At 36.5% G+C, this 576,716-nt stretch overlaps 1 protein-coding gene across 3 annotated transcripts; it reads right to left on the reverse strand.

The window, feature by feature from the left end:
- Nucleotides 1-6,367: 6,367 nt before the first annotated feature.
- SGCZ (sarcoglycan zeta) lies at nt 6,368-441,358 on the reverse strand. Of its 3 annotated transcripts, XM_050896531.1 has the most exons (8): nt 245,887-245,991; nt 237,458-237,652; nt 135,576-135,677; nt 81,856-81,943; nt 56,955-57,077; nt 30,862-30,934; nt 17,707-17,830; nt 6,368-6,679 (listed from the first exon to the last, which is right to left on the reverse strand). In XM_050896531.1, exons 1-8 carry the CDS (start codon nt 245,989-245,991, stop codon nt 6,467-6,469), a joined length of 1,023 nt encoding a protein of 340 aa, XP_050752488.1. In that variant the 3' UTR covers nt 6,368-6,466. The 3 variants fall into 3 exon arrangements, 1 of the variants encoding a protein (XP_050752488.1); XR_007766444.1 differs by lacking the exons at nt 6,368-6,679; nt 17,707-17,830; nt 30,862-30,934; ... (3 more) ...; nt 237,458-237,652; nt 245,887-245,991 and adding exons at nt 439,064-439,126; nt 439,938-440,070; nt 440,619-440,721; nt 441,304-441,358; XR_007766445.1 differs by lacking the exons at nt 6,368-6,679; nt 17,707-17,830; nt 30,862-30,934; ... (3 more) ...; nt 237,458-237,652; nt 245,887-245,991 and adding exons at nt 439,064-439,126; nt 440,619-440,721; nt 441,304-441,358.
- Nucleotides 441,359-576,716: the final 135,358 nt, after the last annotated feature.

Below are 576,716 nucleotides of genomic sequence, written 5' to 3' on the forward strand. Positions count from 1 at the left end.
AGTCCTATTCTTCGTTGTGCTCTAAATGATGCTGGAAGCTGAACTTCTCCCTCACAGGTCTCACAAACAAGGAGGTATACTTGTGATTAAAAGGCACCTTTACTTCTCAGATCAAGTCGTGCATTAAATGAACTTGATTAAGCCAAAGGCCAAGTTTTTTAACATAAATTACTCTCAGTGCTTAAACACGTCAGAATTTGAGACACTGGAAGAGCTGGACACTCCTTAAAAAGGTCAACTGCCCTTAAAGATTTAAGTTTTCCCAAAACTGAGGGAAACTTTCTAATTTCAATTTATTTATTTTTTCTTAGGTAAGTAGGCTAGGCTTAATTGTGGTTAATTGACTCTAATCAGACCAGACATACAAGATATGCTTTTACCTTGGCTCTTCTGAAACTTTTCCTGGTCCTGGCCTGTATAAGAAATGTATTGGTTAAAGATCAAATAATACTTTCAAATTCAAACAACATAATCTGAAGGTCAGTTCAAAGTTTCAGAAGAGACCCTATTTTACACAGAGAGCTTGTATTAAATTCTAGTCTCAGTATGGACTGTGTTGAATCAACACAATGTTTATGGTGGATTTTTTTTCACTATACCTTCTATTTATCTTTTACTGTCATCAGGTTTTCCCAGATTGGACTAGTCCAAGCCTGAATAAAATGGCTAAGAGTAATTTTTCTTGCTGTATCAGCTAACATGTTTTAGTCACTTGAGACTTAGCAGGACCTACATTACTGATAGTTCTATACAATTGTTGCTCTTGTACAGAAGTTATCAGTTTTTTAGGCATTATGCAGCTAGCTACTGTCTGGCTACTGTGGATATTGCTGAAATCGTAGCACGGCGTCAGGAAGCTCAGTGCAAACAAACCACCCAAATGCTCACCCTGCTTTTTGCCAGAGCTCTGTGCAAGGCTATGCTGTTAGCAGAACTGACACTACCCAATTTAAACATAGAGAGGATTTGTTTGCATTGATGACATCACCGCAAGAAGACCTTTTACATGACTGTGTAATTGTCAAGTGGCTTGTAAACTGGTGCAGTTTAAACATAAACATACAGTTTATGCTTATTCTGGCAAGGTACAAACAAACTTGAGTAGTGTAATACGCTTTTACAGTAGATGAGATGCAGCACTGTAATTTTAACTTTACTAATGCTGATGTAGAAATAAACCCTATACTTCTTTAAAATTGGATTTTCTTAACATAAGTACTGCATTTAAATGCAGTGTTGTTTTCAAAATCGTTTTTGAAACCAAACTCTAGTATACTGTGTGTGAGGACAAAAAATTGAAAAACAAATTAAAGCTATTACCATACGGCTAACGTGGACAGAAGTAAGGAAATGCATACTAGCAAAAAAATCTATCAAATAAAAATATATAGAAAAACTAAAAAATTCTCATCAGTTATCCTACATCTTCCTCTCACCCTTAGAAAATTTTCCACTTGACTATTCTTGAAATGAGTTCTGATATGTTTTTTATTTTATGTATCATCACATTTATTTATAGTTATATAGTAGCACCAGATGAAAATGCTAAGACCAAATGTAAGAAGTACAGGAGAGATTTCAAACTGACTGTGTTAATTACATACTGTAAAAGTTCTAGCTTTCCAAGAAAAAGCAATTTCCAACTTCCAAAACCTTGCTATTATTTTCATAAAACAGAAAATCCAAGGAAAATAAAATAATAAATCTTAAAGTTTCAGTGTACTGCTTTTGAATAATGTTATCTACAATTATAAGACAGTCCATTAAATAGAAAAAAGATTTGTTTTACATAAAGCAAGAGTACAAAAGCACAGCTTTTGTAATTTTGGTAATATTGCAGTTTTACAAACATATTGCATAGTATGTGTAAGAAAATAGTTCCCATCTTTTTTATATATTTATATACACAAGAAAATCATTAACATGAAGGTTACAAAACAAAAATGGTTAGCAGACCTTTACTGAGTACTGATTGAAACAATATGACACTCAAACTTCGATCCAACTTACATATGCATTACAGTGAATCAGCTGATAACAATTCCATAGTCTAATGTTTGTTTTTTATTTTTTTTATTTAGACAATTATTTAGAATCTAAAATAACCATTAAAAAAGATACATGGTGTTAGCAATTGAATATCTTAAACATCCTTCATTAAATCCTTCTAGACATTTATGACTGTATCTTCAACCCAGACTTAATAGCCCTCTACATCTAAAATGGTTTAAAGTGAATTCTGTTGTCCAGTCAAGCCACTGTTTTGCAAGCAAAACAGTATAAATTCAGTTGAAACAAGCAATATCTTGGCACGTTTTGGAATGCATACTCTTTTGTTTTCTTAGGAACACCAAAAGATCCTCGGATGCATGAACAGTAATGTAATTGCACCACACTGACAAAAAATTTAAACCCTGGAAAAAAGTGAACAATCTACAGCTCAAAATGCTGCGCAAATCTAAACTATGTTACAATTTCATGTTGTAATTACAACTTGTCATCTCTTCATTCCAACAGAATTAGTAGAAGCAGCAGTGTCATAGTGTTAGATATAGTAGAAGTGTCAGTCTTTGGTCTTATCACTTAACCAATGAATGAACTGCAATACAAAACCATACAGCTAACAGTGCTCAGGTTGGCTGATGCTTTTATTTTTCTTTTTTTAAACAAGAAAGAGACAGTATCCTATAATATCATGACACAGATATTTTTACAGAAGATATATCTATTGTATATATTAAATACATGTAGCTAATAAGGTCTTTTCATATATTTCATTGTTGTCATAAGGATAGCCCTGAAGAAGTCAATCAGCTGCAATACCATCTTAGCGGTTCCCATACCAACATTCTAGTACAAAAAGAAGCTTTATTTGATACATGTATTCATATACTATAAAAAACCTCAGAGGAATATTTTAGCCACTGGTGGTTTTTTTTTTTTTTTTTTTTTAATTGCTCTAATATTAATGCTTAAAAATATCCTAAGGCCTTCAATCTCTCCCTACAATTGTCACAACAGAGTGATTTCTTATTGGGAAACTCTTGCCTTAACCAGAATAAGAGGTGACATCTCTTTTCTAAAATACACAATCAAAATATTCAGTCAGATAAGCACTCCACTTAGAGAAACATCAGCTGTGGCTTAATCATAACCTGAATGTTAGGTATTATAAGTGGCCAACAAAGACTGAAATAACTTGGAGACAGGCTGGGAATCTATGAGGAAGGTGACAAAAAGAATCTGAAAATTTCCTATGGCTTTGCACACAATGACCTCAGCATTATAAAACCAGCACTGAAATAGCACAGCTATGGCTCCATGTTTCAATATGATATTTGCGCTGAGATCTTCTAGTTTCCTTCCATCCAAAATGACTTTGTGGGATTATGCCATTTTTCTGATATTTTTGGGACGTACTATAAGCTGAAGAGCTCTACTACTGAGGTTTTCACTATTGCCAACTCCAAACATTCAAAACCACTGGGTCTGTTTCTCCTTCCACTCAGGAATGATGACGCTGCTTACAGATTATTGGTGTTTTCATTTTTCAGTTCTCTAAATGCGTTGAAATCACTTTCCAATACTCTCTGAAATCACGTGGGCTAGAAATATTCTTTAAAATAAAAACTGAGATTTCCCCCTTCTTACACTTCTCAATGGATTTAAAGCAAAACATCAATATTATGAACTTAGCAGAATATTAAGACATTCTGAGAACTCGTTATGCTACCTCATAGGTTGCTGAAGCTCTCAAATACTCTCTACTTCAGACTGAAGGGACTCCAAGCAAGAAAATCCTGACAGTGCAGAGCTATGTGGACTTACTGGCTTGGTTTTGTTGAGTCCAATGTGCCATCCATACCTCTGCCCTGAGTTTTCTTCATACAAAGTGGTAAATTATTCCAGCCTTGCTGTTAAAATGAATCTGGTAACAAAAGGTTTTTTTTTTCTACCTGCCCATTCCCACCCAAATTTGTGTAAAATTTAGACAGGTTGGGTCTTTCCACCCTGTGGGCAGAAACCTTTTTTGTACATACTACAGGTAAGTAATCACATAAGGTGAAGAGCAAATAAGAAATTCTCAATGGAAAATTCATGACAAAGTATCTGCAAGCCATCCTGTGGGTTTATTTGAGGAGAAAAAAAAAATCTTAGTCTACCTGTGTGCAATTTGTAAGAAGCCACAATTTAATTCACCAAATAAATTAGTCACTATAATCTGTTTGTTCATCTTTTAAGCAACCAGTGTATGTAGGTGTGCACAGATAATGAATACATATAGATGTGTCCTCATACAGATCTATATACTTTTCCTCCTGAAATACTATTTATCCACACAACTTTCACACTACTGTTCTATTACTTGTGTGCATAAGAAAAAGACATCTATTTCCCTACAATTTTAAGGGTGTATCGTATGGCTGCACTTTCTAATGTTTTATTATCACCTTCTTTGTTATTTGCATCTCTTTCTGTCCATCTTTCTTACTAAAAATCCTCAGGCTTCTAATACATTTTCTTGCAATATTTTCTAATATATTTTCTTCCCAAGTGAAAGAATAAAATTCTCAAAAACGTAACAAATCAGCTGTTAACAGCCTTCTTTTGAAGAGATAAAATAATAAATTTAAAATCTTCATTTAACTGGTAGAAACAGCAAATATAGAATTCTTGCTATGGGGTGAAATTCACACCTCTGAAGAGGGCCAATGGAAAGGCAAGCACCAGTCAAGCCGTGGACACGTCTTGTGCTGGTCTTCTGCATAGGAGTGAATTTCACCTGAAGTGCAAACAAAATCAACCTTATTAGGGGGTAATAAAATACAAAGGTAATCACAGTATTAGTTTGCTCATTTTCATTTTTTTTCTCTAAGAAAAAATATATTGTGTAGAATTACCCACCTTGCACTGTCTGCCCTGACTTTAGAGTTACCTTGCAAAAGCTGTCATTGCATTGGTGATCTTGCATTCAGAAGCCTCTAAAGCTACATGCTAGGTGACGTCATTTAAAGGATAGAATTAAAAAGCACACTTACCTCATGTAATCAAGCCATCTTCCACAATAGGAAACATTTTTATACTGTTTTACATTCCTGGGTTCTGCAAGTTTCAAGATACTCTTGTTAATCAATGTTGTGATAAATTTACTAGCAGCATACCAAAGCATTTTTATAAGATTTCAATTACCAACCAAGCCAAACAAATATAAACATTGATACAAGAAAGAAATCCCATATCAAACTTGTCAAAAAAGGAAGTCAGTAGTGAGATCTGAGTGCAAATGGGGCTGCATAATTTAAACACAGACCTGATAAAGTCAAGGTAATATCAATGTACTTTTTAATATTGAATGTCATTTAATATGTGTTTTTATATATATTACTATTACTTTGAAAACCTTAGCAGCAGATGGTAAACAAAAGAGAATAATAAATGTGAATGTCATACCAGTTGTTAGTGCATTGCTTCTCAGCATTACACATTACATTAGTACTAACATTTGTACTGTGTTCAAATGGCAGCAGTTAGACATAGCTAGAAAATGGACAAGATGTACCTTTGAAGATTTTCTCTTGTTTTTGCATTTGCCAATTATAAATACCTTGTGAAGAGCAATACACTGATTAACAAACATATCATCAGTATTTCCCTCTTTACCCTGTTCTTCTTTTCCAGAAACTGTATGTTCTACTTAAAGCAATCGCTTCACATGCAGGAGCCACGAAAATACTATATAAGGCCATTCAGATCTAACAAACGAGCAGATGTCTTTTTAACTTTGAAAGGTAATATCACTGAGGACTTTCAAAATTCACCTAGTGTACAAAACCCTAGACTTAGTAGACAAAGAGTAACAACACAATTTTAAAGAAACCAAACTCAGGGAGGGATTCTGTCTCTTTTTGTGTTAAAAACCATTTACTGAATTTAATTGTTTAGTAAAGCGAGCATCGCACAATGCTTCAAAATTTTAAAATTCAGGGATAAAAGTTTACATCCAAAAAGATGAATGGAAAATTGTGCTTTCAGACAGTAAAGTTATTTATCATACAGGGGGAACCAATTCATCTCACCATCAGATTCTGGGCAAATTTGTTTATATACTGTATATATATATATGTGCAGTTCATATCCAGGTCCTGCAAAAATCTAAAACTATGTGCTTCACTTCATGTAGCAAAGGCACCTGTGTTATTCTCCCTTTTGGACAAAAGGTGATATTATGTTCCAGGTTTCCTGATGAAGAATACATTGATTTCTGAATATCTCACTCCCATCTCTATGTTGAGTGGCAACACAAACCACAAGAGAAGGCAGCGCTGTATTCCTGCTTACACTGGAAGAAGTTGCTCTGCAGGCCGTTTGAAGCGTCGAACTTGTCACAAGGGAAACCGAGCAGAACTGTGAAGCAGAGGGATAGTAACAAAAGGCTATTCTGGTGTGAGGATAAATTGGAGTCATTCTAGCTCCATAAGCAGATGTTGCTACTGGATTGACATGTGGAGCCCGCTCCTGCTGGGGACAGGTAAAGTTTACCATTGGGGCAGACGCAGAGCTCATAGATAGTCTGGCGAGGAGCTGAAGAGCTGGGTGAGGAAGAGGAGGAGGAGGCGGCGGCAGAAAAGGAACCCACTGGTAGATTTCCCAGGCGGATTGTATCTGCATTTAAAAATATCTACAAGAGGGGGGAAAAAAAGGAGTAAGTAAATTTCTTTCAGCGTTGTGACATATTTTGAAGAAGTGTTTTGAGGCAGTCATGAGTTTTTTAGAAATATAAAAAATAATTAGAAATATTTTATTAGAAGTATTAGATTATTAGAAATATTAGAAATATATATTAGAAATAATTATTTTTAGAAATAAAAAAGCTGTCAACATTTCTCATTTTTCAATTCTGTGTAGCTGTATACCCATTAATACTCATTACTACAGTATATGCAAATACTTCACCCAACATGCTTATTCAGATACAAACTGTGTCTTACAAAAACATTTTGACAATATTCTTGAATAGGTTGAATTTTCACTTGTACATTTTATGATTAAAATTTACTCATTCATGGCAGTAGCATATCCTTGCTCTGGAATAATTTGTATTTTAATAAGTGTGAAGTGATATTAAAGCACATTCCCCAGTGTGTTCCTGTAAGCAGCTGGAAGTATGTGCTGAACTGTGCTAAATTTTAGGGGCTTAACAATAGCTACATCCAGAGAATAATTAAATAAGGGTACAGTCATACGCACAAAGTAAAGAGCTTATTTGACCTAAATTAAGAGGAGAAAAGATTTCAGGTTAAAGTCTAATTAAGAAGGTCATCAAGCTATTCCCATTTGTTTCTGAGCATTGAATATGACTAAAAAATATTGGTTTTTTTAGATCTCCTTCCATTGGAAGTAACATGAGTCAGTATGAAGCTGTGGATACCAGTAATGTTCATGAATCTGTATCGAGTTCTGCAATATTTACACTTATGTTACATTTTCAGGGTGTTGAATAAACAATGTCATGAAATTAGATAACTAAAGCAGGAAAAACCTGTGTCTTCCACTGGCACAAACAGACGAGTCTCCAGCTGCTTAGAATTTATTTTTTATTTATGGAAGGAGTAAATGAGAGCCAAAGTAAGATCAGTCATTACCTCAGGTGCAGACTAGGAACTTCTAGAAGACGGGTAACAAATCAAAATGGCTTTAGGCCCTGCAGATAACAGTACGAAGCTTAGGAAAAGGTGAGTTCCTTAAACACTTGCTAGTCTGTTTTATAAGGTATTGAAAATCAACAAAGCCAACTTGACACCATTATATCACAATGTTGGCAGTACATGTAAAGAACCTGGGGAAATATGCATGTATTGCTTTTTTCTACAGCAGACAAGTATTATTTTATGATAAAATCAGAGGTATATGGCAGAAAAGCAGTGCAGAAGCACTACTAAGCTCCTGCTGGAGAGAAGTGAAGGAGAACAGGCTGGGAAAAAATTAAGAAGGCTGGATAAAATCCCATACAAGGACTGATGCACAGTCATGTTACCATTCACAGCAGAAGCATTGTAAATGACTGGGATCACTGAAGGAAATACAGGCTGAAAGTAGCCCCAAACAATATAACTCCCCATCATTGCGAGTTCTCCAGCTCCCAGAGTAAGATACTGTCATCGGTGGGAATTTACACTAAAAGGGACAGAAAAGGAGAATCTCAGAGGCATAGGTGACAACTGCATGGCATGATGCATGTTTTCATTCACGTCCTGACTGATAGAGCAATTGATTCGAAAACTAAAATGCAGCAAATGATTATCTTTGTTCTGTAATTTATATGACAAAGGAGTGATGTATTTACAAACACATACACGCATTGTTGCTTTAAAAGTCCAGTATCATAGACCTGAAATAATCAGGAGTCAAAACCTCCGCAGAAATAATTTAGATGGAAGAAATGTGGACGGTGGTGGGAACAATTTAATAATGTTCTGCTAGAATTACAACTGAAAAAAAAGATTACAAATGTAAAAATATTCAGCTCAGCTAGGAGTAAATGTGAAAGTAACTATAGCAAGCATAATAAGAAAACAAAATAACAGATGGGAGAAAAAAAGAATTTGATAGCAAACTAGAAGCTAGGAACTGGTAAAAAGTAGGAAGGAAACAAAGGACATAATCATCAGTCAGTGGAGTGACGGGTAATAAAAAGTACTCTTTCACTTCTCATATCAAGAATAAAAGAAATGTTAACAAGTCCACTATTAATGTAGCAATGGTGGAGTTATCAATAGTATTGCATAAAAATCCGGTAGCATTCAACAGTGTAAGCTCTATGTAAGTACAAGCGTATCTTTTATACTGAATAGTGCTCAGCATAGTTCTGTACTTGGAGAAAGATCAAGTATTGGTGTCAGAACATGACTGTGATAAAATACTTTCAATTTCAATGGTAACTCAACAGGATATTAAACAGGAGCCAGTAATGTCATATACTTTTAATCAGCAGCTCTTGATAACTTTTAACAAATAGATCTCAAAAAAAATCTGAGTAGCCTTTTGGACTTTTAATACTGATTTTCAGTAAGCCCTGATATACTTGGAATATAAAAGAAGATAAGAAAAAGACTACGTCTATGCTTTTGTTTAAAAAAATGGAAGCAGAAGATATTAGAATATTATATAGGTGATAATAAAAAGCACTTCAGTGTAGAAGACGTATGTGTAAGAAAATCCAAACACAATACAAGATTAGTTATTTGTACTTTTGACAGAGCATGTGACTGGCCATTTTAATAGTTTAGCTGCAGTGGTGATGGGGAAGGATCATGAGAAATTTGTAAATCAAAATTAAATGGGTTCTAAAAGACACATCTTGATTCAAACAAGAATTAACTCAGAAAAAATCAGAGGGCATATGTGTCAGAGATCAGGCTAGATTAAAATCCCTTGAACTTTGGGTTTTTTTTCCTAGGAGCCCAGTATTTTCATGTGTTTGTTTACATCAGGACAGCTACGCTTCTGCAGCCCCTCACTGCAGATGTTCTGTAGTGTACTGCTCTAAGACTTTAATCCAGTGGACATTATTCCACTGTGCATTACAATACAACGTAGCTCAACTATTTTGCTCATTAAATTAAATGATCTTTTTAAGCATAGCTGTGCATGCTGTTCCACTGGTGCTTACAAATTTCACACTGTGATGTAGATCAGTCCAGGTTTTTCTGGTGTCATAATCTTGAGCTGTAGCTATCAGGTCCTGTCCCAGCGTGCATCCCAGAACATCTGGTGAACAACATGGATACCGGGGTACGGTGTCTGAGAAAAACTGAAGTGGCTTCTTGTGAGGGTGTATCTGCTGCAGTGAGTCTAACAAGCTCTATGTCTTTGCAGAAAGCTGGGGAGGCTGTCCAATTCAAACAGACTTCTACAGCTAATCCCTGGGGAAGCCCGAGATGAACCGGGTTAATAAAGATGGCTTAAAGCCACCATTAAAATCTACTCTGTACATATGCTGTCAAGGTTATAAATAAAAGACTAAATTAACAGATGCAACATTGCTATCTATTAGTTAAGCAGGGGTCCAAATATATCATCATAGTAGCCCAATAAGTTAGGAATTTCAGAGGAACATAGTCCATGTTTGAGGATATACCCTCTCCCCTCCTATCATCTGCTAAAACTGAAGTTCAAAAAGGACAAAAAGTCCTCCAACATCAGTAGAACTTAAACTAATTACCATTTTATGCCTGATGTTATGAGGTGTTTAAAAAGAAGGGAAGAAGTGGCAAGACAAAAAACTGAACAGTATTATATTCCCAGGGAACACTACTGCTAGATGACAGTAGTTAATGGAAATGCCTGCATACATGGTCTTTCTCTAATCTTTTGTGCTGTGAAAGGTACAAGATAAGCCATTTAATACTTCATATGCATCAAGGCCGTGCAAGCCAGTCATGCTCTTTCTGAGAGTCTCACACCTCAGCAGATAAATAGGCAAGGATAAAACCAAAACTTTTTATTCATTCTTGAAACATTGTAGGAGACTGACTGAGAGATTACAAAATGGAAAAGGCAGCAGCTACTCATAGAAATGCTATTTCACAGAGACCAGAGCACTGAGCAGCATCATTCCCTCTAAATACTTAATGTTTAGAAATCCTAGATCACTACTTTGTCTTGTGTATCTTAGGGCCCAGCAAAATGTATTAGCCCTACCATATTTAAAAGTAGACCTGATTTCTGACTAATTAAAGTAGCAAACTGAATCAGCCTGTACAGCATGTGATAGGAATGGAAAAATTGTACTCTTTTTACATACATTTTTTGCTAACAGAGATCTGCAAGTCATCTGCTCTTCAGACTGTGTTGTTAATCTGAACAGTGAGAGGGAAAGGGAGAGGAGGGCAAGCCAGAAAATATAGATTATCTACAAACCAAAGAACTAAATTGAAGGAGAGAGCTTTCAGTGGGCAAGATATAGGCATGATGTAAAAAATCAAGTATTCCTACAAGCCATTTCATACAGATATATGAACCTGCCATGTGTAAAAGTTCTCCACTGGGTCCTTAACCAAGTCCTCTCAAGAGAGGAGATGATAGGCTAAGCTGATAAAGCCAAATGAAAGAGTTAGGATTTATAAACATTGAAGAATTTTCTGTGTTCATGTACAGTTTGATTAGACAGGTAATTCTACAGAGCTGCAAAGGCATATTTCAGGGCTAATGTAGATAAGAAATGGCAGGAAACTGGAGGAAATGTGGAAGAAAAGAAGGAAAGCTGAAAGGTCGGTGTTCATCAACCATTATGAGGAGACAGTGTAATGACATCTCACTAAATAAACCTTCTGGATTCCCTTAGGCTCTTCAGAATTAATCTGAATTATAACAATGCAAGATCTTGCCTAGTCTGCTTGCTCTTCTGGATGTGCTATCAGAAGCATACATACAAAGAGGATTACATAGATTGGATCACTAGACTCAACTACAATTTTCATATGCCAGTATGTTTTAACATTGAAGGTGAAGATGAACTATAGGATAAATTGCAGTAATTTAGTTCATGTGGGCCATTTGTTCTAACACTTATCTGTGTTTTTGACATTTATTTTAAAACCATTCACCTAAAGTAGCTTTCATTAAATCTGAAAGATAGTTCTAAGAAAAAAAAAATCATAATGGAAAATTAAAATATTAACTTGATAGCATACATACTGTAAAACCTAAACATATGCTGGCACAATATCTGGAACCATGTCTGTCATAATGATTAATAGTATTGAGGAATAGTTAAACAGTGAAATTAATGTGATGACTGGGATGAAACTGAATATACTAAATATTCAGAGAAGACCAAAAGATCTAGTACAATCTGTGTATTGAAAATGTATTCTCTACAGGAGTAGGATCAATTGACCACAAGACAAATGAGACCTTTAGGCCAAAGCGTGGTCTGGTGTAGTGAATGTTCTCTTTCTAAAGGTTATACCTGACACACCTGGACAGAGCCACCCTGGCAAGTTTCTTCTTTTGTTAACATTGCTCCCATTCCCACCTCCATTTTAGGCCTGGAACTACTGACAACAGAAAGTGATCTGAAAACTAACATATATATTTGTTAAATATAACATTGTACATTAGTGAAGCGTACAGTTCCTGCTTGAATGGAAGAAATTGTTTTGACTCCTCGATACTGAAGTGGTGTTTATGAGAGTCATGTTTCATTTTAAGTACACATTTTTGTAAATTCACATTAAATAAAGACAAGCATGTATTGTAACTTCTGAGTTATAACCCCAGTGCAATTTATATAGGCGGCTACTGGAGCAAAAACTTTCTGGTGTGTTTATTCTTTCTATTAAGGAAATAATTTTCAGGGATGATCAAATGGGGTTGCTGTGAATGTTGACCAGTAGAAGTTTACAAGCTCCAGTGCTGATGGAATGCAAATGGTAGACTGGTACACAACAATTCCCAGAATCAAATTCTACATTATATTAGAAGTCTTTGCAAATTCATTCAATCAGGGGACAGATGTGACTTCTTTGTGACTTATGTACCTAGCCCAGAAAGAGAAATGTATTTGGAATATTTGTGCTTAGTCTACCGAGTACAAAAACTTATTAATTAATTACCATTCAAATTAAAACTAGATTAAAAAGAGATATTAATGGAAAAATATTTTATTTCTATAATAAATTATTCATTGTCACTTCTTTTTATCTTTCTAATAAAATGGCTTATGGTGTTGGTCTTCAAAATTTGCCCATGAACAAACAGTTCAAAGATGGGTGATGTCAGTTAAAACACTATGCTTTTGTAGTTTGGGAACACTGTATTTTGGTTCTAGACTTCTACATAAAGTATTTTTTACTATAAATTAACTTACATATTAATAACTGTTTTAAGTTGAAAATGAAAGGTTTTGTTTAAAAATAACACGGCATTTTAATAATTTTAAATATCTGTCAAAACATCTTAATAGAATTCTTGAAACCAATAATTAAAAAAATACAGAAAAATTTCCTTTCATTTCCACTAATCTCTTTCCTCCCAGACAACAGTGACAAGTCAAATGGTTAATACCACGAAAAAGGGCTGTGAAAACAAAATGCAGCACACATTTGTTAGACAATTTTTGGTGAATAAACAGTGGATCCTTGAGCTCTAGAGCCTGCCATTGCTTATTTTTTATTGAACTCACTTCATCCATATCAAACATTTAAATTTTTTTTTGCAAACATTTAATCTCAGACAAACATAACTTGGCTGAATTGAACTAATCTAGGAAATGTTGTTGTCTTTGATCAGCCATTCCTTCATAGTCATGGCAAGCAGCTTGCAGAACAAGGTAATTCCATTTCAGTGCATTTAGATAATTTAAAAAAATCTCTTTTTTTTTTTCTGTTTCAGAACATCCACAAAAACCCCACCAAAACCAAAGTTTTTAAATGGTACTGTTGGTTGGGCTTACAAGTGAAGATTACTCCAGTTTTATTAAGCATTAAACTCTGTGTTAGATACATCTCCTGGACTTAGAGAGAGAACCAGATAGGATTATAGATCAAATATTAGTACTATATGCATTTGTTAGTCTCCACAAAATAATCTTGGGTGTATGTTTCACAAACTGTGTTGTGTTAAAATGGTAAGTATAAACTTGGCCTCTTGTCTGCTACACTGATTTTGAGTAAACTTTGTCTGTTAAAGAGTATTGCTCATTTCTAATGTGACAGCTATAAGCCTCACCAAGGGATCAGCCTCATTATGCCAGAAACAACCAAATATAGTCTACAAACGATGCTATGAAGGAGTGTAATTTGACAAGGAAATACAAGGGCATAAAGGAGTAAATGGGAAAAAGGTCACAGACAGGGTGACTAACATGAATATGTTTGTAAAAATGAGAAGCCTCTGTGCGTCTTTCTCCTTTTATTTACTTGGTCTTTGATAGTCAATGGGATGCAATGGAAGTGCAGAGCCTAGCTTATATAGAAGCTGCTTGAAAAAATACATAGCAGCCGCACAAGACTCATAAAAGCTGAGGCTAGTTAGCAGCCTTCTCCTTCAAAGGGTGAAGTATTGTCAAACCCATTAAAATTAGTTGTTAGACCAATGAGTGGACAACATCAAATAATCCTTTAAGCTTGTTATCATTATATGAATGATAACATGTTTCATGTTCAATTCTAATGTATTTTTATGCCTAGCAAAACGTAGTAACTACAGAATTCAAAATTGATCTGTACTTCTGCATTGTGTTTATATGTGAAAGAAGCAGCAGTCAACCAGCAGTCATTGTGCTGAATTTCCAGACAAGAAATGTTCTTTTTCTTCTTATGTGAACCAGTAGATTCAGCTAGAGCCTGGAGCTTCACATTTCATTTTCCTTGTAAATGATTGCTGCTTTAAACCATTGGTTATGGTTTATTTATAGAATAATACATAGTTCACAATTAAATGCCAAGCTATAATTGAATCAAAGGATTCTGCTGATGCCTTGACTCACAAGGGTGCAGCTCAAGAGCTTTATAAAGGGCAGCAGAATCTGAGGCTAAATTACAGCCCCCAGTATTCAGTCTGGGATCATGCATTATAATGCATAATCGGGCTAAAAGGATTACTATAATACTGCAGTAAATAAAAAGAAAATATATCAAACAGCAGAATTCAGAATGCTTGCAGAGGCTTTCAGTTTATGATGTGGGAGGCTAGATATTATACTGCATGAGAAATAAAGCTAGAGGAAAAGTATTTCAGAAAGACATTTATGTTCTTAAAAAAATATTCTGAAGTTATTCTTAAATAAAAAGAAAATATATGTTTCATAGATTATACCACAGTAAATTCATAATGTTCTGCTACGTGGCTATAACTGGTTGATTCCAGATGCCATATAGCTATTTTCTGGCATAATAGGGCAATAATTATGCTAAAGAAGGAAAATATTAATTCACATATCTTTGATGATTTTTTGAATAAGCTTACAAACATTAAAAAGTTAAATTTAGTTAACCAGTGTGAGAATAATACAAAAAACTTGTATTTTTTCTAGTACAAAAAATGTCTTATCACAAAAATTCTTCACAGATCCAATTCACAAAGACAAAGTTCTTTTCTTTGTGAAAGAAATCTGACTGATAAATCATACATTTTTATGCTAAAATGAAGATTATTTTGACATGATACTTTGTTTTGGTTTAGAATGTGTTTTCTTAAAAATGAGTAATGATAAACCCTTTACACTTTTTTCCATACTGTCTGCTAATCTGTGGTGTATCTATCTGCTGGGCTAGAAGCAAGGTCACTAGTCAATATTTTGTTATGTAGACATTTTATCCATAAGATGTTTACCCTGATTCCTCACACCAGGCTGTAATTAGTCCAGCAATTCCCTAATGTGGCCATGGTAACTTTGCACAACCGGTGATGCTCTGGAAGCTCATCATATGCCTTCCAAGGTGTTTCTGCATTTTCCTCTGACCCTCTCCAGTGTAAGAGATAAAATAGCAGACTATAAAGGCATTGGTCAGACCTCAGGATGGAATTTGTCAGTGGATTTAGGGTACAGTTCTTTACAGATCTTACTGGAATTGCAAGTATTCAAGAGATAATTAGACACTTTGAACTTTGTCGGATGTGTTTACAGAACAGCTCCTTGGGAAAGAGTGAGGAAAGGTTGGTAGCTTGTTTTCTGCTAGCTATCAATCTAACATCTATGTGGGAAATCACAGATGTGCAAATTCTTACTTACCATGTAGAGGAATATAATGATTTTTAATATGAAGGTCAGCAAAGTCTGCTTTACACTGGCACTTTTTTCCTACAAAGCATTTAATACTGAATTGAATTCCAATTCTGAATAACACATAATACAGTCATTATAACTTTTCTTGGGTTCCCATTCTCAAAGTCCAACTGAGGTCATAGGACATTATTTCCAAAACTACCTTTTCAATAAGTTGTAGTAAATACTTAAGAAAAATTAGAAGTCATGCAATAAACTCACGGTGTTGATATAGACAAAAATGCCTGATGAATCCACAGATTAAATGTTTGTACAAAGCACCACAGAGATGCATGATACTAAACCAAGACATTATAGATACAACCATTCCTTCAGGGATCATGAGGGACTGAGGAAAGGTAACAGTCTTTCTGTTGGTTTTTTTTTTTTTCCTTTTTCATTTTCATTTGAGTATTACTTTTTCCCTCTGGCAATATCATGAAGGGAAAGAATAAATAAATACATTCTAGGTGAAAAATTTATGTTAATAAATGTAGGAAACATACTAGATTGGGCCAGGTAGGGATTTAGGGAGAGGAAGCAAGAAAGGTCACAGGAAGCTGTAGCCCCTGCCATAAAAATACCCACAGAAAGACAAGGGTGAGGGAGAACATTATTTACTATTAAAAGAGGATTAGATTGTCCTTACTGCTAGCTCGGCAACTTTAGGAAACAGTAATAAAGACTTCACATTTAGAGAGGTGGTAAGTAAAGATGAGAGATTGTGGGAAGAGCTGGCTTTTGGAGAAACTCAGAAATAAGATGGGGCATATGGTATATAAATATTTGAGGCTCTGAATTAGGAAAACATCGTGCTTTAATTACGCAGGACAGATACTTGCATCAATAGAAAAATGTTATCAAAGCAGGCCTTTGATGCAGTATATTGGCCAAAAATGGTCCTGTCTGCATTGTAATGCAAAGAGTGTGTATTGCAGGGGATTATCGGTCACAGATGTGAATGTTGGTTTTGTTTGTTGTTGCTAATTTGGATAGTTTGCAAAGTATCTGGGAACATTTGGTAGAAAATACAAAATACAAACACAAAAGGCAAAAAATTTCTAAAGAGCTCCATTCCCAATTGGATATTTACATTAAACAACCGGTTTTCCAAAAATGCTGTAACCTGGCAAGTCCCACTGAGAACAATTTGAAAATCTATCCATTTCTCCAAAGTGCCTAATAGAAATCTGAGAGCCTTTGATACTCTTACACAAGTTTTTTTTTAATGTTATATCATTTTAAGGATTGAAGATGAAAGGACTATCATACCAGTAATCTTTCATGCATTTCTGCAATACATGGATTGCCAACCAAACCAGTGACCCAATTTAAAATTGTTTTCATGAGTTCACACAGGTTTACACATGAAGAATCTATACCAAAATCTTTTTATGTTGAGCTGATCACTGAAACAAGACACTGATGAAACAGTACAGTGAACATATCATTGAAGTACTCTGTCTCTCTTACAGAGCTAGTAACAGTTCAAGGAAATAAACCACATGTAGAGCAAATTTGTTAAACCTCTTCATCATGATTTAATGAAGTATTAATCCAAATTAATCCAAACTCCTATCTCTTAGTTTGTCAGATTCATCCAAAGTAATTGTTTACTAGTATTGCTTATCTGTCTCTGTCCCACGGATACTCTGAAGGACTGGGTAGCTTTTTCCTTGACTCCTAGATTAAAAATAATTCTTATCTATATTCATTTAACTAACATTTTTTTCAGTGTGAATGAAATTAGTGATTCAAATATTTGCAAAAAGCAAATAAGTATTAATAATTGAGCAAGCTAAGCCAAAATTACTTTAATGTAAGCAAACGCAGAACACTTCTTGTGCTGTTTATCTTGCTGCTGAATAAACTATCCTCACATTGTTTGCATTACGCTGGGCAGAGCTGTAGAACATTTCTCTAGCAGCTGAACTTACCTCCCCTTCTGTGGACTGTAAGTGCAGTTCTTTCCTACAGGTAGCCTTTAAGTCTCCTGCAGCTGCATTGACTTGCACTCCCCTGGGTGCTTCCATCACCAAAGATCTAGTAGGAGATTCAAGTCTGAAAGACAAAAACAGTCACTGAGAAAAAATGCACTGAATCAAACCACCAAAACCCACCCAGCCACAAAATCCACAATGCATGTAGATATAAATGTATTTTGAAAGGTAAAGAAGTAAAAATGAGTTATATGTGTGATTCTGTCACTACTCTTTATGGCCTGGAGAAAGAAAAAAAGTGTATTTTGAGTGTTAGGTCACATCTATCTAAAAATATGAGGTACTAGATGTATAAAGGAAGGAATAATTTGACAAAGAATTTGCTACAGAAAAGCCAAATGAAAGATCTGTCAAGCAATGGAACAAGAGAATTTCAGTGTATTTCAACTATTCAATTTCTTAAGTGTACAGAATAGTGATAGATTATCATTTTGAAACAAAAATGCCACATTTGCATGCAAAGTAAGTCACTGAGATGGTGTCTGTGAAATATTTCTGTTTGTTACATGTCACTGACACTCAACAGGGAAAGGAAAAAAAAAAAGGAAAGCAATTATTTGGCAACACAAAATGAAACTATTAAAAGCAGGTGTCGTCCAGATAGAGGAAAACACTATTTGTAGCTACCTACATAAAAAAAGCATACATGGGATACATATAGACAGGAGCAGTAGAAAAATCTATATTTCTGTTAGTGCTAAGCTATTTTCTTTCATTTTTTTGACACGCTGTAGGGAGAAGTTAACAGAAGGTTCTGCAGTTCTTTGTACCAGGAAGAATCTAAATATAATAAATTATTTAATCATGTACATCAGGTTTTTCAGGTGGTGGTTTGTGAACTTCTGATGGCTATAAGATAGCAGAAAAAGAGCTTCCAAAATCTTTTATAAACCATATAAACTGTAAAGTCTAGAAATTAGGTTTTCGAAAGGACTCTGTTGCCTTAATGAGGTTTTACTTTGAATTTAAAAGGAAACTGAATTGTATAAACATTAAATGATTGGATACTTCCATACCGTATTTTTCAGCAGCATATTTTTACGATTTATAACCTACTTTCCAGGAATATTAACATTTCTCAGTGGTTTCAGCTGCCATTTCATAATCATGAAGACAAAAGTGCTCTTAACTACATTTATTGCATGGCATTGACGGGTATTAACAAAGTCACAAATATTTCTGGTTTCATAACATCAAAACCACTCTCAGACCTGACTGAAATTTTCCAGCAGGTGGACAATAAAAATCTATTTAGGAATATCTTTCAAGAAACTATGATTTTGTTTGAAGAATAAACTTTTTTTTTTTCCAAAACACATGACAGTGTATAGCTCAGAGTTGTTTTGTCTAGTTTCATCACTGTTTTTCATGAACTACATTAACACAAATGACTTCCAGTTTGTCTAAAATGAACACATTTGGGCAATTAATTTCTGAACTTGAGAAGAAGGTGTTAATATCAGGCTTCTACACACTGTGGAGAAGAAATCTCAGACCACAGAATTTTTTTAGCAGTTTCCTGAAATCGAATACTGTAGTAGAAATGTCAATGAATGGCTGATGATCAGCAGAGTGATTTTTAAAACACCACCATTAGTAAAACTGAATGCCTAAATCTGTTTTACAGTTACTAATTTACTTTTCTTATTATTATTCTTTGAATGATCTACATCTGAAAAGTGACTTAGCTGTGCAATCTGCAGCACGCTACTGGAAATGCAGAAGTCTATACACATAGAGAGATTATTTCCTCAATGTTTTGAGATAAATTATGTTTGATATGCAGCTGCTTTATAATATTTTTTGTCATATTTTTGAAAGCTTTAATCTCTACTATAAACTTATTGTAACACTTCACATTTTAATACTTATCCCTCCAAGGAAAAGTGCATTATTACAATAGCATATCAAGAATTTGCTTTCCTTTCAGATTTACTGATGGCCTCTCACAGTGGCATTTACATCTGTGAGTGAATCCTATTCATATAATTTAATTTTTCTTTCCCAAACAAGAAACAGCTATGATGGAGAAGGTTACTACTGCTATTATTAGACAGAAACTACAACACTGTAGGAAAGACAAAGAGGCTTTTAAAAAGAGGTTTTTAAATAATAAAATCTGTCAATTCACTATATGTGATGCAGACAGATGATCTATCCAGAGCAGAGAAGGGCTTTTTTATTTTTAATTATCAATGGTTAATTTGTGAAAAAAGATAAGTTTCAGAGGATCAAAGCTATATGAATTTGAGTTGAATTCATTAAAGAATTATTGCTAAAAAAGGAAACTTTTCAAATATCTTGAATATGTTCCTTTGAAGGTATTAAAATATTTCTCATCAGAAATGCAGAAACATTTACTTTTTATTTGGTATTTTCCATTTATAAGCTGACCTAGGTTGTATTAGAGAAAAATAATTTTTAAAATGAACCAAAAGGTTTCATTTTGGGTTTTAGGAAATATTTTAGATTTACCTCTTGCATATCCCTCATACTCACATGGGATATAATTTATCTATGTTAATCTTGCTCTGTTGGCTAGCAGAAGGTATTTCTTAAAATAGAAGGAAATAGAAGATTCCCCTGTGCAGATGTGAATAATTTATTTGCTTCGTGCCTATTTAACCAGTGGATCCAACCCATGCTACTTAGTAAAATGACTGTTATGAACCTCTACCAATTTGTATTCAAAACAGGGGATTAAAAAATATGCTGTCAACTAGAGATCACACATGTAAAGCAGGTACTCATTTCCCCTTTACTGGCTTCTTTACAGCTGTGGGTCAAGAAAAACTTCAATACTTACAAGTATTTAACTTTTATATATTATGGTCTTGCCAACATACATTGTTGTGGCTTTTTTCAGTTAGCATAGGAATCTTGCTATTAAAAAAAAGGTTTTGCAAATATAAAACCAATGGAAAATCTACACTTTGACTTGGTAACCTTTTTGTAGATTTCTATAGATTAAAATAATTGACATCTATCTTGCTGCCTGTAGGTAAAGAGTTGTGGCAGACTGGGGCTGCAGAGAGGTAAGATACACAAAGAGGAGAAGGGAAGGCAAACGGATGTGCCAAGCCTCTCTATATCCCTCTTCCTACTTCCTTGTGAAAAAGCACTCCCAAGCCTGAAACCCCACTTCCTCTTCCACAAGTAAAACTATTTTGTTCCAAATTAGAATTAAGGATTTTTTAAAAAATCATTTCAAAAATGTTGTTTCCCAGAAACCTCAAACAATTTTAAATATATATTCTTTCCGTTTACATTATTATGAAAAGAACAGCTGGTTGCCCTGATGCTTAAGAAAACTGATTTCAAGAGTCCTCCAGTGAGACCAAAATTCCTTAAAGGAGTCCACTGAACACTGATGGTGCTAGATAAAATTAGGGTTTCCATTCAGTCCATTTCCTGGAAGTCAGGCTGCAAACTCCAGTAGTATCCATAAAGGGTAACCAGGGACTTTTATGATCATGGGGACAAAAAACCTGGAAGCCTTTTTTTAAGATATTGTAACTATTCAAACACAGGATTCTTGATTAGCTGCATTTCACGTCACAGTGGGAATGCTATGAAAATAAAATTGCTATTCACTCATTTCAATCTCATTACTTACACTATTTACAAGATTATACATGTACTTTTTAACATATGTAGTCACTAAAAATCTCTTTTTGATACATTTACATGTGTCAAAATGTGCACCTCTGCAAGATGCATATGAATCATTGCCAGAATAGTTATTTTTCCTTAACCTTGTTGTATTCCAATGTTTTTAACCAAATGCTTATATTTTCAGGATGAAATAATTTTTTTTTATTGAAATGCAAGGGTAAATGTACAGGTCTCATGAATCCTTAATATTGTTCACTGATCATCAGCTATCCTTTATCAAGAAGCAAAATTCTCATATGTTCATGTGAAGCTCTCTTTGATTTATGTGGGAACCTAACCTTTAAGGGCACAATTTGGCGCTCTCTTTTGTGACTTCGCAACACAAGTAAGAGAAAGTTAAATAAATCTTTTATGGAATAGGTAATGGCCTAAAACAGTAAATATTAACATGACTTTTTTTTCCAGCATCCAATTTTGCAACTCATGGGCAACAAACTTAATAAAGAGGAAACTTTCTCGACTTAAATCAGAACAGTACAACGACATTCAATACAGCATTTCATATTATGTCCATGCTCTGCATGTCACTGACTTTGGCGTGTGTCAGCATGCCCTTATTATAACTCCTGAAATTCTCATTAACCCAGAAATCACCTCACCGGGCTCAAATCTGAGTTCTAATTGCCCTGTACATGCCACTGGTTTCAGTTCAGTGGGTCTGCATTAACATAGCAACACCTGAAGCAACTGAGTATTTTAATGTTTTTTGTCATAGATGATAAATCAGAAAAAAAATTTCCCCACATAGGGAAATAAAGGATCTTTTCTGAGAATATAAAAAATACTAGCTACTGAGGAGGAAAAGTAAGGACTAAAATGTCATTGAAGAGTTCTTCAGTGATGTTATTAAAAGACTAGAAAAAGTCAAAAAGCATCAAGGAAAGGTGAGGAGTGCTGGAGAGAGCAAATGTTTAAAGCAAGAGCTTGACAAAATAGGCAGGTGACGTGAGGAAGATTAGAGAGCACTTAATGCATGGTTGTTTCCTAGAGTGGGTGACGGCATAGCCAGAACAGCTAAAGACAGGAAAACTATCAAAATCAGAAATAATATTAAGAACATAACAAACCAAAACCCTAACTGGAATCTCAGGTAGTAAAAAATTATGCGTTCTAGAATGTAAAGTCCACTAAAACTCAAACCTTTGAAAATCAAGAAAATTAGTAGAAATGTAAGATTTAGAATGTGAGCTTTCATTTCTTAGAGAAATACCACAACATGCTTGAAAGTCTAAACTTTCAGGCTGTGAGACAAAGATCTTCATATGAGACAATCCAAAATAGTTCCTTAAGGAAAGGTATGGGAAAAGGATTCCTCATAGTCCTGACATCTTAGAGCTACACTTATTCCACCCAAAACATTCCCCTTCCCATAATCTTCCTTTTGTTCTGACCTGAAACCCCTTCCACTCATGCCCTGTCACTCCACTAAACATCCTTTTATGAAGTTTGTTTTCTTTCCAGAAATAGCTCCATTACCTGAGCTGTCTTTCAGAATATATTTTCTTAAAATAGAAATCTATCTTGCCAGAAAGAGATTGAAGCAACATGCCCACAGATAATGCTCAAGTGGCTGTCAAGAGTAAGATCTGAACATAAAGTGCCTGGGGGAGGCTGAAGAACCAAACTGGGCTCTTTGAACCACTGGAAACACATGAGAACTGGTTGACATAAAATCTTCTCAGTTTTGAAAACCGTTAGCTTCTTGTGATTAGGAAGTGACAGTCCAGACCACCTGTAATCTTCTAATGATATTTTCAATATTGTTTCCCTAAAGGGCCTTAAGCTGATATAAATGGATATATTTTAGCTGAGATAAACTGCGACATGGTTTTGATCTATATCTTGAGGAAACTGCATCTCATGTGGAAAATTATTCTGCTGAAATTCCTTTGACAGGTCTGCTTCTACCTCTGCAGATTAAGCATAGCAGAGAGCTTGGAATATACTCTCCAGTGGCTCGTACTTGGACTGTATCTAAACAGTCTGAGAAGAAAACAGTCCAGCCCCCCCAAAAAAATACCAGAAAAGGTTTGGTGAGTTTACTTTCAGTCACTTTTTTAGGGCAAGCACCATTTTGGAAAGAACTAGAGATCTTTTACCTTCTGCAATACAAAATAGAGTGGTAGACTATGAAGAAGCCAAATAGCTTTTTTCTTTCTTTTTGGCAGTGAATTCTATCTTAAAATACAATGGAGGATAGAATGAAAATTGCAGGATAAGACATGTAAAATCATTCATTCTTCTCTATTGCTTAGGCTACTTCTGGAGTTCTCTATACAATTATAGATATAAGCAATAGGAGCTGTTTGGTGGACTGCAGAACTAATAGTTTTATAAACTCCTGTACTCCCTGTAACTATCCACCATACAACCCCCCATCCTCTGAACCTCCTTTTTCTTATAGCCAGCCTATATAAGCTCCAGATCCTTTGTCTGGCTCCAACATGGTACTAGGACAAGAACCCAAACCATACCATCTGCACCCACAACCACAACACTGCTAGAAACTCCATGTCCTCCACGTACTATAACCATGACCTGACCATGAAGCAAGATATGTCAGAAGTTGAGGGTAATCTGAAGCCATGTATATACAAATGGATAAACTGACAGCAGTAAATACTAATAATACTAGCTGATTTTCTGTTAGCATCTTTAGTTAGGCGCTGGTTTGCAGAAAACACATAGAAACTTAAGGATATTTTGCCTTTCTATCAAATATGGATGAAACTGCCTAGCTGCTTCACAAATTATCAAGGAGATGAAGGGAGAGAATAAATAGACAGATAGCAAAATTAAGAAGCCTTGGTTTTTTGGGAAAGTGGCTAAAGAGTGGCATAGAAAATGGAGATACTACTGGGAAGGGGAAAAAGAACAACTAGAGTGAAAAAATCTCTAAGGAGAAATTTAATATAAGGAAAGAATAAGGAAATTAAACATTGCTCAAATGAAAAAAAAATAAATAGCACTTTTTATTATTGCAGTAGTAAGCCTATTCACTTAAAATCATAAGAAAGACAGGAAATGAAAATATTATGGATGTTACAGCAGCATTACTTGGCCTTAATGATGTAGAGTACAAGTTTTATGGACTATAAGTAGTTTATCAAATCCCATTTCATCAGAAAAACTACAGCAAAAGGAGTATGCAGGTATGGTGGAACAAGACTGTATTTGGTTTAAAGTCCAAAGCATTTCAGAAATGAGTTCTGGCATCACTAACATCAGCCCCTAGGCATTGAGAACTGTTGTTCAATTTCCATTAAAAAAAGAAGTCAAACACTTCTACCTGGAATATCTGTGAAAATGAAATACTTGAACAAAGCATGTGCTTTCGTATCTAGTCCTAGGCTGGAACTACATCGAACTAGAATTTCTTGAACATGCAGCAGCAGCTTGGGTCTGAAAGCTGTGTAACAGCCCTGGGGTGACCTGAGATGCAACAAGCCTTGCTGGTGCCGAGAGCACGCAGCAGGGCGCTACTGAAACCCTGAGCATCTCCCCCTGGGACTCTGAGCATCTCTGCTGGTCACAGCTACTGTTAGACCTGAGCAGGCTTCACGTAAAGATCCTCAGCTGCCTTCTCACTAGTCTGCAGAGTGTAAAATTGCCTTGTCTTTCATTAACTCAGCACTGTGCAAATGCTTTCTATTGCTCCAAGCTTTATACGGGTTTTGAGATAGGATTCATAGGGTATTTTGTTTACACTCGTAACCCTGTTAGCCTGAGACAGCTATGCTTGGAGCCCATCTGTGTGTTCCTGAAACAATGACATGGCATAATCATAAAGCAAACATAATCCAGTCACTGATAATAAAGAATTTTAGTTGTCCCTGTTGTTCCTTTTGAAAGGCTATTCCAGAACCTCTTGCATCTGAGGCGCAGAATACTAATTTCTATCTAATATTTCATCCAATATTTACCATAATACTGTTGAGTTTCACAATATTCTTATTCTAGTGCTCAAAATCTTCTGATTGCCAGTGCTTCCAAACCTGTGTACCTCCTTCTAGCACAAAGAGAGTTATTAAAACTGGAAATAAGATCAGTCCTGAAGAAACTCTCCTTACTATGTCCCTCCGGGCTGAAGGAGGTATTTGAATAATATATGCTTATTATATACCACTTAAAATTTCTTTAAATACACTCTTCTCTGTCTTGCCTTTTTATTTCTCATTAGATATAGCACTATATCAAATACTTTACTTAAACTCCAGATGGGAGATCTACCTATTTTCTGTTTTCTAGATCAGGTATCTTATCAAGGGAAAAATATTTCTTTGGATTGGCACAATCTACCCACCTTCTATTTCATCCCAATTTTTACTTATCTTCAAGTCCTTAATAATTCTTTTCTTTAATGAATCTTTCAAAATAATATTGTAAAGAGTTGCATACTAGTGAGTATAGACTAAAGGGTCTAACATACTAGATGACTCTTTTAACCCATTTTTTCCATCCATTTCACTAGAATTGCTACCTTTACCAAACCATCAGTCCCACAGTGCCTGTTTTCCAGTTTGAAAGCTTTATTATAAATTTTGGCTATTTGACCTTATTTTCACACTTAGTTCAGTCACAGACCAGGGACAGAGATTATCCAGCACCCTAAATTATTGTCATGAAACTCAATGAATTTTACTATCTACTGTGATAGCCATACTTTTTTCCTTCGTATCTCAGTTCCTACTAGAGCCTTTTCCCTTCTCCAATGTCAAATATAATCATCGTCACTGAACACTAAAGCAAATTATTCTTTCTATTTAAGAGCCATACCTAGTTAACTTTTGTTCCTACTGTGTCCTATCTGCATAGTAATTATAACCTTTTATTACTGGCTTTCTTCTCTATTTATTTTAATGTCCTTTTTTTTTTTTTTAATATATATATAAGCGTAGATATATGTAAAAAAAGAAGCTTGACTTTTGGCAATTTTTCAAATTTTTACTACACCCATCTCTATTTTTTTATGAACATGTATGTTAAAAAAATATATATATTTTCAACAGCTAGGGATAAGACTAAGCAAACAAGTTTCTGTCAATACACATGCCCAAACACTGAAATAACTGTTTAAACACCAAATGTAAATTCTGAAAACATAAATAGTAAGTATTTCCACTTTATTAAAAAAGAATACTGAGAAAGTGACTAGAACCTGACATCATTAAAACAGCATAGGAAGGAAGCTGGGGTTTTTTACTCTACTGCATCTTCTCCTTTTGATGAGGTTTGGTTTATTATTTGATTTCTGGGTAAAATAGATGAATACAGTACCAGTGCTTTTGTTACTCTCAGCCTGCTCAGATAGCTAACAAGTTAATGTCAAAATTCCTTTCTGATGCCTTCTCTGGCTCCAGGCTTTTATAGAATAGCTATTTTGCCCTATTAGTAAACCACCTCTTAAATGCCACAAAAGATGGCTCTTACAAAGCATCAGGCAACTCTGAGTGAAACAGACTTCTTGCACAAGATCTGTGTATTTTTAATTCTTATCGGAGGTAAAGTAGGATCCTACTAGCTTGGATGGTTCCTTGCTGTTTCATCAATTTTCATCTCATTATACCCAGCATTAGCTTGCAGGATTAGCTGATAGTCAATGGTATGCGAGGCTTGACATAGAAGAGAAAAAAACCTATTAAATTTGATCTTGCAGTTATCCCCAGAGAACAACAACAAATTAATTTACCCCCTTATTAAGGAGGTTATTGAGGGCAAAGCTATCTGCATTTAACCACTGTCTGCCTCTTTTGTGCATGAATATTACCTATTAGTGTACCATGTTTTAATGCACTATTAGCCTAAGACCAATATTTGGGGACCTATTACATTGGCAGTTCAGTTTTCCTAACTGTGTTCCTGTGAGAAGAAGTAGTGAGAGAAATATGAAGATTAAATTATTAAGATATAATTCATTTTACTGATTCTGAGGCATGATTCTTTTATGCTGCTTATCCCAGCTAATAAAAGTCAGATTTAATTAGTTTTTGGGATTTGATACAAAAGGACTTACCAGCTTTCACAACGGATTGTAGAAAAACATTTTCTGAAAGCAAAACCTCGCTAGCTGTTTGAAAATGTGAGACAGGAGAAAGATGTGACCAAAGTGGTTGGGCACATAGGAAGGAATTACTTTAAATCTCAACTGAATTTTGTTTTTACACAACGCTTTTTCAAGAGCAAATATTACAGATATTTCTCTGTCTGAAGACCTCAAAATCTGACTGTAGAACAAAGAGTGGCTGAGGCAAAGTTTAGATATGTGAAGCTAATAAGAATCTGACTTTTTCTTTTTGGCTCCCTGTCCAGAATAGATTGAGCTAAAATCCCAGGACGTTTGGGGCAAACACTATGAGCCTTGTGGGTATCAAAATCTTAGTCCAAATTTTATAGTTCAGTTTCATTCGCAGTAACCTAGGTGGTCAGAATTCCACTTTTTAAATTCAGTAGTGAATTGTTTTACATATCCAAGGTTATGAATAGTTTTCCAGCATCTTTTCTTGGGGGGGGGGGGGGGGGAAGTATTACTTAAATATACTCATATCTTGATGTCTGAGCTTTATTACTTGACCACAAATACGTATTCCAATATGAAAAATATGAGATCATTTATATTTTAATTAACAATTGAATGTAAATTCTTTTATCTTTCAGCCCTGTATACAAGTATTCTTATAGCCTAATATATTTGCATTTATGCACTGCAACTTGCTGTCAAACTGCAACCACCTGTGCCCACTGAAAAAATGAACTTTAATGTCAACTCAGCAAACTCTCTACTCTCCCATGTTACCATTAATTTCAAAATTCCCAAGGCGCAAAGCTGCAGCATTTGGAGAAATACTCTACATCGTTTTAGGACCACCAGTATGGTCTACTGGACGCTTTGGTGAAGTTTATACTAAAACATTAAAAAGTGCTAGGACCCAGGCCAGACCACTGGAACTCAATCATCTATGCAGCTAAATAGTTGCTGGCATATTTGAGAGTCATTTGAGAGTCAGTTACGACTCTCCCAAACAATTTGCAGGCAATATTTGGAGGGTAGTATGAGTCAAAGACCATTCCCACTCGGCATTTAGGATGCAGCTATTCTGTTTTAGAGGATAAAATGATTTTACAATATCAATGTAGTAGTATCAGTTGGGCCTAAGGCCAGAAAATGGGTTCTGGTATTGTTTTGTTTCTGTGACAGAGGTAGCTTCTGAGGCCATGGGGAAATGTCATATTAGGGTTGGTAACCTATTTGTCTGGGCGTATTTGGCAAACAATCACCTAAATGATAAATCACTGCTTTGTGACAAGATTTTTTTAAATTAGCAAAAAAAAGCCAATTTATTTTTTGGGAAAATGAACGCAGGACTTGAACTTAAAAAAACCCAACAACAGGTTTGGGTTTTTTTGTTTTAAATCATTTGAAATAAGATTAAAAGGCATATGGTAACTGGAATTTTCAAAGGGATATATATGATCTGAGTGTCTAACTGTATTTTGCTGTCAGAAAATATCACACAAACCCACAATTACTTATAGTTCTTTCAAGCTACAAGGTCAAAAATGGTCTGCAGGTTACCTTCTAGAAAGGTTCATGCCAAAAGCCAAGAAATCTCTGTCCTAATAGTAGTTGTCTTCATTTTTAAAAGATTAAAAGATTTGAGAGCTTTAAAAAAAGAATAACACTGAATCCTAACTAATATATGGGAGTACATGTGTACAAAAACTTGCAGAACACAATATAGACTGAATATATTAAGAATAAAATCACTTACGCATAAGCTAATGCTGCTTGACCAAACAGCAAGAGTTTCCATTTCATCAATTTTTTAAATAAAAAGTTTGGGTTAAGTTCATTATTAATGACAGGGCAGAAAGTTGAATGGAAAATTATCACTAATTTAAGTCCGCCTTGGAAAAATGAGCTGAAGGAATGGTGGAGTTGGAAAACAAGCAACAATGGGCATCATGGCAATGAATAAAGCCAAAAGACAGGAGAGGTGAATGCCCGGTATGTAAGTTTCACAAGCAACATGAGGTGATTTTAACCCTAGTGAAATCAATCCTGAAGACACAGTGTTATCTGTTTTACCATACATTTGCACTTTGTTATTATTATTTAATCATTAGAAAGAAGTAGACAAAGCAGCGTCTCCACATTCTTTTGAGTGGGACAAGTTCCACCTTCTTACTCAAATTTTTGGGCTCCTGAAGAAAGAAAAGCTTGTTATGTTTCCACTTTGATTTCTGTTGAACTCCCTTTGATTAGAGACCATACCACCTTGGTGGTCATCACTAATAAACACCTTTACAATTACTCTCAGCAAAGGACCGACAGGAGTCTTGGCAGGGGATAGGGATTTTTAGGATAAAAATTTAATGAGTAGGATTCTCTGGAACACCCCAAACCATTACATTACCTTAAAATGTTTAGCGTAAATAATCAAGCACAATAATTTACTTCTTACACCCCACGTACAGTGGTCAAACTTGTCCACATGGGCAGCTTCCTGTACATGATTTCTGCAACAACATTACCGGTTGATGATCCTAAATGCCTTTGCAAATATAGGGAAGGGCATTTAACAATGCTTTTCTGTAGCAATTAATTGTAAACACTGCTTGGCAGGTAAAGGGATAGATATATAACGTTTAGGAATCATAGTAGAACTGAATCAAAGTCTATGCTGTTTCTCAGCAGTTCTGCTGAGAGAAACACAAGGAAGGACCCTTGATTTTCTGCGATTGTCATATGTTCTCATTAGTCATCCATATAAATTACAGATTAGTATTAGTGGTGCACATACATGCATTTCAAGAAAAACTTTCACTATAAACCTTTCTAAATTTTCTCTTTCTCGGTCTATAGATGCTTTAGTGAGTTTTAGACTTGATCTTTTACTGTTTACTTATTTCTCCACTTTTGTTACTATGTACAGAAAACTGGATTTTTTACATTTACAAATGTAACCTCACTTGGTAATGAACTTTTGAAGTGTGTGTGTGTGGTATTAAAAAAACCCAATAACCCAGAAACATCACTTGAAGAAAAAATCTGGGACTGTTTACTTTAACTTGACTTATATATTCTGTAACAGCTCATAAAAAAATCAGAAGTTGGGTCTGATGCTATTAAACAGTACTGTACTCATTTGACTGTAAAAATGCCTGACTATTCCAATCTCTGGGGAAAATATACTTCTCAAGGATTCTGCTACAGGAGGCAAGTAATTTATAAAAAGTAATGTATTTTACTTTTTGTGTGATAGAAGTTTGTGGGTTTTTTTTGACTAGTTAGAACAAATTGGAGTCTACCAGTGTTTTAGATATGTATGAGTCATTAAGTAGGCAGTATATATTACTATACAGATATTTGCTTTTAGTCAAGACTTATTTTAAAACAACTTTTTGAACAACACCTACTTGAGGTCTTGGGAAGGTTCTGCTCTGATATGGGGTGTCTCCACAGAGTGCCCAAACACTGCCCCTTCTGTGCCTAAAATACATAAATAGAATACAGTACAATTACTTTGGAAAATAAAAACACATTGAAATGTATGACCACAAATTGACATTTTTAGGACAAAATATCTGACTGAATGCTTTATTAATGATTAGCAATGTTTCTTCATATTTATGTTTGCATTTCTGTGTCAAAAACTGGATCAACATCATGTGAAACTTTACAATTCTGCTTATCAGTAGATGAATTTCTCATAGAAATCTGAAAACATTTATACATCCAAACTTTTCAGCACTGACTTGCCTGAATGCTCATCTCAACACCTTGGAGATGGATAGTTTTACAGATAAGGAAAAGAATATCATAGGTTTGTTTGACAAAAACACATTTTAGAAATGTCGACTATTTTTTGCATGATGCTCATTTTGATCACTTAAATTGAGATGCCAAACTTTCAAAAGTTTTGAAATAACAGTCTACCACCTGAAGTTGCTAGCCTGAATCTCAATATCTGACAGCTTCAGAGTTTCCTTCCATCAGACTTTTCTCATGGAAAACTTTTGTTCTCGGAGAAATTAAAGAGACTTATCTGGAATTGGTTCAGTTTTAGCATTGGTAGTGGGTGCTCATGTATCTCTTACTGAGCACTCAAAATCGAGGCAAAGAAAATGGCTAACTATTTCCTAAAATTGAATTGATTCTCTATTGAATTTTAATTTCTATAACTAGGTCCAAGTTGCATATGATAATTCCATATTTTGAATTACATGACCAAGATTTTCAATTGAAAAACTTTTCAAAAGACTTGATTACAGCAAGTTCATTGTTAAAATAATAGAAAACTCAAGAAACTGACACACAGTGAACAGCACTATAAAATCAGTATTTGTCTTAACTCTCGGACACAAGGATTGAACACATATGAGTCATTTATACCACTCAATTTAAATTTAAGAGATAGCAATAGCCTACCTATGTTCTTAGGCATTCAAAAGTTTGTCCTCTTTTTTTTTCCCTGAACCCTATCGTCATGTTTATTTTTGTTTACTGATTTGTCCAATGCCATTATTTTTGTCTTCCACTTATATAAACTTTAGCTTTTTTTTTTTTTTTTTAACAATATCCATGTGCCTGTAAGCTTTTACTTTCCTTCTCTGAAGATGGTGTACTGGGCCCTGTGTAATGAAAATAGCCTAAAACCATTGTGTGAAAGTCTTTCCAACAGAGAACCACTAGTAAAGATGAAAGAACTGAATAAAAACACGTGTAAAACAGGTAATGCATTTACCTTCTATCATTAGAAATAAGGTCAAGGAAACTGTCTGGGATAATTATAGTTGATTAGTAAATATTCTGGGATTAATTACCATATTTCAACAACAGAAGTTTTCTTGTGTTATGAGCCTTGAATTCTGAGTAAACTTAAATATATACCAACAGTATCTCACAGTAGCTGTGTAAGAAGTGCTCAACAGAACAGAGGCACCACTCTAATTGTTACAATATTTTAAATACAATAAAGTATTTTCAAGTGTTTAAATATTTTATTTAAATATTTCACAAGTATTTTCAGAAATTTTGGCTGTTAATGGAGATAGATATTTAGATATTTTTTGCAATTAACCAATAACATTTAGTAAACTGATCTTACCAGGATTTGAAAGCAGAATGAGGCTATAGGATGTTGAACTGATAATAGGATTTTACAGTGTTAAGGAGAAAATGTCCTGAGCAAGAAGCCAAAAAAACCTAATTAAACATTAAACTAAATTACTGTCAGAAAATCATAATTGTTAGTCATCTTCTAAACTACACTTTCATTAAAAAAAAACCAAAACAGAAAAAAACGCCCTTCATTGTAAAATACTCTACTGGTATGGAGTATCCAAGAGAGGAAGAGGGGATTTCTGAGAGTAATGAAGTAATTGTCCTAGGTTTTTATCTCCAGAAATGTACAAGCTTTACAAATATCTTGGCAAAGCATACCGAAAACAATTTCATTACAACTGCTGCTTTGAAGATCTCACAAGAAAACAACCAAATCCACTTTCTATAACCAAATTTTGCTGAGTGTTATGGAGAGCCACAGGAGGGAAAAAACAGCATATCTTTTTACCTAAAAGTATTCATGGAGGTGCTGTGCAGAATCTGCTTTTTAAACCTGACATTGCCTTGCAATTCTACTACCTTTAAGAGACAGAAATAGCATGTCTGTATAGCCAGGCTTTCTGTCACGCAAAATAAATCTCACCCCCATCTATAACGGCATGCAAGAAATTCTACGGTAGCTGAATATCAGAAATCAAAGAGTGTGCTTCCAGATCCTGTTCACCTTTTTCATCAGTAAAATTAAATACTTTCAAGGGCTTTTTGTGTTTTTGAAGGTGGCAATGGGATGTGAAGATGTAAATAACTGAACAGGACGCAGAATTGCCAGTCTTTACTTATGAGAAGACCACAGCTGTAATGTTTGAAAGAGCATTAATGCAAAGATGTATAAAACATCACTGTAGTACGGGTCAGACACTAAATCAATCAGAAGTGCCAAAGATAATATTAGGCAAAGACTGATAACAAAAGATAAATGACAGCTGGTTCTAAGCCAGCATTCATATTTCCTCACTTTCAGCAGCATTTGTTTAAAAGATGAGAAGGCGTTTCTCCCCTAACATAATAGAAATTTGGAAAGAAAGACCAAGTTTGTCCAAGCAGACTGAAAATCCAGGCAGGTAGAATTAAGGATAAACTGATATAATTAAATAAAACATAATTAAAACTCAAAACAAACCAAACGTGCTCCTTCTGCTATTTGAAGATACAATCCCACATGTTTTTTTTCTTCTCATATGGCCTCAAAAGTAAAAGTATAACAGTTCTTGAGGTAAATGCTTCATCCTCAAAGAATATGCTATCAACAAGTTCAAAAATATCTCCATTTCCTTTTATTTTATACTGGAAGAAAAGCAGGCACTTACAATTATCTTGTTTTTAGTAAGAAAGGTAAAAAAGACCAGCCAGCCAGAATTTACTGACATGTTTCCAGCAGTTAAACATCAGGATCAAGAAAAATGGAAAGGGATTTTCCAGTAAATAAAAGACATGGATCAGCATTACTTAAAAATACAGAAGAGAAGAAAAACTATAGGAAGGTATTCTTTAGTTTTTAATTTACTATGTGTAAATCTGTAGTGCTTTGATGGGAAGCTAGATCATGTAGTTCAGTACTGCTTAGGAAATGGTGCTACAAACATACCTTTCTATGAATAATAAATATAACAATATAAATCAGGATTCAAAGTGAATAGCATGATTTTTTAAATAAAAGAAATATGCTGTAGGTATTTAATAATTTACAATGTTAAAACACTTATTTTTTACAGAAATAAGACAAGGATCTATTCACTGTATTCCCTGACTTACAGATTCATAACCAAGACTTACTTTGAAATGAGTGAAATTCTAGAGAGAGATGAACGAACACAAAAAAAAGAATAAAAAGGAAAGACTTGAACCTTCAAGCCCTTTCAAGTACAGCTCAAAAGGAAGTAGTTAAGGAACTGAATTCAAAGGAACATAAGTTAGAATAGATAGCTATAAAAAGTGAACCTTTCAGAGGAAATAAAATAGCAAGGGCACGGAGTATGTGCAAAGGATGTAAAATCAAAACTGTAAGTGCAACTGAATAAAATTACTCCCACTTCCAGCTTCCAGTGGAAGAGAATGAGTTAAGTAAAGACCTTGCTAAGAAAGAAGCATCCGTGAAGGCAAACTACTGGTCAAAGAATACCAGTTGCTATAGAGGTTTCTGAGAGAAATCCCACTAAATAGCACAAGTCAGGCAAAAAGGCCAAAAGTGCAATTCTGTATTTATAGAGAAACCTCTTTATGCACAGCAGATTTATAAACATCATACCTTTAAAACATACTTTTTTGACACAGAGCAAATCAAAGTGACCCTTTTGCTACAAGCAAAACTAGTCACACGTTCCTGCTGAAACTGAATATTCAGAATTCAGAGACACCAGTGTAAACTACTCATTTTTGCTCAATTTACTTGTTCCTGAAATTCAGCCTTTGGGAAATGACAAATTTCATAAAAACAATGGAAGAACAATGTTGGTATTTGGTGTCATATTGTATTTGTTTATGTATGTGCATGCTGAAGAAATTTTGTCATTTATTTAACCAGCAAATAATCCTTTTGTAATTTATGAGTTAGCTCACACAACAACACTGGTACCTTTCAGTGACTTAATAACTGACTAGCATGAAAAGACCGGCACCTGAGCATGTTGATTAGTAGAGCTAATTTTTTTGTGAAAAGAATGCCGGCTGAAGAGTTGATGAGCCAAGAATCAAAAACTAATAAATTATTTTGCTGTGAAAAATGAGCCATATATTAGCATTATCCCACTCCTTCACATCATTCTTGTAAGCAAATCACCTCAAATATACTGATAATGGAATTGTGTAGCATTTTGATGTGTACAAATTATATGGCATCGCAGCGTCACAGGCACAGCTGAATCTTACTGCCTTGGTCTTTCTTTAGGTTTTTCAGAAATGTCAAGTAACAATATGATGAAGTACTAAGATTATGCAAGTATTAGACTGTAATGCCAATTTGTCCTCTGAGTTAGAGAGTTTAAAGAAGAGTTTGCAAAATATTTATCATTTTTGAAGCTTGCAATTTTACTCATTGCAAACTCATTATTAAGTTAAAGCATCCACAGGTTTCACAGAGAAATATGAGCAATTAATCAAGATTGCTTTACCATTGAAGAGACCTTGAAAACACAGACTTTATGTTCTAAAGGTTTAATTGCAATAAAAAACCCATTTCTTAATTCTTTTATCATGTGTACATAGCTAAAATTTAAAAGTGCCTTTGTGAGATTAGCTAGCTGTTGTTCAACACTAAGACCTTGGAAGAGCTGATCATTGCCAGACTTAAAAACCAGAAATATTCAACTAGGCAGATCAATGATTATAAAACAACCACAGAAAATGCTTGTTGCTTCTTTTTTAAAAGCCCAGTTATTATAATTTGTCTTGCGCTGATTAGAAACCCAAAGGAGTCAGAACGCAGCTTCTGGACCACATGTTGATTGTGCACCTCTTCAAGACTTTCAATTTTAATAAATGGCTTGACATTTAATTTAGCTAGGTACTTGTATTAAAAAAGCACAATGCAACTGGATTTTTGCTATGGAGGTGTACCTGACTGAAATGAAAGTAAGTAGGTTATTTTATGAAAACATGATTGGCATGATTGCTGAGATTTCAATCTTGAGGAGTCCCTCAGCAGCAAAACTGACTAATGTTAAATAGTGAATGTTTCAGGTATGATACCGACATAGCCATATTGGAGGTATATTATAGGTAGGAAGCTGTAGTATGGCCTGACTAGATGCAGCTGTTCACTTGTAAACTAGAGCATGAGTATTGAAGTCTTCAGAGGTAAGCCATTATTCAAAAGTAAATTCCAAAATGAATGATTTAGATTCATTACTCAAGGCCCTTGAACATGACTAATGTTTGATGCATATTTTCTGTATGGCAACCTTACTAAAGTAAGACTTCTACTAAGCCTCTCATTTAGATAAGAAGAATGAGTTCCCCAATAAATTAAAATTCAGCATCTTCAATACGATAAATTTTGATCAAAGCAAATCACAACTCCAGGAAATACTTGCAAAATTGCAGAAGTCAGTATTTATCTTCTTAAATATCATCTTAACTTCTATTGAGTACAAACATTTGAAACATTGCTTCCTAATGGTGGGCAGCTAAGACACCTCTTGTCTTGCAGTGCAAATGAAACTGGATTATGCCTATGTGTTCAGCTGCTCATCCACATACTTGTTTGAAGGTTCACATCCAAAATATATGTTTGGCCACCACCTGGTTTACTCTGTTGAAAAAGTGAATCTATTTGAATAAAATTTGGACTGAGCGTAGTAGAACATAATTCATTTGATAATTGGAAATGGCTACTCTAAATGCTACTTCTGGGATGAAAAAAGTCAATATATTTAAATGAAACTGCTAAGAAGTCACATTAAAATTGAAAATTTCTTCAAAACATGAATGAATTTGAAAAATATATAAGAAGTTTATGAAGACAAAGTTTTAAAAAATAATAATTTTTTTAACATCTTTTACTTTTTTCCCCTATGATGTATGACAGATGGAGATACATGTGGCAATAAAAATGATCAACTACAACCATTTTCTGCTTGAATTGATACTGTCTCCTTGAAAACTTACAACAGCTAGATATATGAATAGATCTAAAGCTTACATTTAGATTTCACAGTAAATAATTCCTAAAAAACAAACAATCATCGTCTTTTCCTAGATATATATATATGATAGTCTGAATTTGCATGTTTCTTAAAATTGTGTAAATGATTCTGGGTTCACAATAGTGGAACACAGAGCAAAAATTGTCCTTGTCTACATTCAAAAAATTGGATTTTAATGGGATTATTTTTGTATTTAATAGATCAAAAAGACTGTATTTTCACTTTGTTGTAGAAGATAACCCTAGGATTTGGAACACTCAGGCTTATGCTCTAATGAATAGTTAATCAGTTACAAAACAGAATTGCTGTTTCCTTGATGAAAAATGAATGAATCAATGAATTCTATCAAACTATAGTCAATATCAAACAACAGTCAAATAGTTGCAGGGGACTCACCTGGGAAGTAAAAGAATGGGACATGGACTTGGGTATCGTGAGTACAAAATGAAGGCTTTAACTTAAAGGCTAATTAAATTACCTTATAATTTTATCTTGATTTTTACTAAAAGCAAAGTGCCATATATTTGTACAGAATACTATGGAAGAACGTTAGAATCTGAAGGGGGAAAAATGTGAGAATGAGAAAATTTTTTCTCACCTAGTTTGAAGAACAATCAGCGATAATTTCCCATTTTATAAGCTTTCTGAAAATTCTATAACGTACTGCTGCCTACCTACAAAACCTAGCCAGGAATGTCTATGCAATTTGCTTCAAAAAGCTCTAAAACAAAAGAATTAATGATTAGCTTTTGACAAAAGGGCATTTGCCCTTCAGTTAAGACATTCCATAAATAGTTTGATTTTGAAAAGTCAAAAGCTCAGAGGAATTTATCAGGAGTTTCTCCATTAAGTCTAGACATCTCATTAGTTGCCTAAATTAGGAGTACAGATTATTTATATTTTATCTATAGCCAAAAAAAGAGAAATTGGCATCTCTGGAGATTAGTTAACTACTGATACCGGACTGAGACTAGAGCAACAAAGCACACAACCTAAGCACCTTGAAGTTTTTGCCTTCAATATCTGGTCAGCAGTTGACACATCTGAATTTTATCTAAATTGGGAAAGCTTGTTTGGAAATCTCACTTTGACTATATCAGAAGTCATCTAAGTTACCCTTAGCATTAAAACTGATTCATAGGATGCCTTGTATAGGTTTTAGCGGCCAGTTCTTTATGCCATATGTAAATGTGCATTTATTTCTGTTCTCTACTTTGCCATTAATGCAGCATACTGAAAAATTGTTACAATTATGTGATAATTACTGCTGCATTCTTACAATTTAGTAAATTGTTTTATTTATGTAAAAGGAAGCCACAAAGCAGCAGGACTATTATCCAGATTTTTGAAATAGCTCTACTATAGCATTTTTACTGTATAGGAACTAGCATGCCATAGATAAATTATGAACAAATATTTAGATAAATGCATTTGTGCACCCTGTAAAGGGCACTAATACACATATAAAAAGTCCATCATATGCAAGTATATAGTACGTATAGTCACTGTAAAAACACCTTAAAATACTTTTGAATTCATGAAAAAATGAAAACGTGAGAAGAATCCTCACATGTATTTCTACAATGTTGAAATGGAGATATGTTGATATAATGCATTTAGGTGCCTATTAGACCAAAATGAAACAAAAATGTTAGTATCTCCAATTATTGAAAGTCATAATTTTTTTTGCAGATATGAGAAATAAAATGAAGCTATAATATCAGTTCCTCACAAGGTTGTTAAAAAGTTTCTATTTGATATTACCACTACTTATCTTGATTATCACCTATTATGACTGTCTTTCTATTCCTGATCTTTATTAATGTTCTGGTTTTCTCTCTAGAAGTAAATTACACAGATGAATACAGCACATTCAAACCTGGCATTACCGTAATGCAAAAGGGCAAATGACTTAACTTAGGTAAGTCTTTACGGCAGTTTTAAATGGAAATTCTACAGCTGTGAGAGAAAGGGTGAATGTGAAACAATAATTTTGTCACTTACTATTCTCACCTTCAAGTCAGCATAGCAGTGAAGCAAGCCCTTTAATTTAGCAACAAAATGGAAGCAAGTGTATTTCAAATCAGTTAACTGCAATGACTGTAAACCACCAATCGTCATGCTAGCAAATGCATGCCTATGTGTGATCTGTATTAATCACAGGAAAGACAGCATATTTTCTGCAGGAAAGGACAAAATACTAAAGCATACTGCAATATGCTAAAGTTGGCCAAAATACGCATCTTTTGCCAAAGACTCAGATGTTTTTGCAGGCAAGAACCACAAGAGAGTTGCCACATACCTTGCAGAGGCTATGGGAAGAGGGTTTATGGCAGTAATTTACTGCTAGATCTACCACTCCATTTTCAAGATGGGACTGAGCTGGTCACAGAGTAATTTATCTGTGCCAGTCTCAATACTCCCTTCTATGTCACCAAGGAGCACTATCAGGACTCACATTACAACCACAACTCAGATTACCTGGCAAACCTTGTAACAGCCCAGCTCTGCTGTGAGTCTTGTGGCATAACCCCAGTCCAGTCTTCACTCTTTTGCTGTTTGTGAGTCAGGAGAGACTCAAAAATCACACTCTCATCACTGCTGCAATACACCTATCAAACTCACTGTAAGACTTTTAAGGTTTAAGCACCTTTCATTGCCTTGCTACATACCAAGGCATGTCTGGCTAAAATTAGCAAAGCAGGCTTTACTTCTGCATGAAAATTCGGTGTGGTCAGCTGCCAGAGAAATCTGTTGTTCACATCTTCTTAGACATGAAACTACATTATGTTCAGGTGCTTTCAGAACAGAATAGTGAATACTGGGCACCAGGATTGTCATATCTAGGGAACAAAACGTCATACAATTTGACAGTCATCATGAAATCAATTCTTTTGCTTTACCATTTTTAAGTTAAAATTACAGAAAAAATATATTTCCTATGTCCAGCTATCAACAAAAGACCTTACCAGGTTCAGAGATAGGTTAAGAGACAAAAAAGAAAACCTTTCTTATTTTGCATTTTCTTCAGATCAACTCTAAGAGGTATTTCTCTATATTATCTAGTTAACAAACTGTCATGATGCTTACCAATCCTGCCTTTCAGCTTTTGCTGAAGAGAAACTTACTTGGAAAGACCTCTATTCTTATATTCTTAAACCTTCCAAAGGAATTTATTTCTTTTAGATTCCATCTTCCTTGTCCTTTAGTCTCCCTCTGGCCTCCAGATATCTTATCACTGTAAGAAATATGTTCTGTTTTTTCAGCAGGATACTCCCTCTGCTCCTTTCCTTGTTTTATATTAAAGGTTCCTTTTAATATCTATACTAATTTTTCACATTAATGCTTTGCCAAAATGAAATTGTTTTGAGTTACTGTTAGTTTTGCTGTCATGAAGCAAAAAAAAGTATTTTCATTAAAGCTTCAAATTCAGAAACTCTAATTGGTCTTTTTCTCTCATCCTAAATCTAAATATAAACCAGGGAGGCAAGGACAAGAATGACAGTGAGAAGAAAAAAAATTGCAACTATAAAAAGCCTGAAAACAGTCCTGACAGCTAAAACGTGAAACAAACTTGTTGATAAATACTCTTTCTGCACAGTATGCTTTATCTATTGCGTTTTCTCTGCTCTACACTGAGAGCGTAAAAACAGATTAAAAAAGTAGTCCATCATTTGGTAATGTTGCTAAGATAAAAATAGCAAAAGTAATACAACTGGTTTGCTTGATATGAAAATAAATATTTTTTAAAAAGGTATTTCCATTTGATGTTTAATGAGAAAAGACTTTCAGATGTGACTACCATTCCCACCTCATGCTTTCGACCATAAATCGTGAAAGGAATTTTTCAAGTGAACCTAGCATTTGGCTACTGCCAGTATTTTGCTTTGTTGATCTTGGATACACCTTTTGTCTTAGCATGATATCCAGGTACTTTGAAAGCTTTACATGATGCTGTATCTAGACCTTTGACCACCATAACGTACTTGCTTTGCAGAAAGCGATGCAGAAAAACAACATGAAAAAGCACTATTCCTAGTTACATTGTAAGTGGTGTAACCTATAGTACCCGCTGTCACTTCTATCACGCTTTATGTACCAGATTGGTTTAGAACGATGACGACTTAAGGGCAAAGTTTCCACTTGAGCTAAATGACATTTTGGCATTTGTAAAGGAAGAAGGCTGCCTGGAAGAACTGAAAGCATGCTCACAAATACATTTCAAATGTTTTATAAACCTGCTATCGAATAGCTTCAATGAAAACCAAGATATTTGCTAAAGAATAGTTACCATAAAACTGAATTCTAATGCTTTCTAAGTAGGAACAGCTAGATAAATGTATCCCACTATACCCATTACTAATATTAGCATTGACAGGATCAGTACAAGTGTTCTTCATATAGCAAAACAGTAAAACCTATGGTATGCATATTCACTTCAGTCTATCTATGAATGTAACATATACCATCAGGAAACATTGACATGTAGGTTTTAGTGTGGGCTACCAACTACGCTATGAGGATTTCTGAAAGGAGAGGTCTCTAGTTGCTTTACCTTGCTAAGCTCATTCATCCTTTCCCTTCTTGTAGTGAAGTGTGTTTATTCATGCAGCTTTCTCATTTTCCCCTCACTGTACAGAATCTTACTTAAAAGTGAAGTTGAAAATACATACCAAAAGTAACTAACTTCTAAAATAGAAGTATGGGAAAGTTTCTCTGTGCAAAGAGAAACTGTACACAGAAGGAAATAAAGGACAAGAGAACGGTCCCTTTTTATGGCCAAACCCAAATTCTTTTCATTTTCTCTCCAGTAAAATGAAAGGGTAGCTGTAGAGTGTTATTTTAGAATGTCAACGTGGTTAACCATGGATGCTTTAGTTTGCCAAGATGTGATCAAAACCAGCCACATTTGTTGTGTGCTCTTCCATTCATACAGTTCTAATGCCATTTTGTGAATTAATCCTGTGAAATGACAGTGTTTTGTAGTGTTGCTCTTTGTTTCAAAACACTGCAGTTTGGCACTAACTTTGCTCAGTATCATACCTAGGAATGCCCACCTCATCAAAGCATACAGTTTGGACCAGTATACTTGATTGTGACAGCATTTATTCAAACAGGAACCAAAAAGTCTGCATTCCTAGATTGGCACTGATCTCCTAGGTTTGGAATGGAATATCCCAAAACTCTGTACCTCTCAGTTCAAGTAAAATGAAAGTAGTTAATAAGACCTGACAAGAGATCACTCAAAGAAAAAATATATAAAATTAATTGCACAGTGTTATGCACAATTGTATAGTTTGAAATAATAAGGTAAAAAAAGAACAAAGATTTAACACTTTTGGAAAGAATAATAAAAATTAGAAATGACAGTCAATGAAACTAATGAGAATGACTTTTAGAAATGTATCAAGCATGAAGTATATGCTAGTGAAAGTAGATTAATTGAAAAGCAGAGAAGGAAAGTGAAAAGATAAATTTTCCCCAAGGAATTTAAATATGAAATAGGAAGAGGTCCTTGCTAAATTATTTATAAATTGATAAATGGGGATGTTAATTAGTGCAGAAGGAAAATCAAGCGACTCAATAAAATCTCAGCCATTGTCCAAGATCCTAAGAACTATTTATTACTCCAGTCTTGCAAAGTTCCTCATTGTATGCTTTAGCTTCAGTGGTATAACTCACGGGACCAAAATTCAAGCACACATTTAAATGCTTTGTAGGATTACTGCCAGAATGCTTAGCTATTGACCTTGCAAATTCAAACCCAAAGGATGGGCAATGTAGGTCTGAAAAATGTAAAAGTGCTGAAACCAATGAGGCAACTAAAATGACAAACCATGGGTGAGAAAAATGTATATTTTAACAATCTATATAATTCATAGCTGTTTTTAAAAAACTTTGGTGAACTTAAGCATCAATTCAGTTTATTCATTCAGGGCTCATTCTTGCTCTTGTACAATTAAAAGGCAAACCTTATACTGATTTCAAGCTCCAGGCTACTAGTTCCACATGATGGGGGGCTGGCAAGGATAGAGAAGAAGCATCATCTGTTTTGTATTTGCTTTCAGCAAAATTTCTATAGAATGAATTTACTGACAAGTATGTTTACTATCATAGTGTTTTGAAAATGAATATGGCAAGATAAATCTTGGTATTTTAATTACAAGTTTTGCACAGGCAACTAAATTCCAAGGATTAAGCTTATCTAATAATGAAACAAACATACTTCTGATGTATGTCAAAAAAGCTTGGATTTCAAACCCTAACAAGTCACAAAAAAAGTAATCATGATCAAATCACCGTCACAAATTATTTACTGAAATTCAAACAATTAAATACAAGAGATGCAATTTGTTGACAGATATTTCACAACTGGAAAGTCACCCATTTCTACAGTGGAACTGCTTAACACAATACATTTTAAAAAACATATTAGTTCTGTTCTTAGAAACTTGTCTGAGCCTGGTGATATTCACACATTTGGAGAGGCTAGGTTGTCAGGGGCCCTTAGATCAGTCCTATGACTATAAAATTACTGTCCCTGTCATGTTCAGTTTATCTGGACCTAAATAACCAGGTGACACTCGAATTTAGGAATTAAAGTCTAAGAAAGAGGTAAGAGGAAGAAAGAAATTAATTCCTTAAAGAAAGAGACTAGCTGAGGTCTGAAGAAATTGAGAGGGATTTGCCAAGAAGGATGCTTGCTCTGATCTGGGAAGCCCATTTGAAAATCTTCAGGGATTGCTTACAACAGAGGACAAAGTAGGAGAAGGTGGTCTATGGAGGATATGTTTCTAAGCCAGGAATATCTGACCAGGTATAAACACAGTATCACATAGCTGCTGAGAGTCAAGGCAAATTCAGTCAGACTAGGGTCTACACCAATGCAATTAGTTTCAAGACCATTCGTGCTAGATTGTGTCTAGTTAGATTTCAAGTAAAGGGAAAACTTGTTTGTATCCACATACAATATACTATTTAGACTTACCTTGTGATTCTTGTCTGATGATCAGATCTCAGAAAAAGGAGGCTTCCCCCTGGAGAAGTGCCTGCTGGGAAAAACTGGTTTGGCTGGTAGATGGAAGAATTTTGAATAGGAGTGGTAGTACATAATGAAGTTCTATTCTATCTGAAAGACTTGTGTTCATCTTAATGACAGGTCTCCCAAGAAACAAAAGTATTCATGGGGTAAAGAAATAAAGCTGTTGACCAGTCACTGTCAACAGCCATGTGGAAGGGATGAGAACTCTGAAGGACTTCCCTGGAACAAGCCAGAGCAAAGGTGTTAAGCATATTGAAGAAGTGCAGACAGTAGAGCTGGCAAATGGCTTGCCTGTCTCTCAAAGCACATGCTAAAAGGCAGCAGAGAAAGCCAAAAAAGTAGGTGCTAGTTCTATGGCTGTACAAACACTACTTGCTGGACCTTGGTTGGGGATGCATGCCCTTCCTTCTATAGCAGAGGGATATTCTACCTCTCTCATAATGCCCCATTGTGCTATGACTTGCTCAGGATTTACGGAAAGACTTCAGTGTTCCTCTGATTAATGAAAAGGAAAATCCTAAGAAAGGAATAAAATTATTTGCTATTGTTTTTCTTTTACTTTGTAAAAGAGAAAAAAGGAAGTTTACACTTAGCTTGAACAGAAACACACGCAAAAGTCAAATGAGAGTTTTGTAATTTATAGGTTTCATGAGTGGTTAGTTAGAGATACAAATGCAGAGCTAGGTGCAAATGCATATACTGATCTCTTTTTTTGGGTCATGCTACCCACCTGTTTTTTCGTACTTAACACTGTATTATAGCTAAAAAAACCCTTAAAGAATATAAATAAAACTACAATGAAGAGGACTGTATCTAACCCATGTTAGTAAGAATTATTCTAATGTAAATTTCTGCCAGAATTCTGACTCTTCTATCAGTGTTGCATGTAGAACAACAACAGTATATTGTTATACTGGCACCTTCTAGACGTTACTGAAACCTGATTGACCTTGTTAAATTGTCTGCAATCCCCATCTAGTCTTGATACATGTTTTACGTTAAAACCTTGTATAATCTACTAATTTCACATTTTCTGTAAGGTCTTAGTAAATGATTCGCCCTCTCTACTCCGCTCTCATGAGACCCCAACCTGGAGTACTGTGTTCAGCTCTGGGGCCCCCAATGTAAGAAAGACATGGACCTGCTCGAGCGGGTCAGAGGAGGGCCACAAAGATGATCAGGGGGGCTGGAGCACCTGCCCTATGAAGACAGACTGAGAGAGTTGAGGTTGTTTTGCCTGGATCCGGGGAGACCTTATAGCAGCGTTCCAGTACTTAAAGGGGGCCTACAGGAAAGATGGGGAGGGACTCTTTATCAGGGAGTGTAGTGATAGGACAAGGGGTAATGGCTTTAAACTGAAAGAGGGTAGATTTAGATTAGATTTAAGGAAGAAATTTTTTACTTGGAGGGTGGTGAGACACTGGAACAGATTGCCCAGAGAAGTTGTGGATGCCCCCTCCCTGGAAGTGTTCAAGGCCAGGCTGGATGGGGCTTTGAGCAACCTGGTCTAGTGGAAGGTGTCCCTGCCCATGGCAGGGGTGTTGGAACTAGATGATCTTTAAGGTCCCTTCCAACCCAAACCATTCTATGATTCTATGATAATATGCATATTACATTTATCAACATTAAATTATTCTCCCACAAAAATATTCTTGTTTTTTATGGAAAGAAACTTTTTATAATTTCTGGTATAAATTCAAGAGTGAGGTAGGGTTCCTTTAGTGACTGATTGTTCTGATAAATAAAAGCTCAAAAAAGCCCAAAATATTAGTTAGTCATAAAGTATTAAAATGCAATAATAAATAACATGAAGCATTTAAAGTTATTTAAAATAATAAACAATTCTATGTGAATAATACAACTACATGTAACATTTAAAATAAAATTAATACAGAGAAGGCTTCTTTTAAACAAGCAGAAACTTATGAGAATTGTGCCTGCCTATAACAGTGACAGCTTCAAAGAGTAGGACATTACTCCTAAGGTTAGAAAGAACAAGTTTTATTGAATTTACATTAGTTGGCTTGTGACTAGAGATAAAAAGAAAATATCTGATCTCCTCTAAGGCTCATTCCTTGCTGTGATCATTAAGTTCAAAACCAAATCAGGATCAACCAGCTCATCTTCAACAGATGTTGATATAATTTGTTCTGTAGAAGAAAATGAAGGAAATTTTACATTCTCTACAGTTAAACTATTCCAGTGTTTCACTATTTTTTCCATGAAAAAGGCTTGTTTTTCTTTTTTCTTTTTTTTTTAAACTGACAGAGAGCATCCCTTGTTTTTCAACAGGTTGTTTCTCAAGGCCTCAAGACGGATCTCTTATTCACTTTGATATTTTTTTCTTCAAGCTAAACAGCACCATCTTTTTGTCTTTTTCCTCAGAGATCATGCTTCTGGACAACTAATCAGTCTCATGGCTCTGGATTCTATCCAGTTGTTTACTGAACAGTGGTACACCAAACTGGACTAAGCACTTTGGAGAGGACCTTGCCAGTGTTGAATAGAGCAGAAGATCTGCAGACTCTACTCCTGTTTACACATTCTAGCTTCATATTTGACTTTCTTGCATCACAGTATGCTCTTCAGCTTGTGATCCAAAATCCTTCTTAACTCTTTTTCTGAGGACTCCTGTGAGTCTTACTTAAGAATTCTCTGAGGTTTTAAAATTGACCTCTGGAAGTCAATTTGATTTTGTTTTGCTGTTATCTTTCCCTGTAACTTACAAACAAGGGATGTTCTCATTACCTGGTGGTTGCCCTCTCTCAGATTTCCTTCCACCTTCACATTCTCAGTTCCTCCCCACTGATCAGCAACACTCCTTATGTTACTTTGTCAACACTGTGTCATCCTTATAATCTATAAATCTTTTGTACAGTCTGTATTTTGATCTTTTCTTTTTTCCTAACAGATGTCTGTCTCTGTAGTTAAAAGAACAAGAGGCCCCCAAACATTCCAAAATGCTGTCACCAGGCCCTGTGCATTAGATGATTCTTTTTGTTTATAAAAAAAGCTTCATCTGTATAATCTTTTTGGTTTGGTGGTCAACATTACCACACAGGTTCTTTGCCCTTTCATCAGTACCCATGAAGTATAAATCCATTTGCATTTTGAATCTCAGAGCAGCTATACATTCTTCAGAAGCATGCATTTCTGCCTGGATATTGAGGTTTTTTTGCTTCATTCTCTTTTTATGAGATGATTCTTACCACATACAATTTCACTTCTTTTATAGAATATATGTTGATTTTTGCCACTCTTCCTTCTGGAATTTACATTACCCATTCTGAATTCTTAGACATTTCTATCTACACTTCTTAATTTTCATACAGACATACACAATTCTGTATTTTCTGAACCTTGAGCAAAGCCACATTGTTATATACTTCTAATTCAAATACAAAGGCATATATACATTGATGATATTTTTCTAGAGCCAAAATGATGGCTTATTATGTTTGTGTCTTGGTGTGCTGAATTTAATGCTGTCAGACACTGTGAAATGTAAGCTTGTCATTAGCCACAATGAGGATAGGAATTTAAATTCATGATGTAGGCTGAAGGCTGCAGGCCATATTTTCGTGGGTGACATCATTTTTTTTCTGGAGTTGTTTCCTGTGGGCAAAATTGTTCCTAGCTTATAGGAGTCTGCTATGAATAAGCTTTGAGATGTATTGCAGAGCAGAAATTATTTGAATCAATGTTTTTCACAGCTTTGACTGCATACCTGCTTTATAAATAGATCTACGGGTAACAGTGAAGTCCAAGATGTTACTGGTAGAAATCTGCTAAATTTTCCTCTCAGTAAAGCTTTGTTTCAAACTGTGACTGCCATGGACTCAAACAGTACCTCCCTGTGAGGATTTCTGTATTTATTCTTTCTGTTACTTTCTACCTAAATTTAGAGTCAAGATCTTCCTGTTCATTCACATAAGTTTTGAAAGTATGATGTATGTCATGACATTCTTGTATGATGTCACCATGCAGTTTACAGCTACTAAATGCATTACCTTGTACTGAAAGTTGGGCAAAAAATTTGCCCTAAGATTGGATAAAAATAAAAGAGCCACTTTGTAGTGGTTTCAGATAGGATTCAGAGAAAACAAAGTGCAGTTCTGACATGTATTGCATGGCTCACAGTAAGAGGTACATCTGTATATTGTTTGGGAAAAGTCAGATGCCTGCAATATTTCCTAAAAATGTAATAGTATTCCTCCTATTCTGAAGTCTTTACAAATTGAAATCCAAATGATCTCATCTTCTAGCATCTAATGAGAATACTGTTCCAGGACAAAGCAAGATATTTTTGGCCTCTAGTATCATCATTATAGGACAAGTATCTGGAGCCAAATAGGCTTTTCATTGAACCTAAATCCTATAGTGCTTTGCAGCCTGACCCTTATCTTCAACAATAGAATTTTGTTTGCAGGCAGAAATAAATCGAAAGCAAGTACTTTAAGGCAAAAAAAGAAAACGGGAATGCTGGAGCTCCTTTATGATTCACCTTTCCCTCCTGTGAATAGCTATATCTTAAAAATAGAGATGGCTCTGCTGCCATAATTTAAATGTGCATTTTCAAAACTAGCAAAGCCTGAGGGCAGTGAGTGTCAGGCTTAGCTCAGGTTTTAAGACTTAGAATTTTACTACAAAATCTGAACCCAATTCATATCCAGTTCCTGAATCAAAACCTTCTGAATGTTTAGTGTGTGTTTTCCAAACAAGCTGGCTTGGTTTGATTTAAGAGTTATCTCAGCTTACTAATAACGGGGCAATTTTCCACTGGGCTTTGGCCCTTACTTATGCCATGTGGATTTGACTGGTATCATGCAATTCAGACCCTTCAAAACTAGAACTCTCTGGATTCTGCACAGTCCTTCAACAGGGAATGTGGAATATGATTGGGAATACGATGCACATATTGGCAGTTTTTCCTAAAAATATTCTTTCTTACATTGGTCACAAATATCCAATAGCTTAACCTTGGTGTCAAAGGTTTAACCTGAAAACCAGATTCAATCCGGAAGCTAGAAGCAGTCTCTGGATCAATACTGCCTTGTACCAGAACAGAGTAAATAGTCTCTTCACTAACTTTGGGAAGCTGCTGGCTGTGTTCTGCAAAGGAACAGCTCAGACAAGTACAGAAACAGCTCAAAAACATAAGCCCTATTTAATAGAATTAAATAGATTACAGCCCAGAAGGAGAGGAAAGGATTGAAATCTGTCTTCTCTTATAACTGATGTTATCATGAAAAAAGGAAAAAAAAAAGTTGAATATGGAAGGAAAGGCATTCAGAAAGCAAGGATTATACAAAGGTTGACTCTCTAGGTAGAGGATGATTTTCCTCTACCTAAACATCAAGAGAGTGTCATTTTGCTGGTTTTTTTCCCTTCCTTTTCCTTTCCCCTGCCTGACTGTATGCTGGCTCCTTCTATGTCTCTGTCTATAGAACAGCCTTGTTGAGTATTTTTCAGTGGAATGGCTGTAAGAAATTGAACGTATTTTCCTGGGCTGGCAGAACTGTTTGCACATTTGTCTGCTTTTTCAGAAAAACTTTTATCAAGGCTTCTTTCTCTTTACATACATTCCTGAGACCAATCATTCTGTTCCTTGGCATGTTTTTGTTCAAGTGCCAAAAATGAAAATCTTTCTTTTGCAAACAAAGTGTTATTATCCCCAGGTCAATGTAGTCCTCCAACAATCTACATAGTCACCTGCAGGCTGATGTAAGTACACACTGCTTGTAATCTGAGCTGGCTGGATGCATTCCACCCCTAACTAGAAGATATAAAGCTATTTGTGCAATGTCCTGGATAAGAAATTTATTTATTTAGTCTCACCACTTTTAGCCTGCCTATAAAACTTCCAGTTCCTAGATAGCTTGGAGCTCACATATTTATGCTTGTAAGCAGCTCGATAGTTGTACCTCAAGAGTAATGCTCTGACAGGTTGCTCTGTTGCCAAGTGGTTAGACTCCTGCAATAATATTATCTTTCAATCAGAGCTCTCATACAGACAAGTCTGGACATTAAGTGCTTCCTTGAGATCTAAATAAGCTTATCAGAAACCTTATTCATCCAGTACATTTTGGGGTACATATTAATGTAGTCATTACTGACGAAACACAGAAATTATATATATGTAATGCATTTTTGTTACTGACAGATGATGACAAAAGAATTCTGGTTCATTCAGTGTTCAGGGTGCTGAGAGTCTGGCATATCTACTTAAAGGTTTAACTTTTTGCTACAACATCAAATACAGTAGTTTTACTGTGGTCACATAATCTGCCTGCATAAGCCAGTTTAAAGTGATTAAGTGCTTCCCTTCATTTTGTGCCACTTCACTCTCCAAACTCCATCTGTCCTGAACGACAATTCACCAACTGAACGTGGCGAATCCAAGATCTTCTTTTCCATTCATACTGAAATTCCTATTCAGTCCCTGAAGGCACTAGATATACGTCTACTGTAATAACAACATACATCAAATAATCATTTATTTTTCTACATTTCAGTACTAGTTATAAATATTTTATTTCTACTTTTCCAACCTAATTTGCAATTCACATATATTTCCTCATATTTCTGTCATATTTCCTTTTTATAGCCATAAGCCATATTTCTACTTTATCATTTCCTTTTAACTACTCTGGAAGACCTTTCTATATTTCAATTACCTGCAGACTCCCAGTCCTACAACATAATCTTAAAATCAAAACTGAGGTACTGATGCACTCCTTTGCATGTTAATTCTGGATATTATTAGAATATTATTAGAGTGTAAGTATGTAGGTATCTTCTGAAGTTTCCTTGATACTTCAAGGCTCTCATCTTTCATCTAGTGAAGTAAATGGCTTTGATCAATGCCATACTGAACCCACTATAAGCATATACTTTGGTGTAATGAAAAAGATACTTGCAGCCCTTCACAGATTTTTCCCTGACACTGTTCTGGTGTCAAAATAGATTTGACCTACACATGTCCTGCTATTAATCTGAGAAAGTTTCCATTAAAACTGAAGTATGCTATCTTCTGTCTTTCTTCGACTTCCATCTTTCTACATCTTTGCTATTTGACAAGGAAGAAGGCTCATATGAGGTCACAATGGTCTGCAAAGTTTTTATGCCTCTTCTTTTTATTTTTCCTACTACTGCTAGCAACCATGGGCCAGCCTTATTACAATTGCAATTCCCATGATGAGATCTACTATTATGTTTGAAATATGGAAACAAAGTGATCTTCAGCTAATTATATCAGCTCACACAATACAGACATGGAGCTCCATATATCGGAAAAGTTTTGTTTCAGTAAATTATGTTAGCAGTTGAACTCTATAGAACTATTAATAAAATCTTAGTAAAATATTAACTGACAAGTTCTTAATTAGCTTCTTATTTATTTTTAGAGGAAAAATATTACTGTTAACATATTAATTATCATTATAACAAAATTCAGTTTTGTCCAGAAAGGACTTCAGGTCCTCTGTTAAAAGATTATACCACTCAGACATGCAGCAATAAGGGATGAAACAAAATAAGCCAGCAGTTAAGAAAGTAATAGGAAAAGAAATAAATTAGTTCTCCACAAAGGTGAGCAATATTTTCCAAACAATCTAGACCGGGTTATTTAGAAAAAGAGATACAGCTTATTTGCTGCATCTAGAAAACACAATAGGATTTGACTGCAAAACAGCAATGGCTACTGATGGAAGACCTATGTGGTTTAATTTACAAATCCATTTTTGCCTTGTCTTTTTTTAAACATGACTAATAAAAAAGCCACATGTGCAAGTACAACGCATTTAGAAGAAGGTACCTAAACCTGTAACAAATCAAGTTACGCTGTTGTTTTTATGGGTCCTGGAAGAAGGGTCAGAGATAAAATCATGGTTAAATAAAGAACACTATAGCCAAGTCTGAATGAAGTATATAGATCAGAAGAACATGCAGGAGACAATACAAGAATTAAATTGCAGTCTCTTCTCCTTCAGAAATCATAGAGAGAGAAATACTCTTTTCAGAAAAGCAAAATGTTTGTATAATTTGGATAAAACATTGTAAGTTTAATGGAAAAAAAAAAGTTTCTGATAATGTGCTTTTAGCCTTAACTGAGCAAACCACCTCAAAAGTCAGAGGACAAAAAACCTCTTAGTTATGTTGTCCAAAAAAGTGTTTTGCTTAGAATGTAACTAGATGACCTCCATTTTGCTTAGTACTTCATATACAGCTGCTAACTACAAGTTTGGTTTAAGAAAAAAAGAGGAAGACCAACTGTACTAACAGAGACATACAGTGAAAGTTTTTATAGAAAGAATTATAACCTTCTTTCATAGTAGTGTCTCAGAAAAATGAATAGTAAGCTAGACCTGCTTAATCTGTTTTCTCAAAAGTACTCTGGCAGGATAAAGCTGAGTTGCGATATATGTTTGTACTGTCACCGACGACCGTGACAAATACAGTGTTTTCAAGTTCTGCTACAACAATATCTTAAAGAGATTGTATTGCAATTAAAAGAAATATGAAATAAAAGCATAGGGCTGAAAACTTTGTACTAAGATTTAAATAACAGAAGTAAAAGTCAAACAGATACTCTTGCTCTGTAACTGCAGAGGGAGTGAAGTGCTATAGATGCTGTCCATTCATTGGGACAAGGTGAATATAAGGGATGGAGAAAGGTTTAAGCATGTGCAGAAAGGAACATGTGAGCCCACCAGAAACTCAGCTCCTTATTCCTGCTTGTTTCCCAGATCTTTGGCAATATGTTTACTTCATCATGCTTTTCTCTTCCCTCCCTACAAAGCTCTATGATACGTGTTAAACTTGGCAGTAGGAGGCATTCCTGTGCAAAGGGGCAATAGTCAGCTGCAATTCTAACAGCTCTAACAAAGCAAAGGTTGGATCTTTTTTCTTCTTTCCTTCAAAGATAAAGTAGAAAAGAGCTAACACAGTTAAAAGAAAAAGCAAAAGTAACGATGGAAGGAACAATAAGAAGTCTAAATTAAATCAGCCAACTGCCTAATTTTAAGTGAGAGACTCTTAATAGGGATATATATAGCTGCAATATCTCTAAAACAAAAAGTACTACTTCTGACTCCATAATTTTCTTATCTGGGAAATGTATTGATATCTGGATTACTAGCCTTTTTCTACTATATCTTTCCCCTTGAAATAGGCTGCCTATATAAAAAATTACAAATAAAAATGCTACAAAAATAATCAATGAGAAGCTGTAAACTTAATCTTTCAGGTGTTTATTAATCAAGAATTTCTTATACTGCTTTATGATAGATTGCTTTTTAAAGCTGTGCATTACAAAAGCATTCTTCTGAATTGAGAAATATTCATATAAAATTAATCCCACATTGCCATAGTTGTTTATAAACGCCCATGAAATGGGCATGCTTTAGAAAATTAATTACCAAAATGCATCATTTATTGGACCCATTCACAGTGAAGTGTTTCCAAAGAGACACTATTCACAGCTAAGCAAGAAAATAAAATCAGGTTTTCATTGTAGTACCACACTTAAATAACTACATGTGAGAGTTTCATCTCCAAATAAGCACAGCTTATTTTTGCTTTTTGATAATCATTTTTTGTTTTCTCTGTTCTTCCTATAACTCTTTTCCTATATTCACCCAAGGCACCATGATTATCAAAACACAGGCTTGAGAAAAATACACTAAAAAAAAATTTCTGGTTGATGTTTGACATTATGATGCCTTGCCAGGTTTTATCAGTCATATCATGTCATACGGAGTAATGCAGTCTGACTGATGCACCTCACAGGGACTCATCACCTTTCATGTGTTTGCTGAAGAATTTAAGATATCACACGATCTTTGGACAGAATTCAAAGAGCTACTATATGAAAGAAAGATTTTGTTATTTTATTTTTCCATGAAGCTAGAAATCTTTTTTTTTTTTTTACCCTTTGGGAATTTTTTTTTTTTTTAAATACTTTTCTTGAGATTGCATGGATCCTACATCTTTTAGTCTCCATTGGGAAACCTATGTTAAATAATTTCAGCTTTAGACTGAAGTCAAGAGTAAAGTATAGATGTCCCATTATAGCTTTATTATTTGGCTGCAGATTAGTACTTACGCTGCAAGTCTAAGTCTTTCAGAAATGCTCATTCATTTTGAAATCTAATACTCTTCCCTTCATTCTGTGGGATAATATTTTTCTTCTCTAACAAGATGACAGAAGGGTTAACCTAAAGTGGGCCCTAGGGATTTAAAGCATAAAATTTTGAAACTAGCCTTTTATAGACTCATTATAAGATAGTTTACTAATGAAATCTGATTTCAAGACAAGATGATTATCCAGAGATTAGAAAGAATGATCCTAACTTCATTAAATTACTTTTGAATGAACACAAAAGCCAATAATTTTCAAGTGATTTTTAAAAGTAAATTACTCTTTCAAATAACTATTACAAAACACCTTAACATGTTTTTCTAAAGAAACTGCCTGAAGTGCTGGACATTAGGCTATTTAATGGAACATAATTTGTGTGTAACTTCATGACCTAAATGACAACACTTAGAACCTGATAAATCCTCTAATATGCATATTTTCTTTGTGATATTTAAACACTGCCTAAATTTTTCTTTTGTGTGTGTGTGTGAGTAATTAAAGTCAATGTTTTTATTATGTTAACCCTAAAATAATTTTTCTAGTTCAAAGAAAGAATTTCTTTGAAAATTCAATCCTAACTCTTGTTTATTTTTCATTTTAGCCACAGAAGGAAAATCAATTACTTGTACAAACAACTCTAGTAATGAGATTCTCTGGTAGAACTCAACAGGTATACAGTAATCCCTGAAACTCAGATGAATATATCAAAGCAGCATTAACTTAGGTTTTCCTAGCATTCACTTTTTTTTTTTTTTTTTTTTTTTGATTTGGGCAGGGGTGCTTAATATAAATACACATACAGTCAGGTGTATTTCTAGAATTAAGGAGAAAATCCTATTCTTTTCACAAGGAAAAATCTTATATCCCATGCTAAGCATCATTGAATACATTTTCATTAGTTGTTCTGCTTTCCATACCACTGATGTCAACGGGTGCTGTGGGAACTCAAGCCACTTTGAAGTTAAAGACAGTTGAGCAGTGCTTTGCTTTTGAAGTCTGATAAAAAAAATCACCATGACATCTACAACTTATGATTACATTTCTTAATGGCAGGAAATCTAATCCTCAGTGCCATTTGTAAGATGTTTTAACTTATGATAAATGCTTTGAAATCTCCTGTGTCAATTGTATGTTTAAGATTAACTTTCTCAGTATTTAATATTCTGATCAGGTTTGAACCTCGGCAGGATTCAGTATGATTCTCTTTTTTCTTCTTGTGTTATTCCAGTTATTGTCTTAGGTTTTGCTACGGTAAAATTCTTGTACAACTACTATGTATGAAGAATTGCTGCTGACTCAACAAAACACTGATGTCTCCCTCTCCTAACCCCAAATTTGGTAAACCAATACAATTTAGTGTATTATATCGGATATTGCAACATCACTGAACTGCCTGCTTGTAAAAGCCTTTTCTTTTGGTTTAGCAGTATTAAAACAAATTGCTTGGCTTGAGAAGATAGACAGAGGTCAGATAGGAATGAAAGGAGAAGAAAAGTTATCCCACGTATACTGGCAAGCAACAATCTTGAGGCTTATGAAGACAGTTCAGCCATAGCTTGACTCTGGACTTCCTGGATCTATTTTAATGCTATATCTGGCATTACATGGAAGCAGAACTACCTAATTTTTTTTTTTTTTTTAAAAGGCTTAAAGTTGCTAATAATGCATTTCTTAGTTTTACAGACCAGAAGAGAATATCTTATCATAATCATCATAAACCAGAACTATCTTATACTTTCTACACAACTGAATTTTCAAACTAGTAGGTTGATTTCAAACTCTGTAAAGTAGGTATACCCAGATATAGACTGACCTAAAGCTAAACACCCCTGACTGATGAAATAATTCAAGTTTTGTATCTTATTCTAGATTATGAGTGGATAGCTCAAATCCAGCCTAAGTTCAGACAAGATTTTATTAAGCAGTCAAAGTTAAAGTATTTATCTAAACCAAACTTAGGTAACGGATTTTTTTTTATAAGCTAACATATTTCTAATATCAAATGAGTTACTGATATATAGATATATATGTAATGATGAGAGTAAAATAGCAATGAGAATTATTTTTCTTACTTTATTGAACAAAGGTTCAAGTCAAAACAACGTTTCTACTTACTACACTTCAGCTGAGCCTCCTAAAGTAAAGCAGAGTACATACCCTTAATTCACATGGAAGTTAGACTTGATACCTTGTATACAGAAAAAACAAAGGTCATAGTATATAACAATAGTTTTTATCATTGTGAAGGGGCATTACCTAAACAAATGGTATAGGTATCGCAAAACAATGCTTAATGGTAACATACAAAAGCCAAATCACTGTGGTAAGGGTGATTTGTACCATTGTTGGTCCTGCAGAGTTTAAATTCAAATCTGCCTTTAGAGGAATTGATTTTTAGATTATGCAATATCTTTTGGTTTGTCAAGCAATCACTGATGATGAGAAGACTTCTTCCTCTCCAGTGGATGAAAATTTTGTAGAAGACTGATAGATTAATTATTACTAAGGGTATTAAAAAAAAAAAGAGTTTACATCTGTTTGGAAACCTTATTATTACCGTACCTGTTACTTTCAGTCTGTCGGCTCCAATGACAATCTCATCTTCATCTGCAGAAAACAACACTTTTCCACCTTCACTTGCCCTCACTTCAAATCTTTTACACTGGGCCTCCACAGCATCAGCTCCTGAAATCAAGGAAGTGAATGTTTCATCTAAGATATTTTGTAAGAATAAAAGTAATCATCAGCCTACATGGAATATCCAAAACATGTCAAATACACGAGGATTTTATAAAATACTTGGCTTTCTGTAAGCTTGGTAGGTAATTTATATTATAAAATATTGTTAAATTAATTTACAGAATAACTACTGCATATCAGGATAGAATTTAAAGTAACTATGAAAAACATCTATTTCAGTGTCATGTGTGGAAGTCAACACAAGAATTTAGAGTGTACTTAAACTCTGAGATCTTGAAATGCCAATTCAGACAGAGCTTTCTGGGGTTTGCTCAGCTTAAATTGCAGTTTCTTTCCAATGGAAAGAAGATAACATAGGAGCCTATTCCATAAAGACCAACAAATCAACATAGTAGAAAAGGGTATTTTTTGTTCAGTTCTACTGCAAACTTGAACAGCAAAATAATAAAACAAATAAACCCAACAAAACAAACAAAAAAAGATGAACTGAGAATATCACAATTTAGCTCATATTCTATGAAACAAAACTCCCAAATGTCTCAAAGCTCCAAAACTGTAAAATAATTCTGAAATCAAACAGACCTATGGAATTCCATCTAACTGCAATAAAAAATTTTTGCAGAAACCAAAACTCTGTTAAATTTACTATTTACAATTTCAATTTACAGGTCTTATGCTTATTCTTCAGTGTTTTGTCTGCTAAATTGTTTCTGAAAATTTTTATTTTACTTTATTTTATTAATAAGTGAAAGTAAAACTTTAGTTCAGAAAATGCTGTTGAAAAGCAATGGACTGCATATAGCACAACCAGCTGTAAGGCAAATTACACGTTTTCAGGGAATAATTACCTGACACTTTTCTCATTGATACCTAACTCGATTTCTAATGTATACCTGGAATGACCCATCAATCCATATGGGTAAAAATTATGGGGAAGGTATTATGGACAAAGAAATCCATGTATGTCATTTCAGTTTATCAATCTGGCCTACAGGTTTGTAAAAAACACCTGCTTCCATAATGTGGAAGTTTTCAGTTTAATATGCAAATGCACATTATCAAAATATATAATAAGAAATATAAAAGCTGTGATAACTAATTTTGGATGAGGAATTGCCATAGCAGCCCTTAATTTGCAGAATCAGCTATAAAATCAAAAAAACTCCTCTTCCTTTCAGACGAACTTACATTTGTACTGGTTATTTTTAATTCATGAATGTAAAAAGACACTGAAAAGGAATTATAAAAATGCTTGTGATGCCCCTTTTTCTTGAAGTTAGACATGTTTATTCTGTTGTAAAAGTGTAAAATGGTATTTTCTCCCTCTCACTGTACAACCGAACTTTATTTTAAACATGATAATCAGGTTATTGGCTTTGTTTTGAAAAAATACTAAATTTTTTGTAAAGACAGACAGGGACAGATCCCATGTAGCCATGGAATAAATGCTACATCTCACAAACATTCCAGGATGCTCACTAATAAAAGGTATAACGAAGTCTAATTGTCCACCAGGATAAATGTAATCACAATATATATTCACACATAGCTGTCTTACTGAATTCATCTATTACTCTTAAATACTTTCCAGAGGTCAGTGGTGGTGTCCCTGACAGCGTTACCCCCAGGCACATCTGAATTATTTGTTTAAAATATTAGCATTTAGCTAGTGATGCATGCTAGCAATACAGTTGGGAAAAATACTTCATTCTTTTGCACTGTCACAGGTAAAGATATCTTTTTAAAAACCTGTTAAATATGTATTTACATTTATTTGTTATACAAATGCTTATTTTATGAAACCCAGTGAGATCTAGGCATTATAAGGCCTCTGGTGAGTTCAACAGACTGTTGTGTATCCGTTCAGTGGCAGAAACACAAAAGGAAATTAGAAGGTCCATTTATCAATTTTCTCAATTTTACTTCTTAGTGTGCAAATATGTTAAGCTTATATGTTGTTTCGCAAAACAATTCCATTGCAAAATAAATCATACTGTTGTTGACTATATTCAGTTACGCTATGAAATTGGGACAACCACATAACTCAGATTACTGTAAGAACTGTAATAAAACAGATGATATTAGTATTTAATTCATTTGGAAGAGGGAGAAAATATAATAAATTATAGAGTGGTTTAAACTACTTGCAGAAATTATAGATGACCTTTTACAGATGACTGTTGAAGATTATAGTATCCACTGATAATTTACACACAGCCATGATTCAATGCTCAAAATGATATATGATAGTCATGAGCAAACACTGTTCACAATAGTAAAACCAAGGTGTAATCCTCTTTAGATAGCACTGCACAAAAATGTTTATTCTAGAATGCTTCTCATGGTTCAGAATGGGAAGACCTGTAGAGGCTAAAAAGATCAATGCTTTCTTGCTAAATATAAGTGCTTCCAGAAATTTGGAAATAAACAGAGAAACCATTTACATTTTACATAAGCCTTTTACGATGTCTAGCTTTTATTCATTGATACATATTTTCTTACTGTTTCTGTTGAAATTTTTTTTAGAATTGAAAAAAATTCTGATGCTATCAAAACATTCCATTTTGATACACTTTTGGAATAGTGTTTACTTTTGGTTTGGAAATGTTTGTTCTTCAATTTGAAATATTTAAAATGCACACAATTAAAATATATTAATTTAATGCAAAATCTATGAAAGCTATATTAAAATTGACCTATAATATGTTCCTTTGAGCATTGGAAGCAATCGTTTTTTTAGTCACAAGTTTGATTTCAAAATCTCAAAGCCCTTCTGGAATTGTATATTCATTTTTCTGCACAAGTCTAGTTTTCAATCATTTTGTAAATTTCATTCTATTCCAAGATAGGTCTTAGAATGGAATGTATTACACTTCACGAGAACTGCATTTTTGAATCATTATTGGAAAGCATAGGTAAGAATTCTGTTGTAGAAGTAAATTTCAGTTAACAAGAAATATGAATTGTATTTTAAAACAATAAGCTCAGGTTTCAGGTTGGTTAACAACTACCATAATGTTCTATGTGAAACTCTTGCATACCAGAATATATTATCAAATATAGCACTTGATAGACTATCACAATAATCAAGAAGATCACACACTTTAAAGTCTTTAAAGACCACTATATATGAAGCGCGATGTTCTTATTTCCCCCATTTTGCAGAAGGAAAAGACGTTACCCAAGACATAAGTGTACCACCAGTCCCTAAAATGCAGACAGTTCCTACAGGTAAGTGCATTCATGGTGCTCAGTATCTGGTCCCCCTGCACGTGCCGGACTGGTGTGGCATTACCTGGACTGGTGTGCCTGCTGGGCACCCTGCCTGAGTGCTTGCATTTCCTTTGGAGGGAAACTGCAGCAAGGAGGAGGAGGGAGAGCCCTTGAGCCTCCCTTCAACAGTCAGAGAGCATACTTCAGTCAAGTTTTGGGGAAACAATCTGAGGACAAAAAGCTGAAAATCCCTCCTAAAACATCTAGATAAAGGTCAGTCAGGATATTTGAGCTATAACAGGTAATAAACCCAGGTAGACTGAGCATATTCTGCTTTACGTGAAGCATTGTCTGGAGAGCTGTTTGTAAAAATACCATGTTCATTTATAGAGACAAGTAATGAGAACATAACAAGGGGGACAAACTTTTTAGTAGGGCCTGTTGTGATAGGACAAGGGGTAATGGTTTTAAACTAAAAAAGCGTAGATTGTAGACTAGATATAAGGAAGAAATTTTTTACCATGAGCATGGTGAAACACTGGAACAGGTTGCCCAGAGAGGCGGTAGATGCCCCACCCCTGGAAACATTCAAGGTAAGGTTGGACAGGGCTCTGAGCAACCTGATCTAGTGGAAGATGTCCGTGCTCATGGCGGGGGGGGTTGGACTAGGTGACCTTTAAAGATCCCTTCCAACCCAAACTATTCCATGATTCTATGAAAAACAAAACACTCCACTCAACTGATCAGAAAAAAAATAGTACAATACAACCAGTGTTTATTGTCATGGCCCAGGAGACTTGTTTTTTAACAGTGATGGGTTGCAAAGCAAGGAGTCCACCACAGTGTGCTGCCTGCCTGACAACAGCAGCAGCATCCTGCGGGGACAGGAAAGCAAAGCCAAAAAAGGATAGAAGGTTGGACCTGTCCTTGTCCTGCAACCATAGTTACGGGTCAGGAAACCAAAGGATAATCACAAATAACTTAATAGTAACTAGTTTCATCTTTATTTAAGAGTTGATGATTACTTAGCTACCTAAAAGTAAGTGGCATTATAAGTACTGTGATGTTGTTAATTTAAACACATGAAAGTTGTTACTTCTGTAAAGAAAAGGGATTAACAGAAAACGTGAGAGAAATCAAAGAGAGAAAAGACCTGCTACATTCTTACTCATTATGTATCACTGCAAGTGACAGCCCATGTTTCAAAAACTGCCTTTTAAAACTTGCAATGTATTTAGGATAATATAGCTTTTCATGAAGAACGACTTACAGAACAATGATCTGGAGCTTCCACAAAGGAATGCTTATATTTTAGATGCTCAGCATTTCTGCTTCTTCAGCATCACATTGTATAAAATTAACACCTAGAATTCAGCTAGTCTAAAATATCATTACAGGATATAACTCTGCTTTTTTATGCTAAAAGAAATGGGCTTTTACTTTATGTTGCACTCAGTACTTAACAGTGCATCACTTAGTATTATGCACTTATTGCTGAAACAGTGGTTAGTGTATTCAAGCCACTTGAGAGATTACTAACAGAACATAATACATTAAGTTTTTCTCTTTGATGTAGAACCAGATGTGAATGTTACAAAAATGGTTTTGAAAAGTTAAACTGCCTACAGAGTAATCAATGTTATCAAAATGGAATTCTGTTTCATTACATTTCATTTCCCAGTTGAAATAAGAGTAAGCAGTTGCATGTGCAATATACTAGTATATTATCTTCTTAGTGTAATGCAAATTGCTGTGTTCCAAAAACACTCTAGAAATGTACACGTCTCATAAAATGTCTGAATCTTCATATTAGTGTATTATCTTCTTAGTGTAATGCAAATTGCTGTGTTCCAAAAACACTCTAGAAACATACACGTCTCATAAAATGTCTGAATCTTCAACAGTACTAACAAACATGTTGAGAGAATCACCTCTTAGCATATTGTGCATGAACAAAGAAGATATTTTGAAATTTTTAGCTCAAACTTGTAGAGCAATCACACTATCCACTATGCTTATTTTCAGCAAATCATATCTGCTTGAATAATGCATACTTCAGTCCAGAGAAACATGCAAGAAAATCTATCTTCCAAATTCTGTATGGAAAGGTAATTTCCACCAAACACATGGCTATCTGAAAAGCTTTCTAGCTGTGCTACTTTATACTACACTACTGTCCCGGTTTCGGCTGGGATAGAGTTAATTTTCTTCTTAGTAGCTGGTACAGTGCTGGGTTTGGGATTTAGTGTGAGAATAATGTTGATAACACTCTGATGTTTTAGTTGTTGCTAAAGAGCGCTTATCCTAAGTCAAGGATTTTTCAGTTTCCCATGCTATGCCAGCAAGCAGGTGTGCAAGAAGCTGGGAGGGAGCATAGCCGGGGCAGCTGACCAAACTAGCCAGAGGGATATTCCATACCATGGAATGTCATGCCCAGTATATAAACTGGGGGCAGCTGGCCAGCAGGTGCAGATCGCTGCTCAGGCATCGGTCAGCAGGTGGTGAGCAACTGCATTGTGCATCACGGGGTTTTTTCTTTTTTTTTTTCTTTTTTTCCCTCTTCTTTTTTTTTTTGTTATATTTCTTTTCATTACAATTATTATTATTATTATATCTCATTATTATTATTATTGTTAGTATTATATTTTACTTTAGTTATTAAACCGTTCTTATCTCAACCCATGAGTTTTACCTTATTTTCCTGATTCTCCTCTCCATTCCACTGGGAGCAGGGCGGGGAATGAGGGAGCAGCTGCGTGGTGCTTAGCTGCTGGCTGGGGTTAAACCATGACAACTACTAACCTACTTCATACTAGAGATGCAGTCAGCTTCTTAATAGCTTTAATCAAGATCAAGGGATGTCCATGGTAAAATCCCTTGTCATCTTGTGTCTAGGAAAATTATTCACTTGTAAATTCAGTTGTATAATACTGAATTAAATTATTAAGTTTCTGTGAAATTCCATTCATTTAAAGTATGCAGATAAAAAAAAGTACATTTCATATTCATCCATACATCGTATATAATGATGGTTTATAACACACGCTTGTTGCACAGCAGGTGCATAGTCAAAACTATCATTAAACCAGCTATGTTAAAAATGGTATAAAGCATAAAATTATTCATTTTAGCTATAGTGAAGATGTGTTAAAGGAAAATGTTGGGCAGTGCATACAATATGGATACAGAAAATTATAGTACTGTAACCGAGATTAACACTAATAGAGATTAAATTTCAAGACAAGTACTGTGTCTATTTTGAATTTGTACAGTGTCTAGCTTGACTTACTTATTAACTAATACCATAATAACAACCATGAAGAATGCATGCTTTTAACGTTCTGCTTTTTAAAGTCAATGATGCCTTGTACTAGTTTATTATTATTCAGGAAAACAAATTACAACCACTACTTGGAATTATAATAAATACTACCAAGAACTCACCAGTCTTCCAAGGTTTAGATATGATTATAAAGATACAATTTTAAAGATGGAAGGGTAAACACTCCATTTACCAAATACGATTTAATGCTGATCGGGTAAAAATCTTGATTTGTATAATACCGTAATCACATGACAGAAGTGTAAACTGTTGATGGTTGTTATTAAGAGATGAGATAAAATTTTCTGTATGTGATAAGTGCGCATAGGTAGTTTGAGTGGGGGTTTTTTTGGCATTACTACAAAGCTTATTGCTGTGGAAATTGCTGCTCATCCTGGGTAGCATATAGTGGGTTTTTTCACTGTTTGGAGAGCATGTACAGACATTACAGCTTGCTGGCCCGTCCGGATTTCCCCTACCAGCAGATTGAACCTCTTCTCAACTAATTCTGTGGTTACGCATATTTTGCTTTATAATGCACTGTATCATGTTTTTCGCTGTGGGAAAGGATATTCAGGTTTGAGGTCTTTTTTTTTTCCTATTTTCCACAAAGTTCATCTCCCTTCCAGTTTTCCATAAAATGATATAATAGAGGTAATAATGCTTGTACAATACTTGTGAACATAAAAAGTGATGTAGAAAGTCTTTACTGTGGAGACAAGATAGACAAACTAAAAGTCATAATTTCCCTAATTGCAACAGTTTCCACTCAAACATTACTTTAGACTTAGTTTTTAGATTTTTAAGAATATCTAACACTGCTCATTACTCATTTAGCACACAAAATATGTTTGGGACTTTAACCCTATGTATTAAGAAGATCATATGTTCTTTCTTTCATGGCAGTAAAGTGCTCCACTCCCTCTCCTACCAACAACAACGAAAGTAACACAAACGTTAAAAACAGGGTGAAGCTAACATTTGCTTTGCTTTGTCTTCTGGTCTATTTCCAGCCATCTACAATGCATTTCCATTCATTCTCAACTTACTGAAACGTAAGTTGAGACTGAGATGCATGAGGAATAGTAACTATCAACAATACTAAATACACAAGAAGTTACGTTTTTTCTCTTCTGTTGATAAAGACATCTTGTGTGCTTATATATCAGATGTAAATGAACACTAGCAGTTGTGTCTGGTTTCTAAATCACCTTCCATGTTCACCTGGCAGACAACAAATTCAGACATAGAAATAGATAAGAAATCAACCAGTTTAAATTAAATATGGGGCCTAGAATTCAAAGGGAATTACCATGAATTTATGATCTTTGTAAATGCAAATCATAAGGAAATTCAATGTACTGTCTTCTGATTCTTCAATGAAAAATGGGTTATTTAAACACTTATTAAATGCAGGATATTTTTGGATGACAAAGAAAGTTACTTTTATGAGAATGTGTTGATGCTTCTGAGATCGGAGATAAAAGAGATAAAGCATTTTTAATAAAGATTCAACCCCCAGCTGGGTCTAAAATCAATATTTGTGAAATATACTCCTAGATAAAATGTTGTTAATATTCATAGGAATGTTAGATATTATATTATTTTGGCCACCAGAGGTCTCAGAAATTTTTCAGTGAATGCAAATGCAATAATGCAAATGAAGGACTCATACCAGCTGAACAGAAGCATTGAGGAATTTGAATAAAGAGAGCTTTCAGCTGAGAGCAAGACATCTACTCAAGCAAATATTCACAGCAATCAGAACATAGTCTGTGTTCTGTTTGCTGAGGAAAGGAAGGGACCATCTTCGTTATATCATAAAAGGGTGAACGTAGCAGTTAAAAAACCCCCTAGCTGGGTCTGTCAGTAGTTGATGGCTATGCGATGGAGATGTCAGAAAGCAACTACTTTTAGGAGAGGTTGACCTTTGAGGTTTCCTGGTCTGAATGATTACCTACTCAGACAAGGGAAACTGGAGCAAGTGCTAGAACAGAAGAAGCAGTGCACATATTTGTTACCTTTTTTAGCATCAGACTACAGTGAATAATACCAACTGCCAACATAAATTATTAGCATAGGGATAAGCCACACATTTATATAAGAGAAATACATACGAACAAAGAAAATTAAGTAGAGTCATCTGAATCAGACAACAGGTATATTCCTTCTTCATGATCTACAGACCCACTGGTATCCATGAAAGATTAGTCCTATTACAGGTTTAGGACTCGGTCAAATGGAAGTTCATAGGAAAATTCTGCCCTCCCAGGCAGATTTTACTTCTAGGAACTTCATGAAAAGACACACCTAAAATATTGCTTGTCATCTTTGCAATGGATAGAATACATTCTTCCCTCAGTCTGCCTTCATGGTGCATCTTGATGGTGGATCTTGATGGTGGAACCCCTGGTATGAATATATATATATGAAAGTTGTATAAAAGTTGCAGCAGACAGCACTCTCCATGCTACTCCAGTATGAGGCCACAACTGCACAAGAGCAAGTCTGTGCTTTTCCTCTACTATCCCTATCACATGGTATTTTCTGTTGGAGACTTTCAGAAATTACATGGCTAAACAGACCTTTAGTCTGATCTGATACAGCTGTCCATAGGTTTCTTCAGCTATGAGCAATACACATGGATGAATGGAAGTAAAATGTGCTTCTTGAAGGTTGCTTGAGCTTTAAGTTAACACAGTTATTTTGCTTCTGTAATGGCTAAAAGCATGTGCGTTGTCTGCTCCTGTGGCTCAGCTGACAGATTGTAACTTTAGCTATAATATCTTGATTACTTATATGGGTCCTTAGATAAGAAAGGTAAGCAAGCCAAAAGAAGATATGCCAGGCACCCAATTGTGTGTGTAAGACTTCGGACTGTATGTTTTGCTCTATTTATAATCTCATTAAGTTTAGTTTATTCAAAACATGAGCTAGATAGTTGAATTGAGGCTTGTGGCAAGTATAATGAGTTTCCCATCTGACTGATTTTTCTCATAATACTATCAATGTATTATAAATAATATATAAAATAAATATATTTTAAATAAATAACAATACATAGAAATGGCTAAATTTAAAATTGAATTATTAAATGAAATGTATTTAAATGCAAAGTAAATAACAAAGAGATTAAATTATAAATAAATACTTTTTTTTTTTTTTACCAGCCTTATTGCATTATCTTTCCTGGGGATGTTTTCCTCTATTGTCCAGGAATCTTTCTTTGTGACATCAGTAAATAGCCACACTGCGTTAAAGTCTTCTTATAGCTGCCTTTATCAACTTAGCTTTCACCGACAAGCTCAAATGTCCAGCTCACGCAAATGAATTAATTATAACTCTAATGTATTTTGGAGTACTCCAAAGTGTGAATGGGAATAGAAAGTTTATCAATTTTTCTTCCTCATGATGAATACAACCTGAACAGTACTAATCCTAAGAGAATTTTCCAAGTTTTCAGCATTATCCTCAACCTTGGAATTTTTAGCTTTCTGTGATGCAATTGGTTTTTACAACTGAAATAATTTACAAAGCTGATCATATACCTTTCAGAAGCTGAGGCTTACTGGAGTAGTCTGTGCATTACATTTCCATACAAAATCAATGGGAAAGTTTCCATTGTCTTTGTTAGCCGAGTTAGGCTATAAGGTTACTGTTACTTTGTTTGGCCACTACATGTTTTATTAAAATCCAAAATTGCCTACTAAGTAACTGAAGTATATTATTTACAGCGTATTCCACTGAAAAGAAATGAGAGTTAAAAAAAGAACAATACATAGTATGAGATACCTGACCTCATGCTGTGCTTAATGAACAGCACATTCAAATCAAATAGCAAGAGCATGCACAAGACAGTAAGGGGAGTATGAAATTTCTTCATTACACAGATGAACCTCAAAGACAAAACAGGAATGTTACATTTCTCCTTGGGAAATACAACATCTTGCAGATCATAAGGTCATTCATTCCTCTCTAAAACTGTTTCTATTTATCATTATATGTTTCCTTTAGGTTAGACTTTTAGTCTGACTTTTCTATTGAATGTTCTAAAAATTTCCCAGAAATTCTACTGAAAATCACTTATCTGTAAATCTCTACAACCTTGCTTTTTTCTTTTCTTCAAAACAGATCTGATGTTTGACCTGTTTGCATCCTTTGAGACCTTATCTCTCACCTATGTACTCTAAAATAATTGCTAATAGTGCAAGTACCTTTCTGCTGCCTGCTTTATCATTCTGAGGTGAACTGAACTGGAACTGAAATTGAATGAAGTGAAATACGTTCATGTCACCTAATGATTCCTTATCTTTTCTCTTCCTGATTTTACCCTGTGACCTTTTTTACTAACTGTTATGTATCTTGCTTTGTGACTATTCAAAAAGAAAAGCATTTCAGTTTTGTCTTTCTTGCTGGTAATATTCTCTGTAGGCATTAAACACAGTCATTCTGAAATTTGTTCCTACTCTGTAGGTATTTTGAAGATTTTTGGTGGTTTATTAATATAAATTAAAAGCTAACTTAAATATTTTTACTTATATTCTCTATATACACTTATTATTCAGAGGTTAGTTTTCAGTCTTCCTTTTCCCCCCCGCCCCGATTTTATTAAAAAGATACAAGTTATTTTTCCAGATGCTTTTGGCAGTTTTCCATGGACTTCAAATATAACCTATTGTGACTAGAAAATATTGTATAACATTATTCACAATGTACTGAATTAGACTGTTAAAAGGTTTCTGAATGCAAATTAAACTTTTTGAGATAAATAATTGAATTCCTCACATTTTGAGAGGAGGAGACTGAAACAAAGGATACAAGCTACCAGAGTACTTAGAAGCTTTCTTGGAAAAGGAATGTAAAAAAAAAAAAGTTTTACATTTTTATAAAATGAATTCAACACTGATAGCTATAACATACGGAGGACTAGAAAATCTATTTTTTTCCAAAGTGACTGTTTCTCAGATTATCTGCTTTAGCTAGAGAGTACAAATATGCTGAAGTTATCTGTGCAAAGGTGTTAGCATTTAATATAATCATGCTTTACCTGAGAAAGATTTAATGAAAGTATGTACAAAATAGCAGAAGATACATAGGATTAATCTATAAAAAGGTTACCACTGGGTACTACTGGGTAGTAAAACAAGAGTAAAAAGTTATAGCCTGATGACCAGAAAATGATAATTTTAAACCCTTCTGCTACTAAGTAGATCAGTGAACTGCATTTGTAGATTTCCAAACAACTAGCATCCATTACGATGATAGCACAAGATGATGATGGCTTAGCCCAGCTCTCAGGATTTTTGTATTATCCATTTAGGAAATTACTTGTCTTCTTGCCCTTGACAGTGGGACAAGGGCCAGGAAAGCTGCAGAAGCAGGATAAAAGCAGATTTGGGCTCTTAGCTTCTGGAAGTGTCTCTTCTTACTAAGGTTCTCAATGGAGTTCATTGTTGACTTGCAACATAGAAGATGCAATTCAGTTCACAGATGAAGACATCTACCTCAGTTTCCTACCCCGCTGACACTTAAATTCTACATCTTTATCTGTGATTTGAATCACTCCCAGATTGTCTACCTTTCAAATATACCACTTAGAAAGGCTATATTCCCTATACCCTTGGGAATAGGATCTTATGGTAACGGAACAAGTTTAGTATCATGGGGAAATCTGAAGTATCTTCAAAGGAATGTATGATTTTGTATCTGGAAAGAAATCTAACCTAGATGCAGATGGATGTATAAATTCAGAGGCAAGACCTGCAGCATAGGTGGAATTTTTATCTGGACTTGCTGAAAGCTTTTGCTTTGGCAATATGGCAAGCCAGCTAGAATCACTCCACCACAGAGAAAAATAGATGTGGTAAATTAGCATCTGGCTTCATGTATAAGTTCCATGGAGAAGAGAAGTTAAAACCAAACAAAAAAACCCCCACAAAACAAGCAAACGAAGACCCAAAAAAGACCAAACTAGAGAGAGAAGATTAGTAAATTTCCCTTTCCTTCTTAAAAGACAGATGAGTGTCAGAATCATCCCATCATCCTCTTCTGTAACAGAAAACCACTTTCTCCATTCCAGAAGCAAAACAGGTAGGAAGCTTTTAGTGTCTGACAACTTTAAGGTGGTAAAGAGTCCAGGTGCCTTGGTAATACATGTGAGAGAAGGGCAACAAAACAGCTTCTCCAAACAAAACATCTGTCCAAAACATCACAAAAGGAACCTCATGAAGTTTTGGGACTCTAATGTTGGAATAACTTATTTTAAAGGCAATGTAGTCCTTAATTTTGATTTTGAAAAAATGCTCACCCTGTATTATTTTGGTCTATAACTGACGTTAGTGATTCAGTGAGTGATAACTATTCCCAGTGACTAAGTAATTTCAGATTTGTGGAATGCTTTTCTTCACAGGAAAAAAAATCTAGTCGAAATCTTAAAATATTCAGCTAATCATTAATTCAGTGCCGTCTGTTCATAATTCAGCTGCAACTGCAAAGTTTATCCCCCTAAGAATAACCTAAAGAAAAAGAAGGTATTTTCAGAGATATATTTATGTATTATCAAAATTTTAAAAATCCATATTAAGAATATGTTTAAATGTCCTGTACATGCTTGAGACAAATTACATCAAGACAACTCTGCCCATCTACAAATGGCACAATTAAACGTCTCTAATATTGGCATAATATGGAATTTGAAACTCCATCCTGTTCTGAATGGAGGCAGAATAATTAAAAGGCAAATAAACATAATTATCTTGATAAATAAGCACAACAAACCAGCTACGTTCTAGTTATGGATATTAACTTGTATTTTCCAATGTGTTATTAAAGTTTCAGTGTTATACATTGAAGCTGGTTTTGGAACTGCATATTTTTATAGGACTCAGACAAAGCAGTGCCACAAATAGAAAGTAAACTTTGACATTAGTGTTTTTAAAAACACAAAATAATTTTAACATAGCAGTAAGATGCAATTTCTGATAGTCTAACAACATGTGAGGAGAAATTCTAGAAAACAGAAGTTTTTAAAGTTATTTTTTAATACTAGTCACCTAATAGATACGAACTAGAACTTGTGATCTAAGAGGATCATGATCTTCTATGGACAGATAATTTTCATGGACAAACAGACAAATGTTTCCAAGCCTGACTATCCACTTGTCAAAATCTCTTTCACATATAGAAACAGGCTAATTTCCCATAGCTGGCTCAGTAAGATAACTGATAGAACTCAGACTTTTTAAAGATAATGTAGCTGAATAAACACTCTAAGTCTACAATCAAATTACTTCTCACCCGTATTTTGGATAAATCTCTTTGCTGTCACTTCAACATCTTTAACAGCAGCAGCATGCTGTTGAGTTTCTTCTTCCAAGTGTTCTCTGTAGCTCTGAAGTAAAGGAGAACATCAGAAAGATCTCACTGCTCTTCTCTTTTTCTTTTTTAAATTATGTTTTTGTATTTAATTAAGTTAAAAACCAGCTTCTTATTTATTTGCCCTTATTTTGTCCTTCACCTAAGCCACTCCTATCAGAATAATATATTCTTATCAATATTAATGAGCTGTCTGAACGTCAGGAAAAAAAAAGGGGTAAAAATAAAATCTTAATGTCCTGTCAGGGACTTGCTAAAGGCCAGATGCTGTAGGTAATTTAATAATGCTTAGCACCCAGCAGCAGCCTTGTGAATGTCACGATGCATGCACAGCACCTGTTTTTGCAGTTAAATGAAGTATTAGCAGTTGATAAAGCTAAAGACAAAGAATTAGAACCATCTTTTGAAGATGTATGCTGTATCCCTCAAAACCTACTTAAATACCTCCGAATAATGTCTATTTCTTTGACTTTTGGGATCTCTCTCCTACAAAAGGAAATCACTTCTCCTCCCCTGCTCTGAACATTTGGGTAGTAGTTATGCTGTCTGTATTGGCCAACAGCGTGTGGGTAACAACAGCAGGACAGATGGCAATGGATTAATGTTTAAACACTAACACTTCTGTACCACCATGCAAACCACTAATGACCTCTTCCCACTCAGACTTTACTTCTACAATTAAATCCAACCACTGCTCGTATTTCCATGTCCTCTGGTATGGTACAGGGAAAAAAAAATATATATTTTAATACTAAGGATAAAATATTTGACAATTGAAACAGAATATCCTTTTTCCTAGTTTTCAGTGCCAATATTCTAGAAACAGTGGAAACATCCAGACTTGCATTTGAAATACAATAAGGTAAAATAAAAAGCCTATAAAGCAGAAAAGTAAGCAGAGGACTGCTGTACCACTGGCAAAAGAGCCATTGATAATTGAAATCTGCTTCAGCGTATGTCCAGTCTCACTACAGATGCTCTGGAGTCAAAGGTAGCATTGAGATGAAATACTAAGGCCCCAAGCTGAGGCTCATACCTAGCGTATCAGACACCTCTCTGCACAGGGTCACCACTGCACTCGTGCTCTCCCTCCACAATCTCTGCCTGGAAAACACTGATTTAGTGTTCCATTTCATTCTTTTGCCATCATATCTGAAATGACAGTGGGTATAGAACATTAACTATTGCTCTCTCATGAGAAAAGGGGCCTGTGGCTGCTGCTTTTCCAAAGGTTATCCTGCGGGAAGCCAGCACGTGGCCAGTCCTCTGCGTGCCCGGCTATTCCTGCCAGCACCAACTGTCAGCAGCTGGGACCTGAGGCTTCACTTGAAGTCTGGCTTCCAGCAGGCTTCCTGAGGAAGACCTGCTACTTGTCCCTCTTGCTCCCCTCCATGGATTTATTCTATACGCCTTCGAAAGAATCATAGGATATCTCAAGTTGGAAGGGACCCATAAGGATCATCGAGTCCAACTCCCTGCTCCTCACAGGACTGCCTAAAACTAAACCATATGACTGAGACCATCGTCCAGACTCTCCTTGAATGCTTGGTGCTGTGACCACTTCCCTGGGGAACCACGTTCCAGTGACCGACCACTCTCTCAGTGAAGAACCTTTTCCTAAAGTCCAATCTGAACTTCCTCTGATGCAGCTTCATAACTTTTCCAAGGGTAAAAGAAAAAATGTCCAATTTCATGACAGCAGCTCAACGAAAATTAAGATTTATAGTGAATATATACAAGAAAATTGGAGCAGTTGCAGAAGAAAAAAGAAAGCACACTGCCCAGTAGCTGCATATGCCTTGGAGGATTTCTAAAGTCCAAACTTAAGAATGCATATTCTGACTTTGAAAAGGCATCTTTTCCTCCATGTGCTTGTCCTTTCCAAACCAGCTCTAGATTATGGAAACAAAAATACATTGAAAAACAGGTACAGGACCTCAAAATTCCTTCCAAACATAGATGATGAATAAACTTAGAAAAAGAGAGAGAAAATAACCTGCATGTATTTTGTCCATGCTACAAATTCTATAGAGAGAAGTATCAGACTAGTTATAAAAGTACAAAGTAAGTTTTTCTTTTTGTCTGTCCATTACAGACAACAAAAGGTGCTCTCCATGTCAGATCAATACAACTTCAGATATGATCTAACATGAGCTGTACCTCAGAAACTGGAAATAGTTTTCCTGAGCTCAGACTAAGGGAAAGAAAAAGAAAAGAAGAAAAGTGGGATCAAGACTCAAATGTTGAAAACTTTTAGAGTCTGAAGAAGGCAGAAAGAAGAAAAAAATGTATCGAATGCAGAAATAAGAGGAAGAGGTCTCAAGACCCCAGCTCTGGAAGTACTGATGTAGTGTTTAAATAATTTAACAAAAAGTGATTATTTTTAAGATTCAGAGAAGATTATGTATAACATGCTAGTGAGGATGATAAAACTTAAAGCAAGGAATCTTATATCCACAGCATAGACCTTCTTTGCTACGCTGTTTAAAACCAATAATGCACAAGGACACTCGCCCCTGAAATAACCATGCAGAAATTGCACAGAATTTAATTACTGTCCTACTGCTGCTTGCCTTTGTGTTTATTCATGGGGAATTTTTAATTTTTGACATATCAACTGACACGGTATGCTCTTGTATTTCAGGGTGGAGGTTTCAGGTTAAATAATGGCCAGACCTACCAGAAAGAATTACCACTTGGTCCTAATAAGTGACAGAGAAATAGCTTACTACTCTTTATTTTTATAGCACAGTTTTCATGCGGCAATTCATAAGGGAGATGTAAGATATATTTTACACCATAGGGCATTTCAAATATTAAACAGCAATGTAGTGTTACATCTGCAGATAACATACAATAAGAGTATCTTAAAGATGTGAAAGATATTGCTTAAAAATTGAAAATGTACCTAAATGATTAAAAGAAATCTGAAGTACTATGTAAAGTATCTCTCTCTTTCAAAGAGATCTTGTTACCCAAACACGAAGTGGATTGCAAATGGTTGATGATACCAAGTATATTTAATAGTTTTATGAGTTAATTACATAATGGATGTATAAAAAAAGTATTATTTTTCAATCCAGTTAATGCAAGGGCTAGTCACAAGAGCCAAAGTTCATCACTGCTGAATGTCAAATATACACATGCAGATTAATACAGAGAACGATGCAACTAATTTACAAGTGAAACAGAAGTAAAAGCTGGAAGAGTTGTTTGCAACTGGTTTTTACTAGTCCATTAACTATTACTGCCTTGTGATGTTGAATCAAAACAAACAAGTCGAGAGGCTCTCTATTATTGGAAGACGACTTAAACAGAGAATTGCAGGAGAAATATGGATGAATTTCAAATAAATAACATGTTAATTTTTAAAAGGCTACTTTGGCAGACCCATCAAAGTGCTGGCAAAGAGGTTGAGGTTTTGACCAGTTTCCAGAGCTTCACAATTTTCCTAATACTGCACTTCAAGATATTTAATTAATGGGAATAGATTGTCATGATAGCTTAGCCAAAGTCATTAAGAGCATATCTGAATATATTTTATGCGAGCTCCTATTACAAAACCTGTAATAGCGCAGATGGTTTGTAAAAAGACTTTTCCAGGGACTAGACAGACAGAAACTGAGGCAACGTCACATTGCACTGTAAATTATGAGAAGGGATGAGACTCAGATTCCAGCTGGACGTTTCAACTGTTATGAGCAACATGGCTCACTTTCTGACTGCCTCTTGGCTCATCTCGCGCGCTTTGCCAGGAGGAGACGTAAAGCCATATGGCCTCTCAGGCACCGCTCTGTTGTACCTTCTGTAGTGATTCCTGAAGCTGAAAGAGATCCTTTAACTCTACAATTAAGTACAAGGTAGCTAACCTGTACTAAAAAAGGGCAATTTATCTCACTTTTACCTCTGTTTAAAAGATCTGACCATGGATTTGTACCACAGACTAGCAGATGAGCTGTATTTTCACCTCCTGATAAATTGTTTATATTCCTATACTTGGAAAGAGTGTTTAGCTGGCTATAAAACTTTGGTAAGAAACATTATATTGTAAAATTTGTATACTTAGAATGCATAATATTTTGCTGTATAAGTTATCTAAATATTCTCTGAATCGCAAGGAAACTGACTTAAAACAAGGGAAAACATTAGACAACAGTAATTTTCAACAGAAAATTCCATTTAAGGCGCAAAAACATCTGAAAAAATGTAAGCGATGCAAGTAATTTAGCACAGAAATTACAGATTCTGTGTTCATTTTTTTGGATTAGAAAAGGAAGAGGGAGTGAATTAACTATAAGTTAAAAATCTTTGCTAGCCTGATTAATGATAAAATGCCCCAAAAGAAGATTTTAAGCTATTACATATTCATTCTGAAGTTCAATATGAAATACTCCTCTTTGTACATCACTGTAAAAGCTGGACTACTTATTCATCTAGGTATGGTAGAAGTGAATTGCCTGCATTTCTGATTTCCACACATTAAAGTGGTTTTAAGGACCAAAATTTTTTTTTTTCAGTCTGTATTTTAGTTAAGGAATACAAATTCAGAGAATGCTGAGAAATGGATAACTCATTTATCTGACTTTGTTTTTGCAACATGTCTTCTTAACAATATTCATAATCCTACTGCACCACAGTGGTTACAAGAGCAATTGCTTTAATATGAAAATTAGATTAGCAGAATGTTTAATATATTCTAGATTTTTGAAATTTCACTGTAGTTTGGGACTACAGGTAGGCAAACCTCCCTGTAACAGAAAGCAGAAAGGCTTTATTTTATATGTTCCTGACAATTAAGTTCTGATCCATATTTGCCCAGTTGAAGGGTAGAAGCAGCTAACAAGGGATTGTAAAACAACATCATCCCTTCTCTCCCCAGCACCCTACTATTGAAAATACAACAACCACATAGATAAGAGAGAGAGGAGTTGAGCCCTTCTATTCCTTTTTCCTGTTGTGAGGAAAGGGCGTATGTGTACGACCGCTCTGAAACTACCCTCTTCCTGCAATGCTGCGTTGGGTTTGTGTAGCGAGGGAGGGGCTACACAGGTGGCTCCTGTGAGAAGCTGCTAGAAGCTTCCCTGGCTCCAGCCTGGACCCGCCTCTGGCCAAGGCTGAGCCAATCAGCAACTGTAGTTGCACCTCTGGGATAGCATATTTAAGAAGGGGAAAAAAACTCCCGTGGTGGTGTGAGAATAAGATGGAGGATGAGCAACAGCAGCTGCAGCTACAGTAAAGAGAGCAGGAGAGGAAGAAGAAGATGGCAGAAGAAGAGGAGCTCCAAATCAGAGTAGAATGATGAGAAATAGAACCATATCTTAGAAACACACCTTCCCCCCGCCCCTCCTTTCTTCCTGGGCTCAGCTTTGCTCCCGATATCTCTGCCTCCTCCCCCCTCAGCGGCGCAGGGGGGCAAGAATGGGGGTTGCGGTCAGTTCGTCCCACATTGTCTCTGCTGCTCCTTCCACAGGGGGAGGGCTCCTCACACTCTTCCCCTGCTCCAGCATGGGGTCCCTCTCACAGGGGTCAGCCCCCATGATTCTCTCCAACTCCAGTCCTTTTCCACGCACTGCAGTCCTCCGCAAACTGCTCCAGCGTGGGCTTTCCCACCGAGTCACGGCCTTCTCCGGGCCTGGCCACCTGCTCCGGCCTGGGGTCCTCCATGGGCTGCAGGGGAATCTCTGCTCCAGCATTAACCCTTCATGGGCAGCAGGGGGACAGCCTGCCAGCTCACCACGGGCTGCAGGGGAATCTCTGCTCTGGAGCACCTCCGCCCTCTCCTCCATCTTCACTGACCTCGGTGTGTGCATGGTTGTTTCTTTCACATCCCACTTCCCACTGGAGCTCCTCTTCTTCTGCCATATTCTTCTTCCTCTCCTGCTCTCTTTACTGTAGCTGCTGCTGCTCGTCGTTGTTGTTGTCGTCGTCGTCGTCGTCGTCGTCATCCTCCTCCTCCTCCTCCTCCTCCTCCTCCTCCTCCTCCTCCTCCTCTCTTCTTCTTCTTCCTCCATCTTACTCTCACACCACCACGGGAGGTTTTTTTTCCCCTTCTTAAATAAGCTATCCCAGAGGCGCAACCACAGTTGCTGATTGGCTCGGCCTTGGCCAGAGGCGGGTCCAGGCTGGAGCCAGGGAAGCTTCTAGCAGCTTCTCACAGGAGCCACCCGTGTAGCCCCTCCCTCGCTACGCAAACCCAACACAAACACTTAGGAGAAAAGACCTTACTTTTGAGACTACTATGTATGCAAACAAGATTAAAAAATATAGAAACATTTCTTGTCCATTGTTACTTAAGCGTGTTATTACTTCCATTGCCTTAATGGATACTTAGTTCAAGTTCATAATAATCTTAAATAAGTAAATGTCTGACAATAGATATCAAAGATTTAGAGCAGCATGTGCACACATATTATTACAAGATCTATCACAGGTAATTCTAAAAGCAAGAATGCTTGAAATGTTGTCTCTTGCTTCAGATCGTCTTTGATGTCTAGACGTTGCAAAGGGAACATCACAGGCAACATTTAGGTAATGAGTTACTTTGATCACCTCTGAAGTGAAGGCGTAGCAGGATGTGTTACCTGGTAAGGTATCAGTAGATACAGGCACAGGCGATTGGCATATGTGATATAGGTAAGAATGATGACGGGGACTATTTCCACTCCCACAAGGTTACATACCTGTAGTTTCTAATGTCCAATAGTTTTTGCACAATACCCCATGTATTCTTGGTGGAACACAGCAAGTAAGCAAGCACACTTTTAAGGAAAAAAGTCTCGAATACACAACACAAATTTTGTGGTAAATGGATGGAAAGTGTCATGAAGTCTGACAAGTTATTTGAATAGCTATATCTCTTAGTACTGTTATCAGTCTTTACCAATGCTGTAATTGAAAATTATACATCTGCCTGCTGTTTTCAAAAAGTAAATGCAAAAGTGTGATATAACTTTCATTGGTATTCAAATAATTTTTCTCAATTTGCATGGCTCTAGAGATCTCAGTGAGTTGAGCTACAGGTTCAGGAGCTCTCTAAAGCTGTGACTTGTATAGCTCTGGACCTCTATGAGAGTTCTGATTCTGTCTTAAAGAGCCCAAAGCTTAGCAAAAATGAAGTGCACATTTTTGCACGTTTCAGATATCCTCAGGGATCTTCATGAATGGAAAAGGGTCAAGTAATAGCAGAAATACCTGTCAGAAGCAATTATTGCAGCAAGAAAAAAAAAAAGAAAAAAAACCTCATGAAAAAATGGGAAAGTTGGCGAAGTAATAACCAAATCTGAAGATGAAGTTACGGTAAGTACACATGTGGGTTTCAAATGTCTCCTTTCAGCCACATGTAATTTTGATCCCTTTAGCACTTGTCAGCCTAATGTCCTCCATTCAAAACCAGGAGAGGTGCATATGATCTGTGCAGACAGCATGGAGACAACAGACTTCTGGCTTGAGGTAAGCAACTATTGTGCATTTCTAAGATTGGTGGAAAAGAAGCAGATCTTTTTTCCGTATAGCTTTAAACTGTGCAAACATTGACTAAACAGGGAGAAAGGTTGTGTCAAGATAATTCAGTAGAATGCATAATGCAAAGGGTATTGCTAAGTAAGGGTTGGGAGGGGAGAGATGTAATTACTTATCTTTATCCAGCTTAGATACAAAAATCAATGGATGGTCATATTGACATCTTTATTTTGTAGACATACTTCATGTCCGTGCTACATCTGCCCTGTTAGTCTTAAATGACATGTCTAAAAACTGAAGGCTGTAGAGTCCTTTTGGAGATCCAGATACAAACTTGGCAGTGTCCTGACCATATGTCATGAATAGACCACAGCACAAACCAAAATTTCCAGCTCAGTTGGTGTAGATCCCAACAGAAAGCATTGCTACACCTGTGACTTTCTCTCCGTACTGTTTTCAATGTCAGTATAAATACACTGTACTGTAATAATGGATGCAGCCTTGGTATTGTAAGACCTGGAGCCATGACTTGACTTTACACTATTTAAATATGTAACCACTGAATCATCCAGTACTCTTAGCTATCTCTTTTTTTTTTTAGTATACTTTTTCTTCACTCCTCCTAGATTAGGATGTGTTCCAAGATGTCTTAATGATGCACTTTACAGAAATATTTTGTCTTCCATAGTCACTCACAGAATTGAATACCTGTTATCAAGAGTTTCACTGGAATTTTTCCATCTCCCTGGGTGATCATATAGCCTTCTTCCTCCCAGCCCCACCCCCACTTATTTACATTAATCTATCTTCCAGCTACAGTTTTAATTATATGCTCTTAAGGCTGTCTTAATCTTGCATGGCACAATTCAAAATACCACAGAAAGAATTTTTAGTTGTCCTAAAATTTGACATGAAAAAGACAAGAGACCAGCCTATTTATTGCCTTGTAACATCACTTATGTCCTGTGAAACACAGATAAAATGCCAATGATATCACATGTATAGGAAGTACATTATCATCCACCTGAATGCACAGGCCTCCTTCTTTCTTTTTAGAATGCTCCTGCCATGCATATAAAACTGTAGTCTTTTTGGTTTTTTAATTATTATTCAGCTTTTTAAAGGAGTTAACAGATAAAAACATTTCAAAGTTGTTAACTATATAATTTTTTTCCCCTAAGGCATAATAATTTACTTTTTTTGTAGTTTAAAAATATTTCTCCTCACTGCTTCCTCCACTGTTTATTTTCATCCCTTTCACTGGGCAGCCACACACACAACTGCTTCAGCATGCAGCACCAGTGAAGGCACAAAGAGCATTTCTGAAGAACGCAGGGACTTTCCAGAGCATATTTACAGCTAATAGGAAAAAATATTTTCTGATGTCAGCAAACCTGGTATAGAAAAGTCCCCTCCCTTTCTCTCAGCAGATGTTTCCATGCATTTACCTTGGCAAAAATAAAAAACTTGTCTTTCTCTGCTCTACCTTACACAACAAAGATTGTTAGAAGGGAGGGCAAGAATAATACATTTTGAATTTTAGGTGCCTGTTAATTTCTTTGATTTCCAATAGTATAATGTTCAGGCTTTTAGTGATTGTACTGGTAGTTATGAATGCCTGTCCCAAGTAAGAAATATCAAATAATAAATAAGAAAATAAGGAATATTTTAATATGCATTCAATACTGTATGAAGAATTTATAAAAAATAAAGAAGCAGATTTTTATATTAATATAAGAAAGACTAAAGGCCATATAGCCATTATGAAAAAGAAGAGAAAGATAAGAAATAATGTAAATACAATATTGCAATTTAGCAAACTTCCACTCTCCAGACACTCTGCACCAGCTGCACACCAAGAAGCTTACAAGTGTTCACTCTAATGATGGTAACATAAGAACACATGTTTTCTTCAGGCCTTTATGTTTTTAGAATATTAACCTCTAGTGTGATGCCTTTAAGTAGGTCAATCTCAATACACTCACATACATTTTCAGTGCTGGATTCACTTAGCAGGAACAGTGTCAGCAATCAAAATATCGTATCTATTTCAGCCAATGTGAATGTTTGCCATGGGCAACTCACCTTTCAGCAATTACCAGCTGAAGCGGAAGGTTTTAATAACACAGCTACTAGACGAAACAGAACCGTGTTCCATAAACACACTGGGCAAGTACAATATGGCTAGAACAGGTGTTAGCTTAATTTTCCTCATCTGTATCTGCTAGCAAGTCTGATTACCTTTGCACACTCATTTGATGTGGTCATTCAGGGAAATCAGTGCAGATGGTGTGTCACTCTGTATGCACTTGCCAAAGATTTTTTACAACTTGAAGCCACTGTCTCCAGCCAGTATGAAAGCTCAGTGTAGATTACAACTAGAGTTTAACTTAAAACTGTAAGCATATCCTCGGCACGTGAGGAAAAAGAGTGGATAAAACACAGCTTAATCCAGAAGTAAAGTGAAAAAAATGAAAAGACATGGAGTCTAAGGGGTGTCTCCTCAAATTTATATATACATTAGTATCTTACACATATATATTTGTATATTTTTCATCCCATTCCCAGTCAATATATATCGTTTTCTAACAGATTTAGAACATTACTTTGTACTGAATTTTTTGGCCAATATTCTTAAAAAGCAATGAATATCTTCAGTGCTGTTCTAGTACTGAAAATACAAAAAATATTACTTCATATTTACTAACAGAATAAGTATGATGTGTGCTAAAAACAGAGTATAACATGGTAAACTTAATAAAAGCAGGGAAAAACACATGAAAAGTGGAACAGATATGTAAAGGATTTTTTACTCCCATTTCATTTGGAACTTTGATCTGCTATATTTTATACTTTGCAAAATATCAGACAGCATTTTAATGACAGACTGGCAGTATGATCACTTTCCATTTAAATTTTATAGTGACTAGGAAAGCATTTGGATTTTTGGTTTGGTTTTTTTTTTTAATATTCTGTTACTCCAACTGTTTTCAATATATGCTGATACAAATGCATTACAAGAGTAATGGGGACAAACCAATTCCCACTGAAGTAATGGAAGACTGACAGAACTTGTAAGAAAATGATAGTTATTTTCCCACTGAAATTGTTGAAACATGTTTTGTTGAGGTTTTTTTTTTTAGCTTGTTTTGTTACAGTTGTCTCAAAAATAATCATTTTTCATTAAGCTGTTCTAAATATTTTGAGGCATTTCTACTTTCTCTGCCTTCAGCTAATGCTGAATCATGCTCTTATGGTCCGTTGTATGCATTGGTTTTATTTGGGTACGGTGATGAGATTTTTTCTGACTATTCAGCAATATTTTATCTTCGATGTTAATGAAACCTATTCATAAAACTAAACTGATATACAAAACAGTCAATAAAGAACACTCACCTACTGTCAGTTGTCCAGTTAACTGTCCCATGTGATTTCTTGCATTCACTGTTACATTTCTGTCAGACTGTAAGACCAGTGGGCTATCCTGGGAAACATGTATAAGACAATAAATGAGAGAACAAAAAATTGAGGTAGAATTAAGTTAGAACTAAATATAAACATGCATGCTGAGAGGGGAGTTGTGTCAAATATAATAGCCTTTTTAATAGTTTCATAAAGTATTTTACAACCCAAATTTTTATAAGAGAATAACAATAATACTATTTTAAGCTTAAAATCTTTGTGCATAGAATCCTTGCTTCAGAAATCAGAGCTGAACTTAATTTATATAAATTGGGCTTTATTTCCTGAGGGTTACAAAGTTACAAATTCAAAAAGCCTTAACACAAACCTGTTTCATTAGCCTTTTCCATATATTGCTAACATATACTTTTCTAACTACGTGAGCTACACTATACTACATTATTCTCTTAATCTGTACAACCTATAGTATTTGGATTGCACTTACTAAAACCTTACAAACACAGTCATGCATTCTTTGAAGGTAAAAGGTATCATTATTCTCAAAAAGCAAAGAAAGAGAGCGCTGGAAGGTGAGGTCATATAACGGACAACCCTGACCCACCGCCAATAGTACCTGACAGGTACTATTAGTGATCAAGCTGATGTAGCACGAAGACAAACACTGTATGATGTTAAGCATGGTCTTAACATTTTTGAAGTCAGTTTGCAGCATGACTACATTGCTATCAGCATCCTACTAGGTTTAAGCTTTTGAGGAATGTTTACATATATATGCGTAGGCATATCCTGTGTGCAAAGCCAGCTTAAGGAATCTCAGAAATGAAAACAGAACTGAATTTTGCTTCTTGAAGAATAAGGAGCCAGATCCACTCCTCCAGGGGAAGGACAGATGCATGGGAAAGGGGAAGAGCTTCAACAGAGAGCCAAGAGAAACCCAGCTTAAAAAAAAAGAAGAGCTTACTGATCATCCTCTCATTGGAGAGGGGTGAGTGCATGAGAGGAGGGAAAATTAGGATGGTGGCTGTTGTTGCAGAGAGGCATTTTCCTCCCTGGAATAACCTGATAACACAGTGTTCTTCCCCTGAAACTTGCAGTGAGACCATGGGTACCTTAATGCCTCCAGCAGTTTGCTAGCACTTACCTGTGCTTAGGTAAGTTTATCCAACACCAGTAAGACACTTGACAGAAACAGCTGGGGAAACAGCCTTGGATAGGAATGGCTAAGGGCTAGGAAAATATTTCTGAAAATTATTATATACTCATTTTATTCTTAGATTCTTCCCTGGGCATCAATTATTGGTCATTCCTGGATTGACCATATTAAGTTAGATAGACTTCTTGTGTGTGTGTATGTGTGTCACTTAGTATATCGGTTCTTCCTGTGCTTGAAAGTTTTTTAAGAAGAGAAGGAAAGGAGTTCAGGAGCCATATATAAAGATTTATTTTTCCCTGAATGATGCATTAGGTTTGCACTTAAATTTTCTATACCTTACAATCCTTTCCTTTGAATCCAGGGCTTTCCTCTGCAAGAAACACTCTTCCCAATTGTTTTCACTATGACTTTAAATGATACTAATTTCCCTGGGAAGTCTGAAATTATTCTGAGCTAATTTCTAAGAGTTCAGGTGTGTTTCATCTCTCACTGGACCATGCTATGACCTCTCTAACATCCTGCCAATTAGCTCTGCATCATGGAATCTGGCAGATGAAAGTCACTGTTTGGCTTGTCCATCTTTCTAGATAAAAAGCTATAATTATCAGTGAGACACTGTGTTCAATGTGACTGGTTTGAGCTAAACATCTGATGCAATCAAGGGAGCTTCTGGCAACAAAAGCAGCTGCTAAGGACCTTTTTCTCAACACTTGATTTGATTTCCACTTTCCTTATGGTCCTTTGAAGATCATTAGTCCAGGCAACTGCTGCTCTGGGAAAGGAGGTTGTCCTAATAGACAGCTGCATGGCCAAAGTATATTATTAAGGAGCCCTTTTCACTTTTGCTTAGTCAGTATTTGGAGAACAGTCTTCTCGGTTAGAATAACCTCACCATTAGCAAAGGAGGGTACTGCCATGCCTATTTTTGCCTGCTCAGCTAAAGGTTTGGTAACTTACACTTCCAAACACTGATTCGCAGGCTAAAATCTGCCTCTCAGGTTTCTTGTGCTCAGGCTCTAATTGTAAATGAAGACCTTGGGTATCAAATTCTCAAGTACAGGATAATGAAAATTAGGTGAGCCAAGCCTTCTTTCTTCTCCTTTCCTTGTCTTATTTAAAAGATAAAAAGAGGGATGAAGAAGTTAAGAATTTAAATCTATATTCCTTAGTTCCTGGAGGTCAAATATAGAGCTGCAAGCTTAAATTCTGGACCAAAGAAAACCCAGTGGCAAAACTCCTATCAATTTAAGCAGTCCAGCGTTTTATCTACACTGTTTACCTGCACTTCTGTTTTCCACAGGAAGTGCCTAAAGACAGAGGTTCAAGGTATTCAAAGGTAGTCTACTCAGAGGAGCTAGCAACTCAGAGAAGACTTAGCTGAAATCAGTGGAATTATAGATCTGTAAGATGAGTATAAAGTGAGATGAGTGTCAGTCATATGAATACAAATATATCTATGGCATAAAAATGTTGGATCATTTTCTCCCTGGATCACCAGATCTGCTACTCTTTTGATGCGAACTTCAGCTTGCAATTTAATAGACTTGATAATCCACAAAATACTTTACATTCAAACGTCAGAAGGGAGATAGAAGTATGTCATCACACTGTTTTCCTGGAAGTTGGAAATTAAAAAAAATGTTTTGATGAATATACAAACACAAAGAATAGAAAAAAAATTGTATGATTAAGCTCTCCAAATACCGTGGAAGTATTTGGAAGTAAAGAAGATTTGTTCTGAAGTCAGACGAACCTAGGAACAGGCATAGTTACTTTCTTGATATAATTTTCTAGGCTGATGTCACCCAACAGCCGATAAAGTAGAAAAAAAACCAGATTAGTATATTAGTAAATAATTTTTGTATACTTACTTAATGAGAAAGGCTTTAGGTTATACTGGACGAAAACCAGTACCACACATGAAAAAAGGGGCAAAGATCTATTACTTCTGTTGCTGACATTATACAGCTATATATCAGATCTTCCATTTAGAGGTGAACATAAAGAACATTTTCCCTTACATGTAATAAAGTAATGTAGTGCTATAAAATCAGTTCCATGTATTTCTGTAGCTCAGTGTTATGAATATCAGGAACAGACATGTTCCATATTTAGAATATAATCATATACATACAATGTAGAAGTTATCATGAGCAACTCCAAGGAACATCCTTGAAGAAGTTCTTCATCACCTAATATTATTTCTTGATCCTGAGTTATTCTGAATGCATGAGAAAAAGAAAGAAAAAGACAGGTCTCTCTTGCCCATCTCAAACTTTCTACCCCTGGAAAAGGCCATGCCGTACTTGCAGCCCCAGTCCCTTGAGCTGAGAAGCTGTTCTTGCTGCCTGAACTTGTAGTGCAGGACACTTGAGCAGGGAGTTTCCTGAGGTACAGGAAACTTAGACCACTTTCGGATTACCAGTATTATTCTGTCTTGGAGCAAAGTAGTCCCTAAAATCCAGTACTGCAATCTGAAATCTATATTATGAAATCTTCCTCCATAAAAAGCACATGCAAAAAAATTGTAACTGGAGAGTTGACCTTTTTCTTCCCCTTTCTCTCATGGAAATTCAGATCTTGCTCTCCTGTTTCTTCATTTTGCATAGCATACATATAACCATGGCTTCTTTCCCACTCCTTATAATTCTAACTTGAACTGCAAGAATGTGTGATGAATGAAGCATAGCAGTTAGTGCTATACAAATTTGCTCTGAGATTACCTGTATTTGTTAAGCATTTACAGGAATAGTTTCACGTATGCTGCAAAGCCAGTGAAAAATCTTTAAGTGGAACAAGTCATATTGTTCATGTGATGATTTTTTAAGTATTCTTCACACACCAATGGCAGCCATTTCCTTAGTGGAAAGCTGTTTTCCTTCAGCTGTACTGCCCATTTACAGGACAATGAAAAGCTTGCTTTGCAAACACGTGAAAAAACAAAAAGAACAAAGAATTTCAGATAGTGAGATTATGTCAATTTTTTTTTTTCTGGAAATAATTTCTGAACTCATTTATCTTAATAGGGAACATTTTTTCTGCTGTGCAAAATAAAATACTGAATCTCACATCTTGAGAAGGTCTATTTTTTTTTAAGCTAAACCTTTTAAAAGAAAACATCTGAGGCAAAAGATTTTATTTGGGGAACGCAACTTTCTGTGGTTTTCCCCCATCCTTAATGAATCACATGTATCAGAGTAAGAACTTTTCACCTCAAATATAATTTCTCCTGATTTAAATTCTGTACTGAAGTATAATCCTTTATATCTGATGCATGACACAGTGACACAGAAATGTCTTTGATGTTACTAATTCGTTAATAATTTCCTAAAAAAATCCACATATAATTTTATATGAAGCATAGTAGGCAATATATACACTTTCTCATTAACACAACACTTTAACTTTCTATTTCTGCACTGCTATGTAAATTGGGTCTTCAGAAAAGAGGTAGTAAATGATTTGTGATGCCATTTCAAAAACTATACTGTAGATAACCAAAAAGCAACATAGTAAGAACATTCTTACATTTACATAGAGCTTTTAATAATAACAATATGCTAATAATTAAAATATTGTAAAGGGATGCTCTCAGGTGCCATGAGGGCACCACCAGCCCTTACTGGCCCTGCCCAACCTCCCCGGGGCCTTCCCCACCCCTGGGGGGGGCTCATTTCAGTCCAGCCCCATTTGAACCCCTCCTGGTAGGGTTGTCCTGCTTGGCTCCCCCCTCCCCTTAGGGAGCAGTCAGCCCTCGCTGCTCCTTGACAGATATGAGGACCTCAAGAACTAGCTGATGCTCGTGATACTGTATGAGATGACTCCTGTTATAAGCCCCGAAATGTTACAACTTCAAGATTTTCAATAGTGTATTAAAAGCAAACCAGATAAACATGGTATTACTATAGTCACTTCTTATGTGAAACAGGTTTGCAGCTGGGATTCATAAAGGGAAAAATAAACAAGTTAATTTAGGGGATATTTTCAAAAAGCTTTCTTGAATCTGAATCCAGTTATAAATAAAATGGAAATTTTGGGGAAAAAAAGGTTGGGTTGGTTTTGGGTTTTTTTTTTGGAGTAAGGATCACAGTGTAGTACTAATAAATGTCAAATTTTATTTTCAGAATTAGATGAGCAGATTACTGTAAGTATATGACAGACTGATAGATTACTTTATAAAGTCATTTTACTAAAAAAATTCTACATGAGCAATCATAGCAAAACACTCATTTTTTACAGATGGTTCAATTATTTTTAACATATTTTGGACAAATTTCATGCCTTTTGTACGCCATTCAAATAGGTAATCCCAGCTAATCAGCTCAGTTTTGAAGAGCATTTCCAAAATGCACCCTTTAAATTAGAAACAGTTTAAATGAAGTAATTTAATTCCAGTTAGTTTAATATAACATTAGTTTACTCTAGGTCAGATGGTACACTGTGTGATTAAATATAATCCCAGATTTATGCTCAGAATACAGTTAATAAGGATAACACCACCCACTTTGGTACTCTTAGGAATAGTAGCAATATGTATACCATAGCTTATAGTGCAAGCACTAGCTCTCTTATGATTCCTGTGCTTGGGCAAGCACACCAGTTCAGGTTTCTGGACCTCCACACAGTGTCATATAGATGTAAAAAGTAATGCAATAAGTAGGCAGGATTCTAGATCTGCCATCTCTATCTGTTGGCAGTTTGTGAAAGGATGTAAGGTTATATACTACTCTGTTATTTGAGCCCATCCCCAGCACAGGCAGCTAATATAGTTATGGCAGGACTTTTCCTTACAGGGCTCTTTTAACAAACCTCCCTGATAAACTAGTGACTTAGAATGACCGTTGTATTTCCAAGATACTTTTGCATTAAAAAATTAAAAAAAAAAACCCAAAAATAAATCAGTAGTAGACTTCAGTTTGCTGAGAAACTCACCATGGCATTCTCCATATCTAACCGCACAGTGGCTGTGCATTGCAAGATTTTAACAAAGACAGGGAACATGTTTCCCCACTGCTGCATAGCACCACAGTTTGTCTACTGCTTTAGAGGCTCATACTGTGGGTGACAGTGAACAAGCTGATCAACTTGTTGATGACCTAGACAGAAGCACCAATAATGCATGAGTTATTTGACCACACCATAGCAACAAAATGGGAACTGAAAGAAACAGAAAAATACTCCATTCTCTGGTCAGTCCAGCAGCCCAAGGGAGTCAAAGAGCAACTGAGTAGTTTTGCAATAACTACATGGATGACTGGAGCTCAGGCAAATGAGGGATAACAAGCATGAAGACTGCCTTGGAGGAATTAAGCGCAAAAAGTTTGGAAGGAGAATATGAAGGACACAATCAAGACGAGTAGAAAGCAGAGCAAAGAAGCTGTGAGGGGATGGAGAGAGCATTCCTTAGCTTTTTACCCATCGTCCAGAACCAGAACATCAGCATCTTTCTTAGCAACCTTCCTTGCAAATGTGTAGGTAATAATGGAGGTGGAAGAAAAAGCTCCAGGGACTAAAAAAACAACACATCCGTAAGGCTAGGAGTCTCAGAGCTAAACTCTCTGTCATTAACTTTATTATTAGCACTAAACAAACACGAAGGAACTTGAATAAGGAAAGATTTGGAAAAAACAGACCTACAAATGGCAGCAATTGCTGAGCTCTTGAGTACTTAAAAAGATCAAAGTCTCTGTTAAAACTGTTGGAAGCTTGTAAGAGCTTGGGACTGTCAAAATACACATTAAAGAAAAATATTCTTCATTAGACTATTCCCAAGATATTCTTTCCAAGAATATTTCCAATATTCTTTTTTATCAATATTTACCAATATTCAGTATTTCCAAGAATATTCCCAAGGTGTCAGGACAGTAGGATCCCCAACACAGCGGTACTTCAAACAGGGAGAAGTGAATAATTTATCATCCAAGTTATTCCTGGACAATTCTGAGATGAGAAGAGTTAATGTAAGTATTAATCCAATTAAATTAGATACTTTACCTACTTTCTATATTCCTGTATTCCCAAAATAAAGTTTCACATTAGATTTTAGTGTTCTTTGTTCCTGCCCAATTGTCCTTTCTAACCCGAGAGTCACAATTTAATCCCTTGTTGTGGTTTAACCCCAGCCAGCAACTAAGCACCACACAGCCGCTCACTCATTCCCCCCCCCCCCCCCCCCCCACTGGGATGGGGGAGAGAATTGCAAAAAAACCCTTGTGGGTTGAGATAAAGACAGTTTAATAGGACAGAAAGGAAGGAAAAATAATGGTAATAATAATAATATGATGATAATAATAATACTAAAAGAATTAGACTATACAAAACAAGTGATGCACAATGCAATTTCTCACCACTCGTTGAACGATGCCTAGTCAGTTCCTGAGCAGCGATCCACCCCTCCCGGCCAGCTCCCCCCAGTTTATATACTGGGCATGAAGTCCTATGGTATGGAATATTCCTTTGGCCAGTTTGGGTCAGCTGTGCTGGCTGTGTCCCCTCCCAGCTTCTTGTGCCCCTCCAGCCTTCTTGCTGGCTGGGCATGAGAAGCTGAAAAATCCTTGACTTAGTATAAACACTACTTAGCAACAACTGAAAACATCAGTGTGTTATCAACATTATTCTCCTACTAAATCCAAAACACAGCACTATACCAGCTACTAGGAAGAAAATTAACTTTATCCTAGCCGAAACCAGGACATCCCTAATAATTCCACTCAGAATCAGGAAGCTGATTGCAAAATCACAATAAACATCTCTGGACTTTTGCTTTAAGGAAACATTCCAGATATCTTAAAAGTTTGACCAAGTGTTATTGAAAGTCAGTATTTTTTCCACACTAGTTTTGTACATTAGGGAGGTTTGGAAAAATATTCAAGTAAACCATTAGGTCAATGCATTTCATTCGTCCTTGGCAAGACTGATTTACATATAATTATCATCAAACGCAAGCAGAAAAAAATAATTAATCAACTTTTTTATATAACACTGGTAAAATGAGTAGCAGATTTGACTTTATGTCAAAACTGATTTGGTAAAAATACCCCAAATATTGATGTAGAGCCATGTTTTCAGTGAGATACAAACTCTATTTTTCCAAATCAAGGAAGGAAGTATACCTCACTTAATTGACTCACCAAAGAAACGAAAAGCTGTAGAAGACAGATAAACAAAGCACAAGCAAATAGTTTGGAAAAAAAAACAACCCAAAACCACTCTAGTTGATACTGAAGGAAATATAATTGAGGGTATTGACAAAGTTCCAAGAAACATACTTTCTAGATAATTCTTGTTCATCAAAGGATGTTATCTCAGTTCCCAACCTCTGCTCTGTTTCCATGTCAGCCTTCTTATATGCTAAAGGCAATCACAGATATCATCCAGCTTCATGACACAGCAAATCTGAACCCAAACATGGTTATACCTACTAAAGTAATATAGGTGTAGCCAACAAGAATCATACACAGCACTCTGGAGAGCCACATGAACTGGTAAAGCTGCACAGTGATCATGGCTATAACCTCCAGACAGAAATAACCTCCTTGTTTTACTTCCTCATATAATGTACCATGAAATTTTTATTATGGCAGAATTCAGTCATGCATAGAAAAACTTAGTGATAAAGCAGAAGCACATATTTAAACAGCAGACAAAAGATGTGACTTTTCTGGAATTGATTTAAACATCAAACAAAATTTCAAATGGACTTTAGGTATAAACATCCCAACTAAAAATAAAACAAGACTACAAATGTACTTGGAGGAAGCTTGTTAAATGCCCAAAGCTCACTTCTTAGTCATTAAGCTTGTGACACAGCAAGTAAAATTGTAAGTTACTGAGCTGCAAAGCCCCCAGAAAACTTTAATTAGGACAAATGTAGAAAACCAATGCAAGTCTTAAAATCTGAAGCCAAAACATTAAGGGTGGAATCACTGTACTTCACTCCTTTCAAACCATCATTTCTTGCGGTGTGGGTATATCAGTTATTGAGTGGGTATATCAGTTATTGAGTGGATTTTTGCCATTAAAGTTAAGCCCAACTGTAATCTAACAGTCCATTATGCTATTCTGGATGTTGGAAAGCAGTCTTTCAGTTCCTGTTTGTGTGCAGGTGTCAATCATGATATACCATTACAGTGAAACAAGACTGTGTTTCTCAGGCCTGTTTAACTCACAGTACTAAAACTTGAAATACAGCAGCAATTAACTCCAGGAAGAGTTTGAAGATATTGCAGGAAAATTTATACAAATCAAAGTATATTCACACATTTAAAAGTAATTTCCCACCATTCCCTATTGAAGGAGCATTTCTCTACAGAATTTGAATTGCATTTATTTTAGACTCACTAGCTGAGAGAAAAAAAAAACCAAACATGCTGTAGTCAGTGGTCTGATAACCTGGATATATGTAAACCTTTCACCAGCTTCCTAGTTCCTGAGATGTCTATGACAGAAAAAAGTGCGTCAGCCCCTGTTCACTTGGTGCATATCAGGAAATATACATCAGTTTTACATGTTGACAAATGAAAAAAATGACAAAATGAAAAAAATAGCTAAAAAAACCTTATTCTATTATATTTACCTAATCCTATGGAAAATCTGGTATAAAAGTTCTGAAAAATGTGAAGTCTCCAGTATATCAGTAGGTTCTGGGTTCCACTTTTGTGGCGCCTTGCAGACATCCAGCAAAGGACTATATGGAAATAATATTTCCATCACTAGTTTTTATTTCACTATGATTTCTATGACAAATCTTTTCAAATTCTAAAGCTCAAGAAGGATAAACAAATTCTAAAGGAAGGTTGAGGTACAAAATAGAATTTCAGAAAAACATACATTGTAGCAGAAATCTGGAATGAATAGTATAGCTCAGACAAAGCAGCAAAGAAAGACTTGCTATTAAAAAAAAATATTAAAAAGTCTAGTGCATATTAAAATTAGTATGTTAAAGAAAAATATAAGACACAAAAGTAAGGTAAGACTAGTCATTAATTTTAAACATGTTTAGTTAGAAGGTTTATTTTAGGTGACTGTTAAACTTATTCTTTTATTATGCCACTAGTATTAGCGGCAGCTTCGATAGCAAAAGTCAGAAATGGTTATCTGTAATTTTTATTTCTTCACATAGCTATCTTAGTTTCTACAATGCTGATATTTCCTGATAAGCCTTCCTTCAAGAAGAATCACTCACTGCTGGATCCTAATTACCTTGGCAATGCTTTCTGCATTGCTAGTTCTCTCTGCTGTTCCTGTATTAAATAACCAGAAGCACACATATCTCAAATGAACTGTGAAACACCCTACTGAAAAGAAGGGATATTATTGTTACTTTACTGAGCCTTCCCCTACATGCACTCGTTGCTTATTATATCAATTGTTAGATGGTTTCAGGCTTCATTATTGCACTTGCTTGATGCAAGCACTATCAATTCCATGGACGTTTAGCATGAGGTATAATGAGGCTTTGATCAAGGCATCAAAAAGAATGAGAATAAGAATGGTAATTACAGGAATTACAGATAATCCACTGGTTATCTTTAGTAATGCCTATTATGAAAAGTATACTTTAAATTTTCAGAAAACATCTTGATCATGATAGCCCAGGGCTGAGGACTTCAATATTTATGGCAAAGGTCTCAGCATGTATTTTATCAGCTGCTAAGCACAGGAATTCAGTCCAAAAATGTCTTTGCAACATTTCTTTCATGAAAGTAACATCTGTGGTGTTATTGAGAAAATTCACTTTTGGCTGTCTAGCTAGAACAATCAGATAACTTTCTACATACTCTGGCTTTAAGAGAGCAGGAGAAGCTAATTTTTAACTCTTCTGTTTTAACTATGGAACCCTGACTTACACCTTTTCTTACTCCCTGCAGTCAGTCCCAGTCTTCTTTTCAAGACCAAAAGTATTTGGGTCCAGGAAGTCTCGTATCTTCTCATAAGAAAGAGTCAGTCTCTTTATTTCTTATCCTTTTCTCTTCTTGGTCATTAAGCTTCCCTAGATGATATTGCACCTGTAAAATCTCTTCTTCCTCCTCCTTTCTCTACTACACACCATTCCTGATTCTATGATTAGGGCTGCTCTGAATTTCCCAGGGGAAACTACATCTGCTGGCAACTTTTCTTCCCGCTCAAGGGAGGAGAGTGTGGTTATCTCATATTGAGAGACACTAATAAAATCCTCTATTAACAAAGATTGCTCACATAAAAAGGAATTAAGATGCCTCATACCTATTTGGTTGGTACAGTCTCCTCAATTTTTGAATAGGTATGCAAACAGCTAATAAGTAAGACAGAATAGTCTTTGCTTTCCAGTTCTCTAGAACCACTACAAGATCTTCATCTAAATAATTATTTTTTTAATAAAGTCGGTATCTTCTATCACCATAAGTTATGAAGAATCAATAAAAAACCTACATTATCTTGAACACAACAGGTAGAAGAGAGTATTTCAAGATTAAAAAAACCAAACATACTCTACACATCATGCATTCATTTTTAATTCTGACATACCAACAGCTAGAAAGTGACCTTGAAAAATATTACCTCAGGTTTTGCTGTTGTACATTCTTTAACCTTGCAAAACATTTAATAAGAAGCTTTGCCATTAGTATGACATGAACTTGGCCAATATCTGAGTTCAAAATTTGTTTCATGTCTCCTCTAAAACTTGTCATCTCTGGAAAGGAGATATTTATCCCCACCTTTATTGTAGGACATGACTTGGTGGTTCAATAAATTCTCTTTCTGTTAGAAAATTTGCTTTGAGACTTGCCAATCACAGACTAAAACAAGTTACCAGCCCTGTTCTGAAGGTCGAAACTGAGGAAATAAAATTCTGTAGAGAGGATTATGGTTCAGGGAAAGAGACAACACATGCCCCTTCAGGGAAGCATATTATTTTCTAGTGGGAACAGCACCAGTGTCAACTTTGCAGTTGTATATAATTGCCACCTTTTAATAACACAGATCTTTTCCAAAGGGTATAATTAACAATTTGTCTTTCTTTTCTACTCTCTAGCTATTCAGAATTTATTTCTGTTTCAGTAACTGGCTAACTTTTCTGTACCAAACACTTTTCCACTGCAGATACTAAAACATTGAAGAAAACTTGCCTCCACTGACAGAGACTACAACAAATACAGTTCTGTGACTTTGCAGTTTTTCACAGATGATATTTAGATTAAAACAGCATGAGAAATGCCACGGACCTGGATCACTTGTGCAACCTGCAGAATAATCAGTAAATTTCTAAAGACTGAATTTCTTTTAAATTCAAGATCATAGAGCAATATGGAAAACTAAAAATGGCTGTATTTCCTTAGCAACAGTGTTCAACTGCCAAAAAGAACTCATTCAGGCTTGCATTAGTGTTTGTGTACTTCTCATACTTCTGTATAAGGAAAACAGTGCACCTGGCATACCAAAAAATTAAGAATTCTTTCTGCATTTTTTCTTCATTACTGGCCCAATAGTGGTTTTAATATTTTATGTTGTGTTTCTGGCAACTAGTCAAGCTCTTCTAAATGTACAGGGATGATCAAACAGTTCCAGGTAATTCTGTATCGGAATATTACAGTAATTGTCAGTACAAACCATTATATGTAAGTTTCCATTATAATCTTATTAACATTCTTCTATACCCTTATTAAAATCGCTGTAAAATAGTTCCAGTGCACCTTAGTTATTTTCAGTGAAACTTTAGACCCTAATTCCCCCCCCCACCACCACCATTTATCCTAAGGGGCAGTGAAAAAAATTCTGGTTTGTGTTTTGAGCTCTGACTTTTGAGCAAAGGCAATTAACAAAATTTAGACTTGGTTTGTGCTTCTCACAGAATGCTTCCTCTAAAGAATAAAGTCTTTGGTTTAGAACTGTCGAAGTGTTTGAATGTATGAAAATTATGCCAAAGTTATCCAAATGTATTCTAAAAGCTGTATATGCAACATTATAATAAATTAAAATATTTAACAGTGAACTTTTTCACTAAGTTCTTCAGGACCCTAAAAAGCCTGTCTAATAACTGCTTTCTTCCTTGAATCTTGTCAGCCCTTCCAGGCTTCTGGAGCTTTATGCTCATTAAAAAACAATGTAACTTTAAACATTTTATTCTTAAACTCAATGCTACAACTGAAATAAAATCAAGAAAATTTGTTATGAGAACTTAGCTGATATTGAACTAAGCAAAGCTATTGTTCAGTCTACTAACTCACATTTTAATAAATATTAACATTAATAAAATTTCTACTCTTAGTATTGTAATTAAATCAATGTATCTTCCTATTTGATTCTAAAAGGCAATGAAGAGAATTTACTAGTTTGTCATATATTCAGTTTTAATTTTGTTAAGCTGCTTTTAACACTAAAACAAACAAACAAAAAATCAGCTGATCTACATGCTTGGAGCTAATTACACCAAGCCTTGTCAGAAAAAAATCTTTCCTCTCAGTAACAGACTTTCATAGACTATTTGGTGTAGGGAAGTGGCCTAGTGACTCTTTTTAACAAAGATTACTGATGGGAATGACAAGTCTCAAGAATTTTAAGAACAAAATATACTCAAAGGAAGGTGCTATAGAGATAATAATAAAGATTGAAGTAGTCCTCAGAAGCTTAAAGAAAATTAAAAACATTAAAAAATTGTACTGAAAATGTTTCAGAGTTCTTTTATTTATTCAACTGCAAAAATAAAAATAATAAAGGAAACAAAACCAGAAAGATATGGCCTCAGAACTGAAACAAAAGCCATATACTGAACATCTCCTAGCACTGGTTTCAATGATATAAGACTGCATTTTCAGCTTCTCCAAGCCCAAATAACAACAATGAAAGGAATAGTGTTTTATCTTCTCTCAGGATACAGTTTTGCATTATCTTTTCCTTCTCAGCAAAGAAAAATCTTACATTGGTTCTACCTCTAGCCTTCATCCCATCACTCAAATGATCTGGCTTACCAAAGGAAAAAAAAAAAAGACAATAACAAAAAAATAGAGTTTAAATTGTTTACTTAGATAATTTCTTTGTTTTCTAAAATACAGCTTGACTAAAACCATTGAACTCATAGAAGTAAGAGGGAAGTCCTGCAGTAGAGGATAGGGCTGACCAACTAGGAGTAGCAAAGAGCAGAGACTTCTTAAACTATGTTTGAGAATAGAGAAATATTTCCCTGCCAAAGGATCTAACATGAAACTGCGCTGTAAGTCTTCCAATATTTACATGATTTCTGTCCAAATGATTTATGGCAAAGTGGGAGAAACTAGATCAGAACCTTTCTTGGTTCAGAATGTGACCGTGCATTCGTCACATTCATTAGGGATTTAAACCAACTTCAGATTGTAAGTATTCAAAGTAGCACAGACCAACAAGAATTAATTTAAAGAGTTCCAGCTTCCCTTCAGATAAAAACATACAACGTTAATTTAAACCAGTGATAATTTTGCGAGTTTTATATTGGGGTGACATTTATAGTTAAGTCCTTATAGACCCTATAAAATACAATTTTGTGCAAAAATAAATTTTAACTAGTGAACTGCAAAGACTTCTGTGCTGTCTAAACTGCAGCACAGTCTTTACAAGGCAAACTGTCCTGTCAGTCAAACTCAGTCCTGTTGGACTCTAATATGTTTGTAACTGCCTCTTAATTGGTAACCGACTGCGTGATAATTCCTCCCCTGAAGAGCACATTTCTTTTGTTTTTACTTTATCCATTTTGCCATGGGGGATTGTGCAGATGGTTAGCACCCTGAGTACATGAGATTGCCAGGCAATAAAATGGAAAGCCATTTAAAGTCAAGTTTTGTAACTGATTCTCACTCTACAGTTAAATATTCTTTCTTGTAAAAAATCTGAGAAACATCTCTTTGGAACAACTGGTTTGCCATCACTGGCAAAGTTTAACTCTTTTAAAGAGAATCCTAGCTGACACATATATAGTATTTAAATTTTTTTCTTTTAGTCATCCTTGTTGTTGTATTATGTCAATGCCATGGGGGGTGGGGGGAGGAAGGTTAAGTGCATTATGTCAAGAATACAAGAAAATGTTCTCTGCTTAAACGTCAATCAAAATAAACTTCAGGTAATGTTAGCTGTATTTCTGCTAACCTATAACCTTTACATGAGAAAATCTGAATTGTTCAATTTTCATTCTCTGAAAATGCTGTATTTATATTATATTTTGAATTTACTAATCTTTTACCCAGGTAGGTAACATTTCAGTGAGTGATGGAAGATATCCTTCTGTATGTAGATGATGTAATGGATAGATCAGCTTGCACCAGGAGACCTTTGAATGAGAACATATATAGTCATGCATATATCTTGAAAATTATTTTCGTTCTTCTAATAGCCTGGCAATAAATCTACACAACATACTCTAATATGACCTTGATACCTTGTAAAAATTATGTCATCTTCATATCTCTTATTCAATAACTTCAGTAACTTTGCTAACAATTATGAAATGCAATGCTTTCATCTATCTATAATGAAAAATTAAAAAAAAAACAGTAGAACTATGCATCAGATGTAGGAAAACCCCACCAGAACTAGTTTTGCTTCATCTTGCTAATATTAGCTAGTGGACTTTTTTTTCAACCAATACAATTACAAAAGCCATGATGAAACACAGATGCATTTTCCAATTTCCTGAGCTTGAATTTCATCTAATTTGTTTCCTGCACAGCCGTCAACAAATAGTCCTACCTCAGCCAAAGGCTTTGAATGTTAGTCATCTATCAGTTTCTCTTTTGAGGGTGTATCATAAAACTGTATTTTAACAGTGTGCTCTTTCTGGGTCAGCACTTCTGAAGTGTCAAACATCCTGAGGGGAAAGGAAGAATTCTAGCTGGGAACAATTCTACCCTGAGTCAGGGTTCGTGTACCTTATTGTGAGAAAAGCTCAGGCAAAATTTTTAAGAGAATGCAAAAGGCAAGGGAAAATGTAACCATAACCTACATTATCATCCATATTTTCATGTCTCATAAATTATACAAAATGAATTTTAGCAGTAGAAGTACAAGAACACTAGTCAAAGTTTATATAGAGGGAAATGGAAATTGTCAAAACCTACAATATTCCCACTGTATCATATGAGACAGAGTTCCATACTGGTTTCATTTTGACACAAAATCAGGAAGGAGACATTCAGTTTCATTATCTTTATCTGGATTTCTTTTAATATGCTATAATGATAAAAGATAATGAATATCTCATTTCAAAACCAGGAAGGCTGTATTTTCAAAACAGCATCCTGCCAACAAAAGGTTGCCCAAATAGAAAATCCCCAGCAGTCAAAATAAAAAGAAATTAAACGCTCTCCCACATAATTCTCTCTCCAGTTGCTTTGATATGATGCTCCTTTTAAATGCTTCAGCTAATTCCTGAACAAACAGTCAGGGACAGAGTTACAGCTTTTAATCTTGCCATCTCTCAGTATCCCTTTAGGAGTATGAACCCTTTTTATGTCATGTGTACACAATAAGGCAGGTGCTCTACATGGCAGGCCTCAGAGCCTTGGCTCCCTTTCGAAGGAATCATCAAAAGCAGCCACTTCCCTGGCCCAGGCATCTGGATTTCCTACTGCTGAAGGGTGAGCAAGGAGGGACAGATGCGGTTCATCTGGATTTCATGCCATTGTGAAGTCAAGAATGGAGAAGACCAAAACCCAAGACATGGGAAGCACTCCAAGTCCCACAATGCATTTCTCTATCAGCTTTTTCTCCTGACAAGCTGAGCTGCAAGGTTGCACTGCATGTTTCAAGGGCAGGTTCCTGAATTTGTTCCAGACTCCCACAGAATTTCTTCCCAATTTGACTCCAAAGGAAGCATATGATTTATACAATTTGGCATCTTTTGCACAGGGGTTCTAAAAAAGGCTAAATATGTCAAATACTCTCCATTTTTACCCCTTTAATCATTCTTTCAGGTGACTAAGCTACCAATTCCCACGAGGTGGATGGAGATCTTGCCAAGGGACTTCATTGTCAAGGTGAAGTCCTTCCTGGTCATGGAAGTCCACTTCTCCTTAGCCAAAAATGATGCATTGTCTAAGGTGATTTTCTCTGGTTCATTCAGCATTTAAATCAATGTTCTTTACTGCCAGCTCAGTATCAACACTTAGGAAATATTATCTTAAAGTAACAGTAAAGAAGCAAAAACCAAATTCATACTTCAGATGAAGTTTGCTGCAAGAGAGACAGAACAGAGTACCAAATCTCAAATGTTATCCACAACACAAATATATTTCCCAGGTTGTAACTTTTTTTTTTTTTTTGTAACACAGATTTGAGTGGAGCCTTTTAATGCAAGACGTTTAATCTGAGATGATTTTAAAACAGATTTCCACAGAAGAGGATTGAAATCTAACCCATGTAGGCAGTTTACCTTCTTCTGCACAACTGTCTTGCATCAACAGTTTCAGCCTTTGCTTTAACTTTGTAAGAAGATGCCATAAATGCCACAGTCTCCTTTTAAGTTTGAAGTATCTCTGTCTTTTATTGTCTCGTATCTTCTTTTCCCTAATGTATTGTATAATATGTCTACCAGTATTCTTTTATTAATATAGATTTATTTGGAGTCATTCAATTCTACCATATTACCAGTGATTCCTGATATCTGGAGGCTCTTCTAAAGCCATAACTCAGAGGACTGATCGAATTACAGGTAAACTTTCTTCAAGTGTTGTAGTAGAATGATAACTACAATGGAAGTTTCACAGAATTTAAAAGTAAAATCAAGTGCTGCACAATATGATGAATTCTGAGGTTCCCTTTCAGAAAATGTAAGTAATCAGTTTCGTAGTGTTTATTACAATGGATTATTAAAGTTTAATTTAATTTTCAATTTTAGATTGCTTGAATGAGAGTCCAGTCACCAAGTGATAGACTGCTAATAAATTAAAATGTTTTTTTAAGTCTTTCATTCAGTTCCTTGACATAGATTAGATCACAATATATTTTTATCATCTCTGAAAGTGGAAGAAAAAACACTGGCTTTGCTTTGCTGATGATAGGGATAAAGGCACACACATCAGTCAGTCGGTAGCTGACTTAAAAAAATCTCATAAAGATTTTTTACTAACCAGAGATTATTTTGTGCTCAAGTATTACACAGTAATTCTGATAGGTGTAAATAGCTAATAACAATTGTAGAAAGACTGGTGCTAGAGATGACATAGGTTTCTTTATGCCAATTCAGGTACAGTGGTCTTGTCTATACATAGGGATCACTATGCAACATATTTCTGATTGTCTCTGCTTACTACAAAATGGTCTTTCAGTATCTGTATGCAGCAATGATCTATCTGTACTATCTACACTTCACTGCCATCTAAAATGAGGAAATATGTCTGATATAAAACTGTAATTGCAAAATAGATGGGAAAATCTGAATCTTCTGAACTTTCAGGAACAAAGTAAAGCAGAACAGAAAAACCAGCAGTATTATAAGCTATCTTTTCCATTTTGTCACTATAACATCAAAGAACCAAAGCTTACTGCTGATAATGAACTTGTCTAGTTGAGCTGGGTGCTGAATCTGTGCAGCTCCTCTTCTGTACCACTAACTGATTTTTGGAAAAGTCTAAGTTTTTCAGCAGAAATATGTCTTCTATACCTTTTGTTGCCTGAAAATGTTAAATTACCTTAAATTTCTTCATTCACTAATTCAGAAAAGTGGCAGTATGATTTTCAGTTCATTACTGAGGTTAAAAAAACAGGTTTGTTTTAAATAATAATAAATAAATATCAGTAGGGAATACTGGTGTGGCATTAGGAACCAATCTGTGAAACAGTGATTTGGGGGCAGAAACTTGATTTCATACCCATTTTAAACAGCAAAAGAGTTAAAACTGCAACCCAATATTAACTCAGTGAATGACTGACACTTTAGCAAATTAACAAATGACTGTATTTTAGCTCATTTAGAATTTTCAGGCAACAATAGGGAGGGAACACATATTTGTGTTTAAAACCACAGGCATCTTGCATTTGAGAAAAAGGACAAGGTGGATAAGGCTGTAGACACAGATACAGGGACTTAAAGGAAATCAAGACAAATCCCAGAATTTCTGGCAACTTCTCCCATAGTTTTTTTGGCCAGATCTCTGCTGCCTTTAAGAATCATTCCAACAAGGACACATAAAACTGTCCATCTATTCTAGCAGCGTTTCAGGGTCTTACAATTCCCATAGGCTGCACAGTGCATAGGACCCCTTTGGACCTCTCTGAGGCAAGCTCTTCTTCCCTTTGTCCAGCCGCTGACTAACCTAGGATACATGTAAAACATAATGGTCAAGTATAAGGAACTCTGCCTCACTTCTTGAGTACTGAAAATTGCTTACAATTGTTTTCATTTTGCTAAGTGTCAGGGCTCGCAGAAATGTCTCTGAATTATTAATATCATTTCACTACTGAGAGTGAGATAATAAAGAATCATATTTCAGACCAGTGTTCCTGAGCTGCCATTGTTCCAGTTGTTCTGTATGCCCACTTGTACATGGATTTCAAAAGGTTAAAACAAAATTGTACGGCATAATGACAATTCATGTTTATTCTAATTGCCACAATTTAGTAGAAAATTAATTTGGCCAATAAATCACTTTCAAGCATTCTTTCTCAAGACAAAGCCAGGCTTTATCACGAGGCCAGCTGTCAGGGATTGTTTGTTCTTTAAAGTTACAAACTTTGGATGTATAAAAACCCAAATGTCATTGTCAGTGTAAGAATCTTTTAGAAGAGTAACATGAGTTGGTCTGTCCAACAAAGAAAACACAAAAATAATACTGAGTGTTTCAATTCCTATGATTCATATCTGTTTTTGCTTTCAAGAACTTGTTTCATTTTATACCTACTGAAATGAAACAATACACGTATTTCACATCTGTAACACACAAGATTGTCTAATTTGGGACTCAAAATTGATATTTTTACATCATGAAATACTATCAGAAACAACAGATTATGTGGCAATTCAATTTCTTTTATCAGCTAAAGAATGGAAGTAATTTTCTCTATGGCTGATCTGTTCAGAAATTTATTTTAAATGTCGTCTCCTGATCCTCCTGCCTCACTTCTCTTCTGTTAAAAAAAGACCATAAAACCCCCTAAAGTAAACAAACTGTTACTTTCTGTTGCACTAACAAGTACATTGAATCCAGACTGGCTGTCCTGTCACTTAATTTTCGAATCACTGAGCTTACTAGTCATTATTGCCTAATATGTCAAAACCATTTCAAGGGGGTTTAAATGCTCACATATCTTGTATATACTATAATTTGAATGTCTCTTTGGGTTCTCTCTGGATTATGCAATAAATACATAAACTGAAATGTTATGAATTCCTAATTTGTAGTCCACAGATATTTTTATTGTTTTTTTTAATCAGGTGTGAGACTGTTCCAGAGAGATTAAAAAAAATCTGAAAAATCCCATTTTCTTAAAATTTCAGTCCCTGAAAAATCTTGTTCATTTTTCATCTAGGGTTGTTCCTTTTTAAGAGGTATTCTTGGACTTGTGCTTGGTGCTCAAATTTCTAAAGTATAACTAGCTAAAGGTAGTTTTTTCATTTGCTTCTAGCTTATTATTTGTAAGATCTCTTGTTACGCCCAGACCTTCCCAAAACAATTTTGGCATTTATGATATCGTTGCTAAATTGAATTTGCTCTACAGGGTCCTGAAGCTGAAACCACAACAGCAGATTGCAGCTTCCCTTCCTTTTATCCTCAAGGAACATATTGCATTAATTTTAAATTGGTTTACTCTCATCTTCTGAGCGCAATAAATGGTATTGTTGTAAAACTATGAAGTTCTATATAATCTGAAGACAAAATTAAATATTACATAGTGTTGTTTCTCTTCCTGTATGTCACGACAACAGCACATATCACCAAGGATATCCAAGAAGAACAGTGCATCTGTAAGCCGAAAGTTATTAAGGAGGGAAAGTAATTTCTCTCAACAGTCTGAGACATGCCTGAGTCCAATGATATTTATGAAATTAATGTCTTGCCTTTTTGGCAAGAGACAAAAAGGTTAAATTGCTACATACATAGATTTTCAAATCGGAACAATTAATTAATCTGTCTTTCAGTATAATGCAGACCACAGAGCCTTAAGCCAGTAACTTCTGCATTGGTTTCTCTCCAGCATCCCTTAGGCAAACCACCATGCTCTTTCCCAACTAACCAAAATTAATTATATGTATTAAAATATCAATACAGGCCAAGATTTCTAAAAGAAATAATTTCAAAGATAGGAAAACAAAATATAGGCAGAGTTGAAATCCGGGAGATTTCTTTATGAAGAGCAACCTTAGTTATATGAGTAGCAACGTGTAACATTCTTGTACACCTTCAAGGATTTGTAAGTTAGTGATAAACTCTAAGAGGCTATCGGGTGAGAGAACCTATGGCCGTTAAGTTGAATACCTCTACCATAAATAGCATGATGGTCAAAATCTCAAATGAGGAAAATTTTCCCTTGCATTTAGCAAGATTGCTGTATTCAGAGAAACTGCATAAGATCTCTAGATCAGTTTTACAGTTCAAATTAATTATTGATGTAACTTCAAGTTTCAATATACTAACTAATGCACATCATTTTCAACGTCTTTAGGAAGAGAACACATTTCAGGAAATATAGAAGGACAGCAAGTACCAAAATAATGCAGAGAAGAAAAAGAATCTGTATCCTTCCCTGGCATTTCAGAATATACTTACTAGGAACTTTAAAAGTAAGCGCAGCAGCTGATATTGCCTTAGCTTAGGGTTTACTGTACATATTAACATTTAAAGAGCTATCAAGCACTAAGTATTACCATTATTATTATTTGATGAGGATAGGGCATAGACTGAATTTTACTGTTAAGGCAGTTACCCTCCCTGTTATTCTAGTCTCTCAAATTGCATAAAACCATTCAATCTGTTAAATGACTCCATTTTATATCACAGATTTGCCAGCCTCTGCAAGGACAGGGTCTGGTTGTTTTCCAAACAAGCCTGAATATCCTTACAGAAAAACACATGGACAGATGGCCTTCTTCCCTGCTGATGTTACGTTAGAAATGTGCTTGGAGGGAAATTCTGTCAACATCTCTTGAGTCATATTTTTGCCTTATTTATTTTGAAATATTATCTAATGTGGTAAAGTTCATTAATACATTTTATATTAGTGTTCAATGTAATCTTATTTGATTGATAAAGAATGTTCTACATGTGTCTCTATCTTTCTGCAGGGAAAACAAAGCATGCAACAATCTACGAAAGTAAAATCTTTAGAGGAACAGGTTTTTTATAAACATTTCTTAATCTATTTTCTTCAATTTAGTTCACTTAGAATACACTGCCCCCCCCCCCCCCCCCCCAATACTTACATGATATTGAAGGACTGCACTCTCAAAACAGTTGTAGCAACAGCAAGTTGATAAAGGTGATTGGGAGTAGCCAGCATGGGTTTATGAAGAAGAAATGTCTGACCAAACCGACAGCCCTCTACAATGAAATGACTAAGTTGATAGATAAGGACAGAGCAGTGGATGTTGTTTATCCTAAGGCTTCTGACCCTGTCTCCCATGACATCCTCATAGACAAACTGATGGCCTACATAAAATGACAATTAAGTGGACTAAAAACTGTGGCACAAAGCCCAACTGGAGGCCAGTCCACTAAGAGTATACCTCAGGCATCTATACTGGGGCCAACAGTGTTTAATCCCTTCGTTAATGACCTGGACAATACCTCAGAGTGCATCCTCAGAAATTTTGCATATGACACAAAACTGGGAGGAGTGGTTGATACACCTAATGGTTGTGCTGCCATTCAGAGGGACCTCAACAGACAAAGAAGGTCAACAGCCTCCTGAGCTGCATTAGGAAGAGTATCACTAGCAGGTCAAAGGAGGGAGCTTTCCTTTCTACCCAGCCCTTGTGAGAACCATCTGGAGTGCTAGAACCAGTTCTGGGCTCCCCAGTACAAGACAGACATCAACATACTGGAGCAAGTCCAGCAAAGAGCCACAAAGATGATGAAAGAACTGGAGCATCTGTCGTAAGAAAGGATGCTGAGAGAGCTGGACTGTTCAGCCTGGAGAAGAGAAGGCTCGGGGCAGAGGATCTTCATAATATCTATAAATACCTGATGAGAGGAAGTAAGAAGACAGAGCCAGAGTCTTCTTAGCGGTGCCCAGTAACAGGAAAAGAGGCAACTGGTGCAAACTGAGATAGAAGAAATTCCATTTAGACATAAGAAAAAAATATATAGTCTGAGTGTGGTCAAGCACTGCAACAGGTTGCCCAGAGAGCTTTTGGAGTCTCCATCCTTGGAAATATTCAAAACCTGACTGGACTCAATCCTGGACAACCTGCTCTAGCTGACCCTGTTTTGAGCAGGGGAGTTGGAGCAGATGACCACCAGAGGTGCATTCCAACTGCAATGATTATGTGATTCTATGAATGTAAACAAGTACGGAGTGATAGAAAGTTTTGTTCCTTAGGTCCCCATATGACTCCCAATAAAGCTGACAGCATTTTCTTTCCTCAGAAGTAAATTAATAAATATTATGATAAAAATCAGTCTGGGTCAAGGAGAATTCATGTATTTGTTCATGCATAAAGACCTGCCTTTACTTGAAATCTGCTATCTCACCATACCTCAGTGAGAAGCTCTTCAAAATCATGTCCGTTAGAACCTTACATGATCTCCAGGTGGCAAACATGGAGATAAGTTTTCCTCCAGAACTGCATTAGAGACTCTCAGACAGTATTTATCAGTGCAAAAAACCCCATGGATTAGACTGGCATTTACAACTGCATCCAAAAAGAACATTCAGGTTGTTCCTAAACTTGATAACCTTCACAGAAACAGGCAGTATCTTATTTGGTCTAGATAAACACATATTTTACTTATAAAAGTTGTAGGGTAAAAAAGTACTTTGTCAAAACTCTCCTTTTCTGAAGCATACAACAACCTGGTAATTTAGAATTGAATCACCTATATCGTCATGCTGTCATGTAAATCAATTGACAAAAGTACATTATTTATTAATACTAATAAATTAATATTAAAAATATTAATTTAGTGTAACTTAGCCATTTGTTCTAAATTTACTGGTTTTAAATTTCAGTACCTTAATGCTATATCTGACTTTTCCTGAAGAAGTTTAAATAGATTTATTTACCAAAGACTCCTCTGAAATAACTAATACTCGTATCTTGGCACCAGTAGCAAATATTCAAAAGATATTCCCCATTCAAGAACAGGGAAACAGTGAGACTAACCTGAAGTGGAAATAAATTCTTCTTTGATTTTCAAAATACCTTTGTCTCTTAGTTCCTTTCATTCTGCAGGCTACATGAAACTTTTCCAGCCTTGCTTCAAATCAGATATGCTTTAGCTCTGCAGACTGACCGACTGAGGAGATACATTACTGCACTCACTAGGTGTGTCACCAAGAAGAAGGATCAAAGGAACCCTTCTATGAACAGTCATTCAGTGGCATGGAAACTTTCACACACTGAGGCCAACTACAAAGTAATTTCTTGCTTTTAGTATGGCATAAAGAGAGATACATATTTGATGTAAAAATTCATGGATAAATCCATGCCAAATTAGTCTTGGTAGCAAATCTGAACCAGTGACCTACAGCAAATGGCGTAAATAAGAGCATCTTTAAGTCAGTACTGAGAGATCAGATCTCTACAGGCTGTTACCAAAATCACTGGGGTACTAAGGTAGCTCCAGGACATATTTGTAGCTACCACGTGTTTTCAGTGCAGATACAAAGCACAGAATTTTGTCTTATATATCTTTTTCAAAATATTGATTAAAATATAAAAAATGCAATGTTCTTATTTAAACATACCTTCCTATTATAACATACGAAACCCCAGCTATATCACATAAACTTTGAGACATTATTGCAAAAAAGCTTATGCAGGGATTTGATGCAACTGTGTTTCCAGCAGAGAATCAGCAACAGAGATTTATATGGGCTTTTACTCTTGCTGAGAAATCTCCACGATTTTTAGAGAAGAGAAAGGGAACAGAGGCAGAAAAACTGGAACCAAAACTGACATCATGGAGAGTGAGGAAAGATAACAGGGTCTGAAAGACTGGCTATGTTCAGATTTTTTTTTTTTTTTTTTTTTAAGGCAAATCAACTATCCTACATCTGGCAAGGAAATTGTTTGTTTGTTTGTTTTTAATTTATTCGTATGCTGCTGATTTATAAGCAGTGATAAACCACCAAGAATTACCATGAAAGCAAGAACTAAAAGAAATTGAGGGAAAAGCCACTTGTTCTAAACAGTGGTTTCTATAGGAATGGTTAGGGAATAAAATAAAGTTCTGTTAAACTGGTACCAAACACATTAAAAAAACCCACAAAAAACCCAAACATACAATCCTTGACAATGTGTGTTCAAATTCATCTAAGCATTTAAAGGTGAGGTGCAAAAAAAGCACCAAGATGTCTTACATGAAGGTTAATTTGAAATCAAACCTATCCCATAAAAATCTATTTAATCCACTCTGGTACCTTAGGTACCTTCAGTGTTTTCCTTTTTTTAAAAAAAATTACTTAGATGTTAAAATTTTTGGTCCTGTCTATATACAAAAGTAACACTGTCTTGTTTGAACTGAATTATCTAGGTGCCTCTGTCCTGACAAAAACAATTTGGGATTTGTTAACTACTTGTGGTCACTCCTAATATCAGCCCACAAATACAGCACTGAGATAGATATGTTGATTTCATCACTATTGCCACCCAGTTTTTTAATAGTTGTTTAATATCTAGAGCATTTGCCCAAGAAGTAGGAGATATGGTCTAATTCCCTTTTTAGCCCAAGGGAATTCAAATATCTCTCTCTCACTTTCCCATCAACTGTGCCAACCAGGCTATGAGCAAGAAGATAATGATGGTACTGTGCCACTCTAAAATAAAATAAAATAATGCTTCATTGTGGGAGGACGGGAATTATAATTTTGTAACCTAATAATTACAGTGATTTCTAAGTTCCATTGTGTCATGTTCTTAAGCCTCCATCTGGAAACATCTATGACAAGTCCAACACAATCTCATAAAGATACTATGTAGAGAAACCATATTTAAGCACTAGACACTTCAGAAAACACCAAACTCCTTTCTCCTTCCAAACCCAACCCTGCTGTGCCGTACTGATGGCTTTTAACTTCCACTAGAGAAATGCTTGCTGCATATGCTTAAGACTGGCCTTTGAGCCTCATCCAAAAAAAAAACCTGAAACAAGATTTTTAAAGGTTCACTAATTTATTTAAAGATTTTCTTATTTTGTCATAAATAATCACAAAGAATGAATGAATGTTTGTATTTTTATCAGTCAATTCTTTAGTTAATTGATATATGCCTAACAATAACTATTTAAGGCCTAACATTCAAAGGAGTCCTTTTTTTGTTGTTGTTTATACCTAACCACTCTGATATTTAATTTAGATGTTCTAATGCATGCATACAAAATTATATTTATAATTAATAATATCATAGAATCACAGAATGGTTTGGGTTGGAAGGGACCTTTAAAGGTCATCCAGTCCAACCCCTCTGCAATGAGCAGGGACATCTTCAACTAGAACAGGTTGCTCAGAGCCCCGTCCAGCCTGATCTTGAATGCTTTCAGGGACGGCGCATCTACCACCTCTCTGGGCAACCTGCTCCACCACCATCATCATAAAAAATTTATTCCTTATATCTAGTCTGAACCTACATTCTTTTAGTTTAAAACCATTACCCTTGTCCTATTGCAACAGGCCCTACTAAAAAGTCTGTCCCCATCTTTCTTATAAGCCCCCTTTAAGTATTGAAAAGCTGCAATAAGGTCTCCTCGGAGCCTTCTCTTCTCCAGGCTAAACAACCCCAACTGTCTCAGCATTAAATACCAATTAGTATGCCTATTAACTGCAATGTTGATATTGATTTGACAATAGCAAAGACTGAAAAGGCTCTTTGAAAGTCATGGTCACATGCTATCACCAACCATAAACTTGGTTTTCATAGTAGCTGTATGATTTAAAGGTTGTTACTACAAATATCCATAGTGAACTACCGCTTCGAGTTCTGTTCTCTGGGGAAAAAAAAAATTGTAGTTCAGACTATAAAATAATATAAAATGAAGACTCAGAGCATTTGGATTTCTGCTCCTATTACTTTGCCTGGCAACATTAATGTATAAATACCTTTAAAAAAATCTGATTTGAGTAAAGAAAAAGTTAACAAAAAACCCCAAAAACCAGATCAATGGAAAAAACATGATTATATCAGTACAAACTAGCAAATCCAGAAATCTCGACTACAATTTTATAATATTCAGAACAGTGGACTGCACAACCAGCAATAGAACTTATTAATCTGAAACACAGGGAATTCTAGGAATGCACAAGTATGTTCGCATCCATTTCAATCTCTTCGCAACACAAAGCTGAAAAAAACCCATTTTTTTGTTCCAGATTTATTCTTTTTCTTTACAATATAGTTATTTATTACTATTAATTTATTCAATTCCAGATTTCTAATATTTTGTAGAAATAATGAATCCAGTTATCAGTTGTACTCACTAACCTTCTGTTGGATAAAACTGAGAAGTATTACTTGGCTAAGGCCCTGGCAATGAAGCAGTGTGGTCCACTATGAGTTTACTGTCTGGCTGCATTGCAAAATCAGAGCAGTCATGGGTGAATGCTCTTAGGAAGAAACCAGGAAGCACTTTTATGGCCATGGACTGAATAAACTGCCTCCTTTAGTAAAAGCACTGCAGTTCTAAATATGTGCTGGCACTGATACATAAGACAAAGTAAACATGCTTACACTGTAAGTATCCAATAATCTTCTGATACCGTAGAGATCAGCCCAGTAGAGGCAAATTTCCCTTTATATTTATTTAATCAAATAAATGGCCAAAAATGGGGGAAAGCACAGATGTGTTGCTTTCATATTCTTCTTTCTTACCATCTATTCAAAAAGAATTAATGTCCCATTGAGGGCATTTGTGGGTTTGCTCTGGGCTTGGGATCTGACCCAGTAGATGTGTGCACTGACCTCAAGGGACAATGTTTTGCAAAATACGTCATTGTGATGCCTGTTCAGTCTTTATCTTTACTTCCAAGACAAGCTCAAGTAACCACTGTGACAATGTTTAAAATATGGATTAGGAATAACATAGCATTGAGATACTGATGAGTCCAACCCTTTAAGGGCTGGGATTCTCAGAAAAATTACCTTGGAGGACTTCCCTGAAGATTTTTGTTATGTGCAGCCAGATGGAACATGTCTATAGAATAGAGCAGATCTCTTGAAAGCTGCTTAAGTAGTGAATGATGATGGAGCACCACAGAGTACAAAAGCTTACCTCACAGAGGTCACTGCAACTCCCCAAAAGAAGTCAGTTTAGTAGACTTCTAAGTCTATACTTTGCAAGCACGGAAGAAAATGGGAAAAAGAAAACTGAAGAGAAAGAAGAGGAACTGAAATGAAGACCACTATGGACGTTACATCATTATCTCTCTCTGGGTCTAATTTCAAGCTTCAAATGATTAACCCCATAGTTTTTTTTATAAAAGAATTATATTTATTTAAAGGCTGCAGCCTTAATCTACATAATAATTTCTTCTTAGTTACTGTATCGAGGAAAGCATATTTCCTAGATACTCAGCAGATTTCTATCTGAATCAGTGCGCATTTTCCAAACTATGACTCAGTGTAAATGTCCATAGGTTTCTAAGAATCACAGTTTACTGTATGTTTTACCCAGCCAAAATTTAAAACTGTAATCAACATATAAGTTGTATAACAGTATCATCCTTACTGTTCTTGGTCATCATAGCATATCCTCTCTTTTTGAGAAGCAGACAGATGAAAAAGTCATAATTAAAATTGCAGCAAACCACACACAGGCACTTCCAGTTCTGGGGGAAGGAGGGTGTACACACACATCCAAATGAACTTATGAGCTTAGCAATGTTTGTTAAACATATACTATCTTCATTGTGAGCTCAAAACATCAAGACATCTAGCCAGTGTTGACCAGATAATACTGTAAAATCCCTGGGAAGCACTCCCATTAGCAGATTTCTTCCATGAAGGATATGAACACAAGGTATGCAAATCACCCACGAGTTAATCATGTATTTTGGTGGTGTTAGCAGGCAGTTGGGAAAGGATAGGCAACTTCAGGAAATCTCTACTACAGTCTTTCCTCTTTTGAAAATGCTCAGAAAAAAACAGAGGGAGCACTCTAAACATGTTTGGCTTTGTAAAAATTATCCCAGGGAAAGGAAGAAGTAGCTGCTAGAATCAAGATTACAAAAATACCATTCTTAATGAGAGAAAATATCTGAAGCTTAAGATACACGATTTCTTTTAAAATTAGTAAGAACTAGATATTACAGAAATACAGAATTAGAATGCAAAACTATCATTGAGAGGAGAGGTTGCCCCAGCTGGGATAAATTCTGCTGCAAGGATGGATGGTACCAGAAGATGTGAGATAACAGAAGACAGAGGACCTCTGACTTCTAAAACACATTCTCTCTGAAATGTGAAATAGAACCCAATATTCTAAAGTCTATATAGCGGTGGTGCTACTGCTGTCACCAAATTACTAGAAAGTACACTGACATACAGCTCTTGCTATCTGTGTCTACTGGCAGGTCTATAGAGAGGTCAAAAGCTTGTTACATGTATCATTTAATCCTTTTGCTCAAGTGGCAGAAATTGAACTGAGAATCGTAGCTCTATCCCTGACAATGACCTTGCTAAAGTAGGTATGATTTTGTATAATAAAATGTACAGAACTCTTTTCTCATTTTGCTTTTTTGTTTGTTTGTTTAACTTGGAAATCAAACTAAAGAAGTGAAATAGTGTTAATAGCAAAGTCAAAAAATTATGAAATTGCCAAATTATCATGGCTTGTGCAAATTTAAACCAACATCTTTTTTACTTTTGCACTCTACTACAACAATCACTCATTACACAATTTCATGCTTTTTCTCCTATAGGTGTCATTCTTATGAAGTCTATATATAATGTATAAAAACTGTGCACTAGAAGACTGTTACACTTAGGGTCCATGCTTAATTTCTTGTAATTGTTGGAAGGTACAAAGAATGGTGGAGGTGATCAGATGAGGACAAAGTACCCGTAGAACTCTGGATTCACTATGTGCATCTGCCAGAGTTTTCTGTTCGCATTTTGGAGTTAAAAGTTATACAATGTTTTTTGGACCTTTTCAATATTCCAGGTTTTTTATGTGTTTTGTCCTCCAGAATCACGCTTACATGGATATACCAGAAAAGTCTGTCTGGATTCTAAATACATTTGCTAAAAGAATAAGAAGTTCATATATGGTAATGTTTTTTTGTATCCAAGTATCTATATCCTCCTTTCTGTTCCCCTGCCCTCAAATAAAACCTGCCAGTTCTATTTCTGTTTGTACCTAGTCTTGATTTTCTTGCTTAGTTAATGTCAGCTGAAAAAGCTGCGCTCTTCCTAATAGACTTTGAAATCTCTGACTACTTTGCAAAATTTTAGTCCTGAAGATAATAACCTGCTGATTATTTAAAGTCTGTTCAAAATTTCTCAGCGTAATTCCTTTACCTCGCAGGACACCATACTGTGAGCAGACACTGACACAATCACAGTGCTATTCTGCTTGAGACAGACTGACTCTCTTTGCAGAAAATCAAGAGGAGGCAACATTTTCCTGTGGTAAGAATATCCCATTTGGGGGCTTCTATTGTGTTAGTTTGGGATTATGATTAGACCTACTTGCTTACTTTTTATCAAAGACTGGAAAATTTACTTTATAAGTCCAATGGCAACGTAAGGGTTTGTATGAGCTGTTAGAGAAAAAGGACAATTATTCCTTTAAGCCTTTTCCCACCCTATATTTGCTCCCCCTTCCCTCCACATATTTGGGAAAAATGGAGAGATACCACCTGACTCAGCTAGATAAACTACTGCTTTCTATAGTCAGGAAGAGCAAACATAAACCAAATCCCTCCAGTCCAAAACACAGAAGCAGTTTGTGCTTAGTAGGAATTTCTGAGACAGGAGAGGATTAGCATCATTGTGGGGCATGTGTTATACAAAGAGAGTACACCATGCAGATGAGAAAATGAAAATATTTTTAAATGGTGCAAGGAAGCACTTTTAATCATCTGGGAACTGTGTTTGGAGTGAAGATGAGGGAGCCCTATACTTCCTTCATATTCTAGGAATTAAGAATCAAATTTTGATGAATGAAATTTATGGAAAGGTGTTTACTCTAATGAGTGAGAGTTGGGCAAACTCATCTTAGGAAATTTTAAAGGTAGTTGAAAACATTTCAAAGTTCTTGTTAAATCTACAAAATTTTACTTGGATCCTGAACTGGAACTGAGGTGCTACTCCTCCAGGTCAGTGCTCCAAACACTCACGTGGTCATAGTATCACATTAATGAGCTCTTAACCACGATTCCTCCTAATCCTCAGGAATATTTAATTATTTATACAAAATGAAACAGAGCCAGCAAGAAAAAGGAAAAAAAAGAAATCAGAAAAAGAGAGAAACACAGGATGAGAGAGAGGGGAAAGGGAGCAAATGAGAGAGAAAGTGGAAAGGGGGGAGAGAGAGCAAGTGCGTGAGAAAGAGTGAAAGAGAGAGAGGGGAAGTGGGCCAGAAAGCCACTGCAAAATGCCTCATAACTAATTAAATATCTTGTTATTCTGATTTCACAGTCACCTTCCCTATCAGAAAGATTGAAAATGCAAGAAAGGTTTCATTTGCTCTTCAGAACAAGGGTATTTTAACCGAATAGAAATTGGGATCCAGTGTGAAGAAAAATGTGTTTCAACTACGGGGTTTAGAGGAACTTCAGAACAAGTACACAACTCAAAGACGAGATGTAGAAGTCACCAAGCAACTAATTCTGTCACTCTCACTAATACTGCGTAATACCATAACCATCAAAGTTTCATTTTCTTTCATTTATTTTCATTCATTAAAATAAATATATAGGACAACTTAAAAAGAACAAGACTTATGGGGTAGGACTGAACTCAAAAGGACAAGCTGAGATATATCAGAAAATCACTACAAAGTCACAGCAGTTCTACAAAACCACTGTGTTCCACACCAGTTACTAGATATAAAAGCTAGTAAAGAAAAATGTCATTACATAAAGCATAAATTATGCAGACTCAAATCTTTACTGGTTATTGGACAGATAAGACAGTAACATTAGCAGATGGGTAAGAAAACAGAAGTGTCCATGTTGTACAGTACTCTGTTGTTTACAGATATTAAAAGCTGAAAATATCTAACAACATAAATTGAAGTTAAATGTCAGGGAACGTTTGCCTGACAAAAATATGCTCTTAAAATACAAAAAACCAGACTCCACCAATGTCAGTCATATTAATAAAATGCTATAAAAACTTTTACAAACTCTGGAAGGGAATGAAAGGCACGTGCTTCTAGTTACCTACAGGTTAATATTAATTGACTACAGTTTTCACAACAGAATTTGATGTTTTCTGATTGCATTTAAGCCAACCAGAGACAAGATGTTGATGATCAGCTAGTTATCTACTAAAAACGCTATTTGTGCCAGCTTTGAAATATTACAAAATATTTCAGAGCATTCCTTCTATGTCAACAAAAGACTAATTTATCTTCACCGCTGTTTTGATTGCCTCCCCCATCCTTCATAAATACAGATAAAAAATAAGGCAAGAAGCAGCTCTAAAGACTAGGTATGCAATGTGCACACTGCTGTGGGAACAGTGACTCTGAAATTTGCTCATGCTATGATAAAATATATTTGCATAAATGCAGAGTAACTGAATAAAATAACAGGGACAGTGGGGTTAAGTTATGCAAATCAGAGACAGGTTTGGACACATATTTCAACCATTCTCAAAATATCAGCTTAAATGTATTTAAGATCAAAGTTTGTCTGTGATTTAAGAGGATGCACAAACAGTGTCCCAACAAGGCTAACATGTTTAAAGGGCACTGCTTCTATAGCTCAGTAAATCTTTAAAAGCTTCTAGGTATTGATTTTGTTTCAGATAACATTCAACATTAAATCACTAAGGACCTAGGCAGGGCCCAGCACAATCAGACGAACCTATATGATTAACTAAAGGCTCCTGGTTACAATTGCACTTTGGTGCAGCAGGTGAAACCTCATTGCAGCTTATTTTATAATTAAGAATAACCTTTGTTGAATTAAATATGAAAATATAAATTAAAATCAGAACAACTGCTCTTTTGAATTATTACGCTGATGAATACAAAGTATTTTAGGGTATCAGTGGACTTTCAGCTTTTCAATTTATAAACTTTTTTGTCAATAAATCAGTTACGTCATAGAAGTTGTCAAAAAGTTGGAGCTTGGAGCTGTTAGCTAACGAATAGCTGAGTTTTTCGTCTCCACTGATGGTGACACATCTGGAATGCTTCAACAGAAACATTTATTCAAAATAAGCTATCAACAGAAAAACTAACTGACAATTTAAAGTGTTGGTATTACTGTCTGTAGACTTTAGAGTTAATACCTTGACTTCTGTTTTAGTTGCACTGTGTCAAAGCTCTGATAAAAACCCAGCTTATACAGGAACCCCATTTTAAAGATTTTAGAATAATGATATTAACTAAAAACATTTTGAAAGTAAACTAGTGATTTGAAAGTACCTATTTCTGATAGGAACTACATTAGACAGACCATTGAGAGTTTTGTTGTTGATTTAAGTGGAAACAGAATCAAGACTATAATGCATAATATATTGAAAGAAAGTTAGGGCTTCTCTTTCCCTTCTGTTCTAATACATTAACAAGAGATAGCTAATAAAGCACAATGTTAACAAATTTAAAACTATTAAGTTTTTTTTTTGGGGGGGGGGAGGGGAAGTGTTTGGGTTTTTTTACAAAACAAATAATTGACCTAAGAGAATTACTAGGGATACACAGCAGTCTACATAGTTTAAGAAAGGATTAGAGATTATCACAATGAAACAGAACACCTACTGCTACAATAGATAATGCATATAAAAAAAAAAGAAAACAAGCTATCTAAATCTTCATATTGAGGGTTTTGAATCAGTCATTAAGTGACAGAAATTGGGAAGACTGAAGGAGCATAATAATGAAACATCACACATACCTCTGTGATTCACTCAAGGTTTCTATATTGGACAATTCCAGAGAAAGAAAACTAGAACAGCAAATCAGTTACTAACATTAACTACAATGGTAATTGTTGTGCTCAAGGGCATTGCCAGTGAATATTACGATAATTAACATTTTTTTTTGGTATCTTCCATCTGATATTTTATGTTAAGTCTGAAAAAATTAACTTACCCTAGTCTTATGTCTACTTTACATCTATGGAAAATTACCAATTTTTATTTACAAAGGAGGAAGCAATCCTAATCTATTATGGAGTTAGCTCAAAATCTTATTACTTAACAGCAGTGGTATTTCGACCAAAATCTAAGCCTTATCCATTATTTCTTGCTTTCTCCACAGAGGCCTCCTTATTCTAAAATCCATGAGAAACTACAGAGTTAGCAAATCTACTGAAAAAGAATGCTGTAGGTATATACTACTATTTGTCAAAAGCAAAAAAACCCACAAACAAAAAACCCCACAAATCCCCCCCGAATACCAGAGGTTTTTTTCAATATTTTGCTATTTTTAGTTGCAACTGAAAACAGATATGATTGAATAAAAATCAATTTCTTAGAAGATAAACCCTAAATAAGAATCTTTTCTAATTCCTTCCTACCTGGGCATGCAAACATAAGCATACTTAACTTCTGCAGGTCCTTACAAGTTAGAAAATCTAGCTGATCTTGCTAGCAACATGATACATTTACTAGCAAAAAATGTATTTCTCTGGTCTTAAACTGATAGTATTTAGACCCGTCAGGATTTGTATTGGGACTGAACGACACTGAAATATTTTCACTTTATATATTTAAACTGAATCCTTACTTTGTTCAAGTCAAGTCAAGCTCCCAGAGATTTTAACAAAAGTACGTTTAGCTATTTTATATAGTCAATATAGAAAAAAGCAAGGTCTTTATTTGACAAGATTTTCAACTTATTTATCTGCCTCATTGACAGTAACACCTTCAGGTTTGGAACACTTTTTCTAAATCACTGCTATTTAAATTTGGTCCATTTGCTGGGCTATTCCAATTCAATTAATGGCTTTCAGCTGGTGTAAAACTAATAGCTGAAGGTTGGCACATGATTTCCTTTTCTTTTAATTGCTTTTTCAGTGTGTCCTAATGGGGTAGGTAAGGGAGGAAATCACTATGAACGATGACTAGAATTTCACATAAGACTGAAAGGCAGGAGCTTCTGAGAATAATACATAATTTACACAAGAGGAGAGTAGGAGTGATACCTGAAGTTTGAGAGATGACCACTCAGTATTGTAGCTGTTGAAAGAGATGAGACATGGGGCACATGTTTTTTCATGAAAAAAACAACTCACTTCTATTGTAATTAAATATCTCTATTGATCACATGAACCTTTATGGAAAATTCATCTTTACAGATTTCTGTGAAGTAACCACTTACTTTCCTAACCTGAACCACAGAAGTCACTCACAAATATATATATATAAATTTAGATTGATCATTTTGTTTCACTTACACTGTATGCACACTGGGGAATCAGACTTAAGATACTTCTGGCACTGAATGAGCCTTCACATTTTAAAATACAAACTATATTGGACATTTTGTGTCCAACATTGTATCTGCTTGAAATGGCATGGATGTTATTTCACTGTCGCATTGGCCTGTATGCCAATACATTATGCTTTTTGTTGAGAATAATAATGGGAAGAGAAAATTTCCCAGACCCTGCCTTCTCCTCTGGCTAAGGAACAATATGCATGCATGCACTACAAATTGGATCATTTTCAAAAAACATGAAAATTTTGCAGCAATTAAAAAAAAATTGCAATGGTGGTGGTCCACATTAAACATAAAAGAGCCACATCTAAAATTGTGGACATGAGTTCTTAAAGCCAGGAAAACATGGCCAACCTCAAGGTGAGTGTGGATCCAAAGGCCAGCCAACAATCAGCTGTAGCTTTCTCCAGTAAAGCGTGAGAGGAACAGAGACTAACTCATCTAACAGAGTCCTTTATCTTTCAAACCAAAACTTGCACCTACATCAGAAAGCACTATGTGCCAACTTCTACAATTCCAAAAGGCAAAATAAAACTCAAAAGAACAAATACTTTTTCACTGTATAGAACTTCCTCCTGAGCCTGGCACTGTGTATCTACTGCCAGGCAAACTGGTCAAAGTTCTAACACTTTCTGTAATCAGCATTCCTAAACTGTCCAAGCTCTCTTAGAAAGTGCCTTTCATTTCTTGCCGTGCTTTAAAGTCATGAGAACCAGGTAAGGCTTCCTCACTTATTCTGGAAATTCAAGAGGTGCCTGGAAACAAACTAGTTAGGAATTGTTACATAAAATCAGATGAAATTTTGGAAGAGAAAGAATTTTTAAAATCAAAACCAGAAAAAAATCCTTTCCAGAAAAAACATCAGCTTGTGACCACAGTCCTCTTGACTTAAGTTGTCTTGACTAAGGTCAGAGACTTGAACATTAATCTCCCACAGCTCCATGGCTGGGATGAGGATCACTTTCTCCCTTTTTTACACACACATAGAAGTACATGTACACAGAGAGTCAGAAAGTTTTAGATTAATTCTTGCATAGGATAAAGATTAATTCCCATGGAGGATAAAGATTAATTCTCATGGAGGACAGAGAAAAAATAACATTTCATAGAGAGGGGAGGCAATTCATAATTTGTCTGGCTCCAGTAAGTCAATGACACCTTCAGTTGCTCAGAACATGGTACACTTTGCATAGTCTTTATGATGAAATTTTATTCACTTCTGAAAGGGAGCAAGCAAAAGAAGCTGTAGGAAACATCAGGCCTGTGAAAGTGTTATAGGATGTGATGTTGCATTTCAAACGCATTTTTGTAAGAAGTATGGTATTATGATGCTATAAATACATTTGCTGAGAGTCAGAGCTTACTTGCACTATTGTGGAAGGAAACATTTGAGACAAGCAGGATGAATTGAATATCCCTATTTTTCTGTCTTACCTTGACAGAGCTGCTGCTTACTTTCATATGTTCTATTTCTAGTGTTAGTGCTCCTGCCCCCAAAGCATCTCAAAGGACGAAGATATTTGCTAGAAACAATTCCTAATAAAACTGCTTATCCTTCTTTCCCAATCAGGAGCAACATCATTATGAGTTTCATCTTTTAATGGGGACATTGTATTGGTAGCCTCATTAGCAAAACTGTTTAGTAAAGCAATAAAATAATGCCAGGCTCTACTCTTCATAGCTTCTGATTAGAAAAAGCTCACATCTCATGAGCAATTTATAGCTCATCAGTCTCAAAACACACAGGAAATAAATTATAAGAGAAGGATGAGCTTAGAACAATGCCTATAAGCTTGATCTTCAAGACAGGAAACAAAATAATTGTAGTAGTAACTGAGGGCACTGAACATTAATGGATGATCTCAGTATGCTTGATATAGAATACTCCATACAAATGCAATACTTCTGTACTTTGTATTAATACCACCGTGCCCTGATGTTCTTATTTGCTTACATTGTCTAACAGCACACACAATGTTTTAAAGTATCTAGCCGTATAACCTTCTGTGAGATAGGAAAGTGCTATTAGTCCTGTTTAGCAGACAAGAAATTGAGGCACAGAGGCCATCCTGTCCGAAATCCTGGAAAAAACTATTGACCTTTAGAAATAAAAAATGATCCTGGTTCTGCTTCTCCTAACCTTTGTACCCATTGTAGTACAAAAATAAATGGCATGGAGATAATAAAAGTCTAAATTCTGAGCATTCACATAACTCCTAGAAATGGTACCCTCTGGTCTCAAAAGCGGTACGAAACATGAAGGCACTGGGGGGCAAGATATTCTTTGGAGCGATCTTTTACCTTTAAAAGCTTATCTCAGTCTAAATAAGGCGAATTTGTTTACTGTCAAAGTGTCTTACCAACTTTACCCTTCATTCTTGCCTTAAGGTGGAAGACCAAAACATACAAAAGGCTAGGTAGATACTTGTTGAGTTTCCCAGCTTTGTACAATAATGATTTATTTTTTAACAACACATTTTTATTCACAATTTATGACAAAATCACATGCAGTTTAGAATGGTATTTCTGTTTGTTAAAAAACAAAACAAAGGAGTAAAACATTGAATTACCAAAGATTCTTCCAAGATACTGAAAGCAGATTGAGTAAAGCTTGCTAAGCTAGAGGCCTAGCACACATAAGTAAGCACATATAGCATATGTAGGGTCTACTGTTTATGGGGAGCCACGTAAAAAAAAATTTGCTCAAATAAAACCACTAAGTCCATCAAAAAAGAGGATTCACCATCAAAAATTAAATGAATTAAAAGGGTTATCTCATGAGTACAGTGAAAACAAACAAACAAACAAACAATTCTCAAGACATTATGATCCTGAGACATTTGAGTGATTTGTAAAACAAATTCTAAAACATGTTTCTTAAACATACATTAGATACCTGAAGATTCAAAAGAGGCTGAATAAAAAAAGAAAACAAACAAAAAAGGATTAAATCCTTTAGCAAGGAAAAGCTGAACTGCAAAGAAAAGATATCTGTGAAAATTTGTCAAAAACTATATGCATATAGAGAACTGTGGATTCTAATTCTCTAGAGATTCCCTGACCACTGAAACTTACTTAAAATAGTTTCTTATCTGTACAGGAAAGCAAAATAGGATTACAAGCAGGAAGAAAAGCTATTCAAAGTCTGATATAATTAAGAGCTTTAAGAAACTAATGAACTTCTAGAGGTCAAAACTAAAAAAAAAAGGCTTCTTGTTTATTCTCAGGATAATGATTTCTCAGTTACACTTCTGGTTTGGAAATTTCAGTCTTTAGAGATTTATCCATTTTACTTTAATCATAGAGATCTATCCAAAGTGTCTGTGAGAGAGTGCTTTTTCCAGATCACAGCTGAAGACAATAATTAAGCCTTCTGCTTAAACCTCCAGGCGGGTTGACAAACTAGCAGGGCCCTTGGCTTCTTTTTAAGGAAGGGTAGCAAAAGAAGGGGAATAGCTTGATTAGTAGAAGTGAGAAACTGGTTATACCTACCACAACATAATCCAATTAGAACAGACTTTTACAATGAAACTTGCGGTGCTGAGGACCTAACATTAATACTATTTGTGTTTTTTGAGGTTATACTTCACCATATTCCAGCTTAGTTTTGCAGAAAAGGAATCCCGTTTGCATGCTGCAAGACCATGCTATAACGTGTACCAAAGGACAGTATTTGGAGAGGATTAGGAGAGGCACTTCAAAAGCACACTCTTGATGAAAACTGAAATGTTAAATGTGATGATATGGATCAGAGGAGATTCTGTTTTAAAGAGCTAGAATCACATTTGAAAAGGACTGCAAGATGAAGATGAAATTCTGAGAGACTATGCCCAGCTACTGGGAAGTGAGTCATTCACCTGCAGTTTATCTTCAAGACCAAATGTTAAATTGGTCTCTTATAAAGAACTAAATAAAAAAGTCATTAAAATGTTTGTTTGAATTTTAAAATTATTATTAAATTACTATAGCAAAACTATTAAAAATCACAAATCTCTAGAACATCAAAATAATGGTAAAGTGCCTATTGACCTTCATACAATTAAGGGAAATATTCATATGCTTAATATTTTTAGTTATTTGATCTAAGAGTAGTTTGCTTTAAGGGATAAGTGATGCAACAACAAACTTTGTACATGAAGTGGAATTTGACCCAAGCGTACAATTAAATGTGTCTCATCATTTCACACAGAAATCCACATAGAAGAAATTGGTAATCTCAGATGGTCTGAAGCAAGTGTCTCTATGTACCTCATAAAGGATAATTTCATTACTGTGTTAGCAGAACTGAAGGGCTTTGAACTCTTTTGCCTGGGCAGGAGGGCCTCAACACAAGTTGAGGCATGTGTTAGATTCTAGCTTGGAGTCATCCACACTTAAGCCTCGCTTTATGTTTATTTACTCTACTTGTTGTGTTCCAAGTTTGAACTTGGTTTATTCAATGGAAGGGAATTTAGCAGCAAGGCTATGTTATGCTGGATGCATCTGCAACTCCTTTTCAATTATGCGGCACACCTTGTGATACTGGCCTAACTGTCATGCATACCAGATACCTGGAGTCTGTATGTCCTGATGTCCTCAGTTTCTATGTAGAAACTGAGATACATGGGAGATAAGGAGGTGGTTGGTGCCCACCTGGTTCTCATTGCACTGAGAGATAGGGACACATGCAAAATACACAGTCCCTGAACTGAAAACTGGGTGGAGAGATTAAGTAATATGGATGTACATAGATACCATCTTCTGAGTGCTAAACTCAAGGTCAAAAACAGATTTATGTCTGTTATTGTTACAGAAATACACACATGCAACAAAGCATTCTTTGTAGAATGCCTCATTAGATACTGATTTATACTACTTGAATTCACACATAAAGCATCTGTGCCATGCTCACCAGGTGCCTCTTCCAATATTTTGATTGGCAATTACACCAAATTGCTGAAATCCACAGATAAAAACCCAGACCAATAAACAACTGCAAACCTTAGAATGGTCCAGAACAAATAGCCAGAAATACAGAAAACCCAGCACCAACCCTATTTGTAGTTAAGAACAGTTTTCTTAATGCTCCTCTGACAGTGAAGAGAAATTGATAAACTCCTTAAAATGCTAAGACCAAAGTATGAAGTTAAGAAAAAAAGTAGTCTTCAACTGGGAGAATATAAACATGGCCTCTTGCATACTCTACGGACAATATTTCAGATAATCATATTAATTTTCTGTGTTTTGTGTGTGAAAACTTTTGAAGCATTTCAAGCTATTTTTTTTTCAAATAATGGGAGAAAAACTTTGAGGAAATAAAAAGGAACAGTAAGTGCCACAGCTAAGTAGAAACACTTTTTTTTCCCCCCAACATACCTGTCTTTTCCGTATACTTACCTGAATTTTTCCTTACTATTCAATCACCACCATTTAATATAAGATAAAGAAGCACCACTTCACTCCTGCATCAGCTGCTTTCAGGTAATCCCAGCACCTTATCTGTGCCGTATAGGAGTTCTACTAATTAATACGCTAACATATAATTTTCCTCACTTTCGTAAGAACAAAATTATATTGCCCTTATTCATGCTAGCAATCAATGAAGCTACTCCAAAAAATAATACACTATTCAATATTAACCACAGTGTTTCAAAAAACTGCTGCATGTTAGTGTAGTATATCTTACAAGAGAAGCAGGACCTACATCTTAAAAGAACATGCTGTATTATCCCGGATCTAAATTGTCACAACAATATTTTTAAAAAATTATTTTTAAAAACGGATTTTCTGCTTGTAGAATGTACAGTAGTTGCTCCTGCAAAAAGCTGATCCACTTTCTGCATTTTCTGTGTCAGCTTTTTGGCTCAGTTTGTCAGGAGAGTTAATTGACATTCCAAAATGCCTGCACTTTATTAAAATAACAACACAAGTATGAAGCACTTTCCTTCTGGGATTTTGTAGTTACTTAGTTTACTCAGAAAGAGAGACCACAGATTTATAGGAAGATTCTGATCTGGTGAATACCAATGGAGAAACTCAGAGACAAAAATAAAATTTGTCCAAACCTTGTACTTATATATTGATCTAGCAAGAGAAAAAAATTATCTTTCTAGCCATTCTATACTCTTAGTGTAAACTTCAATTTTCCTTTCTACTAAAAATGACTGTGGCATCTTTCATGTAAATCACTGTAGGAGTGCCAAGTTTAATATCAACACAGATTTCATTTTCACTAATGAGAATTATGTACAATAATTTTGTATTTTTAAAATTACTTAGGCTCCAGACCAAAAGAAAATTCACCATCACCAGCCTACACCCATGCTACTGCAATTACCACTTACACTTGCAAAAACTTCAGCAAGAGTATATACTGTAGTACCTGTTGCAGAATTATGCATGAGATTGCCACCCAAACTTAACAGACTTTGTGAACTACAGTTACTTTCTTTGCAGAACAACTGATTTGAATTCAGCTAAAGGTACAAATGAGCCTCTGGCTGAAGCCCAAGAGCCAACTTTACTGTAACTCCCCAGCAGTTGTACAATCATAACGCTGAAACCACAATTACCAATTCCAGTACAGGATGCTAACTTGTTCAGCTGCTTCCATTATAAAACTTTTGCTTTCTTTGTGAGTTTTCTTTATCCCAATCCCACCCATGAATTCCAACATCTATAGTCTGAAGTTCTTGCCAGTGTTTATTTCCAAATGAATTTCTAAAAAAAAAAAAAACCAAAAAAAACAAATTTACCCTTAGTTTGTGTGTATGAGAGACAAATAATACATCACACAGCAATGCACTAGCTGTTTTAAGGTTTTCTTTTTTAATTCTAGGTCTTTATATTGCTTGGAGATTTATCCTTGAAAAACTTACCCACTTAGTTACCACTTTAAAAATTTTCGTGAAGTTTAATTCAAGAAAATTTTTTTTAAAAATTAACTTTTAATTAAACAATTTAAAAAAAAACACCTCAGCAAATCAGCAGAGTCTGATCAACACTGAGCTTTTAAAGTCTAACTTAATATAGAAACAGTTCATGTGTCTACAGTCTAAAGTGCACACTGCTGCAATAACTGAGTTTTAAAATGTAACATAGACAACACTATGCTCACATTTCTAGAGCAGAAGTAGGCCCAAGGCCCAAGGTTAATAGAAAGAAGATTGCACAGAATGCTGTTTACTCAAGATGTTGAGTAGGTGGCATTGCATAGCTATAACAAAGAGATACAACAACAAAAAGATAAACCAACTTGGTCACCACTTAATAAAATTTAGGAACTATTTTTTCAAGAAGACAAGAGACACTGAACCTTTGATTCACTTGAAGAACTGATTTATATCATGTATTAATTTGGCAAGAGGAGGTAACCCATAAAGATATTAACTGGAATTTAGTTGGACAGATCCTTACATAGAGGAAGTTCTGGAAACTTTCAAGCAGACCATAGAGGTTTTTTGAAACAGCTTTTGATAATATCTTATGATGTAACAAATGGGTACAATTGAACTTCTTGGTCACCTGCAAATCAGCAGAGTATGTTGATATAAAAAAACAGAAGTTTGAAAAATAACTTTTACTGTCTTCTGTCAGTTTCTTATTTCCTTAACTTCACATAAAGGGAGAAGACTCTTAATGGGAAAATAGTGTTTCATATGTCATAGAAATGTTCCGTGGAAAAATTGGAATATGGAAAATTTTAATGTTTATCTACAAAACCCACAGAAAATTACACTTGAGAAGGGATAGCATAATTAGATCCAAAGTTAGAAACAGGAAGAAAGCATAGAATACATGAATTTTGTCAAACTCCCATCTATTTTTTATTTTATCTGTAGAATGCATGGTATTTCAGGTTAATTGTTAAAGATAAGAAGTTACAATTTTCAGGGTTTTTTTAATTTGAAATGTTAATATCTTTTAATAAAATGAGTTCAAAGGAAGTCACTGATAATACACTTGGCTTTGTGCAATTATTTCATGAGGATGCTCTTCAATTCAGCAAGGCTTTCAACTAATGTTGGTGTTACTTATCACTCTTGGATGCAGGCTAGTGTCAGAACATGGTCCTTGTTATGGAATAATCAATGCTTCCATTTTATTTCTTCAAATAATAAATTTGAAGCTGCTTTGGAGTAACAATGTTAGCAAAGATTCAAGAGCATAATCCATAAGGTGATGAAATGCGGTACTTCTTTATTTTGCATCTAAAAAGGAGAATGATTACTCCATCTACCTTTTTTAAGGAGGGACTGAACTAATCACATATTGAAGATCTATAAGCAAAAAATAACTGATATGTTTCCTGCACTGCCTAAAAAAGGAAAAAGGAAAAGGATAGTTTTTATTCTAAAATACATTCTTTGTTGTGCCTACAGATATTTTAGTAATCCATACTACTTTTTTAAAATGCTTGTAGCACTCCTTGTATCTATTTACCTTCTCCACCTTATTTTAACTTGATACTTCCTCATTACAGGTAGTGTTGCAGCCATGTTGCTTCCTAAAACTGATGGAAGTTCAGCAGGTTTCCTGAGAAATTGATCCGGCAGCACAAAAAAATGAAAATTTAAAGTCATTGAGGGAGGGATTTCACAACTATATAAAGGAGATTGAAGTTTAAGTCACAGTACTAGATGGATGGGAAATTCCTTCGGGGAATGGTAAAAAATAAACAAAAAATACTCTGTAAAAGCATTTTCAAAGCAGAAAATTTCATTGCTGGTGACAAGTTGTTTCTGAAACTAGAGGTTTATAGCATGATATATTTCTTATGACAACAAAGGCTGGATAGTATAAACTCAAAAAACATGCTTGCTATCTGGAATAAAAGGCTCCAATTCTTAAGACTGACCAGTAATTTTAAAGTGTTGTACATAAATATGCAAGTTATATATGTGTGTTCATATGCAAAAAAAATGAAAAATGAATGAATGTTGTTGATTATGAAGCAGTAAAATCCAACTTGGTTCTTACTGAATAGCAAGAAAATACAAAGCTCATTTCAAACAGGAGATGGACAGTATTATAAATGCAAACCTTATGATATTTGCTTATGGTAGTCAGCTATCAGAAGCTGTGAAGGAAAAAGCAATTTCTCCCTTTAAGAGAGCAATGGTGTCCTAATCAGGGACTGTCAAAATAGATGCAATGATTACACTGTATCTTATCCCGCAAATTTCACTCCAGGTAGTCAAGGTAAGATTCATTATTTTTTTTCATTTTAAACTTTGGAATATTCATTAATTTTCTATATTATCATGTAAGACACCAAATTGTGTGCAGTGTCCCAAAAATATGGTATTTCTCAACAGTTAGAATGCAACTTTCTTTCCTTGCTTAGAATTTTTTTCTTCCTGATAGAATACAGAAATGCTGAGAACAATAATAGGAAAAACAAAACCCACAACCCTCAGTCTAATACAACACAGGTCTGATAAATTACAGAAATAGGTAGAAGAATTATTTTTTCTGTCTCATCAAACTCTAGAAGTAAGCTTCTATAACTTTACTGCAGATGTCATCAAAAGAAAAATTGTTTCAGAATTTCTATTTGACCACTCACATCTCCTTTAGTGTAACAAGTAGATTTTGGGTTTAAATTTTATTGGTATTTTTGCAGATTATGAATGGTTTATCTACTTTATATAATTACAAATGTTTTTTTAAAGTGAGAAACATCCTACAAGACACAAAGTATACTGAAAGCAAAGCTGACCAAGTAAGAGAGGAGTGTAATAATTCTGTTTCATTTCCAGACAAGAAATAAATTTTTCTACATCTAATGGGTAAAACTAATTTTGTAAGTCAACTTGCACTTCTGGAAATTACACATTTGAACGTTAGGACACCAACTTCTATTTCAGAATGAATACCTTGAGAATCTTTCTTATATTCATTTTCAAAGTGTTATCTCTGAAGTTCTGATTTGATTATTACCCCCGATACTTTTGAGATTCGTCTGATATGAAACAGGAAAAGAAAAAAGAGTGTTATTATTAATGAGTTGGAAATAATTAAAACTCTGAACAGTTAAAACTGCAATGCTTTCATTATTTTTCTTGTTCTTTTTTGCTTCTAGAAATTACTTGTTTGTACACTCCTCCTCCTAGTTTTGTATCATATGCAAACTTGCTGAGACTGCACTGTGCAGGTCCAGGTCACTAATGAAGAAATTAAACAACGTTGGTCTCAGTACTGATCCCGTGAGTACACCACTAGTGACTGGCCTCCAGCTGAGCTTCGTGCCACTGGTCACAACCTTTTGAGCCCAGCAGTTTAGCCAGTTTTCACCCCACCTCACTGTCTTTTTAGAGTGTACATCATCAGTTTGTCTAAGAGTATATGATGGGAGTCTGGGTCAAAAGCCTTACTAAAGGTAAGATTAATAATATTAGCTGTTCTCATCCACCAAGCTAGACACTTTGTTGTAGAAGGCTGTCAGGTTGGTCAGGCATGATCTCTCCTTCAGAAATCCATGCTGACAACTCCAAACAGCATTAGATGTATAAATTTATTAGATTAATATTCTTTGCTGCTAATACACTGAGCCTTTGGGTATGAAGTAGATCTCCTCCTAACTTAACAAACACAGTGTTCACAATGTTTTTTGAGAAAATTTGTCTTTGCCTACCAAAAGCCTACAAGTGAGGGCATTGCACAGCCCAACTTGTAAGACACACATTTCAAATGATCTCAGCAGCCCTTTAGCCAGGGCTAACAGACTAGCTGTATTTTGGGGAGATAAAATTATGTTATGTACTTTGTGCTTAATGGCTTACATGGATATTAGCCCCCACACCCCCAGTGACTCCCATTTTTTTCTCCTTGGTTTTATCTGTGCATCCATAGTTCTAAGTTTTCTACAGAGGAGCAAAAATTAAGGTCTACCTTAAGTTTATAAAATAGGATGCAAAGGATAAATGTTCTCCATGAAGAAACATGAGTAAATTCCTGCATGAAGAGATAAAGGAAGGCATAGATTTTTCTCCTTTTCAAGTCTCTTGCAAGTCATCTGCTTTTACATTCCTGCTTTGGATCAGGTTTTTCTATGGAAATATTAATAACAATTTTTCTTAATTTTAAACATCCAGGATTTCTTTAAGTAATTGCTTAGCCTCTGTAAATTACAACTACATTATTTTAAAGTTGTTCAGGGAAAAAAAGGTCATTGCTCAGCTTAAGATTTCCATACAGTTAAAACAGCTCAAACTAAATTCACTTTGAATGAGTATTAGGATCAGACACAAGACATGATGAATGTCAAACTGATATATCACATGGTTTCATTGAAATTTGCCCCAGTGGAACACAGATGTATTACATGAAGGAAGTACTTGGAAAACTGAAAAGGCAATTGATACTGAAAACAACAACAACAAACCCCAGAAAAACAGTTGCTACTTCATTAACTTTCCCACATCCTTCTGAAAAAGTGTTCCCAAATCAAATTCAGTTCCTCAGGCTGATATAAAATTGGGTGGATATAGGCCACTCATGACTTTATTCATGAGCTGTAATCAACCAAAATAAAAGGCCTGGGTAATGTTAACTCAGAATTTTCAGTATAAAAAGCAGAGATCCTCCTTGACTGAACAACAAGTCACAGTAATAATAAGAGGAGTACAGGTTGACATGAAAAAATGATGTGTTCAAAAGATAGAGTTGTTCAGTTGGATGACCCCCAGACAGGTTTCAGTGAAGTATCGCAAATCAAGGACAGAATCATGAATCATGAAAGTTCTTATCAGCTGTCAGTGAAGAGAGAACACAGCCAACTCAATTTCAGAGTGGCCGTCCCTACAGAGACCACCAACAAATATAAGAGTGACTCGTCCCTTGGCAAAGCTTGTGATTAAGAAAACCTTATATCTTCTTCATAGCCAATAAAGTGACACTGGGCTTTCAGTACATTGGAACTACATCACGTTGAGAGCCAAAATGACTTAAGGAGTTCTTTATGCCATAATAATGACTTTATTCTCAGTGACAGGTGAGTGATCCCAAGGGCAAGGCTGAAGAGTATGGATCAGAAAAATGAACTGGGGAGCATTTCAGATTTTATCTGAAAGGATTGTGACACGTAGCTGCAGAAACAGTCATTGCACTTCACACTGAGCAATAAAGGTGGCAGATTCTTAGGTGTCTTTGTGATTTTTTTCATAGTACAAAAATGGTGAGCAATGACATCTAACTGGAGTTTCTCTGGTACCTATATACCTCAGTAGTGGTAGGACAGCAGGACTCTCAAAACTAGTTTTACTGCATGGCAATGGGATATCTTACAGAGCAGAAAAGACAGTGGATATAGCAAACAACTTGGCCTTGAATTTTCAGAAGAATATGTTTCCGGGGAGGGTGGGGAAACATGTTCCTCCTCCCCAACCCCACAATCAACAAATATGACATACTTGCAGGACCTTACAAGAGATTATGAACATCTTGCAAGAAGGGAAGACTTTGGAAACTACAGCCCAGTTAGTCTCACTTCAGTTCCTAGGAAGATTATGGCAGAGATCCCCCACAGTGAAAATCACTGCAAAGTAGATGAAGGAAAAGAAGGCAACTGGGAAAAAACAAGCATGGGTTTAGTAAGGGCAAGCAGCACCTAATTCAGTGGTCTTGTATAATGAGAAGACTGGCTCAATGGACAAGAGCAGTGGATGTCCTTCCTCAAGTTCAGAAAGGCTTGTGATGTGATCTCCTACGTTGCTTCTTTATAACCTTACTGGAGAGAGAACCTCAACAAAGGCATTCTCTTAGGAAAAGGAATCTGGGGTTCTCACAAAGGCGTCTAAGGCTCAAATACAAACCTAAATATGTGCAATGTGCTGGCTGGAATTGACAAAGGTTAATTCTATGTTGATGATCATACACAGTTAGAGAGACAGTGAAGAAAGAAATATATTGTAGAATTGTTTTTGTCAAGATTGATTCAGGTTTGGAAATAAAACAAAGTAAAATAAAGCTCTCTAAATATTTGTAAGGATATTCAGTCTCCAGAGATAAACTCTGGAGAGAAGGAATACCTGAAAGAAGTTCTGCTTTGAAACCTACCTACAATTTCTTAGTTCTCATACAATCCCATATTTAAAAATACAAGATATACAGAGAGTTTCCAGAGTTTCCTCTGTTCAGTTAGAAGTTTATATGTATTCCGTGTTTCTTGTTTTCTAGACCTTTTTCTAATAGCTTTTAACTAAATCATTAAATTCTGTGTTCTCTAAGGATATCTCTGGAAAACATACTCTCTAAGTTCAGAGAATACACTTTTAACCTTGTTAATTGTACAGAAAAAACAAAGCAATCCCCTCTAGTTTAAGGGACAATGAGTTACTTATTTTATCTGCAATGTAAACAATTTAACAGAGAGAAAACTTGATTTTCTTCAATGTTAAGTACTGTATGTTCAACTGAAAAAGATCAAGAAAGCCAAGAATACATTCTCAAGAAAACACCATGAACTGCTTTTATTGTTATATTACAAACTAATAAAACTGTACCTTGGTTGTTTCCATTCATAAACACAGTAGTATGGATGCAGTAGTAGGATGATAAAGAAATTTAATTCAGAAGAACTGAAATATTGTAATAATTCAGGTTATTGCATTATGTGTTACTTGATTTCATACATCTCATTAACGATACACTAGAAAGAATGTAGTTTGCATTGTTTCTTTGCATCATATCAATGCAAATGATATAAACACAGAAAATATATCATTTTCTAGATTAAACTTACTGGTTTCAGACTAGTAATTTGATCAAAAGTATACAACTAGACCAGCCATAGTCAAAATTAAATTCTCAGTAAAATTCAATTCATGGAGTATGTGTACCCTTGTTTCAGGGATATAAAGATGTCAATTCAGGATCAAATGAGCCCTTATCTGCTCAGGTTCTGATGTATCAGTTCAAGTTCTGACATGCAGTTAAGTCATTTGATGAAAATACAGAAGTATCTTTTTTGTGTAAACATGAGATTTTAGGTAGGAACTCGTGGTTCTGTGGACACCACTAACCAAATAGAGTAGAAAGAGCAAAGCAAGAGCAAGGTTAGGGAAACGGCACCCTCTGAGCAGCCTTCTCATTTACACCACCTCTACAGACAAAATAGGAATGAATATTCAGTTTACCCAAGACCTGGATTTTTCATTACTACTTTTTGATAGAAAATTGTATACTGGCAGGAGAAAATATCACCAGAAGTTTTGTTTTGTTTTTAAGAATTCATGCATGTTTGTTCTCCAACTGACTTAAAGTATTTTAGCATTTACTTTTAATATTCAGGGTTTTAATGAGGCAATCACAAAGGGTGATTTTTCAACCTATATACAAAGTTCAGTACATCTCTTCTGATAAAGGCAGTTTAAGGTCTGCATTTAACCCTGCATAAATGATCTTACTTGGGGATCCAGGTATGTTGCAGGCAAAAGTGGTGATTTCAGCATCTGTAAGCGTATGTGAACTTTACACTAGCAAACCTAGCCACCCTTCACATTTAAATTGCAGCAGCGGAGAGCTCAGTTCAGCCTCAACAGACTGCCCAGGACTCTTATCAGAGTAGTTCACTATCAGAATCAGAGGTGAACCCTGTGCTGTCAATGAACAAGCTTTATCAGCTCCAGATCTAGCTAACTAAAAGATAGCTCCAGCATATGCATAAGAACTCCACTCATGCCTCTTAGCCATAATATAGCACACCTGCTGCTGTACCCTGCTGCTGGTATCATTGGTCTTCCCACCTAACTCTGCTTTGTGCTGAGTGATGGGAAAGCAGTGATGCCCTGACCTGCAGGGCTGCGCACCCTACGTGGAGGTCCCGCAGAGGCCATTCTACAAGCCATGTCACCAGCACAGAGGAAATACACCCATTCCACAAAGTTATTATTGAGTATGTTACAAGTCATCTCAAGAGTTAATCGAACGATGTCACTTTAATGTCTGTGTTCTTTTAGAGGGGAATAAGTAAATTTGCTTAAAGAGCAAGCTCTCCTTTTAGAAAATAAATAAGCAACATATGCATGTAAAAGACTGCAAAGACATCAGCTTCAAATGAGTTTTCAATTCCACGGTACATTTTAACTCCCCTATACATCAAACTTAAATCATTACTGCTTCCATGGAAAAGGTGGGGAAAAGCATTCCCCTCTGTATCACCCAAAGTAGACACCAGTGGCTGGTGAGTAGGACAGCTCTTCAGAATCCACTGTCCGTGTTGGCTAGGTCTCTACTGACTATAATGAGAACTCAGAAAACCTGGCTCACTCTTAGATTTCTACAGCACCCAGGTCAATTCTGTAAGTGATAAAACAGCCAATGTACATGCAGATGCCACACGCCTGGGGAAACACCGTGCAGAGACATCACAAATCCCTACCATAAAGCTTAATACAGCTCCAGAGGGTTTTTTCATCATTCCCTCATGACATTCACATTTGCATACACCACAAGTTACTGAAACTTTAGCACAACAACTACTGAGCAAGTTGGCAAAAGACTGGAACATGAACCTAGTTCACAAGCGCTGCAAGATGAGAACCAAGTCTATATATACACCACTTTTTTATCTAGGTAACAAGTGTTTTAATGTTAATAGATATAAGTAGACCTGCAACACCAAAAATATTTTCGTTGGAATACTTGGTCCAGTTAATGATCAGCTCTTTCTCATTTCTTCTGCTGGTTTGAGGGCACTTACTGACAGGTCTACCTGTTTTTCATGAGCCTCACAGGACTAGTGTGACCTTGTGTTAGGCTAGTGGTAGACTTTGCATCCTGTTCCTTTACAGTAGTTACATCTGTGTGCATTTTTTTCTGAGATTTGTTAGCAGCTCTGAGTGAAATTAGGACCCTACTTGAGTCTCATTACTCTCACTTGAAACAAAAGTTTCCATGTTTACTTTAACAGAACCAATGTTCTGCAATTTGAAGCTCTGTGCAAGCAAATATCCCAAATCATAACTCTCATGTACAGTAACAGGACATGGAACAATAATAGACACCATCCACCCACAGAAAGGAACCGGGAAAAATGCATGAACCATGACTAATGTTCTGCAACCTCTAAGAAAAAGTATGCTCCCCGAAAGGTTATACAGCCTGGAAATTTTACACCAATTTCATACAGTCTACATATTGGAATATTTATACTAAAGAGGTTCATGCTTTAGGCATGATTTTAAATGGATTTGTTGTACTAGATATTAAGGTCTAACAGAACCCATAAAATATTTATGTGTACGTAAAAGACAACGTATTCTAGCTAATTTAATGAATTCTAGAGTTTCAAAATTGTAAAGAAAATATTAGAAGATTACAGAAACTACTTTAGAGGTTCTCCCACCTTTCCATGGCAAGATGATATAGGAAAAAATAAACCCACAGCCAAAGTTCCCTTTTGTAGATGCCTTTCCAATTTTAGAAGGCAGAATCTGACCTTATTGATTTACTCTTGGGAGCAGTGTTTGGTACTTAAATGGTCATTTATATACTTATGTGTTAACTGTACCATTGTTTTGCCTTCCCTCAAAATTCTGGTCAATATCAAAGCTATGATATTTGCATTTATTTAGAAATAATTCGTTACTGAATGTCTGATTATAGATTTATCTTAGCTAGTTAGTTGTACTTTTAGCTACTATTAAAAAAGAAACATTATGAACACGATTTGTAACAAATTGTATGTATGGTGAGTTGAAAAGTAAAAGAATATCTGTTCAATATAGTGATCGAAATTCAACATTGCTGGGGAATATACTGTTACTTAAATATTATAGATTTTTTCATTACCTAGGACAATATTGCTACTCTGTTAAACGTTGAAAGATCTTAGTTTTACAGAAAAAGAGGACAAAGACAGTACCTCACACATTTATTAACACAAGAGTGAACTAATTAAGAGAAATGGGAAACTGTCATGATCTCATTTATGAATGTATTTGAGACTTTTTTGTATACATAGAAGACAGATTTCAACCGACAGAACTTTACACAAAGGCATTTAGGGTAAACATACTTTTCATTCCTGTCAAATTTTGCAGTATGCATATTAAAATTCTTTGCAGATGATTGACTGAAAACCATTGTAATATTCCTCTCTGATCATAGGTCTTCACTTGCATGGTAAAAAGAACTTAAGAGATTTCCAGTATTTCAAAATTATATTTTTAATTCATTGATGATGTCAATATAAACAGCATGACTGAATCAAAACGAATGAGTTAAAATGAGCTACACTGAATTTCTGAATAGATAATATCTTGATTTTCTTTTTTCCTCTGTAACAACCTGCTGCTATATGATAAAACAATTACATTTAAGCAACATCAAAAAGGGTTTGCTTTGAAAAATTAAATCCTAGAGACATTATGCATTTTAGCAAGATTGTCTGTACTAATGGGGGGGGGGGGGGGGGGGGGGGGGAGAAAAAAAGAAAAAAAAGAAATCACACTAGCTAATGCCAGAAAGAGCTTAAGCATATAGAAAAGTATTTCTTATTTCACTGCATTTTGCCCATATCGCCAATCTTGTTTTTCTGGAGTTCACATCAAATGAAGAGTCAAATGTTCCATTCCCAGTGCTGAGGTAATTTGAAGTATAAAATATACATGCTTTGAATCTCCTTTCTTTAGGATAAGACCTTTCTTTTAAGAAGCAAGCAAAGTTTGCGGGGGGGGGGGGAAACAATTTTTGACATGAAGGAAGCTTTCACTGTTAAGGTATTCTCAAAGCAAACCTCTACTGATTGCTAATTTAGGAGGTGTAAGATTTAAACTTTGTAGTTTGAGACTGAAGAGATTAATTTATATTACCTGTAAATTAAGAAAAAAAAGATGAAAAACACCTACCTTTCGGGAATGGATTTCTTTCACGTATAGTGGAAGTAGAAATTCAGATATTCCTTCAAGTCGTATTCCTTTTTTAGTGACTCTCAAATTTCCCATTCCATCCTACAATCAATAATATATATATATATTCACTTTAGGAAATGACCTTATCTGGAACAAGCTAAAAAGAACACAGTAGCTGGTGCAATATCTAAAAATAATGAGTGCTGTCCCACTGTCCCCAGCTCTCCTGGTGATCTTGGACAGGAGCTAGATGGGGGGATTTATAGGCAAAGCTTCACCTAGGACTGAGGCATTTAACTGTGCAGCCTGATGGTGAGCTGTGTACATTATTCCTTGGCTACACCTAATGCAAGGGTACAAATGCAGATCATAAGTATTCCTTTACTGTAGAGGTGAAGCTAGATCTTGAATTACAACTGCTAAGTAAAACAATTAGTTAATTATCTCTAAAAATATATATAACATTTAGTAAAGCAATCTATTATTTTTATGTGCTGAACTACTAGAAAAAAATACTATGTCATTGTTATGTCTTGAATCAACAGGTTTTGCTTTTCCCAGCAATTAAAATACATAGGAAAATATCCTATAGGAAGAAAGAAAAAGGATTTTTTATTAGTAGTTGCTCATCACTACTAAGAGCATGTTGCTGGTGAAAAGAAGAACTTCAGAAATGCTGAGGGTTATTTTTTTTTTTTTTTTTTTTTAATATATCTGAATAGAAATAGGAAAGGGGCCATCGTAAAAGTCTGGATGAAACAAGCAAACCAAATGATTCAATGTTCAATAAAATATAAGCATAGAAAAGTGGCATAATAAGGTTTCAGCTGTATTCTTACAGGAAAAACAATGAAACCTGCTTGATACTTAAGAGACAGGATCATTTTCCACACTTATAGAAGTTCAAGACTTTTTATCCCTGGATGTTTGTTACTGTATTCCTGACAGAAGATAATTCTTCACTGTACAGCCAGTGGAATTGAACTTGATCCACTTAAGTGCAAAATTAGCAAGTTTAACCTAATTGCTGATTAAACGTTTTGAAGCCATTGCTGACTTTAGTGTAGCAGAACAGTGAGAACTTGCATTTCTGCTCTGTTTACTGAATTGTGAAACAAGTAACCTCCACTTGCTGGGCAGTCATAAACAACTGGATAACAGTGTCCCCAACTACTATAGCTGAAGCTGGAAGAGGACACTGAATTAAACAACATTATTCTTATCTAAAGATTGTGTAGCCACTATACCACTATAGCTATTTGCTTTCTAAAACATACAATGATGCCAATATGGCAGATATTTTATTGACATCACCACATCCACATCTGAAGCAAGACTATGAAATTGTTAATTCTTTAAGACCACAAAAAGAATTGCATTTTATACAGTGTAATTCAGCTGGTATCATTTCCCAAACACAACAAGGATATAGTGATGATAGCTTTCCACACTATGACAGATTTGCAAAGAACTTACCATTGGGAATCATACCTTCACACGTCAGTTATAGGAATAGAAGCCTAGATGCCTATGACTACAAAATCAGAAACTACCAGAGTCAGAAAATACATATAACTCCTTTCTGTCCTGGTTTTGGCTGGGATAGAGCTAATTTTCTTCTTGGTAGCTGGTACAGTGCTGGGTTTTGGATTTAGTGTGAGAATACTGTTGATAACACACTGGTGTTTTAGTTGTTGCTAAGTAGCGCTTATCTTAAACAAGGATTTTTTAGTTTCCCATGCTCTACAAGAAGCTGGGAGGGAGCATAACCGGGGCAGCTGACCCGAACTAGCCAAAGGGGTATTCCATACCATGGAATGTCATGCCCAGTGTATAAACAGGGGGAAGTTGGCTGGGAGGGGCATATCGCTGCTCGGGCATCTGTCAGCGGGTGGTGAGCAATTGCATTGTGCATCACTTGTCTTTTCTTGGGTGTTATTTCTTTTTTTTTTTGGTTATATTCATTTTCACTCCTATTATTATTATATTATTATTATTTAGTAGTGTATTTTATTTTACTTTAGTTATTGAACTGTTCTTATCTCAACCCACGAGTTTTACCTTTTTTTTTTTCCTCTTCCCTATCCCTCTGGAAGTGGGGAGGGGGAAGCGGCTGCATGGTGCTTAGTTGCCGGCTGGGTTAAACCACAACACTTTCCAAAGCAGAGAAAATATGGAATAACAAAAGCTACTGCTAAGGCTATCTGTAATATAGAACATACTTGTTAAAGTATGGCACCAAGAGAAATTTACAGACTCTGTAATAGTAGATATAATGTTTAGCAAAACTTGTAACTGATTACATAAAGCCAAGAACTGTCTTTTTGTTAGAAAAAGCGCTATTTGTATCCAAACTATGTGTTGTGGTTTAACCCCAGCCAGCAACTCACAGCTGCTCGTTCACTCCCTCCCAGTGGGAAGAGGGAGAGAATCAGAAGAGTAAAAGCGAGAAAACTCATGGGTTGAGATAAAGACAGTTTCATAGGTAAAGCAAAAGCTATGTGTGCAAGCAAAGCAAAACAAGGAATTCATTCACCGCTTCCCATCGGCAGGCAGGTGTTCAGCCATCTCCAGGGAAGCAGGGATCCATCATGCGTAACGGTTACTTGGGAAGACAAATGCCACCTCTCCGAATGTCCCCCCTTCTTTCTTCTTTCCCCAGCTTTATATGCTGAGCATGACATCATACGGTATGGAATATCCCTTTGGTCAGTTGGGGTCAGCTGTCCCGGCTGTGTCCCCTCCCAACCTCTTGTGCACCCCCAGCCTCCTCGCTGGTGGGGTGGGGTGAGAAGCAGAAAAGGCCTTGGCTCTGTGTAAGCACTGCTCAGCAATAACAAAAAAACATCCCTGTGTTATCAACACTGTTTCCAGCACAAATCCAGCACATAGCCCCATACTAGATACCATAAAGAAAATTAACTCTATCCCAGCCAAAACCAGCACACTGACAGCTGAATTATGAAATAATGCTTCTTGAAGTGATGCTATATTTTAAAATATTTTTCTTAAATCAAGATATGAGATGTCTATACAAATCATTTCACATATAAAACCTCAGGCATTTGTAGGCTTTCTAACAAAGAGTGGAATATGAGACAGTGGTGCCTATATTTGAAAAGGAAGTAAAATAAAGAAATTAGACTTTGCTTTTAAATGTGCAATCTGCATTAATACCCATTAATTCTCAATTTCAGCAATCCTATTTTTCTATATATGCTATAGTAATAGCATATAAAATCATTATAGGAAAGAATAACCTGAGAAAAGACAGCAACCATGCTATATTTTTAGCAGTGAATAAATACTCAACAAGAATTAGGTACTGATTTATTGATTTGGATATAAACACGTTTTCTAACTGAAAAGGCATATTCAATATGTTGTTTTATCTGCTTCTATGGAATGTTTGTAACTGACAGACACAAAATAATATTCACCGTCAAACTGGGGGGGGGGGGGGAAGTGAAAAAATACAAAGTCCAGAAAACTGGAAATGTTGAAATTAAGGTTACCTAAGAAAATTCCATCTGTTCCATCTTGCATGTATGTGTATGATAAAGTCTATAATTATACGTAATATTTACCCTCCTGAATCCCAGCTAATTCCACAGAAGGTTGGCACTACTCTTAATCGGCAGCTACTCACTATTTTGCTTTCAGTTCATTATTTTCTTTGTTCTGCATTTATTGTACACTGTTAAAACCCCGCTTTGAAGACAGTGCTGTCGGTTTCCCTCTTGGCTTCTGTTCTCATAAGTGTTTATTACTGAAGTTACACAGTTCTGCACAACTATTAATTAATTTTCAAAATACTTTCAGTGGCTTTATATCAAGTGATACTGTTCTTATGTTACTGACAGGGAACTGAAGCACAGAAATTAATTTGTTCACTAATTTTTGGTACTTATCATATTTTCTCTGTTTATTTTCAGCAGTGGGAAGTTAATTTGTACAGCAAGTTTAAACTGCCAGAGTCTCAGAAACAAACTAACGATAGAGCCTACTGCGTCCATAAGGGCTTCCCTTGTTTTGAGTGACATTTCTAAGCCCTCATTCTTTAGTTCTTCAGCACTGAGCTACCCACCTACCAGAGTCCAACAGTTGGAATGCAGACAGACTCTGGATAGACAGGAGCACTTTAGCTTCAGTAAAATTACATTATTCAATACTAGAAGACAGACATTACATTCTGGAGCATAAGCCACAAATGGTGTTATAAGATATAAAACTGAAATAAGGTGACTGTGACCTTAATTGCTTGATAAACGCAATAATCTTCCAGGAAGTAACTTCCTGAAGTGTGTAATGACTGATATGAAATAAGACTGAATAGTAAAATAAAGAAAATAGTCAGACACGTACCACGACGTGCTTAATGAGGCTCTCCTCATTCAAAGAATCACTGCCCAATACATTTTCTTCATCAATAACTCCCCATTCAGTTTAAAGAGGAGTTGGAATAAGAAGAGTTTCTTGTTTCATTCAGTTAGAACTATGCTGTTATAGAGAGAAATTCAAGGGTTTTCAGAAATAACATAACTTGGTTAAAAAGTTATTAGGATTGAAAAGATTAATCGGAGGAAGGTCCAGTCTTCTTGGCTCATTTAATGCACTTATGACCATGAAGATCAGTTTAACTTTGGGGCTCCCCCAGAAAGATGCAAATTAATATAAAAGATTTAAAAACGGAACCACAGAAGAATTCTGTCTTAAAACATACTTGCTTCTTTCTGTAGATAAGATTTTGATGTAATATTATTAGTATAATTCATTTTAGGCATTCCTTCTGCTAATCTTCCAAATAAACTGCCTAAATTACTTTAGGCTTTTCAGGCAATGAATACTCATACTATTATTTTGGTGTGATTTGATTTTATTCAAGTGCAAAAATACGCTTGAATGAACTATTCCGGTACTTTCTTACAATAAGTAAATGCTAAATTCACATACTGGGACTGGCTGGGATGGAGTTAGCTTTCTTCATAGCAGCCTGTATGGTGCTGTGCTTTGGATTTTTGGCTAAAACAGTGCTCATAACACACCAATGCTTTGGCTATTGCTGAACTGTACTTGCACAGCATCAAGCCTTTCTCTTTTTTCCCCTCTCTGCCCCGCAATGAGTAGAGTGGGGATGGGCAAGGATTTGGGAGGGGACACAGCCAAGACAACTGACCCAAACTAGCCAAAGGGATATTCCATACCTGTAACATTATGCTCAGCAATAAATAGTGGTGGCAGAGAAAGAAGTGGGGGGGAGAACGAGATTGTCTTTAAAGGTGGCCACTGCTTGGAGACTGACTGGGCATCAGTCTGTTTGTGGTAGGTAGTGAGTGATTCTCTTGGCATCACTTTATTTCCTCTTTATGATTATTTAATATTTATGATTATTCTCAGACTGTTATTCCATGTATAACTTTCCCTTTTTCCCATATAAGAAGATAAAACAAACTAACAGTGACCCTGCCTCACTTTGTTCTTTTCCCTACCTACGACACTAAGGAAAACCACCCCCCTCATCTTTACACCCATAAATATAGCTACCTTACAGAATATAATAAAATAATCATTATCAATATTTTATGGCATTCTTAAATTACATTACATTTCAGTTATGAACACCAGAAATTCAAACAAGCAACTATTAAAACCTTAAAATAGGAAAAGTAACATTTATTTTATGCTGCTGCTTGTCTTATAACTGCAGCAATCTGGGAATAGTTTTATTGAATTTGAACACTACATTAAAGTCAATGAAGTCCCAAGCTATACTCATAAATCTCTGATAAAAAGAGTATAACTTAGAATCAGAGCATATTAAAAAAAAAAAAAAAAGTTCTGGGAATCAAACAACTAATACTGACATTCAGAACTTTTTCAAGCTTTGACCTGTATATAAATGGACAGAGATTAATGTTCTCAGATGGTCCTGTAAATGGTATACAAGAAAGTCTGAAGGTAATTCACACTGTCTTTAAACAGAGAGGATGATCTTTTAAAAGATTAAGTTATGTCTTGACAATATGCTGAAAATTCTACAAGGGTGTACTACTTATACAGTATGTTCTATTTCTGCCCAATAAACTACTAAAGCAGCATGTTTTATGATAACTACAAATAGCAAAGCATATGATAGAACTATGAATACTTCTCAACAAGCCAGGAGGTTGGCTAAAGCTACAATCTATCCTAACTAATCCTGGACTACACATATTGCTATATAATGAAATGTGCTGTGTTGTGCTTTCTTTTCTCTCTTTCTCTTTTTTTTCAATTACTTAAACACTAAGGCATTCTAAGGAACAAGTAGATAAGGAATTCTATACAAATTGCTGATAAACAAGAAGCATGCGAGAGCAAGGTTAGCAATCTGCATGATAGCCAGCTCTCTGTGCCATACATGACAAGAACTGGGGACCCTAGGACAGGATTCACAATACTGGCTTGGAAGATCTTTAAGCTACAGAAAGGGCAGATTTGAAGCCAAGCTGCAGACTATTTCAGTTGGAAATAACATTTCTTCTGGAGGGCAGTAACTAAATCTTACAACTCAGCCTAGATGAAATAAAACCTTTTTGCATGAGACTTGGATCAAATCCATACCTTTAATATTAAAAAAGCCTGCAAATCTATGGGTAGTACTGCTGTGTGAAAGACATGAAAGTGGAGAAAACACCTACAATTCCTACTTAAGAACACAGAATTCAAAATTCCTTGGTCTGGAGAGAAGAAGTAGGAGAGTGTGATACTGCAGTTCAGGAATTAAAACTCTCATTAAGTGAGTCGAGAACAGAGTTCTGCTATATCCTCCAATAATTTGTCATGCATCTCACAAAGTGGGTAGTTAGAAGGCAACAAAGGAGGATTTTTTTTTTTTTTAGGATCATATACTTGAACTTGAAAAGTTCAAGGATTTTGAACTTGAAAACGAGGATTTTTCATTTTAGGATCATAGACTTGAACTTACATCCACAAGCACAGCGAAAAGCAAACTGAAGTGGTGGTTAATCTGAATTGACTAAAACATGAAAAAATAACATTTTGTATTTCAGTTTTGCATGGTGTTTTTCCTGTTTTCCTTAATAATAAAACACACCAAATATCTGTTTCAGTACTTTACAGCAGGAACAACAAAGTAGTTGGTGGGCCAGGAAATCCATTATTATCAATAATCGAGTTTTTCAAAAGTTCTGCTGTTAGATGTGATATTTTGCTTGTTTTCTGAGTATATATTTAAATCTAGATTCTGTCTCCAAAAATTCACAGTCTGAAGAGGGAAGCACTGCACAAAACATGGAGGGGAAATAAATAAATAAATAAATACAGTGTGTAAACAAAGTGCCTAAACACAACGTCCTATAAATTAATAAGCATTCACTGCCTGTTGCCTTGGAGGCACCATAGCAGAGGCTAAACATGAAAAGCAATCTGGATGACGTGGTTGCAATGCTATGAAAGAGCACAGATGAAACATCTGTAAGTGTACAAAGATGCTATGCAAAAGGAAAAAAAAGAGGGTAAGATATCAGAAGAAAGGTGGTTGAAGCAATGAAGCAGTGGTGAATTATACTGAAGACGGAAAAAGAATACTCAATTTGATATGATGGCATAAAAAGCAGATCATGTAGAGGGACAGTGATGGGGGCGATTAGGAAGATGAAAGACATTAACAGCTACATTGTTGATAAAATGGAAGAGATACGCAAAAGATTTGGAGGAAGATGACAAGGGACACACACAAAAAGCTGGATTGGAGCATAATTCCAGCTGGAGAAAAACGGTGCTTGGACATGGTTATGGACGTACAATCAAAAGAAAAACTGTAGGTAGCTACAGTTCTGCATAAACAAAAAGGGTAGTGGTATCAGCAATGAAAACAGAGTGTATTTTCCTGGATTACCAGGAAAGATAACTGAATTTAAGTATTTCAAAAAGCTATAATCATAGAAAGATATCCAGGAAAACACATTGGAATGGCAAAAATCTGAAATGATGGAAACATCTGCCTTCATCCATCTGCTGAAATAATAGCTGACACTGTGTCGGTATCAGGGAAAAGCTGGGGAAGAAGTTAATATAGTACAGTGCAGCAATGTTTAAAGGAATACAGACTAAGGAAGAAAATAACCTGTGGAAATTCAGTACGGACAATGAGATTTTAACTGGAAAAGCTGTTAAAAAGAAACAAAAGTCAGACTACTATCCAAACTAAATGGAATTAGAATACTCTGAATATATTCTGTCCTTTAGAATGGTTTTTGAATGTGTGGAGCATGGCCTGGCTTCTTCAATTATAAAAGTAATCTTGAAATGAAAACAAAAGTCTATATGTGCATATATTAATAGAAAATATATACCTATCCAGACCAGACAATAAGATCAAATGCATCTTTCATGCTTAAAAGTTTGATTTTATTCCCTGGTCTGGGTATTCATACACAGATGTGTCCTTTAATGTCCAGTGAAAAATGCAGAATTCTCTGTGATCTGTTCTCATAAACTATTCCTAGAACTCTTATATTTAGTATTACTGGTTTTTTTACAATAAATTATAATTTGTATGTTCTTAAAACAAACATAATTAATAAATTAGGAAAAAAAAATAGAACCTTACTATGCAATTCTTCTCCCCCCCAAATATCCGAATTCAGGAATTTAAACAATAAAGACAAGACTTTCAGACCCGTTGAACACTTACAATTCCTACAGAAACTATGTGGTGAGAAGGATATGAAGTCTAAACCAAATAGTATAGAAATGAACAATGAACCTAGCATCTTTTAAACTTTTGGACATGAAACTAATTCTTTTCTTCATTTGGATGCATATTCTCTGCTCTACCATTTTATTCAATGTTCTGTTTAAATTAAAATTCTGTGATTCAGTTAATGTGTGGTTACACTAACAAAAAATAATTTCTATCCCAACACAGCTGCTTACAATCAATACTTAACGAGTCAGAAAATGCAGAACACTCCTTACAGCTCCATACTTCGCGCAGGTGGAATGGAAGTATAAAACAGAGCCAGGCAATGGTAAATTTTCTTCTCTGTAATTGCTGGCAAAATTATTAAGTAAGAGCTAGTGAAGGGTTTCTGGTCTATGTAGAGTCACTTACAGGACACACGGAACTAGGTAAAGATAGGCAAACAAGCTGGAAACAGAAAACACAGAGAGGTGAGGTGATGAGGTAAAGAAGGTCTATCCCTCATCCAAAGGTAAACACAGAGAAGTGGTAAATCCAGAAGTGTTATTCCTTTACTTATCATCTTTCCCAGCTTTGTTTCCATATATGAAGTCAAACTGATTACAGAAGGTGATCAAGTAATTTTTTCGATAGACTTCCAGTCTGGAAAACAAATTTAAAATGTAACTATTTCAGTATGAGCTGAATATTTCACCACTTGGCTATAATATGGAATTTATTGAGCGCTGACAAAAAAAAAATTAAAAATAATAATAATTAAAAAAAAAAAATCAAGCAATCCAATTATGGCAGCAAATGTAAAAATAACTGAAGGAGGACCCAAGAACAAGGTGGAAGAACCCCCCACTAACTCCATACCGCTCCTAGCAAAGCATAATGACTCATGTTACCATACACAGAAAGGGCGAACCTAACACCAAAGAAAGGACTGGATAGCAGAAGTTTGTGTACATTGCTTTTAATTCTATCATTATTGGGAGAAAGCTGTAATAATTGCATGCTTTGGATGATAAGTGTTAGTATCACTGTAACTGGACTAACAACACTATTTTGGTAAGACTGCTAATTTTTTAATTAGACTAATAATAAATTATTGGGTGTGGGTGTGTTTATTTAGCCTACATAAATTGCACAGATTATTTAATCTGCTTCCCTGCCTTTGAGGCTTGGTTGTAATTTTGACACAACATCTTGAAGATAATTCAGTCATGCTGAAAATTTAATCACACATTATCCTTGTATTTTATTTTTCAAATAAGTGGTTGCCTGACTTCAGAAAGAACAATGAAAAACTGCAGATTGCTAGCATACTGATATTGGAGGACAATAAACAAATATGCTATATACAAAAGCAGTCATCTTTGTTGATAAATCTGTAAGAAATATTTACCTATAAGAAACAATAAGAAATTTGTATACTCCCACTGCTTGTTGTGTACGCATAAGGCTTAATTAAAATGTTAGAGCAGAGGCTCTACCATTTCTCTAGGAATCTCTACAAACAATTTTTAGGACCTATCCTTCCCATGTATTCCAGTCCTTACACTGAATTAATGCTAGATTACCTACATTTTGAGAAGTAAAAAGATTATTTGGGTGGAGATGCCTTGTAATTCATTCAGTCACATACAGAAAATAGGTTGTGTTGGTGCAATTAAGTGTTTGGTGTTTTTCGTGTTTGCACCTTGCCCTTTCAATGAGCCTGACACAACCAAAATTTCAACTCTTGTGCCACTAAACTCTACTATATACTTACGCCAATTTCTGCTTAAAAATAGTTCAAAACCATTTCTGAAGAAACCAGCTAATCAGTAGGAGAGAATAATCATGTAAGATAACTAAACTTACACAATGAGGCAGTTCCTCAAAATCCATATATTTTAGTTTATAAGAATAGAGTTTATTACAGAAAATCAGATTTTAACTAAGTATTTCCACCTTATTCTCCATGAAAAAAGCTATGATAAAATATTCATCTGTCCCTAGTACATATTTAATTCAAGTTTCATCTCACATTTCTACTATGGTTTCCAAGCAATTCAGGACTGGACATTACAAGACTGGAAAAATTGGGGCAGCAAAGAAAGAAAGCGCTAAACAAGTACTAGTAACCTTTCCAACAGCATTTATTCCCATTCAAAAATGATAAAGCATGTCTTCAATTGAGTGGTGGGCTTAGTTGAGAGGTTCTACAAAAGACTACTATTCTCTTGCACTACTGCAAAATCGACTATACCTTAGCTACTCCTAACATAATGGTTTGGTTTTTTCTTGTTCTTTTCCTTAAAGGCAGATTCTATATCTTCTTTAGGCAATTTACTATATTGCCTAAACTATCTTTATGGTTAGAAGCATTTTCTTCATACATAACCTGAACCTCCAATGCTATAATGCAATTGCTTTACTTCGGTTTGTCCTTCAGATACAGTATTACTTAGACTAAATAATCATAGTTCATTTTCTTTCCTTGTACATCGTTTTCCATCTTAATATGCTTCCCATTGCTCCTAGTCTGCCTTTAGTTCATCCACATCTAAGAAGTAGAATAAAAAAAAACAGAACAAGCACAGCTTGTGAACATTTACCATAGCGAAGCAGAGAAAAATTATCTCACTAGTTTATTCCAGCATATCTGTTTTTTTGCAGTATTGTTCTGTTACTGATTTATGATATGTTTAGGATCAGACACTTGTTATCAGAACAAATGAATTTAAAGATTGGATTCCACAAACTGGCTGGAAAATAGTTCCTCCTTTATGTACTCGTTAGAGTACTTACCCTGTATCTGATAGGGCCAACTTTTTTTTTCCTCCTTAGGCTGAGACAACTAGAATCTATTGATGACTGTTATAACCACATTACTCTAATGATTGCTCTCTTGTCAGTAACAATCCAGTCTGTATAAATAATTAAAATTTTATTGGAAAATTAAGTCATTTCCCATCAGTGCCCTTAACACCAAGATTCTTCTTCGCAAGAGATCTTTTAATATTACCAGAAAATCCATGCTGCTCCATCAGAAAAGACTGAGGACCATTTTAAGATAAACCTTGCAAGTTAGGACTCTAGTCTGCAGATTTGAGTCCTAGATTTAAAATATTCCCTGATTTAGACTGCAGAATCCAAAGAAATAGGATTCTGGAACAGCAGGTGAATTACAATAGCTAGGGAAGCCACCTAAAAACTTTTAAGATACAATTTATCAATTTTATGAGGATTCATTCATCTCAGGGTTGCTTATGATAACAACTAGGCAAAATGACCCAAAAGGTCCGTTCTTACCCTGTGTTTTCTTAATATTTTACACTCGTGTATTAAGGCACATGTGCCTTCCTAAATATTTTCTTATAATGTGACTCTGTATTCGTTACAGAGGAAGACTTAACTTACAATAACCTCATAAGCCATACCATGGAGGTACTGAGGTACCTACAGTCAAGCACATCCTTCAGTAACTCCCTGGATTGGCACTTATATTCAGCAAAGCATGCTTTTCTTATAAAACAAATATCATTAAGTAGGAGTTATTACACTGCTTCCTTGATCACACTGTAGCAAAAAGCATTAAAGAAATCAGTTTTCAAGACAGTCTAAGGAATCTATTACTGTCAAAACTGAAAGTGATTATTTTATTGTGAGCAAAAAGTGTTGTATCAACCTTGGTAGTTGCAGAATTTTACTTTTCAAGAAGTGTGACTATCTAACATTGCAGTCTTTATAGTATCTAAGTTTATACACATTACTTAGTATTCCAGTACAAACACTGCATGTTTTTCAAAACAGCTACCACACACCTTTTAATAAGCAACACCTTGCTCTATTGATACACTCAATAAAATAAATGGGACCAAGCGAAGTAGCTTGCTGCAGAGATCCATCTCTTGCTATCAGGGCAAAGGAAATGAAAGTGTAAGAAATGCCACAAAGTTGCTTGAAAATAACTCCTCTTTTATCTAACGGCCTGCTCAATAGAACACTCATCTCCTAAATGATAGCTTCAAGTTCCTTCTCTGGAGTCCAAAGGGATTAAAAATCATAACTTTCACTTTTTTGAGGGTGTTTTATCCACAATGATCAAGGGACCTACCTAATCTCCTTGCAGATAGCTCAGCATGGCAAAAGACTTTGAGAAGTTATCAGTTATGTTGGCAAATGGGAGAAGTCTTGTAAAGGGGATAATTTCAAGAGAATCAAAACCAAATTTATTGCATCATTTTGAGGGATGATAGTGTGTTCTCACATATCACAAACTTCCTATGGTATCGCTAAACTCCTAATCACTGAAGGACAATGAAAGCTATGTATTTGTGAATGAACTGTTCAGTATCTCACTGACTTTTGTAACACGGCAATTTAAGAGTGATTGGAGAAGGGAGGTTTAGAAAGCACAGTTTCACAATTAGTATCACAATTAGTAATTATTATCACATTATCACAAATTATCACTTTAGTATCACAATTCAGCCCTCTAAAAGCACAGCATCAGGATCATCTCTGTCATCAAATCTTTCTCAGTCTACTGCTCTGAGGATGCAGGGTGGATACAGGGTGGCTACCTGCAGTTGTGTCCGCACAGGAACGCTGGAGGGCAAGTCTTCAATCCAGGTTCTGTGCTCAAACCGGGGAACGCAGACCTACACACTTCTAAAAGCAGAAACCAGGAATGAAAGAAACCCTGCAAATATTCTTTAGGAAACTGGTAGAAGACCCATAAGCAAGTGGTGAGGCAGAGAAGCCTGTATGATCCAAAAGGATATCAATAACATGCTAGGTATGAGGACCTCCAGTAGCTGACCAGCTGGAAAGGAATGCAAGAGTACCAGACATAGAGGACGAATTGGACACCCTCCAGAGAAGCAGCTGATTAGGGAAGCAGCCAATGGTCCAATCCCCAATAGCAAATGAAGAACCCATCCCAGTGCTAGCGGAAGAGAAGCTATATATCCTTGACAGCAAGAACCATGAGTCTGACTAGATTTGAGACTCACCAGCCATCTGATTATTACTTCATGCAGCTTATTTGTAATTACATTAATAATATAACAATCTAGGGAGAGAAGGAGATGGAAAAATTCAAATTAGTGTAGTAGATCTTGTTGAGGAAGAGCAGTAAGGGAGCATGGATGAATACACTTGTTCTGAGGTTCAGACCAAAAGGGTGAAAGAACTTCTAAGTGACTGCAAAGGATGGTTATAAACTTAAAAAAACATTGTCACTTTGAGATTTCTGTCCCAGACCAGAAGGATCAAGTAGATGATGTATTTGTGAAGAGTAAACCAGAGCACAGACCTCAGTGATAAGGTAGGTTACTAACATCCTTTGTGAATGCAGCAGGAGACAGGCTGAAGAAGCAGCTCCTGAAATGCTTTCATGAAAAGAGTAATGAGGGTAGGGGTTGCTTCACATTTGCCTCTAATTCACAGAGAAGAAACAGCTAAAAATATGAAGATTAAGTGGTAATGTAGTTGAGATTGGTCACAAAAGGACAGAATTCTCAAAAGTTAGATTAGAAGGAAAGTAAGTCAGACTAAAAGCAATGTATTTCAAGAAGGCAAACTTCAGTAAAAGGACTCTTAGAGAAGATTTCCTGGGAGACTTGCCTAAGGTGAAAAAAGAATTATAGTGAAATTTTAGCTTCTTAATGAACCAATTTACCCAAAGGAGAAGAAAGGCTTCTGATAGATACTGAAGAATATTGACATTTTTGACGCTTTTTTTTTCTTTTTAAATTTCTCCTTTAGTCAAAAGGTCAACATAAATTGGTTCTCTATTTTAATTGGTGTACCAGTGATAAAGGATTAAGATCCTGCAGGAAAAGGATGAATGCATTTATGAATACTTGTATAAGCTAGGTATTTTCAAGCCAGCTGAGTAAAATGAACTTCGTCCTGAGGTACCCAAAATCTTCAAACCATAAATTATTAGCTAAAATCTGTCTAAAACAGTGACATAGCTCAGAGCAGTAGAGTGCAGCAATCCCTTGTTTCCCCACTTACTCCATGCTGGCTCAGACTGTGGGGTAGTTTTTCTGCATGTGAAGGGGATTCCTTTTAGATGAAATTAAATCAGAAGATCTGTTCAAAGTGCAGCAACAGTCTCTAAAAGGAACAGAAAGGTCTCAATCAATGTGTGATCTGCAGCACAAGCAAGTCCCACAGCAAGTACCAAGTGCACATGCACTGACAGAATGTTCTCACACCACAGAGACCTCCTGTGTTCTTCTGCTTCTTGTGCCACTTAAAAGGCTAAAGGTCTCGAGGTCAGTAACCAGCTCACACAGATGCCCTCAGCTCCTAGCTAAGGGCATTCCTTTGCATTACACCAAGACCTCCTATGTTTCAATATACTTTTTCTTCCTTCAACTGCTGTATCCCTTTGCAGTGCTTTTCTGAATTGCTTGTGTCACCTGCCTTTTTTTTTTTTTTAATTAATAATGATTCCCCTTTTCCATCTTTCCTTCCCAATCAACTTCTTTGGTCTCATAGAAGATTCAATATATTGCAGTCATAGAGCCAGATCATGGTCAAGGGTCTCAGCTATGCCCCCTTACATCTGTAAGTTCTGCATCTCCTGCCAGTCATCCCCAGCACTTTGCACTTCCATCTGTCCAAACTCCAGACTCTGCATATCCTCTCTCATTTACCCTGCCTCTTGCTCATACAAATGAACAACTGAGAGGGTGGAAGTCATTACTTTTGGGTGTCCACTTGACCATTTGCCCCTGCCACAAGATTTAAGACACCATTTCTTCCATTCTGAGCCTGTCTGGCCAATACCCAAATTCAGAGTCAGGAAGCAGCAGGCACTATGTGTTACATCTAAGTGAACAAGGACAAAAATAAAGCCTTTCTTCCATGAAAAAAGGCATGAGAACACCCATGTGCTCCTGTCATCTCCACTAAATAGATGAAAGGATGCTCTGGCACTTGCTGAAGCAACATTAAGAAGCCTACACACCTGAAAGCAAGAGTTTGTAGGATAGCTTTCTTTTGGTTATCTTTGAGCAACATGTGCAACAGGGATGTTTGGTCCAGGGGACCAGATTAATCATCAAGTAAATAAATATACATACCAATAGTCTAGCTTTTGGGTCCTTGGTACAAATTGCTTTTTTCTACTGATCCGTTCATACTGTGCCACATCATTAGTTTTTGCTGTGTGGCTGACAATTACACAGCCTATAAGCACAAAGTCTATGAGAGCCCATAAAGGATGGATGAGAGCAAACTGTAAAGGTGAAAACTAGAAAGGCAGAATTGGTATTTATCTTTTAAAAGGCAAAACAGTGGCAGTAAAGATCAACTTACCTTGAACTCTTTCAAAAATACCATGAGCTCTATACCAGAATAGGTAATCAAACAAGCTATTTGTACGAAGCTGGAAGATGTCCATGAGACCAATGACATGCAAAGCAATGAAAAAGCCAATAACAGGATAAGAATGAAACAATGGGCAATACAAATAAGCATTAAATAATAATTAAAAAAAAAAAAGACCTACAAGGAAGGGCTAAACTTGATAACGTTGTTCAGACTGGAGAATAGAAATTAAGGAGGCACACAATAATAATCTTAAAGTATGAAAACACCTTCTTCATGCCCACTGATAATTAAACAATAAACACTGAACTTAAAATGAAGAAACTGATAATCAAGTGGGTGTTAGTAGAACATTTTGACTCTAAGAACTGGACCAGAAAGATTTTGCGTTGTCGTGCAATATCTATCTGTAAAGATTTTTAAGAACTTTTTGGACACAAATGTCTCAAGAATGATGTACAGTTTAAGCTATGTTGCAGCAGAGGGTGAAACAGGTGGCTTTTGGAAATCTCTTCCTGTCATTCTGTCTATAATTATTTTTAGATTTCTATGAAGAGACTATTAAACACAGTATGTGTCTTCACAAGGTGCAGAACTGGATTTTTGCCTCGTCTTTGTTGAAGAAGTCCTTGTACAAAATGCATTTAAGCTCTTTTAAGCCCACTTTATAACACTGCAAATATCTAAGCCACACAACTAAAGAAAAATCAAAAGACGCAGTAGAATACATTGGAATTTATACTCTTTCTTATTTTTTTTTGCAGAATATATTTTTTCCCATGTTTACTGTATTTACTGTATTTTACTGAGTATATTTCTAGATAAATGGAAATAAGAATGTTGTTTTCAAACAATATCTTCCAGAAGTCCAAGTGCAGCATATCTGCATATTTTCCCAGACAGCTTTTAATCAAAAAAATAAGATAAAATTAAAAATAATAAGAAATAAGGAAGATTTTAAGGGATGAAGAATGAAGTATATCTGAATTTTCAGTGATTGCCCTTTTAGCTGTTGTAAGCATCATAATTTGTCCTAACATTGCCCTTGAATCCAAATAGAATGATTATATTTAACATATAATCTCAATTTCAACACTTACTGCCAATTTCATTAATCAGCAAAATGTACGTACACTTAGTTGGTTTAAGACCTATGCAAGTGTTTTGCCTTGACTGTTTCAGGATTATGATAAAATTACTGTCTTGATCAGCAGTAAACACTGACAAAGTTTTGTTGGATTGCAAGAAAACAAAGTACCTGTTCCTAGTCTTAATAACTAACATAATCCATATGTGTGGGGGGCTTTTTGTGGCAGAAGTAGTAGAGTAATGGAATTTCTTATAGCGCAGACAGTAAGGCAGTTTTGAGAATACCTACATAAGGTGTTCTGTAGTGCAATTAAACATGCAGTGAATTATTCACATCAACACTTTCATACATTCCTTTACTCATATTCCTCATCACTCACAGGAGAACGGGTGAGCAGGGTCCTTGTTTAGATACAGGATGGAAGATAAAAGAAAGAAGGTCCTGAAAACTGGGCTGACAACAGACTGAACACAGTAAAGATGAGTTCGGATGTGGTGACTCTCCAGACAGTAGTGACATGCTTTGACTGACTAATTCAGTGAAGCAGATGCAGCAGAGTCTATCCAGAGAACATGGATTCAGGATAAGTGTCAGTTTTAGCATGAAAATTGGGTTCTATAATGATAAAACAAAAAGTACAAAAATATGTCGATAAGCACAGACCCTTAGAGAGATCAAAGTAAGAAAACAGGAGAGATTTAAAGGAGATTTTATGGGTACACCTCTCCTGCTAGTGCAGACAGGACATGCTTGTATTGGGTCTAGCTGAGATAGAGTTCATTTTCCCCACAGCAGCCCTCATAGTGCTGTGCTCTGTATTGGTAGCTAGAACAGTGTTGGTAACACACCAGTGTTTTGGCTACTGCTGAGCAGTGCTCAGCAGCATCAAGGCTGTCTCTCCAACATTGCCCCCCCACCAGTAGGCTGGGGGTGGGCAAGATCTTGGGAGGGGACATAGCCAGGACAGCTGACCCAAACTGACCAAAGGGATATTCCATACCATATGACGTCTGCTCAGTATAAAAGCTAGGGGGAGGAGGAGGAAGTTGGGGGGCATTCGTTGGTTTATGTTTGTCTTCCGGAGCAACCACTACGCGTACTGAAACCCTGCTTCCCGGGAAGTGGCCGAACATCGCCTGCTGATGGGAAGTAGAGAATAAAATCTTTTGTTTTCCTTTGCTTTTGCGCGCAACCTTTGCTTCTGCTTTATTAAACTGCCCTTATCTCGACCTACGAGCCTTTCGTTTTATTTTCTCCCCCTGTCCAGTTGTGGAGGGGGAGTGATAGAGCGGCTTTGGTGGGCACCTGGCATCTGGCCAGGGTCAACCCGCCATAGCATCTGAAATAGGAAATAGCAGAGGTATTTCTCTCTTCACCTTAAGAGACAGGTATCTCGTTCTATATGCTGAAAGAGGCTTAGGAATGAAGAAAGAGAAGGCTGGGGTGGGCAGGGGAAGATGACAATTGACCAATTAGACTGCATTTCTTGGAGAAAAGTGTCTTGGAAATTTTATTCTTTGCATACTCTTTTCTCAATGTGAACCACCATACATTGCCTTTGATCTATCATCAACCTTCATTAGAGTCACGGTTTAGTCACCTGTCTTCTCAATTTTTTTATTTATTTTGTTTTTAATCACGGTGAAAGAAACTCAGTGTTTTGCAAGGAGGTCAGACTAAATGCTGTTATGGTAATTACTAACTGTATTTTCTGTGTACAGAGGTTTCCTGAATGCACGAAAAAGGTATACTGAGAAAATCAAAATTATGACAGGATAAAAAGGAAAAAAAAAAAAAAAAGCAATAAGGTAATCCCAGATCTTTAAAGTCTTAAATATGTGATCTTCATTATCTGCAACACGAGAGCATTTTCTTCTATTGAACAAAAGAAACCTAAATTATATTACAGTGAATATGGCACTTGCTGAAACTCCAGGTAAGTACTCTGCATCTAACGATTCACTAAAGAAAAATACAAAACAGAGAGAAAAGTATGTCAAGTCACTTCTGAAGCGTCTAAAACTCAGCCTTTCATACCTATTTTTCAAGGCATATCATCTTAGGTATACCTTAATTTAAAAGAAGCAGCGTTCACAGGTATATTTTTTCCAAGGCTGACTATCTTAGTTGCTCTCTCTTGGTTCAAAGGAAAAATAATGCTTCAGTATAATGTGCACAGACTTAACCAGAAAGAAAAGATCCTTAACAGCCTACAATCTCTACATCTTTGAAATGTTCAACAAATATTCATTCGTTGGGTTGTTTCTTTTCACTTACATGTGTCATGAAATTGCTGAATTTCACTACTAGTAGCATTCTGTATGACCACCAGTAAGAGAGGCTCATCTGAGATTTATTAGCCATATTTTGGTAATGCAATTTTGACTGTATTTTTGGTAGGGAAGAAAGATGCAGTATGAGAAAAACAAATAAAATAAAATAACAGATTAAAAATATTAAAGGCAGAGGTTCTTCACCGTTAACTCCATCATGTGTTTAAGAAGAGAATGATAAATTATCCCCAAACATACATCATAAGCAGGAACTGTATCTGATGTCCTATGAAGTCAATTGGAATCCTTCTTTTCATTATATTTATAGTTCAGAAGCTATTTGCATGTATACAGGGGATCAAAAATTTTGGTTTTCAGTGAAGATGAGACAATCCATCTGTTGGGACATGCAAGTTTTTGGACTGATGCTTTTGCAATGCATATGAAAGTACACTTGCATAATAGGTCATCAGGAAGATGTTGAAGGAAAAGGAAAAAGGAAGGAAAGGGGGGGGGCGCGGAATTCAATACAGCCATTCTCTTTTGGTAGCACTACTTCCAAATTAAGTGCATTTAGAGAGAGTCCATTTTCCAGGAAGGTTAAATAACTAGCAATAAACACTTTCTCAAAATTAAAAGTCAGTAGAAAGCGGGGGGGGGGGGGGGGGGCCGGAATTTAAAAAATTATGAGTCATCTGCATGCAAACACCATTCTGCCCTAACTGCATGTTATGTGCTTTATATCAAAAATTCCGTGTACTACTACAGCAAGTAATTCACTTTTTTTCAAAAAATAAAAAAAGAACGTAGCACAAGTACAGAAATTTAAGATCTCTACTACTGTCTTGTAAGCAGTATAGACAATCTAATGGGTATTTCTACTTCCTTCTGCTGTCTGATTTCCCCTACCGGGTGTTTTGAAAAACAGCACCAGGTTTGAATCTTCACCAGTGATAAAATAAGTCTTGTGCACTATTGTGACACAGCGAATACTGTGAGATTCATTATTAAAGTAGTAAAAATATTCCTATAGAACAAGTCTAACCTAAACTACAAGTTATGATCTTTTAACTGAGGTCCAATTTAGATCTAACAAGATCACTTTTTTTTTAAAGCATTATTTTTATTTAAACTTTAAATATTAAATTTTATTTCTAATCTATCTTATTTGTTTGAAATCCATCTTGAAAACTGTATCCAAGTAGGGCATCTGGGAACTTAAGCCACATAACAAATGTAATTCCGTATAAATCAGAACTAGGATGTTTATAACAAAAAAAATGCTAGTGACATTACAACACTTTGGCTAGCAGCCCAGATATTCAAATAAATGGCCTTGTCATGGACAAAAGATGCTTCTGCAGAATGCTGGACAATTTGTGTACTACAGTCATCTTCAAACAAGGTACTGAGTCTAAGCTATCTCTTCTGCCCTCAAATGTTTTCATAATCAAAAAACAGTGTGATTGACTAATCCTTCGAAATACTGAGGAAAAACACACATAAAATTGCACAATTACCAGTCAATCCATTAATATCTAAAAAAATGACTAATTCATTTATGCTTATACCTACATAGGCAGAACTTAATTAAATGCTGATATGGCATTTATAGTATATATGAGCAGTGTTTTCCTTGATGCTAAGTGTTTTTCCAGTTGTTTCCTCAAATTTTATTTACATAAAAAGGGTAAAAAAACCCTATCATTTTCCTAATAGAGCATTTTAACTGCCTAAACACCAGTAAACTTCTACTATACCTCACCCAGCATTTTTAAAATAGTCTTTAAACTTATTTTATAACTTACAACATTGATATTACAGCTGTTGTTTTGAGATTTGTTGTTTCTGTTTTAGGTGTGAAGAACTTCAATTTCTGAAAGTTCTCCTGTTTTTCCAGCTATTTAAATTGGTCTCATTAAAAACGATACTCCTTCTTGTAAAGCTGGCCATTTACTATAATTTATAGCAGTTTATACAAATGCATTGTTTCACAACTGACAAAGTGAGACAAGTGGGATTATGGCTAATCCTTTTGTACATCAGCAGAAGACTCATCCATGTTACCTGGAGAGTAGGGTCAGGTTACACAAAGGTTATCTCTGAAGAACTGGAAAACTGCATTTCTGCTCTAAGTTTGGTCAGTGTAATTTAACTGAGCAACATTGTCTTATACCTGCTGCTTTGTTCATATGTAAGACAAAACCTCATGATTTAGTTTGGCAATTTGACAGCAAAGTTTACATTCTTCACTGATTCAGGCTGAGTTTCTTAATTTCTAGCTATGGATCAGCTAGCCAGAATTTTTACTCTAGGCAAATCTCAGAGAGCATTGATCATTCAGGCAGTCTTAAGAAATACACACTCTTTTAAAGAAGAAAATTAACTTACATTTTTAAGTACATACATGTAGACTAAAAGTATACACTAGCCAACACTTCTCTTTGTAGTTCCTTCATTCGTGTCATTCTTGCTAAGTAGAATAGGGTAGAATAGAATAGAATATTTTAGTTGGAAGGGACCTACAACAATCATCTAGTCCAACTGCCTGACCAGTTCAGGCTGACCAAAAGTTAAAGCATGTTGTTAAGGGCATTTTCCAAATGCCTCTTAAACACCGACAGGCTTGGGGCATTGACCACCTCTCTAGGAAGCCTGTTCCAGTGTTTGACCACCCTCTTGGTAAAGAAATGTCCTCCTACTGTCCAGTCTAAACCTCCTCTGGTGCAGCTCTGAATGATTCCCATGCATCCTATCACTGGATACCAGGGAGAAGAGATCAGCACCTCCCTCTCCACTTCCCCTCCTCAGGAAGCCGTAGAGAGCAATGAGGTCGCCCCTCAGCCTCCTTTTCTCCAAACTAGATAAGCCCAAAGTCCTTAGCTGCTCCTGACAGGACATGCCTTCCAGCCCTTTCACCAGCTTCGTTGCCCTCCTCTGGACGCATTCAAGGACCTTCACCTCCTTCTTAAATTGTGGGGCCCAGAATTGCACACAGTAGTCAAGGTGAGGCCACACCAATGCTGAATACAGTGGGATGATAACCTCTTTTGACCACCTGGTTATGCTGTGTTTGATGCACCCCAGGATGTAGTTTGGCCTCTTGACTGCCAGGGCACACTGCTGACTCACATTGAGCCTGCTGTCAACCATCACCCCCAGATCCCTTTCTGCAGGGCTGCTCTCCAGCCACTCCTCTCCCAGCTTATACTTGTGCCTGACGTTACTCCATCCTAGGTGCAGGATCTGGCATTTGGACTTGTTAAATTTCATCCCATTAATGATTTCCCAATGCTCCAATCTATCTAGATCCCTCTACCAGCTGAGGAAAACTGTACTTAGTACACACTTCATGCTTAGGCTTATAAAATGATCTTGAGCAGGCAAAGACTGTATCTAGACAAACCTCAGCAATGTTTTTTTTAAACCCCTGGAAGAAAAATGTTTTTTTAGTTTGTGAGCTGGGTGTCCAGCTTAACCTCTTTATAAGCTGACTTTACCTGATGTCAGATGGAAATTAATTTCTGGCCGTATAAACCTGAAGTTTTACTATCTGAGTGAATGTAAGTCCATTCATAAACATGAGTTTCTACCTTTCTGCAATCATATGTTCTCAAAACATACCAGGTGGTAATAATGTCATTAAATACAGGAATCTTTTTATAGTGGTATGCATTTTTATCAGGATGCTTCCCTGAATTCTAGTATGAACAGTCTGTTGGATTCTGTTCTTTTAACAGAAAACTCAAGTGAAACCCCAGAGAGCACAAATCCAGTTGTGGGTAGTCTACCACTGTATGCATTGCAAAATGAAGATTCTGTTGATGCAAAAGTCTGTGTCAGATGGTGGACACATACTGGGGTGATAAAAATGTATTAAGATTATGCCATAGTCAGACATAATGCAGCTGTCAAATAACAGCAAGAATTATTCAAACACAGGAAAGGGCACCAAGCTTTCAAAGACATCGTGTATAACATTTGACCTGCCTGGTATGCATACATATCAACTAATCTCATATACACCTGAAAATTAGGTCTAGAAAACATGGAAACTTCAAAGTGTATCTTGGATTACAGAACATATTTTCATGCAGTATCAATAGTGATGCATATATTTCTTCAATCAATTAAGAAAGCAACAGAAACACAGAATCATTGCAGCTGGATGGCACCTAGGGGGTTTGCCTAGTCCAGCCACTCAGGGCTCAGAGCAGCATGAGCTAGAAGAGCTTGCTCAGGACACTGTCCAGTTGGGTTTTGACTGCCTCCAAGGACAGGGACTCCACAACCTCCTTGGGCAACCTCTTTCAGTGCCTGATCAACCTTACAGGAAAAACAGGGTTTTTAGTTGTGCTTTACATAAGTTTAAAAGCTAAGGTGTTTTTCTCAATTTTTTTCCGTTAGAAAAACAGTAAGAGAACAGAACATATTGTCAAGGACACAGACTCAAACCTGGAATATAGAGAACTAACATGAAGCGCATACAAAGAAATGGAGAGGCTCCTAGTACCTACAGTGAGGGAAATCTTGGGTCAGGTGAAGGCACTGAGATTTTTGCCACCAGTTTTACTATAGTCAGTATTTGAGCAGATATATGCAATATAATTTTCAATATCTGAGTTTTAATATGCTAACAAAGTTGTTGTTTTACAATAAAGTTGAATAAATGTGACAAAGGATGAGATCTAGTGCTTTGTCTTTTTCTTTTTTCCCCCCCTAGTGAATATCAACCATATAATGACAACCTGGTCAAATTTGAAACTTATTTCAAATTTCATATTGATATAATAGAAGCCCAGGAGTTATCATAATTCTCACACAGAAATGGAGACCATAAAGCAGCTGACTTGATTCCTTCAGCAATTCAATGTTAGTTAGTTATCCTTATACTGAGCTTGGCTGAAACTTTGTTTGAAGTTTTTCTCCTAGATAGGTATTGACTGTGATGCCATGATACCAAGAAATAGATAAGTCACCGTTTCTGTTAGTAGTATCTTCCACTGCATCATGCACTCTTCTTTTCTAAAAATGTCCATGCAAAGACGGTACACAGTATTTCTTAACTGGTCTGATAATTACTATATGCAGACTTAAAAGCATCCTAATCCTACATTCCTAACCCTATCTTTATAAATCCAAAGTTTGCAAACGTTCAGAACCATGTTAGTCCCTTCTTCAGCATAAATCACTTAGGTAATAATGAGATAAGGAGGAGGAAAAATATGTTGTTAACCCCAAATCTCACAACCTAAGCGTTCTATCCCGAGCTCCTGATTTTCAATGCCATAAAGAGCTTAAAGACTCAGTTATATCAAGAACTTAACTTAGTTTTAGAAAGGCAAATCCCATTCACCATTTCCAGAACGTATTTTCAGATTTTAATTGCATTTTTCATTAGCTAGTCTTATAAGCATAACTCTGACAGATACAGTCACAGAATGCTGAATATCTGCACTATAATACAGCACCCACTCTAGGAAGACAGACTGCATTAGCTGAAGTGTCCTGCATTACAAACAAGTTTTCTTGTTATCTAAGAATCCACAGTTTATTTCAAGAAGGTATTTAACAATTATGTGATGAATTAATGCCGCCACTGAACTATATTAGGAGGAGAAAAAAAAAAATCCAAACTATCCAACAAAGCAAATATTAACTGGTAGTAAATAAAAGACTATGTTAAAACAAGCAGCAAACTATCAGAATCCTGACTGCTTTTTTGCCTTTTAATCTCTAACATGCACTCTGTTTTACCAGATTTCTCAAAAAAATCTGATGTCATCTTACATAAACGGATTCCGAGACGAAATATATGCATTACCATTCTGAGGTTAGAGTCTATGTTTACATGTGTAAGAAATTAGATCAAAGCAGGAGTAATAAAAAAGAATGTTAATAGGTATACATTTTATGTCAAACATTTTTTTCTTCTACATTGGTATATCATACAGCTTCCAGCTTTAAATAACTAAAAATTGTTGTCAGGTCCATATGTTTTATTATTCCCCTTGGCACAGGCTAAATTTATCACATAGGTCTGAAATAGATTATATGTTGTTTTATCAGATTAATTTAATTGTGTATTGGCATCACTATACGTCAAAATTAATGGGTTTTTAATGACAGTACATGCTAATGATTAACTAGAAATACTGAGGAGGGGTGAAGGCATGGCTTTAGAAATTATTAATATGACAAGTTTTTAAATATTACTATACATTAAACTGACAGACACACAAAAAAATCCAAGAAGAATGAAACTAGCTTTCTCTCCCTCTTCCTTCCAACCTGGGAATAAAAGAACAGTAAAGTGCAGAAAAATATTTGTTTATATTTTATCAATTCTGTAAGTACTCTGTGTAACCCTATTGTTCTCAAAATATATTTCACTGAAAATGAGAGAAAAAATTAAAAAAAAAGAGTGAATACCACATCACTATGTTATTATATCTACAAACATAAAACACACACAAAACAATTTTGATCCCGATCCCAGTTTTTTAACTTGGGGACACTTTGCTAAATTCTATGTCCTGCAAAGCAGGACAGAAGCACATTACATGCCCCCGCACACACCCCAATTTCAAAAAACCAAAGAATATGAGTTAAAAAGAATTTTAAAAAATAGTAAAAATATTATCTTATATTGTGTTTTTAAAATACTGCATTAAAAAGGGGAAGTCCTTAGGCCATTTGCATCAGAAGTTAAAAAACCTAATTTGATTGAAAATTTATTGAGATAAAACCATTTAGGGGAAAAAAATGATGATATTTTTAAAGATACTTAGAGCAATGGGATTAAAAGGAGTTTTTCCCAAACCTCTGCCAAGGCCTAAAATAAGTAATATATATTTTACTTATATACAAATATTTAATATCATGTAGTCATGACATTTAGTTTTATCAATTGAAATACAATATTTCTCTATAGACCTATAGTAGATGTGATTATGAAATGGCTGATACAAAAAAAACCCCGTAAGTGCTTAGATCCTAAAAACTAGTATAAAAGATGGAATTTGATGCGTTAAGTCTCCATTTATTAACCTCAGCATGATTCTCTGCTGCTAGTGCATGCCCCCTCAACCCTGTTGTTTCATTCCTGTAACTATCTTTCCATTGAGCTGTAACTTAGGAGATCCATTGCTTGTTACTTGTTACTGCATAGCTGACCTGCTTTTCATTCTTCATTCTTATTTAGCAATGACTTTGATACAGATTAAACTTATTGGGTTTCAAAAACTGAGTGGATTGACTTCGGCTATATTCGAGGCCTCTTGCACGTAAGGGTCTCCATAAGGTTTTGTACTCATGCTTCTCCTTACTATTTTTGGAGATAAGCAATGGGTGGAGTTTTTTTGTTGTGAAATAGCCTTTATTTCTACCTGTACCAGAAATGAGACTCATATTATGTTCCTTTCAAAAATAATAATTAAAAACCCCTACATATTCCACAGGAGTTCTCTATGAACTCCATCATAACATTTTCTTCTATATTATTGCATGTTTTGAAAATTTTGTTAGAGGTAAATATTTTTGATTGATGTTTAATAGCAGCTTAAAATATAGAGCATTGTATAACAATTATATAACTTATAGAGCTTTCTGTAACAATTAACATGAACACTGAGCTATATTCAATTTCCAGTCTCCTCAGGAAAACACTTCAGTCACTTTATGCAGACAATAAGAGCAGAAAATAATTTCTGTGTGACTAATAATACTTCTGAGTCATATATGCTTGAAGAAATTGCTCAGTATATTCAACAGCCTGCATGCAAAAAGTCCCTACACTCTACATAGTCAGCAAGAGACTTCTGTGTGGAAATGTGTATGTATGCAGACAATAACAAACATTACTTTAGAAAAGTGTGCTGTTTTGGCTGGGATAGAGTTAATTTTCTTCATAGTAGCTAGTATGGGGTTATGTTTTGGATTTGTGCTGGAAACAGTGTTGATAATACAGGGATGTTTTTTGTTATTGCTGAGCAGTGCTTACACAGAGTCAAGGCCTTTTCTGCTTCTCACACCAACCCACCAGTGAGTAGGCTGGGGGTGCACAAGAAGTTGGGAGGGGACACAGCCGGGACAGCTGACCCCAACTGACCAAAGGGATATTCCAGACCATAGGATGTCATGCTCGGCATATAAAGCTGGGGAAAGAAGAAAGAAGGGGGGACATTCGGAGTGATGGCATTTGTCTTCCCAAGTAACCGTTACACATGATGGATCCCTGCTTTCCTGGAGATGGCTGAATGCCTGCCTGCTGATGGGAAGTAGTGAATGAATTCCTTCTTTTGCTTTGCTTGTGTAGACAGCTTTTGCTTTACCTATTAAACTGTCTTTATCTCAACCCACGAGTTTTCTCACTTTTACTCTTCTGATTCTCTCCCCAATCCCACCGGGGGAGAGTGAGCAAGTGGCTGTGTGGTGCTTAGTTGCCAGCTGGGGTTAAACCACGACAAAAAGGCTTTTGACACCACCTCCCGCCATGCTCTCCCATGGAACCTGAGGAAGCGTGAACTGCAAGAACAAACCACTAGTTGGGGAGAAAAAGGCTGGGCCACTAGATACATAGGGCAATAGTCAAAGGTTTGCTATACAGATGGTAGCCAGTTCCAAGTAGAGTGCCCCAGGCATCAATAAGTTAGTCAATAGGACACCGAGGGAAACTGCCCTCAGGGACAAGGGAGCAGAACTGAGCTGGCAGATCTTTAAGGATGCCTTCCACAGAGCACAAGAGCTCTCGACCCCCAGGTGTAAGAAATCAGGAACGGACAGCAAGAGACCAGCATGGATGAGTCGAGACCTGCCAGTCAAACTAAAGGGCAAGAAGGAAATGCACAGGCAGTGGAAGCAGGGACAGGTATCCTGGGAAGAGTATAGGGACGCTGCCCGGTTGTGTAGGGATGGGGTCAGGAAGGCCAAGGCATGGCTGGAGCTGCACTTGGCAAGGGACGCAAAGAATAATAAGGGCTTCTATAGGTATGTCAGTCAGAAAAGGAAGGTCAAAGAAAGCGTACCCCCCCGATGAACACAGCTGGCAAACTAGTAACACCAGACAAGGAGAAGTCTCAGGTACTCAACAACATTTTTGCCTCAGTCTTCACTGGCAACCTCTCTTCCCACACCTCTCAAGTGGATGGACTGCAAGAAGGGGACTGTGGGACCAAAGTCCCTCCCACTGTAAAAGAAGATCAAGTTCATGATCATCTGAGGAACCTGAACATACATAAGTCTATGGGACCTGAAGAGATACATCCCAGAGTCCTGAGGGAACTGGCTGATGTAGTTGCCAAGCCACTCTCCATGATATTTGAAAAGTCATGGCAGTCAGGTGAAGTCCCTGGTGACTGGAAAAAAGGGGAACATTGCACCCATTTTGAAAAAGGGTAGAAAGGAGGACCCTGGGAACTACCGACCTGGTAGCCTCACCTCTGTGCCTGGGAAGATCACGGAACAGATCCTCCTAGAAGCTATGTTAAGGCATATGGAGGGCAGGGAAGTGATTCAAGACAGCCAGCATGGCTTCACCAAGGGCAAGTCTTGCCTGACCAACCTAGTGGCCTTCTATGATGGAGTGACTACATCAGCAGACAAAGGAAGAACTACGGATGTCATCCATCTGGACTTCTGCAAGGCCTTTGACACGGTCCCCCACAACATCCTCCTCTCTAAATTGGAGAGATACGGATTTGACGGATGGACTATTTGGTGGATAAGGCATTGGCTGGATGGTCACATCCAGAGAATAGTGGTCAACGGCTCAATGTCTGGATGGAGATCAACGATGAGTGGTATCCCTCAGGGGTCGGTATTGGGACAAGTCCTGTTTAATGTCTTCATCAACAACATAGACAGTGGGATCAAGTGCACCCTCAGCAAATTTGCAGATGACACCATGCTGAGTGGTGCAGTTGACACACCTGAGGGATGGGATGCCATTCAGAAGGACCTGGACAAGCTCTAGACGTGGGCCCATGCGAACCTCATGAGGTTCAACAAGGCCAAGTGCAAGGTCCTGCACCTGGATTGGGGCAACCCCCAGTATCAATACAGGCTGCGGGATGAAGGGATTGAGAGCAGCCCTGCAGAGAAGGACTTGGGGATACTGGTGGGTTAAAAGCTGGACATGAGCCAGCAATATGCGCTCGCAGCCCAGAAAGCCAACCGTATCCTAGGCTGCATCAAAAGAAGCGTGGCCAGCAGGTCAAGGGAGGTGATTCTGCCCCTCTACTCCGCTCTCATGAGAGCTCACTTGGAGTACTGCATTCAGCTCTGGAGTCCTCAGTACAGGAGAGACATGGACCTACTGGAGTGAGTCCAGAGGAGGGCCACAAAAATGATCAGAGGGGTGGAACATCTCTCCTATGAGGACAGGCTGAGAGAGTTGGGGTTGTTCAGCCTGGAGAAGAGAAAGCTCCCAGGAGACCTTGTTGCAGCCTTTCAATACTTAAAGAGGGCTTATAAGATGGGGACAGGCTTTTTAGTAGGGCCTGTTGCAATAGGACAAGGGGTAATGGTTTTAAACTAAAAGAAGGTAGATTCAGACTAGATACAAGGAAGAAATTTTTTACAATGAGGGTGGTGAAACACTGGAGCAGGTTGCCCAGAGAGATGGTAAATGCCCCATCCCTGGAAATATTCAAGATCAGGCTGGACAGGGCTCTGAGCAACCTTAACTAGTTGAAGATATCCCTGCACATTGCAGGGGTGCTGGGCTAGACAACCTTTAAAGGTCTCTTCATGTCAGATGATGTTGAGGGAGCTGGAGCTGTTTAGTCTGGTGAACAGGTGGCTGAGGGGAGATATAACACAGATTTTAACTATGTGGGGAGCAGTTACAAAGATGTGGAGCCTCAGTAATGGCAATATAACAAAGATTCATCACCACAAATTGCAGCCTGCAAGCCTCGGGCTGAACATTACCACAATGTATTTTCCTAGGAGAGGAGGACAGTGTGTGAGCACAATGCTGAGAAACACTGTAGAAGCTCCATCCCTGGAAGTTGTCAGGACACCAGTTGAACCTGCTCTGGTGTTCGTGACACTTCACACAGGAGGCTGGGATAGAGGACCTCCAGAGTTCCCTTCTACCAATATTTCTGTGCGTCTTTGTAACTCACATGTAAAAAATTCCATTGGAAGTATCTGTACATATTTACTGCTACAGAAGAGGGATAAGCTTTTGAAAAATGTTGCTTCCTGTAAGATAAAATAATGTAGAAATGGAACAAAAAATAACTAAAGAAATTAAAGCCTTGCATATAAAAACCAAGGTTGAAAAAAGGGAATTATTTAATTTAGAGATGGTATGAATAAGGTGGAACATGGCAGAAAGATAAAACACAGCTAGAAGTAGAGCAGACAAAAAAGTGAGTGCCACAGATAGCTGTCTTATATGAAAAGGAAAGAGAGGAGAAAAAGTAAAATTAAAACTTGAAAAAAAAAAGTCTACCTACACAACTAAATTGTAGAACTCCATGCCACAATTCAACATTAAATCCCTGTGATTCAAAATACAAGCCCATTATTAAGTAATAGAAATTTGCAGGGGGATAAAAAGACAGTTAGGTTTTCAGTAACTTAGCATTCACTAACAGACTTTCTGAAATACTTGCTGCAACTAGTACTGGCCACTGCCAATATGTAGGACAAGACAGTTCACTGGTGTACTTGGAGAAGGCTTTGAACAGTGGAAAGGCTCACACACACAAAAGACAGGTTTGAATCAGCTTCTGCCTTTTAAAAGGTTGACAGCACTGAAGTAGCTATGTGATGAGACCCTGGAGTTTGATCTTTCATTTTTTCCATAATAATAAATCAAGTGACGATACAATTTATTCTACTGTGCCTTTTGAAGTCCAGCGGTTAGAATTATGCGCTCTTAGCTCCAAAACAATACGTTATTACTGCCAAGTGCTATTTATCATTTCAGATGTTAAATTCTTAGTGGTAATAATTATTTATAGGGCAAAGCCAACTCAACTCTTAAAATGTAATATAAGGATACAAAGTCTCCTTTGATGGATATCCTTTGAAATTTAAAAGTGTCATAAATCTTCCAGTTGGGTATCTTTCCAGTTTAAACCCATCAAATTATATGAACTTATCAAAAATGCTTTGTGCTGTTCAGTTTAAGTAAGCCACCTATTCACTAGGTAATTCAACGTACTTTGCATCAAGATTAGATATTTGCAATTTACAGAGAGTATCTTCTATGAGCAACTTTATAATCCTAGTTTTGGAGTGCACATTGCAGCAAATAGGAATAACCATCAACTGTGGTTGAAGCTTTTGCAGTGAACAGCATACACTACGCTTGCAAGTACAGTCAAGACAAAAAAAAAGTATTTTCCATCAAGATGACAAGGCATCAAAATTCTCTTCATAGATACAGGAATGGCACTGCTTTAATTAAAAAAGATTGGTTTCATAAACTATTTGACATTCCAAACGATGATAGATAGAGACTGCAAAAAATGAAAATCAGTCTGGCTGGTACATTAGGCCAGGTGTCAGGTTAAAGTTTAAACAATTCTAGAGGATGTTCTCTTCTTTAAATAAGCAGAAGTATAATAAGGCAAAAAAAAATTCTATCTAGTAATTAACATTTAGCTTTAGCATCAATTATAATCTAGAATATCATATTTTTAAAACAAGAAATCCTCGGGGAAAAAAGGAACCCAAATTTATTCAAAGACTATTAAAATTATTACATTATTATCTTATATTTATACACCTTATATATTATTACATTATACTTCTGTAAGTATACATTATCATCTTTTTTTAAAATTAACTTCTAAATGCCCTTTTATTACCTGGTTAGAAATAACTACAGAGTCAAAAATATGCGAACAGACTCTGAATCAGGGGCAAATAAATGCACCCAAGCATCCTACAAAATCTAATGGTAGCACTGCATAATGTAACCCAGCAGCTTTCATGGGAAGGGGGAAACAAATCAGGAAATAAACTGATCATGAACTATCTTCATAGGAAAAGAATGTTATTTCAGAAATTTAGTTTGAGGCAGAAAGAGTAGTGCGGGGCTCCAATCGTACAGTCATTACAACATGATGGCTGTACATTCCCTTTATGTAACATGTCTGATTCTTCAATATTAGGCATTTTAAGGAGTCATGTTATGCAAAGCAGATGACAACAACAATGTAAGGAGTCTGTAGCTATGATTTCAGCTGAAGAGTGGCATCAGCTGTTGGGATTTGGAGAAATTTACTCCTTTCTACCTGAAGGCAGGAGATAAAATTTTCCCGGACTGACACTACAGCTTTTTTTAATGGGGCCATAGTTATGAGAAAATTGAGGTAATAAAAAACAATTAAAGACAATAAAGGTTTTCACAATAAAGGATTTCAACACAGTACTGAGAGCTCAGGGAATTCAAATTGCTAATTTCTCAATTAAAAAATAAAACTTTCAGGGATGGCATAGTCATTATGTTTACAGAAGTATAGGTAGGTTTTTTCCTTGTCAAAAGGACTCATACCAGACTTGCATAAAGAACTCTAATGGCATTCACTTTCTTGATGAGATGGAGAGTTATCTCAGAGTCTTCAATAAGTGAGACAATACATCTAAAGTACAAATAAGTGTCCCCCTTAATATGAGGAATAAATTGAGCTCCTTAAGTATTTAATTTTAAAACTCATTTTCAAACCACTGCACATGTACACAGTAGTGCCTTAAAGTTCTTTTCAGCTTATTGTTCTTCTTTTGGGAGCAAAAATGCAAGAAATGCCCTAGAATTCCTCTTGGCATATGAGCCCCAAATTAAACTCAAAGTCAGGGGTGTGTGTGTGAGGGGTAAGCTTTTTTATTTGTTTGTTTTGTTGTTGGGTTTTGGAGAGTTGGGGCATTTGGGGTTTTTTGGGGGTTTGGTTTGGTTTTTTGTTTGTTTGTTTTTAAATATGTTCCATGATAGCACCAAGTCTCTTGATCTGCTACATCAGGTTATCCATTATGACTTTTAACTCTTTTCTAAAGTCTTTCCTTCAAGATAACATCCCTCAACCTGTTGCACACTCAGTGTTTTTTGTCCCTAGCTAAATAACTTTTATTTAAGGTTGGTGTGGCTTTTTGGTTTTGTTTGTTCTAACACAGCATTTATATGAATGTTTGATGTGTATCGAGTTATAATGTACTGTTAGCAATTTGTCATCCTCAATAATTTTCACATATCCAATGTTTATGTTATGCCCTATATGCAGCTATCACCTTTCAATAATAATCTCTGGCATCAACTCCAGGTCACCGATAAAAATATTGATTATGAAATCACCTGAGAGATTATGACAGCCATTTATGCTCCTAGACTGACAGGACTGTTTTTAAACTTGTAAATGCATCTCTTACTATTTCATTTTATATTGAATAAGAAAGGGTAATATAAAATTACGTCAAAAGCCTTAAAATGTATTGATCGCCACTACTACTTTATCAAACAGTATGTAATCTAATTGATAATGCCTTAAAACAGATGCATGTGTAGGTAAAATTTTGTCCTAAATACTAATTCCAACAGAGACACAATATTCTTAGAACCTATGGTCAGAAGGTAGCTTAGGTCTGTGGATGCAGCAAAGATGCAACATAAAGCTTTAAAGAGTATTCTTTTGCAGAAATATAAGTGTCCAGGCATGCAGAGGTAGAGCCCTAGCATTTACATAGTCTCTGTTATGAATGCTAAATGCCTGGCCAGAGACTAACTGCAGTACTGCCTTTGTCAAGCCTCTTTTGGGTTTTCCTTACAGCACCAGACCCATCATGAACATGGAGGAGGAGAAGATCCTGTGCTTGACTGAGTGCAGGGATAATTAGGGTGACCCAAACAAGAGAGAAGAGAACATCAACTTTCTAACGCATATTTGAGTGTGTGCATAGCATAACTCTCATGTAAAATCAAAATAAAAGTGTCTCTTTCTGTACTGAAGCTACTTTAAGAGACTAATACAGTATTTCCACTTTTATTCTGTCTTCTCAAAAGGAGAAAAAAAAAGTTCAATAATATTTGCTAAAATTTTCATTACAGGAAAAATTTGAGATATAGAAAGAATTTTTAATTAAAAGTTTTGTGGTGTTCTTCCAGTGCTTTGAGAAAATGATATACTGTAAAACACTAGATGAATTATTTTTCAGCTGGAAAGCAATTACATTATGTTCTGTTTGTATTATATCATTGTAACTTGCCTGAAGCATGGAAAACATGAACACTGATCACTTACTAGTTTCCAATGTTTTCTTTTTTTATGTTAAATGCCTATGTTAATTCATAACAAAATGAAGAAGAAAAAACTCCATACAACAGTGTGATATATATATATAAAAACACACATAAATTAATATACATATAAAAGATGGATGGAAACCAGGCATCCCTACCTAATGGAAATGTGACATTTTGGAATGTTCCCTTTTATGAAAAAAATTTAAGAGCTTTTAAAGGTCCCTCCCAACATTTTTGGCATTTTTTGTTATTATAAGTGTTAGTTTTACTTCCTCATACCAGGGACTAAAGTGAAAGATCACATCACTCTCAAATAGCTGATATTTCTGTAGATGAAGGGCTTATCAGTAACGTGTGATATGAGATGCCCTAGAGGGAAGAATCCTGTTCTGACATTATCTCACACCCCAATAGATAAAAATAATGTGTCATAACAGCTAAGCTAAAGATGTAATCTCTGTGTGGTCCAGTGATCTCCAATACTTCCAGCTGAATAGTCCATACAGCTTGTTACAAGTACAGAGAAGGGCTGAACACAAGGACTCCTCTACTCACATCATAAGACTACTGCACATACACAGTACAGCAGATCCAAAATGAACAGGAGTCCTTCCCTTGGAGAGGCAGAGAGGTGCAAGTTGTAGAAATTACTTGGACACTGTTTTCTGGCAATCCCCAGAAAATTTATATGTTAGGAGCAGACTAATGTGACCAGAGTAATTTGTTCAGCTCACCACTTCCTTCTGAAATGCCTATGAAGAAGGTGGTCACTAGCAAGCATTGCAGGCTGGATGCATTGCTCTGATCAACTCTTAATATGTCATAGAGTCAAAAAGCTTCGATCAGAAAGATTAAAACAAACACCATGCAACCCAGAAGCCAGAAACATTTCTGAATAACAACAACACCAAAACTGACACATTCAGTTATGGGTGCAAGAGGGTTTTGTTTAAAAATATAGATTTATCAAACCAAAGTAAAAAACCCCCTCCAAAAGTTCTGAAATTACTCCAAAAAAATCAAATCCAGAAAGATGGGATTAACATTATAATATTCTTGTAAGAATTTTCAAGAACTCAAGGACTGCTATACTGAGTCAGACCCAAGGTCTGTCCAGCAGCACACCCTGTCCTGCCAGCTGTCAGCAGCATTTGATTAGGAAAAGAATAAAATAGGACCAGTACAGAATGACACTTTCCCAACTCTAAAGACTGAGGTGAGACCTTGATCATTGTGTTTAATGATCTCTGATGGATATATCTTCTATTAGTTGGTCTAGGCTTTCTTTAATCTATTTATACATTTGCCCAAAGGCAATGTACAGCTGCGATCTTCACAGTTCAAATGTGTTTAAGAATAATTTGAAGTAATATGTTTAACGTTTCCACTCCTAATTTTATAGCTCCTTATCTCTTCTTCCATGTTGGAGAGCCATTCTTCATAAGGAAGCTACTGCATGCTATGATCCATTTCTCCAATATTTTATTCTTAAGATGCAATGAGAAGAGCTTCATGGCACATTTACAGTAGGAATTTGGGTACAGATGGATGGAATACGATAATAGCATTCTCCAGGTTTTCAGGACTTTCCTGATAAATTCCAAAACCATCATTTCTTATTTGACTAAGCACTGGCCTCAAGTTTTCAGAAGTTCTAAATGTGTAACTTGTTATGAATACAGATAGTATACTTGAAGAATACTACCTTCACCAAAATAATGGTGAGTGGAAAACAAAAGACCTTCCATTGTAGAAGAAAACTGGCTTGTTTTCATTCTTAACAAAAATAACTTTACTCAGACAGTGGAAGTAGTGTCTGGAGTATTACTTTATGAATTACTGCTAATTTCCACAGTTAGATAGACAATGCAAAACTTTAGGACATATAAAGATGCCTTTGGATCTTTTCCATCTCCTTCATATAGTAAAGAAACATTTAAAGCTCTGAAGGACCTAAATACCTTCCTTGGTTTTCCGCATGTGTGGATCTTGGGAATCTTTTTTCCTTTATCTGATGTTGAAGAGTTCAGCAAGGTAACTTGCCCCTCACACAATGAAGGAGCATATACAGGTTTGAAGCTTTAAGTGTACCTATAGAATATCCTCTGTCCTGTAAATAAACATTCTCACCCCATGAATACAGTGTTTAGTTTTCAAATATGAGAGGTCATGACAGTGGGGACACTTCATAAAAACAGAAAAAAAGTTAAATTAGTCAAGGAATTAAAATAAAATGTCACCTCAATAAATGTGCTTGCAATTACAAAACAAATTCATCCTACTCTGTTTAAATGTCTCATTAAATAACTTATTAAATATAATTAAAAACTATGCTTTCCTCAGCAGGGGACAGATATCTGCAGACTACAGCTAAATTGTTTTTGCAGGCAGTGACAAAGATTGATACTCCTATTTAGTAAAATACTTCAAAGGGAAAATATTTTCTATTCCTGAGTTCACCTGATAATCTTCAGAAAAATATTAGTCACTGTGACACTGAAAGAACTAGGAAAATAATCTCAATGCTTAGCTTTTTCATAATTAAACTTTATAACATTACATTTTACAGCCATTCCAAAATTCAGAGGAAGTGAATTACCCAGGACACCAAGAGAGGGAGAAGGAAAAAGAGACACTGAGAAGCAAACACATGTTAGTACTGAACTTTTTCTTTTTACAGTAGTCATATATAATGCTACATTAAGTCTGATGAAGCCTGTAGACAACTAAATTAAAATCTACTGCACTCGTTAAAAAAAGCATGGTGTATCTTGCTTTAACATTCTAGATCTAAATGAAGGATGATTATGGAATATAACTTGTTACAAGGGTGTCTGCACATTTTCAGAAAAATAACAACATTGCTGCAGTTACCTATGTTTCTTTAGAAAAGCAGCTCCCTATTAGTTTTTATGGATCATCTGCAAAGTCTGTTCCAGCACAAACAGAACCAGTATTACCCAACACACAGAGGCCTCGAGGACAGATAGAGTCACAGTTCAGCATAAGCTTTCCTGACACAATCCTTCAAGGCCTGGGAAAATCAAGTTCTCACAGAAAATATGTAAGTTGGGGCATCACAAAAGTTATTGGAAGTGTTTTGCTTTGCATGCAAATAAGTTTTCATCACTACAGTCTCACGATGATTTTGATGTGGGATATCCATTTTAATTATTACTTTGTTTTATGTTGGTTACATTTCAAACAATTTTGCCCCACATATTCTATTTTTCTGTAATAGTTATAAAATTTCTTCTATATTTAAGTGTCACTCCTTTGCTGGGACATTTTAAGTTCTGTCTCCCACTGTAATAAGCTTCACACTCCCTGAGTGTAACACACTCACCCGCTTCCAGTGAGCACTGACTCCTGGGCTGGGAAGACCAGTGAAAGCTTGACAAGTATTGCCACAGAACAAGCAACATCACACGTATTTAACTGAGAAATTACGATCTGCTTTCTGTTTGTTTGGGTATTTTTTTCCCCTCCCAAAACTTAAACCTTACTGGGAGAGAAGAGCGAGCCAGACTGCTGGAACATTCAATATTAGTGACAAACAAAATGTTTGAGAAGCGAATATTCCATGTGCCTGTACTGCTACTCATCTGGGAGGAGGCACTTACAGTCTGCAAACAACCCCTAAGCCCTGTGTCCAAGACAGAAGTCGAGGTTGTTTAAATGTTCAGTGTAAGGGCCTGATCAGAGGAAATGTACAAATTCCCTTTTTTCAGGAGAACTGTGGATTGTGTATGTATGTATATAAAAAAATGAAATAAAATATTACTTTGACAGGCAATTGTACACTATAGAGTGATGGTAACACTTCAAACAGGTTATCGCTGCTTTCTCATTATTTAAATTTGAATTCTGTTGTTTAAATTGTTTATTATTTTTAAGTTTCAATAGATAGAGGAAATTATCTCCAAAAAATAGCTGACTACTACCTAATATCCTTGAACCCCTGGATGTCACAGGTAGAGACAAGTCAGTCAGACACAGTGACTGCTACCTTTGCCTCACCTTGGTTTCTTTCTCATCATCCCACACAACACCAGAAAACACAACTGGAGCTTTGACCAAATGATGCTTAGCAACTATTTCCACATAACCTTCACAGAAAACATTAAAAAAAAAAGTACACCCGAATAGGAGAATAATTTGGCTGACCGCTAGAGTGGTTAGGATGGCAGAGAGTGAAACAGCAGACAACCAGATAATGGTACTTCCTGAGCCACAGGAGATATTGTTCTGTTTAATGATCCTTGACAGAGTTTTCTTCTATGAATTTCTTGTAGTTTTTTCAAATCTGTATCTGACATACCTGAGTTATTATAAAGTAAAAAAAAATAAATAAAAAAAAAACAAACCCAAAAAACCCCCAACCACCAAACCAAAAACCACACAAGATATCTGTCTATGTTGTCAGCTAAAATGCACCACGCTCCACTCATAGACAGTTCTTGGCTTGGGAATCGTGAAGTTCATCCCCACCAGAACTTTATAACTCTCAGTAAAACATTCCTGGGGGTGTGTTCTCTATTGCATTGTGACCATTAATGCAACTAAGAATTAGACTAATGCTTGTAAAATAATAATTGATGAGGCAAGACAGTAAGGAGATTAAATCATGCAGATATAATTCAAAGAAAGAAAAACTTTTAAAAAACTTGCATCCCACTCGTGGCTTTATGAAGATCTTTTTCTTTCAAACACAAAGTGGACAGGGTAGTTTCATCATGCCTATGGATTATGAACACACTGATTTATTTTTGCTCTGCAGAGTATCCGACTGTCTCTTCTGTGTAGAGCTAAAAGTGTGGACCCCTATCTTCTGAAAGCAGCCACTGAAGTTAAACTATACATTCCACATAAACTATCATTGTATTAGTTTTTGCTGTTCTTACTGAAACTGTTGTCTTTATTTCCCAAGCAAATGTTTAGTATTTATGCCTTGAAAAATAAATACATATATATACATGTCTTTAAATACCCATTAAAATACTTTGAATAATAGTCTCAGTATTCTGAGAGTAGAAGAATATATGTCTAAGCATGGACTGTTAAAAACAGGTGATTTGCATATATGCTTCAAAACTGATTTTACTTCTTCCATGACTGCAGTAATATACTACATTTGATTTATTATTTGTGTTGCAACAGTGTCTAACAGTTTACCTGGTAAAAATCCAACTGTGCTTAGTTTTGTACAAAGACAAAATAAAAACAACTGTTATCTATAATATAAAGCTCATAATCTAATAAATCATAAACATTGAATAATGAATGTAACTGCAAGAAACGAGTAATGGAAAATACAGAAGCATTAGTAAGAGCTTGAATTTACATATACAGAAGAATTATTCATACATAGATGTTTTAAGTACATTACTTTAAATATTCAAATAAACAAATCCAATTTCTAAGCATACTTTAACAACAGTCCTTGAAGTTTCTATGCTCTTTGGCATCAGCCAGTTGTCTTCTATGCACTGTAGCAGAAAGCAGGCCCTACCACAGGGTAAGGGCTTTACTACTGAACTGCAGGACAGTGTACTTGCAGGAAGAGAATTCCAGGGGCGGGGGTGGGGTGGGGGAATATACATAGACTGTTGTTAGCAGTGCTGAAAAAACTGGCAGTTATACATACACAACTTCATTTAAAATGCAATAATGTTCCAAATAAACTCCTAATTAATTACTTGAAAGCTAACGTCAATGCTTCTGAAACCAAGTTACCACTATTTCTACCTTCACAGCCAGGCATGGTAACTGGAAGCAAGGTGATAACCTGATACCGCTTATACAAGAAGGATGACTTATGCAGGACTGCAAAAGCACTAGAATTATGTATTTGAGGGAATGAAGAAAGGATCCAATAACAAAAAAAAAATTAGGTGGGTGTCAGGATCACAGTAGTTGATCAGGAACAGATTTCAATGGATAAGAAGTTTTTTGGTAGAGTTGTGGAACACATAGTTCCCATGTTTGAGAAACGAGATGTGGCCCGATTCAGCATTTTACACATCTTAGATGCTATAAATAATGAATTTCAGAAAATGGTGGAATGGTAGGGAAATGCAAGGCATTAACAGAAGCCATATAGAAACAGAGCACAATTTAAAGGAATGCCACAAATCTTTGGATAGAGAGGGAAACAGCTGACACACAAAGATGCTGATTTTGCATTCTTTCTTCCACCCCTTCTTGCAGTCAGTGGAACTGTTACCTGGTTTTGGGAGAAAGTCTACACACACTTTGCTTGCTCTGCATAAGTATATGTAGGTCTATAAAATTCATACTTAATACATCAGGGAGATGTGCACAAGAAGGAGATGTACACAAGAGGGGAAGGAAGGAAGAATAGGAGAAAAATAGATTTATTCTTACCATTATAATTCAGAGATAACATAGCCTCTTCAGGAGAGGTAGGGCTTTTCTCAACTATTTCTGCTCACTGCAAGCCTTTCTTGTATTAAGTTGTATATTTATGTTTAAACTCTACATATGTGCCCTCACTGAAGTGTTATCAGTCTTCTTAGATGATCAATTATAGTCTATACAGATTACTGTAGGTTACAGTTCCAGTCTCTCATACATCTGTACCTCCATCCGTTATTCCTGCTACCTGGGAAGGGATCATTATTAACTTTAAACCATTTATTAAACCTTTTCCTATTCCATCCACCTTCTTTAACATTTATCACCACAAACACTTCTCACACATCTAAACTCCTCAGTGAAGTACAGTCCTCTGAAACATTACTTTGACTTTCTCAGTGACTCAGCCATTTGATAATTAGCAAAGTCTCTACCAAGACTGATCACCTAGAGTCTAATTAAATACTCAGTGTGAACATTTCCTGATTACATTCAGTTGCATTATGCAAAACTAACACCAAGCCCATACACCTATTCTTCACTTGAGCAATTTGTGCCAGCAGTCCTCTTTTATAGCTTTGTTTCATCCCAACTTCACTTTCCAAAGTTTGTTATTATAAAAAGATTACTATTTTTCATAATTCTGATACTTAAAATTTTCAAATGCAATCCTTTTGCAGAATAAAATAACAAATAAGGGAGAACAATGGCTGCACATGAGAACACCTCCTCCTCCAAAATCAGTGAGCCTTAGGAGGATCACTAGCAGATTTCCCTCTTATTCAAAGGGTCATCACTCTGTCACTCCTGAGCTACTCGCAAAGCACAGACTAGTGCATAAATCAATACTCCACACAATTTAATTCATATAAAGGAAAAAAAAACCCAAAACCCACACACTGATTTTTCTATCCCTTCGCAACATTGCTGCCCATAGTGGCCATGAAGCCATAAAAGTACCACTAAATGCGGAATTCAAGAATTTAACTTTCCTTGTCTTTTTCCAAAAGCCTAGTAAAATCAGATTCCTTCTTCAGAAAGTAAGAACATTTGAAATTCAGAGATACTGTCCTAGTGAACTTTTCACAACAATGTCCACATCAAATCCACAGATAGGATGCTTTCAAAAATGAAAAGGTATTGTAGAGACAAAAAGACCTAAAACGAAGAAGAAAAATAAAGGCTAGAAAGCTCTTGGTTGCATTATTTTTTCATCCTAGTGCTCAACTTCAAGGAAATTTTAGATTCATACAAGGTAAGTAAGACCAAAATAAGGGTTAAAAAAAAAAAAAATCAAACAGCCTACAAACAATAAAAATATACCACTACTATTGATATTAAAAGGTTTATGTAAACTTGAAACTTCATCAAAATAGCCAGTTTGAAATTTTTATTCTGGAAATATTCCCTAGTATCCTCACTTCTAAAGAAAATTGCTTTTCTGTCATTCGGCTGCACATGAAAAAAATCATCATTATTTCAATAAGGAATGTCTACTTACTAATCAATTTCAAAAGAAAAAAATCCAGAACTATGCGTTAAGAAATCCTTACAAGGAAAATACTCCTCTTCTCCCCCAGGAACAAAGAAAAGACATCCAGACACTGCTGTTCTTATCTGTATTGCTTCTTTCAGATATGGTTGGTACAAAAGTTAAACCCTGGTTGTTCAGATGACCTACCAATATAAAATTAACCTATGTTATACTGTGTGAGAGAACAAAAAGCTTGTAATTCTTCCTTCCTCCTTGAAAAGCAGCAGGAGTAATCTGATCCGTAGTTAGTTCTCACAGCTCGTACAGAAAAGCCACAGAAGTATTGGGAAAACGACTCAGGTAGCTTTTTTGTTAGAGTTAATTCTAAACAAATGAGATTATGGCAATGTGTACTGTTTTAATGAAATGGAATTACTTTGTGCAGGTATTTCTCTTCTGATGATTTTTTTCTTGGACAACTTTTTTAGGTTCTGGCTTTAGAGTCAGAGACACTTATTTTAGGACCTATCAAATAGGGTATTGCTTTCTCTAGAATCAGGCTGGCATTCTCCACCTTCACAACCATTCCTCCAAATCCAGTTCACTCCACCCCTCCTACAGCCACAGGATGCTTACACATGTAGAAACAAACATCACCTCCAACATAATTTTGTTATCACAAATTAAAAATTAATGCCTGAACACTGCATGGTATCTAGATATCTGTATATTGAAAAGATGATCTTTTATACTTTGTGAACATTTGATCCAGTTTTGAATGAAAATAAAGTCTTGAAAGTTAAAAAAATAAGCAAAAGCCCCTCCAAACAAACAAAAAATCAAACCCAAACCAAACAAAAAACCTCCCCAAACTCTTGCTGCTCTTAAGTCATCTATGCTTTAACCACTGTTCTACCAAGGTAATGCAAGCAGGGCTGTATAATATAATGGAGAGTATAGGAGAAGGATACATTTCACATCTTGATTGCAAGAAACATCCTAGTATAAATGTTCTATCAGCCAGAAAATAAGTAAGTTTAGAGGATAACTGAGGAGCAGCTAAATGAATTACTGTTGTAAATGCCCATCAAAGCATCAGACAGTATCCTTTATCAACACTATTAAATGGGCCTTCACTGTATATCTTACAGTGCAATAAAAGGTGAATTTGAAAGGTGTTTTCAACTCCGGAAGCAAACAAGTTTCATAATTTAATCCCTGGATAAACTAGAACAAACAAGGTTTCCTGTCTATAAATGCAACTATGCTAAAACCTTCCTTAATGATAGTTTTGCAACACGATTATAATACCTCAAACATAACATTAAAAAGACTTGATTAGAAGTTATATGTAATGGTAACTTCACACTCAAAGCTCAACCATTACATAAAGATGGAGAAGTAAAAAGCAAAAAAAACCCCATCAGAGTCATCATAGGATTTACAACAGTGAAATGTGGACTTTAAAACCAGCTATGTCTACAATGTTAACAGTTTCAGTTTTTTATACTACCTGAAGTAGTTTCATTCTTTTTAACTTGAAGTTGACTGTTCTTGCTTTTCTCTTTTACTATGTATCAGGTGAAATAGCCTTTGCTCATTTATGAAATTTAGCGAACACGTTATAATAAATAATTCTGACTGAAGGGGCATTGTATATCTGGCTATGATTACAAAAACAGTATTTTAAGAAAGTACCATTACAAAAAAAATCTTAATATCAAGACAGTGAATTTACCTAATTTGAATAACAGTACATTCATAGCAGTTCCATGAAGGTGTTTCCAAGAATGTCTATCAGTGGTTTCTGCATAAAATTTGATGTCTGTCAAGGAGAAGGAAAACCTTTCAGCTACATTTATGCTTGCTTAGTTCCCAAGGGCATTTTTAGGCCTCCCTAATTAAGGCAATGCTTTACTAGTTCTTCTGCAGTTGCAGGTAATTGGCAATCACTAACAGCAGGGTTCTGATGAGGATTTACTTTGTTAAAGTAGAAAAAAAACCAAACCCAAAAACAGAAACCTGTTTTCTTCTTTTATTTCTCTAAGCCTAATCCTACAAACAATGGTAATGAATTCCAATTTAGCTTAGATTCTACTAGGCAAGTTATTCTATCAGTCAGTTACATGAAAAATTCAAAGAACCCAGCCATCAAAACAGGGATTTCTCATAGCTGCAAAATACTGAATTTTAGCAGTAAATGTCAAATTTTAAACAGCAGATTTATGTTGTTTTACAAATACTGATTAATACAGAGACGGAGCAAAAAAAAAGAAAAAATCATAGGAGACAATTCATTTTACCCAAAAATATAAAGATATATTAAATGTTATATATGAGATAATAACTGTTACATATACTGTGATGTTGCATAGTCCTTGTAAACATCAAGTAACTTATACAAAGTGGGGACCCGATCCTCACCAGCTAGGTCTCCCAGGCCTCTTTGCTTAGAGAAACTGTTCAAAGACGAGAGCTACCAGCAGTGGACGAGGACTGAAGCAAGGACTAATTGAGAGAACTCAACTCATACAAGTCAATGGGATCCAACAGGCTGAATCTGAGGGTGCAGAGAAAACTGGCTGATGCACCTGCAAGGCCTCTCTCTATCATTTTTGAAAAGTCATGGAGATCGGGGAAGGTGCCCAACAACTGGAGAAAGACAAATGTTGCACCCGCCTTCAAAAGAGGCCAAAAGGACAATCCGAGGATGTGGATGGGTGGATAAATATGTGAGTAAAAGTGGGCTGGATAATTAGACTCACAGGGTAGTGCTTAGTGGTCATCCCCTATCTGGAGACTGATCCCAAGTAGAATACCACTGGGGCCTCTTGTGTTTAGTATCTTTATCAATGATTTGGAGGAGGCAATAAAGATAGGCTATCAAGACATTTTACTGAGATAAAATTAATCTAATCCAGTCTTAAAGCTGGACAAGTTCTGAAAATCTGTGTGTATAATTTGTATGCGGATATATACATGTGTGCCTTTATGTGTACATACTCACGTAAAATACTTACGATTTCAAATTAATGTCTTTCATGTGTTCTCTTGCAGTAGCTACCCCAAGAACAAACTACCTAATGAAAAGTTTAATCATGTTGAATTCAGCTATGATGAAACACCATTGGAATTCTAAGCCTTGGGGAAATTCGTTTAATTTATTACCAATCAAATCAGAGCAGGGTAATGAGAAATAAAAACCAAATCTTAAAACATCTTCCCCCCACACCTCCCTTCTTCCCAGGCTTAACTTTACTCCCGATTTTCTCTGCCTCATCCCCCACAGTGGCGCAGGGGGACAAGGAATGGGGGTTGCGGTCAGTTCATCACATGTTGTGTCTGCCACTCCTTCCTCCTCAGGGGGAGGACTCCTCACACTCTTCCCTTGCTCCAGCGTGGGGTCCCTCCCACGGGAGACAGTCCTCCACGAACTTCTCCAATGTGGGTCCTTCCCACGGGCTACAGTTCTTCATGAACTGCTCCAATGTGGGTCCCTCCCACGGGGTGCAGTCCTTCAGGAACAGACTGCTCCAGCGTGGGTCTCCCGCAAGGTCACAAGTCCTGCCAGCAAACCTGCTCCAGCATGGGCTCCTCTCTCCATGACTCCACAGGTCCTGCCAGGAGCCTGCTCCAGCGTGGGCTTCCCATGGAGTCACAGCCTCCTTTGGGCATCCACCTGCTCCAGCGTGGGGTCCTCCATGGGCTGCAGGGAGGCAGTCTGCCTCACCATGGTCTTCACCACGGGCTGCAGGAGAATCTCTGCTCTGGCGCCTGGAGCACCTCCTCCCCCTCCTTCTTCCCTGACCTTGGTGTCTGCAGAGTTGTTTCTCTCACATATTCTCACCCCTCTCTTCTCCGGCTGCCATTGTGCAGTTTTGTTTTTCCCCCTTCTTAAATACGTTATCCCAGAGGCACTACCACCATTGTTGATAGTCTCAGCCTTGGCCAGCGGCGGGTCCATCTTGGAGCCGGCTGGCATTGGCTCCATCGGACATAGGAGAAGCTTCTAGCAGCTTCTCACAGAAGCCACCCCTGTAGCCCCCCCACTACCAAAACCTTTCCATGCAAACCCAATACAGAAGTAAAAATACTTTAAGATGGGAAACTAGTTTCTGCAAAGCATTCATCTCAAAAGTGAAAACTTTCTTCTGAATCTTCATGGTAGAACAGAGAGATAGGCACCTGCTAAGTTTTGGGAGCGAAAATATTGGCTCTTTCTTCTTCATATGAAATTCAAAGTGTAAAGGTCAACAGAAACTCAAGAAGAAATACACTGATAAATTGAAGAGGAAGTTTAGAGAAGTGACAAACTATTAAAGGACTAGGAAAAATACTGCAAAACCTTATACTTTATTTTTGAAAGATTCAAGGAACTCCACCTTTAAAGTTACAGACAGGAGTCAAAGTTAAGGGGGTACAAACTGAAAGAAAACACCCATTATGTGGAAGAAAAATTCTATAACAATGTCGTTCCAGAACCTAGGAACTCAATATAAAAGCAAGGTACAATACAGATAAAATGGATGTACTTCCTTGCTAGGTATTACACAGGAAGTTAGACTAAATGACCACAGTAGATCTTTTACCAGCTGTGTGATGAATTAATTCCCCCTCCTCCTTTCTTTTGTGTTTTTTTTTTTTTAAATTACAGTACTGCTTAGAGAAGCTAATCACGTTAGAGTGATTATGGTAGCTGCTACACAGACATAAAAAACAACACTATTTTTGATGTTTGTAAATTAACACAACAGGAAGGAATGATTACAATGAGGTAGCAGTGAAATATCTCTTTACTGGCTGATTAAACAGAGATATCTTGGCTGACGGCCACTTGAGAGAGCTGAGAACAACCATACCTTTCTAAGCAATAACCCAATTTTTGTGTGGGTTCATTTATGGAAGGGGTGCTATAAAACAGCCAAATTCACAGAATATTGTGTATAATTAAACCTCTCTGAAGGATACGTTTGAAGAGTAGGTGAACAAAAGAGGCACTGTTGATTGGATCTTGCTAACGAAAATGGAAGCTCTATGGGGTCAGAATTTAGTAATTCTGATCTTTTAAAAACAGAACACAGATAAGACATTGTAAAAGAAATACAGCGAGAAGAAATGTGGTTTCCTGGCAACAAATTACAAAGAATATTATTGACGGGGTGCAATTTTACAAACAGGACCTACATCTGTTCTGTACATAAATAATATATGCATATTACATAATTTTTTTGCCACTACTTTCTGATCTATATGACGCTAAACCAATGAATAGCTTACAAACTGGTTAGCTAAAATCAATCCAGAATGCTCACTGCATGTCTTACCTTAAAGAATTACTGCATAATTCTTTAATCACTTGTTGGGTTTAGAGATTGATCACAGAACATAAAGGAAGAAATAGGAGGAAAATATGATGTTTGTACTATAAAATACAGATTTCTAATTAAAACCAACAAATTATGTAACTCACAAGCAAAGCTTAGATTCCAAAAGAGATGAACCCCACCCATAAACGTATTTTGTATACAAAAAAGTAACATTTAAAAACTTTTAACTATATCTTGAACTAAAATCTGGAACCAAAAGGTCTTTAATGAGTATCTCAGGTGCTCCTGGTAATAGCAGTAAAACTGTGAAATGTAAAGACAGATATACTATAAAAGAAAAAAATGGGGAAAAGTCTACTTCTACACTGCTAAGTAGGGCTAGGAAGTCAGCCCAAGAGCTGGACCGCCAGCTCTCCACATTAAGTGACTGTTAACACACCTCCTGGCAAAGTTTTTGCCCAAGTTTTCCACTCAAGCACACAAGCAGGGTGAAAGAGGAGAGCACACACCCATACCATGGAACACTGCTGTAGCAGCATGTACAAGCCTGAATCAGATTTGCATCCTCCTGTTATGCACTGTGCTTCAGCAGTCAAGGAAATGTTGCACCTTCAAACTCAAAATGACTGTGTTACATGTTAGTGTTTGCAACTGCCTCACTTTCATACTATGCAAAAAGTATGTACGTTATTTCAGACAACTTAAACTAAAACCTAAAAATAGTAATTGCATTTTTGAACAAGAGGGGAACATATGGGATCCAGAGGGGAGACAAGCCAAATGCTAGGTAGTATAAATTTAGCTAATCTATGCTACTTGGCCTCTAGGACAGTGGCCATTCTTTGATCCTCTTTAACTTAGCAATAAACACATAGCCAAAAATGACAGAATAGTAGTAACACTTATTACTATAAGATGTTGAAATAGTAAGATGTTCAGGCAAAAAAATAATGTCTTATCACTTGTATAATTTTAAGACACCAATCCACCACTAATGCCTTGAAACAATGGCAAAATATAGCTTCATTCTGTCACTTATGAAGAAGGAGAATATATGTAACTCCTTCCCTACGCTCACAGCTTAAGCTGAACCTCCTTGATTTGGACACTTGTTCAATGAACATAATTTCTGTAGCAATGATTCTTTGGCAAAAATGTCCCAAAGCAGCCATCACCTTTTTTATGATTATTTCTGCCAAGTCATAGTCACAGGAGTTTGACTCCCTTTCAATACACAAAATCAGGTTCAGTTAGCATAGTTTTCTGGTGGTCTTTGTAATAAAAAAAACCCCAACAACAACAACAAACCAAACAAAAAAACCCTCAAAAAACCCAAAAAAATGAACCATGAAGAATCATGCACAATATGAACCTATGACAGCAGTTCTTTTTCCATTATTTTCCCCAGACAACAAAAAATGTTCTCTGAGAACATTTATTACAGATGTAAACAGTATTTCAGAACGACAGCTTCAATGTAGCTTTAGGAAACAGGTAGATTTACTCTCCCCGAAGTCCAGAGCATCTTGAAAAGGCATCACAGAAAATGTAACAAGCAGCACCTAAACTCAAAAAATACAAGTTCAAGATATCCATCCAATACACATATGCTAATATTTTTTGTTATTTTACAAGTGACACTTTTGCAAATCACTGATATTGTGTAAAACATGAGATACTCTGATCCCATAAGTGCAAATACTCTATCCCCTTGCAAAAAGCGCAGCTGATGTTCCTAACAGAAAAGTCTACATTGTCAGAAACCAGTATGACAGATTATTGTACTTGAATTTTTAGAAGCTGAATTTAATTTAAGCAGTACTAGATGAATCCTATTGTAGTTAACAAAGTCAAGTCCTTTTGAAGGGATTTTTAAGTACCAGTGGCTGTAGCTACTCCTTTTAAATTGATCCAGTGAACATCCAAGAATTTTAAACAGTGGAGCTCTGTTTAGAGATGCACTATTCAACTATCCAAAAAAATTAATTAAAAAAAAAAAAGACTACAAACATCAATTAAAAAACAAAATCAATAGTAACATGGTACTTATGATAATCTACTCATTATCCAGAAAAATGAAGCACTAAGACCAACCTCATGACTAATTGAGTTGTTGCACTGGTCAGTGCTTTTTGCCAAATCTGCCCTTACCACAGTTAAACTGGACAATTGGAATGCAAATTGAACAATCAGCTTTCAAAAGCCGTACAAGGAAGCATTAAGCAAAGCAAATCAATATGGGTGAAATGAGAGAAAACGACTTCATTTGTGAAGAAGAGCCTTCCTAAAGGGGTAGAGGGTCAAGGAGTGCAGAGTCATAGCCTAGCTATTGCTCGCATTCTTCTACGGCCTGTAGAGTTTGTCTGCTCCCTATTGGTTGTCAAATCCTCTGAGTAAGTTAGCACATTTGGATGCAGTTCTGATCTCAGTTTAACCTCAATTCCTTTAAGGCCAGAACAATGACAAGTACCTGTTGCACTAAAGGAATGGGATATGAATGGGATCAGAGCTGAAGTGGAAGTCTATCTCCTTTGTCTTACAAGTGATACAAGAGGCCCCTGTTTCCTTTGGGTAGTGGGTTAAAATGAGCATTTTATTTCCCGTCTTGATATTTTACTTCCTGTTGCTGTTTCTTTCTCCTTTTGTGAAACTGAGTTGAAATAAAACCAGTTGAAGACAATTTAAGTGCAGGATGATGCTGGTTCTGGGGCATCTTTTCACCCTTGCTGTTGGCCAAGTGTACCTCTTTGCTGTGCCAACATTAGCACTTCTGCAGGTTGTGCTGCTCTTAGCTAGATTTGAGAACTAATCTGGCTGAAGGTAAAACATTCTTTCTGTGTGACCACTGAGCTAGGAGTTTCAAGAAGTCTGTATATATTACATAGTTTGATAGGTTTCAGCCACACAATAAAAAGTATGCACTAGCATTAACCGGTGCAATCAAGTACACACAAATAGCTTGTATAACTAGCTATTGGGGAAAATTATCAAGTAGAAAATGACTTTAACTGAGTTAATGCTGCCAATTGGCTTGCATGTATCTCAGAAGTATTCACAGAGGTTTCGTGATGCTACAAATAATTTCAGGTTCCCTTTGGGGAACCCTGAGGTTTTAGCTGATGAGGCAAATGAGTACCACAGGACAAAGTCTCAAACTGCTCTTCCCAGCTGTGCCTCAGGCTGCCACTGTGAGACTGAGTAGATCAAGACCTTCTTGTGCCTCATTTCATATGTAAAATGAGGAGGATAATCTTTTTGTATTTCCACCATCATCTTTCTTTTGTTAGGAAACAGACAGTGTTTTTGAGAAAGAAGCCTAGCTCTCTGGAGAGATGTGGGAGCCTTCTCTACACAAGAATAACAGCAACTAAAACCACACAGCCTGTATTTCATTATACATATTACACCAAAAGTCATCCTGGCCTTGTTTGTAATCACCCCAACTGTTTTTTTTTTCTGTTGAAGGGGTAAAAAGTGAGGCATCTCCACACAGTATTTTTGTGCTAAATATACTAATGTTTATTTACAATAAGTATGTTCATCTGTGCTACACTGAAAAATCCTGTAAGGGCGAAACAGATACAGGCATACAGACACATACTCTCCTCTTAGCAGCCCAGTCTTTCTTATCCTCTCCACAGCCCAAGTATGGAAATCCATACAAAAGCTTGAAATGCATACACATCACTTCTCTGTTTCTTTATTAGACTCCCATTTTCCAGTCCTAAATTGGGCTATTTTATTGCTGCCAATATGTTTAGTCTGATTAGAATAGCAGGACTTCCCCTTTTTATATCAGTACATATGGAAGGTAAGTAAATTTCTTGAAGGTCATGTCCCATTATAAACAGAATAGTGTAACATTATTCATTTTCTATTTTACCTTTTTTGTAGTTTATAGCAGCATTATCCAGCAGAACGAGTATGCAAATTGTGCATTATTCCCTTTTACACTGAAGAAATGCTGAAGAAGAATGACAGAAACATAGAATGGTTTGGGTTGGAAGGGACTTTTAAAAATCGTCTAGTCCAACCTCCTGCCATTGGCAAGGACATCTTTCACTAGATCAGATTGCTCAGTGACCCATCCAATCTGACCTTGAACACTTCCAGTGATGGGGCATCCACAACTTCTCTGCAGAACCTGTTCCACTGTCTCACAACCCTCATAGCAAAGAATTTCTTCCTTATACCCAATCTAAATCTACCCTCGTTTGGTTTAAAAGTTACGCCTTGTCCTATCACTACAGGCACTGGTAAAAAGCCTCTCTCTGTCTTTCTTATATGCCCCCATTAAGTATTGAAAAACATTAAGAAAACATTTAAGAATTTTAGAATTAAATTAAGAAACAAATTAAGAGACAATTAAGAACTTAAGAAAACAATTGGAAAACATTAAGAAAAACATTAAGACAGCATAGAGAGCGGGCTATCCAAGTTACGTTGTGAGAACATGTTAGTATAAACGTGGTAACTTAAACTGTAACTTAAATTATAAAGAAAGTTATAAAACAGTAACTTAAATAATCTTGCTTCATTATTCAAAACCAGGAAGTTGTTACTATATAAACAGTTCTTTAATGCCGGTGAATATTTTAAATTACTAGTGGCCATAAAGCACAATCTTGCTTAGTTTTAAATAACTGTAATTATATTCTGGGTTTCAGAGCCTATGAAGCATTTAGTATTATTCCAGTATCAATTTATGTAAGCTGTATGTATTAATTTTCAATACATTTAGGAAACTCCTAGTGCTCTATATTAGAGTATAAGATATAAACTCACAGAAAAATAAAAAAACAAACTTTTTTGAAAAAAGAAACATTTAAGCCAGTGCAACACACAGTATAAATGAGACAGATAAATGTACTGTGAAGTCAAATACTGATATGAATTATTTTTGTATTGCTTCTCAGATGTACAATTACATAAACTTACAATAAGCAAACATTTGGATAAGACCAAGGCAATCTAGCATGTTTATTAACAGAAAAGGTTTATAGTTTTTCAGAGAGCCATTATCAAAGACAGGATTTTCAAACCAATCACACATAAAAAGTGTGAGATTTTACCTGACAAATGAAGCTGTAAAAGTTGTTATCACTTTGTAAGTATTACAAATAATGACATTTATGCTTGGACCTTTTCCATGAGTTATTATAGAATAGCACCTCAACTACCTATTGCAACCAAACAGTTCTTTCTGTGAAACGGAGGCATGGGAAATCCTACTTTGAAGTTGAATTTGGGCTTTAACTTGGGAGTTCTAAAGTTGGGATCTGAGTACCTTGATTTGTCAAGCTCCTTTTGGGATTTTTAATAGTCAGAAAAAATCATAAGTAAAACTGTGGTTTCAGTAAGGCTAATAGCAAGACTCTCATCTCATTCTGTGATTCAATGATTTAAGAATTTCATCCCCGAACCTCAAGAGTAGATTATTGCTTAACTTGATAATACTATATCATGCTTGCTTTAACAAAGAAACAAAGAAGTTTGAATTCCCTGCTTGCACGACATCTCTTTTGCCCGTGACAATGTTTTTTTAAAGCATGGAAAAATCCACGCTTAAAAATCCTGTTCTCACCCCACAGTTATGTCTAAACAGCATCAATTACATGATTTGTCTTGGAAGAGATCTGATGTGGTGCATACAGACAACTGTAGGCAGCCTTTGCTTGGATTGTTAGTGTGGATGCCCTTAGCATCTTTAAAGCGTCTTTACCAAAGTTCAAGGACTGACCAATACTGGTTTTCCATCACTTTTGATACTGTCAAACACCAACAAATAGATTCTATGTTTTTTCCCTACAAAAAAAGTAATGACAGATCTAGTTTTCAATCTGATGTGAAAAGATGACTAGTTGCAGAGCTTCATCTTATTATCACAGAAAAAGATGCTTTGTTTTCATCTAGATCAAGCTCTTGATAGAGCAGGACATATTTGATAAGTGTTCTTCATCCTAAGTTCCTGCACCTCAAATTTCACTGCAAAACAGTTGTGCTTTATATTCCTTATCTAGCTTGATACTAATTTTCTAAACTTCTTGCAGGCCTGCATAAGCCTTGGGAACAACTCTGGGGGTGAATTTAAATTTATAGTTTTAGTTCAGGTGTGAATCTGCTGAAGATTATCTCCAGATCATTCCCACTCATGCTGCTTAATTCTCGAAGCACCTGAAAACCAGAGTCTTTTCTAGTGAAACTACTAATGTGCTCTAACCACTAATGGGTATTCAGTCCATGGGAAACACGATTCATGACAATAAAAACATGCTTCATATTTTACCACTTCCACCCCAAAACTTTTAACTTTATGAAGCAGATCAAAAGAGTTAATCACTTCTCATTAACAAGAAAATGCATCCTAAAAGGAGTCTTTCTCCTGAGCAGTTTGATATCTATGATGATATAAAACAAGAAAATGAGCCCAGTAGGTTGAGCAGAAATCAACAAGAAGGGCAGCCACATACCCAGATGCTACTGCTGCTGCAGAAAGTTCACCATCTGTTTTTTTAGTTCACCATCTGGAGTCTACTGCTGCCAAGCACATCTTGTGAGTAGTCAATGGTACTGAATCCATTGCTGAGGCACATAACCTAAGATGGCAAAGGATTATACAAAGCCACTTCTCTAATACCAGCAAGAAAGACTAACTGAAATTATCATATCTGTCAATCCAATCTGTAGAAGTCAGTTAGAAAAGAGCTTTCCATATACAAAAGTGCAGCCTATGCTTTAAAGTTTGGGCTAAGCTTTTCAAAAATGCAATAGTAATACTTGGGTGAACAATGGAATATTTTTTTCAGTGTTGCTTTGTATTTTTTTGTGTTCTGTTTTTTTGTTTTCTTTTCAAATATGGCCTATTTACATTATCAATACACAGCTTTGGTATGTGGTCACATCCCAGATGCTAATGTTTTAGACTATAAAGGGATGCAAATAAAACAACAAGGCAAATTATACCATAGTGTCTATAGTCTGTTCTCTTCTGCTGTCTCATTTCTAGTTTACATGACCAGTAATCTGTACGAATTGAGTCAATCATCAAAAGCAACTAAAATATAATTCATGCAGTCATCAGACTATTCCATTAGTCGTAATTCTACTAAGCTCAAGATCATATTCATAAAAATCTTAGATTTCTGAAGCATAATTATTATGAAAATAATTTAGATGCCACAATCAGAGAGGATTGTAAAAGCCTGATTTTTTAAGCCTTAAAACATTATCTGAGGAGAGACACGTGCAAACAATAGAATTCTGTTACAATTCTATTTTATTTTTCTTAAACTGAATACTTTTTTACTTGCTGAGAAAGGAACATGAGTTGTGACTTAAAACAGGGTTATACGACTAGAAGAAATATCCCTACTCATAAAGTCCCGTCCCTTGACTTTCACTGGGCAGTAACATTATTCACTCAGTAAGGTCTCTGATTTTATCGTCCTTCCAATGCCCGGCGCTGGTTTTATCGAAGAACAGCCAGAAAAGTGTAGCATCATGAATATTCACACACATGCTGTGGGACTATTGACGGAAAGGCAATGTGGAAAATCACATCTACACTAGAGTGCAGTTAGCAAGTAAGTAAATAAATAAATACTGTTCTCAGCAGCAGAAAAGAGTTATTATTTTTCTAAATTGTGGTGGTGGTAGTTGGGAAATGTGCCACTAATAGGGTCAAAACACATTTCCTGAGTTTTATGTATAATAAGCCTGTATCAGACTTACATGATCACATCTAGTTTTGATAGCTTGTATAGCAAAGACTACATCCTGGAACTTATACAATATTTTTATATGGCATGTCACAATGTATTGACTTTATCCACCAGAGCACAGCAAAAGGCGCTTATGTATGGCAACTGCTTGCTAGGTTTCCAAGTTTCCTCTCGTTTTGATACTGCCAGTAGTCTTTTATTTCTGCATACATAATTTTAAGTTCCACTGTACTTGAATATATAATCTTGGCTGTATTCATTTCACAAGTAAATTCAAAACCATTTATTTTCACTGATGAAAATAATGATCTGAATATAAGGTGCTGGAAAGTCTATATTTAAATCTTAATATATTAGTATTACTACTATTTAGTCACTTCAAATATTTTTTGTGTGTTATTTTATGTAATACTGGAATAACTTGTGAAGTATAACTTCCAGAATGATAATCCATGATTCTGGCTACCAATATTATTTTGCCATTCTAAAAACAATGGTGGTTTTCTTTGATAAGAAATTCATCACATTTCCTTCATGCCGATATTTGAATGTGGTTTCTAACATATCTTGAAGGCTTGAGATCTATCCTTCAGCTAAAGCTCTGTAACTTCAACCACACACACTTTTCTGATATATATATCTCATCAAAAATAACTGATGAGGTTTATCCTTTAAATAGGTCCCAGTTATAGTCCTTCGCTGAACTTTCTGTGCATATTCTGTCTGTGAATCATTAGTAGTGTAGCACAGTAGGTTGTAGAATGTTTTGAAGAAAATATTTCCCTCTAAGTTGTAGCATTATTAACCTTATCCAGCAAAGAAGTATAAACCTCTGGAATTTAAAGAAAAAAAATTGAAAGAAACTTCTGTCTAAAAAAACCTCCAAATAATTGTCTTTCTTACTTTAGATGCTTGAAGAAGAGGAAGGTGGGGGATAGGTTTGAAAAGTTTTCAAAAATTCCTAAAGACCAAAGAAATTCATCAGCTATACATTAATGAAAAACAACATCAACCTTTATTTCTTGCATTTTGAATCTGAGTAAAGCTTTTTATTTCAGGTTAAGATCTTTTTTTCTGAATTCAGTGTGGATATTTATCATCAATCTACAAATAATTCAGAATGTTATTGATGCTTTGATGTATCATGAGAGGAGGAGGGGTCATCACCATCAGCAGTGACCCTAGAGCATGCTTCAGCTGAGAAAAACTTGGTAAGATACTGTTACTGGCGTAATTTACTAGAGAATTAATATATTATGCAAAACTTCCCATAGTGAATTTAGAAAACATAATCAACATTTTCTAAGGCCTTCTGTACTCCCACATTAAATGAAAATGTGTTTTTCCATACTCTACTATCATAACATCAATTTCAAAACAGGTTTAGAGTATTCACATCCACTACCTTTTTGTCAAAGATAGCTTTACACTAGATTAACCTGCAATGATTTGAACATGCTTCTTTATCTCAGTAACAATAGAGTTTGGGATTGGCATTGCTTTGTTGCAAATAAAGCTATGAAGTTAAAGCTCATTAAGCTCCTTGATACAGTTTGTCTGTGCTAGGAAGGATGGAGTTTAGTTTTCTTTCTTGTATGACTGTATCAATCACAGTGCCATTCAGGAAGGAAAGAACACAGCATTGTATGAAAGTCATTAGACTAGAACCTGAGCAAGTTTTCTGCCATTTTCCAGACCTTTTAAAATAAGCATCATTATTCATTTCAAAGAATGTAAAAATGAGAGGTTTACTTCATCCAAACAGATTTCTACCTAGCTGTAGGAAACTTCATTGTATTCCTTTGTGAAAAGATCTTCTAATGAACACTACAGAGCTCATCACAACACATCTGTACGCTGCAAGTTGGGGAAAAACACATTTTTTGATAGTTCATTGTTTAGGCTATCCTCTACTGATGTGACTTGGTGGTTTAACCCCAGTCAGCAGCCAAGCACCACGCAGCCGCTCCCTCACTCCCCGTCCCCCCCGCTCCCAGTGGGATGGAGAGGAGAATCCGGAAAGAAGGTAGAACTTGTGGGTTGAGATAAGAACAGTTTAATAACTAAAGTAAAATATAATACTAACAATAATAACAATGAAATATAACAATAATAGTAATGAAAAGGAATATAACAAAAAAGGGGGGGGGGGGAGGGGGGGAGAAAAAACCCCAGTGATGCACAATGCAATTGCTCACCACCTGCTGACCGATGCCAGAGCAGTGATCCGTGCCTGCTGGCCAGCTGCCCCCAGTTTATATACTGGGCATGACATCCTATGGTATGGAATATCCCTTTGGCTAGTTCAGGTCAGCTGCCCCGGCTATGCTCCCTCCTGGCTTCTTGCACACCTGCTTGCTGGCACAGCATGGGAAACTGAAAAGTCCTTGGCATAAGATAAGCGCTACTTGGCAACAACTAAAACATCAGCGTGTTATCAGCATTAGTCTCACACTAAATCCAAAACCCAGCACTGTACCAGCTACTAAGAAGAGTTAACTGTCCCAGTCGGAACCAGGACAATAGCAAGTTTTAGAAAGAAAATGTAGGAAAGTCCAACTGTATATGTGAATCCATGCTCTGAGTCACTGAATACCAGAATTTGCTGGGGTTGTGTGAGCACCCTACAAGAAGACATAAAAAGTTTTTTAGTCTTCATGGCTTCACAATTATAAGCACGTTGACGGTGAGGATTTGGAAGAGGAAGAATTCAGAAAAGGAATCATAAGCTTTACTCTAAGATACTCAGAAATTATGTCTTGCACGATATCTACTTTTTTCCTGATATGTCATTGTTAATTCCCATTTAGGTGACAGCTGAGAAATATTCTTGGTGGGAGGCAGGTTTCAACTCAGTAGTCAAATGAAAATATCTGATCTAACCACAGAGCCAAGATATATTATTTGACACACTGCTGCCTTGCAGACTGAGTTATTACCCTGTTACTAAAAGGGGCAGAAGATGTTGCCTGCATTCTGTTGCAATAAGCTTAGAAATTTTGTGGCAAGTAATAGACATCTAAAAACAAACAGATTGCTCAGTTAATTATAGATTCTTTGTTACTAAATAAGCCCATTTCTGAAGGGCCATATATGGCCATAGGCAGGCACACACACTAGATGTGGCTTTCTTCTATTGATAAAATTAAGGAATTGCCTGGTAGGAGTAGGGAGCAAGATCTATGCCATGGTGTATTAAGGTGAGTTCACATTAAAGATTCACATTCAGCTAATATAAGTATTTTGGGACCCCTGAGATAATTATATTAAGCCCAGCCATAGAACCTGATCAACTTCCATTTCATTATAGTAACAGAATAGGGCTGGCCGTATTCGTTCTTCATATGTGTCCTGTCATGTATAATTCAAAAGACAATACATGCATTGGCTGATTCAGGTGGACTTCTGGGATTCCCTTATGGAGGAACGTGAGATAGGACTGCAGCATAATTCTGTCCCTGTTGAACAGCTTGAAGTGTATGTCATAAGGTATAAATTCACCAACACACTGCCTGACTCTTTAGGACAAATAAAGAAAAAATAAAAAAAGGCCTTGCAAACAAAAAACCACAATGGACAGATAATGGTTCGAGGCAACGGCTTGGAAGTATGGTGTTCAGACTTCTCATAGCAGGAATATTAGTAAATCCAGATGTTTCTAGAGCTTTCATACCAAGAAGTGTAGGAATGTGGCCATGACCAAGCAGCTGTGGGACCAAGAGTGTATGAGGCAACTTCACTTCCACATGCGGACTGTGCGATTTGGTAATACATTATGTTTGAGATTTTGTTTCAGCAAGGAGCTGGGTGGCAGCAAATCCTGATCTAAGTTATTTTGGGATATATACTGATACTTGTTGCCTTTGATATTGAAATGTTTCAGAGATTGCTTTTATGACAGACTTCTGTAGCCATTTGTATTGAGATACTGTGCATCTATTAATGAAGTCCTTGCTATTTCACAGAAGGCATGGCACTAATAGGTTTTATCACATTTTCAAGATACCATGTCCCAACTTAATCATTCCCTTGCTGAGAGGTGATTACTGAACTTCCCAGATTGGGACTTCCTGACTCAGACAAATTTGTTGATGGTTATTGAGACTTTAAAGTTACAGAAGTTTTCTCTAATATCAGTAATCCATGTATGGAAATGGTCCAGAATGTTTCCTTAAACCTACACTAAATTCCTTCACGAATACCTCAGGCACAAATATGAATTAGGTCCACGTGACTAAATTTCTTTGATTTCATTTTCTATTACTAAATGGAAGGCTGAAAAGAAGTTAAATTAAGGTCCAATTGGGAAGTGAACAAGAACACTGTTACTTAAATAACCCTTGGAAGATTTGATTATATTTCTTCTAGTCATACTCTTACTGTTCTCACGGACGTAGTACACAATGACATGCAGAGATCCTAGATGACCAAACTGAGCAATATGAGGCAGAAATATTGATATTAAAAAGTGCATTATCATAGCAGTTTTACACTGTACATCTTCAATGCTGATCAGCAGAATCAAGAACCAATTCAGAGTTAAATGTAACAGAATGAACTAGGAATGATAGCGAAAATCCCTCATACACTGCATGCTTTTTTATACTTCTCTACAGTTTTCTTCAATAATCACTGTGTAAGATGTGTGAGTTTTTTATTTTTTAAATCTATGTTAACATGATCCAGGAAAAGTATTCATGAAATAAAATTATATTAACTTATGATTTATTATATCCTTTAAAACTATTGGAGTAAATGCAAAGACTTTTACCTTAAAAAAAAATAAGTATTTTAAAATTATAATCATCTTTCCTACCCTTCTATATTTTTTTTATTTTAAGTTCAGAAAATATGTATGCAAACAATTTCCATAGTCACAGTAAGTACAGAAACCACTCACACATGTATACTGTAAGTTATCTATATTTTTATAAGTAACAGAACACACAGTTTCTAACCATTTAATTCCAAGGGCTGGAGAAAAAGAAATGAGAAATTGGGAAAACAACAACAAAGGATTAATTAAAGCAAAAGCAAAACAAATAAGATGGTTATAAATAAACATACTTTTTTTAGTTACATGTCCGAATTACATCTAACTCTTCTGTAAACCAATAGAATTTCAAAGCTATTCACAATGATTAAGAACTAGGAAGGAACTGTAAAGGTACCAGATATCAGGAAACATACCAACACACGTAACATCTACTTACTGCTGCCATCCCTTTGAAAACAGTGTTAATCAGAGGAGTATCAAATGAATTCATGTTGATATGTGTTAGTACTATCAACATCAGGAAAATTAATCCTAAAATATTCTCTTGACACACACACATTCATGAAAAATATTCTGGAAAATACTTAGCCCATAGATAACACCAAAATGAATAGGAAGATGATCTAAGAATACAAGGGAGTATTTCACAGAAGAAATGTTTATCTAACCTGTGCTGAGTGTTCTTCATGCATGGATGACAGCGGTGTGGCAGGAAACAACATGGAGAGCAGCACCGAGCTTACACATTTAGGATTCAAATCCCACCATAGGTTACTGAGTCATACTTTGTATTTTCTTGCTCTGTACTGTCTGATTTGAGGAGATAGTGGTGTTTTCTTTTAGCACTATCATAGTTGACTTTCTTGGTCTTCATTTTCATATAAGGAAGAAAAGGAAGGTAAGATTGAGCTGTTTGAAATAAGGTGACCTTAATGTAACTGACTGAAACACGACTGCAGTTTTTTAGTTTCCATGATCGTATGTATCCACTCAGTAAAGCAGGTAAGGCATTGTTCAGGAATAAATATGTTTTAGATTCTAGACTGAACACAGCAAATCCATCTCTAAACTTGGTTATTCACTCTGCAATCTTTCCCATAACCTCATTGATTGTGTGCAGCAATTTTTATTTCTAGTCTAAGATATACTTGCAAAACCTGAGAAAACATAATTCATTTATGTTGTAAACTTAAAACAAGTCATGAAATCTCTGCTTAAAATCCCTCAAATTTTGTCATACCCTAAATTCTTCTCCCTGCCACTCTTGCTGTGATATTTTATAGAAATAGAAAACGGAAGTATCATCAAGGTTGGTAGAAATGAACTTTACATTTCCCCTCTAAAATATTCTGACTTTGTTTCAAAAATTCAATTTTTTGAAAATTCAAACAATTTCTGGAAATAGAAGAAAAATTGCAGCTTTGAAAACTTCTTTGCACTTAATTAAAATGTGATGTCTTTGCATTTAAAAACAACAAAATACCCAACCTTAGCTTTTTCAATCAGTCCTTCCTTTTGCCACGGTTGATGGATATTTCTACCTACCATATGAAGACAGAGTCTATAGGGAGACAGATTATCAGTCTCTTTTTACTTCTTTACTACACTATGAGATGAAACAAATGAAACGATTGATCAGTGAGATCTAGAGTTCTCTGCTGCGTTATAGTTGACGATGATATCTTTGAGACCTCTAGGAAAACATATTACAAATATGTTAGTCCATTTTATTTTGTCCACTATTCATTTTGTTACTGATATCTTACCTGTATCTTTTTCAGGAATATCATTCAAGATCCACATTTTTCATTGGTTTACTATAGGGATTTAACAACAGAGTGAAACATAATCTGACAGCCAAAGGAGGCTCTAAAGTATGAAAATGTGATTGCCCTGCCAGTGGTATCTCTGTGCAACCTATTCTTTTGGTTGGAACTCCATCCTATGTCACATTTCATAAAGTTTTAATAGATCTTCTCACTCTCACACAATAAAGTTCAAAGCAAAGGAATTCTTCCTGCAGTGAGGGAACTCCCATAAAAGGAAGTGAAAGTCTGAGAAATGTACAGGTCATACCGAATTATTTGAAAGGAATTGGCCATATTTTTCCTTTTTTTCTTGTGTTCCCCTATTTTAATAATGTCACTGCAAACATCAGGAATTAAAAAATTAATTTAAATACTAAGTTCAGTAAGCATCCAAATTCTTCAACAACTACATAAAAGGAAGGCAACTAAACATAATTAAAATCAATTATACTGTGAGCTGATTAGTGCCAGAAATGGAAAAAAAAAAATCCAAGCAATGAAATCTGTTAAACTGAGGATCTAAGTATAGGTGTAGGAAACTATCTTTGAGGGTTTTTTTCTATTACCTTCCCCTCCCTAGCCATTACCTGAAGTAATTTCAAGTTACCTTGAAAGTATGTCCCCTTAAAGATAATAGCTAGGGCTTAATGGAGTAAGATTTTTATTCACTTATTTAGAATACCAAATCTGACTGTAGAGTCTAAAGAGAATGTTAATGACAAATGAAAGAACAATTTTGTATTAATTCGTCCAGTGTAATCTTATCCTTACAATTTATAGACTAGGTTAAATATATCTTTCTTCCTAGTATTTACATGGTTCTATGGCATCAGTTTTGATGAGAAATATAATACTAGTTATAAACAATTCCAGCATGCAGCACATTTCCAATTCACAATATTAAAATGACCAAATATGAAAGACTTGCACCAAATTAATTTTATTTCCAGCTCTGTATGTAATAAACTACCGGAAAACAGGTTGTGTAAACTTCTACATGAGAATAAAATTGAATGATCTACAGGTGTTGTGGATCAGCCCAAATGGAAATCTAACTTTTAGAAACCTTTTCTATTCAACATTGAAAAAAGAGATCCACAAGCAACAACCAAATTTGTTACAGACTCAAGTGAAATATAGGTCAATTTTGTGCAAACAGATACAGAGTTTTTCCAGGCATTCAGTAAAAACTATTGAGCTGCACCATCTGTATGCCACCGACATAATCAGGAATCTCTGCACACTGCTCTTTAGCTGTATACCATGGTAGCAATGCTGGTTCAATGACTAACATTATACAGGTACCAAATATTTTGTCTTATCTGTTATGATCCTTTAGTAGCCACATGAATCTCTGTAGCGTGATACTGCAAATTGCTTACTGTATTCAAGATTTGTTTGGTGGCAAAAAAAAATTAAGTTAGGGTCATTCATTCAAGACTGATTATTTTTTTCTATTCATTTGTTCTCCTCTGGTCTGAGCACAAGAAGTTTTTGTTCTACCTGAAATCCAAACCAGATCTTTTCCTGCAATTTGTTTTTAATATTTCTCTTAGGTGCTTGATGTAATAATTACATCAGCCACAAATATAGTCTCCCATATAAAAACACACACACAAATATTAGTTTTTTCATTATTTTAACAAGAGTGGCTTACCCAGGAGTAATGAGGTGAATTGCATTGGCATTGCAAAGACAGCATCGTATTACTGCAGTTAAACTAATGATCGAAACCACAGAGCTGATAAAAACCTGGGCCATCTGTTTCACGCTAAAGCAACTTTAACAATATGAACATTTTCTTATTGCTCATGGACTTATTGCACAATCTCTAATCAATTCTTTGATTGGTAATCTGGATGATAACCTGTGCTACTACAGTTAAACCACTGTTTTATAACCCTGCAATTCCCATTTAACCTATTTGTACTGATGTCATCTGAGTAACTATCATAAAACTTCTATAATAGATAGATTAAAAGTTAAGTTTGTTTCTAGTGGTGGATCACACTTTCTGTCTTCTGGTCAGGGTGACTAGAACTTACTGCACAATTGACTTGGCATTAAAATAGCACTGCAGTTTAATGAGTTTCACTTTTGAGATTAGTGACAGAGAAACTTAAGGAAGAGAAAAGGTTCTTATTTAGGGCAGGATTTGATACTTCCAGATACTGTTAGTCTGCAAGTGTCCTTGTTTTTTTTTCCCAGAGTAGCATCTGCCAAGGTAAAGAAGGGACTGTGGGGCTTTCCTATATTTCTATAAGGAAGGATCAAGCCTGGAAATATCATTAATTTCTAGCCTTTGCATTTTTTTCTTTTAATATAGTTTTACAGAGTCACGTGTTTTCTTTTAACAATGCTAGCTGGAAGTGCCACTTCATTTTCCAATTCTAGTTGGAAAAGAAAGCTATGTGCTAGAACTTTACTGATATAATTGATTATAATATACTTAGCATTCTCAGATCACAGTCTATCTTAAGTTTCAAGCTCACTAGCGTGTTATTTTATTTATTTACTTTTTTTGGTCATGATTAAAACAGTCAATGATATTTTCCACAACTCAGTGACAAAGGCTATGGTCGCTTCTCTTTTCCAGATGTCTATCTGACCCAAATACTCATAGATATTTGTGGTCTTAGTGGCTTCGTACAAGTTACCAAATATGAGGTATTTTTCATTAAAGTCAGAAAATAATGAGCTCATTGCTCTGAAAACAGCAGAAAAGACTGTTCCATTATAATAAACTTTTGTGGCACAAAATATAACAGGAAGAATTATCTTAACATTTTAATAACCTTTGAAATACTTATAATAATCCTTAATAACAATTCCTGTTAGAAAATATTGTAAGGACTAAAGCAGTATCATCTTCACCACTTTGAAATGCAGTTGTTATCGGAGAAAAGAGGATATATGAGTTACTCCGGGGTGGTGAAACCAATGGAGAAGAAATAGGAGTCTGTGGGAACACAGAACTGAGGTCTAGTGGGGATTTTGGGAGGTGATGAGAGAAGTCTCCAAAGATGCCTTTGCTCTCCTGCTCAGCAGTTATACTTTGTTCTCTCTCCTTGTAGTCTGTCTTGTTCCTCTCAGACTGTTTCCCTCAAATATGGAGGGGAAAGAGGTAGATTACTCATTCCAAGAAGGACGAAGTCTGGGAGAGACAAGGAGAGAGGTAGGTTGTCCCTAAGACTAACTGGAAGATCTAGGACAAGCTGCTGTTGCTGCAATCAGGTGAAAGAGGTTATAGCAGAGTTAGATCTCCCACAAACACAGAGATACAGACACTCAAGCATCCCTTCCACACCCCAGCAGCAGGAGAGGTAAGGGAAAGTAGGGGAAAGAGATGACTGATGACAAAGACACCATGCTGATTAACAGGATTTTTTTCTATTTATAAGAAAACACCACCATAATGGTGTTTTCCATAAGGGTAAGATTTACGGTTTGGGGCATCACTGGAGTGTATTCCAAATCTTTCTGTGAACTTTCTTCCTCTCTCCTAGGGATGAATCCATTCTGCTATTTTCTCCCTCCCCCAAAACTGTTCTAAAGTATTCTATCACCACTTACATTCTATTTTTGAGATGCTTCTAATGAACAGCACAAGACATGCATAAATGTAGTCTAGTTTAAAAATAATCTATGGCAGACACAGCTGCACTCACTGGCAATGAGAGTGGAGAAGCAGCATGCAGCACCATGGCAGATCTCCCAGTCTTGTAACCCTGAGAACGTGCACTGCATCTGGCAATGCTCTTAGAGCTTTAGTTATCCCTTCTCTCAGTGAATTTACCACTGTTTTACTACTATCCCAAGCACCGTATTCTGTAAAGATAATGATTGCTACATAATTAAACCACAAAGGCCTACAGCTAATATGACACTTAAATAACACAAAGTTTATGCTATGACTTTCTGCAATTTGGCCCATGAAATATAAATTGATTTCTCTAGCAGTGTTATTGAATGTGCCACTATCTTACCAGCTCACTGCATCCCTAGTAACAGAGTTCTGCATCACTATAAGATTATCCTGAAACAGGATTATTATCTGCTACAGTATTTTTAAAGTATGTTAATATCTCAGCAGATAATGATCAAATTTTAAAATATGTTTTCAGCTTCATATAAGACAAGTTTGGCTTACATCATCAAGTTTTGTGCTGCACAAGCAGCTAAGCATAGATGACTTCTTTTAAAACAAGAAACATCTTTTCTAATTTTGGTTTTATGATGTACCTTATTAAAATACTAGCAATAAACCAACCAGTTAATATTGTATGGAAACAAACCTTTGTCTGAAATGAAAATCATCTGCAAAGAAGTAGTTACAGAAACAAGGCACAGACAGTTACTTACATTGCCCACTGCAGGAGTCTTAGCTAGCTAAGGCACTTACAGAGACTAATACTCTTAAGATAAAGTTATTTCATGTGGTATGTTTTCTTCTATGATCTAGTCATATCTAATGTCCTGTATCTTTTAGGGCTAAATTTCACATTAAGATATTATCAAAATAAGTGACCATGGGTTTCAATTTCAATTCATAATAAATATGAACAGTATATCAGTTGCATTTACTGTCCTTTTTTTGACCTTTTGCCCATAACACCACTGTTCTCCCAAATTTATGTAGGTTTTATGTTCTTTTTGCATCTAAATTTACTCAGTTAAATGTAAAGAAAATACTTTTTTTTTCATACTGGTGGTGGAAATCTTTATGACCAGAGTCGAAAAACATTTTCCTTTATGATTAACATCTAATATATGGCTATTGGGAAGAAAGAGAAGGGAAAAAAAAAAAGGGGGGGGGGCAGATAAGGATCCCTGTTTTTTTTACTAGAATGACCTCTTGGTAGATTTCTGTCTGTCACTGTAACCAGTATTGTTGATACTTTCAAAGTAAAAAGACAGTGACCAGTCATTTGTTTCATTTTTTTTGTGAATAGTTAACTAACTTTTAATTTATCCAAAGTACAACGATTCCAGAGAAATCCAAAGTGCTGTAAAAATTATTGCTGAAACGTTTCCAGAGTTAAAACTTTTTTAGGCTGTAGTTGATTCTTCCTGTTCCTGTTGATTCTTCATTTGCCTGAATGTCTTTGTATTTCGAATACAACATGTGAATGCTTTGACCTCCTATATACTTTTCTAGTATCTGGACTATATCATGTGACATATCAATCGATCTGAAGTTTTATTGTACTTATTGCCTAAAAAATAATTGAACCTATATAGGAAAATGGGGCTCTTCATCTGCTATATTTCTGGTAATTCAATTCAAGTGCACATGTTGCATGGTCCACTCAGTTATTCTCCCCAAACTGAGTTTAAATCTTAATACCAAGGGGGTTCCCTGAGGCTACTTTATTAATCTAATAATTACCAAGCAGCACAGAGGCATGAATAATTAACATATTACTTTACTTCTCATTTATTTGTAATCTATTCCTCCAATCCCAGCTCCTGTGGAAGGGAAATTTAAATGTAACTCAATAAAATGTCAAAAGCTAACAGTAAGTACAATTTATTCCATTGCAAAGCAAACAGTTTTTTCTCTGTTGAAAGATTTAATATTAAATTTGTGTTTTAATATTCTAAATATATTGTGTTAAACTCATTTGTAGCTGACATTATTTAATATTCCAACTAAAGGACAAAGAGGACAAAAAGGTAACTTTTAACAAATCACACCTGATTAAAGTAACTTTCTATAATCAAATGACTGGTTCTGCAGATGGAAGGGAGAGCAGATGATGTAATTTATCTTGATCTTAGCAAAGCTTTTGCATACAGTCTCCCACTGTATCCTGGTAGCCAAACAAAGGACATGTGGACTGGATGAGTGAACTGTAAAATTGGCAGAAAATTGGGCAAACCATCAGTACCACAGGAACAGTCAAGGGGAAAACTTAAGAGGAGCAACAGAGCAGCAATGATAAGCAATGCCGTATGACTAAGTAGCACATCGCTTCACACGGCATCAAAATTAACCAATCTCAAACTTTTTGTCTAGTAGCCATTACACTGAAAATCTAATATTCTTCTATTATTCACATAGAGAGAATGATGTGTCAGAGTCCAGTAATAAACACTGCCCAAACAGACATGTGAGGAGGTTCTGTACTTGCTCTTTCCTTAGGTCTAGACTGTGCTAATGTACCTTCGGAGTTGTGCAGGGAGACTATTAATTTGGACAGTATAATCAAACCTTCTACTTTATTAGTTTAGATCTATGTAAATAAGTGTTAGAGTGTATATAAAGTAGTGGCATATACAAAGAGATTTATAAATTGTCATATGCTTGTTATTATGTGCAATGTATGACCTGTACATAATTTTTAATCTATGTAGCAGAGATTTAATTCTTCTGAAAGGAAAATACAAATGAAAATGGTCATTGACAAACAAGAACTTTTTCAAACGCACAGCAAAATAAAAATAATAGTTGGATTTTAATGGGATAAAAGAGGCCATCTTACCCAGTTGGATTTTACATCCTGTTACATTTTGATTAATATTCTTGAGCACCTTCTGTGAATGTTCAGAAAAATTCATCAATAGATCGTCAAGGATGTTGATGAAGGAAGTCCACAAAGAGCTCACACAGAGGTTAATACACTTGAAAAATTGCAATGGCCTGTAAGTTACAGCAAACACTTCCTACTTTTTAACTTTAATCCTTACTTTCATGTTATGGTTTAAATGTAAGCCAAGAAAGGGTCAACCACAGTAAAGAAAAACGAGTAAAACTCAAATACACAGCATATAGTCACTGAGTAAATGACATTTAATATTTTTGAATCAGCTACTGTTTAAGCACATCATACAACTAATTACAAATTCTTTTCATTCATATAAGCTGTTAAGTTTTAGGGATTTTAAGTGTACAGTTTTCAGTGAATCACGGCAAACACTTCTAGGTGGACATGGCCTGTCAAACTGTGAAAAAGCACTAAAAATGTCAGATATTTCTACATCAAAAGAAGTAACCACACAGCATTGTGAAAGAAAGGACGGTATTACTTCTCTATAAGACACTTATTATTTTACTGTGTCTTGCATCACTATGACTGTTTAATTGGGAGTTAATTTTCCAACATTATTAGATAATTGCTGCATAAATTGCATACACTGAAAAACTGTTACAGCAAAATCGTTAAAAAAATGAAACTCTCAAATCTTAGGGTATCCTAAGATACATCCTATTTCCTTATATCCAGGTATTAAAAAATTTTAGGATCAAATCTTATAATCCTTTTCACTGTTTACTAAAGCCAAGTTCCCACTAGACTTAATAAAAGAATTTAAACTAAAACATTTAGGTTAAATTCCCTTCCTTTTGATCTTCCAACTTTACTTACATTTAAAGCTTAGTTATAGTACTGAATTCTAATATTATAAAAGCTAAAAAATTCCATGAAAGACATTGGAGTAAATTACAAATACCACAGAAAGTTTCAGAATACGTTCTTTAATTCAGTATAGATTTTTGCAGAGCTTCCAGAAAGCACAAAAGCACAGTTCCATAAATCTACATGAAGGTAACGTTGCAGCACTCATAGAAATAGATCCTATTACCACCACGTATAAAGAAGTCACTAATCTGTTATTCAAGATAACATTACAAATGTCTGTGGGGAAACATTTCTTTTGACATATGGAAATGCAGTGTTATATCAAAAAATCTGAAGTAATTTTCAACCCATGCTATATCATTGAATCGTTTTTAGCTTCTGAAGCTAACACACTTTCCTGATTGTGTTCTGTCTCTATCAATTATTGACTGAAAAATGCATGTTCTATTGCTTTGCACAGATTCCTGTTTCTTTTACTACTGAACCTGTACAGACTTCTGAATACAAGCATGTTCTTTTATACGAAGTGACGGATCCCACTTCAGAGATTCTATTTCAGGGTAGTGCCAAACCGAAGGAAGGCCCCTGAAGAGACACCCATGCCCACCCCACTCCCTTTGCTCTGAAGTCATTTGAAGAGAGACCCAGACCCACCCCACTTGTTGCCTTTGCAGACTCATAATTCCTTGCCGTTCATAGGGAAACAGGGCACCCTTAAACTTTTCATGAAGGGTTAATTTCAAGTGAATGAGTAGACCTGGGTAGATAGAAGGATGCAGATAGAGCAGAATCCTATGAAGAGACTTCCTCATACTAAATCCCATAAAAGAGAATATTGCTCCTTCTGAAGCAGAATTAGTGTCCCAAAGCAGTTTTCAGAGTTGCAAATGAGCAGTTTAATTTCGCACAATAGCCTGAAAAAAGGAAACTACAGTGTCGTAACATGGTGGCTTTGAAACCTTACTGCTAGCAGAGAACAACAAGCTATTCGTTTTTCCCTCAGTGTTTTCTTACCTACCAAGTAGCTGTGGCACAAGTAGCTAAGAATTCAACATATCAGAAAGTACTCTATTTCATTTTTAGAACCTGTGCATTAAGTAACATGAATGTTCAGTCCATACGCTAAATATATTTCTTTTTCAAGCAGCATAATTCATATGTGCTTTTACAGACATAATATTTGGCAAAACTAAGTTATACACTACCTATATGGTACCTATTTAACTGCTGAAGGTTTTGGCACAATTAAAGCTGGCTTTGTTTCAGAAATTGTTTTATTTATCCACCACTCAAACAACCATACTTTATCTCAGTAATAGTTTATGTTATTGGTATTTTTCATCATTTGCAATTGTCTTCTCATATGAAAGTACCAAATAGATCTAATAATATATTACTATTTTTTAAAATACCTTAGAATTCATTGCAGTAGACCTGTCCTATCTAGTTCCAACTGCTATGCAGTTATCTCAAGATTTGTTTCAATCTCTACTACTTCAGTTCTAAAGCGGATAATAAAAACAATATTTTATTAATGTCTTCTCATACCCAGAAGTGAGATAATTGGAGAGTTCGTGCATTTGATTTTCCCTTATTTGTCTACAGTAATGTTATCTCTTCTTTGGCAAGTGTTCCTGAGTTCACAACTGTGTTGCCAATAGGTTCCTGTGGCAGACTCTTGTGGGGATTTCATATAAATGAGAACACTTTAACACACTGTAGGGAAGGCGAAAAGCCTAATGAAATACATGGTGCTCAAGCCTGTCCTTCTAAATGTGCACTCTATCCTTATTAACTTGCAAATGATATAACTTAATATCAGTTACAGGAGATGTGAACTGGCTATTCACTATTGCCAAAATGAAGATTCTGGGTTTTATAAAACTGACAGAAGGTATGAATAAAAGCTGAGGCTAAGGCCTTTCTGTAAAGCTTCTATTAAGTTTGCAATAGCTTATTTTACCCCCAACTTTTAAAATATATGTCCTCCGAACAAAGGCATAAATTGCCCACCATACAAGCACTGACTGTAATCATGAGATCTTTTCATGTAGGTGTGATGGCCACGGGAAAACCCTGTCATCTATCCGCGATTCCATATTATTACTTGAATCAAGGGAGCACAAAAAACATCCATAAAGGTCTCTGTCAAACTCTACAAAATCAAATGGGAGAGAGTGGAAGAGGAACACATGAGAGTCAGGAGACACTCGCAGTAGCAGACAGCCTGGGCAACAGTAGCATGCAGCACTGACTTAAACTGGCTCAAGATGTGGTCTCACAACATGAAATCTGCAGCAGCAGCAGCTGCTGTTCCAGTTCCTTCTATTTTTCTCTCCCAGCCCTTTACCATGGAGGAAATGAACTGGCAGGAGAAAAAAAAAAAATTATACACACACAAAAATGAAAATATTTAATATTCCTTGTAGTTCCTTACAGTTCCTGATTCTCTGCCGCAATCCAAAAAAACCAAGAATATTGACATCAGAAGAACTGCACAGCTAGTCTATTGAGCTGAAGGGAGAGAAATGTGTGGTGGGAAAGAGGAGAGAATATATGAAAATGGTATTGCTGCTGAAAATTTCCTGTCCTGGCACTGGGGTATAGTGCAGAAGCTACATTATTCCTTGTTTTAAAATCAAGAGAAAAACAGAGGTTTGCAAGCACCTAAGAAGGTATGACTCCATCCAGCCTCAGGATGCAGTCCTGAGAGAAAAGTGACCTGATATAATAACCCATGACAGCTGAAAGAGAGTTCTGACACTGCCCCCCCATCCCAACTGCCAGTGTTCCTCAGATACCATGACAAGTCCAACGAACTCATTACCCTAGTAAGAGAACATGAGAGAAGAGCTGGAGCGGTCATTTTTGCAGGACTGTGTTCACATATCCAAATGAACACTTGATGAGTAAATAATTTTGATCAAGGCAGTCTCTTCACCTATATGCCAGTTTAAAAAAGTTTACTTTTGGACATATGCCTTCCCAGTGAACCAAGTATTTTAACCTTGCCTGTAGTTCGTTATTGTGAAAGAAAAGGTGGGTTGGTTTGTTTTTTAAGATATATTTGGGGACTGTGTTTTTATTTGAGTGCATACAGCCATTAGCAGGTAATGAACTGAGAGTCACTGCCACTACCAGAATAGACTACATATAGACAATTCACAAAGCAGCAGCTAAAAGTTGTAAGCAATTTTACATGCAGGATATCTCATTAAAAAAAAAAAAAATTCCAGAGATCATTTCAAAGCTGAGGATTCACTATAGGGAACTTTTCTGTGGTTGAAACTAAAGAAAACAATGACAAATTCTCACAAAGAAAATTGTGAAATTGAATTATATGCCTCATTGATGTAATCCCAAGAAGTGCATCCCATTAACTCAGATACATTATTTGTCATTATTCAGGTAACTGCAAAATTTTCAAGTAATAAACTTTTCCCATGAAAATACTAATTCACAAGATACCTCTCCATGATTACTAGAAAATGTATCAGCTGTGCTGACTTCTAATTTAGAAAGATTTATTCAGAAATACTGGAATGCATGATCAAACACATTCAAGCTGCTATATTACCTCCTTTGAACTTTGTCTCCTACATCCCATAATTGCATTGTCAGTGCCAGACTACTGGACAGTTCTTTAAAATAATGAAAAATTTATTTTCGTTTCAATGAGGAACAAGAAGAGTTTATAAAAAGCTCAAAATATTTTACTATGTACTCCTCATTTATTGAAACCCATTTTTATCTGTCTAGACATTTATCAGTATTTCAAAAAGAAATTTCACATTGTATTTCATGTCCTTCACTGCTTGTAATCACTTCAGTGCACTGATTCTATGACTACCCAGAAAACAAGTTTCCATAGCAGCAGAGATGAGCCCACGACTCAGTGAAGTTACTGTTTAATACGATTATGTATCAGATCTTCATTCCCGCATTCCTTGCTGACACCTTCTAAATACTCTTCTAGTCTTCTGACAGCCTCAACTTTCCATTCTTTTACTGTAATCTCATTAATCTTTGGGTTTTCTCGCTTTAAACTTAATGCCTGGTAAATAAAGTTGGATAGTCTTGCTCACAAGGAATCAGAAAAGAGCACATCAAGTTATGGTACAGTGTGAAAAACAATACACAAAAATAGAAAAATATAAAATCAAACTTATTCATTTGACTAAATCATTGTTAACATAAGAAGGCTGTGAATTAAACACCATTTGTTTATGTGCTGGAACATAAAGCTAATTTTTCCATCTAGTGAGACAGAGTAGTAATGACGTAGGAGGACTTCTGTGACCAACTTAATGTGAAATCCAAAGAAAAAGCATAAAGTGTAGATCATTATCTCACCACCTTTGCAGAAGGCAAAGATACAGGAAAAAGTAATATCATTTATTAGCCCAACTGGTATAGTTAAAGGGATAAACTCACACACTGAACTGAACTCACGCTGAAACAGAAGCAAATACAAATTGAGTACAATTGCATTGACTCTAACTTAATTATGTTAATCAGCTAGATAATGTGAGAGATAACTATGGTTAGCACCCGTGGAAGAGATATTAGCAAGGGAATAAGTCATTAGCTTTCGAGGAACAGCAAGAGAGAGAAAGGTAGCTATTACCTATGGAAAATTAAGGGTGATCTGAGAGAGAGGTGTGAGGAAAATCATAATGTGTCGTAAACCCAGTATTTCCACTGAGTTCTTTCTTGCTGTATCTTTTGCAATACTAGTTTTAGTTCCAAGATTTATTTGCTGAAGATATTTTGCAAGTTTCCTCTTAGAATTAAGGATCAGAAATGAGGTCAGAAATCGAACAACTATTTTGGGACAAATGTTTTCTTACTGTTCACTGAGATTTTCTATTCTTTATTGTCTATATGAATTTAATTTGAAAAATGGAGAATATCTGATCTGATTTGATAAACAAAATTTCCCTGTGATAACTGTACAATGTATTTTATATTCTCTAGTGCATGTGTAAGAATGGCATTAATTATACAATATTCTTCCTGTACAATGGGAAAATATATTTTCCTTATTGAAAATTTTCCTTTCTTCCATTAGGAAAATTAACAAATATTTTGCAATGTATCTTTAGCTAACTGACAGTTTAAGGACAAGGTATGTTATAATCCATAGTCTAAAAAATGAATTTGAGATTGAGCCACCAAAAGCACCTGTCATTGTCTCACTTAAACATAAAGAAAGTGGAGCATATAAACAGCAAATGCTGAGTGATTTGAACTAAGAACAGAACAGTTTTGCCTGATTAATAATACACTTTTTTTTTGTCTTAACACATTTGTATTGCTAAGAACAACTATCCCACAAGAGGATGCTCTAGTAAATTTTAAAACCACCTGAGTAAACCTAATTTTTTTTACTAAGTAGATTACTTGCGCTCCTCTAGTGAGTGGGAATTTATTTGATCACAGTGTTAAAGGGCACTATGGGACAGAGTGCCTCAAATCATCTGATTTTCAATGTCCTCAAATCCCAGACGTAACTATTTGGGCAAAAAATAAGAAAAATAGCCTGTGTAACATGCTTAATATGCATCAATTTTCCCATTACTAGAAAGGATTTTTTCATCGCCATGCTCATGCATCCCCATAATGTGTTATTAAAGTACACAGTTAAAAGCGCCAAACTACTTCCATTAACAAAAAGCTCTCCTAAGCTGTTAGAAACTTCACGAGGAGAAAGGCTATAGTCCTTCCTTGAGGATGCATAGTGTTCCTATCAAGATCATTGTGAGGTCTGTTGAAATGAATATTGCAGACTTTGTTCTTGCAGGTAGAAATCTATCTATATATTTAGACTCAGTTTTGCCCAGCTGCTTCCCAGGGGCAAGTACAGCAGAACAGGGTTAGGAAGAGACCAGGTAGTAGTAAATTCAATGTTTCCTTGAAGGCAGCAATTACCTTCTTCTCACATGCAGAAAGAGTCTATAAAGGGCAGAAGGGATCAATTAGGTCATGTTCTGTGGATGTATCACAGGTTAAAAGGATTAGTCAGATTCAAAGAGGAGAGATCTGCTGCCTCCTATAGAGCTGCAGCAGTGCATCTCCCCCTGAGGAATGCAACACGCACCAGCCAGACTGCAGAAGTCTCTAAAACTTGGCCCAGCTTCGACTGGAGTCAGATCAGATAACACCCCGAGGTCCCTTCCAACCTAAATTATTCCAAAGATATGAGACTGCATGAATGCGTGACTTCTTAGTGTGTGGCTCTTCTTCTGCTCAATTTTATAAAAGAAGTAAATGAATTTGCCTTTATCATGTTGATAGTAGTAATATAACCGGTTCATATATCAGATACATCTTTTGCCAGCAACCAAGGCCTGCCAGCTGCTATGACTGTAAAATCGTAATATATGAGGACTTTTTCTTCCATATCCAAGTGCCTCAACACCTGGAATCACTTGATTCCTTCAGTTTTCAGTAAAATATAAAAATGTTACAGAAAAGATCTTGAAACCACTTATATTAAAGAGTCATGAATCAGAAAACAAATAAAGGTGCTGAGGGTAGGCATTTATCACCATGTAAAATGCCCAGGAATATACAAGACACCATCACTGATACATGATACAGGACCTGCAAGATACGTGTCACCTTCAAGAAATAAAAGGCCACTAACAATAACCTAGAATGGTATGCAACACCCAAGTTATGAAAGGCCACTAAGGCTAATCTAGAATGGCAAAACGGTACCCAACACCTAAAATGTCCCCTGGGTATATTGTTGTTACTAATACATAGACCTTACTCATGATTCTTTTTCCTTGTGTTTGCAATAAAGTTACAATTTTCACACAAATAGGTACCAGAGCAATGCCATGCTAATCTTTACTTGGCAAAATCAAGATTTCCATAGAAAGTATACAATACAGTAGCTCAAGTGCTAAGGAGAGAAAATAATTTTACCTTTTCCAGCAAATATTCAATGTACATCCAAAACAATAATACTGCATCACACTTTTTAAAATGATTATCATAAATGAAATCAGCATGCACAAAATCAGCCATCTATGACAAAAAATTAATACTAAACAGGAGTTAGCCTTTTGTGTCATTCCATTATATTTACTGCCTTGGATTTTATACAGTTTAAACAAGATTTTTGTTGTCCTATGTGTATCATTTTTTTATTACCTAATTAGCTTTTTCATTTATAAATCTCTCTGTGTAAACATGTTTAACAATTAATGTTTGTCACCACATCCAGGTTTTTTTACCCTTTTTGAGACAGAGGCTAACTGAATCCTTTGCAAAAGGTAACAGTCACTTCCAAAATGCAAGTTTTCCCAGCCCAGAACAAACTTTTTTGTTCCCCTCATGTCAGTCATTCCTATAGCTTGTTTCAAGAAAGGTGATCAAATAATCTCTATCAGATCTATTCAGATTGCATTAATCTGTTGTATAATCCATTTATCTTTATTATTTAGTACATTTTGCTTATATTGAAAATACTTTCAGCAGGCATGTTTATTGACTCAGCTGTAATATATGTTCAACAGATTATTTCTCAAAGAATCAAAAACCCTATTACTGAGTCTGAGCAGCTTTGTTAGTACAAGCTTGTTACACATTTATCCGTGTGAAACTGTATCTACAGTTGTGGTATTCCACACTCTAGTGTGTTTAATTCACCTGTAGTTTCTCATAATCCCCCATAGTTCTTACTGACATGAAACTGAAACCATCATCTACTCACTAATTACTCATCCATATGGTTAACATAGAACATACAGAGTAGTAACACTTCACTGACTATTGACTGACAATTTCTCTCAGATTACTTCAGTGAAAATTAACTCTCAACTTCAGGAAAGATAATAAAGAGTTTTACTTCCTACTCTTACATTTCAGTTTAAGATTCATAAAAATTTGGGTCTATTATCTTGAAGAAAATACTTCATAAAACAATGCAAAAGCCAAAGAAGCTATGGGAGGGAGGAGAAACTTATGATGTATTGTTTTAAACAAATAAACAAACAAAATCCTCGCCTGAGAAATCACTCTTGAATTTTCTTCCTCACACATGTTGAAATTCTGTCAATCTGCTTTTCAGAAAAATCAAATCAAGAAATAACAATCTCTCCCAATTCCAGCACCACTGTTGCAGATCTCTTCCCGGCCAAGGCACAGAACCTTGATTCCAGCTCACCTTTCCGACCTAACCTTCTGATTCTGGGGCAGATAACTATGATTACTTTCAATTCCAATACTCTCCTAGGGAAAATGTCTGGAGGACCTATATCTGAGCATGTCTCTTTTTCTCTCTCTCTCTCAGAGATATCCTCCTGTCAACATATGTTTAATGCTCAATGCAAATTTAATTTGGCCAATCTGCAGTATCTCAGTATCTGTATGATACCACAACACTTCATTTCTCCCTACTTAATAAAGACAGCATCATAATAGTACTTCAAGTTAGAAATGAAAAAAAAAGAAAACAAACAAAAAAAACCCCACAAACAAGTATGAATTCCTAGTTTTCCTTTTCAGGCTTGCCCAGAGTTTAACTTGTTAACTTGCATCGCACTTGGGGGTTGGGGGAGATATTCTCAAATATCTACAAACATCCCAATAAATAAAGTCTTAAAAAATTGGAGATCATTTGAAGTATTTTTTTACTTAGAATCTTATCTTGAGGACTATCCAAAATAAAAATGAGAAAGGCTACATATATTTGAACCTGAACCTGATTTTTAGAAGATGGGTAATCCACTAAGACTCTACCAAGAACTATGGGAGACAGTTGTTCAATCAATCCCTATTTGATCACAAATTATCTTGTGGTGACCTGTGGCACTGAGCCTTTCTCTGTCTTTCACCTGAAAAACAGAGGTGTCAGAACTCTCCTCGTTTGTATGAGTTCTATGAACTCAAACAAATTATATCTGAAGGGCAGTCAAGCTACAGATTTTTAGAATGAACATTCATTAAGGTAAGTAACTCCTCTGAAGCTGTTAACAACAGGAAAAGGGGCTGGTTTTGTTTTCTTCCCTCTTTCTCTCTGGAAACCTTCAGTGTATCCCGTTTTATATGAATTCATTGACATTAGAAGGATCAGTGCCTTGTTGTTGTTGTTGTTGTTCTTGAAAGAGTTTACCCCTGAGACCCAGTTGTATTACTGCTTCACAGAAATGACAAGGGTTTCAGCAAGCAAGGGGAAGTAAAGAAATCTGATGCATACAGTGATGACAGAGCAACGTTAATGAAGAAGATATAAAACCAAATAATTCTTTAAATATTGGCCTAGTAATTCCAGGTATCCTGCAGCCTGTGTCTCACTAATGATAGGTTTTGGTGCTAAGGGAGTCATGAGCTGTGACTGGAGCTCTTCCATGTTGCTTGAACATATAGAAGGACTCTCTCCAAAGTGAATTCTTTCCCATTTCTTGAAGTAAGATCTGTCAAGTAAAGCCTTCCCTTTACTTGAGATATTTATAGGGTCTCTTTTATCTCTAGAGCTCCTTATCTTCACACAATCTTTAGGAACTTACTGTTTTTTGTGAACACTCCTTGGAATTGGCCAACCAGTTCCACAGCTATAAACAAAGAAATACATTCCCTATAATACACGACCAGTATCTTTGTTTCATAGGAATCAGTGCTGCAAATATGGACTTAACGAGCACACACTGTATGTAGAAAACCATCAGATATTTCATTCACTTTATGGGTTAAAGACTTTTACTTTTTGACAGGCTTTCCTTTCTTGCTTAATACACGATTAGCTCAGAAAGTCTGAACAAAACATTGCCTACAGCAATAATGTTGTTTTAGTCTATTTACTAACAAAATAAAATGTTATTAAAATTGGAAAATTAAACAAAAAAAAAGAAAGCTAACACCACTAGCCTGACTCTTCATCTACTACCTCCTTTGCTTCTCAAGAGTTTCCATTCCCCTGGTGGCCTGCTTTCTGGCTCCTGTCTTCTATTCTAGGTTGCTGCTCTAGATAACTGTATTGACAACCCAAGAGGTCTTTGCACCTAGCACATGGGGTCAACTGGAATATCACAATATTAACAACAAACAGTTTTGTAGACAACTCCTGCCGTTTCCTCTCTGTGCTGCTTTATAGTGTAATAAATACTGTATGTCCTTGAGTGCCATAGAGCAGTGTATGAATAAATCACCTTTGTAAGGAAAGCCTAGGATCAAAGCAGTCATTCTACAACACTGCAAATGCCTTCCCTGGTTTTATCATCATCTACCATCACACATAGGTTTTTCCTACAACAGTACTAAGAATATTCTGAAAAATATTTTAAAAATAATAAATAATGAGATTTTCTACAAAATAGTCCAGCACCAGCTGTTCATTACATTGGTTTCTTTTTGCCAATAACTGGTCAGGAAAATCATTGTATTTGATTATGTTTTTGATTATATCCTGTGCTATTTGATATGTTGTTCTAGATTACTTCTTTATTAGTTTTTTTTTTTGACCTTGTTAGAAAATTAATAAAATTTTCTATCTAGCTTTTTCAGGTAATGAATATTTCTATGGCATTTTAATAGCATCTATATGTAAAAGCTTATCACTTCAGAAAATAAAAGCAAGCTCTTTTAATCAATTGAAGGTGAATACATTCTGGAGTTTACGGCAAAAGAATCAAACAATAACAGGCTTCATAATATGTCCTTGAGTATTAAAAACCTGTTGCATTCCATTGCTATTAGAAAGCAAAAATGCTATTCTAGAATACTGCCATCAAATATAATCATATTGTTCATATTAAGAAGGAAGGTGGTCCAAAACAACAGATCTTTCCCATGAATACTTTGTCTCCTTTTATGAGTATGGTAGTCTGGGATGACCAACACTGCCTTGAAGATCTCAGTCACAGTTTTAGAAAAATTGAAATGAAACACAGTATCTTAGGCAATTGTTTCCTCTTTCCTTTAAATTCTCAATATCGAAAAAAATTTTCTGATCCAGATTCTGAGTTCAGTTCTGATTCTTACAGAACTGGATAAAGCCTTAATCTCATAACCTGTAATATTATATATGCAGGTAGAATTTGGACTTTGATGATTTGGATTATTTGATTTGACTCTTTGAAAATCCAGATTTTCATTTTGGTATTGATTATAATATTGTACCTTATCACAAAAGTGTGTTGTGGTTTAACCCCAGCCAGCAACTAAGCACCACACAGCTGCTCACCCCTCCCCCCCTCAGTGGGATGGGGAGGAGGGGGGAAAAAAAAAAAAAAAAAAAAAAGGTAAAACTCGTGGGTTGAGATAAGAACAGTTTAATAACTGAAGTAAAATACAATGCTAACTAATAATAATAAAAATATAATAATAATAATAGTAATGAAAAGCAATATAACACAAAAATAGAGAAATAAAACCCAAGAAAATACAAGTGATGCACAATGCAATTGCTCACCACCCGCTGACCAATGCCAGAGCTGCGATCCGCCCCTCCCGGCCAACTCCCCTCAGTTTATATACTGAGCGTGACGTTCCATGGTATGGAATACCCCTTTGGCTAGTTCAGGTCAGCTGCCCCAGCTATGCTCCCTCCCAGCTTCTTGCACACCTGCTTGCTGGCAGAGCATGGGAAACTGAAAAATCCTTGACTTAGGATAAGTGCTACTTGGCAACAACTAAAACATCAGTGTGTTATCAACTCTATTCTCACACTAAATCCAAAACCCAGCACTGTACCAGCTACTAAGAAGAAAATTAACTCTATCCCAGCCAAAACCAGAACAAGTGGCATGGTACTTTACAGAAGAAAGCCACAGTCATATTTATGAGCCAGCTGGAACCTTCACTGAAGCACGAACTTTGGTATTCATTTCCTAGTTATAAATGACTCGTAGCATTATCTGGAAGGAGGAGCAGGGGTGATCGAGGAACACTGAAGGATGGTTTACCCTCTTGGTATTATTTGTCTGCCAGTACACAAATTATACTACTTTTCAAGGCACGTTATCTTTCCCTTTTCCTCCTGTATTTTTCCTGATATTTCAGGATCCAAGAAAGATAAATTTTGTGAAGCAATGGGTTAGAGCCAATTTCATCTGCCTCCTATTCCACTATGGGTGATAGTGTTAAACATTTGTCACTCTTCCCCAACTCCATCTACTGCCTCTTAACACAATGCTATCATCTGGCACTCAAAATCTCCGAACCTTGAATCTGTAAAATGGGAGAGCATTGGGAAGCACTACTATACACTTGCTCTGGTCTACGTTCTTTCCTACACATGCACTATTTGCTGTTGACAGAGATAAGATGCTGAACTTGGGCCTGATATGTGATAAATATGTCATCAAGTAATTTATCCCAACAATGTTAGTTTTAGTGAAGGCCATGGAGGAACACAGGTTTTGAATAGTTCTCTGCTGACTATCTTAAATCCCTTTCTCCATATCAGTAGCAAAAGTGCATGCAAGAAAGCAGCTAGAGAAAAATGTCTCTGTTAACTGCTAGATTCTAAAACACACTCGGTTTGGTCAAGTAACAGTATTTAAGTGTTAAAAATCAGCATGTAAATTATTGGGTGAGAGAGAACAGTTATTTAAGTTTTAAATGAAAATTGGATCTTTATTTGGATGAATCATTTTTCCTATGCAATTAAAAAAAAAAAATTGCTTCAGGTAATAAATACAATTCTAGCTAACTCCAGCAATTTATTTCTGTATATCCTGTCCTAAACTGTACATTACAAGTTGTTTTGTTGAAATTAATTTTCAATGGTAAGAGTAACTTGCAATAATATTTTCTACCCTGAATAATCAAATGAAGAGAAGAATAAATTACTACAGATTAAAGAACACATCTTAAAAAGCAGTAAAATTATACAACTAGTATTTCAGGTGTTCTCTACTGAGACTTAGATTTTATTTTAAACCCACAGTCATCAGTCACTTACTGAAAGGCAAGACACACACCTGATTTAAGCTATCAACCTACATGTCCACTGTTCCTGCTGACTGAAATTTCAGAAATCTTTTGACCTCACACAGAATGCCAGGGGTCAGCTTGCATGAGCAGCATGAAATCAGATGTGCCATATTGTTCGGCACCTGTTCCCAACTTCACACAAATGTTTCCCTGGAAAACATAGGGCTGTCAGCATCGATAATTCTATGCTATTCTATCAACCTTTACCTATGTTTTGTCTCACCAATTATTCTCCTTTGAGCTTTTTAGCTAGCTATATACGGCTAGTGAGCCTCAGATCAACACCTAGAAACTGTCAACTTAATTTGTATTGAAGAGATTATCTTTTCTTTTCTTTCTCTCTTTTCTTCCTTTTCCTTCCTTTTCTTCCTTTTAAATCTTCTCTCATTTTCAAGACTCAGCCTGTATTCTTCTCCTTTTTTGTTCCGCCTTACTATCAGCCTGGAGCCACTTCTTACTAAAGACCTTTCTTTCTCGGTACTGTAATTTTTATAGTATCATTGTAGAGTTTAGAGACAGTTTTATTGTAAGTAATAAATATTTCTAAAATCATTCAGGCATCCAGCAATTGTGTTTATTTTATGTCACCATCACATCATGAAAGATTATAATGGTTAGAGGCCAAATGCATTTCTAAATTAATATAAAATTTATAGCCCTTCATTAATTGGGCAAAGTAATAAAGGAACAACTAATGAATAGCTTCTAGATATTTCATGCCCTTTTAGCATACTTAAATAATTCAAGATACATTTAAACCTATAAATCATATAAAAATGAACATGCCGTATACTTCATGCTTCCCTGCTGACACATACATGCGGGCATCTATAGCAGCATTGTGAAAACTCACACAAATAGCACATTACTGGTATTGCTAAATATGCTAGAATTTATCTTACAGTGACATGAAAGGTAATCATAACTAATAAGAATAGACTTGTATTTCGTCTAGCAGAGACTTTCAGGGAAAGTTGAACCAAGTGCCTATTTCCAATGAAAGATAATAAAGTATATTCAGTATAGTTCTGTGTGAATAAAGTGCCAGAACCATTTCAAGAACCCAGTTTTAGGTATATTTCAGAGTACCTCTCTGTGCTAGTAAAACTTGGCATAGTCCTACATTAGACACTTTGAAAGAATAAGGAGTACAGTTACTGGTTTTGTCCTGCTTTTAATGTCTTCTTTTTGTCCTTTTTTTCCTTTTCTATTGCTTGTTCTCTCCCACAATTTTTATCTTGACTCTCATGTCCTTTTTCTTTCCTTTCCAAAGCTATATATTAAAAAAAGCTCATTTCCATAGTTAAGTTGATTATTATCAGAAAAGCTTTTTTAATTACAATGTTTATTTATTTAACGGCAGTGTATGACTAAAGAGCATGACAAAATCCATGAAATAAAATCAAGAATGAAGTACTTTTTGAAAGCCACCAAGGCTGCTTGTTACCAATATCCAAGTTAAGCACTTAATAATTCAAAAATCAACCTTCTTAATAAACAAAAAAGCTTATTGTACCTCACCAAAGAACATTCTCTTTTTACTCAAACAGCATGAAAGAGCAAACAAAGACATACGATGTATAAGAATTAAATGAACCACCCTCAGATCAAAACATACTCCGTCACTACATTGTAATCAAACCATCTTGCACTTATTCCCTCTAATACTGAGAGGAATATACTAGCTGCAATAAAACACAGGTACTTTAATTGATCCATTGAGTCATATATTCCTTCAGTTGTGAAATTCTAGTAACTTATATTTCATGTTGATTTCATTATCTAGTTTTTAAATATTCAAGTGGGTTTTCCAATAACTTCAATTTTGAAGTAATAAATCATTAATATTCATAGCTAGGCAACTGCAAAGAGTGCTAAAAATCAAACTCCAATTTTCATAGTCCTTGTCTAATGATTTACTCAGAAGACTAGAATACTTCTTTGCAGTATATCATATCTGCTAGGGCTGTTACCGTTTTAATTTTAGTGGTCTAAAAAGTATGTCTTGTTTTTCTTTTTGAAACATATTGCTGCCTGAGGCTATTACATCTATTAGCTAAGAAACCTTTTTTATATGAAACATAAATGATTTTTCTTTATTTCAACTTTTCGATCTCATAATTCTTTTTTGATCTCATAATTTTTACCTCATTAGGTTAGTCCTTTCTTCTCCCTTCTTTTCTTCTTCCCTCTCCAATACATGCCTTCCCTGCACACCCTTTTACTTCCATTTTGCAGCATGTAGGAACTCAAATGTATGCAACAGATTCTGAAAGTTTAGCTATATGAATAGATCCACTCACATAAAATTAGAGTAGTTAAATTATTTTATTTCTTGAAGTTTCTGTCCTCATGTTCATCGCTACCATATGACTACATTCAAGTAACATACAAAGTAATATCAGTACATGTCCTTCATGCTGATAACCACATAGCAATGGGTCATATTGATTAAGACCATGGATTGGGGAAAAACAGGAAAATAGTTATAGAAGTGGAAAAAAAGTAAAAACGGTTAATATTATTATGTCATTACCTGAAGATTCAAGAAGTTTTTCTGACTCGTGTACTTTTAAGAATTTGATAGACCTTAGAAGGCTACTGCTATACTGGCATATAAATTTGTTTTTCTTTCCAAGGAAATGAATCTAATAAATAACAGGAGAAAGTTGGAGCACTTAATATAAAGACCTTTTTTGTCAAATGAAAAAAAAAAAAAAAAGACTTATTGACAATATGTAAGTCTTTTCTGCTTTCACTTTACATTAATTTTTGATTGCCTCTTATACTGAGTATTTTTTTAGTTTCTAGGTAGTTTTGGAAAATGACCACCTCATATCTCAGTAACACTGACACCATACCTTTAACCTGCTGTATGTGGATCAGAGGTGATTGCATTTTTCATTTCCTTTGGTTGGTAGCTGAATAAAACCTGCCATTCTATAAAAAAAATAACAGAGGATTTTTTTTCAAGTATTGGTAGTTTCAAAATGAACTATGGAAAATATTCTAGTATTCTGTGACGATGCTCTATTTCAAAGAGATTAATCAACTCCGACCACATAGGCAATGTCAATTAAAATTCTCGTATTGTGTTTCTATAGCTAAATCTTAAAGCGTATTCAAAACCGAATGTATGGACAAGCTTCTGGAAATCCTCATTTGTATGTTGACTTGATCAAGATCAGAGGGCAAACAACAGATCGATATTAAAATGCAGCCAGCATAAGAAAGGCTGTCTATGATTCACTTGCATAACTGTATAAGTACACATACGTATGTTTCATACACACATATGAAAACACAAGGGGCACGCATGCACACACACAGAAGTTATACACCAGAATGTAACAGATCCATAAAGAATTCTAGAAAGATAGAGATAGCTGAACCGTGCTTTTGCTTCTCTAATTTGTTATAATATACAGCAATTAAGAAAGAAAAAAGGTGATCTGAGCTGCCCATATAGTGGCCTCTTCCTTGTAGATTTTACAGAGGGACGGAGAGAGAGGCCTGAGAATAAGCACAGAAATTAATCTAGGTATATGGATATTATTTTTTAGTAATTTGAAGTGGGTTTAATCCATTTTAGTAAAGTGAAAACAAATTATTTATAAAAGAACATCTATAAAATTTTGCTTGAAATTTACACAAGTGTAACAATGTGTTGCCTAAGGTATTATCTGAGGCCAAAGGCAGAAATTGTGAATCAACTGACTGATGTTTTCTAGTCAAGACAGTACATTAGAGATTTTGAAGTTTTTTTCAGAAGTTGTATAACCAAGACAAACTTAATTACATTTGTAAATGTGAAGGAAAAAAACTCTTCAAAATTCTAACTAAGAAAATACCCTAAACAGATTAATATACTCTTATTCCAATAACTTGCATTGTTCTTTTTACCATCTCTTCAAAATTTTTTTTTCATCTGTTTGTAAAATTATATGAAGGCAGGCATTGCTTGGAAATAATTTAGTAAACTAAGTCACAATTTTATGGTAGAGAGCATTAATTTAGGGATCCAAATCCAGTATTTAGTTTGACAATATATCTCACTTTAGTTTTGTTCTGCTGTGCTACAACACTGCTACTCAGTGTACCACTTAATTTTCATTCCTATTTATGGGAGAAAGTAAAGATCCTAAATAATTTCTAATTTCATGCGGAACCAGGGATCGGGACTAAACCACTTAGTTCTCTTGCCAAAATACGATCCTTAAGTTCTTAATTTTACTGCACACTGCAATGTACTGTAATACACAATACAAACTATTGGTTTATCAATATAATGTATAAATTGAGAACCTTGTCCTCGGCACTGCTTTCATAAAAACCTAAGAATGGCCATTCTGAGTGAGACAAAAAGTCAACCTACTCCAATATCTCATTTCTGACAGCAGCAAACAGAAGACATCCAAACATAAGAATAGGATATCCAGATAAAGGCATTTTTTGGTAAATCTCTTGCCCTTCAGCAATTTTGATAGCCTTTGGTACATTTTTCTTCTATGTATTTGCCCAATCAGTTCTTAAACATTTATAAATTTTTAACATCCACATCGTGTGGTGAAGTGCTCTACAGATTAACTACAGATGATGCTGCCAGAGCAACATTTTTCTTTCCCTCAATTTTTTACCACTTCTCTCCAGGCAAATGACTAACCACCATAGCACGTTCCTTGGGTGGGCTAAACAGCTGTCTCTTTGTAGCTGATGTTCAACCTGCTTCTCCACTTTATGGACACCTTCTCCTAACTGCCTTATTTCCTTGGACTCCCCCTGGAATTAGTACCTATAATTGTTGCATTGTCACTAAATGAAAAGGAAGCTGGAAGATCTGCATCACTCACGTACATCTTTAATGTACAGTTAATGATTTACACTATCCTGCCTAGGCACAGAAATGATGAGTTTGCACACTTTACTACTCTGCTTCCACGAGAATCAGTACTTTCAGCATCATGCTTTGAGGCTTCAGAGCCTGCACAAGTCATCACATACTGCTCTTAGTCATCCTTTATAGCATAGTACTTGTTTATCCTACATCTGTTATTTTCCAGAGTCCATCCAGCATACAGTCCATATTACAAAAAATATGGTGAGGACCCTAATGCTTGAAAAGGAAATATTTCACATATAACAACTCCAGAAGGGTGTTTTTACAAGAGCAACAGGCAAAAAGCTGTGCAGGATGGTGTTTTTAAAACAGCATACATATCATCAAGATTGACTTACAATTACTTTTTAAAACCAAGCCATTAACTGCTAACCTGAAACTTGACTTTTTTTAGATTGTCTTTATAAGAAAAATACCAAGAGTTACAGCATACAAAAATACTGCACAGAAGTGTGAAAAAGTTTCTAGAAATACTTCTTATCACTTTCAACAGAGTAGTCTACAGGTAGTCAGAAGTTTTAATGCCCAGTAAGCTACAAAGCTATCAAATAAGAATTTTAGAAATTTTCTCTGTAATACAGACAGACTACTTGATGTAAAATTATTGTTTAGGGATGTCTTTTTTGTGTCAATAAATGATTTGTACATCATGAGCTTATTAAATGTTGAGCAATACTCTAATAAACAATTTCAGTTAACTAGGAGAGAATATTGTAAAACTATTTATATGACTGGATTACTCAGATGGATTCCTTAGATCTTCTGTCAATGAACACTAGTAGCCTGCCAGAATATTTAAACTGAGCTTATACCTTTGAGAGTCTGTGATTGTACTGTATCCTACGGTATAATCTATACTTATTTTCATTTTCGTTGAAGCAATGGTTTAAGAATGTTTTAAATTCGTAAAACAGCTTCCCCTTTACAAAGTTATTCAATCAAAAGTTCTTATCAGGTGATTTGTTGTACTCTTGCTTTACAAAAGTGACTTGGGTTTCACCTGAACCTTAGGGTATCTGAGATAATTTTATTACACACATCATGAATCCGAAAAGCATAAATGTTTCCCTTCAGACTACAAAATTTATTTTTTAATTTGTACAGTAATAAAAACCTTCATCTGCCAATGAATTTTATTTTCTTGAAAGTAAATGCTTTGTTAACCTTCAGTGAGCTACAGATTAAAGAGCTTTATTAAATCTTAAAACAGGAGTATAACAGTCCTTTGACAGTTAGGCCAAAGCTCAGATAACAATTCATAACAGGATATTTATTTTTCCACAGTTTATATTAAGAACTAGAGATCAGAACACTCCTGTTAAAAATCAGAAGTGACTTGCGAGTTTGTAGAAAGCATATTCCCCAAAACTTTCATATCTGCCACAGACTCTGTGTTGCCATACTCTTTGCCCTTTTTTGCTATCCAACATATCCTGCTTAGGCACCACAAAAGAGTGTGATCCTTTTGTAACCATGACAAAGGTATTTCCCCAGTGGCATCCTGTAGATAGGGTTTCTTTAGAGAAAAGGGAGACTCTTCACTTTAAAGAGCTGTGGCAATGGTTTAAGTTGAGGGCAATTATAGAAAGAGCTAAACTTTATTTACCTAATTTATAATAGTTTACCTACTTCATCTGTTTGACTTAAATACCAAATTTGCTTACTTACATCATTAATGCACCCTCCCCCAAAATGAACCAAACCAAATAAAAAAACCTGACCAGAGATTACTTGATTACATGGACATGGATAGTTCTCCCATTCAGATCTTTCCTACAAGGGTCTTCCCTGATGGGCCCAATAAAAAAAATAAAATGAAGAGGCTATCGTAACTTATTTCTCAAGAAGGAAAACAGATCTACACCTTCAAAAAGATCCAATTGCATTCTTTTTAAGAGACTCTACAGCATCATTCTATTTGCTTTAATTAGGATTTTTCAGTATAGCCAGGAAAAAGGAAAAGATACTGTGGGTTTTTATTCTCTGTATGTTTCCATAGTATTATTAGCTTTAGATCTAAATGCAGTAAGAAATGCCCAGGATGCAAGCTTGATCTCTGCCCCAGTTTTTTCTTTTAGGCTTTAATTCTTTCCATCTCCAGCCCCCATTGATCACTTCAACAGAACTGTTTTACGAAATGGCAGAAATGGAAACAGTTAATTTTAAATGTTATGGAGTAGCAATATAGTCTTCAAAACTGAAATAATGACAATACCCACTAAAATGTATTTTTACGTGAGTAATCTTTCCAAAACACATAACAGTAATATGATCTCTGAGCCCAGTGACTGAAATGGAAAATAGCAAATCATGGGTTATCTATCTTTCAGGTTCTTTCCATTAAAACTTCAGAAGTGCCATAAAGATGTGCTTGCTAACTCACACTAGATTCTAGCTTGAGTAATTCTAGACCATCTTTTAATTTTAAGATTTTATGCCTCTTTTATTAATAAATTTGTTTCTCTTTAAGCATTCTAATGTATCCATATTAAAAATTACACTCCAGATAATGATAATAATCAACAAAATAATTCTAAAGCTAGTTCTTAAGTCATAAAGTGATTTAAATCACTTTGCAAATCATTTATGAAGTTTAAAACTGAGAGCAAGATGATGTAGAACTAAGCATAAAAATCAACACTCTCCCTTTAAAATTAGCATTTTAATTATGGAAGAGCCAAAACCAACATGAAACCATCAGGAAATTAAAATGTAAACAGTTTACATCCCTCTTGAGAAAAAATAAGTTTTGGATGTGTATATACACATAAGCTTATATCAATCAGCCCTGAGAACAACTCTACAGGCAAATTTCTTTTTATTATTAACTGTTCGCATCATACATTTTTCTTTTAAATTAACTACTGTAAAAATGAACAAGTTCTTTAATAGTTATCATCATCATTTGGTAAATGAATTAAATATTAGAGTATGTCCCTTAACATATAACGTGACAAAAATTATTTCAAACAAAAGTGTTTTTTGGATTATGTGTTCATCCAATAGACCTAACAGATTTTTATCTCCTCTACTACTTCTATGTAGCATGCCCAGGCCCAGAAAGGTGGCTTAAATGAGTTGTATATTCCTGAAGACAATTAAGGAAATGAGAAAGGGCTCCATCTCTGTAAAAAATGTCATAAAAGCATGATTTGAAGATGACCAAGTATATTTTTTTTATTTCTCTCTATCTATACATCTACCTTCAGTATTAAACAATCATCTGTACTGAGCAGAGAAGAGTAGGATAGTAATTTTGATTTTCATTCTATGAAAAGAACTCCTTTTCCTTTTTTGACTTGTGCCATCACAGTATACAAAAATAAAATGACTGATTAAAAGTCAAATTAGTCAATCAAAATTCATATATATTAATTCATACTGTATTTTTATTATACTTATTTCAATTAGGTTTTGTTGAAGTAGACAGAAATCTGTTACCCTCTTGCACATCCTTGCTTTTATAAACCTGAGCTTTGAAGATAATATAAAAAGTAAACACAGTAACTAGAAATTTTTGCTTGGGAAACCATTTCTTGGTATTGCTTTACTGTGTAGACAGATTTCAGTGGGGTCAGAGGAAGGGAAAGTCTATAATTAAAAACAATTCTGTGCACCACAAAACCGCACATTTCATTATTAGAGATGTTAAAATATGTATCTGATTTTTTTTTTCTTTTTTTGTAAGATGCAATAAATAGACGCAAAACTCTCAAGATCTTACAGGAGGCCCTGCACAATTTGTTTTATTTAGCGGAATGCCACAGTAAAAAAATTTGCACTGGGTCTCTGAGGGTTGATGCTCGACTGAATACGTTATTGGCATGATGGACACTGATGTGACAGAAAGGGTATGCACCATGTTGCCTGCAATAACGAATCATTAGACAAGCTCTGTTGGACCAGGCTTTTCCAGAAAAGGCAGCCAGATTTATATTACAATCAAGAGCTTTAGGATTGTGTAATAACATTGACTTCTATTTTGTGGTGGTTCCACTATTTCTATATTACCTCTGGCAATATCATTTGTATTCTGCTTTTATTGGATTACTTGATTTTTATTCCTTGATTGTATCTAGCAGTATAGTAAAATATGACTGTCAGACATAAACAAGATATACCTTCAGTGTTGCATCTTTTGGGTAAAGGTCTTAAATTTTTTTCTCCTTGTCCCCTGCAGGCCACACAAATAGCTTATTCACATTTTTGATTAAAAAAAGTTTTTGCTGCTGTATTATTCCTGCTTAAAACATTTGATTTCATCATTTAATTCTGCCTGGGATTCCAACCACACATCTAATATCCTGATTTATAAGAAAGAAGAGGAAATACTCTGCCACGTAAGATACATATCACTGCATATTCTATCTTATCTTCCTATTTATTTTTTATTATAATTTCTAGATGTACTAGGTCTAATTTAGGCTAGATTGACACGAGTACATTCTGGTCCAGTACACAGACTTGTATTGATTTCAAGATGGAAGATTTGTACAAATAAATGTAGGATTCCAAGCACAGACTGTAATTTTTTATTGTACTCTATATCCACACAGATCGTCCCAATAATAGAAGGGAAAGAAGAAACCATGGCACATTTCATTATTCATACAGATTGTTGGTGCCTTTAAGTAACTAAAGTTTGCTCAAGTGGTTTGATATCTTTCTAATTACTGCTACATACTGCTAAATAACATTACAAAACATTACTGCTTGGTCTGAACTATAAAATTAACTTGGTCTGCTTTAGTTGCCTGGTTTGAAACAAACATGCTGATGTGTATTAGCCTTCTTTTCTTTTCGTGTAATGACTGTGCACTATTTTCTTGAACCCTAATATACAAAATTAAGTTTTTTCTCTTCTCCCCCCTCCCCCCCCATTAAGAATGATTGCATGTCAACGACTCTCTTCAAACTTCTGCTATTCAAGCTATGCAATTGGACAAATCTAAGTGTCAGAACAGGCTTATTGGATAAACCTTTAAGAATTCAAAATTATCTTTGTATAATATTCTCTTGAAAATCTCACTTTCCACAAACAGTAGTGTCATGCTAGAATACACATGGAAAGGGAACACAGCTAAAAGCCAATAATGGAAATTAAGTTAATAATTCAATTTTCATGAAAGCAAATATTTGAAAAAATTTTCTGAGATACTTGTTCCAGCCTGTTTACATAGTGAATGATTAAGAATAAGCTGTCTAGTAAACATTGTTCACTCAGCTAAAACATATTATTATTATTTAATAGAAGGTAAAGGTCCACAAACTGAAAATAAATATATATATTCATTGTCATCTAACCTATCACATGAATAGAAGTTGTTGTTGCCCTCTTCTATACTTTCTACAGCCACACTCAGCATACTTTTTGAATGTTAAAACTCTTACAAGAGCTTGCACAAGTCATAGTGTAATGCACATGAGAATCACTGCAGTGAATGGTGGAAGAAGATGTAGCCATCCACATTTTTTTTGAAACATGGGGCAAGCTACCTATGGCATGCTGGACTGCTGACATGGGGTAAAGGTACAAGTTGTGAATCTGTGTCCCTTAAGCTGATTCTAAATCAGTCCTGACACTTCATGAAACAAATCTGAAGCAATGAGACAAATGAGCAAACGATGACCTTGTACAGGCAAATACCTCTTTATGTTCTCAATGCATCCCTATAAAGTAAACATTGTTTATAGGCAGTTTTCCCTAAGTATTCAAGTCCTAGATACTACAGTACAATTTTCCAACATCACTGCAAGGTCAGGTTGAAATTGTTTAAACTACCGTATAAATAGATTTTTTTTTTTTTTCCTACAGTGAATTAAATCACATTTTTACAAGGTTAAGTAGGGTGCAAAGTATTTATTCCCTTTTTCTGTTGGGAACTTTACTAGTATTCTGCCATTAAATCTGCATGACCAAACAAATATAAAAATGAGAAATGAATTTTATTGCATTTTTTCTTCATCAGAGATAATTTGTAACAATAAACACCAAAATATACAGATATCTATCTCAGAAATAAAATATTTAAAATCTTCAATCAGCCACCCAGAATCAATAATGTAACCTGCACATCAAATCAAAGCAATTCATATTTGCTAAGAAGTGCTATTAAATAGCACTGTTTTAAATAATACCTTCCTACTTTTTACAGGAAGATGCCTTTGAATGAGATGCCTAGTACTATAAAATAGCTAACCAAATATGTGTAACAGTGGCTTGACTGTTCATGCAAACTGTTGCCATGTGTATATGTAACAAATAGGCGATCGCAAACTTGATTTCAGATTAGTTGCCTTTCCACTGTGACACGATAGATTTTAACTTTTTCCCTTTCATTGGGAAAAAGAGAAGATAACAGAGATTTACAGAAATTAATTAAGATTGTGCACATTAATTACTATACAGTCAAGCAAACCTACACCATACTTGCACTGACAGATCGATTTTTTTTTTTCTCCCATAAGTGCTAGGAAAGGAGGTATACAATACAGGAGGTACACAAACAAAATGAGATGAAAAGTGATCTAGAAGAATGTTTTTAGAAATACTTAAAATGAGTTCTTCATTGTACTCAGGACAGCAACTATATGACGCACTTAGAAGAGAGTAAGAATAAATCAGTTCATTCCTACTCAATGCACTGCAAATGAAAGAGGACACAAGTTTTACAAAATACCTTCCAGCTCCATAAAGTTGTGCTGTTACACGAATGTTAACAAATGGGATAAAAAAAGTAAAATTAACTCATTGCAAGATTCTTTTGCTGACATGCTATGAGTAAGTGTTTGAATCACGCATGGAGCTGACAGGTTCATTCAAGAAGCTTAAGTTTCTGTTTTCCAGTGCTACATAAAAAGGAGATGAGAACATAGCCAATTATAGAAATAAGACTGTGCTTGTGTGTGTATGCATGTGCACACATGCGTATGGTTTTCTAATACTCATTTTAGCTGGCTGACAAATTTCTAAACATTTTTTCAAAGGAATTATAAATCTGAGCAGAAAATATTCTTGAGGAATACACAGCTATTTCCTAGGAATTTTCAATAAGATTTGTTACAAGGATGATATCTAAATACTTGAGACTAAAAGATAGTAAGACAGAGGTCATGTATCTATTAAAAAGAAACATTAGAAATCAGAAGGACTAATAGCCTATGAGTAGGACACTTACCTGGGACATGATCTATATTGGAGACTGCATGAATTTGAACCTTGGTCTCCGATATCTTGACTAAGTCTCTTAATCATTAATAAGTAATGATATTGCCTGCTCTGGACTGGATCTTTCTCACTACAAAAAACAAGCAAAAAGGAAACAAAAGCTTTCTTGCATTCATCCCAAAATGGGACATCAGGTTCTTGAAAACTAAAATATTGAGGGATGTAGAGAAATAGTTATCTATCTAGTTAAGAGATAACAAGTTTTGAAAATGAAATAATTTACAGTTTAAAATAAATTACTGACAATAAATTATTGCCATTGAAATAAATGAAATCTGCAGATGTGACTGAATATATTTATTAAATATCCAGCAACTGCTATATTAAATCACAATAATATCTATTCAAAATCTAACAACAAACTGCTGCCTTTGTAAAATGAAAGTTGTCTGTTTGCCAAACAATCAAATTATTTTTGAGTAGAGATAAATACAGCTATAACACAACTTCATAAATTTCAAATGCCAGTCTGGTACAAATTGGACATGTCTCAACAAAAATTATCTAATAAATGGAAAAGAGCTTTTTCTTAGTTCTACTTGAAATTGTGTTAGCTGCCATAGGCAAATATTATCTTCATCACATAGATCAGCAGAACCAACTGAACTGATAACAGAACAAATACTGGTTTAAACATCAAATAAAGAGATCTGGGTGGTCAAAGAATCTTAGAAACCTGACAGCTCATATCACTGTCATGCTTGTTGAGAAATGGATAATGAGTATTACAGTATAGTTTTGCAAATAAATTATTTTCTTATTCTACAGTATGCCAAGACAGTTTGCTATAGGTCTAGATAAAAGCATTGAACCCAGCTGCTTTAGTTCTGTACCACTAAAACCTTAAGTATCAAATTATAGCTTTAACGGACAAATTATACTTTTAAAGAAATCATAAGTATTTTTTCCATATTGGTTATTAAGATCAGAAGAGTGCGTGTGTGCGTGTGTCCAAACAACACAGTTAAAAATTTGAAAGATTTCCTCATTCTTGCACAGCAACCAAAAGCCAGGAAAATATACTTGTGTTTACTGGCCTCTATAAGCAATGTTAATAAAATATTATCATTCAGATAGATTTGCACATTAGATTTGTGCAGATCCAAAAGATTCTAACTCTAAAAGTCAAACTCCTAAAGAAAATACAGGGACAATCTGTAAAGATGCAAACAGAGAGGAGTTAATGGTTGCATATATCTGTGTTATTATATATGCTGTCACACAAAAAGAAATCATGCTTAATTAGCATGTGTATCTTCTGGCAGACATTTAACCATCTTGCAAACTACCTGCTGTCCAAACAATGCAAAGTTGGAGCTAGGCAGCCAGCAACGAGAATGCGTTCAATTGTGAGCACGAAGCTTGTGAACTCTAGCCAGGAAATTCAAACTGCTGTTTATGCTCTGCTTATGTTTGAAAGTAAATTGAAGTTCAAGTTCCCTTGAGAAATAACTGTCTTAACCCAGATGATAAGTTAGCTCATTCCTGATCTTAAAAGTAATTCCCATGGTACTACTGGCAAGAGAAGTTTACCATGTATCGATACAGAAAACATTGTGCCATGACAGCAGTCAAAACTGACTACAACGCTGCCAGTAACTACAGCAAGAGAAAATATCTGAATAGGGCGACTGCATTCTTAGAGGGGTAACAAAATAAGTCTTTTCAAACATTGATTCCTAAAGGGAAAGCAGAATATAGAGACACATAAAACCAGATGTACAACCAAAACCAGTAAAACAATTTGGTGCTGATACTTCCTAGGATATGTGGCTGAGTCACAGACCAACCCAAAAGAGATCCAAAGAACTAAAGGGGTTCACATCTGCATTTTTCCTACAATTTTTTCAGCTTTAGTAAACTCCAAACTTCAATGTAATGTAATAAGCAATGGAATAATGTAATATCAAGGAAATGCCAATATCAATGCCAATTGTGTACGTATTAGAAAATGTATAAATGCACTGATACTAAACGCCTCCCCCACCAAGAGGGGGACTTAGGTTTCTATGCTGATTGCCCCATGTCACTTCACAATGTCACTTCACAGTAGTAAGGGGAATACTTTGAATTTCTTTTTTAAAACTGTAATTCAAAGTACCTGCAGAAAACTTTCAGTCGCATATTTCTACACTGGTATTTGTTTAGTGACAAAAACGTAAGGTAAGTCTCTTTTACAGAGTAAGTAATCAGATTAACAGACTGTCAATATACTTTATTCATTAATAGCTATATGAAGAATAAATTACATAAAATTATAGTTCTATTGAGGTTAGAATAACTTAAAGATGATACAAGATAAAAATTATATCAGAGAATAATGTTCAAGTGATTAAATCTTTAAAGAAAAAGTAAGCTAATTACCTATGCTATGGACCATACAAATACATGACAACAAGAATGCAGGCACAGTAAAAAATATTTCCTTCCTTGCTATCCTTTAACATTCATATATATTACGTAATTGAAATAACAAGGATGTTATAAATACACAACATATCCATACTTTGCCCTGTGGTTATGTCACCAAGTTATGACTTGAGTGTCCCATCCTTCTTGAAACACCTAGTATACTAATTGTACAGACACTAAAAAGTAACTAACAGCTTTGAGCTTCATTAGACATGTATAACCTAGACTAAGTGAGAGGCAATTATATCCTGAGGGAAAGTGAAAGACAGACGTCTCCACGGTGGAGCCTGTGGATCATGGCAAGGTTAGTACAAGGAAAGGAAATTATAAATGTTCCATAAAACTGAAGTCTCCTAAGTCTATTATTTTGATTTTGACAAAAGCTACAGATTTTAGTTCCCGGCTTGATATTTACAAGATGTTTTGCACGTCCCCTTTGAAGATCAGGCTTAAGAGACATGAGGAAAGTTGAGTACATTCTTGAAGACAGCAGTTGTTTACTTTTCAGGAAAGCATTTAGTACAATAGATGAAGCCTGAAGTTCAAGCATATGATTCAGAGATTCTGATGGTTCCATTAGGAGATAATATATCACAGAGGCTGTCAAATTATTTTATCCTTACCACTCAGGACAGAATAGATCCACTTGATGCACTTAAGACAACAAAGAGTATTATTCTAATGACGAGTTTAGCCCGGCGATTATTTCAGGGCTAAGATATTGGCAGAGCATTTTGTTCGAGGTCAGATCTTCCTCTAATATAGCCTACTCCTGAATGATTACTTTCCACGTAAACCCAGGATAGTATGGTGTGTTATACCTACATACATCTGTCAGTGGAAATGTTTAGGGACTTCTTTGTCCTGAAGTTCTTACATGCTTTCACACGTATCTTTCTAAACAGATGATCGAACAGTGAGGTAACAGATCTTGACTAGTCGTTAAAGGACAGTAACACTAAGCTACCAGTGGGGGAATATCTTTCAAAAAATTATTACATCTCTGATTCCTCCATCTAATATTCCTTCCGCTACACAGATAGTAATTACCTTCAGTTTTGCTTGTCTGATACATATTATATCAGGGCAGTTATTTGTAACTTGTATTTACCTTTCAAGTTTCTTTCTCACATTGTACACTGGAAGAAGAGATTGTATACCCGAAAGTTTCTCTACCTTTCCCAGCTATACTACTTAATCTGATAAAAGGAGACTTGCACAACTTGCCTATACTATGTTTTTACACAATTGCAAATAAACCATTTTTCCTTTTTAATTACTTCTTTGATGAGCTATTCAACATCCATCCTTAAGGACAATTCACTTCAGTTGCCTGTCTTACTACGAGATGAATGGCCTTACAGGAGACCCTATTTCTCCTTTCTATATATATAAAGAACATGGGATAACTAGCTCAGATTCAGAATGCGACTTTTACATGCAAGGTCAGTATATTCAGAAAACTTTTCCAACTGAAGATTCTATAAATTGAACTCAGAAAGGTTTTTATTGTGCCATTTGGCCAGTGGCTGCAGCTGTACAGTTAAAAATAGAAAGTCAACAGCTAATACAAATTAACATTGATGCAATTGTCAGCCAGCAATGACAAACCCATGCCCTGGCTCTTCACGACCCCTTGAAGTGGTGCAATTACTATTATTTTTATAAAATGCTCAACATTGTCTTATGCTAAGAAAGCAAATAATTTAAAATAATGTCAAAACGTCAAAGCAGTTCAATTTCAACGATTATTTTATCATGGCTAGATTCCTCTTTTGTGCAAATACTCTTTAAACCAGTTTAGCAAAAGTATTTTCCTTTTCAAAAGGTTTCTAGCTGGACTTCTGATTTCCTGTTACTGCCCAGAGATACAAATACAATTTCTTAGTTTATATCTATCTAGACATATATACATGCACATGGAAGAAATATATGTATTTTTCAAAGCTATTACATTCTTTAGATACATGAAGTTTAGGTTCATAAACTAAATTATTTTACTCTCAGATGTCTGTTGCTAAGAATGTGACTCCTTCAGAGTTGATACAACTTTCCCACTGGTGCTCAAATGTGGATGTGTGGACATAAGCATGAAGATTTTACTGAACTTTTTATATGACAATCTTCTAGCAATCAATTTTTGAACCCGTACAGAGACTCTAATGTGAATATGAACTAGTCCAAGTAGAAGACTACCATTCCATGAATCTGCAGAAGAAACCCAGTATTCTTCAGTATATAATTAACAAAATGGATTCGAACATGATCCAAAGTAACAGTGCTTATAAAAGCAGAAGAAAATACTGACAGACTTTTTTTTCATTCTTTCAACTTTAAGTTATATGATATGTCTACAGCTAATTACAGGTAGCTTTATAATATTAAATAACCTATTGTCATGTCATTTAATTACTGTATTTTTTAACAGTCTCTTTGTAAAACAAATGTGTGCACTTTAAAATATACAATTTCAGGTCATAAACCACAGTTTTATGCCTATGGATTCTGTTTTCTGCAACAGTTTAACCATAGATCATTCCATAAATTTATGTAAAAGTTGGAAGACAAAAACAAATCAGTCCTGAAGCAGTACATTTCATTAAACAAAAGAATGAAATATTTTTCCATTAAAAGAATAACGGTTAATAATTTTATGTCAACTGGGATGTACCACATATAAATTTGAGTAAGAATGATCTGGTGGTGGTATGATCATTAAATAAAATGTTTCTGTTATTCTTTTTAAGTACAAAATCCTTTGGAAACAGTAATTTTTGCAGATTGTTCATAACAAATTGTTAAGTAGGAATTTTCATTTCTGAGGTAGTTAAGGGTTACATGATATACCAAAATGAACAGTGTTCCCAAGCATATGCAGTATTTTGGGGGCTTTTCATATAAAAAAGGAGTGGCATGTTCCACTTTTGTTTTCCAAATCACTTACTGGTATATATGACTATGTGAATATACAAAATTAACTTTAATTCTGTAACAAGAGGGTTAACGATTAACTCACACTAGTCAGTGGCATACCATTTATCTGTATTTATAACAAATTCAGGATTATTAAAGATGCACATAAGCTTTGTGATTTCTCATTTGTAATAATGAAATAATGAGTTTGTAAATCAAGTGCATAACATTTCAAACACTATTTTTGTGAAATTATTAAGCCAGTGTTTGCATAATTATTTCAGATACATACATCTCTCAAGCTACTGAAGCAAGGTCTTCAATCCACTAATGAGTAAACAGAACTGCTGAAACAATCCGGTTGTTTCCTGCACTAGATTCCTGCACTGATTTAATTCACCATAAACCTTTAACTTTCTAACAAAACTTTGACATGCAGGAAAGAAAAATATTTCAAAATATCTTTTTTGGTTTTGTTTTAAAAAGATTATATGTTGAAATTGTAAAAGTTTTAAACTGGATAGCGCTATAGTAGCTTGTGGTGTGGAAGGTCAAACATTGCCTAGATATGGAAGCAGCAGTTTAAAATATTTTATTGGAATGTAATCTTCTGCACAGAGAAAAATTCTATGCTTTTTAAAACATCTTCTTAACCTATTTAGATTTCCACGCTTAATTCTCCTCTGGAATAATAACAGACCATTTTTCTGAAGTCAACAGATATGCCTAAATATACTTCTAATACAAATAGCAAAAGCATATGTGGATGTCCTGTTTTGCAAGCACATTATGCTAAAAAAAAAAAAAAAGAAAAAGCAAAACCAACCAAATAAAAAACCTCCAAACCAAGCAACACCCCCCCAACTTCTAACAAACTCTTCAGTACATGAATATTAAAGTCATACAGTTGTCAAAATATGAATCCAATATATTCATCCACTAGTGGCAACTCAGAAGTAGCAATGTATTTGCACAATACGTCTCACCAGGCAACGACCTCAGATAACCCTGTGCATTACAGAGCATTAGCAGATATAGAACAATTTTAAACATATGTTTAATGCTGGTTTTTTTGGCTGTTTATTATTTCACTAAACTAATGGAGAATAGAAATGTGCTATGACCCTAGAAATTAGAAATGTATTACTAGCTACATGAAAATATGGCTTATGAAGGTCAAAATCCAGAGGGAGACACTACACTGATCCTAGCAGAAGCACTGCTATTTTAAACTGTGGAGTGTTCTATCTTTTCTTTTGATATACAAAAAGGCACCACTCCACTGCCAGCTAGTAGGCACTTCTACCACCTTTATCCAAACAAAGCTTTGGGAACAGCTGGGCAGATAACACAGTTTCCACTGAATGCAGATGTTCCTTCAGGTGTACATCTGAAATACAGACTCGGTAACACCTTGCTGCTCTTAAAGATTCCAGATGGAGGCTGTCTCATAAAAGCCTGTGGCTTTTATACCCACCTACCCCCTCTTATCAACATCAAAACAGCTACTCTAAGTTCTAGGTGAAACACAGTCCAAATCACCAGTAAACTCTAAAAAAATACTAATAACAACGTAAACTAAAAAAAGCCACCCTAAGCTGACCTGACTAATCCAGTTTCCTCCTAAGAGAGATACCATACAGAACAGACATAGTAAACTCCTACTGATTGCTATCAGTGGTGACAAGCAACCAAGAGATGGTTGTGGCAGTCACCATGATGCTTTTGGTTGGGCTAACAAAAAAAATCTAAGATCCAGATATATTTTCAGCAGATATCATTAACCAAAAATATCTGAATAGATAGGGCACAGGTCCACTCACTGCAGAATATACACAAAAGGTAAAAATATCTGAAATAACACTCAAAGAAGTATATATGATTTTAGTCCAAAATTACAAGATTTGTATATAATATGGTAAAGGAAAGAGAACTAAAACTACAAGCTATTACTTCAAGAAACAGGGTACATAAAGTTACTGTGATACTTACCACTGTGAAATTCATAACCTTCAAAATCCATACTGTCATTGCTAAGTTAACAATCATGGTAACCAACAGCAGAAGGACAAAGAAGTATAAGCACCTCTTTCGCCATCCATAAATCCCTACTGGGTAAAACTGAGGATGTTCAGTCCTTGGAAGGCTGTTCTGTTGTGTTGCTAATATATACTGCTCTCGTGTCATCTGGAAAAGAAAGATGTGGTATAAGTAAGCAAATGAGAGGTCTGTTTTTGATAGATTTTATTACGTGAAGATTATCTGAGAACATATACAAAACCAGTTTCTATGGGCACAGAAGGGATGCATTCATTCAGCATAAACCACATCAATGTTATTTTTACTAGGCATTTAGTAAGAATTTGGCAGTTTTCATTCATTTAAAGTAAACGTTTGGTTTAATATTTCAAACTGGATTTGTATTTCAAATTTATCAGCAAAAAACTGTGAAAAATATTAATGTAATCCATGTATGTATCTTACATTCTATTTCTGAAGGCTGTTTTATCGTCCTTTATGAGGTCATTCAGGAAATTTAAAAAAAAAAAAAGTCATGTAACTTTTTTTTGTACTGGTTTTGGCTGAGCTAAAGGTAATTTTCTTCATAGTAGCTTGTAGCCAAAACCAGTACAGTTTCAGACAAACAGAAGAAAAATCTACTCTTTCTAGAAATACATTTGTCATAAATGAAGTTATCACTCTTTTATTATACTTAGTAAATTAAATTAATAATTTATGCCATTATACATACACCCATATTTTACAAAAAAGTATGCCATTGTGTACACCATATTTTACACAAAAAGAAACACAAAAACCCTTCAAAGCTTTAATTTTGCCTTTTAGGAGATATGGATACTATCATCATCTGTTGTTTTCCTGAACCAGTTTAAGTTCTTCCAGCATACAAGCAAGCAGTAACTGTTTGCAAACTGCTTAAAGAAGTTATCATTAATTCTTCTTTATAGCAAAAATGTTTATGGCATTTAATAAGAAACCATTTAACATTTTTTACATCCTTAACTTTCTTTTACAGATATTTATATTCATATTCAGCTGTCACATTGCCTTTAGACTGGAAGGTATTAACTTTTCTCCATGACTTAAAAATGAAATTAAAGCAATCTTGTTCTGTTTATGCAAAAGTTCTTGAAACATGCCCATTAAAAAGATTGGTTTAATAGGCTTTGTGCTCGAGGAGGGAAAAAAAAACCCAAAACACAAAACGAAGAAATACTCAAAACAAACAAACAAAAACCCAACAAACTTATAAACCAGATAGAATGATCAGTTTTACACTTAAAAACTGCCTTTCTTTTCACTAAAAGAAAGTAAAAAAATGCACAAAAATGGGTCAGTGGATTTAATTAGAAATAAAAAAACAGATTAAATCCACTTGAGGGATCAAACAAACGTTGATTTCATAAGATTTTTAAAATGTAAAGCTCAAAAATATTTACGTAAACATCTGTATTGCTAGATATTTATCCAGATCAAAACTCTTGAGGTTTTACCATGCACTTGTTAGTGAATGAGATATTAACGGCATAAATTAACTCACTGTGAGTAATTACAGCCACAAGTGATAGAATACACATCCATATTACAACAACAATACATATATCACTGAAATAAGTCAAAACAGAAATAATGGATTTATAAAGCAGGTTTCAAATAAGCTAGTAAACAGGCATTTTGTCATTTTTAGTCTTCTCAATCAGAATTGCTTCTCTTCGCCTGTAATTTCAATTAAATGTAACATTTAGCAATTTGTTCACGTAGTAAACCTTTATAAACAGAGCTTCCCTCAACGACATTTCTCAGTCCTCCCAGAGCAAAGTGTCACCAGGCTTCAAGACCTTAGATCACCCCCTTATCATATCCTGGCAGTATTCACCCTAGCTGTGTCTGAATTCCTTACGAATTCAGAAACTGAATGCACGAAAGGGTTAATCATCTTCCTCCTTATGATGAGTTTCTGCACATTTATTTAGCCAGCCATTGTAACAAAAATACAATGCATGATTACATTTTGAGATTTAAGTAATTAGTATTTTTTACACGATTTCCATTGTCTTGTGACCTTAATTTATATATTAGTTACAAAACATTTATTACCATTAAAAATAGTTGAAAAGTCAACTTCCAGATTGTGAGAATGCCATAAGTAGCACTGTCCCTAAAACTATGAACATGGCCCCATGAAATATGCCCTTTGCAATACAATCATTAAATACAATAACATTTTATTCCATCACCTCAGCCAGGCATCAGTCAGTTCCCTCAGTGTATACTGTTCAATTGAGTGAGGCTTGGGGATGCAAGTTGTACCCCTGCAGCCCGTGGAGGACCCCATGCTGGAGCAGGTAGATGTGCAAGAGTTTAACACCCCATGGAGAGCCCACACTGGAGCAGGCTCCTGGCAGGACCTCTGACCCCGTGGAGAGGAGCCCACAGTGGAGGAGCAGGTTTTCTAGCAGGACCTGTGATCCTGCGGGGGACCCACACTGGAGCAGTCCGTTCCTGAAGGACTGCACCCTGTGGAAAAGACCCACTCTGGAGCAGTTCATGAAGAACTGCAGCCTGTGGGAATGACCCACATTGGAGAAATTTGTGAAGGACTGTCTCCCATGGGTTGGACCCCACGCTGGAGCAGGGCAAGAGCATGAGGAGGAAGGAGCAGCAGAAACAACGTGTGATGAACTGACCGCAACCCCCATTCCCCATCCCCCTGCACTGCTCAGGGGCAGGAGGTAGAGAATATCGGGAGTAAAGTTGAGCCCGGGAAGAAGGGAGGGGTGGGGGGAAGGTGTTTTTAGATTTGTTCTTATTTCTCATTTTCCTACTCATTATCCTATCCCTGGGTCCCCCAGGGATCGATATTGGGCCCAACGCTGTTTCGTATCTTCAGAAGTGATCTGGATGATGGCATCAAGTGTAGCCTGATGAAGTTTGCCGATGATACCAAACTGAGTGGGGAAGTGGACACTTTGGAAGGGAGAGCCACCCTGCAGGAAGACCTGGATAGGCTGGAAGAGTGGGCTAACAAGAACCTTATGAAGTTCAACAAAGACAAGTGTAAGGTCTTGCACCTGGGAAAACATAACCCAGGAGTGCAGCAGAGGCTGGGATCTACCCGGCTGGGGAGTAGGTCTGTGGAAAGGGACCTGGGGGTCCTGGTGGACAACAAGCTCAATACGAGTGAACAGTGTGCTGCTGTGGCAAAGAAAGCCAACAGGATGCTGGGTTGCATCAACAAGGGCATCACCAGCAGAGAGAGAAGTCATTATCCCACTCTACTCAGCGCTGGTCAGGCCACACCTGGAATACTATGTTCAGTTTTGGTCACCGCTATACAAGAAAGATGTGGACAGGCTGGAGAGGGTCCAGAGAAGGGCCACAAAGATGATCAAAGGACTGGGAAGCCTGCCATATGAGCAAAGACTGAGAGAACTGGGTTTGTTCAGCCTTGAGAAAAGAAGGCTTAGGGGAGACCTTACCACTGTGTTCCAGTATTTAAAGGGTGGCTACAAAGAAGGCGGAGGCTCCCTTTTTACAAGGAGTCACATGGAAAAGACGAGGGGTAATGGGTACCAGTTACCCCGGGGAGATTCCAATAGGACACAAGAGGAAAACTTTTCACAATGAGAACAATCAGCCATTGGAATAATCTCCCCAGGAAAGTGGTGGATTCCCCAACATTGGACACTTTTGAGATTCAGCTGGACAGGGTGCTGGGCCATCTTGTCTAGACTGTGCTTTTGCCAAGAAAGGTTGGACCAGACGATCCTTGAGGTCCCTTCCAACCCGCTATTCTATGATATGATACTCTAATTAATTGGCAAGAAGTTAAACTAATTTCCCCAAGTTGAGTCTGTTTTGCCCATGACAGTAATTGATGAGTGATCTCCCTGTCCTTATCTTGACCCATGAGCCTTTTGTCATATTTTCTCTCCCTCTGTCCAGTTGAGGAGGGGGAGTGATAGAGCGGCTTGGTGGGCATCTGGTGGCTAGCCAAGGTCAACCCACCACAACCATCTACAAGCAATTTTTTTCCTTAAATCTGTTGAATATTTTTCCAATCAAAACCCCAAAATAAACATCTTAATTCTGAAACTGTTCAATATAAAACCACACACACCAGCTGTCTTCGGACCTCAGGCAAGTTGGTTAGACCCAATTCATGTAACATCAATTCTTCCCAACCACCCACAAGAATCAAGGCCTCAGTTTTCTAAGAACTGCACATATATACATAATAAAACAGGCCCAAAGAATTTGCCATTTGCTATGAATATAAAAATATTGTGATTTTGGCTTTATTTTTTAGGGTTATTAATCTGGCCAATTACAATTATTGGCAGCATTCTCACTACTGATTTGTATACTTGTGTAAAAAAATCATCAGCTGATTTTTAAACTACTGAAAACCAAAACAAATCCTAGTTGGTCTAGTAATTAGTACCTGGAGATGTTAAAAGTATTAAGACAAAAAAACCAGAAATGTTTGATAAGTATCTCCATGTAGTATCATGTTTTTATCACCAGTAAAGGAAAAGATACCAGACCATATCTACTTCAGACAAGTATTTTTAACTGAGGAGGAACTGCTGTGAGCTCTGTGTTTTTGTAAATCATGAAAAGGCAAAGAAGTTCCAGAACACTAGAAGGACAAGTTATTAAAATATTTTTTAAAAGTGACTTACATGAGCTTTGTTAAACCATGTAATATGATAGAACATTTTTCAAAAAACTGGCCACACCTAAAAAAATCTGACACGTTTTTTGCCAAGAATTCTGATTGATAAAGTGCACATATTCTTTATATGTAAAAATACATACACGCAGGTATTTATGAATAAATATGTATATATGTAGATCATAGAAATACATACAAATATACACACAAACTTTTGAAGACTGAGTTGCTATTTCATCCTATTGAACTTTCAAAATACATTATAAAAATATACATTCTAAACTAGGTGACTGACAGATCTTATCGATGAGGAATTCTTATTAAATGGACATTTAAAAATATCTGACTGCAGTATAAGCGTAATGCTATTCCATTATTCAGGTCTTGTAAATAAGAAATTACTGGTGACAACATTTCAAGATGAGACAAGAACTATGGTTTGAAAGTTTACCTGGGTTTCTGACTTTAGGATGCTCGAGGGTCTCAAACCAAAAATAATTAAATTACACAAGTGCTCCATTAAATACTTGAAGGGTTTCAATGGTAGCATCTTAAACTGGTAAACTCCATGGTGCACACATGCATATATACACAAAGTCATAAGCAAGCCAGAGCCACATGCTAAATAAATTAAAAATAACTCCTGTCCTCTGATAATTAATGAGATTTCTAATTCAAATCCAAAGTAATATGGGATACATTATTCAGTAACTGCACAGAAATTAAATCAGTTCTTACACTGCACTGAACAAGTATCATAAACAAGATAAAGGAAACTATCATAGCACTGTAAACTATTTAGTCATGTCACAACTGTGCCTAAATATATTTTGCAATTTTTAATTTTCATTTTCGGCTACTCCTACACTTTTTGATCTTTTTCAGTACCATAAAAAATATGATTGTGCATATTCACTAGGCACAGGTGAATCTGAGTAAGCACACGGCATGAAATCTAGATCACAATCAAGCCAATGACCTTTAAACTATTGATATTTTAGGGCCATAATTTACTATTGAAACAGATATCTTAGACTTATAAAAGTAATTCAAGAATGGGGCAGAGACATTTTACAGTTTCAAAGTTTATTTTAGTCTTTGGGAAAATCTCTTACAGAGGTAAATTTTCAAAACAGAAAAATGAAAGAGAAGACAATGAGCAAATGAACTAAATCTAGAGGGTGAGATTGTTGGTGTAATTCCTGAAGTTAGGGTAGCAATCTACTTAAACAAGTGTTAACAAAAACTGTTTAGAACATGATTATGCCTTGCAAATAGTTCTCTAGACAAGTATAAATTTGTCTTAATGGCTAACGGCTCTTTCTAAGTGCCACAAAAGAAGAATCAGATTCAAAACTAAGGAATGAAATAAAAGGATCATTGTTCTTAATTAAAAATGGTTAGTCAAACAGGAGAAACAATACAATATTTGCTGTTAACATCTGGGCAGGCAATTTGACTTCCAGCTTACTGATTTTCTGAAAAAAAAAATTGTTATTTTGTGTATTTTGAAGACAAAACAGAATTTTTAGTTCTGGATCAGCGCTACGTATACTTTAAACCTACGCTGATTCCATTCATCCTACTTTTTTTTTTTTTTAAAGTTACCCAAGAATACAAGTAAATGTGTTAAAAGGTAGGGTTTTTTACCATTTTGCACACACAAGAAAAAATAGTGGTAAAAGATACATTCAGATACAGTAATCTTAAATGGTAGGAGTGGGGTGCCACATGGTAATACCATCCCAGTAAGGCAATTCAAAAATTCTTGTCGGTGTGGCTGACTGAATAAAAACCAAGATTTATGCAGTAGCTTCTCCATGACCCACTTAGAGCTCTTAGGAAGATCACCTCTCTGCATGTGGATCCCGCTGCTAAAACAGGTGGAAGGCTAAACTGGGTGCAATACCTTTGATCAAAGCACTAGATGCTTTAAGAAACAAAGATGACTACAGAAGAGTATGATTATACTTAACAGAAACAGCAGTTATCAGAGGGCTTTTACACAGGTTGATATGCCTTCTACATGTCTGAAAATCAAGCAGTCCAATAAAAACCTGGTATCTCAGTGGGGATAGGGGAAGGTAGGAGGGAAGAAAGAAACTTCATAAATGATTTACCAGGATAACTACAATTTTCTTCACATCTAAAACAAGCATTCTTATCTCATAATTAAGGCTGGGACAATGTTTTTCCTATCCCAAATCTATGTCTTAAACAAGCAAAGCTCTTTATAACAAACAAGATCTGCGTCAGCATCGTCATACACGTGAGGAATGAAAGCTCAGGGAGGGAGAGAAAGAAACTTCTCCACAGACAACGAGCAAACTAGCGAAAAACGGAAGAACTGAATCACTTAAGTCTCATTCCACTGCCTTCCATTTGGCATTGCTTTCAGGTTTTTTTCTGTTTTAGAGGCAATACAAGTTTGGGGGCATTACAATGAGAGCTGGTCAAAAGTTAGTTTTTCTAGTTCATGTTCTCTCCCAATTTATTTTAGCTTTCTGAGATGCTCAAGTTGAAGGTCTCAAGAGTTCCACAATCCCTGCAACAAATGCTATAACTCAGATTGCTTAGAGACCCACAGCACTCTCTAATCTTACCCAGATTTTCTGCTAGCTTCAGTTAATACATTTCACTTGACAGTCCTTGCTATTAACCAAGCTTTCATACTCCTACCTTTGAGAAAAATATTATTCAGTAACAGATTTTTTTTAAAAAGTGTTTAATAAAACCTGCCTGCATTCCCAAGGGTGTAGAACAGAAAAAACAAACTCATTATGTTTGAAACATCAATACAATGATTAAAAGTGGTTTGAAATTTTCAGTGATGAGTGCTCTTATTGAGAGTGTGTTGATTCATTGAAATTTATCCATTTGAACAAACTGCCAATAAAATGGAGATGGATGCCATCAGAATTTCACCCATACCTTGGGGGGACAGAATTTTTTTTTGTTTTTTTAATTTTTTAAAATTTTTTTTAAGAACTTCCAACATTTTTTTGGAACATTCAACATTTAGAACTTCAACACAATTATTTTATTTGCTATATTTATATATGAAACAAAAATAAAAGCATTACTTCTTTCCATTACTATTCTTTTGAGACTGACATAGGTATATGAAGACTTAAGTAAGAAAATAATGGTGGTAGAAATATACCTCTGGGAACGATTTGATAATTGTCATACTATAAATGGAAAATGTTTATTTAAAGCTACAAGCAGTTTTCAAGTCTGACAAGACATTATCACAGCAAATAGTTAGCTATATTCAAAAAACCTAAGAAATCAACTTCTAATTATCTGAAACTGTTTACTACTCACATCATGAAACAGATAAGCCAAAAACCAATATGATTTTTGTTACATCAGGTATTGTAATCGTACCCGATACATGATACTGCTTCTAGACATTTTCATTACTGATTGATTCTCAGTGCATTATTTTCTTAATTCATAGACAGAAAGAAAAACATAAAGGAAGTTTAAAATATAAAAATATAGTATGGCAGCATCTAGACCCAATAATCATTTGAGTTGGTAAGGAACATATTAGCAATCAGATGAGCTGTAGAGGTGAAGGGATAGAAGAAAAACTATACCTAGCATAGAAAATTCTTCACATCAGCATTTTGGGGGGGGGGGGGGGGGGGGGGGGGGGGGGGAAGCAATCTGCTTGTAACTAGCCATAGCTCAGGACATCATATAGATGATTTACCAGAACCAGCTGGCTCTCTCCACTCACCCTGACAGTAACATGGCTTCTGGCCAGCAGCTGATGCTGTGGACAGCTCTCTTTTTGTATGACACTACAGCAGGTCATTCATTTTGCTTCCACTCTACGCAGTATGTGGCATTAATTAAGCTTACAGTTGAAATATCATTTTACTGTTTTCTTTATAGACTTTAGCTGGAAGTTTACCGTACGTAGTGAAAAACGTATCACACAGAGCAGGAAGTGCTATAAGAACTGTAACATTTCTTATACAGCAAATGCACAAATGCTTAGTACGTTACACCCCAACTTTGACTCTAAAATCAAGAGTTGGGATGAAATCAATACGAAGTTCATTACAACAATAAATACAAAGATGGCAAGCAAGTGGCTTGTATCTCTTGTAAAGGCCTTATGAATAAAAGGATGGATTTTCTTGGAAAGCTTTTAAAATGCCAAACAGCTGTATACAAAGCTCTTGCTGTCACTTTCAGCATGTGTTGAAGCAGCTAAATTGATTCTTCTCTTCTGCAAGGGCTTGGTACTCTACAACTGATTTCCAAAAATAATAGAAAAAGATGGTATCATCCTGAGTTAGTGGGGATCATATTAACTACTGTGAATAGACTGACAAGGTAGTAGAGCTGCATTCTTAGAGAATTAAATACTGGAGGGAAAGAGTAGCTTCCTCTGAAAACATCTTTATCTAGGCTACACCTGACATCTGCAAAGTCTTCTTTTTATGGTATTAGCCATTTAAGCCTTTCTAAAAGGCAGCCAAAAGCACATCAGCAACTGACGCTGGTATAAAAGGCTATTGGGCCAAAAATTGTTGGCCAGATACGATAAAAGTCACATCATTCTATTGTACATTACTGGCAACAGAAATCAGTGTAAATCCTTATTGCCCTGATGGATAATTTTACATTTGTTAGATTTTTTTTTTTCTGTTTAGTATAATTGGGATCAATCACTATTAAAACTGCTATAGTAACTCAAAAGCATTTGGAGAGTGTGGTCCTTCTGAGACCCACACTAGGGTATGTCACAGAATCACAGAGCGCTTGAGGTTGGAAAGCATCTCTAGAGGTCATCTAGTCCAACCCCCTACTCAAGCAGGGCCACCTAGAGCAGGTTGCTCAGGACCATGTCCAACTGGCTTTTGAATATCTCCAAGGATGGAGACTCCACAATGTCTCTGGGCAACCTGTGCCAGTGCTCAATCCCCCTCACAGTAAAAAAATGTTTTCTGATGTTCAGACAGAACCTCCTGTGTTTCAGTTTGTGCTTACTGACTCTTGTCCTGTCATCAGGCACCACTGAAAAGAGTCTGGCTCCATCCTCTTTGCACCTTCCCTTCAGATATCTGACATATAGATAAGATCCCCCCTGAACTGTCTCTTCTCCAGGCTAGACAGTCCCAGCTCTCTCAGCCTTTCCTCATAAGAGAGATGCTCCAGTCCCTTAATCATTTTCATGGCCCTTCACTGGACCCTCTCCAGTATGCACGTCTCTTTTGTACCGGGGAGCCCAGAACTGGACACAGCACTCCAGGCGTGGCCTCAACGGTGCTGAATAAAGGGAAAGGATTACCTTCCTCAGCCTGCTGGAAACACTCCTCCTGATGCAGCCCAGGATACTGTTAGCCTTCTTCGTGGCAAGGGCACATCGCTGGCTCATGTCCTATCTTCTATTGAAAAATACTCCCAGTTTGAATACAGACACAAACCACTTCTTTTCAAAAAGCACTTAGTCCTAAAATTAATCTCTTCAGGTATGACTACTGAGTAGAAAGTACTTACATTAAGTAGGCCCTCAGTCAAGCGTTGGGGACCACTAAGATTTTGGAAAAAATTTATGCTCCATATTTTATATTGGCTATGGCTAGGCCACATCCTAGTCAGTACCACATTACAGTGAAAGATGATTCAGGGGAGGCTTCACTCGTTCAGTCTTCAATCTCCAACTTGAAAAACTTACTTCCAGACTGGCTACATAGGGAGACTCAACTACTTCTGCCAGGAAGAGGTGCCAAATCCGATGGACTTCAAGACTCTAATCTGAGAGTTTGATGCCTTTTTGGTTCAGCCATGGATTTTTGCCCTGGCCACTTTCAGAAACAGAGGTGCAACTGTACTCAAAACTCCAAAATCATGTTTCTTAAGCAACACATTTGGAAACCTCTTTGCACCCCTGAAAACCTAAAGGAAAGAACATGCAAATAACTTCACCATCAAGCTGTACATAATGTCAGTTGATTACATAATTTATGTGTTTTGAAGTTTAATAATTCAGAAGAATCTGTTTTTTCTTCTTGGCCATAAAGAACAGTTTTGACATCAGTGTCAACAAGGCTTAAGTCAGCATGTCTTTACTGACAATTTTCTTGGCTTTATGTTGTCAATTAGAATTCCCTTTTTTTGCTCAGTCAATACAATTAGATTACTACAGAGACTTCATTACAGCCACAGGCAGGACAGCAGCTGAGGTACAGAATTTTCTCCCTATGATGCCAGTACTCACTAAACAGTTATTGGAACAATTGTCTATAAAAGGACAATAAATGTTTGCATCTCAAATATCGTCCTCCAATAAAATTATCACTTCACAAAAATGGATACCAGTGAGCTGATACTATTACCATTATTACTTAGTGAGAACATTTATGGCTGTTATGTGTTTAACATATTTAATTGTAATGTTCACTGCACAATGAAGTTCACAGTATGTTAACAAGAATAATCAATCATGTAATGAATAGAAGCATATTTTCCCCACTATTCTGTGACTTGAAATGTTTCTAAATAATAATGTGATATACTGAATTCTTCAGGAAGCTGGATTCAAATAAGTCTCAGGCTATGATGTTTCCTAGTAATATGCTTTTTAAGTTACATTTTCAATAACCAGAACAATTCTAATATACTTTCAGTGTATTTTGTTAAAGATGCTTTGGTTTCAAAAGCTTACTCATTACTTCATTTAGCTTTATAATCATCTAAACTTGCATGTTGTGTTTTAGAATTACTTTTGAGGTGTTCTATCTAGCTACTCTGCCAACGTAGTATATTATAAGGATCACCTTAATTAAACTAGGTGGGATCGCGGAAGCAGTCTAGTAGCAGCAACATAAAATTCAGTATAGCTGAGTTGCCTTAGAGAAAAGCAGATACCTGAGGAGACAAGTAGATGATGAGGAGACTGCTGAAAGATACAGCAGCATACAGCCCTAGCACCTGTTATAGCTCTCTGGACTTTATCTCAAATATTCCTACTACTAGATAAAGAGATTAAATTTTTCTTACTGAAGAAATTGTAAAAGTCTATTAAAATAGCAACAAAATCAGAAAAACCACAGTAAATCATCAGATTTCAGTTCAAAAACCACCACTCTTCTTGTAATCCTGCTGGGCCTTCATCCCTGTCGCTTTCCATATCTCAATAAGGCAGGGCATATCCACAAGCACTGTGACCGGCAATTTACATCATCTGCTCAGCTCCCTCTCTTAAGGCCACTGAGAAGATAAGATGGAGAATGTCTTTGTTAAGGATATTCCATCAGGAGAAAACCTGGTAACCACATCAATGGAAGACGACAGGACCAATATTCTTCACACAACCTGGCACTAGCTTTCCTCCGAGAGTGATACATTTGGTTAAATCAGTTCTAGTAGATGGTGGCATAGAAAAGTATAATCTTCAAGAGTCAGGAAAGAAGCTTTAAGAGTGACATATTCACCAAGGGAGACAAACTCAGCTGGACTGGAAGAAACAGGTGGAATGAACACTTGAACTATGAGAGGAAACTTCCTCTTTAACTAGTTCTTTCCTACCTGTAGGTTGAAGTCTAAAATTCATGTGGTGGGGTAATCATGTAGTCCACAATCAAAGAACAGGAAAGAGGTAGGAAATGTGAACCAAAAAATGGATTGCTAGAAGGATGAAGAACAAGCTTTTAAGTACTGTTCCTTTTCTTCTTATTTGCATACGAGTGTAGTGCAACTCTGCTGTATGGCTGGGAAACAAATGCTTGTAGACCTAAAGCCACAAGCATGTCTCTTCTGATGCAACACATACATCTCTGTTAATTCAAATTAAAAATACATGGATCAGATACTAAAGAGTACAGAATGAGCCACACTGAGTGAGTACTATGATATGAAGAACAGGAGTATGCCTTAAAAAGACAATGATTACATTTTGGGTTTGACTTCTACTTGTTGAGCTGCTTCTGTGATTAAGTAGGCAACAATACCACATCCCAAAGTGACACTGAGCTTTTAATTCACCAGTTTAATCTTAATGTGAATTTGATGACCTCATGTTCAACATGAATCAGATTCCCCATCCTTGCAGAAGATTTCTTAATTGATATAATTATAATGATATCGCTATGCAAACAAAAGTCTTGGTCTTACAAGAACATAAGCATGGATCAAATCTTACTGTTATCCACAGCTCTAAAAATATAAGCTATATTTCGCCTGTCTGCCTGACAGAGTACAGCCAGAAAATAGCAGAATTTATCTTAATAGAAGAAGATAGATCACACTGCCAGAATTAGATTTAAAAAATACACACATATATAGTAATCTCTCATTTTATAGCACCTACCAATATGGGGTCCTGCCACAGTCTAAAAGAACAAAGTTTAAAAATTATAACAACAGATGCGTTTTACCATGGGATAAATATTAACATTTTTGTTACCACCATTGTGATGAGATAACACTCATGAAGAACCCAATACTTAAAATACTCTGAGGAGTATTTTAATGAAATTGCATTGATGGAAATGGTTGGAGAAGCAAACAGAAAATAAATACAGATTTCAGTTTTTAATCTATAATATGACCATGTATTTCAGATGATACCATAAAGCAATGGAGAACACCCGAGTTGTTTGTGCAGACACCAGGAATCTAAGATGAATTTACAGCTCCATTGCTTAAGTTTACATGTTTTTAATTTAATATGATATATAGGACCAAGTCCCTAATTTGTTTCCCTTTTTGTCTTCAGCATTTCCTCCCTTACATTAAGCTGCCTCATCTTCCTTGTTACTAATGGATGTAACTGTTCCCTGGGATTAGTAGTCTCATAATTTATAAATGTGGTTTCACAATGATGGCCTGTACCTGTGCCTGCCTCTTTATAAACAACAACCATGGCATTTTAATACTGTAACAAAAGTCTTCTCATCTTTCCAGCACCCACACGACCAATGATATCTCACACAAAAAATCCCATACCAACAAATGCTGAACATGCAGTGCAATTTGTAAAACTTTCAAGTGAGAGTAACCTTCAGAATCATCTTCCTCAATGATCTGAAAATAGCATTACAAATACAACAGTGGAGTAATGTCCGCCTTTTTATTACATGAACTTTGGAATTATTTTTTGCTGCACTTTTAAAACTACCTTTAACTAAACAATTCAGTTCTATGTTTTAAACAGTGAAAGAACTTTGACCTTCTTTTCACATTTTAGTTGATATTTTGGAAAGAAACATAACAGGTATGTTTGAAAACTCCTAAATTACTTAAGATCCCAAGGCGAAAAATATTTTGACAATATTTTCAAAACCTATTCTAAATGTGGTTGACAGTATTAAAGGCATAATATTCCTTTGGAAAAGGAGATCTAAACTCCCAAATCACCTTGGCAAAATTTTCACCTTGGAAATTTTGTTCATCAAAAAAATGGAAGCAAATGTTTTATTTTATTCTTATAATTATCTTCACATTTTCACTTTCTCTACTCCATTTCTGTTTACATTTTCTCCTTCCAGAAAATGCAAGCAGAAGTACATTCATTCCCTAACAGTCAACCTCTTCAGATTTAGCAGGACACAAAGCACTGAGGACGGAAGCTCAACCACACAAGCGTTGTTTCCTTATTGAACAGGGGTTCCAAGAACTTGCTGATAATGAAGACATTTAACATGTAACGATTAAATGTCACATTTCTGCCAGGCACATTAACACATTAACAAGCTAAGTTGGCAGTACTGAGCTAATCTTTTTCCTTTCCTTTTTTTTTTTGTAAGCAAACAAAAGTATAGCGCCAACATCATGAGTTAAACAATAGAACCGAACTCAAATAATTTCTGGGGTAAAAATCTCCAATCCTTTCAAGCACTGTGGGAAATCTAGAGAGATTCAGGTGGTCATCTATATCTCTTCTTTACTGCATTCAACTACCTTCTGTTCTTTACTGGAGGGAACTGGGCTACATCCTTTGATACTCTAATGCAGGTGGAGGTTTTTCCCGACTTTCCTCAAATGAGTAATGAAAATTAAATGAGACTCACCCTACATATAATGTGTTCTCCCTGCTGTGAAAAGAAAAAAGAATCAATATAGCTTGACGAAGAGAAGACTGATTGGAATTGAACAAATGAAGCCTTCTTTTTCTACTAAGAAGAGACTGAAGGAGGATCGAGTGCCTACACCATTTTATCTCTGAAGATATTTGTAAGCACTGTTGGGAGAATGGAAGAAAAAAATAACTGCTCTTCTCTGGAACTATACTGAGCCAGCTTTATGAATAGACAGAGTGCAGCTGCCTGTCCCTGCAAGAAGCTAGGGTCAGCAAAATGGAAAACTGACAAACATGAAACACTTGATTTGTTGGAGACCGTGTACTCAGATGTCATTACTCTGCATGAGTCTTATGAACAGGATATTCAAGGGAGATTAGGTACAGCAAAGAGGGACAGACAAACTCGTTAATGATCTGGAAGAAGAAAAAGACGGGAAAACAAAGATTTTTGAAGATGCTAGTTTGGAGACATCTATAAAAAGACAGAACAATGAGCAGATGTCCTCCAGAAGTCCATTTTAGCCCTACAAGTGATTCAGACTGGAATTTATAATTAATTAGATATCCATGGACGAGGAGGAAAAGCCTACTTAATGAGCTGTGAGGAAGATTGGCATGATCCAATCTGTACAGTCATTAAAAGGAAGAATGTATAGAAAGAAAAGAAGAAAAACACTAAAAAAAGGAGAAGGGACAGAACTGTGGCTCTAGAAGTGACAAATTTTGCAGTAAAAGAACTGGGAGAGAAGCTAAACATTCACTGTTAGCATTGGCAAAGGTAAGCTAATTCTCTGTGTATTTTGGGAAGGCAGCTAGCGCATCAGCAGAAAACACCTTTGCCTACCCTAGAAACCGGCTGTGACTATCAAAAAGCAAGAAGCAACTCTTACTGAGCACAATTTAGGAAATTCATGAAACTTCCAGAGTCAGCAAAAGTCCCCTGCAACACAACAACAACAAAAAAAGGAAGAAATTATTTCTTCCATAGTTTGCCTTTACCACCCTATTACACTTGTCCTATTAATATCAGTAAGTGAAAGCCTCTGCAGTTTCCTTTAGATAAAGTCTGTCAGATTAATAAACAACATATGTTATTCTTTAGAGTTAATTTGGTTCATGTAAGCTTACCAGTAATTATGAGTCATTCACGAACACTCTCACGAGCATCTCAACATGAATGATGAACTTTGTAAGTGTGTCAGAGACAAAATGCTGGAAGTACTGTGGAACCAGGAAAGAATCTCCCATTTGATCAACTTCCTGTACTTCACCCATATTTGTGTCAATGAATCAAGCCTTCTGATCAGAAATGTTCAGAATAGTTCCTCTCTTACTTGTAGTGATTAATGATGTATAAAGGCAGAGTTTGCAAAAATCCAATTCAGCATACTGAAATCCTTTCTCTATATTGTATTTCTAATAAGCAATATTCTCTACAAAGAATTCCTAGATTTTATATTTCTGATCAACAGACTTACTGATAGTTGATATTAAAGTCTGAAAATAGAGCCTCTAACACTTAAGAAAATTCCTACTGCATTGATGCGTTTTTCCTCAGCAACACTCATTTTTGGTGGATTCATCCTATGTCTTGGTCTATTATCTCCTCTTTATGCAAACCTCTGGTGATGCAGCCTTTGAAGACTTCCTGCTTCCAGACGTTAACGGACTTAGGATCTTGATTTAAGACGCTAGGGCCAATCCACAGTAAACTCCAGCTCTATGGAAAGCTAATTCCTTGCTCACTTCAGCATATTATTGAGGCAGTTATCCCTTTATAGAAAATGACCTCATCATTGCCCTAAAACTAGCCATTCCTTCCACTCCCAACGTCCCTGTCAAGCTCTCCTCCATCTGTTAAAGCAACAGGGAACCTAGCATTTTTAGGGTTCCAAAGCTTTCCATTCCTTGCAACAACATAATAAATAAACACACTGAAAATAATAAATGCTTATAATTGTTTTCATGACTAAGCTTCCTTAGTTATCTGCAATATTTTAGGGATTCTGATCAGAGTCCTCTTAGAAATTAAATATCCCACTCCCTGTCCCTCCTCTCCAAACTGTGACTTATCCTTCAGAGTAAGACATCTTTTTCTTTAACACGGATTCATTTCAGGGATTTTATAGGCAACACCAGTTGCAGACACCTAATTCCTCAGCCAAGTGAGTCACACCTAAACAGTATTTTTCTACTGGAACAAGCAGCTGGTAAATATTTTACAGTGTGAATAAATTAATCTCTATGTCTTCCTAAGTCTACAAGTACTGTGTGACAGACTACATGACATACTATGTGACATCCACAACACAGAGACTTAAAACAGACTGATTCCTCACCATAAATTTGTTCAGATTAACTGTATAGCATGTTTAACAAATGCCATGCATCTAGCCCATGTATATCTGTGCCATTAAGAGAACTGCTTTCTTGGACACCTGAAAAGGTACTTGGGAGCTGCAGAAATACAAAAATCTGTCTTCTTTATGAGTTCTGTAAAATATTAGGGATTTAACAGTTAATGTGAGAAATCTCATTATAATATTTGGTGACCCTATAATTTGCTGTTGGATTATGACCGCCATTTCTAACTCATGGCCTGTGGTCTGAGTCCCATGCAACGTGACTTTAAGCAGTACTGTTTCCAAACACAATTTCCTTCTGCTTGATGTCTAAAACGGCTACTGAAATTGCTTTCTTTTTTCAGCCTCCTGTCTCTTCAAGTAACCCATGATCAGGCTTAAAAGTCATTTTGGTCTTTATTTACTACTTCTAGTATTCAGATTCAAAAAGACTAATTTGCTGGAGACATAATCAGCATTTTGTCAAACAGGATTACACGCAACTAGAGAATCAACATCCTCACTATCTAACTGCAAAAGCTACTGAAGGCTATCACAAACCATACCATACTGCAAAACTTACAGTCACATCTCTTCAATCTTGGCTTTTCTAGCACATTTAAATAACCAAAATGTAGTATTTAATGACAAACTTATCTAAGACATTCCATTATCCTCTTTGTAGAAAGACAAAAATAAAAACCGTTAGCCTAATAATGCATTACTGGAAGGTACACTAATAACTGTGAAAAACACAGTCCAAAACTTTTAAATATGCACTATAGTATTCTATATGTATCAAAGTTCTTAATAAACTAATTTGATGGTAGTTAACAAAGTGGAATCTGGAACATGCAGAAGCATTACTCTACTCTTATCACTTTGCTGATGCTAGGAAAATTGCTGTTCTTTGTACAATAGTTAACTACTAATAATTAATAGACATAGCTTTTATACAGCAGTTGCATCAGGAAACTCATATTACCTGAACAAATAATTAAAATGGTGCTATAGTTTTGGAATCAGAGTGAATAAGCAGGTAGATTGTGTTTTTAAAATTTAGAACAGATCATTTTAAAGGTTAGTACTACAAAAATACAGAAAAGAAGTTGGCAAGCAAAATCTCACAGACTAATCAATGAGAGAATATTTTCTTGAAGCATTGATTTTATTTGGTTGGGATTTTTTTGATGCATGACATAAATACATCATGGGAGACAGGAATCTGTTTGGCGAACATCAACCTATTGTGCAATCTTACACAATGGTAAGCCTCCAAATGAGTAATCAGCACAGTATCACTATGATTCTGAATTCCTGGTTTTGCTTTTGTTTTCAATTTGTAACTCATGAGAGATCATAAAGAATAGTTCCTATGAAGTCAGGTGAAAGAGTAGTTAAGAGAGGCTGAAGAAATACAAATCAAGCATAAGAAATATACATCTCAGGGAATTATGGGAATTAGCTAACATATATACTGAGCTTCTGATGAAGAACAGTGGAGTAGGCCTATGAAAGTAAGCAGCGACAACTAAATACTTGATTAATTTAGAGGGGGTTGTTTAGCAAAACTGTTGGTCAACAAATCAGGATCCTTTCAGAAAGTATGTATTAACTGAGGAAAAAGAGGTAAAGTGTAAACACTTCACATACCTGTTTCAACACTGTCTCAAAGGATGACCTTCTAATGAAACGCAAAATGGAAAATAACAACCTAAAAATCAACAATAGAACTGAGAACAATATGCAAACATGGTTTCATAAAACATTTACACTAGTGCTCATAAATGTATTGCAAAACTAATTTCCAATGGATTAGCTATGACATCATATAACGATATTTTGCTGAAGTGATTAATGAATTACCTGACTGGATGCAGCAATTGTGAGTCTCTTTTTACTTAATATTTTCATTAAAAACTTCAGAGAATGGGTACACAGCATCATTTATTCACTCAAATGCCGGTGAAGATAAAGAAATTGTGTTCGCAGAACTTGAAAACTCCTACTATTATGAATTCTAAAATAATCATACAGCAATTTTTTATTTCAAAATGCAAGCTGGTTCTCAGAAATAAACTGACAATAAAAAGTCAGGTTTTAAGTGGGAAAAACAATTTTAGAAACCAAAGGAACCAGGAAAAGCGAGGCTGGTGGTGAACAGGAAAAAAGCTAAGTGGAGTCAAGAGGGTTTGGCACAGACAAGAATAGCAATCGCTTTCAGAATTCATAGTCAAAAGTATCATACTGTAGAGGAGGGTAATAACACTATTTCTACACCTCAGAGAGGACAGGACTTCAAATACTGCATTTCTGATACCTCACAAAGAAAAGGAAAAAAGAAGAAAAACTGGACTGACTAGAAAAAAAAAAAGATAGATGTGAATTATCTTTGGCTTCTAAAGTGAGTATTAAGAGTCAGTCACTCAATTTCTGCACATAGATTCTAGCTAGTGGAAGTACAGTGATTATCATAATCTGTTTCTAAATTCTCTGGAAGGGCTTCACCTTACACGCTCATCACTGGAAACTGCTACTGGAGTAGTGAAGCATTGCACAGCTACTTGTTAGGCTGTCTGATGAAGCACAATTCCTCCTCAAACCTTTTTAGTGTATGTAAAGCTTGCTTTGAGCTTTGCCAAATAGTGTAGACTTCTTCCCAACTGAAGCCTCTACCCCTGCAACCAGGCACAAGGTCTTCTGTCAACTCCGACCTCTTTCACATTCATACACCAAGCACATGTTCAATCGTCAGTGGCTTCATTTTTTTTCACTAAGCCATCTTGGGAAAACATAATAAAATATTGACAATAAGTACTACAAATGCATGTGTGACAAAGAGAAATGTCAGATCCAAAGTACTGTTTTTCCCTGAGCCTACAATGCCATTGATTATTGGAAAGGCAATACTGTACTGTTCATGTGTAAACTTATAGTATGTACAACTAGGCTGGAAAAGTAATGCCCACCTCTTCAGGACTCCATGACTGGATAAAAGTTTTTATTTATTTATTTGAAACACTGGAAGAGAATGGGTAATCAACTCCTTTTGGAATTATAAGGTCTAAAAGGCAATTCATTTGCTTACAAGGTCTAAATATATCAAAAATTGATTTTTTTTATTTATTTTTTTTTAAACTCCAGGGACAAGCTTACTGCTTTGTTTTAGAACAATATGCCTGGCTTTTGCAGTCAGTCAATATTCCAACCCAAAATTTTAGTGAAGTTATGGCCTGCTAAATTAAAAAAAATCTGTGCGTACTATGTTACACTAGTCCCATTTTCATATATTGAGACTGAAATCAAACATTTATAGTGCATAAATCAATATAGCAGACAAAAAAAAAGCAGAGTAACCACTATCATTCATAATACGTTTCCCTCAGAGAGCTTAGATTGATCTTCTTGTTTATGTAAGAAGCATCTCATTTTATCATACAGCCTCTTAAATTTCAGACAGACCGAAAAAATGAAACTGCTAAGTTTTTTCCTGAGCCCTCTGTACAGGAAGATATTTCACCTAGTGAATACAAAAATTTTTCTTCTACTTAGTATAGGAGAATGTGAAGTAGTGCAATTTAAGCTTATATCCATCTAATGATGAGCACCATTGTTCCTGAGAAAGGCTAACTGGTCTGATTTAATATGGATAAAAGTTAAAAAGAAAAAAAAAAAAGATAAACAGTTATGCCTAAAGGAGACATTTATTGCTTCCTTTAATTATAATTAGCTTCAATTACAAAGTATCTACTGCCAAAAGAAAATGAAATAAAGTTCTACTTTACCATATTAGAAAATACTACTGAAATACGCTACTCTCTGAAACACTAACAAAATTGGTTATCAAGTAACTTGTACCCCTACTTTATGTCTTATGCATTCAGTCTATAGAGAGTGAGTCAGTCTTGCCTTAAAAGTCAAGTTTCTAGGACATCATCTCATGAGATCTGTGGGAAATGTTTTCAAGGCATACTGTGCCATAAACCGAGTTATGTGTGCTATGAAAGTAACAACACTGAACAAAAAGAAAGAGAAAGGAGGGGGCGGGGGAAATACGTAAAAGCAGCATACCAAGGAGCTTATTTATGACAGTTAGCAAATGTTATAGGTAAGGAAAGAAGTAAGCTGTTTCTACTGCAAAAGTGACAGAGCATGTCTTTACTAACTGTTGAAGAGATGCCTGAACTTAAAATCAATATTCAGTAGTGTTCTGGTATCATTCTCTACAGTCAATAGTGTAGTTATGACACACTGGCAATTGATTTTTGACCTGTTTGTGTGCTGTTGAAGTTTGTGTTAGACAGTACATTTTAGTAAAATATAATTATATATACATGTCTGTATAAAACATGTAGGAAGCACAATTATGGTATAAATTCAGAAGCCTCTAATAGCAATACTTCACTACAAAATAAAGTTTTTGTAGATATTCATAGTGTGTTCATGATTCGGGGGATAATATTATGGATAGATGGATTCATAAGGGAGCTGTTGAGACCTATCATGGTTTTAATCAGTATAAAACTCAGTTTCCATATTTGATTAGTTGTTTTAAACAAAAAGCACATCCAAATCAAAATTTCTGAGCTTAATTAGCTTACAATCTATGGATTTCTATCTTCTTCATATAAATTCTGAATTGACACAAGTATCTCTCAAAAGCACGACCATAATGGTATTACTGTGGATAAGTCACCATCCTACACTATTTAAAAACTGCTCCTTGTAGGCATTTCTTCTGAGCTTATAACTAATGACTCATTGCTGTTTGAAAAGTAGATACGTTATCAATATTTTTATACAATAATTGTTATAACACCTTAAAATATTATCACAGTGTTGCAAAAAGGATTTAGTTTTTTCTTTTAATGCATATGATCTTAAAATTTAAAGAGTTTTTAAATATGTCATCTGAAAGTATAGCTTACATTTATAAAAACTGCAAGTCTCCACACTGTCCAAATTTGATACAACAACTGTCAGGTAAGAGTAAAAATGTCCTTCTGATCCAGGGATATTTAGAAATAATTAAGTTGGGCAAGCACAAGATCAGTCTCAATACATATTACTGGCAGGAGGACAGAAGGATCCGTAAGCTCCTAAACACAGTATGCCCACTCCATCCCTTGTCAGTCATATAATTGTTCTGATCACCGTTGTCATTTGGACAAAAATTTCCTACTTATTTCCAGAAAAACAAGGAAGCAGTGAAAAAAAGGAAGCAAGGAGAATAATAGGAGAGAACAATGTGCCCAAAATTAATTAATTAGTTGTCACATTTGATTTAGGATACACCTAACCTTAATAAGGTCTGCCAGCCACGAATATAGTTTAAAATGGTCTGGAAGCGAAAAACTAATCTCCACCTGTAGCCCTATTTCAGAGACATCAGAATTTCTGGTTTCTCAAAAAATCTGATTTTGCATGAAAACTTCCAAATATAGTCATCAGGCCTCTCCAAAGTACATGTTCATATTTTAATAAATACTATTTATTTAAAAAAAAACCCACAAAAATTTTTTCAGAAATAAGTACAAATAGTTAAATAAAACTATTTGTTTCTTTTGTCATAAAGGAATGTACTCACCAGAGAATACATTTATCTTCCTATGGGGAAATAAAACCTGATAAACCCTCTACTAAGCCAAATTGAATTGAGGAAATGGTAGAATTTTATTAATAATTAATTTTGAAAATACCAGCTGTAGTGCATATAATAAGATAGGTTCCATTAGTAATTGATCATCTTCCAAAATACGCAGTATGTCAGAATTATCCTGAATATAAATTTGTCATTTAAAAAAATACCACAACAACATTATGTTAATCTTCACTTTAAATTATCTGCTCTTCCATATTAAAAGATATGACACCAATCCACTGGAGAAAAAATGGATAGAAACTTGAATAGCAGTGGATGAAGTCCTTTAAAAACAATTCATTATACAGATCTTTGTTCATGTAGTATTTTAGTCTTACAGAGATTTTGGTATCACCTTCCTGACAAAGGGACAAGAGAGCTTTATACTGCCTGAAATAAGTGAAAGGGGGGGGGGGGGAGGGGGGGAAGGAATTTGACCCTAATTCTGTATGCACTTTTGCAATAGTAGCCTCTGCTCCTTATTTCAAAGGAGGAATCTGCAAACAGCTTTTCATTCTTTGGGTAAACCCTTCAACAGCAGCACAATCTTCCCTATAAAGTTCAATGCAAGAGCGTGCTCCATATTTTAAAAGTTTATTCCTTCTGGAACATCTGGAAACACCATATAAAAAATATACATGCTAAATTAAGTATGTAGAATTTGTCCACAAAAGACAGTGATGAGACATGGTGCAGTGTTACTGCACTCATTTTCTTCAATCCTGATACATGGCTTTCAAATATTTGTATTTGAAGGTAAAGAGTTGCACTTGTATAATAGGCTACCCACAGAGACATCACTGGAAGAAATTAATAATGCCCCATTTTACCAGAAACTCAAAGCACCGCTTCTTAAAAAGACAAAGAAAATAATCTGTTCCTAGCACACAACTTGGCAAAACTGAAAATGAACAGGACTTCAAAATTTCAGTTTGGAGTTCCTTATAGGGACATCCAGAATAACTGCGTGATGGCATTTTCTTCAAGGCTTTAAGATGAACCGGTTTTGTCTGGTTTCCTGTTTATTTTCTAAGCATGTTAAAATACAACTTTTTTGAAAATATTCCTCTTCTCAATCAGTAGAGTGATTTTGTTCTGGAGATAATTTACTCGTTTATTTTTAACCACATCTTAATTTTTTCATTTTCTTTGTGAATGAAGGTCCTAGCTCTTTTGGAAGCTGATGTTAATTCTTGTTCCTTTTTACTTCTTGCAGGAAGATTCCAAAGTGGGAGCTTTGATTGTTTTTAAATTAAACTGCATTGTGAAGTAATTTTCTTAGATAAATGTGCAAACAGGGACCTAGTGCCTGAAGTCACAAAGAATGCAGTTACTCTTAGCCATATAGATCGCCATGATTTATTTGTTTGTTTGTTTTAATAATTACTAGGAAACCTAATAAAGTTGGTTAGGAAACAGTCCTTATTTTTAACTGAAACTTTATCCAGAATGATGTTGTTTGTCATATGATGGTCTCATTAAGGGACTTCAGAATTTCAAGCAGTATTTTTAGGAAGGGCTGTATCCATTTTCCTGTTATGTGGTTCTCGGTGTATTCCAAATGTTTCTTCTTCCCATCTAAGTCTTCTCAAGTTCACTTCAAAGAGAGACTTGAAAGGTAATGCATTTCTTTCTAGCCATATTAGTATTTGCTTGCTTGAATTATTGTGTTGTGTTTGACAGCCAAATTACCTCTTGTCATTAGTTATAACAAACTCTTTTAATTTATGCTCTATTTTCATTCTTCTAATATTTCAGACAGATATACAAGATTTTACAAAGCTATATACCAGGTGCTGCATAAAGGAAAACAAAATAATTTATTATTTCTTCCACTCAACTTTTGTACAACTTGTAGTTTTAAATAGAAATATAAAATGGTATTTACAAGCTTTTTACCCCACTATGCCCTCTACTTACTAATATGATCACAATTTAAAAAAATAACCAGCACATGGCTCTGGTTTTCCACTTAACAGATCTCTACTGTCCTACAAAACTGTATTTGTCAATGGGAGTGTCTACCTAGTTAGCACATATATCAACATATTAAAGTTTTAAACAGAGACATATTACTCCTCCTTGCAACGTCAAAAGCTTACCACAGGCAGAACCACAGCTCATGTGCAGGGTATCCCCTTAAAGATTAGGCTTACATGAGTTATTCCAAAATACCTGAAAGAACAGCATTTATCCAAAGAGCTTCTGAAAGCTATCAAATATTAAAATCCTCTTTATTAAACAGCTATTAATTTTGCCATTATTAATTCCAGAATTACCATTATTTAATTACTAACCACTAATCTTAAAAAGCTTTGAAACTTAAATGTAATATAGAATTACAATGAATTAATCACCACAAGGAAAAATCACATTCTCTGTATTTTTTTCCTTCATTAAACAACTACTTTAAGAAAATAAAGTTGAAATTTAACATCTGCAGTTCAACTTTCACCTAAAATCACTGAAGTGGCTTGGCACTTTCTATTAACAAATCAGTCATTTCCTCATACTTTCCAAAATTTCCAACTCATTGAAATTCACTAGATGAATTAGAAAGACAACGGGGAGGGGGAGGAGAAAAAAAAAAAAAAAAAGGAGTGAAATGGGTTAACATACAAACCTTTTACCTATGAAATAAAGGCAAGCAGGAAACTACATGTAGACTGACACATTCAGTCAAGAGCAAAGTATGTAACACAGCTCTATCTCCACCTTTAAAATGTGCAATATGACAAAAAAATTTCCCTGAGCAGTAGTTCGATTTGAAGTTAATCGGTACTGGAGTGCCACTCAAAATAACCTATTTCACCAGTCTAACCAAAGTCGTCCATCTGACAAGGCTGAGTTTAACCTTTCAAAAAGAACTCTTGGAACTGTATATTTGAGCTTATTCACTAATGACAGAACTTGTTTTTTATTAAAATTATCCTTCTAGACTGTCTCTTACAAATGTGGCCTCATGCAATAGATGGAAAAAAATCTGGCAGTGTCACATAATGTGATTTTTGTCTTAACAGAAGCTCTGAATGGCCATGTGTGTTGTGCTGTTTGGAAGCCAGCTAAGAACATGTATACCCAGAAATGGAGTTCAAGATCATTAACGTCACTGGAAAACAAAACAAAAGCTCTTTCTATATTTATATTTCAGCGTATCACCTGTTAAGGTACGTGCAAAGTAGAACCAGTCTAGAGAGATCAAAACTGAACTGAAACTGGCTGGCCAGCACGCTCCAGTCAACTCATTTTTATCGTGACCAATCCAGGAATTATAATGGTATGGCAGGGTTGTTATCAAATCTAGATTCCTCTGGTTATCAAACATTCATCAAGAAAGCTAAACAATGCAAGGACATTACATCCACTGTGAAGTGAAAAACTTGATGCTGAACCATGAATATGTGAGTCTGAAATCCAGACACATTTATTATGACATTTATACACACACACACTCACACACACCACTAAAAGAAAATTGATGTGCACAGCATTTTCTTACTTACGGTAAAATATCTGGCAGCAAGGAATTGCTTAATTAAGAATCCTAGCTATGCTAACTATATTCACAACTACACCTATGAACATGATATTAAAAAAAATTCGGGAGATTCATATCTCTTATCAACTGGGATATAGGAGAAAAATAGTTTTTAACTGTTTATAAGCATATTTAAACATATATATGTGGAGCAAGTTTATCCTGATAAGCATTATATTATTTGAGAAACTAAGACTGGTTTTGATGATCACCATGACTAGATGCCATCTGATGCTTTTCACAAATTATGCAGATTACAGATTATTATAATATCTAACAAATGCTGAAAAGACTATTAAGGTAGGAACATCATTAACTAAAGGAGAATTCTTGGCTTATCATAAAACAGCGGATAGAAAAATCCAGTTCCAGCACGTTCAAAGCTGGTTAGTATTTGTGCAGAATCACACATGTTTTATCCTAACACACCTCATGGAATAGTTTTCAGATTAATCGATGGCCTAGAAGATAACAAAGCGCTACATATAGTCCTAACATTGAGGCAAACTTTGGTGTTAAAAAAAAAAAAAAAAAAAAAGACTATCAGAGATTCCAAGGACACTCTTTTATAAAAGTCTTCCCACTTCAGTTTATTCTATTTTTCCAGATCTTAAATATATAAAATATAAGATTGGGTCTTGCATCTCGCTGTTGCTAGCATTTTTCCTTTAACTATTCCACCTATTATACATATGTACACACACATATCCCTATATTTTGGTAATATTCACCAACAGCCTTAGCACAAGGTTATGTCTTCAATTTTATCTGTTACTCTTTGTGAAAACATCTAAGGGTGTGATTGGCATTTTGACAAAAACAATCAGTAACTGGTCACAGACTCTTAACAAGCAAATAGAAAAAGTAAATAGGGTAAACAGTGAAACAGTCAGTCTTCTATCACCTCACCTCCCAAAAAAGGTGTTTAACAGCGTCTATGCAGATTATTAGATCAACAGGTAAATTAGGTGTTAGTAGGTCACCTGGCCTGAGCAGCATTCACCCCAGCGTACCAAATGGAAGCTGCAGAACTGCTGGCAAAGCTCTGCAATGTCACCGCAAAAAGCCGAGGCAGCAGGGCAGCATCAGGTTGCCAGTGCAACCTCCATCTGTAAAGGAGGCTAATTTCTTTCCAAAGAAGCGATTCGAGGAACTACAGACCACCGAGCCTGACTTCCATTCCTGGCAACCACTTAAGACTCTGTAATACAAAATAATGTCACTGGGTACATTGACAAACACAGTCTGTTGGAAAGAGCCAGCACAATTTCTGCAGAGGGAAATGCTAGCTCAGAGACCTGCTGAATGGCTAGGAAGGTATCAGTTAGCACATGGCCAAGGGGAACCAGTGAGCAAAAATGATTTAGATTTTCAGAAAGGCACTAACAAGCTTCCACAGCAAAGTGAGTTAGAAAAGCTAAGCAGCCATTGGATGGAGGCAAAGCTTTTGGTTAAGGCTGGTACCGGTTTCATTCAATGACTTCATTAGTGCTTTGCAGAAGGCAGTACGCGGTGCGGTTTGTATCTGCAGATGATATTAAGATCTTCTGGGTAGTGGTGCAACTCCTGAAGACTGCCAAATCAATCGAGTGGGCAACGTGTTGGCAGATTATCTTCAGAGTTGATAACTGTAAAGTAATGTACCTAAGGAAATCAATCTAAGCCATGCCTACATAACTGTGAACTCAGATCTAAGAGCTAAAACAAAGGAAAGGGATCTAGGGGTCATTAGCGATGTCTCTCTGAAATTATCAGCTCAATGTACAATAGCAGCCAAAATAAGCCGATAAAATGCTGGGAATGCTTTAGGAAGGATATTGAATGTAGTGTCATTTTGACACTGTAGAAAATCTTCATTAACGTTTCTCTACAGCCTGCTGTTTGCCTAGGATTTGCTATATAAATATAAAACAACAGCTGTTTTAAAGTGAATCATGAGATATTTCCACATTAAGTTCTTTAGGTTGACTCCACAGATAGAACTGTAAGTTCAAAACAACATATTCATCACAGTAGTAAAACGAATGTCAACTCTCAAACATTTAGCTAGTGCGAAGAACACATCTACTGCTTCCTTAAAGTAACTTTCTTGTTATTAATACTATTTAGTTTCACTTTTTTACCAAAAAAAAGGCAAGTTGTCCAATATTTGGTAATGGATAATTTAACTAATATAAAATTGCAAGAATTACAGTGTCAGATGTCTTCAGAGGAAAATAACTGTGACATGATTTAACATGCCCAAAGAAATAATTCCCATTAGTAAAAAGATGAAGTCAAATATCATAACCGCTGTCCAATTTTCTGAAATACCTAAAAAGCCATTTAAAGGAACAGAACTACTGTGATAAGCGAGATGAGTGGTAATATTACAAGGACAGTAACCAATGAAACAGATAAAACCCTGTGCACATGGAATAAAACCATATAAAATAGTGGAAAAGTTATTGCCAAATGAAACAAGTGAAAAAAAGACTCTAACAATCAATATAAGAATCGTTAATATTCATTAATTTTGTGTTAGAGTCATCTTGTTACTCTTTAGTTTTACACAGATATCTAGAGATAAATGTTAAAGATATTTTACAAAATTGATGATGGGGAGACAAATTGGAAGAGGAAAAAGGTATAAGATATACATACACACTTATATATCACATTGATATTGAAATATTTTATGGGAAAATTGTTTTAGATTGGTATATAGAAGTGAAGCTCCCTTCCCCACAAAACTCAGAATTGCTTATGTCATTTAATATACTCTCAACCTGACACTGACATTACTTTTATTGTATTCCGGCACATCACTTACCTAACAGTCCCATACTATTTAAAGAACACAACAGTATCTAAATATACAGACTCCTGAAAAGATTTGTAAACACACTTAAATTGCATTCATTTTCTTTACTTTAATATCAATACATGTAGAGAATCAGAGCACAAAGAAGCAGAATTAGTTCAGTTTAAACTTTATCATTAATCTATTATATCCCTTTGTTTTCTGTTTTCTAAATAGAGTAGGTAAATTCTGTTTTCTCATCCTGTAGGTAATAATTTACTTCAGTTTCTCCATCTGGCAAGAGTTATTGCTGCATGACCTTTGGCAATCCAGGTCGACTAAAGACTACCAAGGAATTCTCCCCTACCCACATACCCAGCGAATTCTTCAAAAATTCTAATGGATTGTATCCATCAGCTCCTTTTACAAATGCTATACTTGCCTTTTTTTCCTGATTTTTTTTTCATTATGCCACTAATTCTATTCTTTATTATAATTTCTACTAATATATTTAAAGTTCTAAAGAAAACCATTTAAAATCTGTTACTCTAATAGTCGTAGATTTCTGTAAGCAGATTTCCTAAACTTTGTTGTTTTCTACCTCAGTTCTTGGTGGGGGTTAGCACTCTATGGCTCTTTCTAAAAATCTGCATTGTATTTGCCACTTTCTTATCCCCTGATACAAAGGCATCTTCAAGCAAGAGGCTATATGTGATGGTTAGCAGCTCCTCTATCCCATTGCTGTGTTGCTTAAGAATTCTTAAGGAAAGAGTAACTAGTTTGCTATAGTTGATTTTGTCAGTTTTGTCTTCTATCAACAGTTTGATTTGAAACACACTTGCAACTGAAACAGTTTTGTCTTTTTCTTTTCTCTCTGTCACCAGCCTGTTTGGGACTCTCACTCTCCTGGCTGTTCCTTGCCATTTCAGCCTTCAATTTTGCCACTATTGATTGGTTGAAGAAACAGAACTCATATATGAGTTCATTTCTAAAACATGTTATCCTCAACCTCTTGCTGTTTCTGCTTTCATTAATAAGCCCTACAAATAACCATTTAAATTAACTTGACTGTAATTTGGTTCAATTTACCTGAGTATTAAACTACTTCCCTTTGGCTTTTGATGATGCTTCTCATCACTTCAGGAGCTCCCGCAGCTTCAGAAGCTACGTCAGTGCCCATTGAATGTGAACTACTCTGTCCTGCGCTATCCTGCCAGCCATGCACTAAGACTTTGCCCCTCCATCCAGTATTACGAACATTTCCAGACAACCACCACCAAAGTCTGTCTTCATCTGCCTACCTCCTGTCCAAACTCTTCCTCTAGAACTGCTCTTCATCCTTTCTTGTGTCCAGCCAATACATGGCCCTTTGTTCCACCACATCATTTGGTAACAGGTTTCATTTTAAGAAATCTCATGAAGCCTGCCACATACACGTGTAAATAGTTGCATCCCGTTCTACATGTAGCACTATGAACTGTTTGTTGACCAAATAAAATGCTATAAAAGTACTGCAGTTTAGATTACCAATAAAACTAATATTTTAACCCAGTACAATGTGTACAATGCATTTGTAAAGTCAACATTTACTAAAATAACACCATAAAATATAATGACAAATGAAACACCTTGAAAGAATGTATCTTTTCAAGAGGTTAGTAAAGTCTCCCCAGAATTAACATAATTTTAGAACACCTTAGATTCCAGAAGTAACCTTTAGGACTGTTTCCTTTACAAAAAGAACTTTTGTATTATTCATTTATTATTATCAGTAAGACCTCTGGAGCATTTTTCTTGCAGGCTTATCTTATTCCAAATAATAAAATGCAAATCTCAAGATGTAGGTAGAATCCTACCCTAATAAATGTCTATTTTTGAGATAACACATCACTGTGAAGATACTTATAGTGGAATAGCAATATATCTCCCAGCTTCAACACAACTTTTCACAACTGCCTGAGCTGAAATGGCCTGTGCAGCAATCTTTTTAAACTTTTATAGGATTATATTGATGCATAGGCTGATCCTGGGCTTCTCTCCTGCACCAGCAGACATTATATTCTGTATCAAACTTTTTTTTTTTTTTAAATCTTTATTCACCACCCCTTTCTTGGATAGAACATAGACAGGTAACAAAGAAACTATCTGTTACATTTCATATAATATATTTCAGACGTATTTGCTTTGCAGGAGAAAAGAAAGTCTAAAATATAGATTTTTTTTTCCCCTTAATTAAGAATACTCACAATCCTTCAAATTAAAAAAAAAGTATGCTTGCAGAAGGTTCTTCAGTGTCAAGTTTTGCCTCATTGCACAATATATCTGGAGCTATTAACCCTTCAAATTTCAACCGTGAAATGAAAAAAAAAAAAAAAAAAAAAACTTACATGACATTTCATTATGTAAGTGCTGCTGCAATAATAAAAACAGAAAGCAAATAATACAGGAAAAATAAATGAACCATTTACGTGAAATTCAAGAATGGAAAACTGCGTGCATTTTGTTTCCCCATATTTTATAAGTTGTTTAGCCATTTCAATAGACAAAATACATACATTTCTGCATTTTTCAAAACAGCACAACCACTTTAAGAAGGTCCTTATAGTCATGAATCATTTTTGGCTGACTAAATGGAGAACGCAGGATTCAGCTATGACAGTACTGATTTTTTGAGAGGTGACCAAGTAGTTATGCAAGTGTAAGTGCTTGTAAGTATAACAAATACAAATGTCCATGTTTATTTTTTACAGTAAAAAGTTAATATATGCAGTGTGTAAATATTTTGACTCAACTGAGTCAGTGACTAGTTTATTACAATCTTAGAAATAGCAACATTTTCTAGAAAATTCAAGTTTTATTCAAATTACACGGTGCATGTAAAGCTCCTCTAATACCTGGTGAACAGTTGAATATGAAACTATAAAATAGGATGCTGGAAAATTTCAAGAATACATTAGCTATAAAGCAGTGGCAAGTAACTCATCCACAGCCATGAAATAAAGCTCTACTCTGACAATGAATTTGAGAGAAATTCAAGAGAAATTCATCTGCACTCCGGGACATATTAATGAACTGTGTATTCAGTTCTGATCCTATAGTCACACTCCTTAGCATTATTCGTAGCCTTGGATTATTCCAGAAGAAACATCAATTAAAGAGGAAGATTGCTTGAATTCTGAGGTCTAGGTCTTATTGAAATATCAAGACACTTCAGACTAGCTTCAGGAATTACAAAAAAACCCAACCAAACAAACAAACATACAAACAAAAAACCCAACAAAACACACCCCAAAACCCCCCACCCAAACACAGCAAAACTTACACAAGCTACTTAGACTTTTTAAATTAAGGAATTATGCTCACTTACTTATATCTGGAGCTGGTAACTAACATGAGATTTTACCATACTGACAACTAAACTATTAAAAATTAGGCATAGAAATTTGACAGAGGAGAAAAGGGATCTAGTCTGTTTTTTCAATCTTCTCACCAACCAACTACAACAACTAGCATTTATTTAGAATTTTCTGGAGTTGCTACATTTCATCACCATAAGATTTGAAAGGAAGAGTTAACCTTACATAAACAACATTCCTTTTGCAATGCTATTTAAATTAATTTTGAAAAAAAAAAAAAAAAAAACCAAACCCAAACTTAGATAAGAGGCAGTTGTGACTTTTATTTTGCATATTTGAAAAAAATTCCCTAAAGCCAAGCTGCATATGCATGTTGATAGAAATACTAAAGTTGTGATGATAAGATTCTGTGTAATTCAAAGTCCTGTGGGAAATGTATTTTTCCACTGTTTTCTATGTGTAAGTTTTTTCATGTCTTTCACTGATACTTTTAATTTGGGTTTTGGTCTTCGAGCTAAGGAGCATCTAAAAATGACATATTTCTCTTCTTTTTCATAAAAAGCATACACTTTGCTTAGATGAGAAATTCATGAATCCGAAATGAAGGGAAGCAAACAGAAACTGTTTAAACTATCTTCAACCACCCACAGCTTTGATAGGCAGCACACCAAGTATTCTGCAATAATACCCTTCATCAACTGGAAAATAATTATATATTTCTTATATTGTACATAAAAAAGATGAGCTATCCCTTTTAATCTAGAAACTCTTCCTTTTTCCCTAGCACTATTAGCACTAATAACACTAACTATTCTAGTTTCCTATTTTAACTTCTCCCTTATAACACACACAATTTCTAGAAGAAGCATTCTCCATCTTCCCAAAGCCTTTCTAAATTGCAAGGAATGACCAAAGTCACTCATTGCCCAGACTCCAAATTAGTACATCTTCAACTAGAAGTGAATGAAGCAGAAGAAACAGAATTATACCCACCCACAGGCCTAAATGTCTTTCTAATGACTGAGTGTTGTTTTCTCAATTCAGTAAAGCAAATAGCCATTATTTTTTCACCCTTTTTCCATATGTCTTTATCATATAAATCAACAGGTAATGACCAGAATATCAATGCTACGCCAGCCTTCCTGTAAATAGCAGCAATGCCTCTGTTGCAAAAGCAAAAGGAGAAAAAAGAAGCATAAGGAGAAAAAAAGATTAGTCAGCAGCAGCATCCTATAGCGAGAACAACGTAAAATTTCATAATATTTGCTGTGAATATACCCTTACTGTTTTTTTAAATCTGAATGTAGCAAAACTAATATTACAATGAGTTTTTTCCAGCCTTGAACATTTCATTTATTGGAATTTATGAGAAAAAATGATAATGACAATCAAAGCTGAAATTGAAAATTTATCAGTATTTGGGACAGTGAAGAATGTTTATTTCTTTACAGATGCAAGAGCTAGCAGCATGGTAAATTCCTTTTTCCAATCACTGGACTCAATTTCCCTGTCCAGAGCTACATGCAAGCATGGCTTTGGCTATTGGATTGTGTTGATGGCTGTATGTATAAATAATTCGGGACAGGTTTTAGAACCCTTACAGAAAAAGCAAACACAAACCTGCAATTTATGTTTTTGGACATGTCAAAAGGTCAACAAAATACCAAGCAGTTATAATCTCCTGTAACACATTACAAAAAAATTGTTCAGCAAATAGAACCTGTTCACAGACAATATCCTGAATGACTGAGTGGTCATGTTTATTTCTATGTTAACAATAACCTCAGCAGAACCATTCCAAATTAATGGTGGACAACAATAAACTTTTCTATATTATGTTTGCTATCTCAACAAAACTTTCCTATTCAGAATAATGTTTTGGTCTGTTTCCCTGTCTTTTATTTCTCCCATGCATTATAATGTTTAATAATTCTTAAGAGGAACAGTTTTATATGTTTCTACCTGGTGCGTACAAAATATATCTGAATTTTAAGGTGCTCGGGGTGAGGTGGGGTTTTTTTGGTAAGTGTTGTGGTGCCAAGACCTCAGATTTATACTAGCCATTCCAATATGGCAGACTTAAAATAGCCATAGTAGGTGATGGCAAGGAAAAAAAAAAAAAAAAAAAGAACAAGACCAAGGTTACAATGATCATTCAAAAGAACAGTTTCTGTATGTAGCCCAGCTGTAAAATGAAGTTGATCCCTGCAAAACTTCCAGAGTTCAGTGGAGACATCACAATCTTTCTTCTTTATTTAAACTTTTGACTTGTGTAGAAATCAAGCTCGCAATACTTTTAGACTACTTTGATAATAGTGAAAAACATGCTGCAAAAGCCACTAGTAACAGAAAGGTAGTAAATACACTTAAACGTATAAGTAAATATATCAGATTGAAAGAGCATAGTAATTAAAGGGATAAAGCTCTAAAAAGATACATTTTATGTATGGAGGACATAGGAGAAATAAAGGACAGGGAAACAAGACCAAAACATTATCCTGAACAAGAAAGATTTATTAAGATAGCAAACAAAGTAGAGAATCTTATTGTTCTCCAAACCAACTGAGTGCCTCAAAGGCCTGAGAAGAACATGCAATCAAATACAAACAAATGCTCCTATAGTTTTTCCATTTAGACAAACATTTTGGTGGTTTGCACTGTCTGGTTCATGTTTATCAAACAAATGAGCAGTCCTCATAAACAACTGACATAAGAATGAAATCTGTCTTATGATTTTGTATTGAGTAGAATATTTAACTAAAAAATAAACAAACTACCCAAGAAGTGCAAAATTTCCTAGAAGTTGTGAAGTTTGGAACATTTTCACACCACAACTTCCCCATTCAGAGCAAAGAACAGAGGTTGTGCAACACTTCATTACAAGAGTTCATCTGGTGAATCAAAGTATATGGTTTCTTTTGTTGTGTTTCGCTCACAGTGTATGTTGGATGCAGACTTCCACATAATTTTTACAGCAAATTCTCCTTCCTATCTTGAGAAAGGGCTTGTTTGGATATCAGACTTGTTAATTTCTTAGAATCTTTATTTTTCTGTAAAAATACTTTCACCCTTTTAACTAGTTGTCCTCCCACTAGCATTTCAAATTTGATAACTAAAATTTCATATCCTTGTTAACTGAAGATATATCATTAACATAAATTAAGTATGAGCTAAACTTTACAGCTGAACTCTGTAGGAAAGGACATACAATTCCTTAAAATTTAAGGGAGTATTAACTTTGGAATCCTTCTTTAGCCATAATCTTATATAGAAAAATGACAAGAAATGAAATTATACCAGCTACACTTTCAGAATCTTATTTCATATCTAGGTTAATTTATTTACTTAAACTAAGCAACTAGACTTGGATGCGCAAGACATAAAAATAAAACCTTTTGAGGCTGGCCTGTCATGTGGTGCTTTCTGTCACTGTTCATAAAGTGGCATTGCCAAAAAAATATTGCAAAAGCAAAAGATATCAAAGGGTGATATTTTAATGACATTTGGAGGAACACTGCCTTTCAGAAGTGATATTTCTAGATTTTGGGAGATCTCATCCAAAATGCCCATGGGCAAGAGTCAGTTCTGGTCCAAATTTCAGGTTTCCCACCTCTAAGAATATACATTTTTCTTTTCCAAATAACATTTCCATGCCACAGTCCCAGTCCCACACAAAGAAAGAAAGAAAAAAGAAAAAAAAAAAAACATTTACAAAATGTTAACACTATACAATGTGATGCAATGTCTCATATCAGTCCTCTTTGCGTAGCATAGACAAATCACTGCAACGTAAGAAATAATATTTCTGGGTATTGGTAGCTGGCAGATTATCTCCATTACTCATCTATATATGCCTGTTCTTCAGTGTTGGGGAAGACATGTGCCCCTGTGTAGGGTTTTGTACAGCATAGCTTGACTTTTATACTTGGAAAGTCAAGAGTTCTCTCTCACTCAGAAAAGGCAAGCTCAATCAAGCTGGACAGTGACGGACAACGCTCTCTCACGTAACTCCCAGGTCTTTCCCTGGTTAGGAAAGGATATTCACTGTTCAGTGTACAATCTCCTAAATGCACTTTATTCATCATGTATCCCTCCTTCATAATACTGTTTTGCAGGGCTTTTAATTCCTTCTTTTTTTTCCCCAATGAATTTTGAAAATATACTTCCTGCTGCCTACCAGCATTACTGAAGCTTAGATACATTTTTAGGGTAATGTGAAGAGACTATAAATTAGCCTGCTCTTTCAGTACTCTTTACTCATTAAGTCAGTGCCAGAGCACCAAGTACTCTGCCAACAAGAGTGGCACCAGGCTGTAGAATTCACATGAGACAAAAAAAACAAACCAAAACAAAAAAAAAAAACCCACGCACCCCAGGAAAATAATCTAGGGTATTGCAAGAGCAGGAGAGACTATGACAAAATAGACCACTTGGGAAGAGCCATAGCTTACATATCCAACTGGGCTCCACAGCAGAAAGAGAATATAAAAACATAAAGCTATAAAAAGTTAATAAAACATTTAATAAAAATATAATATAAACAAATCGGGAAAAATAGGTAATTGTTGTTTCATGAGTAATGTGGTACAATATAACAGGATCCCCTACAAGAAGAATATTGGCAGTAATATTTCAGTTCTACTACCCTGATCCACTGCACGTTACAGTCTCTTAAGACTACTGATACTTCTGCTCAATCTCATTAACTGCAAAGATCTACAGAAAAGAGGTACACAAATCCAGTTTCATTTGTTCTAAACACAATCGTGGAGACAGATTTGCAATTCTAAGCAAAAAAACATTACTAAATAATTCTTCCACAGTGGTGCTCATTTGCATAATTAAAAGCTGGGAACTCTTCATTCAGTGTTCATTTCCTTTACCTACTTGTAATATTATTCAGTTTTCTCAGCGTACATAATTAAAAGGCAAATTTACAACTTATAAATAAATAATACTAATCACCAACTATCTAGTTTAAAATATATCAATTACTACTGAATTTTCTGTTGCTTTGTATTGCAGAGTTAGCTGCATCCCCATCAATACAGAAGAGCCAAGCTTAGTTCTCATGGGAATTTAAGAGATGAAGGGTATATTTTTTCCTGTTACCCAAGACACAAGTGCAAAGCTGTTCTGCTCCTGATTTGTGCTAATCAACAAGTAGCATAAGTATACGAAACAATACGTACAATATACAATAAGCAGGCAACCACATCATTACCCAGACCTTTTCAGTATATCTCCTGGGGGAAAAAAAACCACAACTCCACAAACAAACAAAAAACACCCCAGGCCCACACATAAACACACACCAACTGTACTCATCTCTAACTCAGCAGTGCAATTCAGTCATTTAAACGAGTTCTCAAGTTAGCAGCCTATTTATCTAAAGCTTTCTCTATTATAGTAGTAAAAGATAAGCACCTTGACGTGGTAAATCAGCTCTAAGTTGGGATGAACTGCCCTCTGGAAGTGTCACTCACTGTCCAGCAACAAAATGTGAACCATCCAGAGAAACTAAGCTTCTCTCAGCACAGGCATCCTGTGATAAATGCCTGAAATCATACTAATTAATCTGAACGCTGGAATAAACCAAAACAGCAGAAAAAAGACATTATTAGCCCTAATATACCTCAAAAATATGTTTAGTAAATGAGAGTTTCCTGAGTACTGAAGGAACATACAAATATAATTTATATAAAAATATATATTTACATATAAATATACTGTATGCACAGTATACCGTACACAGTAAATATATAGGAACAGTATATAGAACGTAAGAATAAATGAATAAGAAATACTGCAGTGTGGCTACGACTTTGAACTCTTATTTAGAAACTTACCAGCTGCTTTTCATTTTAATCATATCTGAGTTATTCACATTTCCATCCTTTACAAACCTTTTATAGATGGATAAAATAACTTGAGGTCAAGTAAAAAAGGAGGGTTGCTTTCCCACCGCTGTCCCACTTCTTTGCAACCATCATAATGCAGGCTGAGAGACTCAGTGACAGCAACACTAGAACAGGTTCTCATATGATCTTACAAGGTTGGTATTTTCTTGATTTTTTTTCTAGACCTATCCAAACCTATTTATTTTCACACTTTGCTGGGAATCTCTAAAGAACAGACTGTCATGACTCTCTAAGACTTTATCAAACAGTCTTTCTCAGATCTTTGTAACTGACACCTTTCTGCCATGATAATCTTTTGCTTTCCCTTCAACTGTATTGAATTCTGAATATTCCTCCTGTAGATTTCATTTTCTCTACTCCATGTCAACTTTTCAGCTCGTGCTTTAAGCTTCCATTTTTACTATTTGCAACTCTCACTGACTAAAGTTGTCTTGCAGTTACTCCTCATTCAAAGATTTTTTGAAAACACACTCATTTTGAATCACCTATCAATCAAGCCAGTAATAATTCAACACTGAAACTGCATTGCAAGATGTAGGAATGTAGGAAACTGTTTTAAAGCTTTTTGTTGTCTAATTCAGAACTTGTGTTTAAATTCACGCTTCTAAGATCAATGTCTCAGTCACTGGGTTATAGATAGGGCACAAGACTCAGGCTACAGATACCTACATACTAGTAGAGTGGTTGCACACCTGCATAAAAGCTGTCTTTAACTACACTGACCAACAGGAATGCAGAAGGAAAGCAAACCAGCACAGGCTTGACTGAGAAGGCTTTTGGCACCCAGAGTACACGGTCAGTTTTCCTGCTTCAAGTGCCATGACCTTACTGGGTTCTTAACAATGGCAGCATGATTAAAACCTGTAAGTCTTGCCAAGTTCTTCTAGCAAACGTGTATTTGGTGGGAACTGAGATTCCTTTAGCAGGTCAGGAATTTTGCTTTCCAAAAACAGATGAAAGCCCACTGAAATGCAGCCCTACAATTTGCCAACAGAAACGCGTCAACTGTTGCAGCTTGTGGGGGGGGGCAAAAAGAAAAAAAAAAAAAAAAAAGGGCAATTCTAGGTGTAGCTTTTTACTAGTAAAAGCATCCTAAAGTGCATCAGCAGATGAAGCTATTAAAAACAGAGGCTTATCCAAAAGACTTGCTATTGACCTCCACAAGATTTTCATTAGACATCTGAATAGAAGCTAACACACTGAGCTTTTCCTGATAAGGTGGTAAATACTTGGTTCCTAGACTTTGAGCAATGAGAACAGAATTATATTACCACAATTGAAAAAAGCAGGGGTGAGCTCTAACTTGTTACTCTGCTGTTATGGAGTCTCCCTGTCTCATCTTCGTAGAACTGAAGAATAATGTCTGAACGTAAGAAAACTAAACAGAAAACTAAATCAAAACCAGATACCCTTCATTGTAAGCTATGTATATACTGTTCATCAAATAAAAGAATGAGAATCATAAAAAGAAATATGATTCATAGGAGTCAGACTGAATGTTGTTATAATATCTACTACATTTTCCATAACCTTTTCTATAGGCATTTCATGATTCTGCCCTCGTGTACATGATTTCATGACCCAGAACTGAATTCAGAAAATGATATATTTTACAAATTTTGTAATGATTTTATAATTTCCTCTATCCAATAAAGGTGAGCTGATCAATGAAATATAAATTGCAACCTGATTTCTAGGTGCAAGCAATCACGTCCTATATCCCTTGCTTAAGCACAAGCAAACAGAGAGTTTTTGTAGTCCAGGAAATTAACATTTATATATATGTTAATATAGAGAGAACTACACACACACTCAATTTAAAAACCCCAATTATGTAAGTTAAAATCTTTATGAACACAACTCAAACTATAACTGTCTTGTCTGAAACTAGACTTAAAGCATAAAATCATTAATTATGAGATAGAAGAGACAGTAAGAAATAGCAGCATGACATAACTATTAAAATGGTAAAAGGATATGAATCTCAGGAGTTTATAACATTGTTTAACAATGTGTTAAACACGGTGTTTAACATTTCACTGTTAAGTGAAATTTAAAAGTTTAAATGGGCATTGATACTATTAAAACTGTGTAAGAAACACTTCAAAATGTTAATACAGATTCTGAAGATATGATGCAGACATGACCTAAGGCAGATGTGAAAGATCTGGGAATTCTGAAAGGAGAGGAGCAAAAAAGCCTAAACTTTGCGAAAATAAAAAGGCAAATGAGATGAGCAGATTACATTGACATTAATGAGACAAAATTGTGGGAAAGCAGCTATCAGAGTAATCACGAAATCATTAAAGTGTAATATAAACACATAATTTGTTACAACAAACAGCTGATATTTTATTCTGATGAGATTTAATAAATCATACATAAATTGAACTAACATTAAATATATTTAGGCTGTCCCACGGCTACATATTAAGCAGCAGGTCCAAAGGACACTCTGCCCTCCCACAAAAACTTACAAATGTAGCTTGTACAACCATCCCATGCCATGTTCAGTGCCTGGCAGTGGACAGCCCCAGATCACCCATTGCGTATGTCTGGGTTCCAGCCCAAGGTGCCTTCCTCTCCCTCTCACTACAGGGAACAGATCAGGTAAACGCTCGCTTTGATTTCCAATGTCAATGGCAAAACTATTAGTATTACGGCACCTAACTGCAGGGCAACCGTGTCATACATGACATTGTAATTAAAAGAAAAGCCAGTAGATTCCAGTAGTTGATCCATGATTTCGAAACTAGTACTTATCAGACTTACAGCACCTGTAGCTGAGCACAAGTTTCCCTTCTGGTTTTCAGATTAATTTGCTAAAGAATGAGCAAACAGTAGTCTGAATTTACACTGTGATGAGCAAAACTCCTTTCAGCTACATTTACAGACAGGTTATTCTAGCAACCCCAGAAATAAATTGAGACCCACAGAAACAAATTACCAAATAAGTGTTATAATTCAAATATATTCCTCTGACTTATCAGTAAAGAATTTCTATGGGTAATGCAGAGACAGTATGAAGTATCCTGTTTCTGTGAAAGAATTATTCCCTTTATTTCCACTGTTTTGATGATAAAATTCTCTATTCAAACTAATGTAAGAGTGCATTAGCAATCGCATTGACCTGCTTTTTCTCTTTATTATACACAGCCTTCCATCAAGAACACTGAACTACTGAAGAGGCACTCAGCAACATAATTTTATCTGTTCTATTTGGTCTGTGATTAGGCTACACTCCTTTATTAAATGGAAGTTCTTGTAAAGTACAGATAGGGAACACAGAAAAACCACATTATAAACTATACTGGATGTTAGGAAATAAAAGTTGCTGACACTAGACTTTGGACTAGCCTAACAAAACACTGAATTGCACAAAACTACTTGCTCTGAAGCCTCCTTTAGGAGTACTGTATACTAAACTTTTAATAACATTTTCAAAACCATTTAAGCAAATTTGCTTTTTTTTTTTTGAGTCTGTAATAAATTCCATTTAAGACAACGCTAATGCAATTGCTGAAAATTGTGAAGAAAACAAGCCCAACAACTTTCCACAACTTGGTAGAGAATGTATCTTTTGTTGGAGGTAGCTTCTAACATGCAATCAACTGGAAAAGTAGAACACTTCCTATAATCAGTATTTATTCCTTACCCTACGTAAGTGTTCCTCATTAGAGGATTTATCATCCCTGTCTTTAATCATGGACTTTCATATGCTGTTTAGTGTAGCTAGCACCTTCTCGAGAAACAGCCTGTGTGTGTAAGCCACCTTGTGATATCTGTGTATCTGACTCATGCAGATGCTACTAAGAGATAAATTTCTTCCACTGGCTTGAAACTGCAATATATGCCATCTACTCTATCAATAATAAATCAAAACTTTTTTTATTAAACTGTGCTACTGTCAAGAGCAGTACATAGCAAATAGTCCCCCAGAAAAGTTTGCTAAAGCAATACATTTTTCAAGCATGCTACTCGGTTCTGATTTGCCTTGGAGTGGCAAAATGAATCAGAACTCATATCCTGACTGCACAACCCCCCCATCATTTCTCATATCTTTTCTGTGTTTTTTTTTCTGAATGCGTTAAGGTAGCCATCATCGGACAGGGCATGTTTTGCAATTCATACTAAAACCTCATAAAAAGGAACCGTAAGTCACAGGCCAGACTGGATGTCAACTACACGTTTCGCTTGAAAGAGCCAGACCAGCATATCGTATCGGCAGAACAAGAAACAATCACAGAAACAATCAAGAATACAACTGATAGCCAAGAGATTTGCAGAAGTCCTCTGCACAGATTACATGGATCTAAGGTGTGATCTCTGTTTACATACATTTCTTCCTCCACCACTGGGATCACGGTTTACATGGGAATTGGGCTGTTACCAGCTTTCAGCTGCCACCTACCTCCCACCGTTCGCAGTATCTGCTAGAACTCCAGCAACGCAATGAACATGTTCATTGAAAATGTAAAACATTTGTATTTGTGTAATAGTAACCCACCTGCCTGAACTGGATAAGTGAATAGAGTTTATGTTGCCTAAAACTACACCCACTCATTTACCTGGTTTACAGAGATCCAATATAAGGCAGATCCATACTGAAATACTAAACTAGAAAAAAGCTTTTAAACTAAATATAGTTTGCCTTCTCTTGTTGACATCTCTCAATCCAGACAAGTAAACTACACTGAAAAATTCAAGTTACAGGCAAAACCACCATTTTGACACACTAGATGCCCACTGTGGGCGCTGGCAAGGATAATTCTCTGGCTACCAGTCACACCACATCAAAAACACAGATCAAAACTGTTACAAAAAGAAAAATCTATAGCAAAAAACAAGTCTAAATTACATACATAGCAACTTTCCTAAGCCTCTCTTCATGACTCTGAGCCGGTTGATAGAGGTCCATACATTGACAGCAGTAGCACAAGCCTCTCGCAGTATACTAGTCCTTCAGTCATTCCAGCTGTTTTTGTATGACCACAATCTATAGTTCCTAACCCTTATTCAGAATTTACACAGAGGCAAAAATGCTTCGATCACTTTAAAACACAATACACAATAAATGCAACTCCAACGTTGAGTTTGTGTAGCTAGAGATGACATTTCTTCAGGAAATACATTCATGGTTTTTCTCATGATATACAGCAAGAATTACTTGTGACTTTATGCAGGAGTCCAGAAGACACAGAATTGCCCATCAATCATTTCCATGTACTTTCTCCCTTGTTGAGGCAGAATTACGGATCGTAGATGAACCAATTATCTTGCCTCAAATCCTTTCCATTGTCACAAACAACAAAGCACAATTATTTTGCTTGCTTGTTGAATTTTTGTTTGTTGTGTATATCAAAAGACACTTCACAGTATGCATTCTAGAGAAACAAAAATGAATTAAAAAGATCATCATTCCTGTCTAAGGGTCATAACTGTTACTTTCAAAGCTCTATGCAGACAGATCTGAGTAGTATCAACTTCTACTTTAAAGTTCAAAAACGACAATGTTTAATTTTTCATTACACACAAGTTGGCTGAAATCAAGCACCATCTCAGTAATATTACAAGGTTTCCAGTGATATCATTTCTCTGTTTTGTTCAGGTAACATAAGCTTTGTGTCTTTCCTAAAGTATACTTCAAAATTCTTAACGACAGTTCTAATGTGAGAGTACTTACCTTTTAAAGATCTTAATTCTAATGTGAAAATTAAATGCCCTCCTACTTTTGAAACTGAAGTGGCAATCTCTGTCAAGCTCTACTATTCTGAAATCCAATATATGAAAATAAGAATATTAAAAAACCTAGATAAGTTATATAGAATTTACTAAGAGCACAGAAACACTTCATTTACAAATTAACCAAAGCCATGTACCCAAACTACCGTTTAAACAATATGGAAAAGTTAATGTGTCTTTTCTTTCATTGATAGTTAAAAAAGTCCTTTCTTATTCAACTGCAATTCATACCTTTTCCAAAAGCCCTACGTAAATCTAAAACAAGCAACAAAAAAGGTAACCCCAACCTGTACCATAACAGGTAAAAAATGCCATCACAATGACAGTTAAAGAAAGTGCCATCCAAAAACATAGAATCAGTTTTATTTTAGTCCAGAGTATATTTTTGAAAATCCAGCATTTAAAGAGAGGTGCAATAACTGGTTAGAATGGACAGTGTGTGAAAAGAATATAAATGTTCGTTTAGATTCCCTTTTGCCCAGAATTAGAGACATGGTCTAAAAGAAAGAAAGTCTTTTTAATTCAGCAGAGATCAGAAAGAACTTTCACTTCCACTTTTTGGATTCAGTAAATAAAACATTTACACAACTCTAAGACAGCACAAGACAAATTATTTTTCCCTGCTCACCTATGTATGTGTGCTCTCAGTTACAAAGATAAAGTATTTATAAATGTACACTCCCTCCTTACTAGTCTAATAAATTAGGGATCTTAGTATTAACTATTGATAATGATACCTGGGCTTTCAGAAGCATTACTATTTTGAAACTTAAATTTTATAATTTTTTCTCATTTAAAATACATTAGCATAAAAAATTAGTTCTGAGACTAATTTATATGGGTACTGTTTTCAACTGTTATCACTTACGTCAGAAAAAAGCTATTCACACAACAGCTGTCACAAATAAATATTAGAGTAATTTTCTATTGTGAATGGTCTAGAAGCAGAAAAAAAAATTTCCTGAATCCTAATAATTTCAAAATTTTGATCATATTGCCAATCTCAAATTTAGAAAATAACTAGCAAAATCACAAAAGTGAGACTTTTCCTAAAAATAGATTGATATTAAAAGACTGGATCTTTAAAAAAATTAAAAAAGATTCAAGAAGACATCGTGGAAATTAGTTTCAGTGTCAGGCTTATGTTCAGGCTCAGGTCACACAGCAACAGAAAGGGTATGAGACAGTGTAGAAGCTGAATGAGCTTCTTTCAGTGCACAAAACAAAGGTTAGGCCTGTTATTTCCTTTATTAGATTTCTGCTGCAAGAAGAATGTGCAGGTTCCTAGAAAAACATATTAAGTAGGAAAAATGGAAAATGCCCAAATTCCATATAGAAATCCATAGTAAAATACTGTTCTGGATAACATTTTCCAAGACAGCCAGTTATTCTATTTGCTTTATGGTTTTCAGGTGTTCAAGACTTCCACAGATTTCTACAGCCATTGGAAAGTTCAAAGGTTGGTTGGTTTTAAATGAAACATATGTTCTCTGCAATTGTTTTACATAAGAAAACAAACAAAATTTAAGGACTGACAGTTTGTAAGACTAAAAGAAAATTCAGTGTTTCTACTATGAGCATTTTCTTAGCCACTACATGCCTACTAATTCTACAACACTGCCAGACAAACTAGGATTGCAGTTTGAGGGTGATATTAATTGTATGCAAGGACGGACCCACAATCAAGGAAAAGATGTCATCATTCTTGTTAAAATTCTAGTGCTATATATTGTTATAAACACTGAGATGTTCTGGGACCACACTAAATTCTCTTGAAACAATAAGCAAATCACAGACAACTCTCTCTGTACCAAAAAGTAATTTTTGCAAAACCAGAGAGCTATGGACTCTGTGGCAAACCAGCCAGAGATACTCAGCCTGGCGTCCTGGCTTGGGCAACTCTCAAGTGAAAAATCCAACAAAAGAGAATCTCAGAAGAGGACAACTGCTGAAGGATTCACCTTCTCATCCACTCACTATCACATTACTGTCTTCCCTTATTTTCCAGTAGAAATGAACTCTTCTACTGTCTTTTTCAACGTAATACAGAAGCATGTCTTGACCAAATATCATTGTCTTGCATGTTAATTTTTGGCAGCAGCATGAAGGGACAGCAGCTGCACTAAGTCTTGTAAAGTTGTGAATGGCCATTCATACGTTAAGCACAACAGAATTGTTCAGGCTTTTGACTTTTAAGGATGTATCATCCATTCTTTCCTATGGTGAAGGTCACTCTCCAGGAGGTAAACAAATCTGAAGTCTTAATTTCTCCAAGTTACTGTCTATTGAATCTGTAGAAGTATTAGTGCAAATATTAGAAAACATACCTAAGAATATTAGATTAAGCATTTTTGTATGCGAAGTGATCAGCAACTAGTGAACAACAATTGAAAACTATCCTGACTAAATATTTGTGTCAGTACATATGTAAGTGAATGATGATATTTACCATTTTCAAGCAGAGGGATTTTTACACTTATTTTGACATTAAATTCTGAAAACTTCATATGGTGTTTTGCTTGCAAATGTGATGTTCTATATTCTTATTCCAGTTTGCATTGCCTAACACACTCAGTTACAATCACAATATTCCTGCTATTATTTTATAAAATAATTTATTTTGCTAATCTACTGTAAGACATATCTATGTAAGTGTTTAAAAAAAAAAAAAAAAGAAAAAAAAAGAGCATGTTCCTACCCAGTAGGTTACAAATGCTCTAAGGATGTTAAAATTCTTGATGGTACTTAGGACAAATGGCAGTAGTACCATACACCTGAAATTACATAAGTACATAAAATGAATTAAACACGCCTAAGCTACAGAAAATTAGGCAGTGATATGTTTGAGAAGTTAGTCTCATTACTACCCCTAATTTTTGAATGAATCATTCCACGTATTTCAACAGGGCATTAACACATAAGGCTTCTAATGGTAATTTATATATTACACTGTAATGTATTTACTGGCCTAACTGATTGGGAAAATTAAGTCTCTTCCTCCAAGTATTTTTTTAAATAATGCATTTTTACCCCATTATAAAACAAGTGAAGGATTTAGCAGATGACAGTATTGTGTTGTGCCTTAATGTTAGCCAAACGGAAATCATTCACAGATATTAACTTCATATACATTTTATATATATTTCTTTATGTTTAGTCATACTCAAAGTCCTTGAAATAGCTGGGATTCACCTGCCCATGTGCTCTTAAGAAAGTGGCAAAAATATGAACCATAATAAGAAAAATATCCTCCAGGCACTCAGCTATAATTTTGCTCCAAAAGTTCAGAAGAAAAAAAAAAGTACAAAATAATGAGAAAAAACTTAATCTTATGCATGAAGTTTTTCCTGTTTCCCTGCTGATTTTTGGAAGACTCCTTCAGACAGATAAGGTAGAAGGATGATATAACAAACAGGTTATTTCTTCCACATCTTTTCCAGACTTTGGGTCCATATTTTTCCTTCTTATCACCTGCAATTTCACAATCATAAGACTTCTCTGAAAAGCCTGGACACTGTTCTCGAATGAAGTGGATGACATTTTCATTGCAAATTCTGAAATTTTCTTTTTAATGCCACAAATCTTTAATTTTTTTTTATTTGCTAAAAAATAAAAACAACAAACAAAAACCCAAACCCAAACAACAACAACAACAACAAAGCTGTATGTTGGAACAACAACAACAAAAAAAGCTGCATGTTGGAATGTCTAATTCTTGGTATTATTTCTCTCTTGCATTTAACTCTTCAATATATTTTGAATTTTTTCTTTTATTATTAACATTTCATTTATAAAAAATATATTTTGTCAACAACACTTCCAAACACAAAAGTTTCAGAATTTTTAGAGTATAACAATGAACTATAAAAAAAAAAAAACTGAAAAAAGTATTGTATTGTATAAGTGACAAAACCTGAGAAACTGAGGAAGTAAAAAAAAAAAAAAAAAATTCAAACTTTCCTTCTAAATATGAAATAGAAGATACTCCAAATATATTCCAGATTTTTAGAAGTTATATGATTTAAATAAACTGGTTTTGGTGACAGAGTACTGGTCAGGAATTTTTGCTCACAATTTTCAAAACCTTTTTTGCAACAATCTAGTTACAGAGGGATAGCTAAATAAAGCCTTTGCTTACAAAGGTCTATTCATTATACTTCCTGAAAAAAGAAAAAAAAAAAGAAAAGAAAAAAGTTTGACAACATTTCTTTGGAGACTCCAAGTTACTAAGGAGAAAAAAAATAAAAATACAGTAAGACGTATTTCAGAGATATCAGATTTAACAAAAAATCCTTGCCAGTGTAGTTAAGTGAACATTTTAAATTTAGCAACTGTAACAGTTAGGTATCATCACCTACCGCTGGCTTTATTTGAGCTATAAAATCTGTGATTGTTTAAATGAAAAGGCTATCAGAAGCTGCCAGATTGGCACTAATGAGCAAAAAGGTAATAAGGTAAGGTTATATATATGAGCTTGAGAACACAAAACATGTATGCACCTTTTTTCCTTTTGGAAAGTGCTTTTTTTGGATATCCTTCCTGTTCATAGCTTCCGCAGCGCTCATGCAAAGACTTGCACAGTTGGAGAGCTGGGTCTTTATTCTGACAGGACTAACAGTGTGAAACATATTCCTTTTTCTGTGTTTCATTATATCACTAAACTATTTCAACAAAACAGCACTCAAAGCACCTGAAAAACATCAGCTTTCTTCCAATTTATTGGCATTCTGAAAACCTCACCCTTTCTGCTGCTGAGCTGAATATTAATGCAAGTTAATTACTTACATACTTTTAAGAAATTTTAGACCATAGCACTAAAGTTATTACTTTTAATATTATTAAGAAATCTTCCAGCTAAGTCTGTAACACTAAATAACATCTAATTGCAAAGTATTTTAACAAGTCAGGCATATATTTATGCAATTAAAAATGCATGCAAATATACAAAACTACTTGTGAATACATTTTCCGGATGTATTTGCAGTCCAGTTAATTGGACTTAGACAAAGGGGCTCTAAATTCCAGAGGTTAGCTGAATAATCTTAAACATACCTTTACTTCAGTCTTTCAATTTTTCCATCCAGAAAATATTTACCTCCTTAATAAAATGCTAGAAAATCTACTGAGAAACTGCTAGCTAGGATCTGCAGTGTTATTCACAGACTCAAACATGTTTTCATCCAGATGAAAGATTCCATTTTATTGTGATCCCATACCTGTTTCCAACAGAAACTGGAATAACAAAATTGCATAAATGTATGACAACTTACAATTATATAAACCATAGAATCCTTTTATGCTGATTTTCAATGAATGGCATAAAATGCATGGCATCTAAACATAGATAAATAATGTATATAGTAGCCTGCATATCTCAAACTGACAAAGTAATTAAAGATTATTTGGGGATTTCATAGTCTTTTCATAGATTTCCATAAGGAAGTTACTGTTTGATGTAACTTTAGGAATAGAGACAAAACTTAGAACATTTACTTTCACCAATTGACTTGCAGTCTGCCTACAAAAAGTATTCAAAAAAACCAAACTGCATTCAGTGAAACTATCTATCAGGGGTGAAAAAACAGTAAACATGGCTATTAAATTGAAGAAGTGAAAAGCTGATTTTTTAATTTCCTTATAAATTCTTAGTCTGTGAAGTTTAGCAAATATATGTGGGTTTATGTCACCACATTACTATTATGCCAACGTGGGGAGGGGGACACACAACACCCCAACCCCCCCACCAAAACCTCCCGTACAACCCCAACCCAAGATTATCAGGCCCTCTCATTGTGTTTGGTATTTGTCATCTGTGTGAATGGTATTGGTCCTAACTATAAAATTTAAAGTTTGTTCCATTCTCACCATTAATGACTAAAATCTTAAAGTACATATTAAACAATGCTCCCATTTAGTACAGATCTGGAATAACACACTGACTGATGCTCAAGGTATGTCTCCCACACATACACCTCCAGTACTTATATGAAGTGATATACGTTGCTTATGACACTTAAATTCTATTTCAAATTTATGAGTCTAGTTTCAGTTTCTACCTTTGGTATTTCATAATATGTACAAATTCCAACAATATATTTCACTCAGTGCATTGTTTATTTATGTTTATTGTAATTTATTTATGTATATAGTTTATTATTTTTATTCATAGTTTCTACATCTTAGCCACTTTGCACCTACTGTAATTTCAATGTTGGGAAACTTATGGTCTTAGTCAATGAAAAAAATATTATATTGTCTTCTTTCTCTGTAAGCAGGAACATACTTCTATCAAATTCAGCTATTTTCAGCCACCTGAAGGAGATTCATAGTGTAGGAAGTGTTTAGTTCCCTGTTCCACAAAACCAGTAGGAATGGCTATAGGGTGAAGAAGCACTAAATTTTACCACTCACAAACTTGTGACTACCACTGACAAAGCACTTGCACTGGATGGCAATGTATCCAGCCATTACAGCATTGTAAAAAGGAGTTTTATATGTGAAAGGGTTGTATCTTGGAGTAAAAGAAAAAAAAACACACACCAAAAAAAAACAAAACCAAAGAGCATATAGAAATATTTCCACAGAATTTCTTCCCTTGTCCCACCAAAAAGCAATTCTATACCTGTTCTACTGCATTATTTATATTGTCTTACCCACTGGAGCACCTTTTCTTCCCCACTGAGTCAGCCTTAATTTTCCATCTACCCATTAAGGCAATTACCAGATTTTCAAAGCAGGAAACAGCTTTCACTGCCACAGACCTCTGTGTCTTACACATGTTCCCAACCATCTATTACTTCCCCCTGCTCTTTACAAGACCAAACTATTTCTAGTCTAATCTTAGTGGTAGAAAATTGATGTCTATTATTATCTTGAGTACAACTGACTGAAAGTACACTTAAAGCAGTGTAAAACAAAATCTGTATATTCTGAAGAACCTGCACTGACAACAATAAAAAAGACACAAGGTACCAGGACACACAAGATATTTAATTACTTATTAATATTATTTCATGTATTTTGGAAAAATGAAATAAATGAACCTCTGAATCTAGAACTAGGATTGGAATGAACCAAAAGAGCGTTCTGTATGCCAGAAAAATAATGTAAAAAAACCCCAACAACCAAAACAAAACCCTCACAAACTGAATTTGAGGCATCCAACTGGTATTACTGGAATGTGAAAGTGGAAGACAATCTTAACAGTAAGAACAAGTATATAGATTGATGATTAGATGAAACTAAACAGTATTTCACCTTGAATGCATGTATTGCATGATTAAATGAGACACAGCAGAAAAGGGTGGAGGGTAGGGAAATCTGTGGAATGATTAAAAATTAATTATTTACTGTGAAGAGAGAGGTAGCAGCCTATTCCTACACAGTGGAAGGGACAACATAACACAGGTGAAATAATCATGGCTGTTAAAACAATAAAAGACAAGAAGGAATTTTTGTTAAACATTTTGGGGGGGAAGAGATGGGAGAAAGAACATTAAATGCAGCAGGATTTAGAAGTGTTTTGTCTGCAGTGCAGAGACACATGGTGACATCCTGAATAGCTTTATTAACGTAGTTTTTTGTTGCTCTCCATGCTACTTACATAAGACTCCTACACTTAAAAAGAAGAACTCCGATTTACACGGCATATATTGCTGGGACAGATGACTTTCCCAAAACTTCACCTGAACAAGACATTAATATCCCACTGAAAACTGCAGCAGCCAGTTACTATATGCAAGCATATTTTTTCCAAATAGTTTTAAGAAACTTTAGTTGCAAGGATCAACTTTACTTACACTCATTAACACGAGCAATTGAAGTTTGGTCATACTAAGAACTTCAGTGCTTCTAAATTTAGAGTTATTTGAAATCAATTCAGTTAAACTAACTGCTTCCATTTAAAGATAAGTCTTCCATTTTTATAATTACTTGTCCCTTGAGGTAAACGCTGTCCATGCCCCAATTTCATCCTGACAGAACCTGCAAAAGTTTTTGTTTTGCTTTTTTTCCCTTTTGAAGCTCTGAAGGCTTCATTTTTATTTTAAAAGTCAAAGGAAAGTAGGGGTTCAATACTGCCTCAAAAAGCCTTTTTTCTTACTCTAATCTATTCACAAATCTCTAGCTATCTCTCAAATTCTGCCCTCCCTTCAACTATTATAAAACTATTTTCTCTATAAATGTAAGCTTTCTTCACAAGATCTTTTTCAACTTTTTCTTCTACCTCTTATTTTTACCTGCATCGGTTCTTTAATCAGTCCTTCCAATGGTTTTCATTCTTTACATTAGTCACCTTTTGGGAAAAAAAAAACAAAACAAAACAACAAAACTGTTTTGATAACAACTATATCACTCACCTGCATTAAGCTTTATTTTCAGTAGTTAGTTTCTAAAGGCTTACCTAATAGTACTGAATCCTCAACAAAAGAACATTCCAGTACCTGCCTAGTTTTTGAATAACTGCAAAATTAAATTGTATAAAATGAAGTTTACTAAAGAAATAACGAAATATTCCCTTTTTCTGCATACCTAGTAATCTCCAAGCAATTCCAAAAAATAAATTACAATACTTTCTAACAAACCAAAGAAAACCCACAGTCACCTTTATTTTCTAGTACTAAGAAAACTCAAAGTCCTTTAGAAGAGTTTTCCAAACTAACTGTATCTTTTTTATTACATACACTTTTCCTAGTAAGAAACGATCTTTCACATTTAGACTTGCATGCTTTTAGTCTGTGTGTTTATATTTAAAAATTATCTTTGGTCTATCATCTTAACTCTCACTATTTGATTTCTTCATGACACAGTGAACACTGTTGAAAGAGGTATTTTATGTTTATGCTCCATCAAAAACATTTCTAATAACAATTCATTTGTCTCATTGTAATTATTCTTACAGAAAAGGCTAATATGTTCTATTTTTTCTGGCACACTAAGGGTCTTTGACATTGCTGATATAATTAAATTCCAGGTTTATTGATTTTTTTTTCCCCCAACTATCTCCTCCTTTCCAGTGGGAGTAGTTTGCCCTACAGAAATTTGTTATACTATTTAAATAAATTGTTAATAAGGGACTATTTACAGCTGCACCTGCTATTATCTGTAGCATTAAACTGTATAATCACTGTCACTTCTTGCTGACTCAGGTATTTTCAGCATAAATGCAGAAAACTAAGAACCTTTTTTAGGAACTAAGAAGTAATAGTGACTTAGTTGAAATCTTAAATGTATTGAAATATGCAAATCTAAGTATATTTCATAAAAAAAAAAATCTTAGTAAAGCCCTCACAAACTAGAACTCAGATCACTGAAGGAGATTTTGCAATACAGGAGGAAGAAAAAAATGTGGCTTTTGTCCTGCAGTATCAGCTCCTCTCTGCCTGTCTTCAGCCACTTTTGATAGGTTGTCAAAATTCTGGTTTTGGATAAGGAGGCAGTTGTATTTTGGGAAGTAAAATAGTAGTGATTTTACCTTACAGCTGAGCATACCGGGCACAGAATAAATCTGTTGTTTCCTCTATAATCAACACATCATGTGGAATTATTAATTTCTTGGTGACCATTTTGGGTATACTAAAAAAAAGAGAGAATAAAAATGAAAAAAGAGATCTCTCTAATCTCTAATTTTACAGTTTGACTCGATGATCTTAAGGGTCTTTTCCAACCTAAATGATTCTATGATCTAGAAATGCTAACTCCAATTATATCATACAGTCGGTGGCACACTCCATATTGACTTCAATGTTCCCATGATTTCACTAAGCTTCTTGTTCTGCTGCTATACAGATTTTTAACCACCGTACACCAAACAACAGCCATCTGAGCAACCACTGAGCTGGGTTGATGTTTTGCTATCAAAGATCCATTTTCAAAAAGCAATTTGATGCAGATCTCGCCCACTTCCAGAAACCAGTACCAATGGTATTGTATCATCAGTTTCTACACCTATCTTTCTTACCAGCTATTACTTTGTTTTTTCACTATACAGCCCAGGCTGAGTTCAGACGTCTCCCTGATTAGTTATTTATTTGAAATATACACATTCACATATAAGACAAGCCCTTTCTATGAAGATTACAACTATGACCCTAAAAATAGGGCATCCCGTCTTTATTATTATCTCACTATCACAGCTTATCAGATAATTCAACATAAATTTTTCAAAAATTTCATGAAATAAAATGGTCTTATTTGTTACATCTTTCCTAGCTGCTATTCTTTGTAAAATAATGAACCAATAAATCTCTATATAAAGAGCTTCTAAGAATGCATTTCTAAGATAAATCAAATATTTATTTTTTACTGCTGTTTAGAAATCAGAAATCTGATAATTTATTCCCAAAAATTTAGAAGCCCACAAAGCTAAACAAACCCAACACTTATGCCCAACATTTTAGAGGCTTTAAAACTTGTGGATTTTGAACTTAATGTTTAATCTACCACATAAACCCCTTGTTTTATTCTACCTTAAACAATCCATTAAGACTCCTGACCTCGTTATTTTTTTTAAATCTGTCAGGATCATAAATGAACATCTTGCTGAATAGGTGAACGTGAACTTCTGACCAAAATGTTTGGATGGGAGATTGGGAGTTCAGATGGGAGTTTGGATTGGAGCACAGGTTTAGACCCAAACTCAAAATATAACCTAGCCCTTCCCTAATGTAATAAATAGCATTTGGTATACCTGTTTTGAAATTATCTTTTCAGTTTTAATCTAATCCAAGAAGCTTTGATTAAACTTGATATTTACATTACTTAGCTCTCCACTCTAGAGCTCAGCATGGAAGTACAAAAGTGCAGTGATCTTTAGGATACATGCTGTTTCATAAGCCATATTTAATGAATTCTTTAACTGCAGAGAGAATGTTGATATGGTGAGCCTTGAACTACAATAATGTCACTTAAAAGTAATTGTAAATAGTATAGTTTTCAGTTCAGAAAAGATCTACTTTATCCTGGCCACGGCAATCCCAAAGGAAGGTTGTTCTACAAGATTATAGAACCAACATAACAGAAGATGACCTCGTATATGGATCCTAAGAAAATATAAGAAACAAATTAGCACTTGATTCATGGGCCAAGAAGCAGGAGGACTCAGTTGCTTAATTCTATTTCATTTATTTTGCAAAACTGCAAATACTAGATTTGATTTGTATTTGTGTTCTTCATATATCTATTCCCCTTGGTTTAGTTACCATTTTTTTTCCTGATTAAGAAAAGCCAGCTACCTGAGATAAACACATTAACAGTACTAATTATTTAAAATTTCCTTCTTTTTTTTTTTATCATATTTATACTCATTGCAGATGAATAGCACATTTCACCTATTGTGTAAACTACTTGTGCTTCATTGTCAACAAAAGAATTAGGATGTTTGGACAAACAGGACCCAAGGAAAGATGCATCACTTGCTTCTTGTAATGAGCATGTCACCTGCAAAGATTGCAGGGTACAAACTATTTCAAATACAGTGTCAGGTAACTTACAAGACATGATTGAAGTGGTTGATGGTAAACACACACGTTTCTGAAAGAACATCTGGTTTGTGTATGTTCTGACATTACTTTAGATCAGCACATAAAGACATATTTATAGTATTTTATAATATTTATGAGAGGGGAGAAAAAAGAAACTTAAGAAACCAAGGACACTCTGTTAAGACCAGATTTTTGGGTTTCATTTTGGCCTTTTCATTTCCCTATACATAGGGAATTTTTTCTGTAAGTTATATAAATATTAAAAAAAAACCACAAATGTGAAAAATATATAGATTGTGTTAAAATCCCAGACATATTGTTAATGGAAATTATAGTATTTTCTTACAGAAGAGGACTCTAACAAAGATAAATACTTTACAGACTATGATTCTATACTAGGATAATGGTGATCATTTATGCATTACATGAATAAAAGAATGCAATTTTCAGTGAGAAAAAATGCTGACAATGAGTATACTGAAAAAAATGGTAAAATGTACACAAAGTGCTGTCAAATGAAAGAGACAAGTGATTTGCAAAAGAGAACAGTTCTAATTTCTTCTTAACTTTTAGTCATAGGTATCTCATAACATTTGCACTCAAAGCATATGCAACTTTTTTTGATAGAAGGCTTCTATGCATACGGCAAAGATTTAAAGTGTTTCACTCTCACAGTTCATTCATCTAAGCAAGTTTGATAACTTAAGAATCATTAAAATTGTCAAAATATGTTACATTTAATCTAGGTTGTTTCCTAACTGATTAATGTTTTATCCACATCCACTGACATCTGAGGCTGGATGATACCTGCAAGCCATTTTAAGTTTATAAATGTATTTATAAAATCACTTTCAGTTTCCAGTAACCTGTGTGTCATATTCAAAGCAGTGGCATGAACCCAGGAAAAGCAAATCAAATGTATTATTTGAGCCACATCTTTTGATTCAGTACTAATTATTAACATTTCATGGCCATCCTAATTTATACTTCCAATGCTTTTTCCCTGGTCTTCCATGATGAGTTTCTTACTAAAATTTAAGTTACTACTTCAGAACAAAAAAAAAAAATAAAAAATCAGAAGTTTCATGTGTCTCAAAGATACATTTATGTTCCTGCTCTGAATTTCATGCATTAGAGTGGTCTTTTCATTCAAATTGTGCTTGTAATTTCAGAGTGGCATTTTGTTTATAAATTGTCTTGAATTAGTCCAGTCTATGCACTACTTCTAAGAAGTTTCCTAATCCTCCAATACCTTAAATAAGATTCATATTAAATCACAATGATTTACACTTCTATAGAAACAGAAGCTTACAAAGTGTTTAAGATTAATGACATTAGGATGAATGCCAAGACAGGAGATGATGAAATGAGAAAGAAGGCAGGTTGTGTGAAGCCACTTTGCTGCTCTTCAGGAGGACACAAACAAGGAGTAGCTAATACAGCCATAACCATAGATTTTCCTAGACAACAACTGCAATACTTCAAAACATGTATCAGCTATTCCTTTTTATTAAAAAAAAAAAGCTAGAGATTTAAAAAAATTCTTTGTCCATCTCATCTCCCTGTGGAAAGAGATGACATCCAAAAATGTTGGGAGATAGCTGAAAGAAAAGGCATTGCAGGCAAGTCACGTTATACAGGGCAATGGATCAGAAGTTATCAGATAAAAATAGTATTTTTGAACTGTGTGTTGTTTCTGAAGCCTATCGACTACTCTAATTTCCCTTCTCTTGAAGTTATTTAGCCTATCCTAAGCAGGAATAATCCTAGCTTATACTGACAAGTACATCTTTCTGCTTTCCCTTTAGCACCTATGGTCTAAGATGAAGGTAATATTTCAAAATGGGTTTAAGAATTTACATTTCATCAGAGGAGAACTCAGCTAGTATTGTCTAGTCATGGAAAAATACTCTTTCCAACCAGAGGAAAATCTGAAGCAAAACAAGAGAAAGAAGATTTACTGAAATAGGAATCTGCAGGTGATCACAAGTTTAAGACAACACTGCAAGCATAAGGGTGCATGAACATATATATACACAGAACATAAATGCATACAAGATCTTAAGCAGTATTCCACTTTTCCTGGAAGCAATCAATTTGTAAACTTTCTGGTCACTTTTAGATTTCCTTCTTTCTTTAGTCTTCCAACTTATGATCCCATTAATCTTCACAAAAGCTGCCAAATCAATTGTTGATTTTCTCTGAAGAAGGACTGGCTAAAGATTGGCACAATTTTTAGTGCAGAAAGTTCTCTGAATATTTCTTGTAAAACTCAATTATATTATGGTAAAGTAATGCCTTTACTTCATTTACTTAAAAATTCAAATATAAAGTACAAAAATAAATTAGAATTTGGTTTCCTGGACCTTAGAAGAAAGATTTTGACAGTTTTGATTCAGAGACTCCAGACACTGAAACCACAATACAACATGACACTCAAGAGTTTGATTGAAATTACACATAGCAAATCTCTCATTTTTGAATTATTTAAACCAACCACTAAACTCAAGATTTCAGCTGAATTGAAGACTCCTGAGCAAAACAGTCAAAATAAGGAACACCACAGCTTTTCCATAGGAAAAATAATGAATTTAGCCTGGAAGATTAGGCTAATTTCTAATTAGAAGCAGTGCATTCCAAATTTCCTAGTTTTCTTGGATAACAGGAATTGCTAATTGACATGTTTTGCACTACTTAGGAAATCCTTCTACCATGCTTACTAATGAAGTTTCCACTCCTTTACTAAGATTTCATGCAGATTGAAAATCAGTATTCCTTCGAATAGCCTGCATACTGCAAACGATTTGAGTATGTTTTACAATCACTCCACCAAATTCTATTAAGGGTACTAAATATGACAGTGAAGCTGACTGTGGCGGTGTCAAATTGCCTGTTATTGTAAAGCCATGAAAAATGCAAATGTAAATACAAAAAAAGGCTTAGTAATTTACTAAAAGAGTAACATTGTTATCGTTACCTGTTGTGCAGTAGCAGGTTGGATCAATGCTAGTCAAAGTTGGGGACAATATATTGTTAGAAGATAATTTAGAAGAGAACCAAAGCAAACAAAAAGGAAATAATTTATTGGAAACAATGAAACAACTAGTCTTGTATAACAGGAGACCAGAAACTATACCAGATTGAGAAAGAAAATGTCTACATGGAAATTAACTCAGGTTTTCCTGAGTTTCTAATCCTCCAACAGTATCACCAGTAATAAATACTTCTAAAGACATTAGTTTTCCAGAAATCAGTCCCAAATAAGTCACTTTTTCTGTTTCAGTGCAACTAGAATTTCCTTTGGGAAGTCTTCCTCCAAGGAACAGTGCTCACAAGTCTTCTGTGCTACCATTTCATAAAATATGGTATTTCACTGTCTATTCTAACTGTGATATTCTAATCTGCAGGTAATTCATAGTAGTGCCACATCATGAAAACGTATTTGTTTTTCTAGCTTATTTGGAGGCAAGGGAAGTACCTTAGATTTGGTTCTCTTGCTCTTTTCAGAAGTCTTGAGTAGACATACTACACCTCTACTGCAACAACAAGTCAGCTCTCCCCTTGTGATCCATGTAAACATGTAAACCTTCACATTCCATTGTCTCCTCTAAGATTACAGCTCAATTTTCTTTGGCATCTCCAACTACCAATTGCCACACAAATCCTGTTTAAAATTGGCTTACAATAATTTTATTGGCAATTTACAATTTCAGATTGAAAGTAAAGTAAACACATAGATGACTAAACAACCACAACAGAAATTTTCATTAGAATACAAATAAAAAGCAGATCAAAAAAGCAGCGAGATACACTTTTGAAAGAAAGAAGAGGGGAAAAATGAAAAAGAAAAGCACGTAAAAGGCTTTCATTTTACTTATGTGTTTCCTTTTCTTCAATTCAACCCCAGTACGGAGATCCAAAATCCTAGCAGAAGAGATTTTGTCTTTTGATAAGTTAAAGATGAAAAAATCTGTTATGGATACCCATTTCTACGTTTGTACCCTGTTAATAGGTAGTAATCTCAGATAGCATGTGTCTGTGATCATCACATTGTGGCTGGACTAGACTATAAACAAATCTAAAATAGCTGCTAGCATTCTCTCTGTGCCACCAAATAGCTCAGATCAAAACAAACTGCACATCTATTTTAGTCCTGCTTCTTGGGTAAGCTTATATTTTGGGCTACCATAACTAGGCTTCTTTTTATGCATGAACTAACTAAAAAAAGCCTTATACACACTTTGTAGCAGTGTGCTGTAATACAGTCAGCTTTTCTCCTTACTTCCATCTCTAAATATTCATCTTAAAACAAGTTCATCTCATTGATCTTTTTGAGTTCTGTTTTTTTTTTTCCATTCAGAGATGGGCTATGTTTCTTCAAGATGTGTTATTTTGCAGAGAAAACAGTATCTTAATTTTGTGGTATATCATCATTACACATAAAAAGACCTCCAACTTGCATTCTATCTAAATGAAATGTGCCTTTTATTCAATAGAAAGTATTATTACATCCATTGGTAGTCATGCCAGATAAAAGAAATGATGCTTTCAAATAAAAAAGGTTTCATGCCATCTGCCATTGTTGGGAAAAAGATGCCTTCATAAAACATCAGATCTACTGAATTTTATATGCCACCTCTTCAGAGATCAGCCTTCTTTGTGGTATCACTGAAGTCGCAAATGAAGATTCATTTTACTCTCTTTAGTGCTGGTAAAGAGCACTAACCGTACTGACAATTCCACCCACAAGCAAAAGCAGGATTAATTGTCACTTGATCTCATGTTAGTCAAGTCTTTTATGTTTCAAGAGTTTTCAATATGCATTCTTAGATTACTGCATATACTCAACCAGGACACAGGTACCCTATTTACTCCCCATTACTGAACAAAAAACTATTTTGCACATATTAACAACATTGACTAGATTAAAATTTGAATTTGATTTTAGCTTCTTTCCTGCCTTATTTATTAGTCTTCTAGGCTCACCAGGATGTCAAAGATTATAGCAGTATCTGCTAAAACCTGGCACTCAACTCCATTATGTTCTCAAATAACGAATGCTCCCTGATAAGTATACAGATGCAGATCAGCTTCTCAACATAGAGATAGACAGCAAGGAAGGGAGGGTGGCTCCACAATAAAAAAAAATACAGATCTGTAGTGAAAAGATCCAACATTGCATTTTATTGATTTTCTCTGCCAAATTTACTAGGAAGTACTAATCTTTAATTAATATGGAAAAGATTAATTTCACTAGTAATGCAGCTGCAGCATTCTCTAAGGTAAAGGGTATATTTTGACATGTCTTTCTACTGATTCATGGATCAGCAAGACAGCATAACAAAAAAAAAAAGTTATAGAAACATTTCTTCTGGTATCCCAGGTCCTGATGGAAGTCCAGTTGCAACAGGAGAAATGGAGGGGATGGGGGCGCAACCAACCTGAAAAAGTGTTTATACACATTTTGATGAAAAGTAAGCCTGTATTCCCTAGTGACAGTCCATCACTGGAATTTTGTAGGACCATGGCCTGCTAATTAAGTTGTCCTATTCCTGAAGCAATCTCAGAGCAAAGCCTGAAAAATATTGATTGCATTGTAAGTTTGATACATATTTGGGCTGTCATTATTGAAGTTATGCCACACTTCACAGTCCTTCGTTTTGATTAGTGACTTCCAAAAAAGATCAGGTTAAACGCTACTTACATCTGACTCATTTTTTTAATCTACAACATACACCTTTTACTAACTGTCTCTGCTTAATCTAATAAACTTTTAAAATGGATATTTTAATTAGAAGATAATTAAATAACAAAGCTAGGAACTTCAAAGATGCACAAAAATATTGCTTTATTAATAATAAAGAGATTCTCAGCTGGTTGAAGAAACTGGGAATACCAAGTTAAGGCAAAATGAATACTGCTTGATAACAAGCTGCACATCACTGCCCTCAACCCAAGAAATGAAAGTGTACATTATTCACACCTTAATGAGGATGCAAATAAAAGCCTGCTTTGCATTTGCAGCATGCAATGCACTGCATGTGATATCACCAATGTGCTTCTCTGAAAGTGTGATTTTTTTTTTTCACTACTGCTTTTATTTGGTTGTATTCATTACAATAATCAGGATATTTTCTAATTTTTGCATTTAAAGACTTTTCTTTCTCTGTATCCCCAATTACTCATAAATTCAGTGCTCATATGCTAAGTATTAGAGACAAGTTTCTCAAATAACCCAGACCTGCCATCTAAAATGAGGAAGGAAGTACCTGTATTCCATAAAGTGAGCTTTACAGAGCAACTTCTAACATGGCATTTTATAAGGACAAAGGTATAAGGTTTAATGACCAATTCACTTCTGTTTACATTAAAAAAAAAATTAAATCCAAATTTCTTTTGGTTCACTGTATGTATTTTCCCCAGTAGCATGCATTAAGCAGGACCTATATAAAATGTCTATGCAAATGACACACAAAATGATCACTATGCGACAGTAGTGTCTTCTAGGGCCAAATGCATACAGGAGAGCATATTTAAAATGCAGACGCATGAATAAAGTAATATCCTTTAAATATTTTAGATCATAGTGAAAAAGAAAGAGTCTCTTTACCATGCTTAAAGTAACAAAAGTAAATCTGGAAAAATTAGAAACAACATCAGACAGGAAAGGGAAAGAGTGCTAAAAACATACCCATTTTGACCTCATTCAATAATTGATGCACATTGGCTTACATCTGGAGCTTGATACCCCATGACTGAAACAGTAGCAAAGATAGTGTTAGTCTTTCCTGTCTCCTGACCATTTGCCAAATTGTAACTGTGTGAGTTCTCATCTATTTACATAGAATTACATACTCCCAAGACTAAGTGTTCTTTGGCTTTCTTTATGCAACCCTACTCAGTTCAGGTTTTACCTGTTGCTTCTTTGCTTTTCAACTTACCATTAGGGAAAATAGATGTGGTTTATATAAAATATTTAGGTACAGCTTTGGTTTTGGATAATTAAAATTTATTTTAAGAATTCCAAGTATTACCTGAACACTGTTACCTATTCTACTGTCATAGAACTCACAAATCCTAGTCAGAGTACAAGGGTTGGCTGTAGTAGGTGCAGAAAGAGTAAGACAAACACAGGCTCAAATACAGTTTCTCTGTGCAAGCATACACCATGCAAAGAACTTAAGACAGAACCTTGGGGAAATAAGCTCCCAAATAAGCATTTATATGCTTTTATTCAGATACCATATCCATAGGCAATAAACTTTAGCCATTTTGAAGAACAGATTCTGTATTCTTCATTAGTCACTCTTCTTGACGGATATTTTGCGACTATTTTCATTTGGCATTCTTACTTGTCATTCTGAATTGATCTGGAGTGAAATATATTGCAGTAGCTTTTGGTGAAAACCAAACCTATGTTTTTATATTTTAATCAGAAAAGGTTGAGTCCCAGCTGTTGGGTAAATGATATTCAAAATTATCTTCCATCATGTTCTGGGCCAAATTTCATTTCTAATGTAAGCAGGCAACACTCCAGCACCTCCACTGCACTTGTAACTCATCAGAATAGAGGATGAAATTTGACCTTCAGAGTTCACTTCCAAGAACATTAACAGTCCATATTTTTATTACAAATAGTAAAAAAAAAAAAATTACAATTTACCATGGAACCCAATGAAGACAGAAGCACTGATAGCTGGCTTAGCACATTCTGCTTTCTTTTTGCAGGCATAGAAAATCTGCTCCGTGGATAAAAATCAGCCTCTCCAAAGCACAAACAAACAAACAAAAAGCTAAAACAAAGACCTATAAATAAAGTCTTCCAATGTCTCTTATAACCACTACAATATTTCTGATAAATGTTAAGAATGGTTATATATGAATAGTTGGCACTATAAGCCCCTATTTCAGAGAGGCTGGCACTTTACACAGATCAAGGTAACGACAACTCCCTTCATTTTGTGACAAACAGGATATTTTTGGTTGTATACACTCCCCTAAAGGAAATAAGCATTATTATTACCTTACCTGCCACCCCAATACTTACACCATACTTGTATCCTACTACCAGAATTTGCCCTTATGAATGAGAATTTGGGTTAAACAAGCCCCTGCCCTTTCACCTGCACTGCCAGCAAACTGCAGCAGGGCAGTGGGGGGAACACCTCAGCTGCTGGCTCATTAGCATCCCTTGAGAGTAAGCAGCTGGAAGAAAAGAGAAGGTAACCTATGTCTCTTGCAGCAACTGTCCCTTTTTTTCCTTCTATCATTGTAAGAAAGCAACCTGTTAAGTGCCAAAACATATTTATTCTCTCATAAATACCTATTGGTACAAGGTTTCTTTCAAAATTATGTTTGTGCTACCCCATAAACAAACCTCATCCAAACAGACTGAGTCTCTGAGTTTTCTTGAGTCATCTATTTGAAGAAAAGGAACACAAACCCTCCTCATTTTTCTTTGATGCACTTACTGGATCATGTGTGATAAATGAAAGGCCTGGGCTTTGTTTTGGTTTGTTTTTTTTTTTCTTTTCACTTGCTATAAATTCATGGCTTGCATCACACTTTACAGAGCCAGGTGTTCTTTCCCAGTGCTTTTGTTCAGAATAAACAGACCAACTAGGAATGAACAATGCCATAAGAATGCATCAGAATGAAACTTCCAAGGATGGAATCAAAAGCATCGTGACCAGACCAAATGAGAAGTAAAGCACATAGGATAAATTACTTTACTAAGATCATAAGACTCTTTAAAGCCTTTTATGAACAAAAAAAGAAAGGCTAAAACAGTGGTTCTAGTCACTACTTATACTCCTGACACTCCTACCACATACAACAGTGGTTCATGAATATATCTGGTGGTGGATTTTTGAGTACAAAAGCTGAAACAGGGAATGGTTGATAATGAAAAGAAGGCTAGATCTAAAAATCTAACTCTAATCTGATTTTGAAAGCGAGAGTCCCCCAAGTACTGAATAAGTAGAATAGAATATTTCTGTTGGAAGGGACCTACAACAATCAACTAGTTCAACTGCCTGACTTTTGGACAGCCCTGAAGTGGTCAAAGCATGTTATTAAGGGCATTGTCCAAATGTCTCTTAAACACTGACAGGCTTGGGGCATCGACCATTTCTCTAGGAAGCCTGTTCCAGTGTTTGACCACCCTCTCTGTAAAGAAATGTTTCCTAATGTCAAGTCTGAAACTCCCCTGAAACTAATTAGAAATTTAAGACTCTCTCAGATTGTGTCAAAATCCTACCTATTTAAGTAAGCAAAAATCTCTATTAGGAGAGTATTTGACTTTATCTATGAGGAAAAAAAGGTCACAATCTACTTGACCATAAACATCCTTTGAAGAATTAATTTTCTATCGAAATCACCACTCTTTGAAATGCAGTTAAAGACAAATTATTATTTACTCGTATTCTGAAGTCTGTAACAGGGATAGAGGTCTTGATTCCCCCAGGGGACATTCTAATTCTCCTGACCAATCTACCATTTGAGAGACTAAAGGTTTAATCTACTGACTGAAACATTAAAGAAGCTAGGATGGCCACATAGTTAAAGATTACCGGAACTCTGTTGCTTGAATTAAAAACATAATAAAACCAAACCAAAACAAAACCCACCATCATCGTAGCTATCTTTTCTTCATCTAAATCCCAGCTTGAAATCTGTGCTGCTTCCTTATTTTATCTGAAACCTCTTGAACTAAATGGCATAAACAATCTCGAGATGACTGGAAACTAAAATCATCCTTTTCTTGTATCCTGACTATCAGCCCCCAAATGCAGTGGATTCTAGAGAGGCAAGCTAGCTGAAAACATCAAAGAGATGTTTATGCCTTTATCATTACAAATCCCCATCTCCAGCTCTCTTTGAACCCCAGCTGTGTCCTGTGGAGGTAGAATGGTGAGGACTACCTGAACGTAGTTAGGGAATGGGACTAGATGCTGCAAACTATTTTTCTGGTCTCTGTAACTTCAGTTTCATGGACAGAAGTAGCTCCTTCTAAAAGTGGTCTCAGTCATCCTATGATTCAGATTCATTTCGTCTAAAACAGATTAATGCTTAATTCATAATCTTCCATAAATACTTGTGTGACAGACCAGTTGTATACTAGGATCAACACATTTTTCATAAGGGATGAAATTGCAACTATGTAAAAATCCTGACCACCTGGGAAAGCAGGTCCTTCAGCGGTTAGCTGCTCCATAGTAGTCATATATACCCTTAAGAAATCTTAATACAAATTAGCTAGAATCAGTTATTATTGTATACAGACATTCATGTTAGTACAGGTTTCAACTGATCGCTTGACACAATTTTGTAATGTGAGTTCAACTGTGGCTAAATAATAAATGTCTCTTGAAAGGAGATGGCAGAGCAATGCTCTGAATTGTATTTAGCAGTTCACATTATGGAATAGCATCAGTGAAGCACCTGGTTTTCACCTACTGACATTTTCTTTAACATAAAACTGAAAAAAAATGCCTCCAATGTTAAAAAGTGACACCAATGACACTGAGGACTTCCAGAAACATGACAAGACAGACGAGATTAAATCAATCTGAGACCTGGGGAAGTGCTATTACTTCATGAAAATGATGCTCTGCCTCTCTGCAACTGAAAACAACACAAAGAGGAATGATAGCACAAGTAGGAAGCGTGAAGAGAATATGTCTGTCACACCCAAAGAACATCTACTATCAGTCTATGATACACAAATCATAAAAGTAGGAAAAGCATATAAATGTCAGTTGCTTTACTTTTAGATCTCATATCAGCAAAAATAGACTACAGACAGAACAGCATTGCAAGTGGTAAGATATGACATCTGAACTATTGGAATTGCTAACATGTGACAAAAAAAACCCCAAACAACCCAAAATCAAACTAGAACCACCCAAAGAGCAGCTGGTCCTAGGACTTCAATTCATACAGGGCATTTATTACATCTAAGATAGCAGTTTCTATTTTACTTCCCTTTCTTTTCTCCCCAGAATCCCTGCAATGACATCTGATACTTATTCAGGGCATCTGCCTCTCATTTCCTGGTGTAGTCCTACAGAACAGCCATAGCTGGTCAATAAATTTAACTGTTGTCCTTGACATAGAGATATCATTATGGAATGTGTTGCTGGGAAAATGTGTTATCAGAAGACATATTCAGAATATTACAAGGTACCACAGGTCCTTCCTATCGTGCTTCCAATATGCATGAGAGCACAGTGTAATGGACACAAAAGCCTTTATTAAATAACAGGACCATTTAAAGAGCACATGGAATGGATATGCCTCATGCTGTTAGGTCTCCAAAAACTGGTATTATGGGCATATGATCAACACTGAAATGCTTTTATTTATTTGGTTTTTAAATAAAAAAGATGTTTTGCTCCTGCTAAGAAATCTAAGTAACTGACAGGAAATATTAAAGTGATCCCCCACCCCTCTTAAACATTGTCTCTTGCTAGGGTGCTGGAAGAGCCCTTGCTCTATCCTGGATCTGCCTTTTAAAACACTCCTCAAGAGTTAAGAACCTTATTCTATGATGTACACAAACAAAACAAGGGTCAAGTCCTTTGTTTTAGGAGGACTATGGCTAAAGCATTCACTCAAGAAAGATGGGTGTGATTCCTTCCTATGCTAAAGCAGGATCCAAACTTTCCAAGAAATAGCCCTGAGCTCAGACCACAACTGGCCTGGAAAAAGGGCGTTCCTAAACTCTCTTCAGGAAGCTAAAAATCACACACATGTACACATACACAGACAAAATTGACAGCTTTAGAGGCAGCAAACACATCCACCTCTATCAGCAGAATAAAGTGGAGAAGGAAAGGGAATTGTAGAAATCCTGAAAGCATGCTACCTACTTCTCCTTTTACTTATGAAGTGTAATCTTCAAAATGAGAGTGAAGAGCACACTCTTTGATCTGAAAAGCTTAAAGCATATTTGTAAAGAAGACATCTTTTGGCCTTGAAGCCACTCATCTCCAACAGCACAAAACCCTCACTAATTTGTATAAATGAATGCATGTCAACACATGATGTTAAAAAAAATGAAAAGATTAAAAATAATCACTCAGAATTTATTAAGGAATCTTCCATATTATCACAACAGATGAGAAAAAAAAAAACAACCAAGACTCAAGCGTATAGTTCTAACTTTCTATTTAATTACTTCAGGGCACACTACTATCAAACAATGCCAAGGAAATCCCCATTTTCTGCAATGAAAGATTGCAAAACTGGATAACGCACTGTTAACTTTCTTACTTTCAAATATTATGAAGCAAAAAGGATAGAAGTAACGCCTGTCCAAACAATCTACTGCTGGATATCGCAGCCATTTTTAAAGTATGTGGCCCCTGATATAGCATTTGGCATTAAAAAAAAGTCATGGTGTTCTACTGCTGTTCTGATATAGGGCAATTCCCATATTTCTTTTTAAAGGAGTGTAAAGTGAACTGAAGTAACTAACACGGTTTCCCATTTCATAAGCTGAAAAATATTATTGCCTATTCAGAGACAGACAGGTAGAATTCAATAGAATCTGACCGTAGTAATTTAGATGCAATTCTCATCTTCCTTTTCTCATCTGCACAACTGTACTATACCTAATAAAATAGGTCTTGAATTTGAATGCATAGCATAAGAGTCCTAGTTCTCACCATCTTTTCAATCTCTTTGCTCAAAAGAAACTGTATTGTAATTTTAGCTGCATTATCAGGTAGTTTAACTCCAAACTCGCCAGTTTGAATTTTCCTTGTCTTCATATAATATCATTCTCTGAATCTGAAAGCAGTTCAAACATTGTATGTCAAGTTTCTGTACCCTAAAGATATGAAGCATCCTCCTAAGTGCAGCCTTTTTTTTTTTTTTTTCTTTTCTGGTTCTTAAAAACACCTTGGTCATATTTGTATCTTTCTTGGGGATATTTTCAAGGATTTTTTTCTCCTCATTTTTATAAAAAGAAAGCAGAAACAGAGGTGTGTTCTTAGGAATACTGCCCAGAGGCTTTACGAAAAATACTTGTCATTAGAGTCACGGGTCATCTGAACAAAAGGAAACACCAAGATGGTATTTATAGAGTTAGTACTTTGTAGATTGAGTCCCTGTGCAGCTGAGAAAGTCTCACTACATCCAAAAATCTGAACAGATTTGTACTAGTTTTGAGTTTCATTCTGAAAAGAGACTGTGCAAGGAAGAAACGTGCAGCAGACTACAGTTATCTTTTATTTCTATTTTTCCTGACCAAGTCTGCATAGCATCCCGTAAATAATCTTTTCTCAGTCTTAGGCTCATTTATGTGGCAATTATCTAGAATCAGGGAGAACATTTAATTCTAGCCATTTCTTCAAACAAATGAAAGCAAAAAAAAAAAAGTTAAATGCAATGTTCTTCAATGTAGTTAAAACTGAAGACCACATAAAAATAGCTAACTGTTCTTTAGAGTATGGAAAGGTTGAAAGACCTTTTAAATAATACATTCAAGACTCTCCAGAAAGGTGTCTTTCACTGTATGAAAAAGTCACTAAAATTCCTTTCCTTTTTTTTTTTTTTTTGGGGGGGTGGGGTGGGATGTGGGGGGTGGGGTGGGGCAGGCAGGGGGTGTCATTAAACAAATATGAAACAACTCCTCCTTATGATCAAGGAACTGTTACACCGATAGGTCTATTAATCTTTCTCTAGCACAGCAATGCTGTTGAAAAATAAATGTTTTATAATTTTTTTTTCCAGAAAAGTTGTATCGATGGGCATGGCTGGCGCAGCAATAGCAAGGATAACTTTGGCACGTTCCAAGTTCAGCAGCTTCACTGACTTTGCTAAGATGAGAATGAATAAAACTGTACAGAATCGGATCCCACCTCTTCCCAGGAACACCATCAGTATGGCTTTGCTAAACACAGATAACCTTGATTGGTATATGAGCTCACTTTCTGAGGGGAAATAGCACAGATATGGCTCCAAAACATCCTAAAAGAACTAATTCGTAAGTGGACAAGTCAAGCTAAGATTTAAACCAATGATTTTAGAAAGTCTCAGTGACTGATGTATTTGTTTGCTGTTCTTCTTCGCAGGACCTCAGTTACTCACTTTTACTAAAAAGTAATTAACTAAGTACAATAGAATGGTTTCCAGCCTATGAAGTTATCGTCATGGGAATTTATTTAAATTAGTTATAATTAGACGTAATGAAATCTCTAAGAGTGCTGGGTTCAATTGCAGAAATTATTCTATTGCCTGGAACTCCTATTTACTACAGCATCAGAATACATTCAAAGCATCCTTTATTTGTGAACACTTAAAGTGAAATCAAGATCTAAAAGAAAGTTCAATGTTTTTTTCCTCTTATCTTCCATTGTTCTCATACAATATTAGAACATGAATAACAAAAAATCAAAAGAAAGTACAAAATAAAGAGACAAGAAGGACTATGATATTAATTACTGGAGAACAGGAAAGAGGAAAATAGATTTAAGAAAGTATGATTTAACTTGGACTCCTACAGAGACTGGAAAATTAAGTCAATAGAGATTTTTGTAACACTTCTGAGGGTTCAGTAACGCTATATGCAAGAAATGTGGAAATAAATTAAAAGTTTTGATTGCATTAAGCAAAAAAAAAAAAAAAAATCAGAAGACAGCCAGCATTTTAGACAAAGTGAACATCCCCAAAAAGACAAAAGAGCAAGTCAACAAAATGAAGGTCAAGTTTAAAATAAAACCTCCTTATTCTATCTCTGTCTCAAAAGACAGCACAAACCACCAAGACTAACTCTTAAAAGATTCTAGAGCTCCTAGACAAATAACAAACCTCTTCATGACTGCAGTTACTATTTATTGTAGTAATAACAAATTACAGGCACATAAGCACGTAAAGTCTTTTCTTTCATTCTGCATTTCTTAATTCCTTACCTTCCTTCCTTCAGTTTTGTTGTCTTATGTACAGGGGCTTTCTTCTTAGTTTTTATCATTGTCTGCCCTTTATTCTTTCTCCTTTTTTCTCTTCCTCTTTTTTTTCTCTCATTTCACAGTTCTTTCTTTTCTTACCCTCATTCCTTACCACATATCCACAATTATTTCTCCTGCTTAGGCGTTCAAACAACAGAAGCACAGGAAGTGCTGCCTCAGATAATCTGTAGCCTCTTCCTGGAATTCACCGCTTTCCAGGTGAATCTGGCAGTCCATAAAGATTGCATTATTGATGGCTTATTAACCATTCAGCCCACAGATTTAGCCAGAGAAAATTTAAAGATAAATTTCAGTTTTGGACAAATCTCACTGTTATTATATTTCCTATCTGAGTAGGTACTGCTCATCATATTTCTGAATCCTATCACCTTCTTATCATTTATGCTCCCTTGATTATCACTACTGCTATTCAGGGCCATGTGTGTTATTACCTCAGCTGAGTATACCCATTGACTGATTAGCACAGTTAACTCTTAAGAAATGGCAGCAAGCCTAAGTTCACTACTTTTTCCCTCCTGGAAAGACTACTTACTTTCTGGTACTGTTTTAAACATTACTAAAACAGTCTGCCTATTAGCATTCTCATCTACAGTCTCCCCCAAATGAGTAAGCCTCCCCCACTGGAAAAGCTGTTTAAATATATTCAAGGAGTCACTGCTTTGTTATATTACAAACAGGAAAGCTCCTCAATTACCTTTGTCGCAAAAGGTTTCAGACCACTGAACACATTGAGGAGGGTCAGCCTACCTATGCTGAATGTTTTGAAAACTATTTTACTTATCAGAAATTTCACTTCATTATTTTATGCACAGTCAGATGTTGTCAACACATTTTGTCCAGCCCATCATGTTTCTCATATGTGATTTTTAGCACTAAAAAGGACCACTTTAATTTGCCAGAAATACTACAGGATGTTTTCAGGTGTAAAATACAATAGGAGAAGTTGAAGAAGGTTCTACTGCAGTGAAGCAAGGCAGCTGCTTACCCCAATCAGTGTTTGGCATCCACTGGGTGGGTCCCTTCATGGATCACAAATACTAGGTGATTCAGAATAGATGTTTACCTTGAACACTATGAAGGATCTATTTTTCACTGACTGGAAGAAGAGCCTGGACAGACTAGGTTTAAAAAGATTAAGAGGGACCATAACATTAATAAAAGAGGATTATCTTTCTGTAGCTTCAAGACTAAGAAAGATGTAAGTTAGAGAAGAGGGGTTAGAAGTGAATAGACCCAAGAAATTTTATTCTGGTTTTTTTTTTTATATATTATGAAAATAATTTCTGCAGCACAATTGTGTAGTTTCTTTGTAGAATCATCAGCGTCTTCTGGTAAGAGTCTCTCTTGTATTTACAGAGATTATTTCAGAATTTGCTCAGTAGTTAGCACTTGATTAAGAAAGGTAGCAGGAGGAAGGAAAAAAAATATAAAGAAATGCCTTTAAGAAAAAAAAAAGATAAATGGAGACTTGAAAATAAGCGCCAAGAGCTCAGGAATGTTAGGATGGCTTTTTTTCTTCACTTAAATTGGTTTACATTCTTATTCAATGGTTCCATCTGACTACTAAGTGATAGCTGGTTCAAAATCCCCACAGGTCTTTTTTTATGTGGCATTTTTAAAGAGTATACAAAGTCTAATCCATAATTATCGATCCTCTCCAGGATACCAGTCAGTACTAAAAAAGGCTTAATTGGGTTATCCTAAGATTAATAGTGATTTTGATATAAATATTGTAGGCAAACCAAACACATGAGAAAAGCATACAACGAAAAGGAGAATTGAACAGCATCTTCACAAACTCCCAGATGAACTTAAGTTTCTTCAACTGAAGTCTGTATTTTGGTTCCTCAATGATTTAATCACAAAATTAGACTTCCAAATTGTAATACAATCCTTTCAAAGCAATAGGAGAAACTTTTAAGTTTGCCTGTGAAAGTAATTCTAGAAGAGAGGGAGTAAATACATACCTTGAGCAAAATGAGAAAACAGAACTGTGGCATGCAAAACCCAGCAATCTGGCCACCCATACTTATGTTCAGAGATTACTAAAACTTCAGCTGATATCTTAAGCAATCTGATTGCCCCTACTTCCACAATACTCCTTAGACCACCAAAAAAAACCCCCACCCCAGAATCCAAGTAACTGTATGTACAACCAAGGTGTACTGAGTACCTGCAAATCAATTACCAATAGATCACCTAATTCATATAGTTTCTAAGTCTCTCTCAGAAGGAAAGAGATCCAGTCTAATGAAATCTTATCCTTAAAATACTTGCTAGCATACATTGTTTAGCAAAAGAGAATTAACAGAAAGAAAAAATCTTCACGTTTTGCAATCATTTCTTTGTTACATGACCTGACATTCACTCTCCTTTTCCCTGAAATTTTTTGCCTGTATAAATTCAAAGACAGACGTTATATTTTACAACTGCTATGAAAAGGAGATCCTACATAAACTGTCATTCATCAGTGACAGAAAACAGTATCCTATGCCAAAACAGAGAGGTAACTACTCTAGAGAACATGGACTAGATAACATTTTATATTGCATGAAATGATGCAAAACATCTTCAGAGAAACACTATAGTTTAACAGTCTGTAGAAAGCTCTAAGGGTTTCATAGTCCCAAAAGCAAAAATTTTGAAGCAGCAGTGTTAAATCATTGCTTTCATATGCAGAGATGTGACATTAATGCTGGTAGTTAAAGGAAACATGGTTCTTCCTAAGTGCTGAAGTTCTAAGAACGAAATACTTTCTTTTGGTAATTTTGTAGTTGTGTGTTTGGTTTCAACTACAATGACTTAAGAAAGGACCAACAACCCCTTCTCTGAATATTATGGCAGTTCATGCAGAAGGTCTTGCTCGAGAGCTATGGTTTATGTTGTAGCCAACGAATCAGTCTAACTGAATGGCAGTAAGACTATTTTGGTTTCTGGCCCTCAAATATAAGGAGAGTCACAGTACCTTTTTTATTTTCAGAACATGAAAACATACACACACAGGCTCTGTACAGGGATAATCAAGGATTCCTAGCTATCAATAAGTTAATTACTATTAACAAACCCACACCCTTTAAAATGTTCCAGGTAGCTAAAATGAACAATTGCAAAATCTAACTTCACAGAACACACAGTTAAAAACAGTGTTTGGACATGATCCCTGCCCAATGAAAACCATTACTGTCCAGTGAAAAAGCAGTAAGATAGATACCAAATCTTCCATCTCACATTATAATAATATAGTAAACAATCCAGTAAAAGAAATATTGTCTAGATTATTGTTTGCATGACAATTATGATGATTGTGTCTTTGTCTGAATTATGATATTGATTGAAGTCAATTTACATGGTCAGCCTTCAATAATGTATAGGTTATGCTGAAATACTTCTTCTAATTTACTCAGTCATCAATAGATTAAAAATAGTTTATCTTTGTAGTGCACCCGCAAAAATAGGTAGGAGAGTCTTGCACAACAGCTCTTTGGATAATGACATCAACAAATGCAGTGTTACATCTCATTTCTTCTGTGTTCTTAAACGTTCTGTGCTTACCAAACTAAAGGTATAATCCATCTAACAAACAGTACAAAAATACTCTCCTGTATCAGGAAACAAATGGTTAAATGCTTCCAAAAACACCGACTTGGAAAAATAATTCCTAGGAGCAAACTTTTTTAAAACAATAAACCTAGTATATGGCTTGTGTAATGAGTATCTTTATTTCCAAATTGGGATTAATTTGCAAATACCTTTATTAGGGTATGAACTTGAAATGAAAACTGTATTTTAAAACAATAGATTATTTAAAATCTACAGTTCATGAATTAAACACTTAGACAGTTTCCATACCAGATAGAATGCTCTGCTTTCCAAAATATTTAAGCTAGAGATGACTAGTTGGTATTTAAGAAGCATATCTAAGACAAAAATGATTCTCTCAGGTTCCACACTATGTTTTATTAAATAAAATAACCTGTAGCATTTCTAAAATTCATTGTCTTGAAACTGGGGCCTGTGAAAGACATTAATGAATTCAGGACAGAGAATATATCTTAAGGTAGGGCATTTCGTCTCATTAACTTCTATAAGTTTTACTTAAAAGATATTTATAACTGACACATTCCCAAGCAATCCAATGGGCCTCAGCCATTCTGTAATACATGCTAAACAAACATTTTAATCCAAATAATTTATAAATAACACACAAAGTTATTTGTGTAATTACAAGAATAAGGAAATACAGACCTATCAAGCTAGAAACACAATAAAAATACAGTGAATGGAAAGCAACTTCTGTAGAAGATTATTTTTGTCACATATTTTCTATTATTTATAGGACTGCACCTGTATGAAAATGAATCAAAGAAAATTATGAACCCTATGTTCATGGACTGATTAAAAAATACTATAATTAATTATTAGAAATAAGAATCAGTTATCACTTCAAAAAGTTGAAGTTTCACAGATTTCCATGTACAGAATTCAATATAATTTTACTTAAACTATAATTTAAAAAATCAATTAACAGCGTCATTCTGTTACAGTTAGTTACTAGATAATGAGTTCAATGGTCTTAGACACATAGAATAGTACTTGAAAAGTAACAGTCTTGCCTTTCAAGACAGGTAGTGCTTTAAGCTAAATAGATGTCTTGTCTAACTCTCTGTCCAATAATGTAGGACGTCTTTCCCCCGAAGGCATTTTTACAATTCATTAATCATTGTAATTGGAAAATTCCAAAGTTAAAGGTTTATGTTTATGCAAAGTTTACGTAGATCTAGGTCCAGATATAGCTTTCAACTACTCAGAAATGCATTTGGAGTAGATCCATTGATTTCCAAGAGTTAGGTAACCTGACCTAAAGACAGCAGAAATCATTGCAGTTTCTCATTGATCTCATATCTTACAATTCGTAGAACTTATTCTGAAAGATTCTGAATATTTCTCATTCTGCAAATATAATCTGACTTAAAATGTCACAGTCTATAAACACTGACTGTATTTTACATACATCAAAGCAACTAGACTTAATTAAATACTTGCTTACTCTAAATACTGACATAGAACTCTCTGGTCTTTCTTTAGCTTCCAAAGAGTCTCCAAGTAATTAATAATAATAATAAAAAATTCTCACCGTTAAATTAGGCTTCAGTACACATAATTCCATAAATGAAAGAAAAATGCTTATGGCAGAATTCCCATTTCACCAGCAGAAAAATAACTGCAATACACAGAGGCCATCAAAGTGGCTAGTATCAAGCATGATACAAATGCTCATACTTCCATTATGTAAAAACAAATTTACTACTTAAAATACTTCATTTCCTTTTAAGTTTGTAAATCAAACTGGTTTATATTTTTTTTTCCCTAGCTTCACATTAAAATGGAACTAAAAATCTACCTAACAAACATAACTGAATTCATTCAGTTACCTTCTTCCAAGTGAATATTTTATAAACTGGTTTCACAATTTTAAAGACTTCTTTTATCAGTGTATTTTCATTACATCAGAAGCAAATAACTCTGAGATACTGAAGATTTCTAATGCTCACCGAGAAGCTAGAGATTCTCAGTGCTTTCTCAAAATTAGTTCTATAGACAAAACAAGTTTTAGGATACAGGTGGGCAGAACTTGCACAGCCCAAATTTAAGCTAACATTTTCCTAGAATTTACCTGTTTCTGAAAGCTTATATGAAATTATGGATTTAAGGTAGAAGTTATGCCAAAGAAACCTTACGGGGTTTATGATTTTTGCAACCTCAGAACAAGCAGTACTTTCGGGGTTTCACTCACCCACTGCTCACTGGATGACTGAAAGTTCAAACAATCCAGAACACAATTTGAAACAGGAATATATAAACAAACTCAGGAAAAAAAAGCAGTAAGATCATGCTGTTCTGATTTCTACTATTAGGGCTAGAAATAAGGATTTTGCTTTTCTTGGCCCCTAGGGTAAAAAAAATAAAAATCATAAAGTGACCAGAGAGTGAAAGAAACACTGAATATGAATAACAGTAACTGTGAAACCAAAGAAACATATTCTGGATCAGAGACGTGTTTGAGAAAACAGGTATTTCTGCATATTGATAGTAGACTCTCAGTTACGTAAGACTACCTAGATGGGCTATTAAAGATTTTTTTGCCTGAACTGTATTCATTCCTGTTCCAAATACATGTTATCTGAAAATTTAAAACAATGGGCAAATTTTTGTTAATTATGATATTTTAGCCAGTTAGAATCTCTACAGATTTCCTTAAAAAACCTAAACATGGCCAGTAAAGTTGGTAGAATAAAGAGAATGAGAAGAACTGATGCTACTTTGAACTAATTTCTGTCATAGGAAAAATTTACATTTCAATCAATCCATACCTGTGTTGTAATCTATTCACAGCTTTTAAAACCATTGAGGCTTTTTTCCTTTTACATTTTGTATTGAAATACCTTGTTTAACTCAGAATTCCACAATTACTTTACAGAAGTCTTCACATTAGTACCGCATAAATAAGACTATCAAAATCAATAAGATAACATCAGTGACAGAATATGTGCTTTTTATTTATACTTCAAAGCAGAGATTTTAATACATTAAATGTGTGTCAGAATTTGTAACAAAACTCTGCATCAACATGCTTGTATTTCCCCTTCTCTTCCTTCCTTTCTGCCTTCAAATGTATGCCTCTATCTATTTCTTGACTGACAAATTTTTTTCATTCAAATGTTAATGTATTACATCTGAGTTGATAGCATAGGCATGGAAGAGAAAGATAAGTGATACATCTTAGTACCTTTTCCTGTGAAATTACATTAGCCTTCTGGGATACTGGATAGGATGAAGCTGCAGATTCAAAGATCATTACACTGCTTATTACCCTTTGTATTTATCTTCAGTGCTGCTAAAGCTTTACAGAAAATCTAATTTCTCTGAAGCTGCATTAATGTCAAAACCGCCACTTTTTGGATGCCAGACTTCATTCCAACTGGCAGATAACGTACAAAAGGATCTAATATCAATCACAGGGAATTATATAAAAGCTAAAAGTTTGGCATATTTGGCAAAGAATTCAACCAGTGCTCTATTTCTAAATTACTGCGGGATCTTTGCTTTTCTATTCAGTTCATGTTTTACTAAGCAGAAAGATGAAGTGTTGAGCAATGGAGTCAAGGTTGTGCTTAATCTTTCCTCATTCTGTTATCGCTTGGGAGGTCTTTTATGACTGATATGGGTAACTTTTTCAATCTCAGCAACAGTCACTTTAGAGGAAACGGTACAAGGCATGCCTAAAGGAAGAAAAAAAAAACCAAACCAGCATAACCTTGTTTTTGGGGACCAGCTACTATTCCAGTCAAAACAAAGTAGAAAATAGAACCTCTCTCTCCCTTCCCGCTCCACTTTTTTAAACAAAAACAAAACAAAACAAAAAACCACAATAGTAGCCACAGCGAACCAATAGCACCTTCTCACTGATCTATGCTAATGACTGGCTACTATTTCAATAATAAGCTTAAGATTTCAAGTACAAGCATAAAAAAATTACATATTTGCATTATATAAAACTGACAAAGCCTGTCCACGTCCTTCAGAATGGTTTCCATTTTGTTTGCCTGGTTATAATTAAAAATAATCCAGTACCTGATATTTCATAAGAATCATACTTCCATCTCTTTCTTCTGATGAACCCCAGTGTTTTGCCACTCTCATGTTCCAAATCAATCATTTCCCCTGGACCTTCCTAAATAGTGATGTGGGCACTAATTTGTGAGACAGCGACATTCTTAATCCTCATCCTGCATTCAATTAATTTTTTAGTTAATTAATTCATAATTTTCAGAAGTTTTATATGTGTGTGTGTGTGTATAGACAGACACCCCCCTGCAAGTGTCTTTCTAATTCAGTCTTTTATTTAGCTGATGTAGTCTTTTATTTTATTTATCTAACACCTCCTTTGAAATAGATCAATTGTCAACCTGTCTCATTACTTCAAGAGAGAAAAATTCTATGTTAAAAAGGACAAAACGAAAATTAATTTAACATTCTTTGAAAATTTTTCTCTTCCTCAAAAAAAAGCAGATAATAGTGTCCTTCAGGAAACATCTCCACTTCTGAAATACTTTATTTACCTATTGCCCCAAACATTTGTCTTACTGGCATAATAATTGATATTGTAAATGCTTGTAAAAATGAGTTCATTTTTATAAAATAGGAAAGTGATATCTTGGTTTTTGTCTGTTAAAATTTGAAAGAAAATGTTAAAGATATGTTAACATATTTTTCCTTCGGGTGTTTTGTTAAAACTAATAAGGATCAGCATGTGTGTCCATTACACAGTAGGAGTTGTAGGTAAAATTTCAGAAGATAAACTGTTAGGATTTACCTGAAATGCAACAAAACCTGAGAGAAAAATATGTACAAGTTTCAGTGATATTTCAAACATAGAAAAAGACTTAGGAAAGTGCTGCTCCAATCCCTTTCATAATTATAAATATTATTTGCTCAAAGCTTCTATAAATTCTGTTCAATAACCCTCTTCCAGACAAACACAATGTTTGAGCTAAAGTCCAGTTAGGAATATCACCCCAAACCTCCTTCAGTTTTGATTCTCTATACTGTATTTTGGACTTTCTAACTATCTAATTAGAAATAGTTTTCTAGTTCACAATCTGTTCCTGCTTTAACTCTTGGCATTTGGTCAGTAAGACATGGTCTTATTTCTGTGACCAAAAGTCTGTCTTTTCATCATAAGTTTCCAGAAAAATAATACAGGTTTAAAAAGTCTCAACCAACAGAGAAAGAAATAGACAGAAATATCATTCAGCCCTTAATTGGAAACATAACTATTTCTTGATAAGAGAAAACACCAAGTAGGACTATTTTTCTCACCATTCAAAACATTAGTAGAAAATAGTGTAGTAGCAACTGTAGTCTTATAACCCAGTAAAATACACAGCTGCCCTTACAAGAACGGGTCACAGGTTTTGTGTTAAGCTAACAGCAGCTCTATTATGGTATTCAGACATCCCAGAGTTTATTTTCTTTCATAAAGGAAAAAAAATTGCTCATACTTCTGACAATTTCTACCCGATGATTACCTATATTCTACTGTTACCTGTATGTATGTTATATGCTATATAGATACTAATATATAATTACATTCTACGTATATTTTATCTAGATTTCATCAACTCAGTCATAAAAGTGTTTTTTAACTCAGTCATTTCTCAGCTAATTCTGATTCTTCAAGAAAAGTGAACTTAGTTTCAAATAACTTACATTTTTTTGTAGAAAGCTACCTACATCAGTATTTTGCCTTGTCACTCTAATTAAATGGGAAGCAGTATTGCCACGTCTCAATAATATTGCTAAGCACTGGTTTTTTTCCCTATATATTTCGCATTTAAATTGCACTTTTTTCTTTTCAAGATTACAGTAAATTATCTTCATTTTTTAGGCAAATTTTTTTAGGTATTTAGAAAGGCACAAAAAACTTCCAATTCAAGCATGACTCTCTATTTCATTCCTTTACTGTAATGTAGCATTTTTCATTAGTTCCACATCTGAAATCTTAGAAGATGTCTCATGAATCTGAAGCAAAATTCCTTCAATAGTATTACCTGTAGCAATTCTATATAACTGCAAATTATTAAATATATATACATAGAAATTTCTGTAAAGATCAGTGTAAAATGAAACGTAATTTAAAACTTTGAAATAAGAAAAAAATCCACGGACAGTATTATAACTGTAGATAAATTAGAATTTGTCTATTCTGCTTTTCTATTATTTTACTAATTTTTTTTCTGCCTCTTACCAATGGGAAGACCTACACCTAGACCAAAAAAAAAAAAAAAAAGAGTATTGTAACTGCAGCATTCTTGTACACATGGACAACAAAAACACCAAAAGAGACAGTAAAAGCTGTAAGCAAGCAACACTTTCATGATTAATCAATATAAAGTATACTTTCTCCCTCAGAGACTGATCTGAAGTTCTAATCAAGCTAAAGATCACAGTAATTAAAAAAAAAAAAAAATCCACACAAAAAACCCCAACAAAAAAATCCTACAAATCCCCACCTTCTACAGACTGCAAGATGGACAGTAGACACAATTCTCAGCAGTTACAAACCATGAAACATAATGAATATATAATGAATAGAGCTGCAATCATATAAACAAAACATCAAGAAGTCAGACCAAAGCACTGTAAGATGCGGACAAATCTATAGTAGGAAAACAACTAAAATGCATTCTGAATTTCAAAACCAGGCAGAAAATCCTGTGACAAAACCAACTTACTTCCTTAAGCCTAAATTTAAAAAAAGAGTAAAAATAATAATTAACACCACCAAAATAGTTCTTTACACAAGAGAAGGAATAAGTATCAGGAATCCGTGATGAATTTGTGAAGGGTATTACCTTAGTAACTGAAAGCATAAGGTTCACAACAAAACAGAATTCTGAATAAATTAGACCATTATTGCTGTTCCATTAATTGTCTACGATGAAGTATTCAAGAACTGAGATGCTACACTCAGGAAATCACTTTTTTTTTTTTTTTAATCTAAAAGAGCACAAACTAGACAGGGATTTTGAGACCTGATGCAAATTAGACCAGGTCAGAGTGGTATAAACTTGGATTTAGACTATTATATTACTATTTAGATTACTATCTGTGTTTGACATCCAAACGCATCAAGTTCTTGATTTATTATACACCTTAAAAAAATACACAAATAACAATTAAGTAGAAATACTGTCCGTACACTGAAAATCATTAACTTACAAATTCTATTTTCTTTCACAATTGCAAGTAAAGCCTGATTGCTTATCTTTGTGGCAGGTGCACCTGCCCCGATAACGGCCGAAACTTCTCAACCGCGGGAAGGAAAGAGTTAAACTAGAAGCCGCGGTTTCGGGTCGAGCCGGCCAGCGACTGGAGTCACGTACACACAGTGCCCCAAGCCACGCGCCCCAGCTACCCGAGCCCGCCAAAAACACCTCAGCCAGTGAAACCCCTCGGTTGAGAGAAGTTTCTAGACCACTGACCATGTATGACCACGAGCCCCGATCCGACCTCGGGTATAAATGGAGCCCCGCCGGAGGGCACATGGAGCCAGTCCTCCTCGGAGCAGTGGGTCTGCAGTCGGGGACTCTCCCCGTGGGTTGGGATGCCGCCCACGGAAACTCCTGGGGGTTGAGGGCCTCGCCTTATCGGTGAGTGATTGCGCATTTTGAGTCATCGTTCTAAGCTTAGATTTGGTTACAGTTCGTGTAGTACTAGTTCCCAACTGGCGTCCTGGACCTGTAAACAAGTTGTGTTTGTTGCAGTGTTATGATCTAATATTCCTGTTTCATCCGGCCATTATACCTCAATACAACATAACATTCCTGTTGAATTTGACCGTTACATATTGATAGCATTAAAGAAAACTGACTTTCAAAATACATTGCTATCCATCTAGTGTTTCTGCGACAATCTTCCAAGTTTGCTAAATCCATGCACTGTTTTCTCCTACAAGGTCTGTAGGATTTTGATATCTAGTCATTAAACTCTCATAAAAAATCTCAGGCAATAAATGGCAAAAATCTTGTAACATTTCAGCTGCCTCAGACAATGTCCAAACCACTTGTAGCAGATGATAAACTCTTGCACAGACTTTATGGATGAGATTCTCATTGCATCTCATGTATACATAGTAAACTACTAAAATAGTTATAACAGCATGCTACAAAGAATAAAACCAATACATTGTTGAAAATAAAGAGTAAATATTACCATCAATGATCTAAAAACGCATCCATGACCTAGAAAACTAATCTAGAGTTCAAAAAATTTCTGTGATGGGGTGGTGAGGGAACCATGTTTAAGCATGAGAAATCTCATGAGTATGCGTGAGAGAGAAAATTTCTGGAATGGCACGGTTATCCCAAGTCCAAATCAGATATGTCCAAAGAACTGATTGATCTTAATGGCAAACCAAGTATTTAGTGTGCACAAGTAACTTCATCCTCAAATAGCAACTCTAAATACCATACATACAAAACCCAAACTTATTTGAACATCAAATACAATGCTAAGTACGTAATTACCTTAATGTGAAAATGGTAAATGTATACATTTCAGCTTTTATTTTAGAAATATACAAAGGACATACAATCTTCTAAAGCAAACTTCCTAAAAATCAGATGATCTTCATTTTAAATACTATATTTCCTTTCAGCTGCATACTAGTATTGGGCATACTTTATTCATATATTTTCTTTTCTTGTGATGCTGTTCCCTGTCATAAGATTCTCCTATGTTACCCAAAAGTTACGATATTCCTAAAGCAGTCACTCGCATGCTAGTAGTAGTATTCTGTTACTACTAGTCTCTCAAAATGTGCATTTGCAGCCCAGAAAGCCAACCATATTGTGGGCTGCATCAAAAGAAGCATAACCAACAGGTCGAGGGAGGTGATTCTGCCCCTCTACTCCACTCTCGTGAGACCCCACCTGGAGTACTGTGTTCAGCTCTGGGGCCCCAGCACAGGAAAGACATGGACCTGTTGGAGCGAGTCCAGAGGAGGGCCACAAAGATGATCAGAGGGCTGGAGCACCTCTCCTACAAAGACAGGCTGAGAGAGTTGGGGTTGTTCAGCCTGGAGAAGAGAAGGCTCCGGGGACACCTTTTGGCAGCCTTCCAGTACCTAAAGGGGGCCTACAAGAAAGCTGGAGAGGGACTTTGTACAAGGACATGTAGTGATAGGCCAAGGGGTAATGGCTTTAAACTGAAAGAGGGTAGATTTAGATTAGATTTAAGGAAGTTCTATACTGTTGTTGGAGATATGCGAGAAACAAAAACAAAGGATGCTACTTAGTTAACGAGGCGTGACCTTGAGAAGAGAAATACATGACACCATAAGTCAGTGGGTAAAGAAATACCAAGATAAGCACAGGGGCAATCAAAAAGCTACTTGAACTTTGAGTGAACTATCCTAATTAACATACTAGAAAACCTGCCCTTAGGCAGGGAGAGCCCCCTACCAACAGAAGCCCCTTCCTCACAGAACATGCGCAGTAAAAAAGGAGGACTCTGCGACTTTAAGTGGAGATGAGACTTGTGAGAACCAATAGGAACAAGAGTAACTAAGCGAAACTGTAAAAATACTGATAACTGTTGCTCGAAAGGTATAAAATGCTTTACCGTGTGTTAACCAGGTGTGCTAGCTTTGTGGAGTTACCACCTAGCACCCATCTCTGCGCAGATATGAAATAAACAAATATCTCGACTCTGTGTGTTAATCAGCTTTTTTGCACACCGGGTGAAAGAATCCTGATTTTTGGGACAACACTGTGAGGGTGGTGAGGCACTGGAACAGGTTGCCCAGAGAGGCTGTGGATGCCCCCTCCCTGGGAGTGTTCAAGGCCAGGTTGGATGGGGCTTTGAGCAACCTGATCTAGTGGAAGGTGTCCCTGCCCATGGCAGGGGTGTTGGAACTAGATTATCTTTAGGGACCCTTCCAATGCAAACCATTCTATGATTCTATGAAAACACAGACACACACACAAAAAAATGCCTGAGCTTGCTGGACCAATATTCCAGTAATCCAACTTAAATCAGTTACAAGTCGAACTATCCTGGGCTATGGATTTAACAATGAACTGTACTACTGTCACCTTTCCAATGACCTTTCCTACCACTAAATGATTATTTTGTACCTTTCTAAGTACATCACATTTGCCAGAAAGAAAAAAGAAAGAACAGCGAATAAAAAGCACAAAGAAGCAATAAAAAAAAATCTACAGTATCTTGCTGTTTTGCGGGAAAGGACAGCAATATTTTTCATCATATAAAAACGTATGTGAGATAATTTTCATAGACTTCTCTACCAGAGGTACCCTGAAGGAGAAGACAGATGTCATAAAGATAATGAGCTATCATAACTGGGGGAATTTTAGCCTGAGAAATGTCATAATAAAGAATCATAAATAGATTGAAGTTGGTAGGGACTCCTAGAATTCATCTAGTCCAAGGCTGCTTAAAGCAGGATTACCTTCCACCTTGGTCCAGGCTCCTCAGAGCTATGTCTGGCCCAGTCCTGTCAGTCTCCGGGTAGCTTGTTCCAATTACTAACACTCTCATGGTGAAGAATCTTCTCCTTATGTCCAATTAAGGCTTTCCCTGTTATAGCTGGTGACTGTTTCCACTTGCTCTTTCATTGTGCATCTTTGATGGAAGCGTGGCTGTCTTCTCTCTAAATGCCTTTAAATGGAAAGACAGCAACTAGATGCCCAGCCTTCCTTTCTCCAGTCTGAAGAAAACCCTGATCCCTTGACCTCTCCTCTTGCAGCTTGTGCTCCTACCCCTAACTATCTTGGCAGCCCTTCAATGGCTTCTCCAGCATGTCAGAATCTCTTTCCTGCACTAGCAGACCCAAAACTAGATCTTAGTGGATAACAAGTTGAATTAGCAGTGCACCCTTGTGGCAAAGATGTTCAGCTACACAGTGGACTGTAGTAGCAAGACTGCGGCCAGGAGATGGAAGGATGTAATTATTCCTCTCTGCTCAGCACTTGTGAGACCACACTTTGAGTATTGGGTGCAGCGTTGGGCTCCCCAGTGCAAGGAAAACATTGATATACTGGGGCAAGTAGAGGATGGTTAGGTGACCAGAGTGCATAATGGTCAAGGAAAGAATGAGAACTGTTTTCCCCACCCTTAAGAACAGAAGACTGAGAAAAACCTTACTGCCCTCTTTAATGGAAAGAGAGAGAGAAGTCACAGCCAGACTCTTAGAGGTTCACAGAGCTAAGATAAGGGACTACAGATATAAAATGCAACACAGGAAATTCTGACTAGGTATAAGGAAAAAAAATTATACCATGAGAGTGGTCAAATACTGGAAGATTGCAGAATTTCAATCCTTAGAAGTAGTTGAAACTTGATGGGGCAAGACCTGCAGAGTCTGATCTAACTGGGCTTCTTATGAGCAAGAGATTGGACAAGAGGACCTCCTTCCCACCCTAAAGAAGTCTATGATTCAATGTGTGATGCAAATTACAGGAAAAGCTAGTACAAACATAAGCTGGCAACATTTCTCACAGGCCTGAATAAACATCAAAGCAAAACTTCAAAACAAAGATCAAGGAGTACTAAGTAGTTCAGTGACTGTTTCTTTTCCAATGTCAAGTTAATTTCTTCCAAGTGAAATGACTCATCTGTGACTGATATATGTATGTCACATCACCTACATCAAGCACTGAAAAAGCTCAAGTCTCTTCATTAGCCTACTTTTAGATATTAATTTGAAAAATTCCATTAAAAAATATACACACATAAAACCACATACTGAAAACTGATAAATACAAATTCAGTTTCTTGGACGAACTGGTTACCTTAGTTACCACACAAGCAGTTTAAAACAGTTTCTGTACTGCAGCAAGTATTGAATTTTTTGTTACTGTACTTTCTTTTACTTCTGCAGTGCAGCAGAAGAAACAGACCAAAGTACCTTAATGAATCTACAAGTAAAAAAATTTGGGATGTCAGACACTAACACTGGTATCTTTCCACAAACAAAACAAGGGAGGTTTGAATTAGACTATGGGATCTAATGTGCAGAAATGCTCAGAGCTTCTATCTGCAACTGAAGCCAAAGGAGCTGTGCTTGAACACACTGAGCTTACATACTGATATCCATTTGTAAATATTCACTGTTCCAGAAGGAATATTTAGCATTAGTGGATACTTCAGACTTAAAATCCCACCACTCATACTTTGTCACTTACTATGAGAGTAAGGATGAAAGTGGGGATATCACCTTCCATGGTACTATAAAAATAAATTAAGTAAGGATTGTGAAGCTTTTGGGTACCATAAAGATGATTGTTATAGAAAAAAGGTAGGGTAAAATAAGAATTCTGTCTTTAGAGCATGACTTAAGACTTACTAATGAATGAGGAATGGGGTCATGCATAGACTGATGAAAAGAAAAAAAAAATAATTAGCACTTATTCTTTGAACTTTGTCCATCCTATAAAATGAATGAGAAAGAGTTTCCATGGAAACACTACATACATACAGAATTACAGATTATACATAAATACAAAGGGATGAGATGCGATATAAGGGAATACAGTTAGTCTTATTTCTGATATTTCCTAACTCTGAAATCCTTAATTATATTATTTTGTTATCAGGGTGGTTAAGAAGGTTCTATTACACTATTTTATTTCACTAATACCATTTATATAGCAAAATACCTTCCATAACATGACACTTCAGCAACAGCTATTTTGCTTAACTTTTAGCACTGATTCTCTACTACCTGGGACCTGTTTTTATTGTGAGAACCCCAAAATAATTAAGATGCAGACAGTGGGCAGAACATACATTAATACTGCCTCTCATTTTCTTACAATTGCTGACTAATATAATCCTACTGCTTTTAAATCTTCTTCACAGTTTGAAGTAATACTAATTAAAAACTGGCACATGCTTTATTCACAAATATTTAAGGACTCAGATCAAATGCTTTGAAATCTCACAGATTAAAAATTCAGTATTTCTCTGCAATATCTTCTACAATCCTGCAAGCAGTAGACTGTCTCCTTTACAATTTCCTATATTGTTTTCTTATAAATTAAATTATTTGAGGAATAATCTAGAGGGGGCTCAATTAAGCATTTAAAATTTGATTTAAATGCTGGTGTCTTTAAAACATGACTTTACTTTCTAACTGAACTTGTTAAAACTTTCAGATTAACCAAGATATTTGTATTTTCTGTAAAATTACTTCAGATTCAAAGGAAATTATTTCTATAAACTAATTCTATAATCTATTTCTAATTCTAAACTAATTTCTATAAACTATTTCTATAAACTAATAAACATAACCTGCATTAGAATACAAAGTGTTTATATAACAAAATATATTCTTCAATAATTCTTTAAGGAATGATGCTCCTAATATATATATTTATGACAGACAATTATAACTTAAAATACATTCTCTATTGTGGACAATTTCACTAATGAAAAAAAATATAATTCTTAGCATATTGTAGCCCTGGCATATAATTTTTTTTTCCAAACCTTTAGAAACAACACGAGCTTGTCTGAGCAAAACAAGGCTGTGAGCCTGAAAAGCATCTCTATGGTAGATACAGAAAAGTAATAAAATATCTTACAGGAAATATCTGCCAAAATAGGTAAGAAGTAGAAAAAGAAAGAAAGGGTTGTGTTTTTTTTTATTGTTTTAATCTAATCTGCAGAAATACTGAAGTACCACAGCCGTAATTATGGTGCTAGTGAATAGTACTAAAAAAGACCAGAATTAACGTTATTTGACTGTCTTAATGATGCCTCCATCTAAATATATTCAAATGTCACATTTAATCATAACATTTAATTTTCTTTAATACTCAGCTTGACATCTAAAACTTCTTTATCCTATATTACTAATACCATATCAACCCATCTTTCATTTTCATACAGTTAACATTTTGAATATATGCAAAAGCACGAATATTCATTCACAAATGTAAGCTTCTGATTAACAGTACAATTACCAAAACACTAAAGGTTATTTTATGTAATCCCAATTATTTTCAGAGTTTTTCCTTTTCAAATTTGAATTAATCTTTCCAAGTTCTAGCAAAAAGGATCTGAAATTGTTTAATGTGAAACTGTACTTCTAATGCTCAAATCTCAGTTCCAAAAATCTGGGGTCAGGGATGTGGGGAGAAGGGGGAAAGAAGGTGGAGAGAGAAAGGGAATATAGACCTTTACAGAAAAATAAATGGCCTAAACTTGTACTTCTAGTTGCAAACTTGAAATAAGTGGTAGTCAAACCCAGTAAAGTTTGGGAATCACCATTTTAGATTCTGAGGCTGAAAATTCTCTTGCAGTTCATACAACATCAAGTGTAAAATAAATATAGTTTTAAATACCTGTTTATTCAACAAAGTATTAAATAATATCCAAAGTGCCATGAGGGGCTCGCTAGAAAATACTACCTCTGTATTGATATTTCAGAGGTTGTGGAGCATGAAACAAAAGTTCATGCATGATAACTAGTTATGTGTACACTGATGTGATAAGCTATCTGAATTCTAACACATGAACCCACTGTGGGAATGTTAGACAGGGTCTATACAGGTAAAACATCTGTCTGAAGAGTACATTTAGACGTTATAAACTCACAGCAATTTTTAGAGAATTACATTTAGTTCACTTACAATCGTCTAAAATAATTAATTCTAGAATTTGCACAGCTGTTCCAAACAATCACTTTAGTTTCCAATATTAAGGTTCAAAAAAGATAGCCTTTTTGCCCGGAATTGAGCGGGGAATGAAAATTACATTTCACAGGCAAGGAACAGATTTTAGAATTTAGCCTTATTAAAATTTTTAGGCACCCTCTCCTCAGAGGTGTGCTTTCTTTTAAAAGATCTAAATCCTTTAGTAAGTTGACTAAATTTTTCGTAAAAGATCATTTGTTTTGCAAAAAGTACGCAGAACTCTATAAACCCAAAAGACAATTAGTTTATTAGTTAATGTATTAACCACTGGATGAAACCTATGATTTCAGGTGCCTTAACAACATTTTCTGTTATTTACATAAATCTTGCAGAATAATATTTAGCATGCTTTCTCTGGAGAAAGAGGCTACTGCAGAGCTTCAAAATTAAAAGAAAATCTTGTAAAAAAATAATGAGCTAGCTGGATTCCAATTCCTGCGCATGATAAAGCAGGTACAATTTGCTATTCAAGACAACTTATTTTTAGATCAAATACAAAATCCTTAAAATAGATTCTACTTGTAAACTAACAAAAAATGTACAGCATATTCTTACAATTCCTATTTGCGAATGTAAAAAAACGACCTTTAACTGTTCTATCCACTGAAGCATAAAAACATTTCTTAAATTTGTTCATGAAACAGGTTCCATTTTTTACTTATATAGTGGGAAGATAGTTATAATTTCTGAGTACATCAGTTCAGGAAAAATGGATACAAAATGACCACAGTATTTTAAAAATATTTTTAAAAAACAACATTTGATTCATTTTTAAGATTTCCTGGCCAAGAAAGCATTTGCTAAATAATATTTTCAAGTCAGCCAAATAGAACTGTAATGAGGTAGTTGAGGAAGATAAATCTCTGCAGTCTGTTACTGTACTGTTTTTATCTTTCAGAATTAGTTTGTAAACCAAATATGTTGAAAGAAGTAAGATGTAGATTTATTTTTTTTTCAGCACTGCTTAAATCTTCTGACTCCAAGTTCATTCATGTGTCTTTCAGGGCAATGCTGAAATAATTCAGTGATGTCTACTTCTGGAGAATATGACTTAGGATTGCAACAAGCTCATATAGATATGAGCAAACAACAATTTCTGTGACATTTATTATCTGAAAAGGAATACTTATACAGTGAAACTTGTTGCTGCCAGCTGAACATGTTAACATGCAACATGTTCAAGTAATTTTGAACTGGTCTCCACTTAAAACTGGCTGGGTTGTTTGGGGTTTTGTTTGTTTGTTTGCTTTTTAAACCCCTTCAAACACTGTGTCCAGTAACAAAAAGTTCTTGACTTCCAAGAAAGACTGACAGGCTGCTTCAAATTTTTAGGCCAACAGCAGTGACCATCCATTAAAAGAATGTGTAATTACTAGTATTTTTGGTTGTGAAAATAAGTGCTTTGGCCATCAGCACATTGGCAGTAAGGCATAAAGATTACTGTTCTTCAGAAACAAAACCAAACGAAAACAAGTGTCTTTTTAAGAATTCCTGTCATCCATGGAAAGTTACAGAAACACTAGAACCAGAGATGAAGTCTTTAATTCCTGCTCCTGCAACCACAGCACCATGATAGGTATACCTCTTCCTCAGATAAAATAAATTCTGAATAAATAGTATACCATACTAGGTGGCCATCCTTAATAAAGTAAAATACTGATCTAGTATTATCATAAATAATCAGTATAAAATACTGATCAGTATAAAATACTGATCTAGATCTTACTCAAACTGTAAGAAGTTTTGGAATTAATTTTATCTAAGTTCTAAGCTGTTCCAGAATTCAGCTGTAGGATCATTCCACTTCTAATGTGTTTCTTTCAATAGAGGACAGCTCTAATCTTCCATCACGAAAGACCACATGGAAGTCACAAGACAGTAACCTGCACCTCCCTTGCAAGTTTCTAAGTACAAGGGGGAAAACAGAAATCTTCCAACATGCACAGGTTCCATTCAAAGTACTTGAGTGAAAAATGATTAATGTTAACAGTATAAATAAAACCCTTTTTCACTTGAATTGCTCATTTTCCTAAAATTGACCTAAGGAATCAAAATTGAATGCTCAGTTTAAGATTGTGCCTTCACTTTCAAGTGGCCATATTTGTCACTTATCACAGAACTGAAAAATCAGTTATCTATTGTACATGTTAATCCTAATCCTGTATTGAAATACAGGGTTCGTATATTAAAAAGTCAGGTATGAGTAAGGACAGATTAAAGACCAAATGTAAGTTGGGAGGACAAACTAGAAAATTGCACTGAGTTGCCTGAAACCCAAGATATGAAGATTAAATTGCTTGACTGGTGGAAGAAGGGTTCAGAGAGGCTGAGGAGCCACTGAGAAAAAAATTAATGGCAGCATCTTAATGCAGAGCTACAGCCTGTCTAAAGAAGACTAATGCGTAAAAACGCCTTCAAAACCACGTATAGTCAATAAGAGCCAGAGCAATGCTGAAGGCTCAAGGCAAACTAACATCAGCTGCTTTGCATATGGTCCCTGCCAGGAACCTGAAGCAGAGAGTTTTAGTTACTCTATCAGCCTTTAGCAGACAGGTGCACTAAGTTCTGTGTCTGTTGTTCCCTGTCCCAGAAAGTAATAACTAGATCTCAGACCAGAAAAGAAGGTATTAACTGTCACTCCAAAGTAACAGGATGAGTGCAGTCCATGTCAAAATATAACTACAAGGTTACTCATGGCTGACAAAGGTTAGGAGTATGACATAAGGCTATATGGATGAGGAAACCTAAGTGAAAGCAAGAAGCATGAATCTGAAACACCAAAAAGGAATGAAGTTGAAGCCTGCAAGTAATACTAACTTAAGTTACATGTCATGATGCAAGAAGGTCCAAAAGCAGAGGCAGACAAGGAAAGGTGCTTACTAAAAAGGAACATTTAGTTAACTACCAGCCAGTAATTAAATGGATGGGTTTTTGTTGAACTGAAAGTCCCATTTGCAGATATTATGATTTTTTGTAAATGTCGTCTAGTCTTATCACTTTGTCTTTCCTTCTATTTTAACTAGCATGTTTCATTTGAGCTGCACTACTATAAAGACAATAGAGATTCTACCCTGTGTAATGGACCCTTTCAAGTTTTACCTACTGTTGTAGCAAAGCCCATCTGGAAGGTCACAGGACTTCTCTACAAAAACTGAAGAGTGCTCTTGTGCACTACAGTCAGAGGAAAATTTACAGCTTCTGCCACTGTAGTTATTCCTGATCTAGAAGACAGAACTGTACTCTTAAAAGCAATAAATTACAATTATCTAAATCAATGTTACCACTTTCGCAGAACATTCCTCTGTGATTGTCTCTAGCCTACTCCTCCCAGGAGCAGGAAGCCATACAATGAACAATAGGTCACTGCAGTTTGTGAAGGAGGTTTGAGAAGAATATCGTGATGTTTGGAGAGACAGGCAGAGTGCATCTACCTGATGCAAGTCTATGAAACACTTCTTCATAGGAAGGAAAGAGAAGATACATTATAAAAAAACAAAAAAGAGGTAAGAACACATGTTATGGAATGTTAAGTACCTTTCGGCTAAGTAGGCTAGTTTAACATTATTTTCCAAAGGCTCTCTTACAAATTATGCACAATTTTTTTTTCCTCCCAGGCCTCCACTCTTATTCTAAGGAATCCTACTACTCCTTGTTCAGTAGCAGTGCATTACTGAGCAATCATTTCAGTTCTCAGTTATAAGAACTTATGTGGGAGTATTCACAGCTTACTGGTTAGGTTTTACAACGGAAATTTAAACACGGTATGTTCTTTACTTCTCCACATTATAATATTTCTATCTGTCTATCAAGGCACAGGAGAGGTATGGGAAAGGGACAGATACTATGACAGATACAATGCAACTTAACCTTTTAATATGAGAATGAATTTTTATTTTATAACCCATCCAATAAACCAAAACATTCAAAAGTAGGAAAAATCCTTCTGAAAAATAAGACTCGATGTGTTTAGAGAGTTTCTTCTGTATAAAATGTACAAGTTCTTTACTGACTGGTGTAAGTGAAGTCAAACACTTAGGTTTTTACTGGTTTATCATACAACCACTTTCAAACTATCTAACAAAAACAGAACTCTAAACCTTTTTGTGATAGATGGCATTTCAGGAAGTGTACCTTTAATCAAGGTAGCTACATTTATTTCAATCTAGAAAATAACTTGCATACATCTACAATATACTGTTTTCTTGTAAGTGCTTACTCAAACTCATGATTTGCTAACAAAAAAATCTTTTCCTACCTCCTCTCCTTTCACATATGAATAGAACACATTATACCTAATTGAAAACTGCAGTCAGAAAAGCAATCAGACTGACATGGTTAATAACAGGAGCTTCTCCTAAAGCATCATTATAGACTAAATTGGAATTGCATTTTTCCTAAATATGAAATCTTCCATTGTTACTCCACGTGAGCTGTTTCTCAATTGGGTTTAAGAAAAAGAGAGAAAACTCCGCTTGTATGTGGTTTTTTGCATGCATCTGGACACTTAGATATCACATCTAATGCATACATTTCAGTTCTATTATTGTTATAACTTTTATTTCCCTCATTAAATCATGAATACAAACCTGAGACAAAACAGTCTTAAATGGGGTTCGTCTACTCTCTGGAAGTGTATCTTCACTGAGGGGCAGCTGATAGCAACCATTTTAATGAGTTAGTTTGTATTGATTTTAAGGCTAAATCATTAAGCTTAAGCTTCTTTATACGAGCATCATGCAAAAAAATCACTTTCCCAGAAAGATAAAAATTACACTCAGAGTTCATTTTACATTAATCAAAGATGAAAACAAGCTGAAATAGAGACATTACTACTTGCCATATTTAGGACAAGCAAACATCTCAGGATGACATACACATCTAAAATATTATGCAACAATATTCTGTCACATACGTTGTAAGTTTTCAGTATTTCCTACCACCCCAGCACTTAAATCCAAACCAAAAGATTCCAGCATCATATTTCATTACATTAAATTCTTGACTAAATTCTACATAAAGCCAAGAAAGAATCCTGAAATATTATACACAAAAATTTGGCTCTAAAGGTATATTTATTTTTTCCTACGTAGAATTATTTAAGCTAGAAATTTAACTATATAACTGTTTTAACAACTAGGTCTGAATGTTTTGATGTTACATTCAATTTGGTGTACCCCAGTAGAAAGCTCCACAGTTTCAATATTATCATCAGTGCTGTTTTATTTCCAGTGCCTGACATTCCAAGCATCAAAATGTGTCCTTTCACTCTCTGAGGCTGCTCTGGAGTGGTTCAAGTTCCCTATACTGAAACACTTACAAACCAAACACAGGGCTTTAAACCCTACCATGGAGAGAAAAGAAGAAAATATTAGAGTCATTAAAAGCATTTGTGGAAGAGCAGTGTTTCAAATATGGTTTTTAATGGCCACCTTATTATCATTGGTACTCTCCAAGCCTCACTGGAGATAAAACAGGACATTGGACTAAAGTTGTATCATATTGATGTATCATCCATTTTATCATTTACAAGGGAAAAAGTAAAACAAACCAGACAATTTTAGAAATAAGTGCCAAAAAATCATAGCTGTTCTAGAAAAGTTATTTAGCTGTTTTCCCTCTTCTCTTCTTATAACATGTTATAAGACTGTCATCAGATACTGTTTTCTTTGTCCTTTTTCAGACTTTGGATTCTGGGCCAGGACTGCCTTGTGCTTTCTCTCCACTCTACATTAATCTTTAAAATGAAGATACTACAATTCACAGTTCTCACTACACTGATACTCAGGTGTCTTCAACAGTCTTTTCTTTCTATAAGTCTTTTGTGGCTACTTCTGAAGCTATTTCCCCACAGGTTTTAAGAGTGAAAAACACAATTTTACCACAACAAAAATTAATTTTCTAGGTTATGAATACCTATTTATAGCCTTGCAAGCTACAAGGTAAGTTCCCAGTTTCACGTAATACTATATATGGAAATGATATGACCTTAAAATTGCTGCAAAACATTAAAAGAAAACTGAGACCTGAGTTTAGTATATCACCTCTTTGTTTCCAAGCATTCTGTCTAATGTGATTTTTTTCAAACAATAAGTTATCTCTTCAATGTCGTTTTCATCCTGCTGTTTGTTTTCAGCCATGTTCAATATTGACTCCTCCATAAAACCACACTTACTGTTTGTTGCTACATATAGTAGCGGCAAACATATTGAGCTACAGAGAAATTAATCCAAATGGACAATTGGGTATCTGTGCTAATTGTTTTTGTTATTTGTCAAATCCTTTATTTAGAACATTGCAAGGGAAGAGTAATTTATCTGGTTGCCAAGAACTAGAAAAGAACTTCATGTCTGAATAAAAGACAAATGCATCTTAGTACATTTTTTAAAGCATTTTCTCAAGGAAAAGTTCGGACCTTCAGTAAGTTTTTATTTGTAATATAGCTTTGGATCATTTTCAAATACCATTGCTACTAACTAGGAGAGTTCAAAATACTTTTTTTTTTCATATTGTCTATGGGTTTTACATCAAAATGGCACAGATATTTTTGTCTTGGATTCTTTAATGATTACCATAAAAAAGTGTTTACCTCAATTATTAGGTCACAAAACCCATCAATTTCTCCTGTCATAATTACAAAATTCAGTACTATCTCTGCCCCCCCAAAAAACAGTAAATCAAAAAAACATAACCAGTTTGGCAAAAAAAAAAAAAAATCCCTCTTCACTAATGATTAACAAAAGCTTTCTTTGCAAAAATAATACTATTTTTTACTATTAAACTTAGCCACCCATACTACTGGACTTAGTCTATTAACTTTTAAGAGGCCAATTCTATACATTGCACTTATTTTTTTTCCAAAATAATACTTTCCCTTTACCTGTGTAACTTAAAACTGATCTGGCCACCAGCTCAAGGTCAGCCATCAAGATTTCTGCCACAATTACTTACACTTCCACAAGGGATTTATTTGGGTCCCTAAAATAATAAAATGTACATAAGTGGGATGGGAAAACAACTTGCCAGGTAAATATTCTCCACAGAAATCTGGTGAGTTTAGTGGGTCACAACATGAACAATGATGTAGCTCTTTAGCTTCTAAATAGTTAAGTTTGTTAGTTTGTTACAGTTATCCTGTTAAATCCCTGTTATGGTAGGGAATTGTATTTTTACAGCAGAGGTAAGCATGCAGGCAAACTTACTATTTAGCATAAAGTCTTGTAAATCCTAACAACTGAACACATAAGGTTTATTTTCTCATTATCCAATTAACCAAAAATATACATCCCCATATGGCAAGTACGGATCATCCCCGTATTATTAGAACCACTGTCAGTTACCAAAGTCATAACCCTGGAATTGTTAAGCCTGATTTTTTTCTGTACTGATTTTAATAGAACTACACCTATATTGATATATAGATAATACATTGGCATGCTGTATTATGGAAAAGATTTTGTTAACTAGTAGATTCTTCAGACAGGTAGATAGCTAAGTCAGGGAGGTATTTTGAGTTTGCAATATAAAAGCATACTTGGAACAGTGCTTTAATAATTTAAGAACGATGCGAATTTGGATCAGAAGACATGATACGAATAAGTCTAAGAGTATCTGAATATATTTTCTTCCCATTCAAATCCTCTATAACATTTTTTCCTTCGCATGTAAAATGATTTCCACATGAAGTCACAACAGAAGAACCACAGACCTATATTTCTTTCACTTAATTGTAGTAAAGGTGTGACATCTTATAAAAATGAAGCAGAACTGGAACATTATTTTTACTCCTAATAAGGAGTTATCTAGAAATGTGAGTCTGCATCTGATATACACCTCAACATAGCTGATTTTGATCCAGAATGATTTTGGAGCCTGAATGTATAGTTTTTGACTAACATTTCTACCAATTAGCAGCAACTGTAAAATAAAATGCAGTGAATTTCTTCTCTAAATTTTCAAATACAAATGTCATCTTTTAACTTTTTTTTTTTAAAGTATATCAGGCCTGAATCAAACTCACAACAGAATACCTACATTTAGCCATGAATGTCCTAAATTCATTCCTCTTTTACTCTCCAGTGTGAACGACATTAACAACAATAGGGTGTTAAAGGCAAGTTCCTAAAATACGTACAGATTTGCTATGGTATTTCTAAAAGCTCTGACCCACATTATTCAACAATACACTTGAGGGGGAAAATTTGTATTTATTTCCTTAAAATTACCAGGTTGTTAACATTTATGGAGAGTCTTTTGCAGAACTTGATTACCTTGGGTATCAGAGTGATGTATCTATGGCCACTATGACAGTACTACAGTTCACAAGCAGTGAGGACTAGCTATCCCCTTAAGGACTCAAGCTGTGCCAGGGGAGGTTTAGATTGGATATTAGGAAAAATTTCTTCACTGAAAGAGTTATCAAGCATTGGAACAGGCTGCCCAGGGAAGTGGTTGAGTCACCATCCCTGGAGGTATTTAAAAGACCTGTAGATGTGGCACTTAGGGACACGTTTTAGTGGACTTGGTAGTGTTAGGTTTACGGTTGGACTCGATGATCTTAAAGGTCTTTTCCAACCTAAACAAGTCTATGATTCTATGAATCAGATTGGCATTAGCAGATCAAGACAGGTCATGGAAATGTGTCAGCCTGTCTTGAATAAATCCATTACACTGGTATAAAACACATTGGTGTATACACAAAGAGACATCAGAATATAAGCTAGTTTAAGTGCAAGTTAAGACTGTGAACACTGTCTCAAAATAATTTCTCAGTGTAGGGCATTTTAAAACTTCCAGTACAGGTAATCTATTCTATTGCAATGTGCTCTTATTTGGATAAAGAGTGTTGTAGTATTTCTCCTGGGAAACCAGAATCTCTCTCTTTTCCTTTTCTGGTATGAAAGAATAAAGACCAAACAAAATGTCAGCAAATGACATCATATTAGTGTGCCACTGCAAGGTCCTTTCAAGGAATGATCTGTAATTCAGGCAAAATATAAAATTGTATTGGAATACCCACCAAAAGGGTTATCAAGTTCTGGAACAGGCTGCCCAGGGAGGTGGTTGAGTCACCATCCCTGGAGGTATTTAAAAGACGTGTAGATGTGGCGCTTAGGGACATGGTTTAGTGGTGGATTTGGCAGTGTTAGGTTAATGGTTGGACTCGATTATCTTAAGGGTCTTTTCCAACATAAATGATTCTATGATTCTAGCCACACTGTATCAGAGGGAAAGTCCATCTAATCTAGTGTCCTGTGTCTCTGTTAACATCCAGATGACAATGAGCAGAAAAAGAGCTTAAGAACAAGGAAAATACAGAGCAGTACTCTCACCAGTAAATTCTTCTCAACCTCAGTAATTTGTGCTAATAAGAAATACCTGAACTGGAGAATAAATCAACATCTCATGTCCAATAGCCCTTCTTACACTCTTCCTATGAACTTGACTGGTGACACCTTTCTCCTTTTTAATAACCTGTTCATATTCTTGACCTCTTCATTACTTCACTAACAAAAAAGTTCATAATTCCAAATTAATTGGAAATTCCTAATGACATACAAAATAAACTCATCTTTTATAGGGAGGAGGTTCCTTGATATAATGAACTCGCCTTTATGAACACTGTGTTTCAAATATCTTCAAAGCGACTCAGAAGAGGATGAACTGAGTGCCCTATGGATCCTGCTACTAGCACAGTCTTCGATTCTACTCTCCAACATTCCTGTCATGATAGTAGGGACATGCTTAAAATAAAGGGACACTATGGCAGGTGCCCTGTGTCATTGTTTAACCCCAGTCAGCAGCCAAGCACCACACAGCCGCTCCCTCACTCCCCGTCCCCCCCCGCCCTGCTCCCGGTGGGATGGGGAGGGGAATTGGAAAAGAAGGCAGAACTCGAGGGTTGAGATGAGAACAGTTTAATAACTAAAGTAAAATATAAAATTAACAATAATAATAATGAAATATAATAATAATAGTAATGAAAAGGAATATAACAAAAAAAAAGGGGGGGGGGAAACAGTGATGCATAATGTAATTGCTCACCACCCGCTGACCAATGCCAGAGCCGCGGTCTGCCCCTCCCAGCCAGCTACCCCTGTTTATATACTGGGCATGACGTTCTATGGTATGGAATACCCCTTTGGCTAGCTTGGGTCAGCTGGCCCAGCTATGCTCCCTCCCAGCTTCTTGCACACCTGCTTGCTGGCAGAGCATGGGAAACTGAAAAGTCCTTGACTTAAGATAAGCGCTACTTAGCAAAAACTAAAACATCAGAGTGTTATCAACATCATTCTCACACTAAATCCAAAACCCAGCACTGTACCAGCTACTAAGAAGAGAGTTAACTCTGTCCCAGCTGAAACCAGGACACCCTGGGAAACACTGATCCTGAGAAGCAGAAGATCAGCATAAGGTACAGTTTGCGAGGTTGAAGCTCCTGAAGGAGCTCTGGACTCTTGAACTCTTGTTATTCAGCTAATCTGAATGTTGAAGGCTACCATTTATTTTAAACTGTGAGACTGACTAAAGTTAACTCTGGGTATAACCTATAGCAGAGGTTTAACATACAATGTAAGAGAAACGAATCACTGCATCTTGCCATGCAGGAGTAATTGTCAGCAAAATACATGACATTTTAGCATAAAAAGACCTGCAAGTTTTGTTTTCTAGGCTTCATCCAGAAGCCAGAATAGTGCAAGAAGAACTGAATTGGGAACAAAGTCACCTAATACAGTGAAAGTAGATAAACCAGGAAAACATTAGATGGCACTATATAGTAAATAATTCATGACCTATTGTCATTAAAGAGTGTGATAGCGGAAGGATGGGTGTCTGAAAGAGATGCACAGGATTTAAATATCCATTCTTCTAGACATTATTGTTAGCAACAGTAAAAGGCTCTCCTTCTTGAGCAAAGGGAAAAAAAACCATTAGCTTTTATGGTTATTCTTCCAGCTAGAGCAGCAGCTTCTACTAGCTATCTTTCAAACATACGACCATTTAAAAAACCTCTGTAAAATATCACACACAAAATCTTTTATGCAAGACAGACTTCATACAAAGTGACAGACATTATTCATACAGCACACATTGGAAAACATTACAATTTCAATGCAAAGTTATCAAAGAAAGGACTCCACAAATGTTTTAATCCTTCAGTGAATACGGTTGATAGAATAAGTTATGAATAATGCTTATTGACTATAGAGAAAGCTCACATTTCATAAATTTCTAAATTAAACTTTGTATTAGCAAATGAGACCAGCACATAACAGATCATCATCCCTCATTTACACTCAGTTGTAAAAGACCTAATTTGTAGATCAAAGATGAAATAAGAAGCTGTTATTGAAGCCAAAACTGTAATAATTATATGCAAGAATATATGGAAGAGGCTAACAATGTGGGGGCACTGTGATCTTCTATAGCTCTTTGCAAGAGATCAAGTGTGGTCATTTAACCTGCAATATGAGGAAGAGTGACCCAGGAGCCAGAGTTCACAAGTCTCTTATACGCTGAAGATTCATACTTGCAATTAGGAACCACAACAGCAATTTTCCTGCAGTTCTTCCTAATGGGGAATATCACTGGGACAACCTTACATATCTTTCTCAAGAGCATTTATGCCTTTCTGAATATTTCTATGACATCTTACATGCAGGTTTTTAAACAGAATGTTAGGTGTTGAAACTGAAGAACACAATGCCAAGAAAATGCAAAATAGAGCAATCAGGAACCGTTCATCCTACAGCCTTATGTCTATATATTATCTTGTAAATCGTTGTGGTTTTTCCCTCATCCTTAGATTATTGACCATTTTTGCACAACGGTTTGTGTCATTACATCTAATTACATAATCAGTGCGAATTCAAGTAGCCACTAAATGAGAATATTTAATTACCTATGATTTATTGAGCTGCAAAGCATGACAGACTCTAGATGAGAAACAGCTTCAGCAATGCATCTGACAACATGCCTTTTCTGAAACTAGGAAGTCTGAAAATAAGTTAGTGAAGTAGTGCAGTGGTGAAAATCTAGACAGGAACTGGATTTCTGCAATAGAACTGGAAGGTTAGGGAGATGTACAAGGCAGGAGACATGGACGCCTTTCTCTCTGCTGTCTGTATAGACTTCTGTGAAATAAAACTTCTAAATTGAATTTTATTTTTTTTTAAATACCTCTATAAAATCCTAAATAAATTGAATGAGGAACAAAACCCCCATACATCTGAGGCATATTCCATTATAAACTTTATCATTGTTCTTTCATAACATCTGTTCCTCCCCACCTTTCCAAAACCAGTTTCCTGTCCACCTCAGTTTTTCATGCTTAGTCACAGCTGGGCAATCAAAAAAAGAAACATGAATATAATTTATATACCTTCTAAAAATATTTTAAAATATATATCTGATTAAAAATTGCCATAGAGCTCTTCTACATGAGGACACAATATTTAGATAGTTTGAGAAGTTGCGTTTTCATCCATTAAAGTATAATGTAAGAACAGAAGGATATTATTCTGTGGGTATGTGTTATTCACCATGGGTTTTGAATCTCAAGAGAAATTTGAGTTTGAGTGCAGCAATCCCTAAAGACTCAGTCTTAAACATTTCTGAAGAATGAACTCATTATATATTTCTGAACATAAAGTCACAGTGCTTCATTTCTGTCATGTAGAGCCCTTCTAAAAGATAAAAATATATCAGTGGAAGATCAGATTTCACATACATATATTTTGTTGCTGTTGCTTATCATGATACAAACTTCTCTTTGATTTAGTATTAGCTCATGTAAGGTTGACTAAGTATGGTATGCAGTGCCATGGATTTTTTTTCTCACCTTATAAAACAAGCCTTTTATGATAATTAGAATAGCCTACCTTCTAAAAGCATATAATACTTAAAATACTTTGGGGATTTTTTTTCCCTTGATAATACAAGATGGCAAATGCAAAATTCTTTCCCATAATAAACTAGCACTTCATTGAAACTGAGAATTAAAGATCAAAATTCTTAGGTTTGTAACTACTGAGCAGAAGAGCTCCAGATGAACTAAGATACATTTTATATTTTATAAAAGTGTTATCAAACTTACTTTTACTCACATGCAGCCACAGTTAAGTTACTTTGAGGTATCACTCCCTTACATTTCTATCTGATGTATGTATATAATCAGGAAAAAAACTTTCCTTTAGTTTGAAAAGCTTTCAAAACAATGACACAGCTAGCTACTTTGCTTGCTAAACTCAAAATCAATCACATTTTTTTCTTTTTAAACTTTTACCTGTATCTCAATGTTCTTTTTCTTCTGCTTACACTGTTTACAACTCCACTAAACCCCTTTCCCTGTTCTCACTTTTGTGACTGTGTCAAAAATCAGCCATCACATTGCAATACTTTCCAGTCAGTCCTAAATCAAGATCACAATAATGATCTGGAGGCAAACAACTCTAGTTGTTCCTAATGGTTTTGTATAATCCATTCTTCTCCAGAAGAACCAAAGAACTAATTCTCCTTACACTGTAACATTTAAGTGTAGTTGTATGTATGTATGTATGTACAGTTACCTACATTTCAATAATTCTGAAAGAAAAAAACTAGAAAGTAATATTGGGATGAATGGTACAGTTTCCCCACATTTAAATTAATATTGAGTAGTTTTGGTTCAGTAACATGATATAGTCATATTCCAGTCTTTCAAACTATTCATAACAAGATTATACATTGTCAGCCTGAATTTGAAGAAAGAATTGACATATAAAACTGCATGTTCTTAGGAATAAATGAAGAGCCTGTATTATAGAGAAACCAAGTTCTTCTTAATTTAAGCATAAATTGACTATACCTAAATTTAGATCTCTTATACCAAATAACTTGTTATTAATATATTCAGTCCAGTTCAACAAAAAGCTCTTGACAACACATTTTTCTGGTTATTGTTAACACCACACAGTCAAAAACTCGAGAAATGTGTCAGCCCAGGAGTGTAATAAAGCATTAAAATATCAGATTATGAAAATCCATCACAGTATTACACACAATAAGCAAATTGAGATTCTCTGCAAAACCTTAAAAAAAAAAGTTTAAAAAAAAAGTCACAAATACAGCTTTTGCTGCTCTTTATAACTCCTACAAAACCAGTTTGACATCCCCTTTTCTGTGATGTTCTGCCTTGCAAAACCTGTCTTACTTCCTGGCCTTATCTCAAATTCACGTCTCTACTTACTTTCCTACAGACTATGGCAGAACTTCCCAGTATTGTAGATTAAATGATTATAAGGGTGGAATTAGGATCCCACCCACTCACCATTCTCACTCTATTACTTCACAATTTCTTTTGCTTAGCATCTGATCCCTATCCCTTCTTCTACCTACCATGTTTTCTTTATACAGTGCCATGGAATGTCTCTGTCTTGCTGAGACTGGGCTCATTGTTCCTCCTCAGAAAAGCTCCATCCTAGCATTAACATGTCTAACTAGAAATGATGTTTCCGTGAAGGAATGGATGTTCCTATTCAAACACAGCCAAGACTGACTAATTCAATCCAAATCTTCGTGTGTGTTTCCCCGGCTCCTCCCCACCCCACCCCCCACCCCCCCCAAAAAAAAGCTGCTTGTAATTCATGTCAAACCTGATAAAGCACCCCTGAACCTCTCCCATTTCTCCAGAACTTTGGAAATACTCAGCATTGTCACACAACTTCACACGATATTTCAATGTGATTTTTTTTAATAGTTTTTGATACATTCTACTGCTCCTTACTTTCCCTATAACTCAAAAATGTATCCAGCTTCTTTTATACTCATATCTAGCCTTTCCATTTTTCCAGGTATTCATTCACTTTCCAAACACTTCTTCATCTCCCAAAATTTCTCATCGCAATTTTTCCTTATGTTTGTGAATGTCACTAGATACTGCAGTTGCTTTGGATTTTGTTTGTTTTAAACATATTTCTATTCTGTCATTTAACCTTAGCTGGCAAGTTTATATGCCTAATTCAAGCATGTAAATTACTTCTATATTTTCAGTTAAAAAAAACCAAACAGGCTTTTCCAGCAGGTGATTCATAGCATCTATGTTACCAGCTTCTTTCTTTCACTTGACTTACTGCCATTTGAAACAACTTTCTTTCTAAGATGTCTCTAAGATTTCATAGTATACCACTGCAATTTTAGACTTTTTCACAAAGTAATATTATCCTACCATTTAAGAAAGTCTCTAAGAGCAGCAGATATTTGGAATTAGCTGACACTGCCAACATGTTACATGACTATACATATTTGCAGGGTTTTTAGACATGAACAGTTATTGTAAAATTACTATATAAATCATATAATTTTTATATATTAACCACTATAAAATTTCTACATGAAGTTTGCAATTGGGGTAGATTTTTGTCACTTTTTAGAAAAGGTCTACTACAAACCAACCTTTACCTATTACTGGCAACATTAAATGTACCTCTGTTGATTTGCTCTTTCTTCACAGAATGGAAACAATTTAATACCAGTATGCTTGTTCCACCACTGACACCAAATATTTAAAAAATTAAGAACTCCACATAAAAATGAAATTGTGCCCTAACTTAAAGCATTCTGTTCACTGCTGTCCATGAAATATACAGTAATCCAATAGCCATAATAGAAGTTTAAGCATTATAGGTCTGTCTATCTCACCTTCAAATACAGCTCAAAAGAAACTGCTTTCAGTCCTGGAATACAGGTCAATGCATGACCTTAATCAGATCTTCAATACAGCATTAAAGTGTTTGCTGTATCATTTAGCAGCATCCTTGGACCGAGATATTGACTTTGAAGTTGTTGTCAATATACTTGACAACCACAGAACTACTCTCATTTTCTTGGAGAGTTGAACTGCATACGGTATGTAGGTATTCAGTGCTGAACAAACATTTTTATTTTCTCTTTGAAGAGAACAAGTGCTGTTTACTAAGTCCACCACTAATCTGTAACTTGTATCAGTAATTCTACCTGTATATAAAGAGGAGGAAAGCGTCTCCTGCTTTAATCTAAGTACACTTACCACAGAACTATTAGAAATGTATTAAAATACATTCTGTGTGTATATTTTTCCTTATATCAAAAAACTTAAGGCAGATAAAAGCTAGATGATTAAAATTAGGCATATAAATCCATATTTAGTTATCTCCAATTCTATCAACTATTTTCTCATAAAAATTATTTCAAATGTATTTACATACAGAAATGCATATATGTATCTTCTATATATACATATAAAAATGCATTTCTGAAAATACATACAGAATCCTGTTACAGTGTTGAACATCCTTTACTAATCTGAGAATCCCAATGTTCCTTCATACAAAAGTGAACAGTACATCACAATATGTTCTTGCTGAACTTCCATAGAATTTGACTAAACAGGAATAAAATTTCTTACCCAGTCTCAGCAGCCACAATTCTTTACTTGGTTACGAAACTATGCAAGGAATTAAAACAACTTACTTGTGCATTCACTTAGATGAAAGATGGATATGATTTGGTAATGAGAAAAATAAATGTAATTTGCTGTACACAAAGGTCAAGATTATATTTGCTTCATATAATTATTCCATGTACTGAAGCCATACTGTGAATTCCACAGCATCTGCTTTATCAGCTAACTATTGTAGCAGGCCATCTCTTCCAAGGGACAGCCTGTAAAATGTTAATAAACACTTTAACACTCTGAAGAACTAACCGATTTCTAGTAGCTAAAAATACTTGCTGCTGTGTGACAAGGGTTCAAGCATTAGCAAAAAAGGGGAAATCCAGATGCCATAATGAAACTTTGTAAGGAAAAATAATATTATTGCTAAATTTAAGGATATACGTAATTGCTCATAAATAAATACAATGTAACTGCTAATCCTAAAGTATCCATACCATTGTTGGTAATTTTTGTTGGGTAAGATATAGTTCTGCCACTTAATACTTTGTATATCTGCAACTATGAAGCACACCCACATGTGACTTTATCTACCCTTCTAATTCCCTGAACATAGGTGGGAAGGTAAATCTGCTGATGAAAAGAAATTCTAATTCTTAATAAACCAACCAGAGAAAGAGAAAAAAAGTCACATTTACTAAGTATCTGACTCAGGGCATATTGATTGATTTTATCAAAAACATACACACACAATAGTATTTATACCTCTAAGATGATGTATGTTTTGATATAATCCAATTAATAAGCCTTCCTTTCTACCAAGTGACTCTCTATTCAATATTTTGGAGATCGTTGATTTTTAATGAAAACCAAACAATTAAAGGTACACAGAATTTTCTACTTTCTATTTGTTTTCTCACAGTTATTTCCTTAAGATATCTGCATCAACTCTGCATATATTACTAACATCAATCTGCCCTCCTCAATTATCTATTGGCCAAATTAACTATAAGCAAGAAACACCAAAACACAATTTACAGTAATTTATTATCTGTGTCAAGCACAGAATAATAAAGAGAAACATACTCTATAATTTCTTTTTCTAAGATGCAGGAGAGGTACATCTTAAAATGAATATGTAATATCACAATAAGCATCTCATTAGATAGATTATAGTCTACATTAAAAGGCCATGCCAAGATCACTTGGTCTGACCTTCTGCAAAACATATGCCATAGAAAATCATTTGTCTTAATTTCTTCATCCCATATACAATATCTTCTTGCAAAATTCACTGTGATTTGAAAAGTAATGGAATCTCCCTCATACATGCAAGCATGCTATTTTCAATTTAAAATAATCAACTTATTTCTAATTTGGATCAGTTTATCCTAAGCTTTTGAATCTTGAATCTCTTTCCAACTTTTTACCCTAGGTTCAAGAACCATCTTCTGTCATATACCTTTCTCCCTAGAAACTTAAAATAATCTTGTTTCATAAATCAAGACAACTTCCAAAATCTCCTTATTAGACATACTTTCCTGAGCTCAAATTGTTGTTTGTAAGTGTTTCCTGAGCTCTTCCCAGTATTCCAACATCTTTTAGACTTGCAGACAAGTGAATGGAACCTAGTACTTAGAAATGACTTCACTAATATCATGAAAAAAATAGCGCAACCTCTGAACTCTTTCTTACACTTCTCTGTAAGTACTATATGCTACAATACCATCTGAGCTACAGCATCATAATTGAAATTCTCACCTCATTTCAAGGGTTATCTGCATGTTTCAATATCACTGAGTCCTTTAGTAGAAACATGTTTATGTCCTTACCTACCTTCCCAGGTAGGCTTTGCACTTGGATACAATAAAACACATTTTAAGCCATGGATTATATTTCTTTAATTTAATAATGTTTTTTCATTAATGTTGTCAAATTGTTTTCTAGCATTTTTGGGGTTCTACTACTATGTTCTTAATATCTGTTTTAGACAGAACACGTTAGTCAAAACGAATTGTAAATCGACAATATTTTTGGCACAGAAAACAGTTTCTGATTTGCAATAAATATGTGTATACATCAAACTATTTATTTCAAAAGTTTTAAAAAACCCTGCAGAGTGAAAAAGTCAATCAGCAGCCAAAAGAGTGCTTACTGGTCTATTCTTAACTTAACAAACTGAAAAACTTTACTGCTTATAGATAGTTGTGCCCAGAAAGCCATATCACAGTTGGGCTTACTATATGTACATAACAATAAACAAACCATCTCAGAGTTTACAGTCTAACAAGATAAAACTGATGGTAACAGACAGTCAATACATAAGCAAAATGTTTGAATTACATTCCTTTTCCAGGAATAACAGTATCGGCATACTGCATGTTGTAAGGTGAGACTGTATTCTGCAGATGGGAGAGTTGTTCGCTATTCTAATATCATTATACCACATCTAATATCATTACCTTTGTTTCATTTTTTTGACTCAAGCTATTCATAACCAAATGAAATTAAACACTCTACGAACTGCCTTCAGCATGCCATTAAACCGCTCTGGTCTTTTTATGTTGTCCTGGTTTCGGCTGTGACAGAGTTAACTCTCTTCTTAGTAGCTGGTACAGTGCTGGGTTTTGGATTTAGTGTGAGACTAATGTTGATAACACTCTGATGTTTTAGTTGTTGCTAAGTAGCGCTTATCTTAAGCCAAGGCATTTTCAGTTTCCCATGCTCTGCCAGCAAGCAGGTGTGCAAGAAGCTGGGAGGGAGCATAGCCGGGGCAGCTGACCCGAACTAGCCAAAGGGGTATTCCATACCATGGAACGTCATGCCCAGTACATAAACAGGGGGGAGTTGGCCGGGAGGGGCGGACCGCAGCTCTGGCATTGGTCAGTGGGTGGTGAGCAATTGCATTGTGCATCACTGGGTTCCCCCCCCCCCCCTTTTTTTTTGTTATATTCCTTTTCATTACTATTATTAGTAGTATTAGTATTATTATATTTCATTATTGTTAATTTTATATTTTACTTTAGTTATTAAACTGTTCTTATCTCAACCCACAAGTTCTGCCTTCTTTCCCGATTCTCCTCCCCATCCCACCGGGAGCAGGGGGAGGGGGATGGGGAGCGAGGGAGTGTCTGTGTGGTGCTTGGCTTCTGACTGGGGTTAAACCACGACATATGTGTATGTATATATACACATACATACAAATATTCAGAGAGACAAAGAATCAAGACCACCTGAATCTGAAATGCCTAAATTTTGGCATTTGTTGGAAACTGACTGCTTTACTTGATGAAATTAACTAAAATTTTTTTCACTGTTACGTGAAAGTAATAGCAAAATGCAGTTAGAACCTGTACAAATTAATGAAATAATTCATAAATATTGAAATACACTTAGTAGGAAAAAAACCAAACAAACCTGCTCTAAAGCCATATGCATTTTGTTATGTTTATGTGACCAAACTGTAAAGTTCTGAGCAGGACCATGGCATTATTGTTATGCTCCATTCTATTCAATACATGTTAGGACAAAGATCCTGCCTTATGTGCACTTTAAGTATTTAATCAACAAAAAGGTATATGTACATGCTGAACTATAAACTATTAGTAGAGCCATGAGGTAAAATATGATCGAAGAGTATAGAAATTTAGCATGATTTTACAGAGTTGAGCGGTACAGATGAAAAGGCGGTGGTGAAGGGTATGACTACATGTATACATACAAATATGCATATCCATATATAATTATTATAGTACACACAAATGTGTATATCATTGTAAACTAGAGACGTGTGCGTAAGCATTCAAACACATAGCCAGATTTCTTGGTTTTCCCTAATCAATATGCAACTTTGCACGTGTTAGTAGAAAACTGATAAAGCATGAATAGCTGAGTTGACTCAGTTCCTGTGGACATTAAAACAAAGCTAGAAAAAATTCTTTGAGGAGTAATATTAGGCATACATGTTTACCTTTCTAGTAGAACTATGAAAGGAGAAACATGAGAAAACAAAACAGAGTTTGTGTTCAAGTCTGATGTACATTCATCTGTAACAATATCATGCATAGCCTCTGCAGCAGAGGAAGGTACAAAGTGAAAAAAGAGCAGTCTTGAAGGCTCACACATAAATGCTTAAAGCTTCTTTTATGAAGCAGAGAACATTGCTCCAGATAAGACTCATTACAAGATGCATAGGTTCTTTAATATCTGTGGCAAAAGACGTCTGTGCAAAATGCTGCTAACTTGCTATTATTTTTTTCATCTCTATTATTCACAGTTGCTCAGCCTTAGGATATTTTTCAGTTATGTTCCTTAGACAATAATAACTCATAATGGTATTAAGTTACTGAAATATTCACTTCAATATTAATAGTTGATAAACAATACAAAAGTCATTTACATAAAACTCATGCTGGACATAAATTACAATTTTTGGTGAACTAAATTCTAATCAAGAAGTATACAAATACATCACGGAAAGAATTCAAACTAAAGGAGAGACCACAGTCTAGTGTTATGAGATCCTAAATTTAAGAACTGAATATACAAAATGGGTTGCAGAGGTTTTTTTCCCCACTCCATTTATTCCTGGACTCCCTTTCACCTTTTTTTTTTTTTAAATCATTTGCAATTTCATAGTGACTTCATCAGCTAGGGAGAAATAAGTCTTTGGCAAAAGCTGTTGCAAGTAACACAAGATAATGAGGGATATTGCATTTTAGAAATGGAACAGCATACACTATGTGTTAGTAAGAAAGGAATATTGTCCAATGATCAAGGCCCCAGACTTCGATGTAAGAAATCCAGAGACTGATTACAGTTTTTCAAAACATACATCTATCACATAAGGTTTATCTATAGCATGAGTAACATTAAAACAGAAATAACAGTGGGAAAGATACCGTGGTGATATGGTCTTGAGCTGGCCAGCTGGCTAAAAAATATCCAATAGCATGTTGTGCCATACTTGGGTTGTTAGCATCTTTTGAATTACATACCACTTTATCTCACTACTACTACTAGCTGCTAAAATGTATGACATACCTTTGTTTGCTGGTTAGACCTACCCACAGATTTCATCATCTACTTTTTCTTAATCTCATTTCACAAGCAAAAATAATATTCTTCCTGGACTAGAAGAGGTATGGTGAAGATGAATAAAACAAATCCAAGGAATTGATAAAACTGCTGAGGATGGCAGGAGAGAGATGGGGTGGATGAAAGAAGGAAAAACAGGTCTTATAACTGAATACAGGTAAATGTAAAGAACTTTAAAATTCTTACAGCCACAAGGATTTTCCATTTTTCAAGTTTATTAATGGTTATAAACCAAGCATGATATACAATAAAACTGATTTGTCTTACTTAAAAGCTGTATTAAATGTCAACCTTGTTTTCTCAAGAGATCAACATTGTTATGCTGTTTTCTCTTTCCAATTAATCTCAATCTAATCATACACATTTAAAAACACAGTGTCATGCTTAATGTTTAATTCATTAACATAATCCTAGAACTTTGATTTGCTAGTGTTTTGGGGGGGGGGGTTAAGTTTTCTTCTCCTTAATAGTGCAATTTTATACGGGTAGATAAGGACTGGACTGCGTTCCTGTAAAAACATATTGTAAAAAAGCAGTGAAATTTTCAGAATGGCAACCCATGATAAAAATACCCATAATTAGATTTCCTGCACAAAACTTATTCCTAAAGCTTATGCAGGAATGTACAAATCCTCCCACTCACTGCAAATTCAAAGCGATATTTGATGGAGCTGTTCAATCGAAATCATAGTTTTATGCCGCTTTTTATATGTCCTCAGTCCTGGTGATTAGCGGCCATTTCCACTGTCACATGTAAGTTTGAGCAACTGAGAATAAACACCAGAAGAACACCTGTTTTAATATAAAACCACATGAGCTATCTCCTAAACATAGTTGTGGTGGCCACAGGTGTCCAAAACACAAAGAATGTTCCAGCCATGCTATTCCCGAAGCAAGCTAACAATGTTCAAACACAAATGTTAGCAAGCTATTCAAAATTTATTCAATCATATAATTTTATTTAAGGCTTTTGTGATTTCTGTGAGAAATAATTTCAAATAATCTTTAAGAAGCATAAAACATATCTGGTAAAACGCTGCCTTGATACAGCTTGATTGTTACATATAAACTATTAGAATTCAACTCCCGGGTGGCAAGATTGTTTTGTTTTGCAACTTTCATAAAGCAATTTCTCATAAAAATCTGAACTGGTTGTTAAAAACCAGTTTGTATATTTAAGGATCCCTGAATTTATCCATTGCCTCTACAAAACTGCTAATTAAAAGTATACCAAGGGACTTCAACTTTTCCTAAATATACAGTCTGCTTTTTAGACAAAAGAAATGGGATTCTTCTTTTTATGATGTTTAATGTTTTTATGTCAACTTCATGGCTAAATGGTGTTTGTTTCTATACATCTGAGGCATTGCCTGACAACAGACATGCTGAGCACAGATCTACCTGGCGCACTAGAGCGTCTCACAGCGCCAGCTTACTGCCTTCTCCGCTATTCTCCCACTCCCAGAGCACTAGGACCATTTGGGTTTCAGTGCAGCTGCAGCACACAAATACTGTCAGTGTCAGGACATGGTATTGGCAATAGGGGCAGGCAATGGTCATGACAGTGGATTTTAAAGCTTCTACCTGAAAATGTACCAGGCCAAGCCAGCTGGTTACACCTAGCCCTGGCTTGGTTTGTGCTCCTGGCCTAGAGAGAAGCATCTCATTCACAGGGGCTGCACTGGCACAACCTCATGCCCTGAGATTAAGATACCAACTAGTTTCTCCTTTACACAGAGTTGCAACAGACTACAGACATGAAGTCACTAAGAAGTGGGGAAATTCAGCTGTTAACAGCAGTTCTCATTAAAATCTGTTACACCATTTTCAGACTTCTTTTACAGTTTCAGTTGCCAAAACGAATGTAGAAGTGACATAAAGTGCCTTTTGTATTATAGCTTCCCTCTTTTAACATACTATACTGATAATCCTCAAACAGCTGAGGACAAACACACTAATTCTTGTTAAAAGTCAACACATACGACATTGGTTGCAGTTCACTGCAGCACAGCAGAATATTATGTATATTACTCATTCTGGTTTTGAGGTCCAACCTTTGCTAATCCCTGTGAAGCTGCAGTGGTAAGTTCCAATGAACAGTTCTGAACTACCAGAAAATTAGCTCTCTGGGATATTCTCTATAAAAATTAAGCAATAATGAATACAAAGACATGTTTTTGTCTGTCAGTAACGCAAATGGGTTGCCTAAGTCAGTCCTACCAACAGTATTACAATGCACAACACAACTTTGTACTCATTACTTTCTGAGAAAAGAGAAAAATGAAAAAATATAAATAATGATTATACAGTCTGGAAAAGGAAATGCTACTGTGTGCTTTGTGCTATAAAAGAGTGCAGTTGACAGTCAAGGGAAAAGAAAGCTGTTCTGGATGGACAGATGGTTTTTCTACGTAGCTCCTGGGTTTGGAGGAACAGTTTTGTCACTGCATTTAAGGTAGGAGAGGAGGAAGAGGGAGACAGAAATTTTACATTTGCTGGGCAACCAGGGCACAAAGAAATATGAAGCTGACTAATAAAAATCTGAGTCCTATACATAAGGAAAAAAATGACAGAAAGTTATTTTATTCATAGAAAAATCAAAAGTTAGCATTTTTCACATAAGGAATTATACTTAAAAGCAGTGCAAGTACTTAAATATGTCATGACATTACACCTCCTGTTAATTAATCATATTAAAAGAAGTTAGGGGCCAAACACATTTCTAATAATTAGAAGAGTGAATAGCTTATGAAATCCACAAATCAAAATGTTTAAATATTAAAATGACCACAGTTCACCTTCTCCTCATACATCATACTATGGACTGTCAAAATAAATGTCATAGCCTCATGGCCAAGCAGTAGTGATCTGTTTCACAGTCAGTTTCTCTTCCCTAACCACTAAGGAAAAACCTACCTGATGCTGGACCCTGACCACCTCAAGTCCATCTTTCTTCTCCCTAAAACTAGTCTTTATAAAGTAGATTTTCATCAAAGCAAGGACCCATGTCATTCGTTTAACCCAAACCTGTCACTGATGTTATGCTTAGGCTTTCACTGAAATGAGAAGCTGGTAAGTCTTAGGTAAGAATACCAAAGGGTATTGTCACTCTTTCCTCCAGTGGCTGGAAAAACAACTTTTCTGCCTCTGGCCTGCAATTAGTCGGGCTTCTTCCTCCCCACTTTGCTCAAGCTGAGCACAGCTTTCTGTGTAACCGTACATAGCAGATGTTACAGGATAGTAGCATGACAATGGAAAAACTAGTTTCCCTCCCACCCCAGCGTAAGTCTTTCCCTAAAGGACTGTCACAAGAAATTATGAAATCACCTAAACCTAAACCTCATCCACAAAAGTAAACTTCTCCATACTTTTCTATCTCCGTCGACACTTACAAAATAGTGTTAGAAATCCATGCTCTCCTTTCCTTGTCTCCATTATTTCCATTTCAGAATCTGTTCTTGTCTTCTTTTATGTTAGTTCTACATAGCTTACAGATAAAGCAAACGTATTTGAAAGCAAAATACCTGTAACAACAGATGTCATACATGACAGCAAGTAAAATATATCCTTTCTGACTGTAACCTATATTCACCTGCCCTTGTCACACTCCACACAGTAGCAGTGCCATCAATATCTCCAGTCAGATTTCTCCATCCTTCACCCAAAGCCACTATACTCTTTCAGGTTACAGTTTGATGTTTGTTTGGTTTTTTTTTTAAATAACCATAGATCTGGCCTTAAAAATGGCTTCACTTAAAACTTTTGAAGTAGTGAGCAGCTTTCTAAACAGTTATTTTAAAAGAAAGCTATACACTATGCCAATTGGAAACCTACCTAGCGAAACAACTGGCGAGTTCTTACAAACCTCTTTTTGGCTTTGTGCGCTCTTCCATACATTCTGCACAACAGCACATTCAGGAAAATGATTTTATGAAATTATCAACTAATGTGCAGAAATTTGACAATTTGTTTCAACTCTGTATACATAATTGCATAAGATTACTCATCTTAAACCCTATTTCTCAAAACTTTGCTGGTAAGATCTCAAACATGAACCTATAGAAAATTAGTACTTCAAAAAGCAAGCTGATGTAAATAAGCGAGAATGTCTGTTAACATTAATGCTGCGTAACAACTGTACATAGAACCGTTTTTTACATCTTTGAAAACAACTTATTTTTGCAAAAGCTATCCTTATTTGGTAAAAAATCAAATATATTGCATGAGACAAAGGACTTAGTATAGTACATGGCATAGATGATTTTACTTTAGGTCTGAAAATAAGGTGTTTAATCCCCCCACCCCACTGCCAAGAACTCAAACATTCTCAGTTTGAAAGAATTGTAATGTTATACTTTTTTTAATGCACACATCATTATCAATGCTTTCAGTTAGTAAAAGTTAAATAAACTTAGATGATCAGTAGCTTTTTAAGTTATTTTTAATTAATTAAAAAACACCAAACCAAGTCATTTCTAAATCAAGGTCTCTTTGAAAAAGATACATAGTAGTTTAACCAAACTATCTCTGAGAAGTCTACAGTCTTTTATACAAGAGATCAGGTAACATAAAATGGATCCCTGGTGATATAGTTTAGTACTCCAAGAAAAAAATTCATCACTATAAAATTTAATAATGGTCCCGATATGACTTGAATTTTAAAACAGCAGTATTGTTCCTAAATCCAGGAGATCTGAAATGAGTGAAGGCTCACAAAACTAATTCAACCTTCTTGCAGGTAAAACCAAAATGAATTAAATGCAATGAAATTCCTAACCCACTATTCACAGAATGCAAATAAACATCTTGTCAGCAGTTAGAGATATTACCCACACAAGTAAGTCAGGAAAATACCATAACTATGCAAAACACTGTTCATCGATAGGGCTTTTTTTAGCATTGCAACATACATGGGTGTTTATACTGACCATGTAAAATGTAGAAATCAATATCCAGCATTATTACAAAACTTTCACAGAAAAGTTTTACAAAATTTATCATTAAAATGAGCCAGTGCATTTAAAGTATCGAACTTGCATCTGGCTTTGTATGAACAAAAATGCGATATAGTATATTCTTGTAAACCGAAGCAAATAAACTATACAACCTCATTTGAGCTAACCCTATTTGGGATGGGGAGTATTTATCACCCAGACTCTATGAATGGTTTCTTTCTTTCTGAACTGTTCCACATGAGCATGAAAAGAGGCTCAATCACCACTACACAATAACTTGGTAATGGAGTATTACTTGTCTGTAAAGGTGCTGCAATGGGGCACCTGAAAGAAAAGCGTACCTGAAAGATCATTTAACTCTGCAAGCTACTTCTCTCCTGAAAGGCATAGAAGTCAGGGAAGTCCAGTCTAAAGAACAATGTGACCTTAGTTACTGCAAATTGAATGGTAATTGCTCTTTCTCTCACTCTTATTAAAAGAAAAAAAAAAGAAAAGAGCCTAAAACCTGCCACTTACGGAGTTAAGCTCAGATGCTGCCCTGCTTACACTGATGCCTTGCTTGGTGTCCACAGAGGGCTGTGCGGCCTAGTGCCCCTTCCCACCTATGCACTGAAGCACTACCAGCTCCACCACTACCAGCAGACACGGCAGGAAGCATAGCAGCAGGAAAAAATGAAGATGACATTACAGGAGTATGAACAGGCCTAAGAAAGCAGGTGCCTCATGTGCCTGACAGCCATTTTGCAGCCCTGGCAGCCATTCTGGCACCCAGTCACCAGACCACGCTAACTCACTGACTGGGAAAAGTATAGCTCCCCCGCTTCACTTCCCTAACTCATCATCCTGCCATGGAAAGGCTCTGTCCTCAGAGAGCAAGGGAGAACAGCCAGAGGGGTAGGAGGGGTTTTACTGAAGCGGACAGGGGTGGCAGGGGAGAGGAGGGTGGGCAGCGGCAGCTGTGCCCCAGCCAGGAGGGAGCTCGGGGCCCCTGGCCTGGCGGAACCTTCTAGCGCCGGAGAGGCAGCAGGCCCCGAGGGGTGGACAGAGGGCTGGCTTGCTCCCTGCGGGAAGAGGTGTGGGCAGCCCAGGTGTCTCTGGGAATGAAAAGAAAGGCCTTTTCTCAGGAAGCATGACGGGACTGAAGGAATTTTGCAGTTAGTGAGTCTCTGAGGTGACTGAGAGGAAGCCCACAGAAAAGGACTCACCCCTGCAAGGACGCAGCCAGCAAGGGAAAATGGGTTTGCAAACATGTTTATTTTTATTCCATCTTACCCAGCAGATCTGAGGTTTTCCTATTTTACAGGTCACCTAGGTCTAATAAAATCAGTTTTAAAGATTATAAAGCTTTGGTGTTTTGGAAAGGGGTAGGGCTTGGTTATTCTGCCTGCGAGATGATCTCAAGCCCTACTTCCTATATCAGTTTACTTAGCAGAATGGATTTGGGCAGAAAATCGATAAAGCAGCAGCAACTTTCAAAATTACTCGGTCTGATCTGAAAAACCGTGGACTCCCAGAAGAGACAAACCCCAAAACATTATGTACAATGTATTGTTCTAGGGAATCAAAACAAGCATAGAAAAAAGAAAATCAATAGTCTTTCAGCCACGTGTAATTTCGCAGTATCAAATATGTGCAAATATTTGTGGCAAACACTATTGTTTTCGTAGCAGATGGGTCAGTTTCAAGTGTTTGAAGCTGGTGGATTAGAAAGTTCGCTGTTTATTGCTATAGGCTGTTGCCTTACTTTACAGAGACTATCCAGCATGAATACAGACTCAGTTTGAATGGGAGAGTATGAGCCTTTTACTCCTGAGTCCTGCACTGCATCATACTCCCCAGATAAAGTCAAGTCTGGGGGATAAATCCATCCTCTGGAGCTGAAATGGGAAGAAGTGAAGAGAGAAGACACAGTTCTGGCTGTGGGCAGCACCTCGACTTCTCTGCAGCTTTGGAGGACTCAAGAGAAAATTTGTCATGTATGTATATGGCTGGTTACATGAACAGGCAGAGCTGCTATAGGGAATCTCCTTGCTCTGCCTGGTGAATGTACAAAGATAGCAGGACTATTCTGCCATTTTTCCCATTGTTCCCGTGCTGCAAGGCAGCTGTTAGCTGATGATGGTGAAAGATTTATTGCATCATGTAACTGCAGCCATGCAAGGTCAGGCATGTGTCCCTCTCTGAGATGTGTCATAATCCCATCAGATCGCCATCTTTGGCACCTGTGGATATTCTGCATCCTTTCATGAAGGTGAACAGAAATCATTGTGATCTGCACTTTAGAACCATGGACTAACCATATTATCTATGTTGTAGTAAGCCTTCAAATTGTGTACAATGGTCAGGGTAAATCTGAAATGCAATTTAATGTAACACTGGATCCTTAAGGTATTAAACCTAGTTCAGCATATCAGTTCTTACTTTCAAGGCAATCAGTACTATAACGTAGAGACTACATTAGAAATCTTTAACTATTCTGTTTTCTAAATCTTTCGCGGGAACCAGTTCGGTACAATAGTATTAACATTCTCAGCAATTAAGGAGTGTCACAAATCTCCCAATTTGTTTGATGTAGCAGTGATTTTATTTTTGTGGAGTGGAAGAGAGAAGAAGATGAAGGCAAAATACAATGTTAGAAAAATAGATTGCAGGAGAAAGCACCTTGCTATGCACATGATTCTCTTTTTAGGGAAAGGATGAAACAAAAAACAAGCAAACCGTGCCATTAGTCATACCATCGAATGCATGCTGCAAAGCCTTCAGACTACCCAATGAGTCAGATGCATGACTAGGTGGGATGCAGTGGTGCTGCTTGCAGCAGCCCAATATGCTACCTGCTAGCAGTCTCAGGTCTAATGGCTCTTTCTTCCTAGAGCTACATTAAGGAACAGGTGGGGGTTTTGACAGCTCAGATGAGGAATACTGGTGTCTCTGTACGCGAATGTAAAACACCCAGAGGAGAGCAAGATGAGCCTTTGGAGAATGGTCCCAGAGTTCTCATCATCACAGAAATCTCAACATTTTGTTCAAGTCCCATTAATTCTGATTGTATGCTTTACTCCTTTTAGCATGCCTGAAAGGAGAAGAGGTTGAGAGAATACTATCAGAGAGAGGCTAGAAAATATTTTCGGAGGCTATGGATCCATTAACAAAGACTGAACAGAATTTTTAAATGGATCATAGGCAAAGCAATAAAGAAAAGATGATTCTTTAAAGAAAAAGATACTTCATGGATGAGAGGACCTTTATAATGAAAAAGGCAGCAAAGCCACCACATTCTACTAGATGAAACAAAAAGCAAATTGACAGTAGGGAAGCCCCACAAGAGAGCTATAGCCTGTGGGACTGCCAACATCATTTAAGTTCGGGAAGAGTTGAGAGAGGCAGGACAAAGTAAAATTATATTTCCCTACAGGGATGGGACAGAGGAAGAAAATTCTACTGAGAGGAAGACCACCTTGAAACGAAAGGAAAAATAATTCAACGGGAAAATTTTGTGAAGAAATGGTTTGTTAATATATGATAAAAATAGTTTGAAATTTGGCAGTGGGAATGCAAACAGAAGGAGCAGCCTCAACATTTTTCATCACAAAGCAGTGTTAGCTCATGCAGTAGCCGTCCTCAAACATGCTTTCATCAGTTAATCCAATGTACACAATAGGTGCACATCTTGTCTCAAATATTTAATACTGTATTGTTAACTGAAAGAACAGGCAGTGATTGGCAGTAACATACCGTATTTCCATCTGATATTTTAGAAGCCTTTACATGTAATCAAGTGTAATATACAAGTTGATCCCATGTTATCTGGTTAAACATACTAGAGTTTATTCAAATAAAAGCCTCACCAAACCTGAACTGCAAAAGAAATGAGACAACTCTCTCAAATATTTCTATTTTGCTGATTAAGTTAATTCCAGGCTTTCAGCCATTTCAGAATTCTGGTTTTATCAAAATATTAGATACCAAGATTTAAAGTCACAAAATTCAGGTTTGTGAAACATCTAGAGGAACTGCTATCTAAGATGTAAGTAAAAGCTTAAGTAGCATGCAATTAACAAGCATTAGTATGAGTGATTAGAATAAAAAAGATAGAAACAGTGAACCTCTACTGCAGACTAGGACTTCTCAGGATTCATGGATTCAATGATTTAACTAAGCAGTAGCTTTTACCATTAAACTAAAAAACAAATCTAGCATTATTTAGTGTATTGAAGTCCCACAACAATTAGGCCTAGTCACTAAAAGTGGAAAATAGCCTCTCCTTAAATACTGGAACTACTATGAATACTTTCCATAAGGCTACTACTTCATACTTAATTAAAAGAGTGCAAGATATATATTCCCATTATCCTCGGTAGCTTCAGACACAAACTACGTTATTCATCAAAGATAGCGTGAAAACTTTTATAAATGGGAGGATGACATGAGACCTTTCACGGTATCGCATACAGTTGCATACAATCTAAGCAATCAAAACAAATAACAAAAACAGCTAATAAAGGAATCAATAAAAGCAATTAGAAAGTGAAAACATGCTAACCAAAACCAAGTAGCCCAAAATAAAACCCTGCAAATTCTAAATTAGGATGAATAAGACTAAAAAACCTGCAAATTTCATTTACAACTGGCATTAAAATTTCTTGTGAAACCTATTTCCCCTTTCTTTTAATAGTAAAATATTATTCATTCTGAAGCATCAGTGTATCCCGTAGCAGTGCACAGATTAGCAAAATACTTAAGACTGTCTTTAAAATAATGTGAAATTCTAGAGCAAATTATAAGTATTCTAGACTGAGTAAAAGAGAAGAAATATGAAGAGAATAAAATAGGTATCATGAGAATGACTGGTTAAATGCCTGAGTGCATTTCTGAAATTCAGATATGTTTTTTTCAGTTCTCCAAAGCAGTACAGCAAAGAAATAATTTCATATGTTTTACTTTTCAAGCTATGAAATGAAGACATTACTATCTCTTTACCTAAATAGCTCCTTAGAATTGTTATACTGAAGTTGTGAAGTACCACAACTATTGTGATATGGGGGAGCAGGGGAGTGGGTTGTGGTTTTTTGGGTCTTGGTGTTTTGGTTTGGTTTTTTTAAAGTGTCAAAAGTATACAGAAGCAATGCTAAAATATAGGTTTCCTCATTCCTTACCTGGGGGTAATTGAACTACTTCAGTGCAGACCCAGTGATATTTCTAGAACTATTTTAGAATGTGAGAAATGAAACTTTGTCAGAAATATTATAAATTGTGACGCTATATTGGATGTTTTGGCTATATTAAAACTATTAGTGAAGTAATATAGTCTAAATATTCATATAAGGTCAGAGTAAACAGTTAAATGCACAAATGAAGAAAATTTCATTATCAGTGCTGGTTTTTGTCAGAGGAAGGCCCTGGGAACCTGAAGGTGTGGCGCACACAACTATTTATGATTTTCAGTGGGGTGCAATAGTTGTTTTCCTGAGCATGTCTTTCTCAGCTTGGTTAGAAGCAGGAGACAAGAGAGATTCAGATTCTTTTTCTTGGCATAGTAACATTTTCTTTAGTGAGCACTCACCTATTCCCCCTTCTCCTTTCTTACCAATACTCTGATTGAGACCCTGAGCCTCAGACTCCCTCATATGAATGTTGCTGCGTCCCACAACTTGGTTCTTTTGGTCTATTCTGTAACAGCTTTTTATCTTTGTAAGTTCAGACATACAGAAAGAGCATTAAAATGTGCCATTCCAGTTAGAAACTTATGCACTTATATATATCTAAATGTATTTGTTGAGGCATGGATAATGTGCTCTGCCCTTTGGTCTTTTGCATTTCAGCCATAAAAAACTTTATTAGTTCTCAGAACAGTTAGTTCCTGAAGATGCTTACTTTACAAACCACTATAAATGGAGTTAGAGGTGAAGAAGGACTTCATCAGGTACTAGACTGTGCAACCGATAGGAGTGCAAAGCATTATCTGTTGGTAGGTAATATCAGCATTGCTTTCCAAGAATTGTTATCAAAATTAGAATAAAAGGAAACAGCTTTGTGACAAATTACATCACAGTTTAATCCATTAGACTTTTTTTAAGCATGTGGGGGTTTTGTTTGGTGGGGTTTTTTTAGCTAATGTGAGCAAATATTAAAGTGAAATAACAGCTTGACATTTTTCCTTTCTCCTTATATTTGACTAAAATAAGTCTTAGTGGACTCCTGCCAAACTTTTGAAAGCACTTTGCCTTGGCACTGATGATTTGTACTGGTTTTGGCAAAAAAGATATTTTGTTCTCACATTCAATAGACGTACTCAGTTTCTTTTCTCTTCAAGGAACTGTGGATGCCAGATGCTTAGATGTGTCTGAGTGTTTCCATTTCCAAAAATGCACAGCTGAATTTTGTACAGACTTTTTGTTTCCTTCTAAGAAACCCACTGAAATATTTTGTTTAATGTTAGAATTAATCCTGTGATCTACACTGTTATGTATTGTGGGCATTCAAGGCATTGGGTTTTCTCCCCAGTTTCCCAATTGGCAGTGTATGGCTTAGATTTATTCATTTCAACTGTCTGTTTTGCTTTGTGTAATAACTTGAGAGTAATCTGTAGTCAGCAGGGAGAAATGGCCTTGGCATACAAAAGAGGGTCCTTCTAGCTACCTTTAGTCAGTATGTCATGCTCTGAAGTACATATTCTTCTAAACTTCTGGTGAAACAATTCTGAAGCTTGGAAAGACGTAACAGTCATGTTTTTTCTCTATTTCATCGCCACTGGTAAGCTCTCATTTTCTATATGCATTTTTGCTGATTATAGGGGAAAACACACTCCTAATACTTGAAAAGTATGGTCTTCAATTCTGCAACAGAGAATATTTTTTCAACGTAGGGAACAATCTATTGAGCAGTGTTAAATTTAAACTTGGGACCCAGCTTTCTAGAAAATCAGAAAAACACAAAATCAAGCTAAAGTTGTTTTTTTTTTTAAAAATATTCAGTACTGTCATTCTGTGTTTCCCTTGCACCTGCAATTACTGTGTGTGCAGAGAACTGGAAATGGCAGCAATATTTAAAACAATACACCTACTAGCCAATAAGAAGAAAAAAAAAATTAAAAGTCTGTACTTTTTAACTCCCAGAGCCAAGGTCTTCAGACAGACATGATGGTAGTAGACTAATGACCCTGGAGAGTGGTGCAGCCATTAGTATGATTGTTTTTCACTGCTGAAAAAAACATTGTATACAACAGTTGGCACATGTGCCATGAAATATATGTAGCCAGTTCTAAAAGATGGATGGAAGGGAATGATGGAGATCCTTTATTTGACTCATACTTGCATTCTTAAACTTTCAATTCTATTCTTGGTTTTAACCTCTGTTCAAGTGCAGTTCAGCTGAATGCAAATGGGCTAAGACTGTAAACGAGTACATAATTTGCATGCACAATATCTTATAATCACAGGTATGAATGATGCACACAAGCTCTTGTGTTCCAGAAGCTGATGCACAACTTTTTACATATTTTTCATATGTACCCCATAGTTTGCCACATAGTTAGTCTTATAATATTACTGTTATGACCAGCTAGGAAGAAGGTTACCAACATGAAATCTCCAGGGCTACATGCATCTATCAGAATATTAGTAACATTGGTTTCTGTATCTCTGTCTCAGACAATACAGGAAATGTTCCTTATTTCCAAATTGTTGTTAGGACTGAATAAAGATGAAATTCTGCTTTAACATCCTATACTGAAGTTTTCATAAAATTCTACTCTCTGAACTATGAAATCAAATAACCGGCAAATATATGTGATGAATTATTTGTTATGAATAGATGACCTGAGTGAAGTAAGAAAAGAGTTCCCTTCCTTGTCCTAATGACTGAACTTACAGTATTGTCTTTTTTTTTTTAAAAATTATTTCCTCAGAATGTAATGCTCAGGAAGAGTTAAAAGTTGCACACCATAAACAAGCTTACCTCAAATTGTACTCACTATGCTGCTTAAAACATAGTAGCAATATAATGACCATACAGTCCAGCAGTCTTTAATTTAAATTTTGAATAATTGGGTGGGTGTTTTCTTTTTTTGAAGAAAAAAGATGTCAGACTTACATTCTTTTTCTCCTGTAGGCTGGAAAGTACTAATTTTCATGAGAATGGTATTTGGGTATTTTAGCTTATTTTCATATATATCATACATGGAACGTTCATGCATTTGATTTTAATTTGAGATGAAGTTTATATTTGAATCTTATAATAGTCTCAGTTGGCATATGTATCCCTGTTACAGTTCTACTAATGAAGAAGCTTACAGGTTGGACACAGAACCATCAAAAAGTTAGTGGAAGACACCTGTAGAAATGATTGGAGACTTCCTTCATTTCATGTAGCCTGTCATATCAACAGGTCAGAGAAAAAAAGAGAAAAAAACCAAACAGACAAAAACCCCCCACTTTCATTTGGTTGGAGTCATGCACAAAACACCTACTAACTCTACCACAAGTCATCAAAGTCCCTGAGCTTTGAACAGTTTGGTGCCATCCCTTCCTCGTCTTCTGCACCAGCCAGACTGTTTAATTTTACTGCCAGGCCACAATTCCCAGTCCTCCTGGGAAGAACCTCAACTGCACAGAAGTCAAGCTTGCTGTGCACGTAGTGACAGATGGTCACTGAATACATTCTGGACCTCCTCAAATCTGTATGATATTATGTCTCAGAGAATTAATTCTTGGCACTGGTGAATGCTGAGAACCAGTAACATGTGACATACAAAAGTATGTGAAAGCCCTACAAATGACGAAAAAATGCTAATATTTTATATACAGCATAATAGAAAAGTTTACTTTGAAAAGTACACTCTTATAAAGTGAGTAAGAAACTGTAAGAAACAATGAAAAACAAGTTACTTAAATTGAAGCATAAGAACACAAATGAGGTAAACATTTTTTCCAAAGCATTATTTTTCTTTAAAAGCACTGATCGGCATCAGAACTATTCTTTCCCTTTCCTTGTTCAGAAATTAAATATGTATGTTTGATCTTTCCAGATGAGACAAGAGAGGAGTTTATTTACTGTAAACAATAGGAAAAGAGCAGAAGCAAAGCAAAGTCTGTCATTAGCAAGGATGATATCTATACTGAAGATTTCTGATATCAAAAACGTATCACCAATAAAAATTAATCGTCTTGGATACCAAGGCTATCCTATGACAAATAAAAGATAAATTAATGGCACGAATCCTACAGATGTATTCAGGCTAGCTCTAACTTCCTGACTCAGATCCTTGTAGCAACAAACAGTAATTTTAGCACGGGCTGTAAAACCTAAGGTAGTTCTCAGCACGCACAGAGCTCTGGGTCATTAGCATTACATCAGATTGGTGGAATCTAAGCTAGGTAAGGTAGCTTTGCAGAAATACAGCGACATACCCATGTACCCACATTCTTCAGAATAAGATTGCAAGGAAGTAATAGTATCATTGCCACCTCAAGACCGGTTTCAGTTACTCAAATAAGCATGCATGGGTAATGTCTTGAACGCAAATGTTTTTCCAAATAAGAATTGAAGTAGAGATTTCCATTAATCACAATACACACTTCATAATCTCTGTAAAGCATTGCAAATTATTGTTTGACTTTGGAAGAGAAATTAGATGTGAGCACAAGTCTGTTTGTCTCTGAGTCACATTGGAATAAATCTTACCAGGAATTTATCTGGACAAATTATAACAAATGCAGCTTCAGAAGTTTGAGATTACTCTCAATTTTAATAAGAAGCTTTTGGGGAACTAAAAGTCTGAGGTTAACGTTCTGTCACAGCTTCCTTGGGTGAAGGCAATATTGATGAAAACCAAAGCAAAATTGTATGCTCTGATGAACCGTTCCCAGTTTTTCAGTTCTTCTAATATTTACAAGCTGCAAACACTGTATGAATAATTTTGTATAGGTCAGTATCTACTTTTTAGCTTTCTTCATTTCTATGAAAGCAACACACCTACTCATCTTTCTAGATACATATGAAGTACTTTCAAATAATAAAGTGCATGTTCGGGAAATCTTTTTGTGCCTTTCCTATTTCTGTATTCTTTTAAATTTCTCTTAGGTTTCTTTTAATTATTTATATGACCAAGCAGAAGGTAATTGTCACAGACACAGATACATCTAGGTCTTCTGTTTATATTAGTGAAAAGGGGATTTAAAACATAATTCTAAGCAACTAAACAAAATACTTTTAATCAAATATTAACATACTTTTTAAGTATCTTGATAGCCATATAAGCTAAATTCCACATGCACATTAACCAAAATTTTGAATTGTTATTTTAACAAAATATTTCTCATCTTTGCAATATTACCTTAACTACTATTTATAATTATTATTATGGCAATTCTAAGACTTCTTAAGACCCATAGAAATCCCCAAAGTTATAAATATAACATGTAATAATTAGAAAATTATTCAAAATCAAAACCATCAGTGTTTCTTTTAAACTTGTGTTGTCCCATTGCAGACTGAAATCAGGTTTGTCATATATTGCTTTTACTTTCATTTCCACATGCAGCTTCATGCAAAACAATCTTTGACTTAAAAGTGTGCATATTGAGGTTAGTAGTGTAAAACAAATAAAATATGTAAGATTAGCTCTACATTGCTATCGTACATACAGAAAGCTAGTATAAATTATGCACTGCTACTGTAGAAAAAGTGAACATAAATACAAATCAATATTAATTAGCAAGCAAAAACGGATGCAATAGAATGTAGAAACAATAGGACTCTTCTTCACTTGCATTGTGTTTTGAGGAACACCCAAACAATTCTAGTATTTTCTGTTAAACAAAATGCTTCACAGTATTCATACCATGCATCGTGAGGAACAACTCTTGCAAAATGCTCATCTAAAAAGAAATAAAGTATTTAAGAATTCAGCTACTTGCTACGTTTGGAGTTAGTCCATGAGAGTAGCTTGCCACTGTTACAAAAATAAACCATAGGTGCATAATCAAAGTGACCAGACACAGAATACATACATACGTACGGCTACATTTTATTTTATTCAGACTTCTGAAGCTCTTTTATTACAGTTAATTGAAAATAATTCTCTCCCTGATATGGCTATTGCTGCACACATATACTGTATTTTCTCCAAGAAATACTGGTGAGGAAATACTGATGAAAAAGTTATCTTCACTTTTTCCTGTAGCTTGCTACTGCTTATATTTAGAACGTACAAGGATGTTTCTTAGCTTGGTTTCCTAAGGAAGTTATAGTAAGTGATGTGCCCAGTCCTTTCTCTAGCTGTACTGTAGCTGCTTTCAAAAAAAAAAAAAAAAAATCCTACAATTTTTAAAGTCATTGTCCAGCTTCAACCAAATCTGACATTGGTAAGAAGCTCTAGACACGATCAAGTTCTACTTATTTCATTAAAACAGCCATAAGACAGGTTAGAGAGACCCTCTTATTGCCCCCACTGAAGGAACAGCTAAAGCACAGAGAACAGTTCCCGGACACCAGGTCATTCATGCAGAGAAGAGCCAATGTGTTAACTGCAATGGGGTCTCCAAAACCTCATTTTTCAGTTTACTTTTTCAGAGGAAGCTCCCTTTTTTCCAGAATGTCTGAGCTTCACAATATTGAGAAATGTAGTTTCATCTAGTAAAATCTAGATGCATATCTAGATGCAAATCTAAAAAATGCATATCTACAGTGTTACTGAAGAACTGAAATCTTGGCATTTTGCAAGGTCCAAATTCATCTTCAGAATTTCCTTTTAATTCAATGGGTTCTGTACACGAAACTAAGTCAATAAATGTGTTAGTTAAAATCACATACTCACCAAGGTAACTAATTGATCATATTATTCATATTGCATAAATAGGATTTGTTGAATGCCCTTCATTTTAGATATAAAATAGATTTTATTGTTTTATGACATGTATAACTTCTGATCTGTATCTTTCTTTAGGAAGTTTGTTAAGTAGGTGAGATGAGATACCTTATTTTAAGGTTTTCCATTCCTTTTTTATTACCCCTTAACTCAGAAAATTGTAAACATAAGATAAACATTTTTATTGCCTGGAAGAGAACAACCACTGAAGCCTACTTGAAAGCCTGTAACAGTATTTCACATAATGAACTCCTATATCACAATATGTGCTGCATTCCCAAAGAAATCAATTTCGCCAAGCAGACTGTCCCTTCAGATTAGAACATTTCTCACACAGTTCTTGGTCTCTTGAGCTCACTCAAGCAGATGGAAAAGGTGGGGGGGACATGGGCTGGAGTCGGGGAAGAGAGAGGAAGAGAAAGAGCCTGCACATGCCAGGCTTCAAAATCACTGGTGTTTAATCACTAGAAAGAAAGAGGAAGGAAGTTGTAGTATCGTTCATAGCATTAAATATGAGCTATGCTGGAATCTGGAAATGTTTTAGTGAATAAAATTTAGCTGAATTATGCTATACTCATTAAGAATTAATTTTGGGAAGATACCTTGGTAAGATAGCTATTTTGGCAAAAAACATTTAAGATCAAAAGACATTATACACGTATTAAGAGTTTAACTGCATAGATCTGAGGAGAGTTTGGAGGGCAAGTGTGGCAAAGCATTTAACACTAAAGAAACAGAATTAGATTTGGTCCAGGTTCTGGATTATGGCTGTTTTGTGTCATAGACAGCAGCTCCAAGGCCCAATACTTGCTGCCATCCTTCCTGTTTAGTGCTAGTGGCTATCTTTTATAAACTTCACTTGCAATAAACCCCAAACTAATAGATATGAGAATTTGGAGTAGAATAAAGTTTCTAACTGGGCAATGAACACATTGTGAAATATCCAGAATGTCACTATACAATTCAAGTAATTACAGAACGTTTGATTACTTGCTTCCTTTATAAAGTATGCTGCTTTACTGCCACTTAATATTTGAGTAACAAATCTGCTTCACAAAAGAAAGTGAATCGATGCATGTCTTTGGTTTTAATTGCAGAAATGATTATGGGTATAACTTCAAGAAAATGAAGAAATTAATTTCCTTTCCTAGGGCAAAATACAAGAAATGCCTCCATCACTGAGGCTGGCACTCTATCACTCACCTGTATTGTCTCGATACTCTGTTCCCAGATTCTTCTGAGGAGATGTGATGATGAATGATACCAGATTATGTGATAAGGCAGTTTGTGATATCCACAGGGAAGCGACAGCATTCTCTTCCAAGTTTCAAACCTTAGCGCTCGATGAGAACCAAGATCTTCAAGAAGCAAAAGGCTAGTACACTTGCTCTTTCTGACCAGGCAGTGCTGTGGCTGCTTAATATCTACTCAAAGCCACAATCACCTTCTGATCTGAGGAGCAGGTGACTTGGCGATTCTCTTCCATTCTGATTGCTATGCACAGACAGTCATGAAAAGATAGAGTATAAAAGACTAAGTAGTATTCTAGTCACCCAGACAGTTTACTTTGCCCTTTTGAGAATTGGTCCAATGCATCATCATCTGTCATAAATGGTTTATAATACGACAGTGCTGGATCTTTAAGGTTATCTATGCTCCAGTGCTAAATAAGAAAGATAAATCTGCAGAAAAGCTCAGAGTAATTCTAGTCAGCAGTAAAGGGCTGGTTTCCTTTCCTAATAAGCATCCAAGCCTCAAAGTCCAACAATTCAAATTAATCCTGTGCCTCAGAGTATGAAGCAGCCTTTCTTAGTTACCAAGAACAGACTGACAAAGAGATACTGTGTCAGTTTCTGTTTCAAATATATAGCCATTGCCTGCCGTTATAATAAAGTTAACAGACAAAAATCCACATCTTGGTCAGTCATTTCAGTGTATGTTTAAAAATTAATAAAAGTACAATCTTACATTTGCATATTTTTTATTAAAGTAACTTTTTTATTTTGCAACATTCAATACATCATAACATAATGATTAAACTGAACCATAAATTTAGGATGTTTCTAATAAAATTAGATTAAAATAACAAAGCATTTTGGTAATGTTTCTGTTCTAAGACACAAGATACTGGCTTACATATTCTTTAAAGAAAAGAATAAATATCATTAGAGAGTAACCACCATACTCTGTTAAACATCTGCTATAAAAATCTTGAAGGAAATACTGAATAAATTGATTTGATTTTTGATAAGAGTCTACATTGTAAGATCATATTCCAGATTTGATCAAACTAGAGAACAACCAGCTTCTTCTGAGACTTAATAATCACTATCCAGTTAGTTCCTTTTTTATTTGTTTGTTTGGGTTTTGTTTGTTCGGTTTTTGTTTGTTCTTGTCTTTGGTTATTTTCTACCGGGACACTTTTCCTCCTAGGAGTACAAACATTTTGTATTCATGGCTCCGATTAAAATAAACCCTCACATGAAAGTTATCTCCTGGCTTCTCAATCTCAAGATAACCCTGGTAACTAAGAGTCTTTTTTATCAGTGCAGACAAACTACCTGGTGCTGAAAAGTTATCAAAAATACTAAAAGAAAATGCACGGTTGAGGTTGTAGTGGCATCCTCACAGGGGGCTCCTGAGGCATCAGCTCAGGAACTTTCCTCAGTCTTTTGGGCTCTGAAAAGCAATATATCTATATATACACACACCCAGTAGTATAACACCAAATATGAAATTAAATAATCAGATAAAGAGGCTTTGAGGGTCACTGCCAAATTAAAAAAGTTCTTGATACACATTACGAGGAGGCCACTTTCTCAGGGGTAGCAATTAGAAATGTGGAAATGCATGCAATCAAGTTAAAATTATAACAGCAATACATCTCTCCATATCAATTTAATGTGCTGGACAATTACCAAATGTGAAAATAATCACTGTAACAGAGCATTTGTGGGGAAAAAACTTTCTAAAGTACTATTAGGAGTCCTCAAAGTCTACTGAAAAAACCTACTGAAGAGTATTCAGATTTTACATAAAGAACAACTTGAACTAGCAGCAAGCCATCAAAGCAAAGTAAGATGCAGAAAAGCTTAAAAAATATGCTAAAAATCAAAAATATGTCATTCTGTTTTTTAAAAAAAATATTATTAGAATATTTTTACCTTTTGTTAAGCAGATTTTTTTAATTTTCTAGCATTCTTTTTTTCAGGTTGAATTATGAACTTTAAGTTAATGTAAAACTTTGCTACATTACTCATAATGCAGCAATTCAAATGAGTAAGATTCAGTGCATGATATCACACTATATCTTCAGTGGGGCTGGGGGAAGAAGGGAGGCACAGATGACCATCTGTATCAAGAAGCAATCCACCATTAATTTATATATTACTAAATAAATAAATAAATATAACCTGCATCAACAAAAAAGAAAAGAACTTGAATATAAATCTAATGGAAGTATTTTAACACCACCATTACTGTGCTACTGCAATTAGAGGCGTCTTTCTCAAGGCAAAATGCCCATTTACTCAGCAATAATTTGTCCAAATACAAGCTGATAATGAATACAGAACTGGACACTTTGAATTTACACCATGATCACTTTTGTAGCATATAACTTACATTTCTGCTGAGTTATACAATGTTAAGTATTTGACTGGTAGTAACATGCTGCTGTTTCAAAAAAGTACATGGTTGCTGACACAAACAGTATTGCAGTGCCTTAAAGTTAACTGCTGGAGTTAACTAAATTCAAAGTCAGGCCCTTGATTTCACTGTTATTGAACAGCAAAACACAAGCCTCTAAGCGGAAGCCTCGCAGGAGCAGCATGCTGCACCTACCATTTGGGAATAACCACTGCCGTTTCTGAAATTCACTCCACCTAAGCTTAAGCACCTAACTCAAGAGTAAAGACACCTGTGATAAAATGAATTAATCATCTATATGTCTAACTGTATCTTAATTCCAGCACAACTAACTGTTGCTTTTGAAGACACAGGATGAATGAAGAGGTCACAGCTACCTTTTGCATTAAAACCAAATGGTTAAATTATTCAGTAAGTGGGAGACCAGTTTGCCCTGCTCTTCAGAAGCAACTCCAGTCTACCCTTCCTTTACCTTGAACAACCCTAATCATAGGGCTGTAGGCTACTTTGAGGAAAAAGAGAAGCTGTCCTGTCTCTAAACAAGAGAGAAATGTGATTGCAGCCTAGCTGTTAGCTCACTGTTTTGGGGAACAGGGAAACCAGGTTCTGGTTCTTTTCCCTGGTCTCTGGAATAGCCCCTCTCCCTAACACCTCTGACTCTTCGAAGGCTGCAGGTCATGAAAAGGTCATAAATATCAATTATTTCATTCTCTATAAATCCATGGCAAGGAAAAAGACGTTTAGTAGAGAGACAAGAGAGCTTCAAATTTCTGTGCTTGCACATAGAACGTGGTCATGCAGTTGTCTGATGTATCTCACAAAATTGCTGTGGAGAACAACTTGGTAAAAATGAGGAGACAGTAATCTGAATAAGCTTTCTGAAAGGTGATCAGTAGGTTGTTTAGTGTGAAAACTATAAACTTTAGTTGAAGTATGTAATCTGGCACTTCAAACTTTCAAGTTAATTTTCTTTAGTTACCGAGATCAGAGATTTCCATGGAATTTTTAATCAGTTGCTATAGAAATGCTTACATACAGAGCTCTGCACCCCCAGCTGTGAAGACAGTCTCAAAGCAGTAATCTTATTGCCATATCGTATTGTTTAAGTGAATGCCAAGATTTACTTTGTCCTGTAAGTCCAGAAGCTACTGCACTGAATATATTTTGCCTTATAACAGAAAGGTGTCGTAAAAGTGCCTGTGGCCTTTTTCATGTTCTTGTATGTGTTGGGGGGTTTATTACAATTTCAGTGAAGTAAGCTCATTTAACTTATAGACAAAAATTGTGTTAAACAGTTAGCAAAAACAAGTGTGCATGTTCATATTCTTCATTTTCTATCCCCAGTATCTTTCTCTTCCACTTATTAGAATTTATTTCTCCAAAGGACAGATCAATAATGAAATTATGATTGTATGCATTCAGCAAGAAAGGAAACACTCTGCAAGAGAGAGTGAAAGTCAGGGAAAGAGATTAACTAAATCCTGATGAAAGAGATTCAGAATCTCTGCTCAGCAATATAGTGTACTTAGCATGGCATGAGAGAAGTTATTAATATTAATGTAAAGGAGTGGCTTTAGAACAACCTCATAGATCAGGACTGTAATAATCTCCCTTAAAACCAAACTAAACCAAAAACCCTAAGATTAAAACCACCAGTTTTCAATGAAAAGTTGAAGATCACAAAGAGAGCACAAGCTATGCCCACATCAGTTCTAGGTGTAATTTGATACAGAAAGAGTGAACACCAAAGCTAATATTAAGCCATTTGCTATTTAACTAGCTCACCACTGAAGTGTGGTGTGTCAACTAGCTAACAGTTGCAAAAGTTTTAGCTTTAAATTTTACTAATATAATACCATTTTCAAGTAATTCCTTGCTGAATATGTGGCTTTGTACCAACCAAAACGAAATAATAGATGATAATAATAGAGCTTGAAAGTTGCATTAGTACACATTTTCTAGACTAACCCAATTTTGCGTTGTAAAGTTAGAATTTCTACATTTAAGTAGAGTAAAACCAAAAAGTACATAAACCCAAATGAAATGGCATATTTCACCTCATCCAGAACAATTTCATTCTCATCACACAACAATAATAGGAAAAAAAACCAGTAACAAAAAATCTTTTTTTCTTTAGTAAGAGTCAATATATAGGCAAAACAGAAGCTGACTATTTGAGAAGTAAATTATGAAAACACCTGCAAATCCGTCTACTAAGGATACATCATTTCATACAACTGGTACTTGATACCTCTATATTATCTATATGTGTGTGTATGTATATTTATAGTGCTTTTTATATACGATAGATTATGATTTTGAATAGAAAATTGGACTCTTAAAAAAATCACATTAATTTTATTGAAGCAAACATAGGATATCCTTTAATGGTAAGCTTAAGGTTTATTGTATTTAACTTATGAATAAATATAGTGTACAAAAACCTTAGAAAGCAAACCAAAATTCCTTCGAATTTGGATATTCAGATTAATTCTAGCTCTCAACATGGCAATTTATTAGCAGGATTTTCTCACTGCATGTACTTGTTGCAGAAGGGTATGGAACTGATGTAGCAGGACTTTTATGACACTAAGAAATGAAGGGCAAGGCATTGCCTTTTTTAAGGCATGAATAATTTAGTGTTTCATATTCTTGTGTAGCATATATAGAGCGGTCTGATTCTCTTGAACTAAAGGTACTGATGATCACTGAAGAGTTTGAATTAAAAGATTCTTGAAAAGCCATGGCAATTTTAAAGATAGAATATGTCAAACTTTTTTTTTCTTTGCTGTACAATCCAGTATTTTTGTTCTTAGACCCAAACGCATGCATATGGAAACACGCATACAAACTCATGATTATCACCTCCCTTTGCAGTTACTTTTTCTGATACTGCTGGTCACTTATTTTTAACCAATTCTGACAATATCTTTTGCTCCAGATTGTTTTTCTGCATTTTCTTACTTTGTCCATTTATACTTAAACAGCAAGCACAAGAGAGATGATGTTATAGTTTGCCCATGGTCACATTCTGTGGCTCCTAATTCTTCAGAAATAATTTTTGTGTCCTACAATAGGTCTACTCTGGCAAACTTGTGACCAAGTATAATTATGCTATAAAAGAAAATGCTGAGGTATTCATATGAACAGAACAGAGCATAAAGTTGTTCATATAAAGAACATTTTCTTCAGACTAAAAGGTCAATAATGACATGGATACCTCTTACCATTAACAGAAACTGGTCAAAACTAACAAGAGATATCAAGAGCAAATTTAGTAAAATTTCAAAATGTTGTTTTACTCTTGTGAAGGGTCTATAAAAATAACATTATGACAGGCTATAATTCTAATTATATTAGCTTCATTCATGAAAAAAAAAAAAGAAAATCTGTATTTCCTTCTTATCCTAAAACTATTTGTGGATTTGATTTGCATTTATTAACTTGGAGTAAGTTTCTGAAAGGCTAGCTGGACTGAGAAAGCCGATGTTCTCACTGACCTTTACCCAATAGTTAACCCTTTAGGATGAGAAAACCTAACTGACCTCCTTGCTCTGAACCAGAAAGAGGACTTGAGCTTAGGTCTTCCAGTTCTCCCATGCACATTGTGGCACGGACTCTAGTGGATATTCCAGAAATATTATCTCTTTCATCCTATCAATGCTGATCCATTTAAAAGGGAAAAAAACCAAACAAATTTTAAAAAACTAAGAGGTACATAGCAGGCTGGTAGCTGATCATTTAGGATTAGATATCTGGCTACCAGTCCTTGCAACCTGTCAAATAAGAAGGTTTTGTTGTTGGTTTTGGTGGTTTTTTTGGTTTGTGTGTGTTTGGTTTTTTGTTTTTAAGTCATGTGCCCATACAGGTAACCAATATTCCTAGCTGGTTAAAACTGTTAGGAGTTGAGAGAAGCAAGCTCATCCCAAAGAGAAGAAGGAAATAAACCCAGGTCTCATCCAACCTCTTACTAGATTTTTCTGTGATCAGAGGAATATCTGCTAAGAATTTCATTATAAATCACATTTTTACAGCAGTGTCTAAGTTTAGCACTTCATTTTATGGTTTTGGTTAGAGATACACAAATTGGAAATGAAATATTTTATTGAAACCTGTCACTTAATCAAAGCAAATCGTCATTTGCTTTGCTATTTTGCCACAGTCCCCTTGGGTAGCTGCCAATATACATATGCACAATGTCTGTGTACTGCACATGCAGGAAAAAATATTCTAAATCACATAGTCAAAATTCATTGTGCATGCAATGCCAATGCCCATGGCTTCCTCAATTCTTAAAACATTTATGTGCAAGGCCTCTGGGATTTCTTTGCTGGCTGGCTTGGCAGGCTGTAAAGGAGTAGTGTCTGTCAAACTGTAGGACTCCTGGTTACCCGAGCTACCGAGGGCACATGTTGGAAAACTAGGTGGAAATAGATTAAAAATACTTGCTTGAGAGTTACTAAAATTTTCAAACGAGATAATTTCTGTGATCCCATCACAGATGTGAACTCCTATTTATATGGACAGCCATACGTAGATGCTTTAAAATGAAAGGGATCTCTGGAAAAAATAAGCTGTTCTTTTTATGTTTGGTGTTTCTCTAGTCTTCCTATGAACTTGCTGCTGAAAAGAAAATTTTTTTTAGACTTCTTCCTCTCTCCTACATCTAATATAGTAGACAATATTTTCAGTATGTCCTTTTAATTCAGAGATGGAATTAAATTTAATGTCAATTGAAATTAAATGATGGCAGAAAACATAGGACATTTCAAAGTCTTAAGTAAGAGAAGTGATGTGAACAACGTAGGCAAATCTTACGATGCGTGTAAAACATACAATAGCAAGCTTCTGCTTGCTCACTTTTGTGAAGTGTACAAAGGAATCAAGAGATCAAATCTGTCTAGGTTTGCTTAGAGGAAAATTGGAAACAAAAGTAGACAGAAAAGGAAAAGAAAGAGGAGAATCAAGTAGTAAGGAGTTCCTCTAGGATGTGGTTGTCAGACTGCAATCCCTATTCTATCTACACAAGAGAGAAAACTGTGGCTATTCACAAACCCAGCAATATTTTGTTTTAAAAACTGGCCTTTTCATTAAAAAAAGTCAAACCAGCTTGCCAAAATATGCTTTTTTTCTAAAATACTTTTGCCAAAGCAGAATCCTACATAAGAAATCAGCACAACATGAGGGGTTAGGTACTAAACAAAATCATCAAAAATTTTCTGTGATTTGTTTGCAGATCATGCTTTTTAATTAGAAAGACACTGAATAATGCCATCATTGATTTCCATTTCATGTTTAAATATTGTATTTTCAAAAATATAGAAGAAAGATAAATCCAGAGCTTCACCGTTATATCAACACTACCAGATTTTCTGATCATACACGTGAGCATAAATGGAAATTTCTTTACAGCATGTCCAATCTCCTGTATGAACATACAGCCAGAAGGATGTTACAGAGGGCTAATAAGATAATATTCTTGCAGCAGGCATGAGATTTACAACTCTCTCAACTGTTTTTGCAGAATCACATAAGGTGTTAATTCCTATGAGAGTACTTGATAGCACAGTATGTCAGGTGCTTGAATAAATCCTTACACTGCAAACAGAGCACAGAAATTCCAAACCTGATTTAGTTACTCAAACTGCAATTATCTGATGCACATACTTCATAAATGGCCTACCTACGTAACATGCAATAACACTAATTATTATGCATGGGATATGAAATAGGATATGTACAGGATCATGCATTTTTCAGTCATGCTAGATGGCTCTCAAAAGCATGTTACCTTTTATCTACCAAAATAAGGAAGAAATCTGTGCCTAGAGACATTAACTAACCTGAAATGCCAGGCCTCTTTTGTTAGCTGTAGTCTGTGTGACAACCTAAAGCCAGATGCAGTTTAGTCAAGTTTTTCTGTTAGGTGGACCACAGAGATATGGAACAATACTAAAATTTTACACTCTGCTGTGGGCAAATGAAACCATGTAGTTTGCCACTCAAGGTTAAAGCAGAAGATAAGTTAGGCTGGTAACAATTCATCTTCAGATACTATTTTATTCTAAGCAAAAATACAGCCATGTTCTCAACTGTTCCATATATAAATGTAGTTTGTATGTTTATGTAAATTGCAAGTAATGTTCTATATGTAAATACATAAACTAGAATAAACAGGCATATGAATTATTATCCTCTTAATGTAACATGTATACATTTTGAAATTTTAGGTGAGATAATAGAACTGTTTGGTCTGGTGAAGCTCCTTCAACAGAAAGCAAAAGTACGCAGATATCATAGTATCATAGTATAGATAGTATCACGGTATATATCATAACTCACTGGAAAATTTTGGAGGCATTGGCATGTTTTAGTTTCACACGCTATCACAATATAGATAAAGGTTCATTCCTTTCATATACGCTGGAAGAAATTTTTCTTAACTTTCTGAACATTGTCTTCTGCCTTGTCTATTTGGACTATCAGTACTTAAAGTCAAAATAATCTCTGTATTTGAGTTGTATGGTACCTTTTAAGGCTTCTGGACCTTGAAATAATACATCTCCTCATAAGAGACACAAAGAATTGGATACATGAAATTTTGGGATCCTCCCTATAGGTAATTGGAGAAGAAAAGAAGAATGAGTTTGAGCAGAAATACTGAAAAGAACCTTTTCAGTGATTCTGTCTATATTTAGTGTCATGTTTCTGTAATCTTTTTCTCTCCACTAGCAGCCCCCCAAATCATTGGTAAGATGGTATGCATAGGTGAACTGACCATCTGAAACTCATACATTCTTTTCATCAGTAATCTTTATACTAGATTATATGCATTAGAAGCAAATTAGAGAAACCAGTCATTACACTCTTGGAAAAATAGTAAAACCAGTTGAATACACTTAGTTTTCATTTAAATAAATTCTCTTAGCCTCTTTCATTTTTTTCCTCCAGTTCCCAATATTTTCTATACTCTCTCTAACAATATCTAATAAGCAAGCACATACTTTAGTGCATACAGATTTAAATTGGTCCTGTGCAACGCTACAACATAAGGATATTGTTACAGAGCCTTTTTTGACTGCGTATACTATGTCCGTTGGGGATTTGGCTCACCAATACTGTCTTAACCCATGATTTGGAAAAAAAGAATGCTGGCAGCTAGCATACAACAAGTTATGAGGATGGAAAATAATTCTTCCTAAAGAAAAAAAAGTATTTATCATGGTTAGGAACGTATTTGGTCACATTATATACAACCAGAGGTTTGTTTTCATCCCTAGCATGTTTAGCATAAGTGTTTCATACAATAAAAATATGATAAACCATCCAGACTTACAATATTGGATTTCTTCTGAGTAATCATAAACAATGACCAGCTTATATATCTGTCCATGATGGCAGGTTGTGTTTTTATGTTGGTGGGTAGACACTGATATTTGATTTTGTGCCCCCCACCCCCCTTTCAGTCTATAACACTGTTATATCTCTAAGGTGCTGTACTTGTAACAACTGTAACATCATGCATGGCTTCATCAAAAGCAGGGAGCAATAGCAGGCTTGGGACAAGTGTGGACCTCTGTGCATGAAGTAGAAATGAAAGGAATTTGTTTTTTATTATGTATACAATATTTTAGAAAAATAAATCTCTGCAACCAGGGTCGAGTGGGGAAACTAATAAAATCAGGGAGGTATCAGCTTTTTTTTTAAAAAAAAAAAGAGAAGTATTTTGAAAAGGAATGAAGTTTGCTTTGAGGTACTGTACATTTCCTAAATGAATAGAATCAAAGTTGTTAGAAGAAAGGAGCCATTCATGCTTAAAAAAAGAGATGTGAGAAATTCACACTGTTCATCATATACACATGATTTTGTTTCAGCCTTCTTCCTCTGCTCCTCAAAAAGCTCAGATACACTTCAGTTTCAAAGGGAAATAACTGCAGGAGTTTATTTATTAAAAAAGTATTGGCCACTACAATGAAGTCAATTCCTCTCATCACTTTCCTTAGACATCTTTTGAAGAGCACATTTAAGTATATGCATTCATTTTCTGAAAATTAATTCCTATTCTTGAAAAGATAATTGACTGTCAATGCTGTAGCCTCAAAGGAAGAATCAGATTCTCATTTTTCATTACACAGAAAAGAAACCCCAAATCTTTGTCCCTCTAGTTAGCTTCAGAAAGAAATGGGCAGTGATTTTTGAAGGTGCGCTCACCCAGAGCCTTGGCTTCAGGTCAGACTGGAGGACCATGGGTGGAAGGGAATGAAAGGATGAGTAGATTTGGAGAAGGATAAAGCAGCAGATCTGAGGTACTTCAGTGTTATCTGATCTTCAGTGCTGGTTGTGCGCCGATATATTTACTGTTAATGTGGTTTAGGCTGTGGATGAAGTGCATAGTTTCTTGATTATTTATGTGTACAGGAAGATTAATGATAATCCAGTATTTTCAAAGTAATGTACTCAGCAGAAGAGGTAGTGTCAGGAAGAGAGCATAAATTTCTTCTCTTAAGTGCTTTCCATCACAAGGATCTGCCCCAAACTAAACTAATTCTTTCCCCTTCCAGGATTAGTTGTGGCCCATCACCTTCTTTTGTCCTAGTGCGTTTTTTAACCTTCTCAGAGCAAGATATAAATATATATATGAAAAAGATGACAAGAACTTATTGATGGATCTGAAAATTACTCAGGTTTATAGAAAATAAAATGCCTAACTTGTGACAGTTGATTAAACAGAATAAATTGCCAATCAAGTTCAGAACAGAATCATCCTGCTGGCTCAATGCAAGGATTATGCCAAAATACAGATAAAATAATGGAAAATAGTCTATTATTAGAGTATCTCCACACCCCACACCCACCTCCCCAAGAACAAAAATGGTGAAAACATTCAAAATTTATCCAATTGACTTATATGTATTTTTCTTAAAATTTCTGGAAACTTGCATATAATACCTTAAAAATATGAATGGGTAGATACTCCCTGGTACAGATTTAGTCTGGGTTTTTTTTCTGCTTGATAGTATTTAGATGCATATAGTGAACATTTTAAAGTATATAACAGTTACATTGCTGTAGTTAGGAACACAGCAAGTCCAAATAATCATGACATGAAGTGGAAAGGCGAAGATGCTGGAAAAGTAGTAAGAAATACCTTTAACTACCTAAGATTTCCCTCTAGAAAGCCTTAGTATTAGAGCAATCCATATATGTATGTAGCATTAGGTTTTCAAGAAATAATCTGCAGGAAAGATGCACATCTGCTAGATAATATGAACAATTGGGTTTAAAACTGAATACTCTGAGCAAAAAGGATATAAAGCTATTTATTTCAGTATGTAATAAGAGTAACTATACTTCTGTCTAAAGGTGAGAATCATCTTTTAGTAAGTCATATTTTCCCAAACAGGTTATTTTCCCTACCAGTAATTCTATATAAAATCATTAGCAATTTCACTTGAACTGTATTACTTTATGTTCAGTAAGTACAGCCTCCATCAAAGAGATAATAGTTCTGCTTCACATTTACATAACAGAAAGGTAAGAAGTGAATTCCACCTTGGATGATAGCCCTGGCATTTCTTTCATTTCTCTTTGCAGTGAGAGCTACATAATTTGTTCCAGTCAAAAAGGAAATTTGTTGCATGGAAATGGAAGAAATATCATAGCTCCTAAACAAGAAGCCTCTACTCAATTTCATTTCAAAAAGCTTAGGGGCTGTACCAATGTCCCCAGTAACAACACAGAAGGAGATAATAGCCTTTGGTTCTATTTTAGCATTAGCACAGCTGCCACCCCAGGCAGCCAGTTTACCCTCCTCCAGTCTCACAGCTGCAGGGGCCACAGAGACCCCAGGCACAGGATAACGAGGGCACAAGTCTACTTTCACCGTGATGAGCAAAGAGTACTCCTGTGAACAGTGCTCTGTGGAAGCAGCTATCTCAGCAAATCTGGTGGAAAAGAACATCAAAGCAGCACTTTCCTCTTTTTTTTTTTTTTTTTTTCAGATCATTGTTTCCCTAATATATGGCTCTTCTCAGCAGCCCAACAGATTATCATGGCACAGCAGAGAGGATACGACATAGAAAATGCAGTTTAGGAAACAGAAAATGAGACAGACCAAGCAGTATTTCCTCTTCATACCACACAGAAGTCAGGTCACTGGAAGCAGTAAACTGCAAATGCTGCTGTGACCGCCATTTGCCTGGAGTACATTTTTTACTTTCAACTACTGAGGTAGCAGTGCAATTTTTATTTAAAAATAAGTAAATCAGAAGATAGAAACGACCGGAATGCTGAAGACTAATGGGATGCCAAAGAGCACAACAAAAGCCTCCCAGGAGAAGGCTGAAGCCACTGGGGAACTTGCACCCTCATGAGGCAGACACCTCGTTTTTCCTACAAACATGCATGTTGAGAACTGTTGCTAAGAAGTCAGGCAGATTTAGGAAGAGATATATTGTCCATTCTGAAAAATGGCAAATATCAGTTTTCCTTCTTTGTTTCCTCTCGACTAATTAACCAAATGGTGGTTACATTTGCTAGACAGTTGTGCAGCACTTATCAATATGCTTTTAGATAGTTAGCAAGGAACAGAATAACCTGGTCAAACACAAGCTCATCTTTGTCACTTGTATTTTTTTTTTTTTTTTTTGTTAACCACCCACAGAAATCCAACTGATGTTCTGGAGCTGTGGGCTTTTCAAATAAGTGAACAGTATTAAGTCAAATTACAAATGCACACAGAATTAGATTTCCAGAGAAGTGCCAAGAATATAAAGTTTCTACCCATTTAAGAAGAAAAAGGAGCCTTAAATTCAAGCTCTGCAAAATACTAACTACAAATAAAAATTAGAGAAAAGCCTATTAGTATGACAGCACAGAAAATTCTATAATATTTCTCCTTTTCCCCTTTAACTCCCCCTCCACTAAAGGCAAGTCTTTCCACCATGATAAGAACAACATATTTCCATGAAATTGGTGAATTCCCTCCTGGGGCAAATTTGCAAATATTACTATTACCAGACTCAGACCAGCATACGTAAGGGTGTTAATATCATTTTTATCTTGCAAAAGACTAAGGAGGTTGTGCTTGACGGAAAGCTACGAGTTCAGTAGAAACGTCAACACATGTTCTGTTATGATATGGTTGTTTGTGATAACATTCCCATCAGATTGATTTATGCCAGGAACTTGAAGATATTTTTGTACCGTCTTAAGGCAGGACCACAGAGGATTTTCAAAGTGTCTCTAGGTAACAATCTGAGAATCAGGCTGTAGAAGAAATACACTTTAACAGCTTGCCGTCAGGTTGTAACTAATTCGGAACTTCTGTGCAAACTTTTTGGTTCAATTAATATATGGAATAAAAGAAGTTGATATTTAGGAGAGAAAGCAAGAATCTTATCTTCATTTTTCACTCCGTTGCTCTTTAAACTAAGGGCAGAACTAATATATTTGACTCAGATGCTACCTGGTAGGGCATTAGGAATAGTATAATAGGATGCTGGAACAATACTATATTGACAGTTCCTTTTGTACATTGTTATAGCTCACAGGAATCAAGAACTGACTGTACTATGCGGACAGGCACTAAGATGAGAGTCCCTATGTGGACAGCTTGGAATTGAAGAGAAGTCTGACAAGGGATCGCACAAGAGTCTTCAAATACAGAGAAAGCTACAAGGAGAAACAAAATTAAACTTTTATCAATGCTCGCATTAGACAGCAAAAGAAAGGGATCATACTTGAGCTTAGGTTAGGCATTAAGAAAATATTTCTAAAAGAGAGAACAATGAAATAAGAGAATAGATTGCACAAATTGATTTTTGGAATCACCATCATTGCAGGGTTTGGTTTTGGTTGTTTTTTGGTGGTTTTGGTTTGTTTTGTTTTGTTGTTGTTTTTTTAAATAAAGGGTAGCTATCTCAGAAAATACAAAGCTGATCTTTACTTGAGCAGGTATTCAACTAGAAAATATTATTAAATTCCTTATGGTCTTATTTTCAAATGTTGAACATACGTCTCTAAATCCACTTATGCAGTTACTATGTCAATACTGAATATTTGAAATATATATAGTAACAGCAAGAGAGCAAGCTTATAGTGAAAGCTTAGCAATGCTTCATTAAATCTTTTGAACAAAAAATTCTAACTCTAAACAGTACTGTAAAAATATTTGTCAGTGTTTAATTGTATTGATTATTTCTCTGGATACATATGGTATCATGCAACTCTATGAAATAGTATTATCTCTTGGAAAGAGGCCCTAAGATGAAGCTCTGTTTGCTTCTTTCTGCCAAATCTTACAAAGAACAGAATTCCTGCCTTCAGTTGAATACAGAAATAGAAGATAAATGTAATATAACTTTGCTTTTGCCCGTCCCCAGCAATAGTATTTACTTACTTTGTGTGTAACCAGAGGTGCTCTCACTTTAAAAGGCATCATCAGCTTCCCACAGTCACTGCAATATCCAAGAGGGATGTGCATCATCAGAATTGCAGGCAAGAGAGGATTCACAGCTGAGACCTGAGGGTCTTTGTTTTATCTGCAGAGACCATTATGCAACTTAACTCCCTTCACTCTGTTCCAGAGAAAATTAGAAAATTGTACTGTCAATGTACAGAAAGAACGTGCTTCCTCTTCTTAGGGTTGCCAAATCAATGCAGCAAAGTAAACTGAAAAGGAAAAGCTTATTTTTGCCTTGAATGTCTACAGATGCAACTCAACATATGCCATAGACAGAAACACCGAGAGACTAGGAAGTACTATTTTTTGAAGTGCCGAGCACTTCAGAGCAGAAAACACAATTCAGACAAGAACTGTGAAGAACTGAACCTCATCTGCTAAATACAGACATGGAATAGGAAGGCTCAAAGATTTTCTTGGCAAGAAGCCAGCAGAATTTCTTAAGCTATTTGTTTCTAAATTCTTCGCTGTGGAATATGTTTTTCTCCTGCATTTTTTTATACTTTTTGCAAAGCATGCAAACCAAAGTAATTCATGTAGTAATTTCTGTGAAGCTCACAGAATTATGATAGATCAATATAACTCATTGAAATGTGGTGCTAGTCTGCATAAGACTTTTGGCTAGCTGTCTCTCTCTCAGAATCTGATAAACACTGTTCTATGCTGTATTTGTTTAAACAGGCTTGCTATATATTTTTCATTAAACGGTTATGTCCTTATTTCCAGTGGTATGAAACACCTGCAGCTTGTGCTGACTTTATTAGGATTAGTGGATATCTAGTACCTTTGGAAACCATCCTGCTCTGAATCTAAATAAAGGAAAACAAGTGAATCATTGTCTCTGTAGATTCATTAAGTACATTTCTCTGTACTTAAACTAACTCAACTGGGGCAAAAGAAAAAGCTCTGATATCAGTAACTGTGGCATGTTTTCATCTTCGTGACACATGGCTTCAGTTCAACATAAAATTAGATAAATTTAGAAATGTCTATTTTCTTAGCAATGCCCTTCAAATCCTGCTGAGCAAAACCAGTTCTCTGCTTGAATATTTTTAATGGATATAAGATGTCTCAGATAGACAGCTCTGTTTCATAGGGAGTTTCAGACTGCACCTTTGCAAACAGAAACGAAGACCATGCAGAGTGCCAGAAGAAATTAAAAAAACTAGAGTCAGCATGCATTTTCTTTTTGTAGTCCAATTAATATTTAAAAACAATCCTGTTACCATGTTGGGTAGCAGCTGCCGTAAGTGAAATTAATTTAATACCTCAGTATTTTAAGTGCTATTGTTTCTTATTCAGATTCTTATCATTACTGTCTAGCTGTAGTGGAGTTTGTACTGTCTAGTGGAGTAAACTCAACTTTGCTGAAACTCGTTCAGCGGATTTGCCATGGAGATGGCAATGGAAGTGGACAAGGCGTTTGCTTCAATGCCGTCTAAGGCTTTTTTTGAATTCTATATTTTGTTGAAGTCTGCAAGATGAAACCAAGCATCAATATAACAATAAAAAGGAAACCTGAACACACAAGACAACCAAGTGAATGCACTGGGAAAAAAATGAAATAAGAATATTTATAATTGCTGTGTTAAAATATTGCACTTTGATGAAATAAGTTATTTAGGGTCCCGGGGGGTCTGAGTGGATCTTTCTGTTTTGAAAGTAAAAGTTAAAAGTAAAGTGTACTGTACATTAAAAGTAAAATTACTTTCAACTAGTAGAAACATGTTTAGAAAGAGTCAAAACTCCATTCCTAGCCTTTTCAGAATAAAGTTTAAAATAAAAGGGCAAACTATTTTAACATTGAAAACTGGTTACCTTGCTCTTCCATTTTTAGTTATTTCAATTCTTTCATCTCACCTAGAGACCAAAAAATCATAAAAAAAAAAAAGATAAATCTATTCTCACATTTTGGTTTTGCCTCTTCAGAAACTAGGACCGTTACAGAAGCTTTTATCATGGTGGTTTAACTCAATTTACACACACAGTTCTAAACTTTATGGTCTTATGTTTCCCTAGTTATAATACTAATATTTTTTTAGCTGATAATTCCATGAATACTTGACACATTAAGTTGTGAGAAACTGAATGTAAAAATCAGAGGAGAGCCACACATCAATAAATACAGTGTATATTGTCTCTAAAAAACCCACAAAACACTGTCACTGTTTCCCACTGTCCTGGTTTCAGCTGGGACAGTTAACTCTCTTCTTAGTAGCTGGTACAGTGCTGCGTTTTGGATTTAGTGTGAGAATACTGTTGTGAACATGCTGATGTTTTAGTTGTTGCTAAGTATGTAGTGCTTATCTTAAGCCAAGGATTTTTCAATTTCCCATGCTCTGCCAGCAAGCAGGTGTGCAAGAACCTGGGAGGGAGCATAGCTGGGGCAGCTGACCTGAACTAGCCAAAGGGGTATTCCATACCATAGAACATCATGCTCAGTATATAAACAGGGGGGAGTTGGCTGGGAGGGGTGGATCGCTGCTTGGGCATCGGTCAGCGGGTGGTAAGCAATTGCATTATGCATCACTGGTTTTTTTTCCTTTTTTTTCCTCCTTTTTTTTTTTGTTATATTCCTTTTAACTACAATTATGATTATATTTCATTATTATTATTGTTAGTATTATATTTTACTTTAGTTATTAAACCGTTCTTATCTCAACCCACAAGTTTTACGTTTTTTTCCCCGATTCTCCTCCCCATCCCACTAGGAACCGGGGGGGGGGGGGGCGTGAGGGACCGGCTGTGTGGTGCTTAGCTGCTGGCTGGCGTTAAACCACGACATCCACTTAGAGTGAACACAAGTGAAGCTGTTCATTTGCTACACATCTGTATTTTAATTCATCAAGCAAAGTTACCTGGTATGAGCTTTTCAAAATAGGATAATAAAGAAAATTAACTTTAAATCTTGTGACCGCAATCAAAAGCAGTAAGTGGCAAGTATTTCAGAGTGGCCCTTTCCACACTGGCTTCTTTTATGCTTGATGAATTAAAAAATCGTGAAAATGATTTAAAGTAGTTTTTTCTTGTCTTTTGTCTTGTTTGGATTACATGGCAGACTTTCTTTTTTTAAATGTGTTTTACTCAAGTTCCTTTTTTGTTTGAGAATGAGAAAGCTGTTTGTTATAATCATTAATTATATATAATTAATTATAATCTTTCTAAATTGGAGAGACATGGATTTGACGGATGGACCACTTGGTGGATAAGGAATTGGCTGGATGGTCGCACTCAAAGAGTTGCGGTCAATGGCTTGATGTCCAAGTGGAGACCAGTGATGAGTGGCATTCCTCAGGGGTCAGTATTGGGACCGGCACAGTTTAACATCTTTGTCAGTGACGTGGACAGTGGGATCGAGTGCACCCTCAGCAAGTCTGCTGAGGACACCAAGCTGTGTGGTGCAGTCGACATGCTGGAGGGAAGGCATGCCATCCAGAGGGACCTTGACAGGCTTGAGAGGTGGGCCCGTGCAAACCTCATGAAGTTCAACAAGGCCAAATGCAAGGTCCTGCACATGGGTCAGGGCAATCCCAAGCACAAATACAGGCTGAGCGATGAGTGGATTAAAAGCAGCCCTGAGGAGAAGGACTTGGGGGTGTTGGTTGACAAGAATCTCAACATGACCTGGTAATGTGTGTTTGCAGCTCAGAAAGCCAACCGTATCCTGGGCTGCATCAAAAGAAGCATAACGAGCAGGTCAAGGGAGGGGATTCTGCCCCTCTACTCCGCTCTCGTGAGACCCCACCTGGAGTACTGTGTTCAGCTCTGGGGTGCCCAGCACAGAAAAGACATGGACCTGTTGGATCGAGTCCAGAGGAGGGCCACGAAGATGATCAGAGGGCTGGAGCACCTCTCTATGAAGACAGGCTGAGAGAGTTGGGGTTGTTCAGCCTGGAGAAGAGAAGGCTCTGGGGACACCTTTTGGCAGCCTTCCAGTACCTAAAGGGGGCCTACAAGAAAGCTGGAGAGGGACTTTTTACAAGGGCATGAAGTGATAGGAGAAGGGGTGATGGCTTTAAACTGGAAGAGGGTAGATTTAGATTAGATGTAAGGAAGAAATTCTTTACTGTGAGGGTGGTGAGGCACTGGAACAGGTTGCCCAGAGAGGCTGTGGATGCCCTTTTCCTGGAAGCGTTCAAGGCCAGGTTGGATGGGGCTTTGAGCAACCTGATCTAGTGGAAGGTGTCCCTGCCTATGGCAGGGGTGTTGGAACTAGATGATCTTTAAGGTCCCTTCCAACCCAAACCATTCTATGATTCTATGATTAATCATTACTGAGATAGGAACTAGAAGAAAACCTGTGCTGTGCATCCAGTTCTCACCCAAAACACAGAAGTGTTCAGATTCAAGTGTCTGGGGTTTTTTTATTTATATTGACCTCAGACTATGAAGTAGATAAAGCCAGCTTCACTACCCGTAAACATACACAGGAACAGCCACCATGGGGCTGTCAGAACATATGCAAGTCCTAGTGGGATATCTTGGATACTCAGGCATTTACAGTTATACAAACTGGAATACAGTGATACCAATCTGTGAATTTAGGATTCACAAGTTTACACACAGTGTTTTGATTCACTATAAACTGTGTCAGCTGCAAGATCAAGTTTCCAGCGAGAAAGAAAAGAAAACAAGAAAAGATGTATGCTATGAACACAAGCTAAAAAAAAAAAATATCTAGAAAAATGCCATACATTGTGAGAAAAAATGGGCTGGAGGTCCTAAATGAACTCTATATACAAAGGGTCATGAGTTTTCTTAACTAGAACATGTTAGGGAGCAAAGAAAACCCTTCCTGTTTAAAATGGTACTACTAGGCTTAGTTTCTACTAACCTATTAGCAATATTTTGAGCAGAGGCTGAGAAAAACATTACAAAAGAAACAGTGTTCTCCTCTGACAATGTCACTGAGAGTTCAAGATCCAACATCATCTTAACTAGCTTATTGCACAGAGGTATCTAAATCACCACAGAAGGGGGTCCAAGTGGCATGGGCCTGAAATACACATTTCCCTGGCCATAATACAAAAAGATAGCATTGTAAATGCCTAAAACTGAAATGAATAAACTCTAGAGAGAAAACTGAAGATAGAGACTAAAATTGTACGGATTACATCAGCCAAGAACTTGGCTTGACGGCTAAAAACATTGTTCTTCACTAATGAGATATTTATCTTCAGTAAAGTAGGAAATTTTTAATACTTCTCCATTTTTTCCACTGCATTTTTCCATAGTTAATCCTAGTTAACAAGTTTCTGCTAAAAAGCAGTCCAAAGAGAAGTACTTAAAGTCAAAGATAAGGAAAAGCTTTACAAAATGTTTGCAATAGGAGATATATCTATGCATATATAAATCTTTAAGTCCTTACAAGCCTTTACAGACACAATCACTGAGTTACTATATTGCATTAGAAAATGCCTGAACAAAGTACTAAAAGCACATTTCTAAGTGAAAAAAAATCAAAAGCTTTAAATGAAAAAAAAATCTTTGTGTGCACTCGTGTACACAACTCCTCTCTTCTTCTTTCTAGTCATTGTTTTTGCAGTGTCAGCCAAACATTTCCTCCCTTTCTGTGCAAGCAGTTCACACTATACCATAATTAAACCCTTTTATTCTACCAGTGCAAATCCCACAGAAATGTGTATTTATCAAATGAACTTGTAACACTTACACTAGCCTAAAAAAAAGTTTGTACATAGGCAAATAATATATTGTTCAAAGAATATACATATATTGCAGTTTTGGTTTTATACACAAATACAGATAAGCCACTTAAGAGCTATACATGGCTATCATTCTATTTTTGCACACTGTTGTACTTCCAGCAGAGAGAATACGGAAAGGAAGCAACTCTTGAATTTTGCAGCACAAGTGTGAAGAGGCAAGAAACAGAACATAATACAGACTTTGAAAGGTCAGACTTGTAGGTGTTAAAGCCCTTATGAGAATATCTGTCTCTGTCCTTGAAAGTAGTAATGCTAATGTATTGAGCCGGGTTGGAGAGAAGGAACAAATAAGATCAGACTGAAGACTAATGCAAGTCAGACAGCAAAAATGAACAGGTTGAAGAGGAGAGTGAGAAGAAGAGAAAGGTAGCTATAGCTGTTGAAAGAAGCATGAGAAAGACACAAAGGTGTGAGTGATAAAATGTACAAGAGACACTGAAGGTATCCAAGACTGCATGGGCAGCCTGACTGCTACAAGCCTTCACTTCCAAGCCGCTATCCTCTGGAAGGAGTGCTACAAACCTGGAACAGCTCATTAGCCTATATTCTGAAAAGAGACTATTTTTATCATTTATAGTACAATGAAGTTTCACGGCCTGACCAAGATTACATTGGTGCAGGAGCACCCACGGATACAGTAGTACAAGCTGGTGGTTAAGTAGCTTGAACTCAAGTAAGTTAGAACAGTTTAAAGAATGAACAGCATGTCACTTAAATATGTGAGTTACCAAGCTTCTGTATTATTATTTCATACATAAGTTCACAATTATTAGTTAGTTTTACTTTAGTCCAAATAAAAAACATTCTCTGTCAAGTTTAATATTTGAACCAGTATTTATTTAGTTAAATTGTGGATTCTTCACAGCAGTTGATCTTTCTTGATTGGACTGTCAGAATCTCTATCAGATCCATTAGTTAAGAGATGCGCTGGCTTATTCCAGAGAGACAGCAGAAAAATTTGGCCAATCAAGAATACTACCAAGCAAATCTCACTTCTTCCAAATCATCATCCATCAGCTTCATGGCAAGAGTAAAAAGAGGTATAGGCAAACTAGAACACAAAATTAGTTAGAAATTGTCTGTAATGTTACTGTTTGGAGGTACTGGTTATCATCAACTTATGCGAGCCATTGACTTCTCCAATTTGATCTTCTATGCTGTGGCTTGGTTTTTGTCACTAGAGTCACAATTACACTAACTTGCTTGTCCCCTTCCCCCCCCCCTTTTTTTTTTCTTCTTAATGGGCTGCCTTTATATCACTATCAAACAGACAGTTCAACATTTCCTTCATTAAATCTATACAGCTTTGAAACCAAAATTTTTCTTATGACAGTAGTGCAGTCTTGCGATTCTTTGTTGCATACCATGTCACCAACGTCTGGCTGCGCATTGTAGACCAATGTGGCCACAATTATGATTCAATAGCAATGTTGCTATGTGCCAACACTGAATTTTGGTCATTGCGATTTCATCGCAACAAACATATTCTCTATTTTGATTTATGAGACTTAATTCTAGGACTACCTAGGATGGATTTTTTTTTGAGACAATTTGCGCATCACTGCAAGACAAAATGTATTCACTGACACGATAAGGGTTAATTAAACTTTTCTATCTGAAGAAGAAAATTTGAGGGCTAACCATTGTATGTGAATAAAATTTTTATCATTTCTTCCTCTGAAACTCATTACCTTTATCACTAAAAGTACTGGAACCATTCTTTTACCTTTAATAGCTGACAGATTTACTATAAACTGTGATGGCTGGCGTCACTGAAATAACTGATCTAGTAAAATCAGTTGCAACTGTGCCAATATGATTGCTTGTAACTAATAACCATTATCTCAAGACAAGAGATGAAAAATGAAAGGAGTATATAAAAAGAACAGTATGAAGAACTTCTCTTTGAAAGAGGAAAGAAATAAATAAAAAGGTAGTTTTTCTGTACCAACACCCTCTCCACAGAATCACTGTTGTCTTTTTCCCTTTCACAGTCTGAAAGCAAGTAACTGACACTGGTTCAATTTCTTCAGTGCTGATATCAGCTGCTTAAAATGAGGTTAACACATATCTCTAGGAACACTGTTTAATATTTTCTCATTCTGAACAGCTTACACTAATATATTGTTAAGAGCACAAGCAGTCTTGTGTCTATGATTCCTCAGTGCATGAGTAGTTTTTTGTTATTAAGAAATTAAAATATGAAGTTTGATATTGGTTGGACTGTCAAGAGGCTTCTCCAGAAAACTGAATGTTATGATATATAACATATTGTTTTGCTTTCTAAACGTACCTGTTTTTATTGGGTTCATCTTAAAAGCTTCTTTACCTCCTAATATTTTAACTTAAAAAACCCAAACCAAACAAATAAAAAACCCAGAAGCATCCATCTGATTTCCAAGACTACACACAATTCTTTCTATACAGTTCTGTGAAGCTTGGGTAATAACCACAAAAATCAACTAGAGTCTTCAGCTTCCATAATCTAGTTAGGTGATGGAAAAAGTTCTTTAAGCTTACAAATCTGGATTTAAAAAATCACTATAAATTAAAATACAGCAGTCTCTGACAGCCTGCATACAACACCAGTGCTTTTCCCAAACCCATCTCTCTTGAAATACACTCTGAGAAACAGCGAGCCAGCCTGGGAGACAACAAAAAATCGAATAGCTTGATAGCTACTTGGTTTTCTTCTTGAAATCAAAGTGCATCAAAAGGGAAAAGAATAGTCGAAGAGCACCATTTGGGCTTCCTCAGCATGGTGCACACCATGATCCTCTGGTAAGAAAACCAACAGCATACACTACAGTCAGAGAAGAGACCAAAGACATTAAATGCAGATTAGCAATAAGGTAATGGCTTCACAGGAACATACTATATTCTTCTGCTTTTCACAGCATCATCTTGAAGATCACTTTTCTCTCAGATTAGGCTGAAAGTAGGAGAACTTGCTTCATTTTCCAGCTATCAGCTTAGAATTACACCAAATACAACAACCAAGAAACAAGTGGCCAGGCCATGGCAGAGGGTTTTATCCTCTGGAGCAATTCTTGCTGATAGGTATCACTTCACTGAGATATAAACAGGAAACAACAAACACCTTTTTTTAGTAGTTAACTTCTTTCTCTCTGTCTGTCCCTTTACAAGTGGCCACTGTCAGGTTATCAGTTTTCTTCATGATCAGTATGTGAAAAGTAGAGACAGGAGATCTTTGTAGTTTAGAAGCAAGGTTAATGTTTAGAAGCAAGGCAAGCACCTTGAGAAAGCACAGAAAGGTGAGAGCAGATAAAAACAACATCTGGTAGATTGTAGTAGACCACAATATGTTTGGAATAAAGCCTAAATCTAACCCTAGATACAATAAAATTTCAGATCAAAAGCAATTTCACTTGAAAATAATCCATGTTACATTATAAACCATCACATCCTTGTCCTCATAGTTAACATTTGTGATTAGAACTATTGGGATTTCGAGAAGTTTTTCAAGAAGGTACTAGTAGCAAATTGGGGAATATCTGTGTTTGAACATATAAGATAGAGCCATTTAATTTCCAAAATCTGATGAGCAATATTGCACACTTCTGTTTCTCTGGGTTCATGGTCAGGATTAAACAACAGGGAAATATTGTGAAAGATATAGTCTGTTTTTACAGTACACTCCAGGTTTCTCTTTTTTTCCTCTAGAGAAACCATTACAGAGTTAAAGATTGGTATCTCAGAAAGTTATCTTTTCTCCAGATTATTCATTTTCTTGCCAAGTACCGTTTTCTGTGCTCTCCCAAAATACAAAAACTTGATCTGCAGAGATACGTGAACTCTTTGTCAGTGGAAAAGTGCACAGTTCATAACAGAGTTGTGTGTATCCTGGATATAGACATCTTAGAAGATGTGGAAGATTAATCAGAGGTAAAAGCAGAAGAATCCCAACTCCTTGTGTAAAGCAGACTCTCCCATCACCGAATCTGTCTGCCTTTCCAAAATTATGTTTGTCCATTTGCCTTCTCTATGTCCAGCAAGGTCTAATTAGACCATTCCCTCCCGAACGAGGACATTTGCAGCACTCTTTATAAAGATGTATAAACAGCCCTACAGTTTGCATGCTACAGTGTATAAATCTACCCAGTAACACCCCAGAAATACACATTTTGCTTAATGCTGCAAGTCAGTGTGACTTTCTAATGTTTACACTCGGATTTACTGAACTGCTGTTTGTATTTTTCTATAGGCTTGTATTTTCTGACTCTTTTTACCAGCCAGTTTATCATTGCAACATGAAACCAAGCTAAAAAGAAAAATACTTCAGTCCTCTTAATCTCTCTTTTTCCAGCTTTCATCCAAGTAGAACTTTGCTCGGCTTCAATCTTTTGGGGACTGGCTGAGCTACAGATAAGCAGATCCCCACCAGGGAACACCACTGGAATTAAAAGGCTGCTGCTCCTTTGACACATTCCCCTTTAGCAGAATAAACTATTAATTTTGTATATGTAGTTCATAGGACATCCACTGATCCCACATACTCTTACCATTAAAACAGCTGTTTTCATATTTTAAACTGTGAAAGCAATATTGTGCTTTAGAACCTAATTGACCTTCTCAACTGAAAAAAAGTCAGCCAAAATTGATGGCTTGCTGAGAACTAGCAAATCTGAAGATTTAATTTACAGGGCATTTCAGTAGTGATCCCTATATGAAGTTTAGGTGAGTGAATTGATCTACCAAGTACATTAGCAGACAGGACAGCGTGAGCAATCCAGTCATTTTGCAAATTCAGCAACAGAAACTAGTCTAACAGGTCTATGCCATCCAGTAACGTACACTGAACACTAGATACTCTTTCTCTTCCTAGCATGGATTTGCTAATTTATTTTATTCAAGTGCCAATATTGTATGTTTACAAGATCAGAAGATATGCTTCACTTGAAATTTGCCATGGAAAATGCAAAAAGGGACAAGATCTGTGGAGCACTTGTAAATCTTAATTGTATACCTTTATAACGCATATCTTTGGCTAGGTGAAGCTGTTGGAATGAATACCGTGCCTATGTATTATAAAGAAATATAGACTACTGTATCATTTCTCAGAAGAGTACTTTTAGTCATACAGTTAATTACTACGGAGTTCTCAAAAGACATTTTTTGCTGTCCAGTACAATAATGTAAGACTCATAATGACTGGTTACAGTTCCACTTATGTAAAAAAGAAAAAAAAAAAGTAGTAGTATCTGTTCACAACCAAATAATTATGTAGCGTGTTTGGCATTGTTTAATACCTTCCCTTTCCCAGCCTAGAGACATGAACTGCCAATGAAATTATTTATATGCATATAAGCATTTGCCATCATACACATATACGCATTTTTTTCACACTGTCATTGCTGGTGTCTCTCAAGGACCCTCCTCCCTGTCCAGTATTTTTTTTAGTCTTCATTCATGCAGTAGAACACAGTTTCCTAGTATTTAAGCCCAGAAAGGTAAAATTTGGACTTTTTATTCTTAGGATTCATATCCATTACTGAAAAGATTATATGGGATATATGGTTCAGTCCTCAAAAGGTGTAAATATATACTTACCATAATTATTAACTAATTACCATTCAGGCTCTAGACCTAGACATGAGAGAAGGTAAGTGTTACCACTTACTTGGTTACCATCGTTCCCAGGAGGTCCATGGATTGGTTTGCAGTAGTTGTGTGACTCCTTTTTTGAAACCCACATACGCCATTCAAATTGAGGACAACACTTTGAGGAACTGGAGTCTGATCAATGCTTCAAATGTATGGTATCATTTTCTTTGGGCTATGGATATGTCCCACACTAGAACTGGCTTTATATGTCCTTTAGTGTGGCTTAATCATGGATAGAAAGATGAACCAGGCTACTTCCTGAGGCTTTTTCATCCCTGTTTTCTTTAACTCTCAGTTGTATTGATGTTAAACACTTCAACATGCCAGCTATTTTTCTGACATCTTTTAATCTTTCTTAGGAACCACAGCTATAGCTAGATCTTCATACACTCCATTAACTAGTCTACCCATATATTCAACTCCAAAAAAGTTTGAATTTGATGCTATGATTCAGCTGCCTTTTTTCCAGCAGACTTTACTGTTGTAATGTGGACATAAATTTGGTAATTGTGAAAACTATGTGGCAGGGATCATGGTGGAAAGTAAGCTGAGCAATTTAAAAATTCTTTTAAGTCCTCCACATTTCTAAGAATAGAATAAAGGGAAAAGTCTTTAGCAGCAGGGTTTGTTTGCCCTTTTTTTTTTTTTTTTTGGTACTATGATTCAACAAGCAAAGCCTCACAGGCTTGGACAAGCAGTTAGTTCGACATCCCAGCAGGCAACACATGCTGCAGCAGACCTTTTGCCTTCTATCAAGGATATGACACCTTCAAAAGTTCAATAACTTACTGGGGATTTGACAGAACCCAGAAAATGCTGAAACAACTATGGTATCAGTAACAGGCACTGCAAGATTGGAGAATTTCTGAAGCCACAGAGCTTGTGTTTCTCTGGGCTCTGATTTAGCCTATAGCTAACCCTGGCTGCCACAGCTGGGCAGCAAAATGACAAGGCCATCATTAACTACAGCCTTTTTTCTGCATGTCTTGCAAAAAGAAGAAAAGTTCAGTAAGTAGCAAATACTGTACAGTAAAGTTGGTATCGTACAGGCTTAGTCATAGAGAAGAAATTTCCTATTTCAGGCCAACTCTCATAAAGAGCAGAACTACATAGCCACCAAAGAAACAATATAAAAACATCAGGAAGAGTGCCATAGAGAAAGGACCAAATAGCAGCAGGCTAGTCACTACAATCAAGAGGGACTACGATATTCTATCCCTTAAGGCAGAGGAAAATACAATGATAATTTGTACAACTGAAAGCTAATGTACTTCTTGTTCATAATTTGAAGCATTTAAAATTGGTAAATTGATCCAAATCTTTTCCCAAGAGTGTTCTTTTTGCTAGTTATAGCTAATACTAAAATGTTCACAGCTACATTTTATTCCTAGCAGAATTAATAATTCCAGAGAAACACAGGAGCAACGATTTTCATAATACTACTGTGGATAGTGAAAAGACCTCTCTCCCTCTCTTCTCCCTCTACTTTTCAACAGTACTGCATCTATAGTTTATATGCAAATATCTCATAAACTTTGCAGCTTTCAGCTGTCAAGTCCATTAATAAGCGGGTTAATAAAGCCTTCACTTTAGACCTGTCTTCTATATTCCTAAGAAGTATGCTTAAAATACATTCTTTGTCTTGAAGCCAGAAGTAGAGCATGCCGAACAGTACTAAATTAAACATGGTAAAATTCTGGACAAGGGCAAGCTCCTTAACTCTATGCCATAGTGGAACCCAGAGGAAGAGAAGATTTTTTTTCTCCTTAATGAAATTTTCATCTTAATTAGTCCCAATATATTATTCACTTTTCCAAATGTCATATTGTACAATCACTTAATCTAGTTCATATTGCAGCAAATCCATAAGACTCAATTCCCACCCTAGACGCCCCTTCTCCTTTATCTGTTTTCTCAACTTTTTGTGTTGGGCATGTCTGTATATGCATACATCACAGAGAAAACAGATTTGATGTCACAGAAGAAAACTGTTCAGCTTCTTATTGTCTGATAGAACATTTCTTACATGCAGCTGAACAGATGCTTACATTGATCTTTAAATAAATGTTTTACACCAAAATCATACTAGCACTACAGTAAACATTAACAAGAAAATAAACATTTGTTTCATTTTTATAACACAAAATAGATTTTTCCCATTATGCAATTTAAGCTACATTAAGCAATTGCTGAGGACAGAGTCCTTAGGCCTCCAATGATTCTTAATTCTGAATTCCCTATTCAGTATTGCTGCACCATTCTCACTTCTTAAAGGGCTTCTAGCTAATTGCTGCAAATAAAGGCCACCTTGTTGCAATATACTGTAGTCATCTGTTTCCCCTTTTGATCCAGTTAAGGATGCTTCCTGAATAATAAGTTGTACCTTCTCAAACACATTTGCATTCAAACCAAAAGAGGTAACTGAGTCTTAGGGCTTCATACAAAAATGAAAATGCAATTATATGCCAAATATATCTAGGTTTTGTTAGTACGTTAAAACTACATGTGCCAAAGGACATCACATTAATTCATGAATGAGGAACAAATAACCTCATGTAGAAAATTAAAATAAGATGTGCCTACTGCATAAAGACAGACATTTCTAATCCACACGTGTGTATGTGCATGGCTTTTATGTAGCATTTTTTAAAGAAATGTGACAGTTTTCAGTAAATTGGACCCACTTCACATTGATTAATGCTGTATGGTCTAGAAAAATGGTAAGGTCCTCGCTTGAGTCAACAGATTTTTAGCTTAAAATGCCATTCTATTTTTTTTTTCCTAGTATGACCAGATTTTTAAAAACATTTAAGAAGGTGATTTTTTTAATTGAACAACTGCCATGTTGTAATTCTTGCATTTCAACAGCAAGAGCGCTTTCCAGCAGGATGCATTTATGTCAAAGAAAACAAAACTGGTGCTAAATCAGCATTGTTATAAAGAATAAAAATTAAGGAAAAGGTTGTTGTAGAAAATATGAGAGGAATAAGACTAAAACCGTGCATTAGTTTAAAAATAAAATACCTAAGTCAGAATAATAAAAAGCTTCTTGTCTTTTATCGAGGAAGTTTTTATATGTTTTGGTACTGCCTCTGAATATATCATACAAGTTTGAGATGAACAGCACTAGTAAGAGATGGTATATTCACTAACATTGCAGATTAGAAAAAAGTTTGAATTATTGCTGAACTCAGAATATTACTTTGACTTTCATTCTTCAAATATTAAATTCAGAAGTGCTGAGAACAAAACAACCTTCTTAGATGCCTGTCCTGATTTCAGCTGGGATAGAGTTAATTTTTTTCCTAGGAGCTGGTATAGTGCTGTGTTTTGGATTTAGGATGAGAATAATGTTGATAACACACTGATGTTTTAGTTGTTGCTGAGCAGTGCTTACACTAAGTCAAGGACTTTTCAGCTTCTCATGCTGCCTTGCCAGTGAGGCAGCTGGGGGTGCACAAGAAGCTGGGAGGGGACACAGCCAGGACAGTTGACTCAAACTGGCCAAAGGGATATTCCGTACCATACAATGTCACGCTGGACGATAAAACTGAGGGGAGTTGGCCAAGGGGTGGCAGCCCACTGGTTGGGGACTGGCAGGGCATCGGTCAGCGGGTGGTGAGCAATTGCATTGTGCATCACTTGTTTTGTATATTCTTTTATCATTATTATTATTTTCCCTTCCTTTTCTGTCCTATTAAACTGTCTTTATCTCAACCCATGAGTTTTACCTTTTTTTCCGATTCTCTCCCCCATCCCACTGGGGGTGAGTGAGCGAACGGCTGTGTGGTGTTTAGCTGCCTGCCAGGTTAAACCGCAACAATGCCTTACCTGAAACAATATCTTTTCTCCTCTCATGTACATTTTCACATCTTTTACCTGATTTACTATTCCTGATGGAACAGCTTGAACAAGGTTTTCCTAAGAAGTGTTGCATAGCCTCATTGATCTTAGTATTGATAAAAGTTTCCTGTGGATCTAAACTTTCCTTGAAAATCTTTTATTCCATTACTGTGAAGGTTTGCTCATCAAAAAGGATATTCTATTAGCAAGTAGAACCCAACAAGTCATCGGGCTGATCACTCTTTAAAAAGTTCTTCTCACTCTCCTACAGGTTTCCTTCAGCATCTAAAGAGCAGCTACCTTGAGTTAGTCAGTTAACATCATGTTACAAGTTATATATAAAATAAATATCTTAATATATCAAATAAATATCTTAATATATCAGTGCCTTCCTGACCAGAGGTCAACAAGGACCTAAACTTGTGGGTGCAGTTATGGCAGTTCTTAGTGTAGTTTGTGTATCTTCTTCATTTTCTTTTTAATTCTGTCATAATTCTGTCTATATAGATTTCTTCCTTTGGAATAAAGAGGCACGGATTTCTGAATGAATTTATGTTAAAGCATAACTACAATGGAAAAATAATAAGAAAATCTTAGCATATTCAGTGTTTCTCCTACTCATTAAATATCAAAGATATTTTGTTTAACATATAAAACTGAAATGATTCAATATGTTATTATTCATTTTTATATTTCAGGATTGATTTGTGATACAGCAGGCAGTTTTTCTCTTCTAGTTATTCCCTACTGGAGATTTTAGAAGACTATTTTGTTCATCTGAAAGCTTTGATAATATTTCTCCTTTGTAATTGAATGAATGAACAAATTCACATGAGCAAACATACATTTAAAATTTACTTGCACAAGTATTCACAGCAGAAGTTAACTTTGAAATCTGATTCCTAACCCTAACTCAGAGAGAATTTAAAGTACTAGGACCAAAAAGTGTATTTCAGCTCTCAAAACACTTTTACCAATAGAAACTCCTTATTGTTCAACTCACTACTCACTGCAGACATTTCATGCATAAATTTAATTTTGAAGGCAAATGACTGTGGAGCATTTTTCAGGATTTAGACCTCAGGTGCACCATAAAGTGTCATCAGAAAAGAATTCTTGTGGACTATTGCCTTTCCAAGAAAAAGGAAGGTCGGTCCTTCCGGAAGAATTCAAAACTTTCATTCTAGAATAAAGTTGGGAAGTCACAGAAACTCTTCCCATGTCTTTTATATATTTATTACCTATCAGTTTGAGGCTGCTGCTAGGGGTCCCAAAGCATGTCAGTTAAGGTCTGCCAGAGCTCCTCAGGCTACATGCACTATGTTTTATGGTGAAGAGAATGTTCAAAAGCAAATTTACTCACAAGAGCCCTGTGATTTCCATGTCTTACATCTGTACCTCTGTTTTTTGCTTAGGATCAAAGTGTTCACACTGCACATAGGTACAGTTCAGTATACACTGTCATTTGATGGACTACACTGCATCACACTCTGAAATTCTGCATCTGTACCTTCCCCACTCTATCTGGCTCAAATACGTTGGTGGGAGCTTGGGTCTGGATTAATTCAACCTCCAGCCCAGGCTCCTGGGAATGCTCTGGAGTCTGTCCTAAGCTGGTTCTTGACCTGGGTACATGAACGTTGATGAATGATCCAGCACCAGATTTTATAGCATCCTGGACGATGTCAGGAATCAGCACAAACCCACTGTCACTTCGGTAATGAGCATCACATATTTATCCCAGGCAGAAGTCTGGATCAGATATGTTTGTTGTGTACAGGTTGTTACAAAGCAGAAAGCTTAGCAGAGAAGGTATTTTAGACTGAACAATGCACTCTCAGCCACCACAAGGAGAGAGAAAAAATGCACTACCTCTCTTGAGCAAAACTGCAACAGTTCAGCGGTTGGTCAGGGAGGTATCTGAGGTGACGTGTGCCACCGTAAGAGCTGAACAGCTGCGTGCACGGCAGCATCACACTGGCGGGGAAAGGAGGACGAGGCTTTGGGTAGCTGTCAGGGACAGAGATGGAGCAGACTGGCAGAGTCCAGACAGCAGCCTAGGGGTTCAGTTTGAAGATGTTTCAGGTGACGCATTTTGAGCTCTGTGAATCAGCATCTACAGATGAAACACTCACCAGGACATTTCAAGTCAGCTGTAGTAATAGTATTTTTGCAGAGTCATTAATCACCATCATCGCACAGCCTTGCAGTAGTGCGGTGGACCCAACAAAGACTGCAATAGTGCCCTGAGGAGAAACAGTGCTTATCTCCACAAGTTTACAGTCAGAGTAGATAATTCTGATTATGGATATAGGAAACAGACAGAGAATGCAAAAACGGATTAATAACTTCCAAAGGCCACAGACATTTGCAGAGAGTTTTTAGGAAAGGTACAGACTAGCATAAGGCAAGAGCAATGAAAGCATCAAGATGGGGGGCAGAAGAGACTAGTGGGGAAGGAGGGGGGCACAACACAGTGCCTAGAAATCCATCAAAACTGCAAATCTGAGTCCCTGCAGGGATTCATTTCTCACAAAGGAGAGTGGGACGGGGGAAAAACTTTCTCCTTTCTCTAAACTTCCTCTTTTTTAGAAATATTCTGCAAGAGGAAACTACCAAGCTCTTAGGTACAATTTAATATTTATAACTGTTGACATGAATTCTATTACTTCCTGTATTGGGTTTGCGTGGCAAGGTTTTGGTAGCGGGGGGGCTACAGGGGTGGCTTCTGTGAGAAGCTGCTAGAAGCTTCCCCTATGTCCGATAAAGTTAATGCCAGCGGGTTCCAAGACGGACCCGCCGCTGGCCAAGGCCGAGCCCATCAGCAACAGTGGTAGCACCTCTGGGATAATGTATTTAAGAAAGGCAAAAGAAGTTACAGGGGAGTAGCAGTTGCAGCCAGAGAGAGCGGAGTGAGAAGATGTGAGAGGAACAACTCTGCAGACACCAAGGTCAGTGAAGAAGGAGGGGGAGGAGGTGCTCCAGGCACCGGAGCAGAGAGATTCCATTGCAGCCCATGGTGAAGACCATGGTGAGGCAGGCTGTCCCCCTGCAGCCCATGGAGGTCCACGGTGGAGCAGATATCCACCTGCAGCCCGTGGAGGACACCACGCCGGAGCAGGTGGATGCCTGAAGGAGGCTGTGACCCCGTGGAAAGCCCGCGCTGGAGCAGGCTCCTGGCAGGACCTGCGGACCCGTGGAGAGAGGAGCCCATGCTGAAGCAGGTTTGCTGGCAGGACTTGTGACCCCACAGGGGACCCACGCTGGAGCAGTCTGTTCCTGAAGGACTGCACCCCGTGGAAGGGACCCACATTGGAGCAGTTCATGAAGAACTGTAGCCTGTGGGAAGGACTCACATTGGAGAAGTTCATGGAGGACTGTCTCCTGTGGGAGGGACCCCACGCTGGAGCAGGGGAAGAGTGTGAGGAGTCCTCCCCCTGAGGAGGAAGGAGCAGCAGAAACAAGGTGTGATGAACTGACCCAAACCCCCATTCCCTGTCCCCCTGCGCCGCTCGGGGGGGGAGGAGGTAGAGAAAATAAGGAGTAAAGTTAAGCCTGGGAAGAAGGGAGGGGTGGGGGGAAGGTGTTTTAAGATTTGGTTTTATTTCTCATTATCCTACTCTGATTTGACTGGTAATAAATTAAATTAATTTTTTTGCAAGTTGAGTCTGTTTTGCCTGTGACGGTAATTGGTGAGTGATCTCCCTGTCCTTATCTTGACCCATGAGCCTTTCGTTTTATTTCTTCTCCCCTGTCCAGTTGAGGAGGGGGAGTGATAGAGCGGCTTTGGTGGGCACCTGGCATCCAGCCAGGGTCAACCCGCTACACTTCCCTAATGATACTTTTTACTTTTTTGTCTTACGGCTATAGAAATAAACCATTCCATGTATTTTTACATCTTAACAATGCAATGATATTTTACCTGAATTTATTGCAAGCATATCATGCTACTTAAAAGAAAAGGATATAATTTTCTCATGGTTGCCTATCGTATTTATGCAGATACTTATCTGACAGATCTGGTAAGGACTAATTATTTGAGGGGAGGCTGTTTGATTAAAAGGATCAAAATAATCAACTACAGACATAAGAATGGAGCGTAGCAGAAAGTTGTGAACTACTTAATAATTCTGTCTCCAAATTTTTAGTAAAAGCTAAGTAATTCTTCAGTTTGGTTGTGTAAGAAAATTTTGAGTTTGATACTGCAAACTGACATCAAACTGCTAGTCACTAACTTACAGAGGTGTTGAATCAGGCCCTGGTTTGGCACAGACAGATTAGATAAACAAGAAAATAAGCTTTGCATCATTACTATACTTGATTAGCTATTGTTTGCTCTCCTTAAGTTCTTCCTCGTTGTCCCTCACCCTGAGGTTAGAGTTACTAAGCCTGAAGTATGGGTAATGGAGAAGAGAGCCTTCCAGAAAACAGTAAGAAATTACTTATATAATTATCCTAAACCATGCTCTCCTGAACAAAGAAAAACAGAATAAATCAAAAGCAACATCTAATATGGAGCTGTAGATCTTGTATGATATTTTCAGAAATAATAGATGCAACTTGGGATATATCTTAAGCAAGTTTCTAGGAATATATCAGTGTCCAGTTAGACTAATTATAATTTTTGCACTCTAGTATGCGGGTAAGCTGTACGCAGTAGGAGCTACAAATGAAAATGGAGTCACCTAATCCTTGGTTATATTCTCCCCAAAAGGGAAACCTTGCCTCCTACCCTTCAGCCACCTCTAGCATTACTACGATCCTGGGGTTTGGATTATTTGCCAATTCCAGTTTATTAATGCAGACGGATACATGTGAATAAGGTATGGGACTTAATCACATTAACTTTCCATTTGGCATTTAAAAAACCTGCAAACAGATAAAACTCTCCTAGTTCTCTGCAGTAGTTAGGCTTTGAGACTAGTGATCCCTAGAGGTCACTTCCAGCCAACAGCTGTATGATTGTATGAAAACAGCATCACTCTGGGAGGCTGTGAATGGATCCAACACAGTTGGATAATGGCAAGGATGGAGGTAGAAACTCACAGCTGGAGCCTTTTAGCCACTTCATAGGTCCAATCAAATTTACCATACTCTTATAGCACTCACTTATCTCAATATTGCTCTACAAACTGCCCAGTAAGTACACGGAAATCCTCCTCTGGGCACAGAAAAGGTTAGGGAACGGGGTCCAGGATGGAGTGGAAACAGGATGGAGGAAGGGAAGAGCAGGGAAATGCCAAGTCTGTGTAATAATGTAAACCTAGTCTTCGCCACTTCCACGTACCTGCCAAACTGGGATTCTGACAAAAATACTAAACTGCATGAGAGCAATATAGGGCATTATATTACAAGCTTCCTATTTATAATTCAATGTAAAATAGTAATTAAAAGGCATCATAGAATCATAGAATATTGTATACATTACATACATATATTTATATAAATATATATTATATATACACAATATATAATAAAATAATAATAATCACAAATATCAGCTACCACAAACTAAACACTGAAATGTCATAGCCCAGGTCTTTAAAAGTGTGCAAACAGCTATATGCATAGGTTTCAAAAGGAAAATTTAGCATGGAGTCCAGAATATGTAGTATGCAATAGCTGGCTTAATAGTAGTGTTTAAGCTGCCAAATGCAATATCTTGCAAGGAAGAAACCTATCAGACAACAATACTTGCAGAGATTAAAAAAGCAAGCGTACAAAAACTAAATAACTGAGGATATTAGTTATAGAGGCTCTAGAAACCTAGAGGGAATGAGTAAATCTTGAAATACTGTGTATTAAGGAATTTTCCCTGTCATCAAGTCATCCTATAATAATCTCTGGAAAGTCCTTGTACCTTCTTTTTGTACATCTTCTACTGTCAGGAATTGCATATTGGACTCCATATATCACTGGGCTTGCTTCTCAGGTCAGCTCTTATCTGATCAGCATGAAATACAGATAATGAAAAAAAAAATCAAACGTAATCACTAAAAGCTAAGAGAGAATAAAAATCTTCTCACTGTGTTGACCTACTCTTCAAGTAGAAGGGAATGTAAGGGCAGAATTAGAAAATCAGTTAGAATATTTTAGCTATAACACTGCTTGGTATGAAGATACATCATAGATCCTCACAAACATGTTCATAAAAAATCAAACTTGTTAATGGCAGTGAAAATCAGGACATCCCTTTGAGGTTTTAAGCTAGTGTTTATATTCCTCCATCCTCTAATTAATTTACAGTGATTATTTCTAAAAATAGATGAGGTTTTTGCTTTTATTTAGTTTTTCCACATGAAAGAAAAAGTTAATTGACTACTAATGACTAATCTGGGTACAGTGCCAGGACATTTTGATATTAACCTGAAAGATATGTTTAAATTCAGTTACATGTCTAAGATCAATAAATATTAGTCTAAGCTATCAATTAATAAATTCAAATTGATTCATAAATGTATACATATATAACTGAGGTATTTTTTAAGACCAGTTTTTAAATTGAGGTATTTTCTAATACCTCACTTGGAAAAGGAGACAGAGTTTTTAAGAAGTAAACCTAAGTGTAGAGGAACAAGCTTTAAGGCCTTCTTTCTTTAAAGTAATCTAGAAAAAAAAATTGCCTTTCTAAGCCCCTACCCTAAATAAAACATTTCCTATTTAGAAAACAAGCCACAGGGTGGGGTTCAGGGCACACCTGTCACTTGCAACCCTCATTTTTGATGGCTGCAGGTCCCCAGGAGTGCCTAGTAACTCCACTTCCAGCTTTTCCCATTCCAGCCATCGCCCAGGAGAAAGAAGGAGCAGGCACACAGCATTAAATCAAGAGACACCTTCAAACTTGTGAGTGTTATCCTGAGTGATAACTAGTTCACCAGAATGACATGCATTCATTAACAGAAGTACCATACATTTATAAAACGAAGCACTCCAAGAAAACTAAGATACCATGGGGCTTATTCCCATCCATAATTTCTTTACCACAAGAGAATCGGGAGAAAGCCGAGGTCATCTCAGATTGTGCTGGTTTTGGCTGGGATGGAGTTCATTTTCTTCATAGTAGCTAGTATGGGCTATGTTTTGGATTTGTGCTGGAAACAGTGTCGATAATGCAGGGATGTTTTTGTCCTTGCTGAGCAGTGCTTACACAGAGTCAAGGCCTTTTCTGCTTCTCACACCAACCCACCAGCGAGTAGGCTGGGGGTGCACAAGAAGTTGGGAGGGGACACAGCTGGGACAGCTGACCCCAACTGAACAAAGGGATATTCCACACCATAGGACGTCATGCTCAGCATATAAAGCTGGGGGAAGAAGAAAGAAGGGGGGACATTTGGAGAGATGGCATTTGTCTTCCCAAGTAACCGTTACGCATGATGGAGCCCTGCTTTCCTGGAGATGGCTGAACGCCTGCCTGCTGATGGGAAGTAGTGAAGGAATTCCTTGTTTTGCTTTGCTTGTGTCCACGGCTTTTGCTTTACCTATGAAACTGTCTTTATCTCAACCCACAAGTTTTCTCACTTTTACTCTTCTGATTCTCTCCCCCATCCTGTTGGGGAGGGAGTAAGCGAGCAGCTGTGTGGTGCTTAGTTGCTGGTTGGAGTTAAACCACAACACAGATCTACGGTAATTGTTTTTCTGATAGCAAAACAGAGAGGAGGAGGGAGAACTGTACTGCATATGGGTGAGGTGGGGAGAGAAGGTGGTTGAGGACCAGTCATGGAAACTAGGCAGTGACCCCAGTCTGCATCTGCAGAAAGAGGTGGCCAGGTTCACCCACATTTTTCCTAGCACAAACCCCTCTATATAAAAGACATTCCTTGCTTTCTCCCCAGCTGGTGCAACAGCCACACCAAGCTCACTGCTTGCTTCTCCCAAGTGCCACCTGACTCCATCTCTTGTGGGATTTTCAAGAAGCAGGACCTGGTCTCCACTTATGATAAATTCTTTCCATTAGCCCCCCAAAAACAAAGCAGGAAAAAAAAATCAATGACTGACTCAGGAGAAAAAAACTGATGAAGGCATGGAACTCCTTCCTTGGACTACCTGGCAGTAATAATTATTTCTTTTGGACAGGCAAATTAGTAAAAAAGGTTAGCAATTTCAGAATGACTAAATCTGGCAAAACTTTTCAACCAAAACTACGGGAAGATAGTGTTAAAATCAAGACTTTTGATTTAGGTATTTGTGGGCAGCAGTAATGACAATAATAATACATGAAAATAATAATAATTTGTAAGTGATAGGTATTTGTTGTGCAGACAATTTTTGAAGAGTGAAATATCAACAACTAAATCAAACTTTATATCTGAGGACATAATTTCTGTCTAGTTAAGACTGTCTCATTGTTTGGAGTAAAGAAGTTGAATAGACTTTTTTTTGTTTTCCTGAGTAACAACATTTCATGTCCAACAAGAAAAATAAGTCTCCTTCCCCCACCTTCCATTAGTATCAAAAATGGCATTATTTACACAGCCCTACCTATGACAGCAATATATAGTGCCTGTCAAGATACACCATTTGTCATAAGAAAGACCTGCCACTACATACCATTTCAACACTTTAAAATCCTTTTGAAACATTTGATGAAAATTATTATTGAAAGACTGCTTGCTTTAAAAAAAAAGAATTTTCTCATCAGTTAGCAAAAACGGAAATAAAATGAATAATCTACACTACCAACAAATCTCCTGCCAGCTTTAACTCAAGGTGACATCTTTTAAATGACACAGTGTCCAGCAGAATCAGAAAGTTTGTATTTTATTTGCTTCTTCTGCAATAGGACAAAGTATATGAAATATCACCCCCAAAAGTATTCTTGGAGTACTTGAAAACATCTAGCATGAAGTACAGGTATGCAAAGTGATCATTTTACAAATTCTCAGAATAGTCTTATTGTTTGCAAACATCCCTCTTCCAGAGAAATTAGGATTTTACTAAATCACAAAACAACACACCTCATATTTAGATAATACTGCTGTAATAACCAGCGGTTACTGCCATCATGTCTGTACAGTTGCTGATTCCATGTAAGAATCTCGTAAATTAAGGGAGAAGTGAAGATGGAATGACAGTTTCCTTAGGAATTCCATTTATCCCTGTTGGTAAAGGTATCAGTGTCTGCTCAATTTTTTATATAATTTTCAAGCTCATTCAACACATCTCAAAATAGACGCAAGATAATTATCAAGTTGACCCAACACTTACATTGTTTATGAACTCCTTCTGCACCAAAATCAATACATTTACAGTTACAGGATATATGTGGAGCTGTGGATATTTTGCTCAGTAATCTCAGTGTTGCAGAATGAAAGAAACAGGGAGCAATGCACTTGCAACTAATACAAGATGATGACTTGGATACTGTTTCATCCACAGGAAAATCTTTCCACTATGAATTCCTTTACATTATTTTTAAGAATAACATGAGAACTACTCATGTTGTCTAAGTAGGCGTTGTCTAAGTAGGCATGATTAACTTAAATTATTTATATCAATCTACGACTAATGAAGAGTTAAAAAGATCCAAGAAGGTTTTTTAATTCTTGTTTCTCATCATTCTAGTTAGGAAGAAACAAGGAAATACAAGAAGTTAGTAATAACAACTTTGATATTTTAGTAAACTTAATAAGTTGTTTAGATATTATGATCTGGATTACTTTACTTGATAATTGCTTGTCCACAAAATATGTATCCATAACACCTTGCTTAGAAATCAGAGTGAGAATTGAAGCAATTAAGTGGATTGTTTGGATTTCTCTTGAAGTGGAATGAAGATTAGTCATTCAGCTGATTACAATAATAGCAATCATTTGAAAACAGATGAAAGGCATCAAACACCTAGATTTCTATATTGTCTAAGACCTGAGAAGTCTGACAAAACAAATATATTCAAAAATTGTAATTAGTAAAAGAACTGCTTCTTTGCAAATCTAAAGAGGACAATATTGAACAAAGGGATGTGAACAAGAGAGAAAACAATAATTGAAAAGAATCAGTGAATACAAAATTTGATCTCTTCATCACAGAAATGACATCTAAGGTTATACTTGAAAGTGACATAAGGAAGAGACTTAACTGGAAAATAAAAAGATGACAGGTAATAAAAACTGTTACATTTTCTTCAAAACTCTCTAACGTGCACTCCAAATTAAGTTAAACCAAGAGTTTACGTTTTACCTTAAATTAACAAGAGACTAATAATCACTAACAGAAGATCACATTCCCAAGGAAAATAGTTTTGTGATATTACTAAAGGTGAAACAACCTTGGATTGTTACAGAAAAGAGACAAGATGTAAAATAATATGCATTCATAAAGAAGCAAACACCTCTGAAGAGCCAGCTATCAGATGTATATAGTGATTTGAAAAATTATTGAATGTTTGCATCATCTTACCTGGAAGGAACACATGAGGAGAAGAAATGTTTAAGTGTATGGGAGGAATAAAACCAACTGCATTATTACTAGAAATAAGAAAAGACCTTTGGAAGTAACACAGGACAATCATCCAAAGATTATGACAAAGGTAGAAAGCAAATAGCAGCTTCAGACATTTGTTTTGATCTTTAGCAGAAAGATAACAGTTGATGAATTCCACTTGCACAGTTGTGGCCTGAAATAATGCATACATAGTAAAGGTAGAGATACTGGCTTGTGACAGAAACTCAGTGGTTGTTACTGAATATGAAATCAACCTAAGTATAAGGTGTATAGTGATCACAGCCTCTTCTTGATTATGTTTCCAACCAGAGAAATCAACACACTGGTTTTCATTAAGGAAAATTCTCAGGCTGGGAACATAAGAATGTTGATGTGACAGAGACTGAAGCTAAGAAGTTTGCTGAGAATCTGAATTTACAATTCTTGTGGCATGTGCTATCCGCATTGCTTTCTTTGCTACCAAAACACACAGTTCTTTGAGAAATGGAGCCGAATAAAATCTTAGAACCTTAAACCGGGACAAGAGAGAGAAGCTCGTTCAGAGTATAAGAGTGCAAGATACTGAATGGTGGCAAAGAGAAAATACAGTTGTGTAATGGCAATTGGAAAGAGAAAAATGTATTGACCAACAGAAACAGATTAGTATGAAAGATAATACAGATCTTAAAAGAAATCAGGCATCATTTCATACTCTTAAACTGAGATCAGATATTAAAACTGGTGTGCAAATTCAGAAATTTTAAATTTTTTGTCAGAATCTGAATTAGAGTAATTTCCATCAAATATCAGTCATCATTGAAAAAATCTAAGTTCTAGACTGACTTGATTTTGCAAATACAGCCATTTATCTGTGAAATTAAACCACATTGACATTCTCAAATGAGTTGTATACCTACCAGTGATTCTCTCAGCCTCAGAAGAGATCCAGGATGCTTTGTGGTGGAGATTAGGAGGCAATGCAAGGACATTCAGAGTTGTTCATTGGAGGGACAAGAGAACGGAGCTTGGAAAGTAGGGTATATTTTAAGGAACAAAAAAGCACAGATAAATGAAAAGTTTCTGCCAGGGTACAGAGACAGAGTTTAAGTTTTGTCAGCTTTCATTACTGGTATTCGTACTATTGACAGAGAGAGGGGGAATATCAGGGCTGTCAATAATGCCTCCTCCCTCTCTTTGCCTTATCTAACTTACTGATGCGATCAAGGACAGGGCAACAAGGCAGAGCATGGGCCAACAGGAACTTCATCAAGTTCAAAGACAGAAAGTCCTTCACCTGTGATAGATTAGCCTGTGCCACAGTACAGCACTGGCTGGTTCACTAGTGCCTCTGCAAAAAAAAAAAAAAAAAACCACCACCTTGAACCCGAGCCAGTAGTGGAGATGTGGTGTGGAGATGTGTGCCGTTCTGTTTGCCGGGTTTCTGGTCTCCCCAGCACTGAAACACACAGATCAGAGCTTGCTAGGGCAGCTAATCATCCCCCAAAACTGCAGTAAGATTTTGCATGCTGGAGACATATCCCCAGCTCACATTAGGACCCACAAAGCAATTCCTGAATTCAGACTTAGAATACATCTGGCACAGTCAAGCAAAGGTAGGTTTTTACGGATGTAAGGTTTTCTGGGAGTACTCTGGTATACGTTTACTGCTTAGAGTGATAGAGTTTCTACTGATTATACTAGGAGAACATTATAAAAAAAATAATCTTTCACATAAAACAATAGGGAGAGAGATTCTAAACTTTGGTAAATAAACACTGCCTGAGCAACTAATTATTGCCTCTTATCTGCTCAAGCACTGCTGCTGTTACTAGCAATGCTAAGATGCAGAACAAGGTATATAATTTTACTCTGCATTAACTTTCCCAAATATATTTACTGTCAGATCCCCATGTGAGGAGCCTCAAAACCTTAGAAAAATCAGGTCAACACTCTCCTATATCTAGAAAACTTCTGATCTAGAAGCCTGTATTAAGCTGATAAATGTCAAGAAAAAAGACTATTCTGTAGAATGGCCTTGAGAAATATTTATTAGCCTTCTCACAAGATGATACTCTATTCCATTACTATATTCCATTCCAGATCTACTTATAGCTTTTTAATGAGTTGCTTGTCCTTAATGGGAAAATCTTTTACATACCTCTTTGATCTTCAGGTAATTTCAGGTAAAATACATGAATGCCATTTCATATAATTCCTGTTAGGAAATGAAGATTGCAATAATCCTAAACTTTAAGTCATCTTCTAAAAAGAATCTATCTAGTTAAAGGGTCTGCACAAACTTTATATGAAAAAATTTACATACTGTTTCTTCAACTTCTGTCAAAATCATTACATATTTTGACAGAAATACATTTTAGTAGGTATAAAAATGTATCGTGGCTCCTTAGAATGGAAAATGTATTTGAAACTTCTATGTTTAAGAGATTAATGTCCAGTTTGGTACTTGATTTTGAATAATTTAAACCTTAGTGCTTTATTGCTATATTTTCAGTTGAAAAGGAAAATGTCTTGTAAATCTGCCAAGCTGCAAGATGGATTAACAATTTGTGTGTGTCCCTTTTTTCTGCTTAGAACAGCAGCTTCCTTAGAAACATCTTTGCCTTCTTTCAGTATATGCAGGCATCATTTTTATACTCTGCACAGTTTGATAAGTAATTTCACTTTCCTTTTTTGCAGTACTTGATAAGGTAGGGATTCCATAGAATATTATGGGATACTAAAAGTGGCCGGTTTTGCCTGTATCACATAGTTCAGATGGTGATTTTTCAAAAGCCTAGGGAAAACTTAAATATAGCAATGCTGGTTAATTCATTTTCATATATGGACTGAACTTAGAGAGGTACTTGAGTTAAAGAATGTGCACACTAACTTTTATCAGTTCCAACATACTCCGCCTCCTCATAAATGGCAAGAAAATGCAGGCGAGATGGACAGTAACCTTTTCAGTCGTGAGCTGGACTTCCCAAGCAGGGAGGCACAGCACACACTCCTGCAGGGAGGGAAGGTAGTAGCTTGAGCTGGGCCTCATCTTCCTTGGGAGGGCTTGAGTACCCTGTTCCAAGATCCTAGATAGTGGGTAACAGGTACCTGACATTTTAAATATCACTGGGTGCCCACTTCCCACATCGGAAGGGTACAGGTATCTGATATGTCATATCTGCAATTCCACGAGGATATTTCACACATTGCGGGGACCTAAAATGGCACCAGACACCTATGGTACATCAACTTTGTCCAGAGTGTTAAGATTAAGGCTTTGAGACAGAAATCCTTTTACACAAAATATACGGTACTTGTTTCCATATAGGAATTCAATGAGGTCTAGAGGGAGAACAATGCACTTCACAGAGAACAGAGAATTTGAGTAACACAATGAATAATACGCTTTGCATCACTGTCTCATCTTCCACTCCTTTTGCTGCTGGAAGACCATAAACAGAAGGAAAAGATCATGCTAAATGGATTTCCTCTCCCCGTTCCTACCACACTGAAGGATAAATGGAGGATGCAGCAGCTGTGAGGCCTGCCTAGAGAAGTTAGCTATTCCAGGGTTATCCCAACTAAAAGATCTGCGTGATCTAAAGTGCAGATCTTAAATCACAAATGACTCAGAACTGCAACCTAGAATTGCCAGAGGACTGATTTGTCCCAACTGTTGGTGACTTTCTCAAGAAGAGAGTCATGCTGCCAACTAAATACATCACGGTACCAGAATGCTTATAGAAACAAATATCATCAAAAAAATAATGAATGCGTATATGCTGTGTGAGAAAGATTTGATAAGAAAAAGAAAAAATTGCCAATATTTCCCATGATAAATAATTTCATCTTGTCTGCGTTAAAAATAAAGACTGTAGAAACTCAAATACAGTGACACAAACATTTTCTCCTAGAAGAAATAGCATATTCATGAAAACAAGAAAAACCTCTAATGATTAGAATACTCATTAGAGGAACTATCTACATTTAAAATGAGGACAACTACAAGGCTTGTAGTTTCTTGTGAGGTTCCCCCCCTGCCCCTCCTTCTGGATCAACAACAAAAGACATTTGTCATTCATTCATGTTATGTTGGTTTTAAGTTTAGAAGTTAACAAGTTATGAGGGTCTTTATTTGTTCTTCACTTCCTCCTCCACAAAATAAGAGGCTAGCTTTTAAAAAGGAAAAGGTGAAGTTATATGTCTCTTTCTTAGGACAGTGCACTATTTTTATTTCCTTGTTTTAACAGTGATGATATCTGATTATGTTTTTTAAGAGTGGAGTGGAGGTGTGTGGGGTTTTGTATTACAGCTGTAGGAATCATTGATAGCGTTTTATCAAACACTTACTAATAAGTAAGAATGGATATATTTGCTTATTCTCCCATGGGAGAAAATGGCTATAGAGTATTTTCAGTGATAGAGGACAACCATAATTCCGGCACTTCCCTTTAGCAAACACAAGAATTTAAAGCCTAGTTTGTCATTTCCCCCATTTTTCTGATGTTATTTATATAAACTTAAAGGAAATGCAAAACAAAGTATGATCAAATGAGAATGGTTGTGTTTAACACCCACCTTTGATTACTCTGAATACTTATGCACAGGGTCTGGATAATGACAAAGTAGATCTTCAAATGCAGTAGCATCAAAATTAGGCACATGCAGTAGTTTAACAAGACACCTTGTTTTTTCTTTAAAGAATCTCTGGAGCTAGTGTAAGATATCACTTTTCAAAGTATAGACATGCAGAAATTTCTGAAATATTGCAGAGTTCACAACCACATGCCCATGAGGGCACTCTGACTCATACAAGAAGGACTCTGTATACACCCATTTCTCCTTGTCACTTTTACCCCAGACGCAGCCTGTCATTTCACAGCCATAAAACACTTTAAAACACAATTCTCCCTTGCTCGCTTCTCCCCGCTTCCATTAGCAGCAGGACTTTGAAGTTTTCTTCTGTCACAACATTGCATTGTATAACGGTTTTAGGCAGGAAGAAAAGGAGCTTGTAGCAAGGCAGCAATTAATTGCCCCGTATTCCTTCAAGGAAACACTGCTTATAACCAACTGGTTGATTAACAAAGTTGTAGCCATGAGGCAACCCAGCCTGGCAGTTGCAGAGCTCATGTCACTAATTTGATTAATTTTCATTTTATTTGTTGCCAAATGCAAATATTTTTAATTTTTATTTGTTACAAAGATCAAAAGTTATAGGTTTGCAAGTTCTAAGAATCCCACTGTGTAGGAACTGTAAGCAAGTTTTCAGGCTTCTGAAAAGTTTTCTTCTACAACAGATTCTTGACTTTTTCAAATACAAATGTGTTTGACCACTCCTTGTCTATTTAGCAAATTAATACATACCTCAAGTCGTGAAACTGTCTTATTAGGACATTACAAGTTAGTGGCAGAGTACAGCATGAAGAAAGTGAAAAAAACTAATACTATTCAAAGTCTCTGACAAACAGCTATTGAGTAGCTGCTAAAGGCCCAAGAGATAGGCATATGGTTAGATCAAGTAGAATTTAAGTTCAAGCTATTAGTAGGGCTCCTTGTCAATCTGGCCTCAGATATGTTGAAGAGAAGTCCTCTATTTACAGCCCATTTTCCCCTGCCCCCCCAAGATTAGCCAGCAGTGGTAGCAAATCCTGATCATTGTACTACTCAGAGCAAAGGAGTCCACCAGAGGTCAGCTTCCATCGACAGCTACATGCATTGACTAACATCAATCTCCAAACAAGCTGCTCCAAGCTAACATTCACAAATTTCTTTGAGATTTAATTCACCAGATCTCTCCTCTCCAGGTGAACGTGTTTAGACAACCATTAAGGATATTTGACTGATCCCAGGTGCTGTCTTTCGTTCTGCGCTGATTGTTGAAGACAGAACACGTCTCCAAGCCCAAGACAGAGAGCTGCACCAGAGAACTGCCCTAGCAAAAAGTTTCAAAATCAGCCTTTCTCAAAAAAGACATGTTACAGGAAGTCCAGTTCTTTCAAGTCTGGACTGACATGGTTTAACCCCAGCCAGCAACTCAGCACCACGCAGCTGCTTCCCCCTCCCCCCTCCCAGTGGGGTGGGGAGGAGGAAAGGAAAAAAAAGTAAAACTCGTGGGTTGAGATAAGAACAGTTTAATAACTAAAGTAAAATATAATACTACCAATAGCAATAATGAAATAATAATAATAATAGTAATGAAAAGGAATATAACAAAAAAGGGGGGGAGGGGAAACAGTGATGCACAATGCAATTGCTCACCACCTGCTGACCGATGCCAGAGCCGCAATCCGCACCTCCAGGCCAACTCCCCCCGGTTTATATACTGAGCATGACATTCCATGGCATGGAATACCCCTTTGGCTAGTTCAGGTCAGCTGCCCCGGCTCTGCTCCCTCCCAGCTTCTTGCACACCTGCTTGCTGGCAGAGCATGGGAAACTGAAAAGTCCTTGGCTTAAGATAAGCGCTACTTAGCAACAACTAAAACATCAGCATGTTATCAACAGTATTCTCACACTAAATCCAAAACCCAGCACTGTACCAGCTAGTAAGAAGAGAGTTAACTCTGTCCTAGCCGAAACCAGGACACTGGACACAGAAAGGGAGAAATCCGATCCAGTTTTTGGCTCAAATGATTGTTGAAAATGTTTGTGTATTTCCTTGCTGTTTACAAAAAGTGATTCTACATCACAGACATGACAGCCTGAGTGCCTTATTTTATTAAAAGTTGAGCCTCAGTTCAAATATATGCCCTATAAACTCAACAAATCATACTGCAAACTACTGAGTTTGTTACCAGGCTGTAAAATGTTTCTGATCTTGTCTGAAGCTTCTTAATATAATGACATTCCTCATGTCTGGACCCTGCAGTATTGTCTGCTAGAGATACATTATGGTTTTATGCATTACATTAATAAATGCTCTGATTAGCACATGATCATTTCAGCATTTTTAAAAAATAATTTTCTTATATGCAGATAAGCTATTTAACAAATTCTTTTCATTACAGAATTTATTTTCTTACCAGAACTCCTGTGCACATTCTGCCTTGAGAAATAATGGTTTCCCTTTAGTGGTTGAGTGATTTCCCTCTTTTCCTGTTTCCCATACCTATATTGCCTGTTTATGTGCAATACTTCAGGTACAAATATTAAGGACCCATTAACTTTCAAATCACTACTGTGATTTTTCCTTTAGCAAATAAGATCACTACCTTCATATTTAGCCCATCCCTTTTAGTGTAGTTCTCTTGTACCACAGTCCTTGATGTCAGTCATACTAGAAAACTCTTGCAAAAGCATTGTTAAACTGAGTAGAATTGTTTCCTCTTATAATTAAATAAGAAGGACTCTACTCAGACAGGATGAGTACGAATGCAGCCAGGATCCCTTTTCATTTTTCCAGTCTAAGGACAACACATCACATGTCCTGCTTCAATGCTTGAAAAGAAATCTTAAGGGCTTTCACAGAACCAGACATTTCATTGCACCTTGCTTTCCTTTGCAGCTCTGTCAACACAGCTACACCAGTTTACCCTAGCTGCAAACCAACCTCTAATTTCACTTAGTGTCAAGAATAGTGGTGCTCAGAAGCCGTGCATACTCTCCAAAGCTACTCCTATAATGTAGAAGCACATTACTGTTAGCTTCCATGTGTTATTTAGGGGGGGAGAGAGGGGGGAGCACAATGAGAAGTCTTTTTGATGTTAAGATTTACTTTGTTACCCACACCAGAACATTGATATTGGTAACAGAGTGCACAGACTTTTGACCTTAAGAGAAAGACCAGTGAATATTTGGCTAACATGGCTGATGTGCAGATCCATAACTAGATTAGACAAGAACAGTGAAAAATGCTAGTGGGTCAGAGTTCTCCATCTTCCAAGGTGCTGGCCAATATTAAGCACACCTCATGCGTGAAAGCGTACTATTCCATCTAAGAAGCCATGAATCTCAAGAGGATGATTTATCATTTATTTTCAGGAAGCTGACATAGAAATATGATGTTCTGTATACTTCTTTACTATAAAGATAGTGTCTATGCTCACACTAAAGGATTCAGTTACACTCATATGTTTCTTCCCTTACAGCAAGTTCCATCGATAATTCCTCAAGTGGTTTGTTGGCGTTCATACTATCAGAATGGCTTTTCTTTTGCTCCTATAAATATGCTAGGGTAATTATGCTCACCGTCTGATAATTTTAGGAGGCACCAAGGCTTTCTGAGAGAAATATGTTCTATTTTTTCTGTCAGAGAAGTAAAAAAAAAAAAAAGGTAAGCAAGATCAGCTAAGCAACAGGCCAGGTTAAAATCATTTTGCTTAGGTATGCTGATTCAGATCCAAGGTTATCCACCTGTGAAATTTCTGGATGACACTGTACATATATTAGAACTATTCAAATAATAAATTTGAGCAGTTGTTAAGAGTAGCATGCTGATTCACAGCCACTTGCAGTACTCATTTCTATTTGTATCTGCCCAGCTACATCTACCTCTGAATAACTTGGGTTATGGAGCTCTGTTTTGGATAAGCTACATGCAGCTATGAATTCAATAATATGTGGTACTGGGTGTTTATATGGCAGCTTCTCCCAGTTTAGGTTGCCTTGTATGACATGTTCCCCAGCAGCACAGGAAGACAACTTTAAGTGATATGGAAATACTCAAACAGAATATGATACTGAGCCAACAAACCGTCCTGAAATGAATACTACAGTATGCTTGCAGTTCTATTTGCTAGGCAGAAAAATATCTGTAGCATTCTAGGCATTGTGGAGCAAAAGCTATTGGCTCATTTGTTTCTTATAGCACCAGCATTTCATGGAAGCTTGACTTAATATGCAGAAACACTCCAAAGTCACATTCTGAGCTGCCAAACCACTGTCTCATACGTATGGAAACAAACTGAAGAGTGTTACTAAAACATTTTCCTGGAGGACTTCACAGGAATGCTATTTTGTTTTATAGGCTAGGAGAAATGAGGCTCTGAGTGATCAACTCAAAGGTCATGGAGTGATTCAGTGAGGACTTAAGTAAAATGGAGTGATTTGTCTTATCTTCTGACTTCAGGTGAAAATATGCTACTTCAAGGGGGGGGGGGGAAGCTTCAGGAGTCCCACCAGCTGCTTATCCCTTTGTAGAATTTAAGCATATTTCTTCCGTATTTATCTCAATTAGCAACTATTTAAATACTGTCAAGAAGATATTGAACTTAGTGGAAGAAAACCTGTTTTATAATGAGTGGCATCATTTTATAATCAGCTTTGTATAATGCAGTATCTTATTCTTGGTCTTATTTATCTTCAATATATTAAATCCTTTGAGAATGTACAGGCAAGAGACATGGAGACAAGACAATTGTCCCTCATGAACTTCTACATTCTAATTAAACAATTTCATATTGTACCATCACAATGACCAGTGAGTATCAAACAACTCAGTCATTGTGTGCTTTGACTTACATTAGAAATGTTCTTAGGTATTGAGTTCCTCAAGTACAAATTGTACAAGTCTCTTCGGATTGTTAAAAACCAGGTCACAGAAAGAGGAACGTCATTGTAAGTGCTCTGAGACCAGGACACAACAGGAAAACAGGTTCAAAAATCTACCTAGCTTCAACAGAAGTAGAATTTAGTCTCTTACCATCAGCAAGCAATTTTCTTGCACACTTAGCTAAGTCATCCCCCAGCACTAGAAATGGACACAGCCTGTCCTAGCACGGCTGCCTCAGCAGAGGGATGAGGGCCCCTATTACAGATAGTCTCACAATTGGCACAGCCCATGGATAATTGCAGATAATGCAGGAAGTCAATATGCTCAGGTTCAGATTCATTGGAAAGTAAAGCACATGGCAACAGCGGTGATATTTCCATCATTCCTTTCATACGCCATGTTTACCAGCTGGTGGCCAGACATACAAGTGAACAGACTTCTCTCTGCTGCTATCGAAGGCAAAAGTTAATTTCAAGACCAACAGTCAACTTAACCATGAACCACAAGGCAGTTACAGCCACTACGTGTAGCTGGACAGAAATGTTACTTGGTGACTAAACTGACAGTGAAGTTGGGTCTTCCCATTGTGACGTATTTGGCATACTTTTTGTTATATCATGCTACATAAATGTAGAGTAGGGTTTGGGGTTTTTTTAATGGTGAAGCTATCCTGTTGGTATTTTACTTAGAAGTCAACAGGTTTTCATATTCATTTGCCATCGATTTGATGATTTCAGCATCTCCCAGCTGGGTCATACAACAAAAAGTCTTGATTTCCAGAAATCTGGTCACTGATTTTTGCTTCAAAATACTTCATCAATGTCGTGGTAAAAGTACTAAACAAGGACTGTCAGGAGAACACTCATCTCCAAAAGAAAATCCACTAGTTAAACTAAAATTTGTGCTTTGCCAAAAGCTTGTGAAATGGTAACTACATAAATTTTTCAGTTAATGTTACCTTCCACACACTCACATCATGTAGTAGTAGTAATCCAGCACAGTGACCTCCAATTGCTAAGTCACTTTCCAGATGTTTTTGGACAAGATCACAATAAGTTCAGAAAGCACAGAAATAATATTTTTTAAATAATATATGACTTGTAAAATTATACTTAACTTATAAAATAATTGATATGGAAAGCAGTTATTTTTCATAGTGATACATGGTGGCCAAAACTTGACAATATAAATTCATTTCATTTTAAACAAATTTTTCATTCTGCCTTTCGCACGTAAGAGGAAAACCAGGCTCACAATTATTAACATATGTGATCACAAGGCTCAAATAAGCCTTTAACAAAAAAAAAGTTTTGTTGAACATGCCTACTGAGTCACCTTGATTGCTTCACCTGAAGTAACTTCCATAGCATTAAAAATATCTTAAATTTTCTGAAGCCCACAACTGGAAAAGAATATTAATATCTGCTTCATTCAGAACAGAAAATTTCAGGTGTGCAATATTTTGGGGTCCTAATAGACCTATTTATCTTTCAGTAGTTTGATTATTTGACATATTTTACCCCTTGTACTGAATATTCCTTTGATTAAGTATTAATCGGCTGTTCTTTACACTCTATTGATATATCTTTACTATGCAGTTGAACTCTCCAGTAACAGACATTAAATGAAATAAAAAATAATGATTGGAGACAATGAAAGATAAGGTCTTAAACTGGTTCTTTATGCTAGTCCTCCAGTGGACTTAGAGACAGTCATGGACATGAGTGCACCATTCTCTGTCATAAGTTTATTAGCAAATTTGTAGAAAAGTCTTAGAGAATAGCCATTCATCATTCTAAAGCTTTTCCAGGAAAACACACCGTGTCCAGTGAAGATCCTACTGGAGAAGGTTGCTTCTTTTCATAGTAGATTTCTGCTCAGATTCATACCCCTGTGTAGCCATTTGGTCTAGGTCGTGGGAATCATAGAAGGATCATATTTGTGCCTAAATTGTCCCACATCATCTCCATCCCTTGTTAATGTTCAAGTAATATGGAGCACACTGGTCTTTGCTCTTCTAGAGTGACCAAATTCCACAAAGTCATGAGCAGACATTCAGTAAAGATTGCCTATTATTACAAAATTTTCACAGCATATGGGAGACCGAGTCAAACCTTGACCTCAATATAATAGCAAGTAATTTTTTTTCCTTTTTTCCCCTCAGTCTTGGATGTGTGTCAACTGTCACCGAGATATGGACCAAAATGTAATCTAAGGTGTCTTATATGCAATAAATTCAAAGACCTTCACATCAGAATGAAACTGAAGTTTTACAAAGCTGCAAAAAAATTAAGGGATGGGGAAGCTGCTACTTGTCTAGATCTACTATAGGGAGGTAAGGCTCCCTCTGCACCTCTTCTGCTCTGCGCAGTAGTTACTATTCATACCAAAGGATACCAGTGCACATAAGGCCACTGGGGCTTAGAAAAAACATTTGCATCTAGCTCCTGTTTTCTTTTTTTATAGTTCAAGTGCCCATAATGCACTTTCTTTCATCTTTTGACAAGCTTTCACCAGTCCCATTCACCTCATCCTCTCAAACATCCTTCAATTTCTTTAGGGAATTTTTGTGGTTGGGTTGTTTTTTTTTTTTTGAATGTGATATGATTGGATTTGCATTTCGAAGCTTTCTATTCAGTGTTATATATGGAACATGCCAAAGCTTTGATTTCCACTTACCACCAAATAGAGATAAAAGTAAACACACAAGCAGTAAACGAGCTCTTTTTTAGTGGAAGTACGCTGCAGATGGAATGTAGAATTGACGAGTACACAGTATCAGCAATGAAAAATTCTATTTCATGTTTAGCACAACAAAACCGAGAAAGATCTTTTATCTAACCAGTGTTCTCACTGACACATGCAATATAATTGTATAGATATCTGTTGTTCCTATTTTGCTTTGCATTTACATTCCTCCTGCCCTTCACTCTTCCTACTACTCTGCTTTGTTTTGTTTGGTTTTTTTTAAATAACTATGAGTAACACACAAATGATAACGCATAAGTTCACTATTTCTTCAGTTTCCAACTTTCCATCCCCTCCCAGCATTATCTTTCATTTTAAACACAACAGTAAATATGCAGTCTAGTATTGCAATCAAATCAAATAGTCCTCCCAATCCTGGTAGGAGTCAAAGCGAAGTCAAAATTAAATAAAAAAATCTCTACTATTTCAATTGCTTGATCACAGCATTGGTCTCTTTCCATTCCAATAACCACTAGATGACAACATGGAAGAAACACTTACTCCGTACATCAAACGCTAGCTTTCAAGTAACAGTCGTTCCCTCAGCCCACTAGCTCCTAAAGATCATATCTTAAGTCAACGTAGTCTTCATACTTCTAAGTTTTTCCCTAAACCTAGTTTAGATGTTCTGGTTTTCACCAGTTTTTGATTCGTGCCTCTCGTTCAGACAATGGTGCAGAGATCAACTCCTTCCCTTGACAATTTCCTTGTACTAAGGTTTGGCTGGCTGGCTTTCCAACTACTGTTGCTCTCTTTTTTACTTATCTCCTCACACAGCAGGAGATGTCTGTTGATGAGGATTGTCTGTTTCCAATCCATCTGATTCTTAAAGCGTCCATTTTTAAAGATGCAGTTTACTCGCTGTCGTGGTTTAACCCCAGTCAGCAGCCAAACACCACGCAGCTGCTCCCTCACTCCCCCACCCCCATCCCCCCCCACCCCCGCTCCCAGTAGGATGGGGAGGAGAATCAGGAAAGAAGGTAGAACTCATGGGTTGAGATAGGAACAGTTTAATAACTGAAGTAAAATATAATACTAACAATAGTAATTATGAAATATAATAATAATGAAAAGGAATATAACAAAAAAAGAAGAGGGGAAAAAAAACCCAACAGCGATGCACAATGCAATTGCTCACCACCCGCTGACTGATGCCAGAGCTGTGATCCGCACCTCCAGGCCAACTGCCCCTGTTTATATACTGAGCATGACGTTCCATGGTATGGAATATCCCTTTGGCTAGTTCGGGTCAGCTGCCCCGGCTCTGCTCCCTCCCAGCTTCTTGCACATCTGCTTGCTGGCAGAGCATGGGAAACTGAAAAGTCCTTGGCTTAAGATAAGCACTACTTAGCAACAACTAAAACATCAGCATGTTATCAACATTATTCTCACACTAAATCCAAAACACAGCACTGTACCAGCTACTAAGAAGAAAATTAACTCTATCCCAGCCAAAACCCGTACACTCGCATATGGCAAGAATACTAAATATATAGCCATGATGTGGTGTGATAGGTATTTTTCTAAAACCCCCTGTAGTTATTTTTTCCTCTACTGAGTTAAGAGCATACAAAGAGAAGGTCTGGTTCAATTATACTGGTGACATCCAGAATTGAGATGTCCCTTTTTAATTATAAGCAGGAAATACCTTTCATAGCAGATACAATTTTTAGGGTGCACCTATCAAAAAGGCTATATTTATTGAGAAGATATTTTTGGAGCATCACAGAAGTTTCCACAGAGAGGCCTGTTTAGAAGTGAAAGCCTGAAGAAAATCCAGCCTGTGCTAAAGCATTACATACAATGCACTTAGGACGACACAGACATTGAAGAAGTCCATCACCCATCATTAATATGCCTACTGAAAGTGCAGCAGGTCTCTACTACTAGATTGCAACGAAGATTTAGATAAAGATCTGACTTCATTCCAGTTTAAGTACTTTGCGTTCTCTAAAATGCTAATGAATGCTGACAAAGATTTATGCACTATTGTTTGAATGCTTTATTGGCTGCCTCTGTGTAACTGTATTTAAATAGTCACAAGAGGAAAAGTGTGAAAAGAAGTTCCAATGAAAGCTAGTTATGAAAACATGTCACAGAAGAGTGGCTTCCCAATAGACTACATTGATATCTACAAGTCAAATAAGTTCAAATGCTGTAGAGGATAGAACGCTTCATACTTGGAATATTCATGAGTTCATTCACATAAATCCATCATCTTGATATTTACAAACAATCCTTGAAAATTAATTGGACAAATTATATGGGGTTTGTTTGTTTTTTTTAAAAACAAACATATACATGTGTTAATTCAAGAGAAAAGTCTTACACCAACAGAATTTATACACAATAGAATATTTCAAGTTTAGAACACTGAGTACATAATTTATACTTAATCTAATGGATAGACTAAAAGGTTTTTGTTTATTTGTTTCAAAAGTTTGGGTTGTTTTTTGATTGGTTGATTTTGCTGGGGGGGTGTTGTTTTGGGGTGGAGGGGTTTTTTTTTTATGTTACAGGTGGAATTCATTCAGTTAAAAGCAAACTGGAAAGCCTTTTTGATGAAAAACACAAGGGTCATATTCAATGCTTGTCCCAGAACAGAATTCCAATCTGCTGCTCCTCACCCCAACCCTTTTTTGTTATTTTAGTCAAATAAAATGGCAGCATACCAATATTTAGAACATGAATCCCCCAGGCTCTCTACCTGCAGGCTCTCTTTTTCTACAGCCCTCTACCAGCCCCTATATGGTTGTGCAAACTTGGATAACACAGATAATATGGCACCCTAGTGGATAATACGTTTGTTAAATAAATCAAATTTAGCTTTGTTTGTATGCATAGTATTCATAATACAACACTATAGAAAGTCAGAGAGGGGAGCCTGTGTGTGTGTGGAGGCAGTGGTGGAAATCAGTCATTTAGGTTTGTGCAACCAGAGTCAAACGTGCATGTGATACAAAAACCAGCAAAGATGTTGCCATTTCCATTGATAAGCAGATCTACACTTCCAGATTTGTTTTGTCTAATGCTTATTCCAGAAGGTATTCAAAGCAAGTGGTTCAACCTTTCTGTAATGGTAATATTTTTCATTCACTCTGAACCTGGGAGACATAAGTCGTCTTCACATAAAGCTTGCATTAGAAAGGAGAACTTTCACCATGGGATGGATATTATTAAGCAGTATTTTTTCTTTCCATAGCTCCGTGTTGAGGCTCCAGGCAGTAAGTACGTAAACAACAGTTGCTATTTACAGTCCATAGGGAGATGTAGAAACTGCTTTTGTTATTTATAGTATTTGTGAAATTAAAGCAACAAGTTCAGAGTGTATGTACAGTTGTCTGTAGTAAATTGATTCTCTAGCACTTCCATTGTAAAAAGTGGCACCTGCTATCTTTCCTTTCTGCTCATTAGTTCTCTTTCAATTATAAGCACCAAAAACATTTTTACTCCTCAGTTTGCACAAGACATATGAACATTGAGATAGAGTTCAATGCGTCCATTGATTACAGCACTCTACTTGATGTGTACAACTCACAGTCTAAAAGAATCACAGATGAAATATCGTGACAGCTACTAATGAAACTGATCAGTGCTGCCATTATATGTTGTAAGTACTTCAGCTAGTTTGGTATTTTTCAAGCCTTTAAAACATTCTGGTTTTGAGATTACTGTAAGACAATTTTAGGAAATAAATTAAGTGAAGAGAGTCAAATAAAGATATAGCAAGAATACTGATATTAATAACTTAATACTAATTTATGCATAAACCCAAAGTTCCAATCCTAACATACCTGATTTTATAAGTGCTTCTAATGACTAAGAATTAGTGATTTTTTTTTCTTTTTTCAATTTAAGATGACTAGAGAGCAAAAGGAAGATTTTTATTACATTTTAGAGTATTAGCAGAACTTGAGTTCCCCTTTGTCACACTTTTATGCAAAGCCACAGGAAACAAATCATTTTCCAGCAAGAGTACCAATCAGCATAACTACTTCATTTTACAGAAACTCATTATATGGGGAGAAGAGCATAATGGATCCCTTTATTTTGTTTAGTAAATCAAACTCAGTCATGTCTCCATAAAAATATACCAGTTAAGAAACCACTTCACTGACAAAATCAGCAGTTTCATTAACCTCAGCTGATCATTTAACCTTAAGACTGTTAACAATCTGGCAAAAGTGTCTAAATGTCTGCAGTATTCACTTCAGAATAATGCAAAATCAGAGACCGTATCTGAAAAATCTTGAAAGTATCACATATTTTAAATCATTTGGGGCTTTTTTAAGACTTGAGAAATAGTTCATAGAAATTTCTTTGATATCAAATATATTACTGAACATTACTATCTGTTAAATATTTTTCTGTATCTAAATATGTCCAGCTACTATACATCAATGTTCTATGTGGTGCACAGAAACTTAAAAAAAGTGTCCTCTCCCTCAGAGAAATTTATATGGATGTGAAATTCAACACAGAATTAGTAAAACTAAGCGTGCAGATGTATATAAATAAGTAACACCCCCCCTACATTGTTTTATAGTATCCACATTTACCCTGACCTTGAGAACTTTCCTCTGCCCTTAGTTACACACAAAATTCCTAGTGCCACCCACTGGTGGTTACCCAGCTGTGTGTATGCCTGTGTAACTGCTCGTACAATATCAATAGTTTTAATGGTTGCTCAAGGATGAATGTTATCAAAGTGCTCTTTTTGAGCATACCTAAATGCATCTCCTGGTGCCTCAGCTTCTTATATTTGTCCATTGACATTTCCAAGTGAAACATAATGAAGGGAAGGTGTTGCAGTGAATTAAGGTATCAATGAACCCAGAATACCATTTGGTGTTTGCCATACCAAATAGCCTATGTTCATAGATAATTATGAAAGAAAATATTAATTTTGATTCCTAATTACATTTTCGTATGGAGAATTAGAATTACTTCACTTGCACAGAATCTCAATTTAATTAAATTAAATGGACTATTAAAGCATTGAATTATCAGGTAAAATAAATTAAGTATACAGCGTGGATTAACACTTTCATAAAATATGGATAGTGCTATAGTACTTTCCCATGTTTGTCTTTAGAAGTGGCTTGTTAAGAATCAGCTACCTCTCAAGGACAATTTACACTTGATAAAGCCAGTGCAACTGAAAAATTACTACAGTTACTACAGTTATATCCCTTATCACTACATAGTTATCACACATTAGTCAGAACTTCAGGAATGCAAATTTGTTGATGTGGGTTTTCAATAATCAATTTTATGAAATATGCTATTTTGTCACAAGTTTTGTGGATCAATACAGGCATACCAGGTGGCATCAGGAGAAAGCTGTGATGCTGCAGCAATGGCTGGAATCCATTATATGATGAAAGTGCTAACACTGACTGATACCGTAAGAAAGTATTCTGAAAACAGATGTTTTAGCCTGAAGTTACTTTCATTTTTCTCCCCTAAGGAGAAGCTTACTTCCAGATTCTGAGGTTCAAACTGTGACGGAACTGGAGAAACACAGAGGTAGCAAAGACAAAAGAGGAATCGGCAAACCTAGTATTGAAAAACAATTACTGCGCAAAATGAGGATGTACATATACCATAAATCAATCCTTGCCATGACAACAAAATGTGAAGTCATCCTCAAAAGTCAATATTGTTGAAGTGTATGACCAATGGGAACTCTGGTTTCTTCTAGGAATACTCTGAAGTCCATGACACTGATAAGTACAGAGCTATAGGAAACTATCCTATGATTTTATTAAAGCTTTGTAACCTATTGTTAGAAATACCAATAGTCGTAATTCTAATTGACAGTTGAACTAAGTGCCACCTCAACTAAGAGGACATCTGCATCTGTTGAAGTACAGGTCACTAAAGGAATATTTACTTTTGCTAGTTACTACTGAGGGTCTAACAACATGCTGCTTCTACCAACGAACTTTGTCTTGCCTGCATCTGTGTGTCATAAATGCACCGCTCCCATTCACATGCATGTTCTCAGCAGTCTGTAAAAACCAACAGCTCCATGTTTATACCACTTGGGCTTCCTCAAGTTTCCAGTACTGAAGACAATACTCACAGCTGAGCCTGGCTAACACCCTATTTGTCATCTAGCAGACTATTGTGAGTGAACCAGCTACCAGTTAAAACAACAAATTTAGTTGGGTTTTTTTTTTTCTCCTCAGGGTTGCTGGTTCCTTGGTACAGCTCCAAACAGCGAAACTAATTCTAATGTATATTAAGAAAACAGTAGTCCCAGTACCCACCTAACCCTCAAGCAAACCGGCTACATAGCAAAGCAAAAAAATGCATGAAACAGTATTTGAATATTTATTCTACATAAGAGCAGCAATGGCTGGCTGAGTAGCTACTGAATGTTAAACAACATATTGTGGAAGATAGCCAACATATTCCTTCCCCTTTCTTTTTCATTTACAGCATAGATAAAAGGAAATCTGGGTATTTACTCTAGTTTACAGCAGAATTTGGAGCCCAAAAGACAATGCCTCCAGCAAGGGGGATGGCAGGTTCTATGGCATAGCCAGAAGTATAAAACCTACAACATATTTTTGTGTTCAAATATTAATTAAAGCTTTCACTTAATAAATATCTTGTACATGAATTTAAGAATAAAGGCTCTGTAAAGCCACTTTTAAAGCCCAGTCTGTAGACACTGAAGATTATTTTTCTATTACCTTTAATAATTTTCAGAGCATGTACTCAAGTGCAAGTTGCTCATGGCTGGTATATCATCATAATTTCAGATTTCTAATGACATCTGACTATAGTATAAATTGCTGAGTCACAAAATTCTTTTTATATCAAGGCTATAAAATATTTAACTTCAAAGTGCAAATATTTTCACATGCTGTTAGTTTACTTTGTATGATCAAACATTGACTGTATAGGCATTTTATGTTCAGAAAGACTTTTTAAATACATACTGATATACTGTTTCTAATTTAAAAAAAAGCATCAACAACTTCTGCAAAACGTTTAGCTACTCAGGTATAGTGAGACCTGAAGTTAACTTTAATAATGATGTTTTACCAGTACTTTCTAAAAATATGACTTAGACTAGATGAGAAATACTGGAGCAGAAATAAAGTTTGGGACAAATAAATTAAATAAGTATTGGAGTTTATAGTTTTATTATTAAAGTATCTGAGATAGGTTGTATAATTTTTTACTATCATTATTTACTCAGAATGTTTCTGTAGGGTGATCTTTTTTTTCCCCATCCCCTTTCTATCTAACCCTTATTCTTTTGCCATTTTTGTCTTCTAATCTGTGCTTCTCTGTCTTTAAAATGCTGCCTACAAGAACTTTAATACCATGTTACTATAGCAAAAACAGCACTATGTTGCAATGACTAATTTCACCACCTTTACAACCTTAGGGGGAAAAAATAAAAAAATCACAAGAACAAAAAAAGTGTCCTAAAATATTCCATCAACAGCACAGTCCTATTCTTGCCAGCATAAGGTTATTCATTTTATCCCTAGAAAAAGATTGTGCTAAACTCCAACTTGAAATTATAGAAGAAAATGGGATTAACTGCATCAAGACAAATGAGAGCCAATTCCAAACCCACCGTTTTTAACATACCAAGAAGATTTAGAGTGGAGTTTGACAGAGTGGCTTGCTATACACTGTGTTAGGAGTTCTATCTGTAGCAGTTTCTATTACAACTACAACTCAAATACTCAGAGAGCACATTTACCTGTACAACGTCCCAGTTATTTCATAAGGCACAGCATCTGGCAGAAACATCTTCAAAACATTATTAAAAAAATACAGAAATATTAAACACAAGATTGCTTATTGCTCTCATGTACCAAGCAGTGGGAAACAGAAATCATATGCCATCATTATTGTTTCCTAAATCTGCAGCTTAACTCCTAGAACAGCTGAGTTGTGCTGCTAAAATTAGTGTTTTACAACAAGAGACTGCTAAATAAGAGGCAGAATGTGATGGGTCATTTAGATGAGGGTGCTATGGAATGAAATGGTCCAGAATTCCAGATTATTCAGTCTTGTTTTCAGAAAATTTAGATTCAATGCGAGATTAAAGGAAGAACAAAAACCTTCCTACTTCAGATATTTTGAACATTGCAGTGGACTGCACCAACGTTTAGCCTCAAAATATTCCAGCACTGACTTCCAACTATTTTACTGTTAAAACATCCATTAACATTGCTTGCATCATGTTAGCAGTATATTATACGAAATGAGCACTGCATCTCAGCCAGTGTGCTACTGCTGACAAAGTAAAGGGCACATTAAGATGCCGGCCTGTTCTACAGTGCAGACATTTATACAGAGATTACAGAAGCCAGCTGAAAGATTTCCAGTTAAAATTACTTGTGTCATTAATAGAGAACATTTAGTCAACAATATCAGCTCTATGTTATTTTCTCAGCTGCAGAGATACTGTACTAGGTACAACGATGATCACACTAATGTCTTTCAAAAGAGGTTTCTAAACTTACTTTTGTACTCTAGGTTTTGGTTAGATCAGCTTAAAACTGTAGTTTCAGGATACAGTGCTTTGTCAAACTGGTGAACCGCAGCAATCGTACAATATACAGCATCAGGAGAACGTCAAACATACGCATTAGTGTGGCGTAAAACTGATCTACGCTGCTTGAAAACAGTACTCTAGCTCCTGAACAAAATAAAGATGGGGGAATTATGAATTTGGTATCCTGTCTTCCAAAGAAGAAAGGTTTTTTTGTTACCTTCATCCCTTCGATAAAAACAAAAGCCTGTTACAAAAAAGCACATTTTTTAATTTTTTTCTTTTTTAAACAGAAATTAACTTTTACATCCGTCCTCAAGTCAAGTAAGCAGCAGCAGAGGATGCCATTTGAACAAATGAAGCAAGACGTTTTGTGGTTTTTTTTTCCCTCCGGATTGTCGAAGTTTTTGAAGCATAACAGCAAAATAATACAGAAATATGATACGCCAAGTATGTGCAACTCACATCAGTTGCATTCAGGATTTGTTTGACAAACAACCTTTGGTTGCCAAGCATACATATATACACCCAGATCTTGTGTAGAATGGAAATGCTATGGTAGACAGTACCATAGAAACAAAACAGCCCCCAGACAACAAATAATTCTACTGTTTGTTTGCAAGACAAGGTACTAAAGAGTTAGCAAAGATGGTAAACATAAGGTCAATGTGTTGTGGGGACTTGATGATTCAAAATCTAAGATCTCTCAGGTGAGACATTAGGTAACTGTTAGGTAACTTAGTTATCACCATTTGTCTGGCTACTGTGTGGCAACACAGCAAAATGCAGGAGGTTTGCCTACGCAAAGGTTGAGACTGAAGAGAGCAGAACGACATGGGGAATAACCATACAAACAGCCTCCCACAGCTGGTATATTCGGCAGAAGCATGAGATGGGCATTGGAGTGGGACAGTGTCATGGTTTAACCCCAGCCAGCAGCTAAGCACCACGCAGCCGCCCCCTCACTCCCCCCTGCTCCCAGTGGGATGGGGAGGGGAATTGGGAAAGAAGGTAAAACTTGTAGGTTGAGATAAGAATGGTTTAATAATTAAAGTAAAATATAATACTAACAATAATAATAATGAAATATTATAATACTAATAATAGTAATGAAAAGGAATATAACAAAATAAAAAGAGGGGAAAAAAAAGGAAAAAAAACCCAGTGATGCACAATGCAGTTGCTCACCACCTGCTGACCAATGCTGCAGCAGCGATCTGCCCCTCCCAGCCAACTCCCCCCTGTTTATATACTGGGCATGACGTTCTATGGTATGGAATATCCCTTTGGCTAGTTCAGGTCAGCTGCCCCGGCTGTGCTCCCTCCCAGCTTCTTGCACACCTGCTTGCTGGCAGAGCATGGGAAACTGAAAAGTCCTTGGCTTAAGATATGCACTCCTCAGCAACAACTAAAACATCAGCATGTTATCAACATTATTCTCACACTAAATCCAAAACACAGCACTGTACCAGCTACTAAGAAGAAAATTAACTCTACCCCAGCCGAAACCAGGACAGACAGGTGAGAAGAGACCTAGACCCTGAAAAGGCAGGGGGAGGGAAGTGGAGAAGACCCAGCTGGGAGCCATGCTGTCAGCCTGGGAACATCAGCCCTTCAGAGCAAAGGGTGCATTTCGTTGGAAAGTCGTATATCCTTCTAACGTGTGTTGGGATGCAGACCAACCTTGCAGAAGCAGAACCTTGCAGAAATAAAACTAGTGCTCTGATAGGATCAACTCTACCAAAGTTGAGCAAATGACCTCTTGATAGCCTTCCTAGCCCTATACTCTGAGGAGAAATAGAAATTTTTAAATGCCTTAATTTTTTTCCAAAATGAAGCAAGTCTGTGATGCAACTAGTGGTAGTATTATTCTGACCAAGGACAAGACTGACATGCTAGTCCGATTAATTTATTTGAGCTCTCAGAAGTAACCATTTGCTCAGTTCAATATAGTGCACAGAGTCACTCACTGCAAGTGGGATGCTTACATACAGATGACCCAGAGATGATGGCAGTGTCTTTGCAGAGTTATTAATAGTTAGTGCTCTGTTTTCTGAAATGAGTATCTGTAGAGTTAGAGAATCCAAAACATATCTAATTAAACAGTCAGTGAGACTATTCTCATAAGCAAGATGGTTTAAGTTACACAAAAGCAACAGGAACAATTTCAAATTTTAAGTCATCTATAACATGGGATAACTATGAGCTTAAGATCAATTCAGCCAGCTTTTACTTAGTCAAATCTAGGAAGGCATTTCCACCAAAGACCATAATATCCAGACCCAGGTCTGTGTTGACTAATATTCATTATAAAATGGTCCTCTTTTAGATTTGCTGTGCTTTCAAGCAAGCAGAGTGAAAAAGAACCAGAGCTAGCAGTGGGGGGTGAGGGGGACCCAAAAATAGTTTTAGTTGCTGACGTGCCATTATGTAGTTTTTATTTTCTTCCTTTTGACTCATTTTGTAGGTTTTCTGGGGCTCTAATGTAGCACATCAATGCTGATTCAGTGTTGTCCTTGAACATACGGAGTTCAGTACAGAGACAGAACACTGAAAGAAGCAATTTAGGTTCTTCGTCCAGCGTAGTTTCTTAGGATGAAAGCTGAGAAATCTCACAGGATAAAAGTGTTGTTTTTGAACAGAAGAGATATTGAAGAGCATACTTTACCTGTTCAAGAACTTACTACTCTCTACAATGTTAGTGAATGAACATCTCTATCCACCCCAAAACTGTTTTCCCCTTTCCTGAACCTGCCATGCATACTTTACTGCTTTTTGACACTAAAATTGCACCACAGCATATGGCATACACAAATTTCAGATATGTTCATACATAAATTTAACATTTATAACAACTGGAAGCCTTCTTTCTCCTTTGTTTCTCTCAAGATTTCCAAGTCACTGCTTTAGGAAAACAATGCACAAGTCTGAAGGACAGCTAACATTCCTCAGAGTTCTTGTTTTGGTAGAATTGCTTTTAGCCTAAGTCTACTGATATGTACTGCTGTATAAAAGCTTTTGCTAGCCTATTATCTCTAGGTAAAAATGTGACAGCAGAGATCTGTAACTGGGGTCTTTTACATGAAGCAGCCAAAGTGATCCCTCATTAGAGAGACAAATAGTTATCTCTTAGCAACTAGATAGCATTCACTTTTCACAGCTAATTTTAAGGAAATTGTCCTTGAATGTCTATCCCTGCTTGGGGAAAACAAAAAGAAAAGTGGAAACCGAACAAGTTCTGTTCAGTCAAATAAAAGAAAGGCATAGGGAAGTCTCAATGACTGAGTCTAATTTCCTTTGTCATTTTCAGCTTTTGTTTTTCCAGCTAATACCTTATGACTAATGTATCAGAACAAGTTTTAATGATAATTGTGGATTAGTTTAAATTCACTTCCTCTTTGATCTGAAGCTATATTAAAACCCCAGACGTGATTTGGATATGCTTTACTACCCAAGTCAAATCCTACATTCAGATAAATAAGTTGCCTCTGTGCTGAGGTACAGCAGTATCTTAAGATCCTGGGCTGGACCATAGTTGTTTCTCAGTTGCCAGACAGCCCAGGGTATGGCACAGATCCATAGCAGTAGTAAGAAAGAGGATTAAAACAGCCTGATATAGAACAGACATTTTTAGCTTGCAGGACATTACTCAGCAGCAGCAGCTATAATAGAGAAGTAGAAAGGGGACATACTCAAAGTGGACAGAATACTGAATTTGGGCTGCTCTACCAGCTAGTACCCATAAGATCGAGTGAAAGGAGTTTAAGAAAGTGCATGAAGAGGAGCAGTACACTAGAACCTCCAAAACCTCAGAGCATTACCCAGCTATGTGGACAGCAAAACACTTCAGCTAGGCTGTCATATCAAGTGTTATTGATACAAACAGTTGAGCCACGTTCCTGACACCACACTGAGAAATAAGCTGAAAGAGATAACTGCAAGGCACGAAACACATAACAGCAAGGAAACTAAAAGTCTCCTAAAACCCCAGAGTCTCACTTCAACATACAGTAGAAAACACCCCCCTTCTACCAGGTGAACAGCTGCTGCACACTTCCCTGTGATTTAAAAGCACAGCTATTAACTAAATGCAATTTGGCAGAGGCATCCACTGAGGCTCCCACCAGTCTGCACATGCTGAGACACTCAAATTTTTTGTGTTCCGTTAGATGGCTTTTAAGCTGGTTTTGGCATTCACGTGGAGTTACAGTCACAGCAACCGTATTCTGGACAGTACAGACAGCATGTGAAAGGTCAGCAGTAGGTTTTCAGCATGAATGGCAGTGGGGCTGGTATCCTGAATCAGTACACTCATAATAGTAAGGCTCTCCAGAAGCTCAGCGGAGGGCAAGAATGCCAGATAAACAATACATGTCTATATGTTGTTATTTGGTACCCTCAGATTTGATCCAAAACTACTGACATCCACAAAAAAAGATCTGTTGAAACAAACGTGTATCTTAGCAGGCCCTTTCATTCAACGTCTGCTGCAGAAAGGTTTTTCAACCTGAAAGATTCACCCAAATGACAATATGTAATTAAAGGTACAGATATCAAGACAAGCTGGTCCTCATCCTCTCTTTCACCTTCACATCACTTGAATGTGCAAAAGCTATCCCACAAAAAAAAAAAATTTCAAAGAATAATTACTTGTTCTTTATTGAAAAATTGATTCTACCTAGAAAAGAGAAAAGTTCGTTTATGTCACTTAACTCCATATAGACAAATTGTCTATAGATTAGTTGATTCAAGAAGATTTAATGGCCAATTACTGGTTTGAGATGGAATAGTATCTACAGTGCATGACAGAGGCTGCTAATGAGTTACCTCCATGAAAAAAGGATTCATGAACCAGATGTTCAGGAAACACTACTTGTACTATAAGGTCTTAAACAAGGATTTTTAAAGCTGCCTTCTTTACACAGCTCCTTACTGCTTGCTTTTTAAGAGTTACAAGGATTCATTTCTGTTTTACAACTTAGGAAAGAAAAAACATTTCCTTTTTTCCCTTGCTAATTATTTTGTGATGCCATAGACTATATCAATCAGAGCAAAGCCAGTAGTACAGGAACATTTAATGACATCCATGACTTCTGAGTGCACATGGTCCTGTAATCAGTGGTGTGGCATAAAAGGTACTTATTAATAAGATGAAAAAAAACTGAAGCAGCCAGAGTACCCGTTGCAATACTACTGCAAACAGAAAGAAGGGTTTGCATTCGCTTTCAATCAACACCTGTTATAAAAGATGCCCCATCTGAAAGGATACCTTCCCCTATTCTTCTACTATCTAAGTTACACAAAGCAAAAGTTTCCCCTAGTGGGAAAAAACACAGAGGAAATAAGTTTGAAAATATTTTCTTCAAATAATTTGGAATAACGGTCTTTGGTTTAATCACTTTCTTAAATGACAAACTATTCAATGAGTGTGAATGTTATGGCAAACATCTATGCTTCAGGTATTTCCTTCCTTTCTAAATGCATGCAAATCTCCTGACCAACTAACCTCTCAGGATATGGGGGACGTCACAGGGGGCAGGGGGAAGAGGAGGACTGGGGAACAGGGAACTTCCTTGGAGATGATACAGAGCTGCAGCTAAAGGTGAAGCCAATTATTGTTCAATATAAAACAACAGCTAATTTTGTAGTAACTAATTAAAGGGAAGACATTATTATTGTGTACCTCATTTAGAGAAGTATTTCTTCACATCTTTGTTTTAAGGCTACTACATAATGACAATAAATATTACAAGGGAAATAAATCAAAGTAAGAATAGAGAAGTAAAGATTAAAGAAAAACAAGGTTTTAAGTTAAAATATAGATCAACTTTGAATGTATGAAAATTAAATGGCTTTGAACGAAGTTGTAAAATGTATCTTTCAAAATTCAGTGCAAAATAAGTTATGTTTTCTTTCTGAATGAATGAGACAGTAGAAGGAGCATAAGGAAAGAGGAGCAGACAAGTAGCCCAATAACTAGCTGTATTTACTATATGTAAAGTATATGTACAAGTATGTGCTTGAACACATGCAGGTTATTGGAGAAGATCAATAACAAGCATGGACTGAGCATTAGTGCTAGATACAGTATATGGATTTTCAGTACTTCTTTGTTTAGGGATGGCATTTTGTGTTTTCTGAACCTGAATTTTTGATGTCAAAGCATTGATAAAAATACATAAATCACCCATCTGAAAGAAGCACAGTGCTATCAGCCCCAGCTGTCATTGCTAAGAAGACTGTCAGCTTTATGAGATTCTCCTTTACTCCTCTCTCTACCCCTAAAAAAGCAGAAGTCTTAGAATTAATTCATGTTAGTTATGACATAAGTTAATTATGGCAATTAACATGAGGATACATTTGACCATGAAGTCACTGTAGCCTCTAGTCTCTGACAGAAACTAGCATCTGTTCCAATAAGCTGCTGTAAATTTCATCCTTAGAAAAAACAGCAGGTTAGCATCTTCATCATAAATAGCCTCCTCCTTTTTTTAATCACTAGTGGTATATGTCCATACAGATGCGCATACGTATAGAGATAAATACATACATAAATATGTATGTATATACACATATGCATATTTATGTATCCTGACCAAGGATAAAGTGTCCTTTCACTTGTAGAGGGTTCTAAGTTTTTGCATTCTCTAACTTGTTAGTTCTAGTTATACTGCAATATTTGCATGACGACATTCAAAATGACCCATCCTATGAATCAATAGCAGCAATGCTTTGTACACCCACTCAGAGAGTCAATGCAAGCTCACTAGCATGCTCCAGCTGAGAATCTGGCTCCTCATCTCCACAACAGACAATGAAATCAGGCAAATTCTTTTTGGCAGGTGTAATGGAACACTCTCCTACATGTTATTTTGCAATATTGATAGCTCCTGTCTAAAATGCTAGTTTTAGTGCATTCAATAAGATGTTTACTTTCAAATAAGAAATTAGATTCCTGATAAGGAACTGTATTCTAAGCCAGAGTGCATAAAAATATTTCTTCTCTATTCTCTATCTGTTCCTAGAAGAAAAATTCAGTGATGTTTCAAAGATCATATTAATAGATCCATTATCACATGATTTTTAACAAAACTAGTTTTGAAATCCTTTTCAAGTACTTTTTAGAGGCTGCTGATATTCTTCTTGGTAACATAGTCACCCTCAATTGCTTGTATCAAATGGCAGTCCACAGCTTTGGTACATAGATACATCACCAAATAAGGTACTTCCAAATGGGAAGTGTTGTCTGTGAGCTGGGTATGCTCAGTTTTGTTAGCTTAGTTTGAGTTCCAGGAATCTGGGACAATGAACTGTCCATTTCAATGACACCACATGATGCTCTACTATGATGGTTCTTTCTGATGAGACCCTAGGGCATCACAGCAGTCGTTAATAACTTCCCAGATTTCATGTTCATATGGAATTATAGTATGTAACAGGGATAAGTACAAGCAACTCCCAGGTGGTTGCTGGGATGAAATTCTTCCTTTCTGGTTCCGAAAGCAGTTTGTATTAGAGATCTAGTGCTGGATGCCAGGTGGATGTTTTGACCTGCATGCACTGCCATACATGGAGGTCTTATGTTTCGTTAAAGCAAAAACTACTCTGCAACATGCATTTTATGCTTCATGTGCATGCTGCTTGTTCATTCATTGCACAGGCAAGAACTCCATTAGTTCAATACCACTTTACTAGAGTCCCATAGCAAGCATCTTCAACAACTGCATTCTATATATTAAGTCATATTTCACTAGTGGCATAAGATGTTTTCTCTGAGAAAAAATGTCAAGTGAAATCACTGGTCAAATTGAATCAGTGGGTTAAGGCAGGAATATAGCTAAGTAAACAAAGCCACTGGAACAAAACAGATCTGGCTTCATTATAACCTTCATATTTATACCACTGCACAAAGCAGGTCTAGAGTAGATAGTGATGTAACAGCAGTATTCCCTTCTATATGCAATGTGTAGTACTATGCACAACTGGAAGCAGAGTTAAGGTTATACTGACAGCTAGAACTATGATTTCCTTCACTGTAGATCACTTGAGTCTAAGACAGCAAAATTACTTTAAAATACTTGGTTTATATTGTGTATGCATTGTCTAATGTATGCATATGTATATAAAAACACATTAAAGATTACACTTTGATACAAAATATTTATGAGAGCATTTTGTGCTCAGTCTTTCCTTGATGAGTCTGATATGAAGGTATTTCTTTATTAGATCATCTGGATCCTTTGTTCACAACATTAATTTGCCTATTTATTAGTAAAACAAATTTTGGAGCAGTTTGGTAGTATTTTTCAAGTACCTTCTTAAAATTCTGCTGAGAAGTTTCTTCCCTGAAGTGAATGGTTTATTTGCTCAAGTGGGCAATGAAACTAGTAGCTGTAAGATAAAGGAGTTTAGCCCTGTTGGCAAAAAGATCCCGTTTTAATAACTAAAAAAAAAAGGCTACTGCTATAAGATGCCCTCATCCATAAAATAAGGAAGGAGACAAGGTGTGCCTTCTTTCCATTAAAATGTAAACTAATACTGCATAGTAATTGTTTGAGGCTTGCAATGAGATAGCTGGGTTTTAAATAAGATTGTAAGATTAAGAATAAATTTTACAATAGTATTAATAGAACAGCAAATGAATAGCTACAAATCAACTACAGAAACCACCCCCCACCCTCCAATGAAGACAAAATTAACTATAGCAAGGAGGAGCCTGTGAGAAGGGAGCCTTGATTATCCAAGCACACACTGGCCATCTGATCTCAGATGCTGGCAATAAGTAGGGTAATTATTGGGATAATTACAGTATTGGTTGCCCAGTGTTCCCATATGTTCCATTAAACAAACCTTTGGCATTATGAACAGTTTGTAAGCAGATCTGTCAGAACTAAAATGGAGATACCTGAACTCCTAAAAGGGGTGGCTAAAGCTTAATGAAAGAGAATTAATGGCAACACATGATCCCAAATATCAGCTAAACCAGGCAGGCCCTTGATGGCTTAGCCTTAGAAAGACACAAGGTGATTTCAAACTAATGCAGGCAATTCAGCAAAGTGGCATCTTTGCAAATTCAGCAGCGGACCTAACTTCTTTTAAAAAATCAGATGGTATAACATTTATGAAATAAAACAAGGTTTCTTGTTATGAAGCTTTTCATAGGAAGTGAAAATTCAAGAACATTTAGAGTCATGCCTGTTGTCTCAGATATTGAGTTAGTTAACTAAGTATCTCAGATACTAGGTGTTTAAGTAAAATTCTCACCAGAATAAGCTGCACATGTTATCTTCACTCAACTGTATTAGAGCAGAGAAGAAATTACTTCAGTGAAAGTATATGTATCTCACTGGGTTTTTTTCTTTACAGAGGTACCATTTACACATTTTGGTAAACAGACCTACCCAGTAGGGATTTAGTTTAAAACTCAGCAATGAATTTTTTTCCTAACTACCACCTTAGTGTAGGACAATGGTATCTTTGTAGCCTTCACAGGTATCCAGACCACAAAAAGCATGTCTGATTTTGCAACTTTATATATGCTTTACTTGGACGTTTTGCACCTGGACTAAAACATTCATTTGTCCCTTCCCTCCACCTCTGGCAACAGTGAGTGAATTAAAATAGTAGAACCTGTCTGATTTAGTTAGTCTCTACTTCTGGATCAGTATTGCCTTGTTTCCATGGACAACACAGCCTCTTTATCCCCCAAATAATTTCACCAGGTTTGGGCACACAGAGGTTCTTCTCTGGACCTTCCACCAGCAAAAGTTTATTCTGGGGTACCATTTTCATGTTAAGTTGTTCAGAATATTTTTGCAGAGAAACCTTTACACTGTATTAATCCACTCTCTTCAAGACACTATTCCTACAATAAACTAAGCTTATCTGCAATTCCATTAAAAAAAAGGAAAACACAATAAATTCCAGAAGTGATTAAATAAATCGCTGAATTGGTGCCTAGAGAGATATTTTCATACCATTGCCAATAACTGTAATGTATGCGTAGAAGTACTCTCTTGTAGATAATCAGAAAGCAGCCTTCAAATGGGCCAAGATTTATTTTAGAGTGCAAATCTTATCAAAATAAAAAGCATAGTCCATCTAATTTTGCTGAATGGATTGACAATTTTTATAAAGTTGAAAGAAATATGGCACACACTTTGTGTTGGTTGGATGTAGGTAGGAACTATATCTGTAATAATTATAATAGACCAATTTGAAAGTTTAGACGTTGAAGACACTTATAGGCATCCCGTTCACATGCTTACACAGTTTGTCGTGGCAACCTGAAATGTTTTGACATCTTTATCTCATGGTGCTCAAATTGCTTTATCATCAGATGAGGTACAGCTGCAAATTCAGAGGGGTCTACCACTGTATCAGCCATTATGGACTCCAGCCATATACTCGTATGCCAAATGGGTAGTGAAACACTCCCTACTGGCTGGATATGACAGTTACTCCTTGATCCAAACAACCTTTAATTGTCAAGTCACAGCACATTGATCATACAAAACTTGGTAGAGTGCTCTAACTTTTCATTGTGTCTGGCATAAAGCACTGTCATTATAGTTTGTTACTATTCAAATGTGGTATCAAGTGTCATTTTTATTTTCTTCCAAACAGCTGATGATCCTGGACACCAAAGCTAGCAGCATGGCCTGCTGCAAGGACCATTCAGCATCTGCTGCCATCCCAGCGTCCTCTGGCACAGAGGATTTCCACAAGTTAATCCTTCTTGCAAACCTTTGTTTTCTTTAAGATTTCAGTAAAGAGCAGCTAAGCTATTTGCCCTTACTGTCAAGGTCCAATATCATCACTGTGACAAAGTAAACAAGTAGCTATCTATTTTTATGACTCAATTGAATGCTTGCTTGAAACTTTCTTCCTGTGCCTAACTGGGGGGAATATATCCCCAAAAGAGCTATTCCTTAAGACTGCCTTGTTACCATGCCATTACAGGTCGATCTGCCCTGGTGCACTAGATTTTGTCACTTTTATCTTCTACTTCTGGTTTACCTGTGAATACCACAGAATTTAGCAGCTTTGCATTAAGTTGTCACTGTGGAAAGAACAGTTAAATAGCTCTAATACTTCATGTTACAATTACCAGCATGTTGTGAAATCTCGTTCTCATAAAACCCACTGTGATTTTTTTGAAATATAACAGTTCATGAACAGCTCTTTGAAAAATGACTAGCAATCCACAAATTTTTCCTCTTAGTAGACAGTTGAAATTAATAACATCATACAGCTCACAAAGGTTATAGTAAAACATTACAAATTTTAAGTGAAATATCAGACCAACCATTCTGCATTCTAATGCATCTCCTGATGACTTCCTCATCCCTACCACTTGGCAATAAGCAATTAAGTATTTTGTTATTTCAAAAACAAGTACTCCACATTTCAGAAAGTTGCAGTCTTACACTAAGTATGAAAAAAAGCCTTCCTTAGAAGGACACTATTTGGATTAGTATTTCAAACTGAGTTTCTAATGTTTCATTATTAATATTTCAGATAAGGGTGTCTAAAAAGCATGAAGTCAGAAGGCCAGGAGTCAAGTACTGCTGCGAGCTAGATTCAGAAAACAGGCTCAAAATATAACACTTAGATTTCACTTAGTGCCTCCTGTCATGTCAACAGCCCTTTATGTTGGAAATCACTATTCTAGTGAAGAAAGTTAGACAAATACTCACTTCCTTTTTTTTTGTAGCCCCTGTTAGTACTTCACACAAAATCCAAAGTTTTTTCTTTCAAGACCACACATTTAGTTTCAATTTACTGAATCCCCTGTAAAGGGTACAGGCTTACACAAACATTAAAGAAGAATCCACTTGTTTCTGTCACACATTGCTGAATGAATGGCAAATGCCTTCAGCAGTTTAGGGTTAGGGCTATTTTATCTTGACCACTAAGGGCCCATTTGTGCTTCCTTCTACTCCTCTTTCTTCCATGCCTTCCCCCCCCTTCCCCCTTCTGTTGATATCTCTTCCAGGAGAGCCCTTTCAGGCAGAGACATGGCAGGGCAGTCCTGTGGGCAAAGAAAATGAGAGTAAAGCCTCATGACCTGAGTGAGAACAAAGCTGTTACTTGCCTTAAATATGCTGATACTTTTCTTTCCGACCCAAGACTTAAAAAGAAACGGCAGCTTTTCAACAACTGGAGTAATAAGACTAGATGGTGTTAGGGACCACCTGCACCATTGTATAGCAAGTCAAGGTAACAGTGAAACAGTCATGGTCACAGTGAAATGGAGGGGATGTTCATGAGTGAAGGGACTTTCTCGAGTAACATAATAAAAATAAAATCTGATTTGACAGTCATGTCAGCTTTTCAGAGACATGTTACAACACCCTGAAGATAAAAAGACACTTCTAATGGAATGACTGCTTGCATTTAAGGCTACTTAAGTAAAATCTTTAACAAACAAATCCCACCTCCCACGCACACCCCATACCCAAAAACAACAGGAAGAAAAGTCACCCAAACAGGTAAAGTTTAGATCCCACTAACTGCTACAATTCCCATATAACATTGAATAAAAATAGAAGTGGGTAAGAAGCATCAGAGAAAACTGACAGTGTTTGTCAATACCTCAGCTTAAACTGCCTTTTTATTTATCACATTAAACAATTTTTTTTTTTTTCCAACATCTTGATACACCTCAAGGTCTCAGGGAGGAGGCAAAATGATTGTGCTGTTTGTATAACAGCTACCTGAATAATCTTACAACAGAGAAGAAATATCTCCATCAATAGCAGTGAGCAACCACTCTAGACGACATGGGATTTCAGAGAAATCGTTCCCACAGGCAAGAACTGCAAGTTAGGAACGGTACTCACCTCTTTGTGAGTTTTGCTGATAAGCCAGGTCATGCCTTTCTTTAAATATGAACATTTACATAAAGAGACCAATAGACAGAACTGTGTAATTTCCTTCTGTTATTCAAGGCACTTTGATATACTGATTTTTCCCCTAAAATTTAAGACAAATGCAGAAGTAACTAAGTGTTGCTAACATAAAATAGCACAAAATGATTCAAAGTGACAAAAGTCACTCTCAGAGAAACGAAGCAACTAAAACAACTGAGAAAACCCAAACCTCCTCCACTAGAAGTAAAAATTGGCATTTTCTTCACTATCAAGTGCCGACACAACTGTGGAAAAGTTCAAAGCAACAACTGAGGCTTAATAGGGAGCTTTGGCTTGCTTGAAGACTGGTAGCTGATAGCTTACCAAGCATAGCCTGTACACAGCAGATGCTCTTACAGAAGCTTTTGCATTTTAGTATTAACAGCAAACAACAACCTAATGTTCCCCCGCACACACTAAAGCTTTACCTTTAGACAGGTTCAAACGCTGTTAAAATACTAGAAGTTACAAACACTCAGTTAGTCTTTCACAGCTACCTACAGAAGACTAATACCTATATCTTACCCAGCTGTTTAATCCTTAAAAGGCTGAAGGCAGCTGTAAGGCACAGTTAGATACTCTGAAGATCATTAGAGGGAAAGATGCACCTACCACTGCAGCTGCTTTGGGCAGGAGTCTAAAGACGACGTGCTTCTGGCAATGGTGATGTAAAGAGATTTTTGGATACTTGCAACCTTGCTTGTGCTGGAGAGTCCTGCATAAACAAGCATAATTCATCTGCATAATCATCACAACTCCAGTATTTCAGCTCAATCACACAGGCAGCAATTCTAAGAAAGACTCAGCTGCTGCACCTGCATAGCTCAATTACACATGAACTGTATACACAGCACACTTCAGAAGTGCTGCTTTCACTTCAGAGTGGCTGAGTGCCACAGAGCTGATTGGGGGAAGGGGGCACACAGATATATATTACTGGGGAAAAAAAAAATCTCATATACAAGAAAGTCCAGAGTTATGTTGGCAAATGAACCATTTCAGTTCAGGGACACATCTATAGTGCAGATTTAGATTAAAGGAGAACAGGTTACTCAGCTGTCCTTCTAGTCACTTGACATGAGACCTCCTCCACAGATTAAAAGTACTTTAACTTGCTTTCCAGAAGCTTGTGTTTCATAGTTTGAGGAACTGTTGACAGACAAAGTTAGTCCTTGAACTTCCTTCCTTATGCTTCCCTTCTCCCCCACCCTAATTCAGGACTTGAATTACAAGCTGTTTAGACATACCACACACCTCTCATAAAAAAAAAAAAAAAAAACCACAACAAAACACCTACCTACTTTCAACACAATAACTTCATGTCACCTACTAAATTAGCTCCTTGCTTTGCTCTCCAACACTCTTCAAGAACCTCTGTCCCTGAAACAGCTTTTAAATAACACACCAACTCACCCTTTCCCCTTCATTTGGAACTGGTGAGATTAATTAGAATCAAAGAGGTTAATTAGAATCAGATGCTTAAATTTCCACTTTGGGCTGGTTTCTGTTGTTACACGAATGTAAGACTGAAGTCATATTTAGAAAGAAAATTTGATCTCTTCAATAATTTCTCTAATGTTTTCCTCTAGCCATATATAACTAAACCGTGGAAAGCAGCTTGAAAGAAAAGGGTCTGGTGGATAACAAGTTGGCCATGAGCCAGCAACACGCCCCTCTGGCAAAGGCGGCCAACAGCCTCCTGGGCTGCTGAGTGTTGCTAGCAGGTCGAAGTGGGGAGCCTTCCCCTCTACTCAGCTCTGGTGAGACATATCTGGGGTGCTGGCCTCCTCGATACAAGAAGCAGTTGGACATACTGGAGCAAATCCAACAAAGGACCACAAAGATGATTAAGGGAGTGAAGCACCTCTCATATGAGGTCCAAGCTGAGAAAGCTTGGACTGTTCAGCCTGGAGAAGAGAAGGCTCAGGGGGATCTCATCATGTATATAAAAATCTGATGGGGAGAGGTAAAGAAGATGAAGCCAGACTCTTTTCAGTGGTGCGCAGTGACAGGACAAGAGGCAATAGGCACAAATTGAAATGCAAGAAATCCTGTTTAAATGCAATAAAACATTTTTCTTGTGAGGGTGGTCAATATTGACACAGGTGGCCCGGAGAGGTTGTGGAGTCTCCATCCTTGCAGATATTTGAAACCTAACCAGGCATGGCCCTAACCTATTCTAGGTGACCCTGCTTTGAGCAGGGGGGTTGAATTAGATGATCTTGTGAAGTCCTGGCCAACCTCATTTGTTCTAACTGTGTGATGTTGTACGGTAATTTTGGAAAAACTCCTTCTGAAAAAATATAATAAATGTGAAAAATTCCAAATATAAAAAATCTTTATAGCTGCCAGAAAAAATGTTTCTGCATACAGAGAACTGCTCTTTCAAGTATTTTTGTACCTTTTAAGATAGAGAAGTCAAACAAGCATGATTTTAAAGGAAATGACAGGCAAATGTCTATTTTTAAGCTTGTAAGAGAATATTAAATTAGCAGTCATATAATGAAACAAAGCTGTTCAGCTAATAATCTTCTCTCCTGAGTCTTGCAAACCAAGTTCACTTTTTCATGAAATTCAACTCTGCAAGGATCATTCAATGTGAAAACGCATTTGAACATGCAATTTAAATATTCCCAAATATTCCTCTGAAGGGCTCTCTTAAGGTATTTCTGTGGTTGGGTTCCATTATCTCTCCTGTATCGTAACCCAATTCTATTAATTGCAGAGAGTGTAAAATAGCAGCCTGTTGCATGTTTAACCAGAGAAGCAGGAAAGACTTTAAGAAACAAACATATTCAACATTACAGCTAGGTTGTAAGATTACAAGATGTGATTGAAGTTATTCTGGTTTTCACTTCACGATGTCCATTCAAAAAGAGGTCGAACCATCTTGGGAAGTTATGTCTTTCAGGAAATCTATAAATAATGCAGCCCGTACTACTATCATTGTAGAACATTACTGTCTGAAAAAATAATTAGTTTACTTCCGGAGAGAGTTATTCATAGTGTCCAAGTCTCTAAGTAAGTAGCTCAGCCTAGCTAAGTTTTCTTATTGAAAATCCAGAGTCTAAACATTTGAAAATAGACGCTAAAATAAGAAGAAAAGGATGAAACTACCTATTCATAGACTTGACAAACTTTTATGTGTTTCAATGGTAGAGAATAAATGACTTATTCCTGTCTCTATTGAAGTTACTGGCAAATTTCCCGTTATCTTTAATGAAGGGAGGGACAGTCACTGTGGGTCTCTGAGGATGAAAGTTATTCATTACAATAAAGGAATGTGGGTCACTGTGGAAAAAGACCAAAGGGGTTGTATCAAGAACACACAGCAAGACGCTTTGGTGCTCTTTTCTCTGCAAAACCCTGTGTTGCACACTGTCGCTTTTCTGTGGAAGTCAGTCCTCTTCAAAGCCTGACTGCCAGAATGGCACCTCACAGGCAAATAATCCAAGATTCAAATATTTTAATGGGGTGTCTGATGTCTGTCTTCTTTCCCTTCCAAAAGAAATTAGCCATTTCCAAATAATTAGTACTTTCATATGAGGAGATATTCCAATGCTGGCCTCTAATTAAATTCATGCTGCACAAGAACCCTGTTGCCGTGATGTTGTGCACATTACTCTCCCATAACCACCCCCAAAAAGCATTGCTGTGCATGGTGAGAAAGCAGACAGGGGCTCAACTCCTTGTAATCCTGGTTCTATAGTTACTGAGGCTGAGGCAGTACACTTTGTTCTTTTGGAAAACTGTGAAGCATGTCTGTGTCCCACCAACATTCCTGACGTCTGCTTCTATCCAGAAGGATAAAATGCTTCCTTCTAGTGCCGCTAGCCCAACAGTTTCACAGACTGCAGGAGCCTGATACAATGCAAGCATCCTAAACCTCTGTAAGGCATTTACAACAGAAGCAGAAACGCATACTCTAGAGTTTTTCACTGCTTTTCACAGCAATCATTCATGTTGAAATGCCAATGTCTATTTAGGCTGCACATACTAGCTTCTGAAAGTACCCTGGTAAATACTTATACTCACTGTTTAAAGGAGGGTATAAACTCAAAATACATTAACTGGAAACATTTCTGCTTGCCTGTTTGATTTGAGAGAATAACATATAATTTCAAGTAGTTACTCTCCCTGAAGATAATTTAAGGTTATTTTAAAATTTAAACGACGAAAGGATAAACAAAATTCAGACTATGCTATTTATTTTCTTTTTTTCTTTTATGTAGAGTTTAAATATGGAGGGCCAATCTAAAAATTTTAGAATTACACATGGATAGCAGGTTCTTTTGTGTGTTATATAGAATCATAGAATCATAGAATCATTTCAGTTGGAAAAGACCTTTAAGATCATCGAGTCCAACCATTAACCTAGCACTGTCAAGCCTACCACTAAACCACGTCCCTAAGCGCCACACCTACATGTCTTTTAAATACCTCCGGGGATGGTGACTCAACCACTTCCCTGGGCAGCCTGTTCCAATGCTTGACAACCCTTTCGGTGAAGAAATTTTTCCTAATATCCAATCTAAACCTCCCCTGGTGCAACCCGAGGCCATTTCCTCCTGTCCTATCGCTTGTTACTTGGGAGAAGAGTCCAACACCCAGCCCCGCACAACCTTCTCTCAGGTAACTGTAGAGATCAACAACCCAAATTACTCATGGGCTCTCCCATTGCCTTCAAATGTATTATTCTGTGAAGGTTTTATTCTGGAAAGCTTTTTAAAGCGTATTCAGTGGGGGAAAAAAGGGATGACCACAATGAAGAGAGAACCCCACAAGAGATCCATGCTGATGCCCTAGGGACAACCAGAGGGCTGTATGCGAAAAAGGGAGGCGTGACTCAGCACTCTCTGTCAGGGCAGGACTCCAGCTGATTCCCATCATCACTATAGAAGAGGATGATTTCTTCATCACCCACCCTGATGAAGAAACAGTTCACCTTTTCCTCAGGGCTGCTTCTCTCTACTGGCATGCAGCAGGCAACTGTGCCAGTAAGACTGAATGCAGCTGCTGTGCAAAAACTATTTTGGAGCTTAAGTAGGAATATTTAGACCTACCATCATTTAGAAAGTATCTTCACTGAGGAAATGCTTAGTAGCAATTCAGATATTACCGCAACAGAAATAAAGAGTTCCATTTGTTTCACTATGGCATTCAGTAATTAGCTTTTAAATCTTTCAAGGCTGAAATTTCCTTATTGTAATGCAATTACTATAGTTGCTACATCACTCTCATTATAATGGAATTTCATTTACAGTATCATCTATAGCAGAAAGCTTTTTACTACTTAAAGGTCAGTTACTTCCAAATTTTCCAGTTCTGTATAAAAAATTAATTAAAATAAAATAATTTGAGGCCTGTTACAATTCCAGTTGTTAAAATATCTTAAGGTTCTGTGAAACTTACTTAATGAACACTTGGTTATTTTCTTTGGGTAGATGTCCTGGACATGAGCAAGAGACAATTAATTTAACAGAAAGTAATTTATTTGTGTTAAGTACAGTTTATATTTGGCATGTTTGTAAGCATAGCTTATACCTGGTAGAAGCGCTGGGCCAGGATTCTTACAGGTATATTTATACAATTGATATTAGTCAACATTAAATAGATACAGTAATTATAGCTGTTAGTGCAAAACCTGAATGTGAAGAAGCTGGGGGTTTTTTCAGCTACCTTATTTTGGATTTTTTCAGTCCTGAAGTTAGAAGATCCAAGCTAAATTTTAAGACAAGCTTCCAGCACTGAACAGTTAGAAGTCAATTTTTCAAAAAGCTTTTTCCTTATGGTAAAGTTGCCTAAATATTTTTTTCTTCGTTCGCAACTATTGGATCGCATACTCAAATGGCATTTACATCACTGTATCAGGAGACTTGGGCCAGATTTTCAAAGTGAAGGATATAATAGTGCAGGAATAAATAAATGCACATGCATATCAGATGCTGTGATACGAATTGTCCACAAATGGTCCTTTAAGGAAGAAGCAGAAATAGCAGATTTCTTGCTCTTTGACAATGGTAGTTCCTGATCCTTAAATAGAGAGCCAGCATGTCTTTAGCAATTCAAAACACCTAAGAGATGAACTGAGCAGTTCTAAGCAGATGAGTTACAGGTATTTACAGTCTACATTTGGTTTCATACACTGTTAATCATTATCGTTAGTGTTGTTTGACTGAAATGATGATGTGGAGGAACTGTAAATTTAAGAGAAAGTAGGACCATTAATGCTGAATAAATTAATGATAAATATTTAGAATGTAGATTCTAAATGAAATGTTTTTCTAAAATGAAGCAGATTTCTGCCAGACTCTCTGGCTCTGAGTGGCTGCTGAAATACCATAAAGACTAAATAATCATATGGCGATGGACACATGAGAAATGCAGATGTACTAGATAAACTAAAAAGAAGCAGTCTTAGTACTTGCTAGACATTGTCTGAAAATTTCTTATCTTTGGTCCATAGTGGTCTATTGTGCAGCTCTACATATAAAGCAGTTTGGGCATGCTACTTGCATTTCACAAACCACAGTGGATAAACACACTGGACAGTTTAAGGAAGACCCATCAAAAGCCAGTCCTTGTAGCATAGCACTGAAATGTTGCATATAGACATATGTGTGGGGAAAATAAGAATGCCTATTCTGCTAGATAACCTACTTCATTTCATTTATTTATTGCTAAATGACTCCAAGAAAGATTAGGATGTCTAGAGAAAGACCGTGGCATTTCTTAAGTTTCCTTCCTAGTCATACAGCTCCTGTAGCTACAAAAACAGATAGGAAAGGATGCAAGTTGTCTGAAAATTGGCAGGCATAAGCTTGCCCCTTTTTTAAACTTTATGCTCATGAGGAAGAGAGAAATCTGCATTTAAGAATAAGTATACAGATCTAATGGCTCCTTCATCCAGAAAGGGTATCGAAAATCCAGTAACACCCTCTGAGGACTGTAGAATTCCCAGAAATTGTAAAAGAATTTAGTTTCAGTCAAATTCAGAATACCTGATTTCAGATATTACCTTGTTATTACACATAATACTGACTTAGTCCTACCAAGCAGTCCATTCAGTATGGCACTATCAGAGGTTCTCATCATACACAAAGAAGTTCATATATTTGTTTTAAGACTTTGGAGCATACCTCCAAGGCTGTTTAAAAAAAAAAAAAATCATACTGTGAAACTGTGGCATGATATGATTTTCAGAGTTTTAATTTCTTTCTTTTTTCCTCTCTCTCTTTCATCCCTCCTTTTAGCAACCTTTGTTTTATCCTTGGCAGATGCTCATGACAGACTGAAAATCATGCAGGCAACTCTCAGAAGATTAAAAGGCAAAATATTTTATTCAAGCTTTCAGAACTTGTTGTTGTTGTTGTTGTTATTAGATTCCTTGTAATTTATGAAATTTAGCTTCATTCTGAACAATTTATCAGCATACTGAAATGTAAAAGAATATCTGTTAAATTAAAATGCCAAATACTCCTTTACTCGCTATCTGATAAAGTATTAGAAATGTAATTAATTTCACAGAGATATGCAGAAGTGCATTATGCTACCTTAATGGCTTAGGAGGGCCTTTAGAAAATATTTTGAACAATTGTTGACTGAAAGATCCAAGAATATGGTCATTGTATTTTGAAAACATAGTATTTGTGTATAGAAAGATAGATAAATGTTTGTTACACATCTGAAGGTAGGGAATATGTTAAGATGCTTCCAATTTAATTTTGCATAATTTTAAACAACTAATGAACTTGCAAATATTAACCTTCTATCATGAGATTGTCATTTATTGAATGCCTCAGTAGTTTTAATCTGTTTAAGAATCACTGTATAATAGTATATACTGAACATTCACTACCTAGATTCTTCCTTTCCAATGTTGGGCAAAGCTTAATGGACTTATTTGTGGCTAAAGAGGAAGACAAACATCCAAGGGACTTGGATATAGTAACTGAGTAATGAATGATGTTTAAGCAAACATGGAAACTAACCTTCAGTAACCTATCCATTGAACAGTTTAAAATATGCTTAGACACAACAACATGCACCAAATTACTACTGTGCTGTAGTGTCCAAGAATACTGCAAGAATTTTAATTTACTATTGCCATAAAAGGAAGTAATGCATTAGTCTGATCTCATGAGCTAGGTTGTCCTGTGTTGACCTACTGTGATACATCTCTTGAGACTGATGAATATCTGTGCCAGCTGGAAGAGACGTGAATTGCAGCTGCAGTATGTGACAGTTTTTCCTCCTACAGTATAAAGCACCTGATTGTAGGTTTGTTTTTTCTTTTTTAAATACTATTATTTGAGGGGCAGATCAGTGTTTAAGAGGATTTGGGGGTCTTTTGAGTCTTTTTAGCAAGACTCAAGCAAGTTTGTCATTCTGTCAAGCAACAACCAGCATTCAGGTATACCAAATCACTGGAGGGGTAGGACTCTTCATTCAAAGATACTGAAGAGTTATATGCTAGATTATAGAATCATAGAATGGTTTGGGTTGGAAGGGACCTTAAAGATCATCTAGTTCCAACACCCCTGCCATAGGCAGGGACACCTTCCACTAGATCAGGTTGCTCAAAGCCCCATCCAACCTGGCCTTGAACACTTCCAGGAAAAGGGCATCCACAGCCTCTCTGGGCAACCTATTCCAGTGCCTCACCACCCTCACAGTAAAGAATTTCTTCCTTACATCTAATCTAAATCTACCCTCTTTCAGTTTAAAGCCATTACCCCTTGTCCTATCACTACATGCCCTTGTAAAAAGTCCCTCTCCAGCTTTCTTGTAGGCCCCCTTTAGGTACTGGAAGGCTGCCAAAAGGTGTCCCCAGAGCCTTCTCTTCTCCAGGCTGAACAACCCTGACTCTCTCAGACTGTCTTTGTAGGAGAGGTGCTCCAGCCCTCTGATCATCTTTGTGGCACTCCTCTGGACTCGATCCAACAGGTCGCTGTCTTTCCTGTGCTGGGGGCCCCAGAGCTGAACACAGTACTCCAGGTGGGGTCTCACGAGAGCGGAGTAGAGGGGCAGAATCACCTCCCTCAACCTGCTGGTCATTCTTCTTTTGATGCAGCCCAGGATACAGTTGGCTTTCTGGGCTGCAAATGCACGTTGCCAGGTCATGTTGAGATTCTTGTCAACCAACACCCCCAAGTCCTTCTCCTCAGGGCTGCTTTTAATCCACTCATCGCCCAGCCTGTATTTGTGCTTGGGATTGCCCCGACCCAGGTGCAGGACCTTGCATTTGGCCTTGTTGAACTTCATGAGGTTTGCACAGGCCCACCTCTCAAGCCTGTCAAGGTCCCTCTGGATGGCATGCCTTCCCTCCAGCATGTCAACTGCACCACACAGCTTGGTGTCCTCAGCAGACTTGCTGAGGGTGCACTCAATCCCACTGTCCATGTCACTGACAAAGGTGTTAAACTGTGCCGGTCCCAATACTGACCGCTGAGGAATGCCACTCATCACTGGTCTCCACTTGGACATTGAGCCATTGACCACAACTCTTTGAGTGCGAGCATCCAGCCAATTCCTTATCCACCGAGTGGTCCATCCGTCAAATCCATGTCTCTCCAATTTAGAGACAAGGATGTCATGTGGGACAGTATCAAATGCTTTGCACAAGTCCAGGTAGATGATGTCCATTGCTCTTCCCTTATCCACCAACGCTGTAACCCCATCGTAGAAGGCCACCAAATTTGTCAGGCACGATTTTCCCTTAGTGAAGCCATGTTGGCTGTCACCAGTCACCTCCTTATTTTCCATGTGCCTTAGCATAGTTTCCAGGAGGATCCACTCCATGGTCTTGCCAGGCACAGAGGTGAGACTGACTGGCCTGTAGTTCCCCAGGTCTTCCTTTTTTCCCTTTTTAAAAATGGGGGCTATGTTTCCCCTTTTCCAGTCAGTGGGAACTTCCCCGGACTGCCACAACTTCTCAAATATGATGGATAGTGGCTTAGCCACTTCATCCGCCAGTTCCCTCAGGACCCACGGATGCACCTCATCAGGTCCCATGGACTTGTGCACCTTCAGGTTCCTTAGATGGTCTTGAACCTGATCTTCTCCTACAGTGGGCAGTTCTTCATTCTCCCAGTCCCTGCCTTTGCCTTCTGCAACTCGGGCGGTGTGGCTGGAGCACTTGCCAGTGAAGACTGAGACAAAAAAGTTATTGAGTACCTCAGCCTTCTCCATATCCCAGGTAACCAAGTCTCCCATTTACTTCCAGAGAGGGCCCACATTTTCCCTAGTCTTCCTTTTATCACTGACATACCTATAGAAGCTTTTCTTGTTGCCCTTGACATCCTTGGCCAGATTTAATTCTATCAGGGCTTTCTCTGTATTCCTTCCAGGCTACCTGTCCTTGCTTCTACCCTCTGTAGGCTTCCATTTTGTGTTTGAGTTTGCCCAGGAGCTCCTTGCTCATCCATGGAGGTCTCCTGGCTTTTTTGCCTGACTTCCTCTTTGTTGGGATTCATCGCTCCTGAGCTTGGAGGAATTGATCCTTGAATATTAACTAGCTTTCTTGGGCCCCTCTTCCCTCCAGGGCTGTATCCCATGGTACTCTACCAAGCAGATCCCTGAAGAGGCCAAAGTCTGCTCTCCTGAAGCCCAGGGTAGTGAGCTTGCTGTGCAGCCTCCTCACAGGCCTAAGAATCTTGAACTCCACCATTTCATAGTCACTGCAGCCAAGGCTGCCCTTGAGCTTCACATTCCCCACCAGCCCCTCCTTGCTGGTGAGAACAAGGTCCAGCATAGCACCTCTCCTTGTTGGCTCCTCTATCACTTGGAGAAGGAAGATATAATCGACACATTCCAGGAACCTCCTGGATTGCTTATGCCCTGCTGTGTTGTCCCTCCAACAGATATTAGGGTGTTTGAAGTCCCCCATGAGGACCAGGCCTTGTGTACATGAGGCTGTTCCTATCTGTCTATAGAGGGCCTCATCCGCTTGGTCTTCCTGGTCGGGTGGCCTGTAGGAGACCCCCACTATAATGTCACCTGTCCCTCCCCTCCCTTTAATCCTGACCCATAAGCTCTCGGTTGGCTCCTCATCCATCCCCAGGCAGAGCTCCATGCACTCCAGCTGGTCATTGACATAGAGGGTGACACCCCCTCCTCATCTCCCATGCCTGTCCTTCCTAAAGAGCCTGTATCCTTCCATTCCAACACTCCAGTCATAGGAGCCATTCCACCACATCTCCGTGATGCCAATAAGATCAGAGCCCTGCAGGCATGTACACGTCTCTAACTCCTCTTGTTTATTCCCCATGCTATGTGCGTTTGCGTAGAGGCATTTAAGTTGTGCCCCCGATGAAGCTGACTTACTGGCTGGAGTGGCTGGAATTCCTTTGTGCTGCTCTTCAGGTGCTCTCTTGCTGACCTGTGATCCTTCTCGAGGGTCTGGGCATCTGTTGCTGGCATTGGCATCAAACTGGTAGGAGTAGGATGGATTGAGGTTCCCCTCCCCCAGCAACTTTAGTTTAAAGCCCTCTTCACCAGCTTGGCAAGCCTATGACCGAAGATGCTCTTCCCATTCTCTGACAGATGGACCCCATCAGCCCCCAGCAGACCAGGTTTCTCAAAGCGATTCCCATGGTCTAAGTAGCCAAACCCCTGGCTGTGGCACCAGTCCTGTAACCATTTGTTGATTCGCCAGATTCGACTGGCCCTTTCAAACCCCTTCCCTTTGACTGGGAGGATTGATGAAAAAACTACCTGCACTCCAGAGTCCCTTACCGCTGCTCCCAGGGCTCTGTAGTCCTTCTTGATACTCCTCAGACTGCTGCCGGCTGTATCACTGGTGCCCACATGAAACAACAGCAGCAGATAAGTCAGTGGACTGTACAAGGCTAGGTAGTCTCTTGGTGACATCCCTGATACTAGCCCCCGGTAAGCAGCACACCTCTCTAGAGAGTATGTCAGTCCAGATGGCTGGAAAGAAATTCTGCTGTGTGGGTGGCGTGATCAGAGCACTTGAATATATATTTCTTGTAAAATCCAGTGCATGAATGCATTGATTTAAAGGTTTAACTTCAGAAAATAAATTTTAACCACATATTAATTAAGGTTAAAGAGGTTGAAACATGTTTGGAGTTCATTTTACACTCTAGATACGCAGAAAGAATAATAGTAGAGAGCTACATCCAATTTCCATTATAGCTGTATTGACCATAGGTGTTACACATGGCAGGGGTTTGTGCATTTCAATAAAATAAGGTATTTTGTTAAGCCCTTTTTCTAATATAATATTCCCCTTAGAGACCATTAGGGACTGTATTTATATCAAGTAAAGCCCACATAAGAAACAGAAAGCAGAAGTACAATGAATGAAGAGTAAGCAGCAGCCATTCTGGGGAGTTATTGAATATTTCATGAAGTTTATTAAATTAGATGGAATTTTTATTAGAAGGTAAATTCCTTGCAAAGAGGAACAATAATATTATATCTCAAACACAGATGACCATGATGCGGTTGCTTTACAAATAACTACACATACAAGCCTACATTAAAAGCAGATCTTAAACGAGAAAATTCAGAAGTTAAAAAAATAAAATTAAAGTTGTCTGTAGATTTCTAGAAGGCATTTTCTATACATATGTAAAATGTAGTTTTTCCTTATTTTTTCCCCTCTCTGATCTTTTCTTTATTCAATGCACAGGGTACAAATCCTGACACTTTATAGAAAAATAAATATTCTATCATTGAACTGTTAACTGAAATTAACTGAAAAAGGTGAAAAATTAACTGAAAGTAAAAGAATGTTCTTTTAAAAGAAAAAAAACCCTAAGTACTGATTAACAAAAAATTCAGGCTGGAAGGTTGGTGGCTAATAGGGTTAATAGTTATTCACACCTTTTCCTAATATAGGTGACCTCCTTCAATCTGAGTTCATTAGCATACAAAAGTTACAAGTATCTTGTTACTCATTGCAACCCATATGGAATGAAGTGATTCAAAACCCATGTGTATGTGCTTTACTCCACTGAGAGTATTCAATTAGGAAAAATATTCAGTCCAAGATTAACAGTCTTTTTAATCACTCAGTAGCCTTTTGCACATCACTCATGTGCTCTGTTTCTCTAATAATTAATCACTAAGTTATATTAGTAGACATTAACCTAGAGGTTATTGAATGAACCTCTAAGTTCATTCAATGTCTGTTACTATTGAGAGTGATAATCATTTGTGTTATATTTGTCTGCAGCCTGATTAGCTTGATAAAGGACAATAATTAACAACATTAAGCAGCACCACATTGGAATACTGGAACATGTATTTTTTCACTGTGATTGGAAATCTTTCATTTGTAGGATTCACTGGATTTGCATCCAACTTTCCTTGAGTTTCCAGCAGTCATATAACTAATTGTTACCTCAGGTCTGGAGTATTCACTATCTGTGTTATCGCTAGGAAAACAAATATTGAGGCAATATTATCCCGTATGCTAAGCACAAGATTGTGGCAACAAGCCTTTTGTAGACGAGTGATCAAACTTACTTAAAGAGTCACTGTCCTCGCTGGACCTGGTTGGAAACATTGTGCCCATAAAGCTTTGAGTACAAGCAAGGACATCTCTGCAAATCAGAGATTAAAGAACACCCACCCGCTCCCCACAAAAAAATCCCAAAACATAGCAAGTAGCTGTAAGAAAAGCAGGTGGGGGTTATTAGGTTATTTAGAAATGATAGTTCCATTTAAAACCAAAATAAATAATGAGAAAGCAATTGCCTGGCTAGAATCATCTCACGCTAGCAATGTTTTCAGTTAGCTTTTCATACTTTGATATTTCTTTTCTGCTTGTAGACTTCAGTGTGCACTTGAAAACACCAGAACATTTTTTCCCCAATCAATAATTTCAGCTGTAAAACTCCTCTCTCCGCATCAAGCAGTTGTCACTGGGCGCTCGTGCTCCTGCAACTCTAAAATCAGAGCTTCAGTCATGTACAGTATCTTGTGACATCTCTCAGAGTGCCGAATTAAGAGTTCTGTGCTCTTAGAAAGGCATATCAAGATCTGTACCAGGAGAAAGGAAACTAAACAATCACTACCTGCACCTTTTCAGAGAAATTTTTTACCTAAAAAGGTGACTGTGAGGCTTGTCCACATGTAAATGTCTATTTGAACTACTTGTCTAGACTTCTGTTATATCCCATGGAAATACAAAGGATTCAGTTCAACCAGTCACCTTAGGTGCCCACCTAAAACAGTTAATCCAGACAATATCTCAGGTACAGAAGCCCTCTTTCCAAAGTATACCACTGCCCGGGGACATATACCAGTCTGTGACCTGAGTAAGGTAAGTGAACCTGTAGACTACAAGCTTTCCAGTGTCTCAAGAACTTTCCAAAACTCTGAGAACAACCAAAGAATCCAATGAAAGTGCCAAAAGCTTGCCATTTGGATAAAGCATTCAACATTACTCATTCAAAATTCTTAGTTTATTCTGTTCAGAGACATGGGTGGATAGATTTTTCAGTCCATCCTGAAAGTTTGAAAAAAGTTATTCACTAAGTTGGGCCAAAAATATTTCAAAAAGCTGAAATACTTGGTTTCATTTTGCACCTTAAAACTGCTCATATGAAAAACAAACTTTCCAAGCAAAGGAAATTTTCAAGACGTCTAAAAGCCAAAATATTTTATTTCTGAAGTTCTGGAGGACTCTATTTGAAACCAAGCAACTTATTGAAACAGACATGAATTTGCTAAATATTTTGAGTTAATAAACATTCTTTTGGAAAAAAAAAAAAGTCAGTGTTGTACAAATATAGTTCTGCTTGTTAGTTCCATTGAGCATAAGGATTTGTAGGAAGTTATCTGCTCTGCAGTTTTATTTGAAGCAGTAAGGAAAAGCATATTGCATTCCTTCCAACAATTTAAGTGAACGTAGACCTAATATCTTTATTTATTTGGCTACTCAGTCTGAATTATTTTTGATTACTCTTTATCTGTGAATCACAAAGGCCAGTTTCAGAAACTGGCAAACTAAAACTAACATTACATTTAGCCCAATGTTTTCTCTTAAAAGTGTTGCAAAAACAATTATCAGGAAACTGAACCATTACCGAAAACAATATTTCATTATTCTTCCTCACTCAGCCTAGTTCTTTGCTTTGAGGACAGCCTTTGAAATTAATTGAATAAAACAGAATAAAAATTATATGCTCAAAAATTATTAATAAAATTGCACATTACTTCCCAAAATCCACATAATTGGGTGGGTGTGCTAATATAACATCATAACGTATGTCATAGCTCTATTGATTTCTCTATAGAAATCAATTACTTGGTATGATAGATGATGGGTAGTCACATTATATTGCTATTATTGTTGTTATTGTGAAAACAGCAACAATAGTTGTAATAGAAGTAGATATACCAGTCATAGTAATAATATCAACATCACAGCCTTTTTATAGAATATCCTAAAAGATGGGCATCTTTGAATAAATATATCAAAAATAATATTTGCTTTCAATTACCTCCTGTTTCATTTCAATATGACAAAATAGTCAAGTATGGAAGTGGTCTTTAGACATTTCTGCAGCCCAGAGTATATTTCTAGGGGTTTTTTTTCTAAATAATGGGCTATAACTAAGACCTGTTGTTTGCTGTTAACAATCACATTATTCCTGTTAAAGAGGGAGGAAATAAGGAGGATGCAAGGTGAGAGGCAGAGAGATCTGCAGGGTCCTCCAAGGTAGGAATTCCTACTCTTCTGCATGAGAGGCACGCAAGCTGTAGGGAGACCTGCAGAGAGTTCCGGAAAAGCAATGGAGTCAAAACCTGGTCTCCCTTGCTGAACATTTCCTATATAAACATAGGAGATATTGTTACTCTTTTCTTGCCCTGCCACTGTGGTTGAGGAACATGTTTGCTCCATAACCTCCAAGACTTTATTACCTATTAGCAATACCTTTACTTATTCCTTTAGATCCCTTTCTCTTACAATTGAAATAACTCAAATCCTTTGAGTGCATTAATGTACAAAACCAATGAATTTCAGCACAGCATTTTTAGAAATTTTATGCCATACTTTGAAACCCTATTTATGCTTTGATGGAATCTATTTCTTTATAAAAATGCTTAGACTGTTACCTGGATCCTTCCTAAATTTTCAATACTGTTCCTAGGATTGTCTTGAAAATATGGCACAGTAGAAAAGAAGATGGTAACATTCAGCCCAAGTTTTAGGAAACAGAACTGTGACTCTTTAGTAGTATGAAACTGTGAGTGAGAATAAACATAAGCTCCGCATCAATGAGGTACCTTTTCTTTGTTTCTCTGGAGAGAGGGGGGATGAGCACAGCCTGGAGAGGCTGTGGCACTGATCTGCAAACACCTAAAGGCTTACTGCAATGACAGAGAATTGAGGGATGGAAGGATGTTCGTACTCCTCTGTTCCCTCCACTCAGTCAGTATGTGTTCATTTCAGCACATAAGCCAGGGAGAGTAGAAAGTTTATTGTAACTACTCAGACAAAAACTGCTAAACTCTGAATGGGTGCCAGTAGCAGGCAGTGGTTTGGAGCAGAGGGTACGTGCATCATGTATGCACGGAGGCATAACCACACAGAATTATCAAAATCACATGTCCCCAGAGTAGAAAGAAAATATTCTCTGGTTATCAGCAGTCCTCCACTCACAGAAAACTTACTCAGTGTAACTTGTTAGGTGGCAAAATGCAGCGAGTACTGCTTCTTTCCTTATTTCTTCACTGAAACAAGCCTTAGAAGCAAAAGCCAAAAAGGGTTAAGGACCCAATTTAAGAGCGCATAAATGCTTTTCCTAGGGCTTACGGTTTCAAACACAAGTTCATCAAAATTAAATCAACTGCTTACAGCCTGGTCTGATCAGAAACTTGCATACTTTAAAAGATCAGTTTTAATTTCTGAGGCCAACATTAATTATGCACCAGCTGCTGTCTGTGCAATATTTTCAAATAAGTGATAAAGCAGTAAGCACTCCTCATGCTACTGAAAGAAATGTAAGAGGGTCATAACTAAATTTACTCAGGACATTAACAAAGTCACATTCTAAAAAGAAGTTATTGTAATGCACATTAAATGAAAGTTAAATACATTATAAAAATAAACTATTGTATTCACATTCTTAATTGCAATATCATGCAATATAAATTGAGCTCCAAAATCTACATATATTCATGTTTTTCATAGTGTTTGTAGGCAATTAAAAATAAAACATTGTGGTTCAGCTTTTAGTCTAATTTACACTGCTGTAATCCAGATTAATTTAAGCAAGTAGAGTCAGACTGATGAAAAAAGAAAAAATGAGACATTAAGGAGGAATTGGCTCCTGTATTATAAAACACCCTTTCAAAATAAATTTTCTTAAAGCTTCTTAGGAAAGCCATGAGCTCTCTCTTTTGGCAATAAAAGAAAAATTAAATGGATAAAATTCTAGTTTAATTATCTCAGCTCATAATTGTTTAGTTCTTTCATTGTTTTATAAGCTTTATTTCAAAACCTGAAGTAAAATGAGAATAGGAAGAAAGAGTGCTTCTAAAATCTTTCTTGATCAATACTTATTTGCAAAAATGCAGTTTTTCTAGCTACCAGTTCACTTTTGGTTCTGTAATTTGAGATCAAGCAAAAATTTACCAGAAGTAATTCTTATTTCATATTCCAATACACCAACAATGACTCCTTCCTACAAATTATTTCAAAGTATGCTGTAACAAGGCTATTGTACTTACTTTAAAATCTTGAAAGGCAGTCATAACTATTTATCATATTTTCTGAAAAGTAATGAACATAGCTCTCAAGGTGTAACTTCAGGTTAACTTCCTTCTAAAACTGAGCCGTCTGCTTTTTAAGAATCACCTACTTGTTTGCCACCAAAAAATATGGAATCGTGGAGGCATAATATTTATTGTATACGTTACATAGAATTGTACAGCTACCACTAAATAATGCACTTAGCACTTAAGCATTAGCGTAGCAATTTTCGCTTTTTAGAAGGTATGGCCTGATTTATATGTAATTCCTGCTGTCTTTTCAATAATGCTCCATAGTCTCTATGGTTTCTGCTAGCTGTACACATTATTTCTCTTGCCACTAGGGACAATTATTTTATGCCAAGCACAGCTGACTTTTTATGGGTTTCTTTGTTTTATTACTTTCATCTTATAGCATGATCATTGCCATCTATCCTAGTTTAAATGTACAGATCCATTTTTGGACTACACAAGGAAACAATATACAAGTTTTCAAATGTGGGTAAATAATCACTACAGAAATTTAAGAGATGACTTTTGCTAGAAGAATGCATGCTCCTTTCATTTTCTATTCTCTTTCATCCTAGTAGCTTTTGCTTTGAAAATCCATGTTTCCAGGCAATAACAAGGGCATAGAGTTATTTTCTGCAAATTGTGCAGTTCTAGCAATCTTTGTTTCTCTTAAGCATCTCAGCCAAAGTGGTTATATAAGCATTTTCCAACTACACATCAAAGTGTTAAGTAGTTCTAATACATGCAAAGGCCACAATGCTGTGTACCACTGTGCTAGGTCTTCTCCATCAGCTTCTTACTTGATATACACCCTATTGGCACTGTTAGAAGAGGAGGAGCAAGAAGCCCGTTAAAAAACTACCAAAAATATGGAAGTAAATGGGAAGCATTTTAGGTTTTGAATAAGACTGTCCTGGTTTCGGCTGGGATAGAGTTAACTCTCTTCTTAGTAGCTGGTACAGTGCTGGGTTTTGGATTTAGTGTGAGAATACAGTTGGTAACACGCTGATGTTTTAGTTGTTGCTAAGTAGTGCTTATCTTAAGCCAAGGACTTTTCAGTTTCCCATGCTCTGCCAGCAAGCAGGTGTGCAAGAAGCTGGGAGGGAGCAGAGCCGGGGCAGTTGACCTGAACTAGCCAAAGGGGTATTCCATACCATGGAACATCATGCCCAGTATATAAACAGGGGGGAGTTGGCCGGGAGGTGCGGATCGCAGCTCTGGCATCGGTCAGTGGGTGGTGAGTAATTGCATTGTGCATCACTTGTCTTTTCTTGGGTGTTATTTCTTTTTTTTTGTTGTATTCCTTCTCATTACAATTATTATTATTATATTATTATTCTTAGTAATGTATTTTATTTTACTATAGTTATTAAACTGTTCTTATCTCAATCCACGAGTTTTACTTCTTTTTTTCCTCCTCCCCACCCCACTGGGAGGGGGGAGGGGGAAGCGGCTGCGTGGTGCTCAGTTGCTGGCTGGGATTAAACTATGACAAAGACATAGCTGTTTATAGCAAGCCCACAGTTCCACTCTGTGTTCAGTACAGCTCTTACAGCTGTTGGCCTAAAAGGTGACATTTGCCTCCCTCTCTTCTTCTTTCTCCAAGCAGGCTTCCCACAATTCTTCTGAGCCTCAATGCCCCAAAAAAAGGGACCTCTATGTAAAGGGACTTTTACTCTTTTTGAAAATTCCCCTTCCTTCTGTAGCCTCCATTTCTCCTGTTCTCACAAAGACAACTTTGCAATTCAGTAATACCTGCAGGATGAACTGTGTAACACTTTTGGGTTGAGTTTCCTCTTCAGTTTGGTCAAAGAGGGAAGCAAGGTGGGTCTGGGTCAGGTTGGCCTGTGACCAAAGCAGTTCCTTCAGAGACAATTGCTGGAGCTGCTTGAAAGTGACTTGTAAAAGAAGAGGCAGCAGCTTCAGCTGTGCCCCAGGAACCACCTCACAACTTCACATGCAGAATGAGATTTCACCTTTTACTCTTTTGGCGCAGCATGTATGGATGGAAAGTCTAGTATCTCCACTGCACAGCTAGTGAATTTGAATTATATCCTTGTAACTAGGTGCACCATGCTCCAAAAGGGCAGATGCAGCCAGATTGCACGTTAAAACATATTTATGATCTAAGTACAATCAACATAACAGATCAGTATGTAGACTGTCCTCTCCCACTGTACCTATTTAGCAAATGGGAAACTTTTGTGAGAAAAATCAGATGAAACATTTGTTGGATTACACAACCTTAGGCAAGCTGTGTGAATCAGCTCCTAATCTACAACACTTTCTTTTTCTGCAGAGGAAAAATGAATAGTTTGAGTTGTAGAAATGAGACTGATGCCTTTCTTTTCACCCTTTAAATACTTATCTATAACTCTACATATGTAATGTTTAAATATAGCTCTCTACTGTTCCACTTGTAAACGTGCCTTTGTCCTTGGAGAAATGCTCATAACTCTCTCAGCTCACAAGAAAGTGTGTTGAAGCACCTGACAACCAAACTGATTTCCTTGCTAACTGATAAGCTTGTCACTGTTACTAGATACTTCAGAAGTCATAGCATAGATTTCATCTTCATAAATTAAGATTTCAAAAATACATTTGTGTATTTTCACATCAGCTGATGACCTTCCACATTGTTTCCCTTCGGTACACAATTGGCCTATTGCAGGGAGTACAGTCAGGGAAAGCTGTTGAACTGATGTTGTTCTAGCTTGATTTTAAGTTCTACATCTGCTGGTTTTAGCTGGGATAAAGTTAATTTTCTTTATAGTAGCTAGTATGGGGCTGTGTTTTGGATTTGTGCTGGAAACAGTGTCGATAACACAGGGATGTTTTCGTTATTGTTAAGCAGTACTTACACAGAGTCAAGGCCTTTTCTGCTCCTCACCCCACCCCACCAGCGAGTAGGCTGGGGGTGCACAAGAAGCTGGGAGGGGACACAGCTGGGACAGCTGACCCCAACTGACCAAAGGGATATTCCATACCATATGATGTCATGGTCGGCATATAAAGCTGGGGGAAGAAGAAGGAAGGGGGGAACATTCACAGTGATGTCATTTGTCTTCCCAAGTAACCGTTACGCATGATGGAGCCCTGCTTTCCTGGAGATGGCTGAACACCTGCCTGCCAATGGGAAGTGGTGAATGAATTCCCTATTTTTCTTTGCTTGTGTGCACAGCTTTTGCTTTACCTATTAAACTGTCTTTATCTCAACCCACGAGTTTTCTCACTTTTACTCTTCTGATTCTCTCCCCCATCCTGTTGGGGAAGGAGTGAGTGAGCGGCTGTGTGGTGCTTAGTTGCCAGCCAGGGTTAAACCACAACAACATCATAACACAATTCATAACGATGGAAAAGATTTGCAGAGTTAGTGAGAGAGCAACTATAAGCAGGAACCAAGAAAAGAAAAGGAATAAGAAGGCAGAAGCAGAAAGTAATAGGGAGTCAGTCTGCCAAAAGAAATGTGGATGTGGAAAATGGTATTTCCCAGCACACATACAAGATGAACAGAGCAGAAACACAAGTCAGAAAGTTACTTTCAGCCCAACAAGAAGAACAAGGTCCTGAGCCCATACCGTTTTGAGAGAACTAGAGTAGCTCATCAGTATAATTTTGCAGACCTAAATTTATCAGGGTCTGGGAAACAAGACACTCCCAGTCACCTGATGCATAATGCAAATACATATTTTTCCTCGCATGTATCCAGATTAGACATATCCTCTTGCTTTTAAAATAAAAGGTCTCTTTTTTAATTTCATTTGAAATACAATTTAATTGATAAAACAAGATTATTATAATCTTTGGTTTGCCATGGATACATAACCAATGTACATATCTAAATCATTCCCAGCAATACAATGACATCAAGTTGAAATAAATTACCTGAAAAGTGCAATATTTTCCATGAATACTATATGAATATTGAATAATATTGTCTGATTGTTTAATGCTTTACATTTGTTTGTACTGTGTATGACACAAAATTAGGAGCTATAAGAGAATTAATGTTATAAGAAAATATTTCAAACAAAATGGAACATAGGTGGAAGAGATCTAATACCAAGTATCACTTTGACTCTGATTTTACTCTTTCGTGTATTAGTTGTTTGCTTTCTCCTTTCCTCTTGACATCTACGTTTTCAGTACAGTCCTTCTTTTCTCTTTCTTCAGTTCTCTCTTTCCTCCCTCAGTCGTCTTTCTTATTTCTTGCTGCCCTTGTTCTTTCCTACTATTTTTATTTACTCTGCTCCTGTGCCTTTTTCAACCATCATTTGGGCTCAGCAAGAGAGCAAAACCAACTCACACAGGGAAAGAGCTGAAGGGAAAAGAACTTTTTTTTTTCCCCTCAGTCATCCCAAATGAATCCATAGCTTTTCTAAGAGAAAATACACTTGAAGGAATTATTTCCTCAAATTTACTAGTTTAACAGGGAAAAGTTGCATCCATCTGCTATTTAAGCAGTAAAGTGCTTCAGAAATAATTCAATCAGGCAGTGAGATTCTGGTGGCCACACTGGTGAAAGTGCTATTGAAATTGTAGTTTATGGCAAACCGCTATCTCTGTTTATATCTAGTATATAGAGAGTATCTGTGGCTTGCTAAAGATTGGGTTTATTCTTTCTTTGGTGCATATTCTTACTGCTTGTTACAGATGCAAATTCAGAAGAACATAAACATGAATGCAAAAAGCTAGTAAATTCTTCTTGATCACCACTTACATCTATTACAGTTGTGTGTTGGACTAAACCAGTGACAACACAATGTTGTACAAATATTAGTTACAAAAAAGCAGGACAAAGTTTCAAGAGATACTTGATGTTAACATTAATTTATTATATGCCCTGATTTTTGTGTAGTACACAGGTTAAAACAGAAACATTTTCTTCTAGAAAAAGCTTTCTTAGACCAACTTCATCTCAAAGGGTAGGTTCAGGATGTTACAAGTGCAGAAGTATGTCATTCCAGTTTGCATAATATGAAAGAAAACAAATGAGCAGCCCCTTTATCGACTCCAAAACTGTACTTTGAACAGAAGCTTTGAGCTTGGTAAGAAAAAGTAATTCCAAGAAAATCTAGTATCAATTTTTTTCAAAATTCTCAAAATTTTAGGTTACTAAGTTTATTTTTAATAATTGTATTGGTCTTAATACCCAGCAGTTTTGAAAAACGTTGGAATCCCTTTTGCATATGTATTGCACTACCAGACAGAAAACAGTCTCTGCCCTCAATAACGGATAGAGCAGACAGACGAAAAAAGCCACTAGATGAGAAGTCAGGAGAAGTACAGTATCTTCAGCATATCCTAATTTAGCAATTTATAACCATCTTCAAGCAACAACCACATTTCAGTTTCCAAGTGTTCAAAACACATGTATTCTTATTAATAATTTTGCTAATTACTTTCAGATTATCCATTATATTCAGTATAAGCACATACTTGGAGAAATGTAAAATCATGTATGATTTTACACAGGATTATTTTTCTGTACCCTGGAAAGACTGGAGAGAAGCATATTTACAAAAAGGATATGAATATTTATACACTTTAACATGGCAAGGTTATTGTCACTTTAAAGTGTTCTTAATGCTGGTATCTCAGTATTTACAATAAGGTATGTGGGAAAGCTGTGGAATAACCATTTTACATTTAAAATTTCTCTGTGAAATTAAGGAATAATGAAAAACCATTTCAAAGAAAATAAATGCAGGAAATGTTTTCTGTTCTATTCCACAGAAGAAGCTATTTGAACCTTAAGATGTTTATACAATAAGAAACTTCCATTTTTATCCATAGATGTTTCTGAGCTAAGTGGTGCTGTTGACATACCTGAGGGACAGGATGCCATTCAGAGGGACCTGGACAAGCTCTAGAAGTGGGCCCATGTAAACCTCATGAGGTTCAACAAGGCCAAGTGCAAGGTCCTGCACCTGGATTGGGGCAACCCCCAGTACCAATACAGGCTGCGGGATGAAGGGATTGAGAGCAGCCCTGCAGAGAGGTGCTTGGGGGTACTGGTGGGTTAAAAGTTGGACATGAGCCGGCAATGTGCACTCACAGCCCAGAAAGCCAACTGTATCCTGGGCTGCGTCAAAAGAAGCATGGCCAGCAGGTCACAGGAGGTGATTCTGCCCCTCTACTCTGCTCTGGTGAGACCCCACCTGGAGTACTGCATTCGGCTCTGGAGTCCTCAGTACAGGAAAGACATGGACATGTTGGAGTGAGTCCAGAGGAGGGCCACAAAAACGATCAGAGGGATGGAACACGCCTCTTATAAGGAAAGGCTGAGAGAGTTGGGGTTGTTCAGCCTGGAGAAGAGAAGGGAGACCTTATTGCAGCCTTTCAATAAGAGGGAGCTTATAAGAAAGATGGGGACAGACTTTTTAGTAGGGCCTGTAGCGATAGGACAAGGGGTAATGGTTTTAAACTAAAAGAAGGTAGATTCAGACTAGATACAAGGAAGAAATTTTTTTACAATGATGGTGGTGAAACCCTGGAGCAGGTTGCGCAGAGAGGTGGTAGATGCCCCATCCCTGGAAATATTCAAGGTCAGGCTGGACAGGGCTCTGAGCAACCTGATCTAGTAGAATATGTCCCTGCTCATTACAGGGGGGCTGGACTAGATGACCTTTAAAGGTCTCTTCCAACGCAAACTATTCTATGATTTTAATAAACCAACTCCAACAGATTGCCTAGATGAAATTAAGTAGAAGATTGTTTATAATGGTATATATTTAAATGAATTGTACAGAAGGACAAGACAACTAAAATACTTCAAATCAACCTGCTTGGAGCTTTTTTTGTTACAGTACCTGCTACAAAATTAAAATGAAAGGACATAATAGAGCTTTAGCATGTAAAATGTCTTTTAGAAACGGCTTGCAAATTGCTAGCTGTCATGTATGACAAATACATACCTTTAGTGTTACATTTCCCATGTCTTTGATAAACTTCTCTGAGAAAGACATGATCGTTACTACAGCAAAAGCACAAAACCCAATGTGATATTACCTCTTTTAGTAACAGATCAACATTACCTTTTGTGTGACTAAACTTCCTTCCCCCACCTTTCCCACAAAATGATGCATACCACCATTTCTAGATTTCTCAGAATCATAATCCAGTGCATTTCAGTAGAAAGTTAATGAAATAATTTTAATTGTGACGTATATGGTATATTTCTGAGTATTATGTAACTGACACCTGTGTATGCAGACACATACATGTTCTACTTTTTTCAATAAACCAGTCCAAGCACCTCTCTTCCCCTGGCTGGCGTACTGCACTACTTGAGGATGAAGGCACACACTACCAGGTTAATTTAAATGAGAGACCTGAATCCCAACATATTCAAGATATTGAAAATAAGTAGCCAAAATGCTAGGAAGCTAAAAATTTCTGAAAAAATCTATTTTATGATTGTCTTAATATGATGAAAAGCATAGGTCTGCTTAAAATCTTAACATGCAAGGTAGTCTGCAGGCATTTTTTGCTTTTGTGATCTGTGTAGTAGTCATTAAAGTACATGATATTCTAAGCCCATGAGATCTGATTTCATAAAATAGCTTCTGAGTCCTAAAATCAGCTCATGTGAGCACATGTTCAACAAGCAGTTCAGAGCATTTGCTAAAGTTAAAAAATATTTGCACATTACCATAAATAACTGTCCTTCCTCTCAACCTAGATTACAAGAATTTGAACTTCCTGTCGTACTTTTTTCTCACAATCAAAACTTTTCTAGCTTTATTTTCTCCGAGTAAAGTCTAGTTAAGACCTGAGTTTATTTTTTACGTAGCTAATTCTGGAAGTATCACATGGCTTATCTTGAGTACTCTCAACTACAGAAGAGTGACCTTTGCCATTTATGTCCAATATTGGTTTTGCCATGACTGAAATGCAGTTGCAATCAGGATAGCTGTAAGCAAGCACAACTCTTTCTCTATCACATGATCTGTGATCATGCTAAAGCCGGTCACTAACACAGGAGGCCGTTAGCACACACTTCCACGTCTCCTTTCCACTTTGATAAGTGTACCTCTGACAAGGATAACAGCGGTAGCACTATCATTTCTTCAAACATGAAAGGACTACGCAGATGTGATTTCACATGCATGTTTTCCCAACAGGTGAGGCTGATCAGCTTCAATAAAATGATTATAGAGAATGCTGTTACTTCTGAAACAATTGTCTACTTTGCCAACCTTTCTTTAAGCAATCATGGTATTTTCTTTGATTCTACTATTTTCACATCATCTGGGTATTCCAGTGCTGCCCCTCCTCAGACCTCCGTGCAGGTGGCTATGACCAGTAGCCACATCACCAACAATTATTTTGCCTCTCTTTGACCAGAAGTCATAGCAACAGTCACTCAGAGAGCAACAAGCAGACTGGTATGTGATCTAAAACTGTATAGAGCATTTCTCCTTAGGAATTTAGGATTATGCCCCTAAGGATGAAAAAAAAAAAAAAATCAAAACAGGAAAGCAAAATTCAGACCTTATACTACTGGGAACTTGCCTCTGACTTCAGTCACATCACTATTTGTCCCATAAAAACAGATTTTCATCTTTAACCTCCATGAATTGTCTATTGTGGAAGTTTAATTACAGAAAAAAACCTCAATGTGTTGTTGCAGCCATACAGAAATGTTAATCAAACATTTCTCTTTTGGCATATATAATGCTGGCTTCTCAAAAAAATAATCTTTCACTCTCCCACATACGGACATTGGAGGGGAGCTTTTCCAGTTTTCACAGTCTATTTATAGATGGAAATTGTATTTTCATTTTCTGAGGCTTACAGAGAAAGGGATATTACTCCAACAAAATGCAAGTTGTGTCTCTGTCTTTTAGCAATAACAACAATGGAATAAGCAGAAGCTGAAAATCTAAAGTTGTTGCAATGCTGTCAGGCTGGTCACTGCAAAAGCAGAGAATATGTTTCTTTGCTTACTTATAACTAATTATTGAATTAAAGCATCACAGTACCTTCTTGCTTAATCTGTTTATTTTCCTCATTCAAATAAGAGTTGCCAGTTTTAGTGGTGTACTGCATCTTGAGTTTAATCTAAGCACTACTTATTTGTTCAAAGTCTCTTCCCAGTTGACAGTGCTGTGAAAAATACAATTATACAAAGCTGATAGATTTTTTTTTTTTAAGAAGCAGAAACTGTCACGTTTATTCACCCTGCATGTAGAAGCCTGCACACCATTATGTCAAAATGTGAAGATATTATGGACAGACATTGGCAGAAATATTTTCAGGTCTTTAGTGTGTCCAGATTATGCCTAGATCACCAATATAGCTTAAAGCATGAAAAAATGAATGTATTCAAGCAGACTAAATTAACATCTCTACTCAAAAAGGACTGTAATGAAGTTTTTCTCTTTACCTTGATGTTACCATTAAGTGACAAGGAGACCATTCATCTTAAGCAGTAACTGTGGGAAATAAAGTCAATGTTATCTTTATAGTTTCATCTTTCTCTTCCCTCAGCAAAAATCATGCAAACATATACACTGAGAGGACTAAAAAAGGGGTGGTGGGACCCACATAAAAAGCTACTGAAGTTGGTAAGAGCTTAAGTCTCTGTAAAATTTCCTTTTTTTCCTTTTTCACATCTACCAGCTGCAACACAAAGGAGAGAGCATGACCTTCACAAAACAAGTGACCTCAAAACTGGTAAAGCTCTTTAAAAAGATACAACCTCTCTCCCATAATGAAAGTGCCTAACAGAAAGATGAACCACACTTTCTTTTCTGCTCACAGGACAGAGTAGGGCTTCTTTCCAGCCACTAGAGTAAACTGAACTTCCAGTCTCTGGGATTGAAAACTTGGACCTGAAAATAGGAACCGACAGTCTCATACTGTCCTAGGAGGAACCTGAGAATACGATTTCTTCTGCTACCAGGTGGATCTCCCCTAACTGATCTCAAAAACTAGCTTCTAAGCACTTAAAAGCTAAAGAAAAATCTCTTACTTATAATTTAACGTAATAGAAGATGATGTAACGATGGACTCTTATAAATTCATCTATACATACACATATACACAGAGAGAATATATTTGAATGTAAACTAAAAAGTTGACATTTAAGATGGAAAATACAACATACAGATGCATTTTATCTGCAATTAAAGCCATGCTAAACTGCTGAAAGAAGTCTTAAACAAAATAAGCTTTCACAATTCTGGATTTTCTTTAAATGTCTTAGGTTAGATTTGCAGCCTGGGGGGTGGGAATCAAGGTTTGCTTGTTTTGTCTCCAGAGCTAAAGGAAGTTGGCAACTTGGATTAATTTTGTATTTGGTTTTCATTTTCATTGAAAAAAAAACCCAAAAAATAAGACAAAAGGAGTTTAAAAGTAGAACTACAGAAAGTTTAACCTGAAAACTTGAGACCTGAAACTGAAGATTTTTGCAGAGCTGTTAGTGTAACATGCTGGCTAATATCCATCACTAATATCAGTTAGAGAGAAAAGCAGATACACTTAGCATGTGGTTAATAGAAAGTCTTTAATTGCTGTCATAGAGAAGTCCTAGGGAACAGAAAATTCCACATTTTCCCCTTTTAATGGCTAAAAAGTTTCAATGGTTGCAGAATTATTGCACTGTAACAGGTGGGGATCATCTAAAACCCTATTAAGTGGCTCTGTTTCTCTTTTAAATAGTTAGAGGGTTTAATGTCTAATGTGGAGACATGCTGGCCAGACCCATGCACAGAAGTGTTCCTACGGTGCCAGAGGCCTTATGTGGAAGATAGTGACAAATCTCTATTGACTTCAGCAGCAGCAGCAAAGCCCTCTTATCTGTAGCATTGTAGCCCAAGCCAAACGTAATTTGTGATTGCTTTCCCCACCTCTTCCTCCGCCAGTACCACTCCCCAGCCACTGGCTGAAGCGTGATCCTGACAGTGGCCATGCAGCCTTTACCATCAACAACCAGCAGCCTTAGCACTTGGCAACTGCTGTTACCCTTTAGTGGCTGAAGTGGTGTCTCAACCATCGAGTAGCGTATTTGCGTCCCTAATGACTAACTCCCCCTAATGCCATGGCAGTATTGTTTACCAAACTACTAGATTAAAATCTTGATATGTCTTGGCATATTGGTGAGAGCCTATGGCAAGGAATGAACTCAAAAGCTGAAGTAAGTTACTGGGTGGATATGAAGCCTAAAGAGCTTTGGATATTTTTTTTATTTTTTAAAAGGCACGAAACATTTGGAGCAGCATCAGAACCCAAATTAAATTCCAGCAAACCTCCATTAAGCAGTGGCATCTGGAGGTATTCAGACACCCCAACCAAGCAAAATTGTTTCACATGTTGTCCTGGTTTCAGCTGGGATAGAGTTAATTTTTTTTCTTAGTAGCTGGTACAGTGCTGTGTTTTGGATTTAGTGTGAGAATACTGTTGATAACACGCTGGTGTTTCAGTTGCTGCTAAGTAGTGCTTATCCTAAATTAAGGATTTTTCAGTTTCCCATGCTCTGCCAGCAAGCAGGGGTGCAAGAAGCTGGGAGGGAGCATAGCCGGGGCAGCTGACCCGAACTAGCCAAAGGGGTATTCCATGCCATGGAATGTCATGCCCAGTATATAAACAGGGGGGAGTTTGCTGGGAGGTACGGATCGCGGCTCTGACATTGGTCAGTGGGTGGTGAGCAATTGCATTGTGCATCACTGGGGTTTTTTTTCCCCTCTTCTTTTTTTTGTTATATTCCTTTTCATTACTATTATTGTTACAATATTTCATTATTGTATTTTACTTTAGTTATTAAACTGCTCTTATCTCAACCCACGAGTTCTGCCTTCTTTCCCGATTCTCCTCCCAATCCCACTGGGAGTGGGGGACGTGCGGGGAGCGAGGGAGCAGCTGTGTGGTGCTTGGCTGCTGACTACGGTTAAACCACAAGACATGTTCATCATATACTGACATAGGCTAACACACAAAACCTTTGAAAAATTATAAGGCTGCAAAACCAGCTACTTAAGATGTGAAAGATGCCATAAATCAACATCATCAGGGCAAAGCCTGCCCCGTTTGCCATTTAGAAACTAAAAATCATATTCTATCTATAGCATTTTTGAGATGTCTGCAGAGCTTGGCACCAGAACTGAAGCATTAAAATCTATTTCAGAGCTGTTGCATGAGTATAGGGAGGATTCTCTAGCAATGGCAAGATATCACCATGGGCTAGCACAGGAGGTGGAACAAGAAACATTCATCCATAGACTTCAAACAGCAAGAAAGTATTAGCTTTCATACTACACATTGGTAGTGCTCTCCAGAGCAGTCAGAATCAGTCTTCCCATTTCATTCTCATTTTTCCCAGGCTGTGCTCAAGACGTCCTCACAGCTCTCTCACTGTGCTCCAGCCCCTTTAAACAAGACTGCCACTATTTCTCTCTCTCACCTCACCTCTGTCTCCAGTTCTATCATATTCTTCCTTCTGGCTGTCATCCAAATTTGTCCCACAAGGCTTTTCTTTTCCCTTGCCTGCCTCAGCTCCCTGAGGCTATGTCTACATAAGGAAGTAGAAGATTTGTCGGGTGAATCAGACCTGAAGTCCACGCTATGCACATTTTATATCTATGATTCACTATTGAAGCAAGTACGTGACTCCAAATAAAGTCATATACTTCCTGATGTGAAATCTGAAGTCTTCTCTTCACTTGGGTTTTTTATAATACAAAGCAGCCATTTACTATGATGTGCTTTTGACTAGAAAACACACCATTAGCAAGTTACACTGAAATAAGTTATGTCCCAATGCATCTTTTTGAAATGTATTTTACTATTTGTACTTTGGTTTGTTTGCTTTATTAAAAGCACAGTAAGATATTTGCTGCTCCCAAAGTTGAGAACTGCCTGGGAAAAACACCAACTTTTATTTTATGTTTTTATGTTGGTAACAGGTCTAAGGTCACACATGATTTTAAAAAAAACAGTAAAAATTTTACAAAAGCGTCATACAGGGAAAATGCCATTTTATTTTCTAATAGAATATTTACATGCATGAAAAAGTAGGTCAGTATTAGCTTATGATTCCAGCTCAATTTCGTTCTTAAATATGTCTGTCATTGGTAATGTGTCTCCTTTTGTGTGCCTGTCAGATCTTTCCCATTCCAGCCTCATCAGAAAAAAAATCCCTCTTTTCCCACTCTTCAATTCAGTTTAATAATTTTTTCCTCACTGTCTACTCCCATCTTCTTGCTTACTCTCTAGTAGCCTTCATATCTCCACAGCAACCCTGCTCTTTCATTTCCCATGCAAGTTCTCCAACAAAAGATTCTGAAGGAAAATAGGTGCATTACAGAATAAGGAGGTTACCACTGTTATCTCTGACTATAAATGAAGAAAATTTATACTAAAGAAAGTAGAAATCTCACCTCCCTACATCATGAGGGAGGTTCACATGTAAAGTCTTTAGAAAGTCTGGGTTAGAATTTTCATATATCATATGTGTATAATTTAAAGCATGATATGCTCAAATAGCTGTAAGGCTTTACTTTTTATATTCTAAATAACAGTATTGATTGTTCAAGAGGTTTTGATTTCTAAGCCTAATAAGAATGAAATAAAATTGATGCTGTATTTTGTTTACTAAATATACATTCTTCTCTTGAAAAGCAACACATCTGCAGCTGTATATGGATGGACCTACATATCTGTACACTCTGTCCATCATATCTTAGGACACTCAATGGTTATATACTTGTGTTACATTACTCCAAAATCATTGTGTTTTCAAGTAGAAAATCTGAAAATACCCATTTTCTCCAACACATGTAGCTTTTTTCCTACTTTTTTTTTTATGCCTGTGTAATTAAATAAATCATGCACTACATTGCAATATTGATTCCCAGGAAGGTGGAATTTTGGAGGAGATGTTTATGCCAACTTGCAACACCTATAAGGCAGATGAGGCTCTTCCATTTTGTGTTGCATAAATATAATTTTCAGTTAATAATTCTGCTAATTTTCAAGGACAATCATGATGAACATAGTTTATTTGCATATTTTGTAAAGGCTAGCACATTTATTTATGGATTTTTTTGAGAGGATAAACACATCCATGTCCTATTTTGACGCTTAGGCAACTTGTCAATATCACTTCAAAAATATTTTTGAGAACCAAGTAAAATGAGTTCAAATAGAACAAAATTTTAGATGCAGTCATCTAAGCATTGCTCAGCCCATTCTCCCACTACAGACTGCTGAGGAAAGGTGAAAAGAATGTTTAACAAGAGCTTACCGGAGTTTGAAACTCACACCTTTCTCTAATTAAATTTCAACAGTGATAAGAGATTTATCACTCAAGACCTCCAAAAGATTTTGGATGAGGGTGTTTTACTGCTGCTCAGTTACTTTGTACTTTTTATACATACATATATACACACATGTGTATACATATACACACACTCACTCCTTTCTTCCCAACTTTTTCCCATACATTTCTTAAAACAAACAACCCCACTTCCCAAATCCATTGGAAAGTACTTGAGTATAACTTAAAGGTTATATGGTTGGACATTCAAGAGTCAGGAGGTACACTAAAGTGAAGGCTGAACTTTTAGGTTTATAGTAGTGGCGCTCTCATCATTGCTCTTTGTGGTTCCATACAGATACAATAGAACTGATGCCTTCCAGTTCACTAAAGGCATAGAATTACCCACTTCTAAATCTATTTAGTTTTTAAATCTTTTTACATTAAAATTAAGAGATTAACATTTAATTAATAGATTAAGAAAATTGAGATTAAATGCCAAGGAACTCCAGGTCATCCGTGATATCCAAGGTACCTTAAAGGAACTGGGGGGGGGGAAGAAAAATAAAGATTCTTGCTCTTTCACAGATGATAATCCTATATAAATTGACTATGATGAATGTTGGTTATGAAATGAGTGAGATTTTAGTGCTATTCTCAGCAATTAAACTGAAAAGAATTAAATAGCAGTTCTAAAGTTACTGAAGCATAACTCAAGTAAGTAGTTAGGTAAGGCATAAAAATGCTACTTCAAATTTATGATAGACACATTCTTATAGATGTGAGCTATTATTTTGGGATCCTTTTTTCCAGTTCTGTTTCTTGGAAAGGATGAGCATAAGAACAATTAATTATTTTTTGCTTCTTTGTTCTGCAGTGATAAGCCAGACTGCCAACTGCTTATTGTACCACTTGTTCAGAATGTGGAGTCTGCAATATTTTGGGTCCTAACCCTGCTAAAGCTGCCTTTACTTCCATCCCATCTGCTGTGGAAGCGCATGTAGAAAGGTTTCTCTTAATATTTTAAAAGACCATTTTCAGAAGGCAGCTTCATTTTAATGGCTTTTTTTATGGGTTAAGTTTTCTCCTGACTCATTTGCATCTCATCTTTTTGCTGTTTATATGTTGGTTAAAGTATCTTTGACACAATCACGTTAGAAATGCTGAAAATTTATGCCTATATATTGTATACAGAAAAAGAGGCATAGCCTACTAAAACCAAAATGCTTTACTGGCAGTCCAAGATTTTTCAGCTTTGATACCAATTTAATCAGCAACATGATTTTCCTTGTTTTCCAAAGGAGTAAGAATACAGAAGCGCACAACAGGAAACACACAGTAAAGCTCAGGCCATAGCACAACATATTGACATACATTTATTGATATGAACATTACTGTAAACACATCAAAAGCATTTATCTACTGACAAGTTTTACCCAACTGCTGCGGTAACTGCCTGCAGCAATGCTAACGTGGTATCTTAGACCTGGCACATTAAATGGGGACAGTCAAAGTAAATTGGAAGATCTCCAAAGCCCAGGGTTTGGCCTGAAGGTGATTTATTAAGCATATTTATTTGGCCTGAAGGTGATTTATTAAGATGTATTATTTCCTCTGGGGCAACACAAAACCAAATTTAAGTACTGAGTGAGGTGCTATCTTCAAACTTATTCTTTATAAAGAGCTCAGTGGTCTTTAGTGATTCCATGGCTACTTCCTAAAGGCAAAGGGTGTTTATATGCAAGGGAAACAACTCAAAAGAAAACTGCCAAAAACCACAAGTTACCACATTTAACAAAGGTATATAAATCAAGAGCAATCATAAGAAAAAGGAAATTGCATTTCTTAAGCTTCAGAAGAAAAGGCAGAGCACATTTTATCTGGAGCAAAAAGGGAAAAAGACACTCAGAACTGGGAAACAGAGGGGTAACATGCTAGACCTTCAGGCTACTTTGAGGTAACAGTGTCAGACAGTCTAAGAGCATCAGGCATGTCATTTTGCTTAGCCTTCAAGGCCAAAGCTTTCCTTGAGATTCTTGGAAGAGAAGCACTATAATAAAATGAGTTATTAAATATAATTTGGAATTATTACACTGCTTTATGATTCTTTTTGGTGACCATGTTTTTCAGCTCTATAATCAAAGACTTTTTTATTTTGTTAGAAACTTGTTGTATTGTAACCATAATCTTGCCTAGTTTTAATAGTGAGTCCAGATGAAGCTAACTAATAAGGATAGAGATTTTTGGTTTTAAGTCTCTGTAAATCCCATTAAACTGTGTGTACACAAATCTGAGACAAATTTGAAAGACCAAGGTATTGGGGTAAGCCTTCTTTTGAATTCCAGATGTCAGCACCAAGTGACAGATTTTGAGGAAAAGCCCTTCCTATCTGGCAGACAGACTAGCAACTCTCTGGCAAGAAGCAGATGGCAGAAATACAGCTGAATGCTCTGAACATTCACCAACATCATCACTCTAATCAAGAAGGGAAGCACAGAATAGCCAAATGAAAGCGCAGAAGTTACTCTATTAATGCTCAGATCTGCTACAAGATATAAATCAAGCAAAACTGAAGTGGGAAGAGCCACTCTCTTTTCACAAATTGCTTCCAAAAATATCTTGCTTCTCTCACAGGTTTGCCTACTCTAACAAGTGCTTGGCAACTATCAAAAATGAAGTCCCACTTCTTAGCTCTGTTCTCAGGACAGGTAGGATTAGTCACTCAGTCTTTGAAAACAATCTGATCAGAGAGAAAGATTAAGTAGGATTAAGAGATATTGGAAAGAAGACAATCCAAAGGAAATTTCTAGCTTTATTGTCTTTTGAGTTTAAAAGTAAGTCATAAACTAATACCATTTCAGCCTGGAGGAAGGAGATATGGGGATATCCTGGCCCACATAATTTGTCTGTCCAAGCAGGTTATCTTTGCTCCTTAGTATTTCTAAACTGCATATGTACACAGATCTGCCCTGTGAAAGCCTTAGATTAGAGCTCAGTTTTCCGTTCTGGAGGCTGGATTTAAACAAGCATATGTAGGAAACAACATCTTAGTCATACAGTAATGCAAAGGATGTATGCATCTATTCTTCCAGGGTTATACAACTGGGAGCTGCACAGTAGTAGTTATAATAGCACTTGGGGTGAGCATATCCCACTGTGAATGGTTGCAGTTGTAGATTGCATATGTTATTTTAGTTATGACTGGTTAATTTGCAGACAATTATCAGCTATGATAAAATGCTGTCATATTCAATCATACAGTAGTCTCCCATATTCCTCTGGATTCTTGATTTTACTCTTACTCTGAGGGGTACTGTGGCACCTACATCAATATTGACTTCAAGAGTTGCCTCTAATATGCATCTAGAAATCAGAGAATTTGTGCTTCAACACTTGAAAATGCAGCTGTCATGTTCTTCACTTTGGTGTCAATGAAAACCATTACTGAATGCCCAAAACAATACACATACAGGGAAAAATGAACAACATTGAATCATTGCTATTATATCACTACTGTATTTACCAAAAAACACGTTGAGTTTCTATCCATTGAACAACACAATCAGGACAGTTTTATGTTACGTTTCCTTTAATTTTGTAATTATGGGCTTAGTTGAAATTTTTCATATGCAAACTTTTTCTAAAATGAAGAATAGGTTTTGTTTAATTTCTCAAATGCAGTGCTGAGAAGAGTTACCTTCAGATTTTTCTAGAGTGGCAAACCAGTTCAAGTATAAAGTTTCTTTCTAGCAGTGAAGCATACAAGATTCCAAGTAGAAGACCCCTAGACAAGTAGGAGAGAGCAAACTCTCAGCAACAATACCAAATCCTTGGGGGACGAAGAGGAAATCTCAGAGAACAGCCAAACACTGAGACAGGTTGCCCAGAGCGGTTGTACAATTTGTGTCCTTGGGTATGTTAAAAAAATCAGCTGAACAAACAGAGATGACTGGAGCTGCTTTGAGCAGGGCGTAGAAATAAAAGAGCTTCAGAGGCCCCTTGCAACCTAAAATATTCTGCACTTGTATGACTCTATTTTCACTAACTCTATGCAAGTAATTCTCCCCAAATCACTCTATTAAGAGAAGAAAGACAAAATAATTGGAGAACTGAGCAGAGAAGCACAGGAGGAGTGAACTGGTTGCTCAGAGGTAATTGCTTAATTATTGTCAGAACCAGAACCACCAGATAAGAAGTGTTGACAGTAAAGACAGTAAATTAGGCTGTTTATTCAGTAGTATTTCTAGTGAGAATTTACTACTATGCTCTTGGTAGAATTAAATCTACAGCCAAATTGAAAGGCAAAGAATGAAATTCACAGAAGCAAAGCAGGAAACACTGAAAGGGAAGAAGTACAGGGAGAGACGTACAGAGTAATTAAGATTCAAAGTTCTCAGATTATGTGAAATCATGATGTGTTTTGTATTACAGACAAGCAGAGGGAACAAAGCTAGTGGAAAGAGACTGAAGTCAAATTAAGACAGGAACCAGTATGGCAGAAGAGTTAACTGGTGGAAGAAGGAAACATGCAGTCAGTGCCTAGGGTGCATATGTGATGGAAGAATAAATTTACTGGAGATGGCAGTGATAGTGACAGACGGCATAAGAGATTAAACCAACAAAGACCTCCTTATGCATATCAGTTTTGCTGCTAAAGTAGATCATATTCATTGAATCAATATGCCAAAGTGATACTAAAGAATAAATAATATCCACTAGTGTTGAGAGGATACAATTTGCATGAGTTAAGAAAACATTTACTTAAGTGAATAGGTTATAGTACAGTATTATAACTGTATAATAAATTGTTTCATTGCCTATTGGAGCACCTTGATATCTTGTCTTGCACACGAAGGGTTTTTTTACATGCTTTATAGATAACAACAGAACCGGCTACAAAAATTTTTAGTCTTACCTTCCAGCACCCTCTAGTAGAGTTAATTGCCTATTAGTTGACATGAGAATTGGAAACAGTTTTAGAGAATAAGGCAGGTCATTAGATCAAAAAATGATAAATTATATTTTTGAGCAATTGACAATCCTGTAGGCAATGTTGTGTGTGCATGTTTTGAATGACAGAAATCAGATGTGTGGTATCAGAGCTTATCGCAGCCTCTGTCCAGGCATCTCATAATTGAGATACACATCCCTTTTCCTCACCATTCCTTATTTACTCCTACCTATAGTAGGTTTAATTAGTGAAACAATCTGCTCTCTCATCAGGCTCCTCTAGCCTGACATAGTTTTCTGAGTTCCTTACCACTACATGTGACTTTGAACGAGTGTCATGTGTTGCAGGTTAGACTTTCCACAAAGTTTTTTCTGCTGTCTTTATTTTAATCTTTAAAAATGCTTATCCAGAGCCTCAGAAAAAGTTCAAATACTTAATTTTGCTATCTTTATTCAGCACAGACATTTGTGGTGGTTGTTACTAGACTTCAGACAACTTCCCAGCAGAAAAATACTTCTAGCAAGCTGAAGAAAATAGAGCTGTGGGATGTATTAATTAGTACCAGTTCTGTTCGTCATATACATTATAGACCAAGGGCAGTTTCATACTTATTCCAGATTCAGTCATGAGTCTGCCACTAATGAATGTCTCTGAAAACAGAGACAAATAAATGATGCTTTGGCTAGAACCACACTTTCTATCAGAAAGGGCTGCTAGCACTTCATTTTTCATATTTTCTTCCTTCTAATGACAGAAGGAATGGAAAAATTGATACCAGTTACAACAGCAGTCTTTGTATTTGCCATCTAGTGGAGCTTTTTAACACCTTCCTACCTACACCAAGAAAGAATGCATAATCGATATTGTAATAGTCCTGACTGCTCTTCATAAAGTGCTCCTGGTCCTACAGACACTGATCATGAACAACCCTGTTGTATTTAACACAAGAAAATTAATGAAGTTCATGATAACGGGCAAGTGCCTGACACTTAAATGCAAGAGATTGTTTTTTTAAAAGCAGATACAACACTGGGCCTTCATGGGTTTTCACAACTGTAACACATTAATATGCATGGACATCCTCCCCACCCTCTCACACCCCACCAATTCCTCATCCCTATCATCTCATAGAAGAGGTGTACTCAAGATTTTCCATACAGCCTTTTTTGCAACTTTGGCATGGGCTCTTCAACACATAGAATTTGAATTTGGGAAAGACAAACCTCAGCTGATGTAATACAGAACAGCTCTGCCCTCTTAAATGGAGCAAGCATTTACATCAGTCAAATATTTTCTAGGTCTCATTTCCTGAGGATGAATACAGCTGTTTTATTTTTATTACCTGTTTTTCAGTCAGTGTTAAGAATATGACAGTCTAAATTTAGGATCATCTCAGCCACAGTTACTGTACAGATATGTTAATAAAAATTGCCATTTTTCTTTTTGTCATGCCAGCCCGAACAGATAAGCAACACAGTCTTTGGAGGGAGAGAAATTAGGGGATTAGTTCTGTAATCCTTTGTAGAATATTGTTGCTCGGCAGCTTCTTTGTGAATCAGGGAAGGTGACCCTGCTATCATCACAGCTCATCAAATTTCACTTAATGAGAACTCAAGAGGGCACTGGTGAGAAATATGGTATAGAGGGATAACTGGAATTAATTCGATGATACTACTTTACAAATTGTATCTAGTGTTATTCAATTAGTTTAATATGTTGAAATCTCAGAGGAAAAACTAAGCAAGGCAAGATTTATAGGGAGAAGAGACTTATCTCTCGACTAATATTGTTCAATACACACAAGCAAACTTTTAGGTCAGAAGGACTATATCAGATAGCTTCTCCCTTTTCTCCAAACCGCATCAGCTGGTCTAGCAGTCTCTTCCTGAAAGCTAATCCTTTCCTCATACATCACGATAGCCACAGCATCACTGCAGCATCTGAAGGGAGTTGCTAGAAATGTATATGATTGATTCATTAAGACTAATTCACAAAAAGTAGTTAGTAAAAAAAAAAAAAAAGCAAAGAGATGCCACTGCCACACACCCCTCCACCTCCCCTCATAGAGAGAGAGTGCTCACACTCACCTGGCACTTCTACCATCAACAGAACAGAGAAGTTTTAACTGATGTAATTGTAAAAGACATTCATTTATTGGAAACTAAATGGCATCAATAAAAGTTGAAATGGTTGTTTTCTACCTTATCAAGATTTGCTTCTAGACTCCTGTATACATTATGTGTAAGACATACATTTTTCAATTTTAAAAAAGTCTCCACTAAAATTTAGCAAAGTATTTAAAACAAAAGCACATTTTTGTCATTGCAATTAGTTTCAAAAACATTTTCTTTAGCCTAGGAGAGCATGAAATTCTAGTCTTCAGAACATTGTATGTGTCACATACAACAAGTTCATATCTCAGAAGTCAGTCCTATTAGTTCCAACAGAACAGTGAAGGAAAACAGAAAGCTTCAGTGACCCTTGGAAAAGTGATTTACTAGAGGTGGGGGTTTTTTGCACAGTAATACAGGGTCTCAGTTCAACTGTAACTTTTCATAGGGATTTTCTTAATAAAAAAGATCTATTTAACTGGAAATTACTTGTAAGATCAATTTTGTCTACTGAATACTATGATTTTTTGCAACATGGACATTTTCAAAATGTTTGTTCTGCTACCAAATCTGCTTATTTGAGGAAAAAGCCGAGATTAAGTTTTACTTCTCTAACCTCACACACATTAACACATCCCCCCCAAAAAGTTACTACATTTTATGTCTCATCTATTAGGCATAGAAGTGTCTTAGGCTAGTCTTCCTAACTTGACTACAGACTCTTCAAGAGCAAATTTGACTGCTGTGTTCATATACTAGAACTTAGGTATCATGGTTTTGATGCTACGTGATCAACAAACAACATCATGTCCATCTACCATACTCAAATACCTACTTTGGTTTCACAGACATAATTAGCTGGAGACTAAAAACTTCAACAGTCAAATAAAATTGTTTGTATATTAAGTTATTTTTCCATATGAGACCTCTAACACTGAATTATATTACATCAAGATATTCCATGATCTTTTTTCTCCAACAAACTTAGAAAACCAATTTTTCTTGCCCCAAAAAAACCCCCATACCACTGTAAATATTTATCAAGCCTAATAGGTTGGACTGAGTTTTGAGCAGAAAATGCTTTGGGCCCTCATGGTACAAAGGTGGCTTTCTGCAGCCACCAGCTGTGGTTCTGAAAGCACTTAAGAGGTGTTGCTCCTTTTTAACAGCAGCTTGTGTGATAAATATGCTGATTAATTGCAGAAACCTGCAAGCAAATCTTCAAACTGATGCCATGCATAACCCATAATTGCTTAATAGTACTTTGGCTCAATTCAGATAAGACTCTCTGAAGTCTTTTTCCCCCCAGTCACAAGAACTTTGTAGTACAGACAGTGTTTTGGTTTGAACAGACTGACTGGAGGGCCACAAGTGCCCTCCTCTGGATATCTGATGCTACTCCAGTTTATTCAAGGAATAGCACAGATGACTGACTCGTGACCAGGTGTCTAACACCCTGTGCTGAAGTGCTTTGCATTATATATCCCTTGTGTGAAAATGAAAAGATTTATTGAATTGTAAGCTTGCTAGTGCAAGCTACACACACTAAAGAGCATCAGCCAAATAATTTAATAAGAAAATACCTAGCTGTGTAATTTAGCAGAGCTTTAGTATCATTTATAGATAATTTCTCTGTGAATGTTTCTTAACTAACTGAGCACAGAAAATTGATCTTTAATCCTGTCTTTTCAAGCAGGATTTAGGTTAAGAATACACCTCCCTCCTTTTTCCTCCAAGTCTGAAAAAGAGTTTTCCAATTGTTTGTCTTACAATATCAATAAGGATAATCTATACATGAAGGAAACCATTAGAATGTCAAAACCCAAACATTAGTATAGCTTATACTAGCTACCAGTCCACAAGGAGGTGGATAAAGGTTCCTGATTCCCAGCTGCACTGGGAGTGTTCACAGTTCTGAAATGCATCAAAGCACATCTATAAATCAGTATGTGCCTAAATAGGCATTTAAGATGTTTACTATAAGTTTAGGTATCTGCATTTGACAATCCAGGCTTATACATTCATACATTAGAGTATGTGATGAATGCTGCGCATGGCAGAACAATTTGCATGTTAATAAGTACACAGCTATCCAAAAGAACATTGTAGACATGGTTTTATGCTATAATCAGAACCATATGGAAAGTTATGCACAAAATGGAAGCAAAATTGAAAAAGTTTTAACCTGAAGCATTGATCATATTCCACTTCAGCTATCTAAGAAACAGTCAGCTTTCCATTCTGAAATATAAGCTAAGAACAACCAGGATGCTCATGCGAGCTCTGACCAAGTTACCTCTCATACTCCATGTGGCTTGGGTCTTTTAGGAGATGAAATGATATGGGGGAAAACAAGTTATGAGACCCAGGAATTCTGTATTTTATTTTGTTCAGCATAAGTACATATTATTCAGATCCAGCACATGCAGTGTAGCAACCCTTCTGAGAACCACTCATGTTAGAAAAACCTATCATCCATTTCCAATTTATAGAATAAAGGCAGACTTTAACCTTCTCAGTTTAAGAACGGAGCATACAAAGTCAAAAAGCAGAGGGTGGATATCAAACTTTGAATTTGACAGTGTCCCAGACAAATGTGATTGCTCTTATCAAGTGTTTTGCAATTCTTCTTCTCAGCCGATATCAGCATGTCTTTCTTCAAGGTGAGAGTCTGGAAATCAACACACAAAGAGAAAAGAAGTTCTTTCTATCATCAGTACTAAGTGATGTGAGGAAGCCATCTAGCTCTACTGTGCTCTCTCTTAGTTCAGTGCCTTGAGATTTCAAGTGTTGAAACTCCATTGCACAGTAAGATAAACAAAGGCTTATGTAAAGTATACTTAAACATTTTTAAATGCCTCCGCCTAGATTTTATTTTCTCACTTTCTGGAGGACAAAGCCGTTTTTGTAGCTCTCAGATCTACCACTAATCCAAGTCACTATAGGTTCATATGTAGGAAACTGAGTCAGGAGAAAAGGAAAGATCCAGCCACCTGAAAGGTAACTTTCAGCCTGAACTGTAAGTTGTTCTAGAAAATCTCGGCCCCCAGCACAAAACATTGCATTAAGTAGTCATGCCATGCAAAAAATAAACAAAAGTAGCAACAGAGGTGGCATGAAAGACATACTGGTCATTTGTTGCAGGCTAGTTTTGGAATGTTAACCAAAATTAATCAGATAACCAGCAAAGGAACTAAACATTAGAGCAAGAAGTTCAAAGCAGCATTTAGACTCTACAGCCCAGGTGTGCATTTCAAATTTGTTTTTTCTACGAAAATTTGCTGATAAATGTGAATTTCTGATTCACTCAGAGAAGCATTTCCTGTCTGAGCATGAAAGTCCATGCAAATGGACTCAGATCATTCTTTTCTTTTCCTCTGCTTGCATTGGTTATATCAGTTTATGTTGCTGTCTGTAGGTGAATGGAAAGTATGAAGTATAGGTGATGCCAGAAAGCAAAGAAGAACTAGTCATTGTGGACATGATGGCAAATGTGGAAGTGCCAACCCACATCCGTGTCCAAACACTAGAGAGGAGAACATGAAGGCACTCACCATCTTCCTCTTGCCTGGCACACAGACCTACTTGCAGATGTATGGAACCTATTGATCATGACTTGCACACGATTTTCTTGTTATCCCAAGATTAGATGCACTTTTAGTACAAGAAGTCCACAGTTATCTATGCTTTAATGATTTTTCACCACATATGCAAGTTTGTGGCCTCTTGAATGAAATAGCTTGCTCACATTTTTAACCTCTCTAGATCTCTAAACTGACTTTATTGGTCTGTATTGCTTCTTAGTACACTATGTGAGGAAACTCATTAACATGCTGGTTACAGCATTTGCTAATCACTAATGAAAATGTTAAATTAGATCAGACATAAAATTGATCTCTGTGACACCTCACTACACACTTCTCACCCTTTACATCCCAGCTCAATATGCTGTTGCTTATCATTATCTTTTGTTTATGGTCTTTTGGACAGTTTTCAACCCGTGTTATTCGAGTCAGTTTCCATTAATTTTTCAATGAGATTTTGCAAACCACTATTTTATTAATTCCTGCTATCACAAATACTTCATTAAATTCCACATACATTAAGCTTCCTTTATTCCTACATTCCCTTTGTCATTTATTAAATGATTTAAAAATTACATGTGCCTGATATTCTTTGTTCTTTCCCTATTCTATTGCTTAGTAAGCTTTGAGCGTTTGCAAAAGCAATATTTGTTTCAGTGTATTACTAAGACTTAAAGTTAGGACTCTTGCACAGTGCTGTAATTTTCAGGATCATGCTTTCAGTCAGCAGCACATTTATCTTATCTCAGTGGCAGCTTCTCAGTTCTCCATGACTTCTCATAAATCACTACAGGTAGTGTGGTCACCATGCTTTGGATCCTGGCATGCATATGCTTAGAATAGCCAATCTGTACTTTCCCCCCCAAAAATATTTTTTTACCAGTTCTGATTTACTTCCTTTCTACATCCCTCCTTAGACAAAAACCTGTATTGGAAGTAGCCTTTTATTTCTCCTGGAATGTGCTAAGCCCTTTTATTTCTGTTTCTTATCTATCTAGTTCTATGTTGCAGTTAATAGCAATACTAATACTTTTCCTTCCTTTCTATGGAAACCAACAAAAAGTTACTGGTGTTATATATGGTTGCTTAAACATCACTTTAAAATCCACTGATACACAGCACAAATCATGCAGTACAACTCTGAAGAGAAGGCTTTTGCCTAGCCCATTTTTTAAACAAAGAGTAACTACATTTTCAGAAAAGTTTCTGAATGACTAAAATTATTTTATAAATCCTTTAAGAAACATTAACCAAACATCTGAGGAGAGAGATATTCCTTTTATTTAACTATATAATAAACATCAACTATATGTAACCAATACTTTGAACTTTGATACCAAGTTGATATTATTTGGTTTTTTTGAATTGGCCAGAGTGATTAATTTTTCAGTGTGCAGAAAAATAATTCTTGTGCAAAGATCACAGACATCCTTAAATAAAAGTTAATTACAGCTAGATCTAATTTTATTTGTGAGCTTTCAGGGAATAGTATTCAGTTCCTGACACTGTAGAACTGATTGACTAGATAATATGCAAGAAATTCTGTAGCGAATATACCTTTGAAAGACAGAACTCAGGAAAGAGGTATATCTTTTATATATCTAGGTATCCAGCACGTCATGTCAAAAAGAACTTAAGTCAGTGGATCTTTCTATGGATTATAATTATAATTTAGTAATTCATAAAATGCTACTAACTGTAGGATTTAAAACAGATCCATATAAGAAAATTCACTGACACTGTGTGTTATAACTATGCAAGACAAAAAGCACAAACATATTTTGTTTCCTATATACAGCAAAACCACCAAAACTAAGGAGAGGAAAAGCCTGCATCTAGAAGAATTATTTTCAAAGTAATTTTTTATACTGTGAATAACAATAATTTTTATTTTAACTATCTAAAATCTAGATGTTTAGTCCAAGATGGTCATTTGGCTGCCTTTATGCTCAAGAGGAATTCATTCTTAGCTGGCTGGGGGAGAGAGTGATAGCAGGTGCCCAAATGCAAGCTGTTCATGCCATTTCAGCCCCCTGCACAAGGCTGTCACATATGACAGAGGACCATGGGAAAGTCTGCACTCTCCTGGAGTGATAGCTAGAGGCATACAAGCAGCTCCAGGACATGAAGAACGGCAATAGACCTTTATGTATCAAAAGCACATAGTAGAGGGCAAGCTCAAACTAGATGCCTTTGTTTTAGATGGCTACAGACAGGTGAAAGTCATTTTATTCCATGTATATTACTTCATATAAGCAAAACAGAAGAGGAATCTAACACAAGTTTGAAGACAGACGCAGAAATAGTTGGAATGTAATTTTGAATGTGAAAGTGTGTGGAAACTTGCAGAAAGTGTAGGGTATTGTTGCATGGAAGTCTTGTTTCAAGGCACCTAGAAGTAGATTGAAAACTACCCTTTGGCAACATGCTTCGAAGTACTGAAATAGTGCAAGCTCTCTTGGCTAAAATACTGGTCTAATTCTAGAAGTTTCCTCCAGTCTTCTGAGCCCAGTTTAGCTTTGAAACTTAGCTTGAATTTGGTGATCATTTTCAACTATTAAAAGGAATTTATGTGTTTGAACAGGAGTTTTTATTAAAGGACCTTTTCTCTTGAAGGAAGCTTATACATGAGGAAAAGCTACCATTAGATTAACGGAATGTAAGTTTTATCTATTTACATTTCTGAATTCCTTTTTCTTACTTTTTAATCAAATTCTTTTTCTCCACGATTTGCTTTTGTTATGATCACAATTTGCCATGCAGCTGGCAATAGCCAATTTTTCATTTTAAGCTGTTGATAATCTCACCCCCAATTGTCATCTGTTACTTTGACTTCTTGTGATCTCTTTAGAGCAAGTAACAAGTATTCCTATCTTTACAGGCAGCACCAGGAGTATTGTGGGCGCTACCAAAGTACACACTAATACTGACAAGACTAATAACTTAATCTGAGCTATTTTCTCTTATCTGCTCTTCAGAATCAGTTCACTCATCTAACATTAGCACTTTACTAATACCTACCAATGAGCTGCCAAAATATTTAACTTAAAAATTGACAAACATGTCTTGGCTGCACACACTTAAGTATTAAAAATCTGGAAAGCAAGCCGTATGCCACTTATGTGCATTTTTATGTATACACAGACGTGAAGCCTCATTATGTGCATTATCATCAGCCTAAAAGCATTTCTCACACTCAATAAAGTTTTGGCCAGGAAAAATCAGTATCACATAAAAGCAGTCAGCCGTATTCACAGATGTAAGATTTCAAATAAGAGACAGCATCAAAAGACCTGAAACTTTCAACATAGTCGATAACAAGCAACATTAGGAAGAGACAGAAATGTCTCTATGACCAAAAAAATAGAGGAAGTGATACTTTTTTGAATTACCAGCCAGAGCGTAAGAGATTACTGTGAAGCAACATAATTCTTGACTGTATACAGTACTTGAATAGAGAAACAGAAAAACTTAGACCCACACTAGAGACTCAGTGCCCAAGGAAATTTATTGTTCTTGGAAAAGTGCACTAGAAGAGCTTTTCAGTTTTTTTAATCGTACAGTTTACTACTACCAGTTGCACCTGCATACTAGATAAAGGCCCGGTATAGTGAAGAAGAATATGTAATCATTAAATTAGAAGCTTATTTTGCTTACAAACTGAAGTTGCACAGAAAACCACAATTGCAGTGTTCTGTCTTTTTGTGTGTTTGACACTAAAGCCTTGAACTCCCTACATTAGAAGAACATTTTTAATGTGTTTAATAGAAATACACATGCATGTAAGCATAAGAAGCCCAAGTTGCTACACAAACAATATAACATTTATTTCTTATAATTGTTCCCAAAACTAAAAGGACTGCCACAAGGTACAAGAAGAGAAGCCCATGGGTATGCTCACACAGAATCAGGAATCCAAGCCTATTCCTACCATGGGGACTTCCCCCCCCCCAAAAAAAAGTCTTTTACACAGAAATTCCAGCTACTAATTCAGCCTGTCTGCAGAACATCGTAGGTGCCAGTAGCTAGCATCTTTAAGGCATGACAGTGAAAACATAAGCCATTCAGTCAGGGTAGAATCCACAGTCCCAAAACTTTGGTAAAATTCCCAGGGTGAAGTTGGGCCCTTTGCCATGTCAGGTCTTGTTTCACAATCATGCTATTCTGTTACACAAATATCAGCCTTTAACAAGGCCTTCTTCAGGTATCAATCCTTAGCAAAACAAAAAAAATCTTCTGAAAAACAGACTAAGACAGATCTCTTCAACTTGGCACATGGAAAGACCAAGTCTGTTGGGAAAGAGTCAGCACAGCTACTGTAAAGAGAAACTCTGCTTACAAACCTCCTGGGGATCTCATCAGGTATCAGTAAGCAGATATTTAAGGGGATCAAGAGGGAAAAAATTCATTTGGATTTTTAAGAAGCCTCTGACAAGTTTTCACATCAGAGATTAGCAGAAAAACTAAGTTACCACTAGATTGAATAAAGAGTTGGAAATATAAGACTGGTCAAAAAGCAGGAAGAAAACAGCAGGACTTAATGGCCACTTTTCCATCACCATGGAGATGAGTCAGAAGAACAGCCCACCATGAATCACTGCTGGGACCAGTTTTATTCAACATCAATGACTTGTAGGAGGTGGTTTACAAGGTGAGCACGCAGTAGGCAGATGATACTAAGCTCTTGACGTTGGTAGTGAGGAAGGGAGGAAGGGATAAAACCAGGCTGGCTAGAGATAAGCCTGGGGGCAGCGTACCAATGTTTGAGGGATGGTGTGCTAGCAAGGTCCTTCGGTCTGCCATCTCAGTGGAGATAAGGGATGGAGATTCATGTGGCAGGGAAGACACAAGGGTTATTGATGTGTTAGAAACCATGGAAGCGCCTGAGAACGGTCATTAGGGCTTCACACCCCCCAAAAGGTGGTGGGATCAATAGCCCAACTGAAGTACATCTACACCAATGCACACAGCATGGGCAACAAACAGGAGGAGCTGGCAGCCATTGTGCAGCTGGAAAACCATGATTAGTTGCCATCACGGAAACATGGTGGGATGACTTGCACAACTGGAGTGCTGCAATGAATGGCTATAAACTCTTTGGAAGGGATAGGCAAGGAAGGAGACGCGGTGGAGTAGCCCTGTATGTCAGGGAGTGTTTTGATTGTCTAGAGCTTAATGATGGTGACAATAGGGTTGAGTGTTTACGGGTAAGAATCAGGGGGAAGGCCAACAAGGCAGATAGTAAAAGTCTGTTATAGACCACCCAACCAGGGTGAAGAGGTAGACGAAATATTTTATAAGTAGCTGGGAGAAGTCTCAAAATCGCTAGCCCCTGTTCTCGCAGGGGACTTCAACTTACCAGATGTCTGCTGGAAATACAATACAGCATAGAGAAAACAGTCTAGGAGATTCCTGGAGTGTGTGGAAGATAACTTCTTGACACAGCTGGTGAGTGAGACAACTAGGGAAGGCACCCTGCTGGACTTGTTGTTTGCAAACAGAGAAGAACTTGCAGGTGATATGATGGTTGGAGGCCATCTTCAGCATAGTGATCACAAAATGATAGATTTTTCAGTTCTTGGAGAAGTAAGGAGGGGGGTCAGCAGAACTGCTGCCTTGGACTTCCAGAGGGCAGACTCTGGCCTATTTAGGAGCCTGGTTGACAGAGTCCCTTTGGGGGCAGTCCTGAAGGGCAAAGGAATCCAGGAAGGCTGGACATTCTCCAAGAAGGAAATCTTAAAGGCACAGGAGCAGGCCGTCCCCATGTGCCAAAAGACAAGCCAGTGGGGAAGACGACCAGCTTTGGAAAAAAAAAAAAAAGAAAAAAAGAGTTTATGACCTTTGGAAGAAGGGGCAGGCAACTCAAGACGACTACAAGGATGTCATGAGGTTATGCAGGGAGAAAATTATAAGGGCCAAAGCCCAGCTAGAACTTAATCTGGCTACTGCTGTAAAAGACAATAAAAAATGTTTCTATAAATACATCAACAACAAAAGGAGGCCTAAGGAGAACCTCCATCCTTTATTGGATGCGAGGGGAAGCATAGTGACAAAGGATGAGGAAAAGGCTGAGGTACTTAAAGTCTTCTTTGCCTCAGTCTTTAATAGTAAGACCAGTGTCGTGGTTTAACCCCAGTCAACAACTCAGCACCACGCAGCTGTTTCCCCCTCCCCCTCCCAGTGGGGTGAGGAAGAGGAAAGCAAAGGAAAAAAAAACAAACTCGTGGGTTCAGATAAGAACAGTTTAATAACTAAAGTAAAATATAATACTAACAATAGTAATAATGAAATATAATAATAATAGTAATGAAAAGGAATATAACAAAAAAGGAAGGGGGGGAAGGGAAAAAAACAGTGATGCACAATGCAATTGCTCACCACCCGCTGACTGATGCCCAGTTAGTTCCCGAACCGCGATCTGCACCTCCCGGCCAACTCCCCCCAGTTTATATACTGGGCATGATGTTCCATGGTATGGAATACCCCTTTGGCTAGTTCAGGTCAGCTGCCCCGGCTATGCTCCCTCCCAGCTTCTTGCACACCTGCTTGCTGGCAGAGCATGGGAAACTGAAAAGTCCTTGGCTTAAGATAAGCGCTACTTAGCAACAACTAAAACATCAGCGTGTTATCAACATCATTCTCACACTAAATCCAAAACACAGCACTGTACCAGCTACTAAGAAGAAAATTAACTCTATCCCAGCCGAAACCAGGACAACCAGTTGTTCTCCATGTACCTTGCCTCCTGAGCTGGAAGACAGGGAGCAGAATGAAGCCCCCATAATCCAAGGGGAAATGGTTAGCGACCTGCTACACCACTTAGACACACACAAGTCTATGGGGCTGGATGGGATCCACCCAAGAGTACTGAGGGAGCTGGCAGAAGTGCTCACCAAGCCTCTTTCCACTGTTTATCAGCAGTCCTGGCTAACTGGGGAGGTCCCAGTTGACTGGAAGTTAGCAAATGTGACACCTGTCTACAAGAAGGGCCGGAAGGAGGATCTGGGAAACTACAGGCCTGTCAGTCTGATCCTGGTGCCGGGGAAGGTTATGGAGCAGATCATCTTGAGTGACATCACATGGCACATACAGGACAACCAGGTGATCAGGCCCAGTCAACACGGGTTTATGAAAGGCAGGTCCTGCTTGACTAACCTGATCTCCTTCTACGACAAGGTGACCCACTCAGCAGATGAGGGAAAGGCTGAGGATGTTGTTTACCTGGACTTTAATAAAGCCTTTGACACCATTTCCCACAGCATTATCCTAGAGAAACTTGCTGCTCATGGCTTGGATAGGCATACTCTTCACTGGGTAAAAAACTGGCTGGATGGCCAGGCCCAAACAGTTGTGGTAAACGGAATTAAATCCAGTTGGCAGCCGGTCACAAGTTGTGTTCCCCAGGACTCAGTATTGGGGCCAGTTCTGTTTAATATCTTTATCAATGATCTGGACAAGGGGATCAAGTGCACCCTCAGTAAGTTCACAAATGACACCAAGTTGAGCGGGAGTGTTGATCTGTTTGAGGGAAGGAAGGCCCTACAGAAGGATCTAGACAGGCTGGATCGATGGGCCGAGGCCAGTTATATGAGGTTCAACAAGGCTAAGTACCAGGTCCTGCACTTGGATCACAACAACCCCATGCAACGCTACAGGCTTGGGGAAGAGTGGCTGGAAAGCTGCCTGGCGGAAAAGGACCTGGGGGTGTTGGTCGACAGCCAGCTGAATATGAGCCGGCAGTGTGCCTGGGTGGCCAATGCGGCCAATAGCATCCTGGCTTGTATCAGAAATAATGTGACCAGTAGGACTAGGGAAGTGACTGTCCCCCTGTACTTGGCACCAGCGAGGCCACACCGTGAATACTGTGTTCAGTTTTGGGCCCCTCACTACAAGAAAAACACTGAGGTGCTGGAGCGTGTCCAAAGAAGGGCAACAAAGCTAGTAAAGGCTCTAGAGCACAAGTCTTATGAGGAGCAGCTCAGGGAACTGAGGTTGTTTAGCCTGGAGAAAAGGAGGCTCAGAGGAGACCTTATCACTCTCTACAACTACGTAAAAGGAGGTTGTAGCAAGGTGGGTGTCAGCCTCTTCTCCCAAGTAACAAGCGATAGGACAAGAGGAAATGGCCTCAAGTTGCACCAGGGGAGGTTTAGATTGGATATTAGGAAAAATTTCTTCACCGAAAGGGTTGTCAAGCATTGGAACAGGCTGCCCAGGGAAGTGGTTGAGTCACCATCCCCGGAGGTATTTAAAAGACATGTAGGTGTGGCGCTTAGGGATGTGGTTTAGTGGTAGGCTTGGCAGTGCTAGGTTAACAGTTGGTCTCAATGATCTTAAGGGTCTTTTCCAACCTAAAAAATTCTATGATTATGTGAAACTGAGCATACAAAAGATAGCAGATGAGCTTCCAAGTTCATAAATACGTAGAAACAATAATCTAAACCACCTATCACAACTCCAGAACTGAAAGTGACAACATAGGAAATGGTTCCCAGAGTCATCATTGATGTTTCTCTCGTTTCATCAGCTTAACACACAGCAGAACTCAAAGCAAAACAACTAAGCATTGGGTATCGCTCAGGAAAGGTATTAAGAATAAGGCAGAGAATACCTTTACAAAAGACCCCTCCAGAAAACCTTAGCAAGCCCATATCCTGACCATCACATGCAACTCCACACCTCAGGAAGGACACAGTTGAGTTAGACTCCAAAGTACAGAGGACTCCAATGAAATACAGACAAGTACAACTAAAATGATTAAAGGCTTGCAGCAACTGCCCTATAATGAAAGATTAAGAAGGCTAAGACTCCTTAATTTGGAGAGAACAACACAAATGAAATATGATTAAGCTTTAGAAGTTTCTGAATGCAGTAAATAAGTAAGTACAGAACTACTACTCACTAAAATGCATAGTGCTAGAACTAAGAATCACTTGATAAAGCTAACAAGAGACTATTTTAAAGCAGGTAAAACAAAATACCATACAGAAACAATAGTACTATCTATAATCTGTTGCTACATCCCAAGGTTGCGAAGGTAAACAGTACCAGTAAATTTAAAAATAGGCTACAAAAAAGTAGTACTCACAGTCAATAGGTGCATAAAGTGAAATTAAAAGGCATAAACAAGATCTTACCCATTAACACCCCTAAAACAACAGTTCTGGGACACTGAAGAAGAGGAGGGAGAGTGCTATTCCCTAAATAGCATTTCCTATTGCCACACTCTCAGCTGGAGAAGACTAAGCTAGATGGCCCATTGCTCTGACTCAGCTGGGCCTTCTTATGCCCTAATTTGCTTTACTTTTTACCCTGAGAAATTCTATTCTGTTGTTGCAAGTATCAAAATGCAATTATTAATAAAAGAAAACACATGCTTATCAGGCAGTGTGTTAATTCAGCTAAGGTAATATACAGTACTTCAAAACAAAATGCCAGAATTTACTTACTGTAAGGAATTAAAATATTGCATTTAAATTAGGTAATCATATTAGGTTTGAATATAAATCATGTTTGCATTTCTTCAGAAATAGCCAATTTTCACAAAGGCACTTATTTTTATCAACTGTTAATTACTTTAAGTATCATATACAAAAATTCATGAATTTGCACTGACTTTGGAAAACATAAAATCGTTAAAGTCCACCTTGTGTATCACTTTATGGGGTTATTGGGTTTTATGCCTGTGAAAAAGAGGAAATCTAACAGAAAACACACCATCTCACAAAGTATTTTTCACTGAATAAACTGAAAGAAATATAAGAATGAGTGCAACCAATGGTCATGATATGACCATACATCTAAAAAAAATCAGCTATTTCTGACTTTTAGGGACATTGTATTAAGGATTATGAAGTAACTAAAGTTAGTAAGGTTTTTCTCTTAAAAGAATGAAATTAAAACTCTATACTTGTGATATTGGACTGCAGTGCTTTCTCAGAGATAAATATTTTCAAAGGGATAACAACTGTCTGCCTAGTGAAGAGCAAAAAACAAAAATTATATTCAGAAAAAAACTCTGGTCTCTTACCTGGGCTAAAAAATCAGAAACAATCAAATTTGGTCCAGATTAACAATATTTCCAATTTTTTTAGGTCATAAATATGTTCTTTATTTTTTTCTGCACTGCATATTGCAGAAAAGTCTTCAACATGCATTAGCTCTATGTCTACAGTGATAGTATGAAAGTACCACACACAAATAGTATAAGTAGAGAACAGGGTTAGCTAAAACAAAACAGCAACCCTGCAGTTCTAACCACAGAAAGGCAGATTGTTGCCCAGGACTATGGAAATTCTCCCAACACCAGCCTCTTGCCAAGCAATATTCTTTTTTGGTTCTTCTCTGCTAAAAAAAAAAACAAACCAACTTTACTAGAGTTAGATATTTAATGGTGAACTTTTGTCTTCTTATATATGATGCACGATTTTAAAAAAATTATTTCTGCTTATAGACACTAGGTCGAATACACTTCAGCACCAGTGGCTTATCACTGCTGGAACTAAAGAGTACAGGACCACTGTTCAAACCCTTTTCTCCTATCTGTTTGCACCTGAAATTGTTAAAAGTGGAAAATAGTAAGCTCTGTGTCAGCAACCAATCCTGCAGATTGCTAGGTGATATAGCGCTCTGTTGCAAACAGTTTTATTCATTTTTACTGGGGTCTATACATACTTAAACTCATAACACTATTTTTAGTTCTAAGTACTAAATCTGGCAGAAGTTTCAGATCCGGATCTCTGGTAGAATTATTCAAAAGTGCTTCGCCAGAGTTGGTGAAACTAATATGATACTTAAAGTATCATATTTGTATATGATACTTAAAGTAATTAACAGTTGATAAAAATAAGTGCCTTTGTGAAAATTGGCTATTTCTGAAGAAATGCAAACATGATTTATATTCTTGCAGTCAAACCCTTGGCAAGTCAGAATACACAAAAAGGGAGCTTTAAAGTCAAAAAAGCCACCTGATGTTATGTCTTTCAAGAATAAGCCTAGGAAACCTAAAAGGACAAAGCTGAAACATTGTGGTTTGATATGAAATTGAAGATAAGAAAGACCCATTAAATATTCATTAATTCATAGATGAAGGTGGGACCTTAAATTCACTAATTCTGGTTGTGTTTACACAGGAGATTTTACTTCAACCACTCAGATATCCTGAGAAATTCCGTAGATCATGAATTCTAACATGTAGTAGTTGCACTATGTCAGAGAAACAAAAACAGATGTTAAGTACTAACTGAAATTAGGTTGGGTCAGAAAGTTTCTAGAAAAACAGAATCTATCACTGAGCTGAATGCTGAATATTGCAGTCTTTCACACCAGTATACCACACTAAGGAAAATGTTCTTTAGCTTCTTCATTTTGATTTAAATAAGATCCATACAGCATGAGATACAAAGAAAAACAGGTATTATACTATTTGATTGTGGCATTTCTAAATTTTCAAATGAAAAATGAAAAAACCAGGCCATTTGAGAATACTTGCTTTAATGAACAAAGCGGTTTATTACAGTCCTATGCCATTGGTTAGCAATTAGCAGTTAAATCATCAGAAATCATTGAGCCAGCATATAATTAGGATGAAGAACGCAACTATGCGTAATGCCCATAATTAGGCCTATGAAAGCCGAAACAGGCAAAACCATTAAATCAGTCAATGTTTAAATCAGATGGACCCTGCACCTACTCACTAAGTTGTCTGCACATGATGTCAAAGTTACATAGGCAAATTGCAGCTCATATACACTGTGCAGGCATTTTGTAGGAAACCATGCTTAGTTAGCTCCTACACTGACTTAAAAATACCACCTACTGTGTTTCAGGTACTGTAGCAATTCACTGCAAAAAGATAGCATAGCACAGTGAACAGGCCACTAGCCTTTTGAATAAAATAGATAGTCCAAGTTTACAAAACTACAGCCAATTAGTGCAAATTGTCTATTACATATTAATGTTTTTAAGACCTGAGCCGTTTATTGTAATGAATTGTCTTTGTATATCCTTAGTAATTACTAATTTTATTTCCATGTTCCAGTTCTTTTTGTGTGTTTCCCTGCTTCAGTAATAATTTATAACTTCAATGATCAACATAGTTCACCTATGCAATTGCCCTTTCAGAACAAACACACAACGCTACCTCCAATGTAACTGGAGAATCTCTTTAGGGAAGATCTGGTTTTTTGCCTGAAGATTTTCTACGTGCAACATACAAGAAGAATTCCGTTAATGTATCGATATGTGTCAAAAAACACTTCCAAATTCTGGCAAAGTTTAAACAAAATAATAGTTATTTACAACAGACTAAGGGCTTTACTTCTGTCATTTCTGCAATGGGAAATATGATTCCTCAGCCAACGTGTGTCATTTAAACACAAAGATTTCCAGAAAAGTGTCCTTTATACTGAGGTCCCAGGACTCTGAATTCTGACACTAACTGTATACTTACTTACTTTTCCCTGGAAAGCAACATTTCTCTTACCTGAAAAAAATAATACAGTATTAAGTATATGAACTGAGTAACACACACTGAAAAACAAAAAAACAAAACCCAAACCCCATCCAAATGGATATAAAAACCCCCTTTTTCACTGTGAGGACAGTCCAGCAGTGGAGCAGGTTTCCCAGAGAGAGTGTGCAAAACTCAACTGGGTAAAGCCGTGAGCAACCTTGTCTGATCTCCTTTCACAAATTTGGGCTGCAGTCCTCCTCAGATCACTTCCAACCTGAATTACCCTATACTCTATGCAACAAACACAGTAACAAACACAAAAAAAAAAAAGGAGGAAAATACCGCTTGCCTTTTGAAGATCTTTTATACCTGTTCCATTTCCACCAAAATTTCAATATAAAGTTTGTAGGCTTATTTTTTCACACTTAAGAGTGAATGGAAACACTGCTTACAGCTCAGCCACAGATATTAGCAGCACAGATATTAGGGTATGCAACATGTTCTATAGTTCCTGTATTTTACTGACAAAGTTAGAGCAATTTCTTTGGAGGAAATCTGTTTATCTGCTTTATGCCAAAAATCAGGAGGCAGACTGTAATATTGAAAGTAAACTAGCAGGAACATAGAGTCCTCTGACAGTGGTAAGACTGGTAAAAAGCACAGGAATTATGCCTGTGGCTATCAATCTGGTACTGAATCCTAAGTTGATGGTTCTTTCATAGTTTCCGTAAATTTACCTCTATATCTGCCTAAACAAAAGCTTAATACAGCACCCACTGGACACGGACAGACAGTACTTCATTAATTTCAATATGTTTAATGTGTTTTAATATGTTAGCTTTACAGCAATGGTGTTCACCTAGGAAAGATTCACTCAGTAAATGTCTTACATATTTTCTTGGCTCATAAAGAGCTACACTGTACTGCAGGGAGCATACTGTACAGTTATTAAATGCTATTATGAGATATGTCATATTATTGCTGAAATCTGCACAAAGCAAGAAAACGAAGAACCCTCAATATTTGAACTTTAAAATTATACAGTATTTCAGTAGCTACCTTTTCACTTCATAAATCCAAAAGGTCTCCATAGCTAGAACCTACATATAATCACAGCCCAAGTTGAATATATTACAGTAAATGTGACAAGATAGATGATGAATGTGGTGTTACAGTTCAAGGATTTACAGTCACGATGTGAATACATTATGTACAGTGACAATTTTCATAATTTATTCATCATTTTAGGAATACTATGAAAAATATAGAGGCACTTTAAAAATCAGATCAATGATATGTGCATCACTGAGTAGTTGAAACACATATTTACTGTGTGTTTTCATGTGCTTTCATGTATTATTTTGCTGAGGGCCAGATTCCAGGATAGTAGCACTCCAATTTTCTTACTGCTGAGGTTCATGCTTTTGTCATTTTATTGAAGCACTCATAAAAGTTTGGATTCTCTAAGATCTTTTGTAGCATCTGTCACTGGGTACCAGTGAATATCACTGATACCTATTAAGAGACAGTTTGCTGAAATTATGCATTAAGCAGCTCACTGTGGGAGTATAAACTGAAAAAACATAGGTTTATATTAAGTATTGGAGAAGTCAAGTCATTGTTTCTTTCCATCTTCCTTGTTGTCAAGACTTGGTATCACACTAGAGGATGCCATATCAGCCTTCTGGTCTGCATGACCAAGGAAACAAACGCTGCACAGGGGGAAGCGGTGCACATTGTGCCACACAGCTGCGGTATGTCACCTCAAGAGCTGTGATCCTGGGTGCTACAAGAGACAGAGCCTCTATGGACTGTGTGAATTTAAATAACACAGAATTCACACACATACCTAGGAACAAAGGATACAAATTAAATACAGACTAAACAGAGAAAAGAACGGACTCTGGTGCTCTGGTGCAATGGTGCTCTGGAAAGCATTGGCCAACAATGAAAAGATGCTCATGAAACCAAGTCATCCATGAAATGCCATCATGAAAAGGACTAATATAACCTTTGCATACACAGACAAACACACATTTATAAAAATATATATACTAATATATTTGCATATTAATATATACTCTGAGGTAGACCCTGCAGTGTATCTGACTTTTCTGCTCATCGGAAAGATCTCAATAGTTCTGGTGCTCCTTTCTCAAAACGGATGCTGAAGGATTGTGAACTATGTTGAAAGAAAGCCACAAATAAAATGTGAATACCTAAGAACCTTTTTACAATTAAAGATTCAAAGAGCTCAAGCTGTTTCTTTTAACAAAAAGTATGAGGAACAACTTGATTACTCTATGAAAGTATCTCCACAGAAAGAAAAAACTAGGTAGTAAAGAACTCTTTAATCTAGCTGAGAAAATGAAACAAGAAGCAAAGGTTAGAAGCTAAAGTGACACATATTAAAATTAGAAATTAGGCACACATTTCTACCACAACCAATTAGCAAGTACATTTGTAAGTTCTTTTCCTATTGATGCCTTTTGAAGAGCTCTTTTTTAATCTGAAAAGACACAATTTTATGCGAACTTCTGATCACACTTCCTGCTGCTTCTCTTACAGATTAAAATGTAAGAACCGATTATACAAAATGAATGGCCATCTACTATAGAATGGATAGGGAGGAGGAATGCCATTTTTTCCTCCCTGTGACACAAGAACAAGCAACTTGGTAAAATGTAAACTTACATAAGTTTCACTAGACATAGCACAGTTCAAAGGAGTCAACCAATTTATCAGCAGCGTTCCCATAGAAAGAAGTTCACTGAGAACAAGTTAAAGCCTGAAGTTCTGAGTGCTTAGGATTTGGCGTATTGCAGTCTTAGAATTTTTAGCTCTAAGTGAGCATCCAACAAGTTTTTTGAGTACTTTTCGATTCAGTTACTTTCAAAAACAGAAGTGCAAACTCTTAACATCTTTTATAAAAAACTTCTACCATTTAATGTCAGTCATTTTCTGTTCTGAATCTAACAAAAGACACCATAATGAAATGTCTCACCAGTGACTGAACAAACTAAAAAAAAATACAGACAAGCTTTCAGTAACATTAGGCAGACAACATTAACAGATTATATTCTACATTGAAAATTGTAACAAGAATAATAATTGAAGTCAATTGCCAAAACCAAAGTAATGTAATATATGCAAGTATTCTAGCTAAAAGGTTTCTAGTCATTTTGCAAGTACACTTACAGGCTTAAAATAAGCTGATGAACTAAAACCACCTTCTTTAAAGAACAGGAGAGTAGACAATTTTTGATTAACTGGCCATTTACTATATGCTAAGCATGGAAAGATGAATACTAAAGAATTCATGCTATTCTGCAGCTTCCTACTTTTATTTTATCATTGAAGAATCTAAACTAGAGCAAGTTGGTTGAATCATTTTATTTATTGCAAAATTTTTTCTTTGTTAATTTTTGTGTAAGTATCATTGACTAAATTTGTCTTCCTGGTTAAGATAATCTTATTCTATCACCAATGGTGGGAAAAACAGCCTTTTTCGTCTCTTTCCACAAGAAACATATTAGGTACATATTCCAACCTATTTAGTTTTATCTCTTTTCTTTCTTCTTTTTCCTACAAGTTATCCCTTAGACGAATATTTGACTACATAACTAAACAAAAGCTAAAATCTGTTGTTTCTAAGTTAGGCAAAAGAAATTTCTTCAACTGTAATGTGTAGAGTAATCTCTAGAAATTATTTTATCTCTGGAAGTTATTTTAATTCTACAATTTGTTGTCTTTTCACATTTATCCCCAAAAATGTGAATTTTACACTTTTACAAAGTTTTGACTCCGTGGTTATTCAGCCATATATTCCACTGGCTTTCTTGAGTTATGTAGTCAATGAACTGTTTGACATGAAAGTCAAACTGTTCACTGTTTCTCAAGTGTGCCTGCCCTGCAGCTGCCTGGTCGTGTAGAGCTTCTGACGCTCCAAATATACCAATAAGCCAACAGTGAATGTCAGTCAAGATCTGCCTTAGCAAAAAAAATGTGTATGTTCTTATACAGAGAAAAAGACCTTCAAAATTGTGGCTCTTTTGCTCTGTCTTTCTCAATGACCTGCCTAGAGTCTAAAAACAGAGGAACTACGCAAAACAGAAAATAGCAAGAGAAGCAAAGTGTGCCATTTGTGAAACAATCTTTGTCACTGTCTTTCATCTAGTGTTAGCAAATTACATGAAAACAATCAAGGAGAAACACAAAAATATGGTAAACTGTGAGAATAATTTCAAAAGCTTTGACATATGGGCATCATGAGAAATGTGTGTGTTGCATGTGGGGAATTACACTTGGGTTTAAAAGTCCTCAGTGGAAAAATGCAATGCATCTTAGCACTCTAGAGTTTGCTTTGTCTTGATTAATTTTGTTCCAGAATCTTGCCAGAAAGAGCAAGATTATCAAACACTCTGATTTTTACATTGTTTCAATAAAAATTGTACCAAAATTATATCTTGGAAAATTCAGTTATTTTCTAATCTACAACTAGACTGAACAGAGTGAAAGAAAGGATCTTGCTGTCTCTTTAAGTGAGTAGTTCTATTGATTAGGTCTATAGAGTCATGACTGATACCTCCATCAAACTCAAGAAATTAATGGTTTTGGGGTGTGATGGGTTGACCCTGGCTGGACGTTAGGTGCCTGTCAAAGCCACTCTATCACTCCCCCTCCTCAGCTGGACGGGGGAGAGAAAATAGAAAGAAAGGCTCGTGGGTTGAGATAAGGACAGGGAGAGATCACTCACTAATTACCATCATGGGCAAAACAGACTCGACTTGGGGAAATTATTTTAATTGATTACTAGTCAAATCAGAGCAGGATAATGAGAAATAAAACCAAATCTTAAAAACACCTTCCCCCCACCCCTCCCTTCTTCCCAGGCTTAATTTTACTCCCGAGTTCTCTACCTCCTCCCGCCCAGCAGCACAGGGGGACGAGGAATGGGGGTTGCGGTCAGTTCATCACACCTTGTTTCTGCTGATCCTTCCTCCTCAGGGAGAGGACTCCTCACACTCTTCCCCTGCTCCAGCGTGGGTCCTTTCCATGGGTGTCAGCCCTCCATGAACTTCTCCAACGTGAGTCCTTCCCACGGGCTACAGTTCTTCATGAACTGCTCCAGCATGGGTCCCTTCCATGGGGCGCAGTCCTTCAGGAACAGACTGCTCCAGCATGGGTCTCCCGCAAGATCACAAGTCCTGCCAGCAAACCTGCTCCAGCGTGGGCTCCTCTCTCTCCATGGGGCCACAGGTCCTGCCAGGAGCCTGCTCCAGCGTAGGCTTCCCACGGGGCCACAGCCTCCTTTGGGCATCCACCTGCTCCAGCATGGGGTCCTCCATGGGCTGCAGGTGGATATCTTCTCCACCGTGGACCTCCATGGGCTGCAGGGGGACAGCCTGCCTTACCATGATCTTCACCATGGGCTGCAGGGGAATCTCTGCTCTGGTGCCTGGAGCACCTCCTCCCCCTCCTTCTTCACTGACCTTGGTGTCTGCGGAGTTGTTTCTCTCACATATTCTCACTGCTCCCTCCAGCTGAAGTTGCCAGGGTTTTTTTCCCCTTTCTTCAATATGTTATCCCAGAGGCACTACCACCATCGCTGATGGGCTCAGCCTTGGCCAGTGGCAGATCTGTCTTGGAGCCGGCTGGCATTGGCTCTGTCGGACACAGGGGAAGCTTCTAGCAGCTTATTACCAAAGCCACCCCTGTAGCCCCCCAATACCAAAACCTTGCCACACAAACCGAATACATGGAGCCAGAAGCCAGGGTGATGCTTTTGAGTCAGACAAGTTTGGAGATAAAATTATAGACAGCCCAAAACATCTAAGGAGATTACAAACTGAAGAGCAGTCAGTCATTCTCCAGTAGAGGAGAAAAATATTTCTCATGGGCTAGGAATTGGGTATTTTTTTAACTTGGATACATGCCCCAAAAGTCTAGTTTAATATCTGTGACTGTGGAAAGAAATATGCCAGTCTGTTCCAAAAAATAAAAAAAATTAAAACCAAATCAGTTTCTAGCAGATGATCAAGTTTTCAACCACCTGGCAAATTACACTTACGTAGACAAAGGGAGCAGATTGCTTGTGATAATGGGCCTGCTGATCAGCTCCCCTTTAAAGAAAGAACTTCTTGGTGAGTAAGTCAAGCTTGATCCTCTATCAGAGAGATTCTCCAATCTCTCACAATTTCTGTATGTCTGAAAAGGAAGTCCAACAGTTATCACCAGTTAAAGCAGTCTCCAAAGTCAAAGAAAGGTATCATCTCCATGCTGACATCATCTTCTTCTGCACTAAGGAAGAATATATATGGAACAAGACTGACTCTACGTACTGCTGATTACTGCTGTGGAAGGAATAACCTCATGGATAGAGTAAGATATATCAAGTTGCCATAAAGAAATTTGCTCCAGGCTCATGACTCACAGCAATGGTACTTACAGCACCAGGTCTTCTGACTTCCTCACTCATAATTATCCACTTTTCATCCATCTGTGGGGAACAGAGGCCATGAATGAGAAATTAAGTCTTGTGGAGTGTTTTAATTCATGACTTCCATAAAAGAGGAACTGTGTTATAAAAGGTTCCTCTCCCTTTCTTTCCTTGATACCATACTCCCACTGCCTCAGGAAGCAAAACATATTTGACTTCCTGCTAAAGACAGCAAGAGAGTGTGATATAACACAGAAGTCCTACTCTGCATCAGCAAATTTTGTGACCCGTTTTCATTTCGTTACTCCTCTCCACTTTTTTTTCAGAAATGTGCTTCTAAAACTCATGCTCTATATGGGCTTACTGGACAAGTATATTTTCTCTGCCTAGGGATTTATCACAGCTGTGTGGAAGAAGTTGTACCTGGGACAAAAAACATGAAGAGAAGAGCAAGCATGGGAGATGCTGACATGTGTGGGAGCCAGTTACAAGGACTTAGTTCCAGGACCTCCTCTCCTGCCTGAGCACATGGGGACAGAGAGGATTTAGAAAACAGGGAAAATGTGAGGTGGGTGTGCGTTGAATGGCAGACATCATAGTACTGGGCTGCAATTCTGGTTTCAGAGATGTAGGGGTACAGCATAAGGATGTAAGAGCTACAGTGAGCTTGCGATTACAGAGTGAAATAAAGGAGAGGGTTGTTTTACATGTCAGTGCTGGATCTGAGAGGTTGAAGAATGGAAATTCCCTCCATTTGTTTCATTTCTCTAGAATTTTCACAATTGTAAATTATAGGCAATCTTAGATCTAAGCACCATTTGAGTACATTGCAGTAGAGTACATGAAAATGTAATCTCCCCAGGTAATCTTGCCAAAGAAACAAACTTCTTTCTAAAGTGGTAAAAAATCAAAGAAGGTTGAAAACATGTTCAAGGAAGAATAAAATGTTGAAGTAATACAGTCCAAAGGAAACTGTAAGAATAGAAAGGTTTTTCTATGTTCAGAGTTTCAATTTGTACTCCACTTTTTTTGAAGGCCATTCAGTTCCATTTTCTGCTTTCAATACATTTTGACTAGAAACATAAATCAGCTGACAGAAACAAACTCAAGTGAGCTGAGACTTGGATTTTATAGCAATATTGATAAAAGCAGTGGGCATTCCTGCCAGAACATTGGCATTTGGCCTGGGAGACAGTATTTTGAGAGATTTCTCAGATTCTTCATACATCTAAAGACATATTGTTGTCCTGCAAGTAATAAATGCGGAAAGAGGAAAGGAAAAAAAAAGGGTTCTCCCCATGGAAACCACAAAATAACAATTTTTCTTACAACATTCCAAAGGTGTAACGTGCTGAAGACTGGGTAAGCCTCAGAGCCATGGTAAGTTTTAAGGAGAGATATAGGGGAAGACAAAGTAATGCCTTTATAGATCTCTCTGGGCAGTTGCTATCACGCAGAAGGGGCTGTGTAGGAAAAACCTGTGGTGATATTTGATGTCAGTTTAACTGGCAAAGCATAAGCTGAATCACATAGTATGAAAGGTGAAGTTATTCAAGGACGGTCATAATTTAAAAAAAATAAAAATACTTAAAACAAAAAGCATGTAAATATTTTGAACTAGTAGTCTTTGTTTGCTTCTTTGTTAAGATTATTCTTTCTTTTATGTAATTCCATGCTCGAATACCCATATTTACTAACCATACAAAATAGAACTGGAAGTATCTCATAAGATCTTTATCTATTTCTTCCTCCTAAGCCAGTATCAACTGCACCAAAATCATCCTCACAGGCCTTTGTGTAACCCTTTCGTAAAAAACTCCAGTGATGAATACTCCACAACAGTTCTCTTCAGTCTATCCCAGATATTAGTTAGAAAATATTTCTTAATGTCTACAAATCCCTTGTTCCAACATTAGCTCATTCCTTCTTGTCATTGGATGAAGGAAACAGATTATTTCCTTCCTCCTCAGGTCATGTTTTCTAGACCTCTGATCACTCCCCATGATTTTCTCTGCAGTCTCTTCAGCTGGCCAGTATTTTCTTTGAAGTGCAATAACCAAACCAGGATACCAGATGTTTGGGGTTTTTTCTTTTTTTTTTTTTCCCCCTCATAACAATATGAATTCGGCAACTGGTGTTCCTTTCAATAAAACATCTCAATTTTTTTTTTCTCCAACTTTTGCCTAGCTAGCCAGTTTCTATCTTTCATTGCTCAGCTGATTATTCTTACTGAAGTGCAGTAATTTGCATTTGTCCTGCTTGAACTGCATCCTGCTTTTCAGACCAAATCACCAATTAACAAGATTGTTTTAGATCTTAAACCTCTCCTCCGAAGTACTTGCAGATATGCCCCCATCCGTTTTCACTTTATATAAAAGATTATGTCATCTTACACCATTCTGAGATGATTCTCCCTGGTTTCCTTTGGTTTAATAAGTATCATGCAAGAATTTTTCACTTCACCACACCAAGCTATTAGTTTCCACCACAATTCTGCATTTTGGGGGGCTTAATGCAGGTACCGTTGCAATTATTTTGCATATTTTGGCTGCATATCTTGGTGGCTAGGGTAAGGAATAACATCAAACCTTCAATCAATAACATTTAGCTATTTTGTTAGAAAAATCCAAAATAGATAAAAAATTAAAAGCTTAAAATTTACAGCCAGAAGAAAAATTGGTTTTCCCTAGTATCATCTAGAACATACATCTGGATTTTCAAGCAGCAGAGTTACAGTGCAGAAAGAAAAAATATGAAAGATAAAATTTATTGAGTAATAAATCAGGTGTATATTGAAAGAGAAAGAGAACAAGAGCACAACAAAGCCTTGTTTTAACTGTCTAATATAAACATTTACATTTTGCATAAGGATTAATGGATTAAGCTACTGTCGTGGACAGGACAGCTACTTTAGCATGAAGGAAAAAATTTGCTGTTTATGACCTAGTGTTAGACAATACTAAATGTCTTAATCTGGTTTCCTCTGAAGGTAAAGCTGTATTTAGTAATGGATTTAAGAGATATGTACAGAAGTTTCTTATTTAATTTTATTAGCACAAGAACTATAACAAATTTTGGTACACATGTGTATGTATAACCTTTTATAACTGGCATTTCCACTCCAGTATTGCATGGGCTTACTTTTTTTTTTATAGAAAGGAAACAACAGAAAATATGGTGAGATAGTCTTCCTAACATTGTGCTTGAATGCAGTAACTGGATTCCTAATGACAAAGTGATGATATGTGAACACCAATTAATATGCGAATTAGCAAACTCATGCTGAGAAAAAACAAAGCGCTTATAGGCCATAACCATATCCTGGGCTTCAGGCTATCTTCTCTCTGTATCTTATTACTTCTTTGTGAGATAGCACTCAGCAAATAAAAGGGCAATATAATTTCTGTGTTGTGTTCGACAGAAAATTTAGAAATGCTGTGTAATACTCTAGATACATTCTGTGGTGTAAAAGAGAATTATTGAAGCATAACAGCTCAGAATTTTAAAACAAATAAGCAAGTTTTGTCAGCAGAGTGGAACGCTGAGTTTACCTTTGAGCTTTGTCTACATAATCCTTAAATTTTACACTGCATTTGTTGAATACAATGCCTTGCCATGAGTCAAACAATTAGTCTGGAAGACTTAGTTTGGAACTTGCATTTGTTTCAGCTAGACAGAATCAAAATTAGAACTCAGCTGCATAAACATCATTATAAATTTGGTTATACTATAAAAATAATGATTTTTATTTTTGTAGTGTTGTGCACAAGTAGCATACTATAAAAAACATCACTCATGGCACAACAAAAACATAAAATAAAATGAACTGAGCAGAAATTTTTACAATACAAATAATGTTATTTTCCAAAAGAAAGAGATTTGAGAACATATACATACTTGATGTTTTAATTCCAGTAAGGCATAAGGAACTTCAGTATCTGGAAATCTAAACAGGAAAGGTGATCACTCAGGTGCCACTGCAGCATTGCTCAGTTCTAGGGTTCAGACTTTAGTTTTCCAAATGATTTGTCCTGAACCTCCAATTTTTTACCCTATATCAGTTTACTAAGAAACTGAAAATGGACTGCATGTTTGTACTGCATAAAGAGATTTTTGAGTTCTTGATTTCAGGGGTTTGGAGAGTAGAGATAGAGAAGATTTAGTTAAAAGATGTGTAGTGAAAAAGCCATGAAAATTCAAAAAACATAATCTGGATAAATGGCTTATTTTTTTCTGGAAAATGTAAAGCAGTTCTAATAAAATTTAGAAGGAATAAACCCTTGTCCTTTATAATTTAGTGTTAATGAAATATAGGTAGCATCTGAAGGTTCAGAAGAGCAAAAGCAGTAGTATTTGTAGGCACAGATGTTTAAGGAAAGAACAGCCCAATGTCTTCCATCAAACTACCTAATACAACTGAAAAAGTGGACAGATTTTTGGAAAGTATATACTGGATTTTATATACTATATATCCTATATTATATAGTATTCACCAGTACATTCTGTCATGTAGAAGAATGTGTCAATTTATGCCTTTGGGCCATCTACAGAGACTGAATTGGGGACCTGCAGACCCCACCTGGATCTACTGCTACAGTCTGAGCTTCAGAGCCAAATCGCTGCAGCCTGAATCTGTAACAGCTTGACTCTGCTCACCATTGACATGGACAAAAACTTGTAACACACATGAACCAAAAGTTTATACTTGTATGCTTGGTGCAACAGAAAATAACTATAGAGCAATCACTTCTGATTTTTAAGTTTTATGTACTCCAATTTCTTTCAAATGATTGAAAATTAGCTTTACTCTTACAGTTAAAAATCATAAGATTTTATACATGGTATTTATTTTGGTTCTCAACCTCCTATTTATTTACCTTTATGAAGTATTAGCCATATACCACAAAACAAAAAGGTCATGAAAGTAATCCTGTATGTTCCTTCAGACAAGAAATATAATCTGTATTTAGCTAAAGTCTAACAATAATTGTATAGCAAGGTATAGTAAGTCCTTATTTTTCAAACAAAAAAAATTATTTTCCCTTTTACTGGAAAACAAATGATTTATTCGTAAAAATAGAAAGGGAACCTCTTCACTTGTGCCCCTGAGAATGCTGCTTTTCTTCAGATTAGTTCAATGGTCCAGATAATAAATGAATAATAAAATCACTACTGTGCATGATATTTTTAATTAGGGAATATATTACAACTCCTAAATTATATTTTCAGGCAGCAAATATACTGCTCTGGATTTCTGCCTAGAATACTATTACCATTTGAAAATACTTTCTATTAGATTCTAGAAGGAGGTTGATTTTCCAAATGAAAGATGCTATGTCTTTTTGACAAAGGAATGTCCTACAAATTTATTTTTTAAATCTTTGTGCAACTGAATTCTTCTGAAAAAGTCAGCAAGAAGTTGGGCTTCACAACAGATGCAATCAAATTCAAGCCATGGTTGCCATTTGTATACCATACACATGCACCTGTGAAAGGTGCTATAGCACAGACGTTCAGCTGATTTCGGGATGGCTACACTGCTTTCAGAAATGCAATATATCTTTTCCACAAAACCTTGGCCAAAATAGTGAGAAAACTAATTACTCTGCACGTACCTACTAAAAAATCTGCAGCCCATTTGAAAATGTGCTTATGGCACTTGTAAACATTGCTTCATTTTGTTAATGTTTCAGTCAGAGACTTTGAGATCACTCCATTTTTCCAGATATTTAATGTCTTAAGGAAAAATTGGATTATTCTCAATGTCACAGGTTTATTTCACCCATTTACCTTATTTACTCATATTAAGCTGGTAACATAAATTAGACTAAAGCATAATTTATGACTGCCTTAGGCATATTGTCTTGAAAGGCATTCAGTCTCAACCTGCAAACATCAAGGGACTGACAATTCATCTCTTTCCTGGTACGTTTACTCCTGCAGCTAATCACGCTCCCTTTTATAAATTCGTGTGCCTGATGGGGATATGTTTACGTTCATGCCCTGAGCACATATTATTATGCCCTTCTCCACTACAATGAAGTCCTTTAATATGCCAAAGTTACTCTGCATTCTGTCAAGTCATCTCATTTTTTTGTTTGTTTGTTTGTTAAATTAAACAAGCCAAGCTCATTCAGACTTTGACTGGGGGGTATTTTTCAAGATGCTCCTGTTTCAAGATACTTGAGCTAGTGCAGGCATTAGAAGCAATGTTGTTTGATTATTTAGGACCACAAAAACAGCCACAGCAGATCAGACAAATAATGGGTCATCGTAGGAGGATGCTTGGGAACACCATATAAAGACAGGACAAGTATTTAGGGATATTTTCTTCAATTTCCATTCCTGGAGAACTGACACTGATTATATATGTCCTCTCTTTTATTCAGTGTCCCGGTTTCGACTGGGGTAGAGTTAATTTTCTTCCTACTAGCTGGTATAGTGTTATGTTTTGGATTTAGTATGAGAATAATATTGATAACTCACTGACGTTTTTAGTTGCTGCTAAGTAGTGTTTATGCTAAGTCAAGGATTTTTCAGCTTCTCATGCCCAGCTAGCAAGAAGGCTGGAGGGGCACAAGAAGCTGGGAGGGGACGCAGCCAGGACAGCTGACCCAAACTGGCCAAAGCAATATTCCATACCATATGACATCATGCCCAGTATATAAACTGGGGGGACTTGGCCAGGAGGGACGGATCACTGCTCGGGAACTAACTGGGCATCGGTCGGCAAGTGGCGAGCAATTGCATTGTGCATCACTTGTTCTGTATATGCTAATTCTTTTAGTAGTATTATTGTCTTTTTATCATTATTATTATTATTATTATCATTATTATTATCTTCCTTTCTGTCCTTTTAAACTGTCTTTATCTGAACCCACAAGTTTTACTTTTTTTCGTTTCTCTCCCCCATCCCACTGGGTGGGGGAGCGAGCGAGCGGCTGTGTGGTGCTTAGTTGCCAGCTGGGGTTAAACCACGACATTCAGTTACTGTTCATGAGAGGATTTTTATGCTTAAAGGTTTTAAGAACCGTTGCTGAAGGACATCATCAAAAGTATTTCTAATAGGCACATTAGAGATCTTTGAGAGATGCCTCAGGTTGCTTTACCCAGCACTGCACCTCACCAGATGATAAACAGACCTTGAACGGCAACCTTCCCTGTGTTGTGGCTCTCCTCTGAACCACTCCATCTTCCAGCACCCTTCTGCAGATGAGGGCCTTGGAACAGCACGTGGTGTCACTTCCACCATACACCAACACGAGATCATCTAACCTATGCGTGGAGCTGATTGGGCTTGGGAAGCATTTCAAGTACAGTTAATTTCTCTTGAAATATATAGAAGGTGAAAACTGTGTGATAAATTACAATGGAATAAAAGATGAATTTGCACATGGTTAGAAATACTTATGCAGGCTACTAATGACACTGCTGTCATCCAACAGTATGGCTATTACAGAGCTGTTCAAAAACTTTCATACAATATTCCAGCACAATTATTTGGACAAGAGTGCATTACAATGCATAAACGATCTTTTTACATGTGAATAAAGACTTAGAGCTAGCTAGATTGTTTGGTTCCAATGTCGCTAAAATATAATTATTTCACTCACAGAAAGATTCCTATTGTGTTTCCCATAACTATGTGATACATTTTCAATGCTCTGTGTGGCATCTGCATGCAGAGCACTCCTCAACGGTAATTGTTGGTATAATTCTCACACATAGCCTGTATATGTATCACAAGCATGGGTGGATTCACTTGCTGAAGCAGAACACTTGTTTTCCTTGCTGGAAACTGAGGGGGAAAGGAGACAGAAAATCTCCATTCAGTGTATTACAGAATGCAAGTGGCTCAGTGCAAGAAAGAGAATATTTTTGACGACATGGCTGCAAAAGCTGTAACACTGCCTTTTATTTTTGTGACTAGCCTACATTTTCTTCCGCTATAAGAACTGATGAGCTGTAAATATATGCCTGTGCTTGTTTTCTGAGTTGAAGTTGAGCTGAAGCTTAATCTTCTAAGTTGAAGCTAGCAGCAAGGGAGAATACATCCTCCATATACATCAACTCCCCATCACCTTGTTAAGGAAGACTCAGCCACCTCCAAGCAGAGAGGGAAGATGCTTCAAGAGACTCAAGCCGGAGAAAGGCAGCAACAGGGACTGACTTCCTTTACAGATACAAAGCGAAAATAATATGGCCTGAGACCTCACTGTCTTTTCAGCAGAGCTGCTTTTACAACGTAGAAGGGAAAGGTCTCCAAGTCAGAGCCGGCTGAATAGACACGGGCGCTGCACCACTGGGGGAGATTGCTGCAGCAGAGCCCGAGCTGCCTTCCAACACCTCCCCTGGTCTGTCCCTGGCACTGCCGCCGAGCACTGGGTGGGTGGGAAACCAAGCCCTCTGCCTCTTCAGGAAAACAGTGGCCAAGGAAAGATTCAATCAAAAGATCGTCACTGTGATTAATTGCTACGGCAGTTACGAAAAGCTAAGGTGTCCTTGCCCATTATTGTCGAGACCTTCAAATTTTGAAGCCTATTGTCTTTGTTGTTACACTCTTGGCTACAAAACGCCCATTATCACACACACTCACACTGCTGCAGTAATTAGGCCCACACGCTGCCCTGGTTCTATGTGTTGATTGAACTGCTGCTGCCATTAATGAGGGTGTGTACTAAAGAAAGCCACTAGACAGCAACAAGTTCAATGAGCACAAATATGGTACCTATCTCACCGATCATGATATAGGAAAATTTTTCCCACCTGTTTCTGTGAATATTTCTTCTGTTGCAATCAAGTCACAATACAGGGCTCATATTTTCAAGTCTTGAAAATGAATATTAATCTAAAAATCTCAGCAAAATTTTCCTCTTTTTACTGAAATTAATGAGATTGTTCTGATGAGTGCTTATAAAATCAGATGCAAACCAACAAAGACTAATTCTACAACAAAATACCTTTTAAAGCACTGTTGTCAAAAAGAAATTTAAAAACTAAAAATAAGAAAAAATGAAAAATTATACAGGCCTATAAAAGCTGTACACACATATGACTCTATATGTACATATATACACATTTTAATACATATACTACTTAGAAAAAGGTTGAGAAATTATACAAGGAGAGTAGAATTCAAAGAGAAAGATGGTTTTGGTTCAGCTAGTATAGTATACTATCTCAGCAAACTGGCCAGCAAAAATCTTTTTCTGAGCGATGTTTTTCAGAAAACTACTGAAAGGCCACAAAACAAACTCAGAAGAGGTAAGGTAAAAAAACAATGGAAAATAAAAATAAACAGAATCAAAGATTCTGTATTATCCTTACTATGTTCAGTTGTCTTTATCCATATCAGCTGTAAGCTATTGAAGGAAAGTCTTTTTCTGCTTATGTATTTGTAAAACAGCACATGATCTTCCCTTCTAATTGTGCAGATAAAGCTGAGGTCTCATGCAGATCATGCCTTTTTTAGAGAAGACAGGAAACAAAAGTCTTTCCCAGAAGCAAATTTCAAATTTCCTAAAAATGTGTTGCAATATATTAACTTTAATGTCAATTTCTGTGCCAAAGAAGCCTCAGTGGTGGAGGGACGTGGGCAGAAAGCAGGCAAGACAGCCACTGACTTAGAGGTGCATCTCTTTACCATAACCTCATTCACAGCAGAGGCATGACCTACATGATGGTCACTTCAAATGGGTCTGCTTCTTCCATACTGCTTCTTCAGGGAGAGGTACAGGTGGGTGTACCTATATCCCACAGATAGAAGAACTGGAGGAAGACCCAGAACTCATACCTTGTGGATATAAGCCGGCAATGTGCACATGCAGCCCAGAAGGCCAATCGTATTCTGGGCTGCATCAAAAGAAGCGTGGCCAGCAGGTCACGGGAGGTGATTCTGCCCCTCTACTCTGCTCTGGTGAGACCCCACCTGCAGTACTGTGTGCAGCTTTGGAGCCCTCAGCACAGGAAAGACATGGACCTGTTGGAGCGGGTCCAGAGGAGGGCCACAAAAATGATCAGAGGGATGGAACACCTCTCCTATGAGGAAAGGCTGAGAGAGTTGGGGTTGTTCAGCCTGGAGAAGAGAAGGCTCCAGGCTGACCTTATTGCAGCCTTTCAGTATTTAAAGGGGGCTTATAAGAAAGATGGGGACAAACTTTTTAGCAGGGCCTGTTGCGACAGGACAAGGGGTAATGGTTTTAAACTAAAAGAGCATAGATTTGGACTAGATGTAAGGAAGAAATTTTTTATGATGATGGTGGTGAAACACTGGAACAGGTTGCCCAGAGAGGCGGTAGATGCCCCATCCCTGGAAACATTCAAGGTCAGGTTGGACGGGGCTCTGAGCAACCTAATCTAGTTGAAGATGTCCCTGCTCATTACAGGGGGTTGGACTAGATGACCTTTAGAGGTCCCTTCCAACCCAAACTATTCTATAATTCTATGAATCTATGATATGGTATTTTGCCACCAACTATTTTTCTTCACTGATATTTTGCTGCAGCATTAGTTATTGGGCCTAGTTAGTGATAGTCTTTCAAAATGACTGTTCAGAAAAGTTTCAAGACCAATGTCCTTGATAAAACTACAACTTTCCTGAATTCATTATGTTCTAAATCACACCTAAAATCAGGTTTGCTGTACTGCTTTCCAGGAGTCAATGGGTAACTATATTATCTTCCATAAATCTTATTCTTCCATGTGACTTAAAAGGTCCAGAGCTATTTTCTTTCTGAGGCTGATAGGCAAAGCAGATGACTAGGAAATAATACTTTTCTTAATTTACCCTATGATCATGAACAGAAATACCTTCTCTACCAGCCCATGTGGATATTTACTCACATAATAAATCTAATCATAGCATATTCAGAGCAAAAATTGTAACAGTGTCAAGTGAAAGCAGGTTCCTCCCTGCACCATCGACACTGGGTTCCATGAAACAGAAATAAAAATAGACTTGGAGCTCATAATAGGCATTTTAATTAAAAAAAAAAGTTAAGTTCCATAGATTTATTCCTTCACAAAGCCATGCCAAAATTGTTGGCACTTGGTCAGAAACATCCATTTAGTCATGATCCAGGACACTGCTCTGAAGAGCACTGAGATGGCTTTACGGACATCTCTGTATTTTGCTTTCCGCTGTGCCCTTAGCCACTTTAAATGTTAGAGGCTATCAGTTCTGATACTGCAAAATGTAAAAATGGGAAAATGGGCCCACCTTCTAACCTCTCAGGCCACAGTCAATGTACGTTGGCTGAGCTGACATTTACATTTTCAACGCATTAACATCCCCCTATCACTGGACAAATAGCCTGGTGAGAGAGATGTTTTAACACTAGGACAGGAAGAGCAGAATTTTGAGTGGAAGGCTATTTCTCTGTGCCCTGTCCTTCCCCTAGAAACTCTCTTTCTCTACCTAGTGACCAGCAACAAGCAGACCCATATGCATGTGCCTACGTTCCTGAATAAGTGAACAAAAGAATTCAAGATCTCACAGGTTAGAAAGAAAAAACCAAGGCTGTAATGTATGCGAACTGCATCCCTCAGTGCATATTTTTAGGTGTATACTGATTGACTTGTCTCAGTGTTTAAAATTAAGTTGTCTTTAGGCAGTCAGGCCTCTTTCAAGAGCTACTGATTATGATATTATTAACCTTTGGTATTGAAATTCTGTTAGTAGCACCTGATTTATCCCAGTAAACAGCATTGCCATCCCATTCTTAGCCCTGGCCTGTGAAAATTTACAGCTTTGAGGTTTTCATTTGTTTGTTTTTTCAGAAGAAGGTACCAATAAAAGCAAACTACTCATCAAACTGATCCTGATACAGACTGGATCTGAGGGATGCATTACAACTTTATCTCTCTTTTAAAAGGTATGTTTTTTTTAAAGGTATATTTAAAAAAAAAAGTTATTTTAATTGGCTCTAGATTAAAATAGAATAAATTGAACAGGCATGTAATTCTTCTTCCTCCTGTCTCCTCTTCCTTTGAAAGGTTCACAGAAAGTATTTTTTTAATAAAAAACAGGGATTGTGTCTGTCATTAGACTTAATTGTGATACGACTTGTACTGATATAAGGATTAGTTTTATTGAAGTATAATAACAAAGACATCCATATTAATCCCAGTTCAATTTTTGGATATAGGCATCTCTCAGCTCCCCATGAGATGAACAGCTGAATGCCGTGCATTCCGTCTGAGGCAGTTCCGACAGTCAATAAGCAGGATTTCTTTGCCACATAGGAATATAGCATTTCCTTCTCTTCGTTCAAATCACATTTTTGTAACTACTTCTGAGAGGGTGTTTAGGACACAAACCTTATTGATACTAAAATAAGGAGATGGCTTGTTCTTGAAAGGTATGGTCTTGTTTACTTGCAGTTGACAAGGCATTTTGCAGGAACACATTTGACTTTTTACAAGTTTCCAACAGCAGTAAACTTTATTCCTGCTGACAGCAGAAGTAATTGCTGTGTGCAGAATAAAATTGATTGTTTTAAAAGTTTAACTCTGTTTTCTTGTTTCATGTTTTGCGCTCTAAGGCTACATTTACATCTGTTTTAGATAAATTCTTTCGCAAAGAACAATTATTTCCATGTTACTGGGACAAAAATACATATGAGTGAACACCAAATCACTGCAAGGTAAGGGAAACTGGGCTTTTATCTGAAGTGGAAACAGGTATTTAACTTCCTCATGTAGAAAATATGCTTTTCATAGTGAAGCTTTCACAATTTTTTTTTTTTTTTAGTTTATAAGATCAGAAGAAAAAAAAAATTTAGGCAATTTTAGACCTCTCTATTTAAACCAGACATCTAATGATAATAATAAAAGAAGCAAGAAACAAAACCACCATCATAACCTTCTGCAGCAAGCAGGTGATTTGTGTAAAATATGTACCAACCATCTGCCCTTATGCCATGATTCTTGGGCCAAATTCTGGAATACTGTGAATAGTGGCAACTCACAGCATACACACACTCTGAAAAATATTATATGCAGAAGGGGCACTTAACACTGTGGTTGCCTTACTCTGTCTTGTGAGTAGTGATCCAATTTAAGATGCTCCAGCTACCAGCTGCCCACCACCAGGCCTCCAACAGAGCTTACTACCTCTGCATTACTCCCGATTCAGCTGCGCTGCACTTTGGATCTTGGTTTAAAACTGCTCCCTAAAATTAAAATTTATGGCATTTTATCATTGCTAGAAAAGTTAAGCACACTCAATCTGTGCAACTTGCTGGCAGGTCAGATAAGGGTGAGAGGAAAGCACAGAACTGTATTGAACTGACTTGGGTAAGACAGTGGAAGGCACCTTCATTTGGCTCACGTTGTGCTACTGGCTTCTTCCCGTAGACTTGCATCTTGTCATCCTCTCCTGTTCCCTTCCTCTTCATGCTACTGGCTTTAGCTGGGGGGAGTCATGTGAAGATGCAGGAAACATTTACATATCAATGCTATAGAATATTTTAGCGTTGTGATAAATTATTTAAAAATCCATAATTTAAAATGTAAATGAGTCCTCTTATGCACATAGACAAAGATGTGATGATAGAGTCATAGAAATTGCAATTTAAGTAGACTTCTGTTTTAAAGAAAAATCACAGCATCATCATAAGAGAAATGTAAGTCTATTTATTTTATTCGTTTTAAGAGCAGACTTAAGCTATCTTCTCCACAGACGGAAACAATATTGATACCTATAATTGCTAGTCTCTGCTAGTACCATTAGCTCATCATTAAAGGGTGAGATGGCAAAAAAGTTGTTCAGCATTATGAGAAACAGAAAAGTATACCTGTTCAACAGAAGAGGACAGGTTTTCCCTAAAATAATATCCAGTGAAAGGTAAGTGAAATGGGTCCCAACGATAGATTTAGGAGTAATTTGCAGTGCCCAGGAGCGCAAGTTTTGATCTTATACTTAGATCAGAAAACTACAAAACACATCGCCTACTAATTCAGTGATAACATTCCATTGGGACAGTAAGACAGTATCTGTCTTAACGGCATCCAACTCATACTGACAACAGCAACATCAGCTGCTTTCATAGGTTCTCAGGTTTTTCTGCTTACATTACCTCCTATGCAAGCCCATGTCCACAGACACGTGCTTCCTACGCATTTTCTGAGCGGTCATTTGAGTTTTCTAGCACCTAGAGAAATAAATTTCACCCAATTTTTTTTCCACATGCATTTAAATGTTGCACGTGCCACACACACGTTTACTGAATGGTAATATTAGTACAAAACACTTGGTTATCCTATTTTTTTTAAATTACAAAACATAGTGCTAAATCTGTGAATAATTAAGTTATGTCAGTGAGGCATCAGCATGAACAATAGTGCAGACAGTCATACAGCCATTTTGATTCATTTTGCCACCAGCTCAGCACATGATCACTGTGCTGTCATTTGTTATTGCACCGCTCAGCCTTCCCTTTAGACTTGAAATCTTTACATTCCACTTGGCTGTTCTAAAACTGCATTGGCAAGCTCTGTATGTCTATTCCAAAATAATAGCATTGTAGTCTGATGCAGCAGCATATGCCCAAAACTGAAATGAATTTTACTCAATGTAATCTATAATTCTTGACATATCAGGTGCTAGGCTTCAGTGGAGCTCTCCTAGGTGCTCCCTCTTTGCTCTGCTCATCGTGCTGCAGTTTGCTGCCTACTAGATACATCCATTCATTGACCAAGGCTTACAAAAGTCCAAGTTCAATAGGACAGACAGCACCTTGGCAAAGGGTGCCCTCTGTTTTATGCCTGTCAGCACTATGATGGAAATTTTATCATGAGACAGAGACACTACTCATGTACCCATAATTTTATTAAGCAATAGCGCTAGTGGTCTCGGTAGACTGAGTAGATGACATATTTACATGAACAGTGAATATTATCTACCTCATCTAAATTAATATTGAACAAAATAGGGAGCTTAACCGGGTAGAGGTCTTTTCTGGGCAAATAGATCATTTTCCAATCACATACTCACTTGCATCTCATAATGAGGTGGGGGAGAAACGAAGGAAAGTATGAGATCAATTCTAAAAATAGTATCTCGCTCCCCTGAAAACAAGATATACTTACAGAAATGAGAATGTCAATGCCAGTATTGGGGAAACAGCACACACTAACTAACTTGTTAGTCTCTGAAGAACGATACTCTTTTGCCAACTTTTTCAGGAAAATCTAATAAAACATTGATGAAATGGAATAATAATTTTCCCTGCATGAAGATTAAGTGGGAACATGAGTCTACACGACAGACAGTTTTTACATTCATCTCATGTCTGCTCAACTGCAGAAGTCATTGGGAAACGACATGTAGAATATTTCTAAACTGAAGTACATCTGAAATAGTAGATGTCAACTTGAGTCCTACAGGAAGTGACAGTCAATACCAGCTTGTTGCTAGCTATTTTTGCAACCGCCTATAAAGTTTGACACAGCTAGGCAGTCTTGTGTTAGGACTGAAACCTATTGTTTCAGAAGAAATAAAAGGGAAGATAATTATTACCAATATTTACATAACAGATACTGTATCTGGAGGCATAATTATGCACAAGCCTGCATGCTAGTACCTGGAGGTCTGAACCTCCAGAGGAAACTGAGTTTCTGACAAAGAGTATAAGGTTAGAACTAAGGCTAGATGCCTTAGGTACCCCACAAACTGGAGTAACTCAGCTGAGTGATTTCTACAGAGTATTTGCCATCTGTTGGTGATGACTCAAGCAAAACAAAGCACAGATGGACCTTAGTCCCAATTTTTGTCTTTTTCTTTTTTGCCTGAACTCTTCTAAACTTCAGAGAGGATTAGGATTTTGTGTCAGTTTGGAGGAGCGTATTTTTATAGTGAGTGTCTCCTAGTTTGTACTTACTCACAGCTAATTTTCAAACTATTGAAAGTAATAAATGATGCCATGAGTTTCAGCTTTAAGGCTAAGTAGTCTTCTTGGAAAAACTTCCAGTCTCTTTGTAATGCATTCTGAAATGCTTTCTGCCATTTATTGGGGCATAGATCATTCAACTTCCTTCCTCACACATATATTACGCGGTGAATGGGATTTACAACAGCCAGCCTGGTCAGCAAGGAGACTCCTGAATTAGCCAAGACAAATTACCACCAAAAAAAAAAAAAAAAAAAGAAAAAAAGATGCAGACTGAAATCTTACATATCTCCTGAAGCCTTACAGCCTTGACAGGAGTTTCTCTGCTGGACTGAGATTCACATTCTTTAATGTTCTACTGGACTATGATAACCAAACAATCACTTTGAGTACAGAAAATTGGCTCAATCTTTTCTTCAAAATAGAAACAACCCCTCCAAGTTGTGCTACAATCACCTTTTATTGTTAAAAATATATGTAGTTTAAGCTAATAGTAAAAAATCCCATTAAAGAGAAGACCCGGGCATTGTTACCTTGTTTGGCCACTTATCAAGTGAAAGCCATTTGGGCTACTATTGTGTGCTGCACTCATGCTTGCAAAGAATTCATCATTTGAGCACCCTCATTGGATCACAGTCCTCAGGAGAATTTGACGTATCTGGTAGATGAATATCAACGCCCCTAAACAGGATAAATCCTAAAATACTCCTCTCAGTCCAGATGGGAAATATGCAAACAAATGTGTAGTCATTAGCGTGATGTGCCTAAGCAGCGTTACTAGGGAAAACTGAGGCATCTGCAGATGCTCAGTGCCTGGTGGGTGAAGTGGGGTCTTTGTGGATTTCTTTCCAGGACTGAGCCTCAGTTGCACCGTAGGCACCTTCCTTGTAGCAGCTCCTAAAGGAAATAATGAATGTTCCTGGAACGTTCGAGCTCTCATAATGAGCCTGTTAATGGCTTGACTACTTCCAAAGCTACTTACAGCCAAACCACATTCATGCCCGAGCCACAAGTGCGATCAGGAAAGAGAGAGAGTGGAGAGGGGGCTACCCAGCCCTGACCCTCCGCCAGCACACAGCATGCAGGCTGGATGTGCGACAGCTAGGCACCTTCCTGAGTTCAGAGTTAACACCCTTTCCAATATAAGACTTTAAATTGAATGCGACGTAAAACCCAGATTCTGAGGCTCAATTCAACTGGCTTTCTTCCTCTTTATTATAGGTAATTCCTGAAATTTTAGATTGCCTTTCAACTTTTGTCATCTCTGTTGTTCTCTGTGCAGAAACATACTAGTTTATAAAGCAGCAAAGGCTCTATTGATTTTTTAGTTTTAGTTTTGACTGGTTTATGTATGTTGGCAATTTGTTAAATGCAACTCTAACTTAAGCAAATGTGAAACCTTCCTCTAACACAGTTAATTTACTTGTCTTCAACTAGTTAAAGTGCAGAGCCATTTATGGAGTGCTTTGCGCATATGGACTAGCTTTAACTAGAAATAATATAATTTAGTATTACTGAATAACTTCACTTGGAAAGAATGCTCCCTGTAATTTCAGTGGTTTATGGCATTTTTTCTCAGCTACAGGTCCCAACACACCACAATATATCAACTACCAATGTACCAATCAGATAATTTTGCTATTTTAAGTTAAATGGATTTTCCATAAAGGTTTTCCTGAATTAAAACCTATACTGATTTTAAAGAGCTGTTGTGCCATGTAGCCACTGAACCAGGGCAATTGCATTGCTTGTGTTCAATATGAAGTTAGCAAGTTTTTCCCCTTTCTTGAATCCAACTCAAAATACCTTATGAACAATCTTGAGTAGAAGAAGACCTACTTAACTGAGAATTACAAGTATCTTCAACACTGATCTTGAAGAGCGAAAATAGCAAAAATACCTGTGTGGATCTGGTTCAACAATTCGCACTTTCCACCCTGATCATGGTGCAAAGAACAACGTATTTAGAAAGCACAAATTCAAATTAGTTGTGTTTTCAGTTTATGTGCTTCCATTAAATGTACACAATTATCTTCTTACAAACTGGAAAGGAAGTGATTTTTCAGTAGTGGCGGCCTCTGTTTACTAACATAATCTGTCTGTTCAAGAGTTGTAGGAGCAGGAAAGTGGAACCTATAAATCCAGACCATGCTGCCCAGATAAACTGAAGAGGACTGATAAAACAGAGAAATATGGCTAAAGGCCAGATCTTTATGCCTGAGGCATTCTACTGCTTGTGGCACTAATTTTTAGACATATCACTGATGTACTTCTGCTGATGTAACTGCACTGATTTAACAAAATACTGCTAATTTAAAATTGCAGAAAGATACTCTGTCCTCGTATAGAACTTTTCAAGCAGTGCAAATACACAGGATTTAAATCACACAATCCTACTTAACGGTTATCTAGAGGTACAAGAAGGGAGGTACAGACAGAACACTTTTTTTTTTTATTAAAGTTGTTGAACACCACAAATTTGCTTTGACTTACTCAGTACCTCTGTAAATCTGGCCTTGAGTGATTAGCTGCAGTAATACTGCTAACTGAGAATAAAGCCTCACATTTTGTATCTCTCACTGCTGTGGCTGAGCCAACAGGCATTCCTTCCTGTGACAAGGAACAAAACCCAGTGCTCGTGGATAGCAACCTCACAACATCTTTCTTCACAAAGAAGCGTTTTGTTGTGGAACAAAGAGTTAACATGTAAAATCTTAGAATTAGCAAAGGATCTGATGGCTTAGTAGATAAATGTCAATCTTCATTCTCGGACTGTTAAGTAATTCTGGCTTTACAATGGCATTATATACGGCTGCAGCAAAAAGTACAACAGGGAGTTAAATAGGTTTCTGTAAGCTCTTTAAATGTACAGAGTATTTCAAAATAAAGACAATGGTACAACTTCTAAGCCATGTTCTCCAGGTTTCTTTTGAAGGAAGAGAGAAGAAAATGAGAGTGTTTTCCCTATGGAGAGGCCCATGGAACTTCCATGTCAAAGTGAGAAAAGAGTCTATTCGTAACTCAGTGCGCTTTTTTTTCGTATTTGAATCCTTATCTTTGTCCTTTGGAATGCTGGATCCTTAGAGGACGTAGAAACAACTATGTTGGTCATGGATTTACAAAGATTATATAAAACAGCACAAGGTGAAATGACTTCACAGGAGAAGTCTCTTGTGACGTTTCTGCCATAATACCTTACAAACAGTATCTTGCTCGTGGCCTAATCAGGAACCTGGGAAGGCAATATCAACCTCCAAAAGGTTAAGGGACATAGTAAGAAAGCATGACTGGGACTCCCAAACATGTCTTCACATTAGACTGATTTATCTTTGAAAGGTTCTAGCATGAGTTACACATTGCGTCCAAGTCTTGTATTCAGACCTATAGAAACAACCCACCTTACAGTAGCATCACACACTAACCTCTTCCATTTCAGGAAGAAAGAAATGTGTTGCTAACCTTTATGTACATCTCTTACATCTATTTTTTAAAGTGCAGAATACAGTGGCAGAGGAAAACACAACGATATTTATCCCAAAAGCCACGGAGAACAGGAAGATAAAGTGCTTTTTTCCCTTTAACCAAGCCTTCAGATTTTGATGTATTTTCCATTTCAAGAGCGTTTTGCTTAGCAAAGCTGTAATGTACAATGTCAAAAAAGCTCGGCCACAGGTTAGTACTGTTTCTTGGTAGTGATAGTACACGAATGATTTCTAAAGTGTATAGTGAGAGCACTGGCGTTGTCTTGACCTTTTTTCTATGTCTGCTGAACAACTATATCTTATGCATAGAATTCTCTCCAGCCTCCTGGACTATGTCTCGTCCTTATACATATTGGGAGATGGAGAGGAAATCCCACAATAGGAACACAGAGAAAAGGAATTTGCATGTATATTACTTTAAAACCATTTAAGCTTGACCTTTCATGAAGAATGGTTTAAAGGCTGAATTCTCTGACTGTGAATGCAAAGGTTAATTATCTTTATCGAGTATTGCTGATAGAGCCCTAGTAAACCATGACGGTTTCTTGGAGGGACGTAGGTAGAGAAGGATAGGAGAGAGCAGGTTTTGCATTAGAAAGACAAATCCCTTAGTATCCACACTAAGATGTCCATGTCCCAAGCAGAGACATGAATAAATGAAGTAGACTTTCATAAGAATATGTTGGGTATTATAGAGTACTATACTTTTCATTATGGAATGACTAACTTAAAACAGAAATATAACCACCTACCTAGTCTCATCAAAAGTCCTCCCACACCACACCAAGCACACGAGTTTCTCTGGCTCCTTCTTTTAAAAAAAAAAAAAAAAGTAAAAAAATTACAGAATTCCTCTGGGTATTAGTTCCCCTGTTAATTTAAATAGTTAAGTGATTTACATGTTTAAGACCACAAAACTACTGAATCAACCTCTTGTTTAAATTCTTGTGGTTTCCTTGTTTGAATTTCTTTATCAAATATTTCATAAATTACATAAATCGCATTGGAAGACTATTATTGCAAAACCTCATCTGTGACCAGTTTCATGCGGATGTTAAGTAGTTTTATATCACCAGGAAATGTAAAACCATAAACAGACTATAAATATTCTCTCATGAACTGAAGAAAGAAACTCAGCTAATGTTTACAAGATGATTCAGAAATAGTGTACAGTGTTTAATGTTTTTTGCATATTAAAAGTGATCATTTCAAGACACTTAAACACACTGTTAAAAATAACATCTTGTGATTGTAATGAAAAATTCTCACTGAACCAGCATCTTCAAGTAATAAGAAATGGTTTCCAGGATGTTTTTTATTCCATCATGCTAATAACCTAACTGTTACCATACATTCAACTACAAACCAACTTTCCTCCAGAAAAGTATCAGAGTGTCTTACAGACTACAAGGAATACTATCTCCCACTGTGTAAGACCATACACAAATTGTGGTTACTAACCAAACATAAGAGAAATGGTCGTGATATATGTTAAAGGAATTGTATGTCAAATGACTAGACAAATGTGAAGGACAAAATCTGTAATGACCTATACAGCGTCAATGAAAATCACAAGTCAACAGTGGTCCAGCAAATACAAATGCTTCTCCACTCTTCTTTGCAAACCAAACTCAGACAATTTCAAGCAATTAAATACAAATGCCTCAACATAAGTTTTGAATACGTTAAACGCAAAGTGTGTAAGTTAATTCATCATATTTTATACACATGTATGAATTACAAAGCCCTATAAAATACATAATACTCACACAGCCATACAGTTTGATGTATGTTCAAAATGTAGGCATAGACAATCACATAAACTTTAGGTAACAGAAAGTGCTTCACAACACTAAACCCAAGACTACAGTGCAATTACGACAGAATTACTTAGTCTGTGTTTTCGGTACTACTCCTTTAAAACAAAAGCCCCACAGGCTTGTGAATTAAAAAGTCAGAGGGAAGTTCTTGCATGCATCTGAGACAGAAGATGAGACAGATCAAAGGAAAACCAGAACAGCTCAAAATCTCTGGAAGAGTAGTCTCTGTTTTCAGTACTGATCTGTTTCAACAGGAATTCATGCATGGACTAGTAAGGGGAAGCACACCTACCCTCATTAGCAGGTGTTGCACACATGATAGTTGTTCAGTTTTTCACAAAATGACCTTTCAAAATGTATATTCATTATACATCATTATATATATATTATATATAATTCAGAATTCATTTCAGTCAGTGCAATAAATGACACACAGGTTTCAAATTTATATTTAATGCCTGATCTGAGATGTATAAAAGTTTTATATATCACACAGTATATATTTCCAACATCATTATTACATATTACCATTAGAGTCAGCACATTTGACTTGTAGTATAAGCAGGGAAGTTATCATTATTCTTTTTGATGCTTACTGGCATACATTTGTCATAACGGAGGAAACCCAAGTGTCGTGAAAGACAGTGTCCAGCCTGTTTCCAAAATTCTTGGCAAGTTCTGCTATGACACCCTGCTACCATATTTGACATTCTTCATATGAGCCCTCCGTGCGCTATGATGTGGGAGAGAGCTCACTCGACACCTCAGGACCTACAGCTGCCTGCTAACTGTATGCCCTGACTCCGTCCCCTTAGTCTGGCAAGGGACTGTGTTGCCCCAGGAGAGACGGAGAGCGGAGCACTGAAACGACTTAAGCTCTCCCGAGGCTAGCCAGAAATTGATGAAAGCTTTTCACGACTTAGAGCAGTGTTGGAGCTGCTCTTTATTGTGCCCAACTACAGCAAGGTCACCAGCTGGCAGCTGCTTTAGTCCCCAAGAGCTTTGCCCCCCCTTATATTCCTGCTGGGGGGAAAGCGGCCGGACGGCTCGCACTGCGGGAACACCCAAAACCGCCGGTGCCGGATGTACGGCTGCTTTGCATCGCTGTTTGGCACAAAGGAGTCCTGTTAGGGTGGGAAATGCCTCCCGGCCGCAGCGGGCGCAGGGCGAGGGGGCGCGGGGCGAAGGGCCGGGCCCGCACCACCCCCTGCCGGCGAGCGGGGCGGAGGAGCCCGCCGGCAGCCGCTCCGGGCAGCGCTCCCCTTGCCACGCCGTGCAGGCACCCTGCTGGCGCTTCAGATCGCTCCCCGGCAGCCACGCATCAACAGAACACCTGGGAAAGCCAGGAAAAGCGTTGCGCCGAAGTGGCTGGTCCCAGAAAGCTGCCCAGGTCCTAAGCGCATCTACGGAAATGCCTCCTTTCGAAGCTCTTAGGAGGGGAAGGGGGGTGAAAAAAAAAAAAAAGATGAAAGCGCTGATGCTTCGGAGCAGTGCCACTGCTCAGCTGTGCTGCTCTGCTCAAGGTCGCTCAGCCTGTACACGCTGCAACATTCTTCTTAATTGCAGCGCAGATGACTACGAGGTTAATGGAAGCCCCTTCCTCTACACCGGCCCTGCGCTGGATGCCCCGCTCGCAGCGGGACGTGCCTCTCGGGTTTTCAGGACAATTCCTGCAAAGTGCTGTCCCCTTTTAGCATAAACGTATTTTCTTTAAAGACCCTTTAAAAATAATCCGTTAAAATAAAACTTTTCTTCCCCTTAATTGGAAGACTCGGCTCCCGTCTTTCCCACACCAGCTGTCTCCTGTAAATCTTGGAAAGGCTGAGGAAGGAGGGAGAGGACTCCCCAGCTCAGGCAGGCAGCATTGGCGGCGTGGCAGTACTGGAAGCGCCACGAAGATCAGTGGTTCTCAAGCAAGCAATTGTTTTATCACCTTCTCTGTCCCGCGCTTCCGTCACGTCAAATACCCAAGCAGCGCTACAGCTCTGGTGTGCCTTTCCTTAGGGGATTTATAGCTGTTGCGAGCAAGACTGGGCTGTGAATCTATTTATTCATTGATGTCTTACAGACAAGTATGCTGAAGTACTTTCAGATCTGGCTTGTCAGAGAAAGCAAGGAGCCCACGGCAGCGCTTCAGCGCTCACCAGAGTTTACCTCCCCAGCGGAGAGCCCTCCTCAGCCGCGGGGGAAGCCGGCGCCCTGAGTGGGTGTCCCGAATATGGCTGTGCGTGCGGTGGGGGAGGAAGGCTATCTTCCCCTTCCATCGCTTCCTTAGCCGTGCAGCGATACCTCCGCCACCCCCGCGGCGAGGTGTGTGTGTCCCCCCTCCCGCCCCTCCGGCTCCTGCTCGGCCGTCGCTCCCCTCCCGCCCAGCGGCCCCGCCGCCCCATGCGCCCGCTCCCCCTCGCCGCTGCCTCCCCTGCCCCACCCTCTTTACCCCCGCAGAGATGGATAGAGGGATTTATATTATTATTATTACTATTAGAGCCAAATTCCGCTCAGGGCTGGGGGGTCTAACAGCAGGTGTGGGCAGGCTCTCCATCTCCGCAAAGGAGCATGCTCAGCGCTCTCAGGCATGCTCCTTCAGCGGGGAGGGAGCCAGAGCTGAGGCGGGGGGGCGGGGGTGGGGGAATCCTCACACTCGCACCGTCCTAATGCAAAGTTTTATTGTTCAAGCGGCCCCGGAGCCGGGGGACGACCCGGCGCCCGCTGCCCCGCATCCCGCCGCCGCTTCCTTGGCTCGGGGAGGGGACCTGGGCGCCGCGCCGGGGGCGGGCGGAGGGGGGGGTTTCCCCCTCGCTCCCGGCGGCGAGGGGAGGAGGAGGAAGAAGAAGAGGAGATGCCCAGGCGAGAAAGGCTTCAGAGCCAACTTCTGCCGGGAAACCCGCAGGTCCGCTGCCGCCTCCTCCCAGGGCGAGATTACTGCTGCGCCCGGCGCTGCCCCCAGCGCTGATGCAACGCCGAAAGCGCACGGGCAGCACCATCACCATCATCACCACCATCATGACCATCATCACCACCATCAGCATCATTATTATTACTAATACTATCATGACGACGCTCGCGACCGCGCAGGCGGAGGGGGAAGCCGCGCTCGGCTCCGGCAGCTGCCCTCCGCCGCTTCCCCCGCCGCGGGGCGGCTGCGCCCGGCTCCGCGCTCCCCGCTCCCCGCCCGGGGCTGTGGGAGCCCCGCGCACCGCCCCGCGCCGCCCCGCGCAGCCCCCGCCCCCGCGGCCGGGCAGCGGCAGCGGCGGAGAGGGGCAGGACGGGATCCGACCCCAATCATAATGACGGCACCCGGCGGGTCGCCTACCTTGAGCTCCTCCGTGTCCAGGTTTGCTGATCTGTCCATAGAGCGAAACTGAGCGGAGCGGAGGGGAAACTAGGGAAGTTGTGCCAAAAAAAAATAAATAAATAAAAAATAAAGGGCGGGGGGGGGGAGGGGGAAGGGAGGGGGGAATCTAGTCTCTCAGTTTCCAGCCTAAACTCAGCCTTGTCCTCCAAACCCTGGCAGCTCCCCTCAGTCTCATTCTCTGCGATCACGCCTCCACCGGTTAAAATAAATAAATAAATAAATAAATAAGATATTTCACTCTTTTTTTTTTTTTTAAAAGAACTCCCTTAAGGATTAAAGCGACAGGTGATCCTTCCCTGGTCAAAGAGATTCGCGTCCTCTGGCAATGAAAGGAGAAGACAGGAAAAAAAAAATCCACTCAGTTTAAAGATTATTTTTTCTTCTGCAATAAGCTCAGAAACCGGCGAATCGCTGCATCCCGAGAAAAAAATCCTGCTTCCCTGGACAGCAGCATGCAGCAAATTTCAAGCGAATGTGTTCAAACTGAAGAGAATAGTCTATAATGAAAGCCTTTCTCCGTCATGCCTACTCTGGTAGCTAATTTAGCACCCTGTGAGCGCAAGACATTAGAAATGAACAATTTCGCTGGCAAGATAACAAAATCCCCCAAGTCCTGCATAGATTCAAAAATTGTTTTGCAGCTAAAGGTAGTCTCTCAATAATTAATAATAGTAAAAAAAAAAAAGATAAGAAAGTCTGTAGGGGATGGTCTTCTTTGAAGGTTATGCTAAAAGAGTTGGGAGGAAAACAGGAGGTGGATCTCTTGCAGAAGAGAGAAGGGAGAGAGGGAGAGATTTCCCCCTTCGTTCCTGTTTTACTGTCCTTCACCGCCAGGTGACTGACTTCCCTCCTCTCGCCTCACGGCCCGCACGGGGGGGATTTCTCCAGCTCGCAAAAAGCAACATTTCCTTTCCGAGCAGCGCAGCCCCCGGGTCTTCACGCCGGCGGCCGCCGCGCCGCCAGCACCGCCCCGCCGCGGCCCCGGGGGGGCGGGCACGGCCCCCACCCGCGCACCCCTCCGCGGCCCCCCGGCCCCCGCCACCCTCGCCAAATGGCTCCTCTCGCTAGCCCCACGTGTCTTGAATAACAGCCACACTCACCAATTTAAAAACCGTTACTGCCTCATGTATCGCTCCCCATAAAAAGTAAATCTCTCTCTCTCTGCAGGTGTGTCTAAATTAATAAGGTGATGTGAAACTTCTCAGTCTTTGGCTTGAAGTGCACGGGGTTTGTGCAGCTGTGGAGTGTATCATTAATGTGCTGCAGCTTTGGGCGAGCAGCATTTCTGATGGCACGTGGATTCAGTCCGAGTCTCTCTCAGGGTCTTACTTTACTAATCTCCTTTTCCAAAGGATTCGCTGTCTTGCGGCTCTCACATCACTCCAAACGGAATCAAAATTAGATTTAAAAATTCAAATTCCTCCCCACCAAGATCCTGATTTTATCACCGTCCTTTATCGTAAATCTGTCACTTGCAGTTTTGGAGAACAAGGCTGTGATTTTTGGTTTCCTGCTATTAGTCTTTTGGGGGCCTTATTTATTAACTCCATGAATGGCAAATTCAGAACTATCAGTTTCTAGTAGTATCACCTCCTTTCTACACTACTTTAAATAGAATTGGTATTCCTGATAATTTGACATAAGTAGACAGATCTAATAGCTCAAAGTGCATACTCTGTTTCCAGTTCAATATGGATTTGTTTGCAGCTTCCAACACTTCAAGGTTAACATAGGATTAAGCCCTGGGTGATGGCCAGTAACAGCCATTTCTGAAGACTGAGTATAGCCCTCATCTTCTGGAAAACTCTACAGATGCGAGGCAGACACAGGCAAATGACATTTCTCCTCTTAGCACAAATTGTACATGACTTCCAGGTTCATTGTGAATGCACTGTAAATATCATTATTATCATTAATCTAGAACTGCAATTTGTAAAGATTAAAGACTTGGTATGGCGTTCCCATGTGAGCAAACAGACTCATGTCTAAATAAAAGACTGCCAAAGTGGACACTAAATCAAGCTGCCGTAGGACCTATAGAAATTTAAAAGAGTGTTTTTCCCTGACAGAAAAATACCACCCTACCCCACCCACCCCCCAAATAAAAAACCTGGAGAGACTTCTGTAAGAGACCATGCTGAAGGAAAACGTCTCTGAGAAGGCACTTCTAAGTCTCCCCAAATGTGTCAATATGCAGTACTGGGAAGAGGAGAGGACTGCCCCAGTGTGTGACACCAACCAGGGGAGCACCTTGGTGCCCTGGCCAGTGCCACCGGCTAGCCAGAAGACCCCTGAGCCTCTCCATACATCCACACCTCTTTCCATGGTGCTTAGCAGACCAACAAGTACCTGCACAAAATGCAGCTTTATAAAAACAGAGGGCCTGCAGCACCGTGACCTTCTGCTGTCTTGTTGCTGCCACACCGCAGGCTTTCTTGGATGGGGCACTCCTTAGTTTGTTTACATATTGGAACAAAATGTGTGGGGATGTGATACATTTGAGAATCCTCTGCTGAATTTGGTTGATGTTGGTCAAGAGTTCAGGAAAGAGATAAGGAAAATTGACAGGGCAATCATATAAGCATAATTTACTTAGAAAACAAGGCAAAACAAATTGATTTTGACAGTCGCTTGAATAATACTTTAAAGTACGTTTCACTCTTCATAGGTATAACTAATAAGTGACTTCAAAAGTGTTTTTTGTTGCTAAGGCAGGCACTCCAAAGTTAATTAATACCAAACTTCTAGTTGCTTCAAATATCTTAGTTTTTTATCTTGTGTATAATCTGTAAGACATCTCTTTTCTCATTGCAGGGCCCTAAATCAAAAGACAGGGCTGACATTTTCATCCTTATTATTCATGTATTCACGTAAGACTATGTCTTAGTCGTTGCATACAGTGTGGAATTATTATTTTCCTTAAAGAGGGCTTTCTGTTTCATTCAGCAATGTTAACTGTATTCTGCATAAGTGTCAACACAAAATTGTACTATAAGGGCAAATATTATCATTACCATTAATACAGGAGAAAACTGAAACCAAGCCAAGAGGCTAGATCCAAAGAGGAACCAGCAATCTTTAAGCAAATCAGAGTCTGAGCTCTGAAAATGAGCCCTGAGCCTGGTGCTTGCAAATCAGTGTCTGGAAATGAAGAACACGAAGCAAGCAGCAGTCTCCAGTCACCAAGCAGTGACTTTGACCTTAGGCCCTTTGTTCAGCAGGTCAACATGTGGTAGACCAATGAAAGAATTCTGTTATTTTGTGTAAATCCAACTGCCTTAGCTACTATATCACCTTTATTCATGTATTCATCTGCTTCATTCATCTGCTAAGCCTTTCAGCTTTTTTTTTTTCCCTGCTAACAAACCACTATGCAAAAGTCATTCACTGCCTAGCCCTGTGTCTTTCCTGTGCGCCAGTCTTGCTATATCAGGCATGCCTGGTAAGCATAATTAGGGATTATATATAGGATATAATTATAGATTGTATTGTCAGGATGTAATTAAAGACTGTATGAGAGGAGAATCCTGGAAGAATAAGAATCCTTAAAAACTGAGTGTTTAACTTTGAAGTACTTGACTTAGGTTAAGGTCAAGTTTAGGTTATTTTTTGGTATTTAGTCTTCTAGGTTGTTTGTGAGTTTTTTTCCTTTTATTAAGGCTAAAAAGACTTGCTTTCTGCAAATCCTTGTTGTACATTTTTGTAGCGGAGTTGGCTCTGAAGTACAAGAGCAGGATAGAGACCATGCAGGACTTTGCAATGGTCATCCAGGTCAGAGCAGAATTTCACCCAATCTGGAAAAGTTGCCTCCTGGACATAACAAAATTAAATTCTGCAGTCATTCAAGACTGCATGCAAACAACAGGGGAGCATATTTCCCTAAATAAAGTCTGCAAAAACATTTTTATAATCATAAGGTATTAGCAATCTAATGTAGGGATTGCAGCCAACTCCCCCTGTGATACATCCAAACAGTGAGAAAGGGCAGTTCAAATCTGTGCTGGGAGCAGTGAGAAGGTACAGCTTTTCAGCAACAAAACATGCTTTTTAAACAGGCACAGTAGTTCCACTGGTAGATAGCTATCATGATTTCTTTATCTTTCCAGAGATGGGCGTATGTCCCAAACAACATGGCACAGAGTGCTTTGTCCTCTTGTCAGCACATTGATCTTGTCTTTGAAAGAGACTTTTTCTCAGACTGAGAAGTTTCCAAGACAGGGTTGCCTAGAAGACCTTCTTGGGTGGATTTGTCTTCTCCAGGCACAGATAATTTACTGGGTTGCTTTAGGCTGTTGATATAGCCTGTGCAGGAAGATAAACACTTCCAAAGGGTGACTTATTTCATAAAGGTCTGAATCATCTCTGGAAGCGACTGTTTCCTTCTGACTGTACAGGGAGTTCCTGAAGTTAGATGGCTGAGTCTGGGACCACATGCTCAGTAACTTAATACAGATACGATTGAACTCAAGCCAGAGTTACACATATGCATCTGAAAAAAGATGTCGATCATAATGAAACCACGGAAAATGATGGAATCTTTCATAGTGAAGCCACAGGTGTTACGCTCTCTTGTTTCTCATCCTTTTAAAATACAGAAGACAATTTTCCTAACGTACTGTTAGCAAGAGGGAAGAATAATTCAGAAGCCAACACAGCTCTTCTGATATATTTCATAGGTATTTTCCATTCTAAAAAAACCCCCAAACCCACAAACCCAGCATTTAAGGTTAGGGATACGGACTTCAGCGTCAAAGATGAGTATATATGAGTACTAATACAGTTCTTAAACAGCATGGCTACATTTTTCCCAAGTTGTAAGAGAAACCTGTATACCTGAAAATGTTTTTTATACTGCTCCACAATGTGTAATTTTTTTTTAAAATAGAGGACATCAAGCTAACATAGGTATATGTATGTTACATTATAATTATCTCTTAGTAATATTATTCTGAGTAGCATAAAATTGGAGACCTTTGGGCTGAAGTCAATAAAATACCAATCCATCTTCCATGCTTCAGAACCCACCACAAGCCAGAAAGAATAATTTTTCCTTGGCCTAGCAAAGGCTTCTAAGGTGCGGAGGGGCCCACAAAGCTTTGTTGTGCCCTGAGGCTTATGAGAGCTAAGAATAAGGAAGAACCATAACACTATAATAAGAAAAACAGAGCAGAGAGCAAATAAATGTGTTTCCCACGAGCTGTTATGTTTAGCGTTATCATGTGAGCAAATAAATATGTTGGCAACAAAAATGTCTAAGACTCATCCTGATTATTCTTCTATTCACTGCAGTACTTTTATATTGAACAAAAAAATGGGATATTTAAAGATATATTGTGAATTATGTTCTCAGTTTGCATTGACTTGGAATTATTATGATCATGAATACAAATGAATAAAGTTGCAGCCCTATACTGTATGTTGGTCTCTAACTTAGGGGTCATGTAATTTTTTCTAGGCCACCCTTCTATGTCATCCTAGAAAAGGCTACAGGTCTTTGAAACGTATGAATGAAATCTGAAGGCAAATAGGAAAGCTGGAGAAATAAAGGCAACATTTAGACTGAATTAATAATAAGAAAGTCTCAAGAGATTAAGTAGTTCGATTTGAATTAGGCCTGGAAAGTTCAGGTCTGCCTTCCCAAAACTTTTGGTCTTGCCTTTCTCATCACTGCACCCAACCCAAATAACTCTTCCTCTTTTTCTCCACATCTATGCTGTTTCTTTCTCATTTTCCAAAGACTGTACCACTAACTACTTGCAAAGTTACATGTGAAGACTCCAGTATAAGGCCTGTTTGAAAGCTAATACAGGGGAAGTAGTTCTTAACTTTCTAATACAACTATTTTAGATTGTGTTCACTCCTAGGAGTTGAGATTCAAATACTGCCTATCGAACTTACAGTTCCCTGATGTGTTAGAAATTGTACAGTAAAAACAGTACTTGTTGGAACAATTCGATATAATGCCTAGTTTGCCAATTACATTAATACATAAGCAATATGATGTTCAGAGAAATTGTAAGCGAATGACAATAAGGAATTAATTTTTTTTAGTGAGGGCAAAAATAAGGTAGTATTTGTCATGAAAAGATGCATTTTCTACCAAATTGCTCCAAGAGATCGAATTTATGCATAGAACAGTCCAACTGAGAGATGACATAGTTAGGAAAACCACTTTTGCTCTGCCAGTGACCTGCTCTGTGACCTTACGCAATTCAATAACTCACTTCCCTTATTGCTTCAGTTTCCACAACTGTAAGATGAAGGAAATTATACTTATCCATCTGTGTAACTTTATGAATGAAAGAGTCTGCAAAGTATTACCATATAGTAATCCAAATTGCAGCCCAGCAGTTTGGATATTCAAAAAAGAAACACTCTTCACACTTCCAGCTCAACAAAGTACAACATTTCTATAGCTCAAAGAATTTAAGGTATTCTAATAATGCATAATCTATATGCATAATTCTTTTTAATGCATATGGATTCCTGAGTAACTAAGTTTCCTAGCAAAATTATTTACTGATCTCTAGCAAGTAATGTGAGCATTTTAATGAGTAAATATGCAAATAGATAATTAGGTTGAAAAATCTGTAAACCTTTAGCTATAATTAAAATAAATGTTATGAATCAGGAAAAAAATTCCCACTTCATGTAGGAAAAAACACTCATTTTCTAGTGCACTGCTTAGAGAAGCTGGTCATTTCCATAGGAAAGAAATAGTTTCAGAGTATGTTCAGTTTCATCAGGAGGTAAATGCTTTTTACAACAATGGTATTTAGACTGTAAGCTCTTGAGGACAGAGACCTTTTCTTTTTAATATCTAGAAAGTGTCATGCAAAGATACATGTATACATTAATATTTAATACACAAATATTAATAATACCTCGGAGTGAGGAGCATACTTTCTCACAAAATCACGTTAGATTACAGCTCTGAATGTAAATATAACAGTCTTAAAATTGTAACTAGAGCTATTCCAAAGTAATACGAAGAAATACCCGAGTCCTGTGTGTTTGCAATCTGTACGTATTTGTAAGTCAGATTTCTGAGAGTATGGGATTTGTGTGGTTTGAGATTTGTCTGATTAACTGTGTGTTTATACGTGTGCATGGGCCTCTCCTCTGTCTGAGCCCCATTAGTAACCTTTGAACCTAATGACCAGCTTCAAGCTGCATTCATAGAGGTCTTAAATAGATCCTCTCACCCGTTTGTGAAAGACCATACTCATACCTTCACTAAAGGGACAACTGCAGGGTAAAGTCAGCGTACCTTACTAGGTATCCAAAAATCTACAGGAAAACAGTAAGTTCAAAAAGCTTTCATCATAAGTATGTATTTATCAGACATGAGAGCAGTCCCTTCTCAGTCAAGCTTAGTGCCCCTTTCTGATCCTCTTGTGTCTAGCAATAAACAGCCTTTGACAAAAAGCTTTTTTTGCAGTTATGTTTATCTCCCCAGTGGATTCTCTGCTGTCTAATTAGGGGTGAGCTCGTGCTGCAACCTTTGTATAATTCAGCTAAAATGTCAATCAACCATAAGACAAATCTAATGGAAACCAGGCTTTGTTAGGTGCAGTACTCAGACAACTCCTTGCTACACAATTTTTATATGATATTGCTGTACTTACTACATTTATATATTAAATTCCCATTATATAGTCTTTACATACACATATATGCTGTTATATCTATTTTAATACTTTCAACAGGCCCACTTGTATCAGTACAGCTTGTAAAAAATAGCATGTCAATTGTATTAGAGAATGTATGAATCTGGTTCTGTTTCTTATCACACACACAAAAAAAAAAAGACAAAAAAGAAGCATCTCTGTTGCTGGACTGAACGCAGCTGGCCACATCCTGTAGTCCTGTCAAATGGCAAACACAGCCTGGAGTTCCTGTACATGGGTTTTTTTGGCAATACGAAAAGCACATAGCTCATTTATTTTTGTATGTATTAGGTTATGGGTCTAAGTTACTGCTAGATGTGTATTCCAGCATACTGCTGGAACTAAGTACTTGAACTTTGGGTTTGCTGAAATGGTGTAATCACAGAATCACATCCAGAAATCCTGGGCATTTTCTATTCCTTTATGAACAGAATAAGGTACAGAACAAAAATCGTTCTATGTGTCTCAGATGATAGCATTTAAAAAAAAATTAAATGTAGGAACACAACATTACTTCTGGTCAAACTCACCCTGCATTTAGGGAAATATTTAAGTGCAGAACCACTGTGCGTAACTGGCACAATGCACCAGTTTTTGGAAGACAGTATCCCTAAGGAACAACAGTTCGTCATGGAGGCTGCTGCTAGCCCTTCCAATGCATAAATTATTCCTCTTTTCAGTGCTGTGCATATCTGAGGGCATAATCAAGTCTTAGCGCTGGAGGGAGATGATACTTTTTGTTCTAAGAAATGAAGTCTGGAAAGAAGCCATTTTGCTTAATCTCTGTCAGGCATTACTCTTAAGTTTCATAAGGAAATGCTCCGCAGTTTCACGGTTCCTCTCAGGTTCCTGCACACTCTGAGAATTTCTTGAACACCTTGAGACAGGTGAAGGTTCCCATAGCCATCTCCATTTCTGACTAATGTTCAGTAAACCTGCAACAAACAACGACTGGGTTGTTCTGAGGGTTTTAGTTCACTGTGGACTCTGTTTCTTCAGGCCACCAGCTCAAATCCAACCTAGTCCTAATAAATGACTATTGATGACTGTTTAGAGAGGTATGTGGCATGCACTAATAAACATATAACAACTACAAAACTGAACATTACCACCTACTACTATGATACATCTAACTGCACAGAAGAGGATGCTCTCCTAGAAAAGCGACATATACATGTTACAACTGAGTAGCACAGTTCATGTCAGACTTTCCCCCTTTTGTACTCGAATGATATAAAATCTTAATGATCAAAAGATCTGTCCTAAAGATAAACTAAAGGCAAATAAGATGCCAGGGCATTTCACGAGCACTTAATACATAGCAACTCTAATAGCAATCTGAGATTTGTTCACAGCGCATATCAGTTTTAGAGGGTCAGGGTTCGAATGGGTTGAACTAAGAGGCAGAAATAAAGGAATTTTAGGTGTCAGAAAGAGCAAAACTACAACGTCTTTGTACATGTTAAGAACTTGCTCCGTAATTGTCAAGGCAGAACTTTCCACAAATGGAGAAAGGCTTATTTTTTAGGCTATTTTTAATACTTACTGTGGGTTCTTTCCCATCCAATAAAAGGAAAAGCAAATAGGCAATATTGCTGATTATAAAAATAGGGGGTTTATGACTGAAGATGAAACGTGACAAGTTAACCTTTTCAAGAAGGCTATGTTTAAATAAATTATTAGCATCTGTTCTTTTATCTGCTTTTTATGAGCCATTCATTCAGGTCCTAATACATAGTGTGTGCATAGGGCTACCTCTGACAGCAAAGATTGATGGTAGTAGCGGTTCATTTTTTAAAGAAAATAGTACAAAGCTTGATAGTGAAAGTTAAATCCAGGAATGACAGAATATTAACTGTGCTACTAACTTCCCTACTGCTGCTAATATTTTTCCATAATCCTAGCCTACTTTTTCTTACTTCTTTTCCAAGGTATTAATCCTGCCTCTTTGTGTAAGGAATGTTGGCAGGGGCTAGGATTTGCAGGAAACAAAATTGTGGGACATTTCCAAAGGAAGGTTTTGTGCTGAGGGACAAAACTTCAAAAAAACAACCACCAAACAAAACTCTTTTGCAATGCAAGATGTGCACTTGTCTAAACTATGTATCCAAATGACCTGTTTACAGATTTTTTTAAATCCTTCTCTACACTTTTTTTTGCTCTTTCTTTTCATTGCATCATATTTAAATTCAGTGCTCTAAATCTAAAGAATATACTTTTCCATTTTTTAGAAAAACTAAATAAACTAATAATAATAATAATAGTAATACATCAGTGCTCTGAAATATTCTCTGACTTTATGCAAGTTTACATACTGAGATGTGTTGCGAGCAAATGTGGAATGATCCTCTGTCTTTGATATTTATAAAACACAAATACATGGCACCTTCAGGAGTTCCTCCATTTGAAACACTAAAAATGCTCACTGGAACTACTTGAAATATTTCTACTGATGTCGGTGGTTCCAGCTGTTTTGTTCTGAAACATTGGCCTTCTTGGTGGCTGTAAGAGCAGCATCCAGCCTGTCTTTTATCTGCACCCCACCAGGTGGCCAGCCAGCAGTGCCTGAGTGGCCTAACATCTTACTTCTCCTGTTTGCACCAGTAGAATGTGCCGTTCAATAAGACCAGCTGAAGATAAATGTTAATCATCTAAAGATAACCCATATGAAGATAATTTGCTTATCTTTTTTCATGTAACTACAGATGGAGCGAAAATGTAGAAGGAAGTTATTTTTATGTATAATACGCATATGTCTTCTGGAGCAATGCCTATGAACACGCGATCTCATACATAGCTAGGACTCCTAGGCACAAACTGATGATGAAAACATGCTTGTACTTAAATTGATGAGGAATGAGTATAGTACAGAGATGCCCACTAGGAACAAGAAAAAGTAATATTCTGCTAATTGCTGCAGTTTAAGAGACAAAACCAGAAGCCAACAACTTCTTTAGATATATGTTGATTGGCACTGAGACCATGAAGAGATCTTTGCTCATAACATTTTTATGTCCACTTCCTACTGACTTTTAACTTTAAAACAAATGGTTAAAAATATTAAGATTCTGATTATCATGAAAATTTATTTTTACTCTTTACAGAAGATGTTATCTCTGTCAATAAGTTTAAATTGTAATTATGCGAGATGTAACTGAAATGTGAGAAAATAGTTCTTTTTCAGGGTATCTTTTTCCATTTCAAGGTGGAAAGAATAAAAAAAGGTTATTTTGTATCGTTAATATTTTTCAATATTTGAGGCAGTACTTTTCTAACAATTGTCAGATATCAGATGAAAATCAAAACACTCATCTCGGAAAAACACCAGAGCATTTTATTTATGTTCTGTTACACTTCATTCCTCTTCCCAGATTTCAATATTTTTGCAAATGTATCTCTATGTTAGATGACTAAGCTATTAAGTTACTCATAACAATTCACAGCGAGTCAGCATATGTGATTTCTAACCTGTTCTACATTTTATAACTTGAAATCTAGATTTAAGCTCACACAGGACAAAAGGCAGAAGAACAGCAGTTCGAACTCCAGTTCTTTTCTGAGATGCTAAATCCATTTGGCTGTTTTCAGGATAGACAGGTGAGATAATTCCTCCTGAACAGGGATAGACAGGTAGCACGTGCCACCAGAACCTCCTTTACACTGCTGCTACCCCATCTTTCAGTTGTTTCTAGCTATTCTCACATCAGAAACCTGGCAGCAGACTTTTAGGGTAGAAGTCCAGCTTTAAAATAAAGTGGAAGGAAAAGAAATGTTCAGACCAGTATCTTGTTTTATTCTTGCTAAAAGTGGGAATATTTCCAATTTTCAGGGTCCTTTCACAAGATGAAGGAAAGAAAGCAGCAGAAGCGTAGCCAAATTACAAAGAACTGGCTGTACAGGCGATCCCATCCTTCACTCCCTCTCTGCAGCTGAGAGGTTGTGCCATCTGCCCTTTCAGCCTACTGAGTGCTGTGCCGCTCACGAAGGCTCAAATTCAGAGTCGTCTTTTGTCAGAGCAGATGCAAACCAGCACTATATGGGCAAATGTGTTAACCTCCAATATTTGGGGCATTCCAGGATCAAAAGCTGCCCCTCTTTTATGGAACACGTTTTTTTTTTAATTTTCCACTGGAAAAAAAGAAATGCAAAACAACCTTTCTGCTGGGTCACTGAAGGATTATGTGACCATGGCTGTCATGCCTAATGAATTAGTCTATCATCTCGGATCACAGATACTTGTTCTTTAACGAAAATTTAAGCATCTTTATGTGAAGTGGGTAAAGAGAGCAGTGCCCTTTGGGGCATGGGATGGAGTGGAATGGCAGCAATACGCTTACAGGAGTAATAATGCTAGCATATAATGTTTCTCTAAAACAGCGTGGAAGGTTTTGTAGTTACTCCTCATCAACAAACTTATTTCGTTTTGATTGGAGTAAACAATGATTAAAAGCCTGACAATGTATTAAGAAAATAAGGATATTTTTTAAGATCTCCACTTTTACTGTATGTTGAATATCAAAGAAGTTTCTAAAGGAACTATGAGGGGGAGGGCAATTGGATGTGGCTTTAAAATGAGAATGTGCAAAATTGAATGATTGTCAAAGGGATACTTTAGTATGCTGTTGTTGAAGTAAACTGTGTGTTTGCCTGTGTCCAAGATGCTGATTTAATTGCCTCCTCTGGATGCCCTGTCCCCTGCAGGAGACCTTTGCAAGGGAGGGATACCACCTCCCATACCTCCAGCTGGTAGAGGAGTATGGGCCCTTACTTCTGCATTTTGGTATTCTGGGAAATGTAGTGTAGCAATGAAGTGGCCATTTTGCATCTGCTCTGCTTGTTTGTAAATAACTGAATTTAAAAGTAAGGGATGTTCAGAATAAGGGTGATGTTTGCATTGCATGTTAAGTCCAAGAGATGTGTTTTCATTAACGAACAAAGAGCCTTTAGATGAGATGCTCTAAGAAAGCTCCTTTTATAAAATGGAGGGTGCTAGAAAGTGTGTGTCACTGCCACTATCACCTAATAGAGGTTATGCACTGATAGAGGGAACAAGGGAGCTGGCAGAAGCCTGTCTCTTGCTGTCAGTTCCAGGCTGCAGGCTTTTATGTTCATTTGTAATGCAATCAATAAGGAATAGCTTAAATTGGGCTCTAGAAGCTTGATTTTATAGTTTGCTAAATTTCTCTTTTAAATCTGTTTAAAATAAAAGAGAAGTTTCTATGGAAACCTTCCCTTTTATTCAAGAAAAATATCTCCAAGTCTCCCAGGCACTGTCTTTGCCTCACACAGCCAGGGCTGGCTGGATCCACGCCAAGAGCTGCTGCACTCTCCCAAACCTGCCGCGCCGGCACAGCGCCGGGCAGCGTGGCAAACGCCTGCCACTGCCCCCATGATACAATTAATGTAGCCCCTTCCATCACCTCCGATAGACCAGGGAGGTGATGCCCCCCATTCATACTCTTCCAGCTCCCAAAACAGTTGGCAGCGAAGGAAATTCCTCGCTGGCCTGGGAAGCCCCGGCGGCGGCGGCGGCGGCATGCACTGGCTGTATCCTCGCTGCCCTGCAGCGCTGCCCGGAGCAGGGGCACCCAGGCAGAGTGAGCAGAAGCTGTGTGGCTCTTGGAAGTGGGAGATGCTGGCCACTTCAGTCTTGCTAGGAGGCTAGGTAGCTTCCAGGACTCAAAATTGTTTGTTCAGATAAAGCTTTGGATGTGGGGGGAAAAAAAACCCTTCCCTGAGATAACCTCTGTTTCTGAATTACAAAGTCTTAGGGTCTTTTTCCCAAGTAATGCAAAAATATCTGTTGATATCAAAGAAAAAAAAATGACTGAATTACTTTGGTGTTAAGATATTTTTACCCATTATTGTCATTAGCATTAGCTGATAGATATGATTTCTTTGTTTCCCTGAATGCAGAGAGTTCAGGGCAGTTTGCCTGCTTAGAGTTCCAAAGTCTCCTTTCCAAAGGGCTCTCTTTTCCTAAGCCTCTCTCTCCTCTCAGTTTGTGATATTTTTTGCCTATTGATGCAAACTGTATGCACTGCTGCTGCGTTCGAGATCTTCCCTCAGCCTCCACTCCCATTACTTTGCCTCTGATCAGCCTTTCACAGTGTTATCCAACCAAGGAACTGGGCCTGAATTACCCGACAGAAATTAAGCTTTAACAGTTTTTTAAATTAATCCTGAACTCACCATGACTAGTGTACTCACCAGCTTCACTCATGGTTCATTCAGTCTGAGCCATAACAGTTACATATGAAAAAAAAGCTACAAAATCTGTTCAGAAAGGATCTATACCAGTTGTTCTCTTAAAACTACAGTAGAATATTTGTAGAAAGATAACAAGATAACAATCAGATGTAGACCATGGTAACAAGCTGTATAAATACATAAAATATTTTAGAACTGTGCTGCATTCAATTCCATGTAATTTATATTCAGCAAAGCACTTCATTACATGAGCTATTGAATAAAGAAAATAATTCCGTTTTGCACCCCTGTATTTTGAAAGTCAGGAGTAAGATATGCTAGATTAGAGGCATGTATACAATTATTACATTTCTAAAATAAAAATAGAACTTAAAAAAAAAGGTAATGCAAACTTTCCTCATCTGGAATAAATTAATTTAGAAGAGATCCTGACAATGAAAAGATATGCATTAATATCTTAATATTTTTCTAAACTTTATTCCCCTAGGAAAAACAGGGGTAGTGGCTCAATATAATACATCCTTTACTTACCCTGGCTGGTCATTCCTCACCTCTTAGGGGAACGCTGCCAAAAGAAAAGCTCCTGTGCGTGTTCCTTATCCGCTCCTGTGCAAGTCGGCTGCCCTAAATTAACAAAAAGGAGGTATTCCTTTACCTGCAGAAAGGATTTTTTTAAAATTTCAGTTTTAGCTTTTTATGTAATAATGCTTGAATAAAAGATCTCAGAAAACCATCTGATTACCTTAGGGATTTTTTCTTAACCCCTCTGATGACTAGGTAACTCTGCATTCATTCTGAAGCTCACTGTAACTTAGCTAGCATAAGGGTGATATAAAACACGACTGTTCAGCTTTTTTGACAACTATAGCCAGATTTTATTATAGTGAGTTGCTCGTGGACCAGAGAACAAACAAACTTTATAACATGATGAGTCATTTGGGGGATAGAGTCAACCTGCATGCCAGGAGTTGGACAGCAGCACTGTAATACATTAAGGGCTCCATTACATTGTAGAGATACCATGTGAACGAGAGCTGGAAGTTGATGTATTTATTTATGCAGTTAGTGAAAGATGTAGTAGTTCTTTCTGCATAAACACAAACAAAATTAAGCAAATGAGTGGCAAACATTAAATCATTATTACTAGCATATAGTCTGTTATTTTGACTGTATTATTCGTGCATGCTGGTCTCATGACTTTGTGATTAAAGCTGCCAAAAATAATGTTCTTTAACCTCACTGTCATCAAAAGTCATTCAAATTGTGGTATTTTTAATTAAAGATTATTTTAATTTTTCGGTAAGAGAAAAAAATCCCATTAGATAATGGTCAAAAGCAAAAAAGAAATTGTTATGCTTGTCAATCTCACATCACAGGTATGTTTAATTAGTTCTTGTTGTTTGGAGTCCCTAGATGAAAGATCAAAACAATCAATTTCATAGTTCAAAGCCAAGATACAGCACTGGGATTTTCCAGGATAAGTGAACTGCTCGAGAGTACACGTATGATGATACAGAGAGCTGGTTATCACCTGAACACAGGAAGTTTCAGAATACCCTTTATCTCATTCAAATGCCCTTACGGCTTTGTATTCACTCCAAACAATAGAAATGCCTGAAGACTCGCTGGAATACTGTATCACAGGGCTTGTGATAACTCCTGCGTTCCTCATGTATAACAGCACTTTTTCATTGGTTCCTCACATCACTGAGAGAAGAGAAATGAGGAGGAGGGAAACCTCTCCGGACCTCTTTTGCTTCCAGTACATGTCAAACTCCTACAGAAATGCTGCAGCATCTTTGTGTAGGACAGTATGTGCGAAACTTGGGCTCTGCTTCCTTGGCCTTTACCTTCAGTCTCCTTCTGGCTGTCATTGCTCTGTTGTTACAGAAATGAAGAGAGTTCAACTTCTGCGTGCAAAAGATTTGAATTTTTACTAAGTGATTTTGGATATTGTAAAGATAGAGTTTGATGGACTTGGACTTGAAGAATGTTGACCGCATAAAAAGGAAATGGGTTTCCTTCATATCCAGTCAAAAGGCTTTCCTTTGCTCTCGGTTTTCCTTTTCTTCAGCAGGAAAATGACAAGAACAATACAGAGGAATGACAATATGCAGTCCCTATTGCAGGCAAAGGGCTGAAGATGGACACTCCCCTATGTTACAGCTACTCTTTTCTCAATTTTCTCTTCAGGCTTTTGACTGTATTTTCTTACGAGTCCTTTACTCCGCCTTGGTCAACTCTTGCAGGTTTCCCTGCCCAGGGAACCCCTCAGGTCTTCCTACCTTATTTCACAGGCATCTCCCCAGCACCCGACTCACCTTTTGGCCCTTCAAAATCCTTTGTGTGCTGCCCTTCTGGCCTTTGCAAATTGCTGCCTCTGATTAGGCAACACTTGTTATAGGAAATATCATCTCTCAGCTGTAGTCCCATTGTAAGGGCATTTTATGAAAGAGATGTCTTTTTATGTGCATACAGTTAATGGATAATGGCCCATTATCAAGAAGCTGTGACTTTGTTCATAGGTTTTCTTCCAGCAGTGAAAGTCTTTATTGTTGTTAACACACACATTTCTGGAGCATTTACATAGAAGCAATTAAGGCCATATTCAGATAGGCTATTATTGTACCTAATGGGGACATAATAGGTACTTAATAGGTATTTAGGCATCTATTATGCTTCCCGGTTCAAAAGAGCAAAATTATCAGGGTCTTTACCCAGGCCAAACAGAGGAATTGTCATGATGACTAGGACTAACAGACATTAGGATGTCCTATATTATGGGCTCAAATTCATTGTTCTGGGCAAAAGCACACAGATTTCTTCTGTGCTTCCTCGGAAGTGGTTCTTTTCAAAGCATAGCTCTAGGAATTTATGCACCATCCTGGACTTGGTCCTTGTATGACAGAACTTGATGCAAGGAGCAAGTGACTTTATCACAAAATGTCACAAGCTTCTTTGAGTAGACTGAAAAAATAAAGTCCTTTCCTCTAATATCACAGCAATCATTCACCTCATTTATTTTAAGACAGTCTATCAGAAGATTTTCTTCAGGGAAATTACCTTGTGAAAAGTCTTTTAAAAACAAAATCCAGACAAAAATATATTCGCTATTATTCTGATCATAACCCAAATCAAAAGAAAGACTTAGTTGCTCCACATATACAAAAGACACCATACTCCTATCCCTGCTACCATTTTTCTTCTCTCTATGGTTGCACTGTGAACCCCACTCATGGTGTAAAACAACCAAGCCACCCTGAGAGAGATTCAGTTTGAGCAGGGCAATTTTGTACATATTGTTAACAACATCCTATTATATTTTAAAACATTTCATTTCTTAAAAGAACTATGCTGCTTCTAGCTCCTGTAGAATTCAGATAGAGTCCACAGAAAATGTCCTTCACTTTAACTTGCTTAAGTTTTGTAATGGCATACTAACTTACTAATGTTCCCCAATATTAACATCTAAACACAAAGTACAGGCTCTGTAGTTTAAAACAAGAACTTTTTTCTTTCATTTAAACTATGAAACGCTATATGAAAATTATTTAAACACTTTTTTCATTTAAACATTTTTTTTCATTTAAACTATGAAAAGAAAAATGTAACAGCTGTTAAAAGCAGAGTTGTAAAAACTCTTAGTGTAACCTTTTTTCTTTAATACGCAAAATAGACCACAAGTGGTCTATTTGGTAGCTTGTAGAAAATAAGCACTTCTTGGTTTGCTGCAGAAATATATTACAAGATTAATTAGTCACCTTCCCAATGCATTCATGCCTAAAACATTTTAAAACTTGAACAGATTTTACCTCTGGAACAGCACATAGGGCTAGTCACTCCCTCTCATCCTCCCAGCCTTCCTGGGAATGCAGATTTAAAGTAGCTGCCAGGAAACAGGCTGCCATCCAGCGAGCTAAACAGAAGCCACTACACTGGAGAGCAAATAAACCACAGGCCCTTGGCAATGGTCAAATAGCTTGAAGGAAGCATTTTCATTGTCAAAAAAACCCTCAAACCAACCAACCCAAAACAAAACCAGCAAGCCCCCAACAGTCCAAAGAGTGTCTTTTAAAGATGCAAAGTCAAAACAAAAGAGAATAAACCCAGAGGCTTTGTAAAAAAATAAAGATCCCACCCCTCCTCAGATTATTTATAATCAAGCTCAGGCAAGGAGTCAGCCACTTTCAGTTCACAGGTGGAAATTCAGGCTCTCCCCTCTCCATGCTTCCCCAGGCAGGCAGTTCCTGATGCCTGGGAGCAGCAGGGCCCATGTTCTCACACCGCCTTTGCTGGAATTAGGAAACAGTTATGATGTTTTTTCTTGGAAAAAGTCCTGAATTAATCTTAGCTGTAGGATCAGTCTCATTATGGACAGAATGGAGGTAACCTTTTGCTTAAGCTATGGTTAAAACAACCTCTGTGTGGTTTTCGAGTACGTCATCCTTACAGAAAACCATAGTGCTGATGATAAAATATTTAAACCCGGGGGCCTCTAATTCTGCCTGTGGATCCCCACAAAAGCTCTTCAGACATTTCAGGTATTCTGTTAAATCTCCACAGAACTGTTTTTTACTGTCTTTTGGTGGTGAAACTCTACACCATCCTTTCCTGATGCAAGCTGAATCCCGGCAGCAGAAGAGTCTTACTTAATTGCAGCTGAAAGGCTGAGTTTAAACAGTTCCTAACTTCATAAATCCTTAACTTGATTTGTTTCTGGCTTCTGGTCACACCCAAATTATTTTAAAAAGTCAAAGGCATATTGACATGGAAACTAAAAGATAGAATTAAGATTTTGTGGTTGGTAGATGAAAGCAGTTGTTTGTGTTTCTTAGTTTGTCCAAGGCAAAGTGCTGTGGCACGGTCCCGAGGAAACGTAACCTTGAAGAAAGATCCAAAGCACTATCTCTTAATCTAATATTTTATTAATTTTTCACCTACTTTATACATTCATTTATAAGCATCTTGTAAACATTTAATGACAAGTGTTTAACCATATCACATACATGCTTTGTTTTTGTGAAAATTGAGCAAATATGTTGCTTCATTAATGTAGTTAAATTTTTACTACGTGTAAATTTGAAATTCTAGCAAATGGCTCAGCATAATTGATAGAAGTATTATGGCTTTTATTTTATTTTATAACTGTCAAACCAAGTTACTTATCTGTAGTTTATAGAGATTCTTCTAGATATTAACTTGCCTTTGAGGTACTCCCTTATATTAGTCAGAATTCACAGGCCTACGTTTTTCCTTCTTCAGTTCCTCAAAATAAAGTACCTAGTATGACCAAAAGATTGAATGTGTCTAGCCTCAAAATCTGATGAGCTGATTTAGGCAGAAGTGAAAGCTTAAAAAGCAGTCCTCATTAGTGTAATCTTTCTATCGCTATGGCCCTATAATTGCAATAGTCAAAATAATCACATATTTTGATGTTAATAAAAAGTGTGTTAATAGGTCTTTCGGTGGCAATCCTATTAAAGTATCCCCATTTTATATGGTCATACACTTTCTGTTCATCTACATGTACTGAGTAAATTGCAGTCTCAACTGAATGTGCTACAATCACTAGATCAAACATCTTTCATTTAATACTGATCATTTACCCAGGATTATGCAAATAAATAGAAATGAAATCCTACCAAATCATGCAGCTTTATTGCCTTAGTAGAAACTTCAGAACGTTCCTCTCGCTGATGGTTTTTGCAAAAACTACTGTTCATAAAAACCAGAACTGTATGTCTGCTCAGTATCTACATCTGCAGTATTTGTTAATGAATGGGCTTGGAAGTAGAAGCTGATATCTGTGGGACTGAAGCATAGAAAAGGAGGCAGCACATGAGTTAAAAATCTACTTGACAAATACATGGAAAAAATCCATTGAAAAGATAAATACAAAGATCTTTGCTCAGGAAATCCAAGATCCAGAAATTGGTGGAGTCTGGGGAAGTGTTGCTGCATGTTGCCCCCATTCTTTTGTTTTTTCTCCAGGTATGCAGTGTTGGGCTATGCGGCAATTTGGAAACTAAAGGTATGAGAAGGAACAGCTAGAAGTAAAATGCTAATGACAGAATGAAGACTGCTTAAGACTATATATTATCCTGCACATTGCTTATCAAAATTCCTCTTAAAAATTGAAGTAAGCAATCAAGCAAGGAAGCTATTGTACTAAAACAGCAAAGTAAAAGAAGCTCTTAGAAATAAAAAGAATTTTCACAAAAATTAAAGCCATGTCCTAGAAGAAGAAAAATATGAAATAACATAAAAGCTTTAATCCATTAATACATATTTATTTTGCTAAATATAAAACCCTAGTAGTAAAGGGCAAAAAAAATTTCAAGGAACAAGTTGTTAACTGCATAAAAGTTACTGAGGAAAAAAAACTGTTTTCAAATGTATCAGAAGCAGCAATCCAACCAGAAATAAAGTTTAATAGACAACTGAAATATACTGACTGATCTTGAGAAAGACAAGGCCATAGTATAAAAGTTAAATTAATTCTATTCACCCATACACAAAGAATGAGGAGGAGGGAGCAACTGTCTCATATTGAAGTGTCAGGTGTCAGAATAATTCAATAGAATATGTTGTAGCAAAGCATCAATACAATACATTTGTTAACTAGGAAAACTAAGGAAATTCAAATACTAAATTGCTGAAATACTGACTATGGTAAGGAATCTGTCGGTCAAATCAGCCTCACTGAAGGGCAGCAAGAGGTATCCAGATATTTCTAGACAAAATAGGTGTGTGACTTCAAAACTGAGACTATCAATAAATGCTATGAGAAAGTTAGAATTATTAGATAGTGAAGTAACTATACTACATTGGAAAAGGTCAATGTACTTTATGCAAAGGGAATGTGATTTGCAACATAATTTTTGCTTCACAGATCTGCTGGAGTCCTTTGATGGAGTCAGTGGTGTGGGTAAAAGATATGTTTAGAATAGTATGCTAAAATCTACAGCTGACTGTGAAGACCTGCAGGAATATCTTGTGGTATTAACTCTGTAAATGGGAATAAAATGGCAGATGAAATTCAATGTCAATGAATGCAAAATAATGCGTTTGGTGGGAAAAACACAATAACCCTACTATAGATGCACAATAATGAGCTCTGAAAGATCTTGTAGTCATTATGAGTAGATTTCTGAAAGCATCAGCTGAATATTCAGAGGCAGTTAAAGTGGTAAATAGAACTTAGGAAATATTAGGAAAGTAATAAAGAACAGAAATTGTGATTATGACACTATATAATGTCTGGTGAGTGTATGTCTTGAGTTGTGGGTGTAATTCTGATCATCCCAGTTTAAAAGATGCAGCAGAACTAGGGCACTTTCAGAGGTGGAAGATAAGTCAGATCAGAAATATGGAGATTAAAAATACTCTTTACTTCGGAAAAAGAGATGACTGATAGGAGGAGTGTATGATAGCATTATGTAAAATCTCAAACAGCACAGATAATACAACTAAGGAAAGTTTACCCTTTATATCTGATAGCAAAATTGTTAGGGAACAGGCTTAAAATAAATTAAAGAGAAGGTCTTATTCATAGTAAGTAAATACCATATAGTCACAATAATCAGGGAACAATAGAGCTCAAAAGTGTGTCTAAAAGGAATTAAGAAATTCACGTATAAGTCTATCAAGACTCAATAAAAGCAAAGGCCCAGAGGCCATCTCAAGATCAAGAAGTCCTTAAACTGCTGGTTACCAACAACTGAGTGACTGTACCAGGAGAATAGCAACTTTTTTATACTTACACTGTTTTTATCCTTTCTCTTGAATCATCCACTACACGTCACTTCTGAGACCTGGTGAGAAGTTTGCTGGGTTTGATACAAGAGAGATTCTTATTGGCATTCGTATGCTCTGACCTGTGTCCAAACCCACACTTTTTTGGCGAGTCCCCTCCTGTAAATAAATGCTACTCGTCACATTAAAGATGTGTCGATAGACAGGAATTTTCAAAAGGGCTGTAGTAATTAACCACAAAGGTTATCCCTGCCTTAAAATTTAAGAATCATCAGTGTCTTTTCTATAACCAGTCACAAGACTCTGGGATGCAAGTTTTCCTACTGTACAAAGCATCCAGTTTGGACCACATTTTTTAAAAAATAAACATTTAAGACAGAAAGCTTTGTAATTCATTTAAATAGGGCTTTTGTGAAGCATCTGAAAGAGAATTTGTTTTGACAGATAATTTACTGATCACATTATCTAAAGCCTATCCTATTCCTTACTGAGTTTTGTTTCAGATATGGTGGGAAATGAGCCACTGAAAAAGCACACCCTTCATTTGTCCTGTTGAACTTATTAAATAAATAAGAATATATTGAAATAATATGAATTTAACTAACCTGGAAAGATTCCATCCATTAACAAAAAAATTTTATTAGTGGCTATAAAGCAACATTGTATGTTAATGAGAGGAAGGATTTTTTGTCTATGATTTTTTTCCCCAGACTTTTCGTATTGTATTAGATTGAGTTACTAAATGGCTGTCACACTCTGCCTTAGAGATAGCTTTATTTTAGTGATGAGCAGGGAATTTTTGAGTTGGATCACGCCTTCCAAAGCACAGATGTACAACTGCACACTGGAAGAAAGGGAGGTTCTTACCAAATCTGTTCTTGTCTCTCCATGTTTAAATTATCAATAATTTCAAAGAAACATAAAAATATGGCTAATGCAACTTAAAGGTCTCGCACAAAAGTTGGGGAACAATAAATTTCATTGGTGATGACAAGAAATTGCTAAAAGCAACCTGATCATTTGTTAAGCTGGGTACAAGCAAACAAAATGTATTTAAATCCCACCAAGCATGTGGTTGCATATCAAGGACAGAGGAGCAAAATAATTCTTTGCAGAGCAGTGACTGTATCCTAGGAAGCAGTGAAAGAAAATATTTTGCGACATAGCAAGAAGGAAGGGGGAATAAAGTTACTTACACATGAATTAACCATTTATGCTCACGCTCCCCGAAAGGGTCAATGTGATCTTTGAGTGTAGAAATATGAGGGTTTCAAAACTAGTAAGATTTTTATACTAGTATAGCAATTATTGGAACTATTCTGCGGTATATTTTAGTAACATCTTTTTAATGTTAAACAAAGGTCCACATTTTTTAATCTTCGTGGAGAGAATTACTGAGACTGGATGGTGCAAGATTGTGTTGTCTCAGAAAGAAATTATGGGCAGGAATAATTGTCTCTTTTGTTAAATTCATACTTTACATATATCTATATATAAACTGTACTTTTATAGAGATCATATGCGTAGAACCTACCAAACAGGTTAGGTTGATATGGATATTTATACAGAATTAAAAAAATACATTATATCTTCTTGTTTTTATAATATGTATTTCCTGTATAGATTGTTTCTATCATGTTATGAAATGGTGAAATATTACTGAAATATAAAAATATATGCTTATGGGAGTGTGAATATTTAAAAAGTAAATTTATGCTATTAAAAGGAAGCGTCAGGAATTCTTCATGAGTTGAATAACACATGAAAACAATTTTTCCTAATTTTCATTGTTCTGCTATTACACTGCCTTACATGTCTACACATTTTGTCTTCTCAACATCAGTCATCACTAAAACTTACTGGTATTGATGAAGTGAATACACTGCTGCAAACTTTCCTCTGGTGGAGTCCCACCAGCAACAGCTGTTGATTCAGAAGTGTATGCTGTGACTACCCCAGCAGTATCACATAGCCGTGTTTCCTTTATTTGGCTTTTTGCTTGGGCTCAACTGCTCTTCAAACCAGCTTTCTTACTGTACCTGAAAAGAGTTCAATTTTTTCTGGAACAAAACTAGCAATTCAACCAATTTGACTGCAGTCTTCTAAACCAGCCTCATCTCCTCATTGCCTTTGGATAATGAACGCTTCCAGATGTAAAATCTCCAAATGTTTTAAGTGAGAAAAAATGAACTCTTTAAGTTATTGGTATCACTGTAGACTCTTGCGTCTACAAAATGAAAATATAATGTACAGTGTCTGAATTTAGCAACTGAGTATCATAAATCATAGCTACTTAAAGTGTACCTGATCAGTGTGTTTGAGACATTATTTGCTGAAGCTCTGAAGAGAGATGATTCTGCAGAGCTAGATATTATGCACAACAGAGAGATTCATTCATAGGATAATCGTCTGTAGTGCAGGAAAATATCTGTTCATTACTGTCTTTACATATATGGTCACAGTCACAAGCTCAACTGCTATTATATGCAATACATTCTTGGTTTGATCAAAACGAAGAGGCAAAAAAATGGTAAAAGCACTTAAGCTCCAATTTGTATTACCACATGTTATTTACCAAAATAAAATCATGTTCATTTTTTCTTGCTGCTCCCCACTAAGACAGCAATGCTGAGTCAGCATCAGTAGAGTCTTCTTTATTTTTACCAGACCTTTCTCTGGAGCCACATCATATGATACTGACTCTTACTCATGTTATTGTTCTTTAGGTCTTTGGAAAAGGTCATCTACCAGCAGCTGAGGTCTATATGCTGATCTGTATCTACCAAATAACTATTCTGTTCTCATTTATTGCCCTGTGCTCATTTCATGGCTTTTAATAATTAAAATGAAATTCCTGAATAAATAACATATCAGTAGACTACAGGATTTTCTATGGCTAGAAACTGATCATATTTTACTCATTATGTTGAATATATTTCCTTAAAATGTTTTTAAGTTCTAAGAACAAACTAAGATCTCATTCTGAGACCTTCACTCTTTACTAACGTATATTTGCACTTTAAAGCTACAAGCATAGGAAAGTAGTTAAAGACAGACCCTTTGTGTCATGAAGTTTCCAGGGCTGTTCTTGAGGCTTTCCCTGACTAATTGAAAAAGTGAAGCTAATGACTTTGGGATTCTTTGTGGACCTCCACAACACACTAAATTCACTCAATATCAGAATAAATATATAAACATAAACATTAATAATAATAATGTTTGGATTATCACTCTCCTTACAACTTAATTGGTTGTTAAAGATAAGAAACCATAAATAACACTTGTAATTACGATGTCAGCAAGCAGCCAAAAGGTAAGAAGCTGGCTGAAGCTATCATGTTTTAATATAGATATAGTAAGAAAATATTTGCATTGTGTATGTTGATACAGCTTGTATATTTCTCCAATGTTAACTATGAAAGATTAGATTTCTGGGTTGCCTGGATACACTATGATTTTGCTCAGTGATGATGCAATGGGTTCCAGATTAGTATAAAAAAAATCAGGAAAGTGTATGTTCTCTTTTTAAAATATTGGTCACACAAGCATACCCCTGCTTGCCTTCATCAGTTCCAGGCTTAAAGCCAACACAAGATTTACTTCCCTTTCAAAGCTATTTTTATTTATTATTTTTTTCCAGCTTGTCTCTTTTTATTTACAGTCAGTAAAGCTTAGCCTCAAATGCTCTAAAAGTTCCCCTTACACACCTACCTATCTAGGTGGAGGTTTTGATGAAGCTATATGACAGATTCAGTGCACATTCCTGATGCAGTTTAAAAGTGACCTAATTCCAACCCACATTGCAACAGTTCAACAAAATTATATTTTCAGAAAAAAACAAATTCCCCTTCCCATTCATATTTGGGTGTGGATGCACCATATAAATGGCTGTGTGTCCACAGGTTAGGAGATGGCACAGCATCTGCTATCTGCTTGGCGTGGTGATTTGCTAAAGGCCACAGGAAGAACCTGCCCATCAACTGGAAAACCTCCAAAGCCAATTTCACAGGAAATTTGCAGGGCCTAATTCTCAGGATCTGATCACAAAACATATGCCTAAATCCTGTGAACAGCCAGGTTTGGCAGGTATTCCCAAGCACAAGCATAACAGGCACCAAATAGCACACAAAGCGGTTATACAGTAGACTTCATTAAGGTGCGCAGTAGGTTTTCTTTCAGAAAATGGCAGCCAGACAGAGCACTGCTGATACTACCACTGTTTTATCTAATTATATCACTCACCCAAGCTGGGAAGGCCACAATTCATTCCCTTCACCTGTCAGGAGGGATTAAAATTCACACCTAATGCCTCTTCTGCAGGTGCCTCTTCATTAGTGTTTTATTTTGGATTGGTGGTGCACTTTTGAAGAGCCCTTCCTCATGTCTCCATTTAGTGCCCTGTGGTTAGCATTGTCTTTCCAGTTGCCTCCATTGAAAGTCCTGAAGTGTGTTTTCTCATGCCCTTTTGGGTGGTGTTAAAACAGAACATATATTCCAGGAGCACCCTTGTGCCCTCCAATTACTGGTGGGCATTCAGTCCTCAGGGTCAGGCTAGAGCTAGCCTGAAATAAAATCCTGAAGAGCATGTACTTGTCAGGTTCCGGTTTAAGATTTCGGAACCGGGGAAAGTTCATGCTGATCCCAAGAGAGACATTAAGATGCAAACGAGGTCAAACGCCGCCAATCAAGTTGTTTTTCTTTATTGAACAAGCACGGAGAAACAGAGCGATAAGAGAGGCAGGAAGTGACAGGAGGAAACTAAGCAAGTATTCAGGCAGATAAGCAAAGGATAGTCACCACCATGGATCCAGCGTCATCCCGTTGGTCTTCAGTCTTCAGTTCCTCGGTGGTGGGTGCACGCACCCACACCAGCTCTTTGCAATTGTGCCTTTTATAGTCCAATCTCTCTCTGTTTAATGTCTCAGTGAAGAATTCAGAATTCATTTTATTGGAGACACACAAGTGTGTGCACACAAGACTATAAGGTAATGGTTAGTGTACTTCAAATAAAGCTGTGATCTGAGTACCCATTCCTTTCTATAAGAATTGTCTCTCTATTTTTATAGTGTCAATTTAATTGCAAAGAGTACTGGATTAACTTCTGAATACTTTCTGTTCCAGTAGAAACTGCCATGCTCATGGACTTTCATGTAGACTGTTGTTTTGCATTATCTGGGCTCCCTTTGTATCAGATAAACAGCATCAGCAGAATTAGTATTTCCAATCATGCCTCTTTAAGTCAGATATAATTATTACATGAGATAAAGCACAAACCAGTAATAAGGTTATTGCAATGATCTGAGGGGTGATCATAAGAAGCATTTACAGACTATTTTCAGGAACATGCAGAGATAGTACTTCACTTCCAATGCAGCAGAATAGTTTGGATTTCCCTGAAATTTTCTTTTCTTTGAAATCCAGAGTTTCCCTTTCTAAATGTAAAAACTAATTAGGAGAGCCAAAATATAAAATATGAGTAAGGCCGTTCTCCATATTAGAATAGAATAGACTTTGTGATTTCTTAGAATAGAATAGAATAGAATAGAATAGAATAGAATAGAATAGACTATTTCAGTTGGAAGGGACCTACAATGATCATCTAGTCCAACTGCCTGACCAGTTCAGGGCTGACCAAAAGTTAAAGCATGTTGTTAAGGGCATTGTCCAAATGCCTCTTAAGCACTGACAGGCATGAGGCATTGACCACCTCTCTAGGAAGCCTATTCCAGTGTTTGACCACCCTCTTGGTAAAGAAATGTCCTCCTACTGTCCAGCCTAAACCTCCCCTCGTGCAGCTTTGAACGATTCCCACGTGTCCTATCACTGGATACCAGGAAGAAGAGATCAGCACCTCCCTCTCTACTTCCCCTCCTCAGGAAGCTGTAGAGAGCAATGAGGTCGCCCCTCAGCCTCCTTTTCTCCAAACTAGACAAGCCCAAAGTCCTTAGCTGCTCCTGACAGGACATGCCTTCCAGCCCTTTCACCAGCTTTGTTGCCCTCCTCTGGACACATTCAAGGACCTTCACCTCCTTCTTAAATTGTGGGGCCCAGAACTGCACACAGTAGTCAAGGTGAGGCCGCACCAACGCTGAATACAGTGGGATAATGTGAGGCTGTGCCAACGCTGAATACAGTGGGATAATCACCTCTATATTGGGCTTTTAAGGAGGTAATAACTTCTCAGACCACTATCTACATCATGGGACTTATCTGCCCTGACCTACTTCAGTGAATGATACTCAAATAAAATATGCAGTAAAAAGTAATTTAATAGAGGTTATAGATAATCATAAAGAGCAAACTGGAAAAAAAAAATGTGATGGATAAGATATAGGACAGACACGCACGTTGTCAATCTGCTAAACTTATTTGCTGTTGTGTAAGCTCCCAGTGTTCAGGAAATATGTCTATTCACTGCTGGAAAAAGTAAAAACTTGACTTGCAACATCCTTCTACATTAAGAAAATACTAGTCAGTATGGCTTTTTGATTTAATTACAGTCAGATCAGTGAAAAATAGACTGAAAAATCACAGGCAGAGGTATAAAAGTTCTTTTGCTATGTTTACTCTCTGCAGTACAGAGGGTTATTGCCTAGGATTAACTGATGATTAATTGATGAATCAATATTTCATCCAGACTGTTCTTGCATCTTCACAGTGATAGGAATAAAGAAGTTCTGATACAGCAATTGGAACATCTAATCGCTGTGCATTTCATAGCATTGGGTCAAATATTACTTGCATAGTCATACAAATATGGTAAGTGGGAGAGAGTAATGAGTATTAAAAACTAAAATACCATGTTAAACCATTCTACTGACATCCCTGTGAGAGGAGGAGGATCAGCTCAGAGCCTGACTTGAAAAAAGTAACCCGGCTGAAGTAGGAATGGCGAGAACTCTGGAAACACTCTTCCTATTTGATGCCTTGTTTTCTGAAAGTAAATCGACATCGACTGATGTAATCTAAATCCAGCTTGTACATAGTCTTCATGGTTGACCAATCCAGCATACTGTAAACTTCTGTGCTACAGTCTACTTGACAGAATAAAAGAGTCACTTCTGGGATTACTGTCTGACGTGTAGAATCATTCTCAATACTGCAATCCCTTAGGAAAAAGCTTTTATCCCATCAGAGACTTCAGTCCCAGCCTTTGCGTTGGGTTTGTGTGGCGGGGTTTTGTGTAGCGGGGGAGGGGCTCCAGGGGTGGCTCCTGTGAGAAGCTGCTAGAAGCTTCCCCGGCTCCAACTCGGACCCGCCGCTGGCCAAGGCCAAGCCCATCAGTGACAGTGGTAGCTCCTCTGTGATGATAGGATATTTAAGAAGGGGAAAGGCTGCTGAAAAAGGAAGAAGAGCTGCAGCAGAGAGACGAGTGGGATGTGAGGGAAACAGCCATGCAGACACCGAGGTCAGGGAAGGAGAGGGAGGAGGTGCGCCGGAGCAGAGATTCCCCTGCAGCCCATGGTGAGCCGGCAGGCTGTCCCCCTGCAGCCCATGGAGGTTAACGGTGGAGCAGAGATTCCCCTGCAGCCCATGGAGGACCCCAGGCCAGAGCAGGTGGCTGGGCCTGGAGAAGGCCGTGACTCCGTGGGAAAGCCCATGCTGGAGCAGTTTGCGGAGGACTGCAGCCCGTGGAAAGGACTCGCGTTGGAGAAGCTCATGGAGGGCTGACCCCTGTGGGAGGGACCCCACGCTGGAGCAGGGGAAGAGTGTGAGGAGTCCTCCCCCTGAGGAGGAAGGAGCGGCAGAAATAACATGTGATGAACTGACCACAACCCCCATTCCCGTCCCCCTGCGCTGCTGGGGAGGAGGAGGTAGAGGAATTGGGAGCAAAGCTGAGCCTGGGAAGAAGGGAGGGGTGGGGGGACGTTTTTTTTTAAGATATGGTTCTATTTCTCATTATCCTACTCTGATTTGATTGGTAACAAATTAAATTGGTTTCTTTTTTTTCCCCAAGTCGAGTCTGTTTTTTGCCTGTGACCATAATTAGTGAGTGATCCTTCCCTGTCCTTGTCTCGACTCAGGAGCCTTTTCATTGTATTTTCTCCTCCCCATCCCACCGAGGGGGAGGAGTGAGCGAGCAGCTGCTTGGTGCTTTGTTGCTTGCTGGGCCTAAACCACGACAGCCTTAAAAATAGATATCTATACATATGTATCTACATCTGCTTATCAGTAAAACAAAACCTCTTATCTCCAGAATGTGCAAATATTTGAATTAAATGCATTATTAAAACAAAATATTAAATAAACTGAGTTTAATTTCATGGTTGTGTATATTAAATTATTAAACATTTATTCTTCTTCATAGAAGTCAGTGAGAGGCATACTGTCACTTTCTCCAGTGAAATAAACAATTGAAAATGTAAGACTTTCAATTGAATTTAGGATTTCCAAAGAAAAGCCAGCTTTTAGATCATGGCAAAAAACCAGTGATTGATCAAACCCTTCTGCATGAAATTGTACAGTTCAATGAAGATGCAGATGTACTGTAGGTTATAAGTACTAATTTTTCTTGTAGCTGAACCTGTTGGAGATATGTGAGAAACAAAAACAAAGGATGCTACTTAGTTAACGAGGCGTGACCTTGAGAAGAGAAATATGATGACACCATAAGTCAGTGGGTAAAGAAATACCAAGATAAGCCCAGGGGTAATCAAAGAGCTACTTGAACTTTGAGTGAACTATCCTAATTAACATACTAGAAAACGTGCCCTTAGGCAGGGAGAGCCCCCTACCAACAGAAGCCCCTTCCTCACAGAACATGCACAGTAAAAAAGGAGGACTCTGCAACTTTAAGTGGAGATGAGACTTGTGAGAACCAATAGGAACGAGAGTAACTAAGCGAAACTGTAAAAATACTGATAACTGTTGCTCGAAAGGTATAAAATGCTTTACCGTGTGTTAACCAGGTGTGCTAGCTTTGTGGAGTTACCACCTAGCACCCATCTCTGCGCAGACATGAAATAAACAAATATCTCGACTCTGTGTGTTAATTGGGTTTTTGCACACCGGGTGAAAGAATCCTGATTTCTGGGACAACAAACCCTCCCTGCCCCCCCCCAAACACCCTCTAAGTTAAATGCCAGTTTAAAAAAATGATGTAACAAGGCAGTAACATTTTCATTGGGTATTCTATTATTAGGTTAATTGGAGCACGTAAAGGAGAGAAGAAGTCAGAATACACTATCATTTTATCTGTGTAACACCAGGGAACTCCAAGTGATGGAGACTTTCGAGACCTAGGTAATTATTGTGTCATATCTTACATCCAGAAAAATTCTCTATTAACAGAGCATTAATGGAGTAAAGTGTAATATCCAATAATTAGGAGATAGAAGAACTAAGGTTGACTTGTAAATCTTAGTCATACTGTTTTTCTGCATACGCACCAATTTGATAATTACTCCATGCACTTGAGGTGAGGGAGAATTTGAAATACACTGAATGTTTAAAAAAAAAGTGAATGCTTCCCTGTAATAAGCTGCAGTGCGTGACTTAGGTCTGTGGAACTACTTAGAATGTAAGAGACGTTGGGCTACACATAACTGATGAAAACCAATGGGGAGCCAAATTCAGACCACGTATATAGAAGTACACCCTCGTAGTACAGACCACAAGCGCTCAGAAGATGAGAGCATACCTGATTGCACATACCTAGTTGCAGTGCGAGATGCATTCCTCATGGTCTTCCTAAAGGTCACACTACCAATCAAACCAAAATCATGGATCCGATGAAGGTGGACTCTTTCAGGTGATATGGGTCTGTTTTAAACTGCAGATAATCTAAATGGTATAACGGTCACTTCTGGTCCTGAAACCCATGAATCTTTTGTCATGTCACACTTAAAAAGAAAAGTGCAGGAATCTGTCTGTTTAGATTTCATAGTTTGCCTAAAATTATGATTTCTGAACACCTTCTAATGTTCTAAACCATGTTTTAAACCTCATAGCTGATAATGGTTTGTGTGTAATATTTCATGTTCTTTACTTCTCAGTGAGGATACTTTTAAGGAGCAGTGGGGTATTCTCTACCTTCCTCCCATCTCTCCCTTCTCTTTCCTTTTCCCTTTGTCTCTTTTCTCTCCTCTTCCTTTTTCTCACCTTCATTTGGAGACATGAAAGAGGGAGAGCTAAGCCAAGGAAGTGAGTTTTTCACTTTGCTCTGAAGCCAGAGAGATTTGTGGTAATGAGTTCCCAAGCCCGGGTGCTGCCACTGAGCAAGCCATCTTCTGCTCTTATGGGCTTTGCTCTCGTGATTGACAGCTTCATCGCTCCTTAGGAATGCAGCTGTCAGGGCATAGCTTTGTTGCAAAAAATACCAACAACGCTAAAACCAACCAGACAAATAAAAATGTACTCTCCAGCATGTGTGGAGGTAATACCTCAGATAGCTCGAAGTTAACATATATTCAAGCAGAACAGAAACCAGTGTGTGTTCTTTTAGCACATTTGTCCTGAAATATGTGTGATAGAAATAAATGGGAAGCTTTTTGTGTCACTTTTTTTTTTAATCAATGAAATACGCCGTTATGAGCTGGAAGAGATACATACTTATATGGGCCAAATCCTTAACTAAGAAGATGCTATTTTTACATCCTCATTTCCTGAGTGCAGCTGCACCTCCAAGCCAAAAGCGGAAAGCCTGTAAAAATAAGTCTAGGGTTCAGTCCTTACATCCGTGTTTAAGAGCCTAATAAAGAGCTATTTGGGGGGTTTGTTTGAAACTTTGAGTTGGTGGAAGTGTTATACTTTTGTGACTCAGAATATTCCTTCAGGCACGCAAATTTGGGCCTAAGACCAAACACTGAGCATCCTTCCTCAAAACCTTTGTTTAGCTGTGAATTTCTTTAGAAGTTTTTTGGGGACTTATAACTGCATCATAGAAGTTGCTTCAATTTATCACTGAAAGACTAGGTAAGATTTAGTATTTTTTTGATGGCTTTTGTTTATTGGCACATTACAGCCAAACAAATTAGGGATTGAACTGAGCAACCCCCCCTCCCAACCTTTACTGCTGCAAATAGCTAAAGAAAACACTTGATGTCCCTCATTTTTCCTAACTTCTATTTTTTCAAACAAATCACCACTTAGTGTTTTCAAGGCCATTTGTCTTTGATTAAACATTTTTGTTGTGTTTTGTAACAGAAATTTTTAATGCTCAATTCCCAGTTCCACATCCTTCACCATTTCAAACTATTATTTCAAGCCTTTGCATGGCAGTCACGGGCCCCAGCTGCTCAGCTGTAGAAAACATTTTCTCCAGCAGCAGCAGCAGCAGCAGCAGCAGCAGCAGCAGCAGCTGCTGGCTGCTTGGCAGGCTCTGCAGCCAGCTGTGGGGCCAGGGCTGCCAGCACCGCTGGGGCTGCAATGCAGCAGCAATGCCGATGCAGGCTGCCGCCGTGCCGACAGGCTTGGGTACCCCTCTAACTCTTCAGCAGAAGACTTTGCGCACTTGTCTCCGTTTCAGTTCAAGAGGCTTCAAAAAGCCATTAGAAGACTTTTTTAATTGGTGCAATAAAAATGGGGTCTCTGCCAGGTCATCATAATTTCCTTCCAGAGTCCCAGCCTTAAAGACTCGCCCTCCTTGAATGTTAAACTTTCTTTGCTTGGTAGGCAGGCAAGCAGGCTGTCTGCCAAACCAAAAAACGTGTTGTTTTTGTGCACTCTCACACATGACCCATATATTTGTGACTAGGTTTTCAATGATGCCCTGAGGAGCTGCGATGCCTGCGATTCACTGCCACCTGGAGGAGTTCAAGTTAAGCTGGAAGAGCGTGTCTACCTCCAGTTGCGTTTTAACTCTTCAGAATGGCTTTCAGATTTCATTTGGCACCCCTGACAGAGAAATTAGACTGGAAGCTAGGTTTAAATATAAATAAAGGTGTATGTGTGCGTGTGCGTGTGTGTTTAAATCATGGTTTTTTAAAGCAAAAGAGAATTGGTATAAATAAAATATGACTTCTCTTCTCAGTAAACCATGTCCACATTGCTTTATTACATTTAATCATGTAGTGCAAACACAGCTGGAATTCTTTATTTCTCCACTTTCCTCATTTTAAAATGGGCCTATTTATTTTATTATTATAAATACTATTCATGAGATGATATGTAAAAGCTTTAACATTTTATAAACTGTGCTGTGTTTCTGTTTACTTAGTCATTTGCAAATTCAAGCAATTTTAGCAAGCGCTAAAGCTCTGTTGTGTCTTTAGGTTCTTGAATATTCAGATTTCAATATCAAATGTCTGGCTACCTAACAATTGTGAAAAAGTCCATAGTGTTTTCTAGGATGATAACAGACAGTCCGATAAAAAATATTTCCTCAGCATTCCAGAGATATTGAAAATAGTGGGTCACATCTAATAAAAAATCTCCTATTTTCTCTGATATTTTGCCAATTAAATGCAGTTTCTGTTCCGATGGTAAAAGGCTGTGTATACACTCGCAAAGTGCTTTTTAAAGAATATATTTACTTAGTAAATATTACTGAGTTCCGAGAGCAGTTTATAATTCAAATCATGGACTGGATACACATTGATTCTTAGTTTTCAGTGCGATTTTAAACATATACTGTTAATGATTTAGCTCTCCAGTCAACAAATACCTTACACGTGAAAGTGCAAATGCCTCCAGCTGAGCACCCTGGGAGACAGCTCAGATGAACTGTGCAACAATTTGGCCTGTACACCTCTTTAAATAAACCTTTTAAATGGCACAGCATAGAAAGTCTCTCATTGGCTTATCATCTCCCTTTTCACACATAAGGTGCTGATGGGAAGGGAGATGGAAATTAATTTTGATGCACACTTACAGCCTACTATTTTGCCATCATGACCACACTTCAGCAGGTTTGGTCTCCAGTTTCAGTCTGGGGCATGCACCCGCACATTGGCACGGGTACTGCTGCAAGCTCGTTCAGCCTCATCCATCCACACGGCCTTGCCTCCAGCGCACTTCCCAAGGTACACAAGATCTTTTGTAAAGAAAACTTTTGTGGAGCTACACTACTTGCAGGATTAAACCATACCAGTCCCTAAGTTTGCAAAATTGAGCTCTGACTCATTCAAGAGCAAATAGTCCCATCTACCAGACTTTCTTCCTTCTGGCTGCATTAGATATATCTATTACAAGAACTAACTGTTCAAACTGGATGTTGCTTCTAGGCATTTTGTCCATAAACAGTCAGCAACTGTAGCAGAGAAAAAGAGATCTTTCAAGGCTAAAAAGAGGTTATATGTGACCTAAGACAGAAATTAAAAACATTCCTGATTTTCCCATTTAAAAAAAATCCCTCTCTTGCAAACCAAATTTTACATAAAAGCAAGACAAATAACTTTTGCTGTTACATTTTGTATAGAATTAATCAACATGTCCTTCAAATATTAATATTTTATTTTAAATCCCTCAGGCCTAATCTAGCTTAATAGTTTATTATTTAGTTTTAGAGCTATATGGTCTGACAAATTTTCCTTTTGCCTATGAAAAGCAGAATTGCTTAAGCATGACTATTACTATTGTGCTCTTCATCATATCACCTAACTTCAGACTTGACTGGAAAGTTTGAAAAGGATTGTAGACTCATCTGAAAAAAGATTTTTGAGATTCAGTTGACTAAAATGTTTTAAAGGCTTTCTAAAAATTGGGTAATGAACGTTCAGTTTCAAAATTCTCCACAAGCAACTAAATTTACAATCTGGATTTAAAAAATGCTGAGCACCCTCTCAGTTCAGAAGAAAGCTTATTAAAAATATATCCTTGCAAATGAAAGCAGCCCTCCATCCCTTAATTAGGGCTTAATTTCCTGCTATATTTTCCATTAAAATTTTAACAGACATTATTGAAATCTTTATGATTAACAGGACAATTATAATCTCTCCTCCACTGAAATAGGTCTTTCTGCTTGTTTTTTCACCTGAAATAATTTCTCTCAGGATCTTGCCTTTTTTATTGATCAACCATCACTCTATAGTTTTGTCATCTTTTGTCAAGATTTTTCTTTTAATTTCCATATTATGGGGTTTCTTTTCCTCTTTTCTTTCTGGAAAGGTTTCTGGGCTTTTTCTCCTCTAGGCTTTTGGGGTTTTTGTTTGTTTGTTTTATACATTTTTAATATCTGGTTGGATTTACTCCTCCACTCCTTTTCTTTTCCTGCATTTTTTCTATTTACTGTTTTCCCATATTCATCTTCCCCCTCGTTCTCTGAAGTTGTCCTTACTTGTTATCACTTGGTTTTATTTTGGGGAATTATAAACACTTGCTATTTGCCATTAGCTGGTGTGTCATGAGAGGAGAAGGACGCAAGACTTGTATTTAAGGTTAGTTGAATCACTTCTACCTAATGGTGGTGAATAGACAGTGGAAGGAGGGACTGTCCCTGCTAACCTGGAACTTGGGGGGCTGACCTTGCTCCCTTCCTGCTCCTGGGAACAATGAACTATTGCATGTTTTAAGCAGATATCCTCATCTTGAGTCATGACTGAAGAAAGCCATAGCACCAAATGCCTTCACACAAAGTTAAATATATGGTGCCAAAGTTAAAATATATGCTCCAGTGAAGGAGCCTCCACTCACTTCCCTCCACTCACTTGCTAATAGAGAGATTGGGCATCAGACAGCTGAAAACATGAAGGGGCGGGGGAATTTCTTGAGGTCAGACCTTCTACCAGGAGGTGCGATAATGGTAGGAACTGAGGGGAGAAGAGGTGAGGTTTCCTTCTTTTGAAGCGGGGGGAAAAGCATGTATGAAATGTTATTACCTAAGTAAGTGGAATGTTGTTACCTAAAGCTAAATTTAGCAGAATACTAGACTTAATTGCTCTGTGGAAAATTTCTAAGGGAGCTCAGTTAACCACAGGAAGTTCTTTGGCTTACTAATTTTTCATCTTCATGGGAGAACGTTGTTAAAGTATGCAGGCAGGGCACCCTGGCCTGAGGTTTACTGAACAGAAAATGAGAAACTGCTGAGCAGAAACTGCTGGACATAACAAATAACAAAGTGAGAAGCTGACAAAAGTTACAGATAGCGCTGTGAGGAATGACCAGCTTTCACAGACTGTTAAGAGGGAGTTATGTGAGAAATGGCCAGTCTTCGCAGATAATTAGAGGGGAGCATTGAGGACCTTTCAGGGAGTACAACCTTTTGTTGCCAGCAGTACCTAGGTAAGTGTATCAGTAATACCAATCAGTATCATCAAGATAACCATATAAGTAATACCAGTAAGTCATACTATATAGGGCTGATATTACCTAGGATACAGTACCAGAAATACCAAATTTTCGTACAAATGTAGCAAAGCCACTGGGGAAAAAGTAATTATGGTTGGGCTTTTTACTTGGATGGAGATAAGAGCAGAGAAAGGGAGGGGTCAAGGTGTTTTGGGGGAAGAACAAGAATTGGAAAATGGAGAGAAGGGAGGACAAAAGGGTCTGGTCTAGTGCAATTGATCATAAGCATGCCTTTATAAATACTTGTTTGTGCTAAGGCTATAATACACTGTACACGTGTGTGTGCGTATTTATATCATGTAAACATAAAGTTAACCCATCTCTTCTTTCCCTCAAAGTTTTGCAAGGTAATATGGCAGCAGAGGAAGATGATTTAAAATATAGGAGGAGGAAACACGCTCCACAAAGTCTTGAGAATGCAAAACTGGATTGCATTTTATAGATTTGATAGAAAGTATGTCTCCTGATACAACAGCAGCTGTAGGACAGACAGTGATTTATAAATGGGAGAATTAGAAATGCAAGTTTGCCAACCTGTATGTGTTTAGCCTGCATTAATAGTTGATATTAGGCATCATGTCTTGGAGATAAGTTTCATATACTGCTTCAACTGTTTATTGACTTAATTTATATATTGTATAAGATGAATAACCTACAAGTGGAAAGGGCATTTTTTTTATCCTTACGTTAAGAATTGTTTCATTTTCTTTTAAACACAAGTACCTTCTAGGAAGCTTTTAACTACTATTTCTATTATATACATTTCCTGATATAGGCTTAAAACTGATATCTTTTAAAGCTTTGTCTAAATTTAAATCTGTTGTCATGAGAAGTCTTAAAATACAAAACATTTAAAAAGGGATTTGAAAATATTTAAGACTTCTAAATATGGTTGTTGATATCAGGGAGAGGCAAGAGATTATTTTTGTACTTTTACTCTATGGTGATATTGTTTTACTTAGACAAGTTGATTCCTGTAATCTTTAAGCCCCTAATGTTTGGAAGCAAGACTGTTTGCTGAAATATTGTGAAATTTTAATCAGGTCTGAACACAGGTTAATCAAAATTCTCACTGTATATCAAGTATCCCTCAATTTTGGCTGTATTTGAGAATCTTGGACAATGAAACTACGGTTCCACATTCTAATATATTCCACTTAGAATGCAGTGGAAAGGCTGAAGGACTAGTTACTAGCTGTAAATTAGGGAATCCCCATCAGCTGCATTCTCAGATTAAGCTTGATACAACATAGCTGGGGCTCTTTTTTATATTTAATTCAGTGTTATAAATAATAAACTCCTCTTTACTCAGCAGGTTTGTTACTGCACTCTCAAATTCTGGTTAATTTGGGTTTCTTGAAAGATAATCACATTCATTTTAAAGAAAGTAGCAAAAAACTTGACTGCATAGATGCCTGTAGTTCTCACGTATTGAAGTTTTCATAAACTAGAGCTTGTGACATCAAAGAAGATTCTCTCCTTGTGCTCGGAGTGATATTGGGGCAGAAAGTAAGATTTTCCAGGAAGATAAATATAACTTAAAGTAGAGCCAGGTATCAATAAGAGTTGATAAACTTCAATATTTGTTATTTATTATGAATCTAGTCAAGTTTTAGAATTATTATTGTCTTTTTATAATGAGCTAGGTACTTTCAAATCTGCTGATTAACAGCAGCTCTCTCTTGAGCAGGGTTCGGCTCCATGAACAGAGCTATTTCAAAGCCATTGTATCACCTGTGTTTCACATAAGGCCTATCTGAGGCCACAATAAAGTCAGCAGTAATGAAAACTTCTCTAGTCCTAATGTATGCAAACTCTGACTGGGATCATCTGTATAATTAAATTATCTGGTTTTCTAATTATGTCAACTATTCAGTTAGTTTATAGAAGCCAGTCAGTTTCAATACAACACTTCTGCACCATTCAGCTGATCCAACACCGTTGGTTCACTTAAGATAAGACTACTTAGTTACCATAAATTCCATCATGTCCTTGGCTATAGAAAATTTGAAGCTTTGTTTTTTTAATACGGATACGAAAGTCAGAATGTTATCTGAAGAGTGTTTGTGTTTCCTAAGCTTCTAACTAGCCTGATGTTAAAGCAGAGTCTTTTCCGGAGGAGCCCTTACCAAATAAAAATAAATTTGCAAATGTCTTGAATCTTGTCTCATTATTTTAAATGCTTACTATGTCTTCAATAGAATAAAATGTACAGTTATTAAACTTCTAAAAGGTATCGGTCTATATCTAAATCTGAAGCAGAAGTAGATACTGGGGAAACACATACAAACGCATTTGCTGAACAGCTCTGTCTCTCTCACTAATTCAGTATTTCACCTTTATAAAATGCATATCATACATGAACATGCACACATTCCTGCACATGCTTATACATATGTGTATAAGAATACAGATATTCTTGTTTTGCACTAGTTATTGGATCAAGGTTAAATGATTCATGGGGTGACCCAAGAGTAAAGCTTTTGAAACCTTTGATTGAATACGAGAAAGAACACAAACTTACGACACCATCTTATGTTGTCATTGGAAACAGAGAATATTGTTCCAGTTTCTTAAGAATATGGCATAAAGATAACACAGAAGGTCTCTTCGAGACTTACTACTCTAGAGAAGCATCATCATATATAGGGCTTACCTAGGTACTTTCTTTTGACCTTTTCTCTGTGAATTATACTAACAAAGGTATTATTTAACTTTTCCATTACTCGTTTTCTTAACATGAGTTGAAATAACATGATGTCTATTTGAAGAATCTATATTTGTAATAGCTGTGTTAGTGCTTGACCTGGGCATCTTGGGTGTAAGGCATGTAAAGCACCTTTCAGATTTGAGAGCTATGTTTCTGTCAACCACAAGTAGAAAGACAGCCAGTGATCTCATTCAATTTCTATGTGATATTCTTTTCACAGTGAAGAACCAGTACAAAATGTAACACATTATTTACGACTGGCAGTCTCTGGTTAGAAAAGGCTCAGGGCTGGGATCAGAACTAGCGATGAAGGTCAGGACTGAAATAATACATTCATTTTTAAGAATGCAATAGAAAGCTTGAACTTCATTTACTAAGGAATATGGGTCACTGACTTTGCCCATTCTGGACACAGATACCTGGTATGTGTCAATGAGATTGCAGTGCAAGGGATGCAAATGGAATCTGCTTTCTATCCAAGGATAGTGCTCCTTCATTTGCAAGAATGTTGAATTAATTCAAACAATGAGAACACATCGAATAAACAAGCATGCTTTTTTAATCTATTCCATTTTGTCTCAGAGCTATTCATATCAGCATCACCTAGGATACCCTGGAAAGATGCATCTGCTTATAGTCCTAACACAGCCCAGGTGGGAAAACTTGCAGAAGTTTGGATGCAGGGACTGTCTTCTCTTCCATGCTAATAGCAGATGGGATTTTTTTTGGTTTTTTTATTTTTGTTTTTGGTTTTTTTAATGATCATTTGCTTTTTTCATTCATCATTCGACCAGAGCATCAGATTTAAAGGAAGCAGGTGACAGCACATACTGAAGTAGTGCTTTATCAGTACAGTCACGTGCGACTCCTTCATAACAAAAGCACTGTGTTTCAGAGAACTTAAGTAAATTCTGTGGACTTCAACATAAAGCATATGCTCAAAGTTCACAGTCATTCAAACTTTTTTTTTCTTTTTTTTTGAGAAAGACATATTACAATGATGTTAAATGCTAGAGGAGGCCTCTGAAGTCTTTATCTTATCATGGTAATAGTGTATGTTACTTTAGGACTCTTGTCTTATTGCTTGCTTCAGTGAAGTGAACTTTTTCAGGCAAATTATTGTAAACAGCAAAATACTTCTTTCTGTCTTTTACCTTCCCTAATTAGAGCGACACGCAACATGGTTTTATGGAGGTGAGTTTGGGCTGGAATTCAACATGTTGAGGCCTCTATTTGCATTTGTGACGATAAGGGTTCAAAGATGTAGATCACTATGTAAATAGTCAATATTTCTAAGAAACAATAACTTCCTTCAGTTTATATAGAAAAGGAAATACTCCAATATTTTTGAGATGAGGAACAGAAATAAACTTCGCTTTTGTTTTATTTTTGTCTGTTTATTTTTTAAATGAACAGCCTAGAATCCATTAAGTTTAAAACTTAGGTTTGCTCCTAAGCTCTTGCTTTTTTAAACAACTTAAACAGTATGACATGATAATATAAAGTTTATTAGAAAACCAGAAATAATAAAAGAAATATGACAAAAAACATGTCTTTGAACCGTATTCAGACCAGCAAAATTAATACATTAGTTCTGTAGTAATTCATCCAAAGCATCACAGTCAACACTGAAGAGATCTAAATATGTGCCAAACACCATTTTTTGGTCACAATTTTTCTTCCAAATACTCCTTTACTTTGATAATATGCCCTATGCTAATAATATGCCTATAGGCTCTACTAATAAGAATCTTTTATGTCTTATAACCCTTATTTTGATATGAGCAATGTATTTGTTTTGGTGCTTAATAACAGTATCTTATTGCTGATTGAGCTAAAGGATAACCTGTGTTTTAAAATAAGTTTCATATAATAAAATCAGAAAATTTCTAACTTCTGTTGCTTTCAATAACACGTTGTGCTTACCTATCAATTTAAAAATAATATATCCTAGTGTTCATTGAGCCCTCATAGTTCTTTAAATAACATCCTCCCTTCTATTCCAAATAATGTTAAATCTTGACTAGGACAAACTTACAGCCTAAGCATTCACCATTTCTAGGTTAGAAATATACTATATAGTATATTAACTCAAATAACAGCTTCACTTCCTCTGAAGTGACTAAATAGAGCCTTTCATTCACTCTGCTAAGTGGTGAAGACTTGTTAAACTCCTGTGGAAGTAAATCCTGAGAGGGACAGATTTTTTTCTCTTGGTAGAGATTTTTGGTGGAGGTGGTGTTTTTTATTTTTTCTGTGTCTTCATTAAGCATTTTGTCAGTACATTCCTACACAAATGCAATTACAAAAAATATAAAAATACAGAACATATATAAACTAAGACAATGCAATGCAATGGTAAATTACAAACTTTATAAACACCATCAAAACATCTCCTGTTCTTCTCATTTCTCAGTTACAAGCTTAGACTTTTTATCTGTGCAACAACTAATGTCCTGGAAATATATATACATGCAACTTTACTGAGATAAGTAAACCAATCACTATGATGGAACTCACTAAAAGCACAAAATTACTTGTATGTATAAAACGGTACATTTGGGGATGTTCAGTCTTCTTACCCCTGTAAGACACTGATTTTTCAGACTTTCACAGAGGTTAGAGGTTTTATGATCAGAATGTAAAGCAACAGTTCTGGCCCTAACCGTAACGAACTGCTGGTCGATGGAGAAACACAGAGATAGGGAAGAAAAATATGGAAAACTTTCAGGAGGAATTGCTTGCCACAAAGATCTCTAAAGAGAAAAGGTAGAGCTGTGTGAAAAATAGGATTCATGCCCCATAAAGTGTTCTTAGTCTTCGGAAAGACTTTATGTATCTTGAAATATGACAATGCTGACATGCCAAAAAAATTATGCTAGAAGGAGTTTACTGAAGATAGCAAAATGTTTTGTTTCTAAAAATTGATTCCAATAAAACATTTTCAAAATGTCACTGTACTTACATTTCATAACACCATTTTGTTATGAATTTTCACATAGAATATAAAAATGTTTAGCTGAGAAGTAAAGTACATTCTTAACATTAAAAAACAATTTAAAGAAAAGCAAATATTTTTGTCAGAAAAAATGATGAGGATAAAAAACTTCAAATAACTATAGAGAATTATCTGTAGCCTGGAAAAATCCAAGACCATTGTTGCATTCTGTGGCAGATATAACTGCTCTAAATACTTCACACTCATTGTGGAGAGCCAAGTAAACAATATATTGTGTTGACACAGGCTCTGACGATCAAATTGTGTGAATTGTACGTACTGGAGGTTTACGTGTATTCATAACCATGGTCTTCATGTCCTGCTATTCTGCAATGCATAGTTACACCAAGTTTTCTGAAAAAACTTTTCCCAGAAATATTTTTTGTATGCCAATAGTGACAGCCAGAACCCTGATGCTCTCCCGACTGAATCTGTATTGTGTGGTCAGTGGATGCCACCCGGTCTGAGTTTCCAACTATTGGTATTATACTGAGAGTAAATATGTGGGCATCGTTCATGTGCAAGACAAAGAAAACTAATTTCTCAAGAATTGACACCTATTATTAAGCACAAAGAGATTGCTGTGAACTAGCTATCTGACAGAGAGCATCTAACCTTGTCTACCAGTAATAACTTTGTCATATGGGTAGATCCTCATACATTCATTCAGAAGCAGACACACCTTACTCTGTGACCACAAGAGGAAAAGAAAGCAGGCTTCCTGGGAGAAAATGATTATATTTTTTTCTCTCTTTTTCTTCTTTCTCTTCCTGCTAAAATTGCTGAATTATAACTGGTATGAAAGCACACTTGAATAATGTAATCAATCCCCTAGTTATTTAATGAGTTAGTTAACTAAAGTGCTATTTGTCCATTGGGATTAGGTGGCTGCTGATATCTTAGAATCCAGGTATGGATTGTATGCTGTTATTTATTAATGTTATTATTATATAAAATAAGTACCCATTTTACCAAATGTACCAAAAGGCCAATATCTTACTTACACAGTTTCTGTTATGAGAAGAGGACTAAAGAATAATAATAATAAAAACCCAAGCATTTTATTCTGCTTTCTAGTTCAAAAATGGAGCTCACAGTACCGTTCTCTCACTACGTTTGGTGGTATTGTTGGTTGCTAATAACGTATTCAATCTATCAACAATCACACTTCACTGAAGATGATAGCATGCTAGATCAACTCTCTTTCAGGTTAAATGAAGGAATAATTAAATGTGTTCCTATTTGGAGATAGCTGAAAGAATAGAAGCTACTGATAGAGGCACTGGTCTTTATAAAGAGGCTGGAACAAGAAGTCTGGAAAAGTAAAGCTGTTTCTGGAACAGATAACAAATGCTATGGCAAAGGAATTGCCGAGCTGTATGGAAAGTCTCAAGGGTAAAGGTTTGAAAAGATAGAAAAAGTGAGTTTAGCTGAAGGAGCAAACAATGAGGAAAGCTTCTTTCTGGCAGTTATCTGGCTAGAAAGACAGCATGAACTTCTGAAGAATGAAAACTGCCTTCTGTTGTTTATTCCATCTCTGTCCAGGGATATAGGAAATGTTTTGTAAAAAAAAAAAAAAAAAAAAAAAAAAAAAAGGAAAAAAAATATGTAGTCACCCAAAATATGTTCCTGACTGTATAAATCAGTTTCCCCTCTGATTTGAAACGGATCTGAAGCATTAGCTAATCAATTGGATTACAGGTAGCTGTTTTACACCTGTTGAGGGAGAGTGGTCTCTTGCTTTATACTGTGTACTACAGCATGTCAGATAGGTGACAGCTAATTACCTTGTAGTTTTCAAGTACTTAGTAGTACTCTTAAGTGACTCTGGGAAAAGGAATATTATTTCAAATAAACCTGAATTTTGGAGGTGCCAGTATCCATTATTTTACACACACTCTAAAATTCCACTTGTAGCTGGGTTTCACTGGCAGAAAGGTCATCGTGCGTGTCCAGTAAAGCCACAAAGGTAGGCAACCGAAGAAATACTTGGTAATAAGAATGATGGGGAAATGGATGGGATCTCTAAATCAGTGGAACCTGAGACAGAAAATCTCCATGAAATTCTCAATGAAAATCTCCATGACATTGCCTCTTCCTCATTGTTCTCAGTAGAGGAATAGAGAGCATCAGTGGGACATTGCTTCTGACTGAAAAGACACTTTGTACACACTCTGGCTCAGTGAATGTGTTGAGACTATTAGTAGATTAAGGCTACCACTGATGAAAATCAGTAGTGTTATGGCATGATGCTTATATATCAATTACATTTGGCTATATTCATGTATTGTAGCTATAACACAGCCAGTGGTCACCACAAACTTGATTTCTCTCTGACATGATCTATAGACAGATAATATAACCACATCAGAGTAAAGGATGTCGGACAGCCAAAAACCCCGTAAGTGTGAAGAAGTTCCAAAGAACACTCATGCTGTCGTGAATACGCCTCATGGACATTTGTTCTCCCAGTAGCATGATTAGTGCTGTAATGTAGCATATATAAATCTTTAACTACCATTGACAAGAAGAAACCACATGCTTATGCAAAACTATTACAAACTATTTGTTCAGGATGCCCATTTGTGTCAGCGTTGACAGACTCTTAGTATAGAACTGAATTTCTTGGTGTTATGAATTAAGTACTGGCTTAGGAGCCCCCACAGCACCTCCAGCTGGAGCTGCTCTGCTCCTCTGCCATGTGCTTTACTCAAAGTGCAGGGGATGTGCTTCCTCCTTGGTAATCTTGGAGTGCAGATTTCACTCCTGTAAATGAAGCTACTGCTTATACCAAGACAGACAAGCCATGTTTGCCATCCCAGTAAGGGGGATTGATTCTTCCTGTCCTTGGTGTCTTCTTCAACCATGAAATTACTGGCTTTGCTGGATCCTGCCTTTCTGCCTCACCCTTTTGTTTTTCTGCTTTTACATGTGGTCTCTGACAGGCCTCTTGCTTACTTCAAAAAAGAGAGTGAAGAGATGAATTTAAATTTTATTTAGAAAATGTTCAGATTTTTCAAGGTTTTGTGGGGTGGAAGAAACACTATCTACACTAGGTCTACTCTTGAGTTCAAGATTAGTTAAATGAACAAACACTAAGTGTAAGTATTTGTGGAACAGAACCCAAGTATACCAGGGGACAAGTCACATGAAAAAAAACAAGCACAAGAATCCTTAAAGTTTGTGCTGTTTAACACACTTTAAAAGGGATAACATACAAAAGTCTAGGTGAAATTCCAAATCTAACTTTAATTTGATGAAATTCTTGTTTCAAGTGGATTGCATAGTCTCTTTTGGAAGAGAGAAGTCTGCCAAGCTATAGCTAAAACCTTGCAGGAAGAACTCTTTAAAAAAGATGAGAATTTCTGAAAGTGATTGTCATGGTTTAACCCTAGCCGGCAACTAAGCACCACGCAGCTGCTCGCTCACTGCCCCCCCGGGCTGGGATGGGGGAGAGAATCAGAAGACTAAAAGTGAGAAGACTCGTGGGCTGAGATAAAGACAGTTTAATAGGTAAAGCAAAAGCCGCATGCACAAGCAAAGCAAAACAAGGAATTCATTCACCGCTTCCCATCAGCAGGCAGGCGTTCAGCCATCTCCAGGAAAGCAGGGCTCCATCATGCGTAACGGTTACTTGCGAAGACAAATACCATCACTCTGAATGTCCCCCCCTCCCTTCTTCTTCCCCCAGCTTTATATGCCGACCATGACATCATATGGTATGGAATATCCCTTTGGTCAGTTGGGGTCAGTTGTGTCCCCTCCCAGCTTCTTGTGCACCCCCAGCCTACTCGCTGGTGGGGTGGGGTGAGAAGCAGAAAAGGCCTTGACTCTGTGTAAGCACTGGTCTGCAGTAACTAAAACATCCCTGTATTATCAACACTGTTTCCAGCACAAATCCAAAACATAGCCCCATACTAGATACTATGAAGATAATTAACTCTATCCCAGCCAAAACCAGCACAGTGATCCATATGCTCATATTTCCAAGGTTAAATGTGTTCTCTGAATCACAGAGACCACAGAGTAGGACCAGATTTCTAAGACTGATTTCTGACCAACTACGGTTTTAGTATTTACTTTGATGTCATTTTAGATTTCTGTAGCAAAGAGGGCAGTGCCTTCATGAGGCACCATTTGATACTTCCTAGTCCTTCTAGGAAGTTTTGTTTGCCTTTAACAATATGTAAATTAGATTATTTTTAAATCAATAGGATGGGTACAAGCAAATTGTAATACCTTTATTACATTTCTGAATAAACATTTTCTGTATTTTCATTACAAAATTCTATATGATGTATAAGAAACCTTTTTCTTTTTGCAAAGCGAAAGCATAATCCATCAGGTTCTTCCTCATGTCAGTTCTCAGTAATCCCAATTAAATAATGCAGCACTATTCCCATGAGTAAGACTTTGTCCTGTTGTCATAAGACTGAATCCATAGTTACATAAATATACTTGACAAAAGGGTTTTTTCCCCCCTAAATCTGATTATACTATATACTCTTTATATATTATTTATATATATATTTATATATATATTTATATATATTTATATACTTATACTATATAAACTTTGTAATTGATTTTATATACATAGCTATATATGTTAATTTAAATACTTCTTGCAGCCACCTTCTGGCTAGCTCCAGTATCTCAGTCATTGGACATAAACTGTAAGGAATATAAACTAGATCATAGAAAAGCAATGAAAAGTAAAATGCAGAGGTGAACAGAACAGCATGCTGCCTCAAAAAATTACCTGGAGGGTTTTTTTCCTACTGAAGTAAATTTTTAAATGATTGGACCTGTTAATAATGTTTAAGTGAACTGCTGAAATATGAGAACTGAGAATGCTTCATTTATTCTATTTATATCTGCATGGATATTTAAAAAATTATGCCATTTCCTACTAAGTATTGCTTGGCTGCCTATTTATTGATATTGTTCTCGGAAGAAAATGGAAATTCTCTTTTGATTATGCAGCCAAAGCAAATCAGTTTTGATTTTCTATCATCAGAGATATTTTAAAATTCCACATGTAAAATTTCAAATACAATACTCTTAAGATGTGTTTTATCAGTTTATGAAAAAGGATTATAAGACAGTTATCTGCCACAGAAGATTCAGTGACCCAGAAGACCCTATTTGTCTTGTGCATCTTGATAAACATTCCAGTCAGAGTACAAAAATTCTGTTTCCGTATACTTAAAATCTTGCCATTTGATGAAGTAAGCACTCTTCATAGTGCTTATTAGTATTTTTTCTCAATTTTTCAGTATGCAAACATTGAACTCCATCCTGCTGTTCTTATTCTCAGAAATAGTTTCTGTGGAATCAAGCACACAAAAGGATCTCAGCCTAGCAATATGCCCTCAAGTGCCTAGTTTCACTTTTTGAGAAGTCCTATTGATTTCAGTAAATTATTTGAATATATAGAATTACTCTCAGGCTCAAGTACCTGTAGAAACTGTGATCTAGGGAAAGCAGCATAGCTTAAGACCATTTCCTACATTGTCCCTGCAATTAAATTCTATACATAATTTATCGTATTCTACTAGTACAGCCCATCTAGTCTAGTCTATTAGTTTTTCTAACATAACTAGCATATGGATATATACATATGGATATATAGCTTAAATATATAGCGTATTATAGTATCATAGCATAACTCAGGTGGGAAGGGCCTTGTGAAGGTCTTTAGTCCAACCTCCTGCTAAGGAGGCAGGGCTAGCTGTGAGATCAGTCCAGGTTGCTCAGGGCTTTACCCAGTCTGGTCTTGAAAACCTCCAAGAATGGAGCCTGCCCAACCTCTCTGGGTGACCTGATGGACCTTCCTCATGGGGAAAACATTCCTCCTTACATTCCAGTCTGAACCTCTCATTTCAGTTTATACCCATTGTCTGTCATCCATGCATCACCATGAAGACCCTGGCTCCACCTTCTCAATGCCCTCCCTGAAGGTCCTGGGGGGATGCTGTTAGGTCCCACACAGTAAAAACTTCTCCAGGCTGAACAAGCCCTGGTCATGCAGCCTCTGCTCAGAGGGTTAGTGATCCAGTCCCCACCAGCTTAGTTGCTCTCCCCTAGACTTTCATCTTTGTTGTATTGGGGGGCCCAAAGCTGAGGGCAATGTTCTGGATATGATCTGAGCGCTGCATAGAGGGGGATAATCCCTTCCCTTGACCAGCTGGCCGTGCCCCTGCTAATGCAGCCCAGGAGGCTGGCGGACCTCTCTGCTGCCTGGGTGCTGCTGGCTCATGTTCAGCTCACTGTCCACGAGCACCCCACGGCCTCTTCCACAGAGCTGCTCCAGCCTGGCAGTCCCCAGGCTGTATTGTTGCAGGGGGTTGTTTCTTTACAGGTGCAGGACTTTGCCTTTGCCCTCACTGAATTTCGTAAGGGTCCTGTTGGCCCATTCCTCCAGCCTGTCTGGGTCCCTCTGGATGGCAGTCCTGCACACAAGCATATCAGCTGGTGTCCCCAGGGTGGTGTCATCTGCATATCTTAGAATCATAGAATCATGAAATCATTTAGGTTGGAAAAGACCTTTAAGATCATCGAGTCCAACTCTAAACCCAACAGTGCCAAGTCCACCACTAAACCGTGTTCCTAAGTGCCACATCTACACGTCTTTTAAATACCTCTGGGTGTGCATGTATTTGTGTGTAGATGTGTATATATATGCATATATTTATACTTACACACATTATAGTTTGTCCACCAGTCTATCAGGCATAATATCTTGTACATAGTATTTAAAAAATAATTTTGCATTTTTCAGGTCTCATTAAGATGCGTTTAAACTTCTGTTGAAGTGTAGCGATGCTAAATTAAACTAGAACTCAAAGTGAGTAAGAATCATGCTCTCACAATTCACGTGCAAGTTCATCTTATTAATATTCTTCTCTAAATGTTTTCTTTTTTCCTCCACATCTTGTATGGAATTTTACTTTGAAAAATGGTGGCTTTGTTAGAGTTAGTGGAATGATAATTAGCCTATCATTAAACAGGGAAAAATTTAAAGCTATGAAACAAGGCACAATCATCAGGTCTATCAGAGATAAGTAGGAGGTCTTTTATCTGCAGGAGTCTTGATAAGTCGATTCAAATTTTTCCCAGTTCATATACCCCTCTAGTTTTAACCCACGAGCAATCATTAAAGTTCAGTGGGCTACCAGTGTCCCACTAGGAGAAACCTTTACAGCACATTCCCAGCTTGAATTTCTATGGAGCATCCTGAAACATGTACTGCCTTGTAGAAGGTAAATCACAGGTGCAGGTTTTCACTCTTCTTAGAAGATCTCTAGCTGTACAGCGAACAAAGTCTCACTTTGAACAGCTGCCAGCAGAGCTGAGCTTCCCATGTTAGCTTACAAATGCATCCTAATTTAAAGAAACACTTCCTTACAATCTGTCCCCAAATGCTTTAGAAACTTCTAAGAGCCCTAACAAGTTCATTATATACAGGGATTTAAAGTCGTCCTATAGGCTTCTTCATTGTACTGGTTTCGGCTGGGATAGAGTTAGTTTTCTTCTTAGTAGCTGGTACAGTGCTGGGTTTTGGATTTAGTTTGGATTTAGAGAATACTGTTGATAACACTTTGATGTTTTAGTTGTTGCTAAGTAGCGCTTATCCTAAGTCAAGGACTTTTCAGTTTCCCATGCTCTGCCAGCAAGCAGGTGTGCAAGAAGCTGGGAGGAAGCATTGCCGGGGCAGCTGACCCGAACTAGCCAAAGGGATATTCCATACCATGGAATGTCATGCCCAGTATATAAACAGGGGGGAGTTGGCTGGGAGGAGTGGATCGCTGCTCGGGCATCGGTCAGCAAGTGGTGAGCAACTGCATTGTGCATCACTTGTCTTTTCTTGGGTGGGGGTTTTTTTGTTGTTGTTATATTCCTTTTCATTACAATTATATTATTATTATTAGTTAGTAGTGTGTTTTATTTTACTTTAGTTATTAAACTGTTCTTATCTCAAACCCACAAGTTTTATTTTTTTTTCTTCCTCCTCCTCCCCATCCCACTGGGATCCCATTCTGAAGTCTCCT

Source organism: Gymnogyps californianus, chromosome 4, assembly GCF_018139145.2.
Source record: "Gymnogyps californianus isolate 813 chromosome 4, ASM1813914v2, whole genome shotgun sequence".
NCBI classification, from domain to species: domain Eukaryota; kingdom Metazoa; phylum Chordata; class Aves; order Accipitriformes; family Cathartidae; genus Gymnogyps; species Gymnogyps californianus.

Coding starts and splice junctions, on each gene's coding strand:
- SGCZ (XM_050896531.1), bottom strand. CDS start 245,991: ATGACCTGCTGTAGTGTCATACAAAAAGAGAGCTGTCCACAGCATCAG. Junction 237,653..245,886: donor GAGAGAGCCAGCTGGTTCTG/GTAAATCATCTA, acceptor TTTCTTTTCCAG/ATGACACGAGAGCAGTATAT. Junction 17,831..30,861: donor GAACCTTCCCAAGACCTCAA/GTAGGTGTTGTT, acceptor TTTGTCTTTCAG/ACTTGAATCTCCTACTAGAT.